The sequence below is a fragment of the Balaenoptera acutorostrata genome, chromosome 1 (genome assembly GCF_949987535.1).
Source record: "Balaenoptera acutorostrata chromosome 1, mBalAcu1.1, whole genome shotgun sequence".
Classification (NCBI taxonomy): Eukaryota; Metazoa; Chordata; class Mammalia; order Artiodactyla; family Balaenopteridae; genus Balaenoptera; species Balaenoptera acutorostrata.
In genome coordinates, this window is record NC_080064.1 from 183005730 (window position 1) to 183582445 (window position 576716).

Consider the following 576716-nt stretch of genomic DNA (forward strand, 5'->3'; position numbering starts at 1 on the left):
AAAAAAAAAATCATACTGCATATTCTCTTCTAAAATATCAGTTGGTTCTTTTTGCTTGTTTGTTTTGGGAAAATGCTCTTTCTTAAGAGTGGTCTTCAGGAGACAAAAACGGTCACGTAAGTCATGAATGTGCTAATTTAGCTAGGTGTTCCTAACTTTACTTTGCAAAGGCTAATGGCATACATTAAATTAAGGTTTGAGTTCGTTAGGATTGGAAGAGAATAGCCATAGCTAGTAATTTATGCCTTCATTCATTCCGCATCCTTTTATGGAGCACCAACTATGAGCCAAAAACTGTGTGGCTCTTTGGAGAATAACTGATAAATGATGCACATTCCTTATCCTAAAGGCACAGTCAAATGATGTTGCCTTTTGCTAAGTTAATCCAAAGAAGTTATGGAAAAGGTTTTTTCCCCTAACTAATAAAAGACAGGAATTAAATGCATGAAATGATAATAATGATCAAACCCATTTTTGTTAGTTTGTAATTTCTTGCTAGTTCTTGCTAGTTGTTGTAGAATATGATAAAAGCAAGTTCACTGAAATGCTAAGATATTCATGTACTTCTCCCGCCCCTTTTGCCTCAGATATCTTATTTCTTGGAACTGATTGGGTGGTGACAAGAAGGATACCAGTTTGGGTAACCCATAAAGGACAGACAGCTAGTGAGTGATGTAAGATACTAATTCTAGGTGTGATAACGATGCCAAACATCATTCATCTTATTAAGAATGAAGACAAGCAAGCATTGACTTATCTTGTCCAGAGTAGACGGGGTGCTAGGAGAAGGGGATTTTCTCATCCAAAATACAAGAAATATATGCTCACCTTTTCAAAGCCATTAAAGTTTGTGCCTTGATGACACTTTTCATTCTCCCTTAAGGAACTTTTAATATTATTGGATTTACTTTGTGGTAAATAAACCTGCATCCTTTGCATGTTTGCCAATATTGGCTGTGTGGTTAATGCAGAGGAAACAAAGAATAGGGCAGCCACCAAGGAAGTTTTCTTGCTGTCCTTTCACCCACTTCAGGAAGGAGGGAGCTGGAGGAGGATGCGGCTGGTGAAACAGATCAGCTCCAGAAGCCGGTAGAAAACAGGAAGCACCTTAAAATTCTAGAGCTTCAAGATAGTTAAAGACGTAGGGACGTCAGGGTGCTCTGGTCTTTTCTGGTTGGTCCACTGCCAGCATCCAGCGGCGCTGAGCCCGGGATAGATACCTTCTTCCCCCAGAGTCTGCCAGAGTTCCATAAAGAGCTCAGAGCATGGGAAGCATATGTTGTGTTTCTTAGGTTCTAAATACATCCTTGTAAAAGTGCCCGGGACAATGGTGGAGTGAAGCCTAACAGTCCAGGGATCTGTGAAATCCAGGGTTTTCTCATCAATTCCTCATTGCCTCCTTTGTTAGTTGAAATAACCAGCTTTGGTCTAAGAAGCAGCTAAAAACCTTATACAAAGAGCTTGTAAACAAACACCCACTTGAACCATCTGGTCTTGTAACACATACAAGTGATTAAGCTTCAGAGCTGTGATTGTTAAATTTTTTAAAGCACAGCAATTCCAAACACCCCCAAATAGACTCCTTATACAAGCTTACAGGGAGGAAGACCTGAGCTGCTTTATATAGTAAATAATATGGGGAGATTAAAACAATTTTTAAAAAATTTCCCTACTTTCCTCCTTCCCTCCCTCCTTTTCTGTCTTCATCGTGAGCGTTAGAGAAAGAGAAAACCTTAAGATACAAACATATGGACTAAAAATACACTTATAGTTCCGCTAAGCCTACATGGTTAACAACTTAGAATGGCTCCTTCTCTTTACCTTAATTATTATTTTTGCCCTTGATAGAGACAGAAACTTGCACGCTTGAGTGTGTGTGTGTGTGCATGTGCACACAAGGGGGTGTCTTAGTTCTTTCTAGAATACATTAAGCAATCTGGACTATTTGCAAATAATGAATTCATACTTTTTGTTCCTAATGAGTGAAGAAAGTCAGGTCAGGGGGAAATGAAATATGTTAAGAGCTCTCATTTTAATTGTATAATATCGACACTGTCTTTATAGTTAATTTCCTTGACAAGGCGTAGGGCATATGGATTGAATTCTTCATATATTTCTAACGTGGAAATGATTCGAAATTGGAACATTTCATTTAGGTGACATCACTAAAGGGAAAAAGAATAAGCTGCACACGGCACCACAAGCACATGGAAATAACACAGGTTTCTAGCCGTTGACTGTTGAAGTGAACAACGCATAGAACCCAAAACTCTTAAGTGAAATAAAAACTCTAAGTGAGAAATCAATATTATATTAGGACTCCTATTTCTGTCTTCTCAATCTTGACCAGTCCTCATGCCTAGATTTATCACATCAGCTGGGGGGAAGAAAGACAATGGTTGAAAGAAGAGTTGAAAGAGGGTTTAGTTAACAGTGATGGTGACTGGTGAATCAGACAAACCCTCAAATATTAAATAGTTCAAATAGAAGAAAAATTAATTGTTCTCTCGCATTTAAAGTTCACAGTGGGTATTCCTGATTGGGGTGAGTCCCTTTCTGGTGGGGATTTGAAGGTTGAGCTCCTTCTATACTCTTGCTCTCTGACTTCAATGGATGGCATCCAGGGGTGTCCATAGCATCTGCAAAAGCCCCCGGAAAGGGAAATACTGTGGAAAGTATTGGTGGGTGTGGTTTTCAGCCAAGTATGGAGAGGCTTCTGTCACTTCTAGTCTCTTCCCATGAGGGAAACTCAATCACATGACCACACCTACCTGCAAAGGTGGCTGGGGAATATGGTCTAGCCTTGTGCCAAGGAACAAGAGGTGGTGAATTTCTGGCTAGCCTCCCCCAAAAGAGGGAAAGAGAAAAAAAAAAAAAAAAAAAGATGGGTGTTGACACAAGACACTCTATAGTACCTTTTATTTGCATAGAAGAAAACAATAAATTAAATCCTTTTTCAGTGATGTGCTGATAAACTGTCTCTCTGTTGTGCATATACATATATCCATTCTTTTTTAGATTCCTTTCCCATATAGGTTTATAGGTTATTACAGAATATTGAGTAGAGTTCCCCATGCTATACAGTACGTCCTTGTTGATTATCTATTTTATGTATAGTAGTGTGTATATGTTAATCCCAAACTCCTAATTTATCCCTCCCTGACCAGCTTTCCCCTTTGGTAACCGTATGTTTAAAAAACACCTGAGTTGTACATTTGCTGATTTCCTTGGTGTAAATACTCCCGCTGTGGGTGATTTCAAGCTACCAGTGTGAAGTCACTCAACGTGGATTTGAGAAGAGAGGTACAGACTGCTCTAGCAAGCTGGAGCAAGGCAGTCTAGCAGGGCATTTTACTAATGAATTCTGAGAAAACACATCAGAGGCAGCCCATTTGTGGGAAGGAAGTGAGTGTGCATTTTCCCTTTTGTATTTGACACAAGGAAAGGTTCGCTTCAGAATGGATTTATCATCGAAAAACACATCAATGTGATGATGTATTCCTATCAAGAACAGATGGGGTTGTACCATTTTTGAGTCAGAGAAAAATAGCACCAAGGGCACATGGAGTCCAGGCTGAGCATCTGTACTCAATCCTGGGTCGCTCTCAGGTAAAATAGAAAGCTTCTAGAACAACTTTCCAAGAAGTGGACCAAGACGTCAGATGCCACTTCTGGAAGTTCATATGATTGTTCCCGTAATTGTTTTCCAAAAAGAGGGAAAGATTTTGGACATGGAATGGATAATGGTGATGACACAAAAGAGATGCCAAGGATGTTTCTTTGGTTTCTGTCTGTAGCACAAGTTGGATGGTGGTGTCATTCCCTGTGAGAGAAGCAAAGGACTGATATGAGCTTGTTTGTGTTTTAAGAAAACAACTTTGAAAATTAAATGGGCTCAGCTCTCAGTGGGCTAATTAATTAGGATTGTTATTAACAGACCAGTGGCTGTATATCCTTCTGAAATTTTCAATTTTTGCTTGTCTACTTTTGCTGTCCAAAGAATCAGGCCATATAATCATCAGTTTGATTCTGTCTTGCCATTCGGCTTTATCCATGCAGGTGTGGTGCCCTTGAATCAAAGGCCAGTGGTCCAGATGTAGGATCAAGACAATGTAATGTACTAGGCTTCAGCCCAGTGGTTTTTGCTAAGCGTGTGTCTGTTTTCAAGTGTTAAAGTCTTTCAGGTGTTAAAGATACAGCACCTCTTGAACTGACGGTGTAGTCTGAATCTATACTGTAAAGGCTCAGGGTTTCCTGTTTGATACTTCTTGCTTTGTTTAATTGGGAAGGTTTATAAAGACATCACTAAGAGTCCAGTCTCCATACTTTTTATTTGGAACACAAGCTCAGGCAGATCAAAACCTAAAAACAAATTAAATCTGTGATTTATTGGTTTTAGTTGGTTACTGGTTTATTTTAGGTCAATCACTATTTTTGGAAAGTCCTAAAACTGATAATGACAGACTTAGGTATTGAGGTTTCTCTAAAAGCTAATCCATTCACTTAGTAAATAATGAGCCCTTACAGGGAACAGCTCTCCTCCTCCCATATTTTTTAATGATGGTGAGAAGTGAGCTCCTCTGAGACTAACTTTCCCCATGCCAATCTACCCTACTGAATTTTTCTCTTAACTGTAGTCTGCCAAAAAACAGGACTAGGGCTTGGCACACCAGTTTTGATCAGACCAACCATCAGAATCATAATTTCCTAAGTACAAAGCTCACTAATTAAATTTCATTAGCTGGACTGAAATATAGCAGCCAAGACAGAGAACACCGTTGGCTGTTTTTTATGAGGTCCGGAGTCTAAAGTCATTCTTAAAATGTGAGTGATGCAATTTCTTGTATCTTTCATTTAAAATGCTGCTTGGTAAACAGTGTTTCAGATTAGTGTATTTGTAATTTAAATGAAGACAATACATCAAGCTGAATCTGAAAAGAAAGGAGAAGTTTAGGAAATGATTCATCCCCCTTTTTGTGTGATCTACTGTAGAAAATAATAAATAGGTAAGGAGAGGGGGGAAAAATGGTTTGTGGATTTTGGAGACAAAATTGAACTATTTCTAAAAGGAGTCAGTCTCAATAGCTAAATCTTTGTTTTCTTCAAGCAGACTAATACATTCTGCCTAATTCATTTTTTATTTTCTCTCGGGGTCTGCTTGCAGATTTGCCTTAACAAAGGAAGCATCATGTTACATCTTTTAATAATTGATGGCTCTCAGTCAGAGCCAGCTTGAAGGAAATTGTGAAAATAGGTACTGATTGAGCAAATGCCTTCTTTCTCCCCCCATCTCCCTCTTCAGCACGCCCCTCTCATCTTTTCCATCCCCTTTTGCTTCTTTGCCTCTGTCTTGATGGGTAGAGGATGATGATATCATTTGGGCTTAGGTTTTACCTACTGCCTGGTCTCCCTTATTTATTTCATGCTATCTATTTTTATTAAAGACAGGGGGAGCTGGTAATTATAAGCCAAGTGATGTATGAAAGGCTCTTAATTAATCTTCAGAAATGTTATGGCATAATCACCACCAGAGACAGTTTGTTGGGAATGTAAGAAATTGGACTTGGGGCTTGTACTTCTAAATTCAGAGTGTGCTGTCTCCAAGGGTCAGATTACCCCGGAAGCTGGGTCAGCTGTGGCGTTGCCCAATTCCAGCTCTTCCTGTGGGTTCAAATACTGTGAGCTGATCTGTGTTTTCCCCCCAGAGAAAGAAGGGCATCTCCATCTTACCTCACTCCTTGGGTCATTAGCAAATGTCTATGACTCGGAAGAGCCTTTACGGCTTTCAGGCAGCTGTGGTCTGTAGAACCTTAGACTGTTCCACAGTGAACCTGGCTTCCTGTCCTGACTTTGTAAGTTACCTGTCCTTCCAGGGCCTCATTTTCCTCACTGGTGACATGAGGACTTTGGAGCGGACCATCTTCTAGATCTCTGCCAGCAATGGCGTTCTTGCATCCTCCAGGGAAAGGGGTGATAAACCCAGGGGAAGTTGCCCTCCATTTGATTTTGACTGTGTTAACGGTACTCCGAGTTTGAGTGAATGGACTATGTGTTCCCTCACATTTCATCTTCCTCTTTCCTTCCATTATTTTTCTTTTCTCTTAGTTTTTCACATTTCTTCTCTTCTGCTACTTATCCTTGTTCCTTTCCCTTTCTGACTTTCCGTGTTTCTAGGGTTAAAGTGGAAGAAAAATGATCAGCAATGTGCTAGAATCAAGGATCTTGGTCACTTATTTTAAAAATATTATGTCCTTCTTACAGAAGAGCTTTCTCCTTCAGAAATTACATCAGAAGATAGCCAGTATTAATGAACTTGTGAAAACTAACTGTAGAGTGACAACCATAGGGAGATCTAACTCTGGAATTCTAAGTTGGAGTTCAGTTTAACTGGGGGAAAGCCTTACATTGTATCCATCACTGAAAAAGCTGTATCTATTACATTGCTGGATTATTATCCATTTTCAAAACTATATCAGTCTCTGACCTACTCTTCATTTCAAGGGTCATTTTTAAATACCATGTTAATTATATTGTTCTCTGTTTCTCCTTTATTATAGCAAGCTTGGTTGTATGTGTGTGTGTGTGTTGGGGAGTGGGGTAGGGTTTGAAGTCATCTTTGCCCCAAATCGTCCCATTAACCAGTAACTTGTTTGTATATCCTATGCCTGCCCAGGATAATCTTTTCTGATTGCTTTTCTAAAAATCTTGAAAAAAATCTTCAAATAATCAAACTTATTTAGAACCACATGAACAACCTATAGCAGGGAATCTAGAAAGCTTAGGAATTTCTTCTGTTTATCATCTACTATCTGACTGTGTACTAAAGTCATATTCAGTTGGATCAGTGGAACTATTTTTGTTCTCCCTTTTAAAAATCTTTTGCCATCCATTTACGTTTTGACAGTGTATGATTCACAGGCTTTGGTATCTGTAAGTAGGTTACAGGTGACTCCTCCTAGTAAGACATACTCCTAAGGTTTTGGAATTGAAAATGTGCTTTTCATCAAGGATAGCCAAGCTGTTAATCGCTGGGTTCCACTGTAGTGCTACCATGATTCATGAACATTATGTGCTAAATGGCTTCTCTTTTTATTGGAATATCCATTCTTAGTACTTGGGACCTGAAGAACAGATCTCTGTCCCTCTGAAGGTAGAGAGGTAATTCCCCATCTTCTAAGGAGGTGACTGCAACAACCTAGAGGCTGGTAGGGATGGGGGTGGTACCAGTCCTCTTGCCTTGGGATCAGTGTCTTTGTGAGTAGAGAAACTGGTAACTTGGTTCTCTGGATTTCCTTTAAAAATATACTCTGGATTAGGGAAAAAATCCAGATGCTTCCTTCCCCAACCGTACACTATGCAACTGCGGTGGGGTGGCATAATTCACATTATAATCCGTGTAAAAGATGCCCAGTGAAGTTGTGCAAAGCAAAATCTATGTGAGTGTATCTGGTAGTTTTCCATCCTGGAATGAATTAATTTTTTGTCAGTTCATATGTCCAATCTCAATAATGAATTGGGTATAGGCAACTCCTAGTTTATAAAACAGCAGTGTCCTAGTGTACATTTTAAAACTGGTTGGTTGTAATTCAGACTATTTGCAAACAAGAAAAAAGAAATGAGGTACATGGTAGTGAGTTTCTAGATTACCCAGAAAAAGTCTCAGTCATGCTGTAACTCAACTTCTAAAGGTCTGCAACAGTCTTGCTTTCTATTCTTTAGTACATTATCTGCTATACTGAAGAAGAAATCTTCCACCTGGGTTGGTTGTCACCATTTAAAATGAAATTGATCTGGGGAGGTGTATATTTGCATTTTGTTGTAAGAGGAGACCGTTGAGGTAATAGGAGCAAATCCCACATACCCTTCTCATGCCCATCTGTCTTCCCTCACTCCCAATCCCTGAATGGGACAGAGCCTGAAATGGAATGGGCATGAGGGGTTTATGGCAAAAATATGCAGAAACTGGGGCGGGAGAAGAGCAAAGAGCTAAGTTCTAATTCCTCCTTTACCCTTACCTCCCGAGAACTCCCAAATAGCAAGACCCCAATTGCCTGTGGACAACTAGCTCATGTCCCTTTGGGCTCCAGATTCTTCCGTCAGGAATTCTAGAAGCAGTAGGCAGACATCTTTTCTCTTCTTGCAACAACTCCTAAAGGTTTTGTGCATGTCTAAAAGGGTGGTGAGTGGCGGGACTTCCCTGGTGGCACAGTGGTTAAGAATCTGCCTGCCAATGCAGGGGACACGGGTTCGAGCCCTGGTCCGGGAAGATCCCACATGCCATGGAGCAACTAAGCCCGTGCGCCACAACTGCTGAGCCTGCGTGCCACAACTACTGAAGCCTGTGCGCCACAACTACCGAAGCCCGTGTGCCACAGCTACCGAAGCCCGTGTGCCACAGCTACCGAAGCCTGTGTGCCACAACTACTGAAGCCTGCGTGCCTAGAGAGCCCATGAGCCACAACAAGAGAAGCCATCGCTATGAGAAGCCCGTGCACCGCAGCAAAGAGTAGCCCCTGCTCACCTCAACTAGAGAAAGCCCGTGCGCAAAAACAAAGACCCAACACAGCTAAAAATAAATAAATAAATAAATTTATTAAGAAAAGAAAGAAAAAGGGAGTTGAGTGCCTAAGGTAGTAATTCTTCCTCCCCAAGACTTTGAGAGCAGGGTCCCACTGCCCTCTGACCTGAGCTACCCCTGCAGGTGTGGGAGGTCACAGTAAGATGATCCTGAGTTGAATGCCTCTGGTCAGAGATGAGTGCTATACGTGGGGTCAGAGGAGAACCTGTTCCCAACGCTGTTACTAACAGTGTGAATGTTAGTTTGAATTTTCATTGATCTCAGAGGTGGGCTTTGACCAGCTATGTGTTTTAAATGTTAACTTGAAATCACAGCCACATCGGTCATGACCATTGGCGTGATTACCTGGACGGTAACTTATTATCTGATGAAATCAGCACCTGAAGGATTTTTGTTCCTTCAGAACCTTCTTTTGTACTTCTGGAGTCCTAAGCTTTCTTAAAAAAACAAGTAACAACCTAAATGAGTTTCCCTCAGTAGTGTCACTCGGGTGGGTTCTTTCCTAATGCTTCATTATACTTATACAAATTGCAGGTTTTTAATAAGGCCTCCTATGTTCCCAGTCCTAGAAAATAAATAGAGTTGGATTCTCACATTCGAGTCATCTTGCCTTCTTTTTCATTTACGAGTATACCAAATACACCTATTTTTATTTGCAGAACATCTTCCTATTTTGGGGGGAGGGGAGTTCTTTTTTATTGAAGTATAGTTAATTTCTAATGTTGTGTTAGTTTCAAGTGAACGGCAAAGTGATTCAATTATATACATGTATCCTTTTTCAGATTATTTTCTGTTATAGGTTATTACAAGATACTGAGTATAGTTCCCTGTGCTATACAGTAGGTCCTTGTTGTTTATCTATTTCATATATAGTAGTGTGTATCTGTTCATCCCAAACTCCTAATTTATCACCCTCCCCACTAATCCCTTTGGTAACCATAAATTTGTTTTCTATATCTGTGAGTCTATTTCTGTTTTGTAAATAAATTCATTTCTATCATTTTTTTTTCAGATTCCACGTATATGTGATATCATATGAAATTTGTCTTTCTCTGTTAGCATCTTCCTTTCTTGATTCTAGACCCTATCAAATTCCAATGTGTACTGGAAGCCTCCTTGGTCTCTGGGCTTAGTTGGTCTTCAGCTCTCCCTCTATGCAAGAACTTTTAAAACGATCCCTTTGTTTTCTCATACTCTAATAGGTTCTCTTGAGCATGAAAGCAAATGATCAAAGTTTGATTCCAATTGCTTCTTGTGGTCTTAGGGTATTAAGGCGAAGTTGAAATTGAAACCTCAATCTTGTTTAATTGTCAAGCATTTTACTTGTAACTTCATTCTTTAAAGAAAAGGGAAAAAGCTGTGGGTTTGAAGGGTGTCTTGAGTGAATACGCTTTAGAGCCCCTCTGAGAATCTTCTAATCACAATACAGGCATCTCTTTGAAGTGTTCACTCCCCAGAGTCTATGGTTACCACATTCATGCCTCAAGGGGTGTGATGGAAATGTCCTGGTACCATCGGATTAATGAGCTTTCCCACATTTTTTACGGAACAAACTGCATGAGAGTGTGCGCCAAACAAACAAATTGTTAGGGCCTTTCAGTTATCTGTTGGTCACAACCGTTTTTTCTTCTCCCTTCCCTAGGCTGCAAGTCTGGCACAGAATTCCCCTAGATATCCCAGGGGTCACTGTGTTGCCCTGAACAGTTTTCTTTTACATAAGGATAAAGATATGAGAGGTATTAAGTTAAATCATATGGAATTGCCATTCTTGTAAAATACTGGCAGTTTCCTGAGGTTCAGTCTACTAGTTTTCCTCTGATAAACATTCTACCAAAAACAGCATTTTGAAAAAAAAGCATATTTGGTGCAAATCCACTGTGGGCTTATTTAAAACCGAAGCTTTGAGTTTTTCCAATCAGGAAACTTGCCCTCTAACTGCTTCCTTTTTATCTTTTTTTGAGGATCGGAGAAATAAGAAACAAACCCCTCTGATTCGGAGAAGCTCGAATATTTTGAGACCAAAGTGAAATAAGTAAAGTCCCTTGATCCCTGGGATAGAAGAATTGTTTTTTCTGCAAGTTATAAATGGGTGTTATAATGGAAAATGCTTTCAAACCTTAACCAGAGCATGCACTATAAATAAGAGAGGAGCGGAAGATTAATAAATCTGATAAAGCTGAGAAGGAAGAAAACTTAAAATAAGTAATGAGGACTGTCCCTTAGCGGGAACGTTAATACAGCCCTGAGTATATATATAGGAAAATCAAAGACTTGCAGAAGGCAGCGCAGACTAAGTCATAGCTATTAATGCGTACTTAACTCTCTTGCCTGGGAGATTTTATTAAATTCAGCAGCCAAGAAAATTGACCTCACTTTTTGTTTTTTTGTTTTTTTTCCTTTTTTGGGTTGGATCCTTGCTCACGTCACACAAATGAATAGAGCTGACAATTTACTGGTTCATCAGTGAAACAATATTACATTATGAAGATGTAAGGAAAAAATCCTACGCTAACGTTGTTGCAGTTTGAAAGGTAAGCTGTTCCCTATAAGATTAGGAGACATTAATGTTCCTTTAAAACTTACAGAATATAATGCCATGTGTTATATGCTAAAGAGTTAAGTGGCCTCTTGACATCTTTGACTGTCCCCCGTGGTCCTGGCAAGGATTTCATTAGTATGTCAAGAGGCTCCCATGTTTCCCTCATTCTGTCTTTTAAAATGCAAAAACGTCATTTCGAAGCTTTTCACGCGTTTTATTTTATGGGATATTCTGACAAATGGGACTTTATGGAGTGTGTGTTGCAATGATCATGTGATTCTCTCTGAAAAGTTTTACTCTTGTTTCTATGAATTCCCTGTATTGGCCACTAAGCCATGGTTGTCAGGGTCGGACTATTTCTTAATTCTTGTCTTTTGCTGATGTGCAAGAAGTAAAATATTGTGGTTCTTTCCGCCTTGTCCTGTACTTAAGACAGAAAGCCGTCTCTTCTCAGTTCTACCTTCCGTGAACTTACTAAAAGTTCTTGGCATGCTGTCAGTTACCAATTGGATGCCTAGTTCTTTCCAAATATATCTAAATGTTGTCTCCTTCACTCCGTTTTTGAAGGAAAGTCACCTAGTGCCTACTTTTCTAGGCTATCATCAATTACTTAATTGGTCTCCTGAACCCAGGTCCTCCCCTTAGACCTGTGAACCCCTTGGTAATGACTGTCATATGAGGATCACAGTATAGAGGGGCTCTTAAATTGGAAGGTCTGTGCTTCCATCAGACTTTCAAACAGGTTCACAGCTCAGGAAAGGAGGCAAACCACTGCCCTGCATGGTTAGCTCCTGCAAGGCGGATCGGTGAGTCATCCATTACCCTCTTCCCGCATCTGCTGCAGTACCAGAGGCAGAGCAAGGGTGCAGGAAATCATGCTCTCCATCCTGCCTGGTATTGAACCCTCTGGAGTCAGTCGGATTTTCTGAACAGCATTCAGCAGATTCCTGCTTCCATGCAGAAAATAGCATTTCAGAATGGAATTACCTTTTTCATGACACCCAAGTTGCTTCGCTTGCAAACTGGGAATAATTTAGGCAATGGGAGAGTACTTTTCCATGTGCCGAGTGGGTTGAAATGAGTCTGGTGTTTTCTCTGCTCCTTCAGGTCCAATGATCATGTAATGGAGTTCTGGCCCCAGATCATTCAGTTACATGATTCTGGGATGTCACCTGTTGTCTTGTGTAACATTGGTTTAGTTTTAATTATTGGTGATACTTCAGTCTGTGCTTTTTCAAAACTGCAGGTGTGCCCTGCTTTAAGAAAACTGGAAATTGCCTCAAATGCATGCTTACGATGGATGCTTTTGCATGAAGGAGCGAGTGTTTGCACTCTGAAAATAGGTTGGCTTTATAAAATAACTTATCACAAGATTCCTTTAAATAACTAACTCTCTTAGAGCCTTTAAAATATGATTTGACTGAAAAAAATCGATGTCCACTCACTCAATTTTTCAACAACGCGCACCTGCTTTGTAATGTGAGGCAGGAGAAGGGGAAAAATCAAGCAACGAGGAATGAGGGTCTTAAGTGAGCTGAAGAGGAATTAATTTTAATTTAGAGAAGAATTTGCTTTTCTAGAGTTTCCCAAGGAAAACACCTTCACCTTTATCACCTCCAAAGTACATAAGAGAAAAAAAAAAAAGAGAAAAAAAAAAAGCAGGTCAATTTGAGTTTGGAAAAAATAAATCTACTTCTTCGGCAGGTCGCGTTCTGCATTATGCATGTGTGTAAAAGTGAGGTTTGCTTTGATCCTGACTATTAAAAGTTTATTTTTAAACTCAGACTGGGCAGGAATCCAGCGATGCTCTTTCCCCCTGTAGTACATCCTGGTTTCAGGTCCCTAGCCTGGCGGAATGCAACTAAGCAGCAGGAAATAGTTGAAAAGTGTGGACACTTGATGGGTGCTGAGCGGTTTTTTTTTTTCTTCCCTTCTTCCCCTCCATTTTTGAAATTCAAATTGAATGCAATTTTCAGCTCATTTGAGCCAGAATATACTGTGGCTGAGCTTCAGTGGCTCTTAAATTCAAACTCACAGGAGAAAACAGATATCATCTGTCACAGAGGGTGGGAGAGAGGACAGTCCTGCATTTTATTCATGGGAGACGCAGCTCTAGTAACTAATTCAAACCCTTCTGACTAATCGACTCATCATTCACCAGCAAACTTATCAACTAATCAATGAAACCTTGAAGACACCCGTCTTAGGAGGTCTGGGAGCAGTTTCCCCCTCCCTGTAAAGAAGATAATTGTTCAAGTCTATTTTTGTATCGTTGGGATTTTAATACCTTTTTTGCAAACTGAGACAGAAGATCATGGCAATCTTTTCTGCTGCCCTTCCTGACTATTTTTATTCTTTCCATCTTTAATGTCTTTGTCAATGCTATTTATTTATGACTGAGAATTAGCAGAAAGCTTACTGCTGGCAAAGTGTGGCCAAAATTTTTAGTTTTTTTTTCTTTACTAAACAGACTGCCTGAAAAATATTCTTCTTGGGGCAAATGTTTAAGTATCAATTAAAAGAGAAAGATACACTTATTTACAGGGTGGCTGTTTCAGGATGGCTTGAGAATGCCTCTCGGGAAACTTCTGCCACTGGGTGTGTGCCCAGGGAATCCAAATGGATTTGGACACAGGATAATCTGACATCTCTCCTCTGATTTCGGAAAGGATGTGATAAAGCAATTCTGGTTCTGAAATGTAGCTTTTATGCTTTACCACTGGTGCTTATCTTTGACTGTTTTAGTGTTAGCTAAAATTTCCATGGGAACACGAAGGCCATTAGCTTTCTCTTGCTTTTGTTGTTGTTGAGGTTCATGAGAGACAAGTTAATTATGATGCTATTTCAAAGTAAGTAGGAGGAAAACAATTAGATCTCTAAATACTATCATTTCTAATGAAGTTAGTTCATAGCCCTCAAACTTGGAGTTTAAAAATGTTTTGCAGTAAGTGTATGATCAAGCCACATATATTTATACTCACACCTGCGTGCAAGCACATGTGTGTGTGTGTGTGTGTGTGTGTGTATGTGTGTTTTACATGTCCCCAAGGTCTCCAAGAATGTGACAGCAGGAATTTCTGGTCATTTTTACATTAATAAAGGCATCGACCACTTTACCCTGTTAGTAGCGATGTGCTTATGCTTTAGGTTTCTGATAGAAGGCATTTATTTCACTTCCTTTATAAGAAAGAAGATCCTGAATTTTTAACCTGTTTTCTCACTATTATACCCTAATATAACTACCAGGACTATATTGTTATTTCTTTCTCTAAGAAACCAAAAACCTACCTTGACAGGGAATCCAAATTTTTAGATAACTATTAAATTAGTTAATAGAATTTGTTTTTCCCCTAAAATATCTGATCTCTTCAATTTACAAGTATTATAATTACTGAGTGCTTACTATGTGCCAGACATTCATTGGGCTAAGATTTGCAAATATAAGATGGTAGTTCTCTAGCCTAAGTGAGGTAAGACATTGGAGATGGAATTTCAGCCTCCACTGGCTGGGAGAAGAGGCTTGTAAAGGTACCCAGGTTCTCAAATGATTCTCAAATATGCAGTCCCCTCCTTTTCCTCGGTTGATAATCACTGGTATAAAACAAATATGATCTAATTTGGAGGTGGGAGAAAGGATGGTACTCAAAATAGTCAGTGAAAAAGATAATAAAGTATGCACACTGGGGTGCTAAATGTACAGTGTTCCTTAAAAATGTTTACTGCATTGGGCAAGGGAAGGACCAGAGGGATGCTGTCATCCTGCACTGTAGGATGGGTAGCCCAGGGGTCCGTGGAAGAAGCAAGGAGGACCAGTTCAGGAGGGAGGCAAAGCTGGAGTCAAAGGGAGGACGCTTGAGGGAGGGGGCTCTTTGGTGTGCGAGAGGCTGCTCATCCCAAGAGAACTGAGCGTAAAATTTCTAGGAATTTTGTGAGCCAGTTTTTCATGAAATATTATGAAAAATTAAATTATATAAACTTACAGTAAAGCAATTATCTTAAAAATAAAAGTAATAAATACTCAGAACTTACCGCTCCCTAATCATTTCCCCCCCGTATTGCTATTCCCTATGCTCTTGAGATCTGCCTGTTGTACCTGGATGGTGAAAATACTATCTAATGGTGCATATTTCTTCCCAACTCCATACTCCATGATGTCATGTTGGTGGCTTGGAATCAGCCATGATGTGAATATTTATATTGACGAATGCTAAAAATTGGGGCTTTTTTCCTCTCATTGGAGAGCCAGTTCTTAAAATTCCCCAGACAACATTGAGGGTGGGGATGGGGGCTAAAGAACTGGGAAGTGTTGAGTGGAAAAAAATGTCAGAAGGTTGGATTACATAAGGAGAATGGTTTCATCTCCATGGAGAGCAGGGCATTAAATTAGCCAAATGGTTTGTGGGTGATTTAGAAATCATTGGGAGCTATTGACTAGTTTTAATACTTTTTATTATTATTATAGCATATGTTCACTCTGGCAAATTTGGAAAATAGAATCATAGCTTACATCTCTATAATGCTTTCTATGTGCCCCACACTTTTTAAGTGCTTTAAATATAATAAATCATGAAATCCTGGAAACAGCCTTATAAAGTAGTTGCTATTATCCCATTTTAAAGAAGGGGGAATTGAGGTACAGAGATGTTCAGAAGTTTGGCCAAATACAGGAGCTTTGATTTGAGGGCAGACGCCCCCATCTTGGAGTTTGCTTTGCTGTACTGCTACTTGATGGAGCAAATGACTACCAGCATAACTCTGCCACCTGGAGCATCTCTGAGAAACTGGACCAAGAGTGGGATCCTTTAGGAGGGAGACGGGGACTCTTTTAGTTGTAGACAGTTAGGATTTGAGCTGTAGGGAATCTGAGGCATGAGGCTCCCATAGCAAATCAGCCTGGAAAAGGAGTGATACCCGAGCCAGAGACAGACAGCCCTTGTGTGTGGTCGTGAGAAAAAGTTGGTCATTACAGGGATGAAGCATAGAAAGAAGAGCCTTAAGGAAAACTAAACTTCAGGAAGAAAAACAAGAAAAAGAGGCAGTGAATGAGAGAATGAACAAAGTAGAAAGGGAGGGGGAGGATGAGAGGCATAAAGGACAGTGTCATGAAGATAAGGAAGGAGCATTTGGGGAGGAAGTAGTGAATTAACAGTGCCAAGGGCTTCAGTGAGATTTTATAATGGTGACCATATAATTTATTGTGCAAATTGAATGGCTTTGTGAGTGAAGCAGGGAGTACTACTGATAATCAGACCAGAGACAGAAATGACCAGCAAACAGTGACGTATGGTCAGGCTAAGCTTTCAGATACACAGAACTGGCAGATTTCTAAGAGTTCATGATGGTCGAGAAAGGATTCTCTTTAACCAGCCTTTACTGAGCATCTACCATGAGGACTGCTAGGGTCTGAGGATAAAGAGACATATGGCAAAGTTAAAAAATATTTTGTGGAGGGAAAAAGACAGAAGCATAATCCATGCCTACCCAGTAGTCACTCTAAACAGTTTATTAATAGCTTTTTCTATGAATTCCGATGTTTATAGAGATACTGATCTAACTAGTTTCGTTTTCAATGAAAAAATGCAACCATGCCACATATAGGTCTTCTGTTTACTTGTTAACATATGTACTATTTTCACGAGTATGTATTTAGTACCCCCTTAGATGGACATATCATAACATATATGACCATTCCCTTAGTGATACGCATTTAACCCTTTTACCATTTTTTGTTTCCAGTAATGCTATGTAATTTTTTTTATTCTTGTGTTTTTATTCCTATAGAATAGATATCTAAATTAGGATTGCTGAGCCAAAGTGTATCTACCTTTTCAATTTCATAAGAAACTGTCAGTGGATCATTAAAAAGTTACATAAATTATATATATACAACTTATACAATGTTATAAACCGCTATAAACATTGTATAAATGTACACATCTACCAGCATTGTATGACTATCCATTTCCTGGTTAGCCATGGTTCTATCAGACTTTCAAATTTTTTGCCAATTTACTATTGGGAAAAGTGGTGTCTTAGAGTTATTTCAACTTGCATTTTAAAAATTATGAATGAAGTCAAGCATCTGTTATGATTTTTATTGGTCATTTGTATCTTTTTTAGTGAATTTGCATGTTCATATTCTCTTGGCAATTATTTCTATTGAAATCATCATCATTTTCCTTCTTTGTTGTCACTGCTTGCACACTAAGAATATTAACCCCTTTTCTCTTAAATGTGTCACAAAAATCTTTCCCTGTTTTATTTTACCTTTTTATTTTGCTTTTGATGCTCTTTCAACTAGGAGAAGTAGTCAAGTATGTTTATTTTGATTTTTTTTGTAGCTTCGTCTAGCTTAGATTGGATCCTTCTCCAAAAGAAAGAAAAGCAATATTTATTTTATTCTAAATCTTTTATATATTTTTCAGTGTGATTCTGGAGCCCTGTGCTCATAGACTAGTTGAAAAGACGGCTGCGGAGAATGGGTATTTCCATGTCATTCGGTTGGTGCTCTGGGGGATGCCCAAGTGTCATGGGGCCCCAGAAGTGAGCTGTTAGGACATTGGGCAGAGGGGAAGGAGAGGTGTGGCTGGGCTTCCAGAGGGGTTGATATCTAAGCTGAACCCTTAAGACTGAGGCAGCAGGGGTGGGAGGGTTTCCAGCTGAGGGAAATGACAAGCCAAAGAAACTCAAAAACTTTGAAAAGTCAGGAGGCTCTACAGAGCAGGGAAAGAGAGACCCCGTGGTTTCTCAGGGTGGGTCAAGGGAAAGCATTTTCAATATGAGGGGAGAAGTGTTCTCTTGAATTCTTTAAAATTTCCACAAAGAACAGTTATTACTTTTATGAGAAAAAGGAATTTTAAGCTGAAGGAAAGGAAACTCTAAGAGTGGGATTAAACAAACTAAATAATAAATCAATAAAGATAAGGAGCCCCTCCCCCCAGAAGTATTAGGGATGGGACAAAGCCAGAGAGGGATCCTTGTTTGAAGATTAAAAGTATCGTACATGTCCTCCTTGATCTCTTTGTGCCTTACTTTGGGACCAGCTGGTGACAGGTACCTCCTAACTGAACTTGGCCTCCAACCTCTCAACCTTCAAGCCTCCCTGCGGGCCACTCTAGAATACGATCCTATTATCTATAACGAGGTCCTTCCTGACTAACTGGGCAGTTGAAATCTCCACAGCATTATCCCATACACACTTCTAGTCCTATTACACCGTTGTGTTTTTCCGATCTTCACTTTAAAAAGCATAACTGCATTTCACAATATATACAAATATCACATCATTATGTTGTACACCTGGAACTAGTATAATGTTCTATTATCAAAGATATCTCAAAAGAAAAAAAAAGCGTAACTACTTGTGTGCTCCACCCACATGCTTCACACTTGCAGTTCCTTCTATTTGGGTTGCCCTCCGTCACTCTTTGTCAGGCCTATTGAGATCCCACTTATTCTTCAAGGCTCAGCCTAAACTTCACCTCCTCCCTGCAGCCTTCCCAGACCTCTTCAGCTAGAAGAACTCTGGATATTGAAATGTGTACTGGTACCATTTAAGACTCATCCTCAAACAACAAACTATAGTGATATAGTCCTCCATGTTCCTAACTAGATGAAAATTTCCAGAAGGGCAAGAACCATGTCTTACGTTTCTTGGCAGTTCTCAGGGCTTTAACATGGTGAAGTTCCATCCTCCCTAAAAAAAGACTGGAAGACCAAGCTCATCTGTAGAAACAGACCCATGGACCACAAAGGCAAGGACAGATGAGGGGTGAGAGTGCCCACTGAATAAATAGTCAGAATGTCAAGTCATTTCCTGAAGATAGGGGTTAGGAGCTTGAGGAGAGAGTAATTCTAAATAAACCTCCGAAGGAAGTGAGCCTGGGAATGCACAGGGGACAAGCAAATGGATTACCTCGTATTCTTGGTGGACGGCCAAGTTGAAGGTAGACAGAGTGAACAGCTAATGAGTCACATTCACATCTTCCTTCACCTTTGGTGACCAAAGAGTGATATGCTAACAGAACAGACCTGAGAATATCTAAAGCAGAAAGAAAGAGGTGAGAAGAGAGTTTTAAAGATGCAGGAGAAAAAGGATGCTTGCTCCAAGGGAGAAGTGAGTCAGAGAGAGGTTCTTCAGAGGGGATGTGAGTCAGAAAGGAAGATTACATAATAAACTTGGCAGTGTGTTGTGAGTGAAGACAGTGGTGAGAATGTCGACCCTGGACTTGGAGAGGAAAGATGTCCAAGGAAGCCACGTGGCGCCTAATAATTTGAGTGAGGTCCAGGTGACATGTGTGGGTGGGGAGGTGTTGGGGGATGGGACGCAGTTTCTCAGAGGACATTGGGAGGATGAGGGCGTAACAGGCGAGGCTTGGACAGAGATCACAGATTTAACACCTTCACGGTTGAATAGCAGCCCCAGTCGGGAAGCGGGCTGGGAGATCTGGTGTAATCTTCTCGTTTGGCCTTTAGGAAAAAATGTCTAAAACGCTTCATGTCATCTCCCAGGCCCCCCACGGTCCGCTCTCTGCCTGCCTTTCAGGCCTCGTCACCTGCCTCTCTGTTCTTTCTCTAAACTCCAGCCAAGCCAATCTCCAGTCTATCCCCTAAGCCTTATGTCCTTTCTCATTCACACCTACGGTTCTCTCTGGAATAGTCTTCTCTTCTTCGCCTAACTCCTCCTCAAACCCTAGGTCTCAGCCTGAAAGCATCCTTAAAGCATCTTGCCTTCCCCTTTCTCTACACACTAAGTAAAGCCTTCCAAGCACTTCTTTCCTATTTCTTAACATTTGTGGGACACATTGTTATTTCTTGACTGTCTTCTAGACTGTGAGCTCTATTCAGTCTCATGTTCTAGCACTGTACCAGTCACAGAGTAGTTGCCCAGTAAACATCTCTTGAGTGAGTGAAGGAAGGAAGAAATATACCTTTAAGTGACAAATTTCCACCACCAATCGTTGACCAAGTCCACCATGTGTCTTCTGAAACTAAGTACAATCAGATTTGATTCCAGTGTGACTTGAACATTCCTATGCAGATTTGGGAGACCGGGGGTTAATTTTTTCCTAATATTTTAACCATTTCTCAGTGTACATTTCAGTGGCATTAAGTCTGTTCACATTGTTGTGTAGCCATCATCACTACCACCCATCCCTAGTACTTTTCATCATCTCAAACTGTAAAACTCTGTATTCATTAAACAATAATTCCCCATTATTCCCCAAACCCACCTCCCCCCAGCCCCTAGCATTCACCATTCTACTCTCTGACCCTATGAATTTGATTACTCTAAATACCTCATGTAAGTGGAATCGTATGACATCACCTGACTTATTTCATTCAGCATAATGTTTTCGGAGTTCATCCAGGTTGTATCATGTATCAGAATGCTACTCCTTTTAAAACTGAATAATATTGCATTGTATGTCTGCATCACATTTTATTTTTCCATTCATTCATTGATGGACATTTGGGTTGTTTTCACAGGAGAACAGTTTTTTGTTTTGTCTTGTTTTTTGTCCACGTGGCATGCGGGATCTTAGTTTCCCGACGAGGGATCGAACCTGTGCCCCCTGCAGTGGAAGTGAGGAGTCTTAACCACTGGACTGCCGGGGAAGTCCCAGGAGGACAGTGTTTTAAATCTTGAGATGCATCATCTATCATGTAATCTAGTAGCCTGGGGGATGGTCAGTGGTGCAGAAGATAGTGTTTTCAAGCAGGGGAGGAAGGATAGATATTAAAGAATCATCAAAGTACATGGCAAAGTTAACAAAAATACCCAAGAACATGGAGATTTGAACAGGAGGGAGAGGAAATGTTTCAGTTGGACCATAGCAGCCTTGATATGAAGTGAGTGATGAAGATGAATGCCATAAATTTCAAATGATAGTAAATATTGAGAAGTAGATTTGAGAGAGATTCATTTTTTCCCTCTTCCTTGTTATCAAGATGGAGGAACAGGATGAATGCAAAGGGGCAGAAAAAAATGAGGCTTCATTTGAGAGGAGAAACTGGGGGAAAGAGGTGAGAGAAAGATGGAAGATAAAGGGGAATTTGGCCAGAGTGTAATGGCATTCCACAGGGCACAGGGGCAAGATGTAATGGTGAAGGAGAGCAAATCAAGTCTTAATTCAAAGCCATCCTACAATCTTCATTTAGGAAGGAGATCAGTGAATATATTCTAGTTAATGACAGTCTGAAGATAGTGATTCCACAGCCACCATTAGGCACCAATCTCTCATGTTCAAGGCTTTCTTCTTTTCAACCAGACTAGTTCAGAAATCTTTTCTTCTTGACTTTTCAGTAGCTGGAAAAGAATTATTCGTACTCATTCCATCAAAATCCCTCACATGCCTGAATTCTTTCTCAGTTCAAGATCAGAACTGGATTAAACTCTTTTCCCTTAACAACATCTTAGTTACAGTTTTCTAAGCCTTTAATGCCCTTTGAATTGTCTGCTCTAAGTTCTCTTGGGTAAAACTGTAGTCGGCCCTCTGTATGCACGGGTTTTGCATCCGTGGATTCAGCCAACTGAAGATCAAAAATATTCCAAAAAATTCCAGAAAGTTCCCAAAAGCATAACTTGAACTTGCTGCACACCAGCAACTATTCAAATAGCATTCACTGTGTATTTGCAACTATTTACATAGCATTTACATTGTATTAGGTATTATAAGTAATCTAGAGATGATTTAAAGTATACGGAAGGATGTGCGTAGGTTTTATGCAAATACTATGCCATTATATATGTGTGTGTGTGTGTGTATTTATGTATATTTTATATAAGGGACTTGGTATCCTCAGGGGTCCTGGAGCCAATCCCCTGCAGATACTGAGGGACAGCTGTACACCAGTGGGAATAGCCAGGTTTTTCTCGTATCCTGTTTGAAGCTAGTGTTCTCCTTAATTATCTGGTAGGGCCACCTCATGGTGCCGGTACCCAGTGTAGCACTGGCCTTGCGGTGGAGTGAGAGGGCGTCATACTTCTGAAAGCAGCCTGATGAGAAGGAACCCATTGTGTGCCGTGCCCATCAAGCTCAACCTCTCAGCCTAGAGGCAGAGCAAGGAACTCTCTGAGATATTGTTGGCCCTGAGACTGTATTACCTTTCTGGAAGTGTTATCTTTTTCTTTCTGCTTCAGAAGTCCAGCTCCTTGGTCCATTTCAAGTTGCCTTTGATCTTTAACAGCTGCTCCTCAGCCCTTTGAATCCATCCTTCGGGAGAATCTCACTGGTCCCTTTGCAGAGCCCCCTCAGGCCAAGAATACCTCCCTCACTTTGTTTCTACTTAACCCTTGCCCTTCATGGGGGTGAGGGGCCCGGTCCCCTGTAGTCTGTTATTACTCGCAGGTGATTAGCAGGTGGCTTCTCAGCGAAAAGAAACATTGCCCCAGGCGCCGCGCTCCCATAGGCTCTTGCCATTTTGCTACAAAAGAGAAAAATCGAGCCTTTGAAGGGTGTATATACACTATTCATGTCCTTAGAAAGAGAGGAATGTCTATAAAATTTCAGGAACAGTATTAGATTTTACTCAGTTATCAGAGGGCAGAACTATTGGGTTACGGCTCAGATTGCTTTTGGAATTAAAGAGAAGCAGTTGCCACAGCTAAGCATCTCATCTTTTCGTAAAAGCTTTTTTGAGAGTTTCTCTCTAGACACTAGTCCCCCCAGCCAGTTGTATTCCGGTAAGACAGAGTGTCCATGAGATATAGTAATGGGGGCTGTGTTGAGCTATTCTTCTTGCAGGGGGAGCTAGCTTAGTGACAGCGTGCTGTGTCCACTACTCATTTGATCAGATGAAAGCTCCCATCTCTACCTCAGTCCTCCAGGCTTTTTTGTCACCTACACTGCTACCTTCAGATCCCCCGGGGGAAATATTATATGCTTGTTTCAACATATTGAGCTACTGTCCCCAGCATTAAGTGAAACATTATACTTTTTTCTCCCCCCCCCACCGGATTTCTAAACTATTGCTGCCAGCGCAGTGTCCCACTCAGACTACCCCCGCCAAATCAGTCAATCAGTAAGTAACCAGTTCATTTTCCTGAATTTTAAATGTCTAGTTTCTCTCCTATTATATTCAGTTGAAAAATCAAATTAAAAGCCCAACAGAACTTCCTCCCCTCCCTTCCTCTGCCACATTAACATGACCAAACCATTCAATATTTGGATTCAAGGTGTGTTAGAGCCACAAGAACCTACATGGAGTGATTTTTTTCCCCATGGGTATTCTCAGTATTCCTGGGAGGGAGGTTGGCTGTGTTGCCATAGCCAGTTGTGTAGCAGAAAAGGCCAGAGACGAATCCTCTACCTCCTCGGGTTCTTTGCCTCTGGATTGGATTCTCTACTCAGTTATGAACGTGCGACGTGTCCCTCAGAGAATCTGGCCGAGTTCATCTGTACTGGTGTTTCCCAAATGTGCTCAGACCTGCTGTAGCAGAGCCTCCAGGCTAGGAGGCTGGCATGCTGTGTTTTAACAAGTGCCTGAGGTGCTTCTTTGGGTCTGGCCAGGCTGGGAAACACTGGCCCATTCGTTCCTGCTTCTGGCTGGCAGAGGTGCACCGGATCTTGGGGTTGTCTGGGGGAGTGGGGAGTTCTTTGTGTGGCCTTTGGCTCTTGCCTGGCTCAGACTTTTTTGTCCTAAGGAGATCATGAACACTGAACAGCAGGCTTATTTTGAAGGAACCAGGAAAAGAGGGAGTCTGTTTAAAAATAAAACAAAACAAAACAAAAAAAAACCCAACCCAAAACAAAAACTGAAGGGTGTGTGCTCTTTTATTTGAGAATAACCTTAGGAGGTATAAAGTTGAAATACTCCTCGGGGCGACTGCCGCTGTATTGCTTGTCTCAACATGTTTTATATGACAACAGTAATAAAGGCTGTTTCGCCATCCTGTTTAAGTCACCAGACCAAGTGGATTCTTTGTTTCCCTGCGTGAGAACGGCATGTGGTTCCCATTCCCTGATACAGTGGCTTAGAAAAGTGACCTGTTGTGATGACCTGGAAACCTTGTTGAGTATAATCCCCTAGATAGTGGGAGATGATAGAGAAGAGAATCCGGAAGCCTTGGGGTGTGCTGCAGAGAGCTGCTGGATGTAAATATACATAAGGAAGACAGTGCGCTTTTATTACCTATTGAGTAAGGCAGGCCAGGGGCTGAGGAACAATTGAAAACAGTATCTTGGGTCCATAATTGAGTTTTAGATGTTCTTACCTTACCCTATGTTGCTCTGCTGTTTGTCCAAGTCACATTTCTGCCCTGCCATAAATAAACCCAGACTGGGGCTGCAAACAATATCAACAACCACCAAAAAGCCATGCCACTAACCTTTTGTATTCTCGCACCACTCTTTGGATTGCTATGGCAACAATCATTTTAATTATGGAGGGCCCAAGTGATAACTTGTCTATCAGATGTGCTCCCTTTTCCCTGTGGACAGAACTCTGATTGGAGAGAAGCTTTGTACGTGGATTTTGCTTCTAGGCTAGATTTTATTATCGGCTCTAACAGACAGCGCTTTTGCTCATGGAATGAACCAGAGGAAGCTGAAGTCCTGGCTGAAGGGGCTACTGGACAGAGGCCCTCGTGGAGATGAACTGGACCTTTCTGTCCCAGAGGCAGCCTGACCCGCTCATCCCTTGTGAACTGAAGAACCAAACGAGCCATTGCTCTCAAGGGCAGCTTTTGGCTTCCCCTTTCGACCAGTGGAAATCCACATGTTAGGATAGAGACTTGCATGAAGTATCATCTGGTAATCATCTTTGACAATGTTCAGGATTGTGCTGGAGGGGGCAAACAAGTTATTCCATTGCAGTAGCGGTCTTGGAAATAAACAAATCACAGCAGATTTCCAATCAGAGCCATGGAGGGGAAAACTGCAGGAGAGAGCACATCACCCTTGGCATGTGCCCCCACCCCCCACCCTTTGTTTCTGGATCTGCTTGCCTGTTCCTTGAGTTTCTCTCCAGGATTGGAGAGGTACCACGCCATATCTAAATATTTCTGGGCTTCCTCATTCTGAAAGCTCTTGCAAAGCTGAATAATCTTCCCCCTAGGTAAACATAAATCATCGTCTACCTTCTTTGCTCCTTGAGTAAACCTTCTGATACATTCATTAATTATGGCCGCTGCCTGGTGGCACAGTGATGGCTGAGTCACTGCCGTGAGCACCTTTCCTGGAACGCCCCCACTTCTGACACTGAGCCTTAAAATCCAATTCAGCATTAAAGAGACTCTCTTCTCTGCGATGGACAGCCAGATGGTAGCAAGGAAAAGAAATACACCTGGAAAAGGCAGCATTAATGTGTTTGCAGGAGTGAGGGTGGGAGAGGGAAGATACATAGAACATTGTTGGAGCGATGCTGACCTTAAACATCATGCAACTGTTTCTAACCTCTGGCAGCCCCCGAAATAAGACCTTGATCCTCTGCTCAGTAGATCTGCTGCCAGATCTAGTCGAGTTAATCACCATCCCAGCTTTTGAAGGCCAGAATGCCCATGCAGAACAGTTTAGAAATAGACATCATGGTTCTGATTTCTAATCCTTTCCCACATTATTTAAAAAAAAAAAAAAAAAAAAAGTCCCAATTTTTGGTAAGTCTTGCTTAACTAATGATACAGTCTCTGTTGTGTTTGTTTTGCTTCCACATTCAGGAAGCTTTGCGGCTATGATTGTGATTTTGGAGTTTAGGCATGTTAATTAAGCCTTTGTATGAAAGCAGAAGGGTTCTGTTTCTTGTTTGTTGGTTTAATAAGATTTCGTGTTAAGAATGGCCCTGAGAATCTGTCAGAATTAGCATGGCTGTATATGTGTAGCTCAGCGCGTTGAGACCCTTGAAATGTCTGTTTTCAGGACATCAGCAGGGGGCTAATGAAAAGGCTTTGTTGATTTTAACGAATCGCAAGCCACTGTAGCCAAAATAAATATAATCTGCTTTTTGGATTAGTTGTCACAGATGATTTTACCTACTAACAGTGATTAAAGAACCCGAGTGGACCAGAGGCATAGCTGCTCTCCAGTGACTCTTGCTAAAATAGCAATAAACAGAAGTAAATAAAGACTTAGGGCATTAGTTATCTTTAATAAACAGTGACACCAAATATGTTGCGTGAGGGTGTGAAGGGGTGGGAGTGGCGGCTTAGGGAAGATAGGGTGTCAAATACCTGCCTGGCGCCCGCCCGATGGTTACAAAAACTCGAGTGTTGACTGCCCGTGTTCCTGTGTTGTAGTTGTATCTCATCAGGAAGTGGTTAGAAACCCAGAGAAACTCTCCTGGCTTCCCAGCCCCCTCTCCAAAGCCAATGCCATTCATCGCCATTCTGCTCTTGTCTTCCCGTGGACTCTGGGACCAGAGGTCGAAATCCTGAAACTATAGGATTAGAGTATGAAAATCAAGGAAGTGTTAATTACTTGTGTAATTATTAACCTTCTCGCTGCACTAACTGTACCCAGTTAATGAACAGAAGACTAGCATCTATCCTTCCCTGTATTTTACTACCTTGATGAAAAGAATAACTTGCCCCAGCTGGTAACCCTGATCCTCAGATGTCCCCAGAAAGGTCTGACTGTGTTTCCCTCATCACTGCTTCATTTTCACCTGAAGAAAAAAGGTTGTGGCTGAAACCCTCTTCGGTGGGATGTGTGAGTGCCAGCTGACAGATGCCTTTCGTAGGCAGAAAAACATCCGATGTAAACAGCTATGGTTTTTCCCTATTTTTATTCTTATCAAATGTTTTAAATCATGCTGTGGATACTTCATCACAGATGGCTAAGCAATTGACAAACAGAGCTTTTTTTTACCTTCTTCCTTCCTTGGAGGGTAGATATTATTGTGTTTGTTTTATAGATTCAGACACTGGTGTGCCCAAGGCCCACAGATGAGTCAGGGCAAGGCCCACCTATAGAGCCTTCCAGTACCCTGGGGTAACCCAGGTGTTAGCTGCACTGTTGACTGGCCAAAAGCACATGCCCCCTCACGATTCCAACGATCATAATCTTACCCACGATTAGACAGCTGCAAGAACCCATAGCTGTCATTTATTAAGTTCTTACCATGTGCCAGGCACTGTGCTCTGTGCTTTACAGATAACACGCTGATACCTTACAACAGTTCCATTTATCCATAAATATTTATTGAGCATCCCTAGTACCGGGCTCTGCAGTAGAGATATAGCAGGGAGTAAAATCGATACAAATTCCTGCCTGTGTGAAATTTTTATTCCTGTGAAAGGAGTTAAGACCATAAACACAAATACATTTAAAAAAAATATATTGTATTAGGGGATGGTTGGTTCTACAGAGAGAAAGCAGGGGAGTTGAGAGATGTTGCAGCCCCTCCTGAGGGCTTTGCTCTTACCTGGCAGAAGATGGGAAGCCCCAGGGGAGTTTTAGACAGAGGAATGAGAATCTGCCTTACATTTTCAAACTCTGAGAGATGGAAGCATTTCCTCATTTCACCAACGGAATGCAGAGTGCAGAGTCAATTCAGTTAAGTAGTTGCAAGAACTTACAGTGTGACTAAGACGCAGAGAGCATGCTGTGTCCTACTCCTCAGCACAAATACTGCCCACCGCTTCCTGATAGAAGACGTGCCTGGTGTCTATGCGATGTCTTTTCTACCATCAGATGGGAAAAATCTTGTCAACGTTATTATATGTATAATCTGGATTCGAAGTCATGAGTTGAGGGACCATTCTGGATCCCATTTGCATCTCTAAATTCAGTTTCCAAACAAGACAGCAGAATATGGTGAAATCTGTAAACTGGGTAAACTGCTCAAAGTCACAGAAGAAGGAAGTGTCAGATCTGGGATTTGAATCTAGTTCTGTTGCCCAACTCTGAATCTCATGCCCTGCTCACGTCATCCTGCTGCCTGTGTAGCATTTATAACCTCAGACACAAAGTTGCATTCAACATATACAGGAATGAGGTGTTGTACTCTGCTGGCCCTGGGTAGATGCCCGTAATTGTGACCTTTCTGTGCGGCTCCTTCTTTGAACCTCTTCTTCTGCAATCCAGGACAGATCTTTTTGGGATAGATTTCCAATTACCAGATGGGCGGCTATGGAAAGCCTGTAGCTGGGGAAAGCAGCAGTGTAATAAGTGACATAGGGTTGCATAAAAGTAGACACTTGAGGGCTGTTCCTAGATTTCATTTGTCTTCAGGAATTTCTTTTCCAAATCCTATAAACCACTGCTAAGTAATATCGATCTCACTGGATATCAGCAAAGATCTCTTCTTTCTTGGTGAATTTGAAAGGTAAATAGGCATCATTAAATATTCTAAACTAATTCTTTTTTTTAAACTTTTTATTTTATATTGGAGTATAGTTGATCAACAATGCCGTGTCAGTTTTAGGTGTACAGCAAAGTGCCTCAGCCATGCATATACACGTATCCACTCCCTTTCAAATTCCCCTCCCATCTAGGTTGTCAGATAATATAGAGTTCCCTGCGCTACACAGCAGGTCCTTGTTGGTTATCCATTTTAAATATAGCAGTGTGTACATGTCAATCTAAACTAATTCTTATGATGAATGCAAAAGGCCGTGGCTAGTCAGATGCAGGCACACAACTGTACATACAGATGAATGTACACACACATACACACTCACACGCAACCAGAATTCTCTGTTTTCTAGGTCTTCTGTGCAACTTTGGTCTGAGTTATCTTGATCAAATCTATTTGTAAGATTTAAATAACCATGCTCTTTTGTGTGAGGAGCCATGCCTTGCTGGGGGCAAGGCCAAATTCTTGACATGCCTTTTTTTTGGTGAGTTGCACATGTAGTTTTGCTTTATTTTTAAAATTTTTATTTTATATTGGAGTATAGTTGATTTACAACGTTGTGTTAGTTTCAGGTGTACAGCAAAGTGGTTCAGTTATACATATGTGTATATCTATTCTTTTTGAGATTCTTTTCCCATTTAGGTTATTACAGAATACCGAGTAGAGCTCCCTGTGCTATACAGTAGGTCCTTGTTGGTTACCTATTTTATATATAGTAGTGTGTATATGTCAATCCCAATCTCCCAATTTATCCCTTTCCCCTCACCTTTCCCCTTTGGTAACCTGGACATGCCTTTTAAAAGAAGACTTTACATCTAAAATCCTTAGAATTTTGATGGACTAAATAAACAATAGTTTTATAGCACAAGCACAGCATTGCTATTTTCCTTCTCTAAATAACCTTGGATTACGACCTTGTACTTTTTTTTTTACCCACAATGCACTGCTACAGGAATGAATGATATACAAATTCATCTTGCTTCCTGCAAGTTTTCCCCAAGTATATTTCTGAAGTCATCACACGCTCTGGTTCTACCTCTTTGTAGGATGTATGTGGCATCTGCCACCATCTCTGTGAATAATATAACAAGATACCGGTGAGACTCAGCCTTAGACTTATTAGAATAAAATTTAATACAGGCGCTCTCTTCATTTTCCATGGAAGTCTTACTTGGGTGTCTGGCATTTTGAAATAAGAGAAAGTAATTATCTTGTTATACAACCATACGCTGACAGGTGGGACGGGCACAAGGAAAAGCTCGATTCTGCTTAAAATTCAAATTAACACCCGGGTCAGCTTTGGCGTGGTACAGAAACATGATATTTCTCGTCCATGCAGGATGAGTTCGGGTGTGCAGTAGGAATTGCTCTTATCTGATTTCTAGAGAAGAGGCTAGGCTCTGTGATAGCCTATTTGTTTTCTCTCCTTGCATTTTTAAGAGAAGAATAAAAAGAATGTATTCTGTTTTAACAAGTTATTGAGAAAGCAGACTTTGTTTACTAGAAAACACTGTTAACCTAGCAACAGATTTAACCAACACTGGTTGGTGTTCAAATTTCCAAGCTGCTTTTCAACCTGAGCAGAGAGGTCTAGCTGTGTGATTGGTCTCCTCGCCAAAGCCTGGGAAATAGGGTATTTCTCAGTTCAAACCCAGAAATGCTGTTCCCATACTGATTGACATTGTGACAAACTGAAGGTAAAAGTATCGGGGATGACGTTTCCTTTACGGAGGGACAGAATACCATCCTTTGCTTATTAGCAGGTGACTTGGAATCGGCAAACCCTTGGCGCTTGGACAAGTAAGCACACAGCCCTCACACTTGTGATCTTCAGAGTTATGCCAAGCTAAGTTTCTTTCATTTCTTCAGTGGTTCGATACAAATGTTTTACTCTGACATGGAAACATTAGAGAAGAAAGTGAATTTACACCAGCTTATATTTGAAACAGAGAAAAAAATAGGTCACAGCTCATACCAGATATTTCATTATTATCATTAATATTGTTTGTGGTTTATGAAATGTTATATTATTCATTTGCTATTCATGATAAGTCTGTGATGGGGGGGATACAGCCTTCATTATCTTCATGTTACAGATGAATAAATTAAACCACAGTTTGATGGGTCTAAGATCACAGACCCTCCTCTGGTTTTCAGATTCCCTTTTCTTTTTTTCCCCAGATTTTCTTATTTGAAACATAGGACTTTAAAATCTATAACATTGAATTTTATAGATTTTTTTTTTTAGCCAACACTCTGCTTTATGGTATGTATTTATTTTATTTTAATTCAAATTACAATGGGCTTATCACAGAAATTTGAGTTATGGTGAGGTCCCTTAGATTGCTGTCATTTTTCAAAAATCTCCTAGTGAAAAATTTAAACAATAATAGAGACAAGAAGAAGACAGGAAGAGGGTTTGATGAAGTTTGAATGTCAGGAGTGAGATGAGCATATAGTTTGTGTGTGTCGAGAAGGGTGCACAGTCTAGAACTGTGGGGAGGAAAATATGAACTTAGATTTACTCTTACAAATAGGTGACAATGGCAGTCTCATTTTGTTATTCATCAAGATATAAAGTTGAGGTAGAATGAGATGATAGAGACAGCAAGGTTTCCCTTCAAAGGGGCAGTGGTTTTCCAAACTCTGTGTACACATAGGTGATTACATTCATTAGTACATTTAAAATTAGTACCTTTTAAATGAAGTAGATAAAATCAACTTTAGAAGTCTATATCTGAAAATACGAATTTGCCAAGAGTAAACAAAATGAACTCTCCCAGAAGCCGCCGTTTGGAACACAATTACAAATGCCTTTGTAGATTTTGCAAACCATGTTCTACCATCATTTAAAAATAACAACTTTCGGGCTTCCCTGGTGGCGCAGTGGTTGAGATTCTGCCTGCCAATGCAGGGGACAGGGGTTCGAGTCCTGGTCTGGGAAGATCCCACATGCCGCGGAGCAACTAGGCCCGTGAGCCACAACTACTGAGCCTGCGCGTCTGGATCCTGTGCTCCGCAACAAGAGAGGCCGCGATAGTGAGAGGCCCGCGCACCGCGATGAAGAGTGGCCCCCGCTTGCCGCAACTAGAGAAAGCCCTCGCAGAGAAACGAAGACCCAACACAGCCATAAATAAAAAAATAAAAAAAAAAGAAAAAAAAAAAAAAACAACTTTCAAGGGCTGATAAATAAAGACATAAAAGGCATTTTGACATTTAATACAAAAATGACATTTTGATGAACCCGGTAAAAATGAATCACAGACATATGGATTACATAGTTCTTATAGTGTGCCTGAGTTTTAAAATTGAGGCAGTGAAAAATCTGGCAAAATATTTTTGGGGAATTTGCTATATATACTATATTTAAAAAGTGGTGAAGATGAACTCCAGACTGCTATGATTGCTCATGACATTGAATTTGATAACTTTTGCTGTGCGTATAAGAAATTCTTGAGAAATTGCTGAATCTGTCTCTGTGTTGTGGAAGTGAGTTTTGGGAGACAGTGTATACCAATTCGTTTGATCACAGAGTCAATCAGTTAGCACTCATTACCAGGTACTTGCTGAATGCCTGGCTCTGTACAAGGCACCGAGATGACTTCTCAGATGGCTGACGTGAACTGTGGACTCTGCTGTCATGGGACGGTACAGAGTGGTAGGAAGGGGCTTGCAAATTTCTGGGTATTCCAAGTACTTTGGGATACACAAAAGAGACTATTTACAGAGTTTATTCACTGTATGTCAGTCTCTGTGCTTACCGCTGTGTATTCATTGTCATACTGAATTGTTCGATCTCCATAAACATAGGAATATTATTATTCCCTTTTAACGGATACGGAAACTGATGTTACAACAAAACACATCAAAATGAAGAGATGCCGTGCTCTGTTAAGTGGCTGTAGTAGCTGGCTACTGTAGTCGGCTATGTGAGTGTCTCCCGGTGACTCACACCTTCTGTATTCACAACATGTGTAGTTACTATCTACCCCCAAATCTGGACTGGCCAGATGCTTCCAGTTCCAGACTTAAGCCTTAAGCAGGCCTGGCAGCTGCCACTTTTATAAGCTTGAAAGCCTTGAGTCATCAATAAAGAAAAGTCTAGTTACCCTGCTGGAGAGACCCTGTGCTGAGACTGTGAGGAGAGACACATGGGAAGGGAGAGGCCCTGTGACTGTAGGGAGAACGAGACAGAGAGAGATCGAGACAGGGAGATTGAGATACAGCTTGTCCATCACCCCAGCTGAGGCCAGCCCACAGCCAACAAGCCAGCTGAATGCATCCGCCTGAGTGACCGCCAGTAGGAGCAACAGAAGAACGGTCCAGCTGAGCCCAGCCAGATTGTAGAGTTGTGAGGATATAATGGTGCTTGTTTTCAGTCATGGAATTTTGAGTGGTTAGTTACACAGCAAAAGCAGATGGAAGCAGCGGCTGAGTGGGATTTGAACCCAGGTCTGTCTGACTTTAATGTATATTTTTTCTCACTGTTTGCTCATGAGTTGGTGGGGATGGGGGAGAGGAAGGAATCCAGTGATATTTGAGCACCTCTCAAAATGGTTCTGCATCTGACATTCCTGCATTGTGGAAAAGGAAAAAAAGTTAGAAGACCTTTTAATTGTATTTTAGAGAAAAAGAGAAACATACCAGTGGTGCAGGACCTATCTCTAGGGCCATTTTGCTGTGTGTACGTCTTAGTGCATGTATCAGAAAGAACATGCGCAGATGGCCGAAAATTCTCATTCCTGCTACTCTTCCTGGGCAAATGCCATGTAAATGTTTGTATTGACTTTATGGAGAATTATCAAACTAATAACAGATGCTAATGAATTCCTTTCTTTCACTTGGGAGTTTATAAAGTGAACATGGACAGGAGCTTTAAAAAGTACACAGGTGCAACACACATATACACACGGGGGATGTTATGAAAGGTGACATAAAACAAATGGTGATCAAAAGATATGAAACAGGGGCAGCATGCAGCGGGTCAGGGAGAGCTGAGGGTCCCCGGCTGGTCACACAGGGGAGCACTTGAAAGGATTGTTTTCTGCCAAGTCTGCGTTTGAAGTGATGTCATCTTTTTGATTCTCTCAACTCAATTGCTTCTCTGAAGCTCATTCTTTCCATTCTGATGAGGAGCAAAAATGTTATGTCAAAGGTTAATGCTTGAATTGAGGCTGAAAGGAAGAGAGAGGTGGGTGGGCGCGTGTGCTTGCGTGCACACACACACGTGAGAGGTAGAGAGAGAACCACAAATGACTAAAAGTTCTGAAAAGTATGATATAAAGGAAAATAGCTGTCTTCCATCCCTGATGAATAGTTCCCAAGGTCGCCTGGAGTTTGGTTGTGAACCGGCACAGTGCATACCAAACGAGGGTACGGCCACTGGCTGTTTCCCTCGGAAGCTTGTGATGGTAAAGGAGTACCATCAGCCCTTGCGGTCTACACGGCCAAGGTCCTGCTTTGCCAAAATAGCCATTACTAGATCTTTTCTTAGCATTACCACGATACGTTAGAGTTGTTAGTGTTGTTTTTGTAGTTTTTCCAGTCCTCCTTTGGAGGTGATCTTGAGTAGATTACCTGGGCATCCTATGTGTATAGTACAATCTCAGTAGTTTAAATTCTCTGTGTAATCAAGTACACATTTCCAGGTGTTTGGGGTTCTCTTTGTTTGTTTGCTTGTCTTTATAAAGCTATATTGGCTGTTTGGGGCTGGATGGTAGTTCGGCTTACTTGTGTGCTAACGCAATCTGCATGTTTTAAAAGCACACTCTCCCTTTCTTCTTCTCCACCCATCCCCCTCCTTGAAGATAGTAGAACGTGGTTGTTTTTCTCCGAGGTGTTTCCAGGCGTGGCATCCTGCGTAGCCTCTTCGTGCCAGCCCAGGGATGAGAGGGGAGGGAGCAGCTTTGCTCCTGGCATTCTTCCAGAAGCAGGGCAGAGGGGACCGTGCTGCTTTGTGCGGCCTGTCTTCTCAAGCCACCCCATGACATGGTGAACCAGAAGCTTCCTGCACCACGAGCGAGCCCAGGCTACTCATCGTGGCCCTGTGAGGAGTGGTGGCAGCCTCCAGCTGCCGGGCTAAACTGGACTGTGCAGAGGGAACAGGTTCTGAGGGACCTCCCGTGTTCACTGATGGAAATTTGAATATACGTACTTTTTCACACACTAGTGGTTAGTCCTCTTCTGCCTCCAGTTTCTTCAACTTATATTTGGATCTTTGAACAGAGATCTAGGAAACAGTACTTGGAAATAAATCCCTCCTGTCCTTTGAACATTTGTTTTAGGACTAGAGTTTCTGGGTGGGGAAAGGTAAGGGGTGAATGATTTATCTGTTTATCTGTTGAATCCCGGGGTCCTCCAGGGGGGCAGCAGTTCTGGCTTCCCAGTGCCTGACAGGCTGCCTTAGGGCACAAGAGGCTACCTTAGGGTGACCTCCTGCATGGGGTCACCACTGCCACGCTGTTAGTTGAGCCCCAGGAACGCTGGCATTGGGCATCTTGCCGGTTTTGTAGAGGAAGTATCAAGGGTTAATGTGCCCAAGAGCAAGCCAGTCTCACTGCTAGCTAAAGGAGCCCTTATGGAAATTGTACAATTCAGTTTTCTAGCAATTTCAGCTGACAATTAGACATGTTTACATGGTCAAAGCCCTTTTTATACTGAGACATTCTATGTGAGCATTTGCTTCTGAGAAAAGTTGAAAATTTTAGAAAATTGCAGGGCCACTAACGGTTTGAGAAATGACCTCTTAGCCATGTGTTTAGATTACGGTAGGGGACGAGTGAGCGTTTTTATAAGTAACATTTTATTTCATTTGTGTAACAAAGCTCATACAGTAATCAGTATTAAATATGCGATGCTATGCTGAGACCAAGTACACATAGGGATATGCTGCTAGTACTAATAAAAAAACCCAAGAATTTTCCTCTTCAGGAAACATTACAAATATTTGTTTATTAATCCCCTGTGTCAGAGCTGACATTAGAACTCAAGCTCTCGCCTGCCAGTGGACTCACTTTATCCAATGATGATAGCAGAGCTCATGGAAATAGAAGTATAGGAATATAGTGTAGAGTTTTTAAAAATGGCAGAGAGAGTTGATGTGAATTTTAAGGGCTTGAAATTGATTTTTCTTGACCAAGACCTACTAGAATGAACTTTCGTGGTGCTTTCCATATTGTCATTTTCTGTTTGAAGGTATAGCCTTGTAGTTGGCTGTTATTAGTATATAAACATAATGCCTTGTGCCTTTATTTTTTCCTTTTCCTCATTCCTCAGGATATAACTGTAGTCCTTTCAGAGTCATTAAAGGGCAAAACCCATACAACTGGTGCTTTAAGATCAGCCTCCTCAAGGTTTATAATTTTTGTATACATTGTAAAATGCTTATCACCTGCATTATATTATTTGATATTCACAACTGCCCTTTGAAGTTGACAGACAGATGTTTTTATTCCTATCTTAGAAATAGTCAACAGACTCAACACGCTTGAGAGATCCTCAAGGGCCACAGAGCGAGTAAGCTTGAAATAAATAGAGTCGGTGCTTGAACCCAGATCTTATGACTCCAAAGGCAGAATCCACTGACAATTTGGAGCAATAATGGCACGTTTTAAAAGAAAACCCTAAAAAAATAAAAGAAAAGAAAAGAAAAGAAAACCCTAAATATTGAATATAATATTCCATATACTTTCCTTTGGTCTGAGTAGAAAAATATAAATGTGAAGGGTGCATATATAAACACTGTACCAGTATTTTTATGGACATACCTTATGATTTTTAATAATTATTAAAGAAGACGTGGTACATATATACAGTGGAATATTACTCAGCCATAAAAAAGAATGAAGTAATGCCATTTGCAGCAACATGGATGGACCTAGAGATTATCATACTAAGTGAAATAAGCCAGACAGAGAAAAACAAATATCATGTGATGTCACTTATATGTGGAATTATAAAAAAAAAAAAAAGAAGATACAAATGAACTTATTTCCAAAACAGAAAGAGACTCACAGACATTAAAAACAAACTTATGGTTACCAAAGGGGAAAGGAGGGGAGGGATAAATTAGGAGGTTGGGATTAACAGATACACACAACTGTATATAAAATAGATAAACAAGGACCTACTATATAGCACAGGGAACTATACTCAGTATTTTTTAATAACCTATAAGGGAAAAGAATCTGAAAATAATATATATATATATATATATATATATATATATACATAGATATGTACACATAACTGAATCACTGTGCTGTACACCTGAAACTAACATGACATTGTAAATCAACTATACTTCAACTTAAAAAAATTATTGTAGTGTCATCAGCAGTAGAGAATTGAACATGTAGTAGGTGCTTATTTAATAGAATGTTATTATATATTATTTACCAGGATGAATATAATTACAGTGATATTTGGGAGAGACAGATGTCAAAGAGGTTGACTTGAATAAAGATATGTGTGTATCCTCCAGGTATTTTTAAAATGTAAACATGTGCAGAAAAGCATAGGCCTTGAACTTGTGCAGGCCTAGGTTTGCATCCCACTTCTGCCACATATAAATGTAAGACTTTGGGCCTATGAATATACTTTTTCCATGTTTATTTTTTTTTCCCAACTGTAAAATGATGATACAAAACTTACTAGGTAAGATGATTTATATTGGTTAATGAATGCTAAATAAAGTGCATTGTCCATAAAAAATAATTCAATAAATGGTTATTACTAATAAATAAAAGCAGCCAATGTATAGAGCTACCATTTGTGACAAGGGATATAGTCAAGGGTGCCTTGGTACCCACTTCTTAATGTGGACATGCCTCCAGTCTCACAATTTTCTTAGTAAATATCTTTGTAATTTATCTTTTTTTCAGAGCTCCATTCTTATAAATATGCATATGTGAGTTTTTAATAAAGTAACAATCCTGTTGAGGAGTGCCTCACTTCACACATTTGGGTTTGCTCCAGGTCAAATAGAGCCTCTGTGCAGTCAGTGATGTATAATATACCTCACCATAACAAGGAAAGCATTGTCTGCCCTGTTTCCTGACATCAGGAGTAGAATAGTGTTCTGTCAAACTTATTCAATGATGTCCTATTTATTAGAAATGCCAAATTTTCATCCTCTGTCCAGTCCTGTGATTTGTGCTGAATGAATGTAAATTGCTTTTGTAAGGTCAAGGCCTTTGTGACAAGACAGTGAAAGTTTTTCAAGGAAGGTGGTGATGATGGATTTTTCTTTAATTCATCGGACGCTTATAATAAAACTAATGAATGGAAAGCCTGAACATTTTCAATTAGCTGCATATAGTAAAATCCTAAAAATAATTAGTGGCTGAGATGGTATGTAGTTATTTTAAAATACTGTTTCTAGTTTGTAAAGATCTTGGTTTAGTTTGCTTTGGAATCAAGCCATTTGGGAGAGAGAGAAAAACCTACAATGGGTGTGTGTGTGTGTTTCAGACAAGCTTTTTTTTTTTATTTAAATTTTTGAATTTTATTTTATTTATTTTTTTATACAGCAGGTTCTTATTAGTTATCCATTTTATACATATTAGTGTATATATGTCAATCACATTCTCCCAATTTATCACACCACCACCCTCCCCCCACCACATTCCCCCCTTGGTGTCCATACGTTTGTTTTCTACATCTGTGTCTCTATTTCTGCCCTGCAAACCGGTTCATCTGTACCATTTTTCTAGGTTCCACATATATGCGTTAATATATGATATTTGTTTTTCTCTTTCTGACTTATTTCACTCTGTATGACAGTCCCTAGATCCATCCACGTCTCTACAAATGACCCAATTTCGTTCCTTTTTATGGCTGAGTAATATTCCATTGTATATATGTACCACATCTTCTTTATCCATTCGTCTGTTGATGGGCATTTAGGTTGCTTCCATGACCTGGCTATTGCAAAAGCTTTTAGGTTTCATTAGGTCCCATTTGTTTATTTTGGGTTTTATTTCCATTACTCTAGGAGGTGGATCAAAAAAGATCTTGCTGTGATTTATGTCAAAGAGTGTTCTTCCTATATTTTCCTCTAAGAGTTTTATATTGTCCGGTCTTACATTTAGGTCTCTAATCCATTTTGAGTTTTTCTTGTGTGTATGGTGTTTGGGAGTGTTCTAATTTCATTCTTTTACATGTAGCTGTCCAGTTTTCCCAGCACCACTTATTGAAGAGACTGTCTTTTCTCCATTGTATATCCTTGTCTCCTTTGTCATAGATTAGTTGACCATAGGTGCGTGGGTTTATCTCTGGGCTTTCTATCCTGTTCCATTGATCTATATTTCTGTTTTTGTGTCAGTACCGTATTGTCGTGATTACTGTAGCTTTGTAGTATAGTCTGAAGTCAGGGAGTCTGATTCCTCCAGCTCCGTTTTTTTCCCTCAAGACTGCTTTGGCTCTTTGGGGTCTTTTGTGTCTCCATACAAATTTTAAGATTTTTTGTTCTAGTTCTGTAAAAAATGCAGTTGGTAATTTGATAGGGATTGCATTGACTCTGTAGATTGCTTTGGGTAGTATAGTCATTTTTACAATATTGATTCTTCCAGTCCAAGAACATGGTATATCTCTCCATCTGTTGGTATCATCTTTAATTTCTTTCATCAGTGTCTTATACTTTTCTGCATACAGGTCTTTTGTCTCCCTAGGTAGGTTTATTCCTAAGTATTTTATGCTTTTTGTTGCAATGGTAAATGGGAGTGTTCCCTTAATTTCTCTTTCAGAGTTTTCATCATGAGTGTATAGGAATGCAAGAGATTTCTGTGCATTAATTTTGTATCCTGCAAATTTACCAGATTCATTGATTAGCTCTAGTAGTTTTCTGGTAGCATCTTTAGGATTCTCTATGTATAGTATCATGTCATCTGCAAACAGTGACAGTTTTACTTCTTCTTTTCCAGTGTCTATTCCTTTTATTTCTTTTTCTTCTCTGATTGCCATGGCTAGGACTTCCAAAACTATGTTGAATAATAGTGGTGAGAGTGGATATCCTTGTCTTGCTCCTGATCTTAGAGGAAATGCTTTCAGATTTTCACCATTGAGAAAGATATTTGCTGTGGGTTTGTGGTATATGGCCTTTATTATGTTGAGGTAGGTTCCCTCTATGCCCACTTTCTGGAGAGTTTTTACCATAAATGGGTGTTGAATTTTGTCAAAAGCTTTTTCTGCATCTATTGAGATGATCATATGGTTTTTATTCTTCAATTTGTTAATATGGTGTATCACATTGATTGATTTGTGTATATTGAAGAATCCTTGCATCCCTGGGATAAATCCCACTTAATCATGGTGTATAATCCTTTTAATGTGTTGTTGGATAACGTTTGCTAGCATTTTGTTGAGGATTTTTGCATCTATATTCATCAGTGATATTGGTCTGTAACTTTCTATTTTTGTAGTATCTTTGTCTGGTTTTGGTGTCAGGGTGATGGTGGCCTCATAGAATGAGTTTGGGAGTGTTCCTTCCTCTGCAATTTTTTGGAAGAGTTTGAGAAGGCTGGGTGTTAGCTCTTCTCTAAATGTTTGATAGAATTCACCTGTGAAGCCATCTGGTCCTGGACTTTTGTTTGTTGGAAGATTTTTAATCACAGTTTCAATTTGGTTTGTTGTGATCGGTCTGTTCATATTTTCTATTTCCTCCTGGTTCAGTCTTGGAAAAATTCTTTCTACGAATTTGTCCATTTCTTCCAGGTTGTCCATTTTATTGGCACAGAGTTGCTTGCAGTAGTCTCTCAGAATGCTTTGTATTTCTGCGGTGTCTGTTGTTACTTCTCCTTTTTCATTTCTAATTTTATTGATTTGAGTCCTCTCCCTCTTTTTCTTGATGAGTCTGGCTCATGGTTTATCAATTTTGTTTATCTTCTCAAAGAACCAGCTTTTAATTTTATTGATCTTTGCTATTGTTTTCTTTGTTTCTATTTCATTTATTTCTGCTCTGATCTTTATGATTTCTTTCCTTCTGCTAACTTTGGGTTTTGTTTGTTCTTCTTTCTCTAGTTCCTTTAGGTGTAAGGTTAGGTTGTTTATTTGAGATTTTTCTTGTTTTTTGAGGTAGGCTTGTATTGCTGTAAACTTCCCTCTTAGAACTGCTTTTGCTGCATCCCATCAGTTTTGGATTGTCATGTTTTCATTGTAATTTATCTCTAGGTATTCTTTGATTTCCTCTTTGATTTCTTCAGTGATATCTTGGTTATTTAGTAATGTATTGTTTAGCCTCCATGTGTTTGTGTTTTTTACGCTTTTTTCCCTGTAATTGATTTCTAATCTCATGGCCTTGTGGTCAGAAAAGATGCTTGATATGATTTCAGTTTTCTTAAATTTACTGAGGTTTGATTTGCGACCCAAGATGTGATCTATCCTGGAGAATGTTCCGTGTGCACTTTTGAAGAAAGTGTAATCTGATGTTTTTGGATGGAATGTCCTATAAATATCAATGAAATCTATCTGGTCTTTTGTGTCATTTAAAGCTTGTGTTTCCTTATTAATTTTCTGTTTGGATGATCTGTCCATTGGTGTAAGTGAGGTGTTAAAGTCCCCCACTATTATTGTGTTACTGTCAATTTCCTCTTTTATAGCTGTTAACAGTTGCCTTATGTAGAGCAACTGTTGCTCTACAACAGTAGAGCTGGTTTGGTGGTGCTGAATTCCCTTAGCTTTTGCTTGTCTGTAAAGCTTTTGATTTCTCTGTCGAATCTGGATGAGGTCCTTGCCGGGTAGAGTAATCTTGGTTGTAGGTTCTTCCCTTTCATCACTTTAAATACATCATGTCACTCCCTTCTGGCTTGCAGAGTTTCTGCTGAGAAATCAGCTGTTAACCTTATGGGAGTTCCCTTATATGTTATTTGTCATTTTTCCCTTGTTGCTTTTAATAATTTTTGTTTGTCTTTAATTTTTGTCAATTTGATTACTATGTGTCTCAGCGTGTTTCTCCTAGGGTTTATCCTGCCTGGGACTGTCTGCGCTTCCTGGACTTGGGTGGCTATTTCCTTTCCCATGTTAAGGAAGTTTTGACTGTAATCTCTTCAAATATTTTCTTGGGTCCTTTCTCTCTCTTCTTCTTCTTCTGGGACCCCTATAATGCAAATGTTTTTGCGTTTAACGTTCTCCCAGAGGTCTCTTAGGCTGTCTTCATTTCTTTGCATTCTTTTTTCTTTATTCTGTTCTGTGGCAGTGAATTCCACCATTCTGTCTTCCAGGTCACTTATCCGTTCTTCTGCCTCAGTTATTCTGCTATTGATTCCTTCTAGTGTATTTTTCATTTCAGTTATTGTATTGTTCATCTCTGTTTGTTTGTTCTTTAATTCTTCTAGGTGTTTGTTCTTTAATTCTTCTAGGGCTTTGTTAAACATTTCTTGCATCTTCTTGATCTTTGCCTCCATTCTTTTTCCGAGGTCCTGGATCATCTTCACTATCATTATTCTGAATTCTTTTTCTGGAAGGTTGCCTATCTGCGCTTCATTTAGTTGTTTTTCTGGGGTTTTATCTCGTTCCTTCATCTAGTACATAACCCTCTGCTTTTTTATCTTGTCTGTCTTTCTGTGAATGTGCTTTTTGTTCCACAGGCTGCAGGGTTGTAGTTCTTCTTGCTTCTGCTGTCTGCCCTCTGGTGGATGAGGCTATCTAAGAGGCTTGTGCATGTTTCCTGATGGGAGGGACTGGTGGTGGGTAGAGCTGGGTGTTGCTCTGGTGGGCAGAGCTCAGTAAAACTTTAATCTGCTTGTCTGCTGATGGGTGGGGCTGGGTTCCCTTCCTTTTGGTTGTTTGTCCTGAGGAGACCCAACACTGTAGCCTAACCGGCTCTTTGGTGGGGCTAATGGCAGAGTACTCCCCAGAACTTCTGCTGCCAGTGTCCTTGTCCTCACAGTGAGCCACAGCCACCCCCGCCTCTGCAGGAGACCCTCCAACACTAGCAGGTAGGTCTGGTTCAGTTTCCTATGGGATCACTGCTCCTTCCCCCTGGGTCCCGATGCACACAATACTTTGTGTCTGCCCTCCAAGAGTGGAATCTCTGTTTCTCCCTGTCCTGTCGAAGTCCTGCAATCAAATCCCACTAGCCTTCAAAGCCTGATTCTCTAGGAATTTCTCCTCCTGTTGCCAGACCCCCAGGTTGGGAAGCCTAACGTGGACTCAGAACCTTCCCTCCAGTGGGTGGACTTCTGTGGTATAAGTGTTCTCCAGTTTGTGAGTCACCCACCCAGCAGTTATGGGATTTGATTTTATTGTGATTGCGCCCCTCCTCCTGTCTCACTGTGGCTTCTCCTTTGTCTTTGGATGTGGGGTATCTTTTTTGGTGAGTTCCAGTGTCTTCCTGTCGATGATTGTTCAGCAGTTAGTTGTGATTTCGGTGCTCTCGCAAGAGAGAGTCACACAAGCTTTTTACTTCTACGCAATAGTGTAATGATAGATAGTAACTGATGTTTTTTAGTGCTTTAAAATTTCACAAAATTTTCTCCAATTTATATTAAGTCATTCCTCACAGCAACACTTTGAGTTTACTATTATTATTCTATTTATTTTAAAGAGGAAATAGGCCGTATACGGTGGGCACTACCCCTTTAAGTTTACATAGCTAAAAAGAATCAGGGAGTTAAGCCAAGTCTTATGACTCAGAATCCAATGGTGTTTGTATTGTGCCACATTCATGTTTCTGGTTTGTTCTTGTTTCTGTTTTTGTTCATTTGTTTTGTTTGCTGTTGATGGGGATAGTTTGGTTTCCTTTCTGAAGCAAACCTGCAACACTTAAGTGCTTTTAGTCTAATTGCATGTATCTGTCCCTCAGATCTCTGTTCAACAAATAGTTGTTTTGCTAGCACTTACTGAGTATCTAATATATTGAGTGCTTGGTAGAGGCATTATGCTTTGTTCTAGGAAGTCATAAATAAACTGGGTAAGGTCATTATCCTCAAGAAATGAAGAGTATAACTTATAGTGTTGGATCTTTCCAGTCTAGTTTTACTCTCTGGGAACTGAGCGCCACCCATGGCTGGATAACTCAAACCACCAGCTGACTCATTGTGCTTACTTTCTTAGACTTGGGAAGGTTGCAGAGTTATTAGTCAAAACTGGATTTTTGTGAATCTGGATCACATGTGTTCTTGATTGAGACTTCATAGCTATCAATGCTTTATAGATTATGACATTCTTCACATGTGTTATCTTGTTGGATCTCCTTGGTAGCTAGTGAAAAATTTATTATTGCACTTATTTTAGAGATGATGAGCCTAAGGCTGTGCAAAGTCAAAGGACTGGGTTTCATTTTCCTTATCTATAATGTGAAAGTTTCTGAAAATTTCTACCCATGTACTCCAAAAGCAGAGGTCAAGAAACATGTCCGTGTGATTTCCCAGTGTCTTAGTCAATTTGGGCTGCTGTCACAGAATACCATAGACTGGGTGACTTAAAAAACAAACACTTATTGATCACAGTTACTTATTTAAAGAAAGTTAATTTAGTAAATTTATTTATTTATGGAGGCTGGGGAGTCCAAGATCAAGGCACTGATGGATTTGGTGTCTGATGAAGGCCCACTTCCTAATTTATAGATGACCATCCTCTCTCTGTGTCCTCTCATAGTGGAAAGGGGTGAGAGACCTCTCCAGGTTCTCTTTTATAAGGACACTAATCCCATTCATGAGGGCTCCACCCCCATGACCTAATTACCTCCCAAAGGCCCCACCTCTGAATATCATTACCTTAGGGGTTAGGATTTCAACATACGAATTTGTGGGGGACACAGATATTCATTACATAACAGCAGAGGTCTAGCCTGAAATGGCCAGTAGCAACCAAAACTTTTTTTTGTTTGTTTTAAGTCTTTGGCTTATCTTTACTGTGCATGTGAAATTTGCATTTTGCTCCATAATATATGCTTTAATATAAAAACTTGTTCCTCAAACCCAAATCAGAGTAAAATCTATGCTACAGGGACGTCATGGTCTTTTCTGGGGAGAGTTCTGTGGCACACTGCCTTGCGCTGGGGGTACCCAATCAGATCAGGTAAATCCCCAATCCTTCCAGTTTCAACTACTCTATGTTAGACTTAATAATCTCATGTTTAGCCAAAGGTTTTACAGTCTGTTTTTCTTTCGCTCTCTCTCTTTTTTTTTTTTTTGTCTATCTAATTTGTTACCTACTATTTTATTACAAAAATGATTTGAGGGGATTCTCATAAGGACATACAATAAAATATGAAAACGTCTGAAAGAGTAAAAGAAAAACCAGGCTGTCATAGCAAGATTGAATTGGAATGTGTGTTGGCGAGAGATGCCTATGTTATGGTCCTGCAGATTTGCTAGAGATGGACAGTTGATTTAGCTCTCAGCTTCCTCCCAGCCCAGATGCTCTCAGCCTGAAGTTTTGCCTTGTCTATATAACCCACACTTAGGAGAAGCCCAGGTTATCCTAGCCCTGAAGCCTGATGGAAATGTCTCCTTTAGGTCCACATAAGGTGGACACACTTCCACCTTGTTGATTGCCAGACACCCTGATTAACACTCTCATGGCAGACCTCACATGGAAAAAGCAGGAGGAGACAATACCAAAACACAGTGTGACCGAGGCAGGCCTCAACCCAGGTTTTCTGCCTGCAAGTCCACTGTGATTTCTGACGAGGATGGATTACACTCTTGTTTCTTTTCCATCCAAATTGCATTCTGGATAGCACTGAGAGAAATGTATAATAATATTTTCAGTGTAGTGTTTTTCTCATTAGGAGAGAAAATGAATCAGTTGGCATTTTAATGGTGAGCCTTTTTAATAGCAATCCTCATGATTTATTATTCTCCTTGGGATTTTATTCACAGTCTTAAAGTCTTAATAAAAATATAGGTAAAAAAAGAGCTGGTTTCTGCCTGTGGAACAAATTTTAACATGAGAGAAGAAGGATACATTTACACAGGAGACTCAGAAAGGGTGCTCTTGATTCCTTGTGCCTTCCTTCATGAGATGGATGTGAATGAGAGCCAGTGAGAACAAGAAATATGTCAACTGGCATGGTTCTAATCAAACACTTATTTGAAACTTTTGATTTCGGGAGGTTTCAGATTATGCACTGTTTGAAAAGATGCATTTCCAAAGTTTATAAACATCTGGTTTATTCTGGTTTGTGTACATAGTAGGGAAGCCCACGCGATCCCAAGTCTTTGAGCTGTCCCAGTGCAAAGGGGGTCTTCTCCTGGGGTGGGCGTGCGGGGATCACTGGTCCTCGGTGATGCAGGGTGGCCAACAGTAGTGATAAAAAATGAGACTGTACTTGCTCATTTTGAAAGAGACTCACAAATGGCTGCAAAGCCCTCACTGTGTCTTTATGGCCCTTGCCTGGTTCCAGACGTTTGATCACCAATGCAGCATTTCCCCAATACTGTGCAGGTTGATAAAACAGTTGCCGAGCCAGAATCCCTAAGGAAATTATTAATTATCTGGTTAATGGGCATCGGGTTGGGGAAGTGCGAGATTAATCACCAGTCGTGAGATGAGTTGCTGAAGTGGATTTTGGTTTTTCGTCTCCTGTCACTCGGTAATGGCTTTTCCTTCTTTCACCATCAGGTGAACAGGTGCAGAGATGCTGTATTTTCATTTTCCCAGAGTCAGTAACAGCCGGTGGCCAGGCGAGGCCTTTTCCTCAGTCCTGCTGTATGAGCAGTTTACAACATGGAGTATTACCTACTCAGAATGTTCCAGCTCTCAGAGTCTCTCCCAGTGTGACAGGTCCCACCTCAACTTTTTCAGTGTTCCTCAGGGGTGCACGTGGACACACACATCCCCCCCCAAAATACGTACTTTCACATACACACGTGCATACACGTATGCAGACAGTTACAGAAGTGCACAAGAAACATTTGGAGATATTTCCAGATACAGTGCATGAACCTGTGCTTGACTCTTTATCTCATTTCTTTGGGAAAACATTCCTTATCTCTAAATGTAAAAAAAAAAAAAAAAAAAAAAAAAAAAAGGAAACACTATATGTAGCTACTTCTTCCAGAGAGAAAGAGAAGTCCCACACGAGTCATTTGGTAGTGGGTGATATAACAAAGATATGGCAAGAATTCTCTGGATCTTTCCTTTCCTTTCTCTCTTCTGGGTACTGGTCCCCTATTCTAGGAAGTTACCTTCATTCAGGTCCATCACTCATGTGTAATATCATCTCTTCATTTTGAGAAGCATCATTTTGGCCTTTGAATCTTTTGTTTCCAGGATGTTAATGTGTCTCGGAACTTGTGAAGTTGTTGAGGAAGGTTGGCTAGTATCACGGGTTGTAGAAGGCAGTGTGCATCCTCAGAGCTGGTCACAGGAGAGATTTACTATTCAGTTAAGGCCGTACTTCCCAACCCTCTGCGCAGTGACAGAGGTCCAGGTAGACCGTGGATGCTGGAGGTTTCTGTGTATTGAGTGAGCCCATGTCAAATTTAGCCTCTCTCTCTGTTCATTTCACCTTAGACTGGAGGCTGAGACTTCTCCAGAGAATATTCTGTTGCTTCACGATGATGCTAAGGATATAGAACTATTAGCAGCACTGTTGATTTTAGTTTACTGTGTTTATCCAGAGTTTGACAGTTTTTCTCTTTCAGGCTGAATAAATAAAACGGAACGGGGGAGCATATATACTGGGAAAGCAGGGGGAGGTAGCCTGTGGAAACTACTAAGAGCCTGAAGTGTAAAATGTTTGAAAGTATGATGTTTTATTACTCTCTAGTACATACTGTGCTGCTTCTCGGTTGTTTCTAAGTAGAGGTCTTTCAGAGTCTTTTAAAACAAATATATTAGATATTTTGTAGCTAATTTTCCTTTAATAAATGTGTGTTTGCTGGCAGCCCCAGATGCTAGGGCTACAGTGGTGATAAGACAGACAAAGTCCAAGCGTTCACTGACCTTCAAGTCTAGTGGAGTGTTCCATTGTTAAACAAGTATACAAAGAGAACTGTGTAGAATTCAGATGGTGATAAGTGTTAGGAAGAAAATGAAGGTATGATGGAGAATGACAGTCAGAGAAGGCTTGAACTTTAAGGGATAAGCTTTGATCCAAAAGCATAGTAATGAGAAGAAACCCATCCTATAAGGATTTGATTGCAGAATATTCCTGGCAGACAGATGAGCAAGCACAAGGTACAACCACTATGGAGAACAGTATGCGGTTGTTTAAAAAACTAAGAATACAGCTACCATATAATCTAGCAGTCCCACTCCTAAGCATATATCCAGAGAAAACCATAATTCGAAAACATACATGCAACCCCAATGTTCATTGCAGCACTATTCACAATAGCCAAGACATGAAAGCACCCTAAATGTACATCAACAGATGAATGGAAAGAAGATGTGGTACATATATACAATGGAATATTACTCAGTCATAAAAAAGAATGAAATAATACCATTTGCAGCAACATGGATGGGCCTAGAGATTATCATACTAAGTGAATTAAGTCAGACAGAGAAAGACAAATATCATATGATATCACTTATATGTGGAATCTACAAAATGATACAAATGAACTTATTTACAAAACAGAAACAGACTCACAAACTTCAAAAACAAACTTATGGTTTCCCAAAGGGGAAAGATGGTGGGGAGGGATAAATTAGGAGTTTGGAATTCACATATACACACTACTATATATGAAATAGATAATCAACAAGGACCTACTGTATAACACGGGGAACTCTACTCAATATTCTGTAATAACCTATATGGGTAAAGAATCTGAAAAAGAATAGATATATGTATATGTAGAACTGAATCACTTTGCTATACACCTGAAACTAACACAATATTGTAAATCAACTATACTCCAATATAAAATAAAAATTAAATTAAAACAAAAAAAAGAGCAAGGGCCTTCAGGTGGGCATGAACTGGGCTGGCTCAAGGAAGAGGAAAAAGACTGAAGCAGCCAGAGCCTAGTGAGCGAAGAACCTGGCCTTGATGTTGAGGGTGAGTGAGACCATGACATTGAACCCTGGGGCCCCCGTGAAAAGCCCACAGTTCATCCCTTGTGTGATGGACCGCCTGTTTGTATACAATATGTTGAAACCTCTAAAGTTCATTTAAGTACACTTCCTGCAATATCCCTTGCATCTTTAATTTGTTTGGCTAATCTTTCTTTATGCATAGTATGAAGAAAAAAATCAGCGTATATTGAATTTTCATGAGAATTCTGAAATGATTCCAGTTTGAATGACATACAATGCCATTTTGTGCAGGACAGCATTGAAATGGATGTCACAGACACTTATCTGCGCCGAGCCCTTAATCTCATTTGGGGTGAGGAATTTTCCTTGAGCAGTTCAGAAGAGGGTAGCTTTCTGTTACATGTATTCTCTTCATATCTCTGCTCAGTGCTAAGATCCCAGAAACTGCTTAGAGTCCCAGAATGTCTGCCTTGTCATAAAGTTCCAGGCAGTGGCTGGGCTTTGCAGCCACATAAAATGCAGATGACCCGTTTGTGTTTCTAAAATCTAAGCCTGTCTAGTAGTCATGGAGCTGCTGGGGGTTGTTGGCATTAAACCGTCTTCTGGGCTTCTTGTAGAGCGTAGCATCTCTGGTGTTTGGGTGACTGCTTCTCTTAGGGGTTCCTGAGCTCACTCTGATAAGTAAAGCCAAGTTTGCTTTGTTAAGCTCAGCAGTTCCCAGCAGTAAAGAGATAAGAAAGAGAAAAAACAAAAGTATCTTTGGGAGAAAAGAAGCTGATTCTGTTTATAACAGACACTAAGTACACTTCTTCAATGACTTAGTTTAATTTTTGCAGTCTCACACTACATTTACCAGGATATCTGGAATATCCCATAAACTTTGAAGTTGAACAAAGGGTTTGACTTAGCTTCTTGTCTCTGGTAGAACCATTTTATCTGTAGGTAGCATCCTTTGAGTTGTTTTAGGAATGTAAGTTGCAAAATGTCATCCATGAGCAGGGTGGTGGTTGTTTATCTTTTTTAGAGAATTAGGAAATAAATGTAACTAACTATTAGCGGGAGAGTGATTGTATTCAATATTTGCAGTAAATACTCTGGAACTCCCAGCCCTCTGCTGAGTTTTCATAAGTCACTGCTTCCTCAGTCTTGCCTACTTTGTGCTACGTGCTTTGCCGAAATCATCTTTAATACTCACTTCGGGGACTTCCCTGGTGGTGCAGTGGTTAAGAATCTGCCTGCCAATGCAGGGGATACGGGTTTGATCCCTGATCGGGGAAGATCCCACATACCGCGGAGCGACTGGGCCCGTGAGCCACAACTACTGAAGCCCGCTCACCTAGAGCCCGTGCTCCGCAACAAGAGAAGCCACCGCAATGAGAAGCCCGCGCACCGCAACGAAGAGTAGCCCCTGCTTACCGCAACGAAGAGTAGCCCCTGCTCACCGCAACTAGAGAAAGCCCGCACGAAGCAACAAAGACCCAACGCAGCCAGAAATAAATAAATAAATAAATAAATATTAAATTTTTAAAAACTGCTCGCTTCGACCCCGCAAGGCAGGCACAATTACTATCCTTGTTTTGCAGGTGAGCAAACTGAGCCATCCAGAGGTTCAGTAATACGCCTAGGCAGAGAGCTGCGGCCAGCCTCTGCACCAGACCCTCTGCTTCCTTCCCCTGTGCTCTGGGCTTTGTGACGCCCTCTTTGAAGTAAACATTCAAGTGTCCAAGCAAGAATTTAATTGCATCCTGTGTAGAGTTACCTCTTGTCTTGTTAATAAAATAATGATTAGTACCTGGGAGGATGCATCCGAGTATGGAAGATGGTAGGGGTCGATGGCATGTAAGTGGCATTTAATTTAACTGGGACATCTACTGTCCTCAGCCGCAAGGCACTTCTCGCTTTGTCAGATGGATTTGACTTGTCCGCGTCTCTGGATATTCCTCCCCATGAGGCTCGGGCTCTCCCCTGAGTATATAGGCCAGCAGGGACCAGCTGTGCAGGGTTCTGCTGCCTGCTGTTGCGTCTCTGAGTCACTTTCACAACCTCTGTGCCTTACAGCTGGAGAATCAGAGCCTAAGCCTACCCTCCAAACCTATAATCTTGTTATTTCCATTCTTTCCTCCACAGCCCCTCCCCGCCGTGCACATACACACACACACACACACACAATTTCACATATACACACGTGCAGTTCGTCACTCTCTCTCTCTCACACACACACACACACAGATCTCTTTGCCTAAGTGCCTTTTAGCTTAAAAAAGAGATTGACCCTGGTGCTAGTTAAGTCATAGTCTTTCAAAAAAAGCACTCCATGAAGAATTACATGCTGTGGACATTTCCTGGGGCAGGGATCTGTCACTGTACAGCATTCTGTAGTACTGACAAGGCACGCTTGGTGACATGGGCCTTGGACACACAATAGACTAAGAGAATGAGTGCACAATTCTAGGTATGTCTTGCCAAGCTCAGAGACACGTGCATACACAGACACACAAATAGGCAGACACACACATACATACAATTATACCCAGGGGATTCCCTTCACATTGGGCTATGGAAGCGACCAGGGCACAATGCTCTTCATACAAAGTCTATTCATAAATGCTTGATGAGACAATGACGGCCTTGTACTGTGTGGGCAAGTGGGAAGATGAAAACAGAATGAAGTTGCGTTGGCCGGTGATCACTGTGGACCTCGGGCCAAATGTGATGATAATAGAGAACAGTCACCAAAAAGGCTGGCAGATCCCATGTTGCCCGTGCGGTAATATCCCAGCACGTCCTGGGAGGTGGAATGTCTTGAGGACTGTTTCAGCCAGTAGCATTGTTTTCAATAGGGGGCCACAAAGCCATTTCAAAAGCTCTCATGTTTTCTTAGCTGCTGAAGTCTCGGAAGAGATGGGAACCTTCACCGACTCACCTCTGAGCTCTAGAAGGAGTTCGAAATAAGTCTGGTGTGGAGGTGTGCGTAAGCAGTTATACTGGAGAAGGCACAGAGCGGACTCACGTTTCTCCCCCTTCTCTCTCCAAGGAGGCAGGAATGATTATCACTATATTCAAGGTCAGAGCCACCCTGGACCATGAAACAGGACGCTATCGAGGATGAAGAGATGGTTCAGGAATTAGAAGCTTAGGAAGTAGCAGCTGGGAGATAAGCCTTGTGACGATCATGCTGACAGACTTCAGGTATAGAAACGGTGTCCGTAGGCACCTCGTTCCTGATTGGTTCGTGAGAATTCTGCTACATAGCTACAGAGGATGCATTCACATTTTAGCAAGAGGAGGGATGACTCGAATTATATACTGAGAAGGATCTCTCGGAACCAGGCATAGTATCCTCTGTGTCAGGAAGTGGAGGAAGGGGGATTAACAGTTCCACGTGGGTGACTCTAGCTTGGCTTGGAGCATTGCATCCAATCGCAAGGGTCTTCCTAGCTCCAGACGTTCTGATCTTGCTACTTCCCCTTTGCACAACAAGGTAGCTGCATTTCTTGGCTCTGCCAGCCCACCCTCACGTGCTCTTTCAATTCCAATCATGTTTTCCTCACACAGACACAAAATCACAGGATTAAGAAGCAAACCACAGCAGCGGTGAATCCGGGAGGGCTTCTCACCGTCTAGCTTTAGTCTCCTCTGGCGTGACAGCAAGGAGCGAGGGAGTGAGAAATTTGGGCTCCCTGCATGAATATTCTGGAAGCGTATTTCACTTGGCAGTATGACGCCCTGAGTGCACTTCTAACTTCTGCTGTTTCTCTTCATTGTCATTATCTGAGATTCAGGAGAACTGGATATGGTTACATATCCTCGAGTTCTCTCCAGTGTACACTTTGCAATTTAAAGATACAGATATAGTAAATGTATTGTGATTACCTGTGAGCCCTTAGTGTAACTAAAGGGCATCAAGCTGCCGTGGTTTAAAATTTTATTACATAATCTACCCTTGGTTCACTCCTTAACGTGTCAAGGTCCTTATGATTTGGGACCAAGAGATAGAACATGAGGCGAAGTCTTTATATAAAGGTTTGAAATAACATGGTGTGTATATTAGGATAAAATTTATGCACTAGGTCACAATTCTTTCCCCTCAAACCAGACCGAACTGTTTCAGACCACACAGTGCAACACACACACCCCACTCATGCACCCACACCCCATATATAATTTTGCTCAGTTCTCTTACTGCTGCTGGGAGTTCTGTTCTCATTATTGCTTTACTCTGGGAGCTTTCCAAAATGCCCACAACCTGAACACCAACTTGAGTGGGTGATATCTTCTTTTCCCTTCTGAAAAAACAGTAAGCACGCTGTATTAAACCCAAATAGTTAGAATGTTTTGTCTGTCTTTGGCAAAGCTCTAAGAATTCTAGATTTGTGGTTGCCAGCCTGGAAGATTGGGTGTATTGTTAGAGGTACCTTAGTTCATCTTTGTGGACTCTTCTCTGTAGCTCCTGACCATTGAGGTTGGTGTTAAGTGCAACTAATGCTTATTTACAGGGTATTCTGTGCCTTGTTATGGAAATCTTTTATAACGAAGTTATTAAAGCTCTTGATTCTGAAGGGTAAAAAAACTAATTGGGATTTCTTTAGCAGCTTTATGGTACCATATAGAGAGGACAAAATTGTTCAATTTATAAAAGCAAAGAGGTGAAGGGAAAACCCCCGTCGGGTCTACTGAAATCGGCGATTCTGATATGCGAGTCTTAGGCATAAAGCGTGACTCTGTCGGGTTTTGACTCTACATTCAGAGACTTGGCAGGTTCTCCAGCCACCTTCTGGGCTAGTGTGGATACCAGTACCTGCCAGACCCACCGTCTAGATGCGCTGATTGGCTTCTGCTAGTTTTGCCACCTACCTTTTATTTGGGCTTTAGCCAGCCTTTCCCTGTCTTCCTTCAGAAGCATATCAATGTTAGCCTCTCTTGAGTATCTCTGCCAGCTTCTGTATGTGCTGTACGGTCGATGCAGGTGGGGAGCTAAGCACCCTGGAAGAGACCATGTACAAAGGCCCTAACACTTTCATCATGGCTGGTGAGTCCCTTCAGGTGTTTGCACATTGAAGTCAGAGAGGAATGTCAAAAGACAGTGTGTTCCAGTGGAAATCCCAAAATGATCTTCTAGAACTGTGAAGTGTAAACTAAGCATCTCTTTTCTGCCTCTTCGGTGGCCCTGAGCAGGCAACTCATTGCCTTTGAGCCTGTTCCAGAGCCTTTATTTTCAAGGATAAAGTTAGTGGCTGAAGAAGTGGAAATAATAGCGTGGACTCATTCCTTTCAAAGCACAGCTCAATAATATGGAAGAACATAAACACTGTCTTAAAATATAGTGTTTATAAGAGTATTTATTCAAAGAATAAATGGCAAATGTCCCAGCAAGTACTATTAATGATAGTGGTTAAGTACTTACATGAAAAGAAAATCCAGATTATAATTCATGTGTCTTTGGTTCTTAGCCCTGAAACTTTCTTGTTATTGTCTATAACATTTCTTAACTATTCATCGCCTAAAAGTGTCCCCAATATTTGTAAGGGAATTAGTAACAGTACAGATAGTACAGATTAGTACAGATAACCAGTCTTCTGTGCCCTCCTACTTTCCCTGAGACCCTTGGAAGTCCTTTCCAGCTCTATCTGTGACCCAGGACCCTGCCAAAGAGAAGCATGTGCCCTTCTACTTCTGAGGCGCTTGAGTTAATGGGACTGTATCAAGTTAAAGAAGCTAAGGTTGGGGTGGCTTTCTTCAGTGCCAAGCTAAGAAGATATTTTTTTCACCTTAGACAGAAGTAGAGGAAGATGTGTCCTAATGTTCCATAGACATGTTTTCCCATCAAAACAGTAGTTCGTTTTTTATTTACAAGTTAAGTAGGCTTTGGTGGAATGGCCTAGAAATCTAAGCTCCATTTGTGAATTGGTGTCTATGGGAAAACATCATTTTAAATTCTAATAATTATGAAATTCATACACATTTTCAGAGTATGCAAGTTGTGACTACTTCTTGGTCAAGTCGGGTGACAATGCACTAATTTCCTATAGTCCTCTCAGCTTAATTAGTAAGAGGACATGAAATGAGCCCCTCCTCCCACTATCAGATCTTAATAATTCCTTAAGTAACTAAAATGAATGCCAGGTCTCATAAACCGAGTAGGAAATGAATACCCCAAACTGAGTCACTGAAATTTAAGTTCTGAGGCTTGATTTGACTAGCTTACTTCACCATCTTATTTGGTCTGTGTTTTTCAGGTTTCAGGCTCTGTACTAAAGGACACAGCTTTACTATCTCATTTCACCTTCATCGTTTGTGAAGAGGTAGTTTTATATTTATGGTGCAGAAGTCTGCTTTTGCCTAGAATGTATATTCATTGTGCAGATGAGGAATGTCTTCTGTGCGCCAGGAAATGAGTGAGACACTGCCCAAGGTGGCACCCCTAATAAGTGACAGAATGGGACAGGACTTGGACCCGGCTCTCTCCCTGTCTGCCACGCCGCCCACATGGGTACCGCAATACCGAGATACTGACTGCTCTGTCAATAGAGAGGGGAGATCTCACTTTTTAAAATGACTGGGTTCTTCAGAAATTGTTCTCCCCACAAAAGGAAATGATTACCACTTTTCCTAAAATTGGAGTGAGGCAATTGAGCCCCAGGATGACAGAACAGTACCATCCTGTATTTTGGACGAACAAGGTCATTTCACGTGTTCGAGCCATTCATCGATTCTTCTAATCTCTTGCTCCCCTTTGCTCCCTTGCTAATCACACTTCTGAAGGCTTGTTTATAAGTCATCATTGTGTGCTTTGCAGAGAAAGCCTATATGAATGGGTGGGAAGTCTTTTTGAAATGGCAATGCCACCTAAAAAATTATGTGTGCTCTTAACACCCTAGAGCCATTTTCACAGGGTAGTCCACAAACTCCCTGGCAGTGCTAGTTAAAAATGCAGAAGCCTATTACTCAGCCATAAAAAAGAGAATGAAATAATGCCATTTGCAGCAACATGGATGGACCTAGAGATTATCATACTAAGTGAAGTAAGTCAGACAGAGAAAGACAAATATCATATGATATCACTTATAGGTGGAATCTAAAATATGATACAAATGAAGATATTTATAAAACAGAAAAAGAAACACAGAAATAGAAAACAGACTTATGGTTACCAAAGAAGAAGGGGAGGGGAGAGATAAATTAGGAGTTTGGGATTAACAGATACACACTAATATATATATATATATATATATATATATATATATATATATATATATATACACACACACACACACACACACACACACACACACACATATATATATAAAATAGATAAACAACAGGACTTACTGTATAGCACAGGAAACTATATTCAATATCCTGTAGTAACCTATAATGGAAAACAGTCTGGAAAAGAATAGGTATAACTGAATCACTTTGCTGTATAATTGAAACTAACGCAATATTGTAAATCAACTATACTTCAATTAAAAAATGCAGATTCCTGAGCTCCTTCCTTGAGGTATTTAATCCACATTTCTCAGGGTGGTCCAGAACTCTGCATTTTAAACACTGCATAAGGTAATCCTGCAGGATGCTGATGTTGAAGAACCAATGATGCCAAGAAAAAGTGATCAAAGGCAAATATGTTCAGGGGCATGGAACGTGCTCCTTCTTGGAGAGTTAATTTAGTGGTTTCACTCTGAGGAGCTTTCTTTGTATAGCAAATCCAGAGGGTCCTTCTCATTTGTACACTTCCTTCCCCCCTCATTCATTTCTTCCCAGAGTTACTTTCTTCAAACTTTCACAACGACTGATCAACGAATGAACACATGAAAGACAAACGTAAACTCTTCTCATTTCCTTTCATCCCCTCCACAGCAAAATGCCCATTCATCTTCTCAGGTGTTCCAAAATGTGGCGAAAAAGATGGCTCTTGCAACAGATGCAATTCTTTCTAGGTCTCTAGGTAACATTTTAACCTGTGTAATGTTCACTGCACAGCATCTTAAGTAATATTCCAGGAAATACACTGCTGCTTGTTAAAAAGGATAGGACCCCAGAGATGTCTTTAAACATGCCTGTAAAGTGAGGAGTGCCAAGAGAAAGATAATATGGCTGATTATAGTTATTTACCTTACATTTTCATTCGCTTTTAACTGGGTGTAATTTAGGGGCATGAAATCTCTTATTGGAAGTGTATTTGCATTAAACAGCTCTAAGCAACCATGAAAGTGCAGAAACTGAAAAATTGACAGACTGGGTTCCTAGAATCCCAAAGTAGCATTTTTGTAATAGGCATACAAACAAATCGAATAAACATGTTTTGCTTCAGCGATTTAAGAATATGGTCTTTGGAGTAATTTGTCTTTCTTTAACTATCATTTCTAACCTTTTCATTGCCTATCTCTAGTTTGCAGGTCCCCCTAACAATCTGCGGCAATTTCCCAACCAGCTGTTGGTGTTCTAGCACTCGGTGCTTTGTTTCCATTTCCTTGAGCTATCAAATCATCCTATAAAGGGGATTACCTGAGCGCTCTTGTCTCCAGGGTTTGCCTTCAGCGGTTGGTTTGTTGTTTTGTTTTTTGTTTGTGTTTTCTCAAGATGCTTCATCGTATGGAAAGTATGCTTAAAAAATTGCAATGGCCTTGAACGGCGAGGCTCAGGCCAAGTGTCAGAAGATGCTTCCAGTAACGGGAGTTCCTTTCTTCCCAATTAATAGCCACAAACTTAAGCATGGATCTGTTGAAATGAGAGCTTGATTTTTTTCAGGTGTTTGTAGAGGTTTGCATAGACTTTCTTTGGAAGAGAATGTGTGTTCATTTCACTAGTCTTGGCATGATGTAAAAAAAAAAATCATTTGTATACTCTTACCCGTTGGAAATTATAAGGAATAAACAAAGTCAGTGTTTACACTTGGAAGAAGGGGTAAAAGGAGAAGCTTCATCTCTTACGTAGGATTTTGAATCCCTATTTAAAGAGAAAGCAAGGAGGCCTATTGTTTATCTTCTTTATAGTTAAGTTCTCATTTCTACCTGGACATATTTTGCAAACACTAATTTTCCTATATCATGAGGGGATACTACCACTTATCAAATTACTAAACAGAAAGAAGGAAAGGGGGGAAAACGAGTGGGGAAAAGAGGCATGACAGAGGAGCTCTTTTTGATTCCTTTTTTTCCCCTTTTCCTTCCCCCAACCATCCCCCGACCAAATGATATTTTAACTCAAGTCTGTCTGGCTGTAGTTAGTGTTTGGACTTTCAGTAATAGCTCCATCATTAGGAGGAAGGTTGACTCTAAGCTTGTTTCCAGAGTGGTGAATAAGATTTTCTCAGTTGAGAAGTCCCTTTTGTTTATTTGGAATGTGCTAAGGTAGAAGAACATTTGTATCCTTCAGAGGAAAATTTTATCTTCCAATTAGAGTGGAGGAAGAGATTCTCAAAGAGATACTTACTCTGTTTAAACTGACTACTCTGTTTTCTCACCATCCTGATAAAATGACAAAGATTTTTCCCCCTAATTGGGCTTCTAGTTTTTGATCCCCATATATATCATGATGTACTTCTATCGAAAAACCCCAGAGATCAGTAGATCTTAATTAATAGGCTTTGTGGTCTTGCTTGTAGAGAGATGTCAATCATATTTTTTACAAGTGAAAAACAAGCAAAAATATTTTCCAGGTAATTTCCCTCACACTTGAAAGAAATGAGAGAAGAGTCCTATTTCCTGTCAATAGTACTTTTCTCATAATCCACTTGCAAAAAAATTACAGCAGTTGTACATCTCAAGGAAAAGTGATATTCTTTTACAAATCAAAATGAGTATGAACACCTATGTAAAGAAGATTAAAAAAAAAGTGTATTTCTGGTATGGCGGAGGTGTTTATACCCACCTAATTTTTATGGTTTGTCCTATTAATTGAAAGAAATAAGTATAGGGGGTTATACTATAAATACGTAAATCAGAGCAGTATCCGGGCTTTGAAAAATATATACTTCAGCAAGTTTTTTTTTCTATTATTTACTGGAGATTCCTCTCTCTCTCTCTCTCTCTCTCTCTCTCTTTTTTTTTTTTTTGGTCTGGATAAACGGACTAAAAATAAACAGCTGTATACTACTTCATTAAGCTGCTGCTTGGAGTGATTTTCCCATTGATTAGTCTCAGGGCTAATGCTGGTTTATTCCTCATTTCATTGCTAATTAACATCACTGCTTCTTCTGACCGCTTGACCGCGCTCTCTGGTGAACCTGTGCTGGCTTGGCAAGTAATAGCTCTCTCCTCCCCTCCCCCTACTACCTCCTTCCCCAGTCTTCAGCTCCCTCATCTTTTCTTCTTCCTAAAAATAAGATTTTAAGCTAGGAGGGAAGGAGACAGCCTTTAAGTTAGAGCCTGTGAGTTCCTCTGTAAAGACAGCAAACTTAATAAAGAGATGATAGGCAAGCAAGGGAAATAAACACAGCCACTCTACTCAAGCATCTGGTTGAGGCACTGGGTAAATATAGGTGATTCACTCAGGCTACTACATGAGCTAGCTGGCTTGGTTCATTTTGCATTTGTCTCATGGATTCAGGCTTTTTCAGAATATTTACAGGACAAATTACCTGACTCAGAGAGTTAAGACCAAGACCTTTAAAAGAGAAATGGACCACTGGCTTTAAGGCATCTGTACTCTGTGGTTCCCGAGTCTGTGAAATGAAATTCACTGTCAGGTCTGAGTTTCCTGATCTGACCCACAGTTAGAGCTTTTTGTAAAATGATTCACAGTCAAGTAGAACATAGGTAATAATCAAGTCACAGAAGAATACACAATTTGGCAACTCAGGATTAGGGATGGGCAAAATCCACAGTATAAACGTAATAAAAATCACTTGCTTCTGTTCCAGCTAGGGAGGTCAGCATTTCCAGAAACTCAGGCCAACATGCATTTTGGAAAAGCCTTTCCAGAATCATTGAATAATGTGTTATATTGACTCAAATCCAAATCACAGCATCTCTTTTAATTGAATGGAACATTACATTGCATTTAGAAAATAATTTCAAATTAGTTTTGATTCTTGCAGTTTGATGTGTTATATTCCCTAAGTAGTCACAAAACAGGCTTCCTTCAGGCACCTTTGAGGAGGAGTCACTAGACAAACAACCTTTATGTTGCTTCTGCTTTACAGCAAGCGGTCAGCTTTCCTTGCTGTCATCGTTTCTCCGATAGACATTTTATTGTGTATTTCTTGCCTATTTGTTTACATCTTATCACCTCTATATGATTATAAGCTCCTTGAGGGAAGGAATTATGTCTTATTCACGTTTACAATTAAATAAGGATATGTTGGTGGCTTTCCACTTGCCAAACCCTGTGCTTAGGACAAATGATGCACTCAGCTAAATAAATGGAGTTGAATGTTCCTTTAATAGTAACATCATCCCTTCAAGATTTATCTTGAAAGCTCATTGTATGTATATCTTTAAAGTTCATATTTATTCCTGTGTGCCCGATGAGGCCCTGGCATTCTGTTAGGCACTGTAGAATTTTAGTCTGATTTGATAGAGAATTGGGGTAATTACTATTTACTGGCCAAAGCATCACGAGGACATCAGGGAATTATTGCTGAGCCTCAGGGGATGGTTTAGATATCGAGTAGATTGTAAGCTTCCTGAACTCGGGAACTGTTTCTGCTTGTTCACCAATAGATTTCCATTATCTGTGATATTGCCTGGCAAATTGTTTACTAAATCAGTGCTGTTGAAGGAAGGAAAATGGATGGGAAGGAACATTCCAGGAGGGGAGAACTGCAGGAATGCGAGCTTGGAAGCTGGATGTGTATTTTTATTATTATTACTTTTTTTTAATTAAAAAAATTTTTTTTTAATTTTTTATTTTTTGGCTGCCTTGGGTCTTTGTTGCTGTGCCCGGGCTTTCTCTAGTTGTGGTGAGCAGGGGCTACTCTTTGTTGTGGTGCGCGGGCTTCTCATTGTGGTGGCCCCTCTTGTTGTGGAGCACGGGCTCTAGGCGTGCGGGTTTCAGTAGTTGTGGCTCGTGGCCTCAGGAGTTGTGGTGCACGGGCTCAGTTGCTCCGCGACATGTGGGATCTTCCTGGACCAGGGATCAAACCCGTGTCCCCTGCATTGGCAGGTGGATTCTTAACCACTGTGCCACCAGGGCAGTCCCTGGATGTGTATTTGTTTTTACAAGGAAGAGCAAAGAGTTTGCTGAGTGTGGTATACCTTAAAAATATATATATATCACAGTTGGGAAGGGTAGCTTGGGACCAACTTGTGAATAGTTTTCAATGCCCAGCTATGGAATTTGAACTGTATTCTTGAAGGCAGACACGGAATATAGTTAATGACTGACAACCATGACCTTTCGTTAAAAAAAAATTACCTTAAAACAAGGTAAGCTTGGCCATCACATAATAAGAACATAAAGAGTTGGCTTTTATTCTGGTTCTAGAGATACGAAGAAGGACAAGTGGTAGAGAGGGCGATTTAATGATTTAGATGTGCTGGCCGTTATTGCTGTAATAGCTGAACATTGTGAAAGTGTGCGAGAACAGGGCTGTGTTGGTTGCTATAGATCAGCTTGCCCCTGCTTCACCCTTTCACTGAATTTAGCGTCTCCTTATTTTCTTTACCTTTGATACCACTGGTATAAGTGGATTCAAAGAGAATCCAGGAGACTCCACTTGGATAATCTGAGACCCTTTAAAGGCCCAGTGTCCACTTTTGCTTCCTTAAAGAGACTAAAAAGAACTTAAATAGTACCTTATAACTTTAAATACCACAGATAGACTCCCCATAATATTCTTTCTCTGAAATAGGAGCTAGTTTTCTTTCCCCTGTGGGAAGTAATGTATAAACCCCATAAGGAACCTTCAGGATAGAAGCTGATGCTCTTGAAATCTAGAGCTCCAGGGGCCCCAAATCTAGAAAGTATGCCCCTTCCCCTGTGAAACTGCAACATAGCCAGATATCCAGTGAGAGGAGCTCCTTGGTGGGCATGTCTTAGCTGATAAAATACTTGCCCCTGAAGTATTGTAAGGCTAGAATTTAAATTTATGGTCTAGTTATCTGAATGCCAGAAGAGGCACACTAAATGTTCTTCATGAAAGAATGTTTTCTTTTGTAAAGTTTATGATAACTTCAAATTTAAAAATGTGCTCACAAAGAATCCACTGACCTTAAAAAGGAGGCACGGCATTAAAGGACACATTTTCTCAAAAGTCTCCTGTTTTTCTCTTGATACCTCCATTCCCTCTGCCCCTTACAAGAAAAAAGGTCTCGATGAATACAATTTAAGAGACTAAGATGGAAACTTTCTTGAGATTTTATCTCTTAACTGACCCACATTTTATGATCTCCATGGGATGTGTCTCTCCAGGATAGAACCTGTGTCCGTTGCCAACTGTCTGATGGCTACTCAGGGTCATAAGGGCACCACCTGTTGTATATGTGTGTGTGCGTGTGTGTGTGTGTGTGCACGCACGAGCACACATTTGTGTGTGAAGGGAAGGATTTTCTTATTGAGGTTTCGAAGAAAAATAAGTTTCATTTGTTAAGCATCAAGAAAAGATTCAGTCCCAGGATTGATTGTAATAAGCCTCACCGTTTTACTAAAAATCCATTACTTGTTGAGCTATTAAGGGATGAAAAGGATTAAGAGAATAAAAAAAAAATCTAATAAAGATGATAACAGTGGAGCATTTTGTAAAATTTGCATGTGAATTTATAACATTTGGATCTGTCGGCAGACAGCGTTATTCAGCAGAAGGAAAAAAAAAACATACCACACATATAGGCATAAAAAATGCAACAGCAGAGTTTCCGGCCAGGAAACCTTTTTTTCCATATGGGCATCCATATGTTTTATCTTGAAATCCATATTTTTGGCCTTGATACACATATGTTAGCTTTTTGCCCAAATAAGATTGTGTAATCATTCTTTATTATTTCTTCTTTCCTAGAAGTTATTACTCTAAGACTGGGAAAGGGTAGGAAAGCAAATGGACTGTTTCATATACTGAAAATACAGACATGGAGAAGAAGCGTGCTGTAGGAGGGACACAGGCTCTGTGTGTGTGTGTGTGTGTGTGTGTGTGTGTGAATATATATTCATTTTAAAATACTAGGTTAATGTCTATTTCGTCAAGGTAAGACTCCCACAGGTTGGGTTTTGATATCACAGGCCGTCTGTCTCAGGTTGATACATTCATGTGTCCAGCTGAACAATGAAGAATACTTTCAGAATGGGGGCAGAGAGGGATGTATTTGGCTAAGTATACTCTCCTGTCCATTGGAATTGCCCAGTAAATATTCACTGTAGGGCTCCGATTTTGTTATTTCCAGCCCAACAGGAGCAGTGAGAGGGGCACATAATTCATTACATCATAAATGTCCAATTATGTATAAGACTTCCCCTGTAGAGCATGAGCTCCTGGGGGAGAAAGTGGGGATTGTATTTTTACTCAGTTTTGCATCGCCAACTTGTAGCTTAAAGTTGGATTTCAGGAAAAGATTTTAGACCCATTAATCTATAAATGTTTATTCACCAGGGAAAAAATGATATCAGCTTTTATAAAAACTCTCAGATCAATAAGTCCTCAAGCAAGTAAACTCACTTTATCACAACAATCTCACATGGGGATAAAATTAATTTTATTCAGTCTGTGTGCTGGGCTATCTCCATATTAGAGTCCATCTAATATTTTCAACTCTAGCCTCAAGTAAATGAAAAGAGACCTTCTCATCTTTTTCTTCTGCTTTCTATACACAATAAAATAATTATTGGACTTAACCTCATAGAAATTCACCTAGAATTAACTCTTGATGTATTGAAAATTGGCTTACCAAGAAAGCAAAGCCAATGGATGTATGAGTTGCCCTACCCAGTGAGAAATACTGTTGGGAAACAAACAAAACGAAAGACAAAACTATGAATACCTGCTTCTAAGAGGAGAGCTTCAAGAGTTGGCTTTTTCTTTGTGACACCATCTCATTTGCCATCTGGGGACTGAGATGAACGCATAGGATGGTGTACAGCGGATTTGCAGAGGAGGCCAGAGTGGAGAAGTTCCTTTTAGCAATAATTTTATTTCATTCTATTCCACTGGGGAAATTCTGCTGTCAGCCAGTTTCTATCCCCCTTGTCCTGGTGGCCCAGCAAGGTCAGAAGTGGGTGTTCGTGGTCTGTCAGCCTCAGGACCTTTGATTGACAGACTGCTGAATTGCTCTCCGCAAAAAAGGCTGCTGCAGTGTGCCTAGCATGTGCAAAATCCCTCTACGTTGACTGTTTCCCAGGCATTTTGGCTTGAAATTTGTGCTTCAGCAATCTTCTTAGACATGTTCTGTCAGAGCATGTGTCGGGGCCACCTCCGTTGGATATCTCTCTGTGTAGAGAGTCAGCATTTTGACCCCCTCATCCCACCAACCTAGAAAGATGTCAGCAATCTTTCACTTATTCTATTCCTAGGAAAACATGCTGACATAACTCTCAAAGTACTCAGTGTGTAACTTCAGTGGGGAAGCAGAGAAAGTAAAAGTCGATGCCTCTCAGATCCAAGGGTTGGGAACTCTGAAATTCTGCCTTGCGCCTTTTCTCATTCTTCTGAGGGTTGGAATGCAAGTGCGAGCTTATTTCAAGATTCCTCAGGGCCGCACTTCCTTCCTTGACTCTTCTATTCTTGTCGTATTACCTCACTGCATTAGGACCTGTATCTCCCTCTGATGGCATCTAGTTTCTGTTCCATTCACGGTGGCCGAGGATCATATCTCTGATCCACTTAGAAACACAGTGAGCTTTGCCCCTGAGAATGTAAACGCTTTCTCTGTTACATCTATTGATCTCCAGGGCTCTATTTCTGGATTCTCATTCACGTACTCATTTGGCATTTGGGATATTGACTGTGCCTTTGAAGGACCAGAGTTAAGTTGGGTGCTAGGAACCAGACAAAGAATATTTCTTTGATGATGTAGGAGCAGATTTTTATATAGCTATTGATGAGAGTCCGTATAAATCCCATACTCCTGTAAGTAAATCGAAGAAAGGTAAAATATAGTAAATGTATCTTGCTTGGGTATGCTGAAGGAAAAGAACACTTAAAAATTTAATGATGCAGTCATTTCATTGAAGCTTGTTATTTTAGAACTAAGTGTAAAATAAGTGAATAAACAAAATAAAGAACGGAAGGAATTTACTGGATTATTCCTAAATTGAAATTCCTATTTCTAAACAACAGAGCATATTCGTTTGGAGAACCAGTGGTTGCTACAATTTGGAGATAACTCATTTTATGACATTCTAGGAAATAGGAAATAAGGAAAGGGAAGCCCAGAATTGGGTTACAAAAAATCCTTCAGCTGTTATAGTGAATTGTTGCCATGAGAAAAACACCTAAATTAGAAGAGAGTGACTATCTTAATAAGAGTCATAGTGGAAAGCCCTTCTTGAAATAGAAGTAAAAAAAGGGAAAAATTGCATTGTTGCAGGGCTAATTTGATGAAAGGGCCTCAGTAAATTGTGATTGCACAGTTAATAAACCCTAGAGCTTTTTTTGGAAGACAAAATTCGTTGTTTAGTGATTAAAAAAAAATATCAATTACAAATTGTGTTGTCTTTTTTAACCTATCAGGCAGAGAAGCTACCATAAGAATGAATACTCAAAGTGAATAGAACTTCACTGCCTCTAAGATTTAACTCCATTGTTTAACAGGAGACTGAAAACTAACATTTCTAAATGGGGAAAATATTCCTTCTTGTGGCATTGGAAGAGTGTTTCCTATTCTTTCCATGTAAAAGGTCTATGAAGAGATATGAATGTGTTTAGGTATATCTTTTAATACAGTTCAGTGAGGATGAGTATATTGTAGTGTATTCAGGGAGGAAAAATCAGCCATTCAGAGGAAGGGGGTGAGTGTTTCTCCATGTAGTAGAAAATTGAAAAACACTTATGAACAGGCCTGTTATGTTAGCAGATAGAAAAATGCAGGGTCCCATAAACACCACCATAGTATATATGTTTTTTTAATTAAAAAAAAAAAATGATCACTTTTGTAAAACAATTCCAAGTACATGCTAGGATGTATTAATACCTACAGTATCTTTTAATAAAAGTGACAGCCTAGTTAAGGAATAAGAGTAAATCTTCCCCTTTTTCTGACCTAAGTCAGACATGAATTAGGATAGGAAATCTCAGAATTAAAAGTGATTCTGTTCTGATAGTTCAAATTTAAAATCAGTTCCTTGAGACTTAGAAGGTATTTCTCCATAGTAAGAATATAATATATGGCAATTGGACTATTTCAGGAAAGCTTACTTAACTGATAATGTAGCTGAAATACTGTACATATGAAACATTGCATTCAGTTGGTCAGAGTGGCCCTGTGGGAAAACCTGGGCTTTGGAGTGAGCCAGAACCAAGTTCCAGTCTTTCTGCCAATTCAGTGACTCTGGACTAGCTATGTCGTCACTTGGACCCTTAGTTTTCTAATCTGAAAAATGGGGGAAAAAACCCTTCTTAAAGGGTTATGGGTAAATACCCAAAGAATGAAAGTGGTTATTACATTTGTAGATCCTGGTGATCTAGTAATTAAGAAAGTAGAAAAACAAAACACTGTTTTTTAATTGAATAATAGTTTTTAGCTGTTAAATGGATTCTTATGAGAATACAGGTTTATGGGGGGGTGAGGAAGCTTTTAAAGACCTATGTGCAGTATATTCATGGATTATGTTGGTGTTACCAATTCTTTATTATATTTTTTTCATATCCAAATGTGGCCCAACTTTTATTTCTTACATGTTTTGCTATTAGATATGCTTCCTCTCGGAATATGTTTTACACTGCATTTAAAATATTAGGTTGTAACCATCAGTTTATGTTAATGTTTCCCCACTTTAACTACAAAAGTATTCTTATGTTAACCAGCCAAATAGAGTAGGATACATGAGATTGTCTTAGCTCTGACCAGTGAGGTATAAGGAGGGATAACTCCCTGTTCTGGTTCCAGGTGACCCTACAGACAGGGGACAGTGCATTGTCTCGGGTGAAATGTAAAATGGAGTGGGTAAAACTCAGGTTAACTGGAATAGGGGGAGGAAAAAGGATCCTATTGATACTTGTGTTCAGCTGGTTGTACATACCTAAGGGATTCAGAGATTATTCATGCTGGGTTTAGTCTGGCAATTCAAAACCGAAAGTGAGTTAGAAGAAGTGGAATATATCTTCAGAAACCAGTAGCATTACAGGTCAAATAGAGGAAAAGGAGTTAAGAAAAGGGAGGAAGGTGGTTATAGACTAGAGTTTCTAGGAAGGGATTCATATAGGAGATGGGGCCAGAGTTTGGCCTTAAAGAATGAGTAGTAATTGGATGGGTGGAAAGAAACAGAATTGGAAATAAACATAGTTTGTTTTATCAGGGGAGGGAGGAGGGCCATGTGAAGATCAACTTATCTGAAGAAAAGGTAGCATGTACCTTTGGGGGGCAGTGAAAAATCAGACTGAAAAGGAAGTGACAGGACTTCCCTGGTGGCGCAGTGGTTGAGAATCCGCCTGCCAATGCAGGGGACACGGGTTCGAGCCCTGGTCTGGGAAGATCCCACATGCCGCAGAGCAGCTAAGCCCGTGAGCCACAACTACTGAAGCCCGCACACCGCAACGAACACTCAGTGCAGCCAAAAGTAAAAAATAAATAAAAAATAAAAGAAAGGTAGTGAGGGAGTAGGAGGTTTTTCCCAAACAAAATCTAACTCGGAAACTTGGGACCTGATTTATAGAATAGGTAAAATGGATCCCCTGGGGTCAGTGGTTTCACAGGCTGTGCCTTCCCAGCAGTGTCCCCACCTGGTCCCTCTCCCCAGACAGCCTCAGAAGTGCCCTGAGCAACTCCGACTCGTACTTCTATTCACACGCATCTTTATCGATGTAATAGTTCATGTATATCCTATACATGTACAATATTATACTATATATATTCAGAGAGTATATAGTTAGTGTATATATTATGTATTTTATTTACATGATTAATAAAATGAACAAACACAAATTATATATTCATTTTTATATTTAAATGAGTCAAGCTCTCTTTCTGTCATGTCTCCTGCTGCCCTCGTGAAATCTGTTCTGAATCCAATCATCTCACCACTTTTCTCCTTCCACTTGGAATTTTTGGACTTCAGAATGTAGTGGTTGATTTTCCCTTTGTTCGAGGGACCCGGGAAGAGCTGAGGGAAGGGGATTAGGTGAATCCAAAATCATTGGACTTCATCCTGTGCCCCATATCTCAAAAGCGAAAAAGAAAAACAAAAAGAACAAGGTATAAAAATAACTGGAATTATTAGCTAGCCTCTTTATTAACTATTGTACTGTGTGACTACCACCAAAAGTTTAGTTTGTTAGAAAATACTTTATAAAGCAGAATAAAACAGCTGTGAGCCTCACCACAGTGAGATCAGAGCCCCTAATATAGAAAGTAGTAAATGTGCCTTCAGATATGTTCTGAGACGTGATGTCCATTTCTCTCTCAGAATACTTGATGGAAGATTCCAGAGAAAGATATGCTGTTCTAAACTGGAGAAAACCTTGAGGAGCTCCAGATATTGACAAGCCCTCAAAGCAAAGATTTTAATAGCCAATGAGAAGTTTTGCACGCCTCTAAGAAGCTTTCTTTTTGTTGGTGCAGTTGTTCTAAGCCTTGAATCCAAGGGGAGCCTGAGGATAGTTCAGGCAGCCAGTATACACACAGACCAGGGTAAAGAAATTGATTTATAAAACAAAGATAAAGTTACCAGTAGCTGGCACAATATCTTGGGCATAGTAGGCTGTCAGTAAGTGTTTCGTGAATTGAGATGTATTGTTTTTTGGAATCGTATGTATATCAAAGAGTAAATTTGATTTTGTTCACATTTGAACACCGCATTTGCCCTACTAGGGTCAGTCCTTTTTGCAAATATATCTGTAAGCCAGCATGCTGGATTCTTAATTTGTATTCATAAAGCAACAGATTTATGTTTCAGTTTAAAACCAAATTGACAAACCTAGTTTCCCGAAGCGGAGCTTTAAGTGACTTGTGGATGGGATTCTGAGTTATTTCTCACAAACCAAAAGAGGAGCCAAGAAAAGGTAAAACTTTAGGAGAGCATAGTCAACAAGGTAAGAAGTTTGGTAATGCTGATTTATAAAGACACTGTAACTTTTAAACGTGTACTTTCAGTCCGAAGGACTGCAGTGGGGATTTAAAATATGACTATTTAATTTTTTAAAATTACATAAATTAAGTGAACAGCCCATTAGCAGGACATCATCAGGACCACATGGCCAATTGAGATCAAGTTATATTGTCCTGCCTGCTGGATTTGAATAAGAATTAAGAAATTACTATTCCAGAGTGGTGTGGGACATCCATCCTCATTTGCAGTGATATTCTTCATGGTAACTACCTGCAAATAAACGCTCTGACAGGTGTGCCCCTGAATCCTTGTGGTCCTCCCATTGGGGGGTGTATTTGTGGCAGAGAAGCAGCTAATTAATTGTTCTACCTGCCATTGATGAAGCCTCAGACGGCAGGGACCTCAGCTTGGAGCCGGAAGTCATGCCTAATTCAAAAGAACCCATATGGGAGGACCATCGAGCTTCACCTTTCCATCCACTTGGCTGGATTAAGTCTAAGCTTCGTGGCCACACTGAAGCAGTAGAATCTCTCTCTCTAGTCACTACTGATGCCTTTCTGTAATCTGCATTTTTTAACTTTTTATTTTGGATAAGTGCGCCGTGACAATCACATTGAACAGCGCATCTTAGAAACAAACTGGGCTTAAGAAGATTGGACATGCCTCTGGGTCTGCTGTGGTCTTAGCGTATTGATGGTCCTCTACGTAGAGTTTAAGTTAAGAAAGAGGTAGATCTTAGTCAATACTTAGTCAAGACTTATGCTTTTTGATATCATTATTTTTATCTAGACAAAGATTTCAAAATTGTGACTCTCTAAAAAAAATAGTAAAAAGCAATACATATTTTGTCTCGGACTCTTCAGCAGCTGACAGAGTGTGAAAGGGATTAAATTTCTTATTATGTCATCTCAGAAATTAAAGTTAAAGCAAATATATTCTCAATTTTACCAATGTTATTTTTAATGCTAATTTTTAAAGCTCTATTATTTTGCTTCAACTTTATTTTTGTCTATTTAAAGGCTATTTTTCTACCCCTTCCTATTTTTCTCTACCATCAATAAGTCAATTATTGCCAGGTGCAACTGAAATCCTAACTTTTTGTGAACCTTCCCAGACTACTGTAGTACTTACGCTTTGCATTGAACAGTTTAGTTCTAATAACTTGGACCTTGCATTTTCCATTTTGTTAGTCTTATTGGTACAAAAATCTATATTTTGTTTACCTTTTCCAACATCTATCATGTTGTTGAGTGTTTTCTGGGTACTAGGGATTGTTTGGCATTCCTTTCCTTTTTTTTTTTATTAATGTATAGTTCATTTACAATGTTGTGTTAGTTTTGAGTGTACATACAGCACAGTGATTCAGTTGTATATGTGTGTGTGTATATATACATATATATATATCTCTCACAAGATATCAAGTATAGTTCCCTATGCTATACAGTAGGTCCTTGTTGTTTACCTATTTTGTATATAATAGTGTGTATATGTTAATCCCAAACTCCTAATTTATTTCCCTTCACCCCCCATATCCCCTTTGGTAACCATAAGTTTGTTTTCTGTATCTGTGAGTCTATTTCTGTTTTGTAAATAAGTTCATTTGTATCATTTTTTAGATTTCCCATGTAAGTGATATCATATGATATTTGTCTTTCTCTGTCTGACTTACTTCACTTAATATGAAGTAAGTGATATGAAATATCACTTACTTAATACAGTTTTTTCAGATGAGGATGCCATATTTGATAAGCTACCACAATTTGCAATTGCTTTCAGACTAACCTGTATCTGCTTTCTTACTTAATATGAAGTAAGTGATATGAAGTAATCTCTATGTCCATCCATGTTGCTGCAAATGGCATTATTTCATTCTTTTTTATGGCTGAGTAATCCCATTATATATACATATATACATCTTCTTTATCCTTTCTTAATTAATTCATTCAACAAGCGTTCACTGTTCTCCTCCCAGGAAAGGCAGGGTGTGTGCCTGGCCCTGGGATTCCTTTGTCCCTCCCCTCAAGGAGCCTACATTAGTTCATGAGCAGTCTGCTAAACCAAAAGAAGGTGGATGCTCTCATAGCCAGCAAGACTTGCATTCTCATTCAAAGCCTACAGATAGTCTAAGGAAGTGAAGAGATCTAGGAATTTGTAGTCCTGACTATGCAGCCATCACCCAGGTAATCCTGCGCAAGTCACTGAAACTCTCTGTTACTTCATCTGTAAAATGGCCATTATCATCCTAATGCCCACCTACCCACGCATAAGATGATTGTGAGGGCTGAATAAGGGTGTGATAGAGACAGTACTTATGTTAACCTCTAAAACACCATACAGAATTTTATTTAGAGGTCAAGTGCAAGCCTTTTCTTAGGACTTTTTTTTTCCAATCCATTGCTGCAAACTCACTGCATTCAGAAGACTCATAAGCACAGTTTTGAAATTCTGTACTTTGAAAACATGACAACAGATGCTAATGTATGGGGCTATATAAGTCACTTACCAGATGGTTCACAAACATCTCTCCTATTAGATTTATGCAGTAAATCTTCATTCCCCTTGAAATGTTTGCTTCAGTGTGTCCATAACTTTTTATCCTCCTTTCATATGTTTGTGTAGTGCACATCTGGCTTCCTTAACATTAGATTATAATTAGTGTCAGGTACTCTTTTCCTTGACCTATGTGGCAAAATTAATCCCTAATATTTTTTTTTATAAAGGTGGCAGAAGGGTTTGCGATAACAACGGGAAACCTAGATAAATATGGAAATTTGTTTTTGGTCTTGGTTTTGGTTTTTTACATCTCCTTTGGTGTGGTTCCTGTTCCTCTCTCCCCCCTCCCCCCTGGCTCCGCTTCCATTACCCCGTAACTCCGTGCAATATTAGAAGAGGACCCAGGGAAGTTGTGTGCCAATTCATGGACAGAGGAAATGTAATTTGCATCTATTATCTTTGAAAAATGACTTGCCAGTACTAATGATACTTATTAATTGTATCAATTTTAATTAATCGATATAGTTTTTTCAGATGAGGATGCGATATTTGATAAGCTACCACAATTTACAATTGTTTTCAGAATAACGTATCTGCTTTCTTGTTTATTTATTTACCTATTTATTTATTTATTTATTTATCGCTGCATTGGGTCTTCGTTGCTGTGCTCGGGCTTTCTCTAGGTGTGGTGGGCGGGGTGCTACTCTTCCGTGCAGTGCACGGGCTTCTCATTGCGGTGACTTCTCTTGTTGTGGAGCACGGACTCTAGGCGCACGGGCTTCAGTAGTTGTGGCACATGGGCTTAGTTGCTCCGCGGCATGTGGGATAGTCCCGGACCAGGGATCGAGCCGGTGTTCCTTGCATTGGCAGGCGGATTCTTAACCACTGCGCCACGAGGGAAGTCCCTGTATCTGTTTTCTAGAGTCTTTATATAATTGGACAGTATCCTTCTTTAGTAAAAAAAAGAAATACATATATATGGAAAATGTTGGAAAATAAATTTGCAGTTTATTTAGGAACTGGTTCACTCCAAATAATTTTTACCAAGATTTTCTTTGGTAACCTTTTTTCATGTTCATCGTAAGAAGCATTTAATAGGCATAAGAGTAGAAGCATTTGAACTTTGTTGATTTAATTTATGCTTTTTTTTTTCTTTTATGTTGTATTTTAGGGAATTTCCCTGTGGCTCACTGCAGAACGACCTCTGCTTCAATTAATATTTATTTTTTTATCTGTAGGTTCAATTGTTTTAAGGTAGAAAGAGAGCATATTAAAAGGCAATAATTATCCTAGTGTGTGTTCAGTAATAATGCATCAGCAATGCCTTTTATCTTTGCAAAATAGCTAGTCCTTCCATTGAATACTTTTAATGTAAATGAGGATATATTTGAGAATTCTAATTTTCTCTTGATGGTGGATTCATACCTCATATTCTTTAATAATCTACTTTCCCACCATAGTTAATTTTTTACTGTCACACAATTATAACTCAGTATGTCCAATATTTCCTAAACTAAATAAAAAGTAGAGAGTAAATGATATTGGTGTTACAAATGCAGTACTAAAGTTAGAAGAATTTGTCTGATTAAAGTCAAGTAAAACATTAATAAGTACTTTAAACAATTGTGAATGCAGTTTTGGAACTATATTTGGATTAAGTTAATGGAAATTTGCTTAGTAGAAATCTTTAGGTGGCTTTTTAAATGATTACAGCAAGTCTCTGCCCCTTTCTAAGTTTCAGGCTCCTCATCTGTAAGATAAATGTTAGATAAAATGGTTTCTTCTGGCTGTAACATATCAACCTTCTAGATATTAATGGGTGCACCCAAAGTATTTAAGGTGCATGAAAATAGCTTTTTAAAAGTAGTTTAATATTATTTACAATAATGTGTAACTAAATATATACCTTGTTAGTAGAGAGTAATTTCAGATTAATAACTATATAGGTCACAGATTCAGAATTCATGAAATCCTAATTAATGCTGTTTTACTTGATTTCATTGGTGCCATCAAGACATTTTGCTAGTTTAAATGTGATGTAAATGTACCTTACTTGGAAAGGGCGCTGGGAGATGAGGATGAATTTAGGGACAGGAAGATGCCTGCTAATTTCTCCTATTTTGGAAGAAGAACTGCATTGGGGTCGAAATAATTAGGGAGACTAACCATTTTGTTGTTCAGAAAATTCCATGACAGTGCTTCCATTAACTCTCTAGTGATATTGTCACTAAAGGGGTAAGGGGAAAAGGAAAAAGGAGAAACGCAACAGCAGAATAGACATCCTCTCTTCGCACTGCTGTGTCTGCATTAATGCGGCATCGTAGCAGCTGCTATCTTTTTCAAACAGCCTTTTTTTTTTTTTTTTCCAGTGGCCTTTTTTTCCCCTGTAGAGTAAGCTGACCAGATTTTGACTTTATAAAACTGGGACAGCCTAGCAGGGGATGAGAATTTCCATGAACCATCTTCTGGGGATAATAATATCAGTCATCAGAGACTGTCATGGCAATTACAGAGAGAGATGAATTGCAATGGGCAGGAAATCAACACTGTTTTGTTTGTTAGTTCTTTTGGAGAGTGAGTTCAGTGCCCCGTAACCATTTACCAAAAAGTTGAGCTTGAGTGCAACCCCCTGTAAACTCTTGAACTCCAAGTTATTTAGGGACTAAGACAGATGGCAAAGCAGATTTGCTAGAGAATTATATAAATGGACTATATTCCAGTGGCTATATGTTCACCTATTTGCCTTTAGAACTGAACTGTTTGTGCTTAAGCCAGGATTGGTTCACATCCAGTTTCTCTCATCTCCCATTTGGTCTTTGTCCTCTATGCTCACTTTGCACTTTTTTATATGCCTATATAGCTGTAATTTAATCATTTCTTTATGTATTAAAATGTATTCCGTGGCCTATTTTGTCCCAGGCATGATGCTACATAATAGGAAATACAAGGATAAATAAGATAAGCAAATCCAAAATGTACATGGAGTAATAAAGATCTCCCAGCACTCTCTATACTTTTGTAAAATTATAATATCCATATTTTGGTAAAATTATAATAGAATCCATACTTTTTATAAAATTATCCATACTTTTGTAAAATTATAATTTTGTAAAATAAAAATGTGTTTATTCAACAACTTATTTTGAATACTTCAAACAGATGAGAGCCCAATAGTACGCAATAAAAGCACAGAGAACTTAAATTGTGAAAACTTAATACTTATTAAAGTGACATCAAAAAAGTAATGGGGAAAGGACAGATTGCATTTTATGTGACTTTTAGAAAATGCTTACTACATGGAGAAATATAAAACTGGATCCCTTCCTAAACCTTTTACGAAGATAATCTCTATAAAGATAAATGTGGAAAGTAAAACTATAAAAATAGTAGATGAAAACACAGGAGAATATCTTTGTGACCTAGAGATAGAAAAATATTTTTTAAACCTCAAAAGGCTAAATTAAGAAAAAATATTGATTAACTTATTTATAAAGAATTTAAACATTTATGTTCAACAACAAAAATAAATAAAATTCATACTCAGTTAATAGAATAAAATAATTACTTATGGTGTCTAATATGATGAGTGATTAATATCTAGGCTATAAAAAGAACTCCTGAAAATTAAGGAGAAAAAGATAGCAATCCCAACTGAAAAGACAGATGAAGGTTATGATCAGGCAATTTATAGAGAACACCCAAAGAGTTAGCAAGCATAGTTAGAAGTGTTCAAACTCATTAACAATAAGAGAAATGCAGATTCTAACAGCATGAATTAGATAGACAAAAGCTAGAAATTAGAATTGCGTAATGCCAAGTGTTGGCAAAAAACTGAGATTTGAGACTCCTCATGTATGGTTGGTGGAATTATAGACTGATGTAGCCGATGTAGGCATACTGCATGCTGCAAAACTGTGCACAGCAGATTTGTTCCTGGTCTACCTCCCAGACAACTTCCCGTGTTGTCCATAATGACATATGTGCAAGGATGCTTATTGCAGTATGGATGTTATCGGTGGTGGCAAGGAGCTGGAGTGTCTGTCGTTGCAAGACTGGATAGATGAACAATGGTGGGTGTATTCCTTGGAGTCCTGTGCAGCAGTAAGGAGCAGTAGTCTAGGTGTGCTCCTAGCAATGTGGACGGATCTGTAAAATGTAGTCCTGAATGAAAAAAGTAGGGAAACAGAATGAATTATATAACGTGATACAATTTACATATACTAAAAACACGTGCACACAAAATAACAATGCATACTTTGCAAGAACATTTAACATATATGAATGAAAATACTTGCAAGTTTTACAGGAGGGGCATGAGAAATAGAAACATGTAGAACATGAGACGGATCTTGCTCAGACCAGGAATGATAATGGTTGGGTGGTGGGTGAGAAATTATCCCTATCCTTAAGCAGCTCACAGTATAGTGAGGGAGACAGACACATAAATAATTATAATGAAATGTGGTATGTACATTTATAGGGATCTATACAGAGTATTAACATGTATGACTTTTCTACCAGGCTAAGGTTTCCATTAGGGCAAATACTGTTCTGTGTTGTTATTTTTGTTTACTCTTATGGTCTTCTATACTTCATACATGTATATATATATATGTATATATATAGCAGAGAGGTCTTTGAATCACTGGGAAAAGTTGAAAAGTACTTTCCTGTCATTGACACTATGGATTTGGTTTTGTTGAGTATAACTCAATTAAAGTGTATATAGGCTTTAGCCTGGGTGCATATTATTTCATGTTGAGCATGTAACTTGACTACAGGTTGCTCAGTGGACTAAAACATTATGACATGGTGGTGGTTAAATCTGCTTCAGATCAGGTATTTCATGACAACAGTTGGTTCTGTGGCCGACATGAATCATACTGGCCATGATCAACCATCTCACAATTTCTAGCGACCTGTTATCAAAAACGTATGATGCAAGTATGCAAATGCCTCAGCATGAATCGATCACTCCTCTAAAAACTGAAGGATGATGGAAATGATGCTATGGTTTAAAAAAAAAATAATTGAAAAATAGATTTCCTTTGTTAGTTGCTTTTAACTCCCTGGAAGTATGTATTTCTATATATAATGGTTAACTTGTCTTTAATATAAATGGGGAATTTATAACATTATAAATATTTATTCCCATTCTAAGGGGGAATTTCTGACATTATAATGGGCTTGTGGGGGATTCTTGTTTTAACAGGTAGGGCCTTTTAAGCTTTCACAACATTCCCTAGGCAGCCCCTTTATTTCCTACAGAACTTGGGTCAGTAATGAAAGATAACTTATGACTTTATATATGTGGTTATTTATTGTATAAAACTTTTCAAAAATATTAGTACTACCTATATTTTTAAAAATATCAGGAACTCTTCAAACCATTTGTTTACTGTTTGGAGCCCTTAGATTAAAAAACAAAATTCTTATTAAATAATAACATTATAATCTCTATGCAGGATAATCCAAGATTATACTGTTCCAGGTAGTGTACACCTTTATTTTATTTTCATATTTTAAAGCTTCCCTTACTTCTTCTGTTTTTTTAGTTTTATCAGTTTAGAAGTGTATCTTCCAGTGATTACGTTAGTCTCAAGACTGAAGGCCCAGGTTTAAATCTAGGGAACATTGTAATTCTAGTTTTTGATTTTTCGCCTCTCTATTTATATGATGGCATTTCTCTCTAACAATGGCTGCTTATTAAAAATACAAAAAAAACCCAAAAAAACCTTCCTCCTGCAACTAGAGTGCTCATATCTGCTGGTGGAAGTGTAGGTTGTTAAACAACTCTGAAAAACTGGTAATATCTACTAATGCTGAACATATGCATAGCCTCTGTCCCAGCAATTCCTCTCCAGGAATGACCCAACAAAAATGAATACATATATGCACCAAAAGACATGCACAAAACATCTTCATAACATCATTCATAACAACAAAAAACCAGAAGGAATCTAAATGTCCATCAACATGAGAATGAAGAAATAAATGAGTATAAATAAATATAGTATTAGTATAGAATTCATATAAAGGAATACTATATAACAGTGAAAATATACCACTAGTGCTATATGCAACATGGGTAGATCTCATAAGTATAATATCAGCGTGAAGGAACTAGACATAAAACTTATATTTTGTATCATTCTACTTACATAAAGTTTAAGACAGATAAAAATAATCTGGGATATTAGAATTCAGGTTAATGGTTGCCTTTGGGGAAGAAGGTAGAAATGATGATCCAGAGAGGTCTGAGGGGCCTTTGGAGTGCAGGTGATGTTTATATGTAGATTAGATGGTAGTTAAAAATATGTTGACTTTGGGATAATTAAGTTGCATATGAGTGATCTGTGTATTTTTCTGTATATATGTGATACTTTAAAGGTTTTATGAAAATATAAAAATAAAAGCTAAACAGTATATTGTTCAGGGTTATATACTTAAGTGATAAAACTATGAAAGGATGTGAGAGAATGATTCCTCTAAGGTCAAGTTACTGATTACTTCTATGTGGGAAGAAATATAAGCATGGGAAGGGCACACAGGGGGATTTTTTAGGGACTAGTTAGTAACCTCCAGTTTTTATCATAGGTGGGGGTACACTGATATTTATTATATTATTCTTTTCACTTTACATATATGTTTTATATTTTTTGTGTTTGATGCAGTCATTTCACGATGAAAAAAATTTTTTTAAGATTTTTTTGATGTGGACCATTCTTAAAGTCTTTATTGAATTTGTTACAATATTGCTTCTGTTTTGTGTTTTGGTTTTTTGGCCACGAGGCATGTGGGATCTTAGCTCCCCAACCAGGGATCAAACCTGCACCCCCTGCATTGGAAGGCAAAGTCTTAACCACTGGACTGCCAGGGAAGTCCCTGAGAAAAATTTTTTTAGCAGAGTTTTTGTTCCAGATAAAATGGAATAGTAACAATCCACCTTGTGTCTCCCACTGAATTCAGCTATAAAACCTGGACAGAATTCATGGAGCCACTATGTAAGGATACTGAAAAGCAAATAGTAGCAGATGGATCAGGGAAGTAGATCAGAATTGAAAGTACCCCTAAACTGGTGGTGAGTTTACCATTGTTCCCCTTCTGGTATCTTCTGTCCTAATCTTATTGGAGTTGAAGCCCAGAAGAGAGCACCAGAGCTCAGACAGAGAGAGCTCCCGGAGAAGGCCTCTAGTTCAGCTTGTGAAGTGGTAAAGGTGAAGGCAAGTGTTTTTTCTTTTCTCTGTTTCCCTGTAGCCAGGCCTCAAGCAGTTCCAGGACAATATCAATAATGATGTCAACAGGAGCCAAACGTCTGAGAGATGGGAGCCTTCTTTTCACATCAGTGGATCTGTGGTCCCAAGAGGGTGGAGCATATACACATTGCTTTTTTCTCTATGTTTTTGAACTACTTGGCAACTGAGTAAGATAACTAAAGCTCCAAATTTATAGATGGAGGGCTCAAAATGGGAACCCAAGGAAATAGAAAATACCAGGGTTTATGCAGTAGGTTAAGGGCTTGGGAAAGGGACACCATAAAGATATTTATGTACTCCTGGGCTCATTCCTGACCTTCTGTACACAAATCTGATTCTAATTTATTGTATAAAAACTTTGAGAACTAAACAGATAAACCACTGCCTATGTCCATACTGGCCACAGGGTGGCACACACATAGGAAAAATCTGAATAGCACTGCAAAGCTTTGAAAACTGACCTAACACTGGAACCCTAGCCCACAAAAGACAAGTTGGAACTTGTGGGCTGCACCTCACTAGTTTGATTGCCTGCTAAAATAAAAATATCACATTGTCCACAGGATTTAAACAAGATACATAGTCTCAAGATATTATTAAACTGTCTAGCATATTATCCAAAATTACTTGGCATATAAAGAACCAGGAAAATCTCAACCTCCATTGGAAAGACAATCAACAGATGCCAATGATGAGAATATACAGATGTTGGAATTACCTGGCAAAGATTTTTATAGAAGCTGTTACTTTAAAAATACTCAATCAAGCATTCACAAACACTCTTGAAACAAATGATAAGATACAAAGTCTGAACAAAGAAATAGGAAATATAAAGAAGAATTTAATACAAATTTTAGAACTAAGAAGTACAAAAATCATAATAAAAACCTTACTGGATCAGCTCAATAGCAGAATGGAAATGAAAAACTGAGAGTCAGTGAATTTGAAAATAGGTTAATAGAAATTATCTTACCAGTTAACAAAAAGGAAAAAGATTGGGGGAAAAATAAAGAGAGCCTCACAGACCTGTGAGACAAAAAAAAAAGTTCTAACATTTGTGTCATTAAAGTTCTAGAAGGAGAAGAGAAAGAAATAATGGCCCCAAACTTCCCTCATTGGGGGAAAGAAAATAGCCTATGGATTCAAGAAGTTTTGTGAAAACCAAACAGGATAAACTCAAATAAGTCTGGGTTCAGACACATCATCATCAAAATGCTATAAAAATAAGTACACAAAAAAATCTTGAAAGTGGCCAGAGATAAAATATGCATTTCCTATTAGGAAACAATAATTTCAATGACTATGGATTTCTCAGAAAAAACCACAGAGGGCAGAAGGAAGCAATACAGTATTTTAAAATTACTGAAAAGAACCTCCAACCCAGAATTCTATATCCAGCAAAAATACTGCTTAGAAATGAAGGTGAAATAAAGACATCTTTGGATGAAGGAAAACTAAGAATTTGTTGACCTAAGAATTCAAACCAGCTCTAAAAGAATTTCTATGGGAAGTTCTTCAGATAGGAGGAAAATAACACCAGAAGGAAATTGCAACATCAAGAAGGACAAAAGAAGTAGTAAATATTTGGGTACACATCATAGACTATTCTTCTCCTCTTGAGTTCTTTAAGACATGATTGACAGTTAAAAGCAAAATTTTAACACTGAATGATGGAGTTTTAAATGTATATTTAAGGCAACTATAACATAATGGAGAAGGATAAAGGGAACTCTTAGATGGAAAGGTTTCCATATTCCACTTGAAGTGGTAAAGTTGATTCTAAGTAGACTGTGAAAAGTGATGGATATATATTATACTCCTTAGAGTAACCACTACAAAACTATACAAGAGATAATTAAAAACACAATAGATAAATTAAAATAGAAAGCTAAAAAATGTTCAGGTAACCCAAGTTTCTCCTTAGAAACTGAGACCTGAATAAAAAAGAGAACAAAGAGAAAACAAATAACAAATTGGTAGATATAAATCCAAATGTATCAATAAATATATTAGATAGAAATAATCTAAATGCAATAAATAAAAGAGATGATCAGAAAGGAGTAAAAGGAAACATGACCCTACTCTATATACTTCCCATAAGAAACTCCCTTCTAATATAGTGATATATGTAGATTAAAAGTAAAAGGACAGAAAAAGATGTTCTATGCAAACACTAATCAAAAGAAACCTGGAGTAGCTATCTTAATGAGATAAAAGAAGCTTTAGAGCCACCTCCCCCGAAACCAAAAAGTATATCAGGAATAAAAAAATACATAAAGAGAGATATACCTTTGAAAGGGATCAATTCACCAGTAAGATGTAACAATTTGTATGAACTTAAAAACTAAGCTTCAGAATACATGAAGCAAAAACTGAGCTTAGAAGAGAAATGAACAAGTCCACAATTATAGATGGAGACTTCAACACTTACCCTTTCTATAATAGATAAAATTAATAGAAAGAAAATCATCAAGATTATAGAACTAAACAACAGCATCGACCAGCTGGATCTAATTGACATATGTGAACACTCCACCCAATAAGAGCAGAATACCTTTTCTTTTCAAGAGAACAGAGAACATTCATCATGATAGATTATATCTGAGGTCATAAAAACAATTAGAAAAATTTTAAATTGAAATAATACAAAAAATGTTCTCTGGTCATAAAGAATTAATTTATTAATTAATAACAAAAAGAACAGGAAAATATCCAACTTGAATATTAAACAATCATTTATAAATAACTCCTGGTCAAAGAAGAAGTCTCAAGGAAAATCAGAAAATATTTTGAACTGAATGAAAATGAAAGTGCACATTTCAAAATGTGCGTGATACATCTAAGCAGTGCTTTAGGGGAAATTTCTAGCATTATACATTTGTATTAGAAAAGAAAAAAGATCTTCAATCAGTACTCTAGGTTTCCACGTTAACAAACTAGAAAAAGAGGAGCAAAGTAAGCGCAAAGAAGCAGAATGAAGAGAATAATAAAAATGAACAGAAATTAATAAAATTAAAAATTCCAGAGAAAATTTTTAAAAAGCTGATTCTTTAAAAAAAATCAATAGAATTGATAAACTTCTAGTAAGACTGACAACGAAAAAAAGCAAATACACAAATTAACAATATCAGGAATGAAATAAGGGATATTACTAAAGATCCTACAACCATTTAAAGGATAGTAAGAGAATACTATAAACAATTCAATGCATCGAAATTTGACAACTTAGATGAAATGGACTGATTCCTTGAAAACCATGAACTACTAAAACTCACCCAAGATAATTTAGGCAACCTAAATACTTGTATACCTGTTAAATACATCAAATTCCTCTTAAAATTCTTCTGAAAAAGGAATCTCTAGCCCAAAACAATTAAAAAGGAACTAAGGCCAATTCTACAAAATCTTCTTTGGAAAATAGACATTGGAACACTTCCCAACTCATTTTATGAGATCAGAAGAGTAACACTGATACCCAAACCAGACAAAGATAGTAAAATAAAAGAACTGCAAACCAATGTTAGCAAATCAAATCTATGTCAAAATGTAAAAAGAATAACACACAATTACAAAGTGAGGCTTATTCTGGGAGTGCAAGGCTGGTCCAATATTAGAAAATCAATCATTGTAATCCACCGTATTAATAGTCTAAAGAAGAAAAACCATGAGTTCCCATCAACTGATACAGAAAAAAATGCCAAAATTTAATATTGATTTATGATAAAAATTATATGTAAAGTAGGAATAGAATGAAACTCAACCTGATAAAGGCCATCTATAAAATACCTATAGCTAATGCAGTTAATGATTAAAGACTAAATGCCTTTCCCCTAGGATTGGGAACAAATCAAGGATGTCCAGTATATGACTCCCATTCAATGTTGAAATGGATGTCCTAGTCAAAGAAGTATATCGTGAAAACAACAAACAAAAAAGTCATATAGATTGGAAAGAAAGACATAAAACTGTCTCTTTATGCAGGCAACATGATTGTCTACGTAGAAAATCCCCCCGCCCAATTACAAAAAAATCTCCTAGAGCTAATAAGTGAATTCAGCAAGTTTACAAGATAAAAGATCAACATACAAAAATCATTACATTTCTATATACTAGCAAGTTACAATTGGAACCTGAACTTTAAAAGTTTTTTTTTTAATTTTTGAATAGTTCCAAAAATAAAATACATAAATATGAATCTAACAAAACTGTTACAGGATCTGTATGCTGAAACTGCAAATACTGATGTAAGAAATCAAAGAAGACCTAAATTGAGACATACACTAAGTTCATGAATCAGAAGACTGAAAAGAGTAAAGATGTTGACTCTCCCTAGTTTGGTCAATAGATTTAATGAAATTTCAATAAAATTCCCAGCAGGATTTTTTTTTTTGTAGATATAGACAACTGATTCTCAAGATCTTAGGGAAAGGCAATGGCATTAGCATAGCTAAACTCATTTTTAAAAAGAAGAAAAAAGCCCATATGAATAACACTTATTGATTTTAAGACTTCCTCTATCACTACACTCACCAAGACAATGTGGTATTTGCAAAGGAATAGACAATTATAAATGGACCGCAACAGAGCATCTAGAAGTAAGCCCACACAAATGTGGCTGATGGATTTTGACAATGGTGCAAAAGTAATTTGGTCTTTTCGGCAAATGGTGTTAGAGCAATTGAATGGACATCAATACGCAAAAAAAAAAAAAAAAGAATCTTGACCTAAACTTCATGCCTGTTACCAAAAATAACTCAAAGTTGACCAAATACCAAGTAAAATATAAAACTATAAACCTTTTAAAAGAGAACACAGGAAGAAATCTTCTTGATCTGAGGTTAGGCAAAAAGTCTCAAGCATGACACCAAAAGAATATAATCCACAAAAGAAAAAGTTGATAAATTGGCCTTCATTAAAATTTAAAACTTTTGATCTCCCAATGTTAAGAACATGAAAAGACAAGTTCCATACTGGGGGGGCGGGGGTGGATGGAATTACAAAGCACATACCTGACAAAGCCCTTGTGACAAGAGTAAGTAAAGGACTCTCAAAACTCAGCAGTGTGAAAACAACCTAATTTTTAAAATAAGCAAAAGACATGAGCAGACATTTCACCTAAGATAATATACAGAATGGATAGCAGCACATGAAAAGATGTCCACCATCATTAGTCATTAGAGAAATGCATATTAAAACCTTTTTAAGATCTACTGCACATCTATTAGAATGGCTAATTTTAAAAAGTCTGACAATACTAAGTGCTGATGAGGATGAGGAGTGATTGGAACTTGCATTAATTGCTGGTAAAAATGCAAAATGATATAGCCACTCTTAAAAGCAATTTGGCTATTTCTTATAAAGTTAAAATACACCTGTCATATGATGCAGAAATCCCACTTCTGGGTATTTAACTTAGAGAAATGTAAACTTATGTTCACACAAAAACCTGTACCTGACTCTTTATGGCAGGTCTATTCATAATTGTTCTAAACTGGAAGCAATCCAAATGTCTTTAAGGGTGAATGGATTAACAAACTGTGGTATATCCATACAATGGAACACTACACAGTATTACAAAGGAAGAAACCATTGATACATACAAAAATTTGGATGACTCTCTATGCTGAATGAAGGAAGCTAGTTTCAAAAGGTTACATACTATATTGTGCCATTTACAGTTGACCTTTGAACAACACAGGTTTGAACTGTTCAGGTCCATGTATACATGTACTTTTCACTAAATATATACTATAGTACTACACGATCCACAGTTAGTTGAATTCAAGGATACAGAACCATGGATATGGAGGGCCAGCTGTAAAGTTACAGATGAATTTTCCAACTGTGTAGGGGGTCAGTGCCCCTAACCCCTGTGTGTTCAAGGGTCAACTGTATATGACATTCACAAAAAGACAAAATTGTAGTGTTGGAGACTGATCAATGATTGCCAGGAGTATTATAATTTAGAAAATAAAATTAAAAAAAAATTTATACTGGAAAGGAAAATAAATTTTTTGGCCATCATGGCAATTACAGTATAGTGGGGAAACGGGAGGAGACAGACAAGAAATAAAATTAAACAAACAGAATTGAGATTAGATTTACAAAGCATGCTAATAGAGGTAGGTATTTTTTAAAATAAACTTTAAATGATTTGCTTATTAATTTTTTGTAGTGAAATGGTTGTTTCTAAATCAGCAGCAGCCCATAAAGCTATTTTATCTTATGTAGTTAAACATCCTCTATGCAAATTAGTTTTGCTGTTAATTTACTTAGAGAATTTTTTCTTCATAGATATATGAAGGCAAAAATCTGCCCAAGCTTTAAAAATTATTATAAATTTAAGATAATGATATTTGAATTGATGTTCCATTTTTGGCAGAGAATTTGGCTGTGTGTAAAAATGAAAGGTAAGAAAAATATTACTAACGCAAAAGGAGAGTTATTTTGAAAAGTGATTTGAATTAAATTATTCGGCTCCCTCTCAATCAGTTTGTACATGTAGATACATCCTTTATAAGCTACTGGACAGGGAATTTTGTTCTATGCCTTAGTTTCCCTATGTGCATAATGTGAGGATAGTTATTCTGGTAGCTGATGTTTTTCCTGAGACCCTATCAGAATACATACGGCGTCCATATTTCAGCATGACGCTTAAAGACCATTGAAGTAGAGCATCGATATTTACAAAGTTTCATCATTTTATTTCTTAAAACCAAATATGTCTTCTCATTTCACAGTTTGAACACTGATGAAAAAAATGACAGAAACTTGTAATTAGGGATATCAAAAATATTTAAAGTTTGAAAAATGACTGTTGCAGAAAAAAAAAAAAAAGGAAGAGATTGCTTTATACTCTCTTTTTAAGTTTGAAAACCCACATCAAAGAGTGAAATTTAATCATAGATGCCAGAGTTTAAAGCTGTAAAAACGATGTGGAAGAAGTAATATGGACATACCTCCAGCCCCTTTAGAAGATAAAGATATCATGAAAAATATATATATACTACAGTGGGGAGCTAGTAATGCGATTTTAATATGGTTGTCCTAGGAAAGCTTAAAGCAGACTTTCAGTAGAAACTAAGATGCGCGCTTGTTGCTTTCCCCTAAAAAATACATATTTCAATATTGATAAGAACATATATATTTAAATAACAATGAAAGCATTCTTTAAAATATGTCATTGAGTTGTTATAGTTACACAATGTAAAGGGGATTTGCATACATATCATATTGTATATGAACACGTAGGCTATGGCCACGTAATAGTCTGTCCAATAAAATGTGTGTTTGTATGTATATATACCTAGCTTGAATGGCGGTCCATTTAATAAATATGTTTATTACTTGAGAGAGTGTTTTACATTATTACTGGTCATAAAAGTGGTAGATATGACACTCGCTGCCATTAAACACTGTGTTCACAATATTTGCATTTACTGAGCAAGAACTAATGGTAACAGGTTTTCTGTGTTGACACAAATGTCTGGGCAGCTTGATTCAAGCATCTTTTATAATTGCACTTTCTAAAGATAAACTGAAGGCTCTGCAAAACATCATGTCTTCTTTTGGATGATCTTTCCTTAAACATTTTCTTGGCATTTACTATAAGATGTAAGATGACTCTGGAGCTTCTACAAAGTAAGAAATATATATGTTATATTAAATGTGGAAGTAAAAGTTTCAAACATTGTCTTACTTTGGGACTCAATGTATGGAAAATGCAAAGACGACTTTAGCTCTTGTTCTCTCTGCTTCCCTTGCTATTGCGCCATCCGCCTCCCACCGCCCCCCCCAAAATAAAATCAATGTAAGTAATCTCCCAGTGTCACTGGACAAATGTAGCCCTTTTCTTTCCTTTTTAACATTATTAGTTGAGTAATAAGAGTAAAACCTTAAAAATTAAGCATTCTATTGGATTATATATTTAATGTGCATTGGAATTTTGTATTGTTCCAGTAGCTTAAAGCAGTTGCACCGTGTTTGCTTTTTAAGTTTGCTCTGTTTCTTTTTTTTTTTTCTTTTTAATTGTACCATAAAGTTTTCAAAGACAAAAATGAACAAAGGCCAGCAGCCCCATTGAGCTGTGAAGCAGGTAGGAAGTTTAGCCCCCTCCCACTAGAGCAGACCTGAAAATGTGTTTTTGAAACCCTTAAGGTAAGACTTTAAAAAAAGAGAATTGGACAGTTGTCAAGGATGGTTGGTTTTTAAGGCTTAACTACCTGAGCAATGTTCATTTAAAATAACATATGAGTCTCAATCAAAATGATCTAAGCTGAGCAAACGGCCGCTTTGTCCTTCCCTTTCAAGGAAGTTCTGAGGTGCTGCAAATCTGGGAGAGGGAAATTTCTTTGGTTAGTTCTCTTTATTCCTTTTTGGTAATACTTTTTTTCTGCATAGCATAAAAAAGCCTATTGGAAACCTTATAAGAAATTTTCCTTGTCAGAGTCCAACTTTTTTTTTCTTCATTCATCAGCATATAGTCATCAAAATATAGGTTCACCAGAAACAGTGTGAAGTCAAAGTACTCTTTTGGGAATCAGATTTTTTTTTTTTTTTTTTTTTTTTTGGTCAGAGGAATAAAGACTTTTCCAAGTCAGTTCCTGTTGTGCAGAAGGCTAGGATTTGTCATGCTCTTTGGGGTGTGGTCCCCAACTGTTGGTCTTTGCAGTGGTGGTAGAATCTGAAAGGCAGGAGCCCGTTTCCCAAGTTAGCTTCTTTGTTGGGCTGGAGTTATTTAGTGCCATCCTACTTTCTGAATGCTGGCCTACCTTTTCAGAGAACTCGGGGTGTTCTTCCAAGGCTGGACCTCTAGACAGCATCTCTGTAAGTGGAGAGCTGCTCCCTGCTGAAGTCAGACCAGTTATTCCATGCTGACTCCCAACCCCTGAAAGTGTGAAACGACCACTGTCTTCCAGAGAGAAATGCCTAGGTGTCCTCTACTTTATTTTTTGTCCTTGGAACTTCCTTCCCTCTGGTTGAAATAAAAATTTTCAGGAAAGATTTTTTTTCCTGGATCATTTTTATTCTTTTGCTTGAATCCTTATTTTGGGCTGTTGTAGCCGAAGTCTAGAATCATGGTTAAGTACAATCAGGATCCTTAAACGTAACCCAAATTCATGAGCAGACATTTTTCAGTGGCTCTTATAAATGTTTTAAATGTGTTCCAAAACAGCACTGATCTCCTCATTGGTAGTTCTGTTAACAGGACTGGGCTTTGGTTGCTTTTTACTGACTTGCTGATTTAGGGACCAGCTGCCTCCTAGAAATTGTGATCAAAAGCTATAAAAGCCATAAATCTGTCAAATGCATGAGTAGGAACTGGGAAACTTGATTTGTCCCACGATCCAATCTGGGTTAAAGATTGGCGCCACTTGAAATTACTACCCTTACAGTAGTCATCAGCACCCCCAAATAGTTTGTATGCATGTATGCATGTGACGTTGCGGAGTTATAATTTTATCCCATGTCTTTCTTCTCCCATTTTATGATTATAGATTTTTGTTACCCCTCTTTTCCTCCTTCTCTCTCCCTGACATGCTCTGTAACTCAGAGAGAATCAGGAATGCTGGAATGTCCCAAATGCTGCTGTAGTCAACTAAAGAGAAATAAATTATTTCTTTGAGAAGTAGAAAGAAATGGGATGAGCATGGTAAAGTGATTTAGAAGATACACTCAAGGGTAGACCTTAGGTGGAGGCATGCAGTAAAGACCAGGCGAGCAGGAGGGTTGCCTGAGCAGCAGGGTGGGTGTGGGAGCGTGCCAGAGAAAGTTCTTCAAAGAGCTGATGTCTAAACCCAGACCTAAAGGACGAATTAGAATTAGCCAGATGAAAGCAAGCACGGGATAAAAGGTGTTACACTCAAAGGGAATAGCGAGCACCAAAGCCCATGATTGAGAAAGAGGTAGCAAATATGTAAGGGACTTGAGCATCTGTGGATTTTGGTATCTGCAGGGGGCCCTGGAACCAATCCCCCATGGATACTGAGGGATGACTATTTTTATCATTTTTGACCTACCATAGTAACTATTTCTCAAAAGGATGTAAGAGAAGAGTAGCTGAAATACAGCAGAAACTGGGAATTAGGGGTTTGACTACTAGGAAACACCCTTGCCTGATTCTTAATTTACTCATGAGTTTGAGATTTAATTGTTTTCTGAAAGGGTGGTGGTTTCTCTAAGCCAATGCAACTTGTATGAGCTATTCCTGAAAGGCCTGAGAACTAGTTTTAAAATATAAATTAAGTCCCATCCCAGACATACTAAATCAGAAATTCTGGAAATTGGACCCAGCAAGCCCATGTTTTAACACTCCCTCCAGTTGATTCTGATACATGTGAAAGTTTGAGAACCACTGTTGTGTACTAGTCATGCTTTCTGTGGGAAACACTATCTTCTCATTCATTACATTAATTTTGTGTATATGTTTTATTTCAATAAGAAGATTTTTAATTCCTTGTGAACAATGATCCTATCTTTGTTTTCCATAGCTCTATTGAGATATAACTGACATATAATAAACTGCATTTGGAAAGTGTACAATTTATCAGTTTTGACATCCATACATACCTATGAAACCAACACTGTTATCAGGATAATGAACAGGTAAATCACCCTAAAAGTTGTCTTGTGCCTCTTTGCAGTCCTTCCCTCTGGCCCTTTATAGACTTCCTCTCCCTATCCCAGGGCAACCATTTATCAGCTGTCTCTAGCGATAAGTTCACATTTTCCAGAGATTTAAATAAATGGAATCATAGAGTATGTACCCTTTTTGGTCTAGTTTCTTTCACTCAGCATCATTATTTTAAGATTTATCCATGTTGTTGCAATAATAGTTCCATTTTATTACTGAGAACTATATGATTGTATGGATATACCACATTCTGTTTACCAGTAATCTGTTGATGGACTTTCGTGTTGTTTCCAGTTTGGAATGTTGACAAATAAGCTGTTATGAACATTTGTGTACAGATCTTTGTATGAACATAGGCTTTCATTTATCTTTGGTATAAGTCTAGGAATGGATCATATGTCAGGTATATGTTTAGATTTAAAAGAAACTGCCAAACAGTTTTCCATAGTAGTTGTACCATTTTGCATTCTTAATGACAGTGCATGAGAGTTCATTTGTTCTAAATCCTCAATATATTCAGGCTTTTTAACTGTATTCATTCTAATAAGTGTGTATTAGTATATTATTGTGGTTTTAATTTGCATTTATCTAATGACTAGTGACGGTGAGCATCTTTTCATGTGCTCATTTGTCATTTGTATATCTTCGTTGTTGAGAAGTCTACTCAAATCTCTGCCCACTTTTATATTAGGTTTTTTTCTTATTATTGAGTTTTGGCAGTTCTTTATATATTATAAATTATAAATACAAGCCCTTTATTAGATTTTACGACTTGCAATATATTCTGCCAGAGTTGGCTTGTCTTTTCATTCTCTTGACAGTGTCTTCAAAGAGCATACATTTTTAATTTTTATGAAGTCTAATTTATCAATTTTATCTTTTATGGACTGTGATTTGGGTTTTGTAACTAAAAGAAAACATTTTGACTAAGTCACAGAAGTTTTCTCCTATATATGTTTCTTGTGGGCAACATATAATTGGATTTTGTGTTTTTTTATCCAATCTGACAATCTCTACCTTATAATTGGGATATTTAGACCACTTATATTTAATGTGGCTATTGATATGGTTAGGTTTAAATCTAGCATCTTGCTATTTCTTTCCTATTTATTCCATCTCTTCTTTGTTTCCTTTCTTCTTTTTTGCCATCTTGTGGATTAATTGAATATTTTTATGTTTCTACTTTATTACCTCTGTTAGCTTATTAGCTATTCCTATTTGTTATAGTGATTGCTTTAGGACTTATAGTATACATCTTTTACTTATCATGGGCTATGCTCAAGTAATATTATACCATTTTATTTATAGTTTGAGACTGACAGTAGTATACTTTCATTTTTCTCCTCTTGACCTTTGTGCTATTGTCACATATTTTACTTTTATAAATATTATAAGCCCCACACTACATTGTTATTATTATTTTGTGTTTAAACAGTAAATTATCCTTTAAATAGATGCAAACAATAAGAAAAAAAATATTTACCTATATAGTTACCATTTCTGATGCTCTTCATTCCTTTGTATAAATCCAGATTTCCATCTGATATCATATTCTTTCTGTCTGAAGGATTTCTTTTAATATTTTTGTAGCACCAGTCTGCTAGTGATAAGTTATTTCAGCCTTTGTATGTCTGTAAAAGTATTTTTTTGGCTTTGTTTTTGAAAGATATTTTTATTTCAGTACTTTAAATATATTGATCCACTGTTTTCTTACTTGCAGTGTTTCCAGTGAGAAACTTGCTGTCATACTTACCTTTATGTCTCTGTACTAGTGTGTTTTGTCTCTGACTGCTTTTAAGATTTTCTCTTTATCAATGATTTTGAGAAACTTGATTATGACATATCTTGGTTAGATTTTTATATTTCTTATGTTGGGGTTTGTGGAGATTCATTGATCTGTAGTCTTATAAATCTTCCTTGCCTCAACTTTTGAACATATAAACTATAGTTATTATAACTGTTTTAATGGCTTTGTCTGTTAATTCTAACATCTGGGTCAGTTTTGTGTCTGTCTCGATTAATTGATTTTTTTCTCCTCATCTGGGTTTTTATGTTCCTGCTTTTTTTTAATATCTGATAACTTTTGATTGGATACCAGACAGTGAGAATTTACCTTGTTGTGTGCTATGTATTTTTATTTCAATTAATATTCTTGAACTTTGTCTGAGATGCAATTCAGTTACTTGGAAAAAGTTTGATTCTTTAGGATCTTACTTTTAAGATTTGTTTACTTGGAACAGTGGTCAGTCTAGAGCTAATTATTCCGCACTCTTGAGTCAAAACCTTTCTGTATATCTTATAATGTCCCATGAATCATGAGGTTTTTCCAGTCTGGCTGATGGGAACAGGTAAAATTCCTGACCTTGTGTGAGCACTGGGCACTGTTACCGTTAATCTTTTTGAATGGCTCTTTTCCAGCCTTTGGTACTTTGTTTACATACGTGTGCTGATTGGTATTTCAGCTGAATATTTGAAGAGGACCATCTGCAGGCCTGCAGAGTTCTCTGTGTAGCACTGTCTTCTCCAGTGCTCCATCCTACAAACTCCAGCTGCTTTGATCTCTCTAGACTCTCAACTTTGTCTTCTTAACTGAAGGTGTCTACTGGACTTCACCTTTTTGCATACAGCCTGCACTCTCTCAGGGCAGTAAGCTAAGATGAACATAGGTCTTATCTCATGTTTCTCATCTGTCAGAGATCACTGTCTCGTCTTACCTCATTTCAGTGTCTTTCAAATTGTTTATTCTGAGTGGTAGAGTCAGTATAGTCCCTGTTTCTCCACCTTGGCTAAATGTAGAAGTTACTGATCCTATTTTATTCTCATTTTATATACTAAAGCTTTTTACACAGTACTGGAGGGTAAGGGTAATATTTGTTCACATTTATTAAGTACTTGATAGTAACCACCTATTTTTCTGAATATTGTACTAGCTTATTTGATCCTCACAACAACCCCTGGAGAGAAATGAAAAATCTGTATTTTTCAGATGCAAAAACTGAAAGCTGAATGGCTGTCCCAAAGTTCCAGAGCCAATAGCTGTCAGAGCTGATATAACAGCACAGGTTTCATCTCTTACCCTTGCTTCACAGACCTGCTCTCCCACAGAAGAAGCTCCCCATGGGAGGTGTCTTAGGATTGAGTCATGGCTTGTGCTGAGATTCAGATCTCAGCTCTGTCACTTAGGCAAATCATTAACTTTATCTGGGCCTCAGTTTCCTCATTTGTAAGTAGGGAATGATCATCGCTACCATGGAGAGTTCTTGTGAAAATGAAATGAAATACAAGATGTGAAGAACCTAGCATATTGCCTGGCCCCTTTACTGAAAACGTGTGGATTAAATATAAGATGCGGTCATGGTCAGTGTTTGCGAATCACTCGCTACTAATCGGATAATAAAGCTTTTAGTGCAACTCTGGTGAGGACGTACAGCAACTCCGTTTAATTATTTATTTTTCATTGCAATGTATAGCGGTTTCATTTTCAGAGAGCTTTCACAGCCATCTTCCCATTTCATCTTTACAATCATGCTTGAGGAAAGAGCTATTTTTCCTGCTTATTTTACAAAGGGAGAAACTGAGACTAAGAGAGCTTAGAAGATTTGGTCAAAACCTCAAGATTAGCAGGTGACTGAGCCAAGGCTGTCACTTCAGATTGGACTTGTATCCTGTCCTCTTTATACTGTGGACGAAATGTCAACCAATATTTGAAAAACGCTTTGGGAAAGTTAGTGAACTTTTAAGTGGTTGTATTTATGTTCTGTATATTATAACTAAAACCCGAATCATGGGTATTTTTCCAGTAAATGGGCATGCATTTTGATGAAGGAGTCCTTATGTTGCTAAAACGGAAGGGAGTTGGTTTCGACTCTGGCTTTGTGGAAACTTGGCGTCTGGGCCAGAGTTTTCCAAATACCCATGTGATTCTAGCATAATCCCCAGAGATGACGAGATACACAGAGTTGAGGAATTAGATTTCTCTCTCTCCTTCCAGACTTTTAGAGTGCATGCATTTTTGAAGAACCCTTAATATTTGTTTTTTAATGGGATACTATGTAGGTGATATTGGTGCATTTCTTTTTATGTGTCCGGAATTTCAACCTGCAGGCAGTAAGAGGGCAGTAGTGAAATTGTCCCTAGACAGTTAATAAATTCTAAGCGGAGATGCAGAAATCAGCAAAGGGTATTTTTTAACTCCTTTTTTTTTCCCCCAAAGGGTGGTTAAGGGAGAACAGGAAAGAAAGGTCTTCAGGGAATTGTTTTCTAGCAGTTCAGAAAAGAGAGGAAAGCATTGAGCAATGCCCAGTGCTGGTTAGCAGATTGTCATTTTTAGGTTTGATGTTCCAGGGTTTAATTGTCTTTCATGTGAATAATAGCAGACACTCTCTGGTGTGCTATGCTTGCATGATAAAAGGGGGTCGTTCTTGCGTAGCAATGCCTTTTTTTTTTTTTACTATTAGCGTAAAAAATTAGCAAGCTGGAAGTCGTTAGAAGGAGTTCCACCGGCATTAATTGTAATGCAGCCTGAATTTGTTTGCAGACCAGTGCAGCCAGACAATAGCAGGGAGAGAAAAGAGAGCAATATTAATAGCCTTCTACTTATTGTATCATTTTAGTGGGCCTTAATAAGGTGTCTGCTGTCAACCGGAATTTATTTTAAAATAAAAAGACATAGTAATTGATGTATTGCAGTAAGTATGGATGAGGGTTCAACTTGATTAATGTATGAGTTGGCTTTTTAAGGCATTTTAAAAAGGCTTCTTAACCTCGTCTTAAGAGACTGGCACAAGCGCACTGTAAACTACCTCTTTGCAGTTGGAAAACAGCCTGACAGCTGCTGATGTCAATTGTGGGTTTTTCTCTCTTTTTTTTTTTTTCCTCTTCCTGATCAGAGAAAACTGAAGCAATATACTCCTCATCAATAACTGCAGTGCTTAAAAATCTTATAAAGGGATTTTGACCCTTCCCTCCAGAGATAACTTTCCAAAGGTTAAATTAGTCTTATTTGTGTGTGCTTCAAATATCACCACTTTAATAAGGACTGAATTTGGGTTTTAAATAAGCTGCTATTTTGTAGGTTGCTTGAACCCAGACCCTATGTAGCAGAAACTCTTTTGGTGTTAGATATGGACTTGGTTCAAATTCAGTTTCAGGTCAAGATCAGGATCCATTTGTTCACTCTCAAATGGCTTGTGTTGTTTCCAAAGTGTGTGTGTGTGTGTGTGTGTGTGAGAGAGAGAGAGAGGGAGAAAGAGAGATGGATGAAGATAAAGACAGAGACAGAGAGACTGATTAAGCAACTGGTCATATCTATATGGGAAAATGAAGAACAAGCTTCCCAGAAAATTTCGCTTTACATCAGTTTGAGATCCATTCACCCATTTCTCCTTTTACTCAACCTACTGTGTATCAACTCAACTCTATATTTTCTTTTCACCGAAAGTGTTTTATGAAAAACAAAGCAACTGAGTGATCATCCCAGGGGAGACAGGAGAAAAGAAAAAAAAAAAAATAGAAAATCGCAATCCTTGGCTTTATCCTAGGTGTCCTAGGTGTCTTATCCTAGGACACTTATCCTAGGTGTCCACACAATGCCCCAGGTATTAGGGCATCTCTTTTGATAATAATAAAAAGAAAATATTTGAAGAATTCCAAGCTGGCTGAAACTATCAGGCTATCACTGGGCAGGGTTGAGGGAAGCATCTCATCATTATTCAGTACTGCTGCCTTCACTTGGATTGAGAGAAAGTCCGTAAACACGAGAGAAAGAAATGAGCGTGGAAAGCAGAGCAGGGGAGGCATACATCCGGCATATCCTGGATGCGGGTGGGGGTGGGGGGGAGGGACGGGGAAGGGGGGATTCTTGATTAACTGGGTTTGAAAGTTGACAACTGTTTTGAGACGCGTTCTGCAGGTGCATCGGTGGACTCATCTTTGCACCTGGGCTTACCTGGTTGGTTCACAGGTGTTGGCTTATTTGTGAGCAGATGAGCCGGTGGCAGGGGTGGCTGATAGGGTGGCTTGAGTACAGCTGTGTAGCAGAGCGAGCCCTTCCTTCCATGGGTCCCGTATTCAGACTTGTTGCCTCCTTGCATTATGGTCTCCACCCTGAGTTTAAAAAGCATTTTATTTTCCACTTTAGCTGCCCACAAGGCCTAACTTCCCTTTTGATTTCATACCGTCTTTTTTAAAAAATTTGATTTTCTATTGGAGTATAGTTGATTAACAATGTTGTGTTAGTTTCAGGTGTACAGCAGAGTGATTCAGTTATACATATACATATATCTCTTCTGTTTCAAATTCTTGTTCCCATTTAGGTTATTATATACCGTCTTTTTAAATTGTTCAGAGTTTGAATTTTCTCATCTATCACATGGAGAAATAATGATACCCACAGAGATTTTTCTAAGAATTAAATGAGAGAATTCACCAAAAGCACGTACCCCAGTCTCTGGCACCAAATAAGCATTCAAATCAACTGTAATAACATCCGAGGCAACTTTAGGCTGAAGACGGGGCTGCTGTTTGTTGCTTCGTAGGTGCTGTTGCCAGGAACCTCGCTTTGTCCCTAAGCCCTGTGATTGTTTAAGCCAACTTTAACAGGAGTGTTGTTTTTGTTTCAGAATGTTGAATCCAAGTATCATACCAGTTGCCCATAGGTCCCAAGAGATTATGAGAAAAAAAAAATAGGTTACCTTTTTCCTTCAGGATGAAAATACATGGAGGACAAATTCTCCCCAAATGGAGCCTGACACTGACTGAGAGAGAGAGAACTTGACAGACACCCCAGCCAGGACCTCTCTGTTGGTCCACAGTTATTGTCAGAGGGCAAGATATTTCTAGCGCATTGGACAATGTGAATTGCCATCACTGGTATCCATTGGCTGAGACTATCAGGCAGCCATAAGTAGTAAACCCCAGCTTTATGTAGACATTACCATTTCCACCATGTGCACCCCTTTTTCTTTCTTCTACCCTGAGACGTGGGAGAGGGAAGAGTGAGTACTCTTGTTACACTGGGCAGTTGATTGAATTGCATTTCAACACCATCTACTGAGCACCGCTTATGCTCGGATTTGTGTATACATTTGGGTACCTCTAAGGTATTTGTTAGATGCTCTAACCTGTGCAGAGATGGAGAAGACAGCCCTCTGATCTTTAAGGAGATTACAGGCTAATAAGGAAGACAGAAGGTTTTTCTGGCAGCTGCGGAAGTAGCCAGCTGAGTCGAAGCCCCACCTTCTTCACAAAGTAATTGATGGAGTTGTGTCTGGGCTCATCCTGTATAGCAAGGACTATCACAGTGTTTCAGATTTAATAGAAAGCATACATGTCCTAGAAGGTATAAACAGAATTACAAAAACCATTGATGGTAAAAAATATGTATCTAATGAAGATAAGCAGCTGAATCCGTTGAATGATTTCACCAAGAAATTATCATGAAGTGGTTGAAAAGTAGGAAAGAGGAAATAAAAACACGAAAACTACAGCTAGAGATCAGTGCAACACACCGTGGACATTTATGGGATCAAATGTTTCACTGGGACTCAGGGGCTAGGGAATGGCGCCTGGGAGGACCAGCCAGCTTTGCTGGTCTTTGAAAAGGAAGTAGAATGTACTGGGTGTGTGGGTGAGGAGGTGAGGGGGAGAGGAGTGCATGTGCGGGAGGGGGTGATGTGTGTTGGGGGGTTTAGAGTTCTGGGACTGTGTGGATAAAGACAATGAGGTGTGAGAAAGAGAAAAATGGATGGGTTCCAGTCAGGTGTGTGTACAAACTGAGTGGGATTGCTAAATAGAACACTAAACTGAGGACAAAATGGGAGAGATCTTATATATGGTACAAGAGTTTGGACTTTATTAAGTCAGAAAGAGAAAAACAAATACCGTATGCTAACACATACTCTAAAAAAAAATTTTAAAAAAATGGTTCTGATGAACCTGGGGCAGGACAGGAATAAAGATGCAGACGTAGCGAATGGACTTGAGGACGTGGGGAGGGGGACGGGTAAGCTGGGACGAAGTGAGAGAGTTGCATTGACATATATACACTACCAAATGTAAAATAGCTAGCTAGTGGGAAGCAACCGCATAGCTTCAGGGAGATCAGCTCGGTGCTTTGTGACCACCTAGAGGGGTGGGAGGGGGATGCAAGAGGGAGGAGATATGGGGATATAGGTATATGTATAGCTGATTCACTTTGTTATAAAACAGAAACTAACACACCATTGTAAAGCAATTATACTCCAATAAAGATGTTAAAAAAAAAAAAGAGAGTTTGGACTTTATTATTTATCACGTAGGAACTTGTACTATTGAACATATTTGAGGATGGGTGTGACATGATCCATGCTGGGTGTTTAGAAACCCACTGGCAGCATGTGATGGGGCTGTTGATAAAGACTTAGAGTCTGCTCTGAAATTAAGCCTGGATTTGGAGGACTTCTCATTTCTCTTTGAAACCAGTCAGACAGTTGGTCTGTAGACACTGCTCCACAAAAGAAGTTGGGCTATTTTTCACCATTAACTTGACTCATTACTTTAGCATAATATATACCTGTCAGGGTTAAGTGTTTCTCATGTATGGTTGTGTCCTTGGTGAAGATGTAGAGTGCTACCAAGTTTGGAAACTGGTTGTAAAGGGCAGGAGTTCTAATGGGTTTAGATAGTCAAGGCTAAAGGCACTCCTATAAAATCCCACTTAGAGGGCTTCCCTGGTGGCACAGTGGTTAGGAGTCTGCCTGCCAATGCAGGGGACACGGGTTCGAGCCCTGGTCCAGGAAGATCCCACATGCCACGGAGCAACTAAGCCCGTGCGCCACAACTACTGAGCCCGTGCGCCTAGAGCCCGTGCTCCACAACAAGAGAAGCCACCACAATGAGAAGCCCGCACATCACAATGAAGAGTAGCCCCCTCTCACTGCAACTAGAGAAAGCCTGTCACGCAGCAGTGAACACCCAACGCAGCCAAAAATAAATAAATAAATAAATTTTTTTAAATTAAAAAATAAAATAAAATCCCACTTAGAGGAAATATGTGGAATGGGTGGGTTGTGTCTAGTGCAATACCATCTCCTAAAATAGTGAGTAGGGCCATTGTTAGAAGGACTTAACCATGTTCCCATAAAGTGGACAAAAGAAATCTTGATCTGGAAAGAATTCTGATGGGAAATCAGAAGACAAAGGCGAATGAGTTGCACCTTTGGAGCTAAACTTCCTGACCTTGGATTTGATTCTCAGCCATTTACGGCCTCAATTTCTTAATTTGAAAAACATCAGATTATTCAACTAAATTTTTCTTCTCGACTACTCTGTGATTTTTAAGAGAATCCCATAAACCCCAAATTGAGTATAATTGTAACATATAAGTGCACCTGTGTTCAATTTTGAATGATATTAAACAAGGTAGCAAAAAATATTTCTTGACTTCCGGGAGTTAACCATCTCATTGTAGAAATAAACCACAAGATGTGTTAAATTGCCAAAATATGTGTAATAAGCAGTAAAATGCTTAGGAGATAAATGAGCTATTTTCACAATTCTATCAGAACTCTCTGATCTTATTTTGGTCTTTGATTGCTAATCTTCTTACCATGGTTTCTACTACAAGGAATTTCCTCTACAATGTCCTGCTTACCATTGTTATGCTCATTATCTTGATCAGCTAATATTGGTTCTTTATTAACATCCTTGTAAGAAAGAGTGCCAAGAAGCCAGCATATATCCGTAGTATCTATGAAGAAGCCAGCATTTACCACCAACCTCTTTAAAGCTGGTGACCAGTGAATTTCCAGGGTGAAGGACTCAGACTAAAAAATATTTAAAAGAAACGTTGCTTAAGTCTCAAGTAGACCAAGTATAAAGCACCCCTTTTGAGACACTTATTTTTTTCTCTCTGCTTTGCATCTTTATTGATTTATCTGGTAAACTTCTCAGCAGTAATACGTTTATCTAGTTCTTTCTTGATTGCTTCTCTTTCTTTTTTAAATTAATTAATTAATTTATTTATTTATTTATGGCTGTGTTGGGTCTTCGTTTCTGTGCAAGGGCTTTCTCTAGTTGCGGCAAGCGGGGGCCACTCTTCATCGCGGTGCGCGGGCCTCTCATTATCGTGGCCCCTCTTGTTGCGGAGCACAGGCTCCAGACGCGCAGGCTCAGTAATTGTGGCTCACGGGCCCAGTTGCTCCGCGGCATGTGGGATCCTCCCAGACCAGGGCTCGAACCCGTGTCCCCTGCATTAGCAGGCAGATTCTCAACCACTGCACCACCAGGGAAGCCCTGCTTCTCTTTCTTACTGACCATTCTGAGGTCCTTTTGTCAAGGTTTTAGCTGAGCCATTTAGTGATTCTTAATACTTCTTTATTATGCAAAGTTAAAATCAGTGTGGCCCAACTTTTTACCCTCTTTAAATACTGGCTTCCTAATATTTGTCTTATTTGTTTCTATTATATTCAGGAAAAGATAAAAGGACCCTTCGTATGGGCAGTGAGAGATGCGTACTTGCGCAATTTGGCAGACAGCAGTAGTTCTCTGATAAATTGCTGTATTTCAAAACTCATTTTGATGCCAAATCAGAAGAGCAGGAAATGTATCTTGTTGGCTTAAGGGGTCACACTGACTCAGAGCGGGCAGCTTTTGGCAATGAGTGGGCTCTCGGCAAAGTGCATTTATTCATTCTTTACAAAGAAATTATCTTTCTTGTTAGGCGTGGGTCTTAACCTTTCTTGCTTGTCCTCCCAGGACTTCCAAGAAGAGTCTAGAAAAGTAAGATTATATCACAATATTTGATCAAGTATAAAATGCATTAGGTAAAAGCAAACTATCACATTGGTGGAGAGAATTTTACACACATCATATTAGTTCAGTAAACTACACACCTAACCACAGGCACGTTACCACTCCACTACCTTTTGTATGTTCATATACAAATTTCTAGAAGGCCACTTTTCAAGACAAGATAAAACATCCATCGGCATTTCAGGTTTTAGTCTTGATAAAATGCACTGATATCTAAGCACTAAGATATTTACAAAGTGATATTTCCATAGATCTTTTTGACCCTTTTTAAAATGATCTTTTTTTTTTAATGTACAAATAGTGCTCACTCATATCACTTTTTTAAAAAAAAATTTGTTTTATATTGAAGCATAGTTGATTAACAGTGTTGTGTTAGTTTCAGGTGTACAGCAAAGTGATCCAGTTATATATATACATGTATCTGTTCTTTTTCAAATTCTTTTCCCATTTAGGTTATTACAGAATATTGAGCAGAGTTCCCTGTGCTATATAGTAGGTCCTTGTTGGTTATCTATTTTATTGTATTTTTATTTATTTATTTTTAAAATTTTTATTGGAGTATAGTTGATTTACAATGTTGTGTTAGTTTCAGGTGTACAGCAAAGTGAATCAGTTATATTGTACATATACATATATCCACTCTTTTTTAGATTCTGACCCTTTCTTCCTTCATCAGTAGAATCAGTGAGAAGTAGAAAACCTATAACCAATACCATCAATCTTTCTCATTCCCATTTTGGAATACAGCAGGCTGTTTATTACATATTATAGGAAGAGTTTAATCCCTAGGGAAAATGATATATAATATACTCTTTTCATATTAAACTCTACCTTTCATTTTGCATGTATTGAAATGTCTTAAAAATGCGCCTTCGATTATTGATAGAAAGGAGATAGAAACCCAGTAAATTACAAAATTATCAAACCAAAGATTCACATACATATGTCTGGTCACCAGATCTCATTGTCAGCCTATTTCCAGACATAATGCAATTTCTAGATGAGGTCTTTGTTTTGAAACTACCTGTGGTGCATTGAGTAGCAACTGCATCTCTTTTAAGGACACAAATGTTAATGAACTTGATCCCAATCCCACCAAAAGTAATATGGTCTTAACATTAAGAATTCTTAAAATAACTAATGATTTAATGTTTTCTCCTGAAAAAAGAGGAAAGGTAATAAGGTAGCAATTATTGGAAAGTATATTGGGGTTGACAACATAGGTAAAAAGCTAAAACCCAGCTGCCGTTTAATAGGTATCTTCACATTTCATTTTAGTTGGAAAAAAAGGCAAAAAGAGTGATTTTAAAGAAAATAATTCATTTGAAAGATGCTGATTATTTGGCCATCTACATTTTTAAACTGTGTATATATTTCTGTTTGAAATCTGAGTAAATATATTTAGCTCATTATAGACATAATAAAATGTTCTTTTAAACTGATAAGTACGTCTTCTGGAAAGAGGCAAAATAAAATTCATTACACCTCTCAGAGACCCCATTTATTCAGAATGAAAATTTTGCAGGTATAATTAGAAAGATTCATAATAAATCATCTGCCCCAAAAGAAACTAAATAAGCTTCTTGCTGCTCTTGAAGAAGATACCTTCAATGTGTACAGTTAAGAGTCACGTCCTATTTTTAACTCAGGACATGATCTGGGAAAACTGTAGTGTGGCTGGCTTAATATTGCCCTTGTTTGTGTAAGCCTGTATTGAAGGAATCCAGACAGCCTTCTAATGGGGAAGACACTGAAAGTTCAACTAAAGCAGTTGACATTTCTGAACGTTTAAGGAACATGGGCCTTTTTATTTTCTTTTTAATCTGTTTCCCAAATAATCGGTATCAAAGCTAGGTTTTCAAGCAGATTGTTCCTGATAGCCAATTCTGAAATGAAGCAGGAAGAATCCTTCTGATCTCTTGGGAGTAAACACTGTTCACAGATAACACCCAACAAGAGCATTTCTGTTCATGTGCTATCCAATTTAATATGAACAAGTGGAATTTGGGTTCAGCAAAGGATAAATAAATAAATGAAAATCTCCTATAGGCTTTTGAACGAATAACTTTAAATATCAAAAGATAACGATTTGTATAGCATGGTTATATAATGCATTTTTTGTCTTCTGTTGGGTTCATGTGACGAATTCCAGCTGATAAGCCCCAGACTCTGGAGTCACTTGTCTGACTAGTTATTAAGATTAAGATAAGTACTAAGAACGAAAGATACAGTGCTTTGTACTACCTTTATGGGATTGGGCCACCTAGGATTCTGAGTGTAAACAATGAATTAGTTCACCCTGACTCCTTTCAAACCTGAGGTGAACGCTGTAAATATGGTGAAATAGGATTGAAGCAGAGTATGAAGATTATATTTAATAGAAAATATTTTTTAAGTTAGCAAAAATCTTAACATGCTTATAAAGGTCACAATAAGTTTATAGAAAAGAGATTTACTGTCTGATTTGTCTTGATATACTGGTATTCAGAAATAAAGAGATAATGAGTGGGTCGTAGGTAGTCATAGCAGAAAGGCATTTTTCTCCTCATGAAAACATGCCAAGAGAAAAAAAAATACAAGACATTTAAGCGCATTTAGGGGACTTTAAGATGAAAGATATATGAGTAAAAAATATATTTCTAATGCATATTCAACACTAATATTGCCTATTAAATGCTTCTCCCTCATTTTTCCAAGAGTGACAAAGTGCATGTGCTGTGCTTTAAAGCTGATGGAATGTTCCAGAAGTACACCAAACAGAGACACATATTTTCTGAAGTTCAGTCAATGATTCCCACTAAATATGGTAAATATGAGCTTTGCTGTAAATTGGTAGGCAACATTTCCAGCACAGCAAAGTTTAACTGTCTCTGAGATCGCTGGAGAAGTGATAGAAAGGGGTAATTTAGCAAGCATCCCATAGCAACCTGCTGCGCGATGGAGAGCACTGGGTAGCTATTAATTTTTTTAATGAATTTAAAACTAGATGTATGGAAATGGTTTTATGAAATGTATACACTGCTGAACAGTTAACTGGTCCTTAGGGGTTAAGTTTAATTATCTGTGTGTATATCACTTTGAGCAGGGTGATCTAATGAGTCAAAAAACAAAACAAAACAAAAAAACAACCAAGAAGCTCCTATCTAGCTTTGTAAGGACTACTGAACACAACAAACTAGCTGCTCCAGCCTGCTGGTAGAGAGACAGTTCCCATGGTCATGGACGGCTCAGTCCACTTGGACTTGGAGACTTCTTAGGGCTCCATGGTTTTCTGCCTTTGCCATCCCAGAACCATATTTGGCAGAGGGAATGACCGAGTGTGGGGTGTGCTTCTGGACGCTAGGTCCCTCTCAACCAGGGTGATTTTTCCTCCCAGAGAACATTTGGCCATGTCTGGAGCCATTTTTGGTTGTTGCAACTGAGCAGCTGCTACTGACATCTATTGGGTAGAGTTCAGAGATGCAGCTAAACACCCAGCAATGCACAGGGCAGGCCCCAACAACACAAAATGATCTGGCCCCAAAGCTCAGTGGTGCTGAGGTCGAAAAATGCTGTCCTGTTGCAACACTTTGAAACAGCATTTGTTTTTGATATTTTAAAAAATATAATAGCTGCAGAAGGAGGCAAGAAGGGAGTTGTCACCCTTTCACTCCCCAAACAGATTATTGTATTTTGGAGTTTTAGTGGGCAAAGTGTGTCTCCTGCCAACCAGATGCCCAGTGTCTGTATATGGACCCTTTAGCTCAACAGTTTTGATAAAAGGCCACAAATGAAGAGGCTTTGTACGACTTTGTCCCGTAGTAGAATCGCAGACCTGGACAGGCCCAACTTAGGAAGACCCTGTGCTGAAGAATAATGAAAACTGCTCTGCTGATAAAGCAGCTTGGACTGAAATGACTCATGAGATTCATTCCAGCCCCATCATCCCTGATGGGTTGTGGGGAAAGGGATGCATTTGTACAGTTAGGAAGAAAACACGACAAAATGCAAAAACAAAAAACAAAAACTGCTCTTAGTTCCCTGAAGAAATTTGTCTTAGGGATTAAAATGTACCCCTTTCCTTTCCACTCCAGTTAAATCATGGTTCCTTTTGAACTCCTTTGAGGCATTTCTTGAGATTCCATCTCTGCAGAGAATGAAGACAAATAGCAAAGAGGCTCTCCACCCCCATACAGCTTATTAAGTAAAACTAAAATTGGAACATAATGCCATGTGACAGTAGATTTATAGTGAAAATATAAGCATTTCTAGAAAACTTGAGACAGAAGACATTTATACCCTCATACATTTTCAAACTTTAATAATATCGTATCCTGGTAGCAGGCGTTGCACACAGAAGGCCTTGATGTTCTGTAAGTGCATTTTCAACTCAGCCTTGTGGCTTAAGCAGTGGTCATAATATGTGATTACCAGCCCTCTTGTGTTGCTAATTTAAAAATAAAAAAGGAGTGGTCAGTCCTGCTGTTGATGGCCATTGAAATACTTACCTGGAATGAATATGGAATAATCAGGCCAACTGTGTCTTTCCTTGGTTTGGTGACTGCACTGTTGCAGGCCCCCAGAAACTTGCGTTTTGCAACTGAATCTGTTATAAAAGATCTGTATTTTTTTTTAACATCTTTATTGGAGTATAATTGCTTTACAATGGTGTGTTAGTTTCTGCTTTATAACAAAGTGAATCAGCTATACATATACATATATCCCCATATCCCCTCCTTCTTGCGCCTCCCTCCCACCCTCCCTATCCCACCCCTCTAGGTGGTCACAAAGCACAGAGATGATCTCCCTCTGCTATGCGGCTGCTTCCCACTAGCCATCTGTTTTACATTTGGTAGTGTATATATGTCCATGCCACTCTGTCACTTCGTCCCATCTTACTGTTCCCCCTCCCTGTGTTCTCAAGTCCATTCTCTACATCTGCGTCTTTATTCCTGTCCTGCCCCTAGGTTCTTCAGAACCATTTATTTTATTTTATTATTTTTAGATTCCATATATATGTGTTAGCATACGGTGTATGATTTTTTCTTTCTGACTTACTTCACTCTGTAAGACAGACTCTAGGTCCATCCACTTCACTACAAATAACTCAATTTTGTTTATTTTTATGACTAATATTCCAATGTACATATGTGCCACATCTTCTTTATCCATTCATCTGTCGATGGACACTTAGGTTGCTTCCATGTCCTGGCTATGGTAAATAGAGCTGCAATGAACATTATGGTACATGACTCTTTTTGAATTATGGTTTTCTCAGGGTATTTGCCCAGTAGTGGGATTGCTGGGTCATATAGTAGTTCTGTTTTTAGCTTTTTGAGGAACCTTCATATTATTCTCCATAGTGGCTGTATCAATTAACATTCCCACCACCAGTGCAAGAGGGTTCCCTTTTCTTTACACCCTCTCCAGCATATATTGTTTGTAGAATTTTTGATGATGGCCATTCTGACTGGTGTGAGGTGATACCTCACTGTAGTTTTGATTTGCATTTCTCTAATGATTAGTGATGTTGAGCATCCTTCATGTGTTGTTGGCAATCTGTATATCTTCTTTGGAGAAATGTCTATTTAGGTCTTCTGCCCATTTTTGGATTGCATTGTTTGTTTTTTTGATATTGAGCTGCATGAGCTGCTTGTATATTTTGGAGATTAATCCTTTGTCAGTTGCTTTGTTTGCAAATATTTTCTCCCATTCTGAGGGTTCTCTTTTTGTCTTGTTTGTGGTTTCTTTTGCTGTGCAAAAGCTTTTAAGTTTCATTAGGTCCCATCTGTTTATTTTTGTTTTTATTTCCATTTCTCTAGGAGGTGGGTCAAAAAGGATCTTGCTGTGATTTATGTCATAGCATGTTCTGCCTATGTTTCCCTCTGAGAGTTTTATACTGTCTGGCCTTACATTTAGGTCTTAATCCATTTTGAGTTTATTTTTGTGCATGGCATTAGGGAGTGTTCTAATTTCATTCTTTTACATGTAGCTGTCCAGTTTTCCCAGCGCCACTTATTAAAGAGGCTGTCTTTTCTCCATTGTATATTCTGTCCTCCTTTATCAAAGATAAGTTGACCATATGTGCATGGGTTTAGCTCTGGGCTTTCTATCCTGTTCCATTGATCTATATTTCTGTTTTTGTGCCAGTACCATACTGTCTTGATTACTGTAGCTTTGTAGTATATTCTGAACTCAGGGAGCCTGATTCCTCCAGCTCCGTTTTTCTTTCTCAAGATTGCTTTGGCTATTCGCGGTCTTTTGTGTTTCCATACAAATTGTGGAATTTTTGTTCTAGTTCTGTGAAAAAGGCCATTGGTACTTTGACAGGGATTGCATTGAATCTGTAGATTGCTTTGGGTAGTATAGTCATTTTCACAATGTTGATTCTTCCAATCCAAGAACATGGTGTATCACTCCATCTGTTTGTATCATCTTTAGTTTCTTTCATCAGTGTCTTATAGTTTTCTGCATACAGGTCTTTTGTCTCCTTATGAAGGTTTATTCCTATGTATTTTTTTCTTTTTGTTGCAATGGTAAATGAGAGTGTTTCCTTTATTTCTCTCTGAGATTTTTCATCATTAGTGTATAGGAATGCAAGAGATATCTGTGCGTTAATTATGTATCCTGCTACTTTGCCAAATTCATTGATTAGCTCTAGTAGTTTTCTGGTAGCATCTTTAGGATTCTATATGTATAGTATGAGGTCATCTGCAAACAGTGACCATTTTACTTCTTCTTTTCTAATTTGGATTCCTTTTATTTCTTTTTCTTCTCTGATTGCTGTGGCTAAAACTTCCTAAACTATGTTGAATAATAGTGGTGAGAGTGGGCAACCTTGTCTTGTTCTTGATCTTAGTGGAAATGGCTTCTGTTTTTCACCATTGAGAACGATGTTGGCTGTGGGTTTGTCATATATGGCCTTTATTATGTTGAGGTAAGTTCCCTCTATGCCTGCTTTCTGGAGAGTTTTTATCATAAATGGGTGATGAATTTTTTTTTTAATTTTTATGTTATTTATTTATTTATTTATTTGTTTATGGCTGTGTTGGGTCTTCGTTTCTGTGCGAGGGCTTTCTCTAGTTGTGGCAAGCGGGGGCCACTCTTCATCGCGGTGCGCAGGCCTCTCACTATCACGGCCTCTCTTGTTGCGGAGCACAGGTTCCAGACACGCAGGCTCAGTAATTGTGGCTCACGGGCCTAGCTGCTCTGTGGCATGTGGGATCTTCCTAGACTAGGGCTTGAACCCATGTCCCCTGCATTAGCAGGCAGATTCTCAACCACTGCGCCACCAGGGAAGCCCCTGGGTGATGAATTTTATCGAAAGCTTTTTCTGCATCTATTGAGATGATCATATGGTTTTTCTCCTTCAGTTTGTTAATATGGTGTATCACATTGATTGATTTGTGTTTATTGAAGAATCCTTGCATTCCTGGGATAAACCCCACTTGATCATGGTGTATGATCCTTTTAATGTGCTTTTGGATTCTGTTTGCTAGTATTTTGTTGAGGATTTTTGCATCTATGTTCATCAGTGATATTGGCCTGTAGTTTTCTTTCTTTGTGACATCTTTGTCTGGTTTTGGTATCAGGGTGCTGGTGGCCTCGTAGAATGAGTTTGGGAGTGTCCCTCCCTCTGCAATATTTTGAAAGCGTTTGAGAAGGATAGGTGTTAGCTCTTCTCTAAATGTTTGATAGAATTCGCCTGTGAAGCCACCTGGTCCTGGGCTTTTGTTTGTTGGAAAATTTTTAATCACAGTCTCAATTTCAGTGCTTGTGATTGGTCTGTTTATATTTTCTATTCCTTCCCGGTTCAGTCTCAGAAGGTTGTGCTTTTCTAAGAATCTGTCCATTTCTTCCAGGTTGTCCATTTTATTGGCGTAGAGTTGCTTGTAGTGATCTCTCATGATCCTTTGTATTTCTGCAGTGTCAGTTGTTACGTCTTTTTCATTTCTAATTCTATTGATCTGTGTTTTCTCCCTTTTTTTCTTATTGAGTCTGGCTAATGGCTTATCAATTTTGTTTATCTTCTCAAAGAACCAGCTTTTAGTTTTATTGATCTTTGCTATTGTTTCCTTCATTTCTTTTTCATTTATTTCTGATCTGATCTTTATGATTTCTTTCCTTCTGTTAACTTTAGGGTTTTTTTGTTCTTCTTTCTCTAATTGCTTTAGGTGTAAGGTTAGGTTGTTTATTTGAGATGTTTCTTGTTTCTTGAGGTAGGATTGTATTGCTATAAACTTCCCTCTTAGAACTGCTTTTGTGGCATCCCATAGTTTTTGGGTCGTCATGTTTTCATTGTCATTTCTTTCTAGGTATTTTTGATTTCCTCTTTGATTTCTTCAGTGATCTCTTGGTTATTTAGTAGTGTATTGTTTAGCCTCCATGTATTTGTATTTTTTACAGATTTTTTTCCTGTAACTGATATCTAGTCTCATAGCGTTATGGTCAGAAAAGATACTTGATACGATTTCAGTTTTCTTAAATTTACCAAGGCTTGATTTGTGACCCAAGATATGATATATCCTGGAGAGTGTTCCATGAGCACTTTAGAAGAAAGCATAATCTGCTGCTTTTGGATGGAATGTCCTATAAATATCAATTAAGTCCATCTCTTGTTTAATGTATCATTTAAAGCTTGTGTTTCCTTATTTATTTTTATTTTGGATGATCTGTCCCTTGGTAAAAGTGGGGTGTTAAAGTCCCCTACTATGGTTGTGTTACTGTCAATTTCCCCTTTTATGGCTGTTAGCATTTGCCTTATGTATTGAGGTGCTCCTGTGTTGAGTGCATAAATATTTATAATTGTTATATCTTCTTTTTGGATTGATCCCTTGATCATTCTGTAGTGTCCTTCTTTGTCTCTTTAATAGTCTTTATTTTAAAGTCTATTTTGTCTGATATGAGAGTTGCTACTCCAGCTTTCTTTTGATTTCCATTTGCATGGAATATCTTTTTCCATCCCCTCACTTTCAGTCTGTATGTGTCCCTAGGTCTGAAGTAGGTGTCTTGTAGACGGCATATATATGGGTCTTGTTTTTGTATCCATTCAGCCAGTCTATGTCTTTTGGTTGGAGCATTTAATCCATTTACATTTAAGGTAGTTATCGATATGTATGTTCCTATTACCATTTTCTTAATTGCTTTGGGTTTGTTATTATAAGTCTTTTCCTTCTCTTGTGTTTCCTGCCTAGAGAAGTTCCTTTAGCATTTGTTGTAGAGGTGGTTTGGTGGTGCTCAATTCTCTTAGCTTTTGCTTGTCTGTAAAGGTTTTAGTTTCTCCATCAAATCTGAATGAGATCCTTTCTGGGTAGAGTAAACTTGGTTGTAGATTTTTCCCTTTCATCACTTTAAATATGTCCTGCCACTCCCTTCTGGCTTGCAGAGTTTCTGCTGAAAGATCAGCTGTTAACCTTATGGGGATTACCTTGTATGTTAATTGTTGCTTTTCCCTTCCTGCTTTTTAATATTTTTTCTTTGTATTTTAATTTTTGATAGTTTGATTAACATGTGTCTTGGCATGTTTCTCCTTGGATATATCCTGTATGGGACTCTCTGTGCTTCCCGGACTTGATTGACTATTTCCTTTCCCATATTAGGGAAGTTTTCAACTATAATCTCTTCAAATATTTTCTCAGTCCCTTTTTTTTTTTTCTCTTCTTCTTCTGGACCCCTATAATTTGAATGTTGGTGCATTTAATATTGTCCCAGAGGTCTCCGAGATTGTCCTCAATTCTTTTCATTCTTTTTTCTTTATTCTGCTCTGTGGTAGTTATTTCCACTATTTTATCTTCCAGGTCACTTATCCGTTCTTCTGCCTCCGTTATTCTGCTATTGATTCCTCTAGAGAATTTTAAATTTCATTTATTGTCTTGTTCATCATTGTTTGTTTGCTCTTTAGTTCTTCTAGGTCCTTGTTAAACGTCTCTTGTATTTTCTCCATTCTATTTCCAAGTTTTTGGATCATCTTTACTATCATTTCTCTGAATTATTTTTCAGATAGACTGTGTATTTCCTCTTCATTTGTTTATTCTTGTGAGTTTTTACCTTTCTCCTTCATCTGCTGTGTATTTCTCTGTCTTTGCATTTTTTTTAACTTACTGTGTTTGGGGTCTCCTTTTTACAGGCTGCAGGTCGTAGTTCCCATTGTTTTTGATGTCTGTCCCCAGTGTTTAAGGTTGGTTCAGTGGGTTGTGTAGGCTTCCTGGTGGAGGGGACTGGTGCCTGTGTTCTGGTGGATGAGGCTGGATCTTGTCCTTCTGGTGGGCCACGTCCTGTGGTGTGTTTTGGGGTGTCTGTGAACTTATTATGATTTTAGGCAGCCTCTCTGCTAAAGGGTGGGGTTGTGTTCCTGTCTTGCTAGTTGTTTGGCATAGGGTGTCCAGCACTGTAGCTTGCTGGTCGTTGAGTGGAGGTGGGTGTTATCATTGAGATGGAGATCTCTGGGAGAGCTTTTGCTCTTTGATATTACGTGGTGCCAGGAGGTTCCTGGTGGACCAATATCCTGAACTCAGCTCTCCCAGCTCAGAGGCTCAGGCCTGACACCCGGCCAGAGCACTAAGGCCCTGTCAGCCGCATGGTTCAGAAGAAAAGGCAGGAAAAAAAAAAAAAGAAAGAAGGAGAAAATAAATAAATAAAATTATTAAAATAGCAAAAATTATTAAAAATAAAAAAGTAATAGAAAAAGAGAAAGAAATAAGAGAGCAATGAAACCAAAAAACAAATCCACCAATGATAACAACCGCTGAAAACTATATATATATAAAAGAAAAAAAAGACAGTCAGAACCCGAGGACAAATGGCAAAAGCAAAACTATACAGGCAGAATCACACAAAGAAGCATACACATACACACTCAGAAAAAGAAAAAAAGAAAAAATATATATATATATATTTTTAAAAAAGAAGAGAGCATCAATAAACAAATATACCAGTGATAATAAGCTCTAAATACTAAACTGAGATAAACATAAAACCAGAAACAAATTAGATGCAGAAAGCAAACCCCAAGTCTACAGTTGTTCCCAAGGTCCACCTCCTCAATTTGGGATGATTCATTGTCTATTCAGGTGTTCCACATATGCAGGTACCTCAAGTTGACTGTGGAGATTTAATCCGCTGCTCCTGAGGCTGCTGGGAGAGATTTCTCTTTATTTTCTTTGTTCGCACAGCTCCTGGGGTTCAACTTTGGATTTGGCCCCACCTCTGCGTGTAGGTCACCTGAGGACGTCTGTTCCACACCCAGACAGGATGGGGTTAAAGTAGTAGCTGATTAGGGGGCTCTGGCTCACTGAGGCCGGGGGGAGGGAGGGGTACAGATGCGGAGCAAGCCTGCGGCGGCAGAGGCCATCATGACATTGCAACAGCCTGAGGTGCACCGTGTGTTCTCCCGGGGAAGTTGTCCCTGGATCATGGGACCCTGGCAGTGGCGGGCTGCTCAGGCTCCCGGGAGGGGAGGTGTGGAGAGTGACCTGTGCTTGCACACAGGCTTCTTGGTGGCTGCAGCAGCAGCCTTAGCATCTCATGCCCATCTCTGGCATCTACGCTGATAGCCGCAGCTCGCGCCTGTCTCTGGAGCTCTTTTAGGCAGTGCTCTGAATCCCTTCTCCTCATGCACCCGGAAACAATGGTCTCTTGCCTCTTAGGCAGTTCCAGACTTTTTCCCGGACTCCCTCCCAGCTAGCTGTGGTGCAGTAGCCCCCTTCAGGCTGTGTTCATGCAGCCAACCCCAGTCCTCTCCCTGGGGTCTGACCTCCGAAGCCCGAGCCTCAGCTCCCAGCCCCTGCCCGCCCTGGAGGGTGAGCAGACAAGCCTCTCGGGCTGGTGAGTGCTGGTTGGCGCCGATCCTCTGTGCGGAAATCTCTCCTCTTTGCCCTCTGCACCCCTGTTGCTGCACTCTCCTCGTGGCTCCAAAGCTCCCCCCAACCCCGCCACCTGCAGTCTCTGCCTGCAAAGGGGTTTCCTAGTGTGTGGAAACCTTTCCTCCTTCACGGCTCCCTCCCACTGGTGCAGGTCCTGTCCCTATTCTTTTGTCTTGTTTTTTCTTCTTTCTTTTGCCCTACCCAGGTACATGGGGAGTTTCTTGCATTTTGGGAGGTCTGAGGTCTTCTGCCAGCGTTCAGTAGGTGTTCTGTAGGAGTTGTTCCACATGTAGATGTATTTCTGATGTATTTGTGGGGAGGAAGGTGATCTGCACGTCTTACTCCTCCGCTATCTTGAAGGCCTCCCCAAGATCTGTATTTTTTAATTTTATCTTTTTATTGAAGCATAGTTGATTTACAATGTTGTGTTAATCTCTGCTGTACAGCAAAGTGACTCAGTTGTACACATATATACATTCTTTTTTTATATTCTTTTCCATCATGGCTTATCCCAGGGTGTTGAATATAGTTCCCTGTACTGTACAGTAGGACCTTGTTGTTTATCCATTCCATATATAATAGTTTGCATCTGCTAACCCCAAACTCCCAATCCACCCCTCCCCCACACCACCTCCCCCTTGGCAACCACAAGTCTGTTCTCTATGTCTGTGTGTCTGTTTATGTTTCATAGGTAAGTTCATTTGTTTCATAATTTAGATTCCACATGTAAGTGATATTATATGGTATTTGTCTTTCTCTTTCTGATTTACATTACTCAGTATCATAGTCTCTAGGTCCATCCATGTAGCTGCAAATGGCACTATTTCATTCTTATTTATGGTGAATAGTATTGCATTGTATATATATATACCATATCTTCTTCATCCATTCCTCTGTCGATAGAGATTTAGGTTGTTTCCATGTCTTGGCTATTGTAAATAGTGCTATGAACATAGGGGTACATGTATCTTTCTGAATTAGAGCTTTGTCTGGATATATGCCCAGCAGTGGTATTGTTGGATCATATGGTGATTCTATTTTTAGTTTTCTGAGGAACCTCCATACTGTTTTGCGTAGTGGCTGCACCAACTTACATTCCCATAGAAGGTCTATCTTTGAAGACAATTGCATAAAGAGATTGTCAAATGAAACTGAAGACCCAAGCTCAGCCTTATCTGAGCCTCAGTTTCTCTCCTTTTTGAGGATTGTTAATTGGGTGAGGACTCCCTTAAATTACTAAATAAATACTTTTGCTATCGTGAAAAATCAAGCAAGAAACCATATTGGAGATCACCAGTGGGTGTAAAAAATCTGTGATAGATGTTCACACCCTTTTTTGACTCAGTTATTCCTGAGAAATCCTGAGAAAGCATCAGAGCTCTAGATCACAGGTTGGGATGGGAAACCACTGTCCTGGGACCAAATCCTGTCCAATGCCTATTTTTGTAATAAAGTTTTATTGGAATACAGTCACAGCCATTTATCTGCATATTGCCTATAACTGGGGTGGAGTTGAATAGTGACCATATATCTTGAAAAACCTAAAATATTGCCTATCTGGCCCTTTACAGGATAAGTTTGCTAACCCCTCAAGACAAAGACATATGTTTATTGTTTATAAGTAGAAGTATATTTTATTATAGAGCATTGTTAACTAAATGACAATACATCCCTCTAGCAAGATGCTCTGTTCTAAATATTCTCTTGTGCCCAAATGTTTCTCAGGAATCTGAAGACATGGAAATAGTTTCATGGTACAGTAAGTGGGAAAAAGTAGGCTTGTAAACTGTATCTAAAATAAGATATTAACTATGTAAAGATGTCCAAAGAGAATAGACTAAATGTAAACAAACCACCAATTAGTTATTTAGGGATGGTAACATTATGGGTAATTAAATTTTTTTTCTTTGTATATGATCTAAATTTTCTGCTGTATTTTTGAAATAAAGTTTCTTTTACTGTCAGGCATTAAAAAAGTCTAAATGATTATGGTAAAAGGAAGGAAGGAAGGGAGGGATGGAGGGACGGAGGGAGGGCGGGAAAGGAAGGAAGAGAAAGGAAGGAAAGAAAAGAAAAGAAGAGGCACGGGGAATCCTGCTGTAGATCGTTTCCTTCTCGGAACAGTGGAAACCCGGTTTCCATCCCCGTCCTCCCAGAGGGGGGAGGAGCAGAGACACCCCAGGTGGAAGGCACATCACTTTCCCGGGAGAGTGGGGTCATGTTCACTACTAGTGCCTGCTGTTGCTTTTTAGATCCAGAAATTTATCAGATTACCTTAAGTCTAAGAGTAGAGACTTGGCAGAATGTGATACCTGAACTTGGATATTTTAGGAGAAGCACAGGGATGAGTCAGAAAGTTCCAGAAGTGGAGTGTTTTAGGGGAAGGGGAAAACTTGAGTTAGGTACTGAGAGGAGGCCACTGGGTGCTTTGGGGTAGAGTAAGGGGAGCAGTACAGTTTAGAAGCAGGGAAACAGCACAGAACAGAAGATCGGAAGCAGCTCTGACAGGCATCACCTATTTCCCAATTTTGCCCAGAATCAGCTTTGCTGAGTCAGACTTTTTTTTTTTTTCCAGTCTTTCTTTGTCTCCCCACCAAAGCTGATGACAACTACCGTGACCAACTTGGTCTTTCTATAGGGGGTGGAATAAATTACACCATATGAATGTTATCCTTATATTAGATTCTTTATTGCATTGCTAGTAAAATTAGGTGAAGAAAATGTACATCACCTGTGACCCTATTCGGATAAAGGCTCTTCCATATTTGACTATCTTTGGTTGAATTAAATTCATTCACATTTAGCAAATATTTATGGCACTGCTTCTACGTGCCAAATGCTATTCTTAGCACTGAAGACACCAAGGTGAACAAGACAGAAGAACATTGTTCTGCCCTCTTATCCTTGAGTAATAGGATAGGGAAATAGACAATAAACATGTTCGTACATACATGTATGCATGCATATACTATTTCAGATATTGATAAGTGATAGGAAGATGATAAAACAAGGTAATAAGCTAGTGACTCTGAGGATGGGCTGGGAAAGTCCTACTTTAGTTAAGAGTCATCTGGGGTGGGGGCTTCCCTGGTGGCGCAGTGGTTGAGAGTCTGCCTGCCAATGCAGGGGACATGGGTTCGAGCCCTGGTCTGGGAAGATCCCACATGCTGCGGAGCAACTGGGCCCGTGAGCCACAATTACTGAGCCTGTGCTCCGCAACAAGAGAGGCCGCCGCAATAGAGAGGCCCGCGCACCGCGGTGAAGAGTGGCCCCCACTCGCCGCAACTGGAGAAAGCCCTCACACAGAAACAAAGACCCAACACAGCCAAAAATAAAAATAATAAATAAATAATAAATAAAAAATTTTAAAAAAAATAGTCATCTGGGGCGTCTTCTGTGGTGAAAACATTTGATCTGAGCTGGGAATAAGGAAGCAGAATCAACCATGCAAAAATTCAGTTTCATTCAACTAAACAAATATTTAATTGTGCCAGGTACTGTCTGGTCACTTGGGCTATAGTAGTGAATGAAACGAAGTCCCTGCTTGTTTGGAGTTGTCATTTGTTTGTGTGTGTGTGTATGTGTGTGCATGCATACATGCATGGTGCATATATTACTATTTGTGCGCACACACACACACGCACACGCACACACGCGCACGCACACGCACACGCACGCACGCACACACACACACACTATGCTATGAAGAAAGATAAAGCAGGATGAGAGAGAGCATATGACTTGAGTAGGATGGAACACCTGAGTGTTATTTTATGACAGAGCTGGAGTAATACAATAGTAACACAATACAAACCTGTAAGTTTGTATGTGAGTAGAAACCTGGAGAAAGTTAGGGCAATATTTCAGAGTAGAGTTTCCAAGCAGCGAGCAGGCTTTAATGGAGGGAGAGAGGAGCTTGGTGTGTTTGGATGACAGGGAGACGGCCCATGAGGCCAGAGCTCCGTGCATAGGTTGGGGAGAGGTCGAATATGGCATCAGATTGAGCAGGGTAGAGTGTGTCAGCCTTCTAGACTAAGGTGAGAAGTGCAGGTTTTATTCACTTTGTCATAAGCAAGTTTGGGGTGGTTTGGAGCCACGGAGTGATGCCATGCAATTTCCCCTAAGTTGAGGGACTTAGTAGAGATAAAAAAAGATGGTTCCCATATTTATTTTAGAATTTAAAATATTCAGACAATGCCCAGTTATCCAATTCTCCCCTTATCAGAACTTTTACTTAAACTGACCTGAGAAAGAATGAAAGATTTAGGGAGGTTCTGGTTCATAATTTCCCAGGCTTGTGATCAATTTCAAGTGCTATCCTCTGTGTTCTTAAAAGAGGTTCATCTGGCTGGAAGGAAGGAGAAGCAGAAGGACTCTTCCTCTCCTTTTTCCCCTCCCCTCATTCCCTTAGTTTTATTACGAAAATAATTGTAGTTTCATCTCCTAAGCACTGCATATTAAGATAACAAGCCAAAGGAGAAAGCACCCAAACAGTGTGTGAGGTAAAATTAGGACAATACTTGGATTCCTGAGGGCTGTAATTAAATCTATCTGGATTTAAAAAGAGTTATTTCAATTTGGATTTATGTTGCAAGGAAACAAAAAAGGAAGAAAGAATGGGAAAGTGACATACCGCTGAAAGAACTCTTAATTCCAATGTATTCAACTCACCCATCAGAAGAAATGGCATTAATTTAAGGTACCCAATTACAGTAATGTGGTTCAGAGCACCTCAATAGGTGTTTCAATCTCAAGCCAGGACTAACATTTGTAATCCTTTAAATGCACTTAAGAAATTGATGTTACAGCCCCACAATCTGTTAGGGGCCTTGCTTGCTAGATGATTGCAAAGTATCCCACCATTAATTGGATCATCAGAATGTGATCCGCGTCCTGGTCCCTGGATTATGGAAGACTGATTCTGCTCTGACGTGTTGAACCAGAAGCTCCTTTTGCTAGAGATTTTGACCCTTAATGTAGATAAGTGGTATTTTTCATCAATCTTAGCTTGCATTAAAAAAGGGGAAATGTCAATTCAGTGTGGGGCATTTAACTTAATTCAACATCTTTTAATTTAATACCTTGGAAAAGTTGGTCTCTCCGACCTGCCTCACACCGCTGATGGAATGTTTTTTAAAGCCCTGTTGAAAAAGGTGATCTTCCATTCGTTAATAAAATCACAATTTTGAAACTCCCTGCTTTTCATGTTATTGTTGCAAAAAAAAAAAAAAGATTCATAAAACTCGGGAAAAACAGAACAAAACACAGCTTTATTTCTTAATAGGTCCTTTTGTTAGGACAGGGTTGAAAAGATGCATGGAAAAAAAATGTAAAAACAGGAGAGCAGCCTGTCTCATCTGTCTCCTCTTTTCATCCTTGTTTAAGCTGTGAAGCAATGAGGTGGTCTCTTTGACCGCCTGGTCATCATGAGTTGAGGACAAGGTAATTTTATTCCTTTCAAGGCGGAAAGAAAGAAGAATGAATCACTACTAGTGTTTGTTCACTAGCATGGTTTTTTGATGGTGCATATTTCACAGGTATAAAGTCTGGATTCCAGTTTAGTGGGTTTTTATGAAATTCCACCAGGTCAAAGAAGAATACCACCCCTGCATTTGTGTATGTTAGCTCACATCTGGCACGTGAGGCAATAAAGCAGTCTTCAGCCAGCTTTTACATCTTCAAAGTTTTACGGGATAAATACAATGTCAAATCCATAGCACTTTGCTTCTTGGATTAGTAGTAGTGCTTTCTCGTCAATGGATAGATAAAGATGCACGTCTTCGTATGAAAACCATTTACAACTGGTAAAATGGACAGTTTAGTCTCTGCCTGGGTTATCTTGTAAGCGCATCACATACACGTAATTGGAGTCCTGGGTGACAGTTGGGTTGGTGCTGCATCTCCAGGCAGGAAGTCCATCTGCCTCTCGCTTTAAGGATACTGAGGGTTGGAGAGAGAAGTGGAATTTGTGACAGAGTATTCTGCTGGCTTCTTATGCTCCGAAGACAAATAGAATCTCAGCCATAGTTGCCCTGGTGTCCCTTTGCGACAGCTTTCATTTCAGACTTCCACGTGGCCCTTTCCTAACGGGATCCCTTGACAGTGAGCGCCATGCAAGCGCAGGATGGATGGGGGAAGTCACGACCTTACATAGAACTGGGCCCCATGGATAGGGTTATGGCATAGATTTCCTAAGCGAGACTGTCCTACATCAAGAATGATCTTTGCTTGTGGGGTGTTCTGTTTTAGTCATTCTTGCCAGTATGAATAGTGGAGAAAAATATCTTCTGGCTTTACTTCGTTCAATCTGGCAATGAGCTTCCAGACAAATTAATTTTATTCTCTTTAATGGCCAAAAATCTATTTTATATTAAGATGGTTTCTTAATTTAAGTTTGAAAAATGAAAACTAGATATGAAAACTGGACCTCACTATGAGAAATACGTTCCTTTTGTAAAAAATCGTCTGTACCAGTCTAAGCCCAGATATTTTCTTCTTGTTTTTCATTTGAAAATATAAAGATTAATTAAAAAAAAAAGTTAGATTTGCACTACTTGCTGAACCTGGATAAACTAGATTGTGCATTTCCCAAAGGTTTTATGTTAGAACCAGACCCCTGCCTTTTTGTTTTTTATTCCAAGCTATGAGCACATATGCCCCTGCAGGGTGGGGGGAGTTAACAGGTGTGAGCATGATAAAGTGAACCTGCCATAAGCTACCAGTCTAATTGTTTCAGGTTTCCACCTGGCCTTCCACTGTCCTGAGGAGGCATTCTTTTTAGCTGCTCTCCAAAGTGGGCAGCAAAATGCTCCCAGACCTTGTTCCTTCATGTTAAAGTTCCATCCTAAATGAAGCTGGCAGCTGTTTTTGCCCAGTGTTATGGACCTCTACACTTTCCTTCCTGATTGAATTCCTCTAGAATCCCCCAGGACAAGCACAGTGTGCAAACCAGGGTCGACCAGACTGCTAGCCCCTGAATTAAAGACTGAGATGTTTACCCTGAAGACAGGACTGTTTCTGTGCTCTTAGACTCCTAAGAGGGGGAAAGGACTGCTGGGAGGCCATTGATGGGAGTCTACCCTGAGTGTCTGTTTCTTCCACTTCCTCTCCCTCTCCCTTTATCTCTATCCCTATCTCTATCTCCATCTCCATCATCTCCATCCCCATCCCCATCATCTCCATCCCCATCATCTCCATCCCCATCCCCATCATCTCCATCCCCATCATCTCCATCCCCATCCCCATCTCCGTCTCTCTCTCTCTCTCCCCTCCCTACTTCTTCTCCTCCTATTGCCCCTTCTCCAGAAATTAGAAAAAAGTCCTATTTAATTTAAAGATCCACAGTACCCTTTAACCAAGAGGCTACCCATTCAATTTTGGATCAGTTGGTGATAACTATAACTGTTTACGAATTATTTCAACCTTAAGGAAGAGCTGTTTACGGCAAATGTAGGTGGTTAGAGCACGGTGAATTGAGGCCAAAGTCATGTATTCTATCCCTGTCTAGGCCAGTCATTCTTTTTTAGTAATGTCACAGTATTCTTCTAAAATGCATTCAACGTCTTAACAACGTATGCCTCTAGTTGCAGTGTTATCAGAAAAAGGAGGTGTCAGGGTTTCAAAGTCATTATCAAAACTGGGGAGGAAAATGACAGGATACATGTGCTAATTGTTAGTTAGTGGTATGATCTTCATATACTAAAGACAGCAGTTCTGTAGATTGAAAAACAAACCAATTGTTGATGTCATACCACTGCTTCTTTCATCCATTACCGGAATCAGAACCAATTTTCATCTGATGACAATGAGTAATTATGATATGAATAAATGGGAAATGAGCTCATTCTTTCTTTTCCATATCTGATTTCAGGGGCTCAGATAGGAGGCAGGTCTAAGGAAGGAGAAAGGTGTTTCATCGGTGGGTATAGAAAAAACACCAAAGCTAGCTGTAGAAGTGGCTTTGGTCTTTATTTCATGCCTTCTCAGGTACAGTTAAGTGAAGAGATAATTTTGGGGAAACAGACTTAAAAAAAGCTCATCTCCCAAGCCTGGGTTGTAGTAGGGCTTTTAGCCATATGCCACCTATATCTACTCTCCCTATATAAAAAAAAGAATATATCCCTGCAATGTAAAGTTTCTGGAAGCCGGCTGACCTTGTAACCTACTTTCTAAGAAGTCTGCGCCCATAACTGTTAGACAAAATTCATCTCAGCACTTTTAAAATTGTGAGTCTTACAAAGGACAGCTCCCAGCCCATCCCACAGGTCATCTTTCCTCTCGTTGGTGCCCAGCGTGCTGGATGCTGTGGTCAAAGTTCATGGCTGAGGACCCCATCAGCCTGCTTGTTAGCTTCCTGTTGCCTCTCAGGATGATTCCTCATCTTCCTCAGCCCACAATATCAAATTCTCTTGACCACCTGATGACTAGAGGGAACGTTTGGGTCCAAGGCACAAACCCATCATTGGCTTACCCTAGGATTTGCCAGTCTTCAATCACCGATTCCCCCAGTAATGATGATTAGACATCCGCACATTCATTCAAGCAGGAAATGACAGTTTTAGTATTCTAAAAATCAGAGATGTCTATGGAAAGGGTTACTGTTTTCAAAGTAAAATGTATCTTTTTAAAAAATTATTTATTTATTTATCTATTTATTTATGGCTTTGTTGGGTATTCGTTGCTGCACGCGGGCTTTCTCTAGTTGTGGTGAGCGGGGGCTACTCTTTGTTGCAGTGCGTGGGCTTCTCATTGTGGTGGCCTCTCTTGTTGCGGAGCATAGGCTCCAGGTGCGTGGGCTTCAGTAGTTGTGGCTCGCGGGCTCTAGAGTGTAGGCTCAGTAGTTGTCGCGCACGGGCTTAGTTGCTCCACGGCATGTGGGATCTTCCCCGACCAGGGCTCAAACCCATGTTCCCTGCATTGGCAGGCGGATTGTCAACCACTGCGCCACTAGGGAAGTCTCTTCAAAGTTAAATGTATCTTTACTTGAGGGCTGGACCAATGCTTTGTCATAGAGTAGTTTATTTGGTATTTCTTCTTCTTAGGAGGTGGTCTCATGCTTGATCTGCCCAGCACTAAAGCTTGGAAGCATTTGCCTTTTCTTCTCTGAGTGTGTGTGTGTGTGTGTGTTTGCGTGCATATGTGTGTACCTGTGTATCTAGCAGCCTGTGTTATCTGGGATTATCATTCTTAGTTATTCTCCCCCTCTTCTATCTCTGCCACTCAAACCAACTTCAGCCATCTACCAGCTCTCATTGGAGATAATAGCCTCTCTTTTTTGCCATCGTCTTGTCATGTTCGATTCGGCGGCACGAGGATTTCAAATTAGCCAAAACGTTTGCCTGCTGGGCTAACTCTGCTGCCATGGTGTGTTACGGAACCACTGTACCCCTTGAGGCTTTTTTGATATTGATGATTGCTCAGAAAAAAATAAGAAATGGTTGGTGGCCATTGTTAAACCAGTCCATGCCAAGCCCCTTTTATACAACAGAAAGGGCCAAGGAGGAAGACCACCTGCCTTCCTGCTGCCTGGCTGGTTGTCCCGTTGTGCTGGTGCCAGGCTCCTGATGGGAGATTATGGGCTTGCTTGGCCTGTGATCGTAGAAATAAAAACAGTAAAAAAGGAAAATAAAATAATAAGGGATGTGCAGTTAAATTCAATGACTTACTGCTGATGGGTTTTAACTCACTGGAGAGAGAGGAACCTAATTTTCTTATTCCATTGTATTCTCCCTGGCCTCAAGTTCACTTATTGGAGAGACTAACAGAACTGATTCTTGCCATGCAAAGCTCACAGGCATAGTCACAATAAAGTAAACTAGAGGACGAGGAAGTTTTTTGTTTCTAAAATGATTTGCTGTTAGTACGTCTGAGTTGGGGTTTCATGTTATCACAAACTTACCAGATACCTTCATTATTTTTGTTAGGTTTGAAAATCAGTCTGGTGATAAAAATTTTTTTCTAATATTCCAATCCAGATTTTTGTTAAAATAGCAACATTGGCTGCTTCCTTCACTCTGTATAAGCAGGACATAGAACTCCCAGATTATTACACTTGTTTGGGAGGCAAATACATAATTGAGCATGCACATTTTTAAAAAAAAACTCTGCTGTTTGAAACAATGTGACTCAATTGAGCTAAATCCACATGATTCTAGAACAATGGGATAAAAAGTAGAAACTTCAATAAATCAAGTAGTTATTTTGTTTGCAAGACATCAAAGAATTTCTTTAGCTACATTCTCTCATTAAATGTTGTAAGTATCACCACCTTATATTTTTTGAGCTTTGACCTTTTACAGGACTCCTGTTACTGGTAGCTCCGTACTTCTTTTAAAAGACTAGAAGTTGTCCCTCACTTCATCTTGCCACTCTTTTCCATTGTCAAGTTAATCAGAGCTTCAGGCATCTTTTCTCCTCTCCCATCTCTGGTGAGAAGCGTCTTTCTGCCTAAGCTGATCCTGGTCCTTGCTATGTTTTCTAAGATTCAACTCCATTAGTTAGTCTCTCCAACATGCTGGATTCTTCCACCTCCAACGACGCCTTTCCTACTGTAGGGAGAAAAAAAAGCAAACAAACAACTTTCCCAACACCTTGATAACTGCTCGGATAGCTGCCTGGCTTTTCTCATTTCCTTCACCATCAACTTTCTCATAAAATGTTTCCGGGACCGGATCTCCATAGAGTCGTCACAACCTGCTCCTTGACCCCTTGTGATCTGGTGCTGCCTCACCACTGCCCTTCAATTGCTGCCCCTTTCCCTGCAAAAGGTCAGTTTTTGGAGCACTCACTCTGTGCACGGCATTGCTTGAGGTTAGTGAAGAATTCTGGGCCGGTCAGTTGTGAGGCTTCAGAGCAAAGTGGTGAAGAATCAGGAATATGTGGACACTATTGTCTCTGTGTTAGTGCAGTGATGGCCTTTCAGTCATTCAGTCCTGCCCCTCCTCTCTTGAATCATGGTGGGTGACCTACAGGGAAAAAGTGAAATTACATTAGAAAGTGAAGATAGCGGTGAAGGAACTAGAAAAAAGTATAATGAACTGAAATAGACTTGTCTTCCCCAGACTTTGGTATGTTGGGGTACACCATCAGATGGGATAATTTACTCTATTAGTTAATATGACCATTTTACCAGATCAGCTTGTGGGCTTTCATTCCAGGAGTTGTCAGTTGCTCCTCAGGCCCCGTCTGTTTATGCAAAGGGTTCTATACTTGACCCTGAAGCAGGATGACATTTCAGTAGGAAACTTCTCTCTCTCTCCTGGATTAGGAGAATGATGCTTGTGTTTTCCACCTACGGTAGGATCCTGGCCAAAACTAATAGTCGAAAGGAACTTTCCATTCAGCTTAGGAGTGTCAATGTTGAGCAAGTAGGAATTCCCCATAATTGTTCTTTTTCTGTATGGTGTTTCACTTTTTTGCTAAAGGAGCCCCTGTTCTTGAGTAGAGATGGTGGTAGCTTTACAAATAAGGGGGGGAAATCAAAATGATATTAAATGCACAAGGATATCAAATGAGCGATTTCACTGGTTCTTGCTTATAGAGACGAATGCACCGTCTTGTTTTGCGTTCGTTTATTGCCACTTATGCAGCGTGAGAGAGCCCCAAGGGCCCTGTGTACACCTTGGTCTCCATGTAGCAAAATTAAGTACAAAGAATCATTTGCAGACACTGGCAGCTCTCGGCTGACCCCCCAGGCGAAGGGTAGAAGCAACCTGGGAAAAAAAGAACAGTGGATCACAGTCTTCTAACTTTAAAAAATGTGTATATGTATTTCTCAGATAAGTGCCCACTGAATAGCAAATATCTTTCTCATCATATTGGGCTTATTTCTACCCCATCTCTGACCAGGTCCTACATTTCAAAACCCAGGAAGGTCTTAGCAATAATAATGAGTCCTGGTTTTCCTAAATTCATTGCCTGGAAAATTGTCTGTGCATGACCCAGAATTAACTATATCCAAATGTGTATGACGTGTGTACTGGGTGAGAATGATCTAAATTTGTTACCTAATAGTTTACCTTAGGTAATTTCAAATGTCTTTACTGTTTCTGTTATTGTTTAGTAATAAAACTGAAGTCTTTTTCTCTCTCTCTCCTTGTTGAATGAGGCAGAAAAACCCTTGTTTTCCCCAGAGTTCTGTCTCCTCAGGCTTCATTTGGTAAAGGCAAGTTCAGATTAGATAATTTTAGTTCTTTATGTGGAGCTATTTTTAAATGTAACTTTTGCTAATAATGCAATTAGTTGTGTCTTTTGCATAATTTGCAATACGGTGTTGAAGTTTAAGAAGCTTCATTTTATTTTAATTAACAACTGATAGGTAATAATAACCAAGCAGCTGCTAACGTTACCAGTCTTAACTCTTGGAAAGAAAAAAAAAAAAAAAAAAAAAGGCAGCAGACACATCGCTCCTCCTCCTTCTCCCCTCCCCGCTTTGAAATAGTTAATAAGAATGCCATGTATAAAATTACCCAGTTGGAGGGAACAGGAGCTGCATTCCAATATGGAGGGCAGTGGAAAATCACTCAAAATTGCGTGACGCGTCCCCTCCCCCAGCCTCCCCTCCCACCCCTTTCCTTTCTCTCCTCCCCCCACTCTTCTCTAATTATCGGTCTCATAGTTAAGTTGTGGGAGGTGGGAGAGCGTGCACAGGGGTATTGCGACGTTTGTTTACTGTTCCTAACAATTCCTTTGCACATTCCATTAGCACATTATTTATAGCTTCGTAAAAGGGTCCTTTTTTTTTTTTTTTTTTTCCTTCTAACGATATCCCTGTATCTCTGACGATGATGCTCTCTGAAGACTGAACTGTTATTTTTAAAAAATCTATTCCGTAAGTCGACTGCTCATTGGTTCACCCTCTTCAGCTTCCCTCCTGTCGCACTTGAAAAAGTCTGCCCGCAAATCCTCTCCAGAGATGCGGCTCAAATCAAGCAGTTTGAAAAGAGTCCGAGAGGGGCTTGGAGCCAAGATCCTGTGTCTTACAACCTGCAGTTCTAAGGCTGCCGAGAGCCCTGAACTCCCGTTGCTTGGATAAACAAGACTTCCTAGAACTCATTTCCTTCTAACTCCGCATAAGCTTCCGCCTGACAAGCCTCTCCACGCGACAGGGCTGTGTTTTCCCTAATCAATTCCTTTTTGAACCCACTTAGTCAAGCATTGTGCACAGCAACTACAGAAAGGGCCCCGTGTCTGGGGCATAAATTGCTCTTCTGTGCCACTGTTTGCGAGCACCCCCCCCCCACCCCCAGTTATGGATTACTTCGTTCTCCACTTGACAGGAACATAATTAGAACTGTTGATGAAATCTACCAAATTGTCCCTCCGTGGCCTTGGTGGTCAGGAAATTTGGCTGAGTCATATTTGTCACCAATGGGGAGGCTCTAAACCCTTCATATTAACTATGTTATTAATGTGCCCGGAACTGGTGACACTTGAAGTGAGCCGGGCCCTAATGGTACCTGGCGATGAATACATTGTCGTGCGGCGTTCAGAGTTTCAGCGAGGAGAAAACGCGAATAAAATTCCCGAGCGCGCGTGTGTCGGTGTGTTTGCTGTGGGCACGTGGAGGCTTTCATTTCAAAACATGGCCTTTTTGAGGCCTTTGCTGATGCCACAGGGTGTGCCGTTATGGAGCTGGCTGCTATTTTAGCCACTGCTTCATCCCGTAAATCCTCTCAAAGGTGAGAAGGCTGTGAAGTAGAATGGTTAAGAACCAGGTGTTCTGGAGAATCCTGACATCCTTGCTTATTAGTTCCGAGCTTCTTAAACTTGTTACTTGACCTTGCTATGTCTCATTTTCCTCACCAGTAAAATGGGAATAGTGTAGCTCTAAGGAATTAAATGAAAACATCTCTGAAAGAATTTAGCGCAGTGTCTGGTTAGTGGCCAGTCAATGGTCCTGTTATGATGATGATGGTGGGTGATGATGATGATGATGGTGATGATGGTGATAATGATGATGATGATGATGATAGTGATGATGATGATGATGGTGATTATGATGGTGAGATGATGATGATGTTGCTGGTGATGATGATGATGGTGATGATGGTGATGATGATGATGGTGATGGTGATGATGGTGATGGTGATGGTGATGATGGTGATGGTGATGATGATGATGGTGATGATGATGATGGTGATGATGGTGATGATGATGATGATGATGGTGATGATGATGATGGTGATGATGATGATGGTGATGATGGTGATGATGATGATGATGATGATGATAATGAACAGCAGCCTAACCCCTCCATCCTCAGCGATTTCTTCTCACGTTTGCATATATGTTCAGAGACACCCTTCAGCGTGGCAGGAGCTCTGGGGCTCTTTGAGAAATGGTTATACTATTGGAGAAAGAACAAACTTTGCAGGTTAATAATACCAAGAGGCTGTTGATTGTACATTGAATTCCACAGCCATTCTGTCAATGCAAAGCACATTTACTGAGATAGCTTCATCTTCTTCTAAAATAAAAGAGTGAAACAAGTGTCATTTAAGCATATACCTATGTCCCTATATCCCATTGTTTTTCCTATCTTTCACAGGATCTGAGCCCCTTCTCTGGTCATATTCCCCAAGATGACCCTTAACACTGCATTTGTATCCCTAAGCATAGAGCTTTGAGATACTAGTGAATTGACAAATGTTAACTGAGCTATGTACCACGATCAACTGTTATAAAAACAATGTAGACTAAGATGACGGGCTAAGAGATGTGCCACTGGTGGAAGGACATCGTTCTTCACATACGGGGTCCAGCATCACTGAAAACACAGGAAGTTCCTGGTCACTGAAATATAGCCTTTGGTTTCATCTGTTAATTAGACATGAAAAAAATTTTTAAATAACTTTTTTTTATGACCAGTTGTCTTTTTGGGGTTAATGCCTTGTGGCTAGGTTTTCTACTTATAGAAAATACAAATTCTAACACATGTAGAGACAACAAGCAAGCTCTAAAATATTAAGGAAAAGAGCTTGATATGCATGTGTGAGTGCGCGCGCTTGTGTGCGCCCCCAAGAATAATTAGATAATTTTGTTAAGAGGCCGTGTGTTCTAATAATGTGATTTTTAATTTGCCTTTGTTTTAAACACTTATGAAGCTTTTACTATTGCTATGCACTCCGGATAATAGCCCTCTGATGTAGGTACTATTTAGCATCCCCGCCTGGCAGATGTGGAAATATAGGTCAGGTAATGTGGTCTCTGTTTGCCTCTGCATACCTTCCTTCTGTGAAAACACAATGAGAGCAAACAAAAACACAACGGCTTTCAATCCTTACATTTGCAGAACATGTATCAAAAGTTGGCTTTGTAAGTGCACTGCTGTCATGTGTCACAGGAATCCATTTTCTTCGTAGCTAAGAGGGCTCTGAAGGTCTCAGTTTCCAGACCAGCTCTCCTCCCTCTGGGAAACAGCCCCCAAATTTAAGCTCTGGTTCTTTCTTGAGCATGTGAGATATTTGGTCATTGCTAATTTCAACCAGGAAAGGATTATGTTTTAAGCGGAGAACAGTGAACCACCAAACAGTGAAAAATGATGTGTGTAAGCACAATACTAAGAGCAAGAGATGTAAAGAGAATTAGAAAGTTCTTAATTTTTCTTCATCATGTCCCCAATTTCCAGCCTATGAGAGTCTGCTCATCTTTCAAGGCCCTACTCAAATACCACCTTATACCTGAAGTCTTTCTGGCTTCTGGTTCTCTTTGGAATTAACCATACACTTTGCCAATTTCCCTTAACATTGAACTTGTACTGTAGTTATTTATATGGAGCTAATAGATCCTACTTGATGATGGGTGTCCTTTCATACACTCCACACATCCAACCCTGTGTACACAGTTGGATACACTTTCATTCATTTATTCATTTGGCCAATTGGTGAAATAGGATCATACATATAAAGTCAATTGAAGAAAGTCTAAGTGTCAAATGAATTCTATGAAATAACTTCTATATTTATCATGAGGGAAGAAAAATTATGGGAGCCTAGAGAATTTTAAGAAACGTCACCTCAACGCAACGAGATAGGTGTTACTATTCCTGTTTTATAGGTGAGGAAATGGAGAGGTTAAATTACTCCACGTCTTGCAGGTAGAGAGGGACAGAGCTAGGGTTTTATCAGAGCTTCTCTCAGTTACTGTCAGATGCTAGAGGGCAAGCCAGAGGGCATCGAATAAATGCAGACAGTCCCTGACTTAAGATGGTTTGACTTATAGTTTCTCGACTTCACCAGGGGGTAAAAGCGATACGCATTCAGTAGAAACTGTGCTTCAGATTTTGAATTTTGATCTTTTCCTGGGGTAGCGATGTGCGGGCAGTGCTCTCTGATGACGCTGGGCATTGCAACTGCCAGTCAGCCATACGATCACATGGGTGAACATGTGACAACCATTCTGGACCCAGACAATCATTCTGTTTTTCACTTTCAGTACAGTTTACAATACATTACATGAGATATTCAACATTTTATTATGAAATAGGCTTTGTGTTAAATGATTTTGCCCAACTGTAGGCTAATGTAAGCACGTTTAAGGTAGGCTAAGCCATGATGTTTGGTAGGTTAGGTGTATTAAATGCATTTTCTAGTTAACAATATTTTCAACTTATTTATTGGGATGTAAACTCATTGTAAAATCAAGGAAGATCTGTACAGTATAACTACTGATCACATTTTTTAAAATTATTCATTTATTTATTTATTTGGTTGCACCAGGTTTTAGTTGTGGCAGGCGGGCTCCCTAGTTGCGGCTCGCAGACTCCTTAGTTGCGGCTCTCCCGCTCCTTAGTTGTGGCATGCAAACTTTTAGTTGCGGCCTGCACGTGGGATCTAGTTCCCTGACCAGGGATCGAAACTGGGCCCCCTGCATTGGGAGCATGGAGTCTTAACCACTGTGCCACCAGGGAAGTCCCCTGATAACATTTTAATAAGTTTTAAAATCCAGAACAAAATAAGATGACTGTACTGTAAGAGAGAATATTTTAGAGACATTGTTTTAAATAAAATCATCAGACCAGTATATCACCATGTTATTCTCAACATATTTTTTCAGTAACAAAGTAAAGCATGTCTGTTGTAAAATATTTTAAGAATACAGACAAATCTAAAGGAGAAAATGAAAATCACCACCATCCCATTAATATACAGAGCTATACACTGTTATCATTTAAGATAAATAATTCTTCCAGGCTTTTTCTATGGTCACAACCTGTAAATCTGAGATCTATTTTTCTTTCAGTTTTGAAGCAGTCAATACTGCAATGTCAGTGTCTGTGAGAGATCAGTCAGGATCACTCTCCTTCTGGTACAGCTGGGAACGAGAGAGGAACTCCCATGAAAATTCTGCGTGATTGCAGACTCTAAAGTATCTACTTGGTCAGTTGATGATAGCAGAACTTTCCAAGCCCTTTTGGAACCAAAGCATGGAAAATTTTGGAGGAACAGTTTCAAGTTCCTTTCTGAGAATCAGAAGCAATGACAGTGTCATTCTCCTAAGGACTCTGGGATCCAATCTGAAACTTGAATTTATGTGAGTATGGACTAAAATTAAGAACAAGGCCCTTGGCTTCAGCAACATTAGGCCTCTTACCTTCAGTTTCCTACTTCGTAAAATGGGATCAGTAATATCAAACCCAAAGGCTTATTAGTATAAGGATGAAATTAAATCGGGAAATGTTTATAAAACAATTTTCACATGATATCCAATAATGTTCTAATAGTATAATAGCATTATTATCACTAACCTCTGCTTATCACCTCTCTTGACTTCTGAGCCAGGAGGTAAACTGTACTCGATGTGGCCGGTAAGCCCAGATCACACAGCTAGTACTTAAAACTCAAGGTCAGTAGGTGTACCAGCACGCATAAGTCCACCCTGTACTTTTGATTCTGATACTACATTTCAGGGTACTATTTGTTTACAAGTCCAGATAAATGTATTGTATTAGAATCGTACCCTTAGCCAGTGTGCGTACCCTTACTGATTGCACACTGTCTGTCTCTAAGCTTGTGTTTGTGTTTTCCTTTCACATTTCCTGGGATCCAGGTGACTTGGGCACCTTGTCATTAGAACTGAGCTTAAATTCAAATTCACTCCACCTGTCCTCCCTTTACATCTCAGCGTATGAGAATATTTAGGTAAATCTTGCTGTTCCCCTAGTTTTGTTAGCGAAGGAAATGTAAGAAACTTGAGTGAGAATTTATATTCCCAACGGGATGCTATAGAATCGACATTGATTGACACTTCAACTCAGACAGGGGGTTGGCTTCATTGGCTGGGAAGGTTTTGCCACAGAGGAGCTAATGGACTCAGCTTAAATCTGAGGACTTAGGATGTAGTTGGGAGACCTATCTGCCTAGACTACGTACCCTTTCAGTACTGGGCTGATGATACCGTATCATTACATTTCCAGAGAGTCCTTGTTAAGATGCTGATGCCAAGGAGTCCTGTTACTTTAAGTCCTTCTCCTTCTAAAATGCTTCGTAGAGTGTAAGCCACCTTGCTGAAGTCATACGGCTGTTCGGTGGCAGAGACTGGATTTGAATCCAGGGTTGCTTAGCTCTACCCACTCTGCACACTTCCAGCATCAGTAGGAACCAAACGCATTTATTAGCTTATTTGTCTTTTACATTAAATGTAGCTTAGGATCCACCATTCCAGATTTTGAGGCTGTCCCTTCCTTCTTTGAGTCTCTGAAATGTCACTAACAAATTCAGAGGTCTGATTACCCTCTGAAAAACATTAGAGGGAATTTGTAGAGCTCCTTGCAATATATCTTTGCCTGCATTATCCTATTGGACGCTGACAACCACCCAACATGGGTACTATTGTCCACATTTTACTGTTTTCTTTTTACAAGGAGAACGTCTAAGCCATACCGAGATATAGAAGCAGTAGTGATGGCGCTCAGTCCCATGTACTGTTCTGAGGCTCAGGCCAGAGATTTCGCCATCCAAACCTTGCCTGAAGGGGCAGGAAGAATGTACTACAAGGATTTGTCTCTGGGCCCAGCGCTTTCAGAACTGACATGGAGAGATAACAATGCCCACGTTTTCTGCCCGTTACTCTCATAATTGTCATGGTGTGGGGTCAGAACCTGTTGACAAAGAGAGGCGGATGTATCAAGTTATCGAGAACAGACCTCTGGGGACTTCCCTGGTGGCGCAGTGGTTAAGAATCTGCCTGCCAATGCAGGGGACATGGGTTCGGTCCCTGGTCCGGGAAGATCCCACATGCCACGGAGCAACTAAGCCCATGTGCCATAACTACTGAGCGTGCGCTCTGGAGCCCACGAGCCACAACTACTGAGCCCGTGTGCCACAACTACTGAAGCCCACGTGCCTAGAGCCCGTGCTCCGCAACAAGAGAAGCCACCACAATGAGAAGCCTGTGCACCACAACGAAGAGTAGCCCCCACTCGCCACAACTAAAGAAAGCCCACGTGCAGCAACGAAGACCCAATGCAGCCAAAAAACAAACAAACAAACAAACAAAAAAAGAACAGACCTCAGTGGCACATTCTACAGGCCACTGACCTCCTTCCTGACCAAGTACAATCATGCAGAACCACATGCAGACAGATATTGAATATCTGATATTGATATTAATATTGAATATTAAATATTGATATTGATATTGAGTATTAAAACATTTATTCTTCATTTCGTAAGGCAGGGCAGGTAGACAGCCATCTCAGCAGGGTTCCTGGTTTGTTACTTCCCCAACTTCACAAAAATGTGCTACAAGTCCGTCACAGGAAGACACTAGTTTGGTAATCTGGCGTGTGTCTTCAGCATTCCTTCCTTCTCCAGAGCATATGATCTAAGATGCCCGTGTTTGAAAGGATGAATAACAGTTAATCATTATAAGAAATAGGCTTAGCACTTCATAAACTCTAGGAAAGACTGTTTTCTTTTCTAAACATTTAAATTACTCAGACTTTTTATGCATTAAAACCCAATTATGAGTTAGTATGTTGGAGAGTTTCAAAAGCTGTTCCCTGTAGGATCTGTGCCTAAGATTTTCTCATTCAGTAGTTCACACCCTCTCGGATCCAGGCTTTGTGAAAAATAAAAATAATAATAATAATAATAAATGTAAAAAGGAGAAGAAGCTTAAAACAGAGAGAGGCACTTGACAAGACATTGGGCATTATTCCCTAAAATGACAGTTCTTGAGGAATGTGGGGGGTGGGAAGAGGGACGAATGTCATTTTCCAACTTTTCTGGACTCTGCTCCCTTGTTAGATGTGCATATGGTTTTATCAAAAAAAGAGATAAACAAGAGAAACATCTTATAGTTGGAAACTTATCTCCATGGGCTCCAGCCAGGTGTGTGTTGTAAAAGGTGCATATGAAGTAGACTTGTCTTTCATTGTAATGGAAGACAGTTGATCAGTAGCAAAAGTTGTGAATATTATTTTAATGCTTTTTGCACTATATATAAAATCATAGGCCAGTAGCCAGTAGAAGTTTCAGATTTCCCTGAAAATTTTGTTTTAGTCTAATGCCTTGAATCCTGTAAAGACAGCTTACATTCCCACCAGAAACCTGGTGGCTCTAACATTCTAGAAGAGAAGATAAACAAGTCTGTTGAATTAGAAAACCTAACAGTTGGGAAGAACTGGAATCCAACTTATTGGTCAGCCTGGAAATAAGGTAAAGTGATTTAAATTTCTTAAAGGTAATGTGTTTTCTTTTGTGTTTTTCCTCCTGGCACTAAAGCAAAGCCATATCCAAGCAATAACTAAAGTAAGATTATGGAATTCCAAAGGGGATTACATAGAATAACTCTCCAGCATCTAAAATGCCATCGTAATATTAACATTTCTAAAAATCATCAGAGAAATGTTCAATTTCTTTCTAGACATAAAGGAAGCAACACGATGAACCCATTGCCACTATTTGGGAATATTTTATGTAACCTTACATGCAATGATACTATGGCGCTCTTTCTCTAGCTACTAATGTAAATCAATCAATTGATTTCGTCATTGTAAATTCCTTAAAAAGTAGAACAATTGGCGGTTAGATTTGAAAGGGTCTTTGCATCCAGTTCAGAGAAGTGATTCTCAGGGAGGATTTGTGACTTATGCATAGTTTTTCAGATGATGGGAATGCTGGGACTCAAGTCCAGGTACCCTGATGTTAATCTAAGGTTTTCCTCACAGGATTTCTCTCAGAAATATCTTTGAGTTTAGAGAGTGAGGAATGGGAGGGAATCAAAAGCAGGAAGGCTAAGATAGAAGCTAAAGACCCTATTTCCCTTCTCTTATTGGGTAGCCTCATCTTCAATTCCAACAACAATTAAAGAACCAAGCGAAACTGCTAGGTGGCAGCATTATTTTTGAATCTTGTCTCAACTCAGGATGGTATCTTCTATGTGGAGCCAAAGTTAAGATAAGTGTCTGGGTTGTGTGCCTTCTTTGTAAATCTAGAAGATTGTATTAAGTTTCCAAATGATATTGAGATTTGCTAAGTTAAGTCCTACTTGTCAATAGCTCCTCTTGTTGGATATTTAAAGTTCAAGAGCTGTGTTTGCTTTAGTTAAGTGCTCTGAAGTGTTTCAATGGCCATTGGTCCGTTTATATAAACAAATGAAGGAACACAAACCGATAATCCATGATACCCAGAAGCAGCCCAAGCCTGAGTGGCAGAACCCCTCGATGACTTGAAGAGAAGCCTTCCACACACCTGCTTAATTCATGCTGCTAGACAACAACAGGTGTTTGCCATCAGGTTCAAATGGCTTAAGGGGGAAGGACTGGGAAAAAATATTTCCTACTTTAAGAACATGCTTTTTTAGAAATTTATTAATCTGCGAGCACTTGGCTAAGTGTAATTGCAACCTTGATACCATTATCTGTCTCCAGGAAGCGCATTTTCCTTTGTTCTTGGTCATCCCATTTACGCTGGAGATGATTTTAGTTGGGTCTGTGAAAAAATTGGTTTCCTCCAAGTGTTATTTTATATAATTTTTCATCCGTTCGGGCTTTCAGAGAAGATCATTATTTCTTAAGGAGACTCTGTTTTCAAACAGTGACTTATTTTCTAGTTAGCATCCATCACCACCACACACAGTTACAAATGTTTTTCTTGTGATAACTTTTAAGGTTTACTCACTTCGCAGCTTTCACAGCTGCAAGACAGTATTGTTAACTCTGGCCACTGTGCTGTACACTACATCCCCGTGACTTATTTATTGTATAACTGGAAGTTTGTACCGTTTGATCCCTTTCACCCGTTTTGCCCACCTACCACCTCTGGCAGCCACCAGTCTGTAGATCAGTGACTTTGAAAGCTACTTGAGCATAGGACATGTCTAAGTCTGGTTGAAATTCACTGTCAACTAATGTCATTGTCAAATGACTCTAAAAAATGTATCTCCATCTTGATAGAAGGAGTAAGATGGTCCCATTCGGAGATCCTATAATTTATCATGCCAACATTTCTAAAAGGTGGACGTATTTGTGCCAGAGTTCTAACTCCCATCCTGCTCAGCCAGGTGGTAGAGAAAGTAACTCCACCAGGAGGTCAGCAGCCTGAGCTGTGAATCCATATAGACCCAGTTTTCAAGCCCCAGCTTTTGTCCCTGAGTAGTCATGTGACACTACACAATAATAGTAAAATGGAAATAATATTATCTGCCGCAAAATATCATTGTGGGACTCAGATGAGGCAATGTATAAGGTTGAATGATACGGAATTTTCCTTACTTGACCCTGCAAAACCCAAACAATTTCAAATGGTTCAGTTGAATGGGTAACACATTTAGTATTTTCCAGCAAATTGAAACTCCTACTAAATAGCAACTTCCAAAAAAGTCAGTATGGGCTGGAAGGAGGGAAATCTGAATTTACTCGTGAAGCACGAGTAAGCACACATCTGTCCCAGGAGAAAGGAGCAGACAAGGTAAGAGGGATGACAACAGTAGTTACCAATGGCTCTACTTTCCAAGTGTCTATGACAGGTGACCTAACCCTGGTATGCCCTTGTTAGCTCAGACTTCTATATGAATTGACACACATAAAACGGAATCTATAAAACGGAGTCAGGCTCTCTAAAAACTTCATGATGTAGTTTATTCATGTTTTAGAAATGTTTTCTCAAAAAACTCTGATCAAATATTAGCAGCCCATGAAGGTAGGGAAAGCAAAGTTCATGAAACCACAAAGAGAGAGTGGGTAGACAAGGGGAGGAAAGCTTCTCTGGGAAGACAAGCTTTTGTGAATGGAGTTGGCACTTGGTACAGAATTTAAAACTAGCCGTCTTACCACTCTCTCTGTCCCATCGTATGTGACACCTTGACCTGTTGTTGCCAGTTATAAATATCAGAGAATTTATTAACCCTAGCAAGCCTGGGTGACTAATTGCAAAGCAGGATATGTATTGCTTGTAAGGGGCTTAAGGCAAATGCTGGATGGACTCAGCAAAGAATCTCAGAGCCGCTGAACCACCTGCCCTGCGTTGACACATCTTGGTTCACACAAGAACTTGAGAACACTTCTGAATTCTTGAATGATTGCCTAGAGTTGAAAGGCTTAGTGGCATGAGAACTTGAGCTGAAAAAAAGATGATATCATGTCATAGATAGGATCATCCTGTCATAATTATAATTGAAGGCAGTTTGTTCTGACATAAGACAGAAGTGTGTACAAAGACATTAGGTTTGGTTTTTCCTACGATTCAAATCAGCTTTAATAAGTTGTTTTCCCCTCTTCTCCTCTTGCCATTCATCGCTCCATGTTTTGAATATTTTTCCCCCCTCGAGTGTCTTAATGTCATTAAAGAGGAATGAAGGAATAAGCTTAAACTTTTCAAGAAGGAATTGGATTAAAATTGGATGGATTCTCAGCTTTCCTTGATCTGGAATGCGTTGTGAGGGTTAGAGAAAAATGGAGGTGCATTACAGCCAGGCAAATGCAAAGAGGTGTTGGCAAAGGAGCTTAAGAGCTGTAGTCTGGGCTGTGGGGACTTCCCGAAGACTGCCCTGTCCACGGAAAATTTTAGCAGGCTTTGCTTTTATATTTATTAAGTTCGGGTATAGTGGCATATCTTCCCCGAAGAAATTCCTATTTTTCTCTCCTAAGTAGGGTGAAGAACTCTTTCTTTCTCTCTGCCATATACCCCCTTCATTTCCTATACATTTTTCTATTGCTTGGTGTGAATGGGAATGTTTATTTCCAACATTATATTGTTTGTATCTGCTCCACTTCCTGTAAATATTTTCATCGTTCTGCAGAGCTGCACACTCTCTTTTCTGGTAGGCTCATTGTTTGAGGTAGTAGGACATGCAAATCCTCTCCAATTCATTTTCTGAAAGGTGTTCTATCTCTGCGTTTAGTGTCATTCACGGTAACTAACCTCATTCACAACTGGTAGAATTGTCTAATTGTAGTAGTGAGCTGAAAAACAGTGAGTATCACAGAAATAAAAAACACTTAATAAAACTAGTTTTAGTTCATTCAATAACAACAGCAAATTACTAAATCCCCACTAGGTACAAGGAGCTGTGATCAGTACTGCAAGAGAGAAAATAGTGGGAAAGAAGACGCAGCCTTTGCCCTCAAGGGACTTAATCCTACAAAAGCCATGCTTAGAAGGCGAAGGGCCATACCACAAGGCAGAATGTGATTTGGGCCATAAGGCATTTGCTAGCAACATTAGTACAGAGGAGGGACCAAATCTATTGGGTGAATGGAAGAAAGCCTCTTAAAGAAGAAGAGATGTATGAGACTTTAAAAACTAGGTAGCATTTTAAGTAGTTTCTGTTATGTTGATTTTCCTCCTTGTTACAAGGCAATAAGTGGTTCTTAAAGAAAAAATATCAGAATATACAAAGAAAGCAAAAGAAGGTAGTTTAAAAACACCATACCTGGGACTTCCCTGTTGGTACAGTGGTTAAGAATCTGCCTGCCAATGCAGGGGACATGGGTTCGATCCCTGGTCTGGGAAGATCCCACATGTCGCGGAGCAACTAAGCCAGCGCGTCACAACTGCTGAACCTGTGCTCTAGAGACCGCGAGCCACAACTACTGAAGCCCACGTGCCTAAAGCTCATGCTCCGCAACAAGAGAAGCCACCGCAATGAGAAGCCCGTGCACCGCAACGAAGAGTAGCCCGCGCTCACCGCAACTAGGGAAAAGCCCGCGTGCAGCAACGAAGACCCAACACAGCCATAAATAAATAAATAAATAAACAAATAAATAAATAAATCTGTGACTCTGTTTAAAAAAATAATAATTAAATAAAATAAATAAAAACACCATACCTGCTGGAAGACAACTCATGTTAACAGGGGGCAACTAGAATATGGGCTTCGAGGATGAGGACGCAGCTGCCAGGTGCCTGACGGTTGAACTGACTGCTGGGCATCTGATGCCCAGCGTGTCCTTGCCCTTTCCCAGACTTCCAAGCTCCCTCCCGGAAGAGCTCATCCCAAACTAGGTGCTGGTGGCTTCTTCCTCTGTAATTTTCTATTCGTTGCTACAATATTTCTTAATGCCCAACAGACAGACAATATCATCTGTTTGCAAGGGACGGGGAATAAAGCAGAGATGAAACGCCAGCTTTTTGCTTTTCTGGTCGATATTTAAATGCAATATTATATCAATTCATTAACTGGTAATTAAGTGACAGGAACATCACTTCATTTCCCCTATGAATGACACCAACTTTCCTTCTTTCCAAAAATCTGGTTCAGGAGATTTTGGTGGGATGAATACATTGTATTTCTTTTAACACCTTTGTTGTTTAAAACCGGTATTGTTTCATTTGAGGTGTGAGGAAATGTGCTAACCTTGTCTTCGCTGGTGCAGCAGTGCAGAAATGATAACTATATATACATTTTTTTAATATAAAAATAGGAGCAGGAAGGAGAGAGACAACTTATTTAAATCCTGAATACAGTCAGACCTCATATGCATTGTTAAAAAAAAAAAAAAAGCCCTAAAGAATTGCATATGGATTAGAGGGATGAATATTCTATTATTTCAGTCTGTTCTGCTGATCTTCTTATTGTGACTTTGTGCTTCAGAAATCTGCTAGGAATTTGGCTTTGCCGTAGTCGGCAGTAATTTTAAATGTGTATCAAGCACTTGATAGTGTATGATCTGCGTGCTGTTGCATTCCTATTCCCTAAATTTTCCACCAATTTATTACTTTTTTCATACTGTTTTAATATTTCAGGATGATGAATATATACAGCATCATTAAAGGTAAATAAAAAATGCATGAAATTAAAAAATGGAATATTAGATGTTTCTTTGCAGTAATCCCTCGGCCCAATAGGAATGAAATGTCTCTGTTCTATCAAGTAATCCCTAAACACGAGTAGGAACCTGGGAGTGTCCACACAGCCCACATAATATTTGTATCATCTAAGCCTATTTATGTAAGGCTTGAGTAAAAGTTGTTATTTGAAGCCCTATAAACCCATTTTACAATTCCGAAAGATATGCTTGCCTCTTAATCTTCTCTACCTTTATTATTTTTGCTGGAGTTGATGACAATGTGTTCTTAATTCATTTTTCAGAATGCTATTACTGTGTATCTTTTTTCACACTGAGGTGATACATTGGCTATTCTATTGAAATACATTTTAAAGACCAAGAATTGAGTTCAGTAGTTCATTTGCATCTTGTAGCTGTTTTTTCAATATTTATAGGAAGAAGAGTTTATTTCCCAGGGTCTTTCACAACTTCCAGATATTATTTGATGCATGTCTAAGGCAAGTTTTCCCAAAGTATTTCCTCTTTTAAGGAAGTCTATTCTACATTGACTCACTAAGCTCCTATTTTTTGTTTGTTTTTTCCTCAATAACAACAGTTTGCATTATGTGATGCTTTACTACAAAATTGTTTAAATTTAGTTTTGATCTTTGAACCAAAGAAGGCAACGTTTTGTAAGGAGACTATCTGAATATAAAAAGATCACAAAATGTTTTCTCTAAACCATGACTAAGATAAGAAAGTCTTGATACATGTTCCACATTGTTTAAATGACTTGTTTGGAAAGATTTTCTTTCTTTATTGGCAAATCTTCAGTGTTTGCCATCTTTGAAAGGCCTCTTTATAGGGAGAAGCTTTTCAAATATCTTAAAGTCGTATGTATGATTCCTTTCTTCTGTTGCTTCCAGTTAGATTTTAGCGGATACCAGGCTTCTCTTAAGCCAGTTTAGTTCTTTTAAATGTGCAAATATTGATCTAGCAATTGCATGTAAACACTCTTGACTTTCAGGAAAGTTAGGTGTATACCATTTGCATTCTTATTCCAGACACATTAAAGTCCTAGGGCATTTCCAAAAGTTTGGTTCTTTTACTGTAACATTCCTTATTTGTTGCTTATTTATTTTTGGCTTAAGTACAAAAGGCGTCATTCTACTATTCACTGCTTAATCAGAGTCGTGAAATGTGAAGAGCAGTAGCTCTTACTGCGTTCACAATTATAAAATGCGTTACATGACCACAGTTTCTAATGAACACCCACCGATACGGTGTACTTTAAAACCATGTTTCGTACAGCACCCCAAAGGTACGGTGTGGTGAGACCTTTTAAACCTTTGCGCTAGCTTTGGCAAGTTCGCTCTGATACAGAAGATGAGTCCTATTAGTGAATGAGGCATTTCATGAGCCTCTGCGGTAAGTCAAGTTCAAGTTGGCTCCTGCGAACACCGGGTTCGAACGGAGGAGTCCCAGCGTTGCCCCTTTACACTCCGCAAGTGCGCCATTTGGGATCCATGCTGTCAGCAACGGTGACAGTTTTCCTCTGGAAGCCAGTTTCTGTGCTGTGTTTGGTCCTCATTTTGCAAAGAAAATAGTGACACCAGATAACATCTGGCCGATAGTCCCCTGGCTGAACTTTACCCCTAGGAAGGCATGCAAGAGCTGGGGGGGTGGGGGGTGGTTGGGGGGAGGTAGTTTTAAATAGCCCGGGCACTTCTGCTAGAAAAATGAGCAGCGAGATGTGCTTTCGTAACGGTCGCGTGACAGTGCTGGTCCATTGTGTTCAGTTCATCGGAAATCTGAGCCTCCTTCCACCAGCTGCACTTGACCGTGCCCAGAGGTCTTGCTTGGGTTCGGTTGGCAGACGAAGCTCTGCTGTGTGACAGCTGCAGTGGGTGGGGGCTGCCAGGGGCAGCGCAGCCAGGGAGGCCCGAGCCTGGGTGGTCCTCCCCCCAAGGCAGGTGGCAGGAGTGGCCCAGAGCGTGTGGATTAGGGAGAAGAGCCACGGAGCCCCGAGAGGAGAGGGACAGTCTGGGCCCCTATTCTGACAATTTTCTGGATTCGGTATGCGGTCTATCCCATTCCTCAAGGCCAGGGATGTAGAGAACAGTGTGGCCGAAGGGTTAGAGCTCAGCCTTTGCAGTTGGCTCCCAGCTGTGTGACCTTGGGTCAGTTACTCAACGTCTCTGTACCTCAGTTACCTTATTTGTAAAGTTAGGAGAGTGATATTTTCTACTTCGAAGGATTAAAGAAAATAATCCTTTAAAAGCGCTTAGCTCTGTGCCTGGTACACAGTCGGCACTCCACAACATTACCACCGTGAAGCTTTCCTTTGCGGTAAGTGCAACACTTTTTGTTTATAGATGGAGAAACTGAGGCTGTGAATCATGAGCTCACCTAAGACCATTTGGCCGAGAATAGAATTCATGTTTCCTGGTTTTCCGGCTATTTTGCTAACCACTAATCTATGCTTCTTCCCTGCATCAAGCCCTTAACATTCCTGTTCTTGATTAAAGTGAGGGAAGGATTTAAGAAAATAATGGTAAGAAATAACCTCATAGAGATTAATTGAATCTGCTGCATCTCATCCTTGAAGCTGATCTTACTTGAAAGAAAAAAAAAACACTATGTTTTCAGTCAGTGTCTCCCCACAGCTAAAATGATCGGATTTTTTAAATAGAAATTTTACATTGCTGGTAAAATTGGCAAGTTTTAAAAAATAATAATTTTTCATGACTCTGTGGAGTCTTGTAGGCTCCTGAAATTATCCACAGACATTTAAACTGGCTCTGAGCCTTGGGCAGAATAAGGTAGAAAAGTGTTTACAGTTCATAGCTGTGAATGTACGCTGGAGTATTTTGCTTTAAGCAATACAGAAACTCCTGGGATAAGCAAAAAGCACATTTTCAAAGTGAAACAGACTGAAGCAAGTAGCAGAAATGTTACATATTAAGGTTAAAAACTATTTATAAGGCTGAATTTAAAAAGCATAGACAACGAGGTATCTTTATGCTTCTTCTATTAATATTGAGTTGTGTCTACATTCACAAATTAGTTTTGCAAATTAATATTTGGAGTTGGCTAAATAGCTGGTTATCAAATGTTTGAGAAGAAAAAAAAAAGTTGAATTCACCAGTTATTTGAGTGATTTTGACATGCAATTCCCCAAACAAACAAACAGAACTGTTTGTGTATATAGGCGTAGTATAATTCAGCTCCCTCTAGCTTGTGAATTTCATTCTACAGATGGAATTCCCTTCCACCCCAAAAATAAATACTCAATAAGCACAGGTCTGCGGCTCGAGTCCACAGTGCAGTCAGGCTGCTAATTTGGTTTGATTGCTAGATATAGCCCAGTGGTCCGGGGGTGTTTCTCCTCACCCAATGACAACAGTATTGAGTTGGGTAGAGTAGGAGGGTTTTGTTTTTGTTTTTGTTTTGCTCTGTTTTGTTTTGTTTTTTCATCACCAAGGAGCAAAGCCTTTTTGGCACATTAGCACTATTTTCAGCAAGTAGTGTAAAATGGGAAATAATTGGGTTGACGAGCTCCTGGGATATTAGTGGTGCTTCGGGCAGGAAAGCAGGCATCGGAAAATAAATGACAAATTAGTCTGCTTAATCTTTTTATTGTGAATCAGATGCCACGGCAGTGGTTCATAATACATTAATAAACGCCAGTTAATGCAACTCAGACGTTATTCCTCAAATTCACAAGAGTGGTAAGAATTCTTTCCCAAGGGAGTGAGCATGTTTACCGAGTGATTTTCCTCCTATGCAAGCAGGATGTCCTGGTATAAACCCAGGTGAATAACGATAACAATGATTTATGTAGAGTGCATAAGCATTTATGGGCAGTTTCGTGCATATCCACCTGTGTGAGCTTCACTATGACATCCCCGGGAGGGGCAAGTCTTCCTGTTTCCCAATTTTACAGACAAGACACCTGAGAAGTTAAATGATCTATCAGATGTTGCTTGATGTTGGTCAAGCAAAGATTTGGACCTTGATTTTCTGGCTTCAAAACAATATTCAATATCTTGTAATAACCTATAATGGAAAAGAGTCTGAAAAGGAATATATATACATATATATATATAATATATGTATTATATATATATATATATATATATAAAACAATCACTTTGCTCTACACCTGAAACTAACACAACATTGTAAATCAACTATACTTCAATAAAAAGTTGTTTTCAAAAAAACACTTGTGTTCTTGCTGCCCCACCTATGTAGAATTAAAATTGGTAGTGTAACTCTGTGTAATATAAATTCCGATGTCTGAGTTGAGTCGTGTTCCCCTATACATTTTAGATAAAGTTTCATAATACTGCAAATATAACTAAATTCTAAAATATTACCAAGTTCCTGATATTGCTAAGACTGCCTTTACATGTCTTCTCAGCACCGATGACATAAGGAGTCTCATGACATTTTTCCTATGGAAACTCTGAGACATGATCACAGCTGAGCCGGTGTGTGTCCCCAAGTATCACTAACCAGGCTAGTCAAGATAACTTGTCTAGGTCCTCTGACTTGTGGCTGATCATATCACGTGTTTAACAAACAGCAGCTTCTGAGTCCTGGGATTTCCACTTTAGCATCCCCAGAACATGAGTCAGCCATCGCAGCTCACGGGATCTGTTAGCGACTGGGCATCTTTACAATAAACCTCTCCAACTTCGCTTGGCTTCTCCCGAAGTTCATTCTTCACAATACTTAGACTTAACTGTTCAGCTGTACAGCGTTCTTTCATCCCAGTTAACATGATGTTTTGTAATTATTCTAATACCTGTTGTGGGAGGGATATTTTTGTCTATTGCGTCCCTTCTAGCCTCATTTATATCAGCCCTGTTCTCAATGCTAGATGCATAGGAAAGAGGCACTAAATTTGTGTCTGTCGATCAATCGACCAGAGGGGCTTTGGCTAACCACGCTGCCTCATTTTTGTTCACACGAGAGCACCCACCCTGCGGTCAGTTAGGATATGATCATAACACTTAGGGAAGAGAAGATGATATCCAGCCAATGTCATGGACAAGAGAGGAGTAGATAAAAAAAAAAAAAAACAACAGATGTGCAAGGGATTCAAACTTTAAAATTAGACTTATGTTTGAACCAGAGTTATCAAAATATGTTTCTAAGAAAGAAAGGCTGATTGCTAATGAGAAGAAGACAAATCATAGCACATGGTGAAGAATGCCAAAAGCAAACATCTCTCTCCCTGGCTCATAGCATTTATGAATGCTCTGTTTATGTGGTTAAACGTGGTTGCTATAGCTTTGGCTTTGTTTGTTGTGTGGTCTACTGTGTGAACAAACAGCTCTGCAGAAATTGGAGGCCAATGGCACCCCAAAATAAGTGAAATAGAAACATTATCCATTCAGAAATTATGCCAACATAAACTTTTTTTATAATTTGGTTTTTGCAAAGCACTTAAATGTATCCTTTCAGTGTTAGATAAAAGCAAACGTTTCCCTATTCATAAATAAACTTTACAGAAATGTGTTAAAACAGACACGGTAAAACACCCTAGATTTAGTTTCTTTATGTAATGACTCTCTGAAACATATATGTCTTCAGCTTGATTGTTTTTTTCCATCTCTTCTGAGAGGGGGCCTTGGAGACTTTCACGGTAATTATGCGTCCTGCCTTTCTAAGGACAGTCTGTTACTGTTTTCACTAAATAACCTGTGATCATGTAATGGATTAATAGTATTACCTCTGTTTTAATGACCCCCCCCCTTATTTTACAGTGGCTGGCAGTGTGCCAGGGTCAGCTTCTTGGACTCTGTTTTTGTTCTACCTTCCTCAGTACTACGACAAAAACTATTTACGTTTTGCTTGAATAGCTTAAACACCATTTTAGAAGACTTTAGATTGCTTTTGAACATATTTGAATGCATCTTTAGCCATCACTGGGCTTAAAATGGAAACCCTTTTTTCAGCTTATCTGTATTAAACACCTGTAAAAATCAATGGTACTGTATTTTTTTTTCCTTATAATGCTCTGTTCCTTTAACTAATGCCAGAAATAATGCACAATTTATTCTAGCGTGTTCCCTTCCCTTTGCCTGATGTTCTCCGGTAGTAACTCACTTCTGCTGACTTGATAGTAAAATTGCCAGGTTGATGTTGAAATTCAACCAATTGGAGACTAATCCTCAAGAAGAAATTTGCTGTCTCTCCTACTGATTATCATCTGTCTTCTTCATAATGAATATGCAGAAAGTTTATTTTATTTTTTGCAAATGCACATACTTATAGAAATGACCAATAGGAGAGGTTAGAGTTAACCAGTGATGGTTTTTTTCTTTTTTTTTTTTTTTGAGTGTTGTTATTTTTCCCTAAAATCAGAAGTCATTACATTTATATTGAAAATATTGAGTGGTTTGTATGAGCTTTATGCCAAACTAAGATTAGTGTGCTGTAGCCCATTACAAATGTGGAAGATGGACCATTTTTTATGAGTTAGAATAAAAAATATGATAATAATGTCTTCTCATCATCATAAAGAGAGATGATAACGACTAAATGAAATATTTATATTATCTCATCTTATTTGATAGGTTCCATCTTCTCCCATACCAAACATCTTCCCCAAGAGCCACCGTAGCCTCCTGTTTAAAAAAGAAATCTTTGTAGAATTCACGTTCTCCATATGTGTGCCAGTACCTCCAGTTATCCAATATTTGACTCATTTGGACTCTCTTTAGTTTCTGAAATTTATTTTGCTTCTCAAAATAAAGCCCAGTGATCTAGTATGTTTTGATCAGGGCTGTGCATAAAGGCAGGTGACATTTTAGTTTTGACATGCATCTCTATTTGTCTGTTCCCAAGCATTGCTTTTTAGAATGTGGGCTAATTGTTAAACAAAACTACATACATATATACATGTATATATCTGATATATGCCGTCCACCACGGACCCTCATATTCTGTATACCCCTCTGTCTCTTCATCAGCTGCATTTTGAGGCTCTCCCTCGCCTGTATTTCTTTCTTTTTTTTTTTTTTTTAATTGGGGTATAGTTGTTTTACAATGTTGGACTAGTTTCTACTGTACAGCGAAATGAAGTGGAGTTCCCTGTGTTATGCAGCAGGTTCTCATTAGTTATCTATTTTATACATATTAGTGTATATGTGTTAGTCCCAATCTCCCAATTCATCCCACCTCCCTCTTTCTCCCCTTGGTGTCCATACATTTATTCTCTACATCTGTCTCTCTATTTCTGCCTTGCAAACCAGTTCATCTGTACCATTTTTCTAGATTCCACAAATAAGTGTTAATATACAGTATTTGTTTTTCTCTTTCTGACTTACTTCACTCCGTATGACAGTCTCTAGGTCCATCCACGTCTCTGCAAATGACCCAATTTCTTTCCTTTTTTATGGCTGAGTAATAGTCCATTGTATATATGTACCACATCTTCTTTATCCATTCGTCTGTCGATGAGCATTTAGGTTGCTTCCATGACCTGGCTATTGTAAATAGTGCTGCCATGAACATTGGGGTGCATGTGTCTTTTTGAAATATGGTTTTCTCTGGGTATATGCCTAGTAATGGGATTGCTGGGTCATATGGTAATTCTATTTTTGGTTTTTTAAGGAACCTCCAAACTGTTCTCCATAGTGGCTGATACAAATTTACATTCCCACCAACAGTGCATTCTCCACACCCTCTCCGGCATTTATTGTTTGTAGCCTAGCCTGTATTTCTAAGGTTGTATCTCTTCCGTCAAGCTCTATCTTGCCTTCTTCTCAGCTGGACCCTTCCCAAGTCCATCCACATTGCTGCAAATGGCAACATTTCATTCTTTTTTATGGTTGAGTAGTATTCCATTGTGTAGATATACATGGTGTTCTGTCTTTAATGATGATACCCAGAGGTCTTTTTAGTTTTCTTTTACTATAACAAAGCAGACCCTTATTCAGTTCAGATGCTACCTTAAATGTTAAAACAATCACAAAACACCAAACAGCTTTGCATAGTGAGTAGTAGAATTTAGAGTCAATGTTAGTTCCATGGCCTTGGCTTAATTAATGATTCTTTCTAAGTCTTCTTGACTTATCATTAACATTTAGAAAAAGATATAGTTGGAAAAATAGTACCCACCCTGCAGGGTCCTTGTGAGAACTTAATAAGGTAATACATAAATTTAACACAGCACCCTGTATGTACCGGTGTATACACGTAAACCAGCACAGCACCTGGTAACTACAGTTTCTTCTTTTCCTCATGTTCTCCCTTCTTTTTAACTTCCTTCCTTCCTTCCCATTTGAGGAAAACACTTAGGAAAAAAAAATCCTTTGGCAGAATCATATGTGATGAAACTTGGTATTATACGTAATGATGTCAGGCACTGAGGAACGATTAGGGTGAGACCAGAGCTGGGAATAAATATTACAAGTAAACTGTTGCTCTTGTTACCAAACCTGATGTTTAGTCTCCAAGTTGTTCATTTTGGATTCACTGATGAAGTGAATGCATGCTTCCCTCTGTAATCAGGACTCATCCAAGTTTCTAGTTCAGAAGGGACCTGTTTTCGGACCTCACTAGGACTTTGTGTCATCCTCTTAAGTGACCGGAGCCCAGATGTTGTGACACCTCACATTATGAATAAGCTGAGCGTTCGCTTTAGAGCAGTAATAGCACCCAAACATCAGGAATTCTAAGTTTTCATTTTTTTACTATTTATTTATTTATTTGTTTGGCTGCCCCAGGTCTTTGTTGCAGCATGCAGGATCTAGTTCCCTGACCAGGGATTGCACCTGGGCCCCCGGCACTGGGAGCGCAGAGTCTTAACCGCTGGACCACCAGGGAAGTCCCTAAGTTTTCTTGCCGGCAAGCATCCAAGAACTTTGGGAGGATATTTGTATGTGTCCCTCAATTCCCCCAAAGAGACTCATCTCTGAAAGGAATCTCATTTCAGTGGTCAGGGCCAGTGTAGGAAGAATTCCACTTGGAGGGAGGTTGGCAGAGGGCATTCCTGTAAGATTTCATTCAACTCTAGGATTCTGTAACCTTTTGAGTCCCGAGAAGGAATGTGCCAAGCACTCCGGAAACTCCATGCCCAGCTGTGAAATTAGTCAATTTCTTTCCATGACTGTGTTGGGATTAGTACCGCCCTCATACCTGGAAGGCACTTAGCAATGGTTAGCTATTGTTACTACTTAATGAGCCAGATTTCTCAGATAGCCATCCTCGTCTTGGTTCTCTCTCCCCCATCCATGCCTTTGAAAACTGTAACCACGATTCAGGATAAACTTTCAAACTGGCAGAAAGAAGAGAAGCTGCTGCAAGGGGGTGAAGCGTTTCTCAGAAACTCACTGTCTTCTCCCACTTAGCTGAGCCCTGGTTCCTTTCTGTCAACTGTCTGTACCCCAGGGTTCCTTTCCCTACAAAAATGAGAAAGCCAAACCTCAAAAGCAAAAGCATTGCACCCCATCCATTTAATGTTTTTTTATACTACATTTATAGTCTTTTTAATGATGTCAGAAACAGGAAAAAAAAAAAAAAAACCTCTGTTGAAAAATGGAAACAAATTAGTATGGAAAATCCTATTTGCAAAGTAAACAATATTTCTAATAGGAAGGTGTTGTATTTTGTTTTGCTTTGTTTTGGGGACCATTCTAATGTGACTGTAAGACTTGAACCAAATCCTAAGAAAAAAAAAGAAGAAAAGAGTTTGCAGACCCTTACAAAATGACAACACATTTCTCTTAGAAAATTGTGGGATCTCCAAGAGAGGCCCCCCTGCCTTTGCATGTAAAACAATGCCATCATTAGGCAGTGGAACAATTGTGTTCGAATTCTGGGAACTTGAACTTGTTTTCCAAACCAGAAGCTGGTTTACTCACATGTGTGTCAAACCATGACTCAAGGCTGCCATGAACTTGATTGTTAATTGTCCGTTACTGATTATAGCTACCTCTAGAATGCATTTAGGCTCAAGAAATACAGAATTGGTTCCTTAATCAAGAATGTGGAATTGCCAGGCTCTCCCAGACGAGAGGAAGCTGCAGATGAGTTACAGAGCCCTGGACTCACAGATAGGATGCCTTTACAAGCCTGTTGTTCATCCTCTGTCTGCCGTAGTGAGGTAAAGGCAATAACATCACTTGATGATGGGTTTATTCTCTCCAAATTTCAAGACTGAAGTAGAAAGATGACATACCTGAGTATAATTCCCAGGTCAGCTAATCTCGGTCCAGCCCTCAAAAGAGGCACAAAAGCAAGTGAAGCTTCGAAGAAGTCTATTAGGGGATGTGTTTCATGGTGCTTAGTATTTCTTACATTTGAGTTTTACCCGATACTTAATTTAACTCCACGAGTCATATAATACACTGGGGCAGGACTGGAGCGAGGTGAATGGCATTGCAGTTTGCACATGACCCTGACCTTGCGAGCTGGGTATTCATTTGAAGTAGGGGAATTCAAATTTTCTATTCTTTTGCATTGTCATGCCTCGAGATGATAAGCACAGAGAAATGTAAATAAAAAAGACCTATTTCAGAACCTTCCGTACAACCTTTTTGTTTTATGACAAAAGACAGTTAATTAACATACTAGCAGTAAGCAGCCTTCCCAAACTCATGCTAATTATGTATTCTGTTGACCGTGACTCTAGTCATAAGGTAATTGGCTCCCAGCAACATGACATTTCAAATCATCTCTTGAAATTACATCAAAAAGCCAGCCTGTTTTGTTTTGATAGGGGAACAATCAATTTGATAAGTGGTAACACAGCTCATTGTTTCACATTAATTAGACTAATTGCTGCATGTTAGCCTCTGAAATAGACAGAACTTGGAGAAGACAAAGGCTGCGGCCTTTAGCATGCAGCGCATGTGATGGTTCCACTTGCTTGCACAGACTGTAGGCAGAAAGCAGAGCTGTTAGAAGGCTGCCTTGCAGGAGGCTGGGTGTTAACAGTAGTTTGACGTGTTATGCTTAATACACTGGCTTTCACTTACAGCATCCAGGGTCCAAGTCCCACAGAGGAACGAAGAACTGTTTCTCAGCTAACTCGGTTTGGGTTAGATGCAGTGTAACAGCCTTCTCTCCTTCAAGACCCAAACATTCTTCTGTCCCTGCCAGAGAGGCCCAACTAATGTCCCTTTGTAGTTTTCTGTGCATACATGCCTTAAAAACCAGACTGAAACAAAACAAAGCCAAAACAAAACAAAATACAAAAAGGAAAAAAAAAAACATTTTTTTTTTTCCCCCAATTACAAAAAAACCCACAGAGATTCAGCAAACTGTCATTGTGGAAACCTAACACTTCAGCCTGCAAATGCCTTTCAGTTGGACAGACTGTACCTTGGTTTCTTCTCGAGGCCACCGATTTGGCCAAATCAGACCATGTGATCTTTAGGACAACAGCACGAGTCAATCTCAATTGGCAATGAAGAGAATTTGACTCGTGACCAGCCCGAACTCTGAGGCTCACGTAGGTTGATGAGATCGTGTTACTGGGCGTCTGATGCAATGGAACAGAACTCTTTTCCAAGGAAAAGGCATCCAGCGCTTTAAAAACCCAGATGCACTGCCTCTGTCAGTCTGACGCTATCTGGTTATCCACACACAACTTCTGAATGTTGCTAGCTAACTAAACAAATGCGCGCGTTGGCTCTCTGTCGTTTGTGTACCTATGCGTGTGTCTACTGTTTTTTATCTGTGAAGTGGGAAATTCGTATAAATATTTCATTCTGCAGTTGCATATCATCAAATTCAAAGTGGTGAGATGGTAAGTCATCCTGTTGGCTTTGGGCTGCATTTGACCTAAGAGACAAAGTCTCAAACAACAGACTCTGCTAACTGCTCCTGAAGCTCCATGCAAAGAATAGTTTTCACACATTCCCGGTGTGGAAAGGACTTTCTGTTTCTCAGTAATTTCTTCAACTGTACCAATAGTGGTGTTTTCTTTGAACAGGAAGGACAGAAGTCTATAAACATAACAGTCTTTTTCATAAGATACATAGCTGCATTACACATCCCCAAACAGTAAGTACGATATTCCTCCATTTGTAAATGCTTATGGGCTTTCGTTGAAATGACAGGGGGGAATATGACAGTGACATTCGAACCTGGCTTGGAAAATGAATTTGAAACATTTAAATGCCAATGATTTGCTTCTGTGTATGAAGGCATCTCGGGCGGGGAAGGCGGGGGCCTGCGGACATCGGTACCAAAGGAGAGCATTTCACTTCTTTTTCCTCATGCCCTCAAAGGAATGATCCTTTGGCAGGAACTTCAAAGCACAAATTTGTGCAGCAGGTTTAATTTGGTCATTAAAAAAAAAAAAAAATAGCGTGTGGGGTAGCAGAGGCAAGCAATTAAATGATGGCTCCTACAAGTTAATACATCTTCAACAGCCTTTTAAAAAGGTACAAGGATTTGTGATTTAAGTGTGCTAATGTGATGTTTTCCCTGTAAAATCCCAGGGTTTATTCCGAAGGTAAATGATGGAGGAAAAAAAAAAAAAAAAAAAAGCACCGAGATTGAAGCCCCTTAACATTCAGTTTAAATGCTGGTTCCGCTCGCCTGAGCACACGTTGGAAGCAGCTTTGTTAGGATTCCAGCCGGCACCCTGGCTGTCACCACTGGTCCTTGTACAGTCAAGCCCCACTCCGTGCAGAGCAAATCTTTGCTCAGTTAATCGAGCGGCAGTCACCGGTAAGCTTGGCTGCCGGCCCGGGTTGTTAGGCCTTTCCCTGCTACACCTGAATGAGATATTGACGGGACATTGCTACCCAAACAACAGAGTTGAGAAGTGGGATAAAAAAATAAATAAATTAAATTGTCATGGGGCTGACAGAATCATTTTGAAAATGCCACTTACACCTCCAGTGTACAAGCAGAACAGGGAAACTCCTGCTTCACTTGGTGCGAGGTGGTGTCTCCTTTGATGGGTTGCCTTGTTTTCTTTCTTTCCATCTTAGGATGTGGATTTGGAAGGGTGGCGGGGTGGGGAAAGAGAGATACTGTCTGATGATTAACATGTGTAGAACGTTTTGTCCAACAGGGACCTGCTGTGTAGCACAGGGAGCTCTGCTCAATATTACGTGGTAACCTAGATGGGAGGGGAGTTTGAGAAAGAATGGATTACGTACGTGTGTGGATGAAACACCTTGCTGTACAGCTGAGGCTAGCACAGCATTGTTAATCAACTATACTCCAATATAAAATAAAAAGTTAAGGGACTTCCCTGGTGGCGCAGTGGTTAAGAATCTGCCTGCCAATGCAGGGGACACGGGTTCGAGCCCTGGTCCGGGAAGATCCCACATGCCGCGGAGCAACTAAGCCCGTGCACCGCAACTACTGATCCTGCGCTCCAGAGCCCGTGAGCCACAACTACTGAGCCCACATGCCACAACTACTGAAGCCTGTGCTCCTAGAGCCCGTGCTCTGCAACAAGAGAAGCCACCACAATGAGAAGCCCACGCACCGCAACGAAGAGTAGCCCCCGCTCGCCACAAATAGAGAAAGTCCACACGCAGCAACGAAGACCCAACGCAGCCAAAAATAAATAATAAATAAATAAATAAATAAAATTAAGAACTTTAAAATAAATAAATAAATAAAAAGTTTAAAAGTAAAAAAAAAAAAAAAAAGAACCTTTCGGCCAGTTATACTTGTTGCTAAATTCACATAAGGCCTATTATCTACTGAATAAAAGCACCCCCAAACAAGACACTGTGGAATCAAGTGACAAGGCTTTGAGGTAGGGAGAAAACTCTGGCAGTGGGTAATTTCTGCTGAGGAGAAAAATAAGGATCAGAGAAAATCAGGGACGGAGGATAAAAAAGACATAAAGTAGGAATAGTTTTTAAATAGGAATGGCTGGCAGAGCCATTAATCATACAGAGCTCTGAGCTACAGGGGTTGTGTGAGCCCCACTAAGACCAAAGGACATGGAAAATGCTGACTATACCATCAAAAGCTCCCCCTTTCCCAAAAGTATAACAGAGATGACCTGTTCAAATAGGCTAAAAGATCGATATAAAAATCTAAGGAGTTTTAGTAAATATTTAGAGTCTTTGGTTTTTCACTGTTGAATTAATGGTCTGTTGTGGTCGTGGCAGTTCGTACTCTCATCCTAAGTGGAAAAGTGAATTTCACTGATGGCAGTAGGTTATTCAGGTTGTTCAGCGGCACTGATGGGAGCGGGGAAGGGAGGGGGGAGGGGCAAGCATGCTGATGAACCTGAACCCTCTAGCAAGCCTTTGTTTCAAGAAACTCTTAATTGGAGGTTTGCTGGGAGAAATCAGAAATTACTGTAGGTTCTGAAGATTTAATAACTTCTTTTAAAATAGATTCAGTACTCTTGTAGTATGCATGTGCTATTTGAATGCATAATTTCTCCCGGAAATTATGGAATTTCTGCTCAGAGCTGTGTCTGTGTTGATAAAAGGACAATTCTGAGACTGCTGGCATTTTGCTCCCTCCAGGTCCACACCTCATTTTCCTGCTAGAGGTAGATGTTTCGGGACTCCGTGAACTGGTGTAACTGGAATGGTGAACAGTGGCCCTTCCTATTTCAGTCTTTCACTCCCACCTATAAGCACAGACCTTCTGCTGGACCGCACAGAGTCTGGACTTTGATGGCTCAGCCAAAGACGAAGTCAGGGCAAAGACATAAAATCACTTAGTTACAAGTCATTATTGAGCACTCACTATCATACAGCATGGCTCAAGGTATTGAGGGAATATCTTCAAGATATGTAAGATGGGACTTCCCTGGTGGCTCAGTGGATAAGACTCCAAGCACCCAATGCAGGGGGCCTGGGTTCGATCCCTGGTCAGGGAACTATATCCCACATGCATGCCGTACCTAAGTTTGCATGCCACAACTAAGGAGCCCACATGCTGCAACTAAGGAGCCTGCCTGCTGCAGCTAAGACCCAGCACAACCAAAAAAGTAAAAAAAAAAAAAAAAAAAAAGATATATAATATCACTTTTCCCTTTAGTAGATTATTGCTCTTAACTTTGGTTTCATAATCTGTAAGTAGGGTTAGTAATATCTACCTCTACTCACAGAGTTGCTGAGAAAATTATGTGACTCTAAGGCTCCCAGCCTGGTCTTTAGCATATTAACTGCTTCATGGTCGCCGTTTTTGGGAATATGGGTTGTGTATCTATGGTGATAAAGAATCATGGTGAACATTTGAAATTTCCTTCTAATATAAACAGGGCCAGATTCATGGATGTACAACCTGTGTAGTCACGCAGGGCCCAGTGCTCAGAAGGGCCTTGCGCTTGGTTTAATGTTCTCCTGTTGCCATCTTGAAATCCTTCATATTTTTTTTTATGGGGGTATAGTTGTTTTAAAACGTTCTGTTAGTTTCTACTGTACAGCGAAGTGGAGTTCCCTGTGCTATACAGCAGATTCTTAATAGTTATCTATTTTATACATATTAGTGTATATATGTCAATCCCAATCTCCCAATTCATCCCACCTCCCTACCCCCACTTTCCCCGCTTGGTGTCCATATATTTGTTCTCTACATCCGTGTCTCTATTTCTGCCCAGCAAACTGGTTCTTTGGTACCATTTTTCTAGATTCCACATATATGCGTTAATATAAGATATTTGTTTTTCTTTTTCTGACTTACTTCACTGAAAAATATTTTTGAGCAACAGAATGCCGCAAATATATGCAATAGGAACCAAATGGAAAAACAGATAGGTAGAAATGAGCTCTGAATGACCAAGAATTGGTAACAAATTAAAAGGATAGCATTGTATACCACACAATCAGTAAAATGGAATGTTTTTTGGAATTTCTATTCTATTTGATAATATTTTTTTTTAATTTTTAATTTAATTTCTAAATATTGGAGTATAGTTGATTTACAATGTTGTGTTAGTTTCAGGTGTATAGCAAAGTGATTTAGTTATACATATACATATATCCACTCTTTTTCAGATACTTTTCCCATATAGGTGTTTTTTTTTTGTTGTTGTTGTTTTTTTATGGCTGCATTGGGTCTTTGTTGCTGTGTGCGGGCTTTCTCTAGTTGCGGTGAGCAGGGGCTACTCTTGGTTGCGGTGCGTGGGCTTCTCATTGTGGTGGCTTCTCTTGCTGTGGAGCATGGCCTCTAGGCACACGGGCTTCAGTAGTTGTGGCACGTGGGCTCAGTAATTGTGTCTTGCAGGCTGTAGAGTGCAGGCTCAGTAGTTGTGTCTCACGGGCTTAGTTGCTCCGCGGCATGTGGGATCTTCCCGGAACAGGGCTTGAACCCGTTTCCCCAGCATTGGCAGGCAGATTCTCAACCACTGCGCCACCAGGGAAGCCCTACCATATAGGTTATTACAGAATATTGAGCAGAGTTCCCTGTGCTATACAGTAGGTCCTTCTTGATTATCTATTTTGTATATAGTAGTGCCTATATGTTCATCCCAAACTCTTAATTTAGACTTTTAATGTCTTATTCCAAGGTCTTAAGCATGTTTCTGTAGCACAAGAGTTTATAACGTCAGGGGTTTATAAGCCTTTAACACATGTGCCCACAAGACAGTGGAGAACCCAGGGAGGGATGGATTTGATGGTAGGCAGAGATGTGAGTCAGTAAAGTCTGTTGAAATTGAACGCTAAAGTTTGTGAGCATATGCAGTTTTCTAATGAAAAAATTTGGCTTTCATCAGATTCTCAAAGGAGCCTCTGGCCCAAAAGTAATTAAAGACCCCTGCTTTGGTATTTTAATTTGAGAAGATGATGTTTCTTTCTTATTAAAATAGGACACTGTATATATAAGGACATACCATTATTATTAAAGGGATACTTTCCTGACTTTTAATAACCCCTCCACATATAACCCAGTTTATCAACTATAATTTTGAAAAAATGTTTCTTGAATGTTTCAAGTTGGTTGAAATATTTGTTGCTTGCCTTTCAAAATTACCTGTGTTGTCTCCCTCCTTTTCTCTCCAGCCTGTATTCGTCCTGCTTTTTGCAGATTCCTCAGTGTGTAGGGATGCACCAGGAAAGGGTAGTTGACAAAGCCTGTGAGCCAGTGGCTATGAGTGGTACACTGCTTTTGTTGTTCTGGATTGTTTTTAGAATTCATATCATTGGTATGCCTGGGGCATTGGTGACAAGATGTTAATGGTTTCCTGACCACGGGGCAGACAGCTGTGTTGAGAGGTGTTAAGTTTTCTGTAAAATCATCTGTTTTATTACCTCAAATTTACCTACAATGTTAGCTCATTTACAACTGAATTGTTAGTCTATTCTTCTCACCTTTAGCAACTTCTGTTTCCTTTCTTTGTTTTAGTGTAATTTTATGTGAAAGATAATAAGATCCCTCCTCCCTCCCCTTAATAAATTAAGGTAGTTTTATTTACAAATAAATGTGGGTTTGGGAGGGCTCCCTTCCTCAAGAACATTACATGGTTCTCAGGCTATGTAAGTGATAATTCTAAATTATTGACAAGTGAGACATAACGCAGTTATCGTTACAGATAAATTCACCCAATTTAGTAAAAGAGTTTGGAACATGTCTGTTTTGCTTTTTCTCGTTTGCATCAAGGATGTAAGCTTTTACAGGGGTTCGTAGAGGTAAAATTTTGTCCTCTTGGTTGAGATTTTGCAAACTTTTTGATGTTAAAACCTCACTGTGATAGTATATCTCAATGTTCTCGGCTCTTTTTGGTCATTACATAGCCCTCATTCCCTCTCCTCTGGATTCTTTCCAGTCTGTCTAGAGTCTGAATTGAGAAACCATGCATAATTTCTATAATCTTATATTCAGTCTTCTTGTGTATGGATTAGCCTTTTCTCCCCAGGTAAATTGTAAACTCTGGGAGACAAGGACCCGTCTTCTTTGTACTGACAATAAATCCTAACACAATGCCAGACCCGTTGTTAATGCTTTTCACACCTCACTGATTCAATCATTATAAGGACTGCCCCCCCCTACCCTGAGGAATCAGATCTGCCATTCAAGTTGTGGTTCTGCAGGTATTGGTGGTGTCTTCAGATGTTTAAGTTTGCTGGGGTAGATTTACTCCTGAAATACTTTCTAAACATGGCAGAAATAACAAGATAGAGTGATGGGTAGAAATGCAAGACCAATTCTACAGAATGTGAAATGTTTAGGAATGAAAAATCAGTTTCATATTTATCAGAATTACTTCGTCAGGAGATTACCTTTTGCCCATTGTCTGTTTTTTGAAAAGAGTCTAATGGTATTACAGTGGTATAGGTTAAGTAAGATAAGGTAACATTTATTGAGTGAGCTCTTGGGGAACAGAATACATAAGAGCTGACAGTCCTCTCGGACTAGCAAAGAATAATGGTTAAGAATATTAATTAACCCTTTAGGGCTGAAGAAGGTCTTGGAAATTATACAGCAAAACCTCCTCATTTTGTCAGTGAGGGGATTGATTCCCATTTAGATACCTATTCAAGAGCATATAAGCAGTATTATTAATAGCAATTAATATAAGCCAGACATTTGTTTAAATGCTTTGAGTATGTTAACTCATGACCTCATGACAACTCCATGAAGTAGGTATTTGTTTATCCCCCTTTGTCCCTCTCCTGTGTCCCTGCCTTAGGCCAAGCTCCCATCAGCTCCTATTTGGACTCAGTAAAGGCCTCCTAACTGGCCATCCTGCATCCATTCTTTCTGCCCAAGTAGCTCGTGCCCTTGGTAAATTTAAGGATCTATTGAAAACTCCTGTCTGGGACACCGCCCTACTCTTAGTGGCAACAAGCTGCTTGTAGGGTTCTCAGGAGGCAGCCCTTCCTGGCTTCCTGGAGGCCTCCTTCACCCCGCCCCCCTTGGTCGTGGTTCTGCAGTACTTCACCCCACACTCCCTCACCTGTCAGAGCGTGTGCACATACTGTTCCTCTGTCTGGAATGCTCTCTCCTTTCTTATATCTCCTTTTCGTGGACTTACTTCCCCCCACCACTCAGATCTTAACTCAGAAGTCATGGCCTCCAGGAAGCCTTCTCTGACTCCTTAGCTAAATTGGATGCCACTGTTCCAAGCCCTTGAGCCCTCAGGGACCGTATCCCTTTGACTTAGCTCTGTGTTCTTAAAGCTGATGCAGGGCCTAGTGCATAGCAGACCACATGGATTTGTTGAAGGAGGGAAAGAAAGAAGGAAGGAGAATAAATGTCTTTCTTGTTTCCATCAAAATAGTCAGGGTTTGGAGTTACAGTATCTGAATTGGATCCCCACTTACTTTTTGGGAAAATGCATGGAATGGAGACCAAGGGCAAAAGACCAGTCAAAAGTGATGCTGAAAAGAATTCCAGATTATCTCTATAGATACTCTGCCCTGAAGGAGGAGGAACACAGCCGCCCACTTGTTAAGTATGGGCCATGCATAGTGACTGCCTTCTCAAAAGTATCATATGGAAAGAGGGGTGGGAAAGAGTAACTTGATGGTGGGGAACTTGACACACCTCTACTGGGTGATCAAGGTTGGCCCCAACCCTGATAAATCATGTTGATAGTATGTACCTTTGGTATGATGTGATAGCACTTTACCTCTGTGGTCTTCTGCCCCAAAATCCATCACCCCGGTCTAAACATGAGAAAAACAACAAGCAAATCTCAACTGAGGAACTCTAAGAGTCCTTGACCAGAACTCCTCAAAATTGTCAAGATCATCAAAAACAAGGAAAGTCTGGGGAAGTGTTACAGTCAAGGGGAACCTAAAGAGTTAGAACAGCTAAATGTGATGTGACATCCTGGAGCAGGAGAAGAACAATAGGCAAAAATTAAGAACATCTGAGTAAATATGGAGTCTGGTTAACAATAATGTATCAACACTGGTTCATTAGATGTGACAAACGTACCCTTACCTAATGTAACATGTTGAAAGTCGGAGACTGGGCGGGAGATGTATGGAAGGGAACTCTCTGGTACTATCTTCACAACTTTTCTACAGATTTCAAACTATCCTAAAATTAAATGTTTATTTTTAAAAAACCCTAAGCTGCTTCAGTTTTGAGGCTGAATGACTGGAAAAGAGTTAGCAGTGTCAAAAGACAGCCAAGAAGTGTGTGGCTTGGAGCATTAGGAAGTGTGGAATGGGCTGGTGGTGAAATCTGGGTTAAGGAGATGCCAGGGGCTGAGGAAGAGGAGGTACCACAGAAAGTCAGGCAGGGAAAAGGAGGAACGGAATTGGATTGGAGCTAGAAGACAGCATAGATGCCAGTGAAAGGTTTTGATAAGATTTGGAAAAATGTGTATTTATCCATAACATAAGAGAAGAAATTGCTTAAATGCTTGTCCTATTTGTATTTAAGAGCAAGGCCCTAAAAAAAGTGATGATTAGATGATGCTTGGAGACTGTGGATGGGTTGGCTTTATTTTAGGGTGATTTTGTAGGCCAGTTTTTTTTTGTTCTTGAGAGAATCCCAAAATATTGGTGTCTGTAGGTCTTTTCTCTGGAACCTTCTATTCCTCCCAAAGTCCCCCAATGTCCTGGCTTGTGGATATACAATTGCCCGAGGGTGTTCTGGGGGGGGGGGTGATGGGGGTGAGGATGCACAGGTTTTTCTGCAATGCCCTCATTTTCAGCAAGGGGTTCTGAGGTACCCCTCTGCTTTCCCTTCACCCACCGTGCCCTATATTCCCATCGTAAACTTTCTCTAGCTCAGTTTCTCCAAAGACAGAGTGAGGAGAAAGTGTGGGCGCTGTGCTTTGTAGGGAGTAGGTAGAAGGTATGGGTGCAGACTTTCAGCCAACCCCACCTGTTTCTAGTCCCATGCGTCTCCCCTGCCTTACACCAGTACCTGATACCCAATGCCCTTGACTTCTGAGTTTTCAGAGTGAAAAGTCCTGCTTCTCATTGGTTTCCCACTTTGCCTATGTTTGCAGTTCACTTCCTGCATCTCTCTTGACCATTTACATCTCTGAACTCTGCTTTTCAACGTCATGTACCATGGTTCAGGCTCAAGTATGTCTCCTATTTTTATCAATGATGGAGAATGTGTTTCTGTTTCTCTTGTTGTTTTGCTGATAATTTCTAAGATGAAGGGGGCAGAAAAGTCTTTACCTTCTTAACATCAAAATTCCAGGATGCAACATTTAAAATCGCCTTTGTTTTCTTATATATGTGATTGCGTTTTTAAAAGAGATGTTAAAAATTAATGTATTACACAGTCTGATTGTTTATTTTGGTTCTTTTCTCTTTTAATATTTTAGTGATTTTTTTTTAAATGACAAAAAAGTGGTTCTGGCTCTTGGCTTCTTGAGCTGTATTCACTTGTCAGCTAGTTGAGGGTGAAGAAAAGGGAGACAACTTTTCCTGAGTCTTTTCTTTCCCAGAAGAAGAAGGTTAGAGATTACCCAGGTTCATGGTCCCTAAAGATATAGTTCGTGCAGTCCAAGGAAATGATTTCGCAGTGAAATGCTCGTTGTTGTTGTTGTTGTTTTTTTCTTTTCATTTATGTAACTTGAACTTTCCTCTAGTAAAACTTCAACTGTGTTGAGCAAAACCTTTGCTTCTCTTCTTTGTACTCAGTACAAAGTAATAATAATACTTAATAATATACATAAGTGATAATTCCAATAACCCTCTCCTGGAGGAGATCACTCTCTAGGAACGAGGCTAAGTCAATGGAAAAAAAAAAAGAGAAATGATGCCCTGTTAGTAAATGTCACGCATGTCTCCTGAGATGTTTCCAAATGGATGCATCTTCATTTCTCGACATGGTAGTGGGGTTATTGTACCCCTTTCTTTAACCTGTTTTTTTCCCAGTAGGAATGTATTAGAATTTGGGGGTTGGTGGATCTGGAGGGATGGATATATCATGAAGTATCTGTAGTTCCCACCTACAGAAAAAGCTGGGAAGGTGTTTGATCCCTGATTCTCCCCAGGCTGTCAAGTTACCAAGGGATACTTACCTTTCAGAATGGTTTCCCCAGGTCATCTTGAGAATCACTCTACTGTCCCTTAAAACCCAAGACCTCTGGCAGCTTATTTCTTTCACACTTACGTCAGCCTTTAGTCTTTCCCATCGTGCTGTCGTGTCTTAGCTGGTGAGGCCAAGTTTTAGTTTGTAATCAAGAATGCTGATAAGGCAGGAGGCCAAGGCTTCCTAAATTGCTCACTGAGCCTTATTGTAAATTTATATTCAACTCTTAATGGTAGGAGCATTAAAAAAATTGGAGCTTTTGAAAGCTTGATCTCATTTCAGAATTATTTTCCTCTTCTATATTCTCTGGGTTAAACCACACTACTTAAAAGAAAAAAAAAAAAATCTTTAGTTAAGCCAGAAGTCTGGAAGTGTAATTGTCATTGAATTTACTTTTTAATGATAAACACAGGAAGGATATGATCATTCATTCAGAAAATGGTTATTGGATCTGCTGTGCCCTAAGGCACTCTGCTGAACCTGAAGATGAATAAGATATGGCTCCTATCCTCAAGTCACTTAAAGATTAGAAGAAAAACAAAAAACAAAAACCCTACACTGCCTGTTAGTATGTATTAAGCTGCAGAACAAATGACCTGAAAATGTAATGACTTAAGACAGGAGATATCTGTTATCTCACGCAACTTCTGAGAGTCAGGAGTCTGGGAGCAGCTTAGTGGTCTAGGTCTGGCTCTGGGTCTCCCATGAGGTTGCACTCAAGGTGGTGGCCAGGGCTGAGGTCTTCTGAAGGCATGACAGGGCAAGAGGGTCTCCTTCCAAGTTCCCGCCTATGGCTACCAGCTGGAGGGCCTCAGTTCCTTACCACGTGGGCCTCTCCAGTTGGCTGCTCGTGGCGCGGCAGCTGGCTTTCCCCAAAGCGCGCAATCAGAGAGAGAGTAAAAGAGGCCAAAAGAGAAGCCACAGTGTTTTTTATAATCTAATCTCAGAAGTGACGTACCATTACTTCTGCTGTGTTCTTCTGGTCACACAGACTGATCCTGGTACAATACGGGAGGGGCCTATACAAAGATATGAATATAGGAGGGGTAATTTGGGGGGTGGGACGCATCTTGGAGGCTTACCATCACAGTCTTCCATCCAAATACTGACCTGCTTGGGAGTTCCCTGGGGGCCTAGTGGTTAGGATTCCAGGCTTTCACTGCCATGGCCTGGGTTCAATCCGTGGTCGCGGAACTGAGATCCTGCAGGCCATGCAGCGTGACCAAAAAAAAAAAACCACCAAACTGAGCTGCTCATTCTCCAAGATTAGCAGTGAAGAAGCATGATCAAAAATATCCAGATGTTAGCAACCACCATGGGAAGAAAGGGCACTATTTAGAGCTGGGGTGGTAAACACGGAAGATAAAGATGGGCCAGCCAAAAGGGACAGCAGCCTAAAATGTCTGTCTAGAAATTTTGTTAGACAGAAATTCTGAATTCTAACTGTCTGACATGATTCTGATTTTGCAAAGAAAAGGATTTAAGGTCACTGATCATATCCCTAGCAGCAGCAGACAAGGAACAATTCTTTTTCACTAAGGGATCATGGTGCCTTATGAAAATTGAAATGGGAACAGCATGAGAGGCTGTATTTGAATGAGTCCCTTCCATGGCTCCTATGGTATGGCATCAAAATCAACCAGAGCCAGGCAACTTTTCTTTGTGCACCACTACATTTAACAAACCAGTGCAGGGTTTGTTATAAGATCATCTAAGAAAAAAATTTTCCGAGTTGGACTGAAGTATCAAATTCTGCTGCTTCGTTCTCTTCTTAAGGACTGAATTATATTACATAAAGACACGTATTACATAGCATTTATTCAATCTGGGGAAATACACCAGAGTACTCTGCATTTTTCCTATGGCCTCCACCCCATCTTTACTTCACATATGTAAAAGATGCCTAAGCAGATTTGATTCTTACCTCCCTTTTTCTTCTGGATATTTGTTTCTGAAGCAGTGATTGAGGGTTATAAATATCAAAAGCAGCTTTTCTCCCCTGGCCTTTCCCTGCTTTAACCTGGCAAAACCTTGGGAGTGTATGAGAGTAATAGCTAGAGAGAGGAAGAATAAATTACATTGGTATTACTTTCTAGTATTGTATTTATGCTCAGACTGACTTCTAATCCTTGCTTAATTTAGGACTAGATCTAGGGAAATGGCCAGATATAGGACATGATATGAAATGAGATATTTAGCAAATCGTGCATGGGTGTCAGAGAGATAATGAATAACACTGACAATACGCTTCTGGCCCTTGTGTATGTGCTTGGATAGATCCTTTTGGTCTAAATATTATTTAAATATTCAATTTCAAATTTGAGATTTAGATACATATGCTACTGGTAAAATGCCCAGTAATTATAGGTAATGCCAGGTAACCTTGACCTTCCCTCTTTGATCTTTAAAATAAAATATTCATGTATTTCTTATACTGGGAACAAAAAGAAAATCTTGTTGACAGCAATGGAACTAACTGTGATTTTTTGTGGAGAAAAAAAAAAAACTAAGGGCTGGGTTCTAGTCATGGTGTTTAGCAAGGCATGTAATATAGTACTAAGGCCTGAACTTTCTCCTCTGTAAACTGTGGAGAAGATCTAATTGAGTTATCAGGCTTTTCCTAGCTCTGAAGTTTTACCAAAAATTTTCTACTGGCTGACTTTCTTTTGAATATATATAACTTTTATGCACCAGGGGTATCATAAAAGTGATATGCTTGTAAAATAAGTACAAATTATCAATAACAAAAAAATTTCTTTCTAATAAAGTCAATATCTAGATTGCTTTTGTAAACATATCTCAGAATGTTTTTGTGAAAGTCTGGGCTCCAATGTATTGATCATGAAGGGCACATGTCTGAGCAGTTAAAGTGATGGTTTTGCAAGTAATCTTTTCAGAGATCAAACCTTTTTCCAGATACGTTGTTCTCTGTGATTCTAAGTGAACCATTTATACAGCTTCCTCTTTAAAAATGCTTTCAGCTGCAAGTAACAGAAATGCCAATTGACGCTGGATGAAAAATAAGCATTTAGTTATCCCATATCACAGGAAGATTAGAGATAAATGCTTCCAGGTTTGTTCAGTGGCTCCACGGTGTTAAGATTGTGGGTTGGCATCTCTCATTCTCTTGGTCTTTCCATTCAGATCACAAGTTAACTCTCCCAGATCCAAGCAATGCGTCTCTACAGAACAGTGTCTCAAGCCAGTGACGATCCTCAACCAAGTAGAAGTAAAGAGAATGAAATTACCCCCACTAACCAAGATCAATCAGAATTCATTATTCTAGTGTTCAAGTGTTTCTTACCCTCTACGATCCAGCTCTCAAACCTATCTTCCAGCCTTATTTCCCATTACTCTTCTACTAGATTCCTTAACTATAGCCAAACTGTCTTCTACCGTACTCTGAAAAATGCAGTCTTTATTTTAAATTTTGGATGCTTTTTCTCCATCCTTTTACATCCTCCTTGTGAGTTAAAATTCTATCCAAACATTACTAAGATTCAGCTCAACTTCTTCTCTTTAATCTTCTGCGATCACTCCACCTAGGAGTTGCTCTTTCCTTTGAATTCCTATATTAGTTTATATTTTATGTTTGTATAACAGCATTTCACAGAATGGCTTATGTCCATATTCCATTAGGTTAAAAAAGGGCAAATATGATCGTGTCCATTTTACAGATCATGTCCATTTAGCACCTGAATGAGTCAGGGGTAATAAGCTTCTGTAACAAACATTCTCCAAAATAGCGTGGAATAAAGAATATAAATGTTTGTTTCTCTGGCATGTGAAAGACTGAAGCGAATGCTCTGGGTGGATAGGTAGCCCTGCCCCTCACAGGTCTTTAGGAAACCCGGGTTGCCAGTAGTTTTGCCATCTCCAATACATGGCCTCCAAGGTTGCCCTGACCTTGGTCATGCCAGCCAAGGAAAGGGGAAAAGAGCAAAGTCCAGGTCCAGATCGTTTCTCGTGAGTAAGTGAGGTGGAAGGTGCACTTTTGCTCATAATTCATTGGCAAGAGCTCAGTCATGTGGCTTGTCAGCTGCTGGCCCGGGGAATGCAGTCTCCCCTCGGATCCAGGAAACAGGGAAGAGCAGATTGGGCCGGACAAATAACCCTGTCTGTCCCAGAGCAGGAATACAGATCTTACGCCTCCAAGTCTGGTTCTAGTTGGTGTTATTCAGCATCGTCCCTTTTCTCCATTGTGATAAAACCAGAAAGGAGGGCAGTCTGGAGGAGCATGCTGTTCTGACAGGGCATGAATCTCTATGTTAACTGCAGACATTAAGCAAAGTAGAGGCGGAATTGGCCCTTAGTACCCCTGGGCTACAGGCATCCCGCTTTAAAATCTCTCTCTGAAGCAGCACTTTTCTCTCACAGACACAAAGAAATAGCACACCAGGCGATGTCCACTTCCCTGGTGGCTGGCCTTTAGGGACTAGCAGATCAGACTTGTTCTGTCCCGTTCCACTAACCGCACAGTTCCTAAGCTCCCCGCACCACGATCTGTGTGCTACCACCACGTGCCAGGTGCTATCTCTGCTTCAAGCATGCATCAAAACATGCAAAATGTTATGATTTGTTGCCATGCTGACAGCGTCAACTTAACTACGGCTGACAAACAGTTTTTAAATAGAACATGTCAGTTCACGACAGTATTTTCCATCTGTGTGTGTGTGTGTGTGTGTTTTTCCCTTTCCCACACTTCACCCCGAACATTTCAAGAATGTTGCCACAAAGGTTCAGTTTACACTTCCAGGCCCTTGCATTAATGACTTGCTAAAAGATGCTTTTTTGGAAATGTGCAAAACAATAAACAGTGATTTTTGAAAAAGGAGACCCTTCTCTTGCTGGAGAAAGCTGTTCTCATACCCATGTTGAATCGCCTAGCACGATTCTTTGCTTTCTCTTCTTGCTCTTTTCAGCTCTGTCTGGATGTTGCCACTGAAACTAGCTTTTCCCTCCAACTCTGAGCAAAATTCCAGTGAAGTTCGGAGGGCCTGCTGTGTAAGATACAGGCCTGCACAAACTGTGCCCTGACACTGTGATGTCTAAAATATTGACCATCATAAGGGCTCGTCTCACCAGCTCTTGACATTTTGCTGAGGGCGCAAGCTGCTTCCCAGCTTTATATCCTATCTTCCCAACACTCACCTGTTCAGATACGCTCCTTGCCTTCCTCCTGCTACTTACCAAACAGGGAGACTGACATTGCCCATTAAAACTTTTAATGGCAAAACCACATTAAGTGTCTTAATTGTGTTTTAAATGATGTCCTAGGTTTGTGTGTCCTCATGATGAAAATATAGAGTGACAATGGCAGTCTTAAAAGTCTATTCCTGTGATGGTTCAATTTTGCTAGCTTTTGTGTCACTACATATTTTGAAATTCTACAGAAATTTGATTAAAAAAAACCAGTCTTGTTAATACTCTACTTTTCATTCCAGGCACTGAGGGTATTCCTTGCTGTTTTTCATAGTTTAGCTTTGGCTGTAAATGTTTGGACATCAGCTCAGAATATCGTCTCCGAGGGAACATTTTGCAAGTGTTATCTCCTTGTTCACAGGAATCCAAGGTGGACCTAGCGTAGAATTGTTTAGTGATAGAAACTGAAATAGCAATAAAAAGAGGGTTGGCCAAATTATGTAAAATAAGAGTATATGAATAATTCAGGACTCGCTTGAGTGCGATTCTTATTTTTATTGTTAAATAATACTTACATTTCCATGAACTAATAACACACAGACTAACCAACTGGTAAGCTTTTTGGAGGGGGTTTGGGACGACAGGAAGGAGAAAGGAAGAAAAGAAACTGGGGCCAAATAGTCACTTTTTAGAGATGGAGTTTGTTCAGTAAGACATTGATGTAATCATCTGTTCGATAATTCCTTAACCACATTGAAGATAAGGAAATGGAATCACAGAGAAATTCATTAGTATACCTTTTTTCAAAAATTTCTATTTTTTTATTGGAGCATAGTTGATTAACCATGTCATGTTAGTTTCAGGTGTACAGCAAAGTGATTCAGTCATACATGTACATGTGTCTATTCTTTTTCTAGTATACCTTTGTTTTTAGATCATCTGGAATAATTGTGGTGTTTTATGGAACTCCCTTCTCTATTGAACCTCAGAATTTGAATCTAGGGCTTCATATATGTATTTTCCATAAATTCTAGGATAAGTGTTTGTGTTTCTATTATGTTCATAGAAATAAAGTAAACAAGGGTTTCTTTTATTATGACTTATGAGATGTAACTTAGATTTAGAGCTACTGTGGAATGGAATGAAAGCCTCCGCAAGGAACTTATTTTTAAGCTCTAGCAAAAGCTATTCTTAGCTTAAAAGGGAAAATCCTTGACTACAATTAACTATAACATCATGGGTGTTTTCAACATGTTAGGAGAAGCATGGCAAATGAACAAAAGTGGTAAATGATTGAGAAAACATTCAACATTGGAAAGACAGAAAAATAAGATGTAAATTATGAAGAAGAAGCTCTCAGAGGAGTATGATAGGGTGACAGGAAAGTTTAACTAGTGTAATGAATGGATAAACACTGCTTTTAAGGACCTCGCTTAATCTAATGAAATTGTAATTAGCTCAGGAAGAACTGTATTAGGTAAGAGATCAAGAAATGAAATCAAAAGGCAGGGTGCAAAACAAGTCAACGGTACCCCAAATGATGATGGAATCACCCAGTATTGCAAAAGAAAGCAAGATAAGATGATTTTGAATTTTTTTTTTTTTTTTAAAGGATTTTCTTATTTATTTATTTATTTATTTTATTTTTGGCTGTGTTGGGTCTTCGGTTCGTGCGAGGGCTTTCTCCAGTTGCGGCAAGCGGGGGCCACTCTTCATCGCGGTGCGGGGACCGCTCTTCATCGCGGTGCGCGGGCCTTTCTCTATCGCGGCCCCCCCCGTCGCGGGGCACAGGCTCCAGACGCGCAGGCTCAGCAATTGTGGCTCACGGGCCCAGCCGCTCCGCGGCATGTGGGATCTTCCCAGACCAGGGCTCGAACCCGTGTCCCCTGCATTAGCAGGCAGATTCTCAACCACTGCGCCACCAGGGAAGCCCGATGATTTTGAATTTTAAAATCAAATATGTTCTTTTTTATTCTAATTCTTTGAGAGAGACTGCAAAAGATTTTACAAATCAATAGTGGGAAATGTTTTGAACGGAATATTGACTAGAAATATTCGGAGAGTCAGGACAAAGCTCAGGCAGGAGTCCCCATGGGAACATGGTCTTGGGACGGTCCCTTAGAATGAACTTGTGTCACCCTAGATATCATGACAGTATTGTCCAGACACTGGAAAGGGACACAGGAGGATTTGAATCCCATTAGGAATTTGTGACAAATTGAAGAGGGAGTAGATTAGTTGAGATTGGGAAACTATGAATACCTAAGCCAGTAGTCTTGTAGTGAGAGGAGATATATTTATAGGTGTACAACAGAAACTAAAGCTAGGATCAGGAAATGGGATTTCCTAGGAGGTAAAATAATCTAAATTATTTTTTTAAATTTTAATTAAAAATGAGTGATGAAAACATTGGACCTTTAAAAGATAATACCTGAGGGAGGTAGATGTTATAAGGCAGATTGTGCTATTGTTAAGTACATTCATATTAGGAATTGTGCAGCTAATGAAGCAGCATAGCTTTTACAAACATCCCCATATGTGTTGTGTAGGTGTGTGTGTGTGTGTGTGTGTGTATCCTATGTGCTAAAGTGTTAGGATTAAGATGAGTTTTAATTTTTTGCTTTGCTTATGTGATTTAGCATAAAGAATATTTCTAAACCTCTGCTTTTGCCTTTAGCAATTTTTTATATTAATAGGTAAAATTTAACCCTTATTTGGTTTTTGACAATCCAGTCTTTATTTAAGGTCTCATGATCTGAGTGCATACCTTCTCCAGGAAAGAAATTGCACCAATAGTTCTTCCTGTTAGCTATCAACTTTTAGTCTTCCCTTGCTTTGTATTGATGTCAATAAATATCAATATTGCAAAAAACAAATAACAACCAAACAAAAAAACATACATGAGGATGTTCATAAAAGCTATGCTACTTTGTTAGCTGCACAATTACTAATAATACTATACACACACACACACACACACACACACAGTAGTTAATTAGCCCTACTTCCTCAGATACAGTCACTCTGCAGAGGGCCTCTCCTAGTGGATGTATTGTTCTAAGGGAATAGAGATTGGAACCATTCATAATATAATTGAGACATATGATCAGGCAAACCCAGGTAATAAATTCTACATTCTCAACCAGAAGCTATATTAGAATCACCTGAAAAGCATTTTCGAACTACACAAGTCCATCCCCTAACTCCCTCAAACCCCAGCTCCCCGGGAGATTCTAAGATACCCTCAATTCTTAGGAGAAATGTAAGATTGGAGTTATTTCATTCCTTCTTTATTCCACTTTCTGATATCTATACGTGAGATTCTTTATAATCAACAGGGGACATCTGAGTAGATTTTGTTTTAAGACAACGAGAAACAAAGAATGAGAAAATATTTCCCCCCAATTTCTCATTGGTCCAAAAAATTGAATACCTGTTAAAACTGACAAGGGATATTTTTTATTTTCCACCACACATTTCCTGTCACCTTCTCTGGAACGCTTGTTTTATTTATTTGTGCAGTAGAAAATGATTACCGTAAAGCTATTTTTTGCCTAGGATCCCATACTTTGATAAAAGGAATCAAATGGAGATCTCAGACTCACACGGGGCTTTCATTAATGAGGATCATTAGCCCTGTTCTGAACTATTGACAAAATGTTATAGCGTTCTTGAGAGCAGAATTTGTATTCTTTGCAATAAAGAACTAGTTAATTAGAAGCTCTTTCTAATGAAAATAACCTAATTCTGCTGCAAAGTGCGAAACTTAACAAAAAAAAGAAAGCTGAAAGATAGTTTGCAAAAATGCATATTGATTCACATAAATCGATAAGTTAGAACATGATTGAGGCTTGAATTCCTCTAGAGTTTCTAAAATGTACTCTATCTTCCCAGTGCGATAGCAGAAAATGCTTGCCTGCATTTTGATCTCCAACATGAAAATTAGATATTAATATATACAGGGAAAGACAGAGACAGAGAGAAAATACTTAACACCCCAAGAAGGAAGGAATCGTGCCATTACTCCAAGTGGCAATGCCATGAGTGACTTACTCAGTCATCCTGTAACAAGTGCAAATCTGTCTCTCTGACCAAAAAGAAAAGGGATTTAAAAGGCATCTACCAGCTCTATTATATTTAAGTGCTCTTGTGTCTGGCTTGAAAACCCAGACCTTTGTAATCGGGGCTGTAACTATTTACTCACATGAGACTTGCTCCTAACAGAAAGAAATGTGAAATCAGTTTCTTTTTTTAAGCTGGAAGACATGGTGCGTTGTCATAATTATTTTGGAAATGGAGGCCTAGCTGTTCAAAGCTTATTGGGGTTTATTTTCTAAAAATTTCCTCTTTGTCAGCCGAGGTGACAGCCAGGCCAGGTGACCCCAAATGAGACTTATCGACCTCCAGACTTCTCAATCAGAGGCTTGTCACCTTGAAATCGCCAGCATTTGCACACGGCATGTCTGTATACCCCTGTGCAGGACATAAATATGAATCCGGCCAGTCTGACTCTTACTTTGCACATTCACGATTCCCAGGAATCGTCTGGAAATGAGCTAGAAAGTTGGGCTTGCCACTCCCCTATGATTTATTTCTGTTTTACCTGGTTACATGCCTGGCTTTCTGAGACAACCACGCAGAGACAGAAGTAAAGAGAGGGATATTTGTACCTGCAAAGTTGGTCTCCCCTGCATTAGGGCACCAGGAGTGGTATGTATGTTGCCTGACTCTTTTTCTTGCATTGATTAGTCCACTAAAATATAAGCTCTTTGGAACTGTAACAGTGTGTTTCGTTTAGTGTTTGGGATGCAGAAGACATTAAATAAATGTTAACTGATTTGCCAGTGGACTTCTGCATATGCTCACGTGTTTAAACTCATTGTTGAACATACGAGAAATAAGAAAAATTTGAGTGCTATATAAAGATGCTTGCAAATATAATATTTATTATCTACCGTTTTCGTCACTGCTCTTAAAATAAAAACAGCAACAACTAAATAAATTTACCTTGATTTCTCTATGGTCTTACTCTCCAGCAAAGATTGAAGCAAGAGATTTTTTTTTTTTTTTGCTATTCAGGGATGTATCCCTAGTACTGAGCACAGTGTCTGTCACATAGTAGGTATTCAATAAATATTTGAATGAAAGAATGAATATGTTATGCAAGTAGTGGAGAAGTTAAAATAGTAATATACTGTCCTTTTCTATAGACTTATTACCCATGAACCAGGTGTATTTTGTATTTGCTTTTTTTTCAGATCTTTTTTCTTTTAATTGAAGTATAGTTGATTTACAATGCCATGTTAGTTTCAGGTGTACAGCATAGTGATTCAGGTTTATTCTTTTTCAGATTATTTTCCCTTATAGGTTATTATAAAATATTGAGTATCATTCCCTGTGCTATACAGTAGGTCCTTGTTAGTTATCTATTTTATATATAGTAGTATGTATATGTTCATCCCAAACTCCTAATTTTCCCCCACTTTCCCCTTTAGTAACCCTAAGTTTATTTTATATGTCTGTGAGTCTCTTTCTGTTTTGTATATAAGTTCATTCGTATCATTTTGTAGATTCCACATATATAAGTGATATCATATGATATCTGTCTTTGTCTGACTTACTTCACTTAGTACAATAAACTCTAGGTCCATCCATGTTGCTGCAAATGACATTATTTCATTCTTTTTTATGGCTGAGTAATATTCCATTGTATATATGTACCACATCTTCTTTACCCATTCATCTGTTGATGGACATTTAGGTTGTTTCCATGTCTTGGTTATTGAAAATAGTGCTGCTATGAACACTGGGGTACATATATCTTTTCGAATTAACGTTTTCTCCAGATGTATGTCCAGGAGTGGGATTGCAGGATCATATGGTAACTCTTGATAAGACAATAATATTGGTTATTATTTTGAATTTGGTTAAAATAATAAGTGCATAGCTAGCAGTTTGAGACTGCATCACAGAATTATTTATTTTGAAACTTACTAGTTGAATTTAGTACTGAAGTAGAAAGATACGGGACCTGTGTATGTTGTTGATAAACCTATGAGTCAACAATCGTCATGATACTTGGTTCTGTGTCATGAACATAAAGCTCTGTTTTGCTGAAAACGTTCTAACCTCTTGTGCTGGAACCACTATCCAGAAATAACATAAGGTTCATGAGGAAGAACGTGAGTCTGGGTTTTGAGTCCCAGTCGTTGCCTTGTCACTAACTAGCTGTGGGACCTTGCCCATCCCTTCTCCTCTCGGAACCTCTGTTTGCTCTTCTGTAAACCCCACTCCCACTATGTGGTTTGTTATATTATAGAGATAATATAGACAAGAGGAGAGCAATCTGGAATAAGGGCCTCCAGATTTTACTCTGCTCTAGTTTTGTCTTTGGCAAAATGAAGATAATGCTAATAACGGACCCATAGCTTTTCTGTGACAATTGGAGAATGTATGCACAGAGCCTGATTCAATAAGCACTGAGCAAATCCCAGCAGTTACTAGCTCTTATTCTGTATCTAAATATATATGGTTTCATGAGAAATTGTCCCAACCTATCAATAAGTCAATGTAAAAGATGTCCAGGCATTCCCAGGGTCCATCCTGATAACTTGTGTCAGGTAGAGAGAAGAATTGCCAGGTTTTCCATCTCAAATCTTATACGTGGAGCATTTTCAATTTTGCAAATGTCAGGGCTTTGACAGCACTCCTTTAAAAGTAGCTTTGTTGTTTTTTAAATTACATTTGTTAAGCTTGAAATCCATAATGTGAATGATCGGCCCTGGTGGTATTTATATAAAAATTAAAACTGTCACGTTGTATTAAGGTTTAATAACCGGCTATAGCATGAGCCACAGTTTCTTTGCACTTGCCCTCTTGCTACACTTTTTAAAATTTTTGCTGTAGATCTGAGCTATGGAAACATCATATACCACTTTTTTAAAAAAATTGAAGCCTCACGTTCTCAGAAAATTTCTCAGTGAGTTTATGTAGAAGGAGACAAAGCAGAAGAAACTAACATTGTTCTATGCTTGGTGCATATAATATGTTGGGTGCTAGTGACTTTATATCTGGCGTCTCATTTGATCTTTAACATCACCCAGTGGTGCATATTGTGCCCTTCGTATGGGTGAAAGTACTGAGTCTCAGGAGGGATAAGCCAGTAGGCCAAGGTCATTCCCCAAATACTGAATCCTAACCTTTTATTACTATGTTCTTCTAACATCTGCCCAGATGAATCTTACCTCCCTTTTTCTGACCTCAAAGGTACTTCTAATTATCTTAACATTTGTGACTTAGATTGTTAGAAAGATGTATTAAGATAATTTTAAATCCATTATGGTTCAAAAAGTAAGAGTGTAACCAAAAGTGCTTTTTAAAGATAGTGGAAGTCTTTTTTTTTGTTTTTAAGCCGCACTGCGTGGCATGAGGGATCTTAGTTCCCAACCAGGGATTGAACCCATGCCCCCTGCAGTGGAAGCTTGGAGCCCTACCACTGGACCTCCTGGGAATTCCTGATGGTGGAAGTTGTTTGAAGGTGAATTGGGTAAATGTTTTGCCCTAGAAGTTTATACATACATAAAGCTTACGTCGCCTTATGATAACAGAGATACAAATACCATTTGAATAAGTACTAAAAAAGAGATTTCTTCACAGTTCAGGTTTGTATTCTGGCATTGTTTAGTGTTATCATGTTAGAGTTGAGTGGGGTGACCTTGAGGAGAAGGCCCATCAATTCACAGATTAATATTACTGCTTCACTGTGTCCCTCTGAGGACGTAATGCCATGGATAAATTTCTATTCAAAACTTTGGGTTCTCTCGTTTTTAATTTCTTTAATTTTTAAAATTTTTTTGAATTTATTTTTTATACAGCAGGTTCTTATTAGTTATCTATTTTATACATATTAGTGTACACATGTCAATCCCAATCTCCCAGTTCATCCCACCACCACCCGCACCCCCCCCCCGACTTCCCCCCTTTGGTGTCCATACCTTTGTTCTCTACATCTGGGTCTCTATTTCTGCCTTGCAAACTGGTTCATCTGTACCATTTTTCTAGGTTCCACATGAATGTGTTAATATACGATATTTGTTTTTCTCTGTCTGACTTACTTCACTCTGTATGACAGTCTCTAGGTCCATCCACATCTCTACAAATGACCCAATTTCGTTTCTTTTTATGGCCGAGTAATATTCCATTGTATACATATATGTACCACATTTTCTTTATCCATTCATCTGTTGATGGGCATTTAGGTTGCTTCCATGACCTGGCTATTGTAAATAATGCTGCCATGAACATTGGGGTTCATGTGTCTTTTTGAACTATGGTTTTCTCTGGGTATATGCCCAGTAGTGGGATTGCTGGGTCATATGGTAATTCTATTTTTAGTTTTTTAAGGAACCTCCATACGGTTCTCCATAGTGGCTGTGTCAATCTACATTCCCACCAACAGTGCAAGAGGGTTCCCTTTTCTCCACATCTTCTCCAGCATTTGTTGTTTGTACATTTTCTGATGATGCCCATTCTATCGGTGTGAGGTGATACCTCATTGTAGTTTTGATTTTCATTTCTCTAATAATTAGTGATGTTGAGCAGATTTTCATGTGTCTCTTGGCCGTCTGTATGTCTTCTTTGGAGAGATGTCTATTTCGGTCTTCTGCCCGTTTTTGGATTGGGTTGTTTGTTTTTCTAATATTGAGCTGCATGAGCTGCTTATATATTTTGGAGATTAATCCTTTGTCCATTGATTCGTTTGCAAATATTTTCTCCCATTCTGAGGGTTGTCTTTTTGTCTTGTTTATGGTTTCCTTTGCTGTGCAAAAGCTTTTAAGTTTCATTAGTCCCATTTGTTTATTTTTGTTTTTATTTCTGTTACTCCAGGAGGTGGGTCAAAAAAAGATCTTGCTGTGGTTTATGTCAAGGAGTGTTCTTCCTATGTTTTCCTCTAAGAGTTTTATCGAGTTTTTTAGGTCTCTAATCCATTTTGAATTTATTTTTGTGTATGGTGTTAGGGAGTGTTCTAATTTCATTCTTTTACAAGTAGCTGTCCAGTTTTCCCAGCACCACTTATTGAAGAGACTGTCTTTTCTCCATTGTATATCCTTGCCTCCTTTGTCATAGATTAGTTGACCATAGGTGTGTGGGTTAATCTCTGGGCTTTCTATCTTGTTCCATTGATCGATGTTTCTGTTTTTGTGCCAGTACCATATTGTCTTGATTACTGTAGCTTTGTAGTATAGTCTGAAGTCAGGGAGTCTGATTCCTCCAGCTCCGTTTTTTTCCCTCAAGACTGCTTTGGCTCTTCGGGGTCTTTTGCGTCTCCATACAAATTTTAAGATTTTATGTTCTAGTTCCATAAAAATGCCATTGGTAATTTGATAGGGATTGCACTGAATCTGTAGATTGCTTTGTGTAGTATAGTCGTTTTCACAATATTGATTCTTCCAATCCAAGAACATGGTATATCTCTCCATCTGTTGGTATCATCTTTAATTTCTTTCATCAGTGTCTTATAGTTTTCTGCATACAGGTCTTTTGTCTCCCTAGGTAGGTTTATTCCTAGGTATTTTATTATTTTTTTTGCAGTGGTAAATGGGAGTGTTTCTATAATTTCTCTTTCAGATTTTTCATCTTTAGTGTATAGGAATGCAAGAGATTTCTGTGCATTAATTTTGTATCCTGCAACTTTACCAGATTCATTGATTAGCTCTAGTAGTTTTCTGGTGGCACCTTTAGGATTCTCTATGTATAGTATCATGTCATCTGCAAACAGTGACAGTTTTACTTCTTCTTTTCCAATTTGTATTCCTTTTATTTCTTTCTCTTCTCTGATTGCCGTGGCTAGGACTTCCAAAACTATGTTGAATAATAATGGCGAGAGTGGACATCCTTGTCTTGTTCCTGATCTTAGAGGAAATGCTTTCAGTTTTTCACCATTGAGAATGGTGTTTGCTGTGGGTTTGTGGTATATGGCCTTTATTATGTTGAGGTAGGTTCCCTCTATGCCCACTTTCTGGAGGGTTTTTATCATAAATGGGTGTTGAATTTTGTCAAAAGCTTTTTCTGCATCTATTGAGATGATCATATGTTTTTTCTCCTTCAATTTGTTAATATGGTGTATCACATTGATTGATTTGCATATACTGAAGAATCCTTGCATCCCTGGGATAAATCCCACTTGATCATGGTGTATGATCCTTTTAATGTGCTGCTGGATTCTGTTTGCAAGTATTTTGTTGAGGATTTTTGCATCTATATTCATCAGTGATATTGGTCTGTAATTTTCTTTTTTTGTAGTATCTTTGGTTTTGGTATCAGGGTGATGGTGGCCTCATAGAATGAGTTTGGGAGTGTTCCTTCCTCTGCAATTTTTTGGAAGAGTTTGAGAAGACTGGGTGTTACCTCTTCTCTAAATGTTTGATAGAATTCACCTGTGCAGCCATCTGGTCCTGGACTTTGGTTTGCTGGAAGATTTTTAATCACAGTTTCAATTTTGTTACTTGTGATTGGTCTGTTCATATTTTCTATTTCTTCCTGGTTCAGTCTTGGAAGGTTATACCCTTCTAAGAATTTGTCCATTTCTTCCAGGTTGTCCATTTTATTGGCATAGAGTTGCTTGTAGTAGTCTTTTAGGATGCTTTGTATTTCTGCGGTGTCTGTTGTAACTTCTCCTTTTTCTTTTCTAATTTTATTGATTTGAGTCCTCTCCCTCTTTTTCTTGATGAGTCTGGCTAAAGGTTTATCAATTTTGTTTATCTTCTCAGAGAACCAGCTTTTAGTTTTATTGATCTTTGCTATTGTTTTCTTTGTTTCTATTTCATTTATTTCTTCTCTGATCTTTATGATTTCTTTCCTTCTACTAACTTTGGGTTTTGTTTGTTCTTCTTTCTCTAGTTCCCTTAAACGTAAGGTTAGATTGTTTGAGATTTCTCTTGTTTCTTGAGGTAGGATTGTATTGCTATAAACTTTCCTCTTAGAACTGCTTTTGGCTCATCCCATAGGTTTTGGATCATCGTGTTTTCATTGTCATTTGTCTCTAAGTATTTTTTGATTTCTTCAGTGATCTCTTGGTTATTCAGTAATGTATTGTTTAGCCTCCACGTGTTTGTGTTTTTTACGTTTTTTTCCCTGTAATTCATTTTAATCTCATAGCGTTGTGGTCCAAAAAGATGCTTGATATGATTTCAGTTTTCTTAAATTTACTGAGGCTTGATTTGTGACCCAGGAGGTGATCTATCCTGGAGAATATTCTGTGTGCACTTGGAAAGAAAGTGTAATCTGCTGTTTTTGGGTGGAGTGTCCTATAAATGTCAATTAAATCTATCTGGTCTATTGTGTCATTTAAAGCTTGTGTTTCCTTATTAATTTTCTGTCTGGATGATCTGTCCACTGGTGTAAGGGAGGTGTGAAAGTCCCCCACTCTTACTATGTTACTTTCAATTTCCTCTTTTATTTCTGTTATCAGTTGCCTTATGTATTGAGGTGCTCCTATGTTAGGCACATATATATTTATAATTGTTATATCTTCTCCTTGGATTGATCCTTTGATCATTATATAGTGTCCTTCCTTGTCTCTTGTAACATTCTTTATTTTAAAGTCTATTTTATCTGATATGAGTATTGCTATTCCAGCTTTCTTTTGATTTCCATTTGCATGGAATATCTTTTTCCATTCCCTCACTTTCAGTCTGTATGTGTCCCTAGGTCTGAAGTGGTTCTCTTGTAAACAGCATATAGATGGGTCTTGTTTTTGTATCCATTCAGCGAGCCTGTGTCTTTTGGTTGGAGCATTTAATCCATTCACGTTTAAGGTAATTATCGATATGTATGTTCCTATGACCATTTTCTTAATTGTTTTGGGTTTGTTTTTGTAGGTCCTTTTCTTCTCTTGTGTTTCCCACTTAGAGTAGTTCCTGTAGCATTTGTTGTAGAGCTGGTTTGGTGCTGCTGAATTCTCTTAGCTTTTGCTTGTCTGTAAAGCTTTTTATTTCTCTTTCGCATCTGAATGAGATCCTTGCCGGGTAGAGTAATCTTGGTTGTAGGTTCTTCCCTTTCATCACTTTAAATATATCATGCCACTCCCTTCTGGCTTGCAGAGTTTCTGCTGAGAAATCAGCTGCTAACCTTATGGGAGTTCCCTTGTATGTTTTTTGTTGTTTTTCCCTTGCTGCTTTCAATAATTTTTGTTTGTCTTTAATTTTTGTCAATTTGATTACTATATGTCTCAACGTGTTTCTCCTTGGGTTTATCCTGCTTGGGACTCTCTGCACTTCCTGGACTTGGGTGGCTATTTCCTTTCCCATGTTAGGGAAGTTTTCGACTATACTCTCTTCAAATATTTTCTCAGGTCCTTTCTCTCTCTCCTCCTTCCGGGACCCCTATAATGTGAATGTTGTTGCATTTAATGTTGTCCAGAGGTCTCTTAGGCTGTCTTCACTTCTTTTCATTCTTTTTTCTTTATTTTGTTCTATGGCAGTGAATTCTACCATTCTGTCTTTCAGGCCATTTATCTGTTCTTCTGCCTCAGTTATTCTGCTATTGATTCCTTCTAGTTTATTTTTCATTTCAGTTATTGTATTGTTCATCTCTGATTGTTTGTTCTTTAATTCTCCTAAGTCTTTGTTAAACATGTCTTGCATCTTTTCGATCCTTGACTCCATCCTTTTTCTGAGGTCCTGGATCGTCTTCCCTATCATTATTCTGAATTCTTTCTCTGGAAGGTTGCCTATCTCCACTTCATTTAGTTGTTTCTCTGGTGTTTATCTTGTTCCTTCATCTGGTACATAGTCCTCTGCCTTTTCATTTTGTCCATCTTTCTGTGAATGTGGTTTTCATTTGACAGGCTACAGAACTGTTTCTTCATGCTTCTCTTTTTTTTTTTTTTTTACATTCTCTTTTAACTCCAGTGTGTTTATCAGGGTTGAGTAATGAGCCTCTGTTGTCGATATTTCCTCTTTTTAGAACAATGAAGTTAGCTTTTTCTTCCTTATGGGTTTAATCCCATGTAGATGTCCCTTAAAGCAGAGGAAGATTTATTCTTTTTAATCCAAGTATTAAATTTTTCAGTGGGTATGCCATATGTTTCGGCCAAAGGCAAGCTCCTCCTGTGTGTCTGCAGCCTGTGGCCTGGTAAGCACTCCTTGGTCAGGAAATCACTCTCCCAGGGCTCCATGATTTGTGTGTGCAGAGGTCCAAAGGCCTGGCTCCCTCACCTGCAATAGAGACAACTCTGAAGGGCTTTTTGAGCTCTTAGATTCTGGTGGGATCCACATCATCTCACTTCCCCTCCTCCCTCTGCCCACTCTGCTTCCTGCACCCCCATGGGTCCTAAGAGCACCTCCTATGAGCTCTCTGGAATGCAGATCACAGAATCTATTTCTCAAGGAGCCAAGCTCTGACCACCTCCTACAAGTTGCTCTGTTATGTCAGTTTTATAATTTCCACAGATCTGAGACCAGATTCCCTGAACGGTGCCTAGATTCTTACTCATGTATATGAGTCCCAGTGTGTTGCTCGTTTGAGAATTAGTTTGCAGTGACAGGCACCAGGTGGGTGAAGGCAGTTATGGTTCAAATTTAAGGCAGCGGGCAACTCTGGACTTGACTGTTGAAAGCCTCCCTGGTTTGGTTCCTAAGTCAGCACAGGAGGGATCATGGAATAGAGAGTCCATGTATCGGGGGAAGCAGGGAGGGATAAATTAGGAGTTTGGGATTCACATATACCCACTACTATGTATAAAATAGATAACCAACAAGGACCTACTGTATAGCACAGGGTACTATATTCAATATTTTGTAATAACCTATATGGGAAAAGAATCTGAAAAAAATAGATACACATGTGTGAATATATATATATGTGAATCACTTTGCTGTACACCTGAAACTAACACAACCTTGTAAATCAACTCTACTCCAATAATAATAATAATCCTCATAAAGAAAGTCCATGTATCATTCCACAGTTAGAGATCTCAGGGAAACATTTCTGTCTGGGCCTTCACAAGAGCAAAGGGGTGTGTGTGTGTTTGTGTGTGTGTGTGTATGTGTGTGTGTGTATGTGAAAAAGAGAGAGAGAGAGAAAGAGACGAGAGAGAGGATGTAAACTATTTTCAATAGGTCCACTTCATCGTGTTAGATATTGAGACTTTAGAAATGAATATGACAGATCCCCATTTTAAATATTAAGAAACTGTTTCCATGATTATCCAATAGGAACATAATTTAGTCAGCTGTGGGGTCAGAATTCAGACGTTAACTTGACTCCAGTACTGTTGTCCTTTACGCAAGACCTTGCAGGCTCTTCTCAATTGTGTTCAGTCCTCTGTAACCTATTAAAAAGAAAAGCCTCTATGACAAAATGTGTTGAATGATAACTAAAATTGCACTCTGGGTGCTTGATTTGAGGTCATAAATATCTGTAGAAAGTCCTCGTTGCCTCTTGTGGAGAAGGTCTTCACATAGCTGGACTGCTTGGATGCCACTGGGTGATGGGGTGAGCTGCCAGGCAGAATGTTAACTTTCCCTTGGAATGCTGTCTCTCACAGACTTAAGTCCCGGATCCTCTCTGCTAGGGGAGTATATCTGTGGTGCTTTATATTCTATTACCCCATAATATACAATGTGTTTTATTTATGTTAGTCATCTTTTATACAGAACTGTCACAAAATACTTCACTGCTGATTACAACCCGTGTGGGCAAGCCGCGCTGGTGAATTATGCCCCTTCCCATAGATCGTGCCAGTGGTACCTGGCTGGGAAGAGAGGGGGATAAATCCACAACAGTGATGGATGCGCTTCAAGAGGTTAAGAGATGACTGGGTATGGAGACAAACCTACATTAAAAATGCCTAGAGGTGCCCTCTTTTATCTTCTAAGTTTTTACCTCCGCCTTCATCTCCTCAGAACAAGCTCTGTCCAACTGGTGTGAACGAAATGACCCTAATCATCTCTAGTAATTCTCCTTGTCTTTAAGTCTTCTTTGTCTGAGTTGATAGAGCCACCCTAGCTTTCTTAGGATTAGTGTTTGCATGGATATCTTTTTCTGTATTTTTACTTTCAACTTGTGTGTGTGTATTTATATTTAAAGTGAATCTCTTGGGACTTCCTTGGTGATCCAGTAGTCAGGACTTGGCGCTTTCACTTACCTGGGCCCAGGTTCCATCCCTGGTCAAGGAACTAAGATCCCGCAAGCCACACAGCACAGCCAAAAAAAAAAATTAAAAATTAAAAAAAAAGTAAAGTGAATCTCTTATAAACAGCATATAATTGGGTCTTGCTTTTTTTTTAATTCAATATAATAATCTTTCCCTTTAATTGAAATGTTTGATTTGTTTATTTTACATGTAATCACTGATATGGTTGGTTTTAAGCCTACATCTTGCTGTGTTTTTTGTTTTTTTTTTCTATCATTTCTGTATGGTTTTGTTCCTCCTTCCTATCTTCTTTTTGGTTAATTGAATACATTTTAGTATTCCATTCTATCACCTCTGTTGACGTTTTAGCTATGCCTCTTGATTTTTTTTAGTAGTAGTTCTAGGGATTACAATATACATTTTTAACTTTTCACAGTCTACTTTGAGTTTATATCGCTTAGTATAAGAACGTTACGTGGTTTCTCATTGCCCAGCTAGCCAGGCTCCTAGTACTGCCTCTCATTCCTCAGTAACATCCATGACTGTCACCCTTTCTCCTTTCACTTCAGCAGGATTTGGAGAATTTGCCCCCTTCTCTCGTAATATCTTTTTGGAAGTCGTGGAATGTTCCTTTACCTACTAAACTCTATAGACTCTCTCACTGCTAACATATTTAAGGGGGTCCTATATTATGTATATCTAAATATGTATAATATAAATGTATCTAAATATTGTCTATGGGAATCCATTGGATGTTTGAATAGATCTTGACCTTTAGCATTTATTTATGCTATAATAAGCTGTATGGGGGACTGCACCAGGGATACACAATGAAAAATAAGACACAGTCCCAACCCTCAAAGAGTCTGAAGTACAGTGAGGAACTGTAGACCCAGAACAAGGCAATTATAACAGAGTGTGGTAAGTGCTAGGATGAGGACAGGCCCAGGGTCCTGAGTGGATCAGCTGAGGTGCATCTACGTCAGCCTTTGGAGGCTGGAAAAGTCCTAAAGGAGAGACACTGGGATTAGATGGGAAATTTGTGCTGCACTGGGGTGCAGAGAGGTTGCACTGTTGCTCAAAGGAGAGAGTGTTATTGGAGAACCGTAACCCAGTGATTGTGGTTGTTAGGGTTTGTCGTAGTTATTAGTAAGGTTGGTAGGGAAAGGAGAGGTGATAGCAGTGAGAAAGGGGTCGAAATGTAGGCTTAGGCCATGTCAGAAAGAACCTTATCAAACATATTAAGCAGTTTGACCTTAATCCTAAGAGCAACAAGGAGCTATTACAGGGATTTACATAGAAGAGTGGCAGGAGGGGCTCCCTGTTTTGAAATGATCATCACTCTGGCTTCCTTGGAGAGAATAAAGGTGAGATTGGGCCTTTTTGGCGTTGGTGGGAGTTGAGAGTAGCCTTATTTCTGACAGTGACAGTGGGAAAAGTGATGAGTGATAAGTTGAGGTGGATTTTTTTTTTTAATGTATTTATTTATTTATTTATGGCTGTGCTGGGTCTTCGTCTCTGTGCGAGGGCTTTCTCTAGTTGCAGCAAGCGGGGGCCACTCTTCATCGCTGTGCGCGGGCCTCTCACTATCGCGGCCTCTCTTGTTGCGGAGCACAGCCTCCAGACGCGCAGGCTCAGCAATTGTGGCTCACGGGCTTAGTTGCTCCGCGGCATGTGGGATCTTCCCAGACCAGGGCTCGAACCCGTGTCCCCTGCGTTGGCAGGCAGATTCTCAACCACTGCGCCACCAGGGAAGCCCGAGGTGGATATTTTTTTAAAGAGAGATGACATTTTATTTACATAGGAAAGGCTCCATAGTGTCAGGTTTGGGCAATCAGAGGAGCATGGTGGGGTTCACCAGCCTGAGGACCCCAGGAAAAGGGACAGGTGGGGGAGAGGGTGGTGATGTGTACAGGTGAGGTGCTTATGAGACATTCGAGTCGTGTTAGCCACTAGGCCACTGATTACAGGGTTGCAGGGCTCAAGAGAGAGAAACAAAAGACCACTACCATTTTACAAAGTAATTAAAGGGATGGGGTGGACGGATTCACACAGGAAGGGTGGAAAAACGGAGAGGCGACTGATCTTGGGACCCTGAAAACATGCTTGTTACACAATAAGTAAATGAACAACAGGTGGGAGAGGGCAAACCGGAAATGAGGCAATATTTCTGCATTCACATCTTTACTGCGGTACAAATAACATTTTCAACAACAATTAAAAACCAGAATAGAGAAATCATTCACTGTCCCATGACCTTAATTGTTTCCACATTTCTTTGTAGATCTCATTCACACGTATTCACAGTTTTCACACACCTTCAGTCAGAGTGTGGATTTAGTGCCGCATTCTAGCCCTTTTCATTAATATATTACCAGCATTTTTCACGTTGCTTCGGAGGCTTCATTTACGAGCAATGGCTTTGAAACACGACAGTGCCTTTAGGAGAGTGCACGGTACTCCACATGAAGGAGGAAGAAAAAGAGACGGATTTGGAGGGTTTAGCAGCGAAGATTTTCATTCATAAAGTGAGAGGGTAATAGGATGATGACACAGCATGACCGACGCACAGAGGAGACCTGAGTGTAGGATTTCATGTTGCTTTTGCAATTCATAACCTCCGACCCCACTGTGTAATGGAACATCGTGTGCGTTCACACCCGTGACGTGAGCCGTGCTCTCGTGCAGCCTAAACTGTGGCCCCTGCCGCAGCCATGTGACATGGGGTAAATCACCATCTCAAAAGGCACTGAAATGTTCCCTCGTGCTTCCCTACACCGTCGGCTTCCAAAGTCCAAAGGAATGGGAGACAGGGAGAGCGACAAAATGCCGATTCTGTTGCCTCTCAGCACAAAATCTGACCAAGGTATTTAAAGAAACGCAGGGTCCAGTCGCACAGGTCCTTATGCCAGAAAGCTTGTGTGTGGGTTCAGATTTGGCTTGACCACTCCTAAGCTATACAGTCTTGGTGGCTGTGAATGCATCCATCTTTAAATTGTGGCCAAATATCCTTTTACAGAATTGCTATAAAGACTAAATGAAATAATATATAAACGATATCATTCTTCAATATTAGTTACGTGTCATTATTTTTATTATTATCATCATCTAGTACTTTGTAGGTATCACGGTGGGGAAAGGGGAGGGTGGGATGAACTGGGAGATTAGGTTTGACGTAAATACACTACCATGTGTAAAATAGATGGCTAGTGGGAACCTGCTGTATAGCACAGGGAGATCAGCTCAGTGCTCTGTGATGACCTAGATGGGAGGGATGGGGGTGGGATGGGAGGGAGGTCCAAGAGGGAGAGGATATATGTATACATATAACTGATTCACTTTGTTGTACAGCAGAAACTAACACAACACTGTAAAGCAATTATACTCCAATAAAAATAATAAAAAACTTGATGTGATAAAAACAAGAAAACAAAACAAACAAAAAACAAAACAAAACAAAAATCCCTTTAGTACTGTGGTGTATTATGACTGAAACAGTATCCATGGGGAGGAAGCTGTCAGGGTCTCCTGCTTCATGGTTTATGAGGCTTTTCATGAGCCTAATCATAGCCTTTACCCTGCATTGTTCATTTTATCCTTTTTAGCCTCGATCTGCAGCTGCTTACTCAAATAGATCCAAGTCTGACTCTTTTCCCTTAGGGGGATCTATCTTTTTTCTTCAGGAAAGAACTTAGAGGCTGCCTGTTGGAGATTTTTGAATTTTTTTTTTAACCCTTTGAATATTTAGTAAAACCCTAATATCTCCTTTTTTCTTTTTGTACTCCTAAGTTTATCAAATACCACTTATACAAAAGTGTTTTCATAGTTAACCACAATTAACAATTTCATCAAGAATGGGGAGATCCTTAAGGTGTTTGGTACTCGTCAGTGAAATAAGGAAGGCAGAAGTAAATTCCCTAAGTAAGATACTACATCAAGAGCAGTCTATGGAGTAAATAAAACAATTTGTTGTTTAAATTACATCACTGTATTTCTGGTGGAAGTTTTAAACCAAAAGCAAGCTATAACTCTGTGGAAAATCCATGAATTCATTGGTAAATCTTATCTGCATGGTAAACCATCCAAATTTCTAATCCACTCTCTTGAAAACAAAAACAGTTTACACTGTTTTACTATGAATATTACAGAAAAGCTTAAAAGCTTATGTAGTTTAAGTCCAAATTTTCTGTACTTAAAATCACAGTGTCCTTGATTGTTTCCATACCATCATCTGCTTATTTGACTTCTCTATTCATCCAAATGCTCAGACCCAGGGCAGGTTAAGACCTTTAGAAAATCCTGCTGGGCGTTAAAAAGGACGCTCACCTCTTCATCTCCTACCTAAAGGTAATTAGAAATAAAAGCAATACCAAACTGCAAGATAGTGTTAGAAATCAACGACGTTCTGATTTTATTCAGCAAAGAGTACTTAATTTTTTTGTTCTTTTTTGAAAATATCAAATATCAGCTTCTTTCCAGAAAAAAGATTTGCTGCTGCACAAGCACATTTCTGAACCTCTCTTTGGGTAATCTGACACTGGGTCAGATCCACTAAGCTATTTGGGAATCTAGTTCCAAAGCCAGAAGGTGTTGGTAACTGAAAAATAATTCAGTATGTCTTTCTATTTTATAAAACTAACTTTCTCTGAGGTTGTTGGCAAATAGCACATACCTTTCAAACTAAAGATTTTGCCTTTAGAAGAATGACAAAGAATATGTTATGATAGTTGAAAAAATTATGTTGGAGAAAGTTTAAGTACTTCAGAGTTTATATCTTAGTGTCAGAATTATTGTCTTTCTCACATTGTGTTCTAGCTATCGGATGAAGGTAGAACTGTATAACTCCACAAGTTTTTGAAATGCTGTGAAGTTGAAGAACTTCTGGAACTCATCATATGCAGCTTCCACCAGAGCTGCTAAATTCCTCTGGGATGTTAGAGAGAGCAGTGAGGGCTTGAAGAGGGCAGTGTTCTTTGGGGACCTCAACATCATAGGCCCCCGGTTTTGACCTGGAACTTACCCTTGCACTCATCCAATGCAGATCTTGCTGACCGGCTGCTGTATGTGGGCTGCACGTATGCATTGTTTCTTTCTTTGTGTCTTGGTCTGTGTTATTAGAACTTGAATGCATTTAGATGGGGCCTGTTTTCCCCAGTTCACTTATGGATCCTACTACTACATATTCTTTCACCTGCCTGGTACCAACCTGGCCCCTCCCTATCAGCATTAGAGTTTACGGAACTACCACCTTTATGAAACAGCCATCATTTTATGCTGATGCCATCTCCTTTAAAAAAAAATATTTATTGAAGTATAGTTGATTTACAGTGTTGTGTTAGTTTCAGGTGTACAGCAAAGTGATTCAGTTATACATCCATATATATACATATGTACATATACATGTATATGTATTCTTTTTCAGATTCTTTTCCATTATAGGTTATTCCAAGATATTGAATATAGTTCCCTGTGCTATACAATAGGTCTGTGCTCTTTACCTATTTTATATACAGTAGTATGTATCTGTTAATCCAAAACTCATCATCTCTTTTTTATAAAGGTGTGGTCTCAGAGGCTATGTTCACCTATGGTCATGTAGAGCTAAAACCAGAACTCAGGCCCCTGACTGCTAGAGCAGTGTCATTTTCACCATAAAGGTTGGGGTCTGAAATTTAAATTTACTTCATTAGCTATGTCTTTTGAAAAAAAAGAAAACAGGGCTTCCCTGGTGGCGCAGTGGTTGAGAACCCGCCTGCCAATGCAGGGGACACGGGTTCAAGCCCTGGTCTGGGAAGATCCCACATGCCGCGGAGCAACTAGACCCGTGAGCCACAACTACTGAGACTGCTGGCCTAGAGCCTGTGCTCCGCAACAAGAGAGGCCGCGATAGTGAGAGGCCCGCGCACCGCGATGAAGAGTGGCCCCCACTTGCCGCAACTGGAGAAAGCCCTCGCACAGAAACGAAGACCCAACACAGCCACAAATAAATAAATAAATAAATAAATAATTTTAAAAATAATTTTAAAAAAAAATTAAAAAAAAAAGAAAACACACAGCTTTAAAAATAAATACTATAAATAAATTTACCACCTGCATAACTAATGATATCACAGGGGAAAAAACACAGTGCAGTAAATAAACTCAAGAGGGCTATCCCACATTATTTTCTCAAAATATTTCTAGGTATAGGCCTATTAATTATTTTTCTAGCAGTACATAAGGAAGCTTTTAAATACAGAATAAGACATTTTTCCTGTGGCAGGAATATTTTAGATGCATACTTAGACATAGTTATCAGCATGTCCCAGTTACAAAATTTTGACAAATTCTGACTTTAGATGTATATTTCACACACTATTAGAATACATTAGAATGTATTATAAATTCCATTGGGGCAGGGCTCCTCTTCCTTGTTCTACATATTTTACTTATTAGATAACTGTCTGCACATGCTATGGCAAAGATAATAAGGCATTAAATTAGAAATGTGCCTAATTTAAATTTTCCAATTGAATTTTTTCATACTGCTATAAGCATATGTGTATTTATGTTAAAGAACTGTGGAGCATCTTTATTAGATGAGTAAAATTCATATAAAAGGCAAGTATCATTTTCTTCTCTTATTTGTCTGGACTTTTAGAAATTCCCATTAATTGAAATCTGGTGTTTGGTTTATTTGACAAAGAACTATATTTTTGAAGTTGTGTGTAACAAAATGCGATGAGAAAACAAGGCTGATGCTTTATCTTATCCAGTACCTGGCACAGAATAGGCATCTTTGATGAATGAATGAATGGACGGGTGAATGAGTGGATGGATGAACAGGCCTTTTTAGCAGGGCCCTGACAGTGGATCTATCATCAGCTTTTTCAGAAAGGGTAGGAATTATTGAACAGTTATGTACAAAAAAGACCTACAATGATGTCCATACTTTTTAGCCTGGCAGTAGAGAGTTTTGATGGCCATAAACGATCTTTCCAATGTCATGCAACACTATTTTCTTACATACCCACATATTTAAGCTAATTTCGCCCAATCACTACTTCCCTCTTAACCCTTGGTGACTTATGCCCGTCCATGTACCTGGAACGTCTTTTCAAAATCCATTATTCAAGGACTACCTCAGAGGACATCCTTGGGAAGCAGACTTTGATCACTCCCTTTGAGAGTGGTCTTTCCTCTGAAATGGAACTACACTTGGTTTATTCCTCTCACGGGACCCTAATCAAACATTGCCTACCGTGGTGACTTTTATCACTTTCTTCGGTTCTCCTGCCGAATTTTAAACTCTCTGAGGTCAAGAGGCAATGTTTTAATCATTGTTTTGTCTCCATTTCCCAAAACATCTATATCTTGTTACTCATGTCAATGCATATATTAGGCATTTTTGGAAGTATTTCATGTAAAAATGGAAGTAAAAATGTGGTTTAAAATAAGTCCCTTCTTATTTAGAAAATAAATACTGTATGATCTTCTTATATGTAGAATCTAAATAAATAAACAAATAAATAATGAAGCTTATAGATGCAGAGAACAGATCGTTGGTTGCCAGAGGGCAGGGGTGGGGGTGGGTGGGAGAAATGGGTGACCTAGCTTTTTTTTTTTTTAATGAAAGCCTCTTTATTTATTTATTTATTTATTTTTGGCTGTGTTGGGTCTTTGTTTCTGTGCGAGGACTTTCTCTAGTTGCGGCAAGCAGGGGCCGCTCTTCATCGCGGTGTGCGGGCCTCTCACTATCGCAGCCTCTCTTGTTGCGGAGCACAGGCTCCAGACACGCAGGCTCAGTAGTTGTGGTTCACGGGCCCAGTTGCTCCGCGGCATGTGGGATCTTCCCAGACCAGGGCTCGAACCCGTGTCCCCTGCATTGGCAGGCGGGTTCTCAACCACTGTGCCACCAGGGAAGCACCCCCTAGCTTTTTTTTTTAATTTAAATAAATTTGAATATTAAAAGTAAGGACAAGAAAATATATACAGCAGTTCTATTCACTATATCCAAAACCTGGAAGGATCCAAGATGTCCTTCGACAGGTGAACAGATAACCAAAGTATGACAGAGTAGTTGTGACTCTTGCAGACAGGGGAAATAAAAGATTTCATGAAGTATTTGGCCCCATCTGAGCTGGTGTACTTCATTACGTAAGGCACTTATTGTTAAGAGCATATTTCCTGAAAATCTTAGGATTTTCAGTTCTGCGTGAAGGCTGGCTGAGCAGACTCTGTTACCCCATAATATAGTATTTATGACAGATTACTAGTAGCTAATCATTCATTAAGCCCTGGCTATATGGCTATATACTGAGTGTGATCGGTATTTTAGTACATTGCCTTTAATGCTCTCAATAATGCTGCCAAGTAAGAGTCCTTATTTTGCATATAGGAAACTAAGGCTCAGAGAGTATGACCTGCAAAATAATAATAATAATAACAATAAAAAATAAACATCAGAATTAATACGTGATAATAGATATTTGAGGGCTTACTGTATATTCGGTGTTATGTTGAGCACTTTACATTCATTTCATGTAATTGTCAGAGAATCTGAAGAATCTAAGACGCTAAGCACAGGGCTTTGTACATTGTAGACATCAAACTATATCAAATAGATGAGGCTCGGAGAAGATAACTAGACGGGTCATTTGGTAGAGCTGGGAGTGGAGCCCCCACCCCTACCAAAAGAAGTGGGTTTTATTTTGATGCTAGATTTTGAGGTTTAAAATTCAGTAGTTGCCACATAGGCTGTCAGGCAGACGTGGTGGGATTTAAATCCTGGTTTCTGTTCTTTGCAGAGTTCTGGCGACCCTAGAGGAGATAGTAACTTTTCTGAGACTGAGCTTCCTTGCGTATTGAACTTATTTACATAATATTTACCTCAGGATAATTTTAGGCAGTCAGTAAATAACAGTGGTTCCTCCTTTCTCCAAAATAAATGTTTTTAAGGGAGGATAATATTAGGATATTGTAGAATATTATTAGGATATTAAAGCATAGCTGGTTCACCTGAAGTCATTTCAATCCAGTCCTTCCTTAATGGTGCTTGGGTATTTTATAAACAATATGGGGGCAGCACATTTCAAGGATGTAGCTTGGACTTTGGAGTCAGACATTCCTGAATTTGAGTGTAGATTCTGGAATTGTTGGCTCTGGTCATAGGATAGTTCTGAGCTTTGGTTTCCTCAACTGGAAACTGGGCTTAAAATACCTTTCTTACAGGAATTTTGTGAGGATTACAGACAATATACGTTTGTTATTTTTTTTTGAATTTTTGAATTTTATTTTATTTATTTTTTTATACAGCAGGCTCTTATATAGTCATCCACTTTATACACATCAGCGTATACATGTCAATCCCAATCTCCCAATTCATCACACCACAGACAATATATGTTTAAAATTTTTTTTTATTTTATATTGGACCATAGTTGATTTACAATGTTGTGTTAGTTTCAGGTGTACAGCAAAGTTAATCAGTTATACATATACATATATCTATATATGTTAAATGCCGAGCATATCATGGGCCACCTTCAATAATAAAGCCGGCCAACAATTTGGGTAGGTGCAAAGGCTTTGTTGACTTTTGACCTTGACTTTCAAAATTTTATTTTAACCAGTAAGCTGAGGCGTAATTCCCTAACAGCTTACAAGCCTCTCATGGAAATACTGTTTTGCCAATAAAGTCAACCGACAATTTAATCAGTTCTTCTTTTTCTAATAGACCGAACTTTCTTTGCCTATCTTGTCCCCAGATCTTGTCGAAATGCATACCTAACAAAGCCCAGAATAAATATAAAATGTCATAATGAGAAAATCATCTGAAGAGGAAAACCACGCCAAAGGCTCTCCATGCCGTTTAGACATTCACACAGCCATACGCATGTGACTGCTCTCTAGTTACTCAGCTATCTGCTTGGCGTGATAGAAGTTATGTATCTATCTGAGTAAACTGTACTAGCAGCAATCACAGGCTTAATGATTGCTTATATTTTTTCCATCATGAGATATATTGAAAATTACAGACATCATGGAGCTAGAGCTGACAAAACCCCAGTATCTTGTTATTCAGATAGCTTTAAACTCACTGTTACCATAACCCAAGATAAACATTGCAGGTGATTAGATTATGGTTAACCTATCTGGATGGCATTTTAGGCAGTAGACACAAAAAATTCCCCCCTTCTTTCCTTATGCCCTTATTTTTCAGAAATCATGTCTTTGAAATTTTGGCCAGTACCCACTCCTTTGTGTGTTTTATTCTTTTCTTTTTTTAGAAGCCAATGTGACTTTAAAAATATAAGGAACAAGGAAAGAAAGGAAAATCTTGTTAACGGGGACAGTTTGCTGAGTCAGCATGTTGAGCAGAATCAAACGCAACGATTTGAGTCAGGTTTACCACTTTTTATGACTTTGGACAAGTGTCTTTCCCTTTGCCGTGGCATCAGTTACCTGTTAGAACAAGGAGTTGGATTATATGATCGGAAGATCCCTTCTAGTTCTTAAGTTCAATGATTCTAAATGATTGAGCTTCGCCAGTTTTATTTGCAGTGGAAGAGAAATTGGTTTAGATCTGAAAAGAGATTATGTAATAACCACAATCAAATATTTGACATCTACGTTACCTAAATAATGGAGAGAGAACCCTGAATCAACGGCCAGAGGCATATTGGTCTGAGTCATGTCTGACCCGAGAGGGCAGAATTATTGAGATCAGGATGGACAGAGTAGAGGCTTCTAAGGAGACTCTGACTCTCTTTTTCTTTTCTTTTTTAAAATTTTATTGAAGTATGATTTACAGTGTTGTATTAATTTCTGCTGTACAGCAAAATGATTCAATTATACATACATATATTCTTTTTTGTATTCTTTTCCATGATGGTTTATCACAGGATATTGAATACAGTTCCCTGTGCTATGCAGTAGGACCTTGTTGTTTATCCATTCCATATATAATAGTTTGCACCTGCTAATCCCAAGCTCCCAATCCATCCCTCCCCTGCACTCCCCACCTCTTGGCAATCACAAGTCTGTTCTCTATGTCTGTGAGTCTGTTTCTGTTTCATAGATAAATTCCTTTGTGTCATAGTTTAGATTCAACATATAAGTGACACATATGGTATTTGTCTTTCTCTTTCTGACTTAACTTCACTTAGTATGATAATCTCTAGGTCCATCCGTGTTGCTGCATGACTCTCCTTTTATATAAATATTGACAATAGGTCAGTGTCTATGGTGTGACTTCTGATATCAATGATAAACTTCTTCTGGAGATTTAATGATGTACTCATTGCCATCCCATCAAATATCACACTACTTTTCCTCCTACGTCAGATACGGATTTTCAAAGTGACAACATGTTTTAGCACTGAAACCACAGAATGGGCTGCTGTCCCAGGACAATTCATATATGGTGTTGGGAAAGTTCCAGGGAATGAATGAAAAGCTTTCTGATTTTTTTTTTTTTTCATCTCAGTAATCCCCAAATTTGGACTGGAGTAGGAGTACCAATAAGAATTAAGTGGCCAAGAAGAGCAAGTCCGGATCGTTTTCTGTCTGCTCTTGTAATATTTTTCCCTCAGTTCTCCTCCGCAGGTCATCCCCTACATACACACACAGCTTCTTTGCCTAATTCTACCTCCTGGGTGCCCCAAACTGGAGCAGCTGTAAACTCATATGTCCTGGGGGAGGACTTATCTTCATCCTTGTGGTGGGCTGAGAATTGATGGAGCAAAAGAAAGAGAGAGAGACATAATACTAACAGAATAATAAGGATCGGGTTCTTTTGTCACAGTTTCACATCTGAGTGCACCTCTGTGAGGACAAGTGTGCTGAATGAAGACATCAAAACCCGACAGGTTCGCTTTATGAGATTTGTTTCGAAGATTGCTTGGCTTTACTATTACATTCTATTTTTACCTCTACTGCCTTGAGATATTTTGAGTTTGTGCTTCTATGGCTCCTGTTATAAAAAGTTATATCAGGAGCAAGCAATGAAAGGTGAAAAAGAACCAGGGATCCGTAATACTCCATTTGTGAGTAACAATAAAGCTGCCTTCTACCTCAGCACGCGGAGTTCAGCGAAAGCCCAGGGCTTAGCTCAGTGCCCGGCTTGTAGAAACAGCATGTTCAAAAGCTTTGTAGGCTCGTGGAGCTCCCCACTGCCAGGATGAAAAAAAGAAACGTCAAGGGACGATGTTCAAGGCTTTCTCCTCCCTCTCGAGATCCCGTAGTGTATGGCCACGCCACCCTCTTTGTGGTTTCCTTACACGCCGGACCGGGCACTTTCATCTCTCTTATTCATTTGTTCTTCCCATAGCTTGGATCCCACTTTCCCTCGGAGACATCTTGTTTTTTCTAATTTTTTTAAAAAAATTGATTAAAGTACAGTTGATTCACAATGTTGTGTTAATTTCTTCTGTACAGCAAAGTGACTCAGTTATAAATAAATAAATATTTATATATATATATATATATTCTTTTCCATTATGATTTGTCATAGGACACTGAATATAGTTCCCTGTGCTATACAGCAGGACCTTGTTGTTTATCCATTCTATAGATAATAGTCTGCCTCAGAGACACCTTTTGAGATAGTAGAGCTGTAGCGCTCCCAGCTCAGTCCCAGGGGGCAGCTGGCCGACCTTAAACTCTGCTTCCTGTTAACTAGCTATAATCTTAGGCTGGCAAGTTAACCTTTCCGTGTCTCAGCATCCTGATCTGTGATGGAGATGTTAACAGGGCCTGACTGACAAGGCTGTAGTGTGGCTGAAACCACTGAATACATGTAAAGTCCTTCGAAAAGTAATGCACAGTGAAAACTCCATTGATATGGCTATTACAATCATCATTATTCCTGTTAACCTTTAGTCATCCTCAAACTCAAGCTCTGTTTCATTTGTCAAGTCTTTCCGTCCCTGCTGTCATCCATCTTCCACTCCAGGTCAGCCTCCGACTTTTCCACTGGTTTCTGCTCCAAGAGGTGACCTCTAGAGACCATATCAACAGGGCTCCTGGGCTCTCTGGCTTCCAGTAGGTTCTGGTCATTGCAGAGGCTCCACAGGAGATTGGAGGGAGGAAGAGAAGCGAGAACAAGTATTTATTCTCCGAAAGACCACTCCCCGCCAGCCTTGTTCTGGCTGCCTTCCTCAACTAAGGTCACTGCTTCTGTTAAAGGAATATTCCTCCGTACAACTCTCCCTCTTCCCGGGTCTGCATCCATCCTTGGGGTGGAAACAGCTCCACTGCTCCTCGCCCTGGGTTTCTGCGTGATCTCTTGTGGTTCCCCTACTTACTGTCATTAGTTCCCTTACATTTGGTCCCTCTTCCAGTAAAGCCTTCTGGAATCATCCAGGTTGAGTGTGTCATCTGAGTCCTTTTGGACCCTTACCAATATATTTCCTCTTTCTACCTAGTAGAAATTCTCAAACATGTGTGAACATAGGAATTAATGAGTGAGTGTGTTTTGAAAATGCAAATTTACACATTCCAGAATCTAAACCCTAGAGACTCCGCCCTGCAGGTCTGACATGGGACCCAGAAATTTACATGATTCGTAAGAGCCTCAGGGGATTCTGATACCTGTAGAAGTACCATGGCTTAGAAGACATTACTTTTAACCATCCTGGCATTTATTTCAATGTTTTGAATTTAATTTTTTTACAGATCTGTCCTTTCTACAAGACTGTAATGCATTGAATAGCTACTATGTGCTAGTTTTTACATTTATTATAGTTAATAATCACAAACCTATATAAGGCATTATTCTTCGTATTTTATAGATGACAAAACTAAGGATACCTTGAGCCCTATACTCAGAGATGGTAATTATTTGAGATGAATCCACCTCTACGTTTGTTGGGATCCAAAAACTTTGTTCATCTCATGGGTGTGCTACTATCCATGCATGGTGAAAACTTTGCCAACTTAATGTTGGAGCGAATTTAAGCAGAAGCACAAATCAAAACATAGAATTGAACTCAGCCTTACAATACCCATGGAAGAAATAATTGATTTTAAGCAGCCAAAAACGCTAGGCATACAATAATTTTGTAACTACTTTTCTCTTTGATGATTTTTTTCAGGTTCCTCTCTCATTTTCCTCCCTCTTTTTTTTTTTTTTTTTCTTTTTCTTTTTTTTTGCCCTCACTCTCCCTTACTGTTTATCCACTGTACCTTACTGATCAGTAATCTGGACTAACATGTGATTTGTAAAAAGAAAGTACTCAAAATAAGCATATGCATCGCAATTAAGAGCAAAGGATTTTTTTTTTCAAGTAATAAAGATCCTGTTTTTCTTAGTGATTTATTGAAAATTGTAGTACTTCCTGAAGAGGCCCCATGACCAGCGAGAACATGTTAGGGCCTGAAAGTATTCATACTGTAGCCAATTTTTTTATGACGTATTATATGAAAGTGTATTCAATGTATTTAGGAAAGAAACCAAAATGAAGATATGAAGAAAATGAGCTAACTGATTTTCTCACATGAATGCCATGTCCCCGTGAAAATGGTCCCCAATATAATTGTTCCCCCTTCTTGCCTCCACTAATCTATTTTTAATTGCTTTTTGTAGACTATAAATGAAAATGGATCAGAAAAAATTTACTGTAAAAGTTGATGCTCTTAGGTAACTTGTGAGTTTAATCAAAAAGCATTTATTAAATGCCTACCGCATATGCTGTCAAAAATTTACCGTCTTGGGAATTTCACTTGAATAATAATCCAAGGATCTATTTGTATAAGGTACTTCTATACTATATGTTGTCATTCAGTATTTACTTTTGGGAAAGTGTCTTGAGCTCAAGAATTATGTCAAGTTTGTAGGCCTAAGAATTGTTGTAGAAAAAGTCCTCCCTGACCTGATTAGTTCCTACAGGGCACTAGTTCTTGCTCACTCATGGCCTTGGGCAATTACATAGCCCTCCAAGCTTCATTTTCCTTATCTATAGGAAAAAGGGGAGTTGAATAACAACCCATCCTAGATCTAGTGTTACTGTGGGAATTAATAAAGCAATGGGTCTATGGCACTTGGCAGAATGCTGGTATTATTATTGTTTCCTTAACAGCCACTACAAAGGGTCATTATCTAGTACTTGAGAGTCAGACAGCTGGAGAAATGGATATACACCCTTGGGCTGTAAGCCACAAAACTGATTCCCTGAAAACTGGGCAATGCGTTGAAGAGCTGTACAGCTCCAAGTTGTAAACCTCAAGTCATGAACCAGCTTGCAGGCTAGTTCAAAGAAAGGATTTGTAAATGAGTGCAGTTGCTTTTCTTCCTTTACTTGACAAGTATTAAAGTATTTCAAATGGTGGTCATACTTAAGCCTACTACAGAAAGCCTGGGCTTTTCAGGGCTTGAAAATACAGGTAAAGGATTAATTTTGCTTCTTTGCAAAATATTTTATTGTTACTGTTCTTGTTTTTAAGTGTTGTTCCCTTTAGATAGTAGGCAGTGGCCGAGGCAGGGAGAATGCAATGAATCCAAGTCAGTGCATTTGGTTATTTGTAGCCATCCTGCTTTAAAGATTTGTAGACATTTGCAATGAATATGAAATCATAGATTATTCATTCACTCAATGAACATTTAAGTCAGGAATCAAGATTATTCGTAAGATTTTAATTTATTTCCTGGTTTTCATTAGTGAAGTTTGCCAATTTAAAATATTGTTTGATTCTGAAGACCAGTGTACTCTTTGCATGAACTGAATAAATTAATAATCAATTTACTCAGAGCTGATCCTGAAAGATACAGACTTGGCAAAAGGGGAATGTCAGGTATTGATAGACAAGAAAGTGTATGAAGTGGTGGAACTTACTTTACAAATCTTATTTTTTTCCCTCTTTTGGACCTTATGGTCTCTTCCTAGTAGGAGGATCAAGTGGGTTTTGGAAGGGGAAACAATGGGTTGGAGCTGCTAGGCTGTGAACAAAAGAGACTGAACAAGTAACATCCTTGTAGCCCTTCAAGGGAAATTCTATGTGTCTTTCCTGCCTGTGCCTTTTTCTCTCTCACTCTGCTCAAACATTTGTTTTTAAATTGAAATATAGTTAATTTACAATGTTGTGTTAGTTTCAAGTGTACAGCAAACTGATTCATATATATATATATGGAATCTTTTTCAGATTGTTTTCCATTAAAGGTTATTACAAGATATTGAGTATAGTTCTGTGCTGTACAGTAGGTCCTTGTTGTTTATCTATTTTATATATTGTAGTGTGTATCCGTTAATCCCAAATTCCCAATTTATCCCTCTCCTCCTTTCCCCTTTGGTAACCGTAAGCAGAAGTTTGTTTTCTATGTCTGGGAGTCTATTTCTGTTTTGTAAATAAGTTCATTTGTATCGCTTTTTTAGATTCCACATATTAGCAATATCATATGATATTTGTCTTTGTCTGGCTTACTTCACTTAGTATGATAATCTCTAGGTCCATTCATGTTGCTGCAAAGGGCATTATTTCATTCTTTTTTATGGCTGAGTAGTATTCCATTGTATATATGTACCACATCTTCTTTATCCATTTATCTTTTGATGGACATTTAGGTTGCTTCCACATCTTGGCTATTGTAAATAATGCTGCTGTGAGCGCTGGGGCACATGTATCTTTTCAAATTAGAGTTTTCTCCAGGTATATGTCCAGCGTTGGGATTGCAGGATCATATGGTAATTCTATTTTTAGACTTTTAAGGACTCTCCATACTGTTCTCCTTAGTGGCTGCACCAGTTTACATTCCCACCAACAGTGTAGGAGGTTTCCTTTTTCTTCATACCCTCTCCAGCATTTATTATTTGTAGAATTTTTAATGATGGCCATTCTGACTAGTGTGAGGTGATACCTCATTGTAGTTTTGATTTGCATTTCTCTAATGATCAGCAATATTGTCTGCTCATACATTTGTAGAATTAGAATGTTTTATCATCTTTGATCACCTCACAATGCCTACTGGTGTACTTGTCCTATCAGCTGAGACCAAATGATGATTTGTCAAATGAATTGATATATCTTTATAAAATATCAATTTCCTTGGTTGAAATTGCAAAACACAAGGAGTGTTCATGTCCTCTGTCTTCTGATCCCTGTATCCCTCTGCTGAAGTCTGTCCTTACCTTACCCTCTTGGGGAAGTTTGAAACTTCATTCAGAATGTCCTTTATTTGCTCTTAATTCTAATTTTAAAACAACAAAAGCCAATGGATTTCAATTAACTGCCATTCTTCAGAGGATATATATTTAATTTTGAAAAGATTTGAGATATTTTTGATTGGTTATGAGAATAAAATAATTTATTCTAAAATAGACACCCTTCCATCCATCCATCCATCCATCCATCCATCCATCCATCCATCCACCCATCCACCCATCCACCCATCCATCCATCCATCCATCCATCCATCCATCTATCCACCCATCCACCCACCCACCCATCCATCCATCCATCCATCCATCCATCCATCCATCCACCCACCCATCCACCCATCCATCCATCCATCCATCCATCCATCTATCCATCCATCCATCCACCCATCCATCCATCTATCCATCCACCCATCCATCCACCCACCCATCCATCTACCCACCCATCCATCCATCTATCCATCCATCCATCCATCCATCCATCCACCCACCCATCCATCCATCCATCCATCCATCCATCCATCCATCCACCCACCCATCCATCCATCTATCCATCCATCCATCCAGGCAGGCAAAAATTTTTGAGCATCACCTCCATACCAGGCATGATCCTTCATGCTGGGGAGGCAGCAGTGAACAAGGCAGACCAGCCGCATCTCTCGCGGTGCTTACAGTCCTGTGGGGGATGTGCATAGGCTCTAAGTGCTATGATATGGGAAAACCCTGGATGCTATGGAAACCGTGGATACTTGGCCCATTCAGGGATGCACTGAATGGGGACATAGCCCTGAAGAAGTGCCTTCTGACCTAAGATCTGAAGATCGAGCAGGAATGAGCCAAGTGAGGAGAGGGGTGATAACATACTAGGCTGGGGGAACTGTAGGTGTGAACGTGTAGATGCAAAAGTGCTTGTCCTCTCTGAGGACCTGAAGGGAATTCCCAAAGGCCAGGGCAGAGTGATGTGAATGAGGATGACCTTCAAATTCTCTTTGACAAATTATTACCACAAGGGAAAATGCTTATATTAGTATAGGAGGTGTATTAGGCAGCAAATATTGGGATACTGGAGTGTAGCCTGGTGCTTGGAGCATAAAAGGTACTCAGTAAACATTTTCTGGCTGATTGGCTGCGAGAATGACTGTTCGATACCATGTAAAGAGCTTCATACTTTGATTTCTGCCTTTCAGTATCTTTTCATCTTATTATGGGATTGGAGAAAAATTTTAAAACAACCAAAGGGTTTTAAAAATCGTACAAGCAGTCAACAGAAAGCAGGCAGGGTTTAAATGCCTGAGTGGGTGGATGGCCGAGTAGTGAGTGGAGGAGACACGAGGGGCGGGTGGAGTTGGTGTGGTGAACAGGGCTGTAACTGGGACCTGAAAGTTTCCACCTATGAAGATTAAGTCAACTTGGTCATGAGCCCCTCTGTTAAGTAAGCTCTGGTAAGGAAATTGGGTGGTAATTTGTTATAACTTGAAAGTGACCTTCACTCTCTGGGCCTGAAGCACCCACAGGTAGCTTTCTACTCCTGGAAACTCTAGCCTAGAACCATGGTAATATTTCCACTAAAAATCTCGGGCACATTGTTGGGCAGAGGTACAAAAGTTTGTAAGTTAGAACCCTCCCAGGAACTCCAGAATATATGATCATTATAGACATGAATTTTCAAATTGATGTGATGACCAGTTTTAGTGGGGCCTTATGGCTGGGAACATAGTCTTTAAAGCCAGTGTGCTCTTGTTTTAAATAATGGGTCTGCTGGTACCGACAGTGTGATTTTTGGCAAATGTCTTCACCTCTCAAAGCCTTAGTTACTTTTTCTGAAAATGCGGATAATAATACCTTCTTAGGAGTTATTTGGCTGAGTCAATGGAAAAAATTAATATCCCATGAGTCTTGGGACCACTCCTGTAACAAAATATACACTAAATAAAAATATTGTTATCTGAAAATGGGGATAATAATTCCTCCTTAAGGGTTATTTGGCTGAGTCAATGAAAAAAATGAACATCCAGTGAATCCTCGGACCACGCCTGTGACAAAATATATACTAAATAATAATATTGTTAAGATAATAATAATAAATTAGCCTAATGTTTGGAGATAATCAGACCCTTCCACGAGTATATAACCACTTGAAGTCTTTGACTTTACAAGTACCCATCATTCCCAGGTTGGTAAATGTGTTTTTGTTCTCAGTTTAGCCTTTTATCAGTATTCCCAAAGTCACTGATTAGGCTGGCTCTTAGGCGCCAACCTGCAAAAGTATTTGACTTTGTCAGTATTGGGAAAATATTTGTAAAATAGTACAGTCAATAAATAAATATACTGTAGACTTTGAGTCGCTTTAAAAAAAATTGCCCAGAGGGTAAAAAAAAAAAAATTCTGGACTCCCAATGTTCACTGGGTTTGGTTTAGTATTTGGACAAAGAAATCCCTGAACTGAGCAGAGATAAGCGCCTTGACTTGAAGTAGATTAAGAGACCTGCATTGGTGAGAACAAACCCGTCCTGAGTGCTGCCACATTTAGATTTAAGATTAACTGCAGCCGAACGGTGGAGCGGCTGTTTGTTTAATGAAACAATCGCTAATGACATTAAACAGACGGGGCCCCTTCCAACATGATTGTTCATTTGCGATAAACTGAGAGAAGCTCACGAGAGATTGAAAAAGAAAACTCATAAGTGCATCATTTTGAGGCTCTTACGATATTCTATGGGAGGTGACAGTGAATGGGAGTGAGTGGAGACCTAATTCAGAGCACACAGAGATGGAAAGAGGGGGGGAACGCAGCCAAGCATCAGTGTGAATTGGCTGGCTTTTATATTTATATTAAGGAATTAAGTAATCATTTCCTGACAAGTTTTCCAAGGAGGATTTTCTGTCTTTCTTTCTTTTTTTAAATGCTGTTTGTTTGTTCATTTCTCCTACCCCTCCAGCTCCTGGCAGCCTTAAGCTGGCACTAAACATTAGCTGTATTAAAGAGTGCTGTCTATTAGTTCAATTAGACATTAGACATTTACTTTTCGATCTGTTTGAAGCCCGATTTGATTTGGATCCAGCCAAATAAAATTAAGAGAGCAGAACTGTGTACAGATATCTGCCGCTCTGAAGTCTTAATTGCAAATTCGGATAAAGATTAGACAGGACTGTATCTCTCTCCACCAAAGGTATTTGCTAATACCTGAGATACAGAGGTTGTTAGATTCTGTATTTACCAATTCAGGCTTGCACCTTTGGATTTCTATTGAACTTTCAATGTTTTGGTTGAAAACAACACAATTTGCCCCAGCATTAAGAGGATGTATGTGGGTAACATCTCAAACAAGCCTCACTTGCATTTCCATTATTTTGAGCCAGCTAAAAATTGAAATAATGTTTATTTTTTTAAAAAATTGTCAAAGGCCACGTTGCAGCATTAAGCTTTGTTTTATCCACAAAGAAATATATTAATGAAAAGTGTTTTAAGTGCTTATTATAGAGATGGTTTGTTTTGAAACATGGGCTTTTTCACAGCAGTTTTACACTTCATTGTGTACCATGAAAGACATTCTAAGTAGCGGTTGTCAGTCTCCCATCAGAAGTAAAGTACTGCTGGGGAATGGAGGCATTTAGGATGTCACTCAAGCAGGACTAATCTAGAGTAGATATCTTAGAAATAACCAGTAACGAAAAAACAAATCATTCCTCTCCCCACCAGAGCAGAGAGAATTACTGCTTAGGAGGAGGAAATCTTTATAATAAAGATTTACAGTTTGAATTAGTGAATTGTTTGGAGCCAAGCATGGCACGAAGTTGCAATGACAACCTTTAGATGGGAGTTCAGGAAGCTGTAGAAATGCCTTTATGAGGAGGGGGAGGGCTCTTGGGTACCTGCTTCTCTCTGCTCTTGGGGATGTAGGGGTGGATACCCTAGAAACCCACCAGTTAGTAGATACAGGTTTGTGATAGCACCTTTCAATCTCTGCCCTAATACATCTCTTCCTCTTGCCCCCCAAGTTGGTTTTCAAAATTAAAAATTATAACCATTTTTTGATATAGAAAATTGTATACATTTAAAGTGATGGTAGACTACAATGAGTATTCTTTTTTAACTTTGTTATTTCAGTTGTGATTATTTCACTCTTGAATTTCTCGAAATAAATACTGGCTTCTGTAGATATTTGCAGGTTGTCTACCTTTGGAAATCTTACCCATACTCCCCTTTGTTGCCTTGTCCTCTTTGAATTATCCAAAAGAAGCTATCTCTCAATTCCCAGGGGCGGGGGGGCAGGGGAAAGGATTTATCAAGACCCATTCTGAGAGCTCTATCTGTCAAAGAGGAACAACCTGATTTTCTTGATTCTGATAAGTACAAATTCCTCTTGTTGAGGCTCTTGTTGTGTCCAAGTTGTGGTGATATGCAGAGACATGAGGGGGGATGTTTTGTTGGTTAAAATAATCTCAAGTCCCTGACTCCAAATCATTCTCTTATTCCAGGACCAAGAAAGGACTTATCTCCAGAGATCTTTGAACCCATCTACTGTAACATACCATTCTGATATCCTAGAATACAGAGGAAAAGAGAGAAAAACCTTATTTATACCTCACTTTTTCTTAGTAGTTCAATTCTGATGGGGTTGGGGGAGAATGGATTGTATTGAATGCCATTTTATGACATCTATTCCCTCACATGCCTGTAAGTTAGAGCAGATGCTCTCTACTTTGTTCAGGTGAGAAAATTAAAGCACACAGGCTTCCTTAAGATCTGGCGGCATGAAGCTAGAGTTACCTGGGGTATATGAGAGTTGGGAAGGCGTCTTACTCAGGGATCCGAACGCCTTCAGGTTTCTGGGGCAAAGTAGTCTGCTTAGTTCCCTGTAACCTGCAGTGGCCCAGGATCAGGAAGCCTCTCTAGATTGCTACTTATAGGACTCCATTATCCAGGGGGAAAGTACTCATTACTTAACTAGAATCCTTGAAGTTAACAGATGCAAATAGTCCTTGGCACGGAAGTCCAAAAGCTTTTTACCATGTAACATTTTTTTTAGCTGTACCCCACAAATTTTAGCATGGTATTTATTGCTCTTCAGGTCAAAGTTTTTTGTTTTTTGTTTTTAAATTTTATTGGAGTATAGCTGATTTACAACGTTGTGTCAGTTTCTGCTGTACAGCAAAGTGAATCAGTTATACATATACCTATATCCCCTCTTCTTTTAGATTCTTTTCCCATATAGGTCATTACAGAGCATTGAGTAGAATTCCCTGTACTAATAAGTAGGTTCTTATTAGTAATCTATTTTATATGTAATAGTGTGTATATGTCAATCCCAGTCTCCAAATTTATCCCTCACCGCTGCCCCCTGCCCCGCTTTCCCCCCTGGTAACCATAAGTTTGTTTTCTACATCTATGACTCTATTTCTGTTTTGTAAATACGTTCATTTGTACCATTTTTTTAGATTCCACATGTAAGCAATATCATATGATATTTGTCTTTCACATGATGTTTTGCAAAGTAAATCCTTAGCATAAAATTGCATACTGCTTCTTGCTGTCTCAGGCCATTGATCATTTTACATTAAAGAGAAGAGTTGGTTCTAACAGCATGTACCGAGGGTGTGCTCTGATAGAGCCACAGAGGACCCACTGACTTGGAGACTGGGTGTGGGAGGACTGACCACAGAGGCTGAGTTCAAGGTCATTCTTCCCTGATATGTGGGGACCATGTGAGGCAAATATAAGTAAATATGGCTACAAATGAATTTGATTTTCACCAACAATAGTGTAATATGCGGTTCTATATAATAAAGGTATATATATATATATTATTCTGTAAGGTCTTACAGAAGAAAGCCCAAATGAACTTTTTGGCCAACCCAATATATATAGAACCAATAATTCAAGATAAGAAATTCTGTATAAAACATGCATGATGTAGTCACTCTGGCAATTCACTTAGTCATTTATTTAACCAAATGCTCCCTTTTCCTAACATAAGATGTAGCACCTGAGCTCTGGGGGCTCTAAGATCTAGGGTTATGGTCTAGGTAGAATGAAGACAAACTTGAAATTCCCCAATTAATTTCTCTTTTGAAGACAAGTCATGGAATTTGCTACCACTGTGAGATTTTAATATAAAACCATCATTTAGGAAGTCACAAAACATCAAAAATTCACCAGTTTACTGCTTTCAAAAAAGTAAAGTTATTTTATTTTAAAATATCCTACCATGTTAAAAAAACAGTAGAAGAGATAAAAGACATGAATTGCTTTGGAACCCATAAAAGTATTCTTAATGCAGCCCCCTTTCTTTTTGGTTCTTTGTAAACATGTGCAAGGGAATACCAGAAATATATAAACAAAAAAAGATATACTGTCCATCTTCCATATTCCCTCATAATCTGCCTCTTTTAAGGAGGCCTTGTTACATGTTAGCAAATTTGATGTCCCTGTCATTGTCTTGAAATATTTGTTGAATGAATGGATGGATGCATTCCCCATCTGTGTAGTCAGTTCTCAATTACCCATTATAATGGAGTCGAAATAGGAAAGGAACGTTGGAGAATGAAATCCACAAATCATGGAGAAAGTTCATGTGAGCCATTACTTTCAAAGTTTCCCACCAAATCTTTTACCCAACTTGATTAAAATGTGGCAGAAAATGGCTACACGTGAGTTCTCTTTTTCCTAGGTCTGCTGCCTTAGATACTAAAGGATAAAATTCTCAGTTAAGGACTCAAGTATCCAGATACAGCCCAGAGGCTGGAAGATTATCTCTGAATAATCATACCGATAAATTAGGCCTAATTCATTGTCCCTATGTAGAGTTCAGGGGAGGATTTTTTTAAGAGTTGTTGGTAAACTTGAACTCAGGGAGCAGGAGGAAAGATGCCCTCAAAAGGATCTTGAACAAGAAAAGTTGACTGTCCCATCTGCAAGGGGATAGAGGAGGGAAAACACAATTTCAGTATTCCAGGGAGTACTTTCAGATACTAGACTCTGGGGTAAAGTGTGAGCTATTTCTGTGAATATCTCAAAAAAGGTAAATCCCAAGGTAGGACTGTGTGTGTGAATGTGGATGTGTGCCCTGGAGGGAAGGCTTGGGATTCCCTAGAGCCTAGACCCCTTGGGGAAGTGACTCTGTTGTGTCAAGGTCACATTCATTCTTTTCTTCTGTTTTGGGGGGCGGGGAGTGCAGGTGGTGTGTATATGAACGTGCCCCTCTAGGGTGGGACATCTCTGTTGAAGGTCACGTTCATTCTTGGTCTTGTGTTTCAGAAGATTTGGGAAGAAGGATTTTTTTTTTCTTCTCTTTTAAAATGTCTAGCTGCTTCCCATTAAGTTACTTTTGAAAGCTCTTACGGTTTGGGAAGAAAAAAGTGGCAGTAAAATCAGCACGGTTTCTGACTAAAGCCCCACGAGCGGCAATGGTAGGATACCCAAATGCCACGCAGAGTTGGTAACACCGAGGAGGGTCGTGGCTGAGCGGTGCAGGCCCAGGGAACCCAGCTTTATGTTGCGTACGGGATCCCTGGTGACTGATTTTATTCCTGCTCTAAAGAAAATGGAGACAGTGCGTGCACACCTAGCCTTCTTTCCTACCACTCCCCACCCTCACTCCCACCCTCACCTTCCTGTGAGATTTGCAGCCGGGTTTCTTACATACTGACATGAAGTCATAATGCATAATCTTGAACATCTCCAAACAGCCTCTGTTTTTTTTTTTTTTAATTTTTATTTATTTATTTATTTTTGGCTGTGTTGGATCTTTGTTTCTGTGCGAGGGCTTTCTCTCTAGTTGCAGCAAGCGGGGGCCACTCTTCATCGCCGTGCGCGGGCCTCTCACTATCGTGGCCTCTCTTGTTGCGGAGCACAGGCTCCAGACGCTCAGGCTCAGTAGTTGTGTCTCACGGGCCTAGTTGCTCCGCGGCATGTGGGATCTTCCCAGACCAGGGCTCGAACCCGTGTCCCCTGCATTAGCAGGCAGATTCTCAACCACTACGCCCCCAGGGAAGCCCAGCCTCTGTTTTTTAGCTAACAAATTATGTATGCTTTCAGGTTATTTAGACTATACCTACAGCCTTTGTTAAAGGACTCCAGTACATGAATATAAGAATATTATATATACTTTAATGTGTTTGCACAACTATCATAAAATATGTAGAAGACCCAATGTCCATCTGAGATTCATTTTTTTAAATAGAACTTCGACTTAAGATAAAAGGAAACCTGTAAGCAGTAGTATTAGTTTGTTGAATTCCTTTAGTGATATTTTCTTTTACTGTTTTTTTTTTTGAAGGAAGGCAACGATAATAGTTAATATAGACTTTTAAAATATCCTTTGATGGCTTTCTTTTGCCATATCTCATAAATACCAGTCTCCTTTGATCATAAGAAAAGTCTGATATTACAGACCAGGCAAACATCTGCACATTAATTGAAAACATCTTTGCAAAGTAGTATATCTATAAGCATTAGTGTGCAGTTTTAAACTCTTCATACAAGAAACATGCTTATGCATAGGAACTTCTAATGATACTGTGGGGTGTGTGTGTGTGTGTGTGTGTGTGTGTGTGTGTGTGTGTCCCTTTGCCTTCAGTTATTTGCCCATGCTAATTAGTAATGCCTGTAGGTATAGCTGATTCACTTTGCTGTACAGTAGAAACTAACACAACATTGTAAAGTAACTATACCCCCATAAAGATTTAAAAAATAAAATAAAAATTTCCAGATTATTTAAAAAAAAAAAAAGTAATGCCCGTAGGTTTTGAGACCAAAGACAAATATTATACATAATTTCCAGTAATAAAGTGAGACATCATCCTGGTATAAACTTACCTCTAGCTCCTGATCTTGCCTTTCTTTTCTTTTCAATCTTTAGATAAAAACACAATGGAGTGAAAAGACCACAAAATATTCTCATTGAAACAGTTTTGTTCTAAGCATCATAGCAATTTCACTCGTAATTCTTCCAACAACCCAGTGAAGGTCATTACTGTTATAAACCCATTTTACAGGGGGGAGAAACTGAAGCACAGCAACCTTAAATAACTTGCCAAAGGCCAGACAGCTAATAAGAAGCATAGGTGGGACCCAGACACTGGTTCCAGAATTCGTGCTCTTGATCACGATGCTATACTGCTTCTAAAATACTATAATACAGGAAAGCTATAGGTAAAGGAAGAAAGGTGAAAGACTGAATTAGTCATTTCCATCATACTGAATCCATGCTGGGCTAAACGCTTTTTTGATTTGGCTGGTTTTAGTTTGAATGCCCAGTGGTTCTTGCTGAAGAGAATAGGACCTCTGGCAGTGTATTCTGAACTGCTTGCCAGAGGTAAAGAGAGGTGTGTTTCTCCTGTTTGCTTCAGGAAAGAAACATACATAAAAGTAAAGAAGTAGTTCCTGGCTGGCATTTTATCAACTTCACTAAAAACTTCTATTTTTTTTTCCCCTAGAGGCAGCTGGGATGAATTGTTGCAGAGTGCCTACCTGTTCAATAAGAAATCTGTTCTCTCCTGTCACATACACTGTAACTTCCATTGATAGAACCTTTCCGAAAATGGAAATGAAATAGATGTGAAATTTCTTATATGGAGAGAGAGCAGGAAAAAAAAGAGGACTCTTTGCTCCCTTGCTGTTGAAACAAAGAGCAAATCCTGCCTTCTTTTTCTTTGTACTTGATTTGTAAAGGCTACTTACAAATAAACACTTCACTCTTATTTCTCAATTTCCCCATCTGTTCAATGGGAATTATAGCCTTTCCAGGTGCCTGGATATTCTAGGGTTAAAAGGCCAAGTGAGTTTGGAATGAAGATAGATCTCTTGTCTTTTGCTGTGGCTGAGGGCTCCTTGAAGTAACCAAGCCACGGAGCAAAGATGATGGCCTTTCTCATGTAGAGAGTGGTCGACCAGATGGCAGAGCCCATTCTACATAATGACTCTCACTCTGGTGGTTTGTAATTTATGAAGTAGCCTTCTAATCAGAGGCTCCGTTGGCTGCCAAAGAGCTCCGCCACAGCATGGAAACAGCTTCTTCCAAAGAGAAAAAAAATATCATCAACCCAGTCGTCTTCTTCGTATGATAAATAGTCTAAAACACAAGATTAACAAAGACCATTCTGATTTTTATTTCAGAAACCTTGAGGAAAGAAGATACGGGCTAGGCTGTGGCTATCCAGGGATACCTTTCCCCCTGGCTTTCTAAAGGGAGAGGCAGCAACCCTTTTAGCCACACTCGTAACTTGTGTCTCCCAGGCCTTGATGCTTACGTAGGGAGGGAAAAATGGGGAAAGAATAAAGGATGGTTGAAAGGAATAGGAGAGAAACGATGAAAGGGGTTTGCACAGCTGGGCTGAGTCAAAATACCCCCAGCAAATGTCAGTTGCCGCCTTTTCCATTATAAATGATAAACATCAAAAAGACATTGGAGAAATTCCTTTAATTTCCATAACCAAAACTTAAAAAAAAATTCAGATGTACAATGAATACGGTGATAATTCTGCAACTTCGGCTCTCAATCTGTATGACTTTGCCCCTTCCTCTCTCTTCCTGGAGCTAAAATTCCTATCGTTCACGATTTCAGTTCTTTTTCTAATATGACAACGGCCTCGCTAATCTAGCTCTAGCTGAAGTCATAGTTTCCGAAGAACTTTGCTTGATTTAGAGACATACCCTGCCCCATTTTCTCTTAAGCGTGTCAGGAGACTAAGAATAACCCATCCACTTCTCAGCATTGGGTACATTTTCAATCTGGCATGCCAAAATTCCCAACTCCAGGGTGAGAAATAAATCTGTTTCTTTGAATAGCAATGAGAAAGATGGGTAAGCATTTTAAAAGGGTAGGTGATGAGAGCAAGCAGTGGTGCTAAATGGAGTTGTATGTTCTTATGAACCATTCAGCGTAAAATGATAGAGTGTTTTCTGATTAGGTGATTTGTGCTTTTATGGTGAGAAAATGGCTAAACACAGAGCACTCTCCAAAGGTATATCTTCTATGAATGCTTTGCCTCTTTACTGAAAGCACATCAGGGAAATAGATGATGCATCTCATTTGATCCAAGTGAAACAGTTTTAATTGTTATGGCTTTGAGTTTTTGTTTTTTTAAAAAAAGGAAATAGCTCTCTTTGGTAAAGAACTGTATCTCCAGTATGTTCTTCTGCGGGGGGGGGGGCCTGGTGCCCATCAGTGTATCGATTTGTGACATTTGGTAACCACTCTGTCACCGGACAGTAGGCTGCTGAGATATATACTAAAGGATCATAGTCTATGGAGCTTTCATTTTTTTTAATCCAAGAAACCAGCAGTAGCATCAACTCTGAAACTGCATTTAAATAGGGTTAGGAAGAGCGCAGTAAGGTGAGAAGAAATGCTTTGAGAAGAAATGCTATTCATAATCAGAAAAGCCGAGAGATATTAAAAAAAAGATCACAAGCTATTACCGAATAACAGCTTTTTGAAGCAGTGCTTTGAAAAGGGGAAGTAGAACATAGACTAATAGAGAAAGAATAAAGTCAGCTTTCTTGGGAGAGAGGGAACGTCTACAGCAAATGGAATGTGGTTGCAGAGGAGAGGTAGGTAAGCTGGAAGGCAAGCCACAAGCAGAGGTGCGATTTTGTTCTCGCTGAGGTGCTACATCTGCCAGATCAGAAGCATCAGCGCCCTCTATTGTCCGCAAGAGAATTGCAGAATTGTCTGAGAACCGGCCAGGCTTCTTTGCCTTGTAAACAGACTTTTCTGAAAACCTTGATTGATGAAAAGCAGTAGAGTTAGGAAGGTAAGAAAGGAGGAAGGAAGGAAGGGAGGAAGAGAGGAAGGAAGGAAAGGAAAACAGTGATTGATTTGTGGTCACCTTTGTATTATGCGAGCACTCACGATTGTCTAATGTTTAAAACATGAACTGCGTTAGATGTTGTTTCTGTCCTAGCTATTTGAGTTTATTAACATAGAAAGTACTCCTTAGAAGAAAGGTGCAATTTTAATCAAGCAATGGACGAAGACAGGTTAATAATAGAAAAAAAGTTCTTCCATTAACTTCATTATACTTTTTGTTTGTCTGTTTGTTTTGGTAAACCTCTATTTACACATCATCTTTTTTTTGAGTTTTTATTTTATTTCGTTGATTAACAATGTTGTGTTTCAGGGGTACAGCAAAATGATTCAGTTATACATATACATGTGCCTATTCTTTTTCCAATTCTTTTCCCATTTAGGCTGTCACATAATATTGAGCAGAGCTCCCTGTGCTATACAGTAGGTCCTTGTTGGTTATCCATTTTAAATATAGCAGTGTGTACATGTCAATCCCAAACCCCCTACACATCAGCATTTAACTAACTTTGAGAGAAAAATACTGATGTTATCCAGGGTTCTCCTTTGCACAATTTCTATCTCTCAGTAATGATTTTTACCTGGTGTCGACATGGAAAAATACAGGCATTGGAAACTTTTTTGGGAGCTCAAATAACATTCAAATTAACGTTGCTCAGCTATGTGTTTTACTAAATTAAAGATTAAGGCAAGAATGACAACTTCATTCAAGCAGATCATTTGGAATTACATGAAACAGCTGCTGTTAAACAGCTGACAGCAACAGAGAGCACCGTGATCCCCCAGCAAGGGCTCTAGCAGGGCGCTCCACGCCCCACGTTCTGAAAAACACATCCTGCTCCTTTAGACCCACACACAGTGTCCTCCCCGTCGTGCTTGTTGCCAAACACTGGGCTTTCTAATCACTTTGTATTCAGCCAGAGATCCAGGAAGTCCAAATCCAGCCAGACAAATGCAGAACAGCTTAGCAGAAGCAGCTTTAACAGGTGCCATCGGTATGGTCTTAGGGAACCTGAGAGACACGACAAACAATGGAGGCCACTGGGCAGCGGCATCTCTTTGCCCCGGTGCAGGGGGTGGCATCAGTCGCTGAACAGCAGTTCCCCACAGAGGCCAGTTCACTGATCCTTAAGTGATGGCGTAACAGTGCAAAAGAATGTTTAGACACCTTAGCTGCGCAAGTCCCCTGCAAACAGACTGCGGTCGGATGTCTGTCGCCGGCTCCCCCCTGCTCTGTAGAATGCTAGAAACAGAACAGATTGGAATAAGGACTGTGGACCCGTTCAGAATTAGAAGGGCTGGATGATAGATTTTATTTAAGCAGGTGCCTTCCTATTTTGAAAATAGGCAGCTGAAGATTGCCACCGCATAAGCGTAGGCATAATTGGATGTGTCACTGTCCGGTTCTGCCCTCGTCTGCAAGAATGCGGGGCTCGCCCCAGCGGACGACGCTTGCATGGTACATCTCATGATTATTTCTAGTTTGCGAGCCCCACTTTGTTTACTCGTGGGTTTGCTCTCCTTGCCAAGCTCGGGATCACCCCTCCCCACGTTAACAACACTTGATTAAAGTCAGTTTGAAAAAGTTGGTTGATCCTACAGCATCTTGCCAAATCCTATCACTTTATTAATCCAGGGACAACTTGTATTTCCCATCAGGAAGAGGAAATTGTGAATTGGCCAAAAGTTCATGAACTTAACATGCGTACCCTAAGCAAGCACTAGAGCAAAACTTAGAGGATCCTGTGTGTTTAGATAGAGCACACTGCAGAAGAAATTTGAAAAATCTGCATTAAGCTGGAAAACAGCCTATATAAATAGTTCTATTAATGTTCAGACTCTTGGTTTGGTACTGATAGTAAAAAAAAAAAAAAAAAAAAATAGAGCAAGAGAAGCAAGGCCACATTTTAAATTCTTTGAAATTACTGGGAAAATGTTTACTTCTGCAGTTGGGAAAACGTTTGACTATTCTCTATGTTTTCCATATTCTGCTAATTCTGGATAAAAAAAAAATAAGGTCCCAGTCAAATTAGAGTAGTTTGGCATTTTGGTATCACAGTATGGCCATTTCTTTCCTATCCGGGTAATGTGGATTAAAAAAAGTGATACTTGTAACCTGTTCTGAGCAGGCCTTGATCAAGGATGTACATTTACAGGGGAATTGAGGCTTCATTCTTTATGATAAATTTCAGCTTTACCCTCTGCCTCAAAAAAACTTCTTCGTTTCTAACCCATATTTATAAATCAATAATTGTACCCCAATATAGTCCTCTTCCAATGCACAGATTTAAGTTTTTCTTATTTGAAGAGTAACGACTCTGTATCTTAGTAGTATTTATTATTCAAAGCGCACGTTACCGACATCATAGAATTAATCTTTATACAATCCCCTTTCTAGTTCAGTTGCAGGAAACTGAAGCAAAATGGGGTTGATGGATTAAGCAACATTATACACAAAGTAAAGGTAAACATTTATTGGACTCTTCTCATTCATCATGTTTTTTGGCCTCCCAAGCACTGGTGTTTCTTGAATTATACCAAATATACTTTCAAAGACTAATAATATTTGGGGGTTTAGACTCTTAGTCTAAATTGATCCATTTTTCTCACTGTGAAGTCAGTAAACGGAGGCTTAAAGAGATTGAATAATTTGCCCAAACTCACCCAAATTGTTCATAGTAGAACCAGAATTAAAGAGAGGCTACTCATAGATATTTTGGTATTAAGCATTTATAAATTGTTTGACAAAATTATAATATCTAGTTTAGAAAGAAGTGCAATGGTTGCACCCAAAGGTCCAGTTCTTCTACATTCCTGTATCAGACATATCTGGAGAAATCAGAGAGAAACTGTGCCGGTAGGTGTGAGGTTGGTGGGGGGAGGGGAAAGGGATTCAGCCTTGCATCACATCGTTGTGATGATATAAAGGCGCCCTGCAAAGGAACGGAGCTGTGTGGATGATCTTGTGGGGACTCAGCACTGGGACAAAGAGGTATACTTCATTGTCGTCATTTTTATTTTTATCACATGGTCTTGCCACAGAGTGGGGTGGAAGCGTGAAGGGGGTGCGGAGGCAGACAGGGGGACCCTGATGGGATCGGGGTCATTACCTTGGAGTTCATCTCTGCCACTTACAGGTTGGTATGTTCCAAGACAATTTAAATAACCTCTCAGAATATTTATTGCAGAATCTAGAAAACTAACATTGTGAATCTCACAAATAGGGAAAAGGACTAAATGAGATTATGTGTGAACAAGGATTTTGGAAGGTTTAAGGTGATGTGTTTGTGCTAGAAATGAATGAAATGAAACGTTAGGACTATTAAATGTATCAATTCCATTAAGCTCCTTTTATGGGTTCTCAGATGAGGTTTCCTTTGCGAAGTCATACTGATAAATATTGCTAATAATCTAAGGCCTTTTGAATATGGTGAAGAAAAAATTTTAAGTTAAATTAGGCTGTTTGAAGGAAAATGTTCAGAATTATATATAAACAGGCATGACACGAAACAAAGCAGAATGGGGTGTGTGTGTATGTGTGTGTGTGTGTGTGTGTGTTGTTCATTTTTTGGATAAGTATACAGTTTTTGGAATTAGGGACCAATTTTTGTTTATTTATTAGCATTTGATAACTCTCAAAGATCTCCAAAGTAGAGGGTGAGGACTCTGGGAATTTTTATTCTTTCATCAGAAGTTTACCACAGGCGTCTTTACACAGGCCAGTTGTCAGCTACAGAATGTAAATAAATTACCATAATGTTCCAAGTGATACCTTTACAATTAATAAATCTATCTACATTTTCAAATGATACAATTCTTATTCTATTATCAGGCAAGAAAGAATGCTATGAAAATTAAGAACTTTAAGCAAAGAATTATTTTAAAAGTTGGCTTTGATATTTTTCAATTTGCAGTTACGTGGATACAAAACTCTTTGGGGTATAAAACACCGTATAGGTGAAATTAATATTTTGTCAATTACAACATTTTGCCTGTAAGGATTAACATTTTATCGGTTTGGTATTATTTTTCTGTTATTCAGCCTAGCCTGGGCCTACCTTACATTCTTTTCCCATCCAGGATAAGCATGCTTTGTAGCAGAAAGAATTATAGTCTCTGGAGACAGAGGTCCTGGGGTCATAGTCTGGTTCTGAAACTCACTGCTGGGTTTTCTTGGCTAAGTTAATGTCTGCGCTTCATTTCCTTCTTTTCATTTCTTCGTAAAATGGAATTGTCATAATATCTACTCATATATATACTATTCATATTAAATTAGGTAATCACACAATAAAAGAAGGCTGTTGTTATTTTGACCTCACTGAACTTTTTTGCAGTTGACCAAAATAATATATGGAAGCACGCAGCACAGTGCTTGAGACATAGTAGGTGCTGGACAAACGTTTTCCATTTTTCTTTAACATAAACTCCACATTAAACCTATATCAAACCCTGTATTAAATAGTAATACCACCTTATATTTGTATACTTCTTTATAATTTACAGAATGAGTTTAATACACAGGTAACTGTCCTACAGGGAAGACTGAAATAGAAATGTCCTTTATAAGTAAGGAAACTACACAGAGGTTAAGTAACTTTCCCAAGGAGAAACCCCTAGTAAGGAAAAGAGCTGACTTGGAAACTTAGGAACCTTCTAACCAATTGGCTACCCAGCCTGCACGACTATTTGCAGTGATATCCTTGAAGAGGGAAAGTTGGGGGGAACCCAGCCTTCAACTCAAGGGGAGTAGAGATCCCTGGGTCTCACACAGTGTCTGGAACAGAGCAGGTACTGGATAAATATGTCTTAAATAAATGAAAGAAGGGAAAGCAAAATTCAAAAAAAGATGGGACAATTCAGGGAGGTGTACCTTAAATAGACACACCTCTAAATGATATCTAGTTATAAAAGGAAACTTCAGGCTCTGTGCCAAGTCCTCTGATGGCTCAGCCAACGATTTCTTGAGGAACTTTAGAGTCTCTTTTTGACCCTAGCTAAGTAGGCTGCAAGCTCTGGTAAATAGAGCAGAAACTTTTGCTAATATGGAACCCCAATGAAAACCTGCTCAGAAAACGACAGAAAACTATACTTGCCTGATCTCACCTGGAGAGTGAAACAAACGGGAACCGGAGAAAACCTAGTCAGATGACATCATGAAGGCTGATGTCGCTGCAGTGGCAGTAGGCCAGCAGCATTGCTAGAAGAACAGATGGAAGATGGGACACATTTGTAGCCAAAAAGAGACTACTCGTAGGTAACACAGCATGCATTGCCAGGAATAAAGATGGTGAGAGGTAGGAATAACCTCTATACGTCCTATGTGTGTACATTTCTTAAACTCGGTTTTTTAAAAATTGTTGCATGTATTTTGAAAGTCTTCAACTAAAACTTATGGATTCCTGGCATTGTAGGACCTTTGCTTCCAGGAGTATGTTGAGAGGGGTATGTGTGTGTGTGTGTGTGCATACCCAAGTGTTCAGGACCAGACTCAGATGAGATCAAAGATTTGATTCAAACATCCAAGGAGTTACTCTATGAATATAGTACTGTTGATGTTTCCTTTCTAAGGAAGGGATGTGGGCTTGCATTTCTCTGGTGTGAAAATGTTTTGTTTAGTGCCTAGTGCAGTGCTAACAACAATGTGATAAATGCTTGCCGAGTACAGTATAAATAAGTAAATTGATTGGATGCCCTGAGGTTTGGTATTCTTTATCGTATTGCCATTTGTTCAGACACAAAGTAAAAGAGACTCTAGCAGACAGTGCATTTCTTACTCCCTCATGGTTCCTCGTCCACCCAAGATTGACCTCTTTAGCTTTGTTCCCTTCAAGCACTTAACCCTTTCGAGCCTTCCTATCAGCACCTCGGATAGAAGGAGGGATGCAGCAAATAAATGAACAGAACCACACTCCACGTGGCACCGTATTCAGAGCCATTGCAAGTAAAGGCAGGGCTGGTACCTAATGGTAGTAAATAGAACGGTTAATAGCACAGGTTAAGAGTCCCGTGAGCAGGGTTAGAATTGTTTTTGCCACTTAGCTCATACAGAAGTTGCAGGAAGTTATGCAGCCTCAGTTTCGGTAAAATTGGCATATTATGAAGATTATTGTGAGCTTCAGATGAGCTAAATGATGTCAGTTGTTGAGCGTGGTCCTAGCACATCATAAACCTGTGATACTTGGCAACTTTGATGATGATGACGATGCCGGTACCCACAGTAGTGATGATGGCGGTGACAGTGCAGATGATAAGGATGGTTAAAGCTCTTTGTGGCGATCAGCTTCCTAGGCAAACAGTGAAAAGGAGTCATGCTAAGATCTGCTTCTAGTTTGTGTTTCTGGGTCTAAGACTTCTTTCAAATATCTTCTTAGTTTTGGGAAAACTTAAACCAGCTCTCCAACTTAAATTACTCTGAAGACCAATAACTTTATATTTTTAATATGAGGGATTTACTGAACTCTATGCCATAGCCAAAAAAAATGGTTGTAATACTTATGAGACATTTATTCCAGGGTTCTTTTCGTGATACCAAGAGTCACTCTGAGGATGGTGTTTTGTTTTATTTCAGCCACCTTGGCACTCTCTCCTAAAACTAATAGCAGATGAATAGATTGTGCCTGTGTTGGAACTTTTGTTCTCTGCCCAACAACTTTTCTCATACTTGGCAAAATTTGCCAGTGGGATAAACTTTCATTGTATGCTACTGGTGCAAAGTCATGTCTTGGTGGGGTTTTATTTTTATTTTTATTTATTTATTTAATTTTTGTCTGAGTGCGGGCTTTCTCTAGTTGCGGAGAGCGGGGGCTACTCTTCGTTGTGGTGCGCGGGCTTCTCATTGCGGTGGCTTCTTTTGTTGCGGAGCACGGGCTATAGGCACACAGGCTTCAGTAGTTGTGGCACGCGGGCTCAGTAGTTGTGGCTCGCGGGCTCTAGAGTGCAGGCTCAGTAGTTGTGGCGCACGGGCTTAGTTGCATGTGGGATCTTCCCGGACCAGGGCTCGAACCCGTGTCCCCTGCATTGGCAGGCGGATTCTTAACCACTGCACCACCAGGGAAGGGGTTGGTGGGGTTTTAAAGCACGCCTTTCCTGCAAAGCCCTGTAGTACAGCTAGCAGCCTTATTCCATTGGTCTCTAATGACTCTCATGGTAAGCTTGTGACTTTGGCAAAAGGAGGAATTCACTCCATTCAGTAAATATACTGACGGCTCCATACCTTGCTGGAGTTAAGAATTCATAACCGGAGCAAAGTTGAAAGACACTACCCTTCTCATTCAACGCTACATGCTGCATTTACCACGAAAGGTAGAACCCTTTTTTTTGAGAGAAAAATCTTCCCAAACTATAAATTTGAGGTTTTGTTTTGTTTTGTTTTCTGGGAGAGTCCAACACCAGAGGGCGATGTGAATACAACATTTTAACTAGTTTTTAAATACAGTTTCTTTTTGGTGTGTAAACAAAATACACATATTTTGTGTTCCTAACCATTAACATTTCTTAAGAATTTTTTCTAGCGACTGAAATTTTATTCACTCTGTCCATTTCCCCACTTTTGCATTTTTCAAAGAACTGAAAGATTACAAAGTCATTCATTCATTTAACTGATATTTATTGAGTATCTACTATATGCAAGATATCATATTAAGGTTTGGAGGGAGTTAGTGCAGGAATGGATAAAGGCTCATTAAAGAAATATTTGTTGGTCAACTTCTGCATACAAGGCACTCTGATAGGTACTATTGGGGCTATTAAGATGAGCCAGGCATCTCCTGTCCTCAAGGAGCTTCCAGTCTGTTGAAGAACTATGATTCTATCTATGCTTCTCTTCTGTCTTTAAAGAGACACGTACCCTGAATCCTTCCTCCTCCAACTGTCTTTTAAGGCTTAGCTCAGAAAACCTGTTACCTTCTCTCCCCTCTCCCAAGGAGAAATGGCCATGTCCTTTCCTAAGGCTCTAGCCTACTTTGGAAAGACGTAGTGCATCTATGAAGAACATTGCAGAGGGGTGGTGGGAAGAGCTGGGGCAAAACTCCTGGAAATAGGACTTCCCTGGGGGCGCAGTGGTTAAGAATCCGCCTGCCAATGCAGGGGACACGGGTTCGTGCCCTGGTCTGGGAAGATCCCACGTGCTGCGGAGCAACTAAGCCCATGTGCTACAACTACTGGGCCCACGTGCCACAACTACTGAGCCCGTGGGCCACAACTACTGAAGCACATGTGCCTGGAGCCCGTGCTCCACAACAAGAGAAGCCACCGCAATGAGAAGCCCACGCACCACAACGAAGAGTAGCCCCCGCTCGCTGTAACTGGAGAAAGCCCACATGCAGCAATGAAGACCCAATGCAGCCAAAAATAAATAAATAAATAAATAAGTTTTAAAAAAAGAAAAAAAAAACAACTCCTGGAAATAGGAGTGCATTCCGTATGTCCGGGTTAATCCGGTATTATCATCCCTAGGTTTCTAGAAGCAGAATTGTGAGAAATATGCTAGGAAAGAGGATTTAGGTCAGATTGTGAACAGACTTGAATTTCAGGTTACAGAAATCTTGGTTTTGTTCTGTAGCCATGGATAACATGGGGTGCAATGCTTGGGAACAGCATGAGTTGGATTAGAAAGATGTAGAAAAATGGAGGGAGGGAGATCAGTTAAACCACTAGTTAGGAGATTCAGGCAGAAAGCTTTGAGAACACAGAGATGATTTAAGGTTAGAACCAATAGGTCTTAACAAACGTACAAATTTATTCCAAGCACTCATATGCAAAATCGTGGTATTTTTTTGATGACTAAAAGGGTTGTATAAATTACTGTCTCTCGTAACAGTAACAATTCAAAGCTCAAAGGGCAGGCGCCCTGTTATGCTTGTGTTTATTCATTTATTTCATAGACAGCTGTTGAACATCTATTCTCTGCCAGGCCCTGAGCTGTGTTCCAAGCATTTTGGAGATGATTAAGACAGGGTTCCTGCCTTCAAGGAGCTCACAGTTTAACGGGAGAGATACAATTGTGTACAAACAGATATGAAAACACAGAAGGATGGCACAATAAGAGATGCCTCCAGGGAGGAGGTGATCTTTCTGAGTTTCCAGATGAAAAAAGATGTGTAGGTGTGTTGGGCCAGGGCTGTGGGCATCCACGTGTGTCGTGACATAAGATGGTGACCAGATATAAAGAAATAATTATATATTACACTGACCCCAAAGAGCATTCAGTTCTCTAGGAACAGCTTGTCTGTGTGGATGATGTTCTGTTTTCATGTTCCATGTGATTCTGTTATGTGGGAAAGCCTTCCCATAGGGGGACAGGATTGTGAGAGAAGGCACAGGCTAGAAACTGTGATAACTCAGTGCCAGTTATATTGGAGAATCCATTTTTTATACGATTCAAATATTTTTCAACTGAAAATTAACACTTTAAATTCTGACCAATGAAATAGTTACATTCAGAAGGTGGAAAAACTAAAGAATGTCAATCTATATTAAATCCCATATTGATAAGTGTGACATGGTAAGTTCAAAACCACTCCAATAAATGTCAAGTTTAATACGGAACACCTCTGCCTGCAAATAAGCTCTAGGAGTGAAGAAGATAGTTACAAATAAAAATTTGAACCCTTTAAGTTCTCAATCATTTTTTAGTTACTCAGCTGAGTATATAGAAAGGTGTGTGGAAAGCATTATTTTTCTACAAAAATCTAAGGCAGGGTTACTATTTCTTTCTTCTTCTTCTTTTTTTTTTTTTTTAATGTTAAGCACGTTCCTTTGCAGGGCTTAGAAATCTCTCTAGTCCAAAATTGAACAAAAAAGCCCTCCCCTTCTGCTTTTTTCTGTCAGGCTGATGAAGCTGTATAGAAATGTAAATGTAATATAAGGATGTATGTAGCAAGCTAGCGTTGCTCTCTTTCTTAACCCAAGCTCCCTTGTTAAGAAAATTCTCTGATTTTGCTGTGTGTGTACATCTCATGTGAGGGCATTTAATTAGCTACAAGTTACAACAAAGACTTTTGAAAGGAAAATATATCTGTGGTGCAGATGCTTTTATTTTCATTTGGCGAACAGCTACATTTTTAACTCCCTTATCAAGAGCTGCATGAATGGCCCAGGCTAAATTGGGAACATTGCCACAGTGTTTGACAAATAGATTTTTTGTAAACTGATTTAGTCTTTTCATTGTTTGCATTTCATTATATAGCAGACTTCATGTCACAAAATCAGTATTCATTCAAAATAGAGAATTTAGAGATAGGACTATAGCCAGATAAAAAATATTGCACAGGTCAGGCCTATTAAACATAGAATAATAATATAGCAAGTCAGTGATCCAAAGGGTGTTCTTCAGCCGGGAAGGGGCTAACATTCCCGAGGTCAGCAGTCAGTGAAGACTTAAGATGTGGCCACATTTACAAGACAATCTACAGGGAAAAATAGTGAAGGATGAGGGCAGCTGGCTGGATAGAGTGCCGAAAAGAGACGGGTTTGTTATTTGCATTCTCCTAAGGGGCCAGAAGTGGGAACTTTAAGTGTAGCTGTGTCTTCATCTGTTCTGAAACACTTGCTCATCTGAGTTTGGGACTCCATGGCCCAGATAGAAACTGACTTTGAAAAGAGGTTGCTTTTTCATTTCTCTTCTAAATCCTTTCGTTTGGACCAGGGGGTCTCAAACTTGAACATGCATTAAAATCGCCTGGAAGATTTGATGAGACAGATTCCTGGGCCCCGCCTTCAGGGTTTCTCCAGTTGGGGGTCTGAAATGGACATGATCAGTTTCCAAGTAACAGGGATGCTTCACTTTGAGAACCACCTGTATAGATCACATATGCCAGTCCCTAGAGAATCAAGAATTAGCATCTCAAAGCACCTACCATTCAAATCCACTGGGCAAGGGCCCTGGGCAGCTCTGCTGCTCAACCTCAAGTAGAAAGTCCGAAAGATCACCGAAGGCAGTTTATGTACAGGGAGCTTCTTTGCTAAAAAAAAAATTAGTAAAAATTTAACTTAGGGACTTCCCTGGCGTTCCAGTGGTTAAGACTTCGCCTTCTAATGCAGGGGGTGCGGGTTCAATCCCTGGTTGGGGAGCTAAGATCCCACATGCCTCATGGCCAAAAAACCAAAAAAACGTAAAACAGAAGCAATATTGTAACAAAATTCAATAAAGACTTTAAAAATGGTCCGCATCAAAAAAAATCTTTTAAAAATTTTAACTTAATAATTAAAAAGTATTTTAAAAATTAAAACTATAATTTTATGACATCTTATTCTTGCCTTTTTAGGAATTCCTTCGTGTTTCACACAGCCAGGCAGCTTTTTAGTTCAGTTTAATGAGTCTTTGGAGATCACCTTTTGTGCACTTGTCCTAAGAAGCTGGGATTATTTATAAAGATGAACAGGACACAAGTTTTATTCTCAAGATGCTTATAGTCATGGGAAAATCAGGCAACTAGAAGGAAAAAGTCAATAGCATTTGGTTAGTGGAGGCGCTAGAAGGATGGTGGGGTCTCTGTCCCATAAGAAGCCTCCTCTGACCTCCCCAGGGAGAACTAAGTATTAAGGATAAGTAGGATTTTGCTAAACAGAAGGACTGGGGAAAAGCAGAGAGAAGTGAGATATGGGGCTGTATGTTCAGGAATCTGCCAGGAGTTTGAAAGTTCTAGAACTTTTTCCTTATAAGGGAGCTGTTTTTTTTCCTCTCAGCTCTGGCATCTGGTATCTCTGTTTACTGCTCTGCCCCCCACTCATTCTACTTTTTTTCTCCCACATTAAATTCCATTTGACCGTTATCATCTGTGAGAAAAATCATCCACATTTGCTGTGAAACCATTCAAATGATGCCTAAGAATTTAAGGAAGAAAATGAAGAATAAATTTTATTGTTTATGATCCCACGTTAATATTTTAAGCGTTTCACATCTGTTTTTACTCTAAAGCACCGTGTTAAGGTAGACTTTTAAATTATACTGAGCACCTCAGTGACAGAACTCATGGTTCACTGTTTTTTCCTAGATGCTTGGCGGTATTGCACTCATTTTAGTTAAATTTCATAAACGGATGGATCTGTGAAAATTTAGCTCCTCAGCATTACGTCACACAAAATTCGAGGCCCACAAATGCTTTTCAGCATACCCTAAGCCACTTTCCCATTGCTAATGTCACCTCTTTTTTTCTCTCTTCCTCAATCTTGCTTGCAGTTTGGAATCACCAGTGGACCTCTTCCCCAAAATAGCACTGTGCAGGCCTCAGAGATTCTGACTCAGGGCATTTGGGTGAGACTCAAGCTTCTGTAGTTGTCAACCCCCCAGGTGATTTTAGTGTGGATCCAGATTCTCTCATTCTATGATTACCCTTGGGCTTTGGGATATTAGCGTGGTCTCAACAACAAAAAAGGTGATTCCTCTTCGGCAGGACCAGTTGAAGGTCTAGAAGTCACTTGCATTTAGTGACTTGACATGTAACGTAGGCCACTGAGATGTCTGTAGGTTAGAAATAGTGTTTACGGGGTATATGTCAGAATAATATTTTCTTACATGTGCGTAGTTTACAATGGCCTTGGATTTACATGATCTCGTCTGTGTTTACAATAACCATGTGAAGTAAGCAGGGCAGGTATTTTTTATCTTCTTTCCCCTCTTATTAATTGTTCTTGCAGGTGGTAACGCTAAGACGAAATAATTCAGGTGCTTGCCCATAAGCTGAAGAACCAGGACTGCACCTAAGCCATCCAATAGGCAACTGGATGCTTTCACTTACACTTCCTTTATATGGTTCAGTAATGGTAAAATAATGATTCCAGGTCCTGTGCTAAGCAATTTACCAGTGGTTCTCAAGTCTCAACTTTGGCAGCATATTGAATTCACCAGGAGATTTAAAAACTCCTGATGCCAAAGGTTATAAATTGGTTGGCTGAAGTGTAGCCTGGGGAATCAAGAGTTTTCAAACCACTGATATATATAGACCCTTCCACTGAATCTTCTGAACACCAATATGAGGTCAGAGTCATCACCATTTTAAAACTGAGGAAACTGAGGCAGAGAAGCATTTAATCCAGCAGCCCACCAGTCCTCCAGCTAAAGAATGGCAGAAGCCAGACCCAAAGCAAGGAATGAACCACTGTCTGTAGCTCTCTGAGTCACCATATTGTTCTCTCACAATTTTAAGGTTTTTACTGCAGATCTTGCAGCGTAAACTGCTGAGTAAAAAAAGTTTACCTATACTAACTGAAAAAAGAATCGAATTAAGAGTATTCTAAAAGCTCAAGAGCCACGGTCATGTCTGGGAATTAGCCTTAGTAGTCAGCAGCAGTGTATTTATTTGCTTATTTTGGCTTTTGTTTTGTGTGACTTTATTCATTAGGCTCAGTGCATCCAAGAGTGATCCTCTAGCCCAGTGGTCCTCACGTTTAGGTACCAGAATCACTTTGAGGGTTTGTTACAACACGGATTTCTCAGGTCCAATCCCCCTCTACCAGATCTCCAATTCAGTAGGTCCAGGGCGGGGCCTGAGAATTTGCATTTCTAGCCAGCTTGCAGTTGATGCAGATTCTGCTGGTCTGGGATCCACACTTTGGGAACCACTGCACTAGTCCAATCCCGTTATTCACGGAAGCCCAATGAGATGAAAGGCCAACCCCAAGGTCACAGATGATGGAGAAGAACGCTTGCTCCTCAAGCGTTCTTTCCACAACATCTCACATCTCTGGGCAAGATGGGGGAACTTCAGAGATTTTCTTCTTACTCCTCCCCTAAAATTCAACTTGACTTTAACTTGAGGGGATAAATATTGGTGTTAAAATTCTCTTCAGAGATTTAGAAACATCAGATTTTGGATGGATTATACAGTCTAGAAAGGTGACTCATTAATACACCAGGAACTGCCCCTTGGGAATTTTTCTTCCTGTTGCCTTTCTCAAGAAGAGATGAGTACAGTGACGCAGAGAATCAAGCTCTTAGGTAAATAATTCATTTAACTGAGACCACTCAGTGTCACCTAAGGTTGTAGATTTATTTATCAATATGATTTTAAGGATTCAAAACTTGTAAACAGTTGTTCTAGAAGCTTTCTCGTGGATGACAAAGGTAAGGAGAAGGCAGGGTTTTGCCATCACTGTGCAATCCTTTCTTAAGTAAAAAGTGAATACTAAAAAATACCGTCAACCTTTTCTTTTTATCTACTGGGTGGAGTGAGGGGGATAGAATTCAGCAATAACAATACTCCTTCCCTCATAAGTCAAAATACAGTTTCATTTAATGAGTAGTTCATTGTGGAAGAATAAATATATTAGCCCCATTAAAATAGTGGCAGGATTTCTTTAGAGAAACATTGAAACTCATTTACAAAAAAAAAAATCAATCAGCATGAATGTGACAATTTTTGCCCAAATCAGCTATCTCTTGGGAAAATATTTATTGAGACCTTAAATGTCCGGATTACAGTACTAGACAGAGCCCAGATGATTAAAGGCCATCAAGAAGATTACTAAATGGAAAGCATAGAGACATAGGACAACCTACCTTGATACAAGCCAGTTAGACCCGTTAGTGCAAAGCACTGTGGGACACAGAGAAGAGAGCCATTGATTCTGCCTGGGGACCCCTGAAGGAGGCTTAGAGAGGAAGAGGCATATCAGGTAGCCTCAAAGGACTGGAAGGGTGTTCTGTCTACCCTGTGGATTGTTTTGCTAAACACCGTAGCTGACCAAATGAGAACCAGAATTAAAGGAAAGGAACACTTTCTTTGCAATACTAGAGAGTTTATTTATAAATATGTAACTTTCTCCCCCAGTAAGAGTACAGGAATTAAGTCTGGTGGAAAATAAACAGAATGTTTATATTTACATTCTGTACATCTCAAAATATTGATTGGGATTGAATAATTGAATAGGACTAACTACTCAATGGATGGAAATGAGGCCAATGGTGGGGCGGAACTGGAAAGCTCTAACCACAGAAAGAGCCCATTAAAGCTAAGATTGTCTCATTTAATCATCTTTGCTAATAGAGAAAACAAAATGTGGCCATGTTTCCTTCCAAGATCTTCTTAGCAATAATGTACGCAGGCCCAGGAGCACCTGGCAGTATGCAATGCGGTCCCCTTCTACAGCATTCTGGAAAGATTTGAGAGATGAAATAGAATAATTCAGAAAAGAACGCTGATGTTTATAAAGCTATTACGTTATATAGGTTGATCACAGTTCTTTTTTACTAATGAGGAAATCTTGGAAACATTCCAGGCAAGTAAGGTGATTTTTAAACTTCATTTAAATCTTTACAAATTGTTGTTGCTTCTTTTTAAATGAAGAATCGTTTTGCTCCTTCTTAGGTCTCTGTTCCCTGGCTTAGATATTCTAGAATTAGACTATGGTTGCGTTACTGTGAAACTTGGGGTAGAGAAATTAATCAATGAGGAGGTAGACCAAAGCTTTCTCAGTGAAACCAGTTGACAGAGAAGGGAAAATGACACTTCAGTTTTCCTTTTTGTACTTTAATTTCTCACCAGCATTATATGTGTTTATCCCAGGAAACTTACACAGGGCAGTACAGATCAGGCATCCAAAAGGTGTGTTTCCTCAGTGAGAAAGGAAGAATAAGGTGTATAATTGGTAGAAGCAGGTTTATTCCACTTTCCTAAAACAAAACTATTTGTTGGTGGACAAAAATGCATACTAGTGAATGCTTTTCCATACTTTCTGCGTGTCTTTTTTAAGAGGATGCATCAAGATTTATGGGAAACAGAGATTAGGAGCACAAGAGATGTAGAAGTTAAAAAACAAGAAATTCAGGTCCTGACTTTGCAGCCTAACAACCAAATGTCTTTGGGCAATCAAATAAATTCTTCAGACCTCAGTTTTGTCATCTATAAAATGGGGATAATAATAATAGAGTTTCTCCCTGCTTCACAGGGTTGCTGTGAGGAACAAAAGATGCTTGTGTGAAACAGCTTTTGTTAATGTTAAATTATAGCAAAACTATTAGCTATTCTACCTATTATATTAGAAAATTTTCTAAACAGCTAAACTTTTCTACCTGGCTGTATTTTAAAGCTGTGAAGATTGAAAAACCTTCTTCCTTTGTTAAATGTTACTTCTTTATTTGGTGTTCCAATTTATCGAAGGGCGAATTAATCTTTTTCTTTTCTCACTAATGAAAATCGTCTTTGATTTATTTAGTTTTCTAATTCAAGTGGTAACTGAACGCCAGAAAAAAATGGTGTCTTTAATTATGTTACTTGCTTTTCTGTAACACAAAGTTTGATTGGATGAAGCTTGTGATACAAATAGCTGTGCACTTAGGGACAAACTACAGGCGAGATAAGAGCCCCCGGGGTTTTAATGTGAGTATTGTCCTCATGTCCCCCTCCCTGTCACCATTCCTGTTATTATCATCTACTAGCAGATGAGAAAGGAATTCTTTGTCTCACTCTCTTTTGCATCGAGAGTGTGGTTTTCTAGAAGATTCTTTTTGGCTCTCCCTGATAGGATGCAAAGTTGTATGTTCTCATCTATGTCTTCCTCTTGGAATGAAACCACCAAACAGAACACACAGGACTTGGATAAAGAATTACGGGCAGCAAAGAGAGGTAGAAAGTGGCCTAGAGGGAAGACCTTTGCCTTTTTCTGCTGATGAATTAATTCCCTTCTTCCTCTCCCGTAAGAAGAGAAATCCTTGCTGAAAGTATTCAGTGTTCTGTGCTGCTCCGGCATAAGACCACATAGAAATAGAAGATGTGTGGCCCTTCATGGGATCCTTGTCCACATTTAACCAACCAAGGAAACCCTAGAATCCTTAATATCAAAAATTGTATCTTGCATACAAGGGCCAGTTTTGAATGCTTTTATAAAAGAAGTATTTGTTTTCAGGACCTATCTGGGATATCATGATTTCTAAATGCATTTCTGTCAGGTTAAATAAGAAAATGTTTTCATGTTACCCTGGTAAGGGTCACAGTTTCAGGTACTAATATAGCAGCTTTGTTTGTTTGCTTGCTTTTGTTTTGATAATAAATATTGTTTTTCGCTGTCCAGTACTTAGTCGATATGAATATTTGGAAAACAGAAAAATAGAAAGATGAGAAAGAAAGTGATCATTCCAAGTTGCCCCTTCTTAACTCTTCGAAGAATAAGTGGTGAGGAAATGCTAGAATACGTTGGTAGAGCAGGCTGTGACCTCTCATCCCTTCTTCCCTTTTGTCTTTTTCTACCTCCCTCTTCTCCATTTACTGTTTTAAAATCACTTTATCTCTTTAAATTTCCCTACGTTACTCTAATAATCCAACTGAATTAAGACACACAAGAAGTACAGAAAAGCATTCCTCAGCATGCATTTTTGCCCACTAATCTTTCCATTTGGCAGCCTCTTTTAAACTGAATAATAATAAACTGACTAATAACATTTGTCATCAGTTTATTCATTCATTCGCTCATCCAAAACATATTCATTGTGTTCCTATAACATTGACAGGAATGTTTACCGAGTTCCATTACTGGCCCTGGGGACACCACCAAAGCTGGTACAGTTCCACTAATGAGAGTTAGGTAGGGGTTAGAGTGGGAAAAGGAGTGGCCGTTTAACAAAAACTGAATCCCTAAAAGAAATGATAGTCAAATTTTCTCTAAAAGGACACCTAATTACCTGGGGAGAAGACAGAGAATTTCTCTCTACTATTTCATCCCCACTTCTTTTTTTAATATGTGACTCTTTTTTATCTTTCTAAGCTTTTGGAGAAAGTAGAGGACAATTTGGACATACACTTGGGTATTTGTCTCTTGGGATCAGATGTCCCTTGGCTCTTACTTGGGACCTTTGTCCTTAGAGGGCTCTGCTCTCAGCCAGAGTTCTGTGCACTGGTATATAGTCAACAATTGTGAGAGTTACATTAGTAGCTTGTTACTATGTTAGCACTGGAAAGGGGAGAAAAATGTAATCTTTTCTAATAGGAGCTTTTCTACTACCTGGGTATGTAACCTGGGTTAAGGCTCTTAACCACTCTGAGCCTTATTTTCCTCACCTGTAAGGTAACCAGGTTAAACTTGAAATCCCTATGGTCTCCCCACCCCCCTGCCTATAATTCCCTGTGTCCCAGACCTTCTGTTCCGCTGTAGATTAGTGGCCATTCAATGTAACAAGAGCAAAGCCTTGTGAAGAAATTGAGTCCTTGGGGTATCTGATCAAAGGAACTCCTGGGTGAATGAGCTTGTACCAGGGATAGTAATAAAATCAACAGCTGTTATTGATGGACCCGCTAGGGTGAAGGGTTGTGGAAGAAGGGTCTTAAAGGAAGAGAAAAGGAGTAGGAGCAATTTCTCTCTCCCCTTCTTGCTGGTAAACAATGTACAACTGAATGCTTTGGCGAGTCGGCAGAATGACTTAACTTTTCAAGTCTGTCTTCCTCATATTCAGGACCAAAACGTGATGGTAGCTTTAAGGGGCAACCTTAATTTTTCCCACTTATTACATCGAAACAATATATATGTGGCAGTATTATAGCAAGCAGTTCATATCATTTTATGGCAAAAGTTATTGATAGTGTCACTGGAGGAATATTTGCACTTCATTTTCTTTTCTCTATTAAGTACCTTGAACTAGTCAAAGATGAAGGCCAAATGAATTGTCAATGTCAGTCTCTTCTATCTCTTTTTGCATTTAGTGAGATTTAAAAATAATATGGTTAACATTTACGGAGGGCTTACTGTGTGTAGGATGACAGTAAAATGTATACTCTAAACTGAGCCACTTCTTTTTTGATAGAAATTTATTTATTGATTTATTTATTGGCTGGGTGCTGGGTATTTCTTTATAAATTTTAATTTTTTATTGGAGCATAGTTGAATAACAATGTTGTGTTAGTTTCAGGTATACAGCAAAGTGATTCAGTTATACATATACATGTATCTATTCTTTTTCAAATTCTTTTCCCATTTAGGTTGTTACAGAATATTGAGCAGAGTTCCCTGAACTTTTGAAAGTGTAGGGAGTGAGTACTGTAAATGTTTAAGCTAGGAAAACTGGCCCAAGCCAGAATGTCCTTGGCCCACTGAGTCATTTGGTCCCCCCAACTAGGACTGGATACTGTGCTAAATTGGTTTAACTCATTCAATCCCCATAATGATTTTACAAGGTGCTGTTATTGTTCCTCCCATTCAGTAGCTGAAGAAACTGAGACTTAGGTGGGTGATGTGACTCTTAAGTCCAAAGCCTTATCCCTCATAGTTGGAATCTGAAGCCAAGGCATGACTCCAGAGTAGGTCATTACCACCTGGCCAGAGGCTTTCCAGTCACCTGACTTCTGCCAGGCATGACAAACACACACACCCCTAATTCATTCGCATTTGCTGGGGGAAGCAGATTTTTATCAAATGTATTCATTTATGAAAAAGAACCTCAGAAGTGTGTCAGAGAGTTCTAAGATCCAAAAAAAGCATAATCACCTCTTTAAGCCTCTTTATATGGACACCAGATGCTGAATATCTCACTTTTTTTAAAAAAAATTGCTGGTCCTTGGAAAATATGGACAAAAAGTTTCATGGAAGCAAATAATGAAAAGAGAAGTTTCAAACAGTGTTGTTGTTCAAATACATCAGGAAAAAAATACTTTTGTGCTTTTTTGATGTGTCATGGATAGATCCATTTTTTAGCTTCAAATATGCATTGAATGGAGTGATTAAGATGGATAATTTGATCGCTTTACTAGCATCAAAGCAAGTATTGCTTACTCTGAAATCTGTCATATTTGTTCCACTTCTGCTCCTGTTCTCTCTCCATCCCTCCCCCTGCCTTCCTCTCAGAGTTAAGCTACCCTTTATTTTGGACAACACGATCACACACATGATTGAGTCAACAATTTATGGCTTTTAAAAATAGGGATTTCGTCCTCTCTTAGGTTTATTGTTTATCATAATCATCTTTCAAGTGAAAAGGCTAATTTACTCTTTCTATAGGAATATTTTAAGCTTGATTATCATAATATTACAGCTGCCTGAAAAGGTCTAAAACGGGACATTGACCTTGAATGTTTTCTGCATTTAGCTCATGGTGCTTAACATTCAGGAAAGAATATAACTGCAACTCATTTATTAACGTGTAATCTCAAAATGTTAACTATTGCTCTGGATATACATGCCATGCAGATTATAGAAAGCTTGTAGGATACGAAAAAATGCAGTTGGTATTTTATCAGGGTAAATATGTTGGAAATACAACATAACTAGAGTCAGTTTTCCCGTTGGAGCTACTGTAGTTTATACTTTAATTTTTACTGACATTTTACCATGTATATGATTAGCTTGACAAAATGAAAATGAAGTAATCCTGAATTAATTAAACAGAAACCGAATTGCCTCTATTAGCTTCTCTGTCTTCCTTTGATTCTTCCCCCCCGCCCCACCTCACTTTCACAAACACACTGGGAAAAGAGTTTGGTGTATTATGGAGGTGAGGTAATCGCTCCCCAGAGAATGGGCTTTTTTTACATAGACTCAGTAATTTGGGAATGGGATGGATTTATAGGACAAGAGGTTTGTCAAAAGGAAAGGTTTTTATTAGTGTTTCTGTGGAAGCGATCACTTTCAGTAGAAATGATTGCTTCTTGCCAATGGAGACAATAATTTAAATATCAAAGCCTGTGCCCTAGAAATGAAAGGCAACAGAAAATGAGGTTTGATGAATTGATAGAGGTTTGGTGGTGATATAAAGTAGTCATACTGACTTCGAAAGATGTCTTTATGTTCCCAGTGGGAAGGTGTCTTCTTAAGCAGGTTTATAGCATAAAAAGAAAAATCCCAAAGCACAGATGAGGAAACTAGTGACACAGAGGCACACAGCTCATGAGGGGGCAGAGGGGAACCTGGGGTCCAGGCCTCTGCTTGTCCTTCAGTGTTTTTTTTCCAGGGATGTTCCTTGTGGGTTTTCTTTTGGAGTTAAAGATAGTAGTTTGTAAAAGTCTAGGTTTGCTTTTTGTAGTATAGTCTATTATACTATACACGATATATCACAGGCAGCAGGGAAGATGGTTCCAAAAGTTAAATAGCTTTTCAAAGGTTTTATGGTCTTGAAAAGATACGCAAAAGTAGATTACAAGGCAATTTGAAAATCTAGATTTGTGATGCCTTGTTTAGTTTGCAATATTTAACAAATGGCAAATGTGCAGTATAAAATCAAGATTTGCTGCAGAAATAGTGTGGCAGCTATAAACATTTTCATACAGATGAGTCTTGTTAATTTTCAGAAAAGGAAGATGGGGACTAAAAATAGCTATTAGCATGCAGTGATAGCAGGACTAAGCATTCTCATTCCCTTCTAGCAGCATAAGAATTCACTGTTAGAATGTTTTAGGAAATGGTTCCGGACTCAAATACAGTAAAACGTCTGGTATAGACAACAGGAATTTACCTTTTGTTTCCACTTGAGTTTTGTTTGTTGCCATTTCATTCTTTCAAATGGAAATGAAGGATATTTTCTGCTTGGTGTCTGTGCTTTCATTGGGGCCTGAGAATGAAGTTGTTTGGGTATTAAGCTGCATTGTTTAAAGGAGAAGAGATTGAAACTATGCGTGTGGACCCTGGGCCTGATGCCTAATAGGCTGATATTAACTAATTTGTTAATATTCTTTGTGAAACACTCATAGGGATCCTTTTGTTTGGTTCCATTTGTCCTGCTTTGGGTAGACTCCTTGTGGTAAGATTGTGAAGTGTATAGACTGGTGGGCAAAAGTGTTTATTCTAGGCTGTTTATCTGTTCACTTGTTTCGCTTTTTTTTTTTTCCCCCCAAATCCTTTGTAGTTGAGATTCTTAAAGGCTTATGCTCAATATTGCACATGGTGTGTTTATTTCCTGTGATTATCCACTCTTTCCTCCTTCAAGGTGAAAAAAGCTCTGTGACTAGGGAAGATTCTTGAGATGACTATGCTGTGTGTTTATAAAATATTCTGGAAGCTGTCTCACAAGTTTAGTGCAGTAGATATTAGTTTAAATTGGTTAAACTGGATTCAAGACAGTAGGTGTAATCTTAGGTCCTTGACTTGTAGAGGTGACACATTGATCCCGAGGGAAAATAAACCAGCTCTACAAACCTAGTGCACTTTTGGTCATTCAGAAAGCAGCTAGTTCAATGGACACTGCACCTTGCATAGATGAAATACGGTTAGCGAAAGATCTGTGGGGATCACACTGTGTATGTTTGTACATGGATCTCTGTGAGCACAGAAAAAAGACTTACACATGAATATGAGTCTAAATATGTTTAAAAGTAGATACCAACACAGTCAAATGGTTCATAATGGGTCAAATAAGTACCCTACGAGAAATAAGAAAATTCTAGGAAATAAAAGATAACTCTCATGAAACGTGGTGACTTAACGTCCATCGGTAAATAACTGACTACAAATCTTGTCTTTAAAAGGCCATTTCAAAGGAGTAATAAGCAGGTTCTGTCACAGGATGATAATGGAAAGAAACTGAATAGAGTACAGTATTCTGCACAGGTACAAGATCTGAATGTGCTGAGTACATTAAGATCCATTGAGTACATTCAATAATTTTTATTTTTTTTAATGTCCCTGGACAAAATAAGAATGAAACTTTTATTTGCTGTATATAGATTTATTAATTGCCCTGAGAATTTTAGTTTATTCACAAATCAAGGTAGGAATCTTTGAACCAAAGATGTTTTTCTGTCTTTGTGAAGCAATATTTCCCTACTTCTTTTATTGTATTTTAGAAAAATCATGCTTCTTTTTCAAATGCCTTTTTATTTATTTTTTTTAAATTATAGAATGATTACATGTCTCATTTTCAATTGAATAGACAAATCTCTTTTTTCCTTCCGAGGTGTCTGCAGAATGCTTGGATTTTCTACATCTCAAAGCTCTTTTAATTCACTGCTCACAACCAAATTTACATCTTAATTGCTGAGTTCACATTTAACAATATAGACAGCATAATGCTACTGGTAATTAAGCTTTTACTACCTGCTTTTGTACAGTGTTCTTAGGCACAGTTTTTGCTATGTGAGTTCTCCACTAGAAACTTGTATGCATTTAGACCACAAATAAAAGGCATCAGGCCCATATCTTAGATATGGCTAAATACATGGCAGGGAAATTGCTTTCTTCTGTTGGGGGGACCAAATCATATCTGTCATTTTTATATTCTGAATGTTAATGTGGCTGTTCTAGTTTAGTGTTTTGTTTTTTAAAGGCCTAGAACATTTGAGAGGCTGAAAGACTGAGTTGAGTTCTGATCTAGTAAATTTAACACAGATTGGATATCTCAACTAATTTATTTTGATCTCAAAGATTATACTATTTATATCATGTAGGACTAATATGCAGTAGAGCTGAATTATATCAAAATTTCGGGTCATAAGGTAGCAGTTATCTCTTTGCTATAAATAGCTGGTAGCTATTCCATTGTACATTTGCTAGTATAAAAAATCCTGTATTTAAAAATAGGACTTAAGAAAATTCTTTGTTATATGGAAACTAAAAACAGGCTTATACACTGTTGGAGAAAAAAGACCCTTCTCTTATATTCTCTTTTCTTTAAAAAGCACTTCTGTTTGAAACTAGCCCTTATAATGACCAGACTGTGTGATGATTTACAAAATGTTTCTGGGTTGATTTTTTAAAGCATTCAGCGTGTGTTATATGTAACAGCGTGTGTTATATGTTATAATTATATAAACTGCATTTTATTTGAAAGCTGACGTTTTGGGTAAAAATCATATATACTTGTATATGTCTCCCAGTTTGGAAGCTTGCCTTGAAATAAGTATATGATTAAGAACACTTTTAGTGCACCACTTAGTAATGTTCTCCCCACCAAAAAAAAAAAAAAAAGCAGTCTTTATTTTGTCAAAATGCATTGAGATGGTTTCGATGTACTACTTACCCTACGGCCCTCAGTGTCCCACCCCTGAAACTGGAGCAGCCAATTTGTTCTGCAGTTGTTTACCTTTGTTTTGAAAAGCTATGCATTGTATATCTATAGGTAGAGAGATAGAAGCAGGTAAAGAAATGTTTACACATAGAATTTACATAGCCACTCTCGCAAATTGCATTGAGGCACGCTTTCCTCTTCTGTAGTTGTGTAAAACTGCATTCCACCTCAAAGATGACGATCCCACTTCACATGCCCGAACAATTTAGAAAGCATGTCTTGGATTTTTTTTTTTTTTTTTAATGCCCAGTAGAGATTAGGGAAACAGGCAACGACATGATGACGGATCCATGAGAAAGTACAGCACTAAATAAGAAGGAGCCCCCCTCCCGTGGAATAAAACACAGACTACGGCAGGACAAACTTCATTCTCTACCTTCCGCAGAATCGTTTCCCAAATTAACTGAGAGTCTGCGTGAGTTCTTCTGTGCGAGGCAAAAGAGATCTTAGGTGAGAAACCCAACACACATCCCTCTAGTGCCTAGAGGGTTAAATTAGTTAGGTTTCTTTTCTCGCTTCCCGGAGCGGGGTGGGGAGGGAGGGAGAAAAAAATATAAGAAAAAAAAGAAAAGAAAAAGAAAGAAAGAAAAGGCAGAGCCCAGTATCTACGGGCAGCGTTTCGGTCTCTGGTCCTCGCTCTCTTTTTCTCTCCCGCTCCGTTCCCAGCCCCTTCGCGTCTCTGCACCCTCAGTACCTGCCCGGCTCCGCGGCTCCTCGCAGCCTCCAGTCGCCTCCGTCCTGATTGGGCGGAGACCCCCCAATCGGCTGCGCGCCTGGGCCGGTGGGACTGCATATGTTAAGCTCTACTTCATATTAATAAGCTCCAATCGGGGCTTTAAGTCCTTGATTAGGAGAGTGTGAGAGCTCTGGTCCCAACTGGCTGTGCCTATAGGCTTGTCACCAGGAGAACATTTGTGTTAATTGCGCTCTGCTCTGTCAAGGAAACTTTGATTTATAGCGGGGGTGCGCAAATAATGGTTGCCGGTCGCACATGGATTCGGTAGAACTTTGCCTTCCTGAATCTTTTTCCCTGCACTACGAGGAAGAGTAGGTACCTTTTTCTTTCCTTTTTAAAACTCGTCCTGGGGGTGAGAGTGTGGGGTGAACGGAATGGATCTTGGCGCACGGATTCAGGTAATGCCCTGGGTATGTCGTGCGCACGAGCGCTTGTTTGTGTCTGTCTTGTGCCTTTTGTGTTGAGGGTGATCTCCTAATTCAGTAAGTCGAGAATTGTTCTCTGACTACAATGTTACCTTTGAGGCAAAGCTCAGTGACTGTCAGTAAAACAGCTGGGTGACAGTCACTTCTTATTCAGGTGCTAAGAATAGGCACTTGGCACAAATGCTTAGTGAACTGTTAAAATGCATCTTTTACTAGGACCCATTTTCCCAAGGAAAAATATTTTAAAATACAGGATTCAAACTGATTTATACTATTGAGTGCCTCTTATGTATTTGCAGTTTGACAGATATTTTCAGCTCCCTGTCATTTCTTACCGCGCAGAGTTAGAGGCAGAATTGCACATTTACTAATTCTCCTTCAGAGAACAATTTAAAAACTAGCCCTGTGCAATCTGGGGGCTAGAATAATGTTATTTGCATGGTTAGCATTAAGTCAGCACTTAACTGACAAATCAGTCCATTAAGTAACATGAGATTTTCACACATTATAAATATTTAAGGGGAGGAAAAAAAAAACTAAAGAAGAAGCAGTAGTGACTTTCTAAATTTCCCCTTGAATAGACAATGCTGAGACTGTGGATTTGTTTCATGTATCGTGTCCAGAAAATGCAGAAAAGTACTTTTGTCCTTAGATGCAGTTTAATTGGTACTTATTATTATCTTTATGCACATGGAAATATACATATTTGGATCGCTCGAGGTGGGGGACATGTGAGTAGGGGGTAAAAGGAGTAAATTAGGCATTCTTGTGTAAATGAGTGGGTCATAAACTTAATTTCAACCCACCGTTGAAATATTAGTTTATCACGGGAGCTGTCACTGGTTCCTCTTTCTGTTGAGTCAGTTGTATGGCTTTGCTTTCCCGTTACAGTAATACCAACTGTTATAATTCTGAAAAGAGTGCTCTTGGCAAACGTTTCTCTCTATAGACTGTGAAGAAAATATAAAACTCTCCAGAGGAGAAGGTCGTGCATTATAGGTAGATGTCCACTAGCGGTCCTTAGTGACTGCATATTGCCTTGGTTTGTAATTAAGCAAGAGATGAAAAGTGACTTGCAGTCTCAGTGGCTCCTCGTGCGTGTGAGTGTGAGTGTGTGTGCGCGTGTATGTGTGCATGCTTGCACACATACACACTCACGCAAGGGATATTAGCCGAGGGATGGATTTAGGAAGAACTGAAAGGTTGGAAGGCAGTGCTTGCGTCAGTAGAAAACACTCCAAGGAAGAAACAACCTTAAATTGTTTGGAAATAAAAATGAAAAATAAACAAAGGTAGGACTGCCCACTCAAGTGAAGTTTGAAGGTGAGCGCGCCGGAGGCTGTCCCACTGGAGAATTTCATATGTCTTCATGTCAGGAAGAATGCATTATCCAAGCTCACCCAATTCGGAACTTTCTCTCATAAATAAATAAACAAAACAAACTTTAACCCCCCCACCCCCACCCCCAGGCTTCTTTGTAGTTTCCTTGAATTTAACTTCTTATAGCTAATTTGAATAATTAGTTTAGATAAGCCTCTTAAAGCAGACGCATTTAAATGAAATCAGGACACATGTCCTTTTGGCTTTGGCGCAAGATTCAAACTAGCTTTCTTTTTGGCTCAATTAAAAGTCATCTTTAAAAAATACAGATTTATTGTTTGGATGCAGTTCTGATGGTTACGTGGTTCACCGGACAGACAGAAAGATCTCATGCTTAGTAACGCATCTGCCTCTCTGTCTCAATTAATAAACCACAGAATTTATACATGCTATTAATATTCATAGTAAATGTGCTGGGTTAAACCCCATCACGTGTGAGTATACATTGAAATGAAACCAGAGTTATGCAGTTTCAGAGGAGAATATTGGACAATTTCTGCTTTGGAAGCTGTTAAAAAGATTCGTGCAATTTATTGACCACCATTAGGAGAGCCTAAAATGTTAACCTCTAACTATGTATTTTTTATTTTAGGAAATGTGCTAGCACATTAAAGAGAATAATACTTGAAAGCTTGTTTCACATTTAATAGCAGTAATAACTGATAGCATAAATACATGAAAATAGTATATCTGCTCATTTTGACATATGTGTCAGTCTAATCATTCTAAATGAGTGTGCTCGTCACATGCTTCCCTTTCAACCTCTGATTAAAATGTAACATTGACTACAGGATTATAGAGCGGACTTAATTTTACTGACTGTTTTAACAGTTGTCACAGCTGCTGGAAGAAGGAAAGGCAATTGAAACACTCCAAAACAGGCAAGGCGAGGAGGGAACAGTTCAGTAAATTTCAGCCTGATCATGGAAAGCCAGACATCCAAAATTAAACAGATTTGTGTTTTAAGATTCCTGTTTGGAGCTATGCAAGTTTTATTTTGTAAGGTTTGCTCTTTCTTTTTCAGGGTTTTGCTTCTTTTCTCTGCCTCATCTCTCCCTGCTAAAAGCTAAAAGTAAATTGAAATACAACTATCCAAAAGTAATACTATTATGTCAAAATACATGGGCTAAAAATAGGCAGGAAGGAAAAATGTATGCAATGACAACAACGACAAAAAGCCTAAACCAGAGTGGATGCAATTTTTTTAAAAAGATGGGAGCTTGCCTACATCACTTTAGATGTGATTTTCTTTGAGAACTATGAACAGAGTCTTTAAGTTTATTTTTCTAAGAAGGAATCCTTAAACTCCAGACTTGGAGCTCATATTACTTTTCCTTCCTGTTTCTTCTCTGTAAATCTGTTGAAAACACCTGCAGCCTTAAAGGTAGGGGTTTTCAGATGATTTCTTTGTGAATTGCTGGAAGTGACAACCAGCTGCACTTAGGGGTGAGTGTTCCTAAGCTGTAGAGTCTCGTAACCTTGCCCATCACATCACTAAAGTGAACAGATTAATTCTATTTCTCTAAAAATTAAATAACTACTGTACATATCCCAAACTATATATAGTCAAAATAGCCAGACAGTGTGCATTATGTAACATATGATTTTTCTCCTTGGAGTAAGCAAAACAAGTGTTCTGAGTTAATGGAATCAATGTTGGATGGGAGTGGTGAGTAAGTGCTGGGCACCCCCATGCTTCACTAGCCCTTTGTGTCAGTGTATTTATGTATTACCCTGTACAGATTGGGTGGTAAGTTTAGAAATCCTCCTTTTACAGAAAGGGCTGGAAAACAGCTTCCCATTTCCTGGTCAGAGGCAAGGGTGATGATGTTGGCTGGTTCTTATAGAGATGGGTTTCTCATCTTCATGTGTTTATGGCACTGCTGCTTTATTTACTGAGCCTAGTGTGTTGCAGCGGTAATTAACCCATGTTATTAGCAAAGCCCTTGTGAATATCCATTAATTCTCTTGCATGGATGATCATTTTTCCAGCGTTTTCCCCCCAATACGGTATCATTGTTCTTTTTTCTTTTTTTTAATTCTAAATTGATGGCCTTTGATATATTTATTTGATTTAATCTGACCTGGGATGTATATTGGCCACCTTATAAGAAATGGTATTGTAATTCAGCTTTAAAAAAAATGCTAATAGAAGCCAGAGAAAAGATTTTTTTGCTGTTCTTCTTTTCAAAGCAAAAAAGAAAATAAAGGTTTAAAAGGAAAATAATGCAGGAAATTAGTTTTAACTTCAAATTTTCCAGATCTTAGAATTTATGTTATTTTGTGCCTTTGAAGTCTTTTAATCAGATTTCTACTGAGTTAAGAATACTTTAGGCATTTTTGTAAAATATCGAGCCAGCAGAAATATACTTGTGCTTCTTGTGCTGAAAAAAGATAAGGACCATCTCATTAGCCGGGGCCATACTTTTGCAATTAATTTTAGGTCCGTGGTGCTATTCATCAAAGGGGGCAGGTAACTTCTCTATGAGTTGGTTTAACAATATTTTCACAATACCTCACTCTTGCAAGAACTGCAGACAAAGAAGAGGCCGTTCTTTGGGAAGGTAGGCATAATGCCGAACCTCAAGTCTGTATCACTTGTGAAAAATTCCTCAACATTTGTTTTAGCCTAGTGACTAAACAAAGTATTTCTTTGTTTGACTTCTAAAGTGCTCTTCAGCACTCAATGTTTTGCTTATATTATTTCAAAAAATAAATTAAAATCTGTGCTTATGGTCGATACTTTGTCATACAAGTGGCAATTGATAGCCGTGATTTCTATGACACCAATTAATATCAAATAAACTTTTGAGAATCACCTATCAAGCATTTTGAAATAAGAGGACAGCATCTCACTAGAACTTTTAAGTCATTGCAGCAGATAAGCTATGCTCTGAATTTTGCTTCCTAGCAAATTCATGGAAGAAAGAAACAATACAGTGTTGATCTGGTATAAGTGCATATGAGCTCCGGCCCTAGTCAGCTCTCTGGAGAAAATCTTTGATTACCCTGGCCCAGTTTGTTCAGTTTTTATCTCTTTTACATCCACTGGCCTTGTATTAAATTGTCATTGTCCTAAAGCACATGAGATAGAAATGAATTGCTGTTTTCTACATTCTCTGACAGTGAAATATTTAGGTTCTCTTTCTCCAATCATACTTATGTGTGTATTTGATAGCCCAGGGATGACATCCAGCATCTCTGCCGCTTGACATTTTTTCTTACTGCATTTTGTGTGTTTTGCTGTTGATTATTGTTTTCATAGCCATGTGTATACGGATGCCCATGGTCTATACCATTATAAATAAAGATACACATACGCTACTTTAAAATCCAAAGCAGTCAGAATATACCACACACACGTGTGTGCCTTTGTGTGCATATATAGTATGCATGTGAAATACATATATATACATGGGAAGAGATGTATGTAGAATATAGGTATGCTGTGAGAGTGATCATGTATATTTATATAATAAAGTAGATCTCAAGTATTTTTCTAATCAGTTAGTGTCCAGTTAAATTTGCCATGCATAATTTTAACCTGGAATTAGTATTTCAGGTATTTACCAAGTCTGATTTTCAACTAAATTGGTTTAACTACTATGTAACAGACAGGTAACAGGTCACCTAATACATTAATTTGTTTCTGATTTTATAAATTGTTAATTATTATCATTTTAAAATTCAGTATCTAGAAATCATAAATAATTTGTAAAATAGGAAATAAGCCACTAGTACTAAATACATAATTTAATGGTTTGGGCCCATATCCAAGAAACAGTTTTGAATTAGCTCTTGGCTACACTGTTTTCTTATACAGTTGGGCCTGACAAATATATCTAAATGTAAACATGATAGCTTTTAAATAAATGCAAAATATAAATTTCACTTATCCTCACTACGTAAATGTCATTTTCTTTTTGTTTTTGCTAAAAACACATAAAGAAAATTAATAAGTATTATATCCATATAAAGTACATCATAGATTTCTGAATTTCTGAATTTTATTCTATGAGGTAAGTTTAAAGGTCTGTGATTTTGCTCAGTGAATCTGAATGAGTGTTGAGAGAAACCACTTATCCAAATGCTCTTTCTATTCAAATTCTTGTTCTAATTCATATTTTGTTTAAAGTCCTAGATTCATTTCCTACCTTTATTTGTTTGTAGAGTACTTTAGCAATTTTAATGTTTCTCGTTTTTAAAAAAATCCTGCTGTTTCTTTATGCCAATCCGTCTGCTGAAAGTTAGCTCCTTTATTATCTGAGGGTGTCAAGTGACAGCCTTTTGCCTTTTGAAGGATTTACCTGGCATCTTATTCTTGTTTCAAGTTCATTTTAGACTTCTACTTTCGAAGTCTGGGAAACATAGCTAATAAGAATAATTTCCGTTCAATCATAACAAACACATCCTTCCTCTCTATGTTTTTCTTTACAGAAGTGCCAGATGTTTCTTTTTCTCTGATTTGGACACTATTTCTCAGTATTTTCCAAATGTATTTTCTAATCAATTATACAAAACCATCAGATTGAGAAGGTTTAGATTGTGTGTGTGCTGTGTATGTGTACTATTGCATCCCCCCTTTTAATTTTCAAAAAAATTTTTTGAATGTTTGAAGGGAACTTGCTTTTTATGTTTTGATTTTTCAAATATTTTGCCATTTTAATTGATGGCAATGCATGTATATTTGGAAGATAACTCACTAAGGCAAAGCAATAAAAGAAAAAGTACAGTTTTAAATAAATTGGCTTCTCACGGACCAATTAAAGTCCATTTCAATATACTGGCATAGATCTATATGTGCATTTGAATATTAATACATAGCATGCAACACTAGCCATTAGAAATGCAGCCTCTGGCTACATGGAATTCTTTCACACAATATAATAAATAAAAACCCTGGCTTTTGGCATTTAAAATCTATTAAAAGAGTTGTTTAAAGTGTTCAACTCATGGAGAGCCTACCTAAGATCAGATTACATTGTAAAAAATGAACTTGGAAGCAAATTTATATTTTGATTATCAAAGGCAGTCTCTGTCATATACATTCCTCTGTGCCTTCTCCTCTTGCTTTGAGTGAAACAAAATTGCATATATACTTTTCATCATTTTGATTGGAAGTACACATTATGTATAATATGCTTTGGCAGCAGTTACCTAGCCAAAGAAAACAAATTAATATTAGCCATACTAAGGGCTGTCAGGCATATCACAGACATATCAATTTAACTTTGCTTCCTCGTACACCTCCGCAAACAGCTGCTTAAGATGGTACTAAATAAAAGGGAAGCTACCCAATAAATTCTCATATTGTATTAGAGATTGATGGCTAGTAGAAGTGCAATGAAAACCAGCGTGTTTGCTTACTTCTCTTTAAAACTCTAACTGTGGGAATACAGAAAGCGTAGACGATAATGAGTTTTGTTAAAAAAAAAAAAAAGAGTATAACTGAAGCTTGTTCACATCTTTTTACGGTCTTGGAAGTAATGGGATAATAATGGGATTTACTTTTTTAAAAAGTCTGAAGTGGGGAGCCTCGGTTGCTCTTATGTGTGATGTATATAAAGACTTTAACAAGTGGAGAGTCTGAAGCAGCAGCCTTGCCAGTCCGCTGGAAACAAGGGACATTTCTTCTTTGTTGCACTTTGCATACATTTTCTGAGAAAGAAAAAAAAAAAATCTTGTTCTTTCTTTTTATCTGGCTTATTCAATAGGCAAAAAAAAAAAAAAAATGAAATTTAAAAAAGTAAATCAAGAACTTAGGCACAGAAAATAGGCAGAAGCATACTGAATTCTTTTTTTCTCTTCCATGATCAGGATGGTATCTTTGTATGTGATAATTCCTTTTTCATCTGCTCTAGGAAGATTTGACTCATTGAAAATGCTTTTGAGAATTTAAACAAAGGACTCGTTAAATAAATAACATTTACTTTCTTTTTAATACAATATGAGTAAAAATGTTTGAAAAGGTGTCCTTTTCAAGGCAGCTAAAATGTTGTTACAGTTCATACTTATAAGAATTTCTTTTGCTTTGAAAAGAATATCTAAAATTATGTTCAGAGTGAGCAAAAATAGTGAGTCATATAAAAAATTATAGAGACTAAGGTACTTAAGAGAAAAATTCAAATGTGAGGTTGTTCAATCAATGGCCCTTTGCCCTCCATAATTCCAAATTATTGTAGTACTTTCACTTCTCCAAAAACGTAAGATGGCCATGTTAAATTGTATTCATTTTTCCATAAATGAAAGAATACTCTAACAATGCTTTCTTCACAGCCATTAATCTATTAAAACAGATCAGATATTTTGAGGAAGAATATCATACCCATAACCAACTATTCATGGCCAAAGAAGGGGAAAGATGTATATGAGAAAGTGATTGTATACAGTTGGTTCTGGGTCCTATGAAATGACAGAAGCATCCCTTTTATCCACAGACTTAAATGAGACCTGCCTCATCAGTCATGGGATCATAGTGTCACAGATGGAAAGGCAACCATCAGCTGAATTGTACTGAACTGCACACTTGGCTAATTCATCTTATTGCCCTCCTCATCTAAGGAAAGGCTCATTCTGTTCTTGGAGTCTAGACAGAATCAGGAGTTGGGCTCAGGTGGGAGCGTGTGGCTGCCGTTTTCTGTTCTCTCTTAGCCATTCAGCAAAGGGAGGTGAGGAACAAATGTGCAATTTATGCACAGAAGCCCAAGCAGAGATTCTTTCCTAGGGTCAGGAATTTATTATTCAGTTGTTGAAGTAAAGTTCATATTTCTCTTATGTTCGAGAAATATCACTGTTGTCTTTCATGCTCCAAAGAGCTACCCAGAAACGATTAGGGATGTCTCTCAATTTGTATGAACCATGAACTAGGGTAAGCATTTTGTACCAGATAGAAATGGAGAGCAGATCATCCACTTATGTTAGTCTGGAGGGTGATTCTTTTTTCATACCTTTATATGGAACTGTTCAGTGGGTTAAGTCTGAAGAATGAGAAAAATGATGAGGTTGAACACTCAAATTGTATTTTTGTATTTTTTAATTTCCTTATAGTGAACAAAACTTTAATGTCTAGAGCATTTATGAGGGTTTTAATGATTGGAAAATCTATCCTGAGAATGTGGTCACCATATGTTACAGCCTTGCTTTCTGTCTTGTCTTCAGTGTATGGGGTAAGTTCGATGATACTGTCTGTTGTCTTACTTTGCTTACGTTATAGAACCTCTCTGCCCCACACTGAAATAACCTGAAATATGAGGAAGTGCCCGTTCAGTTCTTAAAAACTTTCCTGAACCCCCTCCATCCCAGCAGCGTTTTCTTTTAAAATTGCTGTTTTTCTATTCATCTGTTTTGCTAAAGGATCATTTACTTTAGTGAAAGGTAAGTGCATGATATTCATGCCGATTTGCATACACAGTACGCTTTATTCCCCCAACCCACCCCGAATTCCAAAGAGATTGCCTTCAACTTTTCGTATTTGTTTTTCTTTCGTCTCTGTTTGTCGTGCATTCTAGTTGAGTGCTTTTATAGTGTTTTCTTGATTGTTGTCAGTTTGGGGTACTGCTACTGACATTTTTGTTAAGTTAATGTCACAGCAGAAAAACCTATGGCAAACTGGAATCTGGCCACAGCGCGCGGAAGATACAACTTCTGTTTGATTGTGTGTAAATACAGTTAGTTAGTTGGGGGTTTATCAGATAGCTTGGCAGAAAGAGAGAGGAGCCGTAGAAACTGTTTTCAGTAACTGTGCTGTTCATACACCTGATAAGATGGAGAGAGCTTTTCGAAATGCTGATAGGCTTTGAATAAGAAAAGGATAATCACTTCTACTAGCACCAGCTTATCGGGAATGAAGTAAAATGCCAACACTTTTACATTAGCGAAAGTAAATGTTCTAGACACTCTGTGCCTTTTTTCCTTCAAGTTAAATAGTAGGGGTGCTTTTGAGTGTGCTATAATGAATAGAAGGATTTATTACCTGGACGAAATTACAGGTGAATCTGTTGATAAAGGAACCCTCAGCATCAACAGCAGCTTCTCTGATAAGCAGGTGCATCTATGTGTACGTTCTCTGGAGAAATTAAGTATTTCTTTTTCCACTCCAATTCCATTAACCATCATTTCTGATATTCGAAGATGCAGTTATGTCCTGTGCCAATCGAGTCTCCTTGTTTACCAGCAGATGGGTGACAGGCATTTGAAACTTAGCTTATCAGACTTGGAAAATGCTGGTGTGACCTACTATGTAAGTTGGGGCATCTTTACGTTTCTATCACTTGTGCTGAAGCAGCCAACTCCTATACAAGAAATCTTACTTTTTTTCCCCAGAAATGGAATGAGATTCAGTATAAATTTAGGATAGGTTAATGAGAAGATAAATGCATTTGGCCAAATAGTTGTCCATTTTAAAGCACCTCCCCTTAAAAAAGAGAGTTACTGGTTTTGCGCTTCAGTATAAACCATGAACTTTCCCTGGCTTTCCCCTTTTCTCTTCTTTGTAATTTGATGCCTACAAATAATTTGGTGTATTCAGATTTGATAAATGATAGTGCAAGAGCAGATTGATTGATTTTGGATTACTATTGATTAGTCTCCATGAGATCACTATGACACACTCGAATCAATAGTATTCGATTAAGCAAGGCACCACCGTTCTATACATCCAGCAGCGGTGGGGAATCCAGGAACAGAATGTTCACAAGCTGATAAATTGACAAAGCATTCAGCTTTAACTAGCCCTTTGTTCAGCACTAGTTCCTTAAACTATATTTCATTGGAAAGTTCGTTTTTGCAACTCTGGGCCTTTCTGTGCAAAAAAGGTCATCCATTTAAGGTTTATTAAATTTTAACTCAAAACAACTGGGCTCCATTTAGATGTAAAATAATTTAAGTACTTACTGCAGGCAACCTTCATGCTTTTGAGCCGTCGCTCAGAAGGTTTCATTCTTTTACGAAGATGTCAATTGTCAACATAAAAATGCATCACTGGCAATGTAATGGTTTAAGATTCAAACTGAAATGAAAATTCCTGCCCGAGGAAAGCACTATCCTCCAACTAAGGTGGTCTTCACTTTCTTCAGAAGTGGGCAAACTTAGGAGCTGCACTGGGAGGCCGCGGCAGGTAGCACACCTTGATCAATTGCACAGCCGAGGCTCCTTTTTTCCCCGTCTTATCGGAGGGTATTCATCCCATCGCCAATACTACATGCAAAACATTAAATATCCTCTGATCTGAGAGCTGCTACTGCTGCTGATACACTGAAATCTTTCTGTCCTGAGCAAACTTACAAAGTCGCTGGGGGAAGAAAAGATCATCCATGATTCAAGTCCTTTAGCGAAGGACCTCAAGGATGAGATCTTCCATCCTATTCCATCAGTGTGTAGTCTTGGTCCGTGGGATGAAGCATTTACTCTTTTGTTATATGGGATTACCAAGTTGCTTCTCAAAAAGGCAAGCCTTAGAGCGAACACTCCATTGAATGAGTGGATGGTCTAACGTGCAAAGCTTGATTTTCAGTGAAATTTTGACAGCTAGGGCTTGTGTACCCCAAATCTTAACAGGTTCAAGTCTTGAAATATACTTCAATAAATTTTCTCATTTTGATAGTGGGTTTGAAAAAAACCCAAAATGAATCTGAGGTGGCTTTCTGAGGGAACATGAGGAGGAAAGTCAAGTTTGGAGTTACGAAATTCCCCGACAAAACTTCAGGCTTTTTTGCATGAAAGTGAGATACTAGTATTCTAATTAAATTAGGCTGAGCCACATGAAATGACCATTTTTCTAGGTCAAGGAATGGTCAAATATCAGCAATTTTGTGTGATTCCACATAGTAATTGAATTTATTCCTATACTGTCCATATCCCATAAACAAATCGAAAGCAAAAACTATATTTTTAATTTTAGGATGGGCTGTGTCCGATCATGAAAGACACATGAATTCTGTCTGCAATCATAGCAAGTATATTACAGTATCATTTTTTGACGACGACTCTTTTCTCTAACGCCAGTAGAGAGTTCCCAAGAACACAGTCTCACGCACACTGGAAAAGTGTGCGTTTATGTGGCTTCTCACCTGTGGTAGCCAAGCTGCTTCTGAGCAGCCCTGTAAATTTCTCACCTGCCGAGGAAGAGTACGGCACATGCAAGTGAGTCAGGCTTCGCGAGGACTGACCCTCCAAAACAGCACGTTGCTCAGGGTAAATAGTTGGAAAGCGATTTGGGAAGAAGATGCCAACACCTCAACTATGGCATCCCCACATCCATCCATTAACAGAACGTTAGTTGGCTAGTTAGCGCTTTGCGTGCTTCCCCCCCCCCCCCCCCAGAGAAGTATTAAAACTGTGCTCCATTAAATTTATGCACCGTTGTGGGTTAGGCAGATGTGCAGCTCCCCGAGTGTCGGCAGTGGAGCCCTTGATGCTTTATTGGCTGTGTGCAGGCAGGAAAGGTGCTTCAGGAGATGTAGTAAAATGATCCCAGAGTCTTCATTTGACCCCCCAGATGTGCAGCTCCTCTTGGAGCCACCCTGTGCTGGCCAGTAGGAGCTCTCGGTGCCCACCAGCGGGAAGAACCCGGCTCCCAGAAAGGAAGGAAATTGACTCTTTAGGTGGGAGGGAGGGGCTCCGGGGCCACCGCTGGCAATGTCAGCAGAAAGTTCATCTTGACTTAGGGTCGCATCAGGACCGGGTAAGTTTTTCTCGCTCTGGGTAAGCATATGACAGCTTACATCTTGTTTCCGAGAGAGGGAGGGTGGGTATCGTTTACTGGAACTTGATGGAGCGAATGCCTCTGACTGGTCCCACTGTCAGTCTTGGAGTTTTCCCTTAGTGGTGCATTTCCCCCCTGTCTGTGTCACTGAATTTGATTTATCGCGGGTACTAAGATCAAAAAAGAATTCATTCCTTTTGATGTGTGCTATTAGGCACATGCAGTGCAGGATGGGGAGGGAGCAGAGCCGTCTTAGCATACAAGTCACTGTCTTGGTCACCCGGTGGCCACTGATGGCAGAATATATATTTTCTATCTCTGTTCATTTTGGATGTAGAATTCTATGACTAGAGAGGTGAGCTATAGGATATTTTAAATTAATAATGAGGTTTGTTTCACATACAGATTCTTTTGGTAAGGACACAAAGAGTGGCTAGCATGCACATCTGACTCTAGCAATCCTTTTTCCTTTTTCTTTCTTTCTTTCTTTTTTTTTTTTTTTTTTACTGTATTGGCATTCATTTTACCAAAAGACATAAAAAGCCAAGGAATATAAATAAGCCAATGGGGTTCAGGCTTTCAAAAAAGACCAGTTGGTTGCATTTACTGTTGGGTGGGAAATTTGGGACATCGGAGGCTTGTCTGCAAATGAGAGGAGAGATTTTGGTGGGGTCTGCTTCTCCTGTATTCACGACTCTGATCAGGCTTTGTTTCCAGCTCTGTCCAGTAGCTTTTGTCCGGCTTCTCAGTTTAGTGGGATTTGTCTGAGCAGCGTGAGCCCCGACCCATCAGCAGGCTGCTAGTCAGCGGCAGGTGTGAACAACATAAAACAGGATTAACGCTGAACCAGAGTGTGGACTAAAAACAGAACCCCTGCCTTGCTTTGAAAAAGGACGGCAGGACTGGAAGATAGAAGCCACTCTGGTCCTGTCCACTCTTTGTTTGCTAAACAGTGTTCAAGGGCTATGCAAATACTTCTGTTTAGGTGCCCAGGAGGCGTGCTAGGGATCTGTGCTCATTCTCTCTCTCACTCTCTCTCTCTCTCTCTCTCTCTCTCTCTGTTTTTAAACTGTAAATGCAAAACTTATGTCGACACTTCTTCTCAGACTTTCAGAGCAGAGCAAAAGTGGTCTGGGGAAATCTTGAACCAGGATTACAGGTGAATTTTGCAAACATACTGTCTTGACTTCAAATTTAAAGTCGATAGTCATTCAGGGTGCTGTGTTTCCCACCTCTTAAGAATATTGTTGGTTGGTTTATTCTAAGATATTTTTTGTGTTTAATTATGTGACTCAATGTATACTTTCACCTAGGTAGGTAAACCACAAATAAATAAAATAAGTAATTTCATTAGAGATCATAACCACAACACCCCCAATTTTTTTTTTTTTTTTTTCAGTCAGCACTACCTACATAGTGGCAAGAAAGCTGGCAAAAAAAAGATCATAGTTAACATAGGGGACTGCATGAGTTTAACCAGTTGGGCATTGCATTGAATTTATGGCATTTGAATCACTTTGTCGATATTTCGTTTAGGAAAGAGAAAGGTCACCTATAAATATGTTTTTCTTTAAATTATGCTAATTCTAGTATATACTGTATATCAGGCTAAAATTTAGATATCTATGTTTTCTCTATTAGGTTTAGACTAACTTGCATTTTGCAACTTTAAGATAGTCACATCCAGAAAGGCATCTGAAATAAAGGAAATAACAATTAAATCAGTTACAGAAATTGTATTACACACACACACACACACACATACATACAAATACAGACACACACAGGTACTGACTCTTCTTTAAACACAGGAAAAGCAAATGTTTTTTGCATATGTATATAATAGTATGACACTAATTTCTGATACTCCAAAAGTATGTTCAAATATAGATATTTATATAAGGTGGATCTGTTTGAGAATATTATATAGACTTTCTAAAAGAATAATTTTGCAATGTCAGAAATCAAAATTTTAATTATCATTCATTTTCAGCAGCATCTTATACCATACATTACCGTATTGTCTTTTATATCCAGGGCTTAAACTGTAATTACCCACTCATTCCTTCACCCTTTGCTTATACTTACTCTTCTTTAATTTTTTAAATGGCGGTTATTTTTTAGCTGAGACTTTGCTACTACTTTTATTTTAGAAGTAATCTTGCCTGCCAGTTTAACTGTGGCAATCTGAACACACATCTACATCATTATAAAATATATAAATGCTAAATATTATATTTAATTTTACAGTTACTATCTTTAAATGTTAATTTATTACCATTTGCCTTTTCATGTGTTTCTAAGAAATGTCCAGTCCCTTCTGTTTAGTATTATTAAGTACCTTTGGTTATGTACATTAATTAGGTTGTGGGCAAATAGCTTAATGAGAGTTAATGAAATTGAGTTTAGAAGATACCAATTTAAAATTGATTTTTGAAGTGAATTTTTTATAACCAACTCTCTGGCATCCAATTGATTACTTATAGTAACTTCTCACGTTGCATCAAAATGATTACATGCATTCCTTTGCAATTTTTTAAATCATTAAAGTAATCAATATTTAGTGCATTAAACTGCATTTTCTTGATCATTCATTGCAAAATATTTGACTATGTGCAGGCCCTGTCCTGGGCACGAAGATCCTGAAATAAATGATAAAAATATAAAATGATCTTGAGTGCATTAAAAAAACACTCTAAAATGGGACTTTATATACTTAAGTTTTCAATTTATACTTGGGTCAATCTTCAGAAAATGATTTCAGGAATTTAGGTAGCAGAGGTTTTACATAAAACTTAAGCAAGTTGGAGCTTCCATTCTGATTTTCTGATTTTCTGATTTGGGCCTTCTAGAGCTGACAGGAAGTTAGCCCCCAAGAACACAATTAGAAATGGTACATTTAGATCCTAAATATTGCAAAAGTGTGATTGGGGGTCTTAGAGCAGTCAAGTCTGGTCCTGCCTGCTTCCTTGTGAAGCCTTTGAAGATTTGATCCCGAAAGTTGCCATTACATCTTAAAATGCTCTAAATGACTTGTGTGTGGTTTGTTTCTTAGACTGGAAGTGAAAGGGGGAAAATGCTTTAAAAGATCAGGTAAGAAAAGATATTTCCGAGGTCATAGGAAAAGGAAGGGGGATGTATCTGAACTCTAGAAGGTTTGTGTAGTTTGACTTTGAGGGAAAGGTGTGCATTAGTAAATTCATTCTAATCAAAGTAAATGACTATTGAAAGGTAATTTTTCTAAGGAAACCTTGCCCTTAATCTCGAGATAATCTCACAGCTACTGTCTTTGTCCAACAGTCCTGCAAAACTACCCAGTGCTGTTCCCCAAAGCCTGGGATTTCAATTTGCCCGAGGACTCGATGATGGAATTCAAAGCAGTTTTCTGTCTTTGCAGCCTCTTTTCAGTGAATGCATTTTATTCAAGTGTTTTATTTATTTATTTTTTGGAAGATACAGCTTGGTTTGCTTCAGGTCATTAAAATGATTCTCTGTCGCAGTTTTGGATGTTTATAATTAGATGATTAGTGAAGTTAGGTAATAAGATTTATACTGGCATCAGTTAAGTTTATAGAAAGATTAAAATCATGGTGTCATGGTACCATTACCAATCTGAATATGCCAGAAATAACTCAGGAGAATTTTTGTCAAGTGTTTATACTCAATTAAAATTTATACGACATGTTACCGAGTGATCGTCTCATGATAGCTTGGCACCATGAGGTTGCAAACTTCCAATTTCAAGTGATATGCATGGCAATTTTTGTCTTCCAGTCCTATAGAATTACGAACTTTGGAAGGGAAATGCTGCGCTTTTTGGAAATGACACTAGAAATATGAGACAAAGAACTGTCTCAAACTTGGGCACAGCTGATATTTTCTGCAACACTGAAAAGCTAGAAAAATACAGTTTTTCTCTCCACTCACTAGATGCAAAGGGCAGCTTACCTTGATACAAATGCATTGCAGACATGAGCTGAATCATCTCACCTGTGTTTTCCCTTCATTTGTGTTTTTTGCAAAGTGTCTATGAGACTACATTTCTCCCTCCTAGTTTTCCTGACTTTTCCGGTATCCATCCCCTTGAATCCTCTTTTCTTCACTTACTATTAAGCCGAGGTGGAATTTTCAAACGGATGCGTCCTTCTTTATGCATAGGGCCAAAAGGCACTGTGAAACCTTCACCATGGTCTTCGAAAACCCACTAACAAAGCAACAGCGTAAAGAATCCGGGGTTGCTGGAGGTGGAGGGGCAGGGAGGAGGAGGGCAGCTGGTAATTTACGGTTCCTCTAGGAATGCTTGTAGAGGGTTTGCCAGTGCCCCACTTCCACCCCACCCCCAAACTGCACTCCTGCTCAGTGTTCAGATGATGATAATGTACCTGGAAAGAAAGGCGGCCCGTGCCGAAGCAAGCAGCATCAGACAGGGCGTCCTGCCAACTGCCTCACCTGCTGCATCCATGGGTCCATCTGGTGACTGCAGTAGCTCATTGTAGGCCTCTTCCGAGGAACATTCGGGCTGAAAAGCAGGCAGTGTGAATTATTTAGGTAGCTAGTGTAAATCCACAGAGGGAAAGGAGAGGAGGAGCAGGGGAAGAATCTGCGAGAACCTCAAGCTCCCTTAGCCCTGGGTGCTTTGGAATGCTCAAAGGAACGCAGAAAAGCATTTGATTTGCATAGACATAGAGATGTATAGATCATCGTGCAGATGACAAACCCATGAGTTTTATCTAGATTTAGATTAGCAGTGCGCAGCCTGTTTTGCACTGAAAATATGGCCAGCTTCGGGTAGGGAACCTTTGGGGACTTTTCAGGATAAGTGAAACTGATGAAATGTAATATTTTTAGGCATTGATTTAACAGAAATAAAACAACTCTGTCCTTTCTGAAACTGTTGATTTTGTTTGTGGCGGGTGGGGGCAGGCGGGGATAATGCATTTGACTTTTTAGTGAATTGCGATTTATACATACTGGGTTCTTTTTTTTCTACTAGATAAAAACAAGTAGAAAAAAATGTTAGGTTAATTTTATTTGTATAGGTGGCCAGTCAAAAATATTTTGGTTAGTTGTTGTATACCAAACCCTGTTATGGAATTCAACATATCCATTAATATATCCTAAATATGCAATGAAAGCCCTCAATCGTAGGAATCTTTGTAGGACTTTGTGTGTTTTGGGTCTAGATAAACCTTATGGACAGGCATGTCCTCTAGGAATTACCTGATGAATGCAAAAACTAAATACTTAAAGAAATTGTAAACTGGACTTAAATAAACCATTTATACTGAAATAAGGAAAGTTTTAACAAAATGGTTTTAAAAGACTTCCTGGTATCTAACAAGATAAATTTACCAGGCTGAAATTGTCATTGAAATCTAGGAAGAGCTAGTCTATATGAAAATGATTTCTAAATTCTAAGTGAAGGTTTAGAACTATGAATGTCATTAGTAGTATGGAGACTGAAACAAACTGTTCCTGTTTTCTTTCCTGAGAATCATTTAGGGGGTAATATAATTTGGGGGTAGGGGGTAGGAGCTTCATTTAAATTAATTTATGATTTTTTTATGCACTCCCCTCATTTTTACTGTATAGATTCTTACAGATACATGGATAATGTTACATATTACATCTAACCTCTTTATGTTTTAATGGACAAGCTTATGATAGAGCCATGAAAAAAAACAATGTGTTTGTGAATCATTCCCCTGGTTGTATCTGTCCAGAAAGGCATGTGGTGTTTGTGTTCTAGAATAGACTACATTCTTTAGGGTTTCTTTACTCCATCCCACTTGACTCAATTCAGTTGCAAAGTAAATTTAATGGAGCTGTTTTTTTGAGCCAGTAAAGCTCTAGCCTTCACTTAAATAAGCAATGTCTATTTGGAGGGAAATATGCATGAAAATGAAACATACTGCTAATTCAAAATATAAGCAGCAGCCCAATTCATAGTTGTTCAAATAAAACACTTTTTATTTCAAGGAAATGTATTTATAACCAGTCACTTTCCAAAAAGTATTTGAGATGATTCCTTTTTATCTGCATTTGAATCCATTTTCCAGGGCCAGATAAAATGAGCTATTTGTCGTAAGCCAAGTAACTCCATAAAATTTAAAGGCATTAAATAAAATTCAGGAGCGTTAGAGCATACCTGGTTTGTCCTCTCCCCTAATCTTTCTTCTTCTGCGCCGCAGTTCTTCCTCTCACATCCCAGCTCTCTCTCTCCCCAGCCCCACACTGAACAATACAACATTCACCCCCAGCTTTGCATCATACCATTATAGAAATAAAGCCCTCGCCCCAAGATTATATTTTCCCAGAATTTGTAACTTTTTAAATTATCTTTTCCTGGAAGTAATCTATTGCTCCTGGAGTTACTTAGATACTGTTGGCTGATGATTGAATGCCTACTCTTTTGACAGGCAAAGAAGGACAAAGTTAAGAGAGACATGAATTAATTAGAAATAACATGTACATGGTGATGGCAATGGTTTAACTACAAGAACAGGAGTTGACACAGTGTTTAATTGGCAACTTCAGGGAACGCTTATAGATATTTTAGGCTCCATCAATGTACAAAGTAATGAAATGTTTTAGAAAAAAATTTAAATATCTATACAAGAACACAGGCTTTTTACATATTACCTTAATTGCTTTTATTCACCCTGACTGCCTGTTTGTTTGTTAAGTTTTGTTCTTATTTAAGACTTAAGGCATGAGGCTTCCTGAGCATGTTTTATCTCCTTTTGTATTCTGAGGTTCGGGTGTTAGAACATCTCTGATCTAATCTGGACAGGGCCAGCTTTATATTATCTTTGAGTAATTTACATTCATATGATTTCATCAGATCATGTACCTGTGTCAGCTTTGCCTGGGATATGTAATAACTTACTTTTCTTAAGATCATGAAAAAATGTATACTTATTTTGATAGGAAGAGTTTAGAGTATGCTTATTTCCATAAAATGTCAATGGAAGCTTAGTAAATGAACATGTACTTGCTCTAAACATCTCTTTTTAGCATTTTACAGATGTATTCTTTCATCTTCTCTCAGAAAATCCATAATCTGGATGTTAATTTTATTTTTATTTGATTGGCATCTTCACTGAAGGTGTTATTTAAAGACATGAGCATCAACTGTTAAAGAAATCTTATGTGCCCAAATATTTGTCAGGAAATTTAAAAGAGAAATTTCATAATTTGTCAAGGAACTACCCAGAAGGAAATTAATTAGTGTTATTACTACTTTCTTTTTAAGAATGCTGACTTTGTAATTATGTAGTCAATTGGTAAGTCTAATGATTTAATTAGAACCAAAAAATAAATAAATGTTAATAAAAGGCTTTGTGTAACACATTATGTATTTCAAAAGTAAATCTCCTTTTAGTGGTTATCCTTGAAATTTGCTATTGACAGTTTCGTCAAATCAGCTATAGTTACGGAACGCTTAGCTGCTTTAAGTGTTGCCCTCTGATAGCAGTTATGGTGTTATTATATGGGATTATATGGGATAAGTAGCAAATAGTAGCATCCCAGTTGCTTCTTAATAGCCTCCGTAAAAAACTTCATTACCCCATTCATAGGGAAGAAGAAGGATGTAATAATAAATCACCAGTATTTTTACAGGCTCATAAGTAGGGAGGTAAGGTGACCATTTGGGGTTTCCCCAAAGCAGAGCTAATAAATAGAATGGTATTTACATAAGCACTGAAGACAGTCAACATGGCCTGGTCATCTTTTGTTTTGGGGTGTCACAACGGGCCCAGGCATGATGCCAGATTTCTTTATTTTCTTAAAATATAGATTAAACCTTGGTTGTATTTGATGTGAGAGAACCCGTGATGAGAGAGGAAACAGGTCTTCTGATGAGTGCAAACAGAAGACGCATCATCTGTGCATACAGAGCGATGAAGCAGTTCAGAGAAATCTACCAGGGCCTTTCCGCTCCTATTTCCTGATCTGGCAGAATGTCCTACTGTTCATCTCAGGATCAGAGTTTGAGAGTCATGTTGGGTATCGGTTTTAAAAATAATGCATTTTATTTTCGGATGTAAGATACAATGGTACAGACTGTGGGTTTGGAAGCCAAAGAAATTAATGCTCTTACTTAAAGTATGTCAAGTTTAATGATCTAATAAAATAGCATGCCAAAAAAAAAAAAATGCTTGGTGAGAGTGGGCACTCCATAAATACTTCATGCCCCCTCCTACTTTGCTGTTAATAATGGGTTGTTAGAAGCAGTAGAAGGAAAGTACAAAACTGAGATTTCACTTCTCAAAGCCAAATTAGCTTCTTGCCTCAACCGACAAATTCTGAAGTCGAAATGAGTCATAATAAGGATTAGTCAGGGAAGCTTGAATTGAACCTATTTCTCCTGCACGTGTGGTTCCTTATCAGCCTCCTACTACTTATAATTGCTGGATTCACTTTCTGAAATTAGCAGAGGGGAACGCAAAGCAAAGACAGAGACCTAGCCCCTTGCATTTTTTCTTCCCTGCCTAGAATGGCAGGGTAAGAATAGGACTATAAAAATATAGTATTTAATGATTATTATTAGAGGAAATGCAGAAATAAAACTATGAAGGAGAGAAGATCGATTCTAGCAGATTGTTGTGAGGTTAAAGATATTTGAAGAGGTCCTTTTGTCTTCCATTTCTCCTATCTTTTAAACACTGCAATCTGGCTTCTGAAGTTAGAAGTCCCTAAAAGCCTTGTTAGCAGTAGTCTGAGTGCCTAGCTCATAGTTATGAGAGTGTGTGTGTGTCTGTGTGTGTGTCTGTGTGTGTGTCTGTGTGTGTGTCTGGGAGGTGGTCTTTAATCTATTTCAGGTCAGTTTTCCTGAAGGAAGGGTTATATCAACTAGTTGAGCTGATGATTTTACTCTCCTGTGGTGATATTTTATTTATATGTTAAAATGCTTGGAAAGTGATTAATTTGTCAGGGGAACATCATGTTCCTGTAAATTTGCTGAATATGTAATAAAATTGCCATAACACGGATGGGGAAAATGAAGATTTTTTTTTTTAACCAAAATAGCCAAAGGGTCTTCCTGTATTTCCATCAGTTTATATTTACTTGAATTTCTCCCTTTAAAAACAACAGCTTTGAAAGACTCCTTGCTTGAAGTTAAGGGAGACATCGGAGCTGGTGAGGTTAAAAAAAAAAAGGGGGGGGATGGGGAGGAAGGTAATGGAAGAAGAGAGATGGAATGGTGGAATCTGCTGCCTGTTCTCTCTCCCTGGACCAACAATGACTGATACATCCATTAAATTTCAGGCCAGGCTGATTGACTGAGTGAATTTATATAAATTAAAAAATACAGGTCATATACCTTTTCTGATAGACTGTAAATGAGAAATAGGAATTCCTTTAAACCTCAAAGGAGGAAATCCATAGGCGAGGCTTTCGAGTCAATAAAGCACTACAGCATCAACTCTTCTTGCTGTGTTTGTACAATAAGTTTTAGTTAATAGACAAATATTATACCAGCCTTCCCCCTGACTTTTTCCAGCAAGAGGTAATTTGTAAATGAATCCACACGGTGTTGAAGATTTTCCAGCTTTTGTTGCAGTTTGAACTTGTGCTTTCCAGACGGGAAGGAGGCAGAAATCATCCCTTGCTCCGTTTTCTTGGTGTAACGACTGAAAATGGCATTAGTTCAGGAACAATGACTTTTATTCACAGTCATTCTCTCAGCGCCATGTCCATTTGTCCATTGGAATGAGCCACTTATGCTTCCAGGTTTTTCCTCTTTCAACATCAAGCGTTATGAAAGGAAAATTCCATTTTTTCCTGGCCCTCCATGACAGGCAGACTGAAGATTGTGGCCATTTGGATTAAAAACATATCCATCACCACCAGCCGGCAGGTTATTATGATGTCTCCTTTGAATATATGAATTTCATACGCTGCCTGTTGGAAGTCTAAGAATGCCAACTTTTTAGATAAATAGTTATCCCACTGCTGATGTACAGCATACTGTTGCCGTATTTTCTCACTTTTACAGCATTCTTGCCCTTATCACCCATTACATAAATCTTTGGCTTTCATACTTAATGAAACGACTAGGGTAACAACCACCTGTACTCAGTATAGTTAACCAATCATACGCCATCATTTGACTATCATTATTTGGGTTTTTTGCGGCAGCTATTTTAGTAGACCGTCTAGTTTAAATTTGACAGCACGTTTGATACAGCAGTGCAGGTAGATACGCAGATCACCTTATTTCTGTGCTACCTATGACCTCAGCATGCGGCCTTCAACTTTGTGAGGTTCCGTGGATAGAAAGATGGATGAATGAATAAAGTTTCCAATGTCAGTCAGTGTTATTATCAGAGCCTGATAACCTGTCAGCTGAATTTTGGAGAGTGGGGAGAAATATGGACATGTGGGGGAAGCCTAGGACAGGAGTGACCATTTCTCAAGAGATCCATTTTTGCTAAACCTCAGTTCCCTGAGTCACCAGAATCTTTGGTTCTTTAGGAATGGAAGAGAGGTATCACTCCATCTCTCCTATAGAGGTTTCTGAAGTGATGAAACCAAACTCCTTACTCCATTTCCCATTTCTTGGATCTCCCCACCATTCAAGTTTATTTCTCACTGTGGACCCTAGTTTCCTTGTCTGTAAAATTCATGCCTATAACTGACCATCAGTTACTGTGAGTTTTATGATTTTCCGGTAAACAAATAGGCCTAGATGTGAGTGTGGGGTTCACATGCAGACATAGATGCTCCAGAAGGAGTCTTGAAATCCTATACATCTAACTAGTTAGCTACTAGGTAAGAATGACTGAGTGTTTTATGAGATGGGCACCACTAATTGTTCCCTTTTCCTGTTTTCCCACAATATTCCTTCCTGGACTTCGGATAAGAACAAGAACTGATCCTGCCCTGTCTGTTTGCCTTCTGGAAGATGGAAATATGAGCTGTCGTAGGACAGCCTTGCCTTAGCAGCAAACAGAGGAGGCAGGGACTTGGGTTTCTGAGGGTGCGACCCAGCGGCTGCTGAGACTTGAGAACCATTATGACGAATGTCGTGCGTGGTTGATGTAACTCCAGAGAGAGGTTTCCCATGGTTCTTGCATGAAGACTATGCCTCTAGTTATAGGAATCACTTTTTTTTTTTTTCCCCAGAAGTGGTCATAATCGCTTTATCTACACCCTCTTGTCTTGTTCTTGTGGTGAGTGTCTAAGATGGTCCAATGTAGTTGAGCAGTTTCAGAAGTTATCTCTAGCTTGATTTTCCCCCAGACCTGTGTTAGATTAATTGTTATCCATGGGGAATCTGATTGGCGGAATGGGGGGAGGATCGAACCTCATTATTTTCTTGCGTAACTTCCATGCAGCCTTCATTCTTAGCATGGTATGTTGACCTCTGAAACGCATCACATTTTCCTTGGAAAAACTTCTTTATTATTTAGCACCCACATCATTCTTGGCACATAGTAGATACTCACTAAAGTTTGTGAACGGATTTTTTTTTTTTTAACATCTTTATTGGAGCATTGGAGTATAATTGCTTTACAATGGTGTGTTAGTTTCTGCTTTATAACAAAGTGAATCAGCTCTACATATACATATATCCCCATATCTCCTCCCTCTTGCGTCTCCCTCCCACCATCCCTATCCCACCCCTCTAGGTGGTCACAAAGCACCGAGCTGATCTCCCTGTGCTATGCGGCTGCTTCCCACTAGCTATCTATTTTACATTTGGTAGTGGATATACGTCCATGCCACTCTTTCATTTCATCCCAGCTTACCCTTCCCCCTCCCCATGTCCTCAAGTCCATTTTCTACATCTGCGTCTTTATTCCTGTCCTGCCCCTAGGTTCTTCAGAACCTTTTTTTTTTTTAGATTCCATTCCATATATATGTGTTAGCATACGGTATTTGTTTGTAGATGCTCACATAGTAGATACTCACTAAAGTTTGTGAACTGATTCATTTAAAGCTTTGCTATAAACAACTAGCATCACCTCTTAATCTCAGGTACTGAGAAGTTAAGGAGCTCATTTTGGGTGATAGTGTGAGCTAATGTTGGTGAAAAATCAGTAGAAGTCAGAATGCATTATCAAAGTGTTTAAACAAATGTAACTCACAACAAATCCCCAAAGTTGAATAATTTTTTTGTGGGAAGCCCAGGTAAGTATGGATTTATATTTCAAAACTGGATGCAGATTTATGTTCAGATTTATTCCAAAAATTAAAATATTTTGTCCCACAGATTTATAGTAACACTTTGGATTTGCATAACACTTTAAACTTTTCAGAGGTTTTCGTATTTATTTTCTCTTTTGGGTCTCAACATTCATGTGCATTAGATAGTGTGGGCATTAATTAGTACCTGCATTTTAATTATTAGATAACTGAGACATAGCAAATTAATTAATGTATATTAATTATATGCATTGATACAGTTAATTAATGACAAAAGCTAATTGGCCAGGAAGTTCTACCTAGTATCTAGCTGCAATTTTCCATGCTGTGAAATAAGTTAGTTTCTCCTTATTAGAAGGCTCTAAACCTGTCTCAATTAAATAATAATCATCCCTTCTATGGTATAATAATATAAATAATCTAGTATTTTCTAAGTTGCTAGTGATTTTGACTTTTCAACATTATTATCCTTTGTTCTTAGACATTTAAGGGAATGAGCTACTTTTTTTTTCTTTTTATTTTATCTTGGTCCCATCTTTGGTATTGTGGGTTCAAATAGTCATCACAGATAGAGCATAGCACTTAACTGAGTACACAGTTGTTTAAGAAAATTAAAGCATTGAAAAATAAAATCTTTAGAAGATAGTAGTTATAGGTGTGACGACAGTTGGCATATTTAATTGGCTGCTATAAAGTATTGTTATTAAATCTTTGCGGTTCAGCATTTTGCAGCCCAGAGGACAGAATTTAGATATAGAAAATTCAAGTTCAAGTTCCGGTTCTATCACAGTTCTGTTTCCTCATCTGTAAAATGGAGAAAACACTTGTCTCACAAGACTGTCTTGAGAATCAGTGTGTGACTGTAACTTCTTTTCTCACTGTTAAAAAGAAAAAGAAAAGAAATCCCGATATCTTCTTGGGATATATGAAGTCATATCAATGTTTCTTAAGAACATTATCTTGAAAATTCACCATATTCTTTGAGAAGCGGCAGAATGGAGGACCATCTATGCCATCAGCTTCATGTCCTTGACTAACTGGTGTCTAGTGTCAGAGGTTTGGTATTTCAAGTAATGTCAGACACATGTAAGTCAGACATAGAAAATTATTGTGATGAGGTTTATAACAACGTTTATAAAGAATAATGATGCCTATAGTTGACATAATGCCTTGCAGTTCAGTCATTTATTCATTCAACAAACGTCTGTTAACTGACAAATTCAAGTAGCTAATATGAGTTCAGCATAGTACAAAGTGCTGAGGATACAAAGTCAAATAGGCTGTAGCCCACGTCTTCAAGGAAAATGTTAATTAAAAAAAAAACTTTTTTGACGTAATTGTAGACTCACATGCAGTTGTATGAAATAATGCAGAGAAATGCTGTACTCTTCACCCAGTTTCTTTCACTGGTAACCACTTGCATAATTATGGTATACAATATCACAACCAGAAAATTGACATTGATAGAGTCCACAGACCTTAGATCTTACAAGTTGCACATGCGTTTGTGCTTGTGTGTGTGAGTTCGTGTGTTTAGTTCTATGTTACTGTCTATGTAGATTCCTCTGTCCAGCACCCCAGTCAAGATCAAGAACAGTTCCATCATAAGGTGTTCGTTTGTTTTGATATTACACTTTATAAAAAATTGTACTTTGTCAAAGAAATTTTAGCTTGACCGATTCTCATGTATTATTTAGGGATCACTGGGGGTGTAAAAACCTCTTTTTTTTTTATAAAGTTATACAATTTTTATTTATTTATTTATTTATTTATGGCTGTGTTGGGTCTTCGTTTCTGTGCAAGGGCTTTCTCTAGTTGCGGCAAGCGGGGGCCACTCTTCATCGCGGTGCGCGGGCCTCTCACTGTCGCGGCCTCTCTTGTTGTGGAACACAGGCTCCAGACGCGCAGGCTCAGTAATTGTGGCTCACGGGCCCAGTTGCTCCGCGGCATGTGGGATCTTCCCAGACCAGGGCTCGAACCTGTGTCCCCTGCATCGGCAGGCGGATTCTCAACCACTGCGCCACGAGGGAAGCCCCAAACCTCTTTTGATGATGCTTATAATATCTATCTCCTCTTTTTCTCATTTTCTTTGCTACCCTCTTACTGCAGGTTTTTCTCATCGTTTATCTTGCTGGATAGAATAGCTTCCTAGTTGGGCTTTAAACACTGTGAGTTCAGAGGTCTGGTCTGTTTTATCAGGTTACACGCCTGAAGCATAATAGGGGTGAATGAGTGAGTACACGGGCGCTGCTGCACTCACAGCTGTGTTTAATGAAGGCACAAACCGGGTTATGTCTGTTCTCCTCAGAGATCTTCGGTAGCTTCCCATCACCTACAAAATAACATCTAATCTGCACTCTCTAGTATTTCAAACCTTCCGCAGTGTGGCCCCAACCTACTCTCTGAACCCATAGCAAATTCCAGATCCCCTATAGCGCTCCGCAGAGCTACCCCCTCCTTCACTCTCCGAGCCTCCCCTGCATGCGCCCACTTCTGGGTCACCCTCCTTCATCCTAAAATGGCCTTTCTTATTCTTGCTCATTGATATCCTTCTGAACTCAGCGCCACCTTTGCAGATAATTTTTATTCACTCTTCCTATACTGTGAGGTCCAGTTCCCATTTAACAGATTCAGCAACTGAGGCTTGTAGATAACATGTCAGCACCCACAGTTAGTTGGCACTAAGTAAGTAATAACAATGTTGGTGAACTCAAAGCCAGGGCATCTCATTAAAACTCTTATAATCATTTACTAGTTCACCCTGTAGGTTGTTTTGTTTTGTTTAGATCAAATCTCTTAGCAGGTTTACTTTGACCTAAGGAGATATAAAAATAGCTTTTCTGTGTTTAATGCTGTATCTCACAGATTCTCAAGATTGTGTGAACAACACTCTAATTTAGAAAATTTGTGCCCCAGTGTTTAAAGTTCACCAATTTTTGCGGATGTGAATTCATGGTTTCTTCCTTCATTCACCAGCCCGGGCACAGGGTTAAATTTAGGAAGAGAAAGCAATGCACGGTCCTCCTGAAGTGGAGGGTCGCTAGTATAAGTATACACAGGAAAGACAGTGGGTTAAGTGTGGTTGTAGAAATAGGCTCACGGAATTATGGGAATATCTAGGGAAAGAGGTGTCTGGAAAGACTCGCTGGACATGTGATAACTCAGTTGAGGTTTTACTAATGAATAGGAGATGGCTAGTTGTTAGGGGGACAAGGAAAGCGAGATGCATCCCAGAGAGAAGGGAAAGCTAGTTGGTAGGAGGAATTACAAGTTGGCAAGCATTGCATATATACGAGGTACAAGGCGGGGAGAAGTGAGATTTGGGGTCAGAGAGGATGGCCAGCCAGTGAGGGCAAGGTCCGGACTCCTTGGCTAAGGGGCTTGGTTGTCGACCTGTAGAGTGTGTGGAGCCTTTGAAAGAGAGAGATTGTAAGTTTGGCTAGATTTGTCTTCAGGAATGTACACAGTTTTATTATTCTGTAGAATCCTCTTTTCAGGAAAACATGAATTAGCTATATAATCATGTCATCTCTCCTTAGCCAAGTACTAAATGCTGTAAGCTTCATGTGTATGAAAGTTAAAGAAGGGAAAGAAATGTGCTCTGTGATTTATTTCCTTTCCTGCTAAGGAATGCCATCCCTGTCTTCCTACTTGAGAAGCAGCTGGTAAATTGGTGATGAAATAATTTTTAAGTTGATTTAAGTTACTCTGCAAGTTTTCTTTCCTGGAAGTTCCTTTAGAATTATACATTTCTTTTGATATGTACCACCTCAGGTTTTATATACTGTACTTTTCCCCTGACACATTTTTATTGGGTTTATACTGATATCTAAACCATATTTTTAAAAATCAGGTGACTCTCCTCTTTTTCTGATTTCCACGTTTTAAATCCTGTTTCCATATTCTATCTCCCATAATATCTACTTCCTTATTCCAAATACAAAAGCAAAACAAACCAAAAAAGTTTAAAAGCCCACTGTGAATTACTTACAATGACACATGACCACATTGCTGCTTATATATTGCCTATTTACTAAAGCCATTCTATCATGTTCCATGTTTGGATGAAGAAAATGAAGAATTAAGTCAGGTTTGCTTTCTTTACTTCCCAAATATGCACAGAATTATTTGGTGTTTACAGTAACAAATATTTCATGTTTTTCAAAACAGAATACAGAGGGGTGTTTATCATTCAGATAGTAGACTATTATTCACTATGGGCCTAATCTTGATTTCATCCTTTGCCCCATTAATAGGTTAGAAAAAGATCTGGCCTCAGAGATGGAAAGCTGGAATTTGGACTGAGTTCTACCTCTAATTCTGGGTGTCCTTGAATAAGTCATCTGTCTCTCTTCCCTGATCCCCTGGGTCCTTGTGTGTAAATCAGAAGTACAGCTAGATGTTGATGAAGAATTTTCTAGGTCTGGCTATTTAACACCTGGTACAAGGCATAGGAATCGATAGAAACTTCTAGTAATATAAAGTTACTATGTTTAACTTTTTTGGGGGGGGGCCGCATCGAGTGGCTTGTGGAATCTTAGTTCCCTGACCAGGGATTGAACCCAGGCCCTCAGCAGTGAGAGTGCGGAGTCCTAATCACTGGACCGCCAGGGAATTCCCATTATATTTAAACTTACTGTTCAAAATTTTCTCTTTAGATCAATTTTATCAATAAAATTTACGTATAACAAAACACATATTTTCCATGCATGGTTAGATGAGTTTTGACAAAAGTAATCCATATAACACATACAAAAATATGGTTTAGACATAAGTATAAACAAAGTAAAAAGTGTTAGGAGGAAAAATTTCCTTAATGGCTCTAGCCATTCCCCACCCCTTGCTCCAGGCAACCACTGGTGATTTCTGTCCCTAGAGATTAGTTTTGCCTGTTTTAGATCTTCACATAAACAGAATCTTGGAGTAAGTACTCTTCTGTATCTACCTAGTTTTTGCTCACCAGGGTATCGCTGATATTGTATGTGGACGATCACAGTTTGCTTCTTTTTTATTGTTGACCAGGATATATATATACACACACACACATATATACACATAAACACAAACATATATATAATAACAATTTGTTTTTCTATTCATCAGTGATGGATATTTGATTTGTTTTCAGCTTAGGGCCATTATGAATAAGTGATGATACACATTTGTGTATCGTTCTTTTTGTGGACATATGTTTTCATTCTTAGTAAATATCTAAGAGGGAATTGTTGTGACGTAGTAAGTGTCCGTTTAATTTCATAAGAAACTTCCAAACTGTTTTTCTAAAAAGGTTGTACCATTTTATACCCTGCCAGCAATGTATGCGAGTTCTGGTTGCCCCACATCCTCACCAGCATTTGGTGTTGTCAGTCTTGGAATGTCAGCCATTTTTATGAGTGTGAAGAAAACAAAAATGTCTCTTTAATTTGCAATTGTATTAGAAACTCTAAAAATTATACAGTACAAATTACTGTATATGATTTAGGGATATCAGAATTAGCATATTCCTTAATGAATATTGAAAATATTAAGTGTTATTTTATATTTTACCATTTTTAGAATCCCTAATCACTGATATGTGTGTATGACACCCACTGATGTTTCTATAGGATGTGTATATATATATATATATATATATATATATATATATATATATATGCTCATGTGTGTGTGTATATGCATATTTATTCTCGTCTCCAGTTTTCTTGTTTATTACAATGTCCTGAACGATTTATCTTCTTTCATAATCTACCATGTCTCTTAAAAAGCAGGCTCTTATTATTGCTAATAGTTGAAAATATCTGTGTACCTAGTTAATCAGAGGATTATATCAGTAAAATGAGAGATTCTTTCCTGAAAATATACATCTTTATATAACAGATTTAGGATTTTTAAAATTGGGTATAAAGATACTACCAGTTCGGTGATGGACTTTACAAGTTAAAGTCTTTTCTACAAAAAATGTATTTATGGGTGATAATCATGTCTATCATGAAAATAAATATTTTGATCATAACCTCTCCAGTGATTTACTGACATTGAGGGGTTGATATCCTGTAACCCAGCTAGTGTTCTATGTGACTGGGTTAGAGATCAAAAGGGTAATGCTTCTAATATTCATGGAAGAATTAGGTAGTAAGCTAGTTGACTAAACGTGTAATCAAAACTTCTCATCCTAGGATTCAAACAATGGCTTTTCTCATTTTGTAATGTATGCCTGTGGATCTTTGTGTACTATTGCCTTTAGAGATAACAAATTTTCACAGAGTTAGAAAGCAATAAAATACACTTAACAGTAAATCTTTACTGAGTGTAGTTTAATCTTTCTCTGATGCAGAAAGCACTTTATAATTTTATAGCTCCACATTATTGTGAATGCCAGTTATTATATTGGCTAAGAGCAGAAGTGATGTTGAATCAAAACTATGTGCTAATAGAATCTCGGACTGGGAGAGATGGATGTGTGTTTACCCATATACATCCCTTTATTTTAAATTAAATATGATTTTTTGCCATTCTCATTTCCTCCTAGGTTTCCCCCCAGCTTCCCCTCCCCACCCCCGCCCAGGCTTCTCTACTTTTTCTGAATTTATACATCACTCTCAGTTTCCTTAACAAAATTACAGTTTCAGGCTTTCTCTATGTGAAAACCATGACAAAGTGATTTTATAGCCAGTTCTGAAAGTGACTAAACTTGACAATTGTATTTTATGACAACCTCTGCTTTCGTGTCCCCGGCCTACTTTTATATCAGCATTTTTTTTTTTACCCCAAATATGAACAATTTCGTATCTCTGCATTGGTTGAAAACAAATCCCTTTACCAGGAAGACATTTTAATGGAGAAGAGCATGCTTCCCTTAAGTCACCAGAGCCTTTACACCTTAACTCTGTAATATTCAATTTCTCACTCACCAAGAACCACAGCCTTTTTTTTTTTTTTTTGGTGGTTTGTGTTCCTAGGGGTTGGGGAAGAATTAGTATTATGGAACTAAACCAGATTAGGGGGGAATGTGAATTAGATTTGGTAACAGATGGTGCTGTGGAAATTAAAGGTTCTTTGCGAATGGAAGCGACAGCAGCTTGTTTCTGTTCTCTCAGTCTCTCTGTTCATGCACTTGATAGACGGGTATAAATCACAACAATCCTGTCTTGACAGCCAATTTCAAGAATTTGATCTGGTTAAAGACATGGCTTTCGTGCTCCACTCCCCAAAACCTGCTTCTACTTTATTTTTACACAGCACCTTGTCATATTTAGAAAAACAGACTCACCTGCCTCTCCTTAATGAAATTTTTCTTAATTACAGTTTTAGCTCTTTAGTGTTAATTAATTTTCCATTCAGCCTGAATTTTCATAATATCTCTGAGGGATTTTTCCTTCTCTTTTTTTCCCCACCGTTTTTACTCATGCATATGCTTTTGTTGTTTCTAAAGATGCTTTTCACTGTCAGAAGTTCTTATCAGAGACACTATCTGAGAATCCTAATTACCAAAATCATTATTTGGAAAGAGAAAAGCTTTCACGGGAAGTAGTAAAGTTATCAAATCAGAAAAATTTTTAGAGGTGTCGGAAGCAGTCACCCAAAGAGCAGTTATTTCAACAAAATTGCACGGAAAGGTGAGTGACCAGCCTTTTTTTTTTTTCTCTCTTTTTGGCTGATAAGAGCTGCAGAAATGTCTGCTCCATCAGCTAAAATAAACCCCACCAAGTAAAAACATGTGACCACAATGTGGCCGAACCAGCTTGCGTCTGTGTTGACCTGGTGAGGATCTAGGAAATGTGAATTAAAGTTCAGAGAATCTAAATGAGAGACTAGAAATTCCAAACACATTGGGTGGACTCTTTACAGCCAGGCCCTCAGGTCTGACCAGCTCGGGAGAAAAGAACTAAAGTTGCCCCTGACACATCCACGTGGCATTTGGGCGCACAACCTGTCAAGGAAAAGGAAATAGAAGAGAGGAGGAAAAAAAAAATCACTCCAGAAACGAAGATTCTTTGAGCGAGCAACTAACAGTTGGTAGAAATGAAGCTTCCTACTGGCAGTCAAATCAAATGTAGTAACAACTCAAGGGCTCCCCGCTGCTTGCTGACAGCGTGGTGTCACACACTGGGACAAACATTCACTTAAACGCTGATTGCAGAGAATTGCCCTTTCTGCCAACGCCTCCCACCAAAAACGTAATGAGCAAAAAGAGAACCATTTCTAGGAAAAAACCAAGAGTCCTGCTTCCTGGATCCCACCAGATGATCGTGGCACTGTTTGGCCTTCGGTCACCCGCTGGGAAGGATTCCTCAGTTGACTGTAGTTGCTGTGGTTGTGTTGTTATGTAGCAGGTTGTCGGCTGCGTACTTTTTCTTTCTCCTGAAGCACGTACATGCGCGCGCACGCGCGCACACACACACACGCACACACACGTGCACTGCCCTAACCGTGAAACTTGGCTAAGTGCAGTAGCAGCCAAGGAAACAAAAGGAAGTTTGGGAAGTGTGCTTTCATGCAATAGCCCTTGCTCTCAGTCTCATCTGAGTCACAAGCCAGCATGGGTTTTATTGGAGTAAAATCTTGGGTTGGCCAAGAAGTTCGTTTGGGTTTTTTTTTAGGCCAACCCAGTAGAATTTTTTTTTTTTTTTTTTAATGGCAGCAGTTATTTTAGAAAGCACGTGGGCGCATCCTGCCATTTGACCAGGGAGGATGAGGGTCAGAGTGTGGTAGAGACCGGCCTCAGGTCACACAGCACTGGGTCCCCGGCTAGAACCACATTGCTCCTCCCTCTAGCGCTGTTAAGAAGACACAGTTTGCTGAGAAATGGAGGAGAAGACAGACAAGGTGTCGGAACCCTGGTGTCCTACATTTTTTAATCAGTTTTTCAGAATTGAGACTAAGAGTCAGAAATTTTTCTCTGCACGTTTATCTTTGGACCTTTGAATGACAAACCACAAGCGAGTCCTTCCGATCTGAAATCCCGGCCTCTCTGTGGCTTCCATTGTCTTCGCTGGATGGTGTCCCACTGCTGAATAATCTCTTTTACAAAACCCATAATGCTGCAGAACAAATCCTTCGTCATTTCCATGGCTTGAATTAAATATATATGTTATTTTTCATTGCCTGCAAGTAGTGGCTTGGGTGTTTAAGCTTCACCTTCTCTTCAGGCAACTAGCTCAATGAAATGTTTTCTTTTAAAGAAAGAAGACAGAGGAAGGAGTCTTAGGATTAATAATTAGCTGATTTCCCCTCCTCCACACCGCCCCCCCACTCTCCTACTTCAGCTGAACAACACCTCGTACCAACAGAATATCATGTTAACCTCTGCTATCATAGATCACCCCCAGACCAGCTGCTTTTGCATCCAGATGTTAACTACTGCAAACTAAGCTATTAAGTTAAAAGTATAAATATAGTTTAACCGCTGTCCAACAGGGAAAGATGTGGTTTATTATCTGTGGCGGTACGATGAATCTCCCTCTCTAACATAGAAATGTTGCAATATGCTCGAAGCAACCTTTATTTCAACGGTGATTCCTCCTCAGCAGCTCAGCTTTCTCACCACTGTGATTCACCCAGTTTCCGGGAATGTTTCAGAGTTCCACTCCAGAGGAACTGGCCTATATCTATGGAGGCAGCTGGCTTATTGGTCATTGTAATTGCTTTTGCAAAACATTTTCTTAATGAGTAAAGGGTGACATCAATACGATGATCTCAATATCCCTACATCAACTCCTGGTAGCATTCTTATTTCCTCTTCCAGCGTAGCAAAGAGAATAGGAAAGGGAGATTCAGGCAGCCTGAGCTTTCACTGACCTGGATTTGATTTGTGAACTCCATCACTGGAGTGTGTGTGTAAAGCATCTATATTCGATTTTTAATTTGTAAAGATCAGTGCATAGACTTTCTATGAGTTGAATGTCTGTTTATTTCTCCTCTAGCGAGATGCCTTTAGAAGGTCTTCATTTAGCTGTCAGTCCCCCCGCTGGCGTGTCGGCTTTTTCTCTTCGGCGTGCTCCTTGACTGCTTGAAAACGGAATTGTCTGAACACAAGCAAACTTTATTGATCCATATTTCTGTTTGAAAGACCAGAGATTTGTAGAAGGAGGAGACTATTTTTTTTCCTCTAGAAAGCTTACTGCAGAGGAGGTCTGCTCATGGCGTAGTAAATCTCTAAGACCGAATAAATGTTACATTCAGCATATATCATAAGCTTCATTTTGATGATTTATCTTAGGTAGTTTTTTACCCCATACTCACCGTTTTTTTTTCTGGCAGGGTCCCCACCTTGTGCCCAGGGCTGTTTCACTCTACCCTGGAGATAGTGATCCGGTCAACACTTGGGCATTTCCTACATCAAGATGTAGAGTACACGATTCTAAAGCCCTTCTGGGCCTCTGGCTTTTGGTCCCAGGGGAGTAACTTGTGTAAGGAAAGAACTGTCCTTAGGGATTGAAGATAAAATGCTTGTTTTGCATCTCTTGTGCATCTGAGTCGCTGACTAGACAGTTCTTGACGTTGTCTTCTAATATCCATAGGTGTCCTGGACTTGGGCAGTTGTGAGGATATAGTTAATTAAGCTGCATTAGGGCAAATATACACACTTGTTAAAACACTTAATTTGCCTCAGTAATATTGATTACATGGCAGAAGTTTGTTTAAACTGAATGGTATTTTTTTCCCCTACTGTTACAGTCCTTGAGTGCAATCTGTATAATAGCTAATAGCCATCATCAGTTAAATATCATGTTAGTTGTAAAGTAATGTCATAAGAATTGATTTGGACTTGGCAGTGGAGGAGAGCTCTCCCTTCAAAGCCAATGTAGGTGATTAGCCAGAGTTTTAAGCAGAATCATGGTTCATATAAACTGTGTATATTTTATAGACTTATAGCTGCTCTATATTACATGAGAGCCCATTATATTAAAGAAAAGCTCAGACGGTTAATTATGCAAAACATCATGTATGCAATTACCCAGCATTATTATGCATTTAACAGTCTTATTGATTTGCCAGTAGCTCGCTTACTGTATTTAGAGCTATAAACAAGGGAGGCGCACCCCCAGATTGACATAGGTCCAAGAAAACAAGCTAAGGATGAATTACACTAGTAAGCGCTCCTGCATCAGATCAAATCCTTCAATACAGAAACTGTCAACAACTGTAATGAGCAACACATTGTGATATCACAGGACCATTTCTTTTCCCATTAATAAAGTTTATCAACCAGGAAGCATCAGAAATCACCTGGTAACGCAAACTGAAGCAATTGCAATTTCCTACATCTAAAATAGTCTGGATAGCTTAACAAGGCACTGGGCAGTGGCCTCTGGCTGGAATGATACAGTAAGATAGGATGCAGGCACTTTCTAAGGCATACACTTAGAACAGCCCCAGTGTGAATAGCGCATTTCTCTTTGCTGAAAAGGAATGGAATCCATTTCCCTTCCTTTGTTTTAGGGACAACAGCAGGAGGAAAGGCACAAGGTTTTATAGGTCTTTCTCTATATCCGATTGGATGGCCAACCATCCTGGATTGTCTGGACTAAGGAAGTCCCAGGACATGAGACTTCAGTGATTAAATCAGGATAGTCGACCAACCTAATTTCAGAGCAAAATTGAACACTGGAGCCCTAAAAGCAGATAGGGCTTCAGCAAGGTCCTTCCTGGTCATGGTTTAGCCCTAGGTATGAAATTATATTCCTGGGGTGCTTTCAACGACTGGCCAGAAATGAGTTCCAAGTCTCCTGTTTTTATTTGTCCTAAACTTCTTTGCTTAGTGTAGCACGCGTGGCCCTTGACAGAATTGGGAAAGCGTTCAGCTTAGATAGAGGCTCCGATTTGTTACTTGAAGGAGCTGGCCCCTGGTTCCCACACAACTTAGCTACATCTCTTGTCAACAACTCAAGCATCAGCTTTGTGGGGAGCTGTTTGCTTACTCTGGTTCTTGACAGAGTGAGTTGCAAAGAGTCTTTTAGACTAAACGCACAAGTTATTTGTTCAAAGAATCAAGAAGCGGCATCACTAAATCATTGTGATCATGTTATGCAGACCTCTGTTCCATTAGATGGGCCTCCACGTTTATTAAAGAAGACCTAAAATAGTATCTAAGTGTGTGTGCATATGTGCGCATGTGTTTTAATCTTTCTGGCGTGTGGGTCAGGATTTACAATTCCTTCTTTACAATTAATGGTCTCCTTCTGTTAGGTTAACCAGGCAGACCTGAAGATATTTCTTATTAAAAGAAAAAATCCTCTCTCTTCCTTCCCCAACTAAGCCAGTGTACCTTAATGCAATGATGATATGTTAGACCCAGCAGTTGTCAAAGCAGCGTATTACTGTGATGCCATAATGACACCCTGTCTCTGTAAAGTAGTCATGTTTTCTCAAATCACACGTTGCACCGTTGATTTCTGACATGACACTTCATTCGGTTGCTTTCTCTTTCTTCAGCATCACCATTCTTTGACAATAGCAGCTGGTGCCCATTTTGTTACTAAGTGATTCACATTTTGCCACTTTACGAGAGTGCAATTAGTTGAAGCAGGAGAAAAAAAAAAAGCTCATTGTAAAGTGGCGTGCTTGGAGTTGTAACTCAGACTGCCAGCGGAGCTGCTGGGGTCATAAGCTTGGAAGCCTGGGCCTCGGGGAGCTGCTACCTTAGTCTTGGAGGTTTTCTTCTTAAAGCATTAAAACAAAACCCAAAACCTATAGGCTAATAAAAGCTTCTTATTTTTTGAAACAAAAATACTTAAATATTCAATCTGGTGATTTCGACAGGTAGAAAACCGACCAATCCTTATAACTTCATTCCTACTTTGGATAGGTTAAGTGATGAGCGATAGGACTTTTGATAACCTTCCTTTCCAACCCTGAAATTCTCTGATTCAGTGAGAGAACTAAGGATTCTGTCTTCTCTCTCTCTCTCTCTGTCTTCTCATATTTGTAAGCTTGCAGGTTTGCTGGCTCCATTGTTGTTATGTAAAACTTTGAGATATAAATTGATAAAGTGTTTGGAATTTATAATGATGATGGGTACCTTTTCGAGCCCTTAAGGATGACAAGGAAGAAAATAAACTAGTGAGTTGTTTAGCTGTCATTTATTTATTAGCCTATTTAGGTGTCTGTCACTGAAATAGGTATAATAAAATTTCAAAAAATCTTTCCTTGGTGTTAAAATCAGGAAGGCCAAAGAAGAAGATCTGTACACATGTGTTGCATTGATGCACCACTTTTTTTAGGAGGGAAATAAAGTAGCAAATGAACTCAAGTTTGGTATAAAATTCAAAAGATGAAATGTAGCTGCTTATTACGAACTTTTATTGGATTGGCCAAAATGTTCGTTCGGGTTTAGGTAAAACTAAAAGACACATTTTTAACTTTCACGAAGAACTGTTGAACAACGTATTCACTAACCGAACGAACTTTTTGGGCAACCCAATAGTTTGGTGAAAGGGTTAATAATATTTAATCATATATAAGCCTATGGAACGTAGGCTTAAGTCCCTTCTGGGAAATGTAGACCACTCTGGACACCTACACATTGCCCAGAAATTCACAGCAATTCACTCACAGTCATACATTTACCTGGATCTAGGTAGCCTCTCTGAAAACAAGCTTGATAATTATAATATAAATGGAATATTAACTTACAGATTATCTTGTTTTCCCCCTCCAGCAGCAACTTATTGATTCTTATTCTTTTTGTCTGTCACTTTCTCCCTATACATGAACACCTGTACGTACAGTTAATCAACTGTCAAAAATTACATTTTTAAATAGTCCAGCAACCAAGAAGCTTTATCTGCCTGGTCATTAGTATCTAACACCAAAGATAAATTTTACTCTTGCTAACCCTTAAGCAAGGCTGGGCGAGAAGTTCCTATGTTGAAGCAGGATCATCAGAATTTATATATAAATGTATATATATGTATAATATATATAATAGAACATATATAGAATATATATAGAATACAGAAGACTATATCTCAAACTGTATTGAAAATACTTTCTAAAGCACTGCAATGTCCCTGGCCTCTGGAAAGCTGTTATATCCCTCAAATTTAGTTTCTTATAAAGAACATAAATGTTGTTCTTGACATGGTTGTTTCTCCGTCCAGTTTATTCTCAGGGTGTTCACTCAGAGAAGATTTTTAGAAAGTTGCTTCTCTTTTTCCCTTGTGTCTCCCATCATTTCTCTTAAAATAATAAAATAAAAGCAACTCTACAGAGCCTTTAAAATAAATATTTCCCACATTTTCCCAACACATGTTATTTCTGTTCATAATTCTTAACTAAATTTAGATTTTTATTAATCCAATGTGACCTAAAATTTCTGCGTTAACAGCACAATGTGGAATTGGGCTTATTCTCTTTGGCTCCAGATAAAGCCATCATCTTGGAAATGGCTCTTTCTGACAAAAAGGTGTTCTTTTGAAATAAAGTCTTATTCACTACATTCCTCTTAGAGTTAATGTGAATTTTAGTGCCTCTAATTTTAGATTGAAGTGAAGTCTAGAATAAAACCCACCAGCTGACAATTGAATTTATAGATAGTTGTGAATATCTCAGGCTTGAATAATAGAGCTGTAGAATTTCAGAGACAGAGAGGGAGAGAATTAAGACCCACTGTAGTTTTAGGGTATAATGTAATGGTGTCTAGGAAATGTTCAGTGTAATGAGCTAAGTAGTAATTAGGAGACAACTGTGTTCTTTCAGATTCTGTTTCGGTGTCACTCCAAACCCTGGGGAGGGTGACTCAACGGGGTGGCCTTGTAGCCAGCGTGGTGGCTTCTTCAGCCACTTTTCCACTCATGGGTGAGTGTGAATGTCATAGAGCCTCTGTGTGTGCCAGCTCTACCCCTCTGTGCTTGGCTATTTAAAATCATCAGTGAACACCTTGAAAAACTCTCTGTTGGCTTCAGGACATTTCCGCACTGGACTTTGGAGTCAGCCCTGAGTTGAAATCCCGACTCTTCCACTTCCAAACTGTATGACTTTCAGGAAATTGTTTGATGTCTGAGGCTCTGTTTCCTAAAGAGTAATACCTCCCTCACAAGGTTGTCTTGGGGATTAAATGAGGTAATATTTGGAAAGTACTCAGGTCAATGCCTGACATGTAGTAAGCACTTGATAAATGGCAACTCTATTATTATTTCCACTGGGCAAAAAGGTATTCATTAAGGAAGCAGTTCATGTCTGAGAAGAAACATGTAAAACCTACAGCACCGATCCAGCATGTTCACTTTCCTTTACAGCTACAGTGGCCAGACTTGTGTAGAAGAGATTGCCACTGTCCAAAGGCTTCCCCGACCACTTGAACTTCCTGAATTTTCTTGCTTCCATCCAGATTATTGCAAAGTTAGGGGCTGAGATTTTCGAGGAGACAGCTGGCTGGAGACACCCAATTTTTCAAAGACCTTAACAACATGCATTTGACACATAAACATTTGGTGACGTTGCAAATAACCCTTCCATAAATAGGAGGGTGATTCCTGGCCTTGTTTCTCAGTCAAGAGTTCTGCACATTTTAGAAGTCCATGAGAAAACGCCCGAGGGAAAGAAAATTGGGATAAAATTGAACAGAGACAATCCAAGAAAAGAGAGAGAGAGAAAAGAAGGCCCAGGGAAAGCGTGGTCTGGTTTGTGATCAAGCAGCTCAAAGCAACTCTCCTTGGGAAAAAGAAAAAATGATTAAGAAATGATGCCTCGCAGGCAGATGGCGAAAGAGTTCATTGTCGTGGCTGTGAGAGATGCAGTGCCGGAGAGAGGAAAGGGGAGCGACCGTGTTTTAGTACCCTAACAACTTCTAACTGTAGTCTAAGATCATAATGTATGTGCGAGCAGTCCAGTAATTATAAGGTAATAAGTGAAGTGGTAGAGTAAGTGCTTTAAATTAAAAGGAATTCGCAGGGCTGCTGTAAGTCAGTGCCGACCCGCTTTCTTTCAAACGTTGACTTGAGGAAAAGTGCTTAGCCCAGGGTGCAAGCTGGGAGACAAGGAGAGCGATCTATTAATTACAGAGCTCATTAACAGTGACGGGGACAAGGCAGCAGATGCTGCGGGAGGGAGCGGACGCCCGGTTCAGGCTGGAGGGGGCTATTTTTTCTTTCACTAGTTCTTGATGAAAGGACAACACAAGTGGGTGGGCGAAAGCAAGAAGATATTTTTGTGGATTTCTCCTTCCTGTTTGCTTTCTTCACATCCTGAGTTTGCTTTACTTTAGAAAGAGGCACAAAACTTCCAATGGGAAATCTGCTAGGAAAGAGGCAAATTCTTGCTCTGGATGCTTTGCTCTTGAGACCGCCTTCTCGGAACCGTTCAGTGAACATTCCCTGACAGGAAATAACCATATTTTTCTTCTTTTGAAAGTAACAGAACAGTGGGGGAAGGGGGCACCCGGAGGAGAGCATGAAATTTGTGCAGTGATAAAATATCATTAGATTTATAGTGAAAGAGATAATTGCATCCCTTCGGTTATCCTGTGACTACTCCCCCAAATTCGAGTGAATGACCATTACCCTGTGGGATTCCCATAAATCAACTTTCCACTGGGAAGGAATTATCTAAGTTTGTTTCTCAACTGTCACCTCTTCTTTCTATAGTGGGCTCTCAGAAGGTTCCTAGAGACTTTGCTAAAAGGGGTTTTGCACTATGGCGAACCGGAAAGAAAATAGGACCAATTATATCTTTTCATCTAATTACCTCTTCAGAAATTTAATCACTTACGGGTCTGACAAAGTAAGAGGGGCAGTGGCAGTCTGTTTCTTCTAGATAAGAGAGAGAGTTTGTGAGATTAGATGCTTCATCATATTTCCTTTTAGGAGGTATGATGTTAAAAGACCAAAGGAAGGGGAGAAAAAGAGACCATCGCAAATCTCATTTTTTCAGGGCAAAACTTGATACATCCTTACTTTGCTGAATATGAAGTATCAGGTTTATGGATTCACAGGTATACTGAAGGCTCAAATGGCTTTTAGTGATTCCTCTCTTCAACAGTGGCAAATCGCACATGCAGACACGGACACATGTAAACACATGTACATATTTATTAATCAATGCTGGTGATCATTTCACTGTTTTGTGGGCTCTAGGAAATAATCCTTAAATATTGGCTAGCATTTTATCCTTGATGTCTTTCTGTATCGCTAAATGTCTAGGAAATAGAGCAATTTAATTAAAGAGGCAATGTGATTGAGGATATATTCCCTGTGTGTCTTAGATCAATAAAAGACACAGTTATGCTTATGGAAGCGTGCTGACAAACAGTAATTACAGAGCTGAGGAATCATCTGTTCGGTCTTGACAATAAAAGTTTAGTTCTGCTCATAATAAAATGACTGCAACATCAGAAAATGGAAGAGAAAAGTAGAGTGAGGATAAGGGTAATTTTAGAAGTGATATGGACTTTGCAAATTACTCCTCTTCTGAGGCTAAATTTAGAATCTAGAGAGTTGATTTAGATATTGACAGTGGTTCTCCAAGAGAAAGGTAAAATGAAAGGAACTGGATCTGTTAGAGCTTTTGTTTATGGCCTGTCTGGGCACTTTGATGTAATCCTGTCACGCCCTTATGCTGATTACCTTGTTGTAGAACAAGAGATATTGACTAGAGAATGATGTGTAGTCCCTAGTTCTTATGCAGCACTCTCAAAGAGCAATGTCTTTAACGTATGAATTCTTCTCTCTTTTTTTTTTCTCCTTTCGATCTTTTTTTTCACTTTCTCTATTTTTTCACCTTCTCTTTGTTTCTACCTCTTTTGGTATCTGTGTTTGACACTCTCTCCTCTTTCTCTCTCTGTTTGCACCTCCCTAAACCTCAGGCTTCTCTGCAGAATGTCAAACAAAGATCGACACATTGATTCCAGCTGTTCGTCCTTCATCAAGACGGAACCCTCCAGCCCGGCCTCCCTGACGGACAGCGTCAACCACCACAGCCCAGGTGGCTCTTCAGACGCCAGCGGGAGCTACAGTTCAACCATGAATGGCCATCAGAACGGACTTGATTCGCCACCTCTCTACCCTTCTGCTCCTATCCTAGGAGGTAGTGGGCCTGTCCGGAAACTGTACGATGACTGCTCCAGCACCATTGTTGAAGACCCCCAGACCAAGTGCGAATACATGCTCAACTCGATGCCCAAGAGACTGTGTTTAGTGTGCGGTGACATCGCATCTGGGTACCACTATGGGGTAGCATCCTGTGAAGCCTGCAAGGCATTCTTCAAGAGGACGATTCAAGGTGAGTGAGGGTTGCACCTGGCGATACCCACCCTCCTCCAGCCTCATGTGATGGTTGGTTGGTTGGTTTTCGTGGTTCTGGCCCTTGTTAGTCAAGTTGTGCATTCTTAATTCTATCTTGAGTACAAAATAGAAATAGATGAAAATTGATAGTGGAGGGTTTGTAGAATAGACTCCCCACCCCCCCCACCCCCCCATCCCCGCATATGCTCCCTATCAATTCCGCGTTTACTATCAAGCTCTAAAGATGGAATGATAATAAGCTATGGGTGGAGTTTGAAAGAGCACAGCTGTTATTAGAGCAGTGGGGGTCTGGATAGCCACTGAACCGATGCGCACTGGACAAATAGTGCTTTTACCTCTTCTGTTCTTCGTATAGCTGAAATGATAAATATTTTAGACCAGTGGTTTTCAAAGTAGAGTGTGCATCAAACTCGCCTGGAGAGCTTGTGAAAATGCAGATCACCCACTCCCAGAGCTTCTGATTCATTAGATCTGTCTTGGGTAGGGGGTCTGAAAATTTATATTTCTAACAAGTTTTCAGACGATGCTGATGCTGGTCCAGGAACTACACTTTTGAGAATCACGTCTCTAAACAAATTTAATTTTCTACGCTCTTCCTTCTTTTCCTGTGGTTGGATGTACTTTCCCCACCTTTTTAATAAATTTGTATGAAAAAGCTTCCAAACTGTACCAAAATATAAAATATGCTTCCAACGTATGTAAGACATACCCAAACCTTTATAGATCTCCGGATTTATAAATAACAATATTATTTCCCACCGAAAAATGTAGAAAAACATGACTAAAATTTGTATGTGACCCTTTAAACTAGGAATCCACAAATACAAAACTCAGCTCCTTTTCAAAGCTATAGATATATATCTTACAGAAAATTACATTTCACTTGTTTAGATCCTTTGTGATACACTTTTGAAGAAAAGAGAGGAAGGAAAGAATCATTGTTTATTGAGGATCCCCAGCACACCAGTGATTCTATTCTGCTCTGCTCCGTGGTTTACAAAGCGTATCTTCTGGGAATGTCCTGGCGGTCCAATGGTTAGGACTCCACGCTTTCACTGCTGAGGGCCCGGGTTCACTCTCTAGTCAGGGAACTGAGATTCCACAAAGCACGTAGCATGGCCAAAACAAAAATACCCAAAATGTATCTTCTTAACCAGTTATAGATACAAGTGTGTTTTCCCTCATGTCAGTGGTTCTCAACCTTGCAGGCTCACAGGAGTCACCTGGAGACATAAAAAAAATACTGATGCCTAGGCTCATACCTCCAAATTCAGAATTAATTGGCCTTGGGTGCAGCCAGGGCAAGCGGGGATTTATGAAAGCTTCCTAGTTAATGCTTCATCTAAAGCCGAGGTTAAGAACCACTGCACTATACTGTGCTGTGTTCTGTGACAGTGCTTTTGAAAGTGTGGCCGCTATCAGTATCACCAGGGAATTTGTTAGAAATGCAGATTCCCATCCTTCATCCCAGATTACCTCCGTCAGAATCCCTGGGGGAGGGCCCAGCAATTCGTGCTTTGCCAAGCCCTCCAGGTGACTCTGATGCTCACCCGAGTTTGAGAACCACAGCTCTATTACCGTGTTGCTGCTGATTTACCGCTGACAACTCTTCTTTGTCGTCTACTGGTCCCTTGTTGGACATAACTGAAATCAGTTTAATAACTGTGTGACATGCTTACTGGTTTTTAAAGTGCAAAGGAGATGATGTTTGTTAAACTCTAATCCTTCTAAATGTTTTAACAAAAGGTGATTCTGAACCCCTTTATGAGCACAGAGAGTAATCTTCTACCCTTTCCTTTTACGAGCATGTGGGCGGGCAAGTCTTTTCACCCAGTAGCACTGAAGATCAGTGATTGTCCTGAGTGGAACAGGTGGTACCATCTCCCATTGCTTTTGTGCTATCTATTACATAGTCACTTCCTTGATGTATGGCTGATGAATACACAGTTAAAGAGTTAAAGTGCACAGTTGTTCAAGATATCATAACTCTTACATAATAGAGTGGATCTATCAGCCTAATCTTTTCACGGCCTTTCATAGTTTTAACAGAAGAACACAAGCCAAGTTAGTGTGGCGTATGTATGAATTACCTAAATATTTTAATAGCTGTATCTTCATATTTAATTGATCACCATAGCCATATTTTATTAGCATTTTCTTACAAAAATCCTTCATCCACTGGATCTTTATTTTCCTTCTTCTCATTTATAAACTGAAGGCGTTAATACCTACCTCAAGGAATGCTTCTGGATAAAGTGAGATACAAAATCACATGTAAAGTGAGTAAATAAAAACAATGATGATCTGTATGCAAAGCTTCCTCCCACTTTGGGGCATTTGAAAGTATCTCTTCAGCCTACTTACTAGATTGCAAAACTTGAGAATGAAAACACACTTCAAATCTTTGGGTTCCTACCACCCATTGTCCAACAGTATTAGAATATGGATGCTACAGAACATCTCAAATTTAAACTGTTAGTAATTTGGTTTTGTTAATTCAGTTTACACAGCTCGGGGTCTAACTACACAAAGATAAGGGAGTGTTTGGGGATAAATTAACAAACACTGTGTACGCTGGTATAAGCAAAATGGTCTCAAAATGAAAATCACTCCCATTTACTCAACAAATATTGACTAAAAACCTACTGTGGGCCTGGCACTGTGCTGGCCTGAGTTTCAGCTTAGCAACACTGTGTGAAAGCTTGGTTCCCAAAGGTTTGTGGATTGCAGTGAATTCCTCCTATAAATGTCTCCTGCTTTGAGGGAATACCAAAGTTTTTTGTTTTGGGAGGGGGGGGGGATTGAAACAACGTGGTCCTCAGTATGTTTTCCAAAGATAGGACAACTATGTGAAAACATTTCCTGACAGTTGTTTAAAAAAAAAAAAAAAGAAAAAGAAATCCTATCGCTTAGCTATTAATAGCCGTGCAATAGTTACTTACCGAGCGATCCCTGGAATAGAACAATTGCACTTCTATCGCTGATTCTTCCTTAGGATGCTGAAATGCTACCAAAAGCCTCACAGGGTGAACCACAGGGTGATTCTTGGCATTGATGTATAGTGCTCAGTTCTACTCCATATTGGAGACAGCAACTTTCAAGGATTTTGAGCAGCAGACATGTCACTGTCCGGATTAGCACTCTGGGCTTGCCCACCTGGCTGTGCTTGTAGCTGGCAGCTGGGTGGCACTCCTGCTGCCCTGCTACCCTGCTAGCTACATCAGCGGGCGTCGCGCCGTGATACTCACTTAGCCCCAAAAAAGCAGTGAGGCAAATAAAGGGATTAAATTGTGAAAGTGTAATGTAATAATTAGGGCGGTAATTGTAAGGGAGATTGGAACGGCCCCTCCTTCCTCTGGCCAACTAGTGATAGCGATTCAACTCGGAAGATGTTGAAAGTGGCCGAATCTGTTGCATCATCACAGATGCTTAGTCTGATGTGGAAGGGACCATAGAATCCATTCTCATGCCTTGAGGCAGCATTGCAGCCAAACTCTCCTTGACCGATGGTAGTCTTTCCCTTCCCTCCCTTAAAGCTCTCCTGCAGAATGAGAAAGGATTATGCAACTGCCCTTAAGAACAAGTCTTCCCACCATCTCATAGCCGCTATGGCCAAGGGGGTAAGTGTGGCTTCCTGGTTCTGGTCTCATTGACTTGACTAAGGGACATATATATTCAAAGCCATAGTCATGGGAATATTTCCTCTTTAGAATTTTTATTTCTTGTGATAATAATTTAAGATTGGTTATCCAATATGTAATACATTTTAATAGTTGGACAAAATACTTCTTAAATTTAGAGCCAAAAGAACATATATTCAGAGCGCCTCTTGCGAAAAGTAATGAGAATTGTTCTTTTCAAAGCTGAATGTGGTATTCTAGTTGCGAAAGGCAATTAATCATAAATTTCAGTGAAAGTCAACCAGAAAGGCATATTTTATTTATTGACTGTTTCCAAGTTATCATTGTAAAACTATTGAATTAGGTCAACACTTAAGTAAAAGTCAAAGTTTTGGAAGGTTTTAGTTTGCTTTTTTCTTTCTTTTCTTTTTTTTTCTGACCAAAAACTTTTTAGAGGATTTTGACTGTTCTATCATCCCACAGGGTTACAATGGCAGCAATGATTTCATTGTCATTTTCTAGGCTTATTAATTTTTGTGTGTGATATCGTTATTCTGATTTTTTTTTCTAATTCTAGTTTGGCCTTAATTCATAAATGAGTGGGAACTTCTGTGGGTTTTTTTTTTTTTGGTACCTTCTCATTAAGAGTTTTCCCTGGATTCTTATTAAGGAGGTAAGAGAAGGAAAATATCTTTATATCCCCCCAAAGTCAATATATGTTTCATTATTTAATTCACAAAACACTAGCCCCGTGAAGTTTTTATGTCTATTTAAGAATATGGAAAATAAATTGTATATATTTATTAATATAACCATTTCAACCGTTCATTCTTGTGCTAGAAATATGGCATTCCCCCCTCTTTTAAAAAGGATATTATATATTTTAAAAATAGGAGATTATTTTTTTTAAGATATTCTTTCTAGCATGGGTTTTGGATTCATATAAAACCAGGTCCAAGTCTTAGCCACTTACCTGCTGAGAGGCCATAACTTCTCTGTGCCTCCCTTCCCCAGGTGGTAAGGATTAAATGAAGAGACTATCAAAGCACCTGGCCCATAGTAAGGGCTCAATAATTGATTGACTCTGGTTGATACTGGCAGTATGACTGGACTATTCAAGCACGGGGTGGTTCAAATACTCTAGGACAAATAGATGTCTTTGATGCTAAACTAGAAGGACCTGTGAGCTTCTCAGCTCACAGCTACCCCCCTTTTGCTCTGATAGTAAACTTTCTCTCCCTGTAGCCATTTTTCACAATAGTGCCCTTTTATATTAGAGGGCATTTAGGTGGGCCGATTGGAAATTTGATTGGTTTTATATAGTTTTTTTGGGTTTGTTTTGTTTTGTTTTTTGACTGTGCTGCTCGGCTGGTGGGATCTTAATTCCCTGACCAGGGATTGAACCCAGGCCCTCGGCAGTGAAAGCACCGAGTCCTAACCACTGGCCCACCAGAGAATTCCCCTGGTTTTATGTAGTTTTGTGGTGATCAATTAATTTTTTTTTCTGTGACTGTGGATGGGAAACTAGGTTAATCAGAAAGGGAACCTGAATCTTATCACTTGAGTAAAATATCCCAATTAAGCTTTGAATATGGGATTCAGGAAATAAAAAAGCAGAATGTCTTTGCAGCGTGAAATCTAGGAGGGACCATCATGAGAACCAAGTCCACTGCGGATGCTCGTGGGACCTGAGACAGTGTACACCCACCTATTGTGTATGTAAATATGTAAGCGTTTGTAAATTAAGATAACAAACTGCTAAGTCAAATATGTTCTGCTCTCTTATTTGACAAATACGCCTTCACAGTGGCCTGGGAGGCTAGCTTGGCGTTTTTAATTCTTAGACTCTTAGGAGTTTTGTGTCAGAAAGAGGCAGTAGAAGGAGAGCCAGCTTTTAGCTTGCAGCCCAGCCCATTTCTCTTCCTTCCCCTCTGCCTTCCATCATGTCTGGTACGTAGTGTGGACGCCCCTGCCCCCATGTCCAAGGCCCATCCACCCCTTCCTAACAGCTGCACCTTGACCACGCACAGGCCTCGTAATGTGCACTCCGGCACTGCAGTCCAGCCCAGGCCATCTTCCAGAGGAGCGACCCAGGGGAGAGGGCCACGCAGGTCCTGGAATGGGGTTTGTAGGGGCTTATTCTGGGAATTCAGGAGTCCCGGGTACTGGGGATCATGCAGTACAAGCGGGGCTTGTGTCCTTAGCCTGTGGAAGGGCTTGCACCATGATACTTTCTAAAGCCCAGGGCTTTCAGGTGGGGGGCCCTCCTAATCTGAGTCCAAAGGTGACACTGATAAGAGCCTAAATCTCACCTTAATCATAGGGCATTAAGAGGAGGAAGGCATATGCTCAAGGTGAATGGGCGCAGTCTATGGGTCTGCTATTTTCCACCCTGAATTGTTGACTCCTTCCTGAAGTAGACGGCTTAGTCCTAGAGGACCTTTCCTGGATGTAGCATTTTCTTTGCCATCATGTGCTATTTTAGTCTCAGAATAGAATATTTGCAGCACTGGCGGAAATAACTTACAAATGGAGTGTCTGTACATCATATGAACCTTACCAAGGAAAATAATAAGGTATTATCTGTTCAACTTAAATAGAATTTACAGAAAATAACTATCCCGGTTTGTATGTAGCATCTTCAAAACGAATATGTTCTAAAATTAAAATTCAAAATAATATGGAATTGTCTAAATTGACTTAACAAATCTCAGTGATTATCAGTTTGGATGCAGTGTTAAATTAAATACTGAGGTGATATTTTCAAAAGAAATATTGTCTAAACCTCATTTGCTTTAACTCCGAGCTTGCTTTTGTTATGTTTAATTGACTTTTCCACTTTTCCCTGCATGTGATGCCAGTTTTGTCTGAGTTTTTGAAATGCATAAATGTTGCCAAGTTATCAATGAGAAATATTATTCTCCTGCTACTTTAGTTGTTAGCTTCAGTGTTTATTTTAATAGTAAAATTTAGTATTGCAGGCTTTCTTTGTGGGTAAAGAATATGTATTATGCGAATTGATATTTTAGGAAACTACAGTTTGATCTCTCTCAGTTTTGACTTAGTGGACCCACTTCTCAGGATAAATGAGTAGTGATTCCTTTTTCATGGTTTGTTCTGACCTTTAGGAATTGGCCTAAATTGTCATCACTTCTGAGGTTGTTGAAGAGCTAATGGTAACAAAATTCTTCTATAAAGGACCAGAGGGTAAAACAGATAGTAAATATCTTAGGATCTGTAGGTCACATGCCTTCTCTGTCATGTACTCAATTTTGGTTTGTTTTATTTTTTAAGCTGTTTAAGAATGTAAAAACCACTCTGAGCTTGAGGTCATACCAAAACAAACCTAGGGCTAGATTTGAAGGCTGGCCTTGGTTTGGGTAGCTGCTAGACTAAAATACCCTCACTTCATCTTCCTTGTAGGCAACAATGACTGCCAGGATTTTCATATCAGAGGACTTTCTGGACAGCTTTGCATGCATATCATTTATTTAAATTGAAAGCAAGGTCTCTATCGTGATGATATTTTTTAGCCTATTATCTCAGTTTCAGAATATTTTTTTTCCAGGAATTAGAATTTTCTAGCCTCTTTTCACTGTTCACTATGACATACACATGTGTGTATCAGCCAGCTAATCAGAAAACAGAATCAATGTAAGTGAAAATAAAGTAGCATTTAGAGTCACTGACAAAAAGTTGGATCTTGGTTGTATAAAATAAGAGTGATTAATTTTCAGAGATTAAATTGCATGGTTGGTCTTTGATCAGGGAAAAGAAAAGAGAAGAAAATTTAATGTTCCCCACTATTTTTTTGTCCTTCAGATGTTAGGAACTCACATTTGCAACACCAGCATCTGGTATCATTTACATGTTTATTAAACACATTGCTTTATGTTACTGTATTTTGAAAGTCATTTAAAATCAACATATTTTAACCTCCTGAGAGGGTATGTTGTCCAGTTGGGTGACAGTAGATAGGAACCTATCCCATGTAAGGGGTATATGCCAGTGGCATTCAAGGAGGAAAAGAATTTGCAATGAAACTTTTTTATGCCATGGTAAAAAGTCCACTGTAGTTCACTGTCAAATTAGTGAGATTGGATAATTAGTCAAGTTAGGCAGACACAATTCACTTTCCTAAGCAATATATTTGCAAAACGAGTGACCCTCTCTTCTACTGTCTATGTTATTTCACAGTGGTTGGGAAGAAATTATAGTATGCATTTTATGATCCTCTGGTAAATGATATTGCATTTATTTTTATTTATTAAAAAAATGTAGTAATATCGCTAATTCTTAAAAGTGCAATAGTTACAATTAATAAAAGGACAAGCTTGTTAGTAATTTTTTTAAACTTAGTTCTATTTTCACACTTTAACTAAATTTCTAATATATCTGTAATATTAGTATATTCTCCATTGACTCTACTCTGATACGGCCTACGTTATAGAATCAAAAAAAATACGAATTTTATTCTGGATTATCTTTACATATGCATACTTAAGAGGCTATGCTCTCTCTCTTTTTTAAATTTCTGTGAACTTTTTTTTCTTAAATAAAACCCTCTGTACTCAGAAAATAAAATCCATTTCCCATGGTTCACCTGAGCCAGTGTCCTCAGAAGTAGCAGCCAGGAAGGAAAGGGGCTCCCAGGTGCTGATTGTAGGTGGAGCTGGTGTAAGAATTGGTGCCCTCTGTGGTTCCAGTGTCCTGGTCCACCTGCGCTATCCATACTTACCTGTTCCGGATAAAGTCATTTTCTTACGGGAAAGGAAGCACGTGCATTGCCATTTCCTCCAGGGAATTTGTTGGCCAGTAATTCTCTTTTCCTAGCCTGCCCTAGCCTACCACTGGTCAAATCCACAACCTCTCCCAGCACTCCACACCAGTTCTTCCAGCAAATCACTGGTGAGAAGAAAGTTTGTGTTGTTCACATGCTCAGGTCGGAAGGACTTCACGGATCAGTTCCAATTAATTCTTTAAAAAAACCATTTACTTTCTCGTCTGTTAGCTAGGTGGATTTTTGCATCTGTGATGGGACTTCTTAGGTAGTAGGGTGTGGCTGATACTTTGCCTACAGACAGCTGGACTTGCACCCAGGTCACCCTAGTGTTATCTGATGACTGTTTTGATGAAGAGGCTGGAGGCTGTCCTTTGATAACAAGATGAACTCCCAAGAAAAGGTATCAGTACCTCTCTTAACATTCTAATAGCTTTCATTCTTTCCTCTTGGTTCTCCCTCACTCAGAACCAAGCCCTGACAAATAATGCTGTTTCGTTCAGAGAATAACCAATAAATTACCTTGTTAGAATGGCTTCCGTCTACAGAGCGTCATATTAAATGCTTGAGCGCAAATAGTAGGAAAGATACATTGTACTTCATATTTTTCAAAGTGCATGCTTTAACATATGTTAAAGTAATTACATGATAAAATCCTTCTTCCCATAAATTCAGAATTGGTTCTGGCTGAATCCAGTTAGGATACACTAAAATGTTCACCCTAAAGGTAGGAAAGAAAACAAAAAAATTGAGTGATGAGAGTTCTGCTGTCTGAAGTTCCTATTGGTGCGAATGTGGGTCACTTTTTTGGGTAATCAGTTGCAGGAGTATATGATTTGAATCCTGAGGATTTGTTACTTGTTAGAATTCAGGTTTTGGAAGCTGTGAGACAGGTTGTGAGGAATGGCAAGGTGGCGTTCAGTGGCATGGGTCAGAATTTTTTTTCTTTACTGGTAAAGCCCAAGGCAATGATTCATTTTTCTGATAATTACTTGATAAATTTAGATAACATCATAGAAGTGATAAAGTATACACAGGGCATTAATTAAGTTTCTTTTGAAGTTGCTTTAAGTTGTTGGGATTCAACAGGCCTGGTCATTGGAGTTCTCTTATTACACCATTTCAGAAGTTTTACCTGAAAGCAAAATTAGGTAATGGATGCTGGTAAAGTATTCTGGTTTATACAAAAAGTTAATATAAGTTTATATGTAAAAGAAATGATGTTCCAACATATTTTTTATTTATTTTATTTTTTCACATCTTTTTCTTTTTTTTTTTTTTGGCCGCACCATGCGGCACGTGGGATCTTAGTTCCCCGAACAGGGATCGAACCTCCGCGTCCCCAGCATTGGAAGCGTGGAGTCTTAACCACTGGACCACCAGGGAAGTCCAATTCATTTTATTTTTTACTGTGGTAAAAAGCATAACATAAAATGCACATAACATAATATATAAGTTAAAATTTTCCATCATAACCATTTTTAAGGGTACAATACCTTAGTGCTAACTATATGCATATTATTGTACAACAGATCTTCAACATTATCTCATCTTGCAGAAATGAAACTCTATACCAATTAAATAACAACTCCCCATCTTCCCCTTCCTCCAACCCCTGGTAATCACCATTCTACTTTCTGTTTCTATGAGTTTAACTACTTTAGAACCCCCTATAAACAGAATCATGTAGGATTTATGTCTTTGTGACTGGCCTGTTTCACTTAGCATACTGTCCTCAGTTCATCTATGTTGTAGTATATGTCAGGATTTCCTTTTTTTTCACAGCTGAATAATATTCCATTATATGTATAGATGTATACACCACATTTCCTTTTTCCATTCATTCATCAATGGACATTAGGTTGTTTCTGCCTCTTGGTTATTGTGACTAATGCTGCAATAAGCATGGGTGTACAAATATCTCTTCGAGATCCTGCTTTCAATTTTTTGGATAAAATACCCAGAGGTGGGATTACTGGATCATATGGCAGTTCTATTTTTAATTTTTTGAGGACCTTCCATATTTTTTTCTATAGAGGCTGCACCATTTTGCACCCCCACCAACAGTGAATGAGGGTTCTAATTTCTCTGTATCCTCTCCAACGCTTATTTTCTTTCTTTCTTTTTTTTTTTTAATAATGGCCATTCTAATAATGAGTATGATGTGAATGTTGAAATATTTTTGAGGCATTCTGGATGTTTCTCAAATCTGAAGTTCTAATCTTTCACCTGCCAATGCTTATCCATAAGTAATTACATATGTGGACAATGTAAATAGTTGGTTTCATCCTCTTGAATTGAATACAATGCCTTTATACCAGTAATAGATGAAGAATTTGTTAATTTGTCATAATAATAATGAATATATTTGTTTTTAAAATGTGCCACACATTATTCTAAGTGCTTTACATTAATTATCTTATTTAATTCTTCCACCATTGCATTAAAGTAGATACTACCATTATAATATTACTATATTATTTATAGATGTGGAACTTCTATAAAGTTCACAGAGAGGCACAGAGAAGAAATTGCCCAGACACAGTTGGGTCTTAGTCTGAACCCAGAGCCTCTTCTCTTAACCCCCTCATTACCCTGCCTTGTATATTTTAAAAGCTTTTCAAGCATTGAATAATTTTAGACTGAATTTTTCTTAAGAGATTTTAGTTCATGGGCAAATTTTTCCATTAAGTTGTTAAAATATAATAAAAAAGGGGAATTAAGAATATTTTCAGTGATGATTAGATGATATTAAAGGTTTGTAAAAAGGAGGCAGCAGAAGTAAGTCTTAAAAATATCTAATTTTTTATCATTCATTTTCTGAAATCCCCTAAATATAAAGTTTGAGAGTTCAGCCCTTCAGTACCACCATATCAGTTTTCTGTCTCAGTTCCCTTGGATGTTATCTGCTGACACTCATTTTGCCACTAGATTTTTAGTTGCTGGTCTTAGATTGATCCTAAAAGTGTACACTCACCACTGATAACACTTCCCAGACTCTTTCGTTCTTGATTTCAGGAGGAAAGAGGCTTATTTCTTCTCCTGTCCACTTACTAAACTTTGTGACCACAACAGAAGGCAGCTCAGAATCAATTTTTTTTTCTTATGATGAATACTAGTCAGAAGGAGTTTTTTTTTTCTTTTAAGTGATTATATGAATGCCTCTGTATGTTTATAGGAAAAAATTATATTCTTTGGAATTAACTCTTGTTTTATTTTGGTTTGAAAAAGTTTAAAGAAACAACCATATTTTTATATGCTTTTTTTAAAAAGGGCGTCACTGAGTCATCCTAGAAAGAAAAGAAGAGAATTTAGTACAAGAAAATCTGGATTAATTTAAAATTTAGAGCTTGAGCTCTGAATGCTTTAGAGTGAATCTGAAAGCATACCCTACATCTGCATTCTGATACCCATTTTCTTTCAGCGCATACTATTAACATAGTTTCCATTTGAGGAAGATCAGAGGCAAGTACAAGAATCTTCAAAGGAACGAATCTAGCCCAAGATTTTGTCCTTGACTGCACCTGTATTTTTTTTCCCTCGCTTCCAAAGCGTCTGCACTGCTTCCTTGCTTCTGGAACACCCTCGCTGTCCCCAGAGTCCTCAGACTATGTTTTACGTGGATAACAATTTCAAATTTTGCAAATATTTCAAGCAAAAGCCCTCCAACTCTTCCTGCCACCTGTTCGTCTCAGTTTACTGAGATTTCTTTTTTAATATCTGAACCTAACTTACAAGAAGCTACTTTACAGGGTTGTGAGAAAAAAAAAAAAAAAAGAGGAAATGATGGATAAGAGATTGTAAAGTATTTCTTATCATTGCAGCCTTTTGTCCACATGTTTTAGACCCAAGATCAGTAAACCAAGGCCCTGGGGACCAAATCCACTTTGCTAAAGAAAGTTCTATTGGAACGCAGCCGCACCGATTCTTGCGTTGTCTGTGGCTTCCCTCCTGCTTCTACAAGAGTCGTACCAGACACTGAAGGACCTGCAAAGCTGAACTCTTGGCTATCTGGGCCTTTAAGAAAAAGCCTGTGGACCCCTGCTGTTCTATAAAGGGGTAGGAATTAAGTGTTTCCTGGAAGAGGAATCCTGACCCTGCCTCCCCTGGATCATCATCCAACAGGAAGAAGCCCCCCACTCTCCCCTGCTAAGTTTCCCTCTGTACTTTTCCTCCCTGAGGAGACGCCAGGTCCTTTGCTGACCACCCTGTCAGAGCAGACAGTTTAGGTGCCCAGGTTTTCTTTCCGACAGGAGAATCTTCAGGCACACACACTACATGGTCCGAGCTTTACTGGTTCTCCTCTGAGCTTCTCTGTTTTACTCTAAATCCAGCTGGCAGCCTTGTTGGCGTCCCCTGACTCTTGGGGTGACTAGTCATTACTCCTTTTTGAACGTTGGCTTATGCTTCTCCTAATGTGCCTATTGATTTAACAGACCTACTACGCTCCTAGCCTTTTGGCTTCCTAGTGCCGGCCAGGAGGAATTCTCTGCCCAGCATTTCCTCATTTGTGGGCTGAGGACCAGCACCGGGCCCTTCGCAAGTCCCTCTTGGCTCTTCTTCTGCATCCCTCTCCTGAGTATCATTACCCTGTTGTGATGATGGTTGATGATCAAGGCTCACTCTGTATGAGGCACTCTGCTCAGTACCTTCAATACACGATCTCACTTGCTTCTCACGGCAATCCCATGAGGTATCAACTGCTAGGTCCCATGACCACTTCATTTACAAAGAAAGTAACTCCAGGTTTAAAAGTTTGCCCCAGCTCAGACAGAAAATGATAGAACTGGGACTTGAACCCATTTGACTCTAGCATCTTGTAGTCACAGTTATATCACATTCTACAGTTTAAATATAGATCAATTACCATCACTTGTGTCAAGCAGGATTTCCTCAAATCCATACCAGCTTTGGAGGACATAGGTAGATACTTGTTGAATATGTGAACTTGAGCCGGAAGGAAGAATCTAATACCAATGTCTCTTAGGAGTTCTGGGCACACTGGTAGCATTCAAGAACAAAGCACTTAGGGGCAGTATTAGGACAGGGTATGCTTGTTTTGACTTGTTTAAGGTAGAAGGAAAATCTCAAGATTGGCATGAAGTCAAATTCCTCTTTGAGTCATTTGTTTTTGTCACATAGGGTAGGATCCTAATGCCTCCACACTTGTCATACAGACTTACTGTACCATTCGGTAATTGCCACTGCAAAATGCGCACATTGAAACTCTTTCTATCCAAATGGAGTGGATGCATTAGACTTAATTAGCATTTCTTCCTTTCACCAAGAGTATTATGTTAACAGAGCTTTTTTTTTTTTTTAATTGTGTTTAAAGAGACACAGGCAGACTCATAACAAGGCTGTTTAAAATTTCTAAGTAGAGAAAGAACACATAAGAATTGGAGTTGGATCCTGAGCACAGCAAATTTGGGGAGTTACGGTTAGCTCAGATATAACACCTTTCAGGTGGCAGTGGTCGTTTTTGAGCTCTTTTATGAAGACTGTGACACGATCCCTATACCATAGGAGCTTAAAGGTAAAGATAAAGTGGCTGCACACATCACATAGGGGATGTTTTCTACACTGCAAAAGAGCAGTAGCCCTTTCCAAGAAGATGTCATTGTCAAAGCTAAAAACGTTAAATTTCTGCATACCTTGATGAGAGAGATTTGTATTCTCCATCATTTTCATCAATAAGCATTTTTTATTGTATACTGTTATTCCCTTTTAAATGCATTTGAAAGCACACCCTGCCGATTCTGGATTCTGAGTTTTTTCTGATCACGAACAATAGCTGTGTTTGGGGATCTATAAAATGCATGTGTACAACCTGACACCTGTTGCTTTGGTGACACAGTTTGTTTGGTTTCTGTGGACTTAAACTGGTCACAAACCATAGTGGTACAGAGACAAGTTGAGGGATTTCTTTTTGAGGTGTTGAGGAATTCCCTTCTCCAAGAGCAACCCTATCCTCTCCCGCAGCTGGTCTTGCACCACAAGTCTGACAACAGCAAATGACAATGCCAAGATCCACCCTATCCTACCACATTCCCAGGCATCAAAATTTCCTTTCCAACCAGCAACAGTAGCAACAACAACAGCTACACAAAGCACCCTCTCAGGAGATAAGGATTTCATTTTTCATTTCTGTTCTAAACAACACTCAATTATAACACTCAGTTAATTTCTTTTGGAGATTAGAGTCAGGTGACATTGCATCTTAGTTAAGAGGAGAGACTTGGATCCAGAGTGCCTGGGTTTCAATCCTAGCTCTGGCACTTGTAAGCTGTGTAATTCTGGGCATGTTACCTCTTCTCTCTGTGCCTTAATTCTCTCATCTGCAAAATGGGGGTTCATAGATGTAGAGCACATAGAAGAGTGCTCTGCACTCTTAGTGTTTATTAGAGGTGTTGGTATGTAAGTTTTAACAGGTGCATTGAAAGAGCGTTGGGCTGGTTGTCAGGAATTTGAGTTTTAGTCTCTTTTCTGCAATTAACTAGCACTTATCCTTGTAAAGAGGGTTGAGTGATCATAGATAAGTCAGTACCCATCCTCCTCTTTCAGGTCTACATAAAACCAGGAGCCTGAACCTACTGGAATTTGGGATTTGTTCCAAGTCTAATAGCCTAAAAATCTGTGTTGCTTTATGACAAATGATATATTATTGGTGGGCTGCTATCAGTTATGCTCTGTCTAATTGACTGTACCTAGTTTATTTTTATGTGTACTTTGGAGCTAAACATTAAAATGAAGGAATGAGAAATAAGATCAGTAAAAATCAAGTGGACAGGTAATGAAACATTCTGCTGGGGACTCCAGGGGAGTAAGTCCCTGTCCTCAAGGAATGGACAGTTGTACAGTTGGGACAAGAGGTGGGCAATTCACTAGACACATGTAATAAAGTGCCTTAAAGGCTAAGAGAAAGGTTCGCTTGAAGATAAGTGTGAGATGAACTAGTTATACCCATACGGACCCCTGGACCCCAGTCTTGTGGGCCCTGGGAGAGCTTCATTGAAGAAATGATAAAAGAAGCACATCTAAGACCAGCAGGACAGACAATGCTGCTTTCTAGAAACTGGGAGTAATTCAGCATGGGTGTCAGACAAGGGGGTGGACTTGGGATAGGGGTAGGGATTGACCTGGAACTGCGGCAAGAGATAAGGCTGGGGTGAGATTTTGAAGAGCTTTGCAAATGCTTTGCCCTCAATTATAATCAGATTACACCCAGTGATGGGCAGTTTAACAAGCTCCAGGGAAGTGACAGGAAATGTTCATGAGGAGAGGTGGTTGATGTCTTGGAAATTCACTTCGTAGACAATTTGGTGCTTTAAAAAATGACTTGAGTTATTACACTTCTTCCTCTCCTCCTGGTATCTGTAAAATATAGCTGTGTACACGAGAGTTGTTGGCAAGACAAAATCCTCTCTCCAGTTCTCTGGGTGAATGGCGTATTCATTCTCACACTCTTGCATAAATCTGCAGAAGACTGTTTTTATACTATTCCCAAACTCCAGGCTTAGGTCTTTGAGTCAAAGTATTTCATAATGTTTCATCATCGATGAAAATCTTACAGTGTTTCTTCCCTTTCTTCTCAGAAGGGAGAACAAAACTGTATATGAGTTTAATACCTATATTCCATGTAATGCTTACAATGTTATAAAGCAGGAGTGATGATTCCTCTTTCGTACGTAAGCAAACTGAGAGTATGAAGGTGAAGTGACCAGTTTGAGTTCTGACAGCTAAGAAAGGGCAGAGCTGGAATTTGAACTGAGATCCGCCGCTTCCTTTCTCCTTCTTCCCTCACTTATTCATCCTCAGACGTTTTCCTGACCCATATGCAAGGCAGTACGCTAAGGATGGATATACATGGGCATACAAGAACTTTTTCCCAACTTCTCTTTGAGATGAACATGCACCGTGCTCAGTGTTAACAGTTGTGCAATTAAAGCAATAAAGGAGTGGCCATGTTTACATGTTTGGGGGAAACTGAGGCAGGGTATGTCTTGTTTAAATTGGAAAAAAATTAAGGCTAAATAATTCCTCCCCATTGTACAGCATTGTTTTCCTGCTAAATCATTGTTCACTGAATACAATGGGGAAATGTAATCTTGTGATTAGATACATGTATTTGCATGGAGGCAGTCAATGCTGGTACCCACTGTAGGCTCAATGGCCCTCCCAACACAGATGGCTGGAGGATGAAACCAGAGTCTGCGGTTTAGTCTCCAGTCACTAGGATTTATAAACCTGCCTGCTTGGAGAATTCCCTAGCGGTCCAGTGGTTAGGACTCTGAGCCTTCACTGCGGAGGCCAGGGTTCAATCCCTGGTCAGGGAACTAAGATCCCACAAGCTGTGTGGTACGGCCGAAAAATAAAAAAATATAAAAAATAAATAAACCTGCCTGCTTGTGGGTTTTTTCCTGATCTTTCTCCCTTAAAGGCAAAGCATCATCCACTCCTATTTGGGAGCAAGGCCTGATCTTCACTGTGAAAAGGCAGTCATTTGTGCCCACATACTTTTAGGGCTCTTGTAAATTGCTTTTGTGATGATCAGAATTTAATCCAGTAGAACCTTAAAGAACCAAATATCAAGTGACCTTTTCTAGACCCGCCTGTCTCCCACCTCATTTTGTAGAGGGTTAGAGGGGCAGCCAAAAGGCAAAGAATGTGAGGCTCTGGCATAACCCTGTGAAGGAAATTGCTCTGCTGAGAGCCCGGTGTGCCTGTTGGCCGGACGTGGCCCTCTTCCCCCACCTCCTCCATCTGCCACGTCTTCGAGCTCGCAAGTGGATGCGGTCCCCTCGGTTGCCTGGGGCTGCCATTCCTTGTCATAGTCTGGGGCATCTTCGTTGAGAACTTGAGGCAGATTCTTGAAATATCTTCAGTGATGGCAGTTCTTGGACCTTTGAGGGGAGATTTAACATTTCGTAATAGACAACCGTCCTTCGGCATCGTGTCTTGTATTTGGCCAGTCAAATATTTTGGGTGAGTATGAGCAAAGTGTCATTTGATTCCTTCCCCTCTCTGCTTTATAGCTTTGAAATAACTCTAGTGGCAGTTTGAAAGAAGTTTCAAAAAGTATTCAGAGCAGTCTTCTGGGAAGAGATATAGCGTCCCTAAGTAACTTATTTTGAAGTCTAACTTTGGGTGCGTTCTTTGAAAATAAAATAGCATCCTTTACTTAAATATGCATTGATAGAATTATGACTTTTTTTTTGCCACAGGTATGTAATGAGTTATTATCTCACATTATATAATCCCGGCTATAGATACTGTTATTTTCTATTTCAGGTAGAATGAGGAGAAAGGAGCTAGAAACAAAGGAGCTTTAAACACAAAAAAGAGAAGAAAAGGAAAGAAAGGGAAGTTGTATCACTGTATGGAAAAACCTTTACTACCATACAGTAAAGAGAGGGTTTTCCTTCTTTCTTTTTCCTGCTTTTGGACACTTAAAACAAAAATACTACAGATTATTGCCTTCATGTTTTTAATGCTCTGTAATTGTGTACTGAGGCGAATCCCATTATTTTTAAATCACTTAATGTTGGAAAACAATTGGATAAACCCCACTTGGAGTGCCCTTGGGTCATCCCAAGCCATTTGGTTCTGTTAATAAAATTAAAACAATTGGGGGAAATATACAGATGCTTTCAAATTGGCTTTAAAATTATGATGTCTGTATGTATGAAAAAGAGGACAGCTCTTGGGAACTACATAAAGCCCAATGCTTCATTACTATGTGCAAGAGATGTGAGTCAGAAGTAAAGATTTGACATATATTTTTATTTTGAGATGCCGTGCTAATTTACATCATTCAGCCCTTTCACTGCTAAACTGTAAAAGTCCATTAAGTGACTGAAAGGTATATACAAATTATCCACTGGCGCTCCAGGCTGAAGTTTTACATACACCCTGTTAGTCTATCCACCAGCTAGCTGCAAGATTCTATTAAGCAGTAAGTGAGAGGATTATATTGCCCTCAAACTGATTGTACAGAAGACTCTGCAGTCAGTCATCAGAGCCCAGGACCTTCTGAAAAGACGCCAAGAGATATTATAACTTGCTCTATCATGATTGTCAGCCTGGTTAAAAAACCCAGAGCTTCCACGTGGATCTGGTTCCCTCTGAAGCTGAGCTTATTTCCCCAGCTATTGACAAAACTGGGAAAATTCCAGTCGTGTCATCCACGGCTGCCCAATTCAGTCCCTGGTGCCTTATAACAAACGTGGCCCAGAAAATAGCGAGCTATAATCCAAGAAAACTCCGTGTCTGAAATGAGAATTCTAGGCTGTGAACAATAACTTCTGCATTCCCCTGAATGACTGTCCAGTGTTAACATTCCAGAAGCCGGCAGTTGCTACTGGAAATATTTTTGCCTTGTTTCCTCTTGGTGAATCGAAGGAAAACAAGTGCCCCATCGAGATCATAGGGTCTATTGGGAGAGTGTCTTAGAGCCATTATCAAAATAGATGTAACAGTGTTGCCTAGGTGCTTGGGGCAGCATATTTTTAGGATAAAATGCTCTCTTCATTGAATAGAAAAAGCACCAGGGAAGGTTTTTCAAGGGCAGAATCTTTGTAGACTCTGACATGAATCAAAGACTGTTGGGTGGGTGATCACAGCCAACAACAATGAACTAAGGAACTCAGTGGGAGGGCTTGGAAATTAGAGAGGTTTTCCTCCAGCCAAGAAGTTCTTTAGAATGATGTTGATTTGTTTTTCAAGGTATAAACCAGTGTTACTTAGTGAAATCAAGGTTATCTTCCATATATGTCAAGACAAATTTATTGAAACAGAACATTTGGCAGAAGGATGTCAGATTCATCGTAAACCATGTCTATATGCTTAGCTGAAAATCTATCATTTATGAAAATACTCAGGACCAGTGTATTTTCTTTCCATTCACAGTGAAATTTTTATAAGAATGTGGTGTTTTTTTCTATAGCTTGGGGAAGATTCCTTTACCCCAATGTAGTCATTTATTCATTTTTTACAGCATAGTTCAATCATTTGCTCCTGTGTGAAGAATTCACTGACTTTCCAAAGCACACTCTCAGCAGCTGTGGGGATGCATCCGTGTACACGGGTGTCTGGTGCTGACTTGAATCCAGAACCGTTGCACTGCACACTCAGTTGTATTGTGATTTGTTGACATGTCTTGTCTCCTCTGTAAAACTGTAGATTCCTTAAGAGGCAGGGACTTCCTCTTTCTTTCCCAGCCCTGCACGTGTACAAAATGGTAGGCTTATTGATAAGTGTTGAGGATTCAGCTATAAATGAGACAGAACTCTGCCCTCAAGAACTCATCCTAAGTCACTATTAAAAATTCTTCTGCCTTTACATATCTCTTTGTCATTGAAGAATTATAGAATGTAGTGGTTAGAAAGGAAACTGGAATCCTTCTTTATATGTGATCTAAAACTCTCATATGGCAATTTGACAATTTCCCTTCTGTTTCTGAAGAAATATAAAAATCTTTAGACAGTCATTCAGAGAAGGGGCGTCTATAGATTCAGCTGCTATAATTGAATCACTCCTGAGTGTTTTCTGCAACATGGCTCCAATTCTTAGGGCACCCATTTTGTAAATGATAGTAAGTGTTATGATAAGATAAACATTAAATAGCTCTTTTAGTGCCACCCATCTGTATTTTCATATTTTATATTACTTTTATTCTTATTTATATCAAGATGTACTTTTATTTCCTTTAAAACTTCTTACAGTTTTGTTTTGTTTTGTTTTCTCTTTTCACACTTAACTCCCCAGAAACCTTTGTATTTTTCTATTTTCTCCTTGATAAGCTCTCCTGGTTTTGCCATGGATTTCCATTTTTGTCAAAGGTGTTTTTGTAAGGTTTTGAAAAATTAACTAGATTTTCTTCTACTTTTTTATCTTTTTAATTTGATTTGTGGACTGGTTTTCCTTGTGTTCTTCATTTTGCTTCCTAATGGGCCATCTAGCTCACCTGACCTTGTGGACAGTACTATGTGACAGCATCATAATTGATGTTCAGAAAAATGACCTTGAGACACCAAAAAATATCCCGTAATTTAAAATGTATTATTTTACTTATATACTACTTTTGGGTGGAGGATTTCTATTCCGCATAAGCAATAATCCTTGCCTCCAGGATCTGACCATCTCATGGATAATATGCACGTGAAAAGGTATAAAAGAATCTCGCACGTCTGTATATGATGAGAGTACCCGAAAAGATATGAGAACCAAGAAATCATTTTCTGCTAGGGTGGTTTGAGAAGTTTTCATGAAAGATTTGAATGGAATTTGAGTTGAACGTTGAGCCTTGGAAGTAATTTTAAGAAGAAAAGAGGGGCAAAGATAGATCATCCTCAGAGGGACGTCTGAAGGACACAGCAAAAACTGAATAAATCAAATTGGTGCATCAGGAAGTTCATATAAGGTAATCATTGTAATGTTGCTGGAAAAGCGGATGAGAGTCACATGGGGCAGGGATTTTGGGGGCTAGGTGAATATTTTATGTTTATTCCAGAGGCCATAGGAATCTATTGATTTTTTTAAAAGTTGATTTAACGACATGATCAAAGCCGTCATAGGAAGAGGAACATGATCGTGGTATGCAGTGTGGATTAGAGGGGGACAGGACGGAGGCAAAATGCCCAGTTAGGCGATAACTACCATAGTTCAGGTGTGAGCTCACACAGGCCTCATTTAGGGGCCTGTCAGAAGGGCCTTGTTGCGAAGGATGAGGATATAATGTTCAAAGAAGAAGAGGAACTGGTTTGAAAAGGAAGGTGATTATTTTGTGTGTGTGTGATGCTGGGTCATCCCAGTAGAAGTTTCCAGCACTGGGTTAAAAGGGATGGGGCAGGGGAACTTGTGCTCATGCCTTGATACTAGAAAGTGAACAAATGATGGCTTCGTATTGACTTTTGAGGAACAAAAAAAGGGAAGTAATGCTGTTTGGAAAACATTTTTTTTTTCTCTTTCTAACTAGTTATTGTTCCACTCTTCCTGAGAAAGCACAGGCTTGGGTTTTTTTTACATAAGTATAAGGAGAGCCATGTAGAGTGGAAGGATCTGGTAGTAGAATACTAATTAACCCCTAGAAAATGACTAGCAACACTCTCTTGCTGCAAAATAAATTTTCAGTGAAAATCGCAGTGAAAAATCATTCATCTAAAGTTCAGATTCTAAATCCTTTTATTCTCAGCCGTGAACCAGCCAGTTTGGTTCCTTTGACTTATCCTTGGTTTTCTGTGAGTGTAATAATACAGTAACACAATAATATCTCTGAGGAAGGTGATGGTGTGTGCTTCTGTTGATGCAATTAATATTACTCTTAATATTTCACCTATTATGTTAAAAAGTAGGTGCTTTTATTATTATAAATACCCTGAATTAGAATGCTAATTTAGTCAATTTTGATAGGATTATCTTAAGTTATAATGCACAGGCTTTTTTTTTTTTTTTTTTGAAGCCATGCATACTTAACCAGTTCTCCGTAGTTAAGAGTGGTTAGGTATTACTTCCTGTTGAATTAGCAGTTGCTGAGTAGTTGAGTCTTTGTACAATCCTGCAATCCACTAATGTGATATTTAATGAGGAGACATCAGTCTGGAGAAAGGTAGTCAATATAAATCAGTGTTTACAAAGTGTGATTAACTCTGAAATATTTCATCAATGCTGTGGTCCCAGGCAGACTCTATGCTAATTACTAGAATCTGTGCATGTTTCAGGGGACTTGGATGGACCCTGGGTATTGCAAACATGGAGCAGCAAAATTGCAATTATGCTCGGACCGTCTCTGATGACAATTTATGCATTTGGTATGATGACCTCCCCCTTCCCAAGAGGGCAATAAACAGAATGCATTTTCATTAAGATACTAATGCACTTAATCACAAGGGGAAAGGGTTAGGAAGTAACGAAAGACCTTCAAGCACTATGTGACAGAGCTGATAGGGGAGAGAGGCTTTATTTTAAAGGCAGCTTCTCTACAAAGCTGTAGGCAGCCCCAGAGCACTTCCCACACATAGTCTTTGGCACTAATTGAAAAATTGCAAGTTAAAGTTTGGATCTTCTGGCGACATCCTTATCACTTCAAATGTGTTGTTACTAATGTAAATGATGTAGACTGTAATATTAAAAATATAATTTCATAGCAGTTTATTTTTATTTATAGCACTTCCATGCAGCTTGAGTGTTTGGAATTCATTATGCAAGTAATTGAATAAACATGATGATGATGATGGTGATGATGGTGGTCATGATGGTTGTAATGAAGATGGTGATGATGATGGTTGTAATGAAGATAGTGATGATGGTGGTGATGATGGTGGTGATGATGATGGTAATGATGGTGGTGATGGTGGTGATGGTGATGATGGTGGTGATGATGGTGATCATCATCATCAGTAAACATTTTCCAAGAGTAAAATTGTATTGTAAGGCTCTGGTAAGTGATGAAGCGAGAACCATGTAACTTCAGTCCCTGCCCTCAAGGAGCTTACTGCGCAGTCCCAAATTAGCCTGCTGACCATTTTTCACATTGAGATTTGTACTGTTCAGTGTCAGAGAGACAAAAAGTCTGATGCATCAGGGCATTAGTAACCAAAAGAAATCCAGGATGGATGGTACTGTAGTACGGTTTTGATGTTGGTGTTTTTATGGAAATAATCCGCTGGGAAATTTCTTTTGGGTCCTCAAATTCTGGAAGACCGCTACTTTGTATGAGTGGATGAAGCATAATTTTAAAGGCTGATTTTAAGCTTAATCTTTTGAAGAGCTTCACCATATATCTTCTAATTGTTTGATGCATCTTCAGCGGTTATAGCGAGCATCTGGCTTCATGATATTTGTGACATCCTCATGACTCCCGTTGACTTTTTTGTGAGGGAGGACGGCAGGAGTAGCAGAGTTGGTGTTGCCTTGGGGATGCTAGGGTTGCCTGGGTCTTGCAAATCTAACAGCTTCTTTTCTTAAACTCTGTGTTTTAGGTAATATAGAATATAGCTGCCCTGCCACGAATGAATGTGAAATCACAAAGCGCAGACGTAAATCCTGCCAGGCTTGCCGCTTCATGAAGTGTTTAAAAGTGGGCATGCTCAAAGAAGGTAAGGCTGTGTGCTAGTGCTCCTGTACTTTAGGCTGGGGGTGCGGGATGTACAGGGAATTACAAAAATATTAGAGAAACCAGGCAACTCTGGGGTCACAGTAAGTATCCTGAATCTGATAGCAGAATACTCCTCCTTTATACCCGGACTTGCTGATCTCTCGTGGCTAACTGCTTGACATCAACAGGAAGGGACAAGGTAGGACACATCTGATGTGTAGCTAAACCCACCAGGTATGCTTGGCAGTTCGGGTTCTTTTCATCTTTACAATTTGCAGAAGGCAAAGGATGAAGGGTAGCCAAGAGGCTACTGTCATTGTCTTTTTGCTTTCTTTTCACTACTAGGTCTACAGAGAGATCCCCCCCATCTTTACTGAGGTATAACTGACAAATAAAAATTGTGTATTTTTAAGGTAGATGACCTGTATTTCATTAATATATATTGTGAAATAATTGCCACAATCAAGGTAATTAACACATCCATCACTTCATATGGGTACCGTTTTCTTTCTTTTTTTAAAATTCATCTTATGTTTAAAGCACTCTTTATTCTTTTCTAGTCTTATCTTTGGGACTTATCTTCTATTATAAAGAGTTTGTAACAATGGTATTAAAATTGTTGCTTTCAGTTGGGGATAACAACAACAGACACAAAATAATAACAATGAGCATGTATTCCGTGCTAAACGAGTTGCCTAAGTTCACACAGCAGATGAGGGTAGAGCCAGGAACTGAACCCAAATAGATTCTAGAATTCACTCAAGTCCCCCACCCAAATCAAAGTTCCTGAAATCTTTGTATATTTCAGTATGTCTAGTGAAACTAACATTTTAGCTTGGAGATGGAGAAAAATTGTTCTTTTCTGTGGGAGGCCTAGGTTTAGTTTTTGGTTTGTTTTTAATATATTTCTGTATATGTATGTGCTTTGTAGATGTGCATTTTATATACTGCATTTAGATTTTACTGTTTCCTTCTCTTCAGAAAATTTGCCAGAGTTTAAAATAAATATGATAATTTTATACAGTAACAAAATGGAAATATGGTCATTGAAGTTTGAAAGAATATGAGGTAAATTAAATATTTAAATGTACTGTTTCTGTTGAGTCATAGACTGTACCTTGTTCCTGGGGTCGGCCTTATGAGTTTGTATAATTTGTTGTTACTGGAGATCACCTATTTTTTTATAGGCTTTTTTTTTTTTTTTAGTATATTTATTTATTTATTTATTTTTGGCTGCGTTGGGTCTTCATTGCTGTGCGCAGGTTTTCTCTAGTCGCCGCGAGCCGGGGCCACTCCTCGCCGCGGTGCGCGGGCCTCTCATTGTGGTGGCTTCTCTTGTTGTGGAGCACAGGCCCTAGGCGCATGGGCTTCAGTAGTTGTGGCTTGCAGGCTGTAGCACACAGGCTCAGTAGTTGTGGCACACGGGCTTAGTTGCTCCGTGGCATGTGGGATCCCGGACCAGGGCTCGAACCCGTGTTCCCTGAACTGGCAGGCGGATTCCTAACCACTGCACCACCAGGGAAGTCCCGAGATCACCTCTTTTTTAACTTCTGAATCCAAGTAGATCCAAGTATTTATTCCTCATGAATGAACCAGAGCTTCAATTAGGTATGGCATCACCAGATCTCATAATTTTTCCTGGCTTGTTCTTATTCCAAGACTTTAACTGTGAACAATGTCATAGGAAGATGAATGAATCAGATTATATTTGGGTACGTGGAATTCATGCTATTTTTCTCTTGTCCACTAAGAATTAACTCCTCCACTGACTAGGAACTAAGAAGATTCTCCCAAAGTCTTCTCATCCTCAACTTGAAAAATAATTGTAAACAAGCGTGTAACTTTATCATTAAAGCCTTATGGAAAGAGGACCAAGATATTTTGCCAAGTAAAAAAATAAAATAGAAAACAGATTGCCTGCAGCAACATGGATGGACCTAGAGATTATCATACTAAGTGAAGTAAGTCAGAAAGAGAAAGACAAAAATCATATGATATATCACTTATGTGTGGAATCTAATAAAATGACACAAATGAACTTATTTACAAAACAGAAACAGACTCACAGACACAGAAAACTAACCTGCGGTTACCAAAGGGGAAATTGAGGGGGGAGGGATAAATTAGGAGTTTGAGATTAACAGATACACACTACTATATATAAAATAGATAAACAACAAGGACCTACTCTATAGCACAGGGAACTATATTCAATATCTTGTAATAGCCTATAATAGAAAAGAATCTAAAAAAGATATATATATATGTGTGTGTATATATATATATACATATATATACATATATATATACATATATATGTATATATATATATATACAACTGAATCACTTTGCTGTACACCTGAAACTAACACAACATTGTAAATCAACTTTAATTCAATAATTAAAAAAAGAAAACAAATTGCCTAGTAGGATGATTCAATTTACATATAAATATATTTTATATAAAATATGCTTATATTGCATTTATATTAAATAAAAAAATTATACAAATTTGTACTGTAATAATTTATATTAATACACACACATTAGGATGGTATATGCATGGAGAAACAGAAGGAAGGATAAAGATTGGTACCAGTGTTAACACTAGTGAAAAAAAGTCAGGGTAGGGAGTACTTTTCTTGTTTACTCTATAGCTTTTGGCACTGTTCGGATTTTTCCACAGTGAACATGTTTTGCATTTATAATCCATTTCCTAAATATTTATTAAGTTCCTATCACGTGCCAAGCACTATCCTAGGCTCCAGTGATGCCGCAGTGAAAACGACAGACGTGGTTCCTCTTGCTAGAAGAAAGCTTATGTGGAAGATACTAAAAGGATAACAATTTTAACAAAGGAAAACATATGAATAATAATCCAATGATAACTGCCCAACCCATATGACAAAGAGTTTTCCTCTGAGTTAGGACAGTGGTGATAGCTGACTTTCTTGTGGTGGAAACATTACCTTAGTAATTGCCTTAAACCCCATAGCAGAGTAGCAAACAAAACATATTTCAGAGTGTAACAAGTGATTGACAATCATATTTTTGGTCTTAATTATCTTTATATTGCCACTTAGTTGAGCTGTAGAGACTCAAACCAAACTTAACACTCATTCGAAAAGGCTTAATTTAGAGTTTGGACTTGAGGAATCGTTATTTTCCAAAAGCAAATCAATGTTTTAAAAATGTTATAAAAGTAATGTATCAATTAACACTTTGAATGGGTGTGTCCTAGATTTGGATTTTATTGTCAAAAACTAAAATACATGGAGATACGCCTCCATGTCCAGGGAAATAGGATTGTTTTGATCAGTTTGATTTTGCTGCTACAGTGTACTCACCTATTTGCCCTTCCAGGTTTAAGGAGGAAGTAGAAAGCATATTTTCCCCTAAATAATTTTCCCCATTGTGTTTTCAAGCAGGAACAATCTTGAAGGGTGGTTAGAGTGACTGAAAAGGTGTGAACTGCGTTTAATTAAACACTGTTGGTGAAAGTAAATAGGACGGGTGCTTATCTATAATTCACACCTCTTCAGTTGCTGTTATCAAGCCTTTAGAGGGACTGTTGTCAAGGGAATTGCTGCTGTTGCTGATATACTCAAAAAATAATTTATTTTCCTTTACTTCCTCGTGCCCACTTTGGTGGAAAAATATCTCTAAGCCCCTTCCCCCAAATAGAAAGGAGATGATAGTTATGAGTAAATATGGAATACTCTTTTTCTTGTGTCCTTAAAAAAATACAGTGAAATATTGCATTACACCCTGCATATAAACGCACAGTTACGTTTGGCCATCTCCTTGGCTCAAGGCTTACCTTCTCAGCCTGGAGAGAATGATACTGTCTTAAATGTATCTTTATGGATGGAGAGGGGTTTCAGTCCCATGCAGTATGTCAGAGATCATGCTGTTGTAAATCTATTCCAGTGTAAACCTGTTCAATTCGATTACCGGTCCGTAATAATATTTGTCTCTACAACCCCTGTGTCGGCCACAGCAGTCCATACAGGCTGATGGTACAGCAGGTCGGGAAATTGACAGACCAAATCTATTTAAACAGAAAACAACATGAGTTCCAGAATCTGAAATGAAATCAGATTTCAACAGCTTTGATGGGAATCTTCTTTCCTTTCACAGGTATTTTTATTCACCTAGCCATGTGCATCTTCGATAAAATGCTGCTTGAGGGAAATGAAGATGTTTTCATTAAAAAGGGCGTTTATAGAAAGATGAGACTTTTACTCTTTTAAAAATAATGTCTTGGTTTTACTGACTGGCATTTCTACTAATGATGTGAAGTACAAAATGGAAGTGGTGGCTTAGCGGGTAAACAACTCCAGTTACATCACAGTGTGTGTAACTAAATTCCTATAAGACGTGGCTTCTCATTAGTCAGCACCAGGATCATATCCAGATGAGCGATGTTTGGTTTTAATAGTAGAATTTTTGAATCAAAACATTGTCACCAGTGGAAGCAAAGAAACAGTTGTGTGGGGAAAACAACAAAATGCAACAACATAAAACTGTGAGAAGTACAGTTAAAAAAAATGGTACTTTGTTCAAATCCAAGTGGTTGCACCATTCTGCATCCTGAAAAATCCCCTTTGCTTTTTCTGGGCTCTACTTTCTGCCAAGCCTCACGAATGATGGGCGAGCATTATTTTTTCGGCATGATACCATACTGTAAGTCAGAGAAAACCCATCTATTACAAGATACCTAGTCTCAACATTCCCTTTTCATTGTTTTCAGGTATTGTTTATGTGAAGGAAAAAACAAGAACTAATCAGCGTGCACCTATAAATCTGGTCAAGATTTATTTTTATTTTGATCTTTCTCCTTAGTTGTTTAAAGGCTATTGTAGGACATACCGGTTCGGTTTTCTCTCTGTCAGTGGCAAACAGACATTTTATGAAAGCAATAATTATTTTATTTACGTTTAGAATTCACAGATCAAAAGATTGAAGAAAGGCTTTTTGCTCTTTATTGGCGTGATGGGTTTCACCTTGGCAACTCAAGTATTTTTCTTTGACTCTTGCACATGAGAGTAAGAGATGCACATTTGTGTGCAATATTATATTCCCCAGCCAGGCCAGCCTGCATGCCATAGTACAGGTGAATCCAGGCAGCCTGGCGGACTGGTTTAGTTATTTCATGCCAAGAAATTGTGCTTTTCACTTTGCCTTTAAAAAGATGGTTACTTAACCTTTCTAATCATCACTTTCATCATTTGCAAAATGGTAGTGGCAGTAATAGTATTTGCAAATAAAATGTTGTTGTGAATAGCCAATAAGATACTGCAGGTTAGGTGCTCAGCATACCATGTGACCCAGAGCAAGGACCAGATCAAGGTTAGCTATTGTTGCTGGAGACGGTAGGGGTCAAGCTTTAAGGTCAGGTGGACCTAGATTCAAGCTCTGGCTCTGTCTCCTCCTGGACCTGGGGCAAGGTATATGACCTCTAGGACTCACTTGCTTCAACCTATTTATTTATAAATATGGAACTTGATCCTTTGTCTACCAGCGAAAATGGACAAATCACACACCTTTTCAAACGTGCAAGAAGAAATATAAGAATTCTACTAACCTCATAGGTACATTAAATTTTACTGAGGTAACTTTGATATCAGACCATCGTGGAAAAAAAATCAGAGGAGAGAAATAAGTTTTAGCACACCTCCATAAATATTAACTGAGCTTCTCCCATGTGTCTGGCAAAACATTGTGCTTTGGCTTTTAATTCTGATTTTCCACAACCTTGCATTGTGATTTTAAGCAAGTCCATTCAACTCTGCCTTCATTTCCATATGTGCCGGAGAGCAGTTAGACTACTTTCTTTCTCATCTCTTCTATTCTAAAATTCTATAAGTTTTGTTAAAAATGATATAATGTCTCTAGAAACATAGTACCAATATATGACACAAAGATACTTATAATTATTACTGCTGCTGCTAACTGTATCCATAAGTTTGAAAATACAATAAGAACTATGATTCGATAGACATGGCGAGTGAATTGTGCTACTTTGTCAATTTTGTCTTAACTGAATAATTCTTTGGATGCTTTGCATCTTTCTAGAAAAGCAGGAGGTACATACCTCCTGGTCAGATATATTTGAAGTTTTGTTGTTAGATTTTTAAAATAAAAACATTGCCATAAGTGGGAAAGGAGAAGAGCGAGTTTATATAATTTTAAGTGCCTTCTGAATACTTCCTTTGGGGGAAAATGAGTCATTAAAACAAACAAAACACATAACTATGTTATGTGTTTTGTCGATAACCGTATTTACCTTTCATACCTGATTTGACATCTTTAAAGTAAGTTTCTATTACAGAGGTGCTCAATATTTTCCTCCACTTTTTAAAAGTCTAAAAAATAGAAGGGTGAAGATTCTAGGCTGGCAATTTACAAGATATGGTATAATCGTGAGTCTTCCTGTTCAGGGTAAAGTCAAAGCAGTGGTTGGGAATCAGCATTTGAAATGTTATTCAATGTGGAAAGGCACAGGATATTACGGTTTTATTATCACCTTAATACTCACTGCGAGGAAAATAGTGGGACCCTGCGTGTCAGATTCTCATTAATCAGATGAAGAACTCCAGGTTCAGAGAGTTTTAGTAACTTACCCAAGGTCCCATTGCATATCAGTGGGAGTGAGATGAAAGTCAGGTATGTCATATTCTCAGGCTCCTCCTGTAGCTCTATCAAGCCATGTTGCAGGCTTGGCCCATAAAGGGGCCTTTCCTGCTCCAGCTGTGGGTCGATTGCCCACCATCTCAGTATAGCAGGCCAGTAGTGGCCCGAAATATTCATTTAAGGGTGGAGAAAATGGGAAACAGTGCTGGCACTCCCAGGAAGCAGCAGAACTTGTGGGTTTAACAAGGGGTTTGTGCCTAAGATACATGCATAAATGGTGTTCATAAGGAAGGGGCTTTTCCTTAGGATTCTGAATGGGGAAACCAGACTTTTCACCTGGAGTTTAATGAGGCCACTGCAGATACAGATAATGGTGGGGATCGGCCCAGGAAAGGTCTTTACAGGATAACTGAGCAGCTAGAATATTGCGCATAGAGTGAGTTGGAGAAGGCATTGTGTATCAGGAGCTGTGGAGGTGAGAATGGCAAGGTTAAAGATACTGTATAGAGGGACTTGCCTGGTGGCACAGTGGTTAAGAATCCGCCTGCCAATGCAGGGGACACAGGTTTGAGCCCTGGTCCGGGAAGGTCCCACATGCCATGGAACAACTAAGCCTGTGCACCACAACTACTGAGCCTGTGCTCTAGAGCCTGTGAGCCACAACTACTGAGCCCATGTGCCACAACTACTGAAGCCCAGGTGCCTAGAGCCTGTGCTCCACAACAAGAGAAGCCCCTGCTTACCACAACTAGAGAAATCCCACACGCAGCAACGAAGACCCAACGTAGCCAAAAATAAAATTAATTAATTAATTAATTTAAAAAAAAGATACTGCATAGAACAATGCATTCAGGTCCGTTCATTTTGGTCAAGCTGAGTTAGTGTCTGTTTCTAGATAGGTCCCTGGGAAAGAAATTAACCTGAAAAAGTATGAAGATCTAGAATGATCTTTCATTTTCATTTCTTGGTTCTCTAGTACCTTAAAAGGCTCATGCCATCTATGCCCTGCTTAAATCTTTTGGCTTGCCAAATCATTTAAAATCCATCGAGCATTGCCAGTCTGTGTAGAAGGGAAGGCCCTCATCTTTTGCTCTCTCTCATCGATTAATAAGACCTACCTCATATTTAGGGAATCTTTGAGTGGAAAAAATGATAGGAGTATAGAGGATCCCTCTGCAGTAGAGGATTCTTTGTGCAGAGACCCTATTTATTCTGAGCTATCTTATCATAATCCATAGTGTATACTTCCTATTTCTACTTTTTAGTTTGGAGAAGGCATTGTGTGTGTGTGTGTGTGTGTGTGTGTGTGTACACATATATACATACATATGAGACAGAGCACAGATTATGCATTTATTCATTTAGCTGCCATTACATCTCTCCAATCAGCTGTCTTGAGCCCCCAGGTTATAAAGAAAAATTATCCCAGAACTGTTTTGCTGCAACTCCAGCTTGTGTTTTGATTTATATACGGCAGTGGGAACTCTGAGAGTCTTCTGGGTTTACCCTATCAGCAGAAGCAGCAAAGAGCAACTTACTTATCTAATTACCCTTCTGTTTCATATCTTCCATTTTAATAAAATGTTCATTTAAAGGCTGTAGCATTTTTCCAGGTAGATTCTCTTTAAAAAATACAAAAACTACTCAGCCCATTTATTAACAAACAGATTTGTTTTTGCTTACTTAAAGAACCTGCTTAGTGCAATTTATCCTAGCAAAATATCTTTTGTAAAACCCTCTGAAGAAGACATTGCCAAGGTGAATTTTTTTTTTCCCCCAAGTCTAATATCATTATGCTACCAAGTCGAAAACAGAAATTATTGGTAGGGAAATTTGGGTTCCTACTGCCTTCAAAAAGGAGAACAAAGAAAAGGAGAAAGCTTTAATGGTATTCAAGGAAAATATTTCTCTGTTAGATGACAGTTAATAGAACTGCATTGACCTCACTGGTATTTCTTGCACTCTCTGTTGTAATATTATCCTAAGAAGCTCCCTCATTAATGCAGAGTATTAAACAAAACTCTCAAGGTATAATGTAAGCAATAGCAAAGAGCACTGTTTTCGTGAGCTCTGTCTTGACATTAAGCTGTTGGGAATATACTTAAGGTGCCACGAAGACTTATTTCGTGTACAGGTACTGCACTACCAGATGGTGATTTTTTGGGTTTTTTTTGTCATGCTTTGTTGGTATGAAAGCCTGAATAGTCTTAAAATGAATAGCAAAGATTTTGAGGGTAGGAGTAATAACACTTATTCGTGAGAGCTCAATGTGCATTAGGCTATGTACTATGTGCTTTAGTTGGATTTTTATTTTTTTTTGTTAATCCTTATGGTGACCTCCAGAGGTGGGTATTTCCCCATTTCACAGAGGAAAGAAAAGCTTAGAGAGATTATGTTACTTGCCAAAGTTCTCACAGTGCATGATGGAGTCTGGATTTTAGAGCAGGCGTTCTGGCTCTACTGCTTATGTTCTGTATTTGTTTAATACAGTAGGAATATTCTACTATATATTTAGCTTGGGATTCTTCAGCAGCTATGGGTATTATGAGATACTGAGCTCTTAAAAGATTACTTAAATAAACCAGTTTTTTTCCGAACCAGGGCTCACTTGATCGCTTTGAGTTCTTCACTTCATGTCCGGAAATAGAATGAACTGTGTCAAAAGGCAGTTAAGTTTCCCATCACTATGAGAGATGATGTAGAGAACAATTTCAAGTGTCATGTGGGGATTAGACTAGAAGATCTTTCATGGTGACTTCGCACTATGAGATTCTTGAGATCTCAACATAAACTTTGGAATAAAGTTATAAACTGTGTGAATAAACATCAGTAACACTTAAGCTGTTCAGTTCCTGGGAACCCGATTTCGGGGGTCAAGCAGTGTGTGACATCTTATTTAAATCCCAATTGGAGCAGAGAGGAACGTTTTGTTTCGTGACATAGTTTTACTCTCTGGCTCCAGTTTTTAGTTAAGTGAAGTTCAGAACCAAATTCCTTATAAGTTTTGCTTTTGTAGAGAGCAGTGAATCTGAGTCACTGACTTTGAATACCATCTGCCTCAGTTGTTTTGAGGATGTGGCCATAGTGGACCTCTGGGATATTACAATCTTATCTGTTTTATAAATGGGGAAAATTGAAATACTAATGTTTTAAAGATTTGTCCATGACTCTGTATCTAACCCATGTGAGTCTTAGTCTATCACATATTTCCTGTGGACCTTTGGTTCTCTGGAACCATTTTATATTTATATATTTTTCGAAAATAACAATTACATTAGAAATGAAGTGGAGAGATTCTCTCGTGTGAACTTACCAAACGCAGCACTGAGAATTATTTGAACTGAATACATCTATCCTCGCTCGCCACCTTAGTGTGAGAGAGGACAGAAAGATTGCAATTATAAGGAACGGTTCTCTTAGCTCCCTTCCTCGTGCTTTAATGGGAATACTATTAATAGTTAATCATTTATTTGATTGTCCTCATTTGTCATTTCCATTTGTGAATTTGAAATAGGAAGCCAGCATTTATCTAATATGCTACCAGTTTTTATACCTTTTGGATTATTAAAAATCCCCAATGGATTTTGCCCCAAGGGGGAAAGAACCTGCTTCAACATTTGCTCTTACACGAGAAGTCTAGTGACAGCATGGTAAGTGGGGAGGGGAGGTCCCTGCCATATAGGACTCTATTGGATGTGGAATTTTTCCCCACCAGCCTCCAGACAACAGATTTTTGTTCCTTTTCACCAATCCCCGCATATATCAACGTGACCCTGTTGTTCATGACATTGTGCTTAAATTTAATGTAAAGGAATTCTGGTATATATTTGAATAAGACCCATTTAATGAAGAGCTCCATGGTTTTATTTCCTTTGGGCACCATTCCTAACGTGTTAGTTACCGTGCTTGTTGAGGCTACGCAGAATTCTGCTCCCTCTGTGTTATCCAAGGCATCAGACATGATTTCGTTCACTTTGAAGTCTCCCTCAAAAGAAATCGAGCACTGGCTATTTCTTGAGAGATTGTTCTGGAGTTTTGCGTCTCTCTCTCTTAGTAGGTTGTCGAGCCACCAACCAGCTTCCCTGAGGCAAGCTGTCTGCAAAGGAATAAGCCAGCTGGCTTGGCCAAGGTTGATCAATGATGAGCGGCAGGCTGGGTTCCAGGTTCACAAAACCCACTCAGTGGAGAGTAGGTCAGCGGCTTCCCCAAAGCCAATTAGCTGGCAGAAGTCTGGGGTGCCTGGTGCTAGCCAAATTCCCTGAGCCTGATGGTACTGGTGGGGAGTCCATCCTTGGGCTTCCTGGCAAACCAGACTTAAGTGAATGGCAGATTGTGCTGTTTGAGAGCCAGTGTGGCTTTGTGGCCACGAGAACAAATATCAGAGCCCTGCCACTCCCACCCAGCCTTCCCCGGGCAGACAGCACAGCCCAGGCGCCTTCGAAGCTGCTTCCCAGGTGCGGTGGAGCTCAGCTGAGTATCCACATCCTCATTTTGTTTTTACCTGACTTCAGCTTATACGCATTTTAATATTGACGTGACTGTGAATCATGCCATTAAAAGAGAAGCACATGGAAATGATTTTGGAAGCAGGAAGCTTTATAGAGACCTTTGAGAGGAGTGTTAGGATTTCCACTCTTAAAGCCCCAATTGTAAGAGCCCCTGCTTCTACACGGCGGTCGGGATATCATGGGCCCGATGTCAGAACCCAAAGGGAGGGTTTCTTAGTGATTGCCCTTGGGTTAACCTGTCTCTCCAAAAATGATGTGTATCTAAAGTCATAATCCCTTCCCTATTATTCTCAACGATTACATTTTCAACTGTGAAGTCTTTTCTACATAGGCTGCGTAGTCCTAGCTTTAGATGCCTGGACTGTTGGATTAGCATTTTTTAGGTGTATTTGGGATGTGGGGAATTGAAGGAGTAGACTATGTAAGAATGAGATCATTTGCATTACCTTGTTTCACTTAGCATGTGTTTCTGCTTAGCTCTGTACTGATTTCTGGTTCTGTTTCTCAGTTCCAGCCAGCACGTTACCCACTTAAGAAGTGAAGTTCATTTTGCCCGGCCTGCCTCTCAGTTCTCAGCTACAAGTGTCTTCCTTGTGGCCTCCTGAGCCCTTATGTAGTGGCTTTTCTATGTCCAGTTAATTTCCCCCAATTAAACTTTTCCCTCATACCTGACTTTTTTGGGGCATACAACTTCCTCTTCCTTCCTCTGCCCGCCCCCTGCCCCACCTTTTAAACATTCTTTTGTTCCAAAATTTCTTCTAAAAGCGAAGTTTCTTCACCACCATAGTGAGTTGCCATTTGGTGGTTTCCAAGCTTATGACCTCCATAATTATCCCCTCCCTATCCCACCCCCCCTCCCCCGGATTCACCCCCTGCTCCCTTAGACATTTATCTCCAGGCCTATTAAGTCTCTTCAGTATCAACATTATCATAATCATTAGTATATTTGAAGCCAATTAAATGGCAATTACTCTGACCTTAGCCAGTCTTAGGTTATTATCAATTCATGCATAATTTGGAAATATTTGGAAGGAATGTGGATTCTGGCCTTATGGTCTAATCGGTGTAAATATTTCTATGTGCTGTCCAAGAAATACAGCCTGTTCATTATAACATCTAGAGTTGGGGTCGGGTTATTCCTCTGGAAGCTGCTTTCTAGCAACTAATGGACCGAAATCATACATATTCGCCAAACCCATCTTCAAACATTTATTCATCCACTTTCTATCCACCCGTTCAATGAATATTTTTGAGGCATGACTCCATACCAATCACTTTATTAATGCCAGGGTTAAAAAAGTGAACATGACAGACAAGTTTCTGCCCTCATGGAATTTATGATCCATCATCAATAATCATAAGCCTGATTATTTACAATTATATAGATTTTTCTCCCTTCTGAATTTTACCAGCCTTTATATTGTTTCATACAACTTAGCGTTTTAATTTCATGTAGGGAAGTAGAGTGTAAAGATGAAAAGCTCTGTGTCTCAGATCAGACGGGGTCTGTGACTGTGGATCGAGCCCTTGTAACGTGTCTAATGCAAAAGAAGAATTGAATGTTTAATGTTACTTAATTTTAGTTAAATTAAATAGCCCCATGTGGCTGGTGACCAACTTACTGGACAGTGCAGACATAGAATCTGAGTTCAATCCAAACTTTATTACGTACTTGCTTATTATTATTACTTATCTCAAACAAGTTGCTTTACCCGAATTTTTAAGCCTTATCCGTAAAATGGGGGGTTGTAATTCTCACTGCCTCAGAGGGTTGTTTTGAGGTTTAAATGAGGTAATAGTTGTAATATTCTTTGGCAAAGTGCCTAGTAAACAAATAAGAAATCAGAAAATATTGTGTTAATATCGATATTAATTTTTTTTATTCTATTTGTCACTTAGTATTTACCATAGAGCAAAGCATAAACAGCCTCAGAACAGGGACTCTATCTGTTTATATTTTAGTCTACCATGGCACCTAACATAACAACGATCACATAGTAGTTGCTCAATAACATATAACTGATGAATTATTTCTTCTTTTTTAGTCTACTTTAGTAGGCTTTGAGTTCCATTATTAAAACTTGAATATAGAAATAATTTTGTCATAAATAATGATTTTAGAAACAATTCCTGGGCTATCATCATATATAAATCATTTCTACATTTTCCTTTATATGTGTGTGACCATGACAGAATAGTATTTCAGAAGTCACGTTGTACTGAATTTATATTGAATACCCTGATGACACAGCAATAGATATATCCTGTCTCAAAAAAAAAAAGAAAAGAACATGAGAAATGCCATTGTTTTTCACCTGTCTTGCCCATAGACATTTCCTATGTTAATGAATATAAATGAGAAAAGACCTGTTTTTTAAATTGAAGTATAGTTGATTTATAATATTGTGTTAGTTTCAGGTGTACAGCAAAATATTAAGTTATACATATATATACTTTTTTGGCTTCTTTCCCATTATAGTTTATTACAAGATATTGAATGTAGCTCTCTGTGCTGTATAGTAGATCCTTACTGTTTATCTATTTTATATATAGTAGTATGTATCTCTTAATCCCAAACTCCTAATTTATCCCCTACCCCTTTCCCCTTTGGTAACCATAAGTTTGTTTTCTATATAAGACCCATTTTAAATAACTCATATAAATAACTTGCCTAAGGTGGTACAACTAGTAAATGGCAAAGCCAGAATTCGCTCCTGATTTCTCAGATGCTGAAGCCCATCGCTCTACTGATATTCATAATGAAGTCTTTTGGTTTTTCTCTTAATTAGTTGATCTTACCAGAGTGTTGAAGCGAAATATTATTTCTGGCACATGGAAGCCACCGTTCTCTGCTATTACTTCCTTTTGTGAGCAAGGAGACCTTGATTTCAGCGAACGGTTTTGGTGCCAGAACTATTAGAATTCCAGAATCATTCCTTGTTATAGATACTCTAAAATAAGAGGGCTACGCAATCACAGGACTGTTTTCTGATTTCTGTAAATGTTGCGCTCTGTAGGACCACAGGATTATTTCTTAATGTTTCCATGTAGACTGTTTCTACCTTTTCTTAGAAATGGTTTGACTCATGTTGGAGCCGCTGGTATTTCTGAACTACACCCTTTCCAGGTAGGCTATCACGGGCTATCGTTTAGCAGAAGAGACTGCCGGTGCCTAGCATCTGTGCCCAAGAGGCAGTCCAGGTCACTGTCTGATGATTTCATTTTCTGTTGGTAGCATCACTTTCCTGCTCTGCAGTCAACAGGTCCAAATTTGTGGTCTGTGAACAAATGTATTTCTCAACGATTTCATATATGTCTGTAGGTCTCCGGAGAAGTCATTAATTAGAATCTGGAGGGGATAGTGTAGAAAAATAAAGCTCCACTAATGGTGACAAAGTAAAAGGAACAGCGATTCAATTCAAACTCTGTGTGCCTAGGAAATATTACATAAAGAATCTCCTGGTTATCTCACAAATCTTTAACTATTTGGTTATGTGCTCCAGCAGAGAAAGTCTATCAAAACTTTTGTTAAGGTAGAAAAGAACAAAATCCCCCAGCTTTTACAGGTAATTCTACTTCTATTTTAATGCCACTCGGGAACTGGCCTCTTTGGAAGTTCCTAAGCTTATAAAGCTGGGAATTCTTCCCTTCCTCACCTTTCTGACTTAACTTGCAGTTACAGAATCTCACTAGCAACTGCAGTTAATGCATTGATTTTAACTGGAAACCCAGAAGGAGTGAATGCTGAAGTCGGCTGAACTCTTAAACGGTCCTGGGAGACCAGAGTCATTTGCACATTGGAAAACAGCTAATGGGCCAGGGAAGCAGAGGTTAGTTGCAGGGCCTTTCCTATGCCTCCCCTCCATCACAGTGAGAGAGATCACAGATAAAAAGTCTTCTCATGTGACCTGCTAAGGTACCTATACCTCATTCTTTTGCTTTATTTTCACTTTCCTTTTTCTTCGTGGCTGGATATTTTAAAGAAATTCTAGGCTGAGGAAAGTAGAGTGGAAAATGCTGAATCCTTAGTTTCTAACATTGCAAAATTCCATTAGGTAGTGTGATATCTTAAAAAAGGCACGGGTTTCATATATGGGCAAAATAAAGAGAATACATTTGGAATTGTATTATACACACATCATTCGACATAGCGTTTTAAGATCATAGAATTTTCTGATAGGCAGCCTTGAGTTGTTAGGCGGCTGATTACTCACAAGTTTCTTGATGTCTCCAGCCTCGTTTTCTTCATCTATAAAATAGTGATCATAATAATAATGCCTTCCCTGTGGAGTTTGCTGTGAGGATTAAATAAGATAACAAATTTAAAATACTTAGCACCCGGTCTGATAAATATCAGCCCTTGGTTAATGTCAGCTGTTATCAGTATCATTATCATCACTATTATTTTGTTGTCTAAGCGTTCAGGACACTGCCTAGCTAAACCCAAAACAGATCTGTTTTGCTAGGTCTCAAATGTCATCTTCCTGGAATTTTTTTCCCTTCTAAATGACCAAGTGCTGCGTTCACAGCAGGTTTGAGTTGTCTTCACACTGCTGCTTTCCATGACTTACTGGGGTCAGAGGTCCCCAGTAATGCTCTGTGTGACTCCAGCCCCAGACCCTCCCCTGTGGATATGAGATCTGAAGGTGACAGGCAGGGTCGGCAGAACCTGCCAGAATTACAGAGACCCCTCTGTGGATTGTGGGAGAACAGCACACAAGTCTGTCATGGACCAGAAACGAATGACCTTGCAGCCATGAATCACTTCTCATCCAGATCATGGCTAACTTTTTCCAGAGTGTAATTTATGGCATCTACAGTTACTTTTGGACAATGCTAATGTGTTCGTTCACTTCTAGCTTTTCAGGGTAAACAGTATGTGAGTCATTAGTGAAGAAAGGGCTTTCGCCTCCACCTCGAGCTTTAACAATCATGCCATCCCTTCAAAACTGTGCTGTTTTAGGTTTGTTGTTTTTGTGGTTTTAGGTCTCTAAATAACTTGGGTTTAAGGCTGCAGGTCGCTGGGAGCCTGCAAGTTCTTTACTTGTCTTCCCAAGTTCTGCCTCAAAGCCATTATTCCAGCAGGGAAAGTAGAGAGTATAAATTACTCCTGCATAGGAATGTTCTCCCCTCCTTCCCCTTTCCCTACCTCCTTTCCACCCTTTATTGACCTTGGAACATCCCATCAACGGCAGCAGCTCAGAGTTCTATATAGCACCCACAGCTTTAATGCTGGTTTTGTACCCATATACTGCAAATCTCGTGGCAATGGTTTTGGTCCCAGAGTATGGGGGTTGGAAGGTTTGGCGTGGAGAAAAAGAGAAAACAAAGAGAAAGCAGGGAGGAGAGAGGAAAGAAGGGAAACAAAAATGGAAAAATAGGCTTACACAGTACAGATGACTTAGTTCTCTGCTTCTCTTAAAACTTGCTTTCTTCAATACATTTTCCATTCTTTCTCTGTACATACAATGGTAACCTGGTGGAATACTGATGAGGCCAGAACGACATTTGAATCTCTCTCTGTCGCCCGCCTACCCACATCCCCAGTTTCCTTTTGGGGGAGGAGGAAAGGTATCAGCCCCTGGTTTGTCCCTTTACTAAGCTGCATCGTTGAGTAAGAAACTGCCACCCCAGGCAGTGTTATTACTGGGCGGATGCACTGCCTGTCCAGTGCTTCCTGCACTGGCTCGTCTCTAATTAAAGTACTTGCTATGAACGATTTTTAAGCACCGGAGCTTAATGAAGTTAGAAAAAGGATTTGGATGCAGTTTGTGAAGACTTCAAATTGTTTGAGTTTTTTCTCTCGGGAGAACTGTAAAGTCTGGAGGCACTTTGAATTACTTACAATGTATTCCATTTTGTTCTTTTAAAAATTTCTCTTTTAGTGGTGCAGAGGTGAAAAAAGCCCAGTGCCCACCTTCCCCCTTACCCCCCAGGAGAACACTGTAACTCTTGCTTTGCAAAGTGGCTTCTTGGGAATTTACCAGTCTTTGAATACTGTTATCTAATTAAAGGGATGGCTGTGTCTTTAATTCTCATTGGCAGTTCTACCTTTGACCCTGCAGTATTAGGAGTTAAAAGTAAAGTCGCATTCATCCAAGATAACCCGAAGCTTGTCCATTTGGGTACTTAGCCCTTTCACTGATGCCTGGAGCTCTGGGCCTCAGAGATACTGGGCTGAGCAGGAAAACAGTGATCTATATAGTTCCGTGTAGATCTATGGAGTGAATTTCTCCAGCCATTGGTGGGTTACTGCTGACCAGTCAAATGCTGGCTAATACCTTCTATTAGATATCGGAGTGGCCGTAATTTGTCGTCGATAGCTATAATTAGGTTTATCTACCCTTTTAACCAATACCATAATCTTTACCAGATTGTTATTGTTTGGGGCTATTGAGAGAAATTCTGAAAAAACTGTTCTAAAGATTGATTTCAAAGCAGTTCAACCCTTTAGGGATCCTTCCTTTTATCCACCCCTTATTCATTTTCCTCTCAAATATTCAAATGCCTTCTCAGAAGGAAATGTCATGAAGGCATGTCATGTATCTGAAAAATAATTAATATAATTGACAGGAATGTCGGTTTTCTGCTGAGGTGTGTTTCTCCTAATCCCGCTGTGCAATCTTTAATATTGATCTAATTGTTAGGGAATCTTGTCACTCTCCGCTTACCCTACCTGGGCTAAACATTTTCAGGACTGAAGATCCTTGCGCTTCATAACATTTACATCTGCACTAGAATAATCGTTTGACAAAAAAATGGGTTTCCTTTCTCTTATGTGCTGGGGCCTGTGTCCATAACATCTATGCACGGAAGGGGTACATGCGTGTATACAGTGCCTGCCTGCAGTTGACAGTTTATTCACTGTGTACATTGCGTATCATATTGCAAATAGCACATCAGAGTGTTGGAATCTAGGCAATCAGAGTTCAGCACTTAAAGTGTCCAGGTTGCACCTGAACTAGCTGGAACCTGCCAGCCCCCGCAAGCCCACTGAGAGCATCTGTCTCGCCACCGCCTAGCTCATGCTGTCTCCTCTGCAGGCCCTCCGATTCTTCTGACTATGAGCATAAATCATCCACCTGTCAGGAGCTCTTGCTGCCTGGATTATGCAATGTGCCTGCCTTCATTTGGAGGTGGTGAGAGCAGGAGATTGCTGCAAATCGTCTGCATTCATTTTAATGCCATCCCAGCCTTTCTTTAGCTTTAATGAGGGGATTAGGGTCGTGACAATGACTTTCAGAGACAATAAAAGTCTTCAAGATTCTGGAATTTGCTTTGTATGTTGGGGGAGAGCTGAGTTTGAGATTTCATTTTTTTTTTTTTTTTTTAAATCCCAAGTAAATCATGGTTTAAACATTTAGGCAAAGAGGCAGGGTATTACACAAGGCCAGCTGTCTACAGCTCTATTTATTGGCTTTATAATAGTTCCGTCCAGCTGATGAACTTAAGATCAGTCAGATTTGTGGCTGATCCTTCATGAGTTACTTTTATCTTCTTTCAGGAGTTGCTTTTACACGAATTGGGGAGACCCCATCCCCTACTCCACCCACATTTCCCCTTTGCCTCTTTTTCTTACTCTGGGCTTTAAAAACTAGAAACTCTTTAATAATTTCAGCTTCTCTATCTGTTGACTAGTAAAGGTGAATCATGTTTTTTTTGTTTTCTTAAATACCTCTAATTTGTATTTTTAATTCTGATCATCCTGGTGTATTTAGAATAACCTCTATGCAAAGATTAAGTTTCTACCCTCCCTCACCAACTCACACACCAAAACGTATTAACTTTTAATTGGGAAAATTCTATAGTCGTGTAAGCTGACATATGTGTGTGTGTATATATATATATATATATATATGATACATATAAAAACATGAAGTTGTCAGCTTCCTTAATTAGTAGACCTTTTTGGCATATTCAGATCTCAACCAAATCGAGACATAACTAGGACTGTATTCACTGAAATTCACTGAAACTGAGAGAATGAGAATTCCACTGACTCCACTGCTTTTGAATAGCCAAAGGGTTTCACAAATGCTCTCATCACATCTAGATACATAAGTGGCCATGAGATCAGAGGATTGAAAGGAAACATTGCTTTAAAAATGGGACTTGTATCAGTAAACCATCAGCTAAAGTCAGACTAGTGAAACATGTGGTTATGTGTGTATTGTAATATCTTTTTTAAATGTTTGAAAATAGTTCAATATAAGAATATTAAGGAATTAAATCATATGGTAGTTTACTGGGCAGAGTATATGTTTTTTCTATAAGGTTCTTTTACTGTCACAGAGCCTGAGATGAAGTAGGTGTTGGATTTAAATTCCGACATCGGTTTTCTTTCTTCGAAGACTTCGGGACCTCCTGCATGTGTTTATTTGCTAAAGGTGGTGTTCAGGGCACCTCAGGAGTAAGAGAATGACAGTTCTCTGCTGGCTTCTTGTACCCCTGCTTCCTCATCCCCGTCTTCTTTATACTTCTTCCACTATCAAAGCCAGAGAGCCATCCTGTTTTTCTTGGGTACAAGTGTGTGAATTTTATTAAAATCTGAGACACTTGTTAGTGTCTCACAAAGAGTAACAGCTTGACATTCTTTCTACTTCCTGTGTGTATATATGTGCATGTGTACATATTTGCATTATATATGTATATAATACATATATATGTATGTGTATGCATTTTCTATACACCCAATATGTATGTATGGTGCACGGATTTTATACATGTATAATATATATACATATGTATGTTTATGTGCTTTATATACATACACTGTATATATAGGGGGCATGTATTTTATATACACATTAATATACCTACACATATACATATATATGTACCAACCCCTTCTGAGAAAATACCTGAGTTAGAGTTTTGTCTTAATGCTGAACACACTGAGATTTGGTCTAGGTTGGGGGGTAAAATAGCAGGAAGTTAAATAATGCTCTAGAGGCCTGGGCTCTTTATAAAATCATTCTTCATAACTGAAGAAAAACGGCTTTTTCCACAACAATAATACTTTTTAACATGTTTGTCACACACCAAATTACTTAATGTGTTCAAGTGTGATGAAAACACATTTTCCCAGTTGTTGGCAAGCCAACACAATGTACCAAGGTAATCTAACCCTCAGATCTTGAAGTAGGAGCTTTCTCTCTGCTGTGAAGTCACAGATTCTCACAGAGGAAGTCACTGAGAGACAGTCTCTCTGTGGGAGACAGTTGGAACAGTGCAATCTCCTGTCGGTGTTTCTGGGGAGACAACTGGCCTCAGTGAGGGAGGCCTACAGAATTTGGAAGCCAACTAGGCAACTAGAAACCAGTTAGCCTCTCACTCTTCTTTCCAATTTTTAACATTTTAGAAAAAGCATCCATTTTTTTTTTTTCCTTTTCCCCTTTTCCCCCTCTGTGGTAACCTGATGGACTCAGCTTCCTGGAACCAAAGTTGTGTTTCATCATCATTTTTTTTTCCCCCGTCACTGACAAATCTAAATCTAGGTATATTTTTAAAAAAAAGGAAAACAGGAACATTTGAAGGGATAAATGCATCACAACACAACACTGACAAAATCTGATGAAAAATCTCACTCTTTTATCTATGGAGAAATTAGTTTTATCATCAGGAAAGCATTCTCTTTTCATTTTCTGAAAGGTGCTTTTTGACAGACCCTTTGCAGTGGACGTCACACTCACAAAACTTGCTGTCACAGGGCTATTTGAATATGGTGACAGGCTCATTATCATGTTGAAGACTCCTGACAACACTGCAGAGGGGAAATGGGCAGGGCTGCCAATCAGCTGTTGAAAAGGCTGTGGTTGAAATAGGGTTTTTTGTTCTGAGAACACTAGTACAAATTGACTGCATTAATTCTTTTTATTATAGCCGCGCACACTGTGGTTAAGGGCTCGGGAGGGTTTTCATTATCAAGCCCTGTTTTCAGCAGGTTTATTAGCTGGCCATAAAAATTTGTTCCCAGCTGAAATTTGGCAGAGGTGAAAGCCGTTTCCTATAAGGTTTAAGTGTGTGTGTGTGTGTGTGTGTGTGTGTGTGTGTGTGTGTTAGTTTTACTAACAGTTAAAAAAAAGGCCAAAAATGAAATTTGATCAGCAGGTGGACAGAACTTCTGAAGTCTTACTATAATTCAGTGATCGTTCTGTGTTGGAAGAATAATTCAAGCTGATAAATTATGATTGTGATTTGGGACATCCAAGGCTCTCTGATCACAGAGAATGAAAGAGACCCTCTCTGATCACAGAGAATGAAGCAAATCGTTTTTCACAGCGCTCGTCTCGTTTGTCATCTGCTTCTGACTTCACGATAAAACAATATGTGCTTAAAAGTCAAGTTATTTCCCCAATATTTCCAGTGACTTCACCATTCACCACTTCACCAGGATTTTGCTTATAATAGTGGTGTCAGAGTTTTCATTTTTGTGGGTATGTGTGACCTTTTTCTTTTTTTTTTAAGCAAGGGAAGAATGAACTCACTAGAGTATCTAAGATACTATTATTCACGTAGTGTTCGAATACAACAAGAGACAACCAAAGGAATTGTAAACTGACTTTTTTTCTTACTTTGAGCCCTGTGAATGTGGGTATGACTTGGTATTTTACCTAAGTCTCTACTTTAAGGGCACCAAAAAAAAAAAGATGATCAAATTCTTACGTTCACATAAAGCAAGGGTCTTTCTCTTCATAAGTTTTGTATAACTGTTTCTAATGATCTCTGTTTCTGTTCAGTGCCTGTGTTACTTCCTGGTGGTAAGACATTTCAGGAACCCACCCACAAGAGGAACATTAATTCTCTTCTGCGGCTTGGTGTATTGCAGCATTTACACACTTGATTAGACTCTGCTCTGGTGAAAAAAAAATTAGCATTCTTATATAAGAACCAAATTCTCCCCAGGGGATGACTTAGCTCTTGGAGGTAATAAGTCCCATAGGGGAATTTTACTTCCCTCCCAGAGTTACTCCATTCTGACTTAACTCACTATGTCTTAAATTTGCTTCTCACAGTGCTATCTTATATCCATACATACCCGATGAGCAAAATTATTTGGCATCCAAACATGTTTGGGAAAAGATACCTTTTTTTCCTATTTTTATATTTAAGAAAACAGAACCCTGAAATGCCCACTGTCAGCTCATTGGTTTATGTGCCAATGTTTCCCTGGTGTCTTAGTTTCATTCCTTCGTTTATTCATTGACCCGCTTAACAATGGTGTATTAACTGCCTCTGTTGTTTCAAGCAGGATTCTAGGTGATGAGGACCAACAGTGAACAGGAGGTGAAGGACTTTACTGTCTAGCCGGTGGGGGGAAGGAGGGTTGGTGGTGGGAAGGAGGGTTGGTGGTGGGAAGGAGGGCTGGTGGTGGGAAGGAGGGTTGGTGGTGGGAAGGAGGGTTGGTGGCAGCAAGGGGGCATGGGAGCACGTGGGTGGAGTATCTGATCCAGTTTCGGGTTGTTGAAAAAAGTGATATATAAGATGATATCAGAGTAATGCGCACCTGGTGAAAGATAGGGGACAGGAGAACAGAGCTCCACGTAGAGAGTCCATTGATGCAAAAGCTCAGAGGCCTTGAGAGAGTTTTGCTCTTTGGAGGAAGTGAAAGTTGCTAAGTATGGCTAAAGGCTCATGGCCAGTACAGAGGCAGGCTAGTCATGTTGAAGATGGAGTCAAGGTCTTGATATTGAAGGATCTTGAAATCTCGTTAATGATTTTAGACTTTGACTGAAGTTAATGAGTTTTTGAAGGTTTGGTCCTTGTTTTGCATAGGATTAGATGTATGTTTCAGAAAGAACTCGGTAGCTACATCTTGGAGAATGAAGGAATGAGCCAGTGGTGTTGCCTAGACTTGCTGTCACTTTTAAGGTTGCATTTTGTTCATGTCCTTTATTCTGTTTATTTCTGTGATCTTTACCCAATCAAATTCAAAAGTAGGAATTTTTATTCATATGATGGTAATACTCAAGCTCATGCTCATTCATGTGCTTCTCAACTCCAAAAGTTATCAGAGCCTATTCCAAATTGGCTTGTAGCTTGAGTCCTTAAGATCTGATCCTGTCAGGCTCAATGGATTATTTGTATTCACAGAGTGGTCACTGTGAGTGTAGAAAGGGCACGGATTAACATTTGTGGCACTAGACTCTAAGATCCTTTCCAACTCTAAGAGTCCATTATTCTAATCATAAGGATATCGTATGCAGATTAATCAGTATATCTGAAGAAAGTATACCATCAGGCTCTAGGTTTATTGTAAAGTTCATATTCTATGAACATTGTAAAATAATTATCCTCCTACAGGAATATATAATATGTTTTCCAGAGAATCATACTCATGCTAATGTGATGAAGTTTTCACATAATTCCAGGCACACCTTCTATTCTGTAAATATAAAAGAAAACATAGGACTGTTTTCATTTCCCTAATATTTTAAACTTTATCACCCAGTATAAGGAAAAAAAACCTTCTTGATCCGTAGAGCATATCTCACAATTATCAAATAATAATTTAGATTGAACAAAACTGTACTAACGAAGCTTCCATACTAGAGAAAATAGTCATTTGCCTGTCTTTTATTTCTTGACAGGATAGCCCTCATTGACCGTAATGCTTATGCCGTTACTATACTGAACATTTCCACTTTCTTCAAGTAAACGTGTTGTCAGAATTCTAGGTTTCTGTCCAGGGATTTGGGAAAACATAAGTTACCTAACCAAAATAAAAGCTTTCATACCTTTATATAGATATTGCTTCCTACATTTATTTCTTAACCCTTCACAGCAAAGTTGAGTTCGTTCTTCTTAAAGCTGGCACTGTGCTGTAAAGAAAAGCATTCCACTAGATGGAGCAGAGTAGAAGGAGAACTAAGCAGGAGTGGGATGTGTAGACAAGCTGAGTTGGCATCTGAGAAAGCGAGGACCAGCCACAATGTGACCAGCATGGAAAGGAAGGGAATGTGGGGGTAAGGTTGCATGGCAGCTAGAGGTAGAGGGAAGTGGTAAAAGAGGAAGCATTATGAGTGATCAGGATGTTTGTGAATAAAAAAGAATGGCACCTGGGAATGAAGGGACTTCCAGTTTTAAAATCCATAGCCACAAACTAGTTATTTTTGTATGGATTAGAGACATTTTAGTTCTTAGTGGCATCCACAAGGAACAAGTCGTTCTATATGAAATCATACCATGAAAACCCAATGTAATATCCCAGTTCTGGGAACCAGTGCCTTGGAAATGGGTTAGAAAATCTACTCTTGAGGATTTCCTTGACCTTCAATATATATTAGTGGCCACAAACGCACTGCTTTTCTCATGCTTTAAGTGTTTTAGGCTCTAGCCGGGTCACTGGGCACAAAGATATGGAAGAAGAAAGCTTAGCTTCATGGAATAAACTTACGGTACAGCATTACTGCTTTAGCTACAGGCTACCTGTCTCTCCTTGCCCTGACTCTGTCTCAATATTAGTAGCTCTTTTACCGCCTCTCTTGAGCATCAGCTGATTATCACTGCTTTTGCCTTGTGGAATCACACAGAAGTTTATATTGATACTTTCATGCATGTGAAAGTGCTTCCTTTTCCCTCCTTCACACTTTTCCAGGCTAAGTATCTTTAATTCTTCCCTAAAATAATTTTCAGGCCCCTTATCATTCTGGTTGCTTTTTTTGAAATTATTTTTTACTTAATAAGTAAAAATAATCATAAGCGTCTTCTTAAAAGTATGGTTCTCAGACCTGTAGTGCTGATGTTTTACGACTAAATACTGACCACCAGATCTGTTGGATCCCTTGGATATTATAGAAGCTCTTCCCAGACCACTGATACTGTTAACCTTCTTGTCAGCTCTAATCCTCAGGTGTTTTTTCATAAATCATTATCTAGTTTTGATTCCCTTAGCCTTTAGTACTTAACTGACTTTTCAGCCTAATCGTGAATTTTACTTCTAGCCTTATTAGATTTTTTGAAAAATATCATCTTGAATTGGATCTTATAGAATCACTTTGTCATCCTGTATAACCTATACACATCTTCTTTGGCTCACCTGTAAATACTATAATAAATTTGCGATCTTTGTCTTCACGCCATTGTAACTAACATTGAGTAGGACTCACCATAAAAATTCCCAATCCACCTCTGGAGTTCTCCTTCCTTGTAAATTGACACCAATTCATTAATACACATAATTTGAGTATGATAGTACATCCAGCTGTGAGTTCACCTAACTCTAATGTCATTCAGCACAAACTCTCCTATATTTACTATCATCCACCCCACACGTTTCTGTCTTGTCCACAGGATTTTCATGGTGATTTTGTTAAGTATTTTGTTGAAAGCACTGTCAAGGTGTCTGTGGAATTCCTGTCACCTACTAGGAGAGTAACCCCATCAAAGAAGGGTATGAGGTTTTTCATGGTAGGACATGATTTGACCTTTAAGTTTGTTTTTTGGGTATTTTTCCATTTTAAAAGGATTAACTGTTCATTATAGGAAATGAATGTGGATAGTGCAGAATAGGAGGAGGAAAAAAAATTCACCACCCAAAGGCAACTACTGTTTATATTGTGTGGTTGAGTGTGCATGTGGTTGCTTATAGGGCCTTGAACCTAATTCTCTCTAAAATTTAGTAAGGGATACACATCAGGATCTGTAGCTTCTAAAATCCTCTGTTTCCCCTTTCTGGAGAGTCTAGACATGTTCACATCTATAGATGGGGTGCTTCTAGTTCCCTGGTTTCTCAAAGATTAAAGAAGCTGCATCGTTAGTTTCATAAGGACCCTTTCCTGGTAGTCTGGTTGTGATCTCCTTGGGTCTAGCATTTTGACTTTTATTAAAGTGTGTAAATGCTCTCTTATTATTTTATTTTGTGGTGTATTCAGTTTCACCCTGCCCTGGTTAGAGGAGCATTTTGTTTGATGGAGGAAACAGGCAAAAGCAAACAAACAAACAAACACAAAAGCAACAGCAATATAGTTTACTGTCACTTGGTCATCTGTTCCTGTTACATTATTTTACCAGCCAGGGCACTTGGTTGCGATCGACAGAAATAGACTTTAGTGAACTTAAACCGAAAAGGAATATACATAGGCAGGGAAATCGGTAGCTCAACAGTCAATGGGAATGCTAGAGAAACAGGCTCAGGAAATGGGCAGTGGAGTGACTGGACCACAGCCAAGTTCATGTCCGGGAACATCCCCTAAAGGACGCTGCTGTGGCCACCACAGGAGCTGCTCGCACCAGGTACTGGAAGCTGCTGCACTGGCCCTGGAGTGACTTCTCAGCAGTCCCTTCTTTGAATCATATTCCCTATTAGGAGATCAGGCAGGGGTTCTGATTGGCTGAGCATGTACCCACCCCCTACTGCTGGGGTTCAGGTTAGCAAATTGTCTGGAGTTTTAATTGTCCTATGTTGGGAGTTGGGATTCTCCTCTTCCCCAAGATTCACACACTAGTGGATGCTTGAAATATAAGTGGCTGGTACCAGCCGTTGGGAAATAAGTGCATACTTACTATAACCATCATTCCTGAGCAAATGGAAAGCAAGACAATGAAAACAAACTAAAAGATATTTGGTACTTGGACATCCTTTATAAGCCTTGGCTAGCTTGGGAGTATGTGTTTCTCATTTATAATTTCTTTTTGATTTTTTTTTTCCATTTTTCTCTTCTTTTACTTCTATTTGTTTTTGTGTTTGTTTTTTTAAAATTTAAATTTGTGAAAGAATGGCCTGCAGTGGGGATGGCGTATTAGAAAGTTTCTGGGCTAGAACCAAAGTGTACTTGGGTCTGACTTTTGACTGTACCACTTAGTAGCTTTGAGCCTTGAATAAGCCATTTAGCCTCTCGGAGACTCAAATTCCTCATCTATAAAATGGAAATAATAGTACCTACTTTGTAAAGTAATTGTAAGAACTAAAGAGAAAATGTTTCAAAGGATTTAGTGTATAGCAGAAGTTCAATAAATGGTAGCTTTACATTACTGTTAGCCGCATTGGGTTCTGAAGATACCGTATTCTTTTCTTCCCTTTTGAGATTGTTAGCAATTTATAAGAAGAATGTAAAGGCTAATTAATTCTCTAAAGCCTGACTTTCTTATTGGAGTCAGCTCTGTTTTTAATCTTTCAATTTTTCCATTTTGAAAGCAAATTTAGAGCAAATACAATTTTTATTTTTATTTCTCTGTGATCCCTTTAGTCACACATATATTTCATAGTTATAATCATAGTGCATACATTATTTCTTACATATACTTCTGTAGCATTCTTAAATGCCATGTCATTAAAAAATCAGTGTTATCATTCACCTAATTATTTGCTTCATGAGGGTCATTTGTTGTTTTCCCTCCATTATATATGTGATCATCCTATGTAACTTTATAGCATTTTTTTCTTCTTTTTTTCTTTTTTTAAAAAATATTTATTTGGTTGCACCAGGTCTTAGTTGTGGCAGATGGGCTCCTTAGTTGTGGCTTGCAGGCTCCTTAGTTGTGGCACATGGGCTCCTAAATTGTGGCATGTGACACACACATACATACACACACATACATACACACATACACATATGTGGGATCTAGTTCCTTGACCAGGGATCGAACCCGGGCCCCCTACATTGGGAGCACGGAGTCTTAACCACTGCACTAACAGGGAAGTCCTGCATTTTTCTTCTTTTGCATCATTTCTTTTAAGATGATTCCATGAGGAAGGGAAAACTGGGTCAAGTTGTATGGGCAGTTTTGTAGTTCTTAATATGACATAATTATCTCTCTGAATTTTTTTACATCTATGTCTATATATACATATCTTAGAGTTTAAGGTATATGGCTGTGCATTGCCTCTTTCACTATTGTAAACTGCAAGATTACATGACCACTTATTCTTGAGATTTCTTTCACTTCCACACCCACCAATATTTCTACCAACAGCGCTTCTTTAATGTAAAGAATGGCACTGTTAATTCCCATAATATTACCTCTTTCCTTGAGACATGACATTATCAGCAAGCTAGTCATGAATTTAAACATTTTTTAGACCAAAAATATGATAACGATGCCCATTATGCATTGAGAACTGCAGCTAGTTTCATTCATTCATTCATTTAATAAATACATGTTTATTAGCTACTAGGTACCAGTTGCTCTGTTGAGTTCTGGGGATAAGATGAATAAGGCATGAATCCTGTCCCCAAAGAGTTCAGTCTATATGAAGGACAGCAAGGAATAAGACAACAAGAATTGGGATATTGTATGTATGCAGAATGTGCAAACAAAACACCAAGAAGGATGGCCTGATTTAATCTTGGAAAATTAGGGAGGGCTTATTGCAGAGGTGACACCCATATCTCACCCTAAAGGACAAGGAGGAGTTAGGGAAGCAGAGAAGGGGATGTGAGAGAACTCCAAAGAGAGGAAGTAGAATCTATGAAGGAGAACGGCACCTTTATGGGACCACGTGTAGTTCAGTTTAGGATCTCAGAAGGGAATGATGAGAGATGAAGCTGGCAAGACAAGCTGGGTCCTGCTGAAGACTGACCCTAAAGAGTATATACCTAAAAAAACACTAATTCAAAAAGATATGTACACCCCCGTGTACATAGCAGCCTTATTTTTAATTGCCAAGATAGGGAAGCAACCTAAGTGTCCATCAACAGATGAATGGATAAAGAAGATATGGTACCTATATACAATGGAATACCACTCAGCCATTAAAAAAAGGACAAAATTTTGCCATTTGCAGCAACATGGATGGACTTGGAGGGCATTATGCTAAGTGAAATGAGTCAGACAGAGAAAGACAAATACTGTATGATAGCACTTGTGTGTGAAATCTCAAAAATACAACAAACTAGTGAATATAACCAAAAAGAAGCAGACTTACAGCTATAGAGAACAAACTAATGGCTACCAGTGGGGAGACAGAAGGCAGGAGGGGCAAAAGAGGGGTAGGGGAGTAAGAGGTGCAAACTATTAGGTATAAAATAAGCTTCAGTGGTATATTGTGCAACATGCGGAATATAGCCAATATTTTATGATAACCATAATTGGAGTATAACCTTTAAAATTTGCGAATAATTATATTATATACCTGTAACTTATATAATATTGTACAGCAACTATATGTCAATAAGAAAAGAAAATCCTCAAAAAATAAAAAAAAAATTTTTTAATTAAAAATAAAGAAAGATTGTCTCTAAAGAGTTTCCATTTTATCCAGACAGTAGGGAAACAAAGTGAAGGGTTTAACCTGGGGGCTGATATGATTAGATTTCCAGTTTTAGAAAGATCGTCGAACTATATATAGTGTGGCCAAGGGCAAGGCCAGTTGCAAAGATATTAGTTAGGAATCTGCTGCAGTAATCCCGGGTAGAAACAATGACAGAGTGAAATCAGAGATCAGTCCTGTTGGGAGAGAAGAGAACAGAATCTGGAGGAGGAAGGTAACGCAGTGGACAGAACGTGATGAGAGGGATGCCAGGCAGGGACCTACACAGGCATCTCTGACTTAGGCCACTGGGTCAGTGGTGCTGCACTAGAGAACCCAAGATGAGGAGCAGTACTTGGGGATGAAGTGGGAGAGGGATGCATATAGCTTTTGCCATGCTGATTTGAGGTGGGATGGATGAGCAAAGACATCCAGGAGGCAGAATGGATCTTCATCTGGGCTGATGAGATTCTGGGAGCTGTCAGGGTACAGATGATAATGGAAGCTGTGGGGAAATTTCTTTAAAACAGAAGAGTGAGTTCAGGACAGAATCCTGGGGTTGCTGATACTAAGTCAAGGAGAGGGGAAGGGGAATCTATAGGAAATTAAGAAGATCAGAGAGGTGGGAGGGAAATCCAGGAGAATGTGGCATCACAGAGGCCAAGGAAGTGGAGGCTTAAGGAGGGAGTGGTCAAAAAAAGTGAAAAGCCATTGAATGTTCAATTAAAAGAACTGAAAAGTACTTTTGGGCTTGATAACAAAGAGGTCAAAGCTGAACTGGGCAAGAGCAGTTTTATTAGAATGGTGTGGGCAGGAATCAGGTAGTGGCACTTTGAGGATTGCATGGAATGGGTGAAACAGAAGTAAGGAGCATGGACAGATGTCCCCCCATCTTGACATTAAGGGAGGAAGGGAGGGGAAGGTAGAATAGTGGCTACAAGAAATGTAATAATAACAAAAAATAATGGAGTTATTAACCATGTCATTCATGTACTCTTCTGAGCACTCTGTATGTATGTTTGTGTGTATGTATGTGTGTGTGTATGTGTGTGTCTGTGTGTACGTGTGTGTGTGTGTATGTGTGTGTGTGTATGTGTGTGTGTATGTGTGTGTGTGTATGTGTGTGTGTGTGTGTATGCTCATTTGATTCTTGCAACAACCTTATAAAGTAGGTGTTATTGTCTTCATTTCACACATGAGAATACTGAGATACAGAAGTTAAAAGGCTTTCCCGGAGGTCACGTAACTTTTAATTACAGGAGCTGGGATTTGAACCTGAGAAGTCCACTCCAGAGTTCAGATCTTAATCGTTAGAGAATATTGCCTCTGATATTACCATCTCTAGCAACCCAGAATTTTGTTTAGGGAAGCATGATGTTCTCAGGTGAAAAAATCAGAAGCAAGATGGTATGGTAAGTATGAACCTCATATAGAGAACAAATGTTAATATAGATTTTTTTTTTTTTTTTTTTTTTTTTTGCCTATAAAACCACAGTACAGAGTTTGCCTAAGTGTAGTTAGGACCAAAGTGACCAAAGGATGCTGTGGGGACATTCTCTATGTGATAAGGATTGATAGGTAGGGTGGGCTCGGTTTAGAGAGACGTTGAGAGACAGCTGAGGTAGTTTAGAATTAATGTTAACAAACAGCGGGGAGCCAGTATGTGTTCCTAAAAAAGGACCAAAGCTATTATTTTTATGAATTCTAATCCTGTAGAAGTAGTCAGATCAGATGAGAGGGGAAAGAGACAGATGTCAATTGTGCTAGGCTGGGAGACAGTTCCATCGGCCCAGGTATAAGGTGCACAGCGTCTGGTTGAGGGTTGTAGTGTGTGCAGAGAGGCAGTTCTGACAGAGTTTGTGAAGAAAGGATGGAGGGATTTGGTGAGTGTTTGAATGAGAGTTGGGCGGGGGGAAGGTGGGGAACAATTCAGTAAGACTCAGTTATTTCACAGAAGCAAAGTAGGAAACCAGTGGGTGGAAAAAAACGGAATTGGGACATGTGGAATGGAAACTGGTATGAGAAGAAATAATCCACCAAACACATATTTGTTGGGTGCTTTCTCTGACCTGTGATCCGAGCCCTCTCATAAGTACTGAACATGGATTCAGCATGAGTTGAGTTCAGATATGCTGGGTTTCAGGTAATATTGGGGTATCCAAATCAAAATGACTCAGAGCAGTTAAAACCACAAGGCTGGAGTCTGGGTAAGAATTTCAGGGACCGAGTTATTAACTTGAGAACAGTAGCCTAAAGATGAAGGTTGGGTCTTGTATGGATTCAAGTAGAGCCTTGAAAAAGAATGTCATTTTTTTCTTGTGTCTCTGTGTGAATTTCCACGTGGTATTGAAGGCGGGTATGCCGAATATTCATTTCAGAGTATATTATCTGCTCCAGATAGGGCGAAAAATAATGTCTTGATCACCTGCCATCAAATATCTCATGGCACTTTTTTAGAGTTAGCACTTAGACCCCAGGGTCATGGCCAGAGTCTACTGTAAGTCATTGTTTCTTACTTCTGGGAAATTTTGACAGGTTTCTTAGAGGTCTGGAATTATTTCTGTTCTAAACTGTCTCCTATTATTAGACACTGTTAAGTATCTGAATACTTTTTCATCTTTGCAACGATAAGTGAACACAGGAACAGAAACTCACAGTATTGCTAGAAATGAGCAAAGGCAAGTTTCTATTCATGGTTCTAGGAATTTATTCCTCTTTAGATTGTTAGTGCTTAGCACCCTATTGCCTATGATTTATGGGAGAAAGAGACCAAGGCTGGCCTTTGGTGGTCACTCATGGGGTTTTTATATCTCTCTGGGCTGTTTTCTAGGTCTTAGTGGAAACTATATTGACCTCGCATATTTTGGGGAAAGGGAGAGTGTTTCAGATCTTTTGCAAATAATAGTAGTCTGGGAATATGGACTTGGCTAGTAGAGTTTGATTTATAAATGATGCTCCTGCTAGAACAGTACATTTGACCACGTGGATATACACCCTTGAGCACAATAAATGTATACTCTCTATGTAGACCTGCCTTTGTTATATACTGCCTTTGTTACATATTTGTTTGTGTTTCTGTGCATTTTGCTATACATGCACACAAAAGTTATTTATGGCCATCCCAGCATGCAGAGATCCTAGCAGATCCTCAATATATTTGTCATATTGAGTTACTATTAACTTTAGCATCTTTCTGTCTGTTAATGAGACATGGGTACCTTTTCAGAACTATACGGTCTAGTGACCCTTGTAAGGTTATCCTTGTAAGGATTTGTAAGCATCTGACTAGTTTTCAGATGTCTTGCTTCCTTCCCTGTACCTTCCAAAGTTGGTAAAGTAACTCTTCAATTTCCTTAGACACTCAATAGCAGAGCTTTGTCCCTGGCACCTTTCCTGCTCTGTCAGAAGAACAGGGGCAGGGAATCTTTTACATTAGTACTTTCTGGCCTCATTGTATGGATGTATTGCTCATAGGATGTAGGAATTTAGCTAGATAATAATGATATCATCTATGTGGGTAATGTTAATCTATATAATGCTGCAAACAAAATCTGCCCTGTTCCCTGTTCTTAAAAGGTAGAGTTAATTGATTTTGATGGATGTCAAGTTTAGTCATAAGTTGCATTGAACTGTGACTATGAAAGTTAATGTTTTGAACTCCTAGGAAAAAAAAAAAAGAATAATATTGTTAAAATGCTATCTTCTACAGGAGGGATTTAGATTAGTTTACATATCTTTAAAAGTGCCAATCTCATCTAGAAATATGGAAATTCCTTTCAAATATACTAGTAATTTATTTATTTTGAGACTTCAAAAGGCTCAAATCAATGTAGAGCATATTGAAAAAGAGAAACCTGTAATCAGAGTGATTCATATGCATCTAAATTTCTTCTTCAGGAAAAGTCTGACCTTATAAATTGAGCTTACAAGATGCAAACACCAATAAAAAGCATGGCCTACTAAGGAAATGATTGTGTGCACTATTTTATGGGAATAATATATATAAATATATAAATATATTTATATATTTTATAAATAAAACTATGTATTATATAATTTCTTACATTTATATTATATTTATATATAATTGTATATTATAAATATACATATTTTTTCTTTGTGTTCCATCAGAGCTATTTAATAGAAGGGAGAAACACACATTTCTCTTAATATCATAGTGAACAAATTTTCCATTATGTATAGATCACTTTAATATGTTCAGGGAATTTCAGGTATAGGGTCTGTGCCCCTAAAGGGCTGTTGATCTAGTTGAGAAGGATCAAAGAACACCTAAAAGGAAATATAACAATTCTCAGGAGCATAGAAGAGGTCCTGTATAAATAAGCCAGACACTAGTTATCAGAGTTGAGTTCCTAACTAATTAAAGATGACCAGAGTGTTTTAAGAAATCTTTTAGAAGTGGACTTTCTCCCATTCTTAAAGAAATGTTAATTCTTAGAACTTCAGAAGTCAAGAGGAAAGACCTTCCACAGAAGAGTAACTGTGGCCAGTTATATACAGGTGTCACTTAAGTCACAGGTCTAAGTGATTTTCAGGGTACGGTAAGTATCATTCTGGCTCAAATCAAGTTTTGGGAAAGGCAGAATTTGGAGATGAGGATGGAGTTGATAAGGCCCAGATCGTGGAAGGTGTTGCTAGAATTCCAGGCCAAATACGTGCACTGTATCCTGTAGACAGTCGACATCAATTAAGGCTTCTGTGCCTTAAGAGAAGTGATGTGTTTAAGGGAGAAGCGTGGATGGAGGGAAGGCATGGAATCTAGTCAGCACATCACTGTGGATTTTTCAAGGGTCGAACAGTGAGGATCCACACGAGAGTGATGGCAGTAGGCCTAGAAAGAGATGGACTTGAGAAGCATTTCAGAGGCAGAGTTCACCCCCCTCAGAGCCTGACGGGATTTGGGAATATTATTGGAAGGAGTAATAATCACTTCATCAGAAAAATCAGTGGAGCCGTCCACTGCAATTGATTAATCCTTGTGTGCCATCAATCTCTATTTCTGAACAACAGAGCCAAGATGACTTGGGAGAGTGAAATTTTGTCTTCTGTGGTTGGTGACCTGCCCCCAAATGGCTTGATTAATAATGAGACATTCTGCTTCCTCAAGATGACAATGAGGGAATGGCATTGTTGAGAACTTCAGGTGTTGACTAGAGATGAGAACTATCTGAGGGAAGCCTTTTTTCTAAGGGGCGTGGCTTTATCATAACATTACCTGGACGTGTGGGTTAAGGTCCTTCTGCATCTCCTTTCCCCTCACCTGGTAACAACACACAAGGCTGCGACCAATGGTATATTTGATTGGATGTATGGAATAATTACTGTATGTGGCCCTCAATATTGTACCTCTTTGTCAAGCCTTTTAAGCACGTATCACTAGGATGTATCTTTTAGTACTATATGAGGTAGGCAGGCATACTTTTCCAATGAAACTTAAAGAAAAGAAAATTATTGAAATTGAATAATACATTGGATTTTTGCCCAACTGGATAGGGTAGGTCAAGGTTAGTGCTTTGAGTGCTTTAGACTAGAATAAGTATGCAAAATTTTATACATAAATCTCACTTATATGCCACTTACAGTGAGTTTCTGCTGTGGATACATATCCAGGGCTGCTTCCAGTCTAATCCATATTCATTGGCTGATGTAAAAGCAAAATAAGATGGGAGTCTTCACTGGAAAACACCCTGCATCTTGACATCTGGTGTCCAAACTTTATGTCAATATTGATACTATCTCAAGGAATAGCAGATTTCAGATTGGTGAGCCAAACGTGTTTAAAGATCAGTCCTCTTTTCTGCATCATTCAAAATACTGCTCTGCCTTGAACTATTTTCTGAAAATGGAGGATATTTCAGTAGATGTTCCAAATGGTAACTATAGTCACAGATCAAAGGACCATGGATGAGAGGAGATAACTATCTTATAAAAGTGTACATTCTTGTAAATATTTATATGTTTTGTCCTTGAGGTCAAACACTGTCAACATTTTCCTAGGTCACATATAAGTGATTAAACTCCTTATTCACTTTGTGCCAGAGTGTAATGTGAATGAATTAGAATTAGTGAAGGAAGGATTGACTTATATTATTTAAGTAATTACTCCACCCCACCAAAGTACACACTTACTGTCAAGAGTAGGCCTCATTAGTTCTTTTTCTTGGTTCGACATTAGCTTGGTGGTGTGTCCTTGTCCAAACTCTTTGAGAATAAGAACAATTGAATGAATGAATATAAAAGACTGAGTAGGACTTTCTGGGGGCAGCATAGCATTTAAACTGGCAAATTGGCTCTGTGATGGGCTGATCTAAAATGTATTAAATAGTGATGGTTTACAATTAGAGCTTTATGTATATTAAGTCATTTCATCCTCAAAATTACACTAAGGATTAGGTGCTATTTTTAACCCATTTTGTAGATGAGAAAATTGGGGAACAAAGATATTAAGTAAATTGTTCAGAATCACATGGGTACATTACAGGGCTGGGATTCAAACCAGAAATTGACTTCCCAGCCCAGGCTTTTAAAGACTATATTCTACCATCTGTTACTATAGAGTAGAGCATTCCTAATTATATGAAAAAAACCAATTCTACATGTATGAAGAGCTTTTTTAATATCAAAAGGGCTTATTCTTTAATTTTTGAAACGTTGGGAAGGACCATGAAATGAAGAAGGTTGTATGCTTTGGATCTTCTTGAGTCAGTGTTACGTATTCAAGGTTTCTCTAATTCAAATTGAATGAGCTTTTCAGTTTAAAAACATTTTTAGGTATTTTACTGACTAGATATTGTGAGTTAAATTTGACTCTCTGCTAGCCACATATATTGGGTGTTCTCTGTGGATTATTCAGTTATCAGGTCATTCTGGGTATCTTTTAACTCTTCAACTAAACAAACCACTCTGTGTCGTGAAAGATGTAATTGAATTTTGATATTAAGCTCAAAAAAGATCATTGGGAAGCTGAAGATACTTCAGAAGAAGGGCCCAAATACATTGCAAATTATTGTTTGTGGTCTTTTGTCCTCTGTCACCAGTCATGCCTTTCAGAATACAGAACTCCTGCTTGGCATTAGCTAGACTCTTGCAGGAAAAAGTTAATGTCCTACCTCTAAAGCTAATATAGCTGCCATATAAGGTGCATGAAACTTATTTGGCAGCCAATGACGGTGAGAGACCTTAATTCCTATTTCTTTGAAGAAGGGAAACAGGAACAATGGTGATCATGGGCTTTTTGATGAATTTGTTACCACCATAGAATGAAGGCGGTCCCAAAAAGTTCTGATATTTTTTCTTTTTTTCTTTAGATAATACTTCAGAATGCATCACTTGACATTTTGTATTTCATATTTTCTATAAATTTCTGATTATAAGAATCTATAATTTCTATAATTATCTTCCTCTCTCATACACATGAGCATGTGTATACACACACACACAATCAGAACGGTATGATATTAGGAAGTCTTTCACTTTTCTGATTTGATAGTGTTAGACATTTTGTAAAGTCACTAGACAGGAAAACAAGGAAAATAGCTAAGGACTCATATATGGCGTGGCCTATTTATTCCTCATTGGATTTTGTGGTGCTGCATGTCTTGTCAAATGAATTGGCCACCATGAGCCTCAAATTCTGATAGATCCTAACGGGTTCTACTGAATGTGTTTGCCAGTAAATCACTCGTCCCAAGGAAACCAAAGTGACCTGTGTCAATGGCACGGCTACTCTCAGCAGACTTGGTTGTTGACCCCAGGCCACCCATCTTTCCTGAGTACCTACATATATCTCTCCTTGAGAATTTCTGCTGGCCTACTGTTTACTCAAGTGCGTTGAATTTACAGTGATCACACTTAACCTTACACATGTAATGTAAAGAAAGCAAATCCCACTAATATTTTAGTTTTATGGTCTACACTGGATCGAGGTGCAAAGTGTGAGGGCCCATAGTTTTGAAAATGATTTTCATCAGCTTTCTAAAATGCTGTGAAAAATCAGCTTCATATTTTATATATCAAAATGCTTAAGGACTTGAACTTGCATAAATATTCTAAAAGGTTTTAAATGAAAGTGAGCCACCTATATATATACATATATATGTGGGAGAAGTTATATACATATTCTTTACTTACATATATGTAAATCAGGTGATGTCCATGTGTAAGTGTTTAGCCGAGCAAAATCAGACTTGGTGCTAAAGGAGGCTAAGGTTGCAGACTCAATTCCTATACAGCCTCTTTAGTTAATTCTGTCCTTAATTCATAGATTGAACCCCTGACCCTTGGTCATATTTTGTGTAATATCCCAGCTGGTCCAAAAAGGCAGAGTGAATGAATGAGTGCAACTCACCCCACTATTGGGAAAACAAGCAAATTTATCAGGGTAGATCCATAATGTATCTGTTCTTTTGAGGGCAAGTTTAATTTTACTCTCACATTCAATGTGATTTTGATATTACTATGTAAGTCTTGTTAAAATATGTAAATAGGGCATTTGCTAAACTGTCTTTATTTAGTGCTCTTTTTTAAGTGATCATAAAATTTTAATGACTATTATTACTGATACTCTAATAAGTACTTCAATGAATTTTTTGATGGTTAAATATAATTTGTATGCTACTCCAGAATCTCAATATGGGTATTTTAATATTGAAACATTACTGTAAAATATTCATGCCATCAGCCTTCCATATTGCTATACCAAAGAATAAATGCATGTTGATTTGAACTTAAATCTTTCTGACAGTCAATGGTTTGGGTATCACAGAATCTTGTAATGCATTAGTCATTCAGCTGAGGGAAAGGGACCTGCATTTTCAGAGTACTAATAAATTGATGTTAAAAACCATTTTATTCTAGCCAAGAAGTCTCCTGCTTTATAGTCTAATTTTGGACATAAATGTGGGTTACTTACATAGAGAGATAACCTTAATCTTTCAGTAGCAACAAGTGCCGGGTGAGGTTAAGGCCAAGAGTTGAGCATTTTTGTTATCAAAATGTTATTGGTCTAAACTTAAGGACCACAATATGTGATCATTGCTGAATGTTCAAATAATTGGCATTCTTTTGAATTCCGCTCTGTGATATTATGTTTGCTCACATTGTAAGTCTCCTACACCCCGGAAGTTTTTTTTGTTTTTTTTTGTTTTGTTGTTGTTGTTTTTAAAGCAGACCAGCAATTAGTAGGAAAAGTTTCCTCTCCTGCGCCTGTCATTAGCTTGAGACCAAACAAAGCAGTTCATGAGATTGCGTTCATGCTATTTATGTAGACATTAGACACAGGAACAGGTTTTTAACAATATGACTGCTTGGGCTTTATGTTTCACAGCATGAAGCATTTTGTTGATGCTTTATCAATAGTGTCACCTATTTATAAGCTTCAGCCACTGTTCTTTTAGTGACATTCTCAAGTGGTCTCCAGTTTGGTCAACATCAGCCACTCAGATGCACTTGTGTTCTGTTGCTGGAAAAGTTACACGGGAAGATGCGAGCTTTAGCTAAGGAAAGTCTGAGAAATTGTTAGAGGTAGGAAAGTTCACATATAATTAACGTATTATAGCAAACATTGAAGACGTTGAAAAGAAACAGATCAGATGAGTTTTATCTTATAAAGATGTCATTTGACAGATACAGAACAGTAGTCTTGCTTGAAAAGATCTCTACATACACTGAGAGTCTTATATTCCATCAAAAGGAGAAAAAGAAAAAAAAAACAAAAAAGCCCTGAGGTGCCAGGAGATCCCTGTGGGGGGAGAGCTGTCTGTGCGTGTATCTCAGGGAATCTTTGGGGGACATTTATCCTCATCTTAGAGGTAGAGGGAAGATTTTAAAGTTCAGAATATTTCTGCCACCTTCCTCTTTCCTCCCCTTGTGCTTACTTCCAGGCAAAGGTGAAAACCTGCTTTATATCCCCTGTGTCTAATAGAGAATCTACATCAAAAGCAGGAAAGTGAGAGAAGAGAGAGGAAAGTGAGGAACAGAGATCAGCTCGTTGCTTTGTGGCAGGTTATAAAATCAGCAAAGGCCTTTGCAGACCCAGGAGCCAGACAGAACTCACAGGAGTAGAAGTAATCTGTTAACAAATGCAGGCCAGTTGGCCACCCCAATGACTGCTGTTTGTCAATCACAATAGGTACAATTCTAACCTATTTGCATTTATAAACAATATGGAGAAAGTGCTAGATGGGATGAAGGGGAAAATAAAAGTCAATCTTTCTAAAATTTTTCACGTGGCATTTTTTGACTTGGGAAGGATTACTGTGAAGAGGACATTTGGCAAACCTGCATTTTCTATTTTTTTATACCCATTTTCCAACTGGTTCAGAGAAGAACATACTTTTATAAAAACTGAAGTATAGGTGATTTACAATATTATGTTAGTTTCATGTGTACACTATGGTGATTTGGTATTTTTACAGATTATACTCCATTAAAAGTTTTTACAACATAATGGCTATAATTCCCTGTGCTATACAGTATATCCTTGTCACTTAACTATTTTATACACAGTAGTTTGTATCTCTTCATCCCATACCCCTAATTTGCCCCTCCCCCTTCCCTCTCCTCTTTCATAATGACTGGGTTATTCTATCTGTGAGTCTGTTTCTGTTTTGCATATACATTCATTTGTATTGTTTTTTTAGATCCCACGTATAAGTGACATCATAGTGTTTGTCTTTCTCTGTCTGGCTTATTTCACTAAGCACGATATTAACTACCAACCTGTTGGTAGGCTTTCAGTGATAACAAAAGCCACTCACACAGCAGGTTAGGGTAACTCTGTGGGAGTTACAGTCTAGAAATCTACAGACACACAGTAGTGGAGCCAAACCCCAATACAGTAAGTCCCCTACATATGAACGAGTTCCTTTCCTAGAGCGCGTTTGTAAGTCCAATTTGTTCATAAGTCCAACAAAGTTAGCCTAGGTACCCAACTGTCACAATTGGCTGTATAGTACCTTGCTGTAATAGGTTTATAATACTTTTCACACAAATAATACATAAAAGACAAACAAACACAAGAAATAAAGAAAACATTTTTAATCTTACAGTACAGTACAGTACCTTGAAAAGTACAATAACACAGTATTGATACAACAGCTGGCATATAGGGGTTGGCATCGAGTGAACAGGCAAGAAGAGTTACTGACTGGAGGAGGGAGAGAAGGTGGGAGATGGTAGAGCTGAAGGATCGTCAACAATAGGAGACAGAGGGCAAGCTGCAGTTTCACTCACGCCATACGTGATTAGACATGCGAATGCACGTTCACATCTTTGAAAGTTCGCAACTTGAAGGTTCGTGTGTAGGGGACTTACTGTAGACTTTCTTCTGTGATCATCCACTGCAGCGACCCTCTAGTAACTCCTGACACAGTAGAGCTGCTGGCCATAGACACTGGATCCCTTTTCGGGGGTGAAATGCCTTTTCCTGGCTGTAGAAAGTAAATTCATGGCTCTTCTTATGTGTTCAGACTGGCTTGAGACCCTGGCTTTAATAGACAAGGTCTGTAGGTCTTGAGGCTCATATTCTCCCTTTCCTCATCTGGGTAACAATAGAGTGATGACAGGCATTAAAACCTAGAGAGGATATAAAGGTCCATCATAATAAGGGTAGATTAGTGTATATCACAATGCCGTGTGCCAAAAATGGAGGTGAAGTTTCTGTCTCAGCTCATTACTCTGAAATCCCATAAACTGGGGTCTACTCTTTAGCCAGCTGGGTTTCTGAAGCCAAGTCATTAACAGGGCTTGTAATCAAGCTGGACAGTTACTTTAAAATGTGGGCAAACAAGTCCAGAGGTAAGGAAATAAACCAGGATGAGCAGAATAACTTGAGCCCACCCACTTTGGCAGATCACAGAGTGAGCTACACAGCAGAAAAACATTTTATGCCTGAGAACCTTAAAGTATAACCCTAAAAAAAAAGTGCTCAAAGAGTCTAGATATACTTTTATTCTTTGTAAACAAAGTTATTTCAGAGTGATTTCCCTGAAGGTTGGCATTACCCTGCCTAAAAGTTTGTGGTCAACAGAAGTCTTTTGGGAAAAGTCTTTAGCCACTTTGACGTAGAAAGTCAACGGCTTTTCCGAAATGTGACAGGCTCGTAAACCCCAAACAGGTCTGAATGGAGTAGAGGGGTGAGAGAATCAATTCTCCCTGTCATTCTAGTAGTTAAAAATATTGGAAACTATCCTCCATCAGTGCCTTGAATCTTTTATTTTCTTCCTTTCAGACTAAGCCACCTATAATAATTCAGCAGATGTTACAATTAAAGCCCACGGAGAGGTCTGTTCATTTATCTGGGCTGTGGGTTCTATCAAACATCCCTCAGTCATTTTCCATAGTCAGTAATTTTTTTTTTTTTTAACCTGGCAATGATGTCAACTTCAGTAAGTTAAGATGCTATGCTCCCTTTGCTGTTTATGCTTCAGTGCCTTATTAAATGCACCAGCTAAACAGAAAATGTGGTATAAATATGTTTCATGAGTCATTTAAGGATTCAGCCAAGAGACATTGCAATTGACTTTTGAGTCCATTTTTAGAACAAACTCTTTCAAGACTCTCCTCAACGGGAATACTTCCCCCTGTACTAGAACTGACAAGGCTGTATGCATTACTTTATTTTGATACTGACATTTAAACAATAAAATAAAGCCATTTAAAACAAATAGTAGTGCTTTAAGTGTCTGGGCTGTCAAGACATCAAATTATATAACTTGGAAAAAATCAGAATTCATTGTTAATGGTATGCACTTAACACAAAGGGTCGCTGGAGTACTCACCAGATACATATTCAGCTACCATGTTGGCGCTAACAGGCTGTATTCCTTTAGATAGAATTGACTATATTCACTTAAATGGACTTGACTCAAGTACAATCACTGTATTCAAATGTCAAAAAAAAAAAAAAAAGAGAGAAAGAGGATGTCACAGAGGGTCACAAATTATGTTGGATTTTGACAGATTGTCGCCCTGCTTTACAAGAGCGGTAACATCTCATTTGTCACCGTTTGATCTGTAAGTGCGGGAATGGGAGCGGAAGACCCTCCATCTCCGCCACAATTTAATCGCTCTGAGGCCGACAGTGGTGGTGGGAGCCACCTGCCCGTGCACTGCACTGCTGATCTGTTTTAATTTAATCGTCCGTCAGCTGGATGAAAGCATAAATCGTCTCTCTTTGATCTGCAAATGGTGTGTTTTTGTAAAGCAGGGTGTGGAGTCAGGGAGAAAGGACTTCAAATTTCATGTAGCCTGGACATTGTGGCCCTGTGGAGACACCAGAAGTGATATTTTACTCTACAGGAGTTGCAAACCAAGAAAAGACTCTCTTGGGAAACTTGTGACAGAGCAGGGAAAATAGCAAAAGGAAACCTATTTGGGTTAAGAGGCTAACAATGAAATGAAAGCTTATGAGTGTAATGAGATATCGTTCTTAGAAAACGAAAAACAATTCTCCCATTCATATCTATCATCTTTTTTTAAAATTTATTTTTTAATCGAAGTATAGTTGATTTACCATGTTGTGTTAGTTTCGGGCGTATAGCAAAGTGATTCAATTTTACATATATATGTGTGTGTATATATATTCTTTTTCAGATTCTTTTATAGGTTATTACAAAGTATCGAGTGTCATTCCCCATATCTATCATCTTTTAAACAACATTTTGTTGTTGTTAGTGTTGCAACTTTGGCTGCAAGAGAAACAACAGAGGAGAAGGTTAAAGGAGTTTTTTTATATTGCCACTGTGAACGGTCAGCATTATTTTATTTTATTATTTTTATTAAACCACAGTTGATTTACAATATTGTGTTAGTTTCAGGTGTGAATGGGCAGCATTATTAATGCCACCTGAAGTTTTCTGAGCATGATGTGAACAGTAAAAGATGATTTTGTTAAAATTGGGATGTGGAAAGAGGCATGCACTTTTAAATAAAATGAATGACGTGATGATAGAACACAATAAACGTTACATCAAAATAGTTTTTATGAGCCTTTAAGTGGTCTCACAGACAAACATTTTAAGGTGCTTTCCATGTCATTTCATAGTCTTTTTCCCAGAATCACAAATAATATATTTTTATAAATAAAAAGGAAACACTTTATAGCACTTCTGCCAAAAATAAATTGGGTAATGAAGAATTGTCAAAAACACATTCAGTGTCTTGTTGTTTTTAAAACAATAACTTCTTACTGCAGAGATCAAAGCAGTAATACAGGGTTTTATAACCATGAGTATAAACATTTCCACCATTATAAGATATTGCCATTATAATAGTGTTTTTATGACTCCTGTAAACAGAAACTTGGGGACATGCTACACATTTTTATACAAAAAGTTTCCAATATTTTTAAAAATTAATAACCAAACTATTTCTAAAGAAGAATCCATTTTGGGAAAAATCCCCAGGAGTAACCCAGAAATTTCCAAAAGACTTCCCCCAGTCCACAGGGAATCACTCCACAAACCAAAGAAAAATTCCCCCTGAAATTGCTTTAGGATCCCATGGAAAGCAGGAACAATTTACAGTTCAATTCGAAAAGCTCCAAATTTCTTCACTGGCAATGGTTCTAATAAAATTACCAGCAGAGGAGAAGGGCCCTGAAGGCCAACTGAGTCATCCTGCTTATTCTGGCCCATGTATTTAGTTGGCTTTCTCCTTCCATAATTCCCATTAATGGCTTTTCTAAGCAGTATTTGCATAGGAAGCATAAAGGTGTCTCTGCCGCGTCCATTTATTAAGTTATTCCACTTTGAGGCCGCAGGCTCAGGGGTAAACATAGCTGAGCTTTTAGGTTCAATAAGTCCCACAAAGCAGTTTTGGAAGAACCTGAATTTTTATAATGGGATTCTGAGGAGTGTCAAGTAAATTGTGGTTGTGACACTAATGTTAGTGTGAGGGAAACGAGAGAGCAGAGTATTATGGATTCTTCCCACCTTGTAGAGCTAAGCTCTGCTGATGTATTTGGGCCTAGGACAGACTACACAGAAGAGGGAAGGGAAAGAGGGAAGGAGAAGAAGGAGGTAGAAGAAAGAGGAATGGAAAGAAGAAGATAAAGGGTGTTGTGTTACATTGTGTATGTATTTTGGGAAGTGATGTAGGGCCACCAACAAGTGCCCTTAGGTGCCCTTTACTGTAACTCAGGATGTCTACTCTTCTGCTTCCATTTTACAGCACCTTAGAATTGAATCAGTTCCTCAAAGGCAAGTCCTTCCTACTTTCCTTCTTCCCTTCCTTCCTTCTCCCTTCCTTTCTTTTCAAGCAAGAGTAAATATTCAGAACATCAAGTATATAGGCTACTGTCATCAGACACCTCCTGGCATTCGTCTTTTTCTAACCCCTCCATCTCTTCAGTTACTAAGCCTAGTGGATTCTACCTACAGAAGATCCTTTGACTGCATCTCTTTCTACTCATCCCCCCTTGCCACTGTATTTTTTTATTTTTTTGTCTGAGCCATGGGGCATGAGGGATCTTAGTTCCCTGACCGGGGATCAAACCCCTGCCCCCTGCAGTGGAAGCGCAGAGTCTTAACCACTGGACCACCAGGGAAGTCTCCCCTTGCTGCTACTTTAGTATAGATTGTTTTCCTTTATCACCCAGGCTATGAAGTACTCTCCATTGGTCTATGTGTCTACGGTGCCTTCTGTTCCGGACTTTCGCACTGCACAGGATAAAGTCCAAACCCCCTACCAGTTGTCTAAGCGGCCATTCACACTTAGAACCCAGTTGACCTCCCTGGCCTCCTTCAGCTGCGGTATGTTTTAGCCACCCCGCTCTTCTCACGACTGCTGGCACGTAGCAGGCTCTCCACGCCTCCGTGTCTCTGCTTAGTCATTCTCTCAACCTGGAGTGCCCTTCTCACCTGTGTCTTTGCCTAGAGAAATTCAACACGTCTCAAAGAAATCACTTCCATTTTGTGAAGACTTCCTGAATCCTCTGGCAGAATTAATTGTTTCTTGCTCTACATTCCCATAGGTTTTTTTTTTTTTACATACCTCTAGTGTAGTACAAAATATATTACAGTGAGTTATTAAAAAGAGTCCCCCAGTGGATTCTGGGCCCTTGAAGGCAGGCAATAAGTTTTATTCTTGTCTGACCTCCTCTCTTCCTGCCCCTAAACCCAGCATAGTGTTTGTGACCTGAGTCCATTTTCCATCAGTATTGATGATAAACTCATTGGCAAGGGTTATTCCAGGAAGTTTCTTTGGAGGCTTAACTTGAATTGTGTGCATATGTGTGTGTGTGTGTGTGTGTGTGTGTGTTTATAGGTGCATTATATTTGTTAGTAGGCTTAATATTTATATATACTCATGAGATTTTATCTCTAGTGACTAGGCTAGGCTCTTTATACCAGTTGAATTGATCCTTCAGGCTAGTCTAAGAGAATCTGGCGATTGATTTCTGTGACAAGGAAACACAAGGAAGAGAGAGACAGAGAGAAAGAAGACCCTACCATTTATATTAAGGACCTACTGTGTGCCAAACTTGGTCCTAGATGCTTTTTATAATCTTAGTTATATCCCTCAGAGGCAGTAAAACAGCTAGATCCCAGTTCTACCACTTTTGTTTGAGAAAACCTGGGCATTTACTTAGACACTATGTGCTCTGTTGCCTTTGCTTTTTTCCTCATAGGATTGGTGTAAGGAATAAGTTAGTAAATGTAAAGATCTTAAGACAATGCTTTGCACCTGATAAGTACTCAGTACTGTAAACAGATTGTGTGTGTGTGTGTGTGTGTGTGTGTGTATTTCAGCAGCACTTACTATCCTCATATCCTTAGAGATAGAGTGTTTGGGTATCCTGCCCAAAGTCACATAGATAGTAAGTGGCAGAGCTGAACATGGGGTGGTGGGAACCAAATTCACCGCTTTAGGCACTTACAGCACACCTCTCTCTCCAGCATTCATGTTTAGAGCCTGTCCTAATCATTAGTAAGGAGATGCAGAAGAAAAACAAATTTACATGGTTTTATCATGCTGTAGCTAAATCAAATGAAGAAAAAAAAAAATACTCCTCTAAATATCCTTTAAATGCCTTCAAGGCCCCATAAGCTACATTGACTTAACTTACTACAGAGATGGGTAAATTAGGCAAGGATAAAGTTGGTTGATGGGGATCTGTAAGCCTGTAGTTTTCTAAACTCAATGGTGAATCCTGCCAACAACTGGAATTCTCGTTTGGGAGACGGCAGCATCTTTAGGATCATTTTGGAACCTGGAGCAAAAGAAAATATACACATTGAATTTTGTACAATTATGTAGACTTTAAGGGCACTTGATGTTTTTAAAGATTATAAGTCTATTTTAATAACTTATATTTCTATTTCTAAGTGTGTGACCTTTACATTGAAGGTACATCTACTATTGTACATTCCGCTCTGTACCAAATACTGTACAGGGAAATAAATGAGGGCTAGGCCCTTCTGTGACAGTGAACTTCACTTTCGTGGAGACTGATCAATCTTGAGAGGTGATAAATGCCGGTGGAAAGGTACAGTAAGCCATCATATATTAAATATGGAAAAGTACTTTTAAATAATACTGAAACGTGCAAAATATAACCTGACAGCCACCACCAAATAGAATTGTGGGCCCAGATTTTGTTTGACAGTATTAGCGACTAATGAAGATTTTGACAGGAAATGCCAGCATACACAACATACACGTTAGCTAGTGTATCAATAATAAGGTTATTTTTATATTTGTGTCTCCTATCTTTTCATGGCAGATTATTTTAAGAAAAAAGTAGGCTTGTTACTTCTAAAATGGATTTCAGTGAAGATTATTTCCTGAATCCCAGAGTATTCTGTTTTATTGAATCTGATTAAAAGCGTTAGGGATCCTACTCGGCATTTTTTCACAAAACAGATCTTGCGGAAACATGAAAACCTCAGTTGTTGTTTTTGTGATTTCTGGATAGAAGTAAGAATGTAGGAGTATCAGAGTCTGCACACACCTGGAGGTCAGGACTCTGCAGCAGAAGCTGTGTCAAGGACGAAGCGCAGTCTCCCAGGTAGACGCCATCAAAGGTTCCCTAGAGACAAGTACACACTAAGTGTTGGCTTCCTTGAGAAAAGATCTGTGTTCTCCTCATTTGATGTTTATGTGCCAGGCATTGTGCTGGGTTTTAAATATACAATAGCAAACAAAAGCTAGTATGATCCAGTTTCTGAGAAAAAGTTTATAATCTCATGCATAATAATCTCAGGAGTAAGTGTACCTGAAACTTCTAGGTAGCAGAGTAGATGGTGCTATCAAGTACATGTAATAGATGAAAAAGCACAGCTTGTTTGAACATCTGATGTTCTACACATTACAAACACCCATTTGTAATAGATTTGTCACAAAGAGGTAGCTTTCATTGGAGATTCTAGAATGCAAGAGAGAAGGTGAAAGAAAATTCAAAACCAATAACTAGGGGAGATATTCCAGTCCTGCAAATTCCTCTGAGCAATACAGAGGACATCTATGTTATTTGTTTGTGTAACTCTCAGAAGATACAGTCCCTCCTGTGTTTTGTTTTGTTTTGTTTCCTAGAGTATTCTGGATATTACTAATTTCAGAGGTGTTTTGTGGACTAGAGGAAATTGGTAAAGGTGTTCTTGGAACAAGGTGCAATCTGATTGCTTCATTAGATTTTAATAATATGCTTGGTGATTTCTGCTATTTTAAATGAGCTCCAATCCCCATTGAACCATCAGACTTGGGAACTGTGTAACTGTGTCTGTGGTTGGGAGACGGGTTAAGCTAAAGGTGGCAGCCCATCGGTTGTAGAACCAAATATAGAACACTGGCTTCTGAGTTCAGTGTCTGGGCCCTAGACACAAGGGCCCGGTAATGTTGTCCAGCCCCACCGTTTCTGTGAATTGAACCCCCGGAACTCCAGGGAGGATTAGGTACGATTTGGTGAATCTATGATTCCCTAAGAAGGTCTTCGGATGTCTAAAAATATCTTCCTTTTCTCTCTTGACACTTAGAGGAAATCTACTGCATGATCCCCTCAGAAAGAGGACTGAAATGAATTTATGACCTGAATGCCTATATTAAATATTTGCCCTAAAAACAATGAGACCAGGGCAACTATGCATATGTGAAATATGCATTGTTTCGGGAGAACATTTTCAGAATCTGCAGTCATGACAAAAGCAATAAAGGAGGATAATATTTAAGTTGATAAAAGATGCAAACATGGCTTTATTGGGTTTCTAAATTCAAATTAAAAGAATAAATATTTCATCAGTGATACTAATTAAAGATTGGTCAAAGATTTGTCTGTGTCTCCTATAGCAAATACCAATCAGAACTGATTAAGAGAAGTAACATTTATTGGACTGCTCAGTTCATAATACTATGAAGTCTGTTTTACTGAGTAATGGTTATTTGATTATTACTTGATTTTCAAATGACATTAGTACTCCATGCCATTTTGCTCTTTCCACAGAGTTAAGTTTGGATCTGGGCATGGGGGTAATAATGCTTTGGGATGATTAATTCTATAAGCTGGGGTTATAGTGGTTTTGTGTGGATATGTGTGGTTTTAGTGTCTTCATCTGGTTCCATCCTTGCTTTAAAAAAAGCCGATTTAAAAATTGATTGAAAGGACTCTGATATTCAGGCACTTAGCATTTGATCATCATAGTCACATGTTTCTTTTCCATTTTGTTTAAATATTTATACGTCTCATTAGATGCAAGATTCTGATAAAATAGTTTGTGCACTCAGTAATAAGGGCTATTGCGGAAATAGAGAATGGAGAAGATGATGTAAAATGAAGGCCACGGTCACTGGCTTGAGTCTCCTGTATATCAGAATGGGACTGCTCAGTGGTAGGGTCCAGGGGTTGGTCTTTCAGAAGTAGGTGTGAATATGTACACATAGGGTTTATGTTGTACCTTCTTTCTGTCCAGTTTCATTCTTTAGATTTTGAAGCATGTAAATTGCCAAGAAACCATCCACTCTGTCCACCTTTCCAGACCATTGTGTTTGCTCTAGATTTCCTTACTTCTTGGCTTTGTAAGAAAGACTGATGCAAAAAAATGTTTTTGCTCGTCCACATAATAAATATAAACAAGTGAATCAGAGGTCACCATGATGTAGCCTCATGTCAACCTTTGTCGCCAGGTTTTTCAGTATGTAACTCCACTTTTCTCAAGGTCAGGGTCATGGGCAGGTGGGGATGTGGTCAGCGTTGAGATGGGACTATCTTGAACCCTCTCAGGAGTCCACATGTGATCAGAATAGACTAGAGATTTCCTTTATGCTCTCTAGGTAACATGCTTTCATGAATGTAGAAATTCTTTACGGTTTCCTAAGGACAACAAAACCATTATGGATTCAGTGGCTCTCGTATAACGAGAGGGTTCTCTCTGAACAACCTCTTTCAAAGAAGATCTACAGAACCATCTGTGGATTTATCTAACGATAAATCCTCTTTCTCTGTTAACCAGATGGAAAGTACTAGAGCACTGTGACAACTCTTCCTTCCCCCTCAACAGTTGGGCTGTGCGTGCACGTAGACACACGTCTACTTGCAGCTGTTTTTGTGAGCAAATCTATGAAACAATGAAGAGTTAAAACAATTCTCCGAATGGCCTGGGCATGCTGCTCCCACTCTGTATGTATGTGTTACATACCAGGTACATTAAAATTCACATTTAAATTTCAAATGAGTTAAATACACCATTGCTTTCAAATAAGTGACTGATTTTTGTTCCTCTCATGTTATATTAATATTAATATTATGGAATCCTGTAGCCTGGCATTCCTTTCTGACTATCTGATAATTGGGTCGGTGGGGGAGGACTGAGGGTCATCTTGTTTAGCTTATCTCTGCAAGAGAAAGAGGGGCCCATAATAAGGGAAAGCGGCAATAAAATGGTAACAAAAAAATTGAAAAGAAGATTTAATCTCTGGCCAATTTGAAACATATCCCAGGGAATCCATAGAGAAAAAGATAAAGTGTGACTATGAGTAAGTTAACTAAACACATTACACTGTGAGAGCAAATGGAGTTAGTCCATTGTACATGTTTAATTTCCTATTAGTCTCTGGCGTTTACTACCACGCCTGAGTTGGGGCATCTGTAAATTCAGTTAAATACAGTGCATTGTCTAAACATATCACAGCTCCAATCAGTCACCCCAGCTGCTGATAAGAAGCCTCTTGTATTATTGAATCTACAATGGGGAGGCTCTGCAGGCACCAAGATAACAGCTAGGTATTTCACTTTTAAGTATGGAAAGAAAGGAAGAAAAAAAAAAGGAACCTAGCTGCTTGCCTTTGCTTTTACAGCTCTGACATTTATTACCACTCTCAGATTTGCTATACACTAGTGATGTGATTTTGGTTTCGGATGTATTATGTCTTTCTTTGGTTTTAACTTAAACTCTGTGAATCAAAGAGAAGGAAGGAGAGCAGGGGCAGCAAAGCAGTACAAACAAACCAGAAGATCAGCTTTTCCCTTCCTATGAAAATAGCAGCAACTTCTTCAGAAGATGTTTTTGTGTTTTGTTTTGTTTCATTTTTTTAATCTAAGCTCTCTTTATTGATTTGTGCTTTTCTTCCAGGCTGGGTACATAAGGATGAAACCCAGTCTTTCCCTAACTTTTCTTTTTCATAGTTTCATTGAAATTTTAAGTAGAGGTCCTCTAATGATTGATCTCAGAAAGCAAATCGCTTTGACCCTAATGAACTAGAGGGCAAGTCTGTGCATAATCTAGCAAATGCCTTTCCCAAGTTCCACATACGATTTTTCGTTCCTATTGTTATTATTATTTTATTTAGTCCTCATATTACGTTACTTATTATGTTACTTATATTATACCAATCTTTCCACTTTTGGTGACAGTATAGATATATAGAAATGTTTTTAGATATAATGCTATCTTTCATTTTAAACACTTCTTTTGCAAGGGAGATGGGAATGGTGCCTCTCATTCCTGAGAATTATTCATATACCATTTTCTAAAATCTTATTCAGATACTGGCTATTATGTTGTGTGGAAATCACAATGATACCTGTTTTGCACTTTGTTTTTTAATAGAATGATTGATAATCTTTTGCAAACTGCACCATATGTCCAACATTCGCATATTTGTGAAAGTACGAATCGCATTGCCTTCATTTGATTTCATGAGTTTATATTTCCTCTTTCCCAAACAGATGTTTTACTACAGCTGCTATTTGTTTAGTAAATTGGTTCACAGGCAATAGTTCTGTTTTCATATAACATTAAGGATCTGACCAAAAACGTTAATGGGAAAAAAAAGAAAAAGAAGAAGAAGAAGAAAAGAACAAGTAACTTCTTTATCAAGTTCCTGTTTGAGCTTTGTTTCTTGGTTACGTTTTTTTTGGCCTAGTTTTGTGCCGTGCTTCTCTTTACAATAGCGGCCTCCTTGTACACACATATGCATCCGCCCCTCACATACAGGCATCTCCCCCCGCCCTTCCATCCACCTGTCCTCCTGGTAACAAGCCAAAGCAGCCCTAAGGCCACAGGGGTAGGGTTTCAGTATATTCCAAAGATGTAGTTATCCTGCACAGAAACACTACTGTGTCTTTGGTGACAAACAGGGATATAATTTGCCTTTTTAAAGTTAAAAGGTCAAGAGTAAGGGTTTAGATCAAGGAGCAACAGCTAAATATTTTAGGTGATACAGGTCATGGAAAAGAATGTAAATGCGGAAGTTAGCTGGTGAACGCTAGGTATTAGAAACAGATTATTGGCTCATGCAAGTGACCCGATCCCTTTCTAATGCCCCAGGATGCACTTCTATAGAAAGCTTACTGTTTCTTAGAGATGAGGTTGATGATCCAGTTATGAAAGCCTGCTTAAGCCTAGTGCCCTTTATCAAGCTACTGTCTCTCAGCTCTAAGCCCACTCTTTTTTGTGTGTGTGATGCGGCGGCTGGGATTCTAGGCAGGAGGAGAGAGAAGAAATTGGATCTTTATGTTTGCTTCCTGTTGACTTTTTCCTGACAGTGCCATCCCATCAAAGACCCTTTGCCCTGGCATTGACAGTTGGCTCCGTTTCTAGCTCTTTCTGGCACTCCCGCTCAAGCCCCATTAGCATAAGCTCAGAGGTCTGAGTCTTAGTCCAGTGGGGACCTCTTTGCTGGGCTTCCAGATTCTGATAGTACTGAATCTTCCTTATGCTCCCACAATTTCCAGAAGCTTCCTGCAGTTAGGATCTCTGCCCTATTTTTGCTCTTGCAGTTCTCCAACATCCTTTGAACCAATTTCTCATATTAAATTCTCCCTGTTGAAATGCCTAGTATGGTTTCTGTCTTCCCATCTGGACTCTGACAAAGGTAGAACAACAATTTCCTCCTTTATATGCATTATTTCTCTTAGTGTCACATCCTCATTTCCTCACTGGGTGGTAGAATTTGTAACCAGAATGTTATGGCATAAATTAAAGAATTTTCTGTTTTCTTTATTGGAAATCTCAGAGTTTTATAGAAGCGTTTGAAAATTACTGAGATCGCTGAATCACTGTGCTTGCGTTTCATTTCTTATATGTCTGTGACTTAAACTGATTTGCAGCCGGTGATCTTTTGTGGAGTATTCACAGGCTCCTTAGCATTCAATAGTGTCTTTTTATGGTGAGGATTAAATAGAAATCTATCTTCATCCGGCAAGTAGTCAAACCAGATAAAGCAGATAGGTAAATAAAGTTATAACAAATATTTGCAAACTACTTCAGTGAAAATTAGGGTCGATTCATGGATTGTGTCAGTCTTTTGGAGAATGGATGAATAAGATACATTTTGAAAAAGTTTGTGTAGAATGTGGGCTTTGAGTTACATGTTAAAGTAAGCAGATGAGTTTAGTGTGAAAAATGAACAAGAGGAACTATTAATGAAAATTAAATGATATTTAAGAACTACATAGATTAATTTCCTTTAAAAATGTCATTCAGTATACACAATGATTAAAATGGGATTTTAAGTGATATCAAATATAAAAGCAAGACATTAATGTGCTTATTCTGATTAATATAGATAGCGGCTAAATTCAGTAATTCAAAAAGATAATGCTTTGAAATCTTTATTATCAGATTTTGCTATCTGTAGCAACCAAATTAAAGATTATCTCCACCTATTGTTTTCTTTCGTGCTATATAGATGTAGTTTAACACCATTATGATACAGCTGAAAAATTATTTTGTCTTCATTTTCTTCATGTATACAATGAAAACAATGTCAGATTATTGATCAGTTACTAAAGACAAATTTAAATTTACAGCAAGTTTACATTTATTTCCTGAACCTTGAACATGAGGAAATCATTTCAGTGTCCTGTTAAGCTGGGAAGATGTTACTCAGCTAGGTAACTCATTGGATCATCATTTTGAAAACTTGGTTCATCTAGACTGTCAGAGAAATTCTTGCACAGTTTTAGAATAATCCCTGCAGAACTTCTCTCCATTGCACTGAATCAGCCATCCACTTGGGAACGTTTAACCTGGAATAGATAACCCAGAGAGGCCTGGCATTAAAATGGCCAAAGTGTTCCAGGTCAGGGTAGGGATTAGTCGGACACAATGGTTCATGGAAAAATTTTATTAGCACCTGTTATAGTTGGCCCTAGTTCTGATTTTCTTATCCCAGCCTTCTTGTTTGAAAAGTGCAAAGATTATATTTGGTGTTGAAGAATATTTGCTTTCACAAGCCAAATTTTATTTTTTGCATTATGTTTCATCACAAAAGCTGGTATGTACCTAGAATAGTCACAAGTCTTGGCAGGCTCACGACAAGCTAGGTAGGGTCTGAGAACGTTTAGACTCCTCGGGAAAATGTAATGGAAAAGGAATCACATTCCTCTTGGCATAGCCAGGCATAGCCAGGCCCTCCTCATCCTTTCCACTAATCATTACAAAATCCCTACAGATGTCAAAGGCTCATTCAAGCCAGCACTTTCTGTGCTAACGCAGATTATAGCCTTCACTGTGTGTTAAACAATTACTCTATTTGAAAGCACCAGGAGTTTAAGCAGAACGCAAAAAGACTAGGACTGATTCAGACATTTTCATACATGTTTATCTTATGTTTACTTACTAGCTGTGTGACCTTAGGCAAGTCATTCACCCATTTTGAGCCTTCATTTATTTCTTTGTTAAATGAAGGCATTTTAGTAATCTCCCAAGGGCCCGTTTCAGTTGTAAGGGCTTTGAATAGATTTCAGTTTTTAAAATTATGCGGGGTACTGAAAATTTTTCTAGAATTTTATGAAGTCTGCTACAGAAAGTCTGGCAGATTCATAATAGTTAAGGGGCCATATAACACGATACTTTTTTTGGGGGGGGGTGGGTCATGACGCAAGTCACTTCTTTCTGTGTCTTTATTTTCCCTTCTAAATTGTAGGTAGTAATATCTGCCTCCTGTTGTGGTGATTAATGAAATAATTTTCCAACCTGGGGGCACGGGGGGTGTGGGCACAACAGCTATGACAAGGGACATGGGAAACAAGCCACTGAAGAGAAAGCGGCTGCGAAGTGCTAACTTGCAGTAAACCTATAACTCCCAAACCCACCACATTCTTGCCCTAAATAAAAGTCCATCCTTGCTTATTCCATTTGAAGTCGTGTTTCTCTGTCCGAACCCAAACAAGTCATGAGAATGAATACTGTTTAGTAAATGTTTTCAGTCACAGATCCCCTTGTTTCCCCATAACACTCGAGATGTGTTCCGTATAGTTTTGGTCTCCAGTTTTCTGGGAGATCCTCTCCTTCCCTGTTCTGCGTTTGTGTTTTGCCTCTAAGGTTGGCTCCCGATGCGGTGGCTCCGAGGCGCCCCGGACGGACGCACGTGTGCGGAGGGGAGGCCCCAGGGCGGCGGCGGGGTGCGCGGGCTGCCGGCCAGGGCTCCTTCCCAGGGCGGCCCCTCCACCCAGCAGAGCCCCTGGCCCCGCGCCCATCTGGGGCGGGCCGACAGCCTGCGGGGGGCCGGGGGGCCGCGAGGGGGGGCGGGAGGCCGAGCTGGCAGTCGGAGCCGAGCATCCCCCGCCCGCATCTGCAGCCGCCGTGTCCCTCGACCCGCATCCCGCATCCCTGATCCCTCATCCCTCATTCCTCATCCCGCCTCCCTTCTCCCGCCTCCGCTGGCCGGCTTGGGAGGCCTCTGCGAAGCCCTTAACGACCTCCGCGAGTCAACTCCCAGCGGAGAATTGGGGAGGGACGCAGAAGCAGCTTTTTCTCCCTCATCATTTGAGAGGCTATTCTGTCTTTAACAATCTGCGCTCCGAAGGGAGAGCTTGAAGTGAATATATCCGTCAAAGAAACAGGATGCATCCTGTGTACAAGCAGAACGCCTCCGTTCTGTTTTCTGACACCTGCTTGAAGGCTGTTCGTTCTGTGTTGGTTACTCTCGATGTGCATACATTTAAAGAATTGAATTAAATAAGGAAATCTAGCTGAAAGTGACATGATCCTTTATTCTGAAGTTCTTTCACAGGACTTGGGGTAAAGTCAGTAATCCCATAGACCCCAAAAGTAGATTTTGTGTAGAGAATTCTATCTTTTCTTTTTTTTTTTAAATAGACATTATTTTTTTAAAGTAGTTTGAGGTTCACAGCAAAATTGAGTGGAAGGCACAGAGTTCCCATATATTCCCTCCCCCACTATCAACACCTGGCACAGGAGTGATATATTTGTTACGATAGACCTACACTGACACACACTGACACATCACGATCACCCAAAGTTCATATTGACATTGGGGTTCATGCTTAGTGTTCTCTGGGTTTATCTACCATTCCAGGATCACACAGAATAGTTTCACTGCCCTAAAAACTTCTGTGTTTCACCCATTTATTCCCTCCTGCTTAATCCCTGGCCCAAGGTAGCTTTTTTAAAATAACGGAGAAGTTTCTCCCTAATTAGTTGCTTGTTTTCCTTATGGGCTTCTTCTGCCTCATAGAGAAGACAGTGTAGCATGAAGCGTTCTTTCACGAGTTAGGTTTTGTTAGCAGGGACTATTAGTGTGTGTGTGACTTCCTAATCCCCCTTCTGCTTGAGGGGCATCTTCAGCCCAACCAGTTTTAATTAAGAGGGAAATGCTCATATAATTTTGGTACACTGATTACAGGCAAAGCCTAAGCAGAAGTCAGTTTGGATTCCCAAGGGATTTCAGTGTTAAAAATGCGTAGGGTACCTTTCCCTTTTCTTTCTTCTTCTTTCTTTTTTTTTCCTTTAATTCTCCTCCTCTATGAACTCCAGATAAGCAGCAGACCCGAGCCAGATTTCATTACTATCACGCACTCTTCATGGTCATCTTTTAATATTTGAAAGGATCATTTGTTAACTGGAAATGGTCAATTTTTTTTTCTTTGGCTTTTGAAATATAATTTTCAATTTTTAATTTGATTCATTTAGATGAAATCATTAATCAGGGTTGAAACTGAGTTAATTTTCTGGAAAATAAATGAGGTTGTTAGAGTGAACATTATTAAGTGGGCTCTTTGTAAGAAAGGGATAATAGCTGAAAATATGGAATACTTGGAGAACTGTAGCATGTGGGGAAAAATCGAAAGGATTTTTTTTTTCCTTGTTAAGTGCAATAATTCATTTTAAAAATGAGTTAGATCAGAGGATTTTCAGCATTAAGCATTATAAACACTCCCCATTAATTATATTAGAATTTGTAAATAGCAAAGTTTTAAGAAATTGTAAGGAAAGTACACCATGTAAAGTTCTCTTTCTTGTTGTGAGATGTTAAGACCATGTAAGTTCTAATGTGCTCTTTCTTTCTTTAAAAATGACTAATGAACCAATACTAGCTTGCATATACTTTATCTCTTATTTTTCTTTTCAGATATTAAAAACCTTTGATTGTGGTTTTCTTATAAAATCAATCAGAAAGAAGTCACTGGGAACCATTATAATAAACATAATATGTTTAGTTCCCCAACGCTTCCTTCATGACCTGGTTCAGAATCAGTCTCCTTCGGGTAGTCTTCCTTTCTTTTCTTTTTTTTTAAATTTTATTTATTTATTTATTTATTTACTTTTTTTTTTTTTGGCTGTGTTGGGTCTTCGTTTCTGTGCAAGGGCTTTCTCTAGTTGCGGCAAGCAGGGGCCACTCTTCATCGCGGTGCGCGGGCCTCTCACTGTCGCGGCCTCTTTTCTTGCGGAGCACAGGCTCCAGACGCGCAGGCTCAGTAGTTGTGGCTCACGGGCCTAGTTGCTCCGCGGCATGTGGGATCTTCCCAGACCAGGGCTCGAACCTGTGTCCCCTGCACCGGCAGGCAGATTCTCAACCACTGCGCCACCAGGGAAGCCCTAGTCTTCCTTTCTTAACCCCATATCACTATATTCATCACTCTCTCCTAAATTCCCAAATCTCCATAGCACTCAAGGATTTAGCTTATAACATATTATTTTCAGCATTGACTATTTTTTGGCTTTTTAATTGTTGTCATATTTGTTGGCTTTTTAATTGTTGTCATATTATTTCCTCTATTTTAATTGTTGTCATATTATTATTATATTTTGTCTCTTTTAACTATAGCTTAAAAACTTTGTGTCAGAAAGTTTACATGCCATGAGTTCTTCTTTGCACACGGTAGTCATTGAATTAGTTCTTTTTGACTGATCCACTCAGTGAATTACAGGAAAGTGATAGGGGCTTTAAGGGTCTAGCTTGGAAGGAGATCCAGGCCCCGGACCGTATGAGGCCTCTTTTTTTCCATTGGAACCTGGATCAGATTTTGGCCATTGAGGAAGAAAGCCTATTTCGCTAGCTTACTGTGGGGCACAGATGTTGAGCAAAACACCCTACCCAAGAAAATGAAGAAAGTGAAAATGATTTGGCTAGACACCCAGCCACCTCAATTCACCATTTAAGCGAGACGCCGGTCACTGGAGAATTCATTGCTCGTGGTTGCTTCTAATTGTTGTCTTCAGGTTTTATACTGTGGGTTTTCAATATGAACAATTTATTTTAGGGCTTTCAGTTGCATGTTCTATGGAGAGAAGTTCCCATTCATGTGACTCGAGAGATTTTTATTGGCGCTTCCATGAATGCCATATTACCTATTTGTGGGACGCATGTAGTTATGCGCAAGTACCTTCCTTGACTTCCCCAGAGAACTTTTCTTCCTTATGTTCCTTCTAGGGTCTAGCTCATGCTTTTATTAGAAAACAAACATTACACAGCTGTAATTATTTATCTGTATACCTGCCTCAGAGCCTGGCACATAATAAGTACTTTTTACGTATTTGAATACATTGAATTGGGTGAATATAATGAGGCAGACAGATAAAGCCAATCCCTTTTAGAAAAAATAGGAAATTAAATGTGTTCCACATATTATTCTTAGATGGGGCAAGTTTAAAAGTTTTAGAAATATTATTATTATTCTTAGATGGGGTAAGTTTAAACATTTTAGAAATACATCAGTGAAGATCTTCCTGCTGGTCAGCAGCTCTTACCTTTATACAAACATGGTAGATATCCAAGGGACCAAAAAAGCCATGTATATTCTTAATTAGTTAACATGTACCCCTCTGGTATTTGCAATACGTTTAACCCTAGGAATTATATAGCCTTAGTACTCAGGATGCCATGGCCATATCAGATTTGGCCCAAGTCACATTGTACACAGATGCAAACATATGCCACTGATTGCAAAAAAATTAAATTTAGTTACTGTTTGGACGAGGAAGCCTAAGCTGCGATTCACTTATTTCGGAATTGACTGCATTGTGACGGTTTAGCCATCTGTGCCACACGTTCAGCTCACATATACTTGCGGAGGCATTGATATTGGCTAGTGGTGTTGGCCAAAGTGAATGCAAATGTTTAATGTTCACAAACAGAAATCGGTTTCGAGGTAGCTGCTCTGTCCCCCTCCCTCCCTTCCCGCCCAAATCTTACTTCATTGTAAAATAGAAGCGAGGCTAGTGGAGGAACATAATGGCTCAGCTTTAACTTCCTTATTCCAAGGGAGGCTGCCTAGGTCAGTTTCAATCCCTTTCAAACATCCTCATCTGACTTTGAAGACCGAGCACCACCCCCTCCATCTCTGAATCTGGGCAGTGGCCCTTGTTTTCACGCACTGAAAATAAAGTGTTCACATGAGCTCATTTACTGAGAGTGGAGTTGGCAGTCTTATCAGGAGAGGAGAAAGGAGCTCTGAAGATGAAAAGCTCTCACGGTGACAGAAGTCTTTATTACTTTGGGCAGTAGTGGAATGCGGTGTACACAGGGTAAAGTGACGGCTACCTAGAGCATTTAGGGAAAACTAGAGCAGTAATCGTGTTTTATGTTGTTCCTCATCTGACTTTCTCCGTGAGTCAGTTGACCCCAGGGATGGGGCTTGTAAAGGTTGGAAGCAATGTAAGAACGTGTGTTCTTCTCCAGAGAAAACGGAGCTGCGGGTAATCCCTGATTGCTCTTTGAATTGGCTTTGGGCGGCATGCGTCAAAATAATGCATATGAAACATGGCAACAAACCCTTGTCTTTCCCCTACACTACTAAAACACCTAACTTGTTACAGATTTTTTTTTAATGTTCTCCCATGTTTCTACCAAAATTATGCGGAGAAGAAATGCTATTGATGTTTTGTATAATTGTTTTCATAATCTGGTGTTGCAGAAAATAAAATCGTCACTTGATCTCAAGGGCTTTGAGGCAGTTTAAGCAGAAATTCAGCATTCTAAGAAATTTGAAGTTGGGGGAAAAACAGCCAGGAATGCCGTCTGCTTTTTCACTGAGTTGTACCTGAACAGACAGCTAATTAGGTTCTCTCAAAATTTATTTGTCTCCAGAAATAGAGGAAAGGTACTAAAAGCATAACAGAAATGAAATCTGTGCTGCACCCTTCCCAAGAAATTGACATTTTATGCATTTGACATTTGACATTTGATACTAGCAGTTTATTTTTTAAATTATTTGAAATTTAGTTTTCTGAAATAAACAGGTGCTTACTATACATGCTTCTCCACAGATTTTCAGAATGTATTTTATCAGGTGAAAAAATAAATAAGGCCAATTATGATTGATTATGTTAGACTAGCAATTGTGCCGAATTGGAGTTTCCTCTTTCTATAGGTATCATGGCCCTGTCATTTTTGAGCTAACCTGAGTTCCAAAAGTAATGAGAGCTGAGTGCCATGAGAATTTTAGACATCAAGTAAGCCTTCCCAAGTAATAATATCAACCTTGGAAAAAAAGCCATGTTTTCTATCATTAAACATTGTTTACTGTGCTACATACTGTTTTGTTCTAATCATACTAGTTTTCTCTTTTCAAACATTTGCCTAGAAAACAATGTCCCTCTCATCTTTCTTAGAAAGAGGGGAGATAGATTTCTCACTCTCACACAAGTACTTGCAGGATTTTTCCTGGAGGAGTTTATGGAAACATCACCTCTAGCCATAGTCTACTCTCTGCAGCTCAGATTAAGTGGTTGCCTATTGTGATGTGACAGATGCTAAAAATGCCCCAGGTCTCAAAATAGCTTCTCTACCAAGATACTACTGAGTCCTGAAATTCCACCAATAAAGACTCATTTTTTTTTGCCTTGCAATTGTTTCCTTTACATGCTATGTTCATTCTTCCTGGGAAAGAGTTAGATGAAGGCCATAGAGAATGAATATTTACTGAGTACCTACTATGTGCCCGGTACTGTGCTAGGCTTTTTAGAGATGCTGTTTTTCTAATTCCTCACTCTTAACTCTACAGGAGAGGAAAAAAAGATATTAAAAGGTGTTCATGAATTGCGCAAAGATCACACAACAAGAAAGTGGTAGAGCTGTGATTCAAGCTAAAACCAGTCATTTTTTTCACTTCACTTTCTTGTGAACTGAGTGATCAGATTTCATTAGTTGGTTCCAGGATACTGAACGTTCTGGTCAGCTGGTGGGATGGAGGGAGAGGACCAGTCTTGAAAGGCGGGAGTGATGGAAGACAGTTTGCCCAAGGTCTTCCCTCTTGACTGGACGGCTGGCCGCATAATAGGACTGATGGAACCATTGAGCAAATAGATTTTCATGGACATTTTGCTATCCTCAAAATATTCCTACTTAAAAGAGTATTCAAAAAGGTATAAGTAATATTATTGTCCCTAAAAGGCATTAATTTCTAGCTAAAAGTTGAAAAACTAAAAGTCTGAAGGATAGTAAAGTGTATTTGTAATGCACATGTGAGTACTAACAATGGCTGACATGTCTTCTACCAGAGACTTATCATCTCATTGTGTCATCATGTGTCTGGGAGATACATACTGGTTTTATCCCCATTTTACAAATGAGCTAGATAAGGCCCCAAAAGAGATGAAGATCACACATCTGGGAAGTGATGGAGCTGGGATTGGATCCAGTTCCATAACTTTAAAGTCACAATGCCACTCCCATGAAGTGCTTCCTTACACCAATTTTAAGAGGTTTCCCTTGTGTTTCAGGATTCGAACTCCTATTGAGATTCAGTCAGTGTGAGTAGAATAAATCTTCGAATTATTCACTGGGAATTTACTCAGACTTATACATAGTTACTTTCGATTTCACATCTGTGAACTCTATCAAGTTTCTTTAAACTAGATAATTTCCATACTTTATAGAAATGTACAAAGTGGTTGACTTGTACTTAGTTGACTTTTTAGAGGAATAATTAAAATGCAGATAGTTATTTACAGTTGGCCATTATCAGTATCCAGTCTTCTAGGCAGTGTTGGGCTTGGTTGTCATAGGTGTTCTAGTTTAAGAAGACAAGGTTGGGGTGTGGGTGAGGGCCAGTGTCAGTGTTAGAGTTGTCTTTTAATGCTTTTAAAACAATGGGCCTGTATTTCCATTTAATTGAAACTGTAAAGTTGGGCCTCATATGTATGGAATTCACCCACAACTATAATTGATTTTGTTCATTTTCTTTTTTTTTTTCTTTTCACTTCTTTAAAAACAATCACAGTTAACAATACAGGACTGACCATTTTAGTCAAAAAGCTAAGCAACAATGGAAAAGAAGATAGATGACTGCAGCCTTGCCTACGTTAATTGAGATGGCATAGTGACTGTTATTCATTCAGACTGAGCAATCTGAACAATACCAACTTATTTCAGTGGCAGCTCTTTGTCTAATTGATTTCTTCTTCTTTTTTTAATAATGCTGGAATGCAGACAGTCCCTTGTATGTAAGGAAGGCAGCCGTGTGGTACTGAGGTAGGAGTGTCACTGGAATCCACAAACCTTGTAATGGATTGAATCTGCCTCAGTTTCCTCATTTGTAAAATGGGAAAGCACAATACCTGTCTCTCAGAGTGGATATGAGAATCAGGTGAGGTAAGGTAGGTGTAGTGCTTCGTAAACCAAAAAGCAGCACACAGATTCCCATGATTCCCATGACCCTCCTCAGGTTCACTAATTTGCTGGAATGGCTCATGGAACTCAGGAAGGAACTTACTATTTTTAGGTTCTTATAAAGGATACACTGAGGAACAGCAAATGGAAATATACATAGGGCAAGGGATGGGCAGGGTTTCAGAACTTCCACGCCCTCTCTGGGTGCTCTGTCCTCCCAGCACCTTGATGTTCACCAGGTTGGAAGCTCTCCAAACTCTGTCCCATCGTTTAGGGTATTTTATGGAGGTCTCCATTAAATAAGCATGACTGATTGAATTACGGGCCGCTGGCAATGAATTCTATCTCTAGCCGCCCTCCCCTACCTGGAGGTTGTGTGTAGGGGGTGTGGTTGAAAGTTCCAAGCTTCTAATCAAGGTTTGGTCTTTCTGACCAACATGCCCCCATCCTGAAGCAATCTAGGGGTCATGAAGAGTTGCCCCATTAGAACCAAAGAGGCTCCTGTCACCCTTATTTATCACTCAGACAGTTCCAGAGATTTTAGGAGCTGTGTGTCAGGAATGGGGACAAAGACACAATATCTTTCTGTGGTACCACAGTTGTTGTTTGAGTGTTTGTATAAAAGGAATATCACTTTACCACATGGTAGTGGTCATGTGTCAATAAAGCTTAAGCCTTAAAGAGTAGTGTGTCAATAAAGTATCATAAGCTTTAAGAGACAATAGAATGAACGTATGCTGTCAGCCCATCCCTAGTTACTGAATATGAGTCTGATGGAGACGCTGTCTGTGACCTGTACTCTCGTGGGTAAAATGAAGTTGGGTTTCTAGTTTTCCTATTACTCTTCCATGCTCCCTATTGAGGGATCAGACAATACTGTATCTGTTTAGAGACTTGAAATCGCAGAATACTATTCAGTCTTGGATTTTCATCATTAGAACCAATTCTACTGCCCTCTGCTTTCATTTTCTCCAAAAGTCTGTAACAGAATCTTCAGCCCAGAAAACATATCGATGATCTTTGTAAGTGAAACACAGTTTAACGTGGTGTAAGATTGCAGGAGTCTTCTTATTTCCTTACTCCAGAGAGGAAAGAAGCCAGTTTGAACTCCTTTTTATGTGTTTATCGAAATTCTTTTGCCCATCCTTAACATAAACAACATCCGAATCAGTGTGGATTGTACAGTTCTTTAAGTTCATAACTTTCAGAGTACATCAAAGTACTCTAGAGTGAAATTTCATATGAAATTGGGGTTTTTGAGATTTAATAAAAAATAACAGAAAGAGCAAAATTAATCCAGTCCCATACTGCGGACTTTAGAAGTGTTGCTAGCATGGAGCTTTGTGGCTTTTCTACAAGATGTAAGACTGTTAAAATTCCTATAGTTTAACTGTGTTGGTATTTACTCCTTTGACTCTGAGCTACTCTTTTTTTTTTTACAGTGTGTTAAAGAAAATGCAAAGATATGCTACAACCCAAACACTAAACATCACCTTTAAACACACCCACACACAGACACAAATAGAGCAGTATGATAGGATATAATAGTCTCCCATTTGATATGATGCATTATAATATAATTATATATTAATCATACTATTAATAATGATTACCTTTAGGAGGATTTTGGTTTAGATAAGAATCTGTGATACTGCATATATTTTCATCAGGGTTGATTAAAAAATATCTAGAAGAGTATATACATTCACACTGTTTTCAAGATACTCAATTTTATCATAACTTATAGTTATGTTGCCATGTGTTCCTTAAGTTGATATTATATAATGTCTTCAATTTTACCATCTCCACTCTTTTTGCTAAACTTTTACAAATCGCACTTCTTAAATGGTTTGCTCTCCCTTGGTTAACATGGTACAGTTGTCACCAATTTTACCCCTCCTGCTTTTGAAATCACCCATTCTTTGTTTCCTTCTCTGGTTTCACTTACTGTTTCTCTACTATATTTATGAGAAGTTTCCAAGATAGGTCCTAGCCCTTCCATTCTGTACTTTCTGAAAAACAAATCTACATTTATATTTTCACGTGTCTGCATTGTGGCTCAAGTTTACAGCACCAGGTCTGCGTTCTCACTTGCACTTCAGTTTGGGGTTCCGTGTGATGTACCTTGGATTTCCCCATATCATCTGAAACTTGACAAGTATGACACCATACTTCTTATCTTTGTTTAGAAACTGATTCCCTCTTCCGGTTTCCCCATTTTGGCCAAGAGCAGTGTTTTCCTTTCCTTTAGGATCTAAATTTTGGCTCTTCCTTTGACTCTGTCTTCTCTTTCCCTGCCACAACCTCAGTCGTGAACCTTGGTGATAACACACTTCATGTCCTGTAGATAGATTCCTGCCCTTCACTTTGTTCCCATCGACTGCAAGTTCTCAGAGAAGGGCCCAGGAGATACTCAAAGTGCTTGTTTGGGGGGCAAAGGGGTGGGGAGATCAATGAGTAAATTATCTGCTATTATTATTTTCTTTTTTCTATTTCTTCTTATTTTTTATAAATTTGCTAGAGTTGTGGAAAATGGAGATATATATACAAGAGTATAAAGAACACTTGGAATTAGAAAAATAGGTCCAAGATCTTGATCACAAGTTGCTTATCTCCTCTGAGCCTGAAATATTATTATTAATAATAATATTAATCGTATGTTTACAACACTGAGTTATGAGTTAAATGAGATGATCTACGTGAAAGTGCTTTGTAGACATTAATAATTCACTTGGGTGTTTTTACTTACTGTATTCCAGAGTCTTTGAGGTAGATTGATATATTTGAAATGTCTGGAACATAAAGGTATTAAAATTATAGCTATTTATTTCTATTTTATATAAGGCAATGCCAGAGTTAAATCATAGTAATAAATTTATTAATAGAAATGAACCAGATTGCCTGGATTTTGTTGTTGTTGTTTGATATATTAGTTCCTCGCTCTCAGGTCTTCACATATTAAAAGGTTATAGAAGAAACAATAGCCCGAGAAGATGAGAAAGATAAGAATAGTATAATTTGCACGTTTGCTAAAGTCAAATTGTACTGATTTTACATTCTAAAATCCCTAATGATTAGCGGACATCAAATTAAACCATTAGATTGAAAATAAAGGTAAAATCACAGGTATAATCCATTTATGTATTGATATTGGTTCAGATGAATTGATGATTGAGCATTTGCCAGGGAGAACACCTGTAAACATGCCCACAAAGACAGGGAGGGATTTGCACAACTATCTATGATATATTTCATACTCATTTCATATTGGTACTGTTGCTGCTAAAATGGGATTTTACTCTATTCAGAGTTCATGAAGTTTCAAAAGATGTTTAATGTAAAATTTGGCTTAATGGCTCAATGTAACCTTTGTAAATAGAGTCATGCTTAGGAAATGGACACACCTCAGCAATAGTATACTGCTTGCACGAACACTAATTATCATGTATTGCGTTCATAACAAGCCTACAGGCTACCCCTGCTTCAAAAAGGTTTATTACTAAAGGGGTAACACTGTGCATGTTTCTTGCTCTGTAAAGGTTTCCTCGCAGATTCCTTTTCTTTTGTCTCTTTCCAAATAGTTTTATTCGAAAAATATGAGTTCTTTTTTGAAACTCTAAACATAAATGCTTTTGTAAGAGCAGGAAGGGAAGCAAGCCTTCTCTGGTGACAATTATTGTCCTTATTTTTTTTTTATTCATTCATTTTTGGGTTAATTTAGTCTGGCGAAAATTACATACATATTCATGTTTCTTAATAAGAACAAAGCTCTACTCTTGCTTATTTTCCATAAATTTGTCCTCATAAGCAATTTGATAGACATGTACTTTAACTATTAGAATAAAAGTCCACAGTGAATCCATGGAACTTGGTTTCAGATCTATAATTCATTAACTCCTTCCCCAAAGGTCCAAATGCTTCTTTATCAGATTACAGTAAAATTGCTACTGCTTTCTTTTAAAATTTCAGAGTGGGGACACTGCAACTGAGGTGTAGATTGTCTGTCTATTACTAAATGCATTAGAGTTCCTGAATGTAGTTTCAGTTTGATCCAAAGCATTGATTTGAAGCAAAATTATAGATTGTGGAATTAATTATAATTTTTCAAAAATGATTTTCTTGCTCAGAATTCCATGGAATGCATGTCTGAATTGTTTACATTAAATATATAGTTATTTTACTTCCATTGCCAGTTTGCTATCTATATGAGATTTATAATACCTAATCCATATTGAAATATCAATAATATGATACTATTTGTTAAACTTTCAATCATCATATGGGCATTGTTTGGACAGCAGATGTAGAAGTTGTAAGTAGGATAAAATGTCTCAAGTGTTACAAAAGTGCTAATAAAGGAAGGTTTTGGAAACCCAAAAGTTACTTAGGCTATTAGCTTCCTTGGACAATTAGAAGTTGACGGAGAGTTCTTTATGATTTCACTTAATAGTTGTATCATTATTAGGTATTATATTTTAAAAATGATTAACACATCCCTCTAATGGCCAAAGTTAATGTACCTTTTAACTTTGCCATTATTTTGCTTTAAAAGAAAACATTGATTATTGGTTTTCAAAACCACAGCTATTTCATCCATGACAAAAATATCTTTCAAAGTTCTTCTTTTCAAATGTTTTAAAAGCAATTTTTATTCCAGAATCTTGAAAGATTGTGCTAAAGCTTGTTTTGCTAAAGAAGCTGAAACCCAGGTAGCTTCAGAAACTATACTTATGCCATATAGGAAAGTGGGAAAGTTGTAAAGATTTGAATTTTCAGTGTAAGGAATTATTACTGTGGTTCTGAATTATCCTTTGTATATATTCACATTTCATTATATGAAAAGTAGAATATTGTTACTTACTGGAATTTCTTGAAAAAGTAAAATAATTTTTAAAATATAAAATAGCTTTATTTTTATGTGTGTTCATTGGATTCAGTCACTGGATTGATAAAATTTATATAATTGGTCCTCTATTTCTATTTATGTTGCATTATCTAGTAGCAACATGTTATGGTGATACTTTTAAGATTATGAATAACTGTTTACAAACATTTATTTTGACATTATTTGAAATTGTTAACATCCCACTTTTGAAAGTATTTTTTCTCAAAGATCAGATTTCCTCCCGCATTTTTTCGGGGACTATCTTAGGATGTATTTACTCCTTTATTCTGTGCTTAAGTCCTTGATTTCAAGAGAAATTTTATAATTTTATATTCTAAATCCAGATTTGTCCACCATGTTCTCTTAAATAGGCAACATATGATTCAAATTTAGAGACAGTACAATGTTTGGTGTAATCCTATGCTAAAAACTTCACATGAAAATTCAGTACACATTAGCAGTTTACTAAATGTGGCAGTTTAGATTTACAGAGTCCATGCCATATTTTTAATTTCCCCATTTTCTTTAAGTGTATCTCAATCTTGAAAAAAAAATCCATAATAAGCACCAGGGACACATAGAAAATACCAAGCAGTATTTTCTGTAGATGATTTCTTTTTACCTTGGTACCAGACCCCTTCTGTATCCTGTTTAACTTTTTAAATTTATCTCAATTTTTGACTGAATACGTGTTAATAGATGAATGAACTGTCATTTTATTAGAACAATAATTAAAATAATTGCAGTTATTTTTAGTTTCATTCTTGTTAACAATGAACATTTACTGAGTATGTTTGGTACCTTGAGGTCTTTCAAGTATTCAGCATACACCTGGTCTTAAAACCACTCCATTAAATGCTGATATTCTTGAATCATACCCTCAGCAGTTAAAAAGCACATCATATTATGGAAGATGTGCCAAGAATTACTGAGCTGAGCTCTATTTTTTCCCATCTTAATACTAAACAGTACTTTTGTTATTTACCTTGATTTTATAAGTAGCGAGTAAAGTACATGAAGTAATGTAAGCATTTTAAAAATATGCAAATTTTTTATCATGGCTGGAAAATTATTTGAAATCTGTGGAATAATTCCAGTAGTGGCCAGGCAAGAAATGCTCAGAAGAGGGACTTCCCTGGTGGTCCAGTGGTTAAGACTCCATGCTTCCAATGCAGGGGGCACGAGTTCTATCCCTGGTCGGGGAACTAAGATCCCACATGCCACACAGCAAAAAAAAAAAAAAAATGCTCAGAAGAGCTTACTAATGCATTTATGTTTCTCCCATTTATAATATGTTTTAACAACAAAGTACCTTGATTTGCAAAATATATCATTTATTTTAGAAAGTTCTGATCGGTCCTATACATATCTACATAATACATACATGTGTATATATGTGTATGTGTGTGTATGAATACACATATAAAATTAAATTGGGTGGCCAGATGAGAGAAGTAAGGAAGAATGATGAGAAGAGTGACTTTTCTATGTTTCCTCCCCCAAAATCACATACATTCTTGACTGTGTTGACTACCTCCCTTAGGACATGGCTAAAGGCATGAGTAAACCAAGATATATGACTATCTAAAACTTCCTTTTAAATCTAAGTATTGTACTTTTTTCCAGTCTCAGCATTGTGATGGAAATGTTATTATGACATTAAAGGATATTCTTTATTATTGCTGTGCTTTCTTGACCTGCCACGTCATGACTTGGCTTCAGTTTCAAGGTCTTCCATTTCCTTGGCTAGTAGGGACCCTGAGGGCTTAGCAGGAAGCCCCTGTGGATAGTGGGCAGGGTGGGAGGTCATTGCTGCCCAACAGCAACTTTCTTGACTGATTAGGTCACTGGGATGACAGCTTCCAGGGGATTCCTATCCAGTTCTCTTGTTGGCAGCAGAGATAAGAAGCTTGTAAAAGTGAGTTTCTGAAATACACAGAGTTAGAAGAAGCCCTTACCTCTCTGTCAGAGGCCCCCGTTGTTCGAGTGGTATGGTATTGTAGGAATTATGATATAACCATTTAGTTCAGCAGGTATACAGATTTGACTTTCCCCTATCATGAATAGGTTTATATTTTTACTGATTCTGGCTTTAATGGTATGTTACTGTTGGCTGTCCAGTGTATGTCATGGCCTGTGTAAAGACTCACTTTTTTGCCCCATGTACTATGTTATTTGGCTCATGGAAAGTTCCATAATGTGCTTGCATGTTCTTAAACAGTTAATGGAAACGTGATTGTTACCACCTTCTTGTATTTATTTTTTTTTAATTTTTTTTTTTTTTGATGTGGACCATTTTTAAAGTCTTTATTGAACTTGTTATCCTATTGCTTCTGTTTTATGCTTTGGTTTTTTGGCTGCGAGGCATGTGGGATCTTAGCTCCCCTACCAGGGATGGAACCCGCACCGCCTGCATTGGAAGGCGAAGTCTTAACCACTGGACCACTAGGGAAGTCCCCTGACCACCTTCTTTTAAACGTATAGGTTTTATTTTTAAAACACTCAAGAGTCTTCTCAAGTTCAATTTCTTTCCCTTTCTTTTCTCATAATATCTTTGATAGTAACACTGTCTTGGCCATCTCCCAGCCACACCCACCGCCTCCGGCCATCAACAGCATCTTCTGGTCCATTGTACTCCATGACCTACCAACCCAAAGAAAACGCTGTTAAAACCAAATTCCTCCTAGGACGGTTCCAAAAAGCATTCAGCAACATCTTACTCTTTTGCCATGTCAAAGACCTTCTCTTCCATATAACGCAAAAAGCTGGGGGAGGAAGGGTCTAGGCCAACAAAAGAGTGGTTCTTTGTCAGCTAATTCCCAGTGATGGTTAATTTGGTGTAATCTTAGTGACAATCAAGACACAACAATTGTATTACAAGAATTGACTTTGCAGGTTCCAACAGATTTCACTAGGCAGAAAGATGTTCCTTCAAAAAGTCAAGATATTTAGTAAACATAATGGATGAATTTCAAGAAAGCCTCTGCTGCCATTTACTGTAAAACACAATGGAGACTTGTGCTTATTTAAGCAAGATTCTTTAAGAGGGCTTGTGTGGATCAAAACATGTCAACATTCTTAACTGACAGGTGCTATGTGTGGGCATCGATGATTCATTTTTTACTCTTGTTTGAAATGATTTCTAATGAGAATCCTAATATTTTTATACATTATTTTACCTAAAACCCTACTAAATAGCATTTTTTAATTTTATTTTTTTATTGAAGTATAATTGGTTTACAATGTTATGTTAGTTTCAGGTGTATAGCAAACTGATTCAGTTATACACATACGTTTATAAATATTCTTTTTCAGATTATTTTCCCTTACAGGTTATCACAAAATACTGAGTAGAGTTCCCTGTGCTATACAGTAGGTCCTTGTTGGTTATTTATTTTATATACAGTAGTGCGTGTATGTCAATCCCAAACTCCTAATCTATCCCTCCACCTCCTTTCCCCTTTGGCAACCATAAGTTTGTTTTCTATGTCTGTGGATAATAGCATTTTTAAAATAGAATTTCAAAGTATAGCGTATAGAACAACTTAAGCAATTATGCAATTAGGTTATGCTCTTATATAATGAAGGCCTAAATAAAATAAAAGGATAATTTCTAAATAGCTACCAACTTTTTAAACACACAGTCCATTTCACTTATTCACTTGACATTGCAGTAGTTGTTTGAATTTGCAACTCCTGATATAAATATCAGTATAAACTCATGTAACATGGGTTTTCTTTGGATGGAAAAATCTTGCAAATAAATAATTCTTACAGAATCATTTGGCCAGACAAATCATTATCAGGAAAATACAGAAACTGAAAAATGTATCATTGGTTTAGAATTTGTGTGTGTTTATCTAGTTCTATATCTATGTGTTTATGTATATGTGTGCATATTTACATTATATATATACTGTAATTTCTGAAAAAAAGGGTGACTATAGATGTTGAGATGAAACATTATTTTGTGGTATATTTACTGAAATCTGATCCTATTTAGCCTTTTTATTTTGAAACTCCAGATGAAATTCAGTTAAGTAACAGCATAGGTATTAGCTACTCATTGCTTGTTTTCAAAATCTCCATTATTAGGTCATATTCTCCTCTCCTTAGCATAATCTAGTCTCTATGTTGTAAAATGCCCACAAATCTAAAGCTGTTCCTAATTTTCCATCCTTCAGTCTCCACAGCCATATGCAACAGGCATTGATCTTTTCCTAATGCAGTAATAAGTTAGAAGCGTTTTTCAAACATGGGCACTTTATTTGCTGTATTGTTGTCAAGAACAAAAGGAAATGCATTTGGCCAAGGTCAGTGTGAGAGAAAGGCTGAGGCCTGTGCCAGAAAGCTTTCTGCTCTTCTGGTTCATTAATGCTATCCATTTGGCTTTGGTCTTCCTGATTTAAGATATGAAGTATGTTGATGTTTCCCACTGCCAAGGCAGTTGTTGTACTCTGAATCTGTGGGTCAATTCCATCTTTTTAAGTACACCATTTCATTCATAGAATCTTAGAACTGGAAGAGAGCTTAACACGTGATCAAACTCATTCATCTGCTTCCAGGCAGAAGAGTAATCAAAGTGTCTAGGAAAGAGAATGGTTTTCTCCATTTATCAAATTTCCCAAGTATAGGGACCTTGGTCTTGCTTGCTCAATAATTAGTATCTAAATATAATTCTGATTAGTAAATTTTTCTTAATATCTATTTGAGGTTTTCCCAGCAAATCAAATGCTGTTGCCTCTTACACTACCAGGATGAATATTGAAAAATTAAATTCGTATGTCCTACCTTTCAGCAACGCTCTTTTTTTTCAGTGCTTCATGCTGTTTTGTCACCTTCAAGCTCTCTATACCTTTCTAAAGTTACAATATACTAGTGCATTAAGAAAGACATGATAAGCAAGAATTACTGAGAGAATTGACAAGAGGTCCATATCTTTCTGTGTATATATTCCAGATTTAGAAATATCAAAAGAAAAACAAACAAATGAAAACAAAAAAAACCCTGATTAGTACATGGCTATAAAGCATGTTGTAAATTGATTTATTCACTTACTCAATATTTTTGAGTATCTACTATGTGGCAGGCATGTGACGTATACTGCATGGGCCATGACAAAGCAACATGCAATTAAAATATATGTCAAAATCATCTGGCTGTATTTTGATCCTTTGAAGCTATTTCCGTTAGAGTGTCATTTCTCACCATGCCCTCAACCCTCAACTTTTGTGGTGGAATTATGAATATACATAATAAATAAAATATTTGGAAGTTTGAGTTTAACCCAGATTATGTTTATATATATATATATATATATATATATATATTTTTTTTTTTTTTTGGCTGCATTGGGTCTTCGTTGCTGTGCGCAGGCTTTTCTCTAGTTGCGGCGAGCGGGGCTACTCTTCGTTGTGGTATGCGGGCTTCTCATTGCGGTGGCTTCTCTTGCTGCAGAGCACGGGCTCTAGGTGCGCGGGCTTCAGTAGTTGTGGCACACGGGCTCTAGAGTGCAGGCTCAGTAGTTGTGGCGCACGGGCTTAGTTGCTCCGCAGCATGTGGGATTTTCCCGGACCAGGGCTCGAACCCGTGTTCCCTGCATTGGCAGGCGGATTCTTAACCACTGCGCCACCAGGGAGGTCCCTAACCCAGATTATGTTTTAAAAATAGAGAGCAAGCCTGTTGGCAGGAAGGAGTAAGAAAATGTGGTTTGGAATACTGCAAGGAGATTTTCGTGGGAAATTCTGCCTCCTTCTCTATGAGGCAGTGACACTTAGAGACTTACTCCCAACATCTAGCCTTGAGCCGCCTTGTGGCTGGAAAAGCGTGTTTTTCTTTTCTTGGCGCCTTTAGGATTTCAAGATTCTTCCTGGCCTTGTGGACCATTGTGAGCATCCTGGCAGTACCTCCCAGCGAGCCCCTCCTGTAACAGCTACACACAGGGAAGTCTTTCAGGAAATTTATGACCTGGTACAGATACAGGCTTTCCTCAGCCAAGACCCACTCTATTTGGCATCTGGAAATGTCATTGGTGTTTTCTTTTTTACACACTCTTGACACATCCTAATTTAAGAATAAAAGTACAGCCTATGGACCTCACCTTGCCACAGCACTTAAATGTACAATTTTCTTTTTTGGCCTCAGAATAAGCACTTTCCTAATTGTTATTTTCCTTGACTGAAAATCTTGATATGTTTACATTTACTTATGTATAACTCTCCACCAAATCTTCAACATTATATATCAATTAAACATGAACCTGGAGTAGCACCGTATTAAAACCAAGATGCTCAGAGTAGTAACATAAGAGTGTCATTAAACATTTGGTTTAAAAACCAGATGTTTCTAAAAAAGTCTTTTCATATGCCTATTATCTACAGCAACTCAAACTGAATTTACAGTCATCTTGCTGAAACCAGCTAGAAGGAAGATCCTAGAAATATTCAAGAGATCAAAGGATGATAAATGGAAATTAATTGCACAGGAAACATGACTTAATTAGTGTGTCTGTCATTGATAGTCTTTTCATATTTGTCTTTAATTTTAGTGAGTATATCATTTATGTATAAGTGCTTTTTTATGATCACTGCCACTCATGATTATTCTACCCTAGTTTTTCTCACGAGGTCTTAAATTCCCCAACAGTCTGATTTGTCAACTTTGGGGGAGGAAAACTGGATTTTAATTGGCTTGAAAATATGCTCTTGTGGACTCGAGGCAGCTGGCAGTGCGTTCTGAATCCGCCATGCATGTTCTCCATGTCTGCATTTCTACAAGGCTTAGACCAGGCTCTCATGCTCTCTCTTGGTTTCCTTTCCTTTTTGTCCATTAACTCTCGTCACAAATACTTAGCAGCACAGTTGGCAGATGAATGGAGGTTAGCGACGGTATATAGATTGGATGAGAAGGGGGTGGAAACCATTGTATTTTCTTTATTTCATATTAGACCTTGAATCAACCCATTGTAGAGTATCTCTCTAAACTTCCTCCTTTTTAAAAAAAATTTATTGAAGTATAGGTGATTTACAATGTCGTATTAATTTCTGCTGTACAGCAAAATGATTCAGTTATACATATATACATATTCTTTTTCATATTCTTTTCTAACACGATTTATCACAGGATATTGAATATAGTTCCCTGTGCTCTACAGTAGGACCTTGTTGTTTATCCATCGTGCATACAGTAGTTTTCATCTGCTCCTCCCAAACTCCCAATGCTTCCCTCCTGCCCTCCTCCCCCTTGACAGCCACAAGTCTGTTCTCTATGTCTGTGAGTCTGTTTTTGTTTCGTAGATATGTTCATTTGTGTCATCTTTTAGATTCCACATGAAAGTGATATCATATGGTATTTGTCTTTCTCTTTCTGACTTACTTCACTTAGTATGATGATCTCTAGGTCCATCCATGTTGCTGCACATGGCATTATTTCATTCCTTTTTATGGCTGAGTCTTTTTTTTTTTAATGTTCCTTCATTTCTTCTTGTTATATTTCATTTGGGCTGCTATAACAGAATGCCATAGACTGGGTGGCTTATAAAGAAGAGAAATTTATTTCTCACAGTTCTAGAGGCTGAGGAGTCCAAGATCAAGGCACTGGCAGATTCAGTGTTCAGTGAGGGTTTCCTGGTTGATAGATAGCATTCTTGTTGTCCTCACGTGGTGGGAAGGGCCTGGGAGCTCTCTGGGAACTCCTTTATAAGGGCACTAAGCCCATCATGAGGGCTGCACCTTCATAACCTAATCACCCCCAAGGCCTCACCTCCAAATACTATCCCATTGGGGATTCAGTTTCAACATATGAATTTTGGGAGAACACAGACATTCAGTCCATGGCATTTCTTGTTTACTCCACTAAAACCTTACAGGGAGGCCACTGGACTCCACTGTGTTCCTGTCCATTGAATGTAATGCAGTGACTATGGCTCTCATTCCAGCTACTTGAATACCAGCTTAATTTCATATTTAATTCATTTTTACAGGGCATTGAATTTTGCATAAATATTCTTTGTGCTTCTGTTTACACAGAGAATCCCCATGGAGTGCTGTGCATTGTTATTACTATTATTATTGTATTAAACTTATTGCTGCCGGTGTCACAAAAAATAAGGAATAAACATCACAGTGTCACAAGAAAATTTCTCACTGATAGGAGATTTGGGCGTGTATACATTAATGTTATGTTAACATTTGATCTCTATTGAACTGATTTTTTTTTCCTATGTATTTTGTGTTTTTGGTACAATTCTTTTTTTCACATGACCCAGACATATGTTCTTTCTGCTAGATTTACTTTATTTCCAGTCTCAACTTTGCAAAATCATAATCACCAGAAAAATATTCCTTAAACACCATGTGTCACTTTGGTATCTTAGAATTGGCTTTTGGAATTTCTGCTTGAGTCTGGTAATGCATTTTTATTAACTGTGCTGAGTTCCTAACAAATTGGCCAGGGCTTGAAGTTTTCCCCTACTAAAAGTGACCATAAGCTTCTCTTTTGAGCTGAACTCAACTCTACTTTGGTTGCCCACGTGATCTAGAATCACACATGCTGAAACCAAATGACCTCCAGACTCACCACCATCTTTCTCTGTCACCTATTTCCTTTTTTTTTTTCTCCCACAACTTATATTCTCTTTGAAATCCACGTGTGGTTTTTTTGTTCACTAGACTCCACTGTATTCCTCTCCATTGGATGAAACACAGTGACTATGACTTTCAACCCACAACTTATAAACCAGCCTGGTTGATTTCATTTTTAATTCATTTTTACAGGGCATTGAATTTTGCATAAATAATATTTGTGCTTCTGTTTACAGAGCATCCCCATGGGGTGCTGTGCACCGTTATTACTGTTATTATTGTGTTAAACTTATTGCTGCCAGTGTCACATTTAATTGTGAATTAGTAGAATCACTTTTCCTGATGGTGATGTGCAACCACATTTCATGTCTTTACCCACTAATTCACGACTTTATTCACATGAGAAGGCAATTTCGAAAAGGATGAAGGGAAGAGTCACCAGTATTAAATAGTAACCAGACAAAATAGAGTTCAGATAGGTTTAAGTCACCGCAGTATCTCTTTCAATAGTTTATGAAATTTTTAACAGGCAAAAGAGAAAGAAAGGGAAGATTTTCTTTTTTTTCTTTAAAGGCAGTCTCTATGTTTAGCAAATACAGGCCAAGCAAACTCGCTCGCTCGCTCTCTTTCTCTTTCTCTCTGACATCAAGCAAAGTAAGAAATAGTGCCTTTTGAATAGGAGATTTCCTTTAATTACATTGGGGAAGTGATAATGGTAGGTATTGCATGTTTAATGTAATGTTCTGGATGCCCCTTTTTCTTTCCTTTTTTTTTTTTTCCCCCTTCACAGCCACCTCATCTTGAGCAGAAATAAAAGGTTCAAGGCTTGTCAGCATCAGTTTATAGATAGCTGTTTAAAAATAATGAGATATTGGGTATTGTAAGGCTCAGAGCCGTCTTGCCAAGACCCATTTATTTCTATTCACCTTTTGTCAGAATTGCAGACAGAAGACATTCAATTAAAACTTGTCACCTGTTGCAGATGACCTAATTTGTACTTGTATGTGTCATAGATTAGGGCTCCATGCTTCAGATGAAGCAACTGGACCCCTGGTGGAATAATATTTTCCCTGCAAAATATTTTGTAAACTATGTCTTTTTCAGATTTCTATGATTTTGATTTCGGCTCTCAGCCAGATTATAAATTTAGCACATACGCCTCAGAACCAGCCAAGAGCAGTGAATCACACCTTGAAAAAAAAGAAGGAGGGACTTCTTTGTGGCTATGTCCTGTGCACAGAAACCTACAAATATATTTTGGATGCAGCTTGAATCTGAAACAGAGGGAAGCCTTTGTAATTTCCTATGCAAGCCTCACATGTTTAATAGTCCAGATAGCTACCAAGAGACCAAAATGAAAGACTTCCCTTTGCTAATTGTTAATTCATCTGTAGAGCAAGGAAGCTTTAATGTGAGTCCTGGCTTTTATCTCTTTTAGTGACTGAGGACTCAGTTAAAAAAAAAAAAGCCCGCCTAATGGATATGCATTTTCTCTCCCTGTGTGATTTTTCCCTTTTATTTCAGCAGATCTTACAGTGCTTCCACATGCAACCAAGCTATTTCCAAAGTTCCTGAATTGTTGTCATGCTATTTCAGCGGAAGTAAATGTAACCATTCGTCAAGGTGTCTAACTGAAAAGCCGCCATCGGGGTCTCCTAAACTGTAAAACTCAGCCAGAATGTTGCTTTGCCTCCATGGCCCTGGCAAAACAGTCCTTGTCTTATTTCAGTGACATTTTAAAGAGGAACAGGGAGCGAGGAAATGAATATCTCTGGGTCCCTGCCTCAAGAGAAAACAGACTGACTGAATCTTTTTTATCATTTTTGGTTTGCCAACAGTCTCATAGCTATAAACTTCTTCTAAGTGGAGACGCTTTATAGAGTCATAGATGCAAAATGCCTAGCCCTTCAGCGGAGTAAAAGTATTCCTCTCTCCTCGTGCTAGTTCATCATTCTGCCTTGCTCTTTGCATGCACCCCCTATCAGGGTGCGAGTATTGTTTACCACAGTAATTGGGTTTTATCTGCCCGTGCTTCTGCTTTTGGAGTCTATACCACATGCTCTTTCCCAAAAATAGAATTTGATGACAGAGAAACAGTATAAACATAGTGCTTGAGAACGTGGGCTCTGCAGCCGTGGTCTCCAGCTGCCACTCCTGGCTCAGCCTCTTCCCAGTTCCAGTTTTCTCATTTGTAAAATGGGATGATAATAGCACCTGCTTCATAGGATTGCTGTAAGTGTTAAATGTGTTCATGTACGTAAAACAATTAACCCATTGCCTGGAATAGAAGCAGCTCTCAATAACCAATGGGTGTTTTGGTTGATTCCAAGACACTTCGTACAGAGATTAAGTCATTCCACTATCAATGAAGACATTGCTTGTTCAGGAGATGCAGATATCAGGAGTCAAAAGTTTGCTGAGATAGGAAGAAAGGAACGAAATCATGAAGCCATGTTGAACAGTATCACTGTCTATTTTGAGAAAGGGCAATAATAGTAAGAGAAGATAACTAGGGCTTGGTGTGTTTTATTGTCTCTCATGATCCTCAAGAATTTAATATGGTTAGATTCTCCCTGGAGTATTTGCGTCAATGTACAAATAATTTTCACTCATCCCTTTACTGGGGTACCTATAAATATGCACAAATACTCTAGGTAAAGCTGGTACTCTCTGTAAGGATGCTGTTACGAGGAAGAATCCCATCACAGGCTGCCACTAAAATTCTCGCCGCTGTGTCTTGATTCTGCCGATCTGCCTTTGCTTCCTTTCCTACAGCCCCTCAAAGGGATTTTCTCCACCCTCTGTTTATGATGGTTCCCTCACAGAAATCTCAGGCAAATTCAAGGGCGTTTCTAGGTACTTCTTTTCCTGAACGGAAAGAGCCGGATTCCCTTCCGCAGCAAAGAGAGCCGCAGTACCAGAGACATTGTGGAAGAGAACGTTCCCACCTTCTTCACCTTCTTGCGTCATAAGTTTTACTTTCCCAGGCTGCTCCTCATCCTCAATTACAAGTCGTGTTGGATAACATTTAAATAATCCAACTATTTATTTAGTAGTCATTAAAGTCACTAATCTTTTAAAATATTATTTCACTATCTTTTAAAAAATTATCATTACTTTAATATGACTATTTGCATCTTTCTTAAGTATTCCAGGGGGTCTGTGTAATTAACGTTTTTAGCAAACCTTTGTTTAAGAACAACGTTATAAAAAGGCTTGTCTTTAATATAGCGAAGTAGGCTAGGATGGCCTTGTGTAATTCTCTGAAGGGGAGATCTTTTATTATCCTATGAAATGACTTTGTGCTATTAAAAATGTGAAAAATACTTTTGTCTTTGGACTATATAATATTGTAAAAATTTGCATTTGGGCATAAAATGTAGACTTAAAATTAGCTGACCTAAGAAGGCCTTGTGCTGAACTGTTTTACTTCTTTTGGCATTTATGTGCCTCATAGCGGTTTTTGTTGTTTTGTTTTTTTCCTTCTTGCCCTATTCCTGCTTCCTCAATTTTGTAAATTCTGACAACTTATGAGATTTGTGATTCCCTTGTGGCAATGTAGGCACATGCAGTATTTGATAGAAAAAGCGATGTGAAACGTTCTGTTTGGTAGGTAATGTCAACTATTAAAATTTTTTATTTAAAAAACGAAAGGGGTAATGGCAGTCTCCACATGAATAGAAAATCCAGTTGCCTTAATTAACTTCAAATCCTGTCAAACATTGAACATTGTGGGTATCTTATTTACTGGGAGAAATCTTCTTTTTAAACTTTTTCAAAAATGGTTTACAAGTGGAGTCCAAACAGAAATTGTTTGTATTTAAGATTGTAAAGATGTAGAGAGACAGGCTTTGCCATTGTAAGTGGAAATATTTGGATTAGATTGATGTTTGTTTATGGCAAATCTGGATTTTCCAGGTCCTGATGGTAAATACTGTTGTTGTTTTTTGTTTGTTTCTGCTGAAAATAGAGACTTTTAAATGAAATGTATTAGGTTAATTGGATAATTATCAATACTCTACTTAACTTTGCATTGTGTGTTTCTAGCTAAACTCAGAGATAGCATTTTTCTTTTTCATAGACTTTGGGTTAGTTTCTGTATCTGTTCTAAAATAAACTCTAAATGATATTATTAGTGACAGGGATGAGCAGCAAATAGAATGGGATACCAAATATTTCTGTAATCACTTAGACATCAAATAATGTCATTATTTCGGTTTTATCCTTTGTATTATCTTACCATTCAATCATACCTCAAATGTGTTTACCTACAGAATTGAGGCAGGGTAGACTGTCACACTCCATGGGGGTAGATTTTCAATAAATGATCACGATGCAAAATATATTTCAATAAATAATATAGTAATATTTCAACAAAATAATGATATATTGGCAATTTCCTTGGGATTTTAAGGTTTATAAGATATTTAATAACGCATTTGTATAATATCCAAGTATATTAGTATATTAGTATAATATCCAAATATATTAGTACCTTATATTAATATAATTGGATCATTAAAGCAAAACACCAGGGAGGTTATTGTCTTAATATCCATCTTATATTTGGAAAAGCAAACAGGTTAAGGAACTCAACAAAATTTACAGAGCTTGTTAATGAAAGAGCCAGAAAGAAACCATTCTGATTTGCAAACTATGCCTTACTTTTTTCCATGTTCTTCATATAATATTTAGGAATAAATTATTATATTATTACAGTTGGAAACATTTTTCTGGAAAAACTTTAAAACTAGAAATATACTGAAAATAGACTTATTTATTTATTTATTTATTGGCGTATAACTGCTTTACACTGCTGTGTCAGTTTCTGCTGTACAGCAAAGTGAATCAGCCATACATATACATATATCCCCTCTTTTTTGGATTTCCTTCCCATTTAGGTCACCACAGAGTACCAAGTAGAGTTCCCTGTGCTATAGAGTAGGTTCTCATTAGTTATCTATTTTATACATAGTAGTGTATATATGTGAAAATAGACTTCTTAATGATATCTGTATAGTATTGTTTTATCAGACTCTTTAAAATACAATTATTAAAGTTTCAGTGCATGTATTATTATGACTCAGATGAATACATCTGTTTATTTTCAAAGATGCACAAATAAAGAAGCTGGGTCCACATGTTTGAACACATAGTTTGGGCTGATTTAACTTTGAGACCTATGTCAGTTGTGTATTTCCGTGTTATATGATTGTCCTTGGGGGAAAAAAAAACTGGTTTTACTAACTATGTTTTTTCTACAACAGAACTGAATAAATTGATGAATAATTTTAGTATGATGTAGAAGTAGTTGCAGGTGTGTTACTAGGATTTGAGTTCAGACATTTCACTGAGTATGAAGTCAGCTAAACTAAATCATTATCATTATCATCATATCACTAGAAGATGCATAAAAAGAAGATTTTCCAGATTTTGAAAAGAGATTAAAAGCAGTATAAATATTTTTTACTTGAAATTGTTGATATTTGCCTACTTTTAACCCCCTAAAATGAGAATAAAAATTTCACATAAAAGTTATTATGATTTTTTAAAATATATCGACTCTAGAAATTTTTACCATTAATTGTTATCTAAACTTGGCAGGAACAATTTTTCTGTATATTGACTGCCCATCAACTTTTGCTACATAATTGTATTAATTATTAATTATGTAGTATTAATATCTAATTTTTTCCCTCTACAGTCTTCTACTGAATACCATATACATAAAGTTATAAATCATAAAAGAATGCTTTGTCCAACTGATCTGTATTTTAGGAAGTAAAGAAAGCGTTAAATGATGGCTTTGGTAAAAAAGTACTTGAATATTTAGAAACTGGATAGATATGTAGATGGTATGGATGGATGGATGGATAGATAGTAGTTTATCTACCCACACACTGAAAGGAGGTGAGAGGGAGGGAAGAAAGCGAGAAGAAGAGGGAAAAGGAGAAAGAGAAAGCGAGAATGAACGTAAGAGTGAGAACACTCCTTTAGATTTTGGAGGAGCACGTAAAAATAATATGAATATTTCAGTAATTCATTGTTCAAAGTTGAAAGGAAATGCGCAGTAATAAAATTATTTCACAGTATTTAAAGGATCTATTCCTACAAATACAAAAAATATCCCATAATGCATAATAAAAATTCTGTCAATCAAGTATAGGTATTTTTTTCTTCATGATGTTTAATAACTAGTTTTCAGTGTTGCACTTCTCCCATAAACTTGGGCCAGTTGGCTAAGCTGATTGGTGGCTTTAGTGTGATATAACTGTGTCAGAATTGTTTCCAGCCAAGACCTTGAATCCAATCTTTCAGCCACGATCCTCTTCCTTAGGCCTTCAGGATGGACGAAATCCATTGTCAGAAACTCACCAGCTCTGACTCCTGTGTTGGAAAATACGTAGTGTATTGTTCAGTATTTGGGCATGCGAGGCTATATTGCTCATGGTGAACTCATGCCCTGACAGACACCAAAAGCAAATTTTGGAGTCTACAAACCTAATTGAGATGCATTCTGTGAGCTTTCTTGGTTTTTTTTTTTTTTTAATTTTTAAAATTTTTATTGGAGTATAGTTGATTTACAGTGTTGAATTAGTTCTGTGGTACAGCAAAGTAAGTCAGTTATGCATATACATATATCCACTCTTTTTTAGATTCTTTTCTCATACAGATCATTACAAAGTACTGAGTAGAGTTTCCTGTGCTGTACAGTAGGTCCTTGTTGATTATCTGTTTTATATATAGTAGTGTGTGTATGTCAGGCTTTCTTGGTTCTAACAATTTCAGAGTTATTTTTAAATGTTTCCTCCTTTTTTTAGCCTTCGTCTGTCATTGTCTTTCTCTCTCTCTGTTTGTTTCATCCTGCCTTCTCTTCACACCACTAATCATATCACATTAATGTTCACATTGCGTTGGAGCTGGATGCCAAACGTGTTATGATACCACTTTTAGTTATATATGCTTTTAATTTTCTAAACTCTTATAATGAAAAATTTTAAATTCTTATGATGAAACAAATTTGAATGGATCTCAGATGAACAGACAAAATGCGACCACATTATATAAACTGGAAAAATATCTTGGAGAAAGAAAGAAATGAAAAAAGACAAAACATGACTAAAGGGGGGGAAAAGGGGGAAGGTGTTAAACTTTAGTAAATTAAATATAGACACAATAAAAATAGAACATTAGAAATTAGATAAATGAAGGAATGGAACTCTAGGCGCAAAATTGCTCTAAAAGCAGCAGTCAAGAAATGTTTCTTCATGACTCACAAGCACTCTATTTTCATTGAATACTTAGAGACTGTACCTAAGCTCTTTGTTTTTTGATATTTGTTTGTCTAAACCTACTTACTTGCTCTTGAAGTTGTCTCCTGATATCACTTAAACTCTGCTCTGATGTTTCAGTTTGACATTTCAGGGTTTATCTAGAACCAAGTGTATGTTTGTGTGTATCACTAAAAGGAAATCAACTCTTAAAGTAGTAGTATTAAGATAATATGAAAAGTTATGTTTTTCTTTAGCTCATGGATTGATAGTCATCTTTAACATATGAGTATATATTCACCTTCAGGATTCACATAGAAATATATCAGCCTTTCCCAAACTGTTTCGTATAATTCAGTTACACCACAACTCACCTGTTCCACGTGATATTAACAAATGTTCCCAAAACAGGATCCTTGGTTAAATTGGTTTGCAAAACATTGCATAGGCTGTATCTCCCTCTGAGAGTTTTATTTGAGAGTTAGTTGCATATTAAAGGCTCTGAGAGGGCCTTCAGTAAAATAACAATACTGAGGATACTGTTAAACCAAATCTATCTTCTGAACAGTTTGAGAAATACCAAAATATGTACAATGAATTACTTGGTTGTGAATTTATTAATGGATAATGTTAATACTGTCTTATCAATTAAGGTACAATATAAGACCACAAAGCGAATCTCATCTCTCTCTTACTCCCAAGTAATCTTCTCTTTATTTGATAAAGATTTATAAGTTTCTGTCCTAAACTTTACAATTACAGACCGGAAACCACGTTATTAACAAGCACCCTCCCCACTGCCCCATGTAAATGAAACATTTCTTTCTTTTTAATCCCTTTCTTTCCCTTTTGCCCCTTTCCTTAATGTTATAGATCCACTGCCAGCAAAACCTCCCTGAATCTTGACCCAGTCCATCACTCATGGGGAAAAAGTATTACTAAATGCCAGTCTACTTTTGCCTACTTTCTAGCTTCACGCTTCATCTCTGCCCTCCTAACAAATCCCTCCTTCGCCATCCTAGCCTCCTGAATTCTTTCAGGAATCTCCTCCTTCTGACCTGCGTTCAGTCCAGACCTGCTCTCAGTTTTCTTTCATTTGAAGGAAAATACAAACGTGTGCCAGAATGTAAGGAACATGCTCCTTCTGAGACATGTTGACTTAGAACAGGGAACGATCCTTGCGTCTCATCTTGTGTAGTGGGGTTCCAGCTCTCTACAACATGTAGGGGTTTTCAACTCAATTCAGTTCCACAGGTCCACGTGGAGTCCTCTGATAGACCGGGGTGGATTGAACAGCTCTGGGTCTACTGATCTACTCAAGCCCACACATTGAGCTTTCAGGGGTGACTGATGAAGAGGATACACATTGCCAATGTCTTTAATTTGAGAAACTGTGTTAGCACCAAATTCCAGTTTCTTTGTATTAATTCTCAAGGAAAGCTACCTTTCCTTTGGTATGTAGGTGACTCTGATGGCCTTGCATAAATGTCTTTCAGCTTGGTCATCTCTGCCAGGTTTGGTTTCCAACCTGTGGCAGTCTTGGTTTAGCCACCACTTTTTTACATTCCTCTACTTCCACTGGACCCTTCTGCAATCTACTCTCTGTTTACCTAGCACCCTTGGATGATACTCTCTATGTATTTGATTGGTCTCAAAGATAGTTACCTCAACAGTAAGGAAGTGCCTGTCTTTCCCCACAGGAGTGCGTCTTGACAGAGTACGTGGAGGTCGGCAGAAGTACAAGCGCAGAATAGATGCGGAGAACAGCCCGTACCTGAACCCTCAGTTGGTTCAGCCAGCCAAAAAGCCATGTAAGTACAGCAGACATGTCTGGCTTTCCAGCACATGACATCCTCCCAGCTGGCTCTAGGTACATCAGTTTTGGCGTGCCCATCCCTACTGACTCCAACGAGACTTCTCTTTGTTGGCGGGGGTGGGGAGATGTGGCTTTATTCCCAAGGATTTCCTTTGCAGGGCAACAACAACTCAGCTAATTAACTTTTTTTCCTATGGTTTTCTCCCCCTCTACCTTTTTTCACCTAGTCATTTTGTGGAAGCGTAAGCATACCAAGGCATAGCTTATATAGTGTGAATTTTACATTTACAGGTTATTTTCAGAGGTACATAAAATGGATCGTACCATGATCATTAGTTCATTGGAGCTGTTAGTTTCAGATTTCACAAGAAAGTGATTTTTGTAGTTTTCACTAGCTAAATGAGTTTGTTCAACCTCCCAATGAAAATACATTAGGAGCCTCATTAATTTAGAGTTATAGAAGGTTAACGCACTCGCTAGCAATAGATTAAAACAAGGATGGGCCCTACTGATAACAAGCATAGGTTGGTAGTTCCATTTCAGATGCCCTTATGGGCATTATGAAGTGTTTTTTTAAAAGCCCATGGTTTGATAATGCCCGGCTGCAATTTGAAACGATGGTAGGTATGTAGCTAAAATGCAAACCCCATTCTCTTTGTCATTAGCTAAAAAGAGCTAGAATATAGACTGAGGCAGTTAACTGTGTTCCAGTTTCTGAAAAATCAGTTCATGGCTGTAGTGCAAAAGGGCTAACATTTTAGGATGTTTATGCATAGAGTTTATACGAGGCACTGAAAGTGCTTTGGTGGAAACAATTCTCACATTTAGCTGTCTCTGTCTCAGAAGACACAACCAGCCCTCACCAGAGGAAGTTGCAGCTATAGCAGTTCTAGAAAAGACATGGGTAATTTCTGATCTGCTTTCAAGGGAAGAGCAAAAGTGTCCTCTTCTCATTCAGATTCTCCAGGAGGGGTCGCTGTTATGCATCATCCGTGTGAGCATATGGGCATCTGTTAAATACGTAAAACAGACCCTGAACTGTAAATGAAAGGACATTTTAGCTATGTCAAAGGAAAAAACAACCAGTTTTACATAAAATTAAAGCTTAAGTGAACATATGGCATGGTTTCCTTTTGCCTTTCCAAAAAACATTATGTTGATTATACCTTCAATTGTCCAATCTGGCATCTTCTCCTCAGCCTGCATAAGCTGTTTGGCATTCTGCAAATACAATCTAGGACTGCATTAAGCAGATTTTGCACATTAGAATAAAAAAACTTTCTGATAATACAATAAAATGCAATAAACACTCATGTTTAATTTCATTAGAGGTTTCGTTTTCCTGGATTCACTAATATCCAGACTGGCCATTTCTCATTCATTTTATACGAAGTCGACTGACACCATTGATGATATCCTCTACCGAGAGAAAAATGAGCACCAGCCCATTCGTAAATCCACAGGATGGATAAAGAAACATCTATGGTTTTCAGCGGAAACCTGAGAAAAGGGGAAGAGGCTTGTCAAGTACCTTTAAGAAGATTACAGCAATTTCAATGAGCTCCGTTTGTCTGAGATAAAAGAGGACTCCTAATAAATCATTACTCATTATCTTAAGGCCTCTGTGTTAATTTTCCTTAGTCTATCCAATTAGTGTATTTTGGTAACAAACATTTATAAAACTTAATTTTCAGATCCTGTCAGAGACTAGGCATGGGCTTTGCTCAGAAAGTGTCTGGGGGAGATTTCTGGAGCCTGACTGATTGTTTGTGTACTACAAAAGCCCAAGAATGAAAATTGGGTTCTATTGATTCTAATTAGGGAAACATTAAATAAGATTCACCTAGAAACAGTGCTGCCGGCTATTCCATTTTCTGAATGATAGGAATTTCTAAGCTTCCCCCAAATTTCTCTGACCCCCTCCAGTCAAGTATCCAGTGGCGTGGGTAAAACAGGTTGCATTTTCCCTGTACTAAAAGAACTCGAATCATGATTTCCTTCCGTTACATTTTTGTACCCTTTATTACTGCATTTTCTTCTAATCCTGAGGATCTAGTAGTTGCTGACAGGTTTTGCTGCATTGTCAGAGCAATGAAAGTGGAAACTTTTCCAAGCGTAGCTAAAAAACAGGGTGTTGTTTCGATAGCATATACGAGAAACAAATGTCATTCTCTTCAGATCCTACAAGTTAAAAAAAAAAAGAATCTCTATTTGATTTTAATTTCTTTTCTAGAAAATATGATATTTGGGAATACTTCCTCCCAAATCTGTATTTTTAATTTGATAATAATTGAATATTACTGCCATTGAATGGTTATCTGTTGATAATTTGAAGTGAACAGAATTCATGTGGCAGTCATAGTAGTAAAAATTTTAAACTCTATCAAAAAATTACTAATTATAGCTTGGATAAGTATCCTTGTTATGTTGTTACAGCAGACAAAAAAAGAACTATGTTTTCAATTCTAAGGTATATGAAGTCTTTTCATTTTGAGTTAAAAAAGTTAAAAATGTATAGGGAAAGGCAAATGGTCTAGTAAATGTAGAGGAACCTTTGACTTGGCTCACAAAGATCCCATTTAATACCCTAGTTTTCTAAAGTAATAGGACACAGACGTTGAAATATCTGAGTTTATTCTTACCTATTTGTATTTTCTCACTTAGAAGAAAGTATCAAATCTAAAGCTACATGTAGAAATTGAAAATGGGGCCAACAAGAAAAATCATTCCGTTAGCAAGGCTTTATAACCCCTTCCATAAACTCTCACATGGCCCTGAGCGATAAAACACATTTGATGTGATGCTTTCCATTTGTCTCTAGTGTTTATTTTATGAAGGATTTTAAAAACATATATCACAAATTTCAGACAGATAAATCTGAGCCAGAGAATGAGCTAAAGACAACAGATGAAAATAGAGGATTAAAGTATTAGACGCTCCAAAGTGGAAATACGGTCACATTTAAGTTGGAGTATTTTTCTGGAAACTGACATTGGCTATATTTGGAAGATGGGCTGGGTATGTGGGGAGGGGGAGAAAGGCAAGACGTTCATATTGAATGCATCCCACTGAGACAGAGTTATACAGTCAGTAATTCACCCCGGCAGAAGGGCTCTGACCTTTGCTCCTCTTTAAAGGAATTAGGACAGTTAATGACTTTCATGCCCATTATGTCTATGGGCAGTAGGAGTTCTTTGCCTCCTACATTATGTTCTATATTTCAATGGTTTATATGGATATTTATTTTAAAGCTGTTGTATGCTATTTAATCTGCTTCCCCAGATCCCACCTAAGAATCAAAGAGCAGACCCAGAAAGCATCTAACTTCTCTTATCTGTTTGCTATAAAAAATTTCATTGCAGGACAGATGCTTCATTCCAGCAAAGGCAGATAAAGCCAAGAAGAAACAAAGAACTATTACAACTGCTATGGGTTTTCCAGAACACTGTTTAGTATATATATGTTGAACCGTAAATGGAATATTTGGGGTTGATTATAGGTGTTTGAGGGATTTTTTTTATTTTTTTTTTGTTTTTGCTCAAAATACCACCTAGTTTAGAACGTGCGAAAGAGGGATGATACTACTAGTGATCTTGTAGTGCTCTGGTCTGATTCTGCAGATAACAAGATTGTCTCACATTTATTGGTGGCTGAACCGGAGAAGATCTATGCCATGCCTGACCCTACTGTTCCCGACAGTGACATCAAAGCCCTCACTACACTGTGCGACTTGGCCGATCGAGAATTGGTGGTTATCATTGGATGGGCGAAGCATATTCCAGGTAACTTTTCTGAAATGAAAAAGAAAAGTTTGCCATTAATTCCCTAGGCTTTATATGTTGATTTAGGCAAATTCACAATTTTCTCATTAGGATTTTTAAATTTTATTTATTTATTTTAATTTACTTTTTTTATTTGTATTTTTTAAATTAATTGATTGTTCTTGGCCACACTGCACGGCTTGTGAGAACTTAGTTCCCCAACCAGGGATTGAACCCGAACCATCGGCAGTGAAAGCGGAGTCTCAACCACTGGGCCACCGGGGAATTCCCGTTCATTAGGATTTTTTTAAACCTTTACATTTGTTTTTGTCATACTTAATTTAGTGCTTTCTTGGTCCTAATAGAATCATATGCCATTTTTATAACTGTACCATCTTGAATGCTTGTTAATTATTTTTTCGCATATGAAGGTACTATTGCCAACCTAAGATAAAGAGAATATAACTTGTTAAAATATTTCCTTATTCTTTTAAAAAGTCTGAGTTTTCTCCTAAGGAAATACTTCTGTTTTTTTCTTTTCACTTTAAATAAATATTTATGAATTGGGGGCCTTAAGGCAGACAGCCTGGGTATAAGTCCTGCCTGGCCTGCCAATGGGACAACTTCCTGAACTTACTCTATCTTAGCTTCCTAAACTCTAAATAAAGCTATAATATCGTAATAAAAAAAAGTTTTTGTCAGGAGTAGTCTAGATACCTTTCTTCCTTTTAAAAATCACTTATTTTGTTGTTCGTAGTGGCGATTTATACTGAATTGTTTTTCATATTTGCATATTGCTTTGGTTTACAATTAGATATTTACCATGAATTTATACATAAATTATGAAAATAAATGTTCAATTGACATTGTAAATATTCTCATATGGTGCCTTAAAAGTAGTATTTCAGGTTTTTTTTTTTTTAATATTTATTTATTTATTTATTTGATTGCGCTGGGTCTTAGTTGTGGCAGGCGGGCTCCTTAGTTGTGGCATGCGAACTCTTAGTTGCAGCATGCGTTTGGGATCTAGTTCCCTGACCAGGGATCGAACCCGGGCCCCCTGCATCGGGAGTGCAGAGTCTTATCCACTGCGCCCCCAGGGAAGTCCCAAAAGTAGTATTTTAAAGTATCCAATTATTTTTCTCTCCAGACCTGTCCTTAGATCAGTGAACATATACCTGATCACAAGGTTTAAGAATTGTAGTAGTCTACTTGAATTATTGTTTGTTTGAGCTTTGATCTTCAAATAGTTTACAAACAAATTTTTGGACAATGAGCCGTGTTTCTTTGGTACAGTGAACTTATTTCTGTCTCCTTAAACTAGTTTGTCTTTATGCCTTGAATGCTACAGTAATTTCTTTAATCAAATTGATGGAAGTCCCTTTCCCAGCCCACACTGAAACCAATTTATTGGTCATGATACGCCAGCTATGTTGCTAACAGTCGTAACGAACTGTCAGGCGATATCGCAGTGAAGCTAATTTGAAGTCATTAGGTGTGCAGCGTTCAGGCGACAATTTGTTACAGTGCTTGGGAACACAGCTGACATTTCTGAATGGCTTTGTTCACTGCAGTTCTAGATGAGGCCAAGCAAATTGTAAACTAATTTAAACATCACTCTGTATTATACCAGCTACTTTGTCTTACACTGTTTGCTAATAAAGCACCCCAAATTAAGTCAAAACTAGTTAAATAGGTGAGCTGGAGTGTATTCTTTAAGAGATACCTCCACAAGGGTCACTACGTCTAAAAGAAAGATGAGAATTTGATTGTGTGGATAGCTGATTTGCATTTGGATTGTAATCATATCTATAAGGTTTTTAGAAAAAGCAAAAAAAATAGAAATAGAATATGCTAAAAGACGGTAAGACATTGGAAGTTGTAGCGGTGGAAACAGCCAGAATTTGCCTAAACAGTGTATGAAAACTTTTTTGGAAGGAAAGTGTTATGAAGGGTTTTAGAAAGAAACAAAACTAAGATTTGTTGAAGTGTCCACAGATTAACTTTTAAAAATAATCAATATATATTATATCATTTACATTTATCCACACACACACGTACACAGACATACATATTCACAGATTTAAAATAGCATTATTCTAACCCAGGGTTTCTCAGTCTTGACGCAATTGATGTTTGGAACCAGATAATCTTTTGTTATGGGGCCTGTCCTATTCCTTGTAGGGTATTTATCAACATCCTTGGTTTCTACCTATTAGCATCCTTGAGTTGTAACAAACAAAAATGTCTTCACACATCGCCAGATGTCCTCTTGGGGGGCAAAATCATGCCCGTCTTCCCCGGTTGAGACCCATCGTTCTAACCCAGGAATCAGATATTATTATCCTTAATTCAAAGATAGGGAGATCTGGGGCAGAGAGAGGTAAAAACACTTGCACAAGTTCACAAGTGTATCCAGAGCCTTCAAAGCCCGCACTCAACATTGCTTCCTGGAATAGAATCAGGATAGTTTAGTCCCCCAGTTGACTACCTTTGAAAGAATTATTTCAAAATAAAAATGATAGCGTTATGAATAGCAACAGCATAAAAGGCTATGTCACTCTGACTCCAAACCGCCCATTATTTCAGAGAATTCTGCCCAAGTTCTCCCTGAATTAAGAAATTTGTTAAGCCCATATTTTGTTATCGTACAGACGTTCCATAATAACGATCAAGAGAAGTCAACCAACTCCTTCTGCGGCTCTCTGGTGAGGAAAAGTCAGTGATAAATTTGTGGGTCCAGTTGTGTATCTAAGTAGAAATGTCAGCTTACAGAGGAACTTGTCACAGTAAAGGGGCTCTGGTGACCTTTGTGAAGACAGTAACTTTAAATAACTATGAGTAACAGCATTTCCAGTGGTGGAAACAATTGCTATACGATTATGTGTTCAGTCTTAAGCTGAGGCTTAGAATTGGTAGGGGCTGACGTTATTCTCTCTCCCCAGCAAATGCCAGAGGAGGTTACTTTGCAGTGATGATTCACAGCTCTGGTTTCCGTGATACCCGGAGGGTGCTTTAAATAATTGCAAGGAGTATCTTGGCTTTTCAGAGAGGGATTAGCAAAACACGAATTCACTGAAATGCTTTTAAATTTCATAACAGTAAGCGTGCCATGCAGTGTTTGGAGGTAGAAGTAAAAGATGCTGTGATACCAGCGTGCTGGTCTATATACCCGGGTTCAGGGAGACTGGGCACGGCAGCAACATGGAGCGTGGGATGGGGAGGGGGTAAAGCCAAAGAGAATATAAAGATTAAAGTCTCATTTCTGCCTTGATAAAAGTAAAAATGTGTTTTTGATACCATGACCTAGTCCTCATAACCGGGGTCAGAGCTGGAATTAAAGCCAAATCAGAACTGAAATTTCACCTGTCTTAATCTTCACTTCAAAATTGCTTTTTTTAAAAAAAATGCTTCTGTTAAAACTAAAGTGAAATCTTTTTTTTAAATATACTAAAATCCAAACCTTTGCTCTCTTTATGCTGCTCTCAGTTTGTGGAATCTCTCTCTCTCTCTCTCACACACACACACACACAGAGACACACACACTTTTTAAAAATTAAGTTTAGCGTATAAGATCAGATCAGTAGCCTTTCTGCACTCCTGGGAAGGTACTTTTGTATACTTGCTTTTGCTACATAAAAAAGTGACAAATTCAACAAAAGCAAATATTGAAGAAGAATACATAGGGAGTGGGTTTTTTTTTTATCAGTAAATAGAATTAGTTGACTTACTTTAATAAATCACATAAATGGAAAGTGTGTTGTTCCGAAACATGACCATACTTTATCTCTAGAAGCAAAAAGATCACAAGGGCTTTAGAAAATGCTTGACTTTAGTTGAAGGAGCATAAGGGCACCAGAACAGATGATGGTGCCCTAATAGCCCTTTTTAAGAATGACAGGGCCCCACCATTAGCATCCTTTTATATCCTTGGAAATTGCTCATGCCTTGCTTTTCTGGTTCCTATCTGCCTGACTCTTTTTTATTTCTCTTTCAATTTCGTCCGCGCTCGGATAAGCGCATGCTAACACAATATGATTGAGCTGTAAAATGGACCGCTGTCGCCTCTAATCTCTTTTATGTAGATACGGAGGTCCTGCACACTCCACTTCATTCTCTCTCCATTGTTGGCCTTTTTTAGAATGGGCTGCCAAGTAATAGAGGCTCCGTCAAATATTAGAGCTAGGTTTCACAGGGTGTGATAAGACGATTATCAGCCCAGCAGTCAGATCTATTATTGTTCTTTGTGGTTGATTAAAATATTATTTTGTACTGTAACTTTGTTAGCAAAATGCAGAATGTGCTTCGTCAGATGGTGCTTAAAAAAGCATCACCCATATTAGCTGACCTATCTAAGTGGCTTAAATATATTTATGGATCTTGCCAGACGGATGACTCTAAGAGAAAGATGTTTGAACAATTCAGTGAATGAATGTATTTTAGAAGTTGTTTTTTCCTTTATCACATATGGCAGATTATTAGGTGGGCTTGTTTATTTTTGACATGACAGATCAAACAATTACCTGCTGAAGAAGGAGAACTCCATTCAAGTTTGGAGCCTCTTAGTGACATTTTTAAAACAGGAAAAAAAAAAAAAAACAAACCTATAGTTTTTCTTCATACCAAATGAAGGCAGGAAATATTAAGCTCAAAAAAGAAAACCACACTAGGAAGAGATGTGATAAAACAGTCTTTATGTATAGTTATTCATGTAAGAAACAGAAGTCTAAAGTATAGAAACCAGTATTCTCCATTTACTCTGAAACATTTTTTCTAAAACATTCACTTAGGAAAATGAATTAAAAATTGCTCAGCGAGTTGGCTTTTTCTAGTTTTCTCAACAGAAGTATTTAGAATTTTCTATAAATGACAGAAATCTCTAAAGAACATGGATAAACTATTTCTACATTAGGATATAAATTTTGTGAGAGAATACCCAAGAATATTTTGAACTAATATTTATGGCTAATGATACTGTTTAAAGGTATATATTTATTGTTCTAATGCATTTTACGTAGAGATCAATTTTTTAGATTGCATCATTCCCTAGGCAAAGTTGTGAAGGTTTTGTTTTTTAACTGCCCATCACTTATCTTAAACTGCTGGCACCATTACATGATTATATGTGAAAAAGCACAAAAAATTGTGGTGGAAATAATTACTATAAGATTATGTTTCCATTTGTAACACCAGGTAAGTTGTCATGTGTATATGCATGTGATTATGGTTTCACATGCAGGAAACGGCATAGTTAACTAAGAGAGGTATGTTATATATAAAAAGGACCTAATATGCTGTTTCGTTTCAATATCATTGGCACTTGGAAAAGTGTACTATTGATTAGTTGATTAAAAATATGCACAGCACAAAACTATTAATTGGCTCTGAGGCTCCGCCCTCCACCCCATTGTATACCTGAATTTACGCGTAGTTGTAATTTCTACTTTGCTACGAATGAATTAAAGCGATTACAGCTCTTTTCTCAGGATTAACTTTTCTTATATGCATGTAACTTAATGATTTCAGAACTGTGAAGTCGTTGAGTCTTTTAGTTAAGTGGAGAAATTTTAAATTTAAGATCCAATGCCTTGGCACTTAGTAAGACTATTTAAATTATAACTATATTCAATTATCAGATAGTTAGAAGTTATGTTTAATGTACCTGGTAGTTGTATACCTGTGTACCAGTAGTTGTGGTTTATAAAAGGTAGAATAATTCTGAAAGTAAAATCAGAAAACCTGAGCTGTATAGAGTTGAGTAATATTTTGTAAGTTATGTAATTGGTCTAGCCATTAGTTATATTGTGAAAATCAAATGAGGAAAAAAAACACACATGCAAATTATACACATATGCATAATTAATTTGAAAATTATAAAGAATGATAGAAAAACGTAAAATATTCAGTGTTCATTTTAGTGCCTAAGAGATTGTACATAGATTGTCATTTTATTGTAATTAGAGCCAAGTGATCCAAAAAGTTAGTATTCATAAGAGCTATTTCAAAAAATATTCAGAACAAACATCCATTATAATAGAAAGGAAGGGAAAGGTTATTTAACCAAGAGGATCCCTGTATGGATATTGCCATCATTCTGTCCTAGGTAAGCAGGACCGTTAGCTTCTAAATAGTCAAGTTCGTCCTCCTCGGCCATACCTAAAATAACTGAATGTTTATCAGTTTCTGAAGTCACAATTGTGATATGGAGAAAGGAACAAGTTGAAAACTATGTTGTGAAAAAAATAATCTGAAAGATTCCCTAGAGACTTGTTCATTTTCTGCAGCTACCCTTGCTAGAAAGGAGAAACACCAACAAAGAAGGTTTGAGGTTTCCCAGACAGATGAGGTTTCCCAGACGGAGACCCGGTTCAAGAGACACCCCCAAATGTTATTAAAGATACTCACAAAGACCTCTCCTCACCACTCGGTGCCATTGTTTGTGACCTGATGCACAGTGCTGTCACCATGCTGAACTACCTGTGCTCACGTAACCTCTGTCCCAGTATTCTGGTCCACTACTAGGTATCCCCCAAATATATTTGCCATCCATTCATCGTCATGCCATTGTGTATCTCTGATCAGCAAGGAATCATAATTTCATAGCAGTCGTGAATACAATTTAAGTATTTGAGTGTCTGCTATGGACCTAATACTATGCTAGGTACTGTGGGGCTTATTAAAGCTACAGGTGACCTGATCTCCACCCTGAATCATGGATCTGTGTCTGCATAAATATCTGTGCATACATGTGTGCATTGATATGTGGTAATCTTCTTTTTTGGGGGATTAAGCTTTCAATACAAAAACAACTAACATCGGTAGGGTTTATTATTGTTTACAAAGCACTATCACGAACTTTTACTTGATGTCCATAACAATTCGGTTGTTTAATTCTTATTATCCCCTAGAGTGAGGAAGTTTGATTCACACTGTTAGTAATGTTACTTGAACCATAGAATATTTAACTTAAATGACTTTACCGGTAGCTTCAGTAGGTCTTTCTCCGCTATCCTCCTCTACTTCCCCGTACATTTTTTGTCATTTGTTCCAGATTACCTACCTGCCTTTCATACAAGTTTAGGCAAATGGAACATATTTGCCCTATCTTTAAATTTTGTCTCTACATTTATAAAATGAAAGGAGAATTGAATCAAAGAGGAAATGTATGACACACCTTTAAAATCAATAAAAATCAAGGTGTTTGATTGATAGTGCGTCCTTTATATCCCTGATCACAAATTTTAATGAAACAAGGTGATCACTGGGTAGCTACTCAGCTGAATGGTTGGAAAAGTTTTTAAATGATTGGTTGCCAGAATTGAAGGCTCTTCCTCCCCAACTCTGTTCAGATTCACTGGGTTGAAGATTTCTCTATTCATCAAGTCCTAAAAGATGGTATCATTTTCAGGCAAGTAATTGTAATCGTGAAACTCTTTTGCATGCTAAGGTGACAGGATGAGTCTCATCATTCGGTTTACTGTATATATCAGAAGGCTAAACAAGCCTGCAGTCTACCTGAGGGTTATCAAAATATTGACATCCCATAGACCTGGCCCAACTCATATCTTTCTGTTCTGGAATTCTGTTTGTTCATAGAGCTGTTACTTCTGACTTTTAGGTTCTTCTCAAGGCTACTTGATGAGTTCAAGAGAGAAAGACTTCTGTGTCTTGTGAAAAGAATTCTATATGGAAGCTGATTTAATTAGCATAACCCATATATGCTTAAATGCTTCATGAAAATCTTTTTCCACCTCTAAAAGAAGAATTGGAGGGAGAAGTTTAAATGTGATGCTGGCGTGTTTTGTTTCTCCCTCTGCTCCTCTTTGACCCTCTCTCCATCCCTAATCCCACCTCCCTCCCGTGGGCTGGTCACACATTTTCCCCTGCGTCCCCCTTGCTCTGCCTCAGCCAATCTCCAAATGAATGCATGTCTATCGTGGCCTTGGCTTTGGCACTCTGGATATATTGATTAATAGTTGCCCTAAGCTCCTTTTAGCAAATCAAATTTTCACTTTTAGCAAGGATTTCGCCTCTGATTTATTCAGCAAAGTGAAATGCACTAAATTGACTTTGACATTCAGGGAAAATGGCTGAAAAACAAAGAGCAGAGGAAAGAGATATAAATTGTGTGGCAGCTGGAGACTTCAAGCATCCGAGGAACAGTTTTCTGTGGAATATAGAGTAATTTGAAAGCACACAGAGAAGTGGTTTCTTCAAAAAAAATGAAAAAAATGCTGAGTTTTCTTTTTGAAAGAGGGTGTAAGTATTACTCAGCTGAACTCAGAATTTCTGGTACAATGCATTATATTTTGTAGATAAAAATAGCTGCGTAATCCAAGATTGCCTATATCTAAATGAGTTTATGAAAGCTAGGACATAACCTAATTACACTGGAAAAAAGAAATAGTCAGGTCATCCCACACGAAATAGAATAGTTAATTTGAAAATGTAAGTGCTGTGTAGTTGTGTGTGTGTGTGTGTGTGTGTGTGTGTGTGTGTGTGTTGTAAAGAATGGAGCTTTTTCATCACCATTAAAAGAATTTGAAATAATTTTGGATCACAAGCCTCAGAAAAGCCATGTAACTTTGCTCTTCTGTTTGCCTTTTTCCCAAGAATGTCTGCCTTGGCTGTATTCTTTAATGTGACTAAGTCAGCCTACTTCCTTGTTAGACCAAGGTTCGGTGAATTAGTGACCATCAGGTTCAAGATACAAAGTGTGGTTTTATTTGTTTTGTTTTGTTTTTAATTTATTTACTTATTTATTTATTTTTGGCTGTGTTGGGTCTTCGTTTCTGTGCGAGGGCTTTCCCTAGTTGCGACAAGTGGGGGCCACTCTTCATCACGGTGCGCGGGCCTCTCACTATCGCGGTAAAGTGTGGTTTTGCTGCATAAAAAGAAATGGTGCTGATGTAGATGAAGCAAAGAGGAAAGGGGGTTGAACTGAATTCACTGTGGACACTTGGGGAGGAATGAAAGGTGTGAGGACTATCGAGGAGTAGTTTTGATATTGCGGATCTCGTAGACTGTTGAATTGCCTCTGCCGAGAGGGGTTATCAGAGGGGTGGAAGGAGAAGGGGGAGGGGAAATCTACAGAAGGAATTTGCTGTTCATTTACCTTTTTGCTCTTCCATGTGAATTTTCCTTATTAACCAAAGTCAGGGTCCACATAGTCCAGGCACTGCCCTCCCTTTAACTATACTTTTTCATTATTCTCTTCCTTTTCATTTTCAACAAATCAGTGTCCAAAGTGACCCAAGCCATCCACATCAGTGGCATCTTACCAATCAGATAATATTTTAACGGTATACCAAACATGTCCACAGGCATATGATTTCCCTAAAGTCAAGCTGCTTCCTCCCCAATTCAGGCCACTTTTCAACCTTCATAAATGATTCTTAGAAGAACCCAATTAGGAGAATGTATTTAACCTGCTAAAAATCCCTTTAATTGACCAAACTTTCTAAGAAGCTTATGGTATATGATAAACAGATATAATACCTCCATTTGTTTATAAATACCTTGATATTTCTCTTAAGAAAAAAAATTTCTTGGTTTTTCCCAGAAAAAAAACAACTATGATTTTCTCAGTAGCAATCAACCACTTTCATTTTTTATTTTTGCCACGTTATATATTTTTTTCCTCCACCAAGAATCAGGAATGACGTACAAAGTACACAAACCCCAAGTCAAAGGGATATTCGGCTTTTATTTTATACTTGGATCTCTTAATGTGAAGTTTAGTGCTATTATTATATGAGTTAAAAGTACTAATGCATCGTAATTTAGTTAAAGAGAAACATATAATGGGTAAATACCACCTCTTGGTAATTCTAAGCTCTAGAGTCAATTCAACTTAGTTCATCCCACAATTTTACATGTCTGCATTTAACCACAGAACTTTGCTTCCAATAAGGAAATTATATTTCCATTGCCAGAATGGGCAATTAAGTTCTCACTACATATTGTTAATATTATAAAATCAAGAAGGGGAAAGGACCAGTTTCTTCCACTGGGTTCAGATTAAGCCAGTGGATGACCGGCCGTCCAGGTCAGCAGCACAGCCTGTATGGATTTAGAGAGTCATCGGAGCCCAATTAAACACCGTAACTCCAGGGGTGTCTCTGAAGAGCAGCTCCCTCCTCTCTGGATGAAGGGGGCTTCACACCTGCTTAACCTACATTAGGGAAGGATTAATTACCTGAAGTGCTGGGCCCCCTCAGCCAGTCAGCATGTTTGTGGCAGGGCACATGGTAGCCTGGGCTGAGGAGGGAGAGAGGGAGAAGGAGCAGCTGCGGGTTCAAGGAAGGACTGATTCCTCCTGACATGGTCAGCACTTTAGGAAAAAAAATAGTCCAGCTATACTTAATCTTGTGATTTTCTGTGTCATGGCAGAGCCCAGTCTGCAATGCAGACTTGTAAACGTAAAAGAGGAATACCCTCCCGAAGGTCCTTTCAACTGTGCATATTACTCAGATTAACCTTTTGTGGAGAAACATGGAATCTCTACTTAAACATTTCAGATTTATTTCTGTGAGTGGCTGTGATATTGAAGCAAAGTGCTGTATGATAGATTTTCCCAAAGTTTAAAAAATATGCTTGCTTACTCAGAAACATGCCTCCGGGAAGTTTTATGACACTCTTTTAAAAATAAATGGAAGGATATCGAATATAGATCTCTTTCTTTAAAAATTAATTCTTGGATGATAGAACCAGAATGAACCTTAGAATTCTATTGCTAGAACTTCGCATTTTAAGAGGAAGTAGTATGTTGCAGTGGGTAGTGTACCATACTTGGAGTTAGAGACCATGGTTCAAATTCTGATATTGCTTCGTGCCATGAACTAAGTTTGCTTATATATAAGATGGGGATCATAATAATAAAGTGACCAACTTGATAGGTTACTGGGACAATTCAGTGAGTTAATGTATGTAAAGTGCCCAATCCAATCTTTTAATTGCTAAGTGTTCAGTAAATGTTAAATGCCTTTACCTGCACATTCACTTACAGATAAAAACGTTGAAGACCAGGAAAACTGAATGACTTACCCAAGGTCACGAGCTACTCAGGACATAGTTGAGAGTAAAACTCAGTCATGTAACAGTTGAGCACTGTTGATATTTATCATCGTCACCACCAGTTTTTCAGAAAAGAGTATACATTCTTATGCATAGTATTAAATATTAGCAAGTTATCCTCTTTATTCTATATTATACCACATTATATTACATTATATATAAACATGCATATATTTATATGGACAGCATAGTTTTTGAAGATAGACCAGTAGTGAAAATGTTATAGAAAAGTTATTTTGGTATATTTTAAGTTGTGCACTCCAAATTATAAGCAATACACCCATCTTTCTTTTGTTATTCTTTGATATAGCTTGGGTATAATATCTGGATATATCAGATCAAACCCCTTTCTGAAGAATTATTAATCTAAAGGTATAGCTCAGAACCTTTCTGTTTCATGCAGGGGGATATAATAGAGAGAATTCCTTCACTGAGGCTTGAGGTTGGGAAACATAGCCAACAGCTTAAAGTGGCCAAGAGTTTCTCAATGGAGGATCTTGATACAGAGCTAAGTGTCTAGATAACATAAAGACAAAGTAACAGGAATACATGAGGTGTACCTTATTTATAAAGCATCTCTGAATACTTGCTATGTAAATATATGTGATGCTATCTTTGAAGACAATGTCTCTGACAGATCAGTGTATAACGTTTGATTAAAATTAGCTTGTAGATAATCCATGGATTTTAATTAACCTGGTCAGTTATCCAACCCAGTATACTCAGTGAGGATTTTAGGTTTTCACAACTCTGTACGTGCCATGAAAGTCTAAGTCAAATTTCCAAGGCAATTTTTTACAGTTCGAATAGAATTATTTATTATTTAATGTGAATCTGACCATACTATATTCTTGTAGTTGAATAAATTTCATATGGGCTGAAGATGGATGATGTGGTTATCTTTGAAACATCAACTATGATCATTTTTGAGATATCTGAATATGGTAATAGGTTCTCTAAATTCAATTTGACATTTTTTGCACACTTTGTAATATTCAATTCCCCAACAGAAATACCGTGTGTAATATATTTTTGTAGCAAGCTAATACCTATTCACTCATACACTGAACAAAAAAGTATATATTAAAAGCCTACTCTATGGTAGGCCTTATACTAAAGTTCTGTTTTAGGGAGACTGTCTCTGTCATTATTATATGACTTTGAGGCATAGATGATCTATTATCAAAACACTTTTTGAATTTTTATCTCAAGAATGGTTGCTTTGCAGCTCACTCAGGATCATGGTTTCTATTTTTCCGTCATACACATACTCAAGAGTCTTGAAGAAATGCTTTGAGAATGATCAAAGTCAGGTGTCAGCCACACCTCCTGGTCCAGTATTTCAGAGTTTCCCACTCTGTAGCTCCCCTCCCTGTATTCTGGATATCAGTGATATTCTAGGGAATAAACTGAGGGCCAGCAGCTGCCTGACAGGGTTATTATGCTCTTTTCAAACCATGTATATGTGGTTGTTCTGAACCCACTTGGATTTTATGTGGTTACACTATCTCAGAAACAGAGTCTCTTTATGAATAGAGGCCTGCTTACTGCATGAGGGAAGATGGCAGTATTTTTTACTTTAAGAAAAGGTTCTTCATTTGCTTTGAAGAGATACTAAGAATATGGGAATAGAGAGCTGATTACAGCGAGAGCTTTTCTCGGGATTGTTAAGGTCGTGTGGCATCTCCTGCCATTAACTTTTGTTCTCGCCTGCAACAGCACAGTTCAGGGGTGTGGGCTCCATGCTGCATCTGTACTTGGCTTGTTATCCTCTTATCAAGCTCTTAGCATCCCTTTGTTTATTTGAGACGACAGGAAGACGGTGTAAAGGCTGCTTAGTCAGGGATATCAGCCTTGTTGGCAGGGGAGTGATTGCCAGTTGAAAAACAAGGCATTATTGCTCATTTTTTCCCTCTTATTAGTTTGATTACATTTGCAAATCAAATCAATCCATCAGACATGATCAGGCCTCGTCCGCATTTTAAGGAATAGTAATCTCCGTCTAATAAGATGCAAATGTGTCACATCGGTAAGTAACCAATAAATCATCGTCTTGTCTTTGGCAATCATTAAATATCAGAACCAACAGTCAATTTTTAGTATTTTCAATTTGCGATATGCCGCTGGAATATAAAGATAGATGGACGTAATTACACAAACCAAACACTATTTCAGTTCATTCCAGACAGCAAATTTAGTGGAAGGTATAACTGGCTTGTCATCACACTACATTATTCCTAGCGGTTCATGCAAAGTTCACAGACGAGCTTCAAATGGACATTGCTTTTTTTCAACTTCTAGCAACGTCCGTACAATGGCAATCAAACTTTGACGTAAGGACTTGCGTTGACTTCCGCGTGGCTGTTACAGTCAGATGCCAGCATGACAGGAAACATATGCTCTCTCCCGTCAGGCACTGGTGGCAGTGCCAGCTCCAATCTTCTAGATTTTCGATTAAAAAGAAAATGAACTCACGAATATGGAAATAAAGGAAAACAAAAACAGCCAAGAACTCTTCAGATGATTTATACCACCCACATCTCTTTGGACAGTTTCCCTCAGGGGGAGAAAGTGGACAAAAACTTTATTTTTCTCAGTTTCACATCTTTAGAGCCTCTCTGTTTGGGCAATGTATTCTTTTCACCTAAGCCGTTCTTTGTGAAGATATGCATGTTTGCAGCGCCCTGATATGATCCAGGAAGAAAGAGTGTGTTGATTTGGGGCACAATAGGGAAATGTCGAGATATATATATAGATATATCTAGATATATCTATATATATATATGTATATATAAAATGTTATAATTCAAAGGACAAGAAATGAAGTTGTTTGGATGGAATATCTGATCTGAATGTCTTTTCCCTAATTATACTTGCTTAGCAACTCGGTAACTTCTGATGAACTGTGACAATTGCCCATTCATTCATTCACAGAAATTGTCTTCCCATAAATGGAAGACCCCACCTCCCAATCCCTCTCGGCTCTATTTATCTCAGTGCAATCAATAGGCATACTTTTCCATCCTTTCCCAATATTTTTCTCTTGTCCAATTCTCTTTTTCCTGAGTGCTCATATAAAAAGCTCTTTTACATCATTGAACTGATGACATTTAAAAGTTGTAACATTTTCTCTTTGATTTTGGTTTGTTGTTAACCTCATCCAGTTACTGCCATCACTTTGGTTCTTCCTCTTTCTTCTCTGCAAAAGTCATTTGCCTTCTCAGTGTAAGTTGCTAAATAGGACGTGAAAGTCATCCTATGATGATGATAGGTCATCTCTATGACCTTGATGCACCTGCTACTTATTTTGGTGGCATTTCCAATCATCACTGACTGATTCCAGTTGATCTTGACAGATATATCATAGGCTTTATAGTTAGAACTTAGAGCTTAAGATTTGGCAATGCCAGTCCTCTGGCCTACTAGATTTCCTTATTTGCCATGAGAAGAGCAAACTCTTTGGAATATTATTTAATAAGGTCTCTTATTTAAAGTTAACAAAATTGAATTTTGACTGCGTGACTTATTTATTGTAAACGTGTTGGGTATCTTTATGCTAATCACTCTCCTAGGCAGTGGAATACAAAAGTAAACAGAGCAGAGATGGTCACACGGTCGTAAGGCTCAGAATCTTTTGAGGGACACAGACAAGCAAAGAGGCAATTATAACATGGTGTTCTAAGTGCATTGATGGGGCAACACAGCATACTAGGGGTTCACCATGGTGGGAACTCTAACTTCGGGAATCAGGGAAGGCTTCTTGAAGGCTTGAAGGCTTCTTGTGTAGAAATCCAGAGAAGATAAATGCATAGGGAGGTATCAAGAAGTTTTAGGTAAGCATTAGCTTCCTTCTGTTAATAAAACCAATCGTTGTAGGTTAAACAGGCCCATTTTCAGTATCTCTTCCCATTTGTTAGCAGGACTGGAGAACCTCATTCATTGACGTATGAAGAACATTCTTTCAAATTTTAAGAAATTATAATATAGAAGCTGGATTAGACTCTGATTTTAGACAGCACAGCAGCTTTCAACTTTAGACAATGAAAACATGCAGTAGTAGCTTGAGGTAGTGGTCAAGACAACTTTTCAAATCAGCAAAATCGATTTTTTAAATGTGTCACGTATATGCCTGCGGGATGCACTCTCCATGGCCGTACATCCGGGCAGGCAAAACGGACTATCACTTGATGAAAACCATTTTAGGCTGCTTCTGCAACCCTTCCTATCTCCGTATCCTTTCAAAGTTAGTCGATTTCCAGCATCCTTTCCCACAACAGCAAAACTGTTGTGAATTTTTAAAATACAGCTCTGGTCTTTCCAGACGATTGTTTGGCCAGCCAGCGCATGTAGCTCAAGGAACCCCATACAGAGCAGCAATCGCCAGGAACCCCTATGAGTTACAGCTGAGGGAAGCCGTACAGCTCATGCCTTTGAAGCTTTGTACCAGAACCTTATGCTCTCTCTAACCGATTTACATACCACCATGGTATGTTTAATTTGCTTTTTCATCAAATCAATAATGGGTCTAATTGAAAAAATTGGCAGTGCTACGTGCAACCTAAGTACTGATCTCAGTGTTTGCCGGCTAACGGCAACCTTGCACAGCTCTGTGTCAGACACCTGTGTTATTGGTGCGCTCTCGCTCCTAATGCGTACAAAAACAAACATTAATACAGGTGGAGCATCTGCACCAATTGATCACTATGCTATGAGAATTAATCACCTGGCTTTCAGCTAGAAGAATAAAATTTACATCTTTAATGTATGAAATGTATTAACACGCACGCTTGCACCATCGACTTCGGGTAATGTCAGCAGCCGAGCACATACAGCCCCGTTCAGACGTGTTCCCCTGGACATTTGGACCTGGGTATGTAAGTTCGGAGCCAGGCTTTAAGCACTTGACAGATGTTTTTAAATTTTAGATTTGGGACTTTTGGGTGAATAGTAATAGGAAAATATTGGAAGAGTAAGATTCAACCTAAAGGACTAGCACTTTGAACTCTGGAAATCTGCCTTCAAAGACAGTATGATGACACTTTCGAGGCTGAATTTTATTTTCTCGTCCCAATCTAGGATGGGTTTTGGCAACATCACCATCGTCATGGAGCTACATTCATTGAGCACTTACTAGGTGCCAGGCCCAGTGCCCATTGTTTTGTATACATCATCTCAGTTTTTCTTCAAAGCAACTATAACTGAGGATCACCTCTGACACCATTTTTTAAATTGAAGTGTAGTTGATTTACAATACTGTGTTAGTTTCAGGTGTACTGCGTAGTGATTTGGTATTTTTGCAGATTACATTCCATTATAGGTTATTACAAGATATTAGGTATAATTCCCTGTGCTATACAGTAAATCCTCATTGCTTATCATATAGTAGTTTTTATCTCTTAATCCCATACCCCCAATTTGTCCCTTCCCCCCTCCACTTCGGTAACCACAAGTTTGTTTTCTATGTCTATGAGTCTGTTTCTGTTTTGTATATAGATTCATTTGTATTATTTTTTAGATTCCATATATAAGTGATATCATATAATATTTGTCTTTGTCTGACTTATTTCACTAAGCATAATATTCTCTAGCTCCATCTATGTTGCTGGAAATATCACTAGTTCATTTTTTCTGGCTGAGTAGTATTCCATTATATAATATTCCATTCCCCTTGTCGATTGGACACCATTTTATAATTGAGAAAATTGAAGCTTAGAGAAGTCAAACAACTTGCCTGAGATCGTGAAGCTAGTAAAATAGAGAAAATTAGACTGAAATTCAGGTCTGCGTTCAAAACCTTGATTTTTATCTACTGTGCTAACACAAATTCCTGGTATAAACTAATTCATTTTTTTACACTCCCAACTGATTTTTTTGTTTAGCACAATGGGACCTCAAAAACTTCTGCTGGCAAAACAGATTTCATGGGTGCATCCCAATAATGTTGATTTGATAGTTATTACAGATCTGGCTACATAGTTGGTGGGGTCCAGTGCAAAATGAAAATGCAGGACTTGTGGATTAAGAATTTCAAGATGACGACAGCAGAGCATCCAACTACATGCGGCTCCCTGCACAGAGCACACACCCATGAAGCAGGCCTAGTACTGCCAGGAGAGACAGAAATTTTGCTTGGGGACAAGTTTGGCAAATAGAGGAGTCCTTCTTATTCAAGTCTCTGGTTGGGTCTGGGAAAATGCTACATAGACCGAGACAAGCTATTTTTGATACCATGATTCCCAACAACTAGTTACTCACTTAGGAAGGAAAGGAGGTTTTTTCATCATCCCTAACCAATGGTCCCCACCCAGGGGCAATTTTGCCTCATGGGGAACATTTGGCAGTGACTGGGGACATTTTGATTGTCACAGTCAGGGAAACAACAGGGAAGGAGGAGCACCTAGTGGAGAGAGGCCAGGGATGCTGCACCATGTTCTACAATTCACGGGACATCCCCCCACCCCTTGCCCCTCAACAAAGGATTTTTCAGCCTAAAATACCAGTAGTGTTGAAATTGAGAAACCTGTCGTAAACCCTCACACTCATAAGGTTTTTGAGTTTAATATTCAGTTTTGCAAATCTCATAAATGGATACATAAAGAAATATGGTAGCTTTATTACCAAAGAGAAGGCCTCACTTCCCAGGAAGCCACATTCATCCCCAAGATCAATACATATTTATTGGGGAGCCCAGGTGCGTTTGCACCAGCATTTTGTGGCCAAGCCATAAGTTTATCCTTAGTGCTTAAAAATAAAACAGAAAGGTTCGTGAACTCTGAAAAGTGACCATGACATATTTGAATTAAGAGCTTTCTTGAAAATTTCATTGGAGATATTTATTATGTGGCTAATTACACATTCACATATAATGGTGAGAAAGGAGCTATTATAGCACATCCAATAAGCAATATGCATTTTAACAAATATATAAATATGTATTTATTCATCGAACAGAAACATTTTCTGGGTTATTTGGAAGTAAATAATGTTTATAAATGTTTATAAAAATTTATAAATATTCAGTGGTAAATATTCTAAGCACTGAAGTAAATGCTATGTATATTTAAAGACATTTGAATTTTTGACAGAGATATCTTTCATATGAACTTATACAAATAATTTCAGAATAACTGTAAAGATGTTCATATTAATCTGGACATCCTTAAAATTGGTGAGTTGGGGTGGATATGTCATAAGCTTGTCAATAGGTTGTATAAAGTCTATATAAAACCTTTATATGTAAATGTATTGCTTTGTTGCATAAATACTTTGGCAGTTACTCTTATACATGCGTGAGTCTATATAATTCAACTCTTACTGGCATTTTTTAATTCTTAAACAGTTTTTCTAATCATTTCAGAGGAAAAACAATGAACCATAATATCCATATTTTCACACAGAAATTTCCGCTTAAGTAAATTTTATGTCACTATCTTTCCACTCAGTTTCTCTCCATCTAGGGATAATATATCAAATTTTGAACAGCCCAACTCCCTATAGCATAATTGAAAACAAACAGAAAAAAATGTTCTGGGTAATTTCCAAAGGTATTGTAATTGTAAAGTCCCTCAGTCCCTCACTCATAGGCTATTCAACCCTTTCTATGAACCATTCTAACTACCTTAACTCTTCTTCTGATACATAGCAAATTTCTGGAGAGATTGATGCCAAAGGGAATCCTATGGATGGCAACAGAAAGTAAGAGTCTGCAGGCAAAAATATAAAATGCAGATCGAGTACTAAGAAGGCCAGCACAGGAGGCTGTGTAACGTGGGTTTGGGCAGCCCCACATTCCTCAGTTACCTCTGAGGGCAACTCAGGGCAGCTTGGATCTCCTGATGGTTCCTGGCATGCTGATTCTGATCATCAGAAAAATTAAAAATGTATGTAGTAGACTTATTTTAAGAAGACTGAGAAATATGTAGTCATTTTAAAGGAATCTACCCAAGATGTGTAAAATCTTTAAAAAATGTTTGGAAGTTTTATGTAATGAAATTCACCTAGGTGGGATGTCTCCTGCCTTTACAAATCTGAACTATTTTTACTATTAATGAAAGAATAATAATGACAATGATTATCATTTGCGTAGTCATGCTCAGATTACAAAGTGATTCCAAATAAATTTGACGCTCACTTGCATATGATAGGTACAGCATCCTTGTGAGGTTGTTATATCCACCCCCTTATTTTGTCCAGATGAGGAAACCAAGACCCAAAGATTAAGTGATTTTTCTCTAAATTCACACAGTTGACGCTGTATGCATATCTATGTCCTGAAAAGTGTCACTCAGGTAATTGCTATTCCATTTTACAAGATGTGTGAATTCAGGTTATCAAAAGTTTCTGCTATTTTGATATTTGAAACAATTTTCTAAGATTTTTTTTTCATTTTTAACATATATTGATCATAAACACAAAAACAATGAGATTCTATAATTTCTTCTTTCTATTTTTTTAAATGAGTCAATCTCTGAAAAATATTTAAGTGACTGTGCTTATCACTATGATGTTAAGTATAGATGGAATCCTGCATAGTTTAGAATGGTGTTAAAGCACTGTTCAGTTGATGGTGAGCACTATATTTTTCTTCAATAGACTGAGAAAATACACTGCAAATGTAATCATAGTTTTCGTAGTGAATCAATAGAAATAAATGAAATCATGTTAATACATGTTGAAATGCAGTGTATTTCCAATTCAAATTTTATTAGTAAGGCTCCAGAAGGCAACAATTAGACATTAATATTGAGATAATAAAACAAGATTAGAAGCTTGCCAGAATCCAAACGTGATATATACCTGTGTTCCCAAGATGATCTTCCGGCCTTGGGGGCTCAAGGAAGTTAGTTCTCTACTCTGTTAGAGCTATCAGGGATTCGTAGAAGCATAGAAGAAATTTCCTGAATGTCTGTGCTTAAGAAAGAAATATATTTTAATCCCAAAACTTTTTAAAAATGGTGTTAGAGAATTTCCAAAAATTCCAGATAGAAGAATCTGTAATGAGATTCTTGAAGGCAGATTTGAAAACAATGCTACAACCTGAAAAATTATGTACTTACATGGATTTGGGATGGATATCAGAGTGCCGTGGGAAATTCCAGAACATACAGTTCCTTGTCAGTGATTTGAAGATGGTCCCATGTGCATTTTGGCATATGGCAACTGTATAGTCAATTTCAGTTTTATTTGTCCAATGGACTTAACGCATACATTTTTCAATGGGGGTGCTATTGTCATTTTGAGTGGGAAATTATTTATTTGGCAGAACTTTTAGCATCCTTTAGCTCTCCCAATAAAAGCCTTGGTTCAAAACATACCATATTTCCAAATGCCATTTGGTGGGGAGAGGGAGACAGAGTGGTTTTACCTTTGGCTGAGAATAATTTGAGTGGAAATAAACATTCAATTCAGACCAGTTCAAATTCAAATGGGCTTTTTCCTGCATCGCACATGCAAGAGTATATGAACTGTACAAAAGTGTGGACCTAGAGCTACATCAGCAAATAAATAAATAAGTAGATAGAAAAAATTTAATCCTCCAACATTATTGAGGTTTTTGGGGGGGTGGGGGTGGAATATACTGTTTTTAAAATACCATCCCAGTCATCAAAATCTATTCGGGAAAACAGTACAAAAATTTGAAAATTTGGAAAAAACAAAGATGTCAAAGACAAATCAAGATACATTGTGGAATAAGTGCTACGATGTGTCCTAACTCAGGGTAAAGGAGTAGCTTCCTTAATAATATTGAAGCGTAAGCTTCTAAATGGCTGTCCATCTCTTCACTGTCCCATTACATTGGTTGCTGGTAGAGAAGGCTAAGGATCTACATGATGCATCGTCCATCCTTGCTCGAATGCGCCTCTTTGTGCGTAACTAAATGTTGATGTCTCACTTACATGTGTATGTAAGAGCTATCGATAATTTGTAAGGATTACTTCATAAGGAATCAAAAAAAAGGTGCATCCTTCTCTTCCTCCAGGAGAGCAAAAAGCTTGAAGCTTGCTGAAGTGATTAAATAAGAATCCCCACCTCTGGGAGGGAGAGAGAAATTAGTTCAAGAAAAATAAAAAAAACATGGGGATCAGTAGGATGTGAGCATTAGAAGTGGTTTCCTTTGCAAGTAGCATAGAAGGGACAGGAATTGGTCAACCAGGATTAGTAGTAGAATCGGAAAACTCTCTGCCCCTCCTACAGCCCTGAAGGCGCAGATGGTACAATCACAGAATGTAGTAGCTCTGGTTCTTGAAAAGTCACCAAAGAGCACATTTTAGGTCAAACTATTACCAGGAAATTGGCCTTGGATTAGGCTTCCAAAGATGTGGACAGAATTAAAAATTCAAATCCTTAGTAGCTGAAGTTCTCAAGAACCTGCTCTGTTATCACACTCGGGGATCATAAGGTTTGGGGTGAGGGTTTTTAGAATAAAAGTAAACGGGTTAATTGAGAAGAACTAAAGACTTGGCTGAGATTAATTCTGGCAGGATTTTGGTCAAAAAATGATTACAGATAGAGAATAAAATAAAAATTCAAAAACATATTCGGAATCCATATCCTGGCTTTGTTTAAGAGGCAGGAAGACTTAGGTCTTTTTTATTGTCTGTCTCTCATCTTATTTTCACGGCCAGGGTACATAGAATAGCTGATGACAAAAATAACCGACAGACTCAAATCTCAGAACAAGCCTTCTTTACTTTCAGTATCCTCATTTCCTAAACTTATTATTAAACAAAGGTTCACGCTCCATAATGTGTAACAACATATGGTCATGATAATGCCATTGGCTAAGAGATAACATTTAGCTCTCAATCCTTCTGTGATCCTATTGAATTTGCCTGTTAAGTTCTGGGTGTAATTAAAGCAGATAAGAGCATTCATACATTTTGTTGCAAATTGATATGATCTCCTTTGTCTGTGATCTAAGTGAGATTGCCCTGTAGTTTTTAATTTAGCAGGTTAAGAAGCACAATTAAAATATCATGAAAAAGATCATAATCAGAAACCGTCTTTTGGGTTGTCCCTGCCAAGTTGATAAAGGGATTGGTATATTTCATAATTACCTCCTTTGCTGTAGAACATTTGTTCTATTTGTGGGCTGAAGTGTTAATAAATACCTTGCACTAGTCCAGGGGGAAAGGCTTTCCACCTAATTAATAAAACGTGGACGAATACCTAGGCCATTGAACCATACCTTTATTAGTGCTGCTGCCTCCAAAGAGAATCCCTGTCCCCTCGCCACAGTAGTAAATGTCATCTTCCTGGTTATAAAGAAACCCCTTCAAAAACTGCCAGTTTTCAATAGGAATTAAAAAGCAAATTCTTTGATTTTTTTTTTTTAAGAAATACCATTAAATTTTTTTTAACATCTTTATTGAAGTGTAATTGCTTTACAGTGTTGTCTTAGTTTCTGCTGTATAACAAAGTGAATCAGCTATATGCGTACGTATATCCCCATATCCCCTCCCTCTTGCATCTCTCTCACACCCTCCCTATCCCACCCCTCTAGGTGGTCACAAAGCACCGAGCTGATCTCCCTTTGCTATGCGGCTGCTTCCCACTAGCTATCGTCAACCATTAAATTTTAAGTAGCAAGAAATCCTAATCAAGCACAACAGGAATTATTCTGCCTAAAGAACTTACCTTAGTAAAAGCACCAGAATAAAATAAGGTTCGCATTGAGATATAATAGGCTTTGAATTAGTCTTTATTTCTAGCTATTGTTTCTCCTCTAGTTCAATTGCTCAAATACTTTCCAGGACTTGATCCTAGAGAAACTGAAACAGAGTTTAGCATGTAGCACTATTACAGTGATACCTTTACTGTTAATTGTTAAATTCCAAGTTCCTTGTGAATATTTTTTTTTACTGAAGTGTAGTTGATTACAATATCATGTTAGTTTCAGGTGTACAGCAAAGTGATTTAGTTATATATATATTTTTTTCAGATTGTTTTGTTTATAGGTTATTATAAGATATTGAATATAGTTCCCTGTGCTATACAGTAAATCCTTATTGCTTATATATTTTATGTACAGTAGTTTGTATCTGTTATTATCATACTCCTAATTTATCCCTCCCACCCCTTTTCCCCTTTGGTAACTATGAGTTTGTTTTCTATGTCTGTGGATCTGTTTCTGTTTTGTATATAGATTCACTTGTATTATTTTTTAGATTCCACATATAAGTGATATCATATAATATTTGTCTTTCTCTGTCTGACTTACTTCACTCAGTATAATATTCTCCAGGTCCATCCATGTTGCTGCAAATAGCAATTTTATTTATATTAAAATTGAATTTAGAAACTGGATGTCTGAAAACACATCATTATTTCAAACATGGTATTGACTGATATAGACAGCTTGCTCTTGTGAGTTTATACATTTAGTGAATATTTGAGCGCCTCCTTTGTGGCGTAAAAGATAGACCAGTTGAAAAATTAAATACAGTCCTTTGTGCATGGCCATGGCAACCTCAGTTGGACACTTAAATGACGAGTCTGTAATACCTCTTTGTTCTAATCAAAAATAGGTGATAAGTGAAAAACATGTATAACAAATCTATAAAAGTTTTCATTTGCATAGAATATGGAAGTTTACTCCCATTTCATTCTATATGAATTGCTGAGTCCGTTGACTTTGCCGAGATTCTTCAGAACATGAAAATAGCAGTAGCTGAATTCTACAGGAAGTGTTAAGAAGGGAGAAGGCTTCCAAGGCTCCTCTGTCTTAGGGATGAGATACTCTAGAAATATGAAAATACATAAATTCTACATGCAATGTGGCCAGACAGTATATCCCAGAACGATGAGGGAAGGGGAAATAGGGTCTATTTCAAATTTCTTTGTTAACTGGCGTGACGTGTCTCATATAATGATGGCATTTGTTTTCCTAAGGGTGTCAGCTTCCTCATCTTTTAAATGAGCATTTTCAATACGATAATTTTTAAGACTATTTCCAGGGCTTTGTATCCTGTGCTCTTATGTACTTTGTTCAATAAACACCTGGTAAGATCGTCCTGCTGTGGCATTTAGCTTTTCAGAGTTATCTTGAAACAATTTCGCTGTTAATGGGGTGCCTGGCACGCTGGAGAATTAAACCCAAGCATGTGGGGCAGTAGCTTGGTGTTAAGCTGGGGAATAGGACGATGCTTAGGGTCCTTTTAAGAGGTTTTTAGCATGTTCTTTCTGGGCGAAGGGATGCATTTGCTGCTTTTTCGCTCTCAAACTCTTCCAGCTTCTCAAGCTTATCCTGTATTCCCCTTGAGGAATTACTCAGCTGTCTGAGTCACCTCTCGCTGGGCAGCGGCAGAGGAAAGCCTTCACTGTGTTCTAATTTCCAGCCTTTTGGGGGGAGTGCGGGAGCGGGACGGGGGTGGGGCATAGGTGTCTGGAAGCTCTTTAGCCCTTTTGCTCTTAGCTATTCTCACACACTCACTGCTTGTGCCTTCACCCAAGCTGTGACCACTCTCCCTTCCCACCACTCATTTCTTTGGTTATTTTTCCCAAACATGGATTAAGACTATTTAGGTCCTGAGACCATGCAAAGTCTGGGCATACACCCCCCCCCCCCCACACACACACACATACAAATATTTCAGTTAAAAAACCAAAACTGTTCCTATGTACTAAGCCCTGGGGATACCATGATGAATAAGTGGTTTGATATCACAGAAAAGATCATGACTTCAGTAGTGTCAACACAACAGGATGATGGGCAAAGTAGTGGAGGAGAAAGCTGTAGAGAAGGAGGTATCACTCTCCCTAAGGTCATTAGGGAAATACATAGAGGAAAATATTTCAGAGAGGTATGGATGGTTGAAGAGACATCTGCCCTACAGAAAGGAAGGGAAAAGGCATTCTACACTAAGGTAAAGAAATAGCTGGAGTTTCCTGGTGGCCTAGTGGTTAGGATTCCAGGCTTTCACTGCCGTGGCCTGGGTTCAATCCCTGGTTGGGGAACTGAGATCCCACCAGCGTGGCATGGCCAAAGAAAGAGAGAGAGAGGGAGGGAGGGAGGGAGGGAGGGAGGGAGGAAGGAAGGAAGGAAGGAAGGAAGGAAAAGAAAAGGAAAGAAGGAAAGGAGGAAGGAAGAATGGAGGGAGGAAGGAAAAGAAAGAAAGGAAGGAAAGAAAGGAGAGGAAAGGAAGGAAGGAAGGAAAGAAGGGAAAGAAAGGAAAAAAGGAAGGAAGGAAGGGAAGGAGGGAGAGAGGGAGGGAGGGAGGGAGAAATAACGAAAGCACAGAAGTCAGTGTGGCTTGTTTGGAAAAGAATAAATGATGATGGGAACATAGGAAGAGAACCACGCTTCATGGTGGTTCAGTTACAGATTCTGGACTCAGATGGCATGTGTGCAAATTGTAGCTCTAGGGCTTTTTTTTAAAATGTGTTTAATTGAAGTATAGTTGATTTAAAATGTGGTGTTACTTTCTGGTGTACAGCAAAGTGATTCAGTTATCCATATAAATAATAGTTTGCATCTACTAATCTCAAACTCCCACTCCATCCCTCCCTGCTGCCCCCTGCCCTTTGGCAACCACAATTGTGTTCTCTGTGTCTGTGATTCTGTTTCTGTTTCCTAGATAGGTTCATTTGTGTCATATTTTAGATTCCACATATAAGTGATATCATATGATATTTGTCTTTCTCTTTCTGACCTACTTCACTTAGTATGATCATCTCTAGGTCCATTCAGATTGCTGCAAATGGCATTATTTCATTCTTTTTTTATGGCTGTAACTCTAATACTTTGAGCCATGTGACCTGGAGTGGGTTTGCTATCTCAGTTGCCTCATGTGGAAAGTGGGAAAGAGAATAGCAGTTGCTCCTTAAGGTGAGAATGAAATGCTTGCAGCGGCCTCATTGCTCTCCTGCACTCGGTCATCTTTTTAAAATGCAAGTCAGGTTCTGTCTCCTCTTTGCCCAAAGCCCCCAGTGGCTTCTCCTCTCTCTCAAAGTGAAAGCTGCAAAAGTTTGCAAAAAGTTGCAAAGCCTTTGTGACATGCCAGTTCCCACGGCCCCACCAACACTGTTGTCTCCTCCTCTTCCTCCCCAGCCACACTGGCCTCTGCAATTCTCTGAACCACAAAAAGAAGCCTCCTCCTCCAGCAAGGGTGTCTTTGCCATTCCGCCTGCCTGGGATTCTCCTCTACAGAGGGATGCAGGCCTGCTCTCTCCTCTCCTCAGAGCTCTGCTCAGAGGTCCTATATCAGGGACCCTTTCCTTGACAGCCCTGCTTAACATAACTCCGCCCCTTCACCCCTTCTCTGGTGCCTATTTTTTGCCTCTGTTTTGTGGCTGTTTCCTCCATTGTGCTACTATTTTACCACCTGTTGTATTTTTATTTATTTTCTCACCCCTTGCCCTCCTGAATGTAAACCCCCAGAGGGCAAGTACTTTGTCTTTTGTTGAATCCCTAATGCCTGGGCACTCCATAAATGGAAGTATTTAGCATAATGCCTGGCACATAGTAAGTCCTGAATAAATTTTACAGATTTTTATCTTCACCATCATTCTTAACGAGAAATAAAGAATGGTAAATTGAGCCCTGACTAGGAAGGATTCCATGAGGATTCCAAAGGATTCTCTCACAGAGAGAAATCATAAGAGCAGAGAAGAGATGATCCCTGCTTAATTGTAGATGTAGAAGGGGTGAGATTTGAGTCAGGGAAACCACGAGTTCAGTTCACGGGGAAGATAATGAAGGGTAGGATTAGGCCGTAGGACTGGAAATAAGAGGTGGAACCCAAAGATATTTCATAGGAACAGTTGGACATAGGAGAAGAGTCAAATATCGCTCCAAAACTTTGATTATATCTTGTTGAGTATTTGATGGAGGTGCTCTAGGGAATCCATTGGGATAAGTTAGAGGGGGCAGGGAATGAGATCAGTTGTAGATATTTTGAGGTGAGTTGCCTGTGGTATATTTCAATGGGGATGGCTGCAGGGAGATGGAGCTATAAAAGTCTAGCTCTTTTGGGAGAAGTGTATGCTGGTATTCCAGGCTTGTTACACCCATAGAAATGGAGAGCAGGTAGAGGGAAAAGAGGAAAAGCCAAACAGAATTATGGAAAGTATCACGTGGAAAGGGTCAACACAAAACAAGGCAGGAAGACCAAGAGAAAGATGTGTGACAAGTGCCAGAGGGTATGCGGAGCATTTCAGGGAGGAGGAGAGGGGGCAGAAGGGACTAAATTCCTTCCTTGGGAAGAAGGAGCGATCCCTTTTCTTTAGAGACAAGCAGGAAGGTGTTAGGAATTGGTCCTCGTACAGATGAGAAGGAGAAGTAGGTCAAGGGTATCTATACCCAACGTTCTCTATTTCTCAAAAAAAAAAAAAAAAAAAAAAAGGAGGTGAGATCACATTGGCAAAATAAAATACAGTCAAGCCTAGAAAGGAATTCAGGCAGGGAGACCAACCATTTGTATATGGAAGGGATGTTTTGGGTCCACACTTGTTCTGCCCCAAAACAAAGAACATCAAAAATAATGGAATGTCCAATCTGGAGTGTACAGTAGACTAGAGCATCTGGTCAATCAACTTTGTTTGGGATAAGGAAACTGAGCAATTCAGTGACTAGCTCAAGGTTACACAGCTAGTTAGTAGATGAGATTGTACTGAAACCAGTTTTTCTCACTCTTAATCCATACTTTTAGTGAACAGTTTCAAGCTGTGCTTTCCAGAGACTTAATAATGCCACTTAAACCGATCTTACATCCTTTTTTATGTGCACCAGCCCTCTTCTGTACACATACACCCTACCCGCTGCCAGTTTTCAATCTCAAAGTCACCCTAGGTACATCCTGCTACTTTTCTTTCTTGCCCGACATGGTCCACCATTGTAGCTTGCAGCTTGAATTGGATTGACCCTCAGATGGGCTTCTTTTCCCCCTGGATATGTTACAGACTGGCTGTCTGGTTATGTTCATGAAATGAGCCAGCATGAGGCTGATGCCATCATAAGGACTGAAGTCGCCGCCATATCCCAAAGGCAGAGTTGAACTCGATGTTCCCTGGAGTGTAGCACTCACGGTTGTCAAATGAACCTCCTCAATGGACCTTTTCCATTTAACTTGTTGTTTAAAAGGAACTACATAAATGCTTAATTCACAAAAAAGAGAGATGTTGCAAATACTGATATATTAAGCAGACCATAGTTTTATGGCTGTATGGATTATTACATGCCAAAATGAAAAATACTTTTGAGCTACAAAAGTTTTAGTTATACATGAACATAATTATATTTTCCCTGTCTGCCTTTCAGTGTGGCTTTTTGTTGTTCTTGACTTATTTTTTTAAATGTTCACATCTCTAAAAAAGGTACTCATGAGCTACACTCTAATTTGTTGTAGCGTGCTTATTTTGGATTGCTGTATTAGTGCTATGTTCGGGCAAAAAAAAAAAAAAGAATTCTAAATATCTAGCCTTTTTTTTTTTTCCACCACTGAAATGGACGTTAGCATATCTGAGTAGCTTCTGCCCTTTAAATAAGGCACTAAGCACCATGCCCATGGATACACTCTCACACCCCTGCCTTCTCTCGTTTTATTTAGAGATGCAGAGAATAAAGGAGACGTACACTTGGGTTTCACTGTCTTTTATGAAATCCAACCCATTCTGGAGTGAATGCAGAAGAGGCGCAGGAGGCCACCTTCGTGGGAGCGCCGGCCTCTCCCAAGTGTCTCATCCTCTCTCTGTCATCCCCAGGCGATGTGCCCGCATTTGTGTGTGTAGATTTATAGTTTATCTTTATCTACGGCTTCATCTGCAGGTAGCTATTATAGCTGCCTCGCCTGGATATTGTTTGGGCCTGATAGATCTGTCTGTAGTTCATCAAAGGGGAGCCGAGTGCCTAAAAGCCATCGGGTCCAGCTGAGGATGAAATACGAGCCATCAGCCTTGGTAATGGCTGTAAAATTTCATAATTACACGGCCTTTATTACATTGCATAATGATCCTGAAGCAGTATGGAACAATTCATTAAGATCTTCAACCGTGGCTCTTTCAGAAATTAAAAGGTGCTGGTAGCTGAGAAATGGGGATCTGTCTTGTCCTAAAAGCATTAGGGATGCTTAAGAAATACTTTCCTAGGCACTTTCATTTTTGTGTTAAGAGGAACATCTCCTAGTTAGAGAATTGGCATTAGTCTACCATGCCTGTTATCAAGTTTTTATTCCAACTTCAAAACTGGTATTTTAAAAGGATTGGGAGTAGAAGAGGGCTAAGGGTCTATCTATATCACTCCCCAACTTCCCTTTTCTCTTCTTTGAAAAATTCTATTCAGGCTCCCGCTATAGCCATTCATCACATTTATGGTTGTTCATCTCTACACATTAAATAAATGCAGGCTCTGAGATAGGGGATCAGTTAACTGCCTGCTGTAGTGACCAAGGAGTTGCTCTTATACACTCTCTCATATCCTGAGGCATTAAAATTCTTTCAAGAGCTCTACAGTTTTGACAGTCATCCCCAAAGGAAGAGTTTACTGTTTTCATTTATTATCCTGTGAATGCAACATGTCACATCTCATATATACCTTTTATTTTTTTTTCCATAATCTCATCTTTGCACCCCATAAAGAGTAATTAAATTTGAGGAGGGTCTCTAAGAGCCGCTAGGACTTTGCCATTTTTAAATAATAATAAAAGCTAAAGAAAAATCTGTAGCATACACGCACATGGGTATGCATTTACCCATACAAATTGTGACCCGTTTTTACTTTATTTTCCATGTCAAGAAAATTGTGATTGAGATGGTTGCCTACAACCAAATACTAATGAAAAGCTAGGGCAAACAAGCCCAGCATTTTTATTATGATGATTCTAAGCCATATCCCAAGCTTTCATCCATGTATTTGATAGAAAATAGATAACGTTCCAAGGAAATGTGATCAATGGTATTGTCAATTTCAATGACAGAAAATTTTAAAAAGAAACCCCTAACATCTTTGTGATTTACACAGAACTCCTGGATATTTGTTCACGTCAAGTATTATTGTTTTTAAATTGGCAATCATCATATAACCTTTTACCGATCTAAATATTTCATGGGAGACTAAAGCTTCCCTTGGGCATCCCCAATAATAAACTTTCAGCAGAAAATTTGGAAAGGATTATGTGCTTCAAGGAAGAGTTGCTGCTCAGATTCAATTCTCTTGTTGAGGCATTTAGTCCCTTAATAGGAATTTTCTGATCTGCTGTCATTCTTGTTCACACACCGAGTGTCACTGCCTCTAAAACACTTGTCATTCTTTAATGGAAACAAAATAGTCATTGCAGCCAGAGCTGCAATGTCATTTCACTACCCCTTGCTGCGTCGGCAATAGTGAAAATGACAGAGCGGCTCTCAGTAGGGGTAATTAAAATGTAAATATTGATATTTTATTATTTGAAATTACTTTCCAGTGCGGCATTTAATATCTCTCCATCTGTGCGGCTCTGTTTAGCGGTCATTTTAGTGCAGCTCTGGGATACCAAGCAGCGGCTTGATCCCCGTTATGTCAAAATGCTTGTTGCTGCTTAATTTTGATATCTAATTAAGTGGAAAAGTACAGTCCACACTGTAATCCATGGCATCTTAACCAGCTGCTTGGGTATATTTAGAATTAATCTCCACTATGGAATCATCCTAATGTATGCAATTAAGAGTCTGCCGATGGCTAATTAGGTGTATTAGAATCAGGCAGCTTTTTTTCTTCCTTTTTTTTCCCCCTCTTTCATTTTGGACTGTTGCAGACGCTTAAGAGTCTCTGCCTTCAGAGGTAGCCTTACTGCTACTCAAATGGAGTTAGGAAACAGTGCGACTTCCAACAAGATTCATCCCTGGATGGTAACTCTTATTTAATAACCCTTTGCTTATTTCCTTGAATCAACCTCATACAGGAATTTCTAGGATTTCCTGGATCTATTTGCAGGATCTCAGTGACATGAAAGGGATTGGTCACAGCAAAGGGGAGAGGTGAGATAGTGAATACAGAGATAAATATCCTTCCCAACAGATCAAAGCAGGGAGACTGAGAGGCTCTGCAGTGGGTTCTCTCGTTCATTTCGGGAGGAGAGGAATTACAACGTGAGAGCCTTTTACAGCAGCTGCGTCTCCCTCCTCCATTCTACTTTTGAATGGAAGAGTGTCTCGAAAGAGTTATTATAGGAGGTGCAGGTTTGCAGGTTTGGTTTGTATATTATGTATCCGTGGTAAATAGGACAGGCAGCATTTCACCACTGATAACGATTCTGCATTCATGTGGTTGAGAAATTCCAAGAGCTGTGTTGTTTCACGTTTTTTGTTTCTTTTTAACTTGGCCAGTTATCCAAATCGGGGGGCAGTGTAGAGAGGAGAAGGGGAGGCAGAGAGGAATCGAAGGGGTTGCCTCTGTTGTCAATGAGAAGATAACTGGTAGCCTCCCCAGTGGATCCTGTACCAAAGCCGTAATGACTTAGCTCGGCTTGAGCCAGCAAACACCAGCCGTGAACTTGGGAGTAAATATTTGTAAACAGATCTTCATTAGCCCCAGAGAAAAATAGTGTGAGAGCCTGACTTTAAACCGAACTCTCAGGGCTAGAAATTCAGAGTTGCTGTTTTTCCATGCTGTCCAGAGCACAAATTATGCCCAGGTCTTTAAGCACAGATAGTGAGGATTTCTAATATTATTTGAATGTGGAGTTTCAGGGTCAGGGTGCTATAATTTCACATCTGTGGCATGCATCTCATGGATAACATATTTCTTCTAAGTTCGTTCATCAATACGTATGACACTTTGTTTTTAATGGCCTGAGCTGTAAATCCTTTAACTTGTGTTTATGCAGAAGACCTCCTGGGTTGTTTTGTTTTGTTTTGTTTTTGGTTTTTTTTCTGCCTCTCTTCCTTCCAGGGCATATGTTGGAGACACTGAGTTGTAGTATCTTTCTACTTGGGGAAAATCAAGAAAAGCACACCTGAAGGATTTTCTTTTTTTTTCCTTTTTTTCTGCTTCACTTGTAGGTAGTAAGTGTGAGAAAAGGGGAGAAATTAATGTTAATTCCACAAACAGCAAGTCTAATAATTAGGGCTCTTGTTGGAATTTGTGTTTCTATATCAAGGGACTAATTAGGTATATTTGAAAAGATTTGAGGGCACGTTATATAAAATTAATATAGAAATTAAAAGTGATTTTCTCGTAGAGATCCCAGAGAGAATCAATTCTTGGTCCTTTAAGTGAAAGCACACAAGATGATCACAACTCTATTCTTTTGTAATTGGTAGCTGAAATAAAATTTGCAAATTTTTAGGTGAGCTCAGGAAATCACCCAGTTTTTCACGATGCCACCATCATTCTGTGCCTTCACGTGTGTGTAGGTGTGGCCTTCACAAATGGGAAAAAGGTAACAAAAAAGACTCCTTTGACTAAATACCCTGAGCCATAAGGCAGCAACTCTGCCTTCATTTATGCCAAGCAGGTGCATTGGGAGAAACTTTGAACACTTACCTTTCTTGGATAGGCAGCATTTAATCCAAAATCAGATTAGGGTGGGTTGATCATTTCTCCTTCCCTTCTCATTTTTTCATTGTATTAACTCATTCATATATATATATGAGCTCTATGTAGTTTTGTATGTAGATAGTGTATATATATATATATAAAACTGAGTTATTTAATGTATATAAATATATATATTTATCTACTGCAACCGCTTACTCCTATTTTATTCAATATGTGGAATAGGCTTTTAGGTTCTTCAATATCAGAATATTATGTTATGTCACAAATAACAAAACAAAGTAGCCATGGCTAAGTTGCTATTTATAGATTTCCTTTAATGGTTGAATGGTCCCACGAGAAGCAGTTCATCTTTTTTAAAAAGTTATTACATTCCATGTGGGCAAAAGAAACACTCACAAAAATTTCTTTCTACTTTAAACTATATTTTGGGGTCAGAAACACAGATTAAACGTCAAATGTTGGAAATTATAAAGGAAAGTAAAAATGCCAATAATGTGTTGTTTAACAAAAAAAGTTAACGCCAAATTATAGGTGGGATTGTTTTTCCAACGATTCTAAACCGGAGTAGAGGCACAGCTCTCTCTTGCTAAACTCTGACAAATGACATGCTTTATTAATAACTTATTTGTTCGTTTATTAAAACTTTGGATGGTGAAAAAAACATATATTTTGATCTGAAAATTTATGTTAGCAAAGTTCATCTTGTGTTTCCTCCCATATTTCTATTCTAAATGAAAAATTATGGTCTCCAAGAGACATGATTTGTGTGCCCGTAAATCCAAACTCTCAGCTAAATAGCTATGTACAAAATATGGTAAAACAAAGTTCACACAGAAATAATGTGAACTGACTACCTGACTTATTGAAAATATTTTTGGCCCCCTGCTTGATTTCCTCAAGGTCCAACTTGATTTTTCTTAACGTAAATGATCCTCCTTCACTTGCCCAGATACTTGCATAGGGCTGTCTCTAGCTATTCTTGTTCCTACAGCAGGTGGAAATGGTCCCCCTTCAAAATTATTACATAAGAATGGCTATACAAACCAGTTTGATAAACCTGAAACACGTCTAAATGGCATTTAAATTACATTAGCACCTACTTGTACAGACACAGTGAAAGGTCATAACCGACAAGTACCATCTTCGCTGTTTGTAAATGTCTAATTTGCTGCTTTAAAGTGGGAAGCCACCTCACTCCCTCGTTGCTGCCCAATGGCTGTCATGTTGCAGATACCTCTGACAAGTGAGTATTTACTTAGTGAGAACCCATTGTTCTAAAATGGACTGAGAGGGAGATGCCCTATGTGAATGCATTTTTATTGCATTGCCTTTTCTTTGCTGTTTTTCATTTAGGAAGAGGAAACCCATAATGATTAAAAAAACAAAATACAGGATTTCTCAATCTGCTTGCCTTTTTTTTTTTTTTTAAGTGTGGAAAGTGTCTTTATCAGTTACTTGGACTTTACCAAAGCTAGATTTGGAGTCTCCTAAGAATTTATGTAAAAACTGTAGACATACAGATTTTGATTCCCGCAAGTAGAAAGAAGCAGTGAGCTTTTTCTTTCATTCCTGACCTAAGTTAGGATTTCAGAGGATTAAAATACTAGCTCCAGATAATAAATTTACACGTTGTCAAAATAATTATACAACTAGGGTAAAGTAGAGAAATTAATTACAGATACTTGTAAATAATTAAAAAAAAAAAAGTCATGACATTATCACAGAATCTGTTATGCATAGTTATTTGTAAATATAGGAGAAAGTAGTTAGGCCATATGATTAAAATGTCAACTTTAATTACAAATTAAAAAAGAACTGGCTGAGGTTGAGAAATTTAGGCAGGACTTTATCAGAGTTTAAGTGGCTCCAGAGAAAATCCTATATAGACACTTATAAGCAGAGCTTTATGTATAATCGGTGCCTTAATAAACACTTGCTGAATTATGAAAAACCATTAGGCAACTTTTTTTGTTAAGCATTCAAATATTTTTGTGGAGAGAGAGAGGGACCTGGTATCTGGAATTTTTATTTCTCTGGAATATTATTGCTAGCCTTCCATTCTTGTTGAAAGGCAGTCCGTGAGCTGTTAAGGAATTTTCTCTCCATTCATTCCTTGGGCACATATTTATTGAGCACATGCTATGTGGCAGGCAGTGATGCAGGTGCTGGGGATACAGCAGGGAGCAAAGAAGAGAAGGTCTCCACAGTTAAGAGCTCAAAGATCATGGAACACACTAAGAAGGGTACAGATATACCTGTTAGGCAGCACATCATCACACCCACTCCTTTACTTGCTTATGTCTTTACCTTGAGCTCCACTATCCCGTTTTACAACTTAACAACTGCCAATGCCCCTGGATGCTACACAGGAACACTGATAAGGACAGTAGGGATGGAAAGAAATGTGCGCACTTGATGTCGGAACTACAAAAAGAGAAAGCTTGGTGATAGATCCCTGAAAGGCTAGGAGTGAGGCAGCTGGTGGGTGGTGATGCTGTTAATCTGGGAAGTAGTGAAGCTGTGGGGTTTGTCATTGGGGTTGGGAAAATGGGCTCAATTTTCAAGGTGTTAAGCCATCTACGGAGGACTTCCCGGGGGAGGATTTTTCAGGAAGTATGGCAGGAAAGGGAGAGAAGGGCCACATAGTGAAAGACATTTCATATTGTGCCAGAGAGTTTCAGTTTTGTCCTTCAGGAGATGTGGAAGCCAATAAAGCATTTTGATCAGCGAATAGCATAATTAGATTTCATATTTAAAAGAATGCTTGAATAGCCACAGGTAGGATGGAAAAAGGAAACACCAGACATAAGGATTTTGGTGTCCCTGTATCCCAAAAGAGAAGATGGAGGCCCAAATCAAAACCACGGAGGAAGAAAAGGAGAGAAAGTGTTGGGTACATTTGGGAGGATGTGTCCAACCAAACACCCATCTTTCCTCCTCTGCATTTACATTCACCTTGATCATTCTTTATGGTGCCTACCTACTTCTCCTCATTGTGCTCTGATCTACTTTTACTAAACTGTAGAGTTATAGAGGGCAGGCATTGTACCATCTCATGGTTCTGAGGACGGTGCTTTACTTATCACAGAGGCACTAAGTATCAATGGTTACCGCGGAACCATTGGAAACCTAAATAACGTAGGGCTAGACCCAAACTTTGGGAAGATTTTTGCCACCTTCCCATTTTACAGATGAGAAAGCAGGAATTGGAGAAGTTGAGTCACATGATTAGTTGGTAACAGAGGTGGCACCCCATGCCAGGTTGACTTACTCCCAATCCAGTGATGTTCGTGGGAAGTGCTCACCTATACCCACACGGCCTTGTGCTTCATGTAAGTAGCTCTCAGTTTGTTATTCTGAGTCAGACGGCATTGGAGCTGGAAGATCCTTCAGAGATGTTTGGTCCACATTTCACATTTGACAGATGAAGAGTCAGCTGTGGGTCTGTATTTGTTTGCTGGGGCTGCTATAACAAAGTACCACAAACTGGATGGGTGAAACAACTGTCTCACAGTTGTCTTCCAGTTCTGGAGGCTGGAAGTCTGAGATCAAGGTGTCTGGAGGGTCGGTTCCTTCTGAGCGCCGTGAGGAAGGATCTGTTCCATCCCTGTCTTCAAGCTTCGGGTAGCCTCCAGTATCCCTTGGCTTGTAGACGGTGTTCATCCTGTGTATCTTCACATTGTTTTCCCTCTGTTTGTGTCTGTCTCTGAGTCTAAATTTCACCCTTTTTGTGAAGTTACAGTCAGATTAGATTAGGACCCACCCTAATGACCTCATCTTAACTTGATCATCTAGAAAGACCCTGTTTCCAAGTAAGGTCACATTCACAGTCCTGGGAGTTAGGATTCCAACAGCTTTTGGAGGGCCACAAGTCAGCTTACAGCGGGGACCAGGTTAACACCGTTGGTCGTAGCGAGGGTAGAACCATAACCCAGATCCCCCGACCTCAAGGTCACTGCTCCCCACCCCAGCCTCTTCTCTCATCTATCACTCCACAGCAGTAAACCCTTAGCTTTTGGGTATTTGACATTATAAGTCTCCTACATGCTCTTCAAAAGTCTGTGGAAATGTCTGTCCGCCTTACAGATCCCCAAAGTTCAAGACAGAGTCGATTTGTGTTTATTTTGGAGGTTTGACTTTTACATCAAGAATTAGACCAAATTTGATAAAGACTCCTTGGGAATTTCCTGAAGGGGATGGTGCCTGCACATCTGGTGCCCAGGCTGGACTGATTTTCCTTGGACAACTGGTCCATGCCCTGTAACGCACGATGATGATATTTCTTGATGACTCCCACTGGGGAAAGCAAGGCAGATTCAAGCACAGTTTCTTTTTCTTCCAAATCAGAAATGTAGCTTCAAAATGATGCTTTTCCCTCCTCTGTATCCATCTAATCCCAAAGTGAAACTGATAATACCCTTCTATAAGATTTTTTTTTAAGAGTCCTATATCATATGACGCTGCCTTCCTTTTTTCTTCATGGCCAAACAAAGTTAAGTCACATCAAAAAGGAGAGCTTTCCAGGCAGAACTTTCTTGTTTTCAACTAGTAAAAAAAAAAAGCTTGTAGGAAAAGAAAGCTATTAGATGTCCCTCCTTGAAAGCAGCTTCTCCATCCTCGCCTCCATGCTCCCCAACAATTTGTCTTTCTTCTTGGTTTAGATGAAAGGAGAGAAGTAAAGTTGAGGACAGGTCAGAGGGAGTTTGGGAAGGACTAAGGGAATTATTTGCTCCTCTGTAGGCATTCAGAGGGGGTAGGTAAGTGGGACTTGCAAAGAGAAGCTGTACCCTCCCCATAGACATTCTCTGTACTCTTATTTTGCATTCTTCTGCCCTCTGTCTGGTCCTTTTTTCAAAGAAGCTTGGCAATTGTTTAAAACTGCCCTCTCACAAAAACAAACAAACCAACAAAAAATTCCTATCATCATTTTGAGGCTTTCCTATGCTGCCACCTGGGAATATTTTTCCTTAGCTGCTGTTACACTTTTAATTTTTCTAGCAAGCTGGACTGGGAAATAAGAGACAATTGTTAAAGCATTTCACCAGTGCCATGGGGGTATGGGGGCGTGTTTTCAATTTCGGTGCCCAGGAGTGGGCTAATTGCAAACTTAGTTGGCTGTTCGCATAATCAGCATGAGTGGTCAGTGGCCAGTCGAACCTGTAAGCTCGGTGAATAGTGATAATTGTGCCCTGGACTGGGGGATACTACCTGTCCAATTCTATTCTCTCCTTCTTTAGTTTATCGCAACTATCCAGATCTTCTACTAAACTGTATAGATGGTGGTCAGTTCTCCCACATAGATATAGAGTAATTTTTGAATCTGAGTTCTGTCTTTCAGATTTTCACATTTGTCCCGTGAAGCCACTATTTCAAAATAATGGCTCCATAAAATCTCTGTGAACCCCACTTGGAGTATGAAAACAGAATTAAAGAAACAGCTATCTTATGGAATCCACAAATGTTAAAACAAATGATCAAATTGGGACGAAAGGAGTGATCCCATTTTTGTCAGTTATTCTTATATTTCACCCGAACCAATTGTTATTGAATCTCAGTTATTGTTATCTGTGTCAGGCTAACAGGATAAAGGTTCAAAGGGTAACATTGTATGTATTGTATCTAATGCTTAGGTACTAATATAATAAAGAGATATTATAATATAATAGAGATAATTATTATCATCTTTTATAAAGAAAATGTTTAAATAAAATGCTGCCGGTAGATCCAAGTGGATATTCCAGCTTTCACTTTGGCACTGGACCGTCTGTAGCTGCTTGCCTCTAGCCTCTACTGAGTTCCAATCCGTGAAGTCCATCTCTATGAAAAAAAGAGAAAAAAGGTCTTAATTTATATATATTTTACAAGCCCCAGCGCTGTGTGTTTTTTTTTGTGAATCATAGAACAAATGATATGTCTGCTCCTATTTGAGAAGAACAGCTGACTTAAAAAGAGAGAGTAAGTTTATCACTAACAAGGCTTCTGCATCTGTGCAATTATTGATAACTAAGACCAAATTCTCGTGCTGTTGTCATTCTTTTCTCGCCTAGCTCCTGTCCACGCTAGGTTTATTCATTCGGGAGAAGAAGAATCTAGCTGACGCCATGTTGCTCAGTCAGCTTCTCTCAGTGAACTTCGTTTGTGATCTCAGTGAGTCATTACGGCAGAATTATCATTTTAGCATGCTATGCTATTTGCTGAAAAGTGTCCACTTTTGGTGGAACAGAGACACTACCGTTCAAAAAACTGTGGGCGGGCAAATCAATGCCATGATTAAGTGATATTCACAGACACCCTGAAGATTTAAAAGCCTTGTTCTGTTTCAGGGAAGCAGCTGAGAAGAAAATGCCTAGCAGGGGTTAAACCCAAATGCCTCCACGGCAGCCTATTTCTGTCAACACTCTGTTCAGGAAATAAACATTTATGCTTTCTGAAATGAAAGTGTATTTTTGAAGACTAGCCGTCAGATATTTTTTGCCCTTCACACTTTCAAATGCTTAGCCTTTTTTGTAAGTTGACCGCAAAGTGCATCAGTTGGCCGGGCTCAGAAAAAAATAAATAAATAAAAGCGCTTGACAAGTGCCATAGCACCACTGTCAACCTCCGAAGTTTCCAGTAGAAGAAGGAAAGAGGGTTGGCACAAAACATGGTTTCTTCCAGCCTATTACTTCAGGGGTACCTGCCTCTTGAGAAGCTTTCCAATCCTTCCAAATGATGTTATTCCCAAATGTCATCTGGTTTATTTGGAGCCCACTGTATTGCAGATAAACACGCTACTTAACTGTGGGTTAAGGTAGCGAGTCATTCTGCCCACAGAATGCCTGAGATACGTTAAAGGGCACTGATCCTAGGCTGGAGATGAAGAGAGATCAGGGGTGTCAGCGAAATGCATGGAATGGGCTGGAGCTGGGGAAGAAATAACGGTGCTATGATACCAGTGTATTTTAAAAAGCTGTAATATGGCTGAACATTTAAAACTATAACCTGTCACACACCAAAGATTAAGATCCTGGGATGTACAAAACATGAAGTTCCAATGACACCACTGCAAAGCATGTTTTATTTCACTTCGGAAGGAGGTTTCTCTCCAAAGATAGCTAAAGGTTATAGATGCTGAGGACCTCGAACTTGTAGCCTCAGAGCTATAAAACACCACTAAATGCCCAGTAAAAGCACAAACAAGTAACTATCATTTGGATGCAAGCATGCGTGTGCTAATGGAGCCATAGTGTTTTTAGAAAATTCCTTAGACTCAGTTTATTAAAATATACATTTTCATCTAGATCTTGGTCATTTAGGTTGTTATACTTTGCTCAGGACAACTGATAAAGTTATCATTTTATCCACGTGTCTTTATGAATGTGAAATAGAACTAGCACTCCTCAAGGCCAGGGAGAAAATTTTTGAGGAATTAAAATATCATCTCGATTATGTATTCAGCCTCCTTCGTGCTCAGGTGAACACAGCTAGATCATAACAAGGCTGTTTAACAAGGCTGTTATCCAGGCATTTGGGCTGGACAGCTCTTTGTGACAGTTTCTAGATTGCAGAGGTTTGGGAGGAAAGGGTTAAACTGTTGGGATTCAGCTATTTCTAGACCAAGAAGAGATTAAAAAAAAGTCCAGACTTTTTTATGTTGTGTAAAGCATGGGTTGTCTTCTTTTCCCTATGGTTTTGCAAAAATTATACCTCCTCTAATCAGCTTGAAATAGACTTGAGGCAATCCAACAGACCTTTTGTGCTATATCCATCTTTATGTGCTCCCCAACCTGCCCCCCAAAAAAGGAGAACCTTTTCTTTACCCTTTTCCTTCTTTTTATTTCATTAAGAATTGAAAGGAAAAGTTTGGTTTACGTACACTCTCACACACAGAGCCATCCACCTAGAAGAATCAAATTGCAGGATCAACCTAAAAAAATGAAATGTTATTGTTTTTTGCTTAATTAAACCCCCAAGAAATGTGTGAAACACTGTTATGGCTGAAAAATTGTTCATTTGTAAATCACAGGGACAAAGGGGCCCCTGCGCAACTTTAAAGTTTCCGTGCACGTAAATGTCGATAGTGTGCCTTCTCCATCATCAGCACTAAATTCACATTGATGCCTCTTTTCTTCTCCGTATTGATCCTTCCATGAGAACGTAGATTTGTATCTGTTAATTAATGCGTCCTGAAACAGCGTTTGTATTAATCAGGCAGATAAGAAAAATTGGATGCCTGCATCCTCCTGACAACCGTAAAAGTGCTGGCCCTGATAAAATCGTGGATGGACCTCAATAAAAAAGTTCCTCCTTCCACTCAATAAACTAATCATCCTGCTTTTAATTATTCGGCAGAAAGATGTGTGGAGATTGGAGAATGTGTAAATCTATTTACTAACAGCAGTGTCTGGGAGGGAGAATAGGGCTGTCACAGGAAGGTGCTGCAGGCTACGCGCTCCGTCCATCTGCTGCTGCAGAAAAACTGCTGCTTGGGAGCGTGAAAAGGAACAAGGAAACGAAGGCAAATGGAAAATACCCATCCCTTTCTGCTCAGAACTTTCTAGATGATTATGTTTTCGTCTGCTTCATTTACAAAAGAAATTCCTACTTCGTCCCTTTTCTGAGCTTAGATATTTGAATTTGCATGACATCTTTTTCTGGTGATGGGGGAATAGAAAAAAAGAGCAATATTGTTTGTTTGTTTTTTGGTTTGTTTGTTGTAAAACAACCTCAAGAGCAAATGGAACTACACCTACTCAGATTAGATCATTATTTTTCTCTTTTGAATCCCTGTTAAAAGTTGTTACATCTCTAATGCCAAGAGGATATTTATTAATGTAACCTCACATTGCAATGACAAAAAAAAAAAAAAAAGAATGGAAAAAAAGGGAAAAAAAGACATAGCCAATCTAAAAGAAGATCAGTTAAATAATATGTAAGCGGCTTGATAAAAAAATGAAAGAAATGCTTTTTACACGGGCCCTAAGACCCCTTAAGAAAAGCTTGACTAATCCCTCTTGATGATTTTATTAAACACTTGTAGTTAATGGTGCCAAATGGCAAACCACTAGTTTTCTCCAGCGGGCCAGGAAATCATTTCCTTTTCTTTATCATGCTGTAGTTGCTAATATCACAAGTTGCATTATTAATATTTCCTTCCTTCTGTAGAATTATTGGTAGCAGGACCTTAAATCATGGTACCAGTGTCCTCAAAAACCATAGAGATAGTTGGTCACCCTTGGAATTCCTGAGCATAACCTTGGAAATGAAAGTGAAGTTTTAAGAAACATTTCTTTCTTTAGGAAAAAGTATGTGGTTGACCATCAGGTTTCTCCACTAAGACTTCCTTTTAGAGTCTGGGTCTAATTCCTCAAAAATTTAAATATATATCTTTACTCCTAGGTAAGTTTAATTGTACTACTTCATCTTTCCCTCTTGAACCACGTTTTCTTTTTAATTTTTTTTTTTTTTTGCTTGTGTTTTCTCGAGTTCAGAAGGGACTTTAGACATCTATGCATAAATGCAGACCAGATTTTTGTAAAGGATTGAAGCAGTCATCCAGGTATTTCAGATAAAAATAATATATCATATAGCTACACTTACGGAATGCATATTATATATTAGTGTTTTGCTGGGTTTTATTTTATATTTCCCCAAAACAAAAATTAAGGTACAAGGAAATTGTCTTGCTCAAGGTGAAGCAGCCAGTAGCTCAGTGGAGCCAGTATTCAAGGGCTCTGCTCATATCCTGTCCATCACACCTCGTTGCCTCCATATTTAACTTTTCTTAATAACTGGATCTTAATATCAAGAATGAATTGTGGCTTCTCTATTTGGTGAGGAGGCCAGGCTGCAAAATATTCTACCCTCTTTTATACCAATAATCACCATTTAAAACAGGAATTCATGCTAAATATCAGGGGGGCAAAATATCCAGTTAAGAAGGCTCTTTTGGGTGTAAGCATCCTCAATACTCACTGTGCTTGTGACTATTACAGAGAAATGGTTCCAAATTGCACTCTACTGTGTGGCCTACATTGTTTGTTTTCCTTTATTTGAGGCTTTTGGTTTTTTACTTTCATGGTGTTTATCAATAGTAGTTTTTAGAGATGAGGTAGTTGAAAGTTTGACTTCCTGTAAGACAGTCGTGAAGACTTCCGCTAGAAATCAAGTATATTTCAAGATTACACAGTATTTTCTTCTCAAGTGAAAGAAACAAAACTACTTCTTTTCTATTATATTCCTCTCAGCTGTGTCTTAAAACCTTGAGAAAATGCCAACAAGTTGAAGCTGGTTTGTGACTTTTACTTTGCCATTGGCAAAATGATCAGGGGAAACTTTAAAAGGGGCTAATCAAAGCTCAGCATAATTTTGAGCACCGATGCAGAAGACGACTACCATATGAAACTAACGTTGTATTATGAAATGATGGCTTTGAAGTAACTCGATCTGCCCATCTTCCCTTGCAGGCTTCTCCACGCTGTCCCTGGCGGACCAGATGAGCCTTCTGCAGAGTGCTTGGATGGAAATTTTGATCCTTGGTGTCGTGTACCGATCTCTTTCCTTTGAGGATGAACTTGTCTATGCAGACGATTATATAATGGATGAAGACCAGTCCAAATTAGCAGGCCTTCTTGACCTAAATAATGCTATCCTGCAGCTGGTAAAGAAATACAAGACCATGAAGCTGGAGAAAGAAGAATTTGTCACCCTCAAAGCAATCGCCCTTGCTAATTCAGGTTGGCATATTGACAATGGCCCGTTGTTACATTTTCTAATATGTCAGTTTTACCCCTTCCCTTAACTTCTTCTTCAGGGATTTGCTAGACCCAGTTGTAAATTCTGAGTCAGCAAAATTATAGTCATTGTAGCTTTCTAGTGAAAAGTTAGAAGAAAAGAAATATCAACTTAAAGGGAATTATTTTTATTTTATTTGTTTATTAAAAGCTGTGACACTTCTACCACCTAATTCACTTACTAACATGAACCATGGCAAAGCAAAAACTCATGTGCAAGTGGTGTAAATGGACACTCAGGGCCAAATTAGCTCCTTTGTCTTGTTTGCACAAGTGAAAATAAGTGTTAGGTACAAATACAAATCATTCCCCCGCCCCCCCAAAATGCAAATTTTGTAATTGGAATAATATATGTAGTGTTGCTTTTCACTTTGGTTGTCAGAGAATACTCTGTTTTCTTCCATTCTGGAATTCTCTAAAAGTCAAGTTCTGCTGAAGGAGTATTTCCCTCAAGGGTATCACCTATGCAGTAAGGGTTAAGAATTATGAGAATAAATGGTCTTTACATGAGAACTGAAATGTACTAAAATAGGGAGCAACCTCTGATAAGTAAAAATCGTTGGTGCTTTGTTGTTTTTCCCTTTGTGCCTCTCCTGATGCTTGATTGTGGTCTTAAGTCTCTCTTAGCATTTGCATAAAGTCCAGGATAGATCCCTCCTTAATGACGTGCTGATCTTTAGATACCTGCATGTCAATAACACGCTCTGATGCTATGTACCATTGACAGTCACACCGTGCCCCTCCATCTGCTTTTGTTTTGACCCTATCTTTGAACTTTATCTTGGTTGCCGGCCAGTAGTTTTCCCTTTAATTACAAGAAGGAAACTGTCAATAAAATCTGTTAAATGGGATGCAATGAGTGGCTTGAATGGGCGGACGGCTATTTGTTCAAATTCTGCAGCATTCAAGGTATTGACAGTTTGTTTTCTGGGGCCATATGTGACGATCAATCTCAGACTGGGCTCAGCCGCGCTGAAAAATGAAAAACCAGATTGCTTTTGCTTACTTGTGGATGACGACTTTGTGATTTGGCGTGGTCCTAGTGAGATGAGACCTTCTGCCCAAATTGCCCCCATGAGAGCCAGGGACGCGTGACTGTTTTTAGAAATAATTTTTAATTGATTTTGTAATTAACAGTTCATCTACAATATTGATGCATGAATCCTTGGACTGATAGGAGGGGAATTGTTTTCAACAATGAAGTTGTACTTTCCTATTTGTCTTCATAATGGCATTTAGCATTTCACACTTTTAATGGCGAAGGTACCCCTCTTCCTTATAACACCATTCACTTCTCGCTTACTCCCCTGCGAAACTGTAAAATATGATTCTGTATGACAAATGGCATCATTGTCACAAACCCCAAGGAACCCTGTGCCCTGCTCTCTGGAAAACCAAAGTGGGAGATGGGATAAAAATTTTCTGAGAATTTATTAGCTTGCATGGACTTCCCATTAGAGCACCTCTCGTAATTAGATGAAAGATTTTGCAGTGATGGTTTGGGAAGAATTTTTATTTGGAAATCATATAGTGATTCTCATGTAAAACATTTACTTGGTTAATTATTTTTAAAATGAAGCCAGTGTGTTTTATATCTTTCGTGTCTCAAATTGCTTTTTGTGAATTATTAACTAATCATGAATGCTGAGCAATGCTAAAACTTTATCATCAAAATTGCTAAAATTCTATACTTTTGGGTGTTAGATGTATACTTTATGGCTATGGATTATTATTTAGTTTACCTGAATTACCTAGTAGCAGCATTTCTGTTGCTGCTGTTTAGAAGTATAATCATTAATGTTTTGATGTATAGATATTTGTATTCCACATTCTCTGCTGTGAGGCGGAGGAGGTGACCTACTTTCAAGCAATGACTGGTGATTAAAAAGTTTAAAGAACTAGCCAGTTTATTTTTCTTGTATTAACAGCCAGAAATAGTCAAACAAACCCTCTCTTTTTTTCTAGCATAGTATTCTGTAGCATTTTTTTTCTCTTAAAAATTTCTCCACCTTACAAAATTCTCCTGTGAGTAATTCTAACATTTTTTCAGCGTCTCAATACCAAGGAAAATTAATTGAATCAGAGTCCATAATAAAGGAGTAATGACTAAGTCCTATAGGGACTATTTTAATGTCTAAATTGTGCCACCTCTCCTGTGCTGTATAAATATGGCCTTTCTCTCATCCACCCAACCTGCAAGCCCCACCATTTTACCTTGGGATAAACCACTCAGAAAGGCATTTTGTTTGAGACTGTCAATATGATGCTATTTTATTCCATTTTTTTACCGTTACTTGGAGGACAGCAGTAAAGTTGCAGATTCAATCTTGCCGGGAACCTGTGTTTCTTAAGCTGCTCAAATACAACAATATGAAAATATTTTAATGCTTTTCGTAAACATGCAAAAAGCTTGTAGATTTTCTTTTAGTATTTAGAAATTTTAGATTAACATAAGAGACTTTTGGCGGAGAAAAAAAAACTAGTGTGATTTATATAAGTACCTCTCATAATTAGATGAAAGATTTTGCAGTGATGGTTTGGGAAGAATTTTTATTTGGAAATCATATAGTGATTCTAACGTAAAATATTTACTTGGTTAATTATTTTTAAAATGAAGCCAGTGTGTTTTATATCTTTCGTGTCTCAGATTGCTTTTTGTGAATTATTATCAGCGTTCCCCGTATGGCTGTAGGTGTAAACAACCATTGTCTCATTAATCTAAATTTCAGCTTATTTTAAACATCTGTCTTTATTCAATAATTATAAATGTTGTGCTTATGCTTGGGAAACAGGGAATTGGCTTCCCGATAATGGCTGTCATATTTTTTGTAGCTATGTTTCTGTCACATATGAATTCAGGAATATTTATAACACCAGAAAGCCATTGGAAGTGTATTCCCTATCTTCAGGTACATAGCCAAAAAAAACCAATATATCATGAGCTAATACTGTAATTATCACATTCAGATCTTTGAAAACCCTAAATAATTGTTCCACTGATTTTTGAAGGTAAGAAACTAACTGACTCACTTAAACTACATATTCTCTATTTTGGAGCGCCAACAGCCTTTTGAGAAATACTGCATCCCCGATACATCTCTGTGGGACTGAATTTAAAGAGGACAATCTAGGTCACAATTTTAACATTGTCATCGTAAGGCCCCGGCTTTCCCACACGTACACCAAGAGGTTTAGACTAATCTCTAGAATTCTTTCCATTTGGGGAATTCTCTGATTCTAGAATTAATTTTATGTCTTTATGGGAAAATATAGTGAAATATTACTGCCAGCATTTTGGGTAAGATTATAGCATGTGATTCTGTTCTCTCAATTGGTTCTATTGATTCTTATGTCTAAAATTTGTTTGAAACTATTATTACTGGCCCCAAGGTAATATACTCACCTTTACATAGTGGAAGATTAAAAGCAGTTTAAGATTAAGAATCGCTTTTAGTCCGATCATTCTCTTTGGCTTAAGTCACAAGACCTTCAACTCCATAGCTGCCCCTCACAACCCAACTGCTGCCATCCCAGACCCACCCCTAACCTAGAGCCCTGTGAGCCCAGACCATGTGAGAATAAATAGGATCTACATATTTAAGTTGAGTTTTCTTTTTACTTCTGCATAGTACCTCTGGAGTAATAGCATCTATTGATATAAAGCTGCAAATAATATTTTGGTCATCAATTTTAAATCATCAGTAATTATCCTCATCTCATGACAGTATTTTGTTCTCAAGGACAAATGGTATATGTGCAGAATGTGGTGTAATTTCAAGGGATTAAAAAGTCTATGATTTCTGTCGGGGAGTGGAATGGGGGCCGTATTTAATCAGCGTATTTGGACCCTCATACAAGTTTGGACTAGTGGTTCTCAATCTTATTTCATTCTCTCTCCTCTTAGGGTAGGCTTCTTCGATATGTTTTTCCTAATAGGTTCCCAATGAAGTATTAATATCACAGATATACACTGCATCTGTTTATGTACTGCGTATGTGTGAATTTTACCTTAAAAGAGAGGGTTTTTTCTACTCTCCAATTCCAAATTTCACCTCCTTTGAGAATGCACCGTTTATCCACGTAACTGTTTTCTTCTCTGTAAAATGAGGCAGATGAATTCAATAACATCTAACATCTCACTGGCCTAAAATTTTAATCTCAGTTACTTTTAAGAGAGGGTGGTGAGTTTGGTCTTATATTTTGCGTGTGGCTTGGTCATATATTTTGTGTGTGGTGTGTGTGTTTGTGCTAAATTGGTAATATAGAAATATTAACATCTTCACGGATCTAAACAATTAGTATAAAAGTAAAAACATCTCTTCAGTTCTTTAGTATCTACTGGGCCCTCAAACAATTTTACTGAAATTTTGACTGAGTTTGCTGATTTGATACTCAGGAGATAGTTTTACCTATTGGTCAAGAGATTATCCCTTTTTAGAATCTTTCTGTAGACATTTCTGTTACAGTTTTTAGCCTCTGCTGGGGAATCTCTTTTGATTTCCACAGATGCCTGTTTGCGTAGACATATCCAGTATCATTTTACAGGTAATGGAAGTGAGCTGATAAAGATGTGTGGCTGCTTTGAGACAGAGGGCTGGACCCTCAGTCCCTTGCTATCAATAAGCTATTAATATTTCTATTTCACAAATACGTGTATACCATGTCTTTAAAAGGGTCAACGAATAAGATGCTAGCCAGTGCAATTTCACATCTGCCACCCTAAATTAGTATTTTAAGTTTAGTTTAGAATTTTGTCCCCAGTTCCTTTATCTTGCTGTCTTCGTGGAGCTATAGTGGTATAAAACCACTCAGGAAAGTGACAAAAAGAATCGAAAACAAAATGTTTACCAGCTTATAGCATTTTGTAAGAAATGAATATGGATAGGTCCTTTGTGGCAGGTAGAAATTTATTCTTAACTTTTACCCAAACCAGTATCTTATTCTATAAGATAAATAAGAAGTCAGAATTATGCCTTTCCATCTCCTAGTCTGCTTCTCTTTGGTTTATGCCCATATCAGTCATCACTGCTTGAATTATTTTAATTTTATTTTAGGTAATATGTCTGGGAAGTAGATTGTTTTTTAATTTAATGCAGCCCTTACATTTCATGCACACTGTGATATTTCAAAATTTTATGTAGAAAATAAGGCTGGTTCCTGAATGTTTCTTAGCATGCTCAATGATCACTATGCCTTTATGTAACATGGGAAATATTTGCTACAAGTGTCTCTGTGCTTCCATCCTGCATTATAAGCACATAAAATCCTCTATAGTTGCTTTACTTCTAGGAGTTGACATAATATAGCACCATTTTCATGTATAGGTCTTAAGATAATGAGCAATCTGTTATAAAAGGTCATTGGCATGGTACAGAGCATTTAGGATGTTGTGAAAGGTTGAAATATTTACCACCCAAGCTGGTATCAAGATTCACTTCTTGGATGTCATTGTCTTTATCACTTCTAGTAACAGGAGTTAGAAAGTTCTAGAAAAGTGTAAGATACTGGAGGGAGAGGGAAGGCCTTGAGTACTTGCAGCATAATAGAAAAGACCTAGCAGGGAAATTATGTGAGGTAAACAGAACAAACAACAATAATTTGGGATTTGAGAGGGAAGCCTGGAGGAAAGAAACTATGGGCCACAGGGGTTTTCTGTGATTCAACATTTTATATAAATACAGTAGGAGAGTGACTTGTGTGATTGATATAAATGTAAGAGAAAGCAGACTTGATAGCCAGAGCAAGAAATGAGGAAAACAGGCCTCCAAAAAAAAAAAAAAAAGTGTCTCAATGGAAAGCTGTAAAATCAGAAGTCCTGTTCTTCTCACCATGGTTAGGCACAAAATCAGAATTATTATGTCTATTTCCAATATTAGAATTATAACTTCTCTGGGTTAGAAAAGACCTAAAAGGTTTTATGAGCCAACACTCTACTTGATATATGAACAGCTTCCTTGGTGTTTCTGACAAGTGTCTCTGTAGTCTTGATAGGAATTCTGCTCAACTCACTACTTTCTAGAAGGGACCTTTTCATCAAGTTTCTCACTACCTCTCTCTCTAGCTCTCTCACCATTTTAATGTAAAACACACACACATACAAAAAGAAATGTGTGACTTAATAAGTGTATTAGTTCCTCTAACAAATCACCACCTCTTGGTGGCTCTAAACCACGCTTATTTATTCTCCTACAGTTCAGGAGGTCAGTGGTCCATGATCAGTTTCACCAGGTTCATGAGAAGGTGTGGACAGGGCCACTCTCCCTCTGGAGGCTCTAGGGGAGAATCTGATACCTGGCCTTTTCCAGCTTCTACTGTGGTGTTCCTTGCATTCCTTGGCTCATGGCACTTTCCTGCCTCTTCAGAGCCAGCCCTGTACCATTTTGCTTCATTGGCGACACTGCCTTCTTCTTCCTTTTCCTCCCTCTTATAAGGACACTTTTGATTTCACTGAAGGCCCACCTGGATAATCTAGGATACTGTTCCCATATCAAGATCCTAAATCACAGCTGCAAAGTCCGTTTTGCCATACAAGGTAACATTTAGGTTGCAGGGTTGGACCATCCAGATATCTTTGGGACCGTTTTGCTGCCTACCGCAATGAATATATAAGCAAGGTCAAGAAATAGAACTTTGCATCTGTCCTAGTCGCTCTCCCTTCCCTTCTCACAAAAGTAACCCCTATCCTGTCCTGACTTTTACAGTCATCACTTCCGTATGTTTTATAATGGTTTTGTTACTAAATGTGTATCCCCAGACACGATAGTTTAATCTTGCCCTTTAAAAAACATTGTTTTCTCCTTATGGATTTTTAAAGCCTCCTTTAATCTAAAAGTTCCTCTTTAAGTTTTTGTGTTCTTATAGTTTATCTATTGCAAAAGCCAGGTCATTTGCCCTGCACAGTTCCCCAGAGTCTGGACTTTGCAGTTTATATCCTCTAGGGGCAACTCATCATGTTTCTCTGCCCTTTGTGTCTTGTGCAAACCAGCAACTGGATCCAAAGGGCTGAATCAGATTCAGTTTCTAGACCTACAGGTGGGGTGCTGTTCTTTGGGAGACATATAATGTCTGGTTGTCTCGTTTTTTGTGATGTTAGCAGCCATTGGTGCTCATTCCTTAAATCCGTGGTGATTTGTAATTTTAACCTTTCTTTTTTCATTCAGTAGTTGGGATACTTATACACAGAGATGCTTTCTCTCCTCTCTTATTTAGTTACCAGTGATACAGACTGAATGGGAAATGTGGGATAAATGCTTGATTATTTCTGTTTATTCACCAGTTTTCAAGATAAGGAATCGGCACCCTATCTTTTTTTAATGTCATTATAAAGGCATGTATTTAAACATAATCAACGGATTTCAATCAATTGTAATTGTAATTCTTTTTAAAGTTTAAATTGTCCCATTTGGGTCAGCGGGAACCTCTTCAGCTCAGCGTCTGGAATCTTTTTGAATGACGTAGTAGTTGTAGATACTCTCCTTCCTATTTATTCTGACAAGGTGTTCATATTCATCCTAAATATTTCCTGATTGGGGCCTGGAATCTGATTACAACTTGGGTGCTACTGGTACCGATTACTACATTCCTGGGTTGGCCATCCTTCCTGAACCCCTTAAGTGGAACAGAGCTAAGAACGCAGACACACACACTATAATCCTGATTGTGTGTGTGTGTGTGTGTGTATGTGTGTGTCTTTTGGGGGTATCTTGTTACTTAGTTTTTTGGTAAGTGTTTTCTATGGATTTTTAATTTTGCCATCTAGTTGCTCTGTTCTTTTATGTGCAGATTTGGAGAGATTAAAAGTTTTTGCTGCCACCACTGCCATCTTCCTGGAATACAGTTTACTGATTTTTAATCAAAACTTTATGATTGGCATCTTTCTGAAAACTTTAAGTTTGACTATCTATGTTAATCAAGAGCCATTGGGCCATGGCAGTCAACCAGGATTCTTCGGTATCTCAGCTGATTGTAACTGAGAAGATCACTTTTTTAGACTCCTTATAATTGTATATAAAAATGTGGAGACACAAATTATCTTTTAGAAAATAGACTTTTGCTCACTTCTCTGTCTTTTTCTTCATGTTGTGTTTCATTCCTTTGGTGACTAGAGTCACGTCGGCTGTATCGTTACTGCCCCTCTTCATGTAGGCAGCTTACTAACACTAAAGAGTATCAACATCTGTGTTCCACAGAAAAGGTTACTCTGAGTGTTGGTTTATAATATGTACCAGATTTGACTCTGAATATGCTTTATTTATGTCTAATATTCAATTCCGTCCTCAAAATAAGATTTGGCATCATTGAGAAAATAGTGCCAAGAACGAGCTACAAGTCCTGAAGACAGTTCCTAAACAGAGAGTGGTCATTCTGGAGTAGCTTTACCTAATGCCACAGTAATGGATAATTTTACCGTAGAGAAGGGCAGTGCCTTATTCCAGGTAAGAAGTAAAAACAAAATCTTCTTTTGCAACGGCTCTAAGTCTCACTGAATTTTGCAGCTATTGGTATAAGGATATTTAGCTGTCTTCCCAGAGTAAATGATCTGAGCTAGACATGTCCCTTTAGGGTCGTACTTCATGGAGGAAAATATTGGAATTTAACAAAAGGGTTCTATTTTATTATTAGATGTTGAAACTTAATATATGGCTGACACTGTACGTATCATTGGAACTTTGGTACTCTTTTGGAATCTTGATCATTTTAGAATAGCATTTGTTTGTCTTATTGTCTAGTTTAGTGATTCTCAACCCTGGCTTGGCCATAGGATCACCTAGATTTTAAAAAATACTGATGTCCTGCATCCAGCTCCAATTTTCTGATTTAATAGGTCTGGGCTTGGACCCAGAAATCCTAGTTGTTTTTTTTTTTAACAACTCACTCGGTGTTTTTAATGTTCAGCTTTGCACTGTCTGGTTAGTTTATAAACCTGTGATTTCCATTATTAAGTTTAGCTGGTTCCCATTAGCACAAATACTGGGAAAATTTCCTTTAAAACATAAAGTTAAAAAAAACCCAAAACCCAGTACCAACAACTAGAGTTAAATAATTATATAAAGTAATGCCAGTTCTATTGAGCTTTGCATAAATGTATAAATTTAGCCCAAAGAACAAAACAGAGATTAAAGCCACAGAGCCAGAACTTGAACTAGGATCCTTAGTGGAGATTAATATTTTCTTCAGCAGTCTGCCAGCTGAATCATGGTCTAATTAAATAGTTCAGATTTAGTGAGTTTGCATTTAAAGTATTAGCAGCTCCGAGAATGGGTAAAGCTAAAATGAGTTAGAATCTTTTCTGTAAATGGGAAGTTAAATTATCATAGTAATTTGATTAAATCATTTTTAAATCTCTCAAGCTAAATCACCGCCTTTAAAGAATAGTTTGAAGTCTTAATTGCTGTTTGTGAGCATATCTCTCTGCTATTTGTTCTCGCCTCATTTCCTGTGACATCCTATAATATATCTCCCGCCAGGCAAGAGCAGTGGGGAAGGCAAGACTTGGAGTCGGGGCTGAGGTGACCGTACTTCAAGCATTTAAAGATCTGCCATGTCGAAGAAGGAAATTTATCCTGTATTGTTTCAGTAGTTAGAACCAGGAGCAAAGGATGGAAGTTAGAGGCAGATTTGGGAAAATATGAAGAAGACACTTCTAACAATTAGTTCTGTCCCTTGTTAAGTAGAATGCTCTCCATGTAACTGGCAATGTCTTTATTAGAAATGTTGTAGAGAAGATTCTTGCTGAAGACGCAAAGTTGAATGAGATGAGCTTAAGAGGACGATTTCAGCTCTTTAAAAAAAAAAAAAGGAAATGCCATGTCCGGTGTTATAAATTCTGGCAGCACACTTTGATTTAAAGACACCAGAGTGTAAGCCTACCCTGACACTCACTAGCAGCCGCCTGCCTTGCAGGGCTGTTGGGAGATGAATGAGGCAATGTTCATAAAGTGCTTATCACAGGCCTCACCCAAAACAGGTGCTTAAGAAATGGTATATTTATTATATTTATTCTGCTTTAAAAAATTTTTTTTCTTTTTATCTTTTTTTTTTTAATTAATTATTTATTTATGGCTGTGTTGGGTCTTTGTTTCTGTGCGAGGGCTTTCTCCAGTTGTGGCAATTGGGGGCCACTCTTCATTGCGGTGCGCGGGCCTCTCACTATCGCGGCCTCTCTTGTTGCGGAGCACAGGCTCCAGACGCGCAGGCTCAGTAGTTGTGGCTCACGGGCCTAGCTGCTCCGCGGCATGTGGGATCCTCCCAGACCAGGGCTCGAACCTGTGTCCCCTGCATCGGCAGGCAGATTCTGAACCACTGCGCCACCAAGGAAGCCCTTTTTTTTTTTTTAATTTTTTGGCCACACTGCGCGGCATGCGGGGTCTTAGTTCCCTGACCAGGGATCAAACCCGTACCTCCTGCAGTGGAAGCACAGAGTCTTAACCACTGGACGGCCAGGGAAGTCCCTATTCTGCTTTTTTTAATCAGTATATTTATTCTGCTTTATAAAAAAATCAATCTGTTTGGAAAACCGCTATTTTGTTTTAATTGTGTCTGTAAAGAGTGCAGTTCCTTTTTTCCTCATCCATTTCTTCCCCGCTGTTTTCACTTAGAGTGTTAACGTTTAGTCCCCAGATAGGTTAGGTGAGGCCACCTCATCCCCGTTCCCTTAGGTACAAAGGTCAATCTTCTGTGTATCTAAGCACTCACCGTTAGTGTGTGTCCATGCCCACCATTTTCCCCTGACAGTATTTAAGTGCAAACATAGAAATAAAACATATCAGAGCATGTTGTTGTCACCTCCGTGACTGTTTTTTTTTTGTCACTTTCATTACCGCCCCCTTAGACAACTTTGGAAATTCCGTGTGCTTGTTTCTAAGAGAAGACACACAGGAAGTGGTTGGAATTGCTATGCTGAAAGGCACCAGATTGCAGGAAAGCCTAGGTAGAAACAGCCCATCGGAAAGGCCAGGGTTCATGCTGGAGAATGTCTGGAGTTCCACTCCAGGACACCACTGTCAACGTTTCCCACCTAGAAGAATTCCTTCTTTTGGCTTCACCAGGCAGGAATCGAGTCTTGAGCAGCAACTATATTCCAGACTATTCAAAACTCTTTTAAAGAAATGTGTTATTAACCACCTCATGTAAATCGTGGTCAATTCGCCAATGATGTGATGAAACGATTTTAAAATGACAATGTAAAAAAAAAAAAGCAGTAAAGAAAATATGAAGAAGTTTTAAAAACCTTTATTGGTTATAGCCATTGATCTTTTAAGTACCTTGCCGTAATTTTTTTTATCATATGTTTAGCTACTTGATTTTCAATTACATTTCCTCTCTCTTTTTGGGCATGTGATCTGATATTGATATTTGAATGCTATGAAAGATTAGGCTAGGTACATATATCTCAGAGCTCTGCATTCTCAGAGAACTAGAATTATTAAACATGAAGAATCCCCCAAAGACTCCGTTATGTGTAATTAACAGATAAACTGTCATCAGAATCAATAAAACGTGCTAAATGATTCAAACTTGTATATAATTAAGTGTCTGTTTTAGCGCTGGAACTGTAACTTTTATTTTTTTTCCCCACATCTCACATTTCTCGCAAGAATAATTGTGGCAACCCTGTTAACCCTTTCCTTGCTTGACTGAATTAGATTTTTAAATTAGTCACTTAAGGGAGAAGTTCACCTTCACAAATGTGAAAAGTATTTCAGAATTCATTAATCTAAAGTCTGCAGAGAAGCAGGCTATGTCAGGATGTTTTAATGAACTGTTAAGAGTACACTAAAAATCCTAAAAAGATGAGCAATGTATTGTGATTTCTGTACAGTCTACAACTGAGCATAGTGTTAGGTTCGGTGTGTTTACATGGAGTTCTTAAAATTTTGGTTATCAACTTTTTTTTTTCCCTTTTGGGACATATGGGCTTTTTGAGCACAAGGTCTGAATTTTAGACAACGTTACATAGAATAATTTTTTAATAGATGGCCTTTTATAATTGAATGAATGAATAAATACACGAATGAGATAATGAATAAAACAGCCAAGACTGTTATCTGTTAAAGTGTTCACTTGCTCAGTCTCAGGAGGAGAGAAACCCACATGTTTTAAATATAGGCTTTTTGTAGAAATTCCCATGTTCTAAGCCAGTATTGTAAATTATCTACTGCAGTGAAATTTAGAAAAGTAAAATGGAAATTTTGGAAATGTGAGAGTCTCTGAACGAATCACAGCATAGAGAAGTTCAGTAATAAGATTTGAGTTTCATAACTCGAATCAACGTATTTTTTATTGTTGTTAATATTGTTTATCTTTTTGGCCTTGTACAGACTCCATGCACATAGAAGATGTCGAAGCCGTTCAGAAGCTTCAGGATGTCTTACATGAGGCCTTGCAGGATTACGAGGCCGGCCAGCACATGGAGGACCCTCGCAGGGCTGGCAAGATGCTGATGACACTGCCACTCCTCAGGCAGACCTCTACCAAGGCCGTGCAGCATTTCTACAACATCAAACTGGAGGGCAAAGTCCCCATGCACAAACTTTTTTTGGAAATGCTGGAGGCCAAGGTCTGACTAAAAGCTTCCCCAGGCATCCTATCCTGCACGCCGAAAAAGGGAAAAATAAACCCAAGAGTGATGTCAAAAAAAAAACTTAGAGTTTAGTTAACAACATCAAAAATCAAGTAAGACTGCACTGATCATTTAGCAGCAAGACTATGAAGCAGCTTTCAGATTCCTCTGTATCCTCCTGATGAGTTTTTTTCTACCTTAATCTCATCTTTTCTCTGTTTCTTTTGCTCTTTTTTTTTTTCCCCGCCCTATTCTCTTTCTCCTTCGTTTCTTGCTTCCTTCATGGCTGGTTCCCCACTCTCTCCTTTCCTTTCTTCCTTCCTTCCTTCCTTCCCTCCCGCCCTCCTTCCTTTCTTCTTCTACTTTCCTCCCTCTTTTTCTCATTCTTCCCCTTTCTTTTAAATTTTAATAGCTCTGGTTATAAGAAAATGTTGCTGCTTTTCCTTTCTTTTTCTTTCCCTCCCTCCCTTCCTCCTTCCTTCCTTCCTTCCTTCCTTCTGCTGCTGAACTTTTAAAAGAAGTCTCTAATTGGAGAGTGATGGAAGCCAGCCCTGCCAAAGGATGGAGATCCATAATATGGATACCAGTGAACTTCTTGTGAACCATAACATCCCCAGTGACTAAGGAATCAAAGAGAGAGAACCGCGGTACCTAAGAGTACAGTGCAACATACACAAATTGACTGAGTGCAGTATTAGATTCCACGGGAGCAGCCTCTAATTAGACGACTTAAGCAACGTTGCATCGGCTGCTTCTTATCATTGCTTTTCCATCTAGATCAGTTACAGCCATTTGATTCCTTAATTGTTTTTTCAAGTCTTCCAGGTATTTGTTAGTTTAGCGACTATGTAACTTTTTCAGGGAATAGTTTAAGCTTTATTCATTCATGCAATACTAAAGAGAAATAAGAATACTGCAATTTTGTGCTGGCTTTGAACAATTATGAACAATAATGAAGGACAAATGAATCCTGAAGGAAGATTTTTAAAAAAAATGTTTCATTTCTTCTTACAAATGGAGATTTTTTTGTACCAGCTTTACCACTTTTCAGCCATTTATTAATATGGGAATTTAACTTACTCAAGCAATAGTTGAAGGGAAGGTGCATATTATCACGGATGCAATTTATGTTGTGTGCCAGTCTGGTCCCAAACATCAATTTCTTAACATGAGCTCCAGTTTACCTAAATGTTCACTGACACAAAGGATTAGATTACACCTGCAGTGACTCTGAGTAGTCACATATATAAGCACTACACGTGGAATACAGATCCGTAGAATGATCATGAGTGCACCTCTCTACCTGGGAGGTCCAGTTGCCATAGGATTTCTAGCTGCCACGGTGGTTAGGAATGAGTTGCTGCCTGTTTGCAGAGTTACAGACCTTTTCTCAGAAGGAGCTGTGAGCCAGTATTCACCTAAGAGGCAATAAGGCAAATGCCAGAATTTGAAAAAAAAAAAAAAAAAAAAAATTTATCAAAGACAGCAGACGCCTGACCAAATTCTAAAACCTAATCTCTATGGGTTGATTCATTTAGGAATGTTTGTCTAAATTAATCTGCAGTTTTTACCAAGAGCTAAGCCAATCTATGTGCTTTTCAACCAGTATTGTCACAGCAAGAAAGTCAGTAAGGTCCCAGACTGTTAAGAGGTGTAATCTAATGAAGAAATCAATTAGATACCCCCGAAATCTACAATCGCTGAATAACCAATAAACAGTAACCTCCATCAAATGCTATACCAATGGACCAGTGTTAGTAGCTGCTCCCTGTATTATGTGAACAGTCTTATTCTATGTACACAGATGTAATTAAAATTGTAATCCTAACAAACAAAAGAAATGTAGTTCAGCTTTTCAATGTTTCATGTTTGCTGTGCTTTTCTGAATTTTATGTTGCATTCGAAGACTGTTGTCTTGTTCTTGTGGTGTTTGGATTCTTGTGGTGTGTGCTTTTAGACACAGGGTAGAATTAGAGACAATATTGGATGTACAATTCCTCAGGAGACTACAGTAGTATATTCTATTCCTTACCATTAATAAGGTTCTTCCTAATAATAATTAAGAGATTGAAACTCCAAACAAGTATTCATTATGAACAGATACACATCAAAATCATAATGATATTTTCAAAACAAGGAATAATTTCTCTAATGGTTTATTATAGAATACCAATGTATAGCTTAGAAATAAAACTTTGAATATTTCAAGAATATAGATAAGTCTAATTTTTAAATGCTGTATATATGGCTTTCACTCAATCATCTCTCAGATGTTGTTATAAACTCGCTCTGTGTTGTTGCGAAACTTTTTGGTGCGGACACGTTTCCAAAACTATTGCTACTTTGTGTGCTTTAAACAAAATACCTTGGGTTGATGTTTCATCAACCTAGTGCTAGGAATACTGTGTATCTATCATTAGCTATATGGGACTATAATTGTAGATTGTGGTTTCTCAGTAGAGAAGTGACTGTAGTGTGATTCTAGATAAATCATCGTTAGCAATTCATTCAGATGGTCAATAACTTGAAATTTATAGCTGTGATAGGAGTTCAGAAATTGGCATATCCCTTGAAAAATAACAACGGAAAATACAACTCCTGGGGGAAAAAAAAAAAGGTGCTGATTCTCTAAGATTATTTATATATGTAAGTGTTTAAAACAGATTATTTTCCAGACAGTTTGTGCAGGGTTTAAGTTACTACTATTCAACCACACTATATATATAAATTAAATATATACACTATATACATTGTTTTCACTGTATCACATTAAAGTACTTGGGCTTAAGGAGTAAAAGCCAACCAACTGAAAACGCAAGATGGAGAGATGTAAAAAGAACGAAGAACAATGTTTAGTTTTCAGTGTAATTGACTCTCAGCATCGCAAGAGAACAAGTATCTCACAAATAGGAAACACAACTAAAATTTAGATCTAAAACAACTGCACGGGCTTTAGGGTAAATGCTTCATCTTAAACCTCACTTGAGGTAAGTTTTTCAAGTTTCAAGCAAGACCATTTACTTAATGTGAAGTATTGGAAAGTTATCAAGGTGTATGTTTTAGCCGTATGATTTTAATTGTCATTTTGCTTCTTTTAGGTTTGTTCTTATTTAGAGCAATATGATTGTGTGACTACCTGTAGTTACACTTGTGTTTCAATCAGATCAGATTGTTGTATTTATTCCACTATTTTGCATTTAAATGATAACATAAAAGATATAAAAAATTTAAAACTGCTATTTTTCTTATAGAAGAGAAAATGAGTGTTGGTGATTGTATTTTAATTATTTAAGCGTCTCTGTTTACCTGCCTAGGAAAACATTTTATGGCAGTCTTATGTGCAAAGATCGTAAAAGGACAAAAAAAATTTTAACTGCTTATAATAATCCAGGAGTTGCATTATAGCCAGTAGTAAAAAGAATAATAATAATAAAACCTTGTCTATAGCTGTAGATGGGCTTCACATCTGTAAAGCAATCAATTGTATATTTTTGTGATGTGTACCATACTGTGTGCTCCAGCAAATGTCCATTTGTGTAAATGTATTTATTTTATATTGTATATATTGTTAAATGCAAAAGGGAGATATGATTCTGTAACTCCAATCAGTTCAGATGTGTAACTCAAATTATTATGCCTTTCAGGATGACGGTAGAGCAATATTAAACATGCTTCCACTTTTGATTGCTCTTTTGTACGGTGTTTTCTTTTTTCACGCTCCCTCCCCCACTAAAGAACCAAATCAGTAAACACTGCCCTTTGTTGCTTGCATTCAAAGAGTATCTGAGTACCTGTTCCCTAAAAATAAAGTGGGAGGTTAAAGAAGAGCTATATAAAGGCTTGTCAGAATGAATTCTAGGGTGCCAAGAGACATTTTGCATATTTAAGAGTATGCAAAGTGTCTCAGGCACATTAGAATTCATTCTGACAAGCCTTTATATAGCTCTTATTTAATCTTAAAGCATCTCCACATCATTCTGCATTACTCCAAATTGTCGCCTCTGTGTCAATGTCATAACAGAAAACTTTCCCCCTATTTTAAGATCCTATTAAAATCTGCTAGAGATACCTATTATTTCCCTCCATCCACAATTAAATCAGGCGCTGGCTCTGAGCTTGGCAGCCAGCTGAGCTGCAGAGTCCGCGGAGCAGCGCTGAGCGGAGTGGCCGGCAGGATTTCCTGAACAGGGCAGCAGCAGAGCTTCTAGATCGGTGAGCCTGAGGACGGGGAGCTGTCTTGGAACTCAGGAGGGTTAAACAGCACTGCTGACAGCAAGTGGCTTCCCTTTGGCTTTTTTGCCGGGAGAGGTGAGGGCCCTTGCTGCTCAGGGTCAGCTATTCTTCCACGGGCCCCTCCTGGAGCCATCAGCAAGGTGCTAATATGTGCTTTCTTGGCTTCTCTGCCTATCCGGACAGCGTCCTGTCATTGTGTTTGCCCAGCGTGTTTCTCACCTTTCCGAGGTGGCTGGTTCTCTAGAGAAGCAAGCTGATGACACAAAAGCCCCCCACCCGCACTGCATCCGATTTAGGGGCGTGAGATTACCTAAATCACTAAGATGCACTAGCTGGCCGCAGAACTCAAGACTTGTCTTTCCTATTCGAATGTCCTTTGAGTGGCAGTAGCCCAACGTAGAATCCGACATGTTTTATTATGGATAGTTGCAAAATATTTGGGTAAAACTGAGACCATGCAAGAGACAAACCTAAGAAGGAAAATCATGCCTGTAATCTTCCAATAGGTCCTCATTTAAAAGTATGTATTCTACACACACACACACGCACACACACACACACACACACACGCATGCTTTTGAGAACGTCTATGTCAGAATTCTGTTTTTTATAATTTAGAATTATTACAGAGCAGCTTTGCTGGTACTGATGTATTTATCACGGTTGCCTCAGGTGTAAAAAATAACAGTAGGATTTTTGACATTTGTTGCATTTCTTGGTATATAAACAACTAGGAGATTTGACAAATGAGTTATGTGTTTATGTTAAAGGATCACTTTTATTTTTACCTGTTGTGTATAAGTGATTTTTTTTTTTTAAGTGGTGGTTCTCGAACTTGGCAGAATATTGGAATCATGTGAAGAAATGTTAAAAATCCCTGGCGCTCATATTGAAGATTGGGGTTTAATTGGCCTGGGCTTTGGAATAGTTTAAAACAATCTCCAGGTGATTCTAATGTGAAGACAAAATGAGGAAACCACTGCTTTAAAGTTTTATACTTTTCTCAAATAAGCCAGGAATGTTCTAAAAAATTTAAAAGAAAAAAACCTTTTCAGATATTGGCTCTGAATTTTTGTGAGAGTTTTAGACTATTTTTTTTTTTTTTTTAATATCAGGACGAAAGGACTTAACCTTTTTACTTTTTAACTCACAAAGCCAATGAAATGCATTTGGATGGTTTTCACCTCCACTCCCCCTGGCCAGCTACCCGCCCTCAACCCTCCCACCTTCATCCTGCCCCAGCACACGTGGAGAACACACGTTTTCTTCGATGATTCCCAAGCCATATCTTCTGGTTATGCCCCAGGTAAAAATGGAGATACCTGTTAAACACCTGTACAGAATATCACACAATCTTTTTTTTTTTTTTTTGAGTCATGCTCGTTTGGCCCTTTCATGTGCTTTAAAATTAATTTAGGTGTGGTTCAAAATGCCTGCTTTTTCCCTACTGAAAAAACAAAAGAGCAACCCAATTAGCACAAAATTGATTTCTTGGAATGATTCCTGTTACCTATATTTTGCAAGTTGCTGATTTAGGTAAGAGGTAGAAATGAAATAGAACTGAGATAGAATATTTCATTCTTGGGCCTATGCAAAAACTTTAGGTACACTTTGTTTGTTGTTTAATTTGTGATTAAACTGTCAAAGAAAAGAGAAATGCTTAAGGTTTTTGTTTCATCTACAGTGGTGTACACATTGAATGGAAAGTTCCATAGTCCAATAGACATAGAGGGTTTAAGTCAGTGTTTCTGGCCCTTTCAGATCTCTAAGTCTAGCTTCTGGTGCCCCTTGGTAGTGTGGAAAAACAATGAAACAAGTAGCAGTAGACTGATTGTACACTGCATCTTATTATGAAACAAAACAGAAAAGAAAGGGATTTCAAAATATAATCCCCCTTTCCCAGGAGTATTTGTCTTGTTCTCCGTGAAGTTAAAGGTCTGAAATAATGTGCCCATCAGGGGCTCAATGTTGCATGTCCATGCCAGTTGGTCCAAGGGCTTGTTATGATGGTAATGACCTACTGAAACGTGAGCTTGGATTGCAACAATACAATTGCTACCAGCTCACCCGCTGGGAGAAATATTTTATTATTGTCAAATGTCCTCCATAGAGATTTGTTTTGCCTGTTCCTGTTTAAATTAAATTCAAAGCAGAACTGCATTACTATTTCTCTGGAGTCTATTTGAGATAAACAACAAGTCTCAAAATTTAGGATTCCTAGCTAGTTCAAATTTGTTTATTAGCAGAAAAATTACGATAGGTGACATTATAGCTGCAGGAGTATTAGGGTTGCAGCCACACAAGAGATTTACATACTGAGTCTATGGCCTGAAAGCAAGAGAACTCCCTTTTTCATTACAGATGCCAGTCAGATTAATAGTTAACTATTCCATCAATGGTACAACCTTAAAAAAAGATGACCCAATGTACTAATGGCATTGCCATAACATGCCACAGAATTTTGGCCATGAGAAAATTTGCTCCAAGTCAGAAGTGTTTTTAAACTTAAGATCATAAACCAAATGTGTATGTAGGTGTGTGTATAAAAATATTTTTAAACAACAGCATAGTCAACATAGCACAGAAGCCCCAAGCATGAATGAAAATGCTCTTTGAGCATAATATACCTTTTCCAATATTCTTTTTTAAAAGAATTGGAAAGAATGTCCTAGCATATATGGAATTATATGGATCATTTTGCGAGAGGCCTTATAATGCAGCCTTGACAAAGGATTTTGAAACAGTGAAGTTTTTAATCAATACAAATTTTGTTACAGACAGTCAAATTGGAACTGGATCTTATTCTACCAAAAAAAAAAAAAAAAAAAAAAAAGCCTGTTTTAGCTTTGTGAAAATCATAGTAGCCTATGTGTTCCATAATAGACTGAACTTTGGAGAGCTGGTTTTGAGAAATGCAGACAAACTTTTGGGAGGGGTCACTAAAAGAACCTAACAGGAAAACATTTCAGACTAGCAGGAACATTAAATCACACTATTCACACTCCAATTCAATCTGCCATGCTTAGTCGAATTTCACAGTTTTGTTAGGAAGTGAAGAACTGGCAGCTTTAAAAAAAAAAAAAAAAAGCACAGAAAACTAAAGTCATAAGAGCAATTTCCAAAATGAGGTCTAGAGCTATGCAAGTCTTGCTTTTTTTCCTCTTAAATTATGAGATTTCATATCATTACAAATGAAAAATACTAAACATTAATGTAAAAAAATCCTGCTGATACTTCTGTATTAATCTCTTTGAGATTCCTCTCCACTAGACTTTTATTTTGCCTTGGTTTTCCTTTAGTGAACAAAATGATTGACCAGCCCTAGGGTATCAACTTTATGCTTCTAAATCAAAATAAATATATAGCTTATATTTTCAAGTCTATGTATTGAAAAAAATCCCTTCCTCCACAAAAAGAAAATACGTAGTTGAGAATAATTTCTGGGATGGGTAATAAGTAAAATGATGTTTAGATATGTGGATGTTTTTACACACAGGGATTCTATGGCATGTGACTTCCTTGCTGCTGGTGATAAGGTTTTCAATTCCTTAAAACAATCAATAATGCAATGTACATCTTTGGATGTCTTTCCTATGGACCAATATAATTTGAATTAGATAGGTTTGAACTCCCACCAGCAGTACGTTTTGTTTCATTTTCCCTCAGCAGCATATAATTTTATTTTGCTCTTTAATTTTACTAACTTGATTATTTTTAAAATGGCATATTATTGTTTCGACTTACACTTCTTTGAACATCTTTTCTTATTCTTGTACCAGCTCAGGCTCCCCTTTCTGTGAATTGCCTATTCATAACCTTTGATCTTGTTTTCTATTGGGTTTCCTATCATTTTCTTGTTCATTTGCAGGAGTTCTTTGTATATTTTAGATACTGATCCTTGTCAGTTTCAGTTTTTTGCAAATGTCTTCTCCTAGTCTGTCACGCATCTAGAAACTTTGACCTTTGTCTTTGTTCACCAGAAATTATTAATTGTGATATTGATGCACCAGTTTGATCCTTGTGCTTTCAAAGTTAAGAATATATGTTTATAATTTTCTGCAGTTATTTTTATAATTTAAATTTTACATTTAGGTCTTTTAAAATCCTGTTTGGATGTTTTTAATGTGATATAAGGTTGAAATTTATTTCTCTACTTCTCTGTTCTCTACCAATGTATGATGTCAAATCTATATTATATCAAACTACCATGTATAAAGAAATCTATTTCTTGATTTTTTATTATGCTTTTCAGACAATCTATATGCTACTGCCACAATATTATATTACTTTATTACTATAGTTTTGTAGTTTGTCTTAATATCTTATAGAATGTATCCTCCACTCATCGCCACACACTTTGTCTTATTTATCAAATTCTTAGTGTTTTAGAGAATTTTTTCTTTCTCATACATTTCAAAATGTTTTTTCAATTCTCTATAAATTGAAATTTTTTCAATTTTCTTCTATAAATTTTATTAGAATTTTTTAATGTACAAATTAATTTGGAGAAAGTTAACATTTTTATAAATCAAATTCAGTGAATGTATTATAGATCTCCATTTATTCATATCTTCTTTCTCTTTTGTTCTTTTCTTTTTCTATTAATTTTTATTGGAGTATAGGTGATTTACAATGTTGCATTAGTTTCAGGTGTACAGCAAAGTGAATCAGTTATACATATACATATATCCACTCTTTTGAAGATTCCTTTCCCATACAGGCCATTACAGAGTATTGAGTCAGGTTCCCTATGCTATACAGTAGGTCCTTATTAGTTATCTATTTTATATATAGTAGTGTGTATATGTCAATCCCAATCTCCCAATTTATCCCTGCCCCCCCTTACCCCCTGGTAACCATAAGTTTGTTTTCTACATCTGTAACCCTATTTCTGTTTTGTAGATAAGTTCATTTGTACCCCTTTTTTAGATTCCACATATAAGCAATATCATATGTATTTGTCTTTCTGTGTCTGACTTACTTCACTCAGAATGACAATCTCTAGGTCCATCCATGTTGCTGTAAATGGCATTATTTTGTTCTCTTTTTATGGCTGAGTAGTATTCCATTGCATATATATACCACATCTTCTTTATTCATTCCTCTGTCAAGGGACATTTAGGTTGCTTCCATGTCCTGGCTATTGTAAATAGTGCTGCAATGAACATTGGGGTGCATGTATCTTTTCAAATTATGGTTATTTCTTTAAAAGAGTTTTTTTTTTTATTGAAGTGTAGTTGATTTACAATGTTATGTTAATTTCTGATGTACAGCAAAGTGATTCAGTTAGACATATATATACATTCTTTTTCATATTCTTTTCCATTATGCTTTATCACAGGATATTGAATACAGTTCCCTGTGCTATACAGTAAGACTTTGTTGTTTATCCATTCTATATACGATGGTTTGCATCTGTTAATCCCAAACTCCCACTCCATCCCTCCCCAATCCTCCCTCCCCCTGGCAACCACAAGTCTGTTCTTTATGTCTGTGAGTCTTAATTCTGTTTCATAGATAAGTTAATTTGTGTCATATTTTAGATTCCACATGTAAGTGATATCATATGGTATTTGTCTTTCTCTTTCTGACTTCCTTCACTTAGTATGATCATCTCTAGTTCCATCCATGTTTCTGCAAATGGCATTATTTTGTTCTTTTTTATGGCTGAGTAGTATTCCATTGCATATATGTACCACATCTTCTTTATCCATTCATCTGTTGATGGACATTTAGGTTGCTTCCATGTCTTGGCTATTGTGAATAGTGCTGCTATGAACATAGGGGTGCATGTATCTTTTTGAATTATACTTTTATTGGGATATATGCCCAGGAGTGGATTGCTGCATATAGCAACTCTATTTTTAGCTTTTGAGGAACCACCATGTTGTTTTCCATAGTGGCTGCAATGATTCACATTCCCACCAACAGTGTAGGAGGGTTCCCTTTTCTCCACTTCCTCTCCAGTATTTGCTATTTGTAGACTGTTTAATGATGGCCATTCTGACCGGTGTGAGGTGGTACCTCACCATAGTTTTGATTTGTATTTCTCTAATATTTACCAATATTGAGCATCTTTTCATGTGCCTATTGGCCATCTGTATGTCTTCTTTGGAGAAATGTCTATTTTGTTCTTCTGCCTATTTTTCAAGTGCATTGTATGTTTTTTGTTATTGAGTTGTATGAGCTGTTTGTATACTTTGGAAATTAAGCCTTTGTTGTTCACATCGTTTGCAGATATCTTCTCCTATCCCACAGGTTGTCTTTTCATTTTGTTTATGGTTTCCTTTGCTGTGCAAAAGCTTATAAGTTTGATTAGATCACATTTGTTTATTTTTGCTTTTATTTCTATTGCCTTGGGAGACTGACCTGAGAAAACATTGATACGATTTATGTCAGAGGATGTTTTGCCTATGTTCTAGTAGAGATTAGCTCCGTAAAGTCTCATGCTTTCTTTGAGTCAAATCCTGGGTACCTTATAGATTTGTAGCTATTGCAAATTACAACTTGCTATCTATTTTATTAGTGATTATTTTGTTATGCTTTGTCTTTTGAATAAAGGAGTACTGTTTCATTTTACATATTGATCTTAAACTTGGGAATTTGCTGAAGTTCCTTATTAGTTCTAATCATTTGTGTACAGTCCTGGATTTTCTATGTAAATGATCTACATTCCCTCTAAATTCAGATTGCAAACTGATCAGCTTATTTCTGAGTCCATCTCTTTCTCACTGTACCTTCTAATAGGCAGGTAGGAGCAATCGACTCATGATTTTAGCATTCTGACTGTAAACCTTCTTTCCCAAGTCCATATATTTGTTAGATTCATTTTCTTTCTTCCAAGTAACTAAAGACAGAAATTTTGTGAATGGGTTGCCAGTATATAACATGAATTGCTATTTTTCCAGCCTTCAGTAACATTTTTCTAGCTTTCTATAAAAGTTTCCCACTGTCTCTGTCCCAAAGCCACTTCCACATATTTTAGGTTTTCATTATGGCAGAAATTCCATTTCTAGGTACCGATTTTTCTATCAGTCAGTTTTTGGTGTATAATAACCAGAGAACCTCAATGTGGAATAAAATAGGTACTTATTACTTGGAGTTAGAGTGTCTAGAGGGGGCTTGACTGAGTGGTTCTATGTCAACCTGTGGATCTGGCTGGCTCAGTTCTGCATCTTATGTCTCCCTCTGGGGGCCAGGCTGGAGGGGCAGCAGCTACTCAGAAGATCCTCTTTTCATGATGATCACAGAGGGCACAGGAAAGCAAGTCCCAAGGCACCAGCTCATTTCAAGCTCATATCTGTCTCCTGTGGCCTCCCATTGGCCCAAGCAAGTCATGTAGCCAAATCCAAGGTCAAAGAACAGGACAATGTGCTCTGCAATTATGTGGGAGAAACTTGAAATTTACATGACAAAGGATGTAGACACAAAGAGAAATAAAGAAATAGAGACGATAATTCAATATATCATAAGTGCTTTGATAATTTCTACTCAATTGTTCTTTTTTTTTTTTGCAAACTAAGACCACTTGACTGTTACTGAAATGAATAGCCCAGTTTGCTTTTTTTTTTTAAAGAAATTCACGTTCTTTTATTTATTTATTTATGACTGTGTTGAGTATTCGTTTCTGTGCGAGGGCTTTCTCTAGTTGTGGCAAGTGGGGACCACTCTTCATCGCGGTGCGCAGGCCTCTCACCATCGCGGCCTCTCTTGTTGCGGAGCACAGGCTCCAGACGCGCAGGCTCAGTAATTGTGGCTCACAGGCCCAGTTGCTCCATGGCATGTGAGATCTTCCCAGACCAGGTCTCGAACCCGTGTCCCCTGCATTGGCAGGCAGATTCTCAACCACTGCGCCACCAGGGAAGCCCAATTGTCCATTTTTAATGACTATATTCAAAGCCACAAATTTCCTTCTTAATACTATTCCACAAAATTTGACAGGTAATGCTTTTGCAAGCATTTAGTTCTAATTTTTCTTATGATTTTCTTTTTAATCAAGAGGTTTTAACCAGCATGGTGTGTTATGTGTATGGATTTCAGGTACATGTTGTTAAATATTTGTTTTAAATACTTGTTGTCATTGATTTCCAATGATATTTTGTTACTGTCAGAGAACACAGTCTGTATGAGGTTGAATCACAGAATTCAAAAAAGCTTTCTTTGTGGCTCAGCTAGGATCTGCTTTTTGAGAAGGTTCTACGTGTGCTCAAAAAAGAATGTGAATACTCTGAATGAGGGGTGAAATTTTCCTTTGAGCACATTATTAATGTTATTTAAATATTTCATTGCTGCTTATTTTTGTCTGCTTGATATTAGAATTTCTTAGGGGAATGTGTTAGAATCCCCACTTAACAATTATGTATTCATTTATTTGTATGTTTGTCAGTTAATGCTTTATATATTTTGAGTCTATATCACCTATTACATATATGTTCATTACCTTCATGACATCTTAATTGATCATTCTCTTTACCAGTAAATAATGTCCTTTTAAAAACATTTTTAAACATAGAAATGTGCCTAAAACCTAGTTATTCCTTAATGAATGATCATAAAGCTAACATTTATGAAAGCAGTGACCAAGTCAAGAAAGAACATTGTGAGTTTCACAAACATCACACTCATGTTCCTTCCCCAAAACAAAAATAATCATGATTTACTTTTCCTTCTACTCATGTATCTCTAAATAACATAGTAGAAGTTTGTCTGCTTTTGACATTTATATAAATTGAATTATACAGTACATAATATTTTGTGACTGGCTTCTTTCAATCAATATTACTTTTGAGAAGTTCATCCATGTGGTGACTAATAGTAGTTTTTTTATCTTCAGTGCTGTATAGTACTGTTTATTTTTCCAAATGATGGACATTGGCTTATATACAGTTTTTGTTAGTACACATAATGCTTCTATAAACTATTAATAACTAGTTTGCCACATCACCTGCTTATATGTACATGCATTTGTTACTATATTCTGAAAGGTAGCATGACTATGTAAGTTCAACTTTAGTAGATACTTTTAAGCTATTTTCCAAAGTGATTGTGTCAATATCTTTTCCTACTCACAGTGTGGGAGAAAGTTCTAAAAGTCTGAATGTTATTACACACTTTTAAATTTTAGTCATTCTGTTGACTATGTAGTTATATTTTATAATGTTTTTCATTTCCCTGATGACTAATAATATTGAGCACTTTTTCATACTTTTATTAGCCTTTTGGTTTTTTTTTTATGAAATTTCTGTTTAAGCAATTGCACCATTCACTTTTCTGGTGGCCAATACTTACTGATTTGTCGGGTTTTTTTTTTTTTTTTAATATATTCTGGGTATGAACCATTTGTCAGTTTTATGTGTAGCAAATAACTTTAACTCTGTGGCTTCCATTTTCGCTCTCTTAATGCTATCTTTTGATGAAGTTCTTAATTTTAATATAATCCAAGTTATCATATCAATCATATTCTGTAGCTTGTGCTTTCTGTGCCCTATTTTAAAAAATCTTTCCCTTCTTTGAGGTTATGAAAATACTTTCAAATATTATCTTCTACAAGTTATACTGTTTTACCTTTCTTTTTTAAGTCTTCAAACTACCTGGAATTGATTTTTGTGTATGACATGAAGTGGAGGTCAAGTTTTCTATCTTTTTGTTTTTCTATATGAACATCCAGTTGTTTAAACACTCAGTGGAAAAGATTGACCTTTCTCTGCAGCTCCAGTGTCACCTCTGCTATACACAGCTCTGTTTCTGGGTCTGCTTTTATATTATTTCATTTGTCAGTTTTTGTGCCAATCCTGAACACTCCTAATTACTTCCTAAAATACTTATCATAAGGCTGAGTAGCTGACAGAGCAACTCCTCTTCATGGTGTCTTTTCCCTAAGTATCTTGGCTTTTACCATTTCTCTGTAAAATATAGAATCATCTTGTTAATTTACACACATGCACACATACACACACCTGTTAATATTTTAATTAGGATGGCATTGATTCTCTAGATCAATTTGTGGAAAATGCATGTCTATGTTACCTTGAAACTTACAATTCGTGAGTACATTGTAACCCTCAATTCTATTTTTCTTGAGCTTTTTTATGTTCTTACAATATAGCATCTTTCAAAAGATCTTGAGTGCTTAGAGCATAAGTATTAGAAATATTTTGGTGCTATTGTAAAGGTTATGTCTATAGTTCGTTTTTATTTAATTTTATGTTTTGTTTTTTGCCAACATGTAAAATTAAACTTGATTTGTATATTTATTTTGCATCCACCAACCTGAGCAAACTTACATATTAATTCTAATACTTTGTTGGCGGGTTCTTTTGAATGTTTTACATGCTCAAACGTATCTTTCACACAGGCTTTATTTCTCTCCTCTTAACCCTTGTGTCTTATACTTCTTGCCTTTGTCCTACTGCACCAGCAAAGGCCTTCATTCCATGTTAATAAATCTAGTGAGACAAGAACCCTTACCTTATTCCCTGTCTCAAAGTAAATGGTTTTGGCTTTCACCATTAATTTTGATGTAGGCTCCTTATAGACATTCTTTAATAGATAAAGGATGTTTCCTTCTTTTCCACTGATTGCTAAGAATTTTTATACTGCATCGACTTTGAATTTTATCAAATATCTTTTCTTGTATCTGCTAAGATATTCTGTGATTTTTCTTTTTTGTGCTGGTAATGTGGCAAGTTATATTGATTGCTATTTTAGTTATTTATTTATTTTTACATCGTTATTGGAGCATAATTGCTTTACAATGTTGTGTTAGTTTCTGCTGTATAACAGAGTGAATCAGCTATATGTATACATATATCCCCATATGCCCTTGATTGCTATTTTAAAATGAAACTAATTTTGCATTCCTGAAATAAACCAAACTTGATCATGGTATATTAATCTCTTTATGTTATGCTGAATTTGGTTTTCTTATGTTTTGTTTAAGAATTTTTCCATCTCTGTTTATGAACAAGAAAATCCTATGATTTTTCTCCATAATATAATTTTCAGTTTATGATATAAAGGTTATCATAAAACAAGATGGAAGAAATGTACCTTCTTTATCTTTCCTTCTCTTGAAGAATTTGTATTAGAACCAATCTCATTTATTGTGCTAATCTCAATTATTATGTTATTTCTTTGGTAAATGCGTCATTGAATTTGCCACAGAAACAGTGTGGGCCTGATGTTTTCTCTAGATAAAGTTATTTCCTTAGGACTATACTTTGTAACAATTATGGCATCATGCAAATTTTTCAATCTCTTCTTGTATTATGTTTGACTGACATTTATCCTCAGGCCAGAAGTGTGAAATAAGTTCCACGGGTCCAAAATCAAGATGTCACCAGGGCTGAGTTCCCTCCAAAGGCTCTAGAGGAACATCCATTCATTGCTCCTCCAATTACTGGGGGCTGCTAGCGTTCCTTGCTATATGGCTACATTATTCCCATCTTCACATCTCTCTCTGCTCCATCACCACATGGCCCTCTCCACTGCTTGTGTCTTATCTCCCTCTACCTCTCTCTTATAAAGATATTCGTGTTGGCATTTAGGACCTGCTGGATAATCTAGTATAATCTCCCCATCTCAAGATCCTTAACTTAATCACACCTGTAAAAAAATCCTTTTCCAAATAAGGTAACATTTACAAATTCCAGGGATTAGGACCTGATATCTTTGGGGTGCATTGTTTACCCTACTGCAGTGGTACTTCCTTTTTCATTGGAATTTCCTTTTATATTGAATATTTGTATACCCTCCTTTCATTTCCTTTTTTTAAAAAATTGAAGTATGGGTGATTTATGATATTGTGTTAGTTTCATCTGTACAGCCTAGTGATTCAGTTATATATACATATTATTTTCAGATTACTTTCCATTATAGGTTATTACAAGATATTGAATATAGTTCCCTGGGCTATATAGTAATCCTTGCTGCTTATCTATTTTATGTATAGTAGTTTGTATCTGTTAATCCCACATTCCTAATTTATCCCTCCCCACTTCGCTTTCCCATTTGGTAACCATAAGTTTGTTTTCCATGTCTGTGTGTCTGTTTTGTATATAGATTCATTTGTATTATTTTTTAGATTCCACGTATAAGTGATATCATACAATATTTGTCTTTCTCTGTCTGGCTTACTTCACTTAGGATGATAATCTCTAGGTCCATCCATGTTGCGGCAAATGGTATTATTTCATTCTTTTTATATGTCTGAGTAATATTCCATTGTATATTTATAGCCCATCTTTTTAAGCCATTCATCTGTTTATGGGCACTTGGATTGTTTTCAGGTCTTGGCTATTGTAAATAGTGCTGCTATGAACATTGGAGTGCATGTATCTTTGTGAATTAGAATTTTTGTCTTTTCCAGGTATATACCCAGGAGTGGGATTGCTGAATCACATGGTAGCTCTATTTTTAGTTTTTTAAGGAAACTTCATACTGTTTCCCACAGTGGCTGCACCAATTTACATTCCCACCAACAGTGTAGGAGGGTTCCCTTTTCTCCACACCCTCTCCAGCATTTACTCTTAGTAGACTTCTTAATGATGGCTATTCTGACCCATCCCTTCATTCATTTCTTAATCAGCCTTTCCAAGGTTTATGAATTTTAAATGCTTCTTTCAAAGAACAAACTTGGAATTTTTTTGTTCCATTTCTATTGTATGATTGGTGATATGCTAATTCCTATTCTTACTCTCCCCTTTATTATTTGCTCCTTAGATTCATTTACTTTATTTTTTTATCTTCTTGATATAGATGCTTATTCATTAGTTTTCATCTTTCCTTCATTTTAATATATGTTATGAAATCATCCACATATTTCAGCACTTAGTGTTTTGTTAACATTAAATTCAAAATAATTTTTAATATTGCAAGCTATTTATTCTGTGATCATATTTTATTTAAAAGTATATTTCTTGATTTCCTTTGGTTATTAATTTCTATCTTCATTGAATTATGGTCAGACAAACTACTCTATAAATTCAATCCTTTGAAATTTGTTAAGACTTACTTTGTGGATCATTACATGGCCAGTGTTTGTAAATGTTCATATTTACTTGAAAAGAATACATAGTCTTCCATTGCCAAGTCCAGTGTTATACATATTTTTATTACGTCAACTGTATCAATCAAATCTTCTACAATTTTTTAAAAATTCTAAAAGTGTATTGATATTGCCTGCTTGTTCTACCAGTTACTAAGACAGGTATATTTAAGTATCCCAATATGATTATGGATTTGTCTATTTTTCTTTGTAGATTTGTCAATATATGCTTTGTATTCTTTGTGACTTGTTATATGATTTTGGCAAATGACACCTTTATCATAATGAACTTTCCTTCTTTAGCTGTGGGATCCACGTTTCCCTTAAGTCTACTTTTTTCTCATCATACAGACCTACTAGTGTTATTTATCTTTTCATAACATATGTTTTTCCATCTCCTTTTTTTCCTGCTCCACGATGACAAATTGGATGGTGAGGGGAGGGGGGGGAGATGCAGGGGAGAAAGAAGGCCCCGTGGGAAAGCCCTCCCTCACTTCTCCAGCCTCTCTCCTCCTGTGTTTCATCTCCTCCTCCTCGTGCTCTCGGTGCTATTTTCCTTCCACACAGTACCCAAAGCATTTCTCATAGTTGTTTTTTTTAAAAAAAAAACACTTCATCTGAATTTTGTGGCATCTCCAGTGCTGAGTGTAAGGGGACATATAAGCAGCTCATGTTAGTTAATGATCTTGATGCTTTTAAAGGAAAAAAGTTCCATAGATCTCCAAGATTTACTTAATTCCTTTTTTATAATAATGGTGCTTAAATAATTACAAATGCAAAATTAGGGCACTCCTTATACAGTTATACAACAACAACAAAAAATCTATAAAGTAAATACAAAACGGATGAATAAAACAAAGTATGTGACAGATGATGCCATTTTCTTGAAACTAGGTTGTTTAGTATAACGTCGTCAATATGGTGTCACTAAAACACAGGTCCTATGGCCTTGGCACTGAGGTGTTATTGTGAAGGCAGGTGTGGTGAGGCCTGTGGTGAGCGTTCATCACGTGATCTGAGTCATGAATGTCCATGAGGGTCTGAACTTGCTTGGCCAGTATCTCTACATTCCAGGGATGCAGATATCAATTAACTGATAAAAACACCATAACAGGGCAAGGGGGTGGGGTGGGGAATAAAAACCCTTTTCTCCTTCTGCTTTTTGAACGAAAACTCCATATTTTCATGATCTACTAAGTCCTGCAATTCATATATTTGGCCCTACTTGTGAAATTGATTCTACCATTTTTTCTCCGAATACACTACTTGAAACCGCAGTTCTAAAGCACATTGTTATATCATTCAGTATGCATTTGGTGCCCAGACATTGTTATATATTAAATATACCTCTAGACTTTTCTTGTGTTTCTGCAACAATTTGATGCCAAAGTAATTGTGGACACACACACAGACAGGCACTGAGATTGCGGCGGTGCTTGGTGGGCATCCAGAGGTACCAAAGCGGGCTTAGTCGTAAATGTGTTTGGGTTTTACGAAAATAAAATCACAAAATTAATTGTTAAATTTCTTTGGAAGAGTTCTTTTACCCCACCGTGTGGGAAGACTGAAACAGAACAAAACTTGATTTAGGGTATGAATCCAGAATAACCTATGCAGGGTCAAACTGAGGTAAAAGTAGTCACAAAATTAACGTCTTAATAAATTTCACTTTACTTGCCTATATAAAATTTTTGCCTGAGATTTCCTCACTCTGTAGAAACATTTGTCGATTCCCTCACCAAATTCTCTTAGGTCCCGTATGACTTAGGTTAAAATCAATGAAGCTGAGAGAAAGGAAACAGGGAATTCCTGACTTCAAGGGATGGGGTTGCTTGTGTGCTGCTGTCTTTTAAATGATCTATGGCTCTTCCAGTTAACATCTGCCTCATTTTGTGGTTTCATATGTGGTTAAGTGTTGGACTTAAATATTTGCCAGTGGTGGTAGTTCTCTCTCTTTCTGCTTATATGTTTTGGTTACTTTTGAATAATTTCTTTTATTCTACATAATGGCCGTAGAATAAAAGAAATTATTTCCGAAAGTTTGCAGTATTTCACACGTGAATTTTTGTGTTTTGCAAAGCAATTTGAATGTGACTTTTAGAAGAATCCTGGAGACTTTCTTTTTTTTAATTGAAGTATGGTTGATGTACAGCAAAGTGATTCAGTTATATATATATACACACACATATATATACATATATTCTTTTTCAGATTCTTTTCCATTATAGGTTATTACAAGATATTGAATACGGTTCCCTGTGCTATAAAGTAGGTCCTTGTTGTTCATCTATTTTATATATAGTAGTGTGTATCTGCTAATCCCAAACTCCCAATTTATCCCTCCCCCTCACCCACCCGTATCCCCTTTGGTAACCATAAGTTTGTTTTCTATGTCTGTGAGTCTGTTTCTGTTTTGTAAATAAGTTCATTTGTATCTTTTTTTTTTAGATTCCATATATAAGTGATATCATATGATATTTGTCTTTGTCTGACTTACTTCACTTAGGATGATAATCCATGTTGCTGCAAATGGTATTATTTCATTTTTATGGCTGTGTAGTATTCCATTGTGTATTTGTATCCCATCTTCTTAAACCAATCATCTGCTGATGAGCACTTGGGTTGTTTTCAGGTCTTGCTGCCTTAAGCACTGGGGTGCATGTATATTTTCAAATTAGAGTTTTCTCCGGATATATGACCAGGAGTGGGATTGCTGGATCATATTGTGACCCTATTTTTAGTTTTTCTAAGGAAAAAGACTTTCTAAGTGAAATTTCCAATGAATACTTTGGCATGGGGCTCTAGGTACATCCACAACAGGTAACAGTAGAACCATGGAATGAGGCAATATTGTAGCCCAGTCAATCCAGAATGGAGATATCTTTCTTTATACTATCCTTTTATAATATAAACAAAGTCATAGCCAAATAGAGCTGGAAGTCACTGTGCAGATTATCTGGCCCAATTCATTTCTGTTCCGGATGAAAGCTGGCTGAGAAGCTGTGAATCTTTCCCAATGTCCTGCAGTTAGTGACTCGCTTTTTCTTCTTTATTTCATCTCTCCCCTATTAGTGCCACGCCTGCATCATTCCATGCTTTAAATGACGCTGCCTTGCACTAATCGACTTCCGTTTCCTCTCTCCTCCTTTGCCATCGATCTTGGGTCTCAGATCAGACATCATCAAACCTGCTGATTACAACTGTCTGTCGCATCAGGCACAAAATTCCTTTCTTTGGCATTAATGACTTTCTCTCTGAACTACCTTTCAAGACAGTCTCATCTCCAAATGATCCAGAAATCAAATCCGCCCCTGGATCTTTCCATGGCGCCAATGCACCGGGTTCCTTTCTTCTTTCCCACCTCTGCTCGTGCTGGTTTTTTCCTACTCTTCTCCAGGAAGTCGGCCCTTGGCTAATCTTCACCCTTACTTTCCTTGACTTCTTGATCTGAACCACATCATCTAGTTTTTCTTTCCTGTTATGTAATTCAAACTAGAAAGCAAATAACTCAATTCCAGAATTCCTTTCTTGGATTTTTATGTGGATCATTTTTAATCTAGCAGAGTGCTACTGGGCACAGAGGCTGGAACCATGCGTCTGACAAAGCCCTAGACCAGTGACTGTGTCCTTCTTTCCCTCTTCCTTTCACTTACTAGTTCCCTCAACAAATAAACACCTTTCCGATGCATATCTTTGCTCTGTCATCTTCTTTAGATCTTCCTTCAGGTTCTCAGTGAGGCTTTTCCGATCACTTCATTTAAAACTGAAAATGCCCTCCTCAGCCTCACTCTCCCCTTTTCCTGCTTAATTTTCTTCCAGAGCAGTCAGCACCACCAAACATTTCTTTCTAGAGAGCCGTGCTAATCTCTTTCATGCTTGCTGCTTGTCTCCCCTCATAGAAAGGAAGCTCCGTGAAGCCAAGTTTTGTATGTCTTGCTCATCACTTCATGACACGTGCTTAGGACAATGTCTGTTACACAGACCGAAGATGTGTAGACTCAGAGTCGGTCGTGAGCTGGGTGAACGTGGACACAGGCATATTCCGTGCATTCCTACAGTTCGGGGTTAGAGGGAGAACAGGCTTTGGGTCAATGACCACAACTGTGGTGAGTCCTTACAAAAAGTCCTGGCTGCTAAGGAGTGTGGAATGAGAGCCCTAATCCAGGCTCTCTTGGTTGAAGAAGGCCTCCCTAAACGAGAAATATTTGAACTGAGAATAACTAGCCTTTCGCTTCTCTGAGGAGAGAGTGAAGGGAGGGGAAATCAATTGGTTCAGCAGATATTTTTAAAAAAATTTTTTATTTTATTGAAGTATAGTTGATTTACAATGTTGTGTTAATGTCAGGTGTACAGCACAGTGATTCTATTTATATATATATATTTTCTTTTATATATATTCTCTCTATGTTTATTCTATATATATATATATATATATATTCTTTTCCAGATTCCTTTCCCTTATAGGTTATTATAAATATTGAGGATGGTTCCCTGTGCTATATAGTCAGTCCTTGTCGTTTATCTATTTTATATATAGTAGTGTGTATCTGTTAATCCCAAACTCCTAATTTAGCCCTCTCCTCCTTCCCCTTTTGGTAGCCATAAGTTTGTTTTCTATGTCTGGTTCAGCAGATCTTTTTTTTTTAATATAATTTTAATTTGTCCTTCTTTCTTTTTTTTTTTTTTCCCAAGATTATTTATTTATTTATTTTTGGCTGTGTTGGGTCTTCGTTTCTGTGCTAGGGCTTTCTCTAGTTGCGGCAAGCGGGGACCACTCTTCATTGCGGTGCGCGGGCCTCTCACTATCGCGGCCTCTCTTGTTGCGGAGCACAGGCTCCAGACGCTCAGGCTCAGTAGTTGTGGCTCACGGGCCTAGTTGCTCCGCGGCATGTGGGATCTTCCCAGACCAGGGCTCGAACCCGTGTCCCCTGCATTGGCAGGCAGATTCTCAACCACTGCACCACCAGGGAAGCCCCAGCAGATCTTAAAACAGGCATTTGTGCACCAAATGCCTGCTGGATGATAACAGCAAAAGGCCAGTTGCCGAGCTTAGACCACATTAGACAGCACGCACACCCGTTGGGCACCATGGATGTTCGCCTTTCCAGTTGGTTTTTTCAACCCCGGACAGCATTGGCCACCCCCCCCCTCCCAGTGTGATTGCCCAGCGTAAAACTGCCATATACCTTAAAATACACTTTAAAGGAGAGGTGGAGACATAAAGTAATAAGAGAAGGTCTTATAAAGCAGTCCTTATTATTAGGATATTGACTAAACTCTCATTCTCTCCCCCTACCCAGCCATGAAAGTTCCCAGTTTTAATCTTTTAAGACTGTATTTTGTGCTTCCTCACACACAATCTATATGGCACTTCTGTCCACAGAGCATTCCCTGGCTTGTGTCAGAGCTGGGTACCATCTGGACTCGCTACTGTTTTCCTTGTGCCAGATGCTTTTTATGGATGGGGAGTTGGTGCTCATCCCTTTGGCTGCCACCTCCCCCCCCCTTCAGTGTAAGGTTTATATTCATTTAACCCGGGTTAAAAAGTAGAAGTATTTTTCTTGAAAGCAATTCTGTCATCATTTAGTCTTCTGTACACACCCTGCAAACCCACCCGATGGGATTGGAGACAGAGTAAATTACTGCTTCGGACTAGTTTGAATCAAGTTATGCAGAAAGCAGTTTTCCAAATTTAGCATCCTTGTTTTTAAGGATGTGTAACTGATGTATGAAAAGTTTCATACCAAATCCACAGTTCTTTGGCTTCATCAGAAGGAGGTAGAATTAAAGTTTAGTTACAAGAAAAGGGGGCTGGAAATTAAATCAGAATGTCAGTGGAATCCTCTTTATACCAAATTATGTAGTTGAATATTTGTATCCATGGGCTGTGAAGACACTTCTACTGAGAAAAGCTGACAATGACAAATAAGAAAAACAACAGGACAGTCTGATATGATCATTTACAACTGGTTAGTGGTTAGATGGGAGGAAGACCCCGAACTCAAGTTCTCCTGACTTTTGCTTTACTTCCCAGAAGTCAGAGGCCGCCCCTGGCGTGCCTTGATCTAACTCTGGGAGTTGCTCTGCCACAGACAAAGAGGAGTTCTGTGATTCTTCCTCGGAGATCTGTTGGGTGATCTGTGCGGGGAGCTAGAATCCCTCTGTGCAAGGACTTAGAATCCAGGAAGAGGAGCAAACACACACATATCTGGACCTATGAGAGGTCAAAAGAGAGGATGACCTTTACCAGGGATGCTCAGAGAAGATTCTTCCAGAGGCAGTACCAAAAACCAGGGGTCAGGGAACAATCCTTTGGTAACCCTTGTCTGTAATTAGACACCAGTAGGGTAATGCATATAACTTGGAATCTTCAAATTGTAAAAAAGTTCAGAGGACCAGGAAGGTGCTTAGGAAGTATCATAAAAAGGATAGAATGACAATAAAGAACAGTTGGAAGAACTCATGACAGGGATCAAGAGCTGGAGAGGACGAGAGTTAGCTTCAAAGTTAGAATTTTACTTGGAAGGAGCATTGGGAGAGGCCTGTAATAGCTGGAGTTTTGTTGAAGATTATACCTGTGAATTTGTGCAAGTCTTGTCATCTTTTTAACGCTTTGTTCCATTATCTAGAAAACAAGGGAGTTGCATTAAATTATATATGAAACCTCTCGCAGCTGTAAAATCATAATTCTAGATCAGTGAAGAGTGTGTTTATAAGACAGGTGCTGAGAAATCATCCATTGTATTCAAAGAAAACAAGCAGGAAAGGCAATGGATTTAAATGAAAGGAAAAGAAAGTATGCAATTAAAAATATTATCATTTCCTTAAATTATACTTTAGGTGCCCTATTTATATATTATAAAATTACAACAGACAACTATTTTCTAGGGACAGTTTTGGCATTATAGCTACCATTTTTTTTTTTTTTTTTTTACTTATTTATTTATTCTTGGCTGTGTTGGGTCTTCATTTCTGTGTGAGGGCTTTCTCTAGTTGTGGCAAGTAGGGGCCACTCTTCATCGCGGTGCGCGGGCCTCTCACTATTGCAGCCTCTCTTGTTGCGGAGCACAGCCTCCAGACGCACAGGCTCAGTAGTTGTGGCTCATGGGCCTAGTTGCTCCGCGGCATGTGGGATCTTCCCAGACCAGGGCTCGAACCCGTGTCCCCTGCATTAGCAGGCGGATTCTCAACCACTGCGCCACCAGGGAAGCCCATAGCTACCATTTTTTTGGGTGTTTCCAATGGGTCAAGTGTTATGTTTAACACTTTACATATTTTATTTCATTGAATACTCAAGACCTATGAGGCAGGTGCTGTTATTGTCCCCACTTTGCAATGAGGAAAGTGAAACTTGCAGAGCTGAAATAACTTTCCTCATGTCCCATATACACCAAGAAACAGAGCCAGGATCGGACCTCAATCTGTCCTACTGCAAAACACTCGCTCTTAACCTTGACAACATCCTGTCCTGGACCAAGAATGGGCCAGATCCGTGTGTGAGATCCCTTCTTTAATTCTGTGATCATGGAACAGCTGATAAAATTTTAAGCACAACTTTTTTCCCAATGTTACCTATCAAAGAACAAATATCTAGTGTTTACAGAAATGAAAGTTCTATTACATTTCTTCATGTCAGAGTATACAGAGGGTTTATGTGCTTCTCTGGGAAGAAAAGGAAATACAGCTGTTTTGCAGGTAATAACAGTTTATTTTATGTCCTATTTTCTTTAACAGTGATTGCTCTTACTTGGAAACTCTCCTGGCATTTTGTAGGCAATAAAAACATAAAAAGAGTGCTCTTTGCAGAGAATTTCACAAGCCTGGCCCCCATTTCATGATCTGTGGCACAAGACGTCTGCAATCTGATTCCAGAGCTGTTTATCAATATGTCCAACAGCAACATAGAAACCGGGGCTACACTTCTGACGAGCCCTGGGTCAAGTCTCTCATCATTGGAACCCCCAACATCATTGTGAGAAAAAAAGAATCATGCCAATTTGAGAAAATGCTGAGGAAAATGTTTCCTGCAAGAAAGACACAGAATTGAAAAGTTGACTATTGCAAAGTAAAAATTGCGATTTGATGTTAATAACACTAAATTGCTCTCTGATTAAATATCCTTGTCTGGGCTCAGGGCTAGTCCAGAGCAGAACTGTAAAAGAAACTCTTTGATGCCTTGGAACACTCTTTTTGAGCATCTTCACTGCTTACCCCACTGTAATCTCCTGCTCCGCTGATCTCTGTAATGTCCTCTCCCGAGTGGCCCCCAGGGGACACATTTTGTTCTCTGAACCTTCTTTGCTCTCCATTTGGGTCTCATTGGGCCTTCCTTACTACCAATAACTTAAATCTGGATGAATGGGCATGGGCACCACTGAATTATTTGCCTTTTTAATTATTAATTCTTGAAAAATAATGTATCTAATTAAAACATGACTACTCTAATCTACGCATCGTGCTAGGTGCTTTGTGTCGACGAGTTATAAGTCTTCCAAGAGCCCTGTGAGATGGATATTTATGGGAGAGAAATGGGGGCCAGGCGAAGAGAAGGGATTTGCTCAAGGCCCCATGGAGGTTCAGCCAGAGACGATGGTAGAAAACCTGTGCTCTCCTCACTATTCTACGTTTCCTCCCCATGACCTTTTAGTCAAGGCCGTTGGAGATGATGCTAAAATGCTTGACTTCTCCAGCTTGGGTTGACCCATGTGCTGAGTGAGACAGGAAGAGGGGTGCTTAGCAGGTCCACCTCTCTTCAACCGAATCAACTCTGGAATGTTCTGTCCTCCTTGTTCCTTCTTTCACTGTCCACAAGAATCTAATAGAATTCTACTATTTCTATCACTGCTTCTTATACTACAACTACTGCTGCCTATACCCTATCATACTGTCTTACAATTGGGTAATGCTCTGTTATATTGTTTCAGTTCTGTTGTTACCAGTGGAATGGTGATTTCCTCCGTTCTTGTCCTATGGAGGGAAGGAATTCAGATGAGAGACATAGAGCAGTTTTAAGTAGCAAGGGTTTTATTAAGCAAAGCAAAAGTATGCTCTCAAGAAAGGATGAGATGGTGGTGTGATGAATTGGGAGACTGAGATTGACATATATACACTAATATGTATAAAATGGATAACTAATAAGAACCTGCTGTATAAAAAAATAAATAAAATTCTAAAATTTAAAAAAAAAAAAAGAAAGGATGAGAGCAGGCTGTCTGGAAACCAGAAGCAGCCCTGCAATGGGGCTAGGGTTGGTTTTTCAGAGTGGTGGAAAGTCCCTCCCTGTGTCCTGCGTCATTTGACTGACAAGTTGATTGACAGCTTTAGGTTATATAACTTTTCTCCTTGTGCGCAGACACTTACCCATAAGCACCCAAGAGAAACACACGGGGGTTAGGGGAGGCAGAAATGGTAGTGCTAATGTATTACAAATATGGCGTAATGAACCCCGGGTTACTCTGAGTCACCATTTAGGTCTTGGTGCACTATGCCAACCTCTGCTGGCAGGTTTTATCATGTTTGGTCCTGATAAGGCTGGAAACTTAGCAGTCCTTGACTGCAAGGAGAGGATCTCTGGGTGTGTTCTGATCAGCAGTGTCTGGGTTGGGGGAGGGAAAGATGACCTGGTCCAGGATGGGACAGGACCTGCCCATGTCTGACTAACTACCTAATACTATGAAGAATAAAATCTTAGTTCCAACAGTATTTCTTTCTTTTAGTTGCTCCTTGAAAGTTTAGAGAAGTTGTAACAGTACTTCTTGAACATCTCGAATTTGTAGGGCTTGACTGAGAGGCGCAGTGGAAATTTAGGTTGATTTTGTAGTTGTTATGATCTTTATCCCATGGCTAGGGACTTTGAGAAAACTTTCTATGAGTGTGAAAGGTTGATGTTTACTTGTCTTCATGGCCATGGCTGTTCAGAAGAAGGGAATTAAGAAAATCTCCTGACCTACTGTAATTTATTGATACTCAGGTCGACATGTCTATGGGGAAACAGTTGAACAAAGTATTTGCCACTTATAATGACACTGTGAATTAATTGATGACTTAAAGGATGGTGATGGCTCGTGGTTCTGAGAATAGGACCTCTCGAGTGACCCCCGAAGTGCACATATTTCAGCATTTTAAAGGTCAATTGGCAGAGCAGATCCCCAGGTGCAGCACCCTGGAACTCAGTCAGTCCACCAGCACCAGCATTGGGTAGATGGTGTGGGAACTGTTCACTGACCGGAATAGGTGCGACAGAAAATGCCCCCAGGGGCAGAGCGCAGGGGTCCCAGACCACCTCCAAGTGGGGAGCTGCCCTCGGGCACCGGTAAGCAAGCTGAGGTCCAGCTTTAGAATCACAAGCTCAGCCACGAGCTCTCCCGAGACCAATCCAATAGCCCTTAAGCATTAGAGGCTCTAACAGATTTCTGGAAACAGGCTGCCGCTTCTGTGTACTTTCTCACAAATGGGAAAAAATGGGACTGCAATAGAATCTAAATACACGGACAGCAATGTTTAGTGGCAAAGCTGGAAATCTGGCATCTCACGTAAGAATTTCAGAATGGGCTTCATTCTCATACAATATATGGATTTTTTTTTACTCTTAGAATATAGGAAATGTTAACAGTTTTTATATCTAGTGAAGGAGGCTTTTCTCCCTTGCTCAGAGACTTTGTTCTAAAGAACTTTTTGCATTTTCCTCACCTAGAAGGCTCTCTTGTAAGATGAACCCTTAAGAAGTTAGATAACTAATCTGTAAGAAAGGGTCTCTGTAGTATCAGCAGTGTTACTAGAAGTTCAGTGGGTTTTTTGTTTCTGTTTTTATGTTTTAGCTTTTGAAGTTCTTGAGATTATTCTGCAAATATAGCTTCTATTACATTATCTTAATATTCTTAGTAAATAGAACATTATCTCATGCTGGCAAAATGACTTTTTCTGACAATTTCAACTTCCAAGTTACCAGGTCTTACCAGTGTTGCTTAGATAATAATCAACAGGTTTATAATAATAAGTTAAATGTGACTGTGAAAAGACCTTAAGAAAAAGCCTTTCTAATATGACTGCACATATTAAATAGCTATATAATTTTTGTGATTAACATCATTTAATATTTAAAACCATTTCACACAATCCCTGGGACATAGTTGAGCTTAACTATTGTATAAGTAAACTGCTGTGCATAAAATTGATAACACTGCCATATTTAAAGAAAATCAGATACTACTTATTAGTTTTAGTGAGTAGGTTGATTGCCCTGGTAGGCTCAACACAACATTGGGGGCCCAGATATTGAAGATTTAAAATTGAATAAAACCAATAAACTACTGTAAAGTATACTTTATTTTGATCAGTATGTGTGTGGGCCAGGTACTACAGGTGGAGCTGAAAACCATAGATAAAAAGGCATAGTGTTATTTTCAAAAGGTCTGATGGGAACTCAGGACAAGTATAGAATTTATATATCGCATAGAGTTATATTGCATATAGATTACATGTAATTTTTTTTCTTTTTTCTTAAAATTTTTATCTTATATTGGCATATAGTTGATTTACAATGTTGTGTTAGTTTCAGGTGTACAGCAAAGTGATTCGGTTATACATATACATATATCCATTCTTTTTCAGATTATTTTCCCATGTAGGTTATTACAGAATACTGAGTATAGTTCCCTGTGCTCTACAGTAGGTTGTCTATTTTATATATAGTAGTGTGTATATGTTAATCCCAATATCATAATTTATCCCTCCCCACCACCTTTCCCCTTTGGTAACCATACATTTGCTTTCTAAGTCTGTGAGTCTGTTTCTGTTTTGTAAATAAGTTCATTTGTATCATTTTTTAGATTCCACATATAAGTGATATCATATGATATTTGTCTTTCTCTGTTTGACTTACTTAGTATGATAATCTCCAGGTCCATTCAAGTTGCTGCAAATGGCATTATTTCATTCTTTTTTTATGGTTGAGTAATATTCCATTGTATATATGTACCACACCTTCTTTATCCACCCATCTGTCGATGGACATTTAGGTTGCTTCCATGTCCCAGCCATTGTAAATAGAGCTGCAATGAATATTGGGGTGCATGTATCTTTTTGAATTATGGTTTTCTCCAGATATATGCCCCGGAGTGGGATTGCTGGATCATATAGATTGCATATGATATTTATCTACAGATCACCCAGAAACATCGGAGAATGGCATAGGAATAGACAAATACAATCTGGAAAGTACTATGATATGTATGCAGGATATTAACTTACTGTGATTTTGATGATATGCCCTCTAAGCCCTACTGAAGTTGAGGAGGGAAGAACAATTTGTCTAAGCCATGCATCTTAGAAGCAGAAGAATCGAGTGTTGAACAAAACATGTGTGGCTCCAAAGCTATTATTCCCAAATTCCACCTCATCCTCCCTCTCCTCCTGTCTCCACTGCACCAGACGGCATCAAATACCACACATTTTTAATTTGTTTGTTTTGTTTTTGCCTTGATAATGCATTTCAAATATTCTCTCTTGGTCCACCATGCTTGCTTTTGCTGAGTGTGTAGGGGCAAATGAAGATGAGGCTTAGCCCAGAAGGTTAACGTCTTATTGCTCAAAACTGATTGGTTGGGGCTTCCCTGGTGGCGCAGTGGTTGAGAATCTGCCTGCCAATGCAGGGGACACGGGTTCGAGCCCTGGTCTGGGAAGATCCCACATGCCGCGGAGCAACTGGGCCCGTGAGCCACAACTACTGAGCCTGCGCGTCTGGAGCCTGTGCTCCGCAGCAAGAGAGGCCGCGATAGTGAGAGGCCCGCGCACCGCGATGAAGAGTGGCCCCCATTTGCCGCCAACTAGAGAAAGCCGTCGCACAGAAACGAAGACCCAACAGAGCCATAAACAAATAAATAAATAAAATTAAAAAAAACCAAAAAAACAAAAAAAAACTGGTTACTAAAACATGGATAATTCACAAAGTAAATCTATAATTATTATCTATACAAAATATAAAATGTAGAAACTGGAAAGGACCTTCGAGGCCTCCTCCTTCACTTTATAAATGAAGAAATTGTACCCCTCAGTGGCACAGCTAGTTAAAATCCATTAGCCAATCACTCATCAAGTGGGGCCCAGAGGATTTTATTTGAGCATTATTCAAACAATGATTTGCAAGAAAAGACCTATTATTTGTCACTTGGATTCTTGGCACTATTTTTTAAACCATGTTTGCTGAGATAAATATATGTCTTCAGAACAAATGGATTACAGGTGTGTTCTTGCCTGCGATTATGAGTTTCCTAAGGGTTGGATAGAATCAACTCATAACGAAAGAAACTAGGGGCAACTAATCTTTGCAGATTAATTTGGTTCTCCCACCCCAGTTTATGAGGCGGCAATCTTGCCATGCTTATTGATTATCAGACAAGACTACTAATCCCCTTAAGGTCATTAACTGTACTTAAATAAAGAGCAGTTAGCAAGCTTCTCTTTACTAAAGTAATGTGGCTTTTAAAAGTGATTTGTACTTTACCAATATGGTAGCCATTAATCTGAAGGTCGATTTGTCATTTACATTTTCCCAAACAAATATATTTGGTAGGTCAAGTGAGCACTGATACTTCTCACATGCCCTCTTGATGCACCGTATCTGTGATTGTCAGTTAAGAAAGAAAGCTTCCAACTGCCCTGCCATTCCTATCTTTTTGAGATTTGCATCCAATTATTGTTCGCTTAACAATCTGATGCTTTCCCTCATTTGCCAACGGTGATGTAGGGGATAGTGCTGATTTGAAAAATAAAGTTATTTCTTTGTAACTGGCTGTGTTCCAAAAAGAACTTGAACAAGAATGAAGGAAACAGGTGAATTCACATTACGGAGTAGTTCAGAGACAGAGTAAGGAAATCAAAACGGTATTCACAAAATTCACAGTTAGAAATTATAGGTTGCTGCATTTATTGTATATAATTTCATGGTGTAGTTGTAGGAATATACAGATGATAGGATTTATTGACTGGCCTCTGTAGCGTTCTCTATTTCGTCCTATGCTCTTCATTTCAGGATTGTACCTGCAAAATAGTAAATCCTCAATAACATTGTACCTGCTAGCAAACACCTGTGTGTATTGTTAGGTGTTAAGGTGTTCTTGAGGAAAAGGAAGAGTAATCATATAAAACAGTGCAAGTTCTAATAAATGCCACCCACTGCTGCTGGATGTGGCCTACAGTGCAACTGGGGCTCTTGCAGGAAAGGCTGGAGAAGTTCCCAGCACTCAGGGAAGTGAAGGCAAACCTGGGAGTTAGCACCCGGTTTCCTTTTTAGGCTATCTCGCTGCCTTTCTCTTTCTTCTAGGGTTCATTCCCAATTTCCAGTTGGAAAATGGATTCCTAAAGATGGCTCTCTCATTTGGGGACACGTAGGCAAACATTAAGCTCCCTGAAGAAACAAAACAAAACAAAGCAAACCAACAAGGTTTTATTTACAGAGGTTATTTTTGGTCTGTTTCTCAAAATTACAGTTCAAAAGGTTAGACCATGATAAATGGGGAGAGAAAAGACTGCTGTGTTTCTGTGAGGTAAGCATCAGGGGAATATATATATCTAAGTGCCATGTCGCTGAATGACAGGTAGGGAGATTCTTGACCCTTTCTGATTCCAGATCCCTTTACAACCATCCTTTTCCCAGTGGGATCCACCCTCAGAGCTGGACCAAATGCGCAAAACCTCATAACACAGTGTCTAGTACCACTGGCACAGTCTCCAACCAACTACCATCAGCCAGATTTCCCTTCTGGCCATGGAATATCAGCACTATGGCACTGAGAATGTCTAGTGATTCTAATTTTGCTCTTGGGATGGAAACAAATGTTTTGGGGTAATTACTTGGCTCTTTGGGACTATCTCTGACATATTCCTCTTTTGTATTTCCAACCACAATTAATCTAACATACATATTTCAGATGCACTATTGTAGTACCAGGAGAGCAATGTGATGAACCATGGTCCAAATGAGGAGGTTCCCAGAGGACCATCAGTAGGAGGTTAAACCTTGGGGTCGGGGCCAGTTAGTAAAGGTTAGCAACTAGGGCTATAGCGTGAGGAGCATAGCAGTAATGCTTACTGAGCTTATTGGTCCTACCAAGCACATGTTTACCCCTCCTATCATACAACCACTTGTGAGGTATCATTATTATCTCCAGTTTTCAAGTTAGGGAATTGAAGCCTAGGAGACCCTACACTTAGTAAGATGACTCTGGGATGAAGTCAAGTCCTTCTTCATTATACTAACATATTAAGAAGAGAGAAGGGAAGATGAATGAGCACTTAGAAGGGGAGCCAGAGAATCATCCCAAGCCAAGCCCACCAAGACTCAAATACTGAAGGACATGATCATTTATCAGTGATCATGACTCTTAATGTCAAGATGAGTGGTGAGGAAAATGGTGGCAGATTTCAGTACAGTGTGTTACATACATTTGCTTAAGCTCTGTCCAGTCTAGTGGAAGGGTTGACTTTCAACATAAAACCAAATTCCAGAGAAAAGCATTTGACCATGTTTGTTGTATTAGGATGGTATAATTATGCATTAAAGCATACTGTATTAGTCAACATTTTTATTAGTCTGAGGATTAATGCATGTGGGGTAGCAGAAACCAATCCTTAACTAAATTAACCAAATTCTTAACTTTCAATCTGTGATTTGTTTTCCTAGCTGTTATTCTGTTGCCTTTCTTCAACTTTCTTTATACATTTTCATGTCTGCCAATGTCATAGTCGTATCCAGGGCATCTTTTAATTTTCCTTCAGTGACTATTAAATTTGATAAAAATACTTTCATTTGTATATTTTCAAGCTGCTTACCAGTTAGCCGTATTTTTAATGTCCTATTTATCTAATACAGTAGCTTGTGCTGTTTTCATAATCAGATAAGGGTCATTAAACCATTTTTGAGATTAAATAGCACAAAACCATTTTTTTTCTGTTTATGTGCCCCATTAATATTGGAGCTTATGCTTAATGTTTCAATTTTTAAATATCATTTATGTTAATGTGGAAAGTCTCTATTATCTAATTGTGAGGATTATTTCCATTACCTTCCAGAGTAATCTCTGCAAATATTGGCCTCCATATTTCTTTGAACTGACTGATTTTTAACCTCGGACATTTCTCAGGACATCATTCAAAATACTGTTATATATCCTTACTTATTTAGTTTTTTAAAAAGACTTAATTTTTTTAGAGCAGTTTTAGGTTTTCAACAAAATTGAAAGGAAGGCACAGAGATTTCCCATATGCCCCCTCTGTCCCTACACACTCCTAGCCATCACTCACCAAAATGCTACATTTTCTTTGCCAAGGATAAGCCTACATTGATACATCATAGTCAACCAAAGTCCATAAGTTTGCATTATGGTTCATTCTTTTTTTTCTAATTTAATTTTTATTTTATATTGGAGTATAGTTGATTTACAATGTTGTGTTAGTTTCAGGTGTACAGCAAAGTGATTCAGTTATACATACACACATATCCATTCTTTTTCAGATTCTTTTCCCATATAGGTTATTACAAATGAACTTATTTACAAAACAGAATCAGACTCACAGACTTCAAAAATAAACTTATGGTTACCAAAGGGGAAAGGTGGGGGGCGGATAAATTAGGAGTTTGGGATGAACATATACCCAATACTATATATAGAATAAACAACAAGGACCTACTGTATAGCACAGGGAACTCTATTCAATATTCTGGAATAACCTATATAGTTCACTCTTGGTGTTGTACGTGCTATGATATAAACAATGTATAATTACATATATCCATGGTTATAATAGTGTACACAATATTTTCACTGCCCTAAAAATCCTGTGCTTTGGTTATTCATGTTTCCCCCACCAACCCTGGCAACCACTGATCTTTTTATTGTCTCCATAGTTTTTCCTTTTCCAGGGTATCATATAGTTGGAATCATACAGCATGTGGCACTTTCAGATTGGCTTCTTTCACTTAGTAATATGTATTTAATGTTGCTCCATGTCTTTTCGTGGCTTGATAGCTTATTTCTTTTTTTCTTTTTTTGATAGCTTATTTCTTTTTAGCACTGAGTAATATTTCATTTCTGGATGTACCACTGTTCATATATCCATTCATCTACTGAAGGACATCTTAGGATATTTCCAAGTTTGGCAATTATAAATAAAGCGGCAATAAACATCTGTGTGCAGGTTCTTGTGTGGACATAAATTTTCAACTCCTTTGCGTAAATACCAAGGAGTGTGACTGCTGAGTCATATGGTAAGAAAATGTTTAGTTTTTTAAGAAACCACCTAACTGTTTTCCAAAGTGGCTGTACCATTCTGCATCCTCACCAGCCATGCATGAGAGTTCCTGTTGCTCCACATCCTCACAAGCATTTGGTGTTGTCAGTGTTCTGGATTTTGGCCATTCTAATAGGTATGTAGCAGTATCTCATTGTTGTTACAGTTTGCATTTCCCTGATGACATATGATGTGGAGCATCTTTCATATGGTTATTTGCCGTCTGTATCTCTTCTTTGGTGAGGTGTCTGTTAAGGTCCTATTAATAGCTGAAACATAAGGTCATTGTAAATTTTATCCAATATCACTTACAATGATTGGAGAGAAGGGCTTTCCACGCCAAGATGTTACTTTATGCAGCCTTCAGTCCACAGAAGTGGGGTTGCTTTGTGCATAACATACCTTCCGCACAGGGGTGGCCTCCTTAAGTGGCTCTGCTGCCTTGGATGAGCTCCGTCCGCCAAACTGGTCTTTCCTATCAGTGACCCAGGGCACCCACCACTTCCTCCAAAGCACCCTGCCCTTCCCCACTCTGAGGCCAACATCAGTGATTAGACTCTATATGCTGTCTCTGGATAAAGTAGTATTCGTTCCTTACCTTTATTTTTGTTTTCCTAGAAGGAGAATGATTCATGTCAAGTGTAGCTGAGAACGCAAATGTTTTGGCAACAGCTTTGTATTTGGATTCAGGAGCCTGGAGTTCAAATCCTTGTTCATTAGAGTGGTTGCTTAATCCCTCCAAACTTCAGTGTTCTTTCTTAAAAATGGATATCAATGTCACCTCCTTCTCAGGGCTCTTATGAAGATTAAAATAGATCAGTGTACCTCGATCTGGTTTTTAAACTGTAAAAATGCCATTTTAAGGTTAGATGTCACCACACTTACTACCGTCAATAACCCGTGTAAATGTCAACACCTTAATAGAGTGTAATATGTGCCAGACTCTGTTCCAAGTTCTTTGTTACATTAAACTCCTTTCGGTCTTCCTAACAGCCCCGAGTAGTGCGGACAGTGAAATCTCCATTTTACAGATGGGTAAACTAAGAAGGTAAGCAACTTGCTGCAGAGACACATAGCTGGTAAATGAACGAGCTGGGATTTGACTCTGGACTCTATGTTCATAACATATTATTATGTTACTATATTACACTGCTTCTTTAATGACCACTATATTACACTGCTTCTTTAATGACCATAATGCTAATGAAGAGAATGATACTAATTGCTACATCAAAGCACTGTAATGTACAAGTCCTCTTTATGGATCAGTAAGTTGGACTTTTTTCTGATCATCCTGCACTCCTTAATCATTGACCCAGCTCCTGAATAAATAGTTTTGGTAAAGTAAGGGAATGACTCAGTGTGCAGAAATTTAAAATACATGTCCTAATACAGTGGGTCAACATCTCATTTCCCCTCTTGATGACAGTGTCGTTAGGAACAGCTAAATTTAAATAGTAATATAATCTTTTCATTTGATATAAAATATTAATCATGAGTTTCAACGATATTTTCAAGGAAATTATTGGTCGCATCTTTGTCTACAATGTATTCTGCCACCTTCTTTATTTTAGTTGTCCTCAGTTTAGATAAAATGCATTAAACTTGTATTTATTTCTTCTCAGGTATTCATGACACTTTAAAGATTGTTTAGTTACACTTATGCTTGTCATCCTTAGCATGTAGCTTGCCAAATGGAGTTACAATATATGCTAAGAGTTGTGAATGCTTCCTAGCCGTGCTGTGAAACTTTGTCCACAATTCCGCAAATCTCTTTGTTGAGTCCCCATTCTCCCTGATGGGGGAATGTGTTGTAGTCCATTCTGTTTTTCTCAGTCATTCTAGATTTTAACTCAGTTCATTAAAAATTGTCCTTCCTTCATTTTAACCCCTCGAGTAGCATCCAATTCCTGGGGGTCACATAGCACCATGGCGTCATGGAGAAGGGTCTGGCCATGATGCCATCAGGTTAAGATGGGCACAGTTCTGCATGGCCTCTGGTCTTCAGTTATGTACTTGGTGCCTTCCTTGTCCTGAACCCAAGGCTTCCTTTCTTTCCATGGAACAAATCTCAACACTTACACAATTTTTTGTGGGGCATGGGGAACTTGGGGAGATTATCTTGTGCGCGCTAAGCTTCTGGAGATTTGTAGGAGTGGAGGGGGAGGGTTGGAGGGATATTGTCTCGCGTCTCGTGTCCCTGTTTAACACCCTGACTTATGCTGCTGTCCTCCAGGACCTCATTCAATTTATTGGGCTCCACCTAATGACTTCAGGACCTTCCTACCTTTGTGGAATCAAACTTATCTGTGGATTCTTTGTCTCCCTTCAACTCTGCTCCGTCTGTCCTCCTGCAAGGATCATGTTTTTTCCCAGCTTGAGGTGAGAATGGGGCTTTGGAGGTGGGAGAAATGCAGTACAAAATTTGTTCTGCACGATGGCACGTCCTTACGAATCTTTCCTTGAAGAAAAGGGATGTGTACCTGGACTAAACACTTTGAATGAAAACAGGATGATGGTTTTGTCCAAGGATCCGGTGTCCATGTTTCCCTGGCTCTGAGTGCTCCTGAAATGAGAGGGGATCGACGTGAGACAGAGTGTAGGACTAGGCGGGAGATGTGTTAACATCATCTCACCACAGGTACTTAACCGGACTTCCCAAATCTAAGTCAGTGCCATTGGCAGTGGAGCACTCATCCACTTTCTCCTCTTCTTTCCCTTTCCTTCCAAAGATGAGTGTGAGAAGTGTGGAGCACCTTGCATTGCTGAAGGAGGAATGGCTGCGGTTCTGCTTCTCCTCCCCATAGAAGTCCTTCTCCAGGGCTTCCCTGGTGGCGCAGTGGTTGAGAATCTGCCTGCTAATGCAGGGGACACGGGTTCGAGCCCTGGTCTGGGAAGATCCCACATGCCACGGAGCAGCTGGGCCCGTGAGCCACAATTGCTGAGCCTGCGCGTCTGGAGCCTGTGCCCCACGACGAGAGGAGCCGCGATAGAGAAAGGCCCGCGCACCGCGACGAAGAGCGGTCCCCGCACCGCGATGAAGAGTGGCCCCCGCTTGCCGCAACTGGAGAAAGCCCTCGCACGAACCGAAGACCCAACACAGCCAAAAATAAATAAATAAATAAATAAATAAATAAATAAATAAATAAGAAAATCCTTTAAAAAAAAAAAAAAAAAGAAGTCCTTCTCCAGCTGTGTCCTTTGACTGCGAGTTGCAGGACCCTTGATCCCAATGGCTCCCTCACATTCTCTCTCCTCTCTGGAAGCTCTGGACTCTATTCTGCCCTTCCATTTACATTTTTGTTCAATTATTTACATGTATTTTATTAGCAATTTAATGTTTAATTCCAAAATGTACTTAACTACTAACACTTTAACAAATATGAATACATAAATGAGGGCTGAAATATCTAAACAATGTACTGATTGTTTCTTTTCACATTATTTTTCAAATATTTATTGATGTACCTGTGTAATTCTTTGTGCCATCCTTGTTCTAGACATTGGAGATATAGCAATGAGCAAAGCAGACAAATTTTGGGAGTTTGTAGCCTCTCTTGGAAGACGATTATTAGGTACTAACAGTAAAAGGTGGTGTATGCCAGAAGGTGAAATAAAGGAGGTTGACTCTGTTATGGCCATAGTTTTTCAAAATTTTCATGTGCTATAAGAATAGAAGAAGAGAGTCATCTTACGTAGCTGGGATCAAACTGAAGTTCAATCATTCCGTGACCATTCCCTATCACTCAGAAGTAGGTACGGAGGTGAAAATGTTAAGATAGATTCACTGTTACTTATAAAATATTACCACTGAGTAAGTACAAATTTGATGCTTCCATGGATGCTAAAGAGATAAACACTGAGTAAAGAAAGACATACGATGAAAATAGAGTTTCTTGAATTATATAAGAAATATAAAATGTATATAAATAAATACATTTTATTATTTTATTTCAACATTAAGCATGCAGATATGTAGCATGATACTGGTGAGTCTGACAGAAAGATTCTGGAATGACACTCAGCACAGTCATCCAGAAAAATAGTCCTGACTACATCGGAATTTGTTGTTAAAAATAAACCAGCATGGAAATATGACTCAAAATCAACTAAAGGGTTTTTGTTAGGGAAACTGCACCAATACAGCAAACAGAAACATTAAGGAATCAGATAGTTGTATGGTATGTTATGGTGGAATTTGTATTAATATTATTAAAACAATCAGGAGAAATTTGGTTGGCTTTGTACCAGGCAACTGGAAATGAGATCTATACCTTGGGAGTCCTGGTCCCAGATTGTATTTGCTTTTATAACACTTATTTCTTCTCACCTCCAGTACTCTTTTTTTTTTTTTTTTAAACAAAGATTTCCTTTCACCAGAATTGTGCCTATAATGTGTAGCCCTATCTCCATGAACAGTGCCTTCCCTATGTCTAGCCAGATGAATAAGCTATTTGCATGTTGCTGATTAAAAGGGAAGTCTGTAAATGTATATGAATGTCTGGTCACATTGAAAAAGGAAATCTCAAAAGCTGACAAAATACCTTCCCCCTCTTTATACAATCCAACAGCTTGAGTTCTTGTACATCCGCTAAGCCTTATGCCACATCTTTTTAACAGAGAATGAACCAGTGCGTGAAAAGCAGCCAGGAAGACTTTGGCTTCATGGATCTGCATGAAACGAATGCCCCATGGGAGCCTCTTCCTGCTCCTCCATTCCTCTGTTTCAGAATCCCTGGCTGCTGGTATTTGAATGATGTAGCAATAGGTACTCATGGGATTTCCACCCAGCAGTGAGAAGAAGCCCAGTTTTAGATCATAATAGACCAGCTACAAGTGAGGAACACAGAATGTTATCAGTCAGCTTTTACTTTGGTGCCATAGAAAAGGATTGAGGGTGGAGGAGTGGGGAGTAAAGGAGAAATTGGGTAGGAGAAGATTATGTACCTTGTCAGTTTCCTGAGTTACACTGGGGGACCATAGAGATATTTATTCTAAACTATGTGAAGAGAAGCCATTGGTAAAAATGAATGTTCTTTCAAGAAGTGGCAGGTTGAGAATTAGACAGCTACTGCTGATGTGGTCAAAAGGGGTCATTTAGCACATTTACATCTTAAAGAGTGATTAGAGAGGTGTTCCTAAAATCCTTAACTTCTGGGAGTAAATTATGTGGAAGCTCATTGTTTTCCCAGAACATCTCGAAGTTGCACATGTGAGTAAAACCCTCTCAGGTTTTTCATCTAGGTCATGTATTCACCTCCTAACTGAGTCATAAAAATAATAGTTGGAATGGTCAAAGGCAACATTTCTTCCACCCTTATCCAAAACAGATAGGTCTTTATTTGAGATTAACTTGTTTTTCTTCCACCATTAGAATTAGACAATTCATTTGACCAAACTACTTCACTTTTTATGTTTATTTTACATTTATTACTGGAAAAAAATTTTTTTTGCCCAACATACATATGTTTGGTTGACATTGTGTAAGATGCTGGGAATAAAAAATAAATAAATAAATAGAAAACTACAGTCAATCATCTAGCCCATAGCTGTTTGTTATGTTGTAGATGTTGATGAAAGGTTTGTTAATTGAAGAATGTCTATCATAGGAATAAAATCCTATTCGTAGCTCTAAGGGAGTGGTCCACACTGTCTGGAACAGACCGGGAACGTTTCTCAGGAGAGGTGACTCTTGAATTGGGTCTTTAAATATTATTAGAAAGTCACAATTTAGAGGAAATAAAGTTCATTTTTGAAATAGCCTATTTTGTGAGAGACATGAAGGACAAAATGCAGAGCATATTTAGGAGACAGAAATTTGGTGTGAACACAATATGTAGGGTGTAAGTAGGGTAGGGAGAGAGAACAGGGATGAAGCTGGAAGTTGGAGGCCAGGGTTCGGAGAAGGCACAGACTTGTATTTTACTCCCTATGGCACGTTCAATACCAACAGGGCCTGGTTTTTAATAGGGGTCGAATGAATATTTCTTGAGTAAATGAATGGTGAGATGAATGGATAGATGGATGGAATGAATATTATTATTTTTTAATATTTTAAAAATATCTAAACTTTTTATTGAAGTGTAGTTGATTTACAATGTTGTGTTAATTACTGCTCTACAACAAATTGACTCAGTTATACATGTATAGATATATATTTACATTCGTTTTTATATATTCTTTTCCACTATGGTTTATCATAGGATATTGGATACAGTTCTCTGTGCTATACAGTAGGACCTTGTTGTTTATCCATTCTGTATATAAAAGCTTACATCTGCTGACCCCAACCTCGCACTCCATCCCTCCCCCAACCATATCCCCCTTGGCAACCACCAGTCTGTTCTCTATGTCCATGATTCTGTTTCTGCTTCATAGATAGGTTCATTTGTGTCATATTTTAGATTCCATATGTAAGTGACATCATATAGTATTTGTCTTTCTCTTTCTGATTCACTTCACTTACTGTGATAATCTCTAGTTGCATCCATGTCGTTGCAAATGGCATTATTTCGTTCTTTTTTATGGCTGAGTAGTATTCCATTGCATATATGTACACATTCTTTATCAATTCATCTGTTGATGGACATTTAGGTTGTTTCTATGTTTTGGCTATTGCAAATAGTGCTGCTATGAACATAGGGGTGCATGTATCTTTTTGAATTACTGTTTTGTCCAGACATATGCTCAGGAGTAGAATTGCTGGATCATATGGTAATTCTATTTTCAGTTTTCTGAGGAACTTCCGTACTGATTTCCATAGTGGCTGCACCAACTTACATGGAATGAATATTATAATGAGGCTGTTAGTTTCTCTTATAGACAAGGAGAGGTCACTGAAAATTTTAAACAGGATGGTGACACCAGATGTATGGCTCAGATGGAAGAATTTGTGGGCTGGATAACTGAGGGATTAACTAGGGTCAGGGAGATCACTGAAGTAGCAACACACTTGGCTGCTGAGAAGTTCTAAGGGGAATTTTGTCCAAGGTAAAAGAGTACTGAAGCAAGAGCTAGATATGAAGCAGAAGCAACAGATAATTGCTGACATTTGGCTGTTGGGAGTGGAAAGTTAAGGGTGACTGGCTGAGCAATTGATTCAGACCAGTGGCCCCTGAAGAAGTTCTGTAGCTTTTAGGGAGAGATGTCCCATAAGTTGTAAGAGACATAGGTCTGAAAGTCACATGTAAAAGTTGGGTTTTTGGGACATAGCAGTGGACGCCATTAGACTATAAATGACATTTGAGGGGAAAAAGAACATGAGGATGGAATTTTGAGGATCATGAAGTGTACAGAAAGGTCCAAAGAGGAGCTAAAAATATGGTAGAGGGAGACATAAAAACAACCAATTAAGAGAGGACCAGGAAGAAGTACAACTGGCTATTTCTTGTTCATTGGGACACTGAGTAATGTCATGTATTGGAGTTACTGAATATAATTCTTTTTTCAGTCTGTTTGGAATTTTCACTGATCACAATACTCATATACTATCAGTAGCTGGTTTAATGTGATTGTGCCGTTTAACTTTGCTTAATGAATATTTTGGATACGATGGTGCTTTGTGATATTTTTCAGAAAGAGGCTACATTTTTCTCTTATGTTAATATTATCATTATCTTTTTTATTGATACCAGGTGAATACTTTGCCTCATAGTCTACCTTTCAAAGTAATACTAATGACACAGGTTTTCTGTTAAGATCAGACAAAACCTAGAGAAAACAGTGACAAACTTAAGTCGGAACATAAGATATTTTCCAGAAAGAAAAAGAAGGAGGAGGAGAGGTAGGGGGGCATCCACACAAATCCCAAGAGATCAGAAAATTTCAACTTTCCTTTTCATTTTTTGAAGACTGTTTTCTCTCTTGGAAGTTATCCACTACTCAGAGAGACCAGGTGAGTCAAACTTCGTCCCAAATGGGCATTTGTCCAGATCCCCAAATTCGATACAATTTAGCACAAATTGTCAGTCTGTGCTGAGAATAGCAGGGTCCACTTTGGCGCCATTCTCCAGGTCATTTTGACAGAGCTTTGAGGGGAAATCGCAGCACTTACAGGCATAAGGTCATTAGTCAGCATTTCAGTCACCACCCGCCCACTGTGTCTTTCAGGACCTAGAAAGCAGCTGTTGCCCCTTCTAGAAAATCAGGGAAAGTGTAGCGCAAAAGGGAAATCAATTAATTCTACAAATAATAACGAATACTAATAAGGTAAATGAGATCGTGGGAACAAATTAAGAAATGCATGGGGCTTCTTTTTTCCCTTAGCACACAAATTGGTTTTTATAAATTAGGACATTAATGTATATATAAATCTGGCTGCTGCTTATACCATTCATTTATTATCCCTTCCCGAGACACATGATAGCTATTTAGATTCTATTAAAAGCCTTAGTTGAATTTTGAGCTTGTTTATGAAATGAGAACTAAATGTCCAAGTTTCTCTAGCCTCACTACCCCCGTCTATTTTTTTTTTTTTTTTAATAAACTGGGGAGGGGAAGGGTTACATATTTATTTATTTATTTATTTATTTATTTATTTATTTATTTATTTATTTATTTATTTATTTATTTATTTATGGCTGTGTTGGGTCTTCGTTTCTGTGCGAGGGCTTTCTCTAGTTGCGGCGAGCGGGGGCCACTCTTCATTGCGGTGCGCGGGCCTCTCACTGTCGCGGCCTCTCTTGTTGCGGAGCACAGGCTCCAGACGCGCAGGCTCAGTAGTTGTGGCTCACGGGCCCAGTTGCTCCGTGGCATGTGGGATCTTCCCAGACCAGGGCTCGAACCCGTGTGCCCTGCATTGGCAGGCAGACTCTCAACAACTGCGCCACCAGGGAAGCCCTACCCCCGTCTATTTTTATTCATTATTTACTTGCTGAGACTGATTAAAAAGACGATGTTACGGTTTTCTTTAAAATCAGTATATATATTACCCTATTCATAAGCCTAGAGTTAAGATACTGAAATATGGAAGGAAAGATCATTGCGTGGTCAGGGTACAGAGTAATAATCCTGGATTTGCTTACCATGGACCCTGTGAACGTCTGGTTTACTTGAACCTGAATCAACCTTAATGTGAAGACTACATGTTTTCATAGTTTTTAGGTAAAGTTCATGCGATTTTTCTTGTCTTGTTCTAAAATTTGAGCAGGTTCCTTACTGGTCAAGACAAAGTAATACACAAAACAGTGAGAAATATACTCCTTCACTTAACAATCATTGAGTCTCTTCTGTGTTTTAGCAACTGTAAGGGATGACGAATACAGTAGTAAGATATGTCCCTTGAGGAGTTTGGATTCCTAGTTAACAGTCCACTGTGGAGACAACACAAAACAACAAGATATCATTAGATAACTATAATTATTTAGACCAGATAGAATTTTTAAAATGTATTTATTTATTTATTTATTCACTTGCATACTTATTTATTCCACAGAAGATTTGATATAGTGCACACACACACACACTTTTGCAAAAGTAAACATAGATAACTGAGATAGTTGAGGAGAAAGAAAAATATGGGCAGTAAAATAATAACAAATAAAACCAGAGCTAAAATTACACCCAGAAATGTAGACCATGTGGGTCCATCCAGTTGTGATTACTAGAGATGGTCAGAAAATTTGTTCTGTAAACTTCCCAGAGGCCAAAGTAAAGAAGAAAACAAAGTCATTTACAAGGTCAAATGCCCCAAAGATAATAGCACCTTTTCAACCATGTCGTCTGTAGTCACCATTTACTGGGCACTTATATTTCTCAATTGATTCTCCCAACGACTGTGAAAACATGGAAGGACGGAAGGGTTAAGTAACTTGCTCAAGGGTCTACGTCTAATAAACAGCACAGCTGAGATCAGAAGTCAAGGTTGTTGGACTTGCGAGTCTGACCCCCATCCCCTGCTATACTATCCTGTCCCCTAACACCCATTGTCTTACAAGACCTGTGGGAGCAGTTGTTCCTGGATTCACTATGAGGTGATATGTAAGAAGCTTCTCCAAATGCCATGGAAACAGAGGAGGAAATATTTCTGCCTGTGTATTTTAGAGGAGACAGTGAATCCATAGGAACATTGACCTATGTGTACTTTTAATAATTTGTATGATTTTAGACAACAGTTTTTACCATCACCCGGATTCCTTCCTGGTGGTTCTCTTTTAGACATGCAACAACAGCACCCTATATTTTAACTTTTTTTTCCTCCATAAATCGTTGAACAATTCTAGAAGATATAATGTTGGTTATGGAGATTGTCTCACAAAACTCATATTTTAAAAAGTATCTCTAATGCTCACAAAATATTTAGAAACCTGCCAAAATTTGGTTGCAACGTGTCCTATTTCTTTAATCAATAGGCCAAGGATAAATGTGCCATTTCAGAGCTGTGTGTGAAGGCTGGGAATCAGTAAAACGGTATTTTTTTATGAGTTGCATAAATGCTTTGTGGTGTTACTGAAATATCTTAATTGCTTTTATGAATGTATTTAATGAGTTCCATTTAAAATGCGATGTTATTTACCTTATGAGACTAAATGACTCACTGCATCCAGACACTGTGAAAACCCAAAGGAACACTGTTTTTTGCCCGCGGTGCAGGGTGAACCAGAAAGCTCTAAATCCAACTGTTAGTCGCTCTGCCTTGCCTGTGTAAGCTGTGTGCTGTGCCCACAGGAGATCTGGGCTGGGGACTCTCTGTCCGGCAGCCTCTGGTCTGGAATCGAGGCTTAATTGAATAACAGCAGGGGCTTCAGCTAGAAGAGATGAGATGGCCAGTCAAGATGGCTACAAGGTCAAGAAAGAGCCTCAGAGGAAGTAATGTTTATGTCACTGAGTTGGTGGAAGATCAATTTCCAACAGTTAGTGAGTTGCTGGGAAGAGTTTTGCTTTATTGTGGAATGAGAAAGAGTGAAGCCAAGGGGAACCCCTACTACGCTAGAAGCCTCATAATCGCTGTAGCTCAGAGCCAGAGCTTTCATTTTTCTTGGAAGCCTTTTTTTCCCCATAATTTTATATTTTATTTATATAACTTGGGATTTTTAAAATTTGATTTGATTTTTTAAATTGGGGTATAGTTGCTTTACAATGTTGTTATTTTCTGCTGTACAGAGAAGTGAGTCAGCTATATGTATACATATATCCCCTCTTTTTTGGATTTCCTTCCCATTTAGGTCACCACAGAGCACTGAGTAGAGGTCCCTGTGCTACACAGTAGGTTCTCATTAGTTATTCATTTTATACATAGTAGTGCATGTATGTCAATCCCAATCTCCCAATTCATCCCACCCTCCTTCCCTTCTCCCCTTGGTGTCCGTACACTTGTTCTCTACATCTGTGTCTCTATTTCTGCTTTGCAAATAGGTTCATCTGTACCATTTTTCTAGATTCCACATATATGCATTAAGTAATAATAATAGCTGATTCTGATGAACACCTACTATGTGCCAGGCCCAGTGCTAACACTTTCACATGCATGATCTCGTTTTGTCCTCCCGGCAACTCTAAGCAGTAAGTATTGCTATTATTGTTCCAGTTTTACATATGAAGAAACAAAGCCTTGGTGACTTTGCTCAAGGTTATACAGGTATTGACTGCAAGAGGGAGAATTTGAAACTAGCACTTAGCCACAAAATTACCTTGTCATTTATATACTTATTTATTGTTTTGAGTCCACTTTATTGTTATAATTTACATATAGTAAAAGTTGTTCTTTTGAAATGTATAGTCTGAGTTTTAACAAGTCTTCACAATCATGTAACGTTTACTTCAATTGACATGTAGATCAGAATATTTCTGTGACTTCAATAAGTGCCCTCATGCCCCTTGCAATTAATCCCTTTCCCTCACACACAATCAGTGGTCATCAGATTGATTTCTGCCTCTCTAGTTTTGCCTTTTCCAGAATATCATAATAATGAAATAATCTAGTTTTAGTCTTTTGTTTCTGGATTCTTTCGCTTAGAACAATGCGTTTTAGATTTATCCATGTTGCAGGTATTAGCAGTTTGTGCCGTTCCATTGCTGATACTCCACCATTTACTTATTCATTCACCACTTGATAGACACTTGGGTTGTTTCCAGTTCTGGGTTACTATGAATAAAGCTGCTATTAACATTTGTGTACAGGTTTTGTATGGACATATGTTTCATTCCTTTTGAGTAAATACCCGAAAGTGAGATTGCCGAGGTGCGTGGTGTGTATTTAACATTATTAGAAGCTGACACAATGTTTTCAAAAGTGGCTGCACCATTTCTGATGAGTCCCCATTGTTCCACCTCGTCAGCACTTAGTATTGTCTATCTTTTAAATTTTCGCCATTCTTATAGGGGTGTAGCAATGTCTTACTGTGATTTTATGTTGTATTTTTCCTAATGACTAATGATGTAACATCTTTTCATATCCTTGTTTACCATCTGTATATTTCCTTTGTTGAAATATTTGTTAGAAATTGGATCAGACTTCCAGTTTCTGGTTTTGCATGTAAGGAGCTTGGAATTTGCCCCTCCATCCTGACAACCAGTGAAAAGCTCAACAGACTGAGAAATCAAAAACTCTCCTTGGGTCCATAATAGAAGGGATGAAATGGCAAACTGCTGCCTCATGATTGGAGTGGACAGCACATTGTTGGTGGGTATGCAAGATGGTAGAGACACTTTGAAAGATAATTTGACTTTTTTTTTTAAAGAAATAAGACGAAGCATATTCTTACCATATGATTCAAAAATCATGCTCCTTGGCATCTACCAAAATGAGTTGAATATTTATGTCCACCCAAAAACCTGCACATAGATGGTTATGTCAGCTTTACTCATAACTGCCAAAACTTGGAAGCACAGTTTAGTAGGTGCATATACAAATAAACCATGGTACAGCCAGACAATGGAACATTATTCAGTGTCTAAAAGAAATGAGCTATCAAACCATGAAAAACATGGAGGAACATTCAGTGCATATTACTAAGTTTAAGAAGCTAATCTGAAAATGCTACACCCTGAATGGTTCCAACTATGTGACATTTGGGAAAAGGCATAACGGTGGAGACAATAAAAGGGTAGGTGGTTACCAGGGTTGGGGAGTTGAGGAAGGGATGAATAGCCAGAGCACAGAAGATGTTAGGCCAGTGAAAATACTTGTATGATATTATAATGATGGATATATATTAATATACATTTGTCCAAACCCATAGAATGTATCAATACAACATCAAGTGACCTGTAATGTAAACTATGGACTTTAGTTAATTATGATGTGTCAAAGTAGGGTTTTTCCTTGTTAAAAATGTACCATTCTGGTGAGTGACATTGATAATAGGGAAGGTTATAGATAATAGGGAAGGTTATGCATGTGCGGGGGCAGAGAGTATATGGGAAATCCCTAGACCTCCTTCTTAATTTTGTTGTAAACTTAAAATTGCTTTAACAAAATAAGATGTTTAAAAAAAGTAAAGAAAAAAAGAGCGTTAAAAAAATTGGATTGTTTGTCTTATCATTGAGATTTCTTTATATATGCTGGATATAAGCTCTTTCATTCATTCATTCTGCCAGCCTCCTACCAAACAATCAATAAACATTTATTGCTTCTGTATTGCTTTAGTGGGTTAAATAGTGTCCCTCCAAAATTCATCTCCACCTAGAACCTCAGAATGTGACAATATCTGGAAATAGGTTCTTTGCAGAGGTAATTCATTAAGGATCTCAAGATGAAGTCCTCCTCCATATAAGATGGGCTCTAAATCCAATGCCCAGTGTTCTTATAAGAAGAGGAGAGGATGTAGAAACATGGAGAAGGCCACGTGAACATGAACGCAGAGATCTGAGTTATGTACCACAAATCAAAAACACCAAAATCTGGAAAAGGCAAAGAAAAATTCTCTCCAGAACCTTCTGAGGGAGCATGGCCCTACTGACATCTTCATTTCAGACTCCTGGCTTCCGAAAGTGTAAGAGAATACATTTTTAGTGTTTAAAGACCCCATGTTTGTGTTAATTTGTTGTAGTAGCTCCTGAAAATGAATACAGACTCTATTCCAGGAAATTTTGTCTACTAAAATAAATAATACGCATTGTCTATAAAAAGTTCAAAGAGTGATGATACAAAATACGCTGAGAGCTGTTTGCTGAAAGCATCTGCAACATTCTTACAGAATCAGTAATATTTGAAATTATTTTTGAAAGGATGAGTCAGCATTGCCCGGTCAGATGGAGGGTGGGGAAGAAGTTTCAGAGAGGCAAGATAAGCAGAGCAGACGAAGCAAAATTGTTGAGCCTGAGAGGACTTGGTGGGGATGAAAATAGTGTGACTCTCACACAACAAAGAAGCGGGGCGGGGGGTGGGTAGTGCATGGTCCGGCCTTTCAAGATGGTTCTTCTCTTGCTCTCTGTGCATCCCCTGCTCGGCCAGGCCCTGCTTCATTCACAGGACTCTCCAATCCTCTTAATTGTAGGGCTTAATCAGTAACTGCCTACACGCTTGTTCCCGCCCACCCCCGGCTGCTGGTTTCCCTGGTAACTGATGAGCCAATTGGAAGTCAATTCCCCCTATAAATGGGAGATAGACTCCTCCCCCCCATTAGCGACCCCTTCTGCCATCATCAGTGTTGCTTCGGGACTCTTTGGCTTCAGACGTGTAGGATTCCCCCATCCAATAAACCATTGGTATCTCTGTCACTGTTTCCTGGCTCTTTGGACTCACAGCTGGGCAACTACAACGCTTACAGGCCTGCGGGGTGCAGCCTAACAGGTAGTAAATAAGGTGGAGGGATTAGGAGGCGGAAATAATCTGAAAGGACTTGTTTGCCATGCTAAAGAGTCTCTGTTTTGTAGGCAATTTAGAAGAAGCCAAGATCTTTAAGATGGAGAACAACATAACCAGGCACCAGTACACTGGAGTGATTAAGAGCTCGAGTTGCCTGGACCTGCGTCCCGGCTCTGCTGCTTATGAGGTATGTAAGCTTAGGCAAGTTTCTTCTCATTTATCTTTCATCTGTAAAATGGAGATAATATAGGCAAAACACTGATGTGAGAAGTAAACGAATTAAACAGGTATAATTCTTAGAACAGTGTCTGGCATAGACTAGGCCCTTCATTGAATGTTACTTTACTTTCTAGTGTGCATTTTATTAATAAAAAAAAAATTCACTCTGGCGACAATGTGGAGATACTGAGTTGGAAAAAAGTCATAAAGCAGTAGCATTTATTTTAGGAAAAGTCCTAATAATGTAGTGAGGAGGAAGGAGAGGTCTTCGGAGATATTTCTTAAGCAGAATCAAGGGGCTGTATCGATCAACGTGATGTGACAAATTGGGAAAAAAGGGAAGATGTTGGCTCAAAGATTTCTGCTTTTATGCAGTAGATACTTATGTCATTCAGCAGAGAACAGGAATATACGACAAGCAATGGGATTTGAGAGCGGCATGGCAGGAAGCAGGGAATACATTTTATTTCAGACATGGTAAGTTAAAACTGACTGCGACCTGCAGGTCGGGAAGCTTAGAAGCCGGTTTAGAAGGCATGCTAAAAGAAAGGGAATGGGTGAAAAACGCTAAAATAATTCTTAACCACTCTTGATGAGAATCATCTGGTGCTCTTGTTAAACACGTGCATCTGTAGGTCCTGTTCAAATACTGCTGAGTCAAAATACCTAGCAAGCAGGCCTTGAGGAATTGCATTTTAAGAGCTCTTCCTAGGTGATGCTTATTCATATAAGAATCTCTGGCTTCTGGAAAACCTGTAAGTCTCCAATTCTGGCTGTGCGTTAGAATCATCTTGGGAACTTTAAAAAATGCTCATGCTTGGGCTCTATCTCCAGGAGATCCTGACTTCATTGGTCTTGGGTAGGGCTACAGCTTCAGCCTGTTTAAAAAGTACCCCAGGTGATTCTCATTTGCAGCTAAGAACTAAAAGGGGAAAAAGAATACTTGAAGGCAGGAGGAAAGACCTGAAGATCTGAAAAGGATTCATGTAAGACAGAAATGAAGATATCTGCAAGTCAGGTGAGGAAAGGTTTTTTAAAAGTAGGAATAGGTAACATTACTGAACTTGGTGGACGTTGACAGAGGAGAAACAGGACTGAACATAAGCTAATGTATTTGACCAACAGGAGATGAGTGCTTTAGGGAGGGTATCTTCAGTGGAGAGGAATAGGTACAGGAACAAGAGAAAGGGCCGAGGACACAAAGAATAGCTTCTGCTTTCACCGAGTCTGAAGAGATGGAACAGCTTACAGCAAGAGCAAGGTTACTATTCTCTCTCTATATTATATATAAATGAATAAATGAATATATATAAAAAACCAGGATATTTGTAGTTGAGAAAAGTACCAGAGGAAGTGTTGAAGCCATCATGTTAAAGCAAATTTCAAGGAGCAAAATCTTGAAGGAGAAGAAATTGAGAGTTTTAGAGGTAGAGAGGAAAGACAGTCCTCTCCCTGAGAATTAGAGGCAAGGATGAAAAGAAAGGAACATATACAGGGATGGGAGCATATTTATCATGTGCTGTGAAAGAGGGATTGGGGGATGTTGGAGGGCTTGAGGGCATGTGAACTGTTTGCACGGAGAATGCAAAAGGAAACTGACTGATGACCAATATAAACACTACTGGACAGTGTTTAACAGTGCTACTGGACAGTGCAAGTTATTTCTGTGAGCCTCAACTTTTTCATTTATAAAAATATAGTTTATATATTTCATTTATATAAACTATCTCCTAATAGTTTATTTCTAGGATAAATAAAACAAAGCACTTAGCACAGGTTCTAATACTTACAAATGCTCATGAAACATTAATTCTAATCCCCCCAACTTCCCTGATTCTTGTGTTAATGAGAGGCCACCAAGCAGATACTTATGAAGTGCATTCTAGTACTATCAAACTCTGTGAGATATGTAAGAAACATACTTTTTTCTTAAAACTCAGCTCAAGAAGTTTTCTCAAAATGCAGCTAAGTTTTTGTGGAGCAGCTCTAGAAAGGAGACTTGAAGCATCTGGTCTACTGAGAAGGCCAGCATTCAGTTTCCTCCTTGGCTCTTGATTCAAGCATGTTGTCATTGAGACATCACTGTTTGCCTCTTTCAGTGCAAGACTTTGGGGGTGTGGGAAACAGCCTGATGCTTCAGGGCCATTACAGGGCACAGGTAATATTGTGAGGTTGTTTCTGATCCTGCCCCACCTAAGCTCACCGTTGCCTTTCCTTCTCGGGCAGCTCCGCACCATTTGGTAACGCCTTTCCCCCAGGAACAGGGCATAGAATCATGCTCTGAGATTCCATAAGATGATCTTAGGGAGTCAGAGCACAGGACCCATCCCCCTATTCAGCTTTCTGATATTCAAGCTATCAATGGCTTTTTTTCCCATCCTTTCCCAAGTACCTCCATTGCTCCATAGCCTGTGTCCAAAGTAGCATAGGTTGGAGTATCCTGGAAAGACTGACAGGGAGCCCTGCTATTTATAATTCTCAAGGCCCCTGCCCACAAACATCTTATGACTCTGTATTCCCTTAAGGGCTTTAGGCTTTTTCAAATCAAAATTGTAAAGAGAACTCTTTTACCCTCACCCCTTTTCTGCCCTATCTTAGCCTCCCCTGAGACAATGAGCAAACATCTTGACTACTTGGGAAGGAGGGAATGTGAGAGAAAGTATTTTTCCTCAAAATTTAATCAAAATTTCAGAAGGGTCAACCCTGTGTTTATATCCTGTAAATTGTTCTTCTGATGTCAATGTACTCAAATCTCTTATCTAACCCAGGCCAGAAAAAAATTAGTGATAAATTCTAGACCAGGTCAGTGTGTCATTTTGTAACTGTGTAGCAATTGAGCTGTGACTCCAAAGAGAGAGAAAACCCCCTGGAATTAGTCTGATTAAGTAGCAGCCTATTTTGCATAGTTTCTACATAGAATGCAAGACTTCCACATCTTGAATAGTGAATACACATTTGGAGAATTGTATAATACTGCAGAGTATCTGTATGATGTAGACACTTGTCTCAATAGGCATGCTCATTGTTCATTTTAAAAGTTCTTTATCATTGTTTACCTTAGAGTAGATGTTTCTCATTTTTAAAAAGCCCAATAGAATATAATTGGCATAAACTGCTTAAGAACAAACTTGATAAAATTATTTGAAAATGTTCAAAACTTTCTGTTAGCCTAATGACTGATATAGAATGCAACTGAACTGGATATTTGATTGTAGATTTGTCTTCTACGTTAACAAATCTCAAGGGAAAATAGAAGTTATATGTTCTTTATGCAAAATTTGCAAAACACCTGCCAGGGCTGTTTGATTTTTACCACACCATGGGGGTACAATTCTCGTTGTATTATGTGAGAGGTGCTCTTAAGGTACGATTCTAGACACCTGCTATGTGACAGAAGACGCAATATCAAGAAATTAAAGATAAGGAAGTTGTGGCATAAAAGATCAGAACAAGAGTGTTGAAATTTACTAAACAGGGAGTGAAGTCAAATTCTAAATTTGGATATAAAACAGTAAAAATTAGTCTGAAAGAGGATTTCAATGCAAATAGAAGAAACAATGATTCTAAACATTCTGAAGTCATTAACCTCAAGAATAGGTAAAAGTATAACTGTGGGGCCGGTCCAAGATGGCATAGGAATGTACTGAACTCACTTCCTCCTGTGGACACACCCAATCTACAGCCACATAAGGAAAAATTACTGATGGAAAAAACTCGATTACCGCTAGAAAAAACCTGATAACTGGTTGAACAGCTTCTCAACAAGGAATAAAAAGGCCATATCAAGATGGATAGTCAGACAAGTTCTCACCAAAAATCCCACTCTCAGCACAGATGCAATAGGGAGCAATCTCGTGGGTCCAGGACTACTCCCTGAGAAATGGGGGGTTTGTGTCCCACATTGGACACCCCAGTGCTTAGGACTTGCCCTGGAAAGATAAGGCCTCCACAAAACATCTGGGTTTGGAAACCAGTGGGGCTGATATCTAGGGGACCCAGGGTCCTGCAGGGATCTGAGCTACTCCTTTTTTGAGGGGCTTGCTTGTGGTCTCCCTGGTCTTGGGACCCAGCACAAAAGCAGCAGTTAGAGAAGTGCCAGGACTCTGTGAAAGAGATTCATTTGCTAATCTTGAAGTATCTGCCAGAGGGGCAAGGACAAGTTGGGACTTTGGGGATGGAGGTGCTGGCGAGCCATTTTTGCATGCTTCCTACGCCTTGCTAGGAGAGACAGGAGAAGGCAGACGCAGCTTTGCTGAAGCCAGGAGCAGCTCACCCCAGCACTCTTCTCCCGCGGGGCAGAAGTTACGGGCATACCCCAGCCTAGCGCTCTCACCCTGCTGGGCTAAAACCGTGAGTGTGTCCACGCTGCCCCTTGCTCTTCACCTGCACTGCTAAAGCTGGGGGGTGAGTGCATGCCACCCAGGGAACATCCCTCAGCTGTCTGGCACTGGTGGAGCCCACAGGACTAGCAAGCAGAAGGACAGATACGGATGTGTTGTCACAGCCAGGGCACTGCACAGGCAGCAGACTAAAACGCACCCCAGTAGCCTGGGAAAAAGGCCCATCTCCTTGACCTAGAGCTGCAACCTGAGGGACAGGCCTCGGGTTTGCCCCAAATCTAGAGGCTACTGAGGCCCCTTCAGAGAAGACAGGCGGGAAGACACCATCCTTGCACCCTCCCTTGGCCTCACCACAGTTCTCTGGTAACCCCCAGGAAGGAGCCTATTCACCCCAATTTTTGCAATTGTCACCTAGTCGAAAACCTCCAGATTTCGTGGTCTGGAGGCCAGCAGGATTTACTATTGTGGGACCACAGTGTTAGATGTATTAGCATGCTTTAAAAGCCGCTGCCTAGGAGCTGGCTTCCAGTCAATCTGAATCCAGGTGCTGGCTGGGATCCCTCCCTGTGGGGCACGGACAGGTCATGACACACCCTCAGCAATGGGGTCCTACCGAGAATAAACCAGGCTACTTTGATAGTCACAGAGGTTTAGGAAACAGCCAAGAGCTAGAGCAAGGTTGAATAATCAGGTTCATCTCCAACACAGGACTCCTTCAAGACTGGGAGAGCTAACTTCTCCACCTAACCTATAGAAACAAACACAAAGGGGAACAAAATGAGGAAACAAATACGGTCCATTTTAAAGAAGACAGAACCTCAGAAAAAGACCTTAAAGAAACGGAGATAAGTAATCTACCTGACAAAGCGTTCAAAGTAATGGTCATAAAAATGCTCATTGAACTCGGGAGAAGAAAGAATGAACACAGAACTTCAACAAAGAGATAGAAAATACGAGAGTACCAAACAGAAGTCACTGAGCTGACGAATACGGTAACTGAACTGGAGGATTTTGACAACGGGCTACATGAAGCAGAAGAGAAAACCAGCAACCTGGAAGACAAGGCAGTGGAACTTGCCCAAATAGAGCAGCAAAAAGAAAAGAATTTTACAAAGTAAAGACAGCTTAAGGGACTTATGGGACAATATCACACAGCATAACTTTCTCATTATAGGGTCCCGGGAGGAGATGAGAGAAAGAAAGGGGCAGGATATGCAAAGACGCCCGGCATTGCTAATCAGAGAAATGCAAACCTAAACCACAATGAGATACCACCTCACACCTGTTAGAATGGCTATTATCAAAAAGACGTTTGATAACACGTTTTGGACAGGCTGTGGAGAAAAGTGACTGTTGGTGAGAATATATATTGGTACAGCCACTACGGAAAACAGTGTAGATGTTCCTCAGAAAATTAAAATAGTACCACCGTATGATCCAGCTCTCCCTAGGTATTTACTCAAGGAAATGAAAACACTAATTTGAAAAGATATATGTACCCCTATGTTCAGGGCGGCATTATTTACAGCTGTCAAGGTATGGAAACAACCTAAGCATCCATTAATGGATGAATGGATAAAGAATATGTGGTGTGTGTGTGTATATATATATATATATATATATACACACAAACACACAGACAGTGGAAATACTACTCAAACATAAAAAGAATTAAATCCTGCCATTTGTCACAACATGGATGAAACTTGAGGGCATTAGGCTAAGTGAAATAAGACAGAGAAAGACAAATACGGTATGATTTTACTTTGTATTGTATACAAATGTTGAATTATGTTTTACACTCGAAACTTACATAATGTTATATACAAAATTTTACCTCAATTAAAAAATAGGTGAAAGAGAAACAAAAGTGTAATTAATGCACCGCCTACTGAAGGTGGAGCCGAAAGACCTTTTTATTCATAACTTTGCCGAGTTGGAAAGCTATGTTAAGGAAAGTTTTGAGACTTATAATTCAAAATGAATGACTGAGGTCATGCTATAGCATCTCCTACCCCACCTCTAAACATGTTACTAAGAGGACCAAAAATCAATTCCATAACCACAATGAAACAGAAAGAGAAACCTCAGTGCCAAGAACGAGGAGACAAAATTAGAGATGGTAAGCAGTTTATTCCAGACTGAAGAGGTAAATCATAGTTGAAAGCTAAATGGAACCTTAATGCCACCAAAAGTAGAAGTAACACCTGGGAGCAGGTCGGTGCAGAGAGCCAGTCCGTGGGCTGATGATTTCCAGCTGCGCTTTTGGGTGGAGTTTCGCAACGTTCCTCCATCCCCCTTCTTTTTCCCTAGGCCAGGGAGAAGCAACAGAGAGAAAGGTTAGATGTGGGAGCTTGAGACAGATTGGGAGACAGTGAACCCACAGGATGGTTAGATCGAGAAGAACAGGGAACACTGCAGTCACAAAACCAGAAACTGAGACATCGCCTTGATTTTTTTTTTTTTAAATCTAAATATGCAGGAATATAAAGTGTAGCCTTAAGTTCCATGTATTTTCAATCAGTTTGCCCAAATAGAAATCGCAGGTCGTCTAATGGACAATTTCTACTATTAAAAAACTGCATATCCAGGAGTCATCAAATATTTGAGGAAAACTCACCATTTGAGAGAGAATAAAAAGTTTCTAACAGAGTTTGTACTATGAACAACACGACTTCAGAATAAATATAAGTAACATCCACAGAGCAAAACTCAAGACACTTGAACAGATTAACTAAAGTCAGAGAAGTTAAACTGTACTGTTGAAATAAAAAGCTTAAAATCTGGTTGGATGAGTCCAAAGGGCATAGCTAAAAAGACCATTCATCAACAAGAAGAGTAAAGAATTACCCAGATGCAGGGCAATAGATGAAGAGCAATATGTATAAAATATGTAAAATAAAGACTTGAGGTTTAATAATTTGTCTAATGTAGTGATTATGGAAGAGAGAAAATATCCAAAATACAAACAGAAGATAATTTCTAAAGCAAAACAGGAGTTTTCAAATTGAAAGAGTTAATTGTGTCTGGCAGCAAAAATTCTAAAAGTAACCCCTCGTCTAGAGTCAACATATGGAAACTGCAGAGGGAAAAAACTGAAAACCCCGAAGGTGGGCGTGGGAGAAACCTGAAACACAGGCATGATAATCACTTTCATATTAGTTTATTAGGTTTCTTATCAGTAAAACTGGATGCAAGAAGGCAGTGGAACAAGATCTAAGTTTTGGGGGGCAATAACTTGAAATCTAGAATCAATACAAAATCAAAGTATCATTCAAATATCAGAATGAGATAGTCATTTTCAACTATAAGAATCAGAAATTTGATCATTTATAGACATTCTGTGAAAAACAATATTGCTTCAGCAATAAGAAAATAAATGTAGGAGGTAGAAATGAAATGTAAGAAGAAACGTTGTTATGGTAGTAAAATTCATGGATACTTGCAGGTAAATGTTGACAATTTAAAATAAAATTTGGAACTAAAATTCCAAATGATAGCTATATGACAGGTGAGAAAAGAAGGAAGTGGAAGTAAAACTATGTGGAAATTCTTGACTTCTTCAGGTAAAAGATAGAAATCCTGACTACACATTTTAAGAAAAATAATATGAAGGTAAAATATCAAATGATAATCATAAGAGTATGAATAAAATGTGTAATTTTTTCACTAGTGAGGAAAAGAAAGTGGATTAGGAAACTTCAAACCACATAAAGGCAGAAACAGGGAAAAATAATAGATAGTTTAAATAAATAAATCCTAAAGTATCAGAAATAATAAATGTCCATGGATTAAGTGCACCTATTAAAACAGACACTGTCTGATTCTTCCTTTTATTAATTTTTTATTGAATTATAACATGTACACAGTGGACTAATTGTAAGTGTATTTTATACAAATGAAACATATGCTTTCACAAGTTGAACATACTGTGTAAGCAGCATTAAAATCAAGAAACAGAACATTTATGGGCCTTCAAAAGCATCCCTTCTTCCCCTCCATCGACCCCTTTTTCCCTACCTCCATTCAGGCATTACCTCTTGTAAGGGGAAACACTTACTGACTTCTCTTATGATAGATTAGTCTTCCCTGATTTTGAGTTTTATGTAAATGCAATCTACATTATGTCCTTTTTTCCCCATGGCTCTGTCACTCAACGTCATGTAGGTGAGATTGAAACATATCATTGCATGTGTGGTTTAGACTGTTCATTCTCAATGCTGCATAGAGTTTTATGGTATGAATATTCAACAATTTATTATTTAGCCATTCCATTGATGATAGACATTTGATAGTTTCCCGTTTTTGGCTATTGTGAAAGCACTGCTGTGAAAATCCTACTGCTTATAAATATATGTCCTTTGGTAAACACGTACACATTTTTGTTGAGTTTAAACCTTGAAATGGAATTGCAGTATATACGATTTCCAACTGCATCACATATTTGTTCATACTTGGTATTTCTTGTCTTAAATTTTAATCCATTTTGGTAGAGTTCCATTGTTATTGCTGTTTTTCAATTATCTGATCATGGAGGAGTTGAGCATGAATTTATGTTTATTCATGTTTATTGACCTCTTAAAAAAGCTTGCTCAAGAATTTTGTCCATTTTTTCTATATTGTGTCTCTCTCATTGATTTGCAGGTGTTTTCTATATACTCTGGATAATAATTATTTATCAGATACTGAAAATGTTTTATCCCAGTCTGTGACTTGCCTTTTTACTCTCTTAGTGATATATTAAAATTGGAAATTTCTGTTTATAAAAAGATACTTGTTTTTTCTTTCATTATAGCAAATTGACCCAGAATCCTTTATTTAAAAAAAGAAACAAAAAAACCGAAAAATAACAACAAATTTTTCCTACTGCTCTGAAGTGAAATATTTTCATAAATGAAATTTCTATATATTTATGAGTTTCTGGGCTCTCTGTTCTGTTTTCTTTGGTGTATTTGTCTATTTTCACCCACACCGTACTATCTTATTGCAGATTTATTATATCTTAGTGTCCAGTGGTGTTCTCTGTTCTTTGCATTCTCCAAATTTTTACTTCAACTGTTCTTTTTTGTAATTTGTCTTTTCAGTTTCATATAAATTTTATTTTATTTTTAAATTAAAAAAAATTTTATTGACGTATAGTTGATTTACAATGTTGTGTTAATTTCTTCTGTACGGCAAAGTGACTCAGTTATACATGTATGTATATTCTTTTTCATATTCTTTTCCATTGTGGTTTGTCACAGGATATTAAATATAGTTCCCTGTGCTATATAGTAGGACCTTGTTGTTTATCCATACTATATATAATAGTTTGTCTCTGCTAACCCCAAACTCCCAATCATCTGCTAAATTTTATAATTACATTGATTTACAATTAACCCTGCTGGGATTTTGATGGGAATTACATTGGATTTGTTGCTCAATTTGTGGAGAATTGGCATCTTTGTAATATTGAGTATTTCAGTTCGTGAACATGGCCTAGCTCTCAATTTATTTGACTTATTTTACTTAACAAAATAAAATTTCATGAATTTCTGTGTCTTTCATTAAAGTTGTTTCTCTGGTTTGTTTAAGCTACTCTAATGCTAATTTTTAAATTTTATGTTTTAATTTCATGCTGTTATATAAAAATTGATTTTTATGTTTTGTAATTGATTATGTAATTGACTTTTATGTTTTGATCTTATATCCAGTCACTTGGCTAAATTTGCTCATTACTTTTAATAGTTTGTAGAGTCTTTTGGATTTTCCACATACTCCTTAATATCTGTGAGCACTGACAGGTGTATTTCTCCCTTTCCCATATTGATACCATTTATTTCTTTCATTTACCTTGTTGCGCTGCCCTGGATTTTGAGTTTAATGATGAATAGAAATGGCGACAATGAAAATGTATATATCATTAAGTAGGTATCTGCTATATTGCTATTTTGGGGGATTGGTGTTTTTTTCTTTTCTTTTCTTTTTTTTTTTTTTTTTTACCAGTCCACTAGAGTTTATTGAGTGCCCACATTCCAATATTGTGTGTTTTCTTCGTGTGTGTGTGTGTGTGTGTGTGTGTGTGTGTGTGTATTTGGCTTCTTTTTTTTTAAAAAAACATCTTTGTTGGAATATAATTGCTTTACAGTGTTGTTAGTTTCTGCTCTATAACAAAGTGAATCAGCTATACATATACATATATTCCCATATCTCTTCCCTCTTGCGTCTCCCTCCCTCCCACTCTCCCTATCCCACCCCTCTAGGTGGTCACAAAGCACCGAGCTGATCTCCCTGTGCTATGAGGCTGCTTCCCACTAGCTATCTATTTTACATTTGGTAGTGTATATATGTCAATGCCACTTTCTCACTTCGTCCCAGCTTACCCTTCCTCATCCCCATGTCCTCAAGTCCATTCTCTACGTCTGCATCTTTATTCCTGTCCTGCCCCTAGGTTCTTCAGAACCATTTTTTTTTTTTTTTAGATTCCATATATATGTGTTAGTGTACAGTGTTTGTTTTTCTCTTTCTGACTTACTTCACTCTGTATGACAGACTCTAGGTCCATCCACCTCACTACAAATAACTCAATTTCGTTTCTTTTTATGGCTGAGTAATATTCCATCGTATATACCTGCCACATCTTTATCCATTCAATTGCCAATGGACACTTAGGCTGCTTCCATGTCCTGGCTATTGTAAATAGTGCTGCAATGAATGTTGTGGTACATGACTCTCTTTGAATTATGGTTTTCTCAGGGTATATGCCCAGTAGTGGGATTGCTGAGTCATATGGTAGTTCTATTTTTAGTTTTTTAAGGAACCTCCATACTGTTCTCCATAGTGGCTATATCAATTTACATTTGGGGGGGTTGGTATTCTTAATGGATGAAGAAACTCTCTTCTATTCCTAGCTAAGAGTTTTTCTTTTTTTAAAATCAAGCATGGATATTGCATTTTTATCAAATGATTTATCTGTGACTGATCACGTGGGATTTCTCTTTTATTAAGTTAATATGGCAAATTACGTTGATTAGTTATCAGAAAGGTAAATCAATTTGCATTTTAGAAATAAATTCAACTTGATTCTGATGTTTTGTACCTCATACACACTTTAGATTATGTGTGCTAACATTTTTCCAGATTTCTGCACATCAGGAGAGAGACTGGCATGCAAAGTTCCTTTTTTTATATCTTGCAGGTTTTAGCCTCATAAAATTAGTTGGAACGTGTTCTTTCTTTATCTAGTCTCTGGAAGAATTTGTGTAATAATGATGATATATCTTAAGTATTTAGAAGAATTTCCTGGTAAGGTGTATGGAAAGTTCTTTGTGGGAAAATTTTCAACTACAGATTCACTTTCTTTAATATATACAGAGTATCAGCTTTTTGATAAATTTCTTTTTCTAAGAATTTTCTCAGTTTAATTTCCCAAATTTATTGGGATAAAGATATTAATAATGTCACCTTATTTTCTTTCAGTATCTGTAGGTTTTGCAGGGTATTCACTTGTTATTGGTAAATTCTTCATCTTTCATTTTTCTCTTGATCAATTAATTATCAATTTTATTGGTCTTTTCAAAGAAATGAGTTTTGGTTTTCTTGATTTTTCTCTGTTGTACAATATTCTTTGCATAGATTTGTGCTCACTGGTTAATTACTTTCCTTTTTCTTTTGGGGGAGGGTGTTCAAATTATTTTCTTCCAATTGCTTGAGCTTGATTGCTTAAGTAATTGACTTTTAATCTTATCATATATGCATTTAGGCTCTTCATTTCCCTTTAAGGAGATTTTGATGTTTTATTGTCATTATTGTTAAGCTCAGAATATTTTCTAACATCCATTTTGTGATTTATCTTTGGTCTGTAAATTATCTAGAAACATGTTACTTCATTTCCAAACACTTAGGGATTTTCTGAATATCTTTGTTATTGATTTATAGCTTAATTTTACTGTAGTCTGATAAACATTCTGGTTTACTTGAATCTCTTGAAACTTGTTGAGAACTGCTTCATGGCCAAACTTATGAAAAACTTTGGTAAATATTCTATGTGTATTTGAAAATATCAGTTCTATCATGATTGGCCACAGTGCTCTCTATATGTTGATTAGGTTAAGTTTATTAATTTTGCTAAAAATATCTTTTTAATTGTTACTGATATGTTTATTAATTACTAAGAGGTAGGGTAAAATCCTTTGCTTATGACTGTGCATTTGCCTATTTCTCCTTTAATTCTGTCAAATATCTATATTAGGAATTGAACTACAAACGTATACATATATAATTTCTTATGTTGTTGTTAATTGACATTTTAGTATCACATATGTACCTCTTTATCCCTAAAAATGCTTCTTAAAGTTTATATTTTCTGAAAATTTCATTATAACTACCCAGATTCATTTAGTTAGTGTTTGCTGGTATATCGTTGTCCATCCTTTTATTTTATTTTAATTTTAATTTTATTTTATTTATTTATGGCTGTGTTGGATCTTCGTTTCTGTGCAAGGGCTTTCTCTAGTTGTGGCAAGCGGGGGCCACTCCTCATCGCGGTATGCGGACCTCTCACTATCGCGGCCTCTCTTGTTGCGGAGCACAGGCTCCAGACGCGCAGGCTCAGTAATTGTGGCTCACGGGCCCAGTTGCTCCGCGGCATGTGGGATCTTCCCAGACCAGGGCTCAAACCCGTGTCCCCTGCATTGGCAGGCAGACTCTCAACCACTGCGCCACCAGGGAAGCCCCATCCTTTTATTTTTTATCTTACTAAAATATCCTGGAAGTAGCATATAAGCTGATAATCATGGTCTTTTAATTTAACTATATAATCTGTTAACATTTATGTACTTATGCATTCTTCTTGCAATTTGTTTTATATTCTCCTACTTGTTTTATGTTCTTTTTTTTCCTATCTTGCCCACTTTGGATTGTTTTAAAATTTTACATTATTCCATTTTTCTCTCTACCAGCTTATAGTTACATTTTTTTCTATTCTTTTTGTAGTCACACAACAAAGAAAATATGAATCCTTGATTTCACAAATATAAATTAATACTTTTTCAGTTAGTGATAAACTCTTTAACTTCATTTATTCCATCCAAATTTTTGTTTTACTTTGGTCATTAAATTAATTTACTTTATTCAATTTAAATGTCACAAAGCATTACTTCTGTTGTTTTGTACACTAGGTATGTATTTATATTTACCCATACATTTGATTTTATGTTTTTTTCTTTTTTTTAAATTTTATTAAAGTATAGTTGATTTACAATGTTGTATTAATTTCTGCTGTACAGCAAAGTGATTTGGTTATACATATATACTTTTCCATTGTGGTTTATCACAGGATATTGATTATAGTTCCCTGTGCTGTACAAGAGGACCTTGTTTATCCATTCAATATATAATAGTTTGCATCTGCTAACCCCAAATTCCCAGTCCTTCCCTCTCCCATCCCCCATCCCCCATCCCCTTTGGCAACCACAAGTCTGTTCTCTATGTCTGTGAGTCTGTTTCTGTTTCATAAAAGTTCATTTGTGTCGTATTTTAGATTCCACATGTAAGTAATATCATATGGTATTTATCTTTCTCTTTCTGACTTACTTCACTTAGTATGATAATCTCTAGGTCTATCCATGTTGCTGCAAATGACATTATTTCATTCTTTTTTATGGCTGAGTAATATTCCATTGTGTATATATACCACATCTTCAGTATCCATTCCTCTGTCAATGGACATTTAGGTTGTTTCCACATCTTGGCTATTGTAAGTAGTGCTTCTATGAGCACTGGGGTGCATGTATCTTTTCATATTATAGTTTTGTCCAGTTATATGCCCAGGAGTGGGATTGCTGGATCCTATGGTAATTCTATTTTTAGTTTTTTAAGGAAAGTCCATACTGTTCTCCATAGTGGCTGCACCAACTTACATTCCCACCAACAGTGTATTATTATTTGTAGACTTTTTTTTTTAAACACCTTTATTGGAGTATAATTGCTTTACAATGGTGTGTTAGTTTCTGCTTTATAACAAAGTGAATCAGCTATACATATACATATATCCCCAAATCTCCTCCCTCTTGCATCTCCCTCCCACCCTCCCTATCCCACCCCTGTAGGTGGTCACTAAGCACCAAGCTGATCTCCCTGCTTCCCACTAGCTATCTATTTTATATTTGGTAGTGTATATATGTCCATGCCAATTTCTCACTTCGTCCCAGCTTACCCTTCCCACTCCCCTTGTCATCAAGTTCATTCTCTACGGCTGTGTCTTTATTCCTGTCCTGACCCTAGGTTCCTCAGAACCATTTTTTTTTTTTTTAGATTCCATATATATATGTGTTAGCATACAGTATTTGTTTTTCTCTTTCTGACTCACTTCACTCTATAGGTCCATCCACCTCACTACAAATAACTCAATTTCGTTTCTTTTTATGGCTGACTAATATTCCATTGTATATTCCTGCCACATCTTCTTTACCCATTCAGTTGCTGATGGACACTTAGGCTGCTTCCATGTTCTGGCTGTTGTAAATAGTGCTGTAATGAACATTGTGGTACATGACTCTTTTTGAATTGTGGTTTTCTCAGGATATATGCCCAGTAGTGGGATTGCTTGGTCATATGGTAGTTCTATTTTTAGTTTTTTAAGGAACTTCCATACTGTTCTCCATAGTGGCTGTATCCATTTACATTCCCACCAACAGTGCAAGAGGGTTCCCTTTTCTGCACACTCTCTCCAACATTTATTGTTTGTAGATATTTTGATGATGGCCATTCTGACTGGTGTGAGATGATACCTCATTGTAGTTTTGATTTTCATTTCTCTAATGATTAGTGATGTTGAGCATCCTTTCATGTGTTGTTGGCAGTCTGTATATCTTCTTTGGAGAAATGTCTATTTAGGTCTTCTTCCCATTTTTGGATTGGGTTGTTTGTTTTTTTGATATTGAGCAGCATGAGCTGCTTGTAAGTTTTGGAGATTAATCCTTTGTCAGTTTCTTCATTTGCAAATATTTTCTCCCATTTTGAGGGTTGCTTTTCGTCTTGTTTATGGTTTCCTTTGCTGTGCAAAAGCTTTTAGGTTTCATTAGGTCCCATTTGTTTATTTTTGCTTTTATTTCCATTTCTCTAGTAGGTGGGTCAAAAAGTATCTCACTGTGATTTATGTCATAGAGTGATCTGCCTATGTTTTCCTCTAAGAGTTTTAAAGTGTCTGGCCTTACATTTAGGTCTTTAATCCATTTTGAGTTTATTTTTGTGTATGGTTTTAGGAAGTGTTCTGATCTCATTCTTTTACATGTAGCTGTCCATTTTTCCCAGCACCACTTATTGAAGAGGCTGTCTTTTCCCCATTGTATATTCTTGCCTCCTTTATCAAAAATAAGGTGACCATATGTACGTGGGTTTACCTCTGGGCTTTCTATCCTGTTCCATTGATCTATATCTCTGTTTTTGTGCCAGTACCATACTGTCTTGATTACTGTAGCTTTGTAGTATAGTCTGAAGTCAGGGAGCCTGATTTCTCCAGCTCCGTTTTTCTTTCTCAGGATTGCTTTGGCTATTCAGGGTCATTTGTGTTTGCATACAAATTGTGAAAATTCTTTTTCTAGTTCTGTGAAAAATGCCATTGGTAGTTTGATAGGGATTACATTGAATCTGTAGAATGCTTTGGGTAGTATAGTCATTTTCACAATGTTGATTCTTCCAATCCAAGAACATGGTATATCTCTCCATCTGTTTGTATCATCTTTAATTTCTTTCATCAGTGTCTTATAGTTTTCTGCATACAGGTCTTTTGTCTCCTTAGGTAGGTTTATTCCTAAGTATTTGAGTCTTTTTGTTGCAGTGGTAAATGGGAGTGCTTCCTTAATTTCTCTTTCAGATTTTTCATCATTAGTGTATAGGTATGCAAGAGATTTCTGTGCATTAATTTTGTATCCTGCTACTTTACCAAATTCATTGATTAGCTCTAGTAGTTTTCTGGTAGCATCTTTAGGATTCTCTATGTATAGTATCATGTCATCTGCAGACAGTGACAGCTTTACTTCTTGTTTTCCAATTTGGATTCCTTTTATTTCCTTTTCTTCTCTGATTGCTGTGGCTAAAACTTCCAAAACTATGTTGAATAATAGTGGTGAGAGTGGACAACCTTGTCTTGTTACTGCTCTTAGAGGAACAGATAGAGGATCTTAGAGATTGGTCTGTTTATATTTTCTATTTCTTCCTGGTTCAGTCTCGGAAGGTTGTGCTTTTCTAAGAATTTGTCCATTTCTTCCAGGTTGTCCGTTTTATTGGCATATAGTTGCTTGCAGTCATCTCTCATGATCCTTTGTATTTCTGCAGTGTCAGTTGTTACTTCTTCTTTTTTCATTTCTAATTCTGTTGATTTGAGTGTTCTCCCTTTTTTTTCTTGATGAGTGTGGTTAATGGTTTATCAATTTTGTTTACCTTCTCAAAGAACCAGCTTTTAGTTTTATTGATCTTTGCTATTGTTTCCTTTATTTCTTTTTCATTTATTTCTGATCTGATGTTTATGATTTCTTTCCTTCTGCTAATTTTGGGTTTTTTTGGTTCTTCTTTCTGTAATTGCTTTAGGTGTAAGGTTAGGTTGTTTATTTGAGATGTTTCTTGTTTCTTGAGGTAGGATTGTATTGCTATAAACTTCCCTCTTAGAACTTCTTTTGCTTCATCCCATAGGTTTTGGGTCATCATGTTTTCATTGTCATTTGTTTCTAGGTATTTTTTGATTTCCTCTTTGATTTCTTCAGTGATCTCTTGGTTATTTAGTAGTGTATTGTTTAGCCTCCATGTGTCTGTATTTTTTGCATATTTTTTCCTGTAATTGATATCTAGTCTTATAGCATTGTGGTCGGGGAAGATACTTGATGTGATTTCAATTTTCTTAAATTTACCAAGGCTTGATTTGTGACCCAAGATATGATCTATCCTGGAAAATGTTCCATGAGTGCTTGAGAAGAAAGTATATTCTGTTGCTTTTAGATGGAATGTCCTTTAAACATCAGTTAAGTTCATCTTGTTTAATGTATCATTTAAGGCTTGTGTTTCCTTATTTATTTTCATTTTGGATGATCTGTCCATTGGTGAAAGTGGGGTATTAGGGTCGCCTACTATGATTGTGTTACTGTCGATTTCCCCTTTTATGGCTGTTAGCATTTGCCTTATATATTGAGGTGGTCCTATGTTGGGTGCATAAATATTTACAATTGTTATATCTTCTTCTTGGATTGATCCCTTGATCATTATGTAGTGTCCTTCTTTGTCTCTTGTAATAGTCTTTATTTTAAAGTCTATTTTGTCTGATATGAGAATTGCTACTCCAGCTTTCTTTTGATTTCCATTTGCATGGAATATCTTTTTCCATCACCTCACTTTCAGTCTGTATGTGTCCCTAGGTCTGAAGTGGTTCTCTTGTACACAGCATATATATGGGTCTTGCTTTTGTATCCATTCAGCCAGTCTTTTGGTTGGAGCATTTAATCCATTTACCTTTAAAGTAATCATCGATATGTGTGTTCCTTTTACCGTTTTCTTAATTGTTTTGAGTTTGTTATTGTAGGTGTTTCCTTCTCTTGTGTTTCCTGCCTAGACAAGTTCCTTTAGCATTCGTTGTGAAGCTGGTTTGGTGGTGCTGAATTCTTCTAGCTTTTGCTTGTCTGTAAAGGTTTTAATTTCTCCGTCAAATCTGAATGAGATCCTTGCTGGGTAAAGTAATCTTGGTTGTAGGTTTTTCCCTTTCATCACTTTAAATATGTCCTGCCACTCCCTTCTAGCTTGCAGAGTTTCTGCTGAAAGATCAGCTGTTAACCTTATGGGGATTCCCTTGTATGTTATTTGCTGCTTTTCCCTTGCTGCTTTTAATATTTTTTCTTTGTATTTAATTTTTGATAGTTTGATTAATATGTGTGTTGGCATGTTTCTCCTTGTATTTATCCTGTATGGGAGTGTCTGTGCTTCCTGGACTTGATTGACTATTTCCTCTCCCATATTAGGGAGGTTTTCAACTATAATCTCTTCAAATATTTTCTCAGTCCCTTTCTTTTTCTCTTCTTCTTCTGGGACCCCTATAATTCGAATGTTTGTTCTTTTAATGTTGTCCCAGAGGTCTCTAAGACTGTCCTCAATTCTGTTCATTCTTTTTTCTTTATTCTGTTCTGTGGTAGTTATTTCCACTATTTTATCTTCCAGGTTACTTATCCATTCTTCGGCTTCCATTATTCTGCTATTGATTCCTTCTAGAGAATTTTAAATTTCATTTATTTTGTTGTTCATCATTGTTTGTTTGCTCTTTAGTTGTTCTAGGTCCTTGTTAAACGTTTCTTGTATTTTCTCCATTCTGTTTCCAAGATTTTGAATCATCTTTACTATCAGTACTCTGAATTCTTTTTCAGGTAGATTGCCTATTTCCTCTTCATTTGTTTGGTCTGATGGGTTTTTACCTTGCTCCTTCATCTGCTGTGTGTTCTCTGTCTTCTCATTTTGCTTAACTTACTGTGTTTGGGGTCTCCTTTTCGCAGGCTGCAGTTTCATAGTTCCTGTTGTTTTTTGAGTGTGCCCCCAGTGGCTAAGGTTGGTTCAGTGGGTTGTGTAGGCTTCCTGGTGGAGGGGACTGGTGCCTATGTTCTGGTGGATGAGGCTGGATCTTGTCTTTCTGGTGGGCAGGACTGCATCCGGTGGTGTGTTTTGGGGTGTCTGTGACCTTATTATGATTTTAGGCAGCCTCTCTGCTAATAGGTGGGGTTGTGTTCCTGTCTTGCTTGTTGTTAGTCATAGGGGGTCCAGCACTGTAGCTTCCTGGCTGTGGCGGGCTGCACAGCCTCCCGGGAGGGGAGGTGTGGATAGTGACCTGTGCTTGCGCACAGGCTTCTTGGTGGCTGCAGCAGCAGCTTTAGTGTTTCATGCCCATCTCTGGTGTCCATGCTGATAGCCATGGCTCGTGCCCGTCTCTGGAGCTCATTTAAGTGGTGCTCTGAATCCCCTCTCCTCGCTCACCCTGAATCTATGGTCTTTTGCCTCTGAGGCAGTTCCAGACTTTTTCCCGGACTGCCTCCTGGCTAGCCGTGGTGCACTAGCCCCCCTTCAGGCTATGTTCATGCAGCCAACCCCAGTCCTCTCCCTGGGATCTGTCCTCTGAAGCTGGAGCCTCAGCTCCCAGCCCCCAGCCACCGTGACAGGTGAGCAGATAAGCATCTCAGGCTGGTGAGTGCTGGTCAGCACCAATCCTCTGTACGGGACTCTCTCCAATTTGCCCTCTGCACCCCTGTTGCTGCGCTCTCCTCCGTGGCTCTGAAGCTTCCCCCCCGCCACCCCCTGTCTCCTCCAGTGAAGGGGCTTCCTAGTGCATGGAAACTTTTCCTCCTTCACAGCTCCCTCCCAGAGGTGCAGGTCCTGTCCCTATTCTTTTGTCTCTGTTTTTTCTTTTTTCTTTTGCCCTACTGAGGTACGTGGGGAGTTTCTTGCCTTTTGGGAAGTCTGAGGTCTTCTGCCAGCATTCAGTAGGTGTTCTGTAGGAGTTGTTCCATGTGTAGATGTATTTTTAATGTATTTGTGGGGAGGAAGGTGATCTCCACGTCACTTCTCCACCATCTTGAAGGTCTCCCCGATTTTATGTTTTTTTTGTATTCTTTCTTTTACTCCCTACCCACTCGCCCACCACCCATGTTCATTTTCCTTCTTACTAAAGGATTTCTGTTAGTTCTACTTTAGTGAAGATTTACTGGCAAAAATGTCTCTCAATTTCTGTTTTTTAGAAAATATGTTGATTTCATCCTTGATCTGAAAGTTAGTTTTGATGGTTAAAGAATTCTATGTTGTCATTTATATTTCTTCAAAGGTAATGTTGTTTTCTTCCGACGTCCATTGTTTCTGTTGAGAAGTCAGCTTTCAGTTTTATTCTTTCTTTTTTAAAGATAAGTGAAGCAGAAATTTTAAAGATAATTTAAGAGAATTGGCTTAAGAGAGAAGTGTCCAAACCGGATGAAACCATGAAAGACCAGGTACAGAGCAGTTGCCGCTTGGGTGTCATCTCTGTACTCCCAGAGGCAACCTCCATAGGCTTTATTTTTCAAGACTTTTTCCTGACAAGAGCAAGCTGAACTTACATGTTAACAAAAATGTAATACAATGTTGACTTTTTAAAAAGTGCATTTTGAATTTCTGAGCCTGGTTCAAATTCTTTTTATTTTTTTCCCTGCTGACTCTTTTGGTTTCTCTTTTTCCTCCTGCCTGCCAATCTGCCACATCCCACTTTCCCTTATGTTGGCATTTTTAGGAGCTCTCAAGGCTACTGAGTTTCATTATAGTACTGGATGTTGCATGTTCCTCCCAAAGCTGAAGCTGGAGCATGGAGTATGGCCTTCCAACATGAGGGTTGACATGAGCTACATTATAGATTTGGGTTGTTTGTTTTCTCATTCATTCATTTAACAAATCACTAATTACTAGGTATATAACCAGACAAGATGCAAACATACATAGTGGCATAGTTTCTGAGAAGATAGTAAGTCCCACAGTCAATCTTCAAGTGACTCTTTCCTGTAGCCCACTTTCTTACCTATTAAATATCTCACTGGGCTTTGCCCATACGACTCATTTCTCTTGAACTCTACCCTGCTTTTGATGGATCATTTGCAGATTTTACTCTAGTTCCATTTCATTTCTGGTGGCCAGTCCTGCAGCTGCCTGGCAAAGAGCTCCTTTTTTGTGGTCATAGCGTCTTGTCAAGTTAGGTTACTCTTATTACATTCTCACTGCAAGCTGTAATTCAGATAGAGAATATTTATCCAAGTAGAAAGAATTTTACTGCCCCTGTAGTGGTATTTTAGGTTAAAATTAGAGTCGATTCATTTGCCCCTACCTAAAGTGGCTCCCTTATTGCCGATAACTTTAATCTTATCAAGTACTCATTCAAAACTCTGCTTTACTCCTCATTTTTCCCCCCAACTTCCTGGCTTTTTCTCAGATGATCCTTCTGAATGTGCTCTATTATTGTGATTCTCGAACAGCAGAATTGGAGGCATCTGAACACCCTACAGCCAAAAGGGGCTGCATCTGTGGATCTCAGTTAAACTAAGGACTTTTCTCTTCTCTCCTAAAATAAAATCCTTTATTATTATTTTATAAGCAAAAGGCCAATTTTTAATTTCAAGGGTTTTCTTAGAATTGGTATCCATTCATCAGTTGGTGTAGCACAGTGCCTGGTAGACTGTAGATGCTCAGTACTGCCTAAATTACTTGAAGGGTACAATTAGAATATAAGAAAATGTCTAATACGAGAATGTTCTGGGATCATTGCTTTAAATGACAATGTGGCATTTGGCAAAGATTTAGGTGGAGCTAGATTTGAATCTTGAATATTTCTTCCTAAACATTGTCATTCTTTAATAAATTCCTTAATATCCAGGTCCCAGCATCCTGATATCTCAAAAAGTGTTCATTATTGCTGGAGGTTTTTGTATAGACTAGATGAGATAGTTTTTCCAACATGATGCCTGATACATACTGTACACTCATTTAACACTTATAACATTGTTAGTATTGTTATTATTACAAAGGGATTGCTCACATACTCATGTTCCTTAATTCTTCTTCATGAACTGTTTGATTTTGCATATATGTAAAATGTATAATTTTACATATATGCAAAAGCAAATGTAATCAAATCTGTTCATGGGTATGGAACGAGGTAGAAATCATGCTGGTCTGGTCATCAGGAGACCTGGGTTTGGGTTCAAACCCTAACAATAGTGAGTCCCATCAGAGTTGAGCCTCACATCAGCTCCCTCCCAAGCAATTTTCTTTTCAGTAAAATCTCTTATTTCTCAAACTATCTGTTTCAGTTTTGCTGATAATGATAGTGTTTACATAACTTTCAGAAACTATTTTGCAAATGTATTTTGCTCAAATTTTATTATTCTCATCATTTTTCTAACTCTTGCTCTTCTTCTCTTGAAGCCTTTGACTTCTGAACCTAAAAATTATACTAATAAACCACATAAGTAAATTACATGGAGAGTTACAGAGACCTTTTAGAAAAGTCTACTGATGCAGCAGATTCCATATTATTTTCCCTAAATTAAGACAAAAGAGCTCTCCAACACATAATGTTGGCGTTTTCTCCCAAGCAAAATAATTTTTCTTCCCATCATCATGACTTTTACGTCTTCTCTTTCATTCTAAGTGTAGGACACATTTTTTTTTTTTTTTTTTACTCTTTGGGAGTGTTTCAGGGGCTATTCAACTGGGTTGAGTTTCTAAGACCAGATGTACCACCCTCCCTGCTTAGTTCACTGTGCCCTGAAACCTGCTGTGTCTTCATGTTTCCTCCCTCACTACGATGGCACTTTCTCAAAAGCATGTTGAAACCCCACACCCGTGGGTTTCAGGCAGTCCAGGGCTTTCCTGCTTGTTAAGAGGGAGGCACCTCGTTCTGAGGAGCGTGGCTCTTTGCAGAAACTTGAGCCTTAATTATCGCCGATTGCCTGTCTGGCTGGAGCTCCATCCTGTGCTCTGCTTGCCTGCTGTCCTTCCCTCACACTGTGTCATTTTCATTTTCAGACCCACACCCACCTATTTGTCCTGCTCGCCAGCTATTAACTTGCCGGCCACTACCTGTCCCGTACTGCCTGGCAGCTATTATGTCCCTGACAGGCTCAGCTCTAGGAAGCCCATCTTGAATTCACCTGCCAGGCTCAGTCTTGGCCCTTGCCCAGCATGAGGAGAAAGAACGGACAGGAGTTAGATGGCCTGCCACGCGCTATCAATGGTATCAAGTTCCCCACGTGTCCCAGTGCAACCTGAAATATCCATGTGAAGCTTTTATGCCTCAAACAAATGCAATTCCTGGGCCATCTGAGGGTGTGCATAATTTACGAAGTATAAGAACATGTGTTCAACAATTTTGATCAAGGCTGTAGAATGAGAATGGCTAGGACCTAGAAACTGAATAAAAAAACTGAGGCTCCCAAAGTTATTTATAATACCCTTGTTAATGCTTTGAACATTCTCAGAAAAATTTGCAAATCTGATATAATCTACTTTAGAGCAATGAATCGTATTTATGTATTTCTATAGGAAATACATGTCCTGTAAATGTAGGACAATCTTATTCTAAACTAGGTGTCTTCACTTATGTTGTTCCTATCACTTGAAAGGCTCATTGTGTTCTCCTCTATCTATAAAACCCATTAATTCTCAAAATGTAATTCAATACCCCAGCATTTCATGAAACCTCTGAATTCGGCCTTTGAATAAGATGACAGGTACTAGGTCCAATCCAGTTAATCTGGGTTTTGCCACTTGCCCGTCAAGTGATGTAAGCCTGGATTATCTTTTTCTTCATGTGTATTTTGGGAGTGATACTGTCTCTGTCCAATCTGTAGTGTTGTTATACAGATCAAATGAGATAATCTGTAAAAGTGTTTGAAATCTAATGACAGAAAAATGTATGGTAGTATTTCCTCCAAATGTACTTATTCTCTCTATTGTCTTTGGATGTACAATTATAGAAAAACTCAGTAGGTATAAATTGGAAAAAAAAATATATAAAGAGTGAAAAGCCAGTCTATGTTCTCTACATTTAATCCCCTGACAACCCTAGGAGGTAGGTAATATTCCCATTTTACAGATTAGGAAACTGAAAAAAAGAGGTTAAGTAACCTGTCCAGGAACACACAGCAAATATAGGGGGTGGAGCCAGGGTTCTAACGCAGGCTGTCTCTGGAGCTTGCATTCTTACCCACTAAATGGTCCTACCTGTCACAGTGCTCCAGGTGATGGTGGGTATGTGGTCCGTTCATTTAACCTTATCTTTTTTTTTGAAATACCCATAAGACATACTGTGTCCCTCACCAGCTTCTCAGCATCTTACGGGGATAGGGCTGAGCCTCACCAGCAAGGCGTGGTGCTTTGCTCATCTTTTCAGTGACTGCCTCTTCTGACTGTGAAACATCTTCCACTGTGGTCTCCTAAGTCCGAGGGCTCGCATCCCTCAGGGCAGGTCTCTGGCTACTCTATTGGATAGTGCTGTCGCGTGCCTTATCTCCTTGTGGCTTGTTTTCTTCTTGGAAGTGAGAGGTTCTGACGTTTCTGTCATTCTCTAGGAGGCAAATGCTGCATTCTGGGGATTTTAGGCCTGGCCTTGAGGATCACACCATTCCAAGAAGTCAACTTCCATTGAGCCCGTGGGTGAATCTCTAACCCACTCCAAGGAAGGAGATTTCCCTTCTATGGATTATTGGCGTTGTCCTCGAATTAAGACGTAGCTTCTGCCTAAGACTGAACTGAACTAATGGGGGTGGTATAAAGGGGCCTCCCTAGCTGCCCGGCTAGGTGGTGTGTGTGACTGGCGGTAACGCTGCTTCACAGACGGTCCCCCTGCTGACGTTTTTGGTTGTCTTCTCTGATCTGACTTGCTCCTGCCTTACGTACTTTCTTTATCCTTTTGTTCCAGCTTGTCCTTACCTGTAGTCTTCTTCCTACAGGCCCTGTTTTGGGGGGAGCTTTCTCTCTCTCTCAAACAGTTTTTCTTGCTGGAATACACTGTCTCCTTTTCTGAGACCCATCTGAGAAGATTGTGGCCAGTTTTTTCTGTTTTTGTTTTGATACCCATTTGCCAACCAACTGGATCCAACATTATTAAAGGACTTCTAGCCTCTTAGGGGCCAAAGAGCTGCTGCTTCCTCAGTATGCCTGAAAATTAAAGACGCAATCACTCCTTTCCAGGCACTACAAGTCGATGCTTTTACTCTGCGGGGTCAACTGTGCTCACTGACTGAAGGATATGGGTTTTTATGGATGCGGGTTAGGTCCTTAGTTGTCCATTGAATGCACCAGCCTTGTTTTCAAGTACATTTGATAGGAGTGTCAGCAATTTTCCTGCTGCAGGTGTAGCTGTATAAGGAAATGCAACAGACCCTGTGTATCACAGAGGGTAGTCCCTACTGTCATAACAAACAATCCTAGAATCTCAGTGGCTTAAAACCACATGGGTTTATCTCTTATTCATGCTACACGTCCTGCATGTTACATGACCATTGCAGGTTATCTGTGTGTTCTAGGTGTAGTTATTCAGAGACCTGGATGATGATTGTTCCATATCAGTATGACCAGAAAATCAGGGGAGAGGGCCCCTCCAGCACTGACTCTTTAAACTTCCACCTTTAGGTCACGTGTCACTTTGACTCGCATAACACTTCGATTTATTCTTACTTTGTCAGTAAGTACCTTAGTTTAAGACTTCAGAAATCAAATAATGTGTGAATTATTCCTATTCAAGGAAAATGATTTACTTTATGCTCTGAATTTTAAGCATTGTAAGGGATTGTATTGGTTCAGAAAATTGCAAAAGAAAATGAATGGGAATTTTCCAAAAATAGGAAGCATTTTGCTGAAATTTTCACATTGTGGAATCTGATTGGTGTAGAATATACATACTTCATGCTTGTAGAAGAAGGTCAAAATTCTAGCAGAGGCATAATGAAGAGATGATGGTGCGGTGTGGATGAAGTCTTCAATTTTGTCTCCTCGTATAGCTTAAAAAATCTTTTTTTACGCTGCTAATACATTGTGTAATTTTATTTTATTTTATTTTTTTATTTTTTGTTTTTGTTTTTTTTAAACATCTTTATTGAAGTATAATTGCTTTACAACGGTGTGTTAGTTTCTGCTTTATAACAAAGTGAATCAGCTACACATATACACACGTTCCCATATCTCCTCCCTCCCGCATCTCCCTCCCTCCCACCCTCCCCATCCCACCCCCCCAGGCGGTCACAAAGCACCGAGCTGATCTCCCTGTGCTATGTGGCTGCTTCCCACTAGCTACCTATTTTACATTTGGTAGTGTATATATGTCCATGACACTCTCTCACCCTGTCACATCTCACCCCTCCCCCTCCCCATATCCTCAAGTCCATTCTTTAGTAGGTCTGTGTCTTTATTCCCATCCTGCCACTAGGTTCTTCATGACTTTTTTTTTTCCGCCTTAGATTCCATATATATGTGTTAGCATACTGTATTTGTTTTTCTCTTTCTGACTTACTTCACTCTGTATGACAGACTCTAACTCCATCCACCTCATTACAAATACCTCCATTTCATTTCTTTTTATGGCTGAGTAATATTCCATTGTATATATGTGCCACATCTTCTTTGTCCATTCATCCAATGATGGACACTTAGGTTGCTTCCATGTCCTGGCTATTGTAAATAGAGCTGCAATGAACATTTTGGTACATGACTCTTTTTGAATTATGGTTTTCTCAGGGTATATGCCCAGTAGTGGGATTGCTGGGTCATATGGTAGTTCTATTTGTAGTTTTTTAAGGAACCTCCATACTGTTCTCCATAGTGACTGTATCAATTTACATTCCCACCAACAGTACAAGAGTGTTCCCTTTTCTCCACATCCTATCCAGCATTTATTGTTTGTAGATTTTTTGATGATGGCCATTCTGACCGGTGTGAGATGATACCTCATTGTAGTTTTGATTTGCATTTCTCTAATGATTAGTGATGTTGAGCATCCTTTCATGTGTCTGTTGGCCATCTGTATATCTTCTTTGGAGAAATGTCTATTTAGATCTTCTGCCCATTTTTGGATTGGGTTGTTTGTTTTTTTGTTATTGAGCTGCATGAGCTGCTTGTAAATCTTGGAGATTAATCCTTTGTCAGTTGCTTCATTTGCAAATATTTTCTCCCATTCTGAGGGTTGTCTTTTGGTCTTGTTTATGGTTTCCTTTGCTGTGCAAAAGCTTTTAAGCTTCATTAGGTCCCATTTGTTTATTTGTGTTTTTATTTCCATTTCTCTAGGAGCTGGGTCAAAAAGGATCTTGCTGTGATTTATGTCATAGAGTGTTCTGACTATGTTTTCCTCTAAGAGTTTGATAGTGTCTGCCCTTACACTTAGGTCTTTAATCCATTTTGAGTTTGTTTTTGTGATGGTGTCAGGGAGTGTTCTAATTTCATACTTTTACATGTACCTGTCCAATTTTCCCAGCACCACTTATTGAAGAGGCTGTCTTTTCTCCACTGTGTATGCTTGCCTCCTTTATCAAAGATAAGGTGACCGTGTGTGCGTGGGTTTATCTCTGGGCTTTCTATCCTGTTCCATTGATCTATATTTCTGTTTTTGTGCCAGTACCAAACTGTCTTGATTATGGAAGCTTTGTAATATAGTCTGAAGTCAGGGAGCCTGATTCCTCCAGCTCCATTTTTCGTTCTCAAGATTGCTTTGGCTATTCGGGGTCTTTTGTTTCTCCATACAAATTGTGAAATTTTTTGTTCTAGTTCTGTGAAAAATGCCAGTGGTAGTTTGATAGGGATTGCATTGAATCTGTAGATTGCTTTCGGTAGTAGAGTCATTGTCACAATGTTGATTCTTCCAATCCAAGAACATGGTATATCTCTCCATCTATTTGTATCATCTTTAATTTCTTTCATCAGTGTCCTATAATTTTCTGCATACAGGTCTTTTGTCTCCTTAGGTAGGTTTATTCCTAGATATTTTATTCTTTTTGTTGCAATGGTAAACGGGAGTGTTTTCTTAATTTCACTTTCAGATTTTTCATCATTAGTATATAGGAATGCAAGAGATTTCTGTGCATTAATTTTGTATCCTGCTACTTTACCAAATTCATTGATTAGCTCTAGTAGTTTTCTGGTGGCAGTTTTAGGATTCTCTATGTATAGTATCATGTCATCTGCAAACAGTGACAGCTTTATTCTTCTTTTCCGAATAGGATTCCTTTTATTTCTTTTTCTTCTCTGATTGCTGTGGCTAACACTTCCAAAACTATGTTGAATAATAGTGGTGAGAGTGGGCAACCTTGTCTTGTTCCTGATCTTAGTGGAAATGGTTTCAGTTTTTCACCATTGAGGACAATGTTGGCTGTGGGTTTGTCATATGGCCTTTATTATGTTGAGGAAAGTTCCCTCTATGCCTACTTTCTGCAGGGCTTTCATCATAAATGGGTGTTGAATTTTGTCGAAAGCTTTCTCTGCATCTATTGAGATGATCATATGGTTTTTCTCCTTCAATTTGTTAATGTGATGTATCACGTTGATTGATTTGCATATATTGAAGAATCCTTGCATTCCTGGAATAAACCCCACTTGATCATGGTGTATAATCCTTTTAATGTGCTGTTGGATTCTGTTTGCTAGTATTTTGTTGAGGATTTTTGCATCTATGTTCATCAGTGATATTGGCCTGTAGTTTTCTTTCTTTGTGACATCTTTGTCTGGTTTTGGTATCAGGGTGATGGTGGCCTCGTAGAATGAGTTTGGAAGTGTTCCTCCCTCTGCAATATTTTGGAAGATTTTGAGAAGGATAGGTGTTAGCTCTTCTCTAAATGTTTGATAGAATTCGCCTGTGAAGCCATCTGGTCCTGGGCTTTTGTTTGTTGGAAGATTTTTAATCACAGTGTCAATTTCAGTGCTTGTGATTGGTCTGTTCATATTTTCTATTTCTTCCTGGTTCAGTCTCGCTAGGTTGTGCATTTCTAAGAATCTGTCCATTTCTTCCAGGTTGTCCATTTTATTGGCATAGAGTTGCTTGTAGTAATCTCTCATGATCGTTTGTATTTCTGCAGTGTCAGTGTTTACTTCTCCTTTTTCATTTCTAATTCTATTGATTTGAGTCTTCTCCCTTTTTCTCTTGATGAGTCTGGCTAATGGTTTAACAATTTTGTTGATCTTCTCGAAGAACCAGCTTTTAGTTTCATTGATTTTTGCTATTGTTTCCTTCATTTCTTTTTCATTTATTTCTGATCTGATCTTTAAGATTTCTTTCCTTCTGCTAGCTTTGGGGTTCTTTTGCTCTTCTTTCTCTAATTGCTTTAGGTGCAAGGTTAGGTTGTTTATTCGAGATGTTTCCTGTTTCTTGATATAGGCTTGTATTGCTATAAACTTCCCTCTTAGCACTGCTTTTGCTGCATCCTATAGATTTTGGGTCATCGTGTTTTCATTGTCATTTGTTTCTAGGTATTTTTTGATTTTCCCTTTGATTTCTTCAGTGATCACTTCGTTATTAAGTAGTGTATTGTGTAGCCTCCATGTGTTTGTATTTTTTACAGATCTTTTCCTGCAGTTGATATCTAGTCTCATAGCATTGTGGTCAGAAAAGATACTTGATACGATTTCAATTTTCTTAAATTTACCAAGGCTTGATTTGTGACCCAAGGTATGATCTATCCTGGAGAATGTTCCATGAGCACTTGAGAAAAATGTGTATTCTGTTGTTTTTGGGTGGAATGTCCTATAAATATCAATTAAGTCCATCTTGTTTAATGTATCATTTAAAGCTTGTGTTTCCTTATTTATTTTCATTTTGGATGATCTGTCCATTGGTGAAAGTGGGGTGTTAAAGTCCCCTACTATGATTGTGTTGCTGTCGATTTCCCCTTTTATGGCTGTTAGTATTTGCCTTATGTATTGAGGTGCTCCTATGTTGGGTGCATCAATATTTACAATTGTTATAGCTTCCTCTTGGATCGATCCCTTGATCATTATATAGTGTCCTTCTTTGTCTCTTGTAATAGTCTTTATTTTAAGTCTATTTTGTCTGATATGAGAATTGCTACTCCAGCTTTCTTTTGATTTCCATTTGCATGGAATATCTTTTTCCATCCCCTCACTTTCAATCTGTATGTGTCTCTAGGTCTGAAGTGGGTCTCTTGTAGACAGCATATATATGGGTCTTGTTTTTGTATCCATTCAGCCAGTCTGTGTCTTTTGGTGGGAGCATTTAATCCATTTACATTCAAGGTAATTATTGATATGTATGTTCCTATTCCCATTTTCTTAATTGTTTTGGGTTTGTTATTGTAGGTGTTTTCCTTCTCTTGTGTTTCTTGCCTAGACAAGTTCCTTTAGCATTTGTTGTAAAGCTGGTTTGGTGGTGCTGAACTCTCTCAGCTTTTGCTTGTCTGTAAAGGTTTTAATTTCTCCATCACATCTGAATGAGATCCTTGCTGGGTAGAGTAATCTTGGTTGTAGGTTTTTCTCCTTCATCACTTTAAGTATATCCTGCCACTCCCTTCTGGTTTGCAGAGTTTCTGCTGAAAGATCAGATGTTAACCTTATGGGGATTCCCTTGTGTGTTATTTGTTGTTTTTCCCTTGCTGCTTTTAATATGTTTTCTTTATATTTAATTTTTGATAGTTTGATTAATATGTGTCTTGGCGTGTTTCTCCTTGGGTTTATCCTGTATGGGACTCTCTGTGCTTCCAGGACTTGATTACCTATTTCCTTTCCCATATTAGGGAAGTTTTCAACTATAATCTCTTCAAATATTTTCTCAGTCCCTTTCTTTTTCTCTTCTTCTTCTGGGACCCCTATAATTCGAATGTTGGTGCATTTAATGTTGTCCCAGAGGTCTCTGAGACTGTCCTCAGTTCTTTTCATTCTTTTTTCTTTATTCTGCTCTGCAGTAGTTATTTCCACCATTTTATCTTCCAGGTCACTTATCCGTTCTTCTGCCTCAGTTATTCTGCTATTGATCCCATCTAGAGTATTTTTAATTTCATTTATTGTGTTTTTCATCATTGCTTGGTTCCTCTTTAGTTCTTCTACATCCTTGTTAAATGTTTGTTGCATTTTGTCTATTCTATTTCCAAGATTTTGGATCATCTTTACTATCATTATTCTGAATTCTTTTTCAGGTAGACTGCCTATTTCCTCTTCATTTGTTAGGTCTGGTGTGTTTTGACCCTGCTCCTTCACCTGCTGTGTGGTTTTTTGTCTTCTCATTTTGCTTATCTTACTGTGTTTGGGGTCTCCTTTTCACAGGCTGCAGGTTCATAGTTCCCATTGTTTTTGGTATCTGTCCCCAGTGGCTAAGGTTGGTTCAGTGGGTTGTGTAGGCTTCCTGGTGGAGGGGACTAGTGCCTGTGTTCTGGTGGATGAGGCTGGAGTTTGTCTTTCTGGTGGGCAGGTCCACGTCTGGTGGTGTGTTTTGGGGTGTCTGTGGCCTTATTATGATTTTGGGCAGCCTCTCTGCTAATGGATGGGGCTGTGTTCCTGTCTTGCTAGTTGTTTGGCATAGGGTGTCCAGCACTGTAGCTTGCTGGTCGTTGAGTGAAGCTGGGTTTTGATGTTGAGATGGAGATCTCTGAGAGATTTTCGCCATTTGGTATTACGTGGAGCTGGGGGGTCTCTTGTGGACCAGTGTCCTGAAGTTGGCTCTCCCACCTCAGAGGCACAGCCCTGATGCCTGGCTGGAGCACCAAGAGCCTTTCATCCACACGGCTCAGAATAAAAGGGAGAAAAAAATAGAAAGAAAGAAAGAGGATAAAATACAATACAATAAAATACAGCTATTATAATAAAAAAATAAGAAAAAAAATTATTAAGAATAAATGTATTCAGAAAAATTTTTTTTAATTTTTAAAAATAGATTTATTAATTTTTTATAGTAAAAAATAAGAAAAAATTATTAAGAAAAAAATTTATTAAAAATTTTTTTTAATTTTTTAAAATAAAAAATATGAAAAAACTTATTATAAGATTTTTAAAATTTCTATAAATAGAAAATAAGCAAAAATTATTAAGAAAACATTTATTAGGAAAAAAAATTTTTTAAGTGGAAAAAAAAAAAAAAACACGGACGGACCTAACCCTAGGACTAATGGTGAAAGCAAAGCTACACAGACAAAATCTCACCCAGAAGCATACACATATACACTCACAAAAAAAGGAAAAGGGGAAAAATTAATATATTCTTCTCCCAAAGTCCACCTCTTGAATTTGGGCTGATTCGTTGTCTATTCAGGTATTCAACAGATGCAGGCACATCAAGTTTATTGTGGAGCTTTAATCCGCTGCTCCTGAGGCTGCTGGGAGAGATTTCCCTTTCTCTTCTTTGTTCGCACAGCTCCCAGGGTTCAGCTTTGGATTTGGACCCGCCTCTGCGTGTAGGTCGCCTGAGGGCGTCTGTTCCCCGCCCAGACAGACCAGGGTTAAAGGAGCAGCTGCTTCGGGGGCTCTGGCTCACTCAGGCCAGGGGGAGGGAGGGGTACAGAGGAGGCGAGGCGAGCCTGCGGCGGCAGAGGCGTCATGACGTTGCAGCAGCCTGAGGCGCGCCGTGAGTTCTCCTGGGGATGTTGTCCCCGGATCACGGGACCCTGGCCGTGGTGGGCTGCACCGGCTCCCGGGAGGGGCGGTGTGGAGAGTGACCTGTGCTCGCACACAGGCTTCTTGGTGGCGGCAGCAGCAGCCTTAGCGTCTCCTGCCCGTCTCTGCGGTCTGCGCTGATAGCCGCGGCTCGCGCCCGCCTCTGGGGTCCACGCTGATAGCCGCGGCTCGCGCCCGTCTCTGGAGTTCGTTTAGGCAGCGCTCTGAATCCCCTCTCCTTGCGCTCCGCGAAACAAAGAGGCAAGAAAAAGTCTCTTGCCTCTTTGGCAGCTGCAGACTTTTTCCCGGACTCCCTCCCGACTAGCACCGAAGCCCGAGCCTCAGCTCCCAGCCCCCGCCCGCCCCGGCGGCTGAGCAGACAAGCCTCTCGGGCTGGTGAGCACTGCTCGGCACCGATCCTCCGTGCGGGAGTCTCTCCGCTTTGCCCTCTGCACCCCTGTGGCTGCGCTCTCCTCCATGGATCTGAAGCTTCCCCCCTCCGCCACGCGCAGTCTCCGCCCGCGAAGGGGTTTCCTAGTGCGTGGAAACCTTTCCTCCTTCACAGCTCCCTCTCACTGGTGCAGGTCCCATCCCTATTCTTTTGTCTCTGTTATTTCTTTTTTCTTTTGCCCTACCCAAGTACGTGGGGAGTTTCTTGCCTTTTGGGAGGTCTGACGTCTTCTGCCAGTGTTCAGTGGGTGTTCTGTAGGAGCAGTTCCACGTGTAGATGTATTTCTACTGTATCTGTGGGAAGGAAGGTGATCTCCCCGTCTTTCTCTTCTGCCATCTTGCCCCTCCCTCCATTGTGTAATTTTAAAAGAGAAAGAAAATGTATGGAGTGGAGGAGAGAAGAAACTCAGTTTTTCCTCATCTTATTAAATGTACTTTAAACATATGTCAGGGCATATGCATCTGATTGGGTCCTCCTCAGCCTAGCTATGTCTACTTCCAGACTGGATATTGGCTTACACTGTCCTCTGTTTCAGGAAGAATCTGTTAATGCTGGCAGCCATGGTCCTCTCTATCCGACTTACTGTACCCACTTACCAACTCAGTCATTTACTTTTTTTTTAATAAATTTTATTTACTTATTTATTTATTTAGGCTGTGTTAGGTCTTTGTTGCTGCACGTGGGCTTTCTCTAGTTGCGGTGAGTGGGGGCTACTCTTCGTTGTGGTGCACGGGCTTCTCACTGCGGTGGCTTCTCTCGTTGCGGAGCTCGGGCTGTAGAGCGCAGGCTCAGTAGTTGTGGCACATGGGCTTAGTTGCTCCTCGGCGTGTGGGATCTTCCCGGACCAGGGCTTGAACCCATGTCCCCTGCATTGGCAGGCAGATTCTTAACCACTGCACCACCAGGGAAGCCTGAGTCATTTACTTTTAACATCTCTCTTGTTCTCTCGGCCTCTCGGTCATGCACCTTCCTTACTGGGTAGTATATGTTTCCTGAACCACCCCCTAGCCTGGCCCACCACCCTGTTTGATTTATAATCTTGGTTCAGTCCTTCAGGTTGACAGGACCACAGCCCAGGCCACAGCCTGAGGTTGACACCCCTGTATCCTAGTCACACTTGATATCGGTGCTGCTGTTACACTATAAGTAGGACACACTGGTCAAAAACATTGCACTTTGATGACTTTATGGATTCATTTTTGTCATTTAATCTCTTTATAATTTGAAAGCACAAAGATTGTTTCTATATTGGCAAAACTAATATAGTCTTTATAAAATAGCTAGTGTTTTCAATTCTGGCAGGAAAAATATGATAAAAATAAAGAACACGAAATTGAAAAAACAAACATTGTTTGAGTGCCCCTCCTGTTAGACATGCTCATTTCTCAAGATGCAAATACAAACAGAATGAAGCCCTTCCAAATTGCAATTTCCACATTTGTGAAATGAGGTAAGAGCACTTACCTCCTAGAGTTATAGTAAAGATGAGATGGCTATGTGTGTATATGTAAATACACACATGTGTAAATCATGTGTATGGTGCCTGCTACATGTGAGACACTCAATATACGGCATCTATTATGATGACTGTTATGACTCTAAGCCAATCTTTAATTATCCAAGAACTAGCCATCTGAATTTTCAAATGTGAAAAAGGGTAAGGATGTAATTGGAAAAAATCCCCAATGATAGATGCTAGGTGTTCTCAGCTACCATGAACTGTTGAAAAGATAAAAACCTAGAATCAGAATATTATACTCAATGCGTTGTGCTTGCCCATTGTAACCTGTGGTTGGTTACTTGGTTGGTTAACTGTGTCAACAGTCAACTTATATCATAGAAAATCACGAAGCACAGGGGGAACAGAAAGCCAGAAGAAATAAGAAAAGTGAGAAAGAGATCAACAGCAGAATTTGTTGTCATAGGAAGATGTCAGTGATTTATTGATATTTATTATAGACATTGAATGGTTTCCAGCTTTCTGGCATTACCAGAAACGACTGCTGTGAACATACAAAATATGCCCCCTGGTGCAAAGCACTAAGGTTTTCTAATGAATGTGCATAAGCGTGAACATGCTGTTTTTTAGGGTATAGGCAGCTTCAACTTTTCTAAATATGCCAAATTGTTCTTTAGAGCATTTGCATTAATTTACCCTTTCACCTGAAATATTTAGAGTTCATTTTGCTACATACCCTTCATAACGGTTGGCATTGCCCTAATATAAAATTTGTATGATCTAGCGTGTGTAAAATAAAATTTCATTGTGGTTTTAATTTGCCTCTCTGTAAATATTGATGAAGTCCAATACTTTCTGTAAGTTTATTGGTCCCTCATGTTTACTGTTCTCTGAAATCCTTGTTTATATCATCTGTCTTTTTAAAAAGAATTGGAATATTCGTCTTTCGAGTCACAGAAATTATTTAAGCATTCTCTGTGTTCATTCTTTTCCCATTACATGTGTGACATGTCTCTAGTGTTGTGGCTTAGGTGTTCTTAGGTTTTCACTTTAGGGGGACATTTGATGAACAGAAGTTCTTGATTTTAATGTAGTCCCATTTATTTATCTTTTATGTTTTGTACTTGTGTCCAATTTAAGAAATATGTTCCCATCTTAAGGTGGTTAAAGCATCTTCTTTAATTTCAAAAGATTTTCAAGTTTTGTCTGTAAACATTTAGGTCTAAATCTATCTCGAAGTAACTTTCGTATATAGTGAGAAGTAGGGATCCAATTTCATTTTATTTTCCAGTAGGTGGAATTGATTTTCCTTGCAAACTTTACTAACTAGTTCATCCTTTTTTTTAGTGATATGCAGGGACAAATATAAGTCTATATATGTGTGAGTCTTTTCCTGTGGTTCTTGATGTTTCTATTGGATTTTTCTCCCCATCTCTGCACTAATGTTGCACACTCCTAGTTTATATGGCCCTATATACATCTTGATATCTGTTAGCAAAGTCCCTCACCTTCTTCTATGTTTGCAGTGCCTTGGATACTGTCAGCTGTTTGCTCTTTTTTATATGCTTTAAAATAGGTTTGTCAAGTTCCATGAGTAACTCTGTTGTGCTTTTCATAGGAATTGCATTGGATTAATAGACAACTATATGAAAACTTCATCCTCGTGATAGTCGTTGAATCCAAGAACATAATTTCTCTATTTGTTTTTGGTCTCTTAAATGTTATCCAGTAAAACTTGATTTTTTTCATAGTAGTAATGCATTTTTTAGATTTGTTCTTAAGTACCTTATAATATGAATAGCATCTTTTAGTTTGTTATATTTTCTAATTTGTTTATTTCATTCTCTATCTGGCACAGAGAAGTGCAGTTGTTTTGTTTATTGATCTTTGCATCACTCGTATTAAACTAAATTATATTGCAGTAATAAAGAACTCCAAGATTTTTCAAAAAATTCCTTTAAACAATAAAAGTTTATTTTTCACACATGCTATGTGTCCAGTAGGGCCAGCAAGCAGACTCTGATCTATGTCTTCCCAGCCAGGGCAAGAGGCTGACAGAGCAGGCACCATCTGGACGTGGCAGAGTGAAAGGGAGTGAGCACAGGAAATTGCACACTGGTCCTTGTAGCTTTCCCCTGGCAGTGGCTCATATTTCATTGGCTAAAGCAAGTCACGTGGCCACCTCTAACTTGACAAGGGGTCAAGTAGTATGTGCCTAGAAAAAAGGGCCCCAAATTGATGAGCAACATTCATCATATGTACATCTTCTCTCCAGAACCTAGGTCAAATATTTGTCTTTAGGTTTTGTTATTTAGAGAAATATATGACATTTGATGATCATTTTCAGTACTTATGCTTTGGTTTATATTCTTATTTTCATGCACTGGCTAGTAAAATGTTGATTAGAAGCTGTGATAGTAGGTGTTCTTGCACTACTCCTGATTTTAACAAAAGTGCTATTTATCCTGATTATTATTATTATTTATGATGTTTTTGTAAACTGTCAAGTTATAGAAGTTTTCTCCTTTAGTCTGTTAAGGATTTTGGTCCTAAAAACTCACAAGAATTTTTACTATTTTTATGGTGAATTAATATATTTTTAAAATTCAAACCAATTTTGCAATTCTGGAATAAAGCCAACTTTGTCTGGAATAAAGCCAGCTTAAAAGATTTAAGCTTTTTATATACTTCTGAATTCAGTTTGCTTATGTTTTATTCAGAATTTTTTTTTGCATTATGCATATGAGCATGATGATTGGTCTTTAATTTTCCCTTATCATATTCTCCTGACTTCTCTCTCTCTCTCTCTCACTCTCTCTCACTCTCTCTCTCACACACACACACACACACACACACGCACTCTCTCTCTCTCTCTCTCTCTTTTGGTTATACTGCCTCAAAAAAGAAGGGAAATATTCTCTTATTCGATTTGCAAGAATGTTTGTAAAAATTGGAATTACACTTTTCCCAGATGTGTGGTATAACTGGTTTGCACAACTCTCCAGGCCCACCGTCTTCCTTGTGGGAAGAAATTTAACTTCAGACTATAACAGATACAACTATTCATCTTATATTTTTTTAAATTTACTACTCTTTTTTTATAGAGGTATAATTTGCACAAAGTGGACAAACCTTAAGTTTAAAGCTTGATGAGCTTTTAAAAATGTATCCACCTGTGTAACCACCACCCATATCAAGATAAATTTCTAGCACGCCTGCTGGCTTCTTTGAACACTTTCCAGTTTCTTCCTCTGTCTTAAAGAGAGCACTATTCTGACTCTGTCACCACAGATTAGCTTTGCCTTTGCACTTCATATAAATGGAATCATACACTATGTTCTTGGAGGTGTCTGCCTTATTTCACTGACGACCGTGTCTGTGAGATTTACCCATGTTGTTGCTTGTAGGGGTAGTTCACTTTTCTTTCATTGTGCTTTCTCCTTCCAGCCTATGCATATACCACAATTTCTTTATCTGTTCTGCAGTTGATGGACATCTGGGTTGTTTCCATCTCTCTTCTTGAATCAGTCTAAGTTGGAAATATTTTAAGCAACTTTTCCAATTGGCCTAAGAACTCAAGTTTAATTCTCATAAAATTGTCTACATTTTCTTGTATTTGTAATCACATTGCCTCTGTAGTTTATGCCTCTATTTTCACATCTAATAGTACTTATTATACATTCACTGTTTTTCTAGATCAGTTATGCCAGAGGTTAGTCAATTTTAATAGTAAATTAAAGGATGTTAAAAACCCAAGGATATCCCTTGATTTTGTCCACCAACTGGAGCTAAGCCTCAAGGGCTTGAAAAACTAAGCTTATTATAGTAACGTTTTCCACAATAATGAGTATGAACTTACTTACAGTTGTCTAACTAAAAGACCATTTTTTAGACTTTTTCAGAAGAAGGAAATTCTGATTCAATGATGTCTTTACCACTAGAAGAAGAAATTGCTAGCAGCTCTCAACTGATCTGTGAAGAACTGAGTCAGTTTCACAGCCCTTGAATCTGGGCTTGGCCATGTGACTTGCTCTAGTCAATGGGCACATTAGCAAATAGGATATAAGCAGATGCCTGAATAATACTTTTACATTAGGCTCTCCCATCTTATGTTGCTCAGAATTTTTCTGCTACCACCAGAATGAGCTTGGGGTAGACTCCCATGAGTGTCAAGCCAACTGCTAGATGAGAGAGTGAGGCCAAATCAGACCAACCAGCCCCAGCCAAGCTGGTCTAGAACAGAACTACCCAGTGAATCCACGAAAATATATGAGAAAAATAGTAGCACGTAGTTACTTGTATTGAACTAAACTTTCCTCCTGTACACTCTTACTTTTTTTTTTTTCTTTATTTATTTGTCAGGCACTTCTAGTGGTGGTAGAACTGTTGGTGCCCAAATCATTTACCAGATGTGTCTTCAGGATTGATAGTTCGGAACTGCAGAAGTTGAGGGCTATGTCAGTCCATTGTCTGCCCTTGCAAATCACAGGCAGCGTTTCTGGTTGTGGAGCAGAGTTGCTAATCTTAGATCGTCTCTTTTGAGTCATGGACTTCCTACTACAAAGCAGGAGTTGTTATGTGGAGATGATTTTCTATCCCCAGAATGGTGACCCAAAAGATATACTGAAGCACCACAATTAAAAATTAAAGTTAATCCTTGGATTCATAAGGCATAAAGAGGAGCCAGCCATTGAATAACACATTTGAAGACAGATATTTGTTGCATGTTTTGTAGAGGTGTGAGTAATCCATTTGACTACTTCACTGTGTCCTATGTACCTATTTCCAAACATATTTCCCCTGATTTTCCTTACATATTAGCTGGTTTTACATTAAAATTTGCTTTTAAATAAAAATTGCCCTTGCAAGATTATAATAATCAAGTAGTAGAGAGAATAGGATAATTTGACAAATGATGAAGATTTCCTCTGGAAGCACCTAGTTCTGATTGGTAAAGTTGATATTTAAAAGTTATGGCCAGGTCTCTCTTGGAAGAGGAATAGAAAGAAATTTGAAGACATTCTGGATTTGTCTCTGGCTGCCTTACTAACAAGAAATGCCATACAGACATTTCTCTCACTTCTAAACATTTCTCTAAATATGATAACTTATAGAAAAAGCCCAATTGGCTAGTTGTGTCCCAAATGAATTTTCCATTTATAAGACGGTGGAGGGATAGAAGTATCAGTTGCTTTAGAATGTTTCTCATATAGGATGAGATGTCCCAGACGGTTGAAGAGAGTTTTGGATGTAATAAAACTACATAGAATTGACATCAAACATGCATTCATAAATACACACATATTCATATCCAGTCAAGCAGCTAAAAAGTCAGCAGTCCTTTTGCTTCTGTAGTTTATTTAAAATTCCTGATCTTCCAAATGCAACATTTAGAGATCACATCAGGTGCTTCTCATAATCTAGAGAAGCATGTATATTTAGGAGAGGGTATTCTGGGGTGAAGAATGCAGTAACCACCGAATGGGCAACAGAAACTTGCATCAATGGACCGAGCTTTTAGAGCATCAATGTATTCGTAACCCAGAAAAGAGAAAGAGCACTGGGAATTGCTCCTTGTGTTACAGTCTGATGGTGGCAGATCATTTTGATGACATGATTAAATGGACTGAGGTGCATGAAAGCCAGGGAAAGGGAAGGGGCAAAAAAAGGGATTAGAGGATAAGGTGCACTGCTACTTTAAAATTATGCATGCCTGGCCCCATGCTGGTCCCTCCCACTGCTTGAGGCACCTGCTGGAGGCTTGAGGAGCTCAGTTCCAGGCGGGCCAGCCAGCAGACTGCACTCTGAGTTTCAGGTAACCAAGCGTTCGCTGTGCAGAATCCCTGACTTGGGCACCCAAGTCTTCCGGGCGGCCGTCCTGCTGCTGCGGCCTATTTGCTGAGACTTTCCAGAGGTTACCGCAGCGTTGCCAGGCAACCAGGGACAGCGGTCCTCTGAAGAGCCATTTGTCACACTGAGGGGCCTGGTTGAAAGGCAATAAAGAAATGGTAACTCAGCTTATTTATCAATACAATTACTTACACAGTATTAGGGGTCCATATGTAACCTACAAATAGTCATATGAGGAAACACACAAACGTTTGCTAAATACTAAGGCGTAGGACGGACAGATGGCGTTGGGTTTGTAATCAGCTTTACCGTGAGCTTAAAGTTGCCGCACATGCTGCGATGAGGCGGGGGAAAGGCCCAAAGTGCTTTGCCAGCTTTATTCGGGACATCTGCAAGTTAGCTCTGCGTTAACAACATCCCGTGCGTGTGTAAAGGAAATCTATATAGTTCTTTACCTCGTGAAGGAGAGTGGATAGTGCTAATTCCCTGGGGTGGAGTAGCAATCTGAAATTACTGTGTGGGGAAATATATTAATAAAAGTATGTGCATATATGTATACGTCAAACTGGTTGTCCTGTGGACTTTTCAAGGGCTTGATTTGCCCGATGAAGATAGTTACCAAAAGAATGAGTGTTTTCCTCTAGAGAGTGTACTTCAAAATGTTTTTAAGAAGTTTAATAATGTTTCTTGGGGACTCAGAATCCTCATGCTTAGAAGGCACCGAAAGTTTTAAAGATGTAACAGATCTTCCTTGATTCTCTGCTTTTGATTCCCAGACACCAGCTGCTACTCATGTCTTCGCCATCACTAAGGAGGCCTCCGGTGTTACCCCAGTGTGAAAAGGCATCTGCAGTTTCCCGAAAATGGATTTATCTCCATGTTATTTAAAGCACCCCGCGTTAAAGAGTCGCTGGCCAGCGCCGTCGGCCTTATTATTTATTTAGGAACGCTTGATTGGAAGGAGAATGCTTTTGTGTAAACATGAATTGCCTGGCTCTTTCTTTGGGCTTGGGCTTCTTGTTTCCCAGCCCTAAAACATGGCTCTTTACCTATTTTGCTTCCATATCGTGGGCTGACTCGCAGGGCCTTTTCCCAAGGCTGGAGAACGTGGCAGCTTTCAAGAAGGTTTCGGTGGTGCCAACCCAAGCGACGTGTGGACTCCCAGCCCGAAGCACCTTCTGTCAGAGCTCTGCCGCAGCTGAAGGCCTTCGGGTCTGTCCCCAGCGGCTCTGCATTCAGGATTGTCCTTACCGATCGTCACCCCCCGCCTACACTGCCCTCTTCTCAGCAGGCCTCAGGGGCTGCATCACCGTGGACCGGCGTGATCTGAGTCCCAACGCCCACAGCCGTTCTGCAAGTTTCATTTTTGGAAATCACCAGCGTTGCTTTGCCTCTCCTCCTGCTCCCAGGCTGGCGGCGTCATTCACTCTAGCTGTGTGGTTGAAACCCGAGCAAGAAGGTGTAATGTAAGTAGCAGAGGGAGTGTAAGCTTTCCTAGGGTCCTGCAAAATCAGTAAGAGTCAAGGGTATTGCAACTTGAATTCCAGCCTAGAAATGAAGGCACTTTGGAATTGATGCAACTGAAGACCTACTCCTATATTAGGCTCTCCTGGTCAATGTTATATTCCAAATATTTTTTTCCTAAATTCAAAGTATTTCTCTCCTTTCCATGGATGAAGTAAACCCTCAAAGAAGAGTGTGTTAAAATAATTTCATGGCAGGCAGACATGTTTACACCTGGCTCTTTTTTTTTTTTTCCAGCAGTTTAGCTAAACTTTTGGTCTTAGTTTTCAGAGGCTGAACCAGGCTCAGTGTGAGTTTTAAGGCATGGGGACTAGTAATACAAATAATGGATATTTTCAAAGTTTTGGTCCAGGTTTGTATAAACAACTTGCCCTTACTAGAGTATACAATTTTCATGAGGCATGTAGTTCTCTGAGGGCTTAGGACTGTGGTGTCTGCATCCTTATTTTCCCAGGAAGAGATGTTTGTTTAACTCATCTTGGAAGATGCTCAATAATGAGTTGAATAAATGAATGACACCCCATCTCTTAAAAGAGGTCACTTTTGGCCCTTCACTTCCTGGTGTTTTCATCTGTTAGGAAATATATAGAGAAGCATAAAAGATTCTCAAAAGCATTCATGCCATTGATCCCAGTAGAAATGCCTTCAGTGAGTTTGGAGGGGGGCTTCCTTAACATTTTTGGTTATTTTCTATAATCACCTGATTTTCATTCTGTAATAGTTTCTGAAGCTGATATCTAATGTTTCCCCTAAGTGTTTAGAAACAATCTGGAAACTGGAATGAATAGGGCAGTTTTGAGGCATATTTTGCTTATCTTTCGTCTTCCTGTAGGGCTTTTGCCTCTTTTCCTTGTGAAGTTTTCTTTGTATGAGGATGTTGGCCAAATATCTAAAAACTCATGAAACAAACCAGAAAAGTCTTATAATTTCATAAGCAAATATGACTTAAATATCTTTGGTGTTTAGTTTTAATGTGCCAAGTGAAAGTTGGCATATTTTCATTTTGTTTAATTTGGAGTGAAAATCATCACAAACCATTACCCCTATTTCTGTATGTGCCCTAAAAGAAAACCCTGTTTTCTTACTGTTTGAAATGTCAGTAAATCCAACCCACTTAGTTTATGTAACTAACATGCAAAGAGTTTTAAAAAATTGTCTCTTGACAAATATGGCTAGGATGAAATATTTATTCCAAGCTTTTTACAAGGGATATGTCTCTACCAAATTCATCTTCCATTGGTATCATTTTGTATAAATAAGCCAGAGGAGTATTTATAGAGGCAGTAGCACATGGTATATGGTTTTGAGAGTTCCATGCATCAAGGTCGTTTCCATTCTCAAAACTGAAATACCTATGGGAATTGGGGGAATTTCAGGGTGTTTGTACTAGATAAGTAAAACAAACAAAACATGGATTATCCAATTATTGTTTATTCAGGAGCAAAATAAATCCAGTTCCTAAATATTTTGCTACCTGCCTTCCTCTCACATTCATTATCTACCCAAGCTAGTATGTTTACAAGCAAACAAAATAGCAAGGAAGATAATCAATAACATATTAAGAAATGCATTTTCAGTAAGCTTGGGGAAATAAGCCTGCATGTGGCAAATACATCCTTGAGTAATGGTCAAATTCTAACTTGTAGATTTAACTCAAGAGAAATGAACAGAGGCAAACTCTTCTTAGATTGTTTAAGACCTAGAGACAGGGAACAGAGAGAAACTCTTTCATTCCAGTGACTTAGAAATAGTCACCTACCAAAGGGTTAAAAAAAAAATCACAATAGAATTTCCATAGGATTAAAAACAATCACAGTAGAATTTCCATAAAATCGTATTTCCGCTTTATATAAAATCTGTATGTCAAGTAAACCTATTTGCCTAACATAAAATATATATTTGGTCTCATAACTTTATCACCAAATATATGTAGAAATAGAGTAAAAAAGTGACAGTGAAGTAGTGACTGTTAAGTGTTCTCCCGTCATATTATTACCTCTCAATTCTCAGAAAGAATAAATGCAAATGAGAAGGAATGATTTGTGAAAACATGTGCCCTTTAAGGAAAGTTTTGAAAACATCTTTAGCAATAATTCTTGGTTTGCCCAATCTTACCTTTGCCTCTTCAATTCTTCCTACTCAGATCACTGACTCATTTTTTGAGGCTCTACTATAAACCAGGCTAGGGTGCTATTGTCAGAAAACTCATGATCGAATGGGACGACGGATGGCTGGGTGGTGTTACCAAGGCAGCACGATAAGTAAGCTCAAGGGAAGACCCCTTACAAACCTTGAGCAGGGAGGATTCTAGGATCAGGCATTATCCTGGAGATGCTGAGTAGGAGGCAACCAGGTGAAGAAAGGAACCCAGACTCCTCTAGGACTTGATAAAATTCTCCTCCCTGGGATGTACCGCCTTCTTGAGTTCTTGTCTGTGAGATGCAGGCTGATGAGCATCTTTAATAGCTAGTTATTTGGGGGGAGATGTTGATGGCTACTGTCCATGATATTTCTCTTTAAATAGCAGATTTTGGGGAGTAATCTACTCAGGGGGCTCTTCTCTCATCTGCTAAAAAGTTGAGTTGCGAGGTTGAAATGTAATAGGAAAGGGGCTTAAGTTCATATCTGTTTCTGCTCAGTGGGTACAGAGTGGCTAGGCACACGCAGTGATATAATTAGTATAAAATAAAATATATTAAACATAAATCAATAGAGAAATTAGAAAACATAAAAAATAAAAATGTCTATTTAAAGGGATGGGAAAAGAGTGCCATTGTGATCATGATAGAAGTGATTTAAAAAAAAAATAATTTGATAACTGGCCCTACACAGACCTAAAATTTTTCTGAAAATTCTTCTATTTTATCAAAATATTTCACTGTACTCTTAGAAGATTGGATGACGTTTCATCCAGGATGATTACCATGATCTCAGTGCCTCAGTTGGGCCATGTGGTCATGGCGAGCTACAGACACTGGCTTTGGCTTCTGGCCAGTTAATGATGAGCGAAGTAAAGACTATAGTTGTGCATTCTCCATTTCATTATGGGAATTAAATAGAGCGATTCTGACTTCAGGGTTAGCAGTTTAGAGCCTTCCATGGACACTAACCTCTCTTTACATTAAAAAAAAAAGAAAAGAGAAAAGATTTGCTCTGGTGACTCAATACCCAAGCCGGATGTGGTGTATTGTGCCGCTTCCTATAAAAGAAATAGCAGAGGAACTAATGAGCCGATAGGCTAAATGTTGGTTTTGCAGGATGATTCGACCACTTTAGCTCCCATCATGAATCTCCAATAAAGGGAGTGGAGGTTCTGGGGGAATATATTGTCAATAAGAATTCTATTTTTTATTGAAATAAAAGGGCTTCTTAATTGAAAGAAAGCTTGCCCTGAATATGATAACATTCAGGTGCTTATTCATTGTGACCCTTTGAGTGGAGTTTGGGGTCAATTACACCACCATCACTGGATGATGCCTTAGCCTCTCTTTTGGTTGGAGGCTGACCTTTTCTCTTTTCTGGTTGCTTCCCAAGGTGTGTTATAGAAAAGACAGCGGATGGGCAGATTGTGTTCAAACTTACAATATCTGAGAAAGAGACCATGTTTTATTACCGCACAGTAAATGGTTTGCAGCCTCCAATAAAAGTAATGACACTGGGGAGAATTCTTGTGAAGAAATGGATTCATCTTAGTGTGCAGGTAAGTAAAATAAAAAATATTTAATGTTTGGTTAAACACAGGGATCCATCTTCCTTTCTTTCCTTTAAATGGCATCTTCCCATCAGATTTGAAGCACTACCTTTCAGATTTCAGCTATGTGTAAATGACAACTAAAGAAAAACAATATTTAAATGACCTAATGATGTATCTCTTGGTATACCAGAATTTCCCCCTCAAAATTACTGTGAACATGCCCACAGAAGGCTAGGACAATCCCATTTGGGGTAATATCCTCAGGAAATGTTTGTTTTATTTGCTTAGTGTATTTTATTTTGTTCAAAAACGTGGAAGGGCTCTTTTGCGGTCTAGTTCTAATTTTACTAGTCTTGGCAGTATTAAGACCCCTGCCTGGTTTTTACAGCGGTTTTTGGTGGATAGCATCTGATGATATGAATACAATTTGGCTGTTGTGTTAAAATGCTGACCTTAGAACTAATGAACTTTACACATCAGACACTCTACAGGTGTTATATTATTACTTCAGTTGTCAGCCACAGTTTGTATTCGTCTTAGAAGCTGCTAAAGACTGAGATAACTGTGAGATGGTTGGTATTTTATAGTTGTCAGGAATGGAAACAGTTTATTCTTTGGTTTCTTTAGGGCTCTGGAATGGTCCAATGAAGCTTAAGTCACCCTTGCCTTTTATACCAGAGGTACCCTGTACTGTAGTTCTCAGTATATGCTCTCATAGGTGTGCTCAAATGTGGTCCATGCAAAGCCCATTTGCACTAGAGGACATTTGTACCCTCATGCACTTTATGAAAATAATCTTTGATTTCTCACATTTTTGCCCTCACCCTGAAACAGGTAGACTTCCTTATGTTACTTACCAGGGTTCTTCGCCTCCTTAATCAATAGAAATTGATAAGAGGCCAGACAAGAAATTCAGGCAAGGCTTTACTGGGGCCCCTGCTGCAGCCACAGGGAGCAAGAACAAGCAACAGATTCTCTTGCTTGCTCCCTGAAGGGGGGTCGAGCTGATTCCTCATATGGGGTGAGGGTAGGGGTGTGTCCAGGGATCGGGCCAGAGGGGTGGCTTAGGTGTTCTGCCCACCCCTTAGGTGGTGCTGTGTGCAGGGGGGCATGTGCAGTACCCTGCTTTTGCTCTGGCTCTTCAGAAGTGGCAGTTGGTTTTTTTTGGTCTTTTTGTATCTTGTCCATAATTTGCCCCAACTGGACATATATGCAGTTATTTTTAGTCCCTTATCGTTTCTTTCTTTATATTTTATTGCTCCAGGAAACATTTGTCCAGGTGTAAGCACTGCAGCAAAGGGTCCCAGGTTCCAGCCTATCTCACTTAGAAGGTCTTGAAAATTGTTATTTGGATTTTAAAGTCTCTTTTCAGCGTAGCTACTGTTATTGAGGATGTAAATACACTTGAAACATACCTTTGTTTGGCCTGGTAGTAAGTATGATATTCTGCCATGTATGTGCACTGCAATGCATTAAAAGCCTGAGGAAGAACATTTAAAATAGAAATGCAGAGAATTAGCAATGATTGATGTCCATAGCATGGTATTGACACAGTGGTATTCAGTCATCATGTTAGACTTATCTACTCTGCTTTTCATTAGGATATGAGTTTAGAAAATTTGGTTGTCAGGACACAGAGGTTTCCATGCCACCAGGGTTGAAAGGACCTACAAAAAGATAGGTCACGTCTGACATCTATAGCATATGATGGATTCAGTGTGTCATGCTTGCCTCTCATTTGTTCAGTAGTTAGCAGATAGGGGACTAATTTGTTCTATATCTTGTCCATTCCACCCACTGACCAGACCAACAGAATTGGGTTATAACGTTTCCATATAAAAAATGGAAATAGAAACCACTGCAGAGGGGCTTCCCTGGCGGTCCAATGGTTAAGACTCTGTGCTTCCAATGCAGGGGACGCAGGTTTGATCCCTTGTTGGGGAACTAAGATCCCTTGTGCCGCTGTGTGGCCAAAAAAAAAAGAAACCACAGAAGACTGAAGAAATGGAATCTTCAAACGATGTTGAATAGCTATATTTGTCGCATATTTTTATATCAACGATGATGAAAAAAATGCTTTTTACTTGCCTTTATTTTGCCTTATCCATGAAAATGTGCCACGTTTTGGCAGGCAGTAGTACATTAAAAGCTTTACAAAGAAAGTTTAAAATTCCAAATGTGAAGAGGTAACCATGACTGAATTACTCCCCTGGGAGTCAAATGCTCTTAGAGTGCCTATTGGAATCAGCATTATCATTTCAATACATGTCAAATATGAGTCACTTCCTAGTTTAAGCAAAATTTCTTTATAAATCTTTAAATCTTCCCCTTCTTTCAAGAAAAGGTTAAAGTACTTATGATTCAATGAGACTGCTTTATTTCATAACTGACTATCAAGAGAAAACTTATCCTATCCAATTTGTGTTCTTCTTTTATTTACTTACTTTTACATAAGTTTCCCCCCGCATTCTACATTTTACGTTAAAACTACCAAATGAAACAGTCATAAATCATTAGAAAAGCCATGCAGATCGGTTATTTATTCATCTGGCATTTATTGATAGATTTGGGGGTACCCAGCATTATGGAGACCTGGATTCATTCAAATAAAAATTAAAGAGCAATTCTTTAAATTGGAGTTCTGCATAGGGTTCCTTTAAACTGGAAACAAGTCTGAATACATTTAAAATATTACCATATTTATAATAACTCATATTATAGATGTTTAATAAAGAATGTGCTCATTCCTTGGAAGTTAATACAAAAGCAGTGGGAAGAATAAGAGATGAGGTGTAGAGAAATCTGACTCAGGTAATGCTACTCAGTGATCTTAACAAATACACTTGACTCAGTTTTCTTACTTATGTAGTAAAAGGATAGGACTAGATGAACAAAACAAGACTTCCTGGAATTCTACATTAAAAAGTAAGTGACTTTTAAAGTATGGAAAGCTGTTAAGTTGTGTAGGGTTGTCTAGACAGAGATGGTAAGTGACAGAGCTTCCTCCTCAACTGACGATCAGGTTTGTGCTTTTTTCTGCTTCCCCCTGCGATCTGGTATTTACATAGAAACATTTTTTGGTAGATTTCATAGCCAAGATATGGACAAATGCAGCTTGTAACTCTTTCACTATTTATCTGCAAAGAACATACTTTAATACGAAATGTAACTTATTCTCTGTTGCCTTATAATATAGTGCATCCAAATTCTGTTTGATTTTGGGATTAGGGACTTCATAATGCTGGGCATAGGCTAGAACACATACTTGATAATCTGGCTTAGTCAAGTTTAAAATTGCAAGTCTGTAGTTAATGTGTATGCATATATTTTTACTCATCCTCCAATATGGCCACAATCAACGAATTTACATGGTATGTGCGTGTGTGTATATAAAAATAAAACATCTTTACTCATGGAGTTGGCTCAGAATTTAACTTAGAAAGACACAGTGACATAAAATTAATTAACCAATCTGACCTTACACCTTACCCCAGACAGTTCACTCAGTATCAGCTTTCCATCAGTAAAATCAGAATTCTAATTTACCAAATCCAGAAAAAGAAATGAGTTTTAAATAATTAAATCCCTGGGCAAAAAAAAAGATGCTAGGAAGAGCCAGACATACCAAATGTTGGAGGTCTAGTTTCCTAAACAAAAAATGCCTGATGTTACAGTAATGGATCTAACAGCTTTTATTCAAGAACTAGCATTTTGAAGCTTCAACCTGTTGGAAAATGATTAGTTTTTAAATTAATATTCATTCAGGGACTTGAATCTGACATGATTGCCAATTTAAATTTCACTTTGGAGTTTAATATATTGGCTATTTCAAATTATATCAAGCTGAAATTCGTTATATCATATTTTTTGTACTAAAACTGGAAAAAAATCAATTCAGACTTTTTACTATCGAATGGGGAACACTGATAACATTAGAAGATTTTTTTTAGAGCTTAGTTTTCATATTGAATCAGCACGTTATAGTTATTTTAAGAGACCTCTTCGGATTTTCTTTTTTTAAAAAAAAGTTTTGAAATATGTAAAAGGATTTTACTTCAGCAGTTTGTTAGGGCTTGTGGGTAGTACAACTTGGAAGTATATTGACATTTAGTTGCACATCATTTAGAAGTAAAACCTCAGAGTTTTATGAAACTCTGAAAACTGTTTTCCCTTAAGTAGGTCTACACATTTTATAGGACAAATAGCATTAAAGAATCATTAGTATAGTAACCCATTAGTAATTATGCTAAAATGCAGTCAAACAATTATATACTATAATTAGAAGCTGATGAAATACTGCAAGTATGGACGCAAGAAATAGTTTAGCAGTGGGGCTTTTTGCATCATCTCTGCTATTTTGAGGGCTCCTTGATACACTGACGAGTCAAGAGCCACAGATGGTCCTAGCTACAATAAAGTGAAAAAGAGCAGTTCTAATCTGATACAGTGAAGAAAAAAAATGCATGGGTAAATAAAGTTTTAGGGATCAACAGACGAAGAATAGGAGTTTCATAATCATAGTTTGTTCATGAAAAATATTCTTCGATTTATGTATTCAATCTGAAAAAGGGAAACTATTGATGGTTCTGGAGAAAAAGAAAATGCAATTTAACGAACATTTGTTAGAATAGATAAACCAACTCTCTCAATTAATCTCTGGAGTGTATGCCCATGTGCACACTTTATAAAGGTATTGCCATGTCTCTATTGATTGAGGGAACATAAAACGTCCTCGTAGCCTTATGGAAGCTTCCTCATTCATTTCAGCAAGCTCTGTGTACTGGGATTCTCCTGGGAGCACCACCTCGGCTCCCAGCACAAGAGAATCTCAATCCATATCGTTCCTTTAATAATTTTCATTGCTTTAAACTGTAACTATTTACATGTATATGAAAGCCTTCTGTTTGTAGCTAGCCAACTGAATATCACCCAAGTTAGGGGAATAGTTTGTTATTCAAAATGAAGTAAAGATCAATAGAATTTAACAAAGCTTTTCAGAATAATCAGCTGAAAATGATGATAATAGTAACAGCTGTGGTTATTGAGCACTGACTAGGTGTACTGGATTCAACAAGGAGCCTTAGAGAGGTTAAATTATCTGCCGGAATTTACAGTCTCAATTTTCTCTGACCTATACCTAAAAAAATAATAAATTGCTGTGAACCTAGGTCACTGTGAAGACAGAAGAAGTAGTTAATTATCAAAGTTCTCTGAACTCCCCCTGACAAAAACCAAGAACTGAAACAAGACATATTTGTAAAGTAAATAGAAATGAATTTTCATACATTTGTACATATGTGTAATGCTTCACATATTTACATGATTTGTACAAATAATTCAGATCAATATAGTTTACAATTATATCTCTCAGTGATACAGGTGCCTTAAATACATAACAGAATATAATTTTATATACAGTTCTGCTCAATATCTTTTTGGTTTATGACAGTCAGGAAAGACTATAGTGGATTAAAGAAAGAATAATCCACTTAACCCACCCGGATCACCTGATCCATGGCAGACAGAACCAAGCCTTTTGTAAGGATACCTTAAAAATAAGGGGGAATTCTTCCCACTTGATTATGGAGAAAGGTAAAACCCTCCAAGTAAAAAAGTAAAAATTATTCTCTGTACATTTTTGCATGAGACTTTAAACTATAACATTTAGCCAAAAGGCAACGTTTAATTCTTGATATTTTACTTAAAATTTGTACAACCCTAGGAAAATTATGTAGCTCCTTGAAATGATAGATACCTGTGACTATCGGGAACAAAGATAAACCCAGCCTATTTAGCTTCTACTATAAATGACATGTAAAGAAAATAATGTCTGATAGAGTACCTTATAGTCTGCTGTGATGGAGCTTACAGTCTATTAGAAGGAAAAGACAGACAATCACACCAAGGAAAACCAAATTATAACTGTGCTATGTTCTATGGGATCATCTGAAGGACAGTTTGATCAAATCTCTGAAGTCAAGGAAGGCTTACTTTGAAGAAATTGTATTAGATATGTGTATTAGGTTGCTAGGCCTGCCCTAAAAAATCACCAACTGAGTAGCTTGAAATAACAAAAATGTATTCTCTCCCAGTTCTGGAGGCCAGAGGTCTGAAATTAAGGTATCTGCAAGACCATGCTCTTGCTAAAACTTATAGAGGAGTAGCCTCACTTGCTTCTTCTAGCTTCTGGTGTTTGCCAGAAATCCTGAGTTTTCAGATGCATCAGCCTCATCTCTGCCTCCGATATCACATGGCCATCTCGTCCCCTGTGTGTGTGTGTCAGTGTCTCCTCTTTCTGTAAGGACACCAATTATACTGGGTTAGGATCCAACCTAATCAGTATGACTTCACCTTAACTTGATTATATCCACGAAGACTCTGTTTCCAAATAAGGTCATAGGCACAGACATGGGGGGTTAGGACTTCAATCTGTCTTTTGTGGGGGGTACACAATTTAACTGATAACAATATATATTCAGAAGAACATATAGGATTGAACTAGGTGACCAGAGTAGAGAAGAACATTTCATCCGTGCATAGCAAATAGTGCAGATGCCCTTTTGTAAAAGGGACTATGTTGCATGTGAGATACTGAAAGGCCAGTGGAGGTGGAGGGCAGCAGCCAAAGTGGAGCAGCACATGAAATGTAGCCAGAGCCATTGGAAGATGCTATGTTTTAAAGATCATTGTTGGCCGTGTTAAAGTGTTTTCAAGAGAACTCTACTGAAATGCTTTATGCAGGGAACAGGGGATGAGGGAAGAAGTGGGGGGAAGGAAGGAAAATGTATGGCCTGAGCAGATTATCTTTTCAGAAGGACCATGTTGGTTGCACTGAAGGAGAACAGTTTGCATGAGGACAGGAAAAAAGTGTTGTTAGGTGACTCTTAGAGCCCAAGTGAGATACCTTGAACCATGATGGCAATAGCAGATGCACAGAGAAGTGGTCAGCTTTGAAAGCTATTTAGGAATTAAAATCAAAGGGCTTGTTGCTGGAAGGAAAGTAGAGGTTAAGGTAAAGGGAGATGATAAATCCCAGATTTCTGGCTTGGATGATTGTATGACTAATGGTTTCATTTGCCCAAGGAGAAACACTGGAAGAGAATCAGGTTTTTGATATTTAGTACTTACAAGCTAGACTGCAGCTCAGAGCGAAAATTCTCAACTCTAGAGATCATTAGCATCATTGAGAAACTTTCAGAAATATTCAGATGGCCACACTCCATTGTGTCTTCATTGGTCTGGGGTGGGGCCCAAGTATTATGTCTTGTTCTCCTTCCTTCCTTGATGGATTACAAAGTGTATAACAAAATAAAATAATCAGAGTTTAAGGCAGGAAATGACTCATTCCATTTCAGGTATGTCAGGAAAGATGCATAAAGAAGGTAGTATCTGAGTTAACTATTGAAGGAAAAATAGGCTTTTAATAGGTGGAGAAGAGGAGGAAGGAAGAAATTCTACATACCAGGAATAGGTGAGCAATGCCAGGAAGATGAAAATAGCAAAAGATGTTAGTAAGCCTCAGGGGGTCTGAGTTTCTTAGAAAGAAATATATCATGTGTTAAATGAAAAAGGCTGGAAAAAGCTAATGAAAAACTGATGAACTCATAAAAGTGCTAACAAAAGATCAAGATGAAAAAAAAATTAATTACATGGGACTGAGTGAACTGATGAGGATGAGTATAATTTTTGTGACTTTCTGTCTGAATTAAAAAAAAAAAAATCCCACAAGGACTCAGAGGCAAAGAATATACAAATCAATTTTCACTGCAAAGTAAAGGAGCTGTTACAGTGGAGGATTACTGGACTGAATGTCAATATTATGACATAGTATGAGTGTGTTTCATGTTTGGTAATTGCAATCATTGTTGCTTTTGTTGTGGTCATCCATGTACAATGCTTGGTGTCAGTCTATTTATCTCTTGAAAAAATAAAATACAGTGTGTGTGTGTGGAAAAAAAAATAGTGGGGAGGCTGTGTGTGTATTACTGAGGGGATTCTCTGTACTTTCTGCTCAGTTTTGCCGTGGATCTAAAAAAAAAAAAAAAAAAAAAAAAGTGGCTCAGAGTTCTACATAGAGCTATGAAGTCTTTTGTTTTTGTTTCTCACTCTGACAGACAACCCAGGTTTTTTCACCTGCTCCTAATCCAATCTATTTCGTAACTATTATTCTCCATTAGTATATACAGTGTATATATATACACCAAAAGAAAAGGTTTGTCTAGCTGATGTATGCAAAGAGATGAACACACCTGTCATTGTAGCATTTACCCTTTACAAGTCTGAATGTTATCAGTCTAATATTTCATAGAAAAAATTTAAGTTCAGGAAGACCTTTCCTCTGGAAAAACCTCTAATCAAAATCTAAAGCAAGCTATGGATAAATTAACATTTAAACTTAGAAAGCGATAGTTGAAGAATTTAGCAATTTTTTTCTGGTAGAAAATGGTTGATTCTCAGCCAATAGCTAGAAAATGTACAATATATACAAAAGGAAAATATACTACTAAAATTGAAAATTGTGATAAAAAGAAATGTATTTTCCAATGTCTTCTTGTTTCAACAATCTCTGGTCCTCCAAATGCCACTATGGTAATTCTCTCAAATTTGTAATGGTTAAAATTTGATGGTAATGCTTTTTAAAACCTATATTATCTAATGGAATTGTCATTTATATTATATCACTTTCATCTAAAAGCCAAATATAATAAGACAGATAATTTTTGCTTCTTTTGAGGGTAGGCATTTTTGTGCCCACGGGGCTAACTGAAGCCTTCAGTTATACAAGAACAATTCCCACTAAAGTCAAAAAGAAGAGCGTGCATATAACCTAGGGCAGAATTTGGCCTATGGTATGTATTGCTTGGTAATGGAAGAGAGAATATGACTTTATTTAAACATGGCCTTGAATAGTTTTATTTTCCCATATATTTTCCCTTGGTATTTCTCTCTCTCAAATGCAATGTTCAAAAATGTTCCAAGCAGCTGTATTGTTCTGGATGCATAATAAGAGCATATGTTCAAGATACCAGTTTAGATATCTCTAAGCCAAAGAAAGAACAGTTAAAATAAAACAAATTATAAAAACTTTTCCAAGAATGGAAAGGCTTTAATAGATTTGCTAATCTTCTGATTATTTAATTACAGCAGAGAAAAAATGATATTTATATATATAATATATACAATTATGTGTGTATGTATGTCAATATATATTTTTTATAAGTATTCATATCAGGAAAAGCAGTTTCATTCTGCTTTCTAAAGATTACATGAGATAATCCCTGAAAAACATTGTATATTCTAGAAGTAGAAAACTAGTTGGATTCTTTTGTTTGTGATTTGTGTTCATGGTTCTCAATCTAGGGAGAAAAGAAAGAAAGGAAGAAGGAAAGGGCAGGGAAAGGACAGAAGGCATTCCAGTTGGGGGTTGGGGAGGGGAGGAGAGCCAGAGACGAGGGACTGGAAGAGGAGACTCAGCTCATGCCAGTTTCACTGTAGTGGGGTTGACCAAGAAAGTTTAGATTATGGATGTACAGTATGTAATTTTAAGTTTGTTGTTTTCTGGGATGCAAATCCCTTGTGTTGTTGTAGTTATTTGGCCAAAATCGATTACAGGTAGCTATTTTGAGGGGTTTGGTACCTTAGGGAATTTATAGAAAAGAGTTGGGTTCAATGTTTGGGTTGAATGAGAGGTAGCAGTAAACTGGAAATAAGATGAATTCTGTGGGAATACACATTGGGACAAATGGTGACCATTATTATTTAATCCCTTAAAATACCTGTAGCCATCTCAGGCAGAACATCTCAAAGTTTGTGGGAAGTGGCTTTTATAAATATTAAAGAGAAGTGAGACCCAAGAAATTTTGAAAACTGGGGAGCACTAAACTTGGAGAGGTCCAGTGTAGATAGTGCTTCTTTGTTTACTTTTAATTAACTTTTTTTGAGATAATTGTCGACTTGCAAACGTTTGTGAGAAATAATACTGAGAGATCCCAAGTATCCCTTACCCAAGGGTAACATCTTGCAAAACTATGGTATAATATCACAACCAGGATACTGACATTGATACAATCCACCCACTTTATTTAGACTTTCCATTTTTCTTGACTTGTTTGTGTGTGTAGTTCTATACAATTTTATCACATATGTAGATTTGTGGCTTCATCATAGTCAAGATAAAGAACAGTTCTATTACCATAAGGCTACCCCAAATTTCCCTTTTATAAACACACCCAACTTGTTCCTTACTTCACCACAGATTTCATTTTTAAAATATATTTCAGGGCCTGTGCCTTTCCATATAAGTTTTAGAATAAATTTACCTGTGTCTACAAATGTCTTGTTGGGATTTTGTTAGGAATTTCATCGCATCTATAGATCAACTTGGGGAGAATTGGTATCTTTTACTATGCTGAACCTTCCAATACATGAACGATTTAGATCTTTGATTTCTTTTATTGGTATTTTGTAATTTTCAGCATATAGATCCTGTGCATGTTTTGCTAAGTTTATTCATAAGTGTTTAATTTTCTTTGGCGTGATTGAAATTGGTTATAGGTTTTAAATTTTAGTTCCCACATATTTTTTGTTATAATACAGAAAATGTTACTGATTTGGGGGGGCTTAATCCTATATTTAAAAACCTTGCTGAACTAACTTATCAGTTCTGAAAGTTCTTTTGTAATTTGTTGGGATTTTCTACATAGACAATCATGTTGCCTGCAATTAGGAGCAGTTTCTTTCTTTCCAGTCTGTGTGATTTTTATTTTTTTATTTCTTTGTTGCAATAGCTAGAATTTCTAATACTATGCTGAATAAGAGTGGTAATAACAAACATCTTTGCTTTGTTACTGATCTTAGGGAGAAAACATTCAGTTTTTCACTAATAAGTATAACGTTAGCTGTAGATGCTCTTCATCATGTTGAGGAAATTTCCCTTTATTGCTAATTTACTAAAAATTTTCATCATAATGAGTGTTGGATTTTGTTAAAGTCCTTTTCTGCATCAATTGATGTGATTTTTCTTCTTTAGCCTGTTAATCTGGTTGGTTACACTGATTGATTTTCAAATGTTTAACCAACTTTACATACCTGGAATAAATTTGACTTGGCCATGATGATTTCTTTTATATGCTGCTTGATTGGATTTACTAGTATTCTTCTGAGGAATTTTCCATCTATATTCATGAGCTGTATTGATCCATAATTTTCCTTTCTCGTACTATCTTTTGGTATTAGGTTAATGTTATCCTCATAAAATGAGTTGGGAAGTGTTCCCTCCTATTCTGTTTTCTGAAATAGGTTATGTAAAATTAGTGTCAATTCTTCCTTAAATGTTTGGTAGGCGTCTCCAGGTTTAGTGAAGCTGTTTGGAGATCTCATATTGGGAGGTTTTTAATTAAATTGAATTTCTTTAATTCAGATTGTCTAGTTTATCTTGGTTGATTTTAGGTAGTTTGTGGTTTTCAGACAATTAGTCTATTTCTTCTAAGATGTTGAATTTGTGACTGTAATATTACTCATCTTATATTTTATTACCCCTTATTATCATTTTACTGGCTATAGGATCTAAAGTGATACCACCTGCTTCATTATTGATATTATTTGTGTCTTCTCTCTTATAATTGTTAGTCTTGCTAAAAGTTTATAATTTAATTGATATTTTTGAAAAACCACATTTTTGTTTCCTTGATTTTTCTCTATTGTTTAGCTATACTCAATTTCATTGATTTCTGCTTTTATATTTATTATTTCCTTCTGTCTGCTTGATTTGTGCTTATTTTGCTCTTTTTCTGGGGTTTCTTGAGGTAAGAACTTAGATTGATATTTCCAGAACTTTTCTCTTCTTAAAAGCAAGCAGTAGGTTTAGTGCTGTGATTTAGTGTGTAAATTAATTTAATGTTTAATTTAGTGTTGTGAATATTCCTCTTTGTACTGCTTTAGCTGTATCACAAATATTTTAGTATGTTGTATTTTCATTTTTATTCAGTTCTGTGTATTTTTTATTTTTGTTGAGACTTCTTTGACTCATGCATTAATTACAAGTAGGTTGTCTAGTTTCCAAGCTTTTGAAGATTTAACAAAATTATATTTCTGATATTGATTTCCAATTTTAATCCATTGTGGTCAGAAAAAACACTGTTTGGTTTCAGTTCTTAAATTTGTTGAGTTTTTAAAAAATGGTCCAACGTTCTTGGTGAACGTTCTGTGAGCACTTGAAATTAATGTGTATTCTGCTGTTGCATAGCATGTTTTATTTATATATATATATATATATATATATAAACATATACATATATTCTGTATGTATTTATTTATATTCTGCATATATATCAATTATCTATGTATCTATCTAATTTTAATCCACTCTGCCAATCTCTGTCATTTATTTGGTGTATTTAGACCATTTACATCTAAGCTTCTTAATGATGTGATAGACTTATGTCTGCAATTTTGTCATTAGTTCTCTGTTTCTTCTGATTTTGGTTTTTCTGTTTTGCTTTTCTTACCTTGCTGTGGGTTACTTGAACACATTTTAGGATTCCATCTTTACTTATAACATTTTTGGTGTATCTTTTTGTATAAGGTTCTTAGTGGCTTAGGTATTACAGTATATATAATTAACTTAGTCTACTGACATTGATGTTTTGTCACTTCAGTTGAAGTGTAGAAACTTTACTTCCATTTAGGTCCCTTTACCTACACTGCTTTTTAAGTATAATTGTCTTGAGTGTTTCCTCTTCATACATTGAGCACCACATCAAATGGTGTTAAAGTTTTTGCTTTGACCATCAAATATTATTTAATAAACTTATGATAAGCATAGTTTATGTATTTACTCCTAATATTACTCATTCTGATGTTCTTATTTTCTTCCTGAAATTCTAAACCTTTTGTTGTCATTTTGTTTCTGTTTAAAGGACTTTCTTTAGTCCCTCTTTAAGAGTGGGCTGGATGAAAACAAATTCTCTTAGTTTTCATTCAACTGAGAATGTGTTGATTTTCCCTTCATTCCTAAAGGATATTTTTTGCTGAATGTAAAATTTGTGATTGAGAGTTAATTTCTTTCATTACTTGAAAAATGTTGTCCCACTCCTTCTGGCCTCCATCGTTTAGGTGAGAAACCTGTTGTAATTTGAATTGATATTCCCTTATAAGTTTTGCATCATTTTCCTGTGGCAACTTTCAAGAGTTTCTCTTTGTGCTTTGTTTTCGGAAGTTTAATATTGAATTCCTTGGCATGAATTTCTTTGGTATTATCCTGTTATTGGGAGTTTGCTCAGCCTCTTGAATCTGTATGTTTATGTCTTTTGCCATTTTTCAATGTTTTCAGACAATATTTCTTTCAGTATATTTTCAATGTCACTCTCCTCTATGATTCTAATTACATAGATACTATCTCTTTGTTATTGTCCCACAGATCCTTGAGGCTCTCTTCATTTTATTTCTTTTAATATTTTTTTCTCTTTTGTTTCAATTTAGGTAAATACCATTGATTTGTCTTCAAGTTCACAGTTTCTATTCCATCATCTTAACTTTACTCTTGAGTCCATATAGCAAGTTTTTTAATTGTTGTCTCAAAGTTTTGTTTAAAAATAATTCTTAAATTTCCATTTGGATCTTTTATTATAACTTCTATTACTTTGCTGAGATTTTCTCTTCTTTCTTCATTCACTGTGAAAGAATTCACAATTTCTTGTGGAAGTATTTTTATGCTTTTAAATCCTTATCAGATAATTCTTCTATCTGATTCATCTCAGTGTTGGTATTGGTAGATTTTCTGTTCTCATTCAAGTCATAGTTTTTCTGGTTATTTGTATGACACGTGACTTTTATTTTATCCTGGACATTTTGAATACTATATTATGAGACTCTGGCTCCAGTTTACTTTTTGTTTTATCATTAGGCTGTCCCCCTATTGAGATGTGACACAGTGGCCAGGTGAATGTGTATGTTCAGCTTCCCACCTGTCCCTGTCACCACCACCTCACTGGTGGCCTTGTTGCAGATGACGGGTTGGAAGGTTAGCATTTTCAACACCTCCTCAGTGAAAGTGGGCCACCTACCCACCCACCTGTCATCTCCAAGTGCTGATGGATTCTTTTTTTTAAATTTGATTTTTATTTTATATTGGAGTATAGTTGATTTACAATGTTGTGTTAGTTTCAGGTGTACAGCAAAGTGATTCAGTTATACATATATCTATTCCTTTTCAGATTCTTTACGCATATAGGTTATTACAGAATATTGAGTAGAGTTCCCCGTGCTATACAGTAGGTCCTTGTTGATTATCTATTTCATATATAGTAGTGTGTATATGTGAATTCCAAACTCCTAATTTATCCCTCCCCACCACCTTTCCCCTTTGGTAACCATAAGTGTGTTTTTGAAGTCTGTGAGTCTGTTTCTGTCTTGTAAATAAGTTTATTTGTATCATTTTGTAGATTCCACATATAAGTGATATCATATGATATTTGTCTTTCTCTGTCTGACTACGTCACTTAGTATGATAATCTCTAGGTCCATTCATGTTGCTGCAAATGGCATTATTTCATTCTTTTTTATGGCTGAGTAATATTCCATTGTATATATGTACCATATCTTCTTTATCCATTCCTCTGTCGATGGAGATTTAGGTTGCGTCCATGTCTTGGCTATCGTAAATAGTGCTGCAATGAACATTCGGGTGCATGTATCTTGTCGAATTATGGTTTTCTCCAGATATATGCCTGCTGAGCCCCACTGTCACCAGGAGGGGGAAGCACATTGCTGACTCACACCCCTTTGTGACTGTGGGGTGAGTGGAAGCTCAGCTTCTTGCTGGTCCCCGTTGACACCAAGGAAGGGGCAGTGGCGTGTCAAGTAACCCCTTTCCTGTCACCTTATTTTGCCTCACAGATGCCAGGTGTAAGTGGAGGCTCAGCTTCCCATTGGGTTCACTTCACAAGGAAGTAAAGAGGGCAGTGGAATACTGACCAGCCCTATCTCACACCACATCCTTCAGTCTCACTAACACAAGTTGGGATGGGGGCCCAGCTCAGCTCCCCATTAGGCTCACTTGGTGGGAGTTGGGTGTGAAACAGAATACAGACTAGCCCTGATACACAACACTGCATTCAGTCTCATTGCCATGAAGTGGGTGTAGAGGTACAGCTCTCAGCTGGGCTCCCCTGGCACCAAGGATTGGGGGAGATAAAGTGCTCACCAGCCCTGGCTCACACTTCCTTTCCTTGTTCAGTCTTACTGATGCTGGGTGAGTAGGAAGGGTCAGCTCCTGCTAGGCCCTGGCAGGGGGCGGTGGGGGGAGTGGAATGCTGACTCGCCCTGCCTCTGCACCTCCTCATTAGGTCTCCCTGTTGTCAGATGGGAGGGTAGAGTTGGAGTCTCAGTCCTTGCTGGGCTGAGGTTACACTCCCCTGGTGAAGAATTAGAGTACGGCCCACTTCAGTCAGGTGGGGATGGCATATCAGCTCCCCTCTCACCCTGCCAATACTATTTTGAAAGGGGATCAGAGTGCCACCTCCTTCCGTGGAGCAGGGTATAGAAAATAAGTTCCTTACTCTTTGCCACCAATACTCCCCCTACCGTTAGATTGGAGAGTTGCCTGCTTTCGCCAAGTGGAGAAGGGAAGAGTAGCTCCTTGTTGGGTTTTCAGCACCACCCTGCAGGGAACTAGAACGCTGCCTGCTTTGCCAGGGGCAATGGAAGATGAGATCTCTGAATGGCCCTGTCATTTCTACCATGTAGGGGATTCAAGGTACTGCAGCTTACTTCTGCTGGGTGGGAGGGTGGGATGAAAGATTAACCTCCTGATAGGCTCTGTTAGAACCATGAGAGAGTGTCTGTTTACGTGTTTCTCTGTGGTTTTTCCATTGGTGTTGGGCTGAAGTAGAGCAGACATTGCCTAAAAGGCCTTTTATCTTAGGCCACCATTTTCCCTGTCCTTTATTTAGGAGAAGTAGACTATTCTTGGAATTTATTTTACCTGTGCCTGTTGGCAGTTCTAGGATAGATGCTTCTGGAATGGTCTGTCTAGGGTATACGGACAGTAATAAGAATACTAGGGGATTAACTGCCATGTTGTTTCTCAAATCCTGAGGTCCCTAAGTTTTTTTTGCCTTCTTCCCACCTTGAAGAGTCCTCCTATACTTGTTTGTCATGTTATGCCCAGGGTTTTTAAATTATGGAAAGAGGACCTGGGAGGAATAGGACTACTCCATCGTTGTCAGGACCAGAAGTCACCATGTTTTAAAGGAGACCTTGTCTACCCTTTCTTAATGCTTTTTATCATAAACTCTTCATTATGTTTAAAACATGTTGGCTAAAATGGTGTGAAGTAGGGAAGAATCCTTCATAGAATGAATTGGATATAGGAAAAAGATGATACACTGGTCAAATATTGCAACGTCAATTTGGACAAAGCTAGACATGGTCTTATTTACAAAAAAAAATTTCACATATGTTGCAGCAGTGTTCAGGTGTCCTGACGAATTATAAAATGCTTTATGAGAAACCTATGGGTGAGCATTTGCAGATTCTCGTAACGTTTTTCAGTAACTCTTTTGTCAAAATAGAAGTTAAAAGGTTGAAATGGTTTCTGAACCAAATATCACACCAGATAAATGTAAAATAACTACATAGGCCAACAAGGTGTGTCCTTTATTGCCTGTGATTATTGCAACTACTGCAGCTGGCAGAGATCCATCCCTTTCATGTGGGCAAGTCCAAGATTAATTCTCAATTAGAAATAGAGACTTGATTCAAGGGCAACATTTAACTTGGCATCAGTGTGTCAACATTTCAGCCAATTTAGGTGACCATGAACACTTCAGAGGAAAGAGATTGCTAATGTTTCATATTAAATACAGAATGGAGCTCGGAGAGATAAGGTAGTTTGTACTTTTTCGCATTATGTTTCAATTAATTTTGGCAGGTATGTCTTTTGTAGCAACGTTAGGTGTCGAAAAGCTACTTGTGACCCCTCAAGACTTGTCTCTTTCCATGTTAAAGTGACCATCATCTTGGTTTATATTTGATTTGTGAATGAGGTGCGTAGCTGTCTTATGATGCAAAAGCAATTGTCACTATTTGCAGATCTCAAGATTGAGAGTTTCTTGTGTTAATATATGTAGTTTGATGTTCATCTGCACCGTGTGTAACTGGTTCATGTAGTCGATTAAAATAATAAGCAATGCTTGATCGTGGTTAAAATAAATGCCAAGGATAAATTCTTCTATTAATTAGTGAGAGCTTATCCAAATTAGCATCTATAATTATTAGCTGTTGTTAATTTTTGTTGCGACCTATTAGATATCCTGTCCTAAATCATTAACTCTAGTGTAACTGAGCATTAATGATAGGTGACTTGCTTTTTAAATGGACAGTGGAAGCTCTCATGGAAAACTTATACTAATAAATACAGATTTTATACTGTTTCACACAGAATCATCGAAAATTCATATGGAGTTTTAGATTTAGCATAAACAGAAATGTATTAGGTTTTTTTTATTGAGCCAGACCTTAAAAACCAGACCTGTGCTCCCATGCAGGAAGTCATTGATTCAAGATTTCCTTGCACTCCAACTCATTTTTGTATGGCTTTCTGTTTCCTGAAATCACATATATTTCTTTCTACTGCAAACTTTTGATGTATTTCTTAAACTGCTACAGTCTTATGCCTTTGTATAACAAGTGATAATGTACTGTTACTGCTTTTTGATATTGAAAAATCTGTAGTATCAATATGTAGCTGTGGAGTCGTTGGAAAGAGAGTAAATGGAATGCCTAGAAATTACCCCAAGTTTTGATTTTGTGCTCACGTTTTCATTAGTATATGTCATTCTTGAATAGGTTGATTTCTCTGGGGCAGGATTTCTCAATCTCAGCACTTTTTTTTTTTTAAATTGAAGTACAGTTGATGTAGTTGATGTAGTTGATATATTACATAAATTACAGGTGTACAATATAATGGTTCACAATTTTTAAAGTTTATACTCCATTTATAGTTATTATAAATTATTGGCTATATTCCCCGTGTTGTACAATATATCCTTGGAGCTTATTTTATACCTAATAGTTTGTACCTCTTAATCCCCTACCCCTATATTGTCCCTCCCCCCTTTTCTCTCCCCACTGGTAACCACTAGTTTGTTCTCTGCATCTGTGGGTTCAATCTCAGCACTTTTGACATTTTGGACAGGATAATTCTCTGTCGTAGGGGCTTTCCTGTACGTTGTAGGATGTTTAGAGTCAATCCTGGCCTCTACCTACTAGATATCAGTAGCAAACCTCCCATCTCTCCATCTCCCTCCAACCCAGTGACAAGCAAATGTGTCTTCAGACATGGCCAAGAGTCCCCTCAGAGGCAAAACCACCCTTCTTTGAGAAAAATTGCTTTAGAGTTTCATCCTTCGCTATTTCCTTATAATTTACAATTTTTTTTTCTTCTTTTTTTGAGGGGTATAAGGTGTGATGTCAAACCTGTACAGAAGAGACTTGGACTTAAGGTTAACCATATTTAATTGAGGGAAGTTTATCAAAGCATAAAATAAGAAAAATGGGGACAGAAAAGAAATTCTAAAATTGGCTTATGCAATTTCTAAGGATAGCTGATAAGAATTCTGAATTGGTGACATACTATATTTTGACTTAAAAGATGATCCAAGTTAAAGTAAAGTTGATTGTTAAAACTTTCTATTTAAAGAAAGTGCATAGAATTGTTAGCATCAGAAATATTGTGCTTAAGAGAGGAGGAGTTTCATTTATATGAAAATAATAGGATTTCAGTAAATGGTCGATTTGAAAAGCGGAACAACCTTGCAGAAGTCTCAAAGTGTTTTGAGGTGACATCGAGTTTAAGTGTGAGATCAGATAGTTAGAATTTAAAATGTCTGGATCACTTATTAGGGCCTCAAGTTGGTGATCGAAACCATTTGCCACATTGACAATTGAGAGACATTTGCAGGTGATATTTGACGTTTCTGTGAAAAGTCTGTTATCTGTTCTAGTAAATGTTTTTGAAAAGGATTATTATTACATATTTGTATGATGCTTTTTTTTTACATTTTCTTATTCATTTAAAATTTACATACAGCAAAATCTACTCCCTTTTTTGTGTACACTTCTATCAGTTTTGGTAAAAGCATAAAATATCATGCAACCATAATAGTTATGTAACCACCATCCAATCAACGTATAGAAGAGATATGGAACCTCCACATATTCTTCTGGTACCCTTTTATAGCCATTGCCCTCTTCCCACTCCTGCACCCTGTCAACCTCTGATCTGTTATCTCAGTAAATACCTAGTAGTAGGGTGGCTGGCTCCTATGGTAGGTGTATGCGTAAATTTTTCAGAAATTGCCAAGCTTTCCTCCAAAGTGGCTGTCTCATTTTGTATTCCCACCAGCGAGATGTGAGATTATAGTTGATTTGCTTGCCAGCACTTGATATTGTTGGTCTGTCTACCTACCCATCTACCTACCTACCTGTACTTAGTTAGCCATTCTTCTGATAGATATTCATTGATATCTCATTGTGGTTTTGATCTGCATTTCCCTGGTGATCAATGACATAGAGGGGCTTCTGTGTTTTTCCTCCATGTATCTTCTTTGGTGAAGTATTTGTCCAAAATCTTCCCATTTAAAAAATGTGTTCTTTGTTTTCTCACTGGGGACTTTCAATGGCTTTTATGTATTCTGCATATGAGCCTTTTGACAGTTGTTTGTTTTCCAAATATTCTCCCAGTCTGTAGCTTGTCTTCCCATTCTTTCAACAATGCCTTTTACAGATTGGAAGTTTTCAGTTCTTTAGGTTATGACTCCTTTTCACAATCTGTTTGCTTTGGTTCATTTTTCAGAATCCGCAGGTAGTTGCTTTTTGTATTTTGTTCAGGGTTTTTTGTTGGTAATTGCAAGGAAAGATAGGCTGAATTGGGCTTACTCCATCTTGGTCAGAATCAGAAGACTTGTATGATGCTTTCTAATTTTCAGTATTTCATAAACATTATTTTCAGTCCATTAATAATATTTATGATTGACATCTTCCATGTAAGAAAATAAAAACATCAAAAGCCAATGAGTTAACACCTCACACCTGTCAGAATGGTCATCATCAAAAAGTCTACAAATAAACGCTGGACATGGTGTGGAGAAAAAGGAACCCTCCTACACAGTTGGTGGGAATGTAAATTGTGCAGTCACTATGGAGAACAGTATTGAGGTTCCTTAAAAAACTAAAAATAGAGCTACCATATGATCCTGCAATCCCACCCATGGACATATACCTGGAGAAAACCGTAATTTGAAAAGATACATGCACCCCAAAGTTCATTGCAGCACTATTTACAATAGCCAAGACATGGAAGCAACCTACATGTCCATCGACAGAGGAATGGATAAAGAAGATGTGGTACATATATACAAAGGAATATTACTCAGCCATTAAAAAGAATGAAATAATGCCATTTGTGGCAACATGGATGGACCTAGAGATTATCATACTAAGTAAAGTAAGCCAGACAAAGACAAATATAGGATATTGCTTATATGGGGAATCTAAAAATAAAAAAATGATACAAATTAACTTATATACAAAACAGAGATAAATCCACAGACATAGAAAACAAGCCTATGGCTACCAAAGGGGAAAGGGGAGGAGGAATAAATTAGGAATTTGGGATTAACATACACACTACTGTATATAAAATAGATAAACAGCAAGGGCTACTGTATAGCACAGGGAACTATATTCAACATTTTGTAATAACCTACAAGGGAAAAGAATCTGAAAAAGAATATATGTATATGTATGTAAATGAATCACTTTGCTGTACACCTGAAACTAACACAACATTGTAAATCAACTATACTTCAATGATAAAAAAAGTCAAAAGCCATAAGATTTTTAAAATTCAGAAATAAATAAAAAGCCATATGGGAAATAACTAGTGATCAAAAATACCTGAAACAAGTAAGCCTGAAGATGTTAAGTCCTATTTAATGTGTTTTGAGTACAAGCCCCCAAAATGCAAATTGTTTTACTTATGTACCTTATCTTTTTTTTTTAAATTAATTAATTTACTTACTTATTTATTTTTGGCTGTGTTGGGTCTTCGTTTCTGTGCAAGGGCTTTCTCTAGTTGTGGCGAGCAGGGGCCATTCTTCATCGTGGTGCACGGGCCTCTCACTGTCGCGGCCTCTCTTGTTGCGGAGCACAAGCTCCAGACGCGCAGGCTCAGTAGTTGTGGTGCACGGGCTTAGTTGCTCCGCGGCATGTGGGATCTTCCCAGACCAGGGCCCGAACCAGTGTCCCCTGCATTGGCAGGCAGATTCTCAACCACTGTGCCACCAGGGAAGCCCTGAACCTTATCTTTGTTTTATACACATTCTTTTTAGTATTTTTGGAACTCCTTTGATTAAATTTTCAATTTATATATTTGCTGGAAAATAAGAAAATTGTAAGAACTATATAAATAAGATCTTCAAGAAAACTTGTCTTTTACCCATATTCAGGAGGAACTTTTTTGTCCAGTAGTCTTTGGTGACACAAAAGCAGCTGACTGGAGCAAGGCCACAGTGTACTTGAGAAAAGAGCACGTGTAAAAGTCAGCATTGGGAAATGTGTCTTCCCCTTTCACATGCAGTACTTGAAAAGAACCTCTGTGGCCATGGCCCTAGTAAACAAGTCAAATCCTCTTGCCTAGAACATTTTACTTTTATGAATGTAACACCCTTGACATCTGGTACGCACACACCACTTCATGAAAGGTCTTAAGGTGAGCAAAGATGGTGAATTTGTGGCCTCTGTCCCTAAGAAGCTGTACAGAGGAGAAAAGAAGCAATGTGTGCAGGTTGGGCAGAGATTGTTGGAAAATAATTTTTGGATAAAAATGAGATTTAAAAAAAATCACCTAAGTTATAGAATCAGCATTTTTAAATTTTTATTTTGATTGAAGTATAGTTGATTTATAATGTGTTAATTACTGCTGTACAGCAAAGTGACTCAGTTATACATGTACATATATATATATATCACATTCTTTTTCATATTCTTTTCCAATATGGTTTATCACAGGATATTGAATATAGTTCCCTGTGCTATACAGTAGGACATTGTTGTTCATCCATCCTGTATATGCTAGTTTACATCTGCTAACTGCAAACTTCCACTCCATCCCTTCCCCACCCCACCTCCCCCTTGGCAACCACCAGTCTGTTCTCTATGTCTGTGATAAAATCAATATTTTAGAATACTTAGAAAATAAATAAGAAAAAATACTAACCCAACCAACCCCTCCAGTAATTTTGTTATAATATTAATGTAATTCTCTCTAGTGTCACGTACATATTTTAGATCTAACCATAGCACACCCTTTGTGCATATATAATGTTGTCTACTCCTCCTCCCTTTTTTTTAAGTTAACATTGCATCACAGTTTATTTCCACGTAGCTTCATAGTTTGAGGTAGGTCTTGAGGGAAGTATCAATAATAGAGATTCCCTGAAAGAAGGCAAGTGCTGTTACTAAAAACAGGACTAGCGTGAGAGTTCAGGAATCTACTACACTCTTTTTTTTTTTTTTAAATAATGTTGCAAGTCATGTACTTGTCCTTATGTCCTGTAAAGATTTGTTCTTAGCAGTGCAATTTCTCTTAGAGGGACAGGAAAGTGTTTACTTAGTACTTTAGAAAGTAAAACATCAACCTACCCACCTATGTTGATTGGTTTCTTATGGAGTCAAGGGTTTTACGTGTCATTTTATGAGCTACCCTGTGAAGAAGGTACAGATGAGACCAATGAGCTACAGAGCAATTGAGGGTATTGAACAGAGGTGAGCAGAACATCACAACTTGTTTGGAGCTCAATGTATTTTTCTTGGTTGAAAATATGGACTTCGCTGGTAGCGCAGTGGTTAAAAATCCTCTTGCCAATGCAGCGGACATGGGTTTGAGCCCTGGTCCGGGAAGATCCCACATGCTGCGGAGCAGCTAAGCCCGTGTGCCACAACTACTGAGCCCATGCACCGCAACTACTGAAGCCTGCGTGCCTAAAGCCCATGCTCCACAACAAGAGAAGTCACCGCAATGAGAAGCCCACGCACCACAACGAAGAGTAACCCCTGCTCGCCGCAACTAGAGAAAGCCCGCGCGCAGCAACGAAGACCCAACGGGGCCAAAAATGAAATATAAATAAATAAATAAATTTATTAAAAAAAAAAAAAAAAGAAAGAAAATATGCCCAGACAGGAAAGAAATGGAAAGTTTGTTCAATACAGGATTAAGACCTGGAACAAAAGCATATGGGCCCCGGCAGAATCTGCTTGAGAGGTCACAGTGCCCAAGGGGAAACAACTCCAAGTGAGTCATTTAACCTCACTCACCTTAGTTCTCTTGTTGGTATAATGCAGTGCTTATGCAAACTCAATACATGTCAAAAAAATATCTGCAAGGCATTGTCTAAAATTGACCCTCTGGATTTCTTCCTACATGCCTGGTTATTATTTATTAAGATATATTGGGGACAAGTCTTGAATGGTAGAAAAGATAAAAGGCAGACCTGCAAAGTGACAAAGTGGGGTTAAGCACAATGCAACAGGAACTCTCCTACTAATCCAGGAGGACTTTACCTGTCAATCAAATATATATTCGTTATTTTTTTGCAAGATTAATAATGGTTTGTTAACTGAGCCAGGTGGCAGACGTTAGAGCAGTGAGATGAGCTCTTGGGGGCATCTATGACCAGCTGATGACTTCCTGACCAATTTCAAAAGATGCTCTGAAGGATCATAAAGTTTAGTTCCATGTGTATTTTGATGATAGTTGCATCTATATTTAAAGCTTTCTGTCACTGGAAGCACTCTTGGTGTTGTCAGACTGTCTATTGGACGGGATGAGCTGCAGCTTCTCAAAATTGAATGTCAATAAGACCAAAGCAATTTTGGTTGATTCATAACACCAGCTTAAGCATATTCACTTGCACAGATTACATTTGACAGATAGTTACCTTCAGCTGAACTCTGTGGTTAGAAGCTTGGGCGTACTCTTGACAGTGAGCTTAGAGTTGATGCCTAATGTTTATTTCATAGCCTGTTTTTACCTTCCCTAATACTGCATGTGTAAATCTATATTTAAATATATTCACAGTTGATGTTCTCGTCTGTCCATTGGTTATCTCTGGACAGAATGCTGTAACGATTCAGGTTCATTATTTGAATAAAAATAACGTGCCTTCATCCAGGTTTAATTTCATTAAGTCAGATGAGTGATGATTAAATGTAAGGAGTCTCCTTGATAAGCAATTGCACCACTATACCAGGAAAATGCCCAAGCGATGGGAGAATTCTTACATCTCTAATAAACTTAAAATCTTCAAAGTTTTGTGTGCTTATGAATACCAGTAACATAGGCACACATTAACTTGTCATATCATTATTCCTTTATCTTCTGTTAGTTATTTAGATCCATGAGTTCTCTTAAAAGCTTAGGTATAGAATGATCCATTTCAAGACCATTTAGCCCTTTAAAGTGAATATAATGTATAATGTAAATCACATATTCTAAAATACTTGCATTGAACTATAAAATACATATAACCCAATGTATTATAAAAGAAAAGCTCTGTTGCCATTTCTGAATATTGAGATTGGGAAAATAATTAAGACTTGGGGTTTTATGTTCGGGAAGAGGTGCAGTTAAGGTGTGAATGCATTTTTCATTATGGTATTATATGCTCAACTTTTCAGTTATGTTAAATTCATTAAGATTCTGGTTGGGAAATTTAAGGGACATATAGATCTAATAATCTGAGCCTAAGTCTCCTGTTCTATACAAATAACACTGCAAAGCTCCAGAATCCCTTTATTTGACTAGGTGAATGGCAGTCGTGTTTACATCAGCCCCAAGCTAGTTTGGAAATAGTGATTTCAAAGCAAACATGTTTTATCCATGCAGTTCCATTTTCTCTAGAATCTGCGATTTTAAGACATCAAACCATTCAAATTATGCAGTTATACGTTTCACATAGGAGAAAAACTCATGCTGAAAACGGGTGAAATATTTTTTGAAATTATTTTCTCCACATTTGCTGGTATACTTTCTTTTTTTAAAAACTGACAGTCAATTTTTAAATTTTCCTCTTTTACTGACAGCTAGTAAATGTACTGACAGCTGAGAAGCAAGATGTAAATGTAAGTCACTATTATTTTGTCCACCTGATGCCTGAGTGTTGGTGGAAATGTTTGGCTATATTTTAAAATAAAAACTAAATCATTTCCAGTGGTTCTGAAGGGAAGATATATAGAAAAAAAAAAGTTCTCTGTAAATAAAAATGTGTTTGAGGCAAGATTTTAATGTATTTAGAAATACCATACTTTCCTCATTAGGGATGTGACAAGTATTTGTATTGAAGAAAATAGCCCAATTATTTAAGGTGTGCATTTACTTTCTGTTCCATTAGCTGTAAATCTTCTCAGCATATAAATCTCTTTTAGAAATGAATGGAGAGTATATAAATGGAGAAAAGAAAGCAGGTTAAGAAGTTAATGTCAGATTAAGAATTTCTCCTGCTTAAATATGAGTTAAGATTTAAAATTGTTTTAGTCATTAGAAAAATCCTACTTAGTAAATTTATCCCTGGAAGAAATGCTATGTAAGTGGGTGAATTGGTAGAAGTAAGTTGGGTCAACCCCCACCAACGCTTTTATCATAAAAGGACTGATTCCTTACTTCCTTTAAGAAGTGATTTGTCATTTCTCTATGTTGTAAATAACAGCTGAGTTTCCAAGCACAAGGAGATAAATAAATAGTAGTGTCCATTTATTTATAATTTAGATGGTGTTCATCCTTTTTTTGGGTCCCAATACTATTCTTTTCTTTTAAATAAATAAATTTATTTATTTATTTATTTTTGGCTGGGTTGGGTCTTTGTTGCTGCACGCGGGCTTTCTCTAGTTGTGGCGGGCGGGGGCTACTCTTCATTGGCGGTGCACGGGCTTCTTATTGCGGTGGCTTCTCTTGCTGCGGAGCACAGGCTCTAGGCGCTAGGGCTTCAGTAATTGCAGTGCGCGGGCTCAGTAGTTGTGGCTCGCAGGCTCTAGAGTGCAGGCTCAGTAGCTGTGGCGCACGGGCTTAGTTGCTCCGTGCCACGTGGGATCTTCCTGGACCAGGGCTCGAACCTGTATCCCCTGCATTGGCAGGCGGATTCTTAACCTCTCTGCCACCAGGGAAGCCTGGCCCATAGTTCCTTTTAATTGTTTTATTCTGCTCCATCGCTGCTTTTTAAATCCTTATCCTTGTCCTACAGTTACATATAGCTTTGTGAAAATTTGTCATATAAGATTAAAACTGATTTGCCTTTAGATACAGGAGTTCCAATATCCCTTTGATTGTTTGAAGAATATGTAGGGGGAGGCAAGGAAAGAACTGCATGATAAGTTACAAAAGACAGGAATTTCCTCACAGAAAAGCAGCAGGAGTTTCCTTGGCAGGAACCTCAGCCAGTGGTGTCCCCAGCTTAGAAGTTGCCATCGGACTGCAGAGCGTTATGTAGATAAATCGTGGTCTGGCTTGTCCTCTAATGTCATTCTTTGATTCCTCCCTCTGTTAACATGGCATTAGCATTTTGGTCTGACTGAGAACAAGACCCTGTGCAAATGCCTCATGACATTTGTAAAAAGCTGCTTTTATGTGCAAAATGAGCTGTTTTTCTGTTCCCTATGCCCATCATAGAAATTCAGCTTCTGTGTCTTAAATCACCTGGAATTCCTTTGCATTTGCAAGTTCCATTTTAAGTTAAAATATTAAAATACAAAGAGTGGAAAAGACTTTTTTTCCCCCCCAAACTACAAAACAACAAAGTTAGTTGGTTACCGGCAGCAACAGCCAAAAGGCAGCATAACCCAAACACACAAAGTTAGTGGATTTCCAGCGAAAGATGAAATCCTTAAGGAGGAGATCCTTAAGGGTCACTTTAAAGTGAGCTCTGAAGAAAGGAGAACATTAAAACAATCTCACTTATGGAAAAATCATCATTTCTTGCCAGACATTTGTTTTCACTGACTTCTCAAACTGGAATCGTCACCTTGGGACCCCCTTGCCTTCCATGAAAGGTAGATTTCTTTCCCCGAGAAAATAACAGTTATAATTAAACTCACTGAGGTAAATTGATAGAAATTTGTTGATTTTAACTTTAAACAGCCATGTAACTGGATCTCAGCAGAATGTAGTCAGTCCTGGGCAAGGGTTTTTCCCCCTTTCCGAAAATGCTATTCCAGGGGAAGCTAGCTACAGTGTGACACATGCCTGGTTCTCAGGAGATTCGGACAAAAGAGAAGGTTAGAGGGTCAGGAGAGCCTCATGCTATTCAACGAGATATTTGAGTTGAATTCCCACACCAGAATTTTGCATCATACGGAATTCAGACAGTGTCAGAGTTGGGGGGAGGGGAGAAAGAGGAAGGGCGGGTAAAGATGTCCTTGCAGGTTAACAGTTAAAATAAGGTCCTTTATTTCTGTCTCTGGTGGCACAGGGCATTAAAGACCCTGTGACACATTTTGGAAGTGTTGCTTTAAAATAGATTTTTACGTTTGAGGATCTGTAAAGGGAACTATTGGGTACTTAATGGATTCTGTGTTTGTCTATTGAAGTCACCACACGGCCAATAGCTACCTCATTAATTTGTAAAGTACTTTGGCCCACCTGGAGAGTATGCACTGTATCAAAACCATTTTTATACCCAGATTCTTCTTGTCTAATAATTATAAAATGTTCAGCATCTGAAGAAAACTGTCTGAATGCCAGAATATTGGTCTTGGAATAATCCATGCAGAAAAATTTTGTCTCTATTGAAGACTGTTTTCATCAGGTCAGATACACCAAACTCAATTGTGAAAATGGAAACTAAATTTTTAACGATGGATTCCATAGTTTGTTTTGACTGCCAGAATGTTATTGTCATTGGAGTTTACTACTCTACGGCTTAGGAAAACCAAGTTTATGTATTCTGAGTAGTGTCTTTAACCATTTTCATTGTAACCAGTGTCTTTATCAAGTTGATATTAGTTTTATAAGTGTTTTTCATATTCAGGTTATTTTTTTTTTTGTCTTTTCCAAATTACATCCTATTTACATTCATAGAAGTATGAAGTTTATCCACACTCTGGGTCCTTCATACCTTGGATTGTTTTCTCCTTTATGCAAAGTAATTAAATTACGTTTTTAAAAGGAGTTCCTCCTGCCTTACTTCAAAACCCCTTTACAACCTGTCAGGATTTTCAAGTTGTCCTATGATAAAATTCTCAGAGTCTGAGAAGCTAAATGTCAGGGGTGCAGGTGGTGTATTGGTATTTAAGCTCTGCCCACAAAGCTAAAGCATGAACAAAGTCAGGAGTTGTTATTCTTTTTGATGACTGCTATTCTGTTTGTGACTGCTGTGTGTTTTCATTTATTTTTCAAATTAAACACTATGTAAAAGACACTGTATAGAGGTTTTGGAAGTGACAAAAATCAGCTAAAAAGAGTCTTGGTAAAAGGAACTTAGTAGAAGAGATAAGATGTAAGCACTGGTGACTGTAACACTGATAGAGTGATGAATACGAGTGGTTATAGTTGTTGAAGTTGCAGTATCTTCTGAAGCTTCATGGTAATGAATTTAACTAGGGCCTTGAGGATCAAAAAGTTCTCAAGAGGCAGAAATGGGGGGAGAATTCTGGGTTTTGTACAGGGACGTGGAAAGGCGCAAAGGTTGGAGTATTCATGTAATGCTTAGAGTGACTGGTCAAGTTTGCCTTGAGTAGATTTTGTGTAAGAACATAGTAAGATGAAAGCCTGAAGGATGTTGAATATCAGATGATGGAAACTTGAGAGAAGTTGGGAATACCGTCCAATAATCAAACGGAAACAAATGGCAGTTTTGAACAAAGAAGGAATCGGGTTAAAACAGTCCTTTATTTTATGTATTGAAGTGTAGTCGATTTACAGTGTTGTGTTAATTTCTGCTGTAAAGCAAAGTGATTCAGTTATACATATATATACACATTCTTTTTTTATATTCTTTCCATTATGGTTTATCATAGGATATTGAATTCAGATCTCTGTGCTATACAGTAGGACCTTGTTGTTTATCCATTCTATATATACCAGTTTGCATCTGCTAACCCCGAACTCCCGCTCCATCTCTCCCCCAACCTGCCAGCACAGAGCCATCTTCACCCCAGAAGTCCAGTGGAATGTGGAGCAGTTAATCTTGCAGGGTCCAAGATCCCTGTCATCTTTTGTTACAATTCATGCCCTTCAATTATGTGTCCTCTCCTATGTTCTCATGCCGTCATTTCTCTGTCCTTCCTTTCTTTACTTTCGTCTTCAACATTTGGGCAACATTTTCATTGTACACGCTACTTCACCTACACTTTCAGCCTCTTGGTCAACAGTTCTTCAAAACCCTGGCCTTACAAACATTGATTATCTCCCTGGAGGCACCCCTCTCCTGTGCTTTTTAAGTGGAGGGCACTCATTCCCCCACTTTTCATCCATCTCAGTGCTGGGGGCAGGTGGAGATCTAAAGATTGACATTATTTTTTTTCAACCTTGCATTGGAAAGGTACTTTTAAGCTTATGTTAACTAAGCATATAACTTTCTTCAACACCTGCCTCATTTTTTTGCCACAGCTGGAATCTGGGGCAACCTCCCCATGAACACAATAAAATCTCACCCCAACTCTTAGGGTTTCTCAACATCAGCGTCGTCTTTTGGTCAATGACCATGTAACCTCATTTTCTCCCCTCTTTACCATCCCACTCAGTCACACTAACAGCCCTCTTTCTGATGTCATTTCTATTGTGAATCGTAACTTTTGGCTACAGACCTGAGTTAAGCCTCTGGACCCTTGTATTTGTCTTTGAATCTATTGAGTCTCTTCTGGATTCACTTCCTCCACTTCTAGCAGAGGCCACGAAGAACATGGTTTCACTAGTCTCTTAACCATTTCTTTTATTTCATGTCCCCTTGTCCTTCTCTTTCCTCCAAACACCCAATTCTCAAATTATTCATCAGACTGCCTTGTTACTGCCTATGTATAGACTGCTGGCTAATACTGGAAAAAAAAAAAAGAAAAACCAAACAGGTGTGTGGACTGATTTAATGATTTCCAGCCGGAGGTGCTTTCTCAGTGCAGCCTTAGGGTCAATTATAGAGGTGCAGGTTTTGATTCAAAGGGTGTACATAATTTTACTTTTGGTACATATTGACAAATTGCCTTCAGAAAGTGTTTGACTAATGCAGACTCCTATGAAAAGTAAATCAGAGTGCCTGTCCTTTAAATTCTTGCCAATACAGGGAATTATCTATTTCACTTTCCCCAGTCTGATGGGCAAAATAATATTCGTGCATTCTTGTTTCATTTTGCATTTCTTACCCTAACTTGTGCACATCTTACCTTCAGTAGGGCTTATTGACCAGCTGAATATAAATTTTTTTCTTCTGAGTAATACCTGTACATTGCTTTCTTGTTTTATTTTTTTAAATTAAGGGGTTTGCTTTTTTATTGATTACTAAGAGATCTTAATGTATTAGTAATTGTTTCCCTCTGGTAATTTGGGAGGAATTAAATTTGGTTTCATTTATGCTAGTGATTATTTTATTTATTTTATTATTTTTTTTACATAAAAATCCATATGTAAAAATAATTTAAGCCTGTATTTCTCAAGTCATGATTTCCAGACATCAAACTATATATCAACTCCCATAGGAAAGTAAGGGAGCTAGCATACCTTTGCTTTCACGATTCTTTTTTTCTCTTCCCACAGTCTAGTTTTTGTTAGTATAAATAAGGATTCTTATCCCAATATATTATAGCAAAATCATTATATTGAAATGTTGTTACTTTTATTTCAAGCATTATCATAACATTTCACAACTGTTATTTAAAAGTAATATGTCTAAATGGATTCAATACTCATTGACCGTCCTTTTGTAACTTACTTATCTAATTTCTTAATTTGAATTGAGCCTTCTCTTTGGTGAGAGTATTTGTTTTCCAAAGGGAACATGGCTGGTGATGTACCTTCTGAATCCTTGTAGAGTTGGGCGTATCTTTTTAAGGCCTGTATTCATGAACAATGACTTGGATGAGGATGAACTTCTCTTTATCTTCTCTTTCATTTCTGAGCCTTTAATACAATGTGTCGTGTTTCTGAAGAGAAATCTGAGACAACCTTGAGAATTATTTTTCACTGTGTGTGTCCTGCGTGTGTTGGGGGCGGGGATTTTTTTATAGGTTTCCTTCTTTATCCTTAAAGTCCCAGGACAAGTAGCATATACCATGGTGTTAATGAATCTTTATTTGTTTTTCTGGGAATGCAGTAAGCTTTTCTTAGCTGAATGTTCAGAACACCTTTCTAATCACTAAATGCTGGTTTCTGGTATGTCTTTGTGTTTATATCCTAATTATTTATTTTTTCAAATAATTAGTTTTTTTCAAAACTAATGTTTTTAGTTTCTTCCTTTTATATCCAAGTTAAATAAGAAGGTGTATATACTCTAATGTCCATTCGTTCATCAGCGTATTCTGATCACCTCAAGCCTCTTTTATAAGACCTCTTCTTCTTCCACTCAGGCTCTTTATTTTGGTATTTTCATGGCCACTTGCTTGACTGTATTCACTTTTCATCTCACACACTCCCCCTTGGAGTCCTCATTCACAACCATGATTCGCTCTAGCACTATTTCTATACTCGTGATTATGAAATCTCTAATTCCTAGAGTTATATTGTCACAGTGCTGTCAGTGATCTTTCGAAATTCAAGTGTTCTTCTTTTAAGTTTTAAGATGCCTGAGTGTGGAGCAAAGATGCTCAATGACTTTTAGCTCCTACAACTGCACAGCCTCATGTCCTGTAAATCCTCCCTGTGTACCTTTCATTCCAGTGATGCTGAACTCTCAGGTCTTGCCTTGCATCAGTCTTTCTTGCATTTGTATAACCACACATGTTCCTGACTTTGCCAGGACTCCTCTCCCCCTCTACTATTTATTCAGCTTAACCCTACTTCTCCTGTAACTCATTTGGCATCAGATTCTTCAGGAAACATTTTCTCATCTTAAACCCTGAATGAGATGTGCTTAATCCTTCTGTGAAATCATCACAATTAACTCAATGCTCTACATTTGTATCCCCAACTAGACCAAGGAACTTTAGGTCAAAGATTGTACCATATTTACTGATGTTCCCTTCAGGGCCTGGCATCATATCTGACTATGGTCAATTCTCAATAAATATTTTTATGAATGAATGAATAGAGTGAGTGAATGAATGATGGCATCATCCAGTGTTGTAATAAAGAGATTTGGAAAATAGGACAGTCAGTTTGGAAGCTCCTATGATAACACAGATGAGAGGTACTGATGGATTGAATATGCAGCAGGAGAAAACTAAAGGCAAAAGCAGGTTTATGAGGCAAATAAATAGGAAACTGAACATTTCATTAGTAATTGGGAAGTTTAGAGGAGCAGTAAAGATGACCCTAAAGTTTTGAACAAAGTTCTTCACAACTTGGTTTGCAAGTAGGAGTTAGAAAGAGGAGCCTTCCTGAACATTTGGGTTGTGTATTGCAACTCATTTTCTACTCCCCACCCCGTACTCTCCACCCCTTAACCCTACTGTTTTCAGTTACTTCTGTCTCCAAAACAACCTCCAGAGTGAAAACTGTTTTCTTTCTAAAATACAAATGTGATTACATGCCTCCTTTGCTTAAATAAACTCTATGCTCACCCTTACTTACACTTTAGAGAATGAATTCTCCTCTTAGCAACTCTTTCAAGACCCTTTACAATGTGCTAGACTGTCCATCGCAGCCTCATTGTCCCTCTTAAGTATCTTGAGCTTTAACTGCAGTGTTTTCTGAGTCTCTGAAAGCTATGCTTAATGATCTTCATTCAAGTTCTTCCTGCTTGCCTTCGTTCATGGTTCCTTCTGCCTTGTACGCTTCTTCCTCTCCCTCTTAACCCCTAGTTCTTTTGTACACATATTTTAATGACCAGCACAAATGCAAATTCCTTTGTAAAAAGCACGCTAAGTGCCTTTCCCCTTTTCTCCTCTGTGCTCCTATAGCATTTTTTTCGTATTTGTCATACAACGTTTTTTATATAGGTAGATTTCATTAGACATTTATAGGTAGATTTTGCATTAAGTAGATTTTGAATGTATTGAAGGCAAATACTTCATTTATGTGTGTCAAGAACATAGCAAAATGCCTGTTGCATGGTGGATGTTTAATATAAATAAATATGTAAACAAATGGAATTGAGTGAGTTTGGTAAAGAATGATGATATTGAGAAAAAAGTGATATGTGATAGACTGAAAAGCTCAATATATTTTTAAAATGATGAGTGAACACTTACAACTTTGCTAAATTCTACATAAATCCTGTCTTTCTTTATCCTGAACAAAATTCTCTCTCCCATGATTGTTGATCACTTTGTAGTCTCTCCCATTGATGGTGATTGTATAGCTCACCACTTTCTTTGCTCCAATAAGTTAAAAAAAAAAAATCATACTATGACTTAAACTAGTGATTCTCTTTTTTTTCCCTCACATTTTGTCTCACGCTGAATTCTACAATATCCTTTGCTCTTCACAGATGTACTCACACTCAGCCTTTTCTGAATTCTGTTACAGCCCAGAAGATAACTGGAATTTCCTTTAAAATAATACACATTTTCTTCACTTTTCATATCAAGGAAAATAAATACACAAACATTGGCTTTCTCTCGCATTCCCTAGAACTCTTTTATCTTTTGCATTTGGCATTTTTGATCTTTTTGATTTTTCACTGTTCTGTCTCTGTATTCTGTCTGGTATCACAAACAGCGTTGCTCCCTAGTAAATATGAGGTAGTGAGAATGACAATCATAAACATTTTCAGCTACTTGGAAAGAGATGTTATTTAAACTGTGTGTTCTGAATGACCTTCCCTTTAAATAGAATGAATTTCCTACTCCATTCCTGCCCAATATCTAACCTCTTGCATTTTCTTCTAAGTTGTTTCTTAGTGACTTTCGTAATACCTATCAATTTAGTGTCTTCCGCACATTTCATGAACAGACTACTTCCTCTTGCAGATCATCAATGACAACCTGAAGTAAAATTGGAATTCCCCTCTTAATTCCATAAATATGTAGTTTTAAATGACAGGGCTTGAATTCAAATTCATATAAAATGTTATTTCAAGTAAGATTGAACTTTTATACCTATGTAGCTCCTCAGTGCCATTATATTTCAGTTTTATTCATTTTGTGTTTTGCTCCTTTGCAGTAGCCTGTGCTAAGCTTGTCCATTAAAATAGATAGTCCTTCTAAACTCTGGTTGGAGCGCAAGTGGTGTAGCCCCTTGGGGAGGTAAATGTAATTTGTTTGATTGGATACTCAAGCTTTTCAATTGTTTTATTTCCTTAGAGAAACAGAACCTTTCTAGCTTTCAGGTCAATTGGTGTAATGGTTGGATCCAGATGGAGTGACACTTTCTCCCCCTTGTAAGTCTCTAGTTCCTCAGAGAAATCCTTGAGCAATCTGTTGACAACTTGCTGTCATCTAGCTGGTCTAATGGTATAAATGACTTAGACACTGATTCCGAGGAGCGTGAAAGCCTAATGGTAAAGTGAAATTTTGAGAAGTGTAATGCACTCTCAAGTGCATTAAGGTTAAGGTACTTAGGCAGTTCCCCATGTTTATTTTCTTCCAGTGAGTTTTCTTTAGGTCTTTGCTGCTTTTTTGCTAGGGAAAGAAATTTACCGTTTTAACCTGCTCAGACACTGTAGCAGCTGATCACCAATGCTACTATTGGGAGGTAGAGAAAAGAACGCAATGATTAGGACATGTGTTGTAGGAATCTAGGAAAGTAGAAAGCAGATGAGATCAGGTTGGCAGAAGAAACCACAGCCCAAAATACACACGGGAGAGAAAAGTCGCGGCGGATGAGAGAACTGAGTCGTGGGTGTCGTAAGCCTGGAGCTGACAGACTCCGTGGGCAGGAGGATGCGTGGGGACGACTGCCGGGGACAGGACTTGGCAGACAGCACTGGAGTGACCGTCTGGATCGGCTTCTCCCACTTTTCCCCATCAAATGGTATCAGGCAGTGGAGACGGTTGACCTCAGTTTGGAGTGTAGAGTGTGGGCTCTAGGCCAGAAGTAGGCAGGCTGATGCAACCCGGGTGAAAGGGGATCCTTGCACCGAGAAAATGAATTGTGCTGCTTACCTGCTCTTGCCCTGTAGTTTTCGGATCTGATCTAGAGTGATCAGAAACATGTCCACAGGGAGATCCAGCCTCCCCCTAAGAGGAGTTTCAGAGATGGAAACAGAAAGAATGGATGGGGGAAAATCGCAGAGAGTAGAAACAGTTATGTTAAAGTTGCGGAAAGAAATGCTTTTGAATTAGAAGGGTTTTGTGCTAGTGCTGGGACTAATGCAATGACCTGATTAGAGCTGGTGTTATTTTGTGAGTGCATGTGTGTGCACGTGCGCGTGTGTATGCATGGATGAAGGATGGATGCAGAAAGGAAAAAAAAAACTAAATCATAAATATATTGAGAGAAAAGTTATACTTAATTAAAATATGATAACATGATAGAAAGTTATTAAGTGATTATTTAGGTTGGCTTGTGCATTAAAGGACTCTCTGAGGTGGCAATATATAAGTGAGATCTGAGTGGCAATAAGGACTTAGCTAACCCTACATCCCTTCATCCTAACGACCTGTATTAGAAAAAAGTCTCAGAAGTCCTAAAATCTCAACCTAAATTGAGTATTTAAATATTATAATTCAAAGGTGAATTTGTGGAAGGTAGAGGTAAACTACTATCTAATTATACTTAATGGAAAGTTACAGTAATTTACAAACGTCCATTGTATACAAGTATTAGGAGATAACAAAACACTAGTGAAGTATCCTGAACAGTAAGTATGGTGTGGGAGACAATGGATATTATGCTGATTTTTATATTATCTATTGTAAACTTAGCAATTCTCCCTCTAACCTTTCAATTGTTTTACCCTTTAATAGCCACCTTCATTCCTGATTTGCTCTTTCTAAAAATATATTGGAAGCAGTTGTAAACTCATTGTTATTCTCTTTAACAAGTTAAATCAACACACAAATATTTCTCCCACCTGTTATATTTATCCTGGGTCTCACGATTCTGGGACCTGTCAGCCTTTAGAGAAGGTTAATCCAGGCTTTGCAGAAAGAGATGAACTATTCCAAATACACCACCAAATTTAGAGGTTTTTTTTTTTTTTTGACAGTTGCTGCTTACCTGGGGGAAAATGGTTTGGAAAGAAATATGTAAGAATTGGACTGTATAAATGTGAATTATAAAAAGACAAAATGAATATTTTTTTCAAGAGCACCACTTGAATCTAGTAATCCAATTGCTAATATGAAGTTCTTCAGATGATAATAAAAGCGTTCATTTATTTTGCCCAAATTGATGACACAATCTTAGTGTTTTTTCGTTGTGAAGGGGTAAAAGAAAGGAAACTTTGCTGAATGTTCTACATTTGACCCATAAATAGCTACTTTTGTTTTTAGGGCTGATATAATCCTTACCTTAAAAGAATGCCTATTTGCTGCCGTCATTTTTCTGTCTAAACCAAATTAAATGTGTGTGCTTCTCCATTACTGATTGAAGAAAAAACTGCTTAGACCATTACTGTCTCACCAGCTTTAGGACAGAGAGCACCCCCTTTAAACAAGGGTCACCGTGAAGACCTTATTCTCAATTCTAGAGTGTCTTCAAAGATAAAGCAATTCACATCAGATTTCATGATATAGTTCTCTAAAGGAGGTTAAAGAGAGTCACATTTTTCCTTTGGCCTAAAATGGCTCTTCTTCATTTAGTTTATGAGACACATTTTCAATAAATTTTGCTCAGTACTCCTAGAGCTGGAAAATAAAACAAAAACAAAAAAATTAAAAGGAAACACAATGGCAGGATGATAGGTACTTGTAGAAAAGCATGCATTTATTTTAGGAATGTAAAATTAATAATCCATTAATTATT

General features: G+C 38.5%; 2 protein-coding genes and 1 long non-coding RNA gene across 5 annotated transcripts in view; 2 read left to right on the top strand and 1 right to left on the bottom strand.

Annotated features, from left to right (window-relative positions):
• Positions 1 to 11020: 11020 nt before the first annotated feature.
• On the top strand, positions 11021 to 446198 carry ESRRG (estrogen related receptor gamma). 2 transcript variants are annotated; one of them, XM_057544245.1, is made up of 7 exons: positions 11021 to 11109; positions 275948 to 276363; positions 299765 to 299881; positions 384965 to 385075; positions 388701 to 388862; positions 431835 to 432104; positions 444482 to 446198. In XM_057544245.1, exons 2-7 carry the CDS (start codon positions 275961 to 275963, stop codon positions 444724 to 444726), a joined length of 1308 nt encoding a protein of 435 aa, XP_057400228.1. In that variant the 5' UTR covers positions 11021 to 11109; positions 275948 to 275960; the 3' UTR covers positions 444727 to 446198. The 2 variants fall into 2 exon arrangements, with proteins under 2 accessions (XP_057400228.1, XP_057400224.1); XM_057544241.1 differs by lacking the exon at positions 11021 to 11109 and adding an exon at positions 233304 to 233792.
• LOC103007584 (uncharacterized) lies at positions 340663 to 385019 on the bottom strand. 2 transcript variants are annotated; one of them, XR_009007729.1, is made up of 6 exons: positions 384930 to 385019; positions 347453 to 347602; positions 347189 to 347266; positions 346304 to 346447; positions 342015 to 342113; positions 340670 to 340809 (listed from the first exon to the last, which is right to left on the bottom strand). It is a non-coding gene; the product is annotated as an uncharacterized LOC103007584 (long non-coding RNA). The 2 variants fall into 2 exon arrangements; XR_449546.2 differs by lacking the exon at positions 384930 to 385019 and having other exon boundaries at positions 340663 to 340809; positions 347453 to 347668.
• An 89236-nt stretch (positions 446199 to 535434) lies between the features above and the next one.
• Positions 535435 to 576716, top strand: part of USH2A (usherin) — an 800956-nt gene continuing 759674 nt past the window's right edge. The window contains exons 1-2 of the mRNA XM_057531465.1: positions 535435 to 535919; positions 539512 to 539677. Coding sequence (XP_057387448.1) covers positions 535435 to 535919; positions 539512 to 539677 — 651 coding nt within the window. The remainder of the gene's footprint in view (positions 535920 to 539511; positions 539678 to 576716) is intronic.

What these genes read in the sequence shown, in the direction of transcription:
- ESRRG (XM_057544241.1), top strand. Translation starts at nt 233,737, where the DNA reads ATGGATTCGGTAGAACTTTGCCTTCCTGAATCTTTTTCCCTGCACTAC. An exon ending in TCCCTGCACTACGAGGAAGA is followed by an intron (nt 233,793 to 275,947) that starts GTAGGTACCTTT and finishes CCTAAACCTCAG; the next exon opens with GCTTCTCTGCAGAATGTCAA. An exon ending in TCAGCCAGCCAAAAAGCCAT is followed by an intron (nt 385,076 to 388,700) that starts GTAAGTACAGCA and finishes CTGATTCTGCAG; the next exon opens with ATAACAAGATTGTCTCACAT.